The sequence below is a fragment of the Lepus europaeus genome, chromosome 22 (assembly GCF_033115175.1).
Source record: "Lepus europaeus isolate LE1 chromosome 22, mLepTim1.pri, whole genome shotgun sequence".
Classification (NCBI taxonomy): domain Eukaryota; kingdom Metazoa; phylum Chordata; class Mammalia; order Lagomorpha; family Leporidae; genus Lepus; species Lepus europaeus.
Genome location: NC_084848.1, coordinates 37,973,294 through 38,538,288, shown reverse-complemented (window position 1 = coordinate 38,538,288; position 564,995 = coordinate 37,973,294). Strand labels below are relative to the sequence as shown.

General features: G+C 47.5%; 3 protein-coding genes, 1 long non-coding RNA gene and 1 pseudogene across 5 annotated transcripts; 2 read left to right on the top strand and 3 right to left on the bottom strand.

Moving 5' to 3' along the window:
• Window positions 1-7,443: 7,443 nt before the first annotated feature.
• On the top strand, window positions 7,444-7,830 carry LOC133751452 (histone H2B type 1-L-like; annotated as a pseudogene).
• Window positions 7,831-46,286: 38,456 nt separating this feature from the next.
• HIF1A (hypoxia inducible factor 1 subunit alpha) lies at window positions 46,287-90,329 on the bottom strand. Of its 2 annotated transcripts, none has more exons than XM_062181564.1 (15): window positions 89,999-90,329; window positions 70,328-70,521; window positions 69,009-69,154; window positions 68,842-68,926; window positions 64,065-64,177; window positions 63,686-63,888; window positions 59,456-59,562; window positions 57,829-57,976; window positions 55,615-55,835; window positions 54,703-54,989; window positions 52,577-52,699; window positions 52,041-52,459; window positions 49,293-49,401; window positions 48,318-48,444; window positions 46,287-47,866 (listed from the first exon to the last, which is right to left on the bottom strand). In XM_062181564.1, the coding sequence occupies exons 1-15, from the start codon at window positions 90,031-90,033 to the stop codon at window positions 47,715-47,717; spliced, it is 2,469 nt and encodes an 822-aa protein (XP_062037548.1). In that variant the 5' UTR covers window positions 90,034-90,329; the 3' UTR covers window positions 46,287-47,714. The 2 variants fall into 2 exon arrangements, with proteins under 2 accessions (XP_062037548.1, XP_062037549.1); XM_062181565.1 differs by having other exon boundaries at window positions 70,328-70,518.
• A 617-nt stretch (window positions 90,330-90,946) lies between these two features.
• LOC133751284 (uncharacterized) lies at window positions 90,947-159,381 on the top strand. The gene is made up of 4 exons (XR_009864799.1): window positions 90,947-91,648; window positions 109,109-109,383; window positions 151,300-151,443; window positions 159,134-159,381. It is a non-coding gene; the product is annotated as an uncharacterized LOC133751284 (long non-coding RNA).
• Window positions 159,382-173,203: 13,822 nt separating this feature from the next.
• On the bottom strand, window positions 173,204-186,318 carry LOC133751451 (small ribosomal subunit protein eS27-like). Its single transcript, XM_062181493.1, has 2 exons — window positions 186,178-186,318; window positions 173,204-173,452 (listed from the first exon to the last, which is right to left on the bottom strand). Exons 1-2 carry the CDS (start codon window positions 186,316-186,318, stop codon window positions 173,204-173,206), a joined length of 390 nt encoding a protein of 129 aa, XP_062037477.1.
• An 86,729-nt stretch (window positions 186,319-273,047) lies between these two features.
• On the bottom strand, window positions 273,048-547,215 carry PRKCH (protein kinase C eta). The gene is made up of 14 exons (XM_062181544.1): window positions 546,517-547,215; window positions 462,534-462,597; window positions 397,173-397,323; window positions 393,883-393,917; window positions 387,649-387,737; window positions 386,421-386,550; window positions 384,347-384,474; window positions 379,431-379,574; window positions 379,164-379,337; window positions 345,292-345,446; window positions 299,102-299,240; window positions 297,651-297,839; window positions 276,014-276,157; window positions 273,048-274,232 (listed from the first exon to the last, which is right to left on the bottom strand). The coding sequence occupies exons 1-14, from the start codon at window positions 546,877-546,879 to the stop codon at window positions 274,086-274,088; spliced, it is 2,052 nt and encodes a 683-aa protein (XP_062037528.1). The 5' UTR covers window positions 546,880-547,215; the 3' UTR covers window positions 273,048-274,085.
• Between the last annotated feature and the right edge of the window lie 17,780 nt (window positions 547,216-564,995).

Below are 564,995 nucleotides of genomic sequence, written 5' to 3'. Positions count from 1 at the left end.
TCCCATAGGGGCACCGGTTCTAGTCCCAAGCTGCTCCTCTTCCCATCCACCTCTGCTATGGTCTGGAAAGCAGTAGAAGATGGCCAAGTCCTTGGGCCCCTGCACCCACGTGGGAGACCCGGAGGAAGCTCCTGGCTCCTGGCTTCAGATCGTTGGGGCCATCTGGGGAGTGAACCAGCAGATGGAAGACCTCTCTCTGTAACTCTGTCTTTCAAATAAAATAAATCTTAAACAAAATTGTATAATGCAAAGATCTGAACATTAAACTTAAAAGTAATTACAGCTGGGATGTGTAAGCTTTGAAAAAGACCATGCGTGCCAGCATGCCATGGAAACCAAAGTGATTATTGTTACTTAATGGGGGACTTGGGAATTGATTTTCCTAAGTCACAGTAGTTGAAAGCTTATGAGTTTACACAGGTCCTGAGATTGATTTGAGATCAGGCTGTCATGGCTCAGCTGACAAAAAGATTCACACAGGAAATTGAAAAACCGTAAATTGAGGTATCTTTTGAAATGAACCATGGAAAGATATTTTGCTTTGACGTAAAGAGCCTGGGGAAATCTGCATAGCTACTGATGCCTTCCAAGATCACCCCTGATTCTGGAATTAAATTGTGGTTTGAATAATGCTTACTCTTTAAATGGCATTGAGAGAGCCTGTGGGTGCTTAGCTGTTCAGTTTTCCACTTACCTTTTTTTTTTTTTAATTTTTTGACAGGCAGAGTGGACAGAGAGAGACAGAGAGAAAGGTCTTCCTTTGCCGTTGGTTCACCCCGCAATGGCCGCTGCGGCCGGCACATCGCACTGATCCGAAGCCAGGAGCCAGGTGCTTCTCCTGGTCTCCCATGCGGGTGCGGGGCCCAAGGACTTGGGCCATCCTCCACTGCCTTCCCAGGCCACAGCAGAGAGCTGGCCTGGAAGAGGGGCAACCGGGACAGAATCCAGCGCCCCGACTGGGACTAGAACCCAGTGCCGGCGCCGCAAGGTGGAGGATTAGCCTATTGAGCCACGGTGCTGGCCTTCCACTTACCTTTTCAACAACTATGTAGTGACTTGCACATTTTTATTTCCTGGTATTAAAATAAATTGAATTACTTGTTTTAATATGCAGCAGGTTGCAGACCTGAGTTTTTTTTAAAAAAGATTTATTTATTTGAAAGAGTTACAGAGAGAGAGAAGGAGAGGTCTCCCATCCACTGGTTCACTCCCCAAATAGCCACAATAGCCAGAGCTGGGCCACCCGAAGCCAGGAACCAGGAGTGTCTTCCTGGTCTCTCAAGCAGGTTCAGGGGCCCAAGGGCTTAGGCCATCTTCCACTGCTTTCCCAGGCCATAGCAGAGAGCTGGATCGGAAGAGGAGCAGCCGGGACTCAAACCGGCACCCATATGGGATGCTGGTATTGCTGGCAGTGGCTTTACCCGCTATGCCATAGCGCCGGCCCCCTGGATTTTTTTTTTTTTTTTTTTTTTTTTGAAGATACCTTTGGACAGGTGCCCTTGGGTTGGAAGGAACAAAGTCATACCCCATAATCGTAAACGCTGGGGGCTGAGTGTAAGGAATCAGAGTCAAGGCCGGAGCTTCCTCCTGGGCACAGCTGCCTGGAGAGCTGCACGGATGACTGTGTTAGGTGGTGCAGACCTGCAGCTCAGAAGCTGGGTTGTGTCCTCACTGTCAGAGTGAGCGTCCATTGCTGGGCAGTGGCTGTGTATGGTCATCTTCATGTGCCCTCCCGCTTATCCCTGCCCATTCCTCCCTCGGCCACTTCTGCTGTCCCTGAAACAGGGTCTCATTGGTTCTGGTAGTCTGATCCAAAAGCAGCCCGTGATCGGGCAGAGTATTCAAGTAGGCCATTCTGGCTGCTGGTCTCCCTTGTGTCCAGCCCAAAGCACAGCTGCCCCTAACTAGGGCTTAAATCCCCGGTGCAGTCAACTGTGGCCAGTGTCACAGGGTCATCACATGTCACAGAGCACAGCAAAGGTCTTTGCAAGGACCCATCTCAGCCAAAAGGCTGTGAGCAGAGCTGGGCTTTGCAATCTCATGGGATCTCCATTCAGTCATGGATTCAATTGATGTGATGATGATCTCCTACATTATTGTCAGACGCAATTTCCTGACGTAACTACGAGCAACAAGCTTCACTTGGCAGCAGCACTGTGCAGTGATTAAGATCATCAGCTCTGGGGCCAGATGGCCTGTGTCTGCTCTGGCTTTAGAATGTGCACTTTTTTTTTTTTTTTTTTTTTTGACAGAGTTATAGACAGAGAGAGACAGAGAGAAAGGTCTTCCTTCTGTTGGTTCACTCCCCTAATGGCCACTAGGGCCAGTGCCACGCTGATCCAAAGCCAGGAGCCAGGTGCTTCCTCCTGGTCTCCCATGCGGTTGCAGGGCCCAAGCACTTGGGCCATCCTCCACTGCCTTCCCGGGCCATAGCAGAGAGCTGGCCTGGAAGAGGGGCAACCGGGACAGAGTCCGGCGCCCATATGGGATGCCAGTGCCGAAGGCGGAGGATTAACCAAGAGAGCCAGGGCGCCGGTTAGAATGTGCATCTTCAGGGGTGGTGCTGTGACACACTGGGTTAAAGCCCTAGCCTGCAGCACTGACACCCCATATGGATGCTATATTGAGTCCTGGCAGCTCCACTTCAGATCCAGCTCCCTGCTAATGTGCCTGGGAAAGCAGTAGAGGATGGCCCAAGTGCAGGAGCCTCTGCACCCACATGGGAGACCTGGAAGAAGCTCCTGGGCCTTAGCTTCAGATTGGATCGGCTCTGGCCATTGGGGAATGAACCAGCGGATAGGAGACCTCTCTCAGCCAGCTCTGTGGCGTAGCAGATCTCTCTGTGTGTCTCTCCCTCTCTCTGTCTGTAACACTGCCTCTCAAATCAATAATCTTAAAAAAAGTAATGTGCACATGTGAAGTTGACATTTTGCTATTTGATTATTGTTTATTTTCCTTGTGTACACTCTTGAGGAACTGTGATTTTTCTAGCAGGTAAAGCCACTACCTGCAGTGCCAGCAATAAGTTAAGAGATGCAGATCCTTAACTCACTGTAATTCTGTTTACACGATGTCCAATCCTTTGTGGTACAGTCATATATGTTACTTCAATGTTATAAGCTTTATCATGCATTTTTATTCTTGGTTTAAACAAACAAACAAAAAACAGTCTTCCATCTACCCCATGTGAGCTTTATCCGCTGCTCTTCATGTAAATCTGTGCTCTCATCTGGAATAGTTTTCCCTCAGCCTGAAGAAGTTCTCTGAATATTAATTTTGAAGCCCAGTTCTGGTGGGGGCCACCTCTACTAGATTTTGTTAATTTGCAAATGTCTTTATTTCACTGTCGTCTTTTAATACTGCGCTTGCTGGAGTTAGCATTCAGGCTGGTTTGTTTTCCATGCAGCATTTCTAAGATTGTCCCGCTGTCTTTCAGCCTTCGTATCTGACAAAAGGTGAATTTCATTCTTGTGCTTTCCTTTTGTATTATAAGGTGTTCCTTTTCACTGTGTTTAAGTGGTTTCTTTTTTGTTGTTGTTGTTGTTTTATTTTTTTGACAGGCAGAGTGGATAGTGAGAGAGAGACAGAGAGAAAGGTCTTCCTTTTTGCCGTTGGTTCACCATCCAATGGCCGCTGCGGCCGGCACATATCGCTGATCTGAAGCCAGGAGCCAGGTGCTTCTCCTGGTCTCCCATGCGGGTGCAGGGCCCAAGCACTTGGGCCATCCTCCACTGCCTTCCCGGGCCACAGCAGAGAGCTGGCCTGGAAGAGGGGCAACCGGAATAGAATCCAGTGCCCCAACCGGGACTAGAACCCGGTGTGCAGGCGCCGCAAGGCGGAGGATTAGCCTGTTAAGCCACGGCGCCGGCCAGTGGTTTCTTGACTTTGGCTTCTAGGAGTGTACTACACAGTGGTTGATTTTCCCAGTGCATCCCGGGAGCTTTTCTGCTGTGTTTGTAGGACTCCGGTCACACATCTGTTATCTGCTTAGTGCTGTTCCATGACTCACTGTTGCTCCCCTCCACTACTCTCTGTGTGCTTCAGATTGGGCGAGTTTCTCACCTGCACCTCGTATTCCACCTGCTGTTAATCCTAGGTAATAGCTTTGATTTTAATGTGGCACTTTTTTTTTTTTTTTTTGACAGGCAGAGTGGACAGTGAGAGAGAGAGACATGGAGAAAGGTCTTCCTTTTCCGTTGGTTCACCCCTCAATGGCTGCTGCGGCCGGTGCGCTGCGCTGATCAACCAGGAGCCAGGTGCTCCCCCTGGTCTCCCATGCGGGTGCAGGGCCCAAGGACTTGGGCCATCCTCCACTGCCTTCCCAGGCCACAGCAGAGAGCTGGACAGGAAGAGGGGCAACCAGGACAGAATCCAGTGCCCCGACCGGGACCAGAACCCGGTGTGCCAGAGCCGCAGGCGGAGATTAGCCTATTGAGCTGCGGCGCCAGCCATTGTGGCACTTTTTTAAAGATTTTATTTATTTGAAAGGCTGGTTCACTCCCCAAATGGCTGCAATGACCAGGGCTGGGCCAGGCTGAAGCCAGGAGCCAGGAGTTTCATCCAGGTCTTCCACATAGGTGCAAGGACTTGGACCATCTTCCACTGCTTTCCTAGGCACATTATAAGGAGCAGGATTGGAAGTGGAGCAGCCGGGCCTCAAACCGGTGCCCATATGGGATGCTGGCGACACAGGCAGTGGCTTAACCCACTACACCACAACACCAGCCCTGATCTATCACTTTATAGATCTGAGATCCATTGGTTCTTTTTCATATTTCCACTGAAATGCTCCTTTCCTGCACCTACTATAGCCGCTTTCTCTACAGCTTCTACAGATTTCTACTCAACTATTTTATGCATACTATAGATTTGGACTACAGATTTAACAGATTTGTCAAGCCACCTCGAAGTCTGTTAGTTCCGTTTCTGTTGATTGATTTATTTTATTGTTGACTGGATTACATATTCTTGGTTCTTTCCCAGTCTAGCAGTTTTTGATTGTACGAATATACGCTATAAACTTCTGACTCCATTACCTGCACTGAGCGGACAGCTGCTGAACTACCTGCTCAGGCCTTTCCGACCTTTAGCTGTTCTTTTGCCCTAGGATCGCTGGGGTGCTTGTCCTGCTGGAAGCCCAAGACCCAAGGGGGCTTAACGTCTAGATTTTGGGACTTCCACCTCTGCGATCACTCCCGTCTGAGATTTCCCATCTTCCATCCTCTGTCTCCTCCTGTAAGGGAGACTACAGTGTTCTTCCTGCGTCCTGCCTGCCCAGAGTGGTCACGGTGCTTTACATACTCAGCAATTACGGACCTTCACCTGACGCGTGCACTGAGTGTGCCCTAGGTTATCAAGATCCCACTTACTATTTGAGTGTGTTAACTCATTTAGGTCGCCCATGGGCTGTTTTATATATACATATATATATACACACACAAATATAAATATGTACACAAGTGTGTATATGTTATTTATTTATTTGAAAGGCAAAGAGAGAGGAAGAGACAGAGTGAGAGCTTCCAGCTGCTGATTTACCCCGCAAATAGCCACAAGAGCTGGGGCTCGGACAAGCCAAAGCCAGGAGTCAGAAATTCCATCTGGAGCTCCCATACGGGTGCAGCAGCCCACCAAACATTTGAGCCATCATCCACTGCCTTGCAGGCACATTAGCAGGGAACTGGAGCCGAAGCAGAGCAGCCAGGACTCACACTGACACTCTGGTATCAAATGCAAGCTTAACCCGCTGTGCCATGATACTGGCCCCTTGATCATACTTCAGTGTCATGTTAATCTAATGTTTGAAAGGAGTTGGTGCATTTCTTTAACCATGTAAAAAAAAAAAATCCCTGATTTTTCAGGGATCTAATTCTTCCCAGATGCTAAACACTGCAGAATCAAATTATGTCATTAATGAGCTTTTGATTGCAAGCTACAAAGCATTGCAGAATATCCTATGAGGGAAACAATTTTATATGCAGTTTTATTTCAAGAACTTCAACGTGCGATATTTGAAAGTCTTATTTAAGTTATGTAACTAAGAAAATTTTCATCTAATTACATTATCTACAACAGGTTGATTTAAATAAAGTTGCTTATCACCATAGGACTTAAGTAGACAATGTTAGGTACAGTTGACTGTTTTAGGAGAAAGCTAGGTCCATAGGGTTTGTTGAACCCGAACTTCTTTTTTTATTTTTATTTTTATTTTTTATTTTTGACAGGCAGAGTGGATAGTGAGAGAGAAAGACAGAGATAAAGGTCTTCCTTTTGCCATTGGTTCACCCTCCAATGGCCGTCGTGGCCGGCACACTGTGCTGATCCGAAGGCAGGAGCCAGGTGCTTCTCCTGGTCTCCCATGGGGTGCAGGGCCCAAGCACTTGGGCCGTCCTCCACTGTACTCCCGGGCCATAGCAGAGAGCTGGCCTGGAAGAGGGGCAACCGGGACAGGATCGGTGCCCCGACCGGGACTAGAACCCGGTGTGCCGGCGCCGCAAGGCGGAGGATTAGCCTAGTGAGCCACGGCGCTGGCAACCTGAACTTTTTAAGGTGTATATGATTACATATGAAATGGGGGTGGATATAGTGGCACAGTAGATTAGTCTTCCAGTTGGGATGCCCGCATCCCATATCAGAGTGCCTGGTTCAAGCCCAGGCTAGTCTGTTTCCAGTACACTCCCTGCTGATGCACTTGTAGTGGGCAGCAGGTGATGGCTCAGGTGGTTGAGTCCCTGCCAGCCATGTAAATAATCCTGATGGAGTTCTGGGCTCCTGGCCTCAGTCTGCTCAGCCTTGGCTATTGCAAGCATTTGAGGAGTGAACCAATGGATGGCAGCTCTCTCTGTCTCTGCCTCTCAATTTTTTTTAAGTCCTAGCTTTTCTCTTTTAGTTATTACAGACACTTAAAATATTGAGTTCCCAACAAAATTACTCCTACGTATGTTGTGCCAATAAGTAACTATTATCCTTCTTTTTAGAAAAATCTCATATTGATAAATATAATCCATTCATAAACTCCAACCTACAGACTAGAACTAAGTCTCTTTATAACTTTTCTGGATCTCTACCACTGTAACTTAATTACTTCAGAGGAGAAAATGAAAACTGTGAAATGACTCTCTGGAGCTATAAAATCTGAATTCCTGAGCTCTTCAGTGTTCTGATATGGACTTTTAATTAAATAGGGAGAGTATCTCTGGCACTTGAACAGTCTTGGTGACTACTGGGAATAGAACAAGGCACACACGGCTTCCAGGAATGCCTCTTTGGGCCTTGAACATGTGGTACAAAGAAGGGCTAGGTCCAAGCTGGGCCATAACTCCATCCATTTAATTTTTAATTTCTACTTTTTTTTCATTTCTGAGAATTTTATTTAGAAGCACACTTCAAAAAAGTTCATGAATATTTTTAATTAAAAGATAAATTTAGGATGTCTTTGGCTAGATGTCTACACCATGCCTGAGCTGCCACACCAGCCCAGCTCCTAAAAAGCACTCTATGAAGGCTGTCACTAAGGCATCAAAGAAGGACAGTAAAAAATGCAAGTGCAGCCCAAGAAAGCTACTTGGTCTTCGTGTACAAGGTGTTCAAGCAAGTGCACCCAGACACCAGCATTTCCTCCGTGACCAGGGGCATCATGAATTTGTCATCAATGACATCTTTGAACACATGGCCAGGGAAGCATCTTGCCTAGCTCACGACAAGTGCTCCGCCATCATCATGTCTAAGAAGATCCAGACAGCTGTGCTCCTGCTGCTGCCCAGGGAACTGGCCAAGGACACCATGACCTAGGGCACCAAGACAATCAACAAATACACCAACACCGGGTGAAATTGCCAAGAAAGTTTTGGTGCTTGTGCTGATAAAGGAAGACAATAAAGGCACGTCTGGTTTGGGGACTTCTTGGAGAATCCAGGGACGCACTACTGTGACGTCTTTGCTGGAAGGTAAGGAATGACAGTATGAGATAAAAGAAAGCATCATGAACTTGTCATCAATGACATCTTTGAACACATGGCCAGTGTCATACAATGACAGTATGAGATAAAAGAAAGCACAAGAATACTTGATAAAGATTCTGAGATGTCCTGAATTCAGTTACATGGCAGAGGATGCAAGGAAGAGATAAGAGGAGCTTACATCATTACTCATAGCTAAACCAAAAGAGAAAAAACCAGAGTGTTCCTTGTGGCTCCCTGTATGTTGACGATAAACCACCCAGGCAACTCTGCATTCAGCTTACAAAACCAGCCAACCAGGGAGCAGCAAGCACTTCTCTGTTGTTGATCCTCCCATCCCAGTGATGTGATGTACGTATAGTTTAGGTGAGCTGGAATTCTTGTACCCCTCCAATGTAACCCCATCTCTTTAACTGTCGATTTGACACAGCCACTTCCCAGGATGCACCTGTCACATCCAGGATCAGGGTGCACCTAAGACCCCACCCAGTTTGCATATTGGATCTGGGTGCCACTCCTTTCCTGATCAAAAGAGGTGGAAGGTGGGAGAGAGCTCTCTTTCCACCAAGCAGACATGGACGTACTCTCTCACTCTTCACTCGGGCAGACCTTCCCAATTACAGGTAGCATTTTCCGTTTTTTCTCTTTCCTTTATGGGTAACCCTTTGGCCCACTCACACGTGATATTGGTGTGGGGCATCCCACACCGGTGCATGAATGTGTGTTTAGTCCCTCACTGCTAAATAAACTCCGTTCCTATTTGCCTGTGATACCAGTGTCCACTTAGTGTCTCTCTCTGCAGGAGAAAAGACCTTAGATTTAAAAAATTAATATACTCATTGCCCATCTCCCTAGGACTCTGTGTTATGCCATCACTTGTCTCCAGCCCACAATGGCTCATACTAAGTGATTCATATTTTCTTCTCCTCGTATTTATTGTAAAATATTCTGACTTTTTGAGAACCAGTGAACATTTTTCCAAATGTCATCTGCCATGCTTAGGGGATTTGTCTCAGGACTGGTCCTGATTTGGCTAGCATTTGTAACAGCTCAATAAAACCTTTTCATTAAAAAAAAAAGAGCAATGATTTTAGTGAGAAAAAAATGAAATAGTTTTTTCATAATGGGTATTTTCCATTAACTATTTAAAGATTCGCTCATACACGTGGATTTCAAAATTGCATTGTACCCAAAATAAACTTACCTTTTGATTCCATTTTCCACAGAACTTTTGAAGTTCTAGAGTTTTTTGCCTAGATTCTTTTTAATATTCTCATGTTCTCTGATCAGCTTTTCAATTCATCTTTTTTCATTAACTATTTCAAGCATAATTATTCTACCTTCTGTATCTGATGATGCCAATATCTGAACAAGCTAAGTTGCACTCATGGTGGTTTGTATCCTTGTTGTGTTTGAAGATTTTTTATTTGGAGCTCAGTTTTTGGGGTTTTTTTGTTTTAACTAAATCCTGTGGGCCTCGCTTGGAATGCTTTCCTTTAGAGAAATTTGCTCGCTCTCGCTGCGGGCCGGGAATACTGTGGCTCTGGCAGCTTTAGTGTCTTTCGAGTCCTTGGAGTCTCAGACTAAGCTCCAGGTTCGGTCCTTGGTTTGCAAGAGTGGAGAGGTCAACTCTGCTTTGATCCTGTTTGCTTACAATCACTGCCTCTTGCCTTGATGTCAGCTCATTGTTTTCCAATTCCCATTGGAGATTCTCCTGCTTTCTAGTGAGCATCCACTGGTTCACTCCCCAGATGGTAGCAAAGGCCAGAGCTGCGCAGATTCGAAGCCAGGAGCCAGGAGCTTCTTCCGGGTCTCCCACACAGGTGCAGGGGCCCAAGGACTTGGGCCATCTTCTACTGCTTTCCCAGGCCACAGCAGAGAGCTGGATTGGAAGTGGAGCAGCCAGGATTCGAACTAGCACCCATATGGGATGCAGGCACTGCAGGCAGCAGCTTTACTTGCTATGCCACAGCACCGGCCTCTACATGGCATTTTGTAAAAGATATTTTTGTACTAATTAATTAAGGAGCAGTGAGAAAGTGTTTCGATGCACCTGATGTGTCATACTGCTGGCAGTGGTAGTCCTGGTAGGTACAATTGATCAGAATAGGAAGAAAGGCACAGAGACGATACATCGCACGCCCAGGGGCACAGAGCTGATGAGTGGTGAGGCCATTATTGGAACCCATATGCTCTGGCCCCAGAGCCTACACTTTGCACTGCACACAGAAGTCTTAATCTCCAGTATTTCTCTTTTTTTTTTAAAGATTTTATTTATTTATTTGAAAGTCAGAGTTACACAGAGAGAAGAAAGGCAGAGAGAGAGAGAGAGAGAGAAAGAGAGAGAGCGCGAGCTCTTCCTTCCGTTGGTTCACTCCCCAAATGGCCACAACGGCCGGAGCTGCGCCGATCCGAAGCCAGGAGCCAGGAGTCTCTTCCTGGTCTCCCATGCGGGTGTAGGGGCCCAAGCACTTGGGCCATCCTCCACTGCCTTCCTGGGCCAGAGCAGAAAGCTGGACTGGAAGAGGAGCAATCGGGACTAGAACCCCGTGCCCATATGGGCTGCTGGTGCCGCAGGTGGAAGATTAACTGAGCCACGGTGCCCCCATATCTCCAGTATTTCAAAGAGTGGGTTGCGGCCAGGAGGTGCGATAGGATTACTGGGAGTGTGAAGGATGTGGAGCAATGTACTGAGGGTGGAGCCCCACATATAAGTGAGCTCTGGAGGAGGAGGAGGAGCCCTGGACCAGAACTGCAGATAGGCACCTGAAGTGCAGCGGGGAGGTTAGGAAAACGAGGTCCACAGAGCCACGGGAGTGAGTGGAATCTCAAAGAAGGAGCGATGGGTAGTGCAGCAGTGTGACCTGATAAAGATCATTCAAGTTCAGCATCAGATCACTGCCTTGATGGAGGGCAAATGTGAGCCATGGGCTGAGGATGCGAGTGGAAGCCGTGCACCACGGATGGGAAGTGGGATTCATTCTTTTCCATCGGACCAGAGTGGAGAGAAACGGAAGGCTTTGGTGCAAGGTGGGGCCTGAGACCAGGAGGTCAGGGTGTTACAAACACTAAGCAGGATGACAGAAGAAATGAACTGCTAAAGCCACAAATTTTATTTTAGCTTAGAAATATATTAATGTCAGGGCCGGCGCTGTGGCGCAGCGGGTTAAAGCCCTGGCCTACAATGCCAGCATCCCATGTGGGCGCTGGTTCTAGTCCCAGCTGCTCCACTTTCGATCCAGCTCTCTGCTATGGCCTGGGAAAGCAGAAAATGGCCCAAGTCCTTGGGCCCCTGCACCTGTGTGGGAGACCTGGAAGAAGCTCCTGGCTCCTGGCTTCCAATAGGCCCAGCTCCAGCCATTGCGGACAACTGGGGAGTGAACTGTGGTGGAATGAGGTGAAAAGGTCATATCAAGATGGCCACTGAGGTGAAAAGGTCATGCCAAGATGGCCGCTGACAACAGAAACTGCCTGGCAACAGGCCGTGATTGGATGGCTTCGGAAACCACATGACAACAGAGCCTGACTGACAGCAGGCTGTGATTGGATGGCTTTGGAAACTGCCTGGCAACAGGCTGTGATTGGTTGGGGCATAGACCGCCCCTTGACCAGATTGGCTGGTCTTGGCTATATAAGCTGTTGTACTAACTGTAATAAACGAGTCTGTGGGCTGCTCACCTCAAGCCTGCTTTTGCCCGACTCCCCGGGTCTGTGTGGTGACTCCCCGCCTCTTGTCCCCACCACGCTCCTCCTCTCAGAAAGGAACCCACTGCAACATTGTTGAGAAATCAACGGCAACATCTGGCCCCCCAGCGGTGATTGATAAAGAGACAGCGTGTCGGACTCGACGAGGTCCCCCCTGGATTTCGGCAAGTAGGCCCCTCGGTGTTTGGTGTGCTGTTCGGTTCTGTGAGGGTGAGCACAGAACCCCCTCCTACGCCCCTTTCCTTGTCCTTGTCCTCGGTCTAAGTGACCCCAGGTTAGCACACACCGCCCTGAAGCGTACGTCGCTTCTCGGCTCCTCCTTTTACTTTCGGTTCGCCCGGCGAATTCACATAAGGGACTGATCATCCCAGAATTCGGAACCAAGTCATCTTCCCTCACTGAGAGAGGTGACACTCCAGACACCGTGTGGGCATACGGCCTTGACCTAACAAATCAAGGAAGTCCCCCACTAAGCACAGGACATACTTACAATCTGATACTCCACTGTTTGTCTAACGTAGGGAAACCTCCTGCAAAATGCCATCCACAGCTGAGGTGCTAGGAATTTGCTTTGTTACGGCAGCAGTGCTGTGCGTGTCTTTCCTCTGGCTAGAGTTGGCGTGCTGTGCCGCTCTTAAGCGCTCAGATATGGGAAAGATACCCCCCTCTCAGAATCCTGTGCAGATTATCAAAGATCGTGAATCTGTGAGTGATAGGAGCCTGACACTCCAGGTCCCTGTCTCACAGACAATGGTTGACGACTTAGGGGGAGAGAGCTCCTACAGTGAAAATGACAATGTAGCATACAAGGTAGCAAATAATGTAGCAGACAAGGTAGCAAACAAGGTAGCAATGCCTAGTCAGCCACCCCCCACATGCCCGTGGGATGAACTTAGAGGACCTCTAGACAATAACTCATGCGAGGTCATCCCATCCGCACCCAGTGAGGATCCCCACATTTGTGGCAGTACTCGGACACCCCAAGCTCTTAGGGCAGCCGCTAGACCCCATACCACCTGCACATTTGCTGTTAATGTAGGAGCGGACACAGAATTCAGGCCCTGGATTCCAACGCCCATAAATGAACTTACTATGCTAAAAAAGGTTTCTCAAGAGTCAGGTCCTGACTCTCCCTACTTTGAACAAGTGCTTAAACAATGGGCAGCAAACCTTCAAACTCATTTTGACTGGGTTGCACTGCTCCAAGCATGTTTGTTGAGACCACAGTTTTTACAGTGGAAAGCCTCCTATCAGGAAGAGGCTAAAACTGTGGCGAGGACTAATGCTGCCTATGGGACAGCAGTAACCTTTGATATGCTTACAAGCCATGGCACCTACATATATCCTCAAGAACAGGCCCACATTGGAGTAGTTGCCTATTTTGATCAGGTCAGAGATTTGGCAACTAAAGCCTTAAAAAATATAAATCCTCCTGATTATAGTCAGCTCTTTAGAAATCTAGTTCAAGGCCCAGGCGAATGGTTCCCCGATTTCCTTGCCAGAGTCTTGGAGGCCTAGAGAAAAGATTACTGCCTGGCCCTGATCAAGACAATTTGGTCAAACAATTAGCTTGGGAAGGTGCTACCAAAGAGGCAAAAGCAGCAATCGTCCCAGTCCGTAATGAAGACATTATGACATAGCGATTGTCATAAAATAGTAGACAAAGTAAATGCCATCCTTATATGATGGGACTTAAATTAAGATATTATACCAATAAGATATTTAACACAGAGCCAGACATAGTGGTCCTACCACTATCACAATTAGAACTGTCAACATTGATGCAGAACAGCATGCTCTTTCAAACTTTAATGATAAATTTTCCAGGACAGATTGACAATCACCTGCCAGCAGACAGGCTACTCCAGACACTAAAAACCTTAGAGATAGACTATCCAAAACATGCTTTCCCTGCTAATCAACCTATACCCATGGCACCATGTGTGTTTACGGATGCCAACAAGTCACTCTTTGGAATAGTGATCAAATCTTTAACAGAAAAAGATAAGATCCATGTAGAACCCCATGGGGGATCAGTACAGTTGGGAGAAATAAGAGCAATAGTCAAGGTTCTACTCCTTAGCCAAGATGGACCGATAAATATATTTTCGGACAGCAAATACTCAGTACAGGTAGCAAAGACAATCCCTTTTGCAGTCTTTAACCTGACCAATAAGCCAATTAATCAGATGTTCACAAAACTTAAAGAGCTGAGAACAGAAAATACCCATGGTATATTTCACATGTAAGATCACATACTGAGTTACCTGGCTTTATTTTCCAAGGCAACAGAAAGGTTGATCGTCTTATCTCCTGCAACACGGCTTCCATTGGACACTTAGAACAAGCCTGTATTCTACACCAAAAATTTCATATGTCACCAAGCAACATAAAATTGCTTTTCCCAGAGCTAACAATGAGCCAATGCAAACATCTAGTGCACTCTTGCAAGAATTGTGCACCCCTCGCCCCGTTAGGACCACTGCAACAAGCAGGAGTGAACCCGCGAGACCTTGCTCCTAAGCTATGGCAAGTGGACATCACCCACATTAATTCCTTTGGTAAGCTGAGGTTTGTCCATGTGATGGTAGATACGTATTCAAAGGCTGTATTGGCAACAGCCCAATCCAGAGAAAAGGCTAGAAATGTGATAAAGGCAGTTAAATCAGCCATGCTGGTCCTTGGTGTCCCCTGGACCATAAAGACTGATAACGGGCCAGCGTCTGCATCACAGGAATTTAATTCCTTCCTGAAATCTTGAAACATACAGTCTGCCACAGGTATCCCACACAACCCACAGGGACAGGCAATCATTGAAAGAACTCATAGGACGATTAAAGATCTCTTACAAAGACAGAAAAACAATCATATGCCCTCAGACCCACAGCTTGCTTTCACTGAGGTCCTTTTCACTATCAATTTTCTTACTTTTGATTCCCAAGGGATAAGCCCAGCTTATAAACACTGGGGATCCTTTCCATCCCAGACCTCAGCCCCTGTGGTTAGGTGGAAAGACCCCCTGACAGGAGAATGGAAAGGACCACACCCTCTGCTAACCAAGGGTCGAGGATATGCTTGTGTCTTTCCAGAGAATGCAGAACAGCCCGTTTGGGTACCAGCCAGAAACATCAAGCCTGCAACTGACAGCCAACCAGAACCAGCTGAATAAGACTGAGAATCCACCTTGTTAGTAGACGCACCAGCCCTATCATCCTACCCTGAGGAACTGCCCATAGCCACATCCGTTACTGTTTTGTACCCCACTAGCTTGGGTCAGCCACTCAAATGGCCCACAGCCTGTGTGCAGTCATGCCATTCCTGATAACCATTATTCCTTATTCCTACCCCTATCTGAGCAAGCAATCCTGTGGTCTCTCGATTTGAGCACTGGTTAGTCAATGACAGGTAAGATCTCCTGGGGGACAACCTAAGACAGGCACAGCTGTGTATAGAGAACACATGGAAACGGGGTCAACAATGGTATGGCCAAGAATCATGCCTCCCGTTGCTCAAAAATAAATGAAAAGGGGGAAATGTGGTGGAATGAGGTGAAAAGGTCATGCCAAGATGGCCACTGATAACAGAAACTGCCTGGCAACAGACCATGATTGGATGGCTTTGGAAACCACATGACAGCAGAGCCTGACTGACAGCAGGCTGTGATTGGATGGTTTCAGAAACTGCCTGGTGACAAGAGCCTACCTGGCAACAGGCTGTGATTTGGTTGGGGCATAGACCGCCCCTTGACCGAATTAGCTGGTGTTGGCTATATAAGCTGTTGTACTAACTCAAATAAACAAGTCTGTGGGCTGCTCGCCTCAGGCCTGCTTTCATCCGACTTCCGGGGTCTTTGTGGTGACTCCGCACCTCTTGCCCCCACCAGGCTCCTCCTCTCAGAAATGAATCCACTGCAACATTGTTGAGAAATCAACGGCAACAGTGAACCAGTAGGTGGAAGACCTCTCTCTCTGTCTCGACCTCTCTCTGTAACTCTGTCTTTCAAATAAATAAAATAAATCTTTAGAAAAGAAATATATCAATGTAGTAAATCTGTGTTTTAAAACTCACATTTCCTCTCACAGTTGCTCAGCACTGTTGTCTATGTCAATGGGGGGAATGAATGTTTAATTTCCTGACAGTCTTCGAGTCCCCTTTGTCTAAGAGTTAAGCTTGAGAGAAAAGAGGAATCTGGAAAATGATATCTCATTGTTCTAGCTAAAACACACAAGCATTTTTTTAAAGATTTTATTTATTTATTTATTTATTTTAAAGGCTTCTGAAATTCTACCTAAAATGGCTCTTCTCAAAATCTACCAATAAACGAAATCTCTTTAAGAAAAAAAAAAAAAAAAACCAGATTTTAATCTAAATGAATGCATTTAATTACATATTAGTAAGTCATTCATTGAAAAACGATTGTTAACACTGAATTTGTTTCTAGGGCCTGAATTCTCAGCATTTTGCACCTCCCCCCTGTAGACAGAGAGGAGTGAAACAGACAGGGTCTGGTCTGAAGTTCTGGGACTCCAGAACGTTCTGTTACTGTGTAGCTCTTGCCTGGGTCAGAGGCTCTGTAATGTTCTGAGGGACTAGGATCCAACTTTGAAGCTCTTCAACTTCAGGGTGTAGCGTATATGAGGATGTGTGCCTTGAGCTCCCCAAGTTGGAGAAATGAGAGGCCCATTGGCAGCTTCCAATCCCGTAAGTGTTGGTTGGGGTCTAAGAATCTGCATTTTTAACAGGAGAATGACGATAGTACACATGTCTTCGCTGTCTGAAGCAACTTAATTCTTAGAAATAAAATGGTGGGTTTATGGCTACCTGTATTTTAGAGCAGTTGAATGCATATTACCAAAAACTCGCCAGAAACACGCCGTCACTTTCACAGTCATGCAAGACGGTATCACTCCTTCCACATTCACTTGAAAAATAATGGTTCAATTTGATACACATTTGTTCCATTTACATTTCTTGTATTAATAGTAGAATTAGTCATATTTGTATGCATTACCTTAAGAATATATTCTTTCCTTTTACCACTTTTCTATTTCTTTTTTTTTTATTTATTTATTTGAAAGTCAGAGTTACACAGAGAGAGAAGGAGAGGCAGAGAGAGAAAGAGAGAGGTCTATCATCCGCTGGTTCACTCCCCAGATGGCTGCAATAGCTGGAGTTGTGCCAATCCAAAGCCAGGAGCCAGGAGCTTCTTCAGGGTCTCCCACGCAGGTGTAGGGGCCCAAGGATCTGAGCCATCTTCTACTGCTTTCCCAGGCCACAGCAGAGTGCTGGATTGGAAGTGGAGCAGCTGGACTCAAACCAGCGCCCATATAGGATGCCCACACTGCAAGCAGTGGCTTTACCCGTTATGCCACAGCTCCAGCCCCCCACTCTTCTATTTCTTTACAGGCTTTTTAATATTTTTAAATGTTTTACATGTGGATAGAAGGGAATATTTAGTTGACAAGTATTCTAATATTTCTACCAACCTGTTGCTTGTTCCAATTTTTTTTGGTCTGATCTTCAGACAGTAAAGAATATGAGCTTTCAGGTAGAATAAAACCGAGTCATCGGTGGCATTTTTTCTGCCTCTTTCGCTGTGCACACCCAACCTACGATTCATAAAAGGACAAAATTGTAGGTCTCATTTTTCTTTAAAAATTAGTCTCGGGGGCCGGCGCCGTGGCTCACTTGGTTAATCCTCCTCCTGCGGCGCCGGCATCCCATAAGGCCGCTGAGTTCTAGTCCCGGCTGCTTCTCTTCCAGTCCAGCTCTCTGCTGTGGCCCGGGAAGGCAGTGGAGGATGGCCCAAGTGCTTGGGCCCTGCACCCCATGGGAGACCAGGAGAAGCTCCTGGCTCCTGGCATTGGATCGGCGCAGAGCCAACCATAGCAGCCATTTGGTGAGTGAACCAATGGAAGGAAGACTTTTCTCTCTGTCTCTCTCTGTCTCTCTCTCTCTCTCACTGTCTATAACTCTACCTGCCAAATTAAAAAAAAAAAAAAAAAGAAAAGAAATTAGAGTCTCTGAAATTTACTTTTCAACAAATAGGTGTAGATAAACTCATTTCTGTATTCCACAGTGCTTTGTGTCCCATATTAATTGAAGAATTCATTGTTTATTCACTGAAGCATGAAATACTTATAGATCCATGCAGGTCAATTCTCTGTCTTCTATTCTGTCCTATTGATGTTTCCATATCTTCCAGTGCCACACAGTTTTAAAATTATAGTTAATTGGTGATTGCAACGGTTGTTTCTGAAAAGCCACATTCTCCCTTTCTTCTCTTTGAATTGTTTTACTTAATGTCAAAAATAAAAAAAATAAAAAAATAAAAAAAATTAAAAAAAAAAATTTCCTAAGCTTTTCAAGTTCCCAAGATAACCTCTAAAATAATTTTCCATTATTATTTTTAAAGATTTATTTTATTTATTTGAAAGACAGAATTACAGAGAGAGGTAGAGAGAGAGAGAGAGAGGTCTTCCTTCCGATGGTTCACTCCCCTGGTGGCCGCAACGGCACTAGCTGCACCAATTCAAAGCCAGGAGCCAGGAGCCAGGAGCTTCTTCCAGGTCTTCCATGTGGGTGCAGGGACCCAAGGATGTAGGCCATCTTCTACTGCTTTCCCAGGCCATAGCACAGAGCTGGATTGGAAGTAGAGCAGCCAGGACTAGAACCGGCACCCAAATGGGATGCTGACTCTTCTGGTCAGGGTTTTAACCCGCTGTGGTACAGCACCAGCCCCCTTTATTATTTTTAAAACTCTCCTTGAAACTTCTAATTTGAGGTGGGTTAACTTTTTTTTTTTTTTTTTGACAGGCAGAGTGGACAGTGAGAGAGAGACAGAGAGAAAGGTCTTCCTTTTGCCGTTGGTTCACCCTCCAATGGCCGCCGCGGTAGGCGCGCTGCGGTAGGCGCGCTGCGGCCGGCGCACCGCGCTGATCCGATGGCAGGAGCCAGGTGCTTCTCCTGGTCTCCCATGGGGTGCAGGGCCCAAGCACTTGGGCCATCCTCCACTGCACTCCCTGGCCACAGCAGAGAGCTGGACTGGAAGAGGGGCAACCGGGACAGGATCGGTGCCCCGACCGGGACTAGAACCCGGTGTGCCGGCGCCACAAGGTGGAGGATTAGCCTAGTGAGCCGCGGCGCTGGCATTGAGGTGGGTTAATTTTGACAGCACTTTTTTGAGAATATTAACATCTATGCAGTGTTTTAAATTCTGTATAGTTTTATACTTTTGTGAAAGAAATCAGTAATTTTTCCTTAACACTTCGCTTAACATATATATATATCACTCATAATTTTTTGTTATTAAATTTGTATTGAAAAGCAACTCAAATTGCATATTATTTATATATTCACTGCTTTGGCTCCTTATTAGTGATACTTTCTCTTGGGTTTCCCATTTGAAAATCTCATTCTTTTCAAAATGTGGTGCCAGCCTCTTCCATTCCCTTTTACTACTTTTTGTTAATTATCATCACTTAGGAATTCCAGAAAGATGCAAAATAATTCTGGTGCTAACAAAAATCATTTTCTTGGCCTGGATTGTATTGGAAATGCTCCCAACACAGAGGGTTTTTAATCATCTTCCTCTCAAGGCTCCCAGGACACCCAGTTGCAATACCAGAATGGTTGCTAGTATTTACAGCATTGGATCTGCAGGGGGAGATGGGGGTGCACCTTCCTCTGCAGAGCGGCCCCTGGGCAGGGGTGGTCTCCTCTGCCTGCCCCTCACCCCTCCGTGGTTACCATGTAGTATCTGCTTTAAGCACATTCAAGCTTCTTACTTGGAAGTTTGTTTTATTTTTTCAATTTTATAGTTGATTGACAAATAATAACTGGGTGTGTTTTCAGGATGCACTGTGATGTTTCCAACCATGTTGACATTTTGGAATGTTTGAATCAAGCTAATTACCATATTCATACCCCCTCACACCTCTCCCCACAGATGAATCTGGATGGGACATTTGTTCGAGTCATTAAAAAAAGAACGTTGTGTAACATCTTCATCCTGTGCCAGTCCAGTACATGGAATCATAAACAGAAGTTGAATCTAAACAAATGTTTGAGACTCTTCAATGAACATGTTTTCTCCTTGCAGAAATGTGGACAACATTAAGTGTGAGGATATTAAAGGACTGTCTACTTATCTATTAAAATGTTAAAAATTATTTCCATTTAGTTGATAGGCAGAGACAGAAACAGACAATGCAGAGAGACCTTCCATGTGCTGGTTCACTCCCCTAACGCCTACAACAGTTGAGGTTAAAGTAAGGCTGAAGCCAGAGGCTGGGAACTAGGAACTCAGTCCTGGACGCCCACCTGGAAGGCAGGGAAGCCAGCACTTGAGCCATCCACTGCTGCCTCTGGGCATGTGCCTTGGCAGGAAGCTGGAATCAGAAGCAGAGGCGGGACTTGAACCCAGGCACGGTTCAAGTGGGAGGCAGGTGTCCTAAGAGTCCTCTTAAACATGGCGCCAAATGCCTGCCTCTAATTATCAATTTAGGGTGATTTTTTTTTTTGCTCAAATTCTTTTATTTTTATTTATTTATTTATTTATTTGGTTTTGGGAGTAAGCTCATGTTAACTTCATACATGGCAGATAGGTGTCTTCTTTTTCCATGTTCTGTCTTATTTATTTAATCGTTCCCCAGTACAGTGAATGCCTGTAATTAAGTTTTAGAAACAACTTGTGTCAGTCTATTTAAGGACAGGGCATATTTTATTTTCCTTCTTTAAACCTTTGTTGGAACCCTATGGCAATATTTAAACATTTTTTTCTCTTTGTGTTTGAATGAGCTTCAGTAACTCTGTTTTCACTTGAAAAAAAAACAGCCTTTCGGCTCCGGCGTTGTGGTGGTGTGGCAGAGTGAGTGAGAGCCCACAGCAGCAGCAGCCTATGTAGGCGGTGGTTTGAGTCCTGGCTGCTCCACTTCTGATGCAGCTCCCTGCTAATGCACCTGGGGAAGCAGCGGAAGATGGCCCTAGCGCTTGGGCCCCTGCATCCGAGTGGGAGACCTGGAGGAAGCTCCTGGCTCCTGGCTTTAGCCTGGCCCAACACCAGCCTTTGCAGCCATTTGTAGAGTGAACCAGCAGGTGGAGGATCTCTCTCTTTCTGTCTCCCTGTCTCTTCCTCTCTCTCTGTAACTCTTTCAAACAAAAATAAATCTTTTTTTTTTAAAAAAAGACTTTCATTGAAATAGTTACCAAAATTGCCTCTTTGTTCACAGATTCTTTCACCAAATTTTTTTTAAACTATTCATTCTTTATTACATGAAATAAGCTGTTTTTATTTTAATTTGACAGGTAGAGTTATAGACAGAGAGAGACAGAGAGAAAGGTCTTCCTTCCATTGGTTCACTCACCAAATGGCTGCTACAGCCGGTGCTGTGCCGATCCAATGCCAGGAGCCAGGTCCTTCTTCCTGGTCTTCCATGCGGGTCAGGGGCCCAAGCACTTGGGCCATCCTCCACTGCCTTCCCGGGCCACAGCAGAGAGTTGGACTGGAAGAGGAGCAACCGGGACTAGAACCCGGCACCCATATGGGATGCCAGCGCTGCAGGTGGAGGATTACCCAAGTGAGCATGGCACCAGCCCCTCACCAAATGTTAATGTGTGTTCTCCCTAATTATTTTATCAGACTAGCCTGGGTGATACCTATTTTTTTTTTTTTTTGTCTTTCCAAAGACCCACATCTGCTGATAATTTTTTTTTCTTTTAGAATTATTTGACCTCTATTTTGCATTCTTACTCTGTTTTAATCTCCAGTTATCCTAAATTATTTTAGATATACTTTCTTTCTCTTCTTGCTTCGAGTTTTTGATTTTGCTTTTTATCTGCTACTTGAGAGGTTCAATGGTCAGATATTTCCTCTCAGAACAAGCGTATCACTTCTTCCTCCGTTCCTTCCCCCTCAGTCTCCTGGGTTCCGTGCTACCCCTCTGTAATCATTGCAATGATGTCCTCTGATCTACAAGTTATTCTTCAGACTTCTGATTGGTTTATACCTGGTCTGAATTACTCACTACATTCTGGTATTCAGCAAGGATTGCTGTGTGTGTATGACTTAAGCAATTTCAAATGAGCCTGTTCATCTGATGAACTGAATTAGAATTCCTGTTTGTTCCAAACAGCTCCCTCTTCTGGTAGACAAGGATAAGTTTCAATTTATAACAATAGTTTTCTCTGTTTAATGTGAGAAGTTTGGTATTTACAAGTAGACATTCTTGTGTGTGTGTGAGCCATAGATATATAATTAAGTCAAGATTTAAGATATACATAAGTTCTTGTATTGACTGGTTTGTTTTGTTTTGCTTTGTTTCTTATTTGACAGGTAGAGTTATAGACAGAGAGAGAGACAGGGAGAGAGAAAGGTCTTCCTTCCATTGGTTCACTCCCAATTGGCCACCACGGCCAGCACTGCACCTATCTGAAGCCAGGAGCCAGGTGCTTCTTCCTGGTCTCCCATGCGGGTGCAGGGACTCAAACACTTGGGCCATCCTCCACTGCCCTCCTGGGCCACAGCAAAGAGCTGGGCTGGAAGAGGAACAACTGGGACTAGAACCCGGTGCCCATATGGGATGTTGGTGCTGCAGGCGGAGGATTAACCAAGTGAGCCATGGCGCCGGCCCTGTATTGACTGTTTTTGGTCAAAGCCTGGGAGAGGTGATGTTGATTGCACCTGCTATGGTTGTGAATAAGTCTGTTTCGTTTCAGATTTCCAAAATCTTGGTTTTATATGTGATACTTTGTCATTTACATGTGTTTCTTAAACTTTCATCATCTTTGCCTTTCTTACTACTTTTTGCAGTGAGATGTGTGTGTGTGTGTGTGAGGGGTCTTTGAAAATTCAGGGACAATGCAGGTCACTCACTAAAAACTATGAGTGTCTTTCAAAATATTCCTGGAACCAACATGAACTTACCCTTTTAATTCTGCTTTCCATGAATTTTTTGAAATGTCTCTATATACACGCATACTACTCTAATGTTAATTGTAACTTTGTGTGTAAATGCTTCTGCTATCATTGCTACTTCACTTTCTTTTGGTATTTAAGCTCAATGTCAATTTCCTGCATCCTCTGTGAGTGACATGGATGAATGTTTGATATGGAGAAGTCATTTCAGCCACGGGGGTGCCCACCAAACATTCCGCTACTCTACTCACTGGGGACCTGCCCCCTAATCAGCCCACTGACTGCACGGCCTCCTGCAGCCTGGGCTGGTGTGGATTGCAGCCTTGGCTGATGTGGCCAAACCGCATGGAGATGACTCTGCAGGGCCACCAGGAAGCAAGCTCATGCCTCCTCCCCAGTTGACCTCTGAAGACAAAGCTGCAGGTCTTTACCGTAAAACTGAGGAGATGGCCGGTCTGCCGGAGTGCAGACCTCAACACCAGGCAGCAGCAAACGTGAAAAAGCAGGGAACACACCACCACTAGACGAACACAGTGATTCTCCAGTCAGCGGCTGCAAAGAGGTAGCAATTTATGAATGGACTCGGAAGGAACTCAGAGCAGTGGTCTTCAGGGAACTCAGTAAGACACAAGTAGAAGAGCAACGTGGTGAAGTCAGCAAGGCCATCTGTGATCTGAGGCTGCAGTTCAACAAACGTCATAACATGAACCAAACAGGGGCCGGCGCTGTGGCGCAGCGGGTTAAAGCCTAGGCCTGAGCGCCAGCATCCCATATGGGCACCGGTTCTAGACCCGGATGCTCCTCTTCTGATCCAGCTCTCTGCTATGGCCTGGGAAAGCAGTAGAAGATGACCCAAGTCCTTGGGCCCTTGCACCCATGTGGGAGACCCAGAAGAAGCTCCTGGCTCCTGGCTTCAGATTGGCGCAGCTCCAGCCATTGTGGCATCTGGGGAGTGAACCAGCAGTTTGAAGACCTCTCTGTCTCTACCTATCTCTGTAATTCTGTCTTTCAAATAAATCTTAAAAAAAAAAAAAAAAAAAAAAAAGAAAGAAAGAACCAAACAGAAATCCTGGAACTAAGCTCAATGAAGGAAATAAAAATTACAATGGAGAGCATCAATGGTAGCTCAGACTAAACAGAAGAAAGAACTTCTGAACCCGAAAATGGGTCTTTTGAAATAACCAATCGGATCAAACATATCAAATAAGGAAGGAAGCACATAGGAATTATGCACCACCTTTAAACAGACAAATGTTCACATGATGGGCATTTTGGAAGAAGGAGTAAAGAGAAAGCCACACAGCTAATTTAATAAAAATAATAAATTAATGCTTCTCAAATCATGGGAGAGAGATGGACATTCAGAGCCATTAAATTCAATGGACACCATATATATTCAACTCCAAGGCACATTATAATTAGACTATTGAAAGCAAAACACAAAGGGAATTATTTAAAGATTTATTTATTTATTTATGCAAAAACTGGAGTGACAGAGGAGGAAGGAAGAGTCAAAGAGAGAGATCTTAATCTGCGGTTTCATTTCCCAAATGTTCACAACAACCAGGGCTGAGCCAGGCCAAAGCCAGGAGCCAGGAACTTTATTCAGGCTCCCCACATGGGTGGCAGGCGCCAAGCTCTTGGATCACCATGCAGGTGCCTAAGCAGGAAGCTGGATTGGAAGCAGAGCAGCAGGGACTGAAACAGGCACTCCAGTATCAGATGTGGGTATCCCAAGTGGTGGCTTAACCTGCTGCGCCACAATGCCTATCCCTAAAGAGAATTCCGATAGCAGTGAAGGAAAAGAAGGAAATATCCAGTAAAGGGATTCCAACACAACTGCGGAAGCAAACATCCCAGCAGGAAAAACCGTGCAATCCAGGAGAAAGTGGGTGGTACTTTCAGTGTGTAGAAAGAAACAACTTCGACAGCCAAGAATACTACGCCCTGTGAGCAGAATACTATGCCCTTCAGAAACGAAAGAGAAATTATCTCACCTGATAAGAAGCTGAGGGAACTCATCACAAGACCGACCTTGAAGAGATGCTAAAGCCAGTGTTTTCCCTAGAAGTAACAAGAGAATAATTACTAACATGAAAACAGATGAAAGTATAAACCTCGCTGGCAGAGATAAATTCATAATCAAATTCAGAATACTATGTAACAATAATATATAATCTTTCAAATCTCTAGCATGGATGTTAAAGGTAAAATTTGTGAATAATTATCTACAGTAAATTTTTGAAACACAACTCAAAAAGATCTAAATTAAGACACCAAATTATAAATTCGGAGGGGAGTTGTTTCATATTTTTATATGACCAAAATTAAGTTGTTTTTCAGTTTCAAAGATTCTAACTGTAATATTTTTAAATGGGCGCTGGTTCAAGACATGGCTGCTCCATTCTGGTCCAGCTCTCTGCTGTGGCCTGGGAAAGCAGTAGAAGATGGCCCAAGTCCTTGGGCCCCTGGCACCCACGTGGGAGACCCAGAGGAAGCTCCTGGCTCCTGGCTTCGGATCAACGCAGCTCCAGCCGTTGTGGCCAATTGGGGAGTGAACCAGTGGATGGATGACCTCTCTCTCTCTCTCTCTCTCTCTCTCTGCCTCTTCTTTGTGTAACTCTGACTTTCAAGTAAATAAATAAATCTTTTAAAAAATATATTTTTGGCCGGCGCCGTGGCTGAACAGGCAAATCCTCCACCTTGCGGCGCCGGCACACCGGGTTCTAGTCCCGGTTGGGGCACTGGATTCTATCCCGGTTGCCCCTCTTCCAGGCCAGCTCTCTGCTATGGCCCGGGAAGGCAGCGGAGGTTGGCCCAAGTCCTTGGGCCCTGCACCCGCATGGGAGACCAGGAGAAGCACCTGGCTCCTGGCTTCCGATCAGCGTGATGCGCTGGCCACAGCGGCCATTGGAGGGTGAACCAACGGCAAAAAGGAAGACCTTTCTCTCTCTCTCTCTCTCTCACTATCCACTCTGCCTGTAAAAAAAAAAAAAAAAAAAAAAAAAAAAAAAGAAGAAGAAGAATGGGCTTGACCATGTTCAAATAAACCTGTATTTATAAAAAAAAAAATAAAAATAAAAAATATATTTTAAGTTAATTTTCAGAGTAACCAAATCGAAACAAATTACAGCTGGATACACTAGTGAAAACAGAAAGAAAGGAAAGCTTTTCACTACAGCAAACCAGAAAGCACAGAGGGAAACAATAGGACAGGAAGAAACAGTTAGAAAACAAATGCCAAAAGGGGAGGAATGAGTCCTTACTTGTCAACAATAATATTAAACATAAATGGATTAAAGTCTACAACTAAAGATTGAATGAGTGAATGGATAAATAGCAAGACCCAATTATAGCTGCCTTCACTTCACCTGCAAAGTCATACACAGATGGAAAATGAGATTGGAAAACTGGTGGAGCAAGGACACAAGCCCTTAGACCCAGGCTGGCTCTCACCTACACAACAAGCAGGTGCACATTGCTCTGCCAACACAGCCCCACCCTGCTCCAGCAGCCCTGCCCTGCCTGCACTGCTGGACACACCACTGGCTGAGGAGTCCAGCCACCAGCCTGAGCTCCCCCCTCCCCCAAGCTTTCTCTCCCCCAGCTCAGCCCCAGAGCCCAGCCTCAGCCTCAGCCCAGACCCCTCCCAGCTCACGCTGTGACCAAGGAGCCCCTTAGAAGGAGCCCAAGCTCTCCCTCTGTCTCACAGCCCAGCTTTAGCTCAGACCTCCAAGCCCCCTCCCACCGCCTTGTCCCCTACAAACCACTCCTCTGCAAGGGAGGGGGCTCTCTCTCTCTCTGCTGTGTGTCCACCTGGGAGTGAGCCCCTCCCAGGCTTCATTCCTCTGAACAAAGCTGGTCTGGCTGTGCCTTGTGCTCTGTCTCTGCTCTCCCATCCAAAGAAAACCATATTCCACGCAACTGGAAATGAAAAGCCAATATCAGTAGCTATACTTAGATATGACGAGCCATAAAAAGATCTCATTATATAGTGGTGCAGGGGACAAGTAAACAAGATGATATAACAGTTCTCACTATATAATCACCTGAAACCAGAATACCAAATGTATGAGTTAATTATTATTAGAGTGAAAAGGACAAAATAGATTGCAATACAGTAAGAGTCGGGGACTTCAGCATGTTACTGTAAACAATGCTTCTAATCTTCTCTTCACATTTTAACTAACGAAAACTCGTTCCTAACCTGTGATTTCCCTGTGAGTAGCCGTATTTGCTCCCAGTCTTGTGAATCATAATGCTTGGATTAGAATTTTGGGAGCCAAGTGAAAGAACCAGAATGGCAGCCGTTATATCCCACGTCAGGAAGAAATTTGCAATCGGCCAACTTCACACAGCTAAGCTCCACCTGCTGAGAAGTCTGCCTAACAACCAGTTGACTAGTTTCCACTGTTTTCTTCTAAACCTTCCCCTGCAGCTGATAATCCTTACCTTTAAAAAAAATCCTCCCGCTGACCTGTTGGGCAGAACACATTTCAGCTCTAGACATCCACTGTTTCCACAAAGCTGCTGGCTACTTGAAACAACCCTTTTCCTCTTATCAGCTCTTGTCTCCGGTGAATTGGCTGTCCAGCCGCGAGCAGGTAGGGCCTGATTTTGTCTGGTAACAAACACACCTTTCTCAGAAGTGAAAAAGTCATGCAGATAGAAAATCCACAAAGAAGCGTTTGATTCAAACCACTCTCGACCAAATGTGCCTCCCAGTCATTTGCAGACCATTCTGCTCAACAGCTTCGGAATGTACATTCATCTTCGCTGCACACGGAACATTCTCCAGGTGAGTTCATACTTTAGGTCACAAAGTAACTCACGAATTTAAGAACATTGAAGTCATTTCAAGTATCTATTTTTTACCATAACATTAAAAAACTAGAAAGCAAGAACAGGAGGAAATCTGAAAGTTTTACAAACACATGGCAATTAAACTAAATGCTTCTGAACAACCGATGGGGTCAATAACAAAAACAAAAATGGAAATTTAAAAATTTTGTGCTACAAATGGAAGTGGAAACAATGTTTCAAAACCTATGAAATATAGCAAAAGCAGTATCTAGAGAGAAATTTATTGCAATATATGCTTACATTGAAAAAAAGATAGCAACTTAACGATACACTTCCAGAATAAAAAAAAAAATCCAAAAATTAATAGAAAGGAAGAAATAACAAGTATCAAAGCAGAACAAATATAATAAAAAATGCAAAATATTGGTGAAATGAATAGTTCATTTTTCATTAAAATACATGAAATAGATAAGACATCAGCTAGATGGACTTTAAAAAGTGAAAAGACTCAAAGATGACAAGAAAGACATTATATCTGAAAGTACAGAAATAGAAAGGACCATAGAGGCTGTTATAGGGGCTGGCACTGTGGCATAGTGGGTAAAGCTGCCACCCGCAGTGCCGGCATCCCGTATGGACACCAGTTCGAGACCTGGCTGCTCCATTTCCAATCCAGCTCTCTGCTATGGCCTGGGAAAGCAGTAGAAGATGGCCCAAGTCCTTGGGCCCCTGCACCTGCATGGAGGACCAGGAAGAAGCTCCAGGCTCCTGGCTTTGGATTGGTGCAGCTCCGGCCATTGAGGTCATTTGGGGAGTGAACAGATGAAAGACTTTTATCTATTTCTCTGCCTCTGCCTCTCTGTAACTCTGCCTCTCTCTCTCTCTCTTTCTTCTTTTTAAAGATTTGTTTATTTATTTGAAAGAGTTACACAGAGAGAGAAGGAGAGGCAGAGGCAGAGGTGGGAGAGAGCGAAATGTGGTTAACATCCAGGTAAGGTTTTCAAATATAAGGAATTCAAAACATTACAATTCACAAAATAAAAGTCACATTTAAAGTGGACAAAAGATCTGAATGGACATTTTTCCTTTTTTTTAAAGATTTATTTATTTATTTATTTGAAAGTCAGAGTTACACAGAGAGAGAAGGAGAGGCAGACACAGAGAGAGAGAGATCTTCCATCCTCTGGTTCACTCCCCATTTGGCCGCTGTACCCATCCAAAGCCAGGAGCCAGGATCTTCTTCCAGGTCTCCCACATAGGTGGCATGGGCCCAAGGACTTGGCCATCTTCTGCTGGTTTCCCAGGCCATAGCAGAGAGCCAGATCGGAAGTAAAGCAGCCAGGTCTCGAACTGGCACCCTCTGGGATGCCGGCACTGTAGGCAGTGGCTTTAACCCGCTACACCACAGTGCTGGCCCCCTGAATGGACATTTTTCTTTTTTTAATTTTAATTTTTATTTATTTGACAGATCGAGTTAGAGAGAGACAGAGACAGAGACAGAGAGAGACAGAGAGAAAGGTATTCCTTCCGTTGCTTCACTCCCCAAATGGCTGCTACGGCCAGCACTGTGCTGATCTGAAGCCAGGAGCCAGGTGCTTCCTCCTGGTCTCCCATGCGGGTGCAGGGCCCAAGCACTTGGGCCATCCTCCACTGCCCTCCCAGGCCACAGCAGAGAGCTGGACTGGAAGAGGAGCAACCGGGACTAGAACCTGGTGCCCATATGGGATGCTGGCGCCGCAGGCGGAGGATTAGCCAAACGAGCCATGGCGTCGGCCCCCTGAATGGATATTTTTCAAAGGAAGACACATAAATAAATGCTCCAAGGGACTTGAAGAAAAAAACAATACTCAACTAACAATTAGGAAAAAGCAAAACAAACAAACAACAAAACAACTCACAACAGATTGTCACCTCATTTCTTTTAGGATAGCTATCATCAAAAAGTCAAAAAACACAAGAAATGCTGGTTAGGATGTAGATAAAGAATTCCTTGCACTGCTGATGAGAATACAAAATCATGTAGCTGTCCTGGGAAGCTATATGGAGGTTTCTCAAAAAAAATCAAAAGGTTGTAGAATATATAGTCCAGAAGATGTGTACTTACTCCTGCGTGTCAAAAAAAAAAAAAAAAAAAAAAGACATCAGTTGTTGAAGAGCCACATGAGAGCACTCTTGTGTCTATTACAGCACAAGTAAAAAGAGTCCTCCAGCAGATGAACAAAGAGAGTGTGATATATAAGCATACACCGGAGAATAGCATTTGTCCATCACAAAGATGAATACGAATGAACCCAGCAGACATTAGGTGAGTGCCATCGATGCAGAACAGAAGCATGGATGCTATATAAACCCACTCCACATGGAGTCTAAATGCCTTGTTCTCAAAGAAGAACAGAAGAGCACAGTAACCAGAGTCTCGGGCAGGTAAGAAGGCTGGAGTGGAGGCAAAGCCATAACCAAACACAGGGTTATAATCAGATGGCAAGGATGGGTTCTGGAGGTCCCTGCCACCCTATAGCGACTGTAGGGAGCGATCATGCAAACAGGCCTTTGGCACAGCAGTTAAATCTCAGGTTGAGCTGCCTGCTTTACCCACGGAGTGCCTGCTCTCAACTCCTCGCTCTGCTCCAAGTCCTGGCTTCCTGTCAATGTGATTCATTCACAATGGAATAAAGTTTCACCCCCTCACAAAGAAACGGTCATTTTGATCTTACAAGTGACATCATTTCAGATCATATAGCTTCAAGGTGGGGGGGGGTGGGGAGTGGGAGAAGAGGAGAGAAGGAGGAGGGGAAGAGAGAGAGGTCAAACGCAAATAGAAATCAAACACTGTAATGATGCATTTCACCTTCCTTGCACGCACACACACAAACACACCTAGTAATAGAATCTCTGAAAACCAGATGAGGGGCCGGCACTGTGGCGTAGCAGGTAAAGCTGGCGCCTGCAGTGCCGGCACCCCATATGGGCGCTGGTTTGAATCCTGGCTGCTCCACTTCTGATCCAGCTCTCTGCTATGGCCTGGGAAAGCAGTAGAAGATGACTCAAGTCCTTGGGTCCCGTGCACCTGCGTGGGAGACCCAGAAGAAGCTCCTGGCTCTTGGCTTCAGATCGGTGATGTTCCAGCTGTTGCAGCCATCTGGGGAGTGAACCAGTGGGTGGAAGAGCTCTCTCTCGTGCTTTCTCTCTGCCTCTGCCTCTTTGTAATTCTGCCTTTCAAGCAAATAAATAAATCTGTAAAAAAAAAAAAAAAAAAAAAACAGATTAATGTTTGACTCGTTGGACCCATGTAGAAACCTGGGTTCAGCAAATGGAAAGTATCGTATTTTCAAGCACGCATCAGACTTCAAGAAATAGGAGGCTGAAAATAAATACAAGGGACTCCTTTGTTTCAGTGCAGAATTTCAGATCAGGGGACTTTCTTGGACCTGGAGGCGATGCGTGTGAGTTTGCAGGGGAGATGAAGTTTGCAGGGCTATTAAAGTGCTGCTACATGGGCTGGAGCTGTGGCGTAGTGGGTAAAGCTGCTGCCTGCAGTGCCAGCATCCCATATGGCAGCCGGTTCGAGTCCCGGCTACTCCACTTCTGATCCATTTCTCTGCTATGCCCTGGGAAAGCAGTAGAAGATGGCACAAGTCCTTGGGCCCCTGCACCTGTGTGAGAGACCTGGAAAAAGCTTCTGGCTTTTGATTGGCGCAGCTCTGGACATTTTGGGCAACTGGGGAGTGAACCAGAGGATGCAAGACTTCCCTCTCTCTCTCTTTTTCTCTCTCTCTGCCTCTGCTTCTCTGTAACTCTGCCTTTCAAACAAATAAATAAATTTAAAAAAAAATAAAGTGCTGCTAGTGATGTGAATTATTCACGTTGACAGTATCTCTTTTCAAATAAGAAATGGATGATAATCTTTTCAGCTTTACAATGCTGTGTCTCTCAGACCCCTAAGTGTTTCCAGTCCTTCATGCCTTTTTTTTTTTTTTTTAAGATTTATTCATTTATTTGAAAGTCAGAGTTCCTCGGAGAGAGGAGAGGCAGAGAGAGGAAGGGAGGGAGGGAGGGAGAGAGAGAGAGAGAGCGGTCTTCCATCCGCTGGTTCACTCGCCAGATGACTGCAACGGCCGGAGCTGCACCAATCCAAAGTCAAGAGCCAGGTGCTTCTTCCGGGTCTCCCATGTGGGTGCAGGGGCCCAAGGGCCTGGGCCATCTTCTACTGCTTTCCCAGCCCACAGCAGAGAGCTGGATCAGAAGTGGAGCAGCCAGGACTTGAACCAGCGCCCACATGGGATGCCGGCACTGCAGGTGGTGGTCCTACCCGCTGCGCCACAGCGCCGGCCCCTCCAGTCCTTCATGAGTCTACTGCTGCCCTTGCCTTCCCGTGATTCCATCCCCCTCACCAGGGCTGTAAAGTTCACTTTGCTTTCCTGGGTTTTGATGGCGGCAGAGAAATAAATGGGTTGGAGCAGAGGCCTGGATGATTTCACCGCCAGCTTGCTGCTGCCCCATTCTCCCCACTCCCCCCCGCCCCAGGGAAGCCCCGCCTCTCTGCTTGTCCTGGCCTTAGCTGGAACTATTCTCCCTCCCCTTGAGTACCCGTAACTTCATGTTAACATCACCGCTGTTTTATGAGGCGTGTGGCGATGTGATGATGCGAGCAGACATTTGATTTCTGAGACAAAGAATCCTGCAAATCCCACACGAATGCTTTCCCATTCATTCCACATTCCTTCGTGATGGTAATCCTTTCTCCCTTGTGTGTGGAGTCTTGCAAAGGCCTGGCGTAGGCTCAGTCATGTGGTTTACCGGAGCTCTACATCCTCAGGAGCTGGAAAGGTCACCTCTTACACAGCCAGACAGGACTGCCCGTGCGTCAGCCTTAGCTCAGGTCAGCCTGCTGTGTGACAGCCTACTGAGTCGCTTATACCACGAGACCATTACTAGTCCCAGCTGTGCAGGGTGGGAAGTCCCAGACCAAAGCAGCCGTAGCTTTGGTGTCTGGTGAGGGCCTGCTTCCTGGCTTCCGGCTGTGTCCTCGCGTGGCTGAGATGTGAAACAAGCTGCCCTGGAACTTTTGTAGGGATGCTAATGTCTTTCATGGGAGGTGCACCTTTATGATCTCACCTAATTGTTAACCACCTCCCAAAGTCCTCATCTTCTAATGCAATTGCGCCAAGAAATACGTTCCAACATTCGGATTCGAGGGGGAATCTCGAACATTCAGTCCCTAATAGTCATTGCTTAGATTTGGAAATAATTGTGGTTGCAGTCTCTCCCCAAAGAATCCCTATGTCTTCTTTGCAGTTTTCATTCCAAGAAGTATCAGTGTGTTCTGCCTTGGTTTTTGCCATTGAGGGGATGATCGGGAACCCACACATTGCACCCAATAAGTCTCTCAGGTATGAGCTCTAAATGTCCATCATATGATCAGAGAATGTTGGAGACTTCTCTTTTTGCTCCCAGGGCTGTAGGAGAAAGACCAAGGACTGAAGTGGGCAATTTCAGCCCAGACTGGGACACTGTGGAAAATCTACGAGGTTCCACAGAGGAGGATGGGTGGTACAGAGACACCAAACGCCTGCAATGCCTGGGGCGTCTCAGGTCACAGCCAGGAGCACGGTACTCAATCCAGTCCCTCCACTTGGATGGCAGGAACTCAAGTACCTGGGCCATTGTCCGTGCCTCTCAGGGTACACCTTTGCAGGAAGCTGGAGTCAGGATCAGAGCCAGGGTGGGAACCCATGCGCTCTGATAGAGGATACAGGCACCCTAACCACCTGCTGAATGCCTGCCCCTGTTGCTTTGACTACAACTCCTGCCCTACAATCAGTGCAGTCAATTCATACCTTGTAGTGAAGTCCCCCACCTATCAGATAAGCAAAAGGTATCATACATTCTTCCTGGAATTGTTAGAAATGGTAAGAAATACAACAAATTAACATTTCATGCGCTATCCAGAGAATATTACTTAGAGCCCAAAGTGGCTGAAAGAGAATTTGGGCATAGAGTTTGTGGCACGATTCAGGAAGGAACAAAAAGCCAATATTTAAGTTTCCTTATGCCATAATTAACATCATGGAATTACTCAGATTTGTGATAATTAATGGAGAAATGTTAACATCACTTCTATATCAGGAATTCTCTAATTTTCTTCTTAATTTCATAACATATTTAATATAATTGCATATCCATTCTTGGTTTGAAACGTGTTGAGACTGACAACATAGTTCTGCAGTGAGACCTGGTGGGCAAATGTTCCATGCACACCCTGGGTATGTGGTCAGTTCATGGATGTGATCCGTGTGCACACACAGAGGACGCCACATCCATGAAACCTCAATTCCTTATGCTTGCAGCTCAACAATGAACTTCCAAACAACCTACTAGTAGAAACTATATTAGCGTGGCTGGTGCTGTGGTGCAGCAGGTTAATGCCCTGACCTGAAGCTATGGCATCCCATATGGGCACTGGTTCGAGTCCCAGCTGCTCCTCTTCCGATCCAGCTCTGTGCTATGGCCTGGGATAGCAGTAGAAGATGGCCCAAGTCCTTGGGCCCCTGCACTCATGTGGGAGACCTGTAGGAAGCTCCTGGCTCCTGGCTTTGGATAGGCACAGCTCCAGCCATTGTGGCCATCTGGGGAGTGAACTAGCGGATGGAAGACCTCTCGCTCTGTCTCTACCTCTCTCTGTAACTCTTTCTTTCAAATAAATAAAATAAATCTTTAAAAAAAACTATACTAGAAAGCATATGGAATTCCAAATTTAGCATTCTACTTATCCAATCTGACAGGATGGATTGCAAACTATCCTTAGAAAGAAAAGTATACTACTAGATTTACATATAATTACATATTAGTTATTATGTGTTTTTAAATGAAGGAAATTTGGAATTCAGAATACTCATTATAACTTAGAAAATAAATAGCAAATTAAAAACCAAGCAAGATATGGGAGGAAGTCTTAAGAAAATAAAAGGCAAATATGGAAGATAAACAAAGCCTCAGTTAATTCCAATGAAAACAAAATTCATAAATCTCTAATATCATTAGCCAAGAAAAAAGATAAAAAGTCACAAAATACCACAGTAGTGAAAAGGAGGTCTTTTATAGAATTATATGTACAATTTTTAAAATGATGAAAAAAATAATAACTAACTTCACATTACTACAGGTGAAGATTTAGATGAAGTTCACAAATTATCAGGAAAATCCATTGACAAAACTATCCAAACAATGAATGAAAAAAATCTCCCGAGTCCCATATCAATTAAATAAATGAAATTCAAAATTGAAAACTCGCTTACAAGTTTTTGCTGTGACCAACAAATTCACCAGCCAATTCTGCCAACAATTCAAGAGCATAACAATGCCCATTTACCAAGTTCCTCCAGCGAATAGGAGAGGTGGAGGGAAACTCTTTTTATGAGAATGGCTAAAAACATTGGCATCTGTGTATAAAAATGGTACAACAAAAACAGAAATTTATACGGCAGTTACCTTTTTGAACTAAGTTAATAGATCCTATTTCAAATCCAGCAATATTTTAAAAATAATCTATCATGACCAAATCTGATGTACCAAATGAAATTTGATATAAGATTTTCTGAAATAAAGAGAAATGATACTCAATTACTGAGGACAAATAAGATAAGCACTTATACATGATTTATAAAGAACACATAGACAGTTCTTACCATGTTAGGAATGTCCTGATACCTAGAAGAATATTTACAGAATCCTAAAGCAACCATTGCCATTGGTGATACAATGATGAAATCAACAATGGACAGAAATGTCCAGTATTCCCACTTCTCCCAGCTATTACACCGGAAGCCCTGCTCAGTGCAATATTGTCAGGCAAAGAAACAAAAAGAATAGTTCATTTAAAAAAGCAAGAAATAAAATGTGTACGATTTTCATCTAATGCAATTGTGTCAATATAAAATCCAGAAAAACTAAAGAATTGATCACTGAGTTTAGTGGTGGCTGAATACAAGATTCATATACATAAAAGTTCAAATTTCTACATCACAATCTTACACCCATGAAAACTGAAATGATAAAAGTTTGAACTAACAGGAAATAAATCTAATGAAAGGAAAATGATAGCAGAAGTGTCGTAGATAAGTAAGAAGAATATGCATTCAGCCCTGAAGAAGATGGAGATTGTTAACTGGGCATCATTTCCTACCCAGCAATATTTCTTTTGATGTCTAGAGCAACAAATCGGGCGAATGGCTCAAGCTGACCAGTGTATTCTTCTGGTCTCCTGTCGCTAGGAGGACGAACGGCAGTTTGTTTGTGTCCCCAGATGTGGGTCGATGTGTGCGGTGTCCAGATGGTCAGTGGCCAATGTGGAGCAAAGCCTCTGTGACATTTCTGGATTTTGCAGATTCCTTGGTGACGGTCCTGGTCTGTGCATCTCTGTGCTGCCCCGTCTGACAGCTGTGGCTCCTGGGGTCTCCCGACGTCAAGGCCAGCTCCTGGGCTCTCAGCAACCTTCTGCTCATCTCCCACACCTGCTTTTTCTGGCCCTTACTCTCTGCTGGATATCTAGACATAGCCCCTTCATCTTCTGAAAGACTGTATTTGGAGTTGTTTGCACTGTGGCTTTTTTTTTTTTTTTTTAAGTTGTTTTAGCCAACATGATCTCTGTAGCCCTGGCCCTCAAGGTCACAGCCCCAGGGTGAAAGATGAGGTGTGTACTGGTATTCTGATATACCTGACTCGGTCGTTCCTGGACTCTGGATGGGAACTTCTTCTTTTCCAGACATAGACGCACAGGCTTATCATAGCCATATCATCGATAGGTGCAATAAGGGCGAAGCCACCACCTTCCACCGTATCTTGGGATATCTGGGCCTTTTGTCCTCGGGGTCCTCACTGCGGCTTTCCTGGGCTGGAACCTGCCTGACACATTCAGTGAAGCTTAGTCCCTGACATTCAGCGTGGTGGAGTTCTATCACACCTGGCTCACCTGCCTGTGTGCCACAGCACCCAGGGGCAGGCCACAGTGGCCATCGAGATGTTTCTCATCTGGCCCAGTGCAGGGCTACCAGCTGCATATTTTCCCCCAAGTGCTGCATTATTTTGTTAAGCCCAGATAGGAACCCTGTGCCCGGGGTAAGGGACAAAGCACCTTCTGGAAGGAATCCTTACACCTTCTTCACTATGAATTCACCTGCTTCCTGAAGTAAGTAGCTGTGCTGAAGACAGAGTTACGCCGCTCTTGCAGTAACACAGAGAATATGATATGCACGAGTGACATATTTCCCCAATAGGCTACGGGCACTACAACCATCAGCTACTCAACTTTTCATTTTCTTTTAGATATTTTTAAAAATATTTATTTATTTGAAAGTCAGAGTTACATAGAGAGAAAAGGAGAGGCAGAGAGAGAGAGAGAGAGAGAGAGACAGAGAGAGGTCCACTGGTTCACTCCCCAAATGGCCAAAATGGCCAGATCTGGACCGATCCGAAGCCAGGAGCCTGTGATTTAGTGTGTGTGTGTGTGATTTAGTGTGTGTGTGTGATTTAGTGTGTGTGTGATTTAGTGTGTGTGTGTGATTTATTGTGTGTGTGATTTTGTGTGTGATTTATTGTGTGTGTGTGATTTAGTGTGTGTGTGATTTATTGTGTGTGTGATTTATTGTGTGTGTGATTTAGTGTGTGTATGTGATTTAGTGTGTGTGTGATTTAGTGTGTGTATGTGATTTAGTGTGTGTGTGATTTAGTGTGTGTGTAATTTATTGTGTGTGTGTGATTTAGTGTGTAATTTATTGTGTGTGTGTGATTTAGTGTGTGTGTAATTTATTGTGTGTGTGTGATTTAGTGTGTGTGTAATTTATTGTGTGTGTGTGATTTAGTGTGTGTGTAATTTATTGTGTGTGTGTGATTTAGTGTGTGTATGTGATTTAGTGTGTGTGTGATTTATTGTGTGTGTGTGATTTAGTGTGTGTGTGTGATTTAGTGTGTGTGTGATTTAGTGTGTGTATGTGTGTGTGCACTGTAGATCTCAGACTACTCACAGTTTTGGCCTTTACACCAAATAAGCGTCTGAACTCTCCTCTGAAAGACGGTCAATAGCTACTACATTTTAAAAGTTCTTTTTTCCAGTTAAGAAAAGTACCCATACTCCCTATAAAATCTTAGAGAGATAAGGGAATAAATTCTACAGGAGGGAACACTGATGGAACAGGACAAAAGAAACCCTCAGGCCCAGGCTGGCTCTCACCTACACAACAAGCAGGTGCACATTGCTCTGCTCTGCCAACACAGCCCCACCCTGCTCCAGCAGCCCTGCCCTGCCTGCACTGCTGGACACACCACTGGCTGAGAAGTCCAGCCACCAGCCTGAGCTCTCCTCCTCCCCACAAGCTTTCTCTCCCCCAGCTCAGCAGCTCAGCCCCAGAGTCCAGCCTCAGCCTCAGCCCAGACCCCTCCCAGCTCACGCTGTGACCAAGGAGCCCCTTAGAAGGAGCCCAAGCTCTCCCTCTGTCTCACAGCCCAGCTTTAGCTCAGACCTCCAAGCCCCCTCCCCTCCCCCTCCAAGCCTTGTCCCCTACAAACCACTCCTCTGCAAGGGAGGGGGCTCTCTCTCTCTCTGCTGTGTGTCCACCTGGGAGTGAGCCCCTCCCAGGCTTCATTCCTCTGAACAAACCTGGTCTTGCTGTGGCCTCGTGCTCCCTCTCCACCACAGGGACAATCCGGTTTTACATGTTTTATCTGTTCCTACTGAGGGGATTTTAAGCCTAGGAGTAACATCATCATAGTTTTAGAAATATTAATTTGGTGACGGCACAGTGTGGCCCCGATGGGGCAGATAAATGATGAGGTGACAAAACGCAGGCAGGGCTGGCGCAGTGGCTTAACAGGCTAATCCTCCGCCTTGCGGCACCGGCACACCGGGCTCTAGTCCCAGTTGGGGTGCCGGATTCTATCCCGGTTGCCCCTCTTCCAGGCCAGCTCTCTGCTATGGCCCAGGAAGGCAGTGGAGGATGGCCCAAGTGCTTGGGCCCTGCACCCCATGGGAGACCAGGAGAAGCGCCTGGCTCCTGGCTTTGGATCAACGAGATGCGCCGGCCGCAGCGGCCATTGGAGGGTGAACCAACGGCAAAAAGGAAGACCTTTCTCTCTGTCTCTCTCTCTCTCTCTCTCACTATCCACTCTGCCTGTAAAAAAAAAAAAAAAAAAAAAAAAAAACACACAAAAAAAAACAAAAAACCGCAGGCAGAATTAGAGGCCTGCAGAGAAGAGTAGATTAGAGACTATCCAGCCAGTGTAGTGGCCCAGCGGGTTAAGCCGCCATCTGTGACGCCAGCATCCAATACAAGTACCAGTTTGAGTCTGCACTGCTCCACTTCCAATCCAGCTCCCTGCTAATGCTCCTGGGAAAGCAGTGGAGGGTGGGCCCAGTGCTGGAGCCCCTGCCATCCACGTGGGAGACCTGATGGAGTTCAGCTCCTGGCTTCAGCCTGGTCCAGTCCCAGATGTTGTGAGTATTTGGGAAGTAAATCAGCAAATGAAAGACACCTCTGTTATTCTTTCTCTCTCTCTCTCTCTTTCCCCTCCCCATTTCTGCTTTTCAAATGAATATTTTTTTTAAAAAAAAAAATGGAAAAAAGAATATCCAGAAACCAAAAGCACAAAGACCATGTCACTGGAAATTTGATGATATTAATAAAATTATTATTAAGATTGGAGTCAGCAAACTCAAAAGGCTTCCATAGCCTTGGCAACTCATGACAAGAGCCTAGGGTGATTACTGATGCGATAAACAAGAGTGTCAATTTATTAATCCAACAACAGGAGTCACTGTGCACTTATTCCTCATGTAGGATTGAAGGACCCTTATGGGGGAGAGGGACAAGAAACTAGGCCTGGGCAGATATCAGGGGCTTCTTAAGAGGTTAGATGTTCCCCAGGGTCCAGCGGGCACGTTCTCTGGGAAGGAAAAGTCTATCCCCTTTAGAGAACCTCTAGGCATGCCCAGAGCAGAGCTGCCACTCCCCCTTCGGAGAGTCTCAGTACTCTCCTCAGCATTCTCCTCAGCTGGTTCCCTCAGCACTCTCCTCAGCATTCTCTTCAGCTGGTTCCCTCAGCACTCTCCTCAGCATTCTCCTCAGCTGGTTCCCTCAGCACTCTCCTCAGCATTCTCCGGTATGCTAATTGTCCCTCCGAACCGGCCAATCCCATATGCTAATTTGTTGACTATATAACCTGTGTGAAACTGCCGCTCAGGGCTCCTCACCGCCTTAGGTGGGGGCCCGTTTGCGCAAACGTACAATAAATACCTCATGCTTTTTGCATCAACTGGTCTGGAGTCTGGATTTTTGGGCGTCCTCTCGAGCAAGTGGGCATCTCTACAACTGAGAGGTCCAACAGGATCTCTGTCCTTAATGTGTTGTACAATGTGAATTAATGCTATAACTAGTACTCAAACAGTACTTTACACTTTGTGTTTCGGTGTGGGTGCAAACTGTTGAAATCTTTACTTAATATATACTAAATTGATCTTCTGTATATAAAGAGAATTGAAAATGAATCTTGATGCGAATGGAATGGGAGAGGGAGTGGGAGATGGGAGGGTTGTGGGTGGGAGGGAAATTATAGGGGGGAAAAGCCATTGTAATCCATAAACTGTACTTTGGAAATTTATATTTATTAAGTAAAAGTTAAAAAAAAGGAAATTTTCAGTATGCTAATAAAAAGCTTTAAAAAATCTAAAAATAAAATAAAATTGATTGAAACTGGCACTGTGGTGCAGTGGGTTAAGGCCCTGACCTACAGTGTCGGCATCCCATATGGGTACTGGTTCGAGTCCCAGCTGCTCCTCTTCCGATCCAGCTCTCTGCTATGGCCTGGGAAAGCAGTGGAAGATGGCCCAAGTCCTTGGGCCCCTGAACCCACCTGGGAGACCCTGAAGAAGCTCCTGGCTCCTGGCTTTGGATCAACTCTGCTCCGGCCATTGTGGCCATTTGGGGAGTAAACAAGCAGATGGAAGATCTCTCTCTCTCTCTTTCTACCTCTCTCTGTAACTCTGTCTCTTTTTTTCTTTTTTTTTTTTTTTTTGTCTAACTCTTTCAAATAAATAAAATATACTTAAAAAAGAAATTATTAATTTCTTAGGTGTGATGACAGGTTGTATAAAGGCATCTTTTTCAGATACATAGTGAGTTATTTAACAAAGATATTATGTGATTTATTGGACTTGCTTCCAAATAACAGGGAGGAGATGTAGCGGTAAGGAGGAAAACAGGCCATCCCCGAGTCAAGGACCATGGAGGGGAGGTACGGCGTGTCCTGTGACCACACTCCCAGATTCTCAGGAGCGACAGCCCATCCCAGCTTCCAGGAGGGTGGGGAGGACGGTGCTGGCTGTTGGTCCTCTTTGGGGACTGTCTCAGTGCAACAAAGATCCTGTCTTCCTCTGGGGCAGCCCACACAGTACCAGGACTAATCAGGGTCAGGGTGTTTGGGGGGAAAACCTGGCGGTAGAAAATCAGCCACCAAAGGCCGAAAGTGTGCAAGACCCAAGAGAGAGGTGGACAAATCCAAGACCACACAGAGTCGCTCGCGGGGCGGGGGCGGGGGTGGGGGTGGGGACAGAAGCATGGGCTGGGTGGCCATAGGCAGGAGGGGAGAAAAGTATTTCATTGGCCAAGGCAGCTCCTGGCAGATCCGAATGCCCCTGAACTTTCCTATTCATCAGAGAGATGAGGCATCAGATAAGAGACATTCCAGGTATCAAGACCATCAAATAAGAGGCAGGTCGAAATAATAATAATAATAATAATAATAATAAAAGCACAGAAGATTAGGTTATTTTAACGATTTTGTTTACCCCACAGGGCTCAGGATGAGCTCCAGGGTTCTGGAGAGGAAGCTGGTGGTTACAGTCCAAGTTGTGACAAGTTGTGACAAGCTGGCTCCCAGCAAGGAGCGTGCAGGCTGCGGCCCCCTCCTCTCTTCCTCGTGACTTGGGACAACACCCGAGGGCCACCGCAGCTCCGGAGCTCCCTGGGTGGCCGCTGTGGGCCACTGCTGAGGACACAGCTCAGCTCTGGGTCTCCGAAGTGCTGCCCACTTGTGCTTCTACTTTCCACACGTATTCAGTCTCAACTCACTCCCTCTAAACCACCGTGATCTCACGCTGAGTCTACTTCCCTGGAATCCCAGCTGCAAAGATGCTGTGGCATCTCCAGACTCTTTTTTTTTTAAAAAAAAAAAAAGACTGATTTATTTACTTGAAAGGCAGAGTTACTTGGAGAGAGAGAGGCAGAGTTACAAAGAAAAGAAAGAGGGAGGGGCAGTCCCGGCTACTCCACTTCCGAGCCAGCTCTCTGCTATGGCCTGGGATAGCAGTGGAAGACAGCTCAAGTTCTTGGGCCCCTGCACCCGCGTGGGAGACCCGGAAGAGGCTTCTGGCTCCTGGCTTCAGATCGGCTCAGCTCCAGCCGTTGCGGCCAGTTGGGGAGTGAACCATCGAATGGAAGATCTCTCTCTCTCTCTCTGCCTCTCCTCTCTCTGTGTAACTCTGACACTCAAAAGAGGGAGAAAGAGGTGGAGAGGGAGAGAATAGAGATCTTCCATCTGCTGGTTCATCACCCATTAGCAGGGAGCTGGATCAGAAGTGGAGCAGCTGGAACACCAACTGGAGCCCATATGGGATGCTGGTGTCACAGGTAGCAGCTTAACCCGCTACACCACAGTGCTAGCCCCTTACTTTCCAACCTGTTCAAGTTTCCATATGAACATTTAAGGACAAAAAGCACCATGTCCCACTAGATGTAGTGGGTCAACAGGTAGTAACAAGCAGCCTCTTGGGTCCCTGTCTCAGAGGTGAGTGGGGCCATCTATCAAGCTGGGGAGGCAGCAGGAAGAGCCTTGTGGAGGACTTAAGAAGGGTTACTTTTTTTCCCCCAATTTTTAATTTTTATTTGAAAGGCAGAGAGACACACAGAGAAGAAACAGAAAGACAGATCTTGCATTTGCTGGTTCACTCCCCTAAATGCCTACAAAAGCCTGGGCTGGGACAGATTGACACCAAGAGCCCAGAACTCCATCCAGGACTCCCAGGGGGGTGGCAGGGAGCCAGGCACTTGAGCCATCATCTGTTGCCTCCAGGGTGCACAAGAGCAGAAGTTGGAATCGGGAGCTGAGCCAGGACTCAACGAAGCACTCCAATAGTGGATGCAGATGTCCCAATATTGTAGCAGGGAACTGGATCAGAAGAGGAGCAGCCGGGACCCGAACCGGCACCCATATGGGATGGCGGTGCTGCGGGGCAGAGGCTCAGCCCTCCATGCCACAGCGCTGGCCCCCACAGTGGTGTCGTAACCACTACTCTACACGCTTGCCTGGAGGAGTTAGTTTTAGAGACAAACTGGAGATGCCTGCAGACACAGCTCACTCACCTGGAGACATGGCAGGTAAGGCAAGGGTAATGATGGCTTAGAACATCTTACAGGGCCAATAAAAAGTCTATTTAGCCTTTCCCTAGGCTTGCACAACTACAACTGAATGTATGAGTGCCTCACAGGACCGAAGCGAACCACAGCCTTACTGAAGTGACCCTGTTCTAGAATATTCACATCACCCAGAAGTCTGAGAACCGTAGCTTGCACTCCCTCATCCCTAATTATTCACGGGAGGAGATTCCCTACAGGAGCTAGACAATGGGCCTGTCTCCCCCGCTGCGTTTCTCTGGCCCTAATTCTTCTCTGATCCCTGCTCCACACACGGAATCCTCTAGCACCTCAGTCAAACCTGAGCTGTCCCTGCGCAGGCAGAGTGGAAGACTTTTGGAACAACCAAAGATGAGTCCGATGGGCCCCTGGGCTTTGGAGAAGCTAAGAGTGTCGGAGGGGAGGGTGAAATATGCATGCGTTATCATAGGAGGTGAAAATAAGAGCGGGGTGAGGTTGAAGTGATCAGAGTTCACGGGAGCACCAGCATCCGCGGCTGGGACGCCCGCACCTGCCCAGGACCCTGCTGGCTCCTCTCCGCTCCCTGTGTCCGGAGCTCACCCTGGTCGGGTTTTTATTTTAAACACACGACCGGCAGCCTAGGAGTCTGGACACAGTTTAGGCCAAGTCTCCCCACACAGCCTGTGAAAGATTTCGCCATAGCAGTCGCGTGTGAAACAATTTGCGGCTTTGCACTTTTCCAGTAAACCATGCAATCTTACACTAATGCCAGGCTTTAAACTCACCTCCTTTCCACCCAGCGAGATTATCTTCTCCCAAAGGAACCTCAATAGGTGGCACACAACACATTCAAAGACACAAGCAAAGAAGAAAAAGAAACGAAATGAAACGCCCCGCGGGGGCGGCTGGAGATCCGATATACCTGCTTAGGCACCCCCAACGTGCATTACTTAAAACCAAGCAAGTTTTGAATGCCTTGCGGGGAATACACGAGTAATCCTCTGGCTGTCTGTATTCGTAGAGCAGGTCTGCTTTTTAAAGCCAGCTACAGGTAGTACGGTGTCGTTAAGCGAGGTCGGGTTGCTAAGGCCACGGCGCGTCCCCCAGTGCACCTGCTAGGCACCTGGGCGCAGAGCCTCACCCCCACCCCATCGCGTCCACGCGACCCAGCAGAGGCAAGCGCTCTCCTCGGACTCCGACTGACCCGGGCACTCCAGACAAAGGCCACCCCCGCCCCCCGCGCCGGGAGCGGGAAACCTCCCGCATGCGCTCCCACACGTACGCGCCGGGCGCCCCGGCGAGCGCACGCGGCAGCCTCGCGCCGCCCGGCCCGGGGGCCCCGGCTGCGGTGCTGCGCCCGAGCACGTACCGGGGCGGGGCCCGCGGCGCGGCGGGCGGGGCCGGCGAGCTTCCCCGGGCAGCTCGGGTTGCGTGCGCCTCCTTGTCCGGCCGCCGCGGTGCCGGGAGCCAGGAGGGGTGCCAGCTGCCTTCCGCATTCCTGGGGTGTCCGCGCTGAGGGTCCGACCGCCGCCGCTCGCAGGCACCTGTCTCTCCTCTCCGTTCCGGAGCCAAGACAAGGGGATAAAGGGAACTCAGTGGTACGCGGAGATCGGGTGTCTGGGCAGCGTCGGGATAACCACCAGCACCGCAGGTAGGAGTACAAATTACGCCCAACCCCTGGGAGGTGTTCCTAGGACGCTGGGGTGAAGTGTCGCTTTCATCGCACGGCGAGGCAGCTTCCCATCAGATCCTAGACTGCACTGAATCTCTGTTCAACAATAGGACAACAGGTTCAGCCCGGAGACTTTTTTCTTTCCATTACTGTTGGTTCCAGCCAGCAACCTGTTTGCAGATTCTGTACTCATCGCAGCCTGTTTTTGACACTGCTGCGTTGCAATCAGACTTCTAGTAAGTTTGTGCAAAGCTGACGGTAACTCTGAACTCATCTTTAGGGGTTGGTAACTGTGGGGTTATAGAAACTGAAAATGAGCATGTCTCTTAGGTCATTAGCCAAGCAGGCGCTGTTCCTGCAGCCTTTCCCTGCGTGCTCCCATCCCTACCTCCTCTATCAGCGACTCAGTCTCCGGGCCGGGACATCTGAATCTCTGATTCAGACACAAACCCTCTAACCGGCACGTCCAGCCCTTCTATTCCTTGTTCACGCCCTGCCGCCCTTAGGAAAGGTGTCCTGTGTGACCCCGGCCCCTTCCCCTTCTCATCGCTTTCTCTGCTGTCTGAAGTTAACAGTGGGGGAAAGGGTCCCCTGGCACCCTGGGCTCAGCCTTTCCTACAGACGGTGAGTGCCTAGGTGTTTTGTTTTCTGAATCCTGAGGACACACACACTGGCAGTACACGCCTCATGGGTGAGCCTCGGAGCTGGCCGGTGGAGGTGCTCTGGGTAACCACGTCTCTCGCTCCAAGCTTAACGGTGATGCTCACAGCAGTTGAGCTAAACATGGTTAACTGCTTGGCCAGAGCTTCTTCAGGGCGGAAACACGACTGTGCATTTAGTCACAGCAGCACCAAAGGGGAAGTCTAGACTGAGAACAGCTCCCACCGCTGTCCTGCTGTCCCAGCCCCGGGGCCACTCGGATCTGCGGAGTGCCTGAGGCAGGGCGTGGCTTGTGTTGAGGGACAGCAGTGGGCACCTGTTTCCTTCCAGCTCCGCGCTCTCTCAAGGTTTTCTCTTCCAAGTCCTTGCTCTCATCCACCATCTTCCCAGACCCTCAGCCATTCTAGGATCTACTCATTGACTAATATTTGAAAACTATGCATAAACTTTGAGTTTTCAACTGAAGCGAATTTTTTTTGAACAAGCAATTTTTGATTCTGTGACCCGAGGACATAAGACGTCACCTCTCGCACTACAGTAGCTACATGCAGAAGCATGTTGGGGACTCAGTGTCGGGGTGAAGTGCACCTGTGCCACAGGAAGCCTGGACTGAATGTCACGTCGTGACCTCTTCTTCCAGGTTTCTGTGTCCCTGCGATCACCGGGCATCTGAGAGGCTCTAGTTCATGGTCTAGTTCAGGACACACGTGCGTGCACACACACAAACACGTGTGCGCGTCAGGCCACAGGGCCCGCGGGCTCCGGTTCTGCTCTCATCTGTCCATGAGCATTTTCTGTTACTTCTAGGTGCAGCGATTCACAGTGCTTTTATAGATTTTCTGTAGTTTTTTTTAAAATTACAATTATAACCATTAAAAAATGCAGCTACATTTTTAAAAGAAAAACAAAGGGTAAATATTTTTGAGAAATACAAAAATCCAAGTTTGTTCTAACGCTGACATCAGAGCCGTAGGCTGGAAGCCGGGTACCACTTTCCCAGCTTGGGCAGGCACATCCTGTATCACTGGAGGCCACGTTTGTTCATCTGGTAATGGCAACAGATTAGGACTCTTCAGGGCACCGCGGGCCCTTACCACATTACATGACCATGACGTTCAGGATTTGCTTCATTCCACTGATACTAAAAATATTGATTTTGTGTCTTATACTTTAATAGGCTCATAAATTTATAAATGACAAGTTTTCTAAAAACATACTCTTTACAACGCAAGATAATTATTGTTATTATTGAACATGACACTTAGGGACACAGCACATGTCGAGGTGACAGCAATAAGATAAATGTAGAAATGTACAATATAATTTTCGTAAAGTACTCAAACTGTTGGTAACAATTTTATGAGCTGGAGGTGCTGAAGCAAACAGCATTAAACATAAAGGCTGATCAAAGGGGCCTGGTCCACAGAAGATGTTTATTTGATGTAACAAAACAATACAGTTAGTGTTAGACCCAACCACAAAGAGCAAAAGGAATGAAAAATTTGTACAATGTACATAGAAAAACAAGATGTTTACTGTGACAACTATATATCCCTAAAATAATGCTTCTAAAATTACTCAATTATTGAAATCTATATGAAAAAAGAAGAATGTTAATAGCGACAAAGTGCATAAAACCAAACATCATATTTTGAGCAATTTAACATACTAGGCAATTTTGCTAACAATGCATGATTTTTTTTTGTTTACAGACTGCTCAAAATATCTTTATACCAACAGGGTGGGCGGAACATTGAGGTTTAATATCAATTACACAATATTAGCATAAACTTCCACAACTACATAAGGGTATTGGTTTTCTTTTGAGCTGGCAAAGTAACTACAGAAACATCAGATGATTTCTCTGAATTGAGAATTCTATCCAAATAAATGCCACATACCTTCCAGATATATGCATATCATTCTATATCATGTAAATGGCTTTACCCATTTAAATAATAAACCATACAGCACTTAAGAATCATTATTACATGATTAACAATGTTATGTTCCAGGTTTAACAATTTCATAGGCCAAAAAAAATTTCTTCTTAAAAACTAGTTTTATAAATGCAGAATATATTGCATGAGTAACTGCTGGTATTTTTTAAGAAAATATATTGTGCAATTGTGGCTACCATGTACTGCTGGCAAAGCATCATTGTTTATGTAAAACATGATGTGAAAAAAAACTGAGTAAAAATTTTTCACCAAACACCTGTGATCATGATGAAAGGTTACTGCCGTCTTTAAAAAATTATATTGGTATCTTATTAAAAACAATTCGAAAAGGGACAAACTCCCTAGCCAAAAATAAATAAATAAAAAGGTGCATTTTTAAATGACGCTACTGCAATGCAATGGTTTAAATACCAAAGAACTATGAAAATGTGCTGTGATCTGGCGATAAAGAACATACTAAAAGCATTAATGTTAAAATTAAGTAGAAAGGGGATCAAAATTGAACTGAGTTTGTGCAGTATTGTAGCCAGGCTTCTAAAATTAGATATAGAAAATATAAATAGACCGCTTTAGGTAATGAGCCACCAGTGTCCAAAAAAAGGAATGAGATTATGAAAAAGCTCAGTTAACTTGATCCAAAGCTCTGAGTAACTCTTCGCCCTGCAGCAGGATTCTGCTTCCTTGTATAGGTGCATTAACTTCACAATCGTAACTGGTCAGCTGTGGTAGTCCACTCTCATCCATCGATTGCCCCAGCAGTCTACATGCTAAATCTGGAAGACAAAGAAACACCTAAGTGTTCATTAAGTTCACTTCACACCCACTTCTGCATGCCAGCTATTGGCAGAAATAAAGCAAAGAACTTCTGGAAGGGTTTTCAGTCTCCTTGGCAAAACCAGAGCTGTGTAAACAAACAAGTACTATCAGGTGTTACTGGTGCTGGTCAGATATGTTTACAGGATGCAAGGAAGACATAAAGGAGTGACAAATTTAATTTAGAAAAAAGCATAATGTTTCTGCTTCGATTGATATTGACTGCAGACAGATACAGATATATCAAATCCCCAAAATGAGAAGTTCCATCTAAAAGTGTCTGTCCCGCATTACAGCTATTAGATGGAATGCTAAACAACCAGAATCACTCTCACTTGGAATAAAGCTCCTAGATAATAAAGTTTTATATATTTTAATTGTGATGTTCAAGGACAGAAAGAGTAAACTGACCAGAGGGTATTAAAATAATTGTCTTTTGCTCCATTCCATTCTGTTCACTAGATTTGCATCCTTTTACGCGTTTCCAGGAAAGTGATGAAGTAGTTGTACGATCATCTGGCTGCTGTAATAATGTCCCCTAAAAACAGTAAAGTTATTTCAATTTTAGTATGTTGAAGTTCCTTTGTTACAATCAAAAACTTTGAAATCAATATAAGTTTAATACTACCATATAGAAAGGCTCCTTAAATACTGCCCTGTTTTTAATTCTTTCTTAATAATTACTTAGATTACACCATCACTCATGTCTAATCTGTCTATAAATACTTTCCAGTTATTTTGGTCTGAAAATATCGGTAGAGATTACACCTGCAATGGCTTCCCTAAAACACAGTAGTTCAGTTAATAAGGGAAAGGGCCTTAAAGGGAAGAGAATGAGATTGGTTAATGATACCAAGGGTAGAATGAGGGGGAAAAAGATTTTTTTTTTGGACAGGTGAGTTATAGATAGTGAGAGAGAGACAGAGAGAAAGGTCTTCCTTCCGTTGGTTTACTCCCCAAATGGCCACTACAGTCGGCGCTGCGCTGATCCGAAGCCAGGAGCCAGGTGCTTCTTCCTGGTCTCCCATGCGGGTGCAGGGCCCAAGGACTTGGGCCATCCTCCACTGCCCTCCCAGGCCACAGCAGAGAGCTGGACTGGAAGAGGAGCAACTGGGACTAGAACCCGGAGCCCATATGGGATGCCGGTGCCATAGCGCCGGCCCCAAGGGGAAAATTCTTATTCAACATTCATCTGTATTGCTTGGAATTTTTACGCCAAGAATGTATTCATTAAACATTTATATTTTTAAAAACATGTACAATGTAAAACTTCCCACTGGATAACTTTCGAAAATACAATGTATTTAGAAGAAATGAGGAATCACCCCTATCTAACTCAGCACATTTGGGTTGCAGAGAAAAGCACTCTATTACTCTCACACTTACAATTCCTACTGCTTGAAAAAGCGAACCATCGCTTTCCATTTTCCGCTTTCTCTGGGCATTCTGCAAAGCTAGTATCTTTGGATTTAGTTCTTCCTCAGAAGCAGTAGTTCTAGAAAAGAAATAAACACTCTCAGCAAAGATACAGTTGTTTCATCAGTTTTAAAAATACCCAGTGAGCTCTTTAAGACACAATACATAATGCCCTAGTTTTCCAACATTAAGAAATGTCATGTTACACAAAAAATAACTTTCCTGATCACTAAGCTTATCAATTTGAAAATAAAAGCTCAATTTTAAAACAGTATTTTCTAAAAGCTATCCCTATTATAAAACAGAACCTAACAGATCTAAATCAACGTTACTATACACTGAACAGTTACGTATCAGCCTTTCATTCCAACCAGCACTGATACTGTGAAGACTGAAATAAAGATTTCACATTTGTGCAGTGTTTTCAGTTATTAAAACATATCACGTTCATTAGTTCATTTTGACTTCATTCCAGTTTCCAAGATAGGTAAGACAGGTGTATCATAACCATTTTTTAAAAGAGAAACCTTTTAGGACTTGCTTGAAGTCCCACTGCTAATCAGCGGCAGACATGGAAGTTTGTGCTGTCTCCATATACGCTGTTCTCTTCCCAGTGACCTTGTCATCATGCTGCTTTTGCCCTCAGTATTGACTGGGTTATCAACTCTGAACTCCCTGTATCTAAATTACCATTCAATAGTGAGGAACTGTTACAAGGAGTCAGGTGTATCAATTTTGTTTAGTTTGGCCTTTCCTGAACACCCTCCCCTTCCCCAGCAAACAATCACAATTGCTTGCTCTGTTCTGGATAGCTGAGAATGCAATATGGGTATGGGCTGTATTACCCGACTCCTCTCCCATGTGCAGTTTGTTTTGTGCTTTTAAAAAAATTTATAAAATCTTATATATAAATATATTATCTTTATGAAATGTAACTCAGTCCATCATGTAAGTATCATCTTAGTAGTATTTTTAATGATAAATGTTTATAATCTTTGCTCTAAAGCTGTAAGTCATCTGGTTTGTACAATACTTTGATTTTGCAAATAATTACCTAGAGAGGTAGGGAAAAAAGCCTCCACATATTTTTCAAAGTCAATCTCTTTAAAGTGTTTAGTGCATGATATACTGGAACTAAAAAAGATGTTGTTTTGAAAGTTGCAAAAGTGACTTGATATAGGACTTTGGTTTTGACAAGTAAAAAGTACAAGGGAACAGCTATTTGGAAAACTGAATATCCATCCTCTGCAGCTAGTAATCTAAGTTACAGGTCACTGTCATTTATATGACTGTATTCACTGACCTAGCACTCCAACAGTCATTCATTGAGCAAATACTACGTGTTAGGCACGGAGCTAAGTTAGTATCCCTAAGATGCCCAAGACAATGTGGACTCCAGAAAAGTCGGTGATACAGTAATATATTAAGTATTTATGCATTCATTTAAAGACCCAAGATCTTTTCCTAGCTTGCGAAAAAAGGCCTCTTCCACCACTAGGTTTAGGTGGTGATACAAGTTGGGCAAAAAAGCCACATTCCTGAGTCATGGCAGTGTTTCCTGCTTGCTGCTAATGACGGCTCACCCCATTGAGGTGCATCAGGGAGAGAATCCTGTTTCTTCCACACACCTACACTAGCTAAAACTCCTTTCCTCTGGCTACAGTCACAAAATTTAAAGGGTGTCAAACCCATTACAAATTACATACAGAAATTTTAACTTAAAAATCAGGTCATATCCAGCTACTTAACACATTGCTTCATTCCACAGAAGCAATGTAATAAATTATGCTTAGCTTTCTAGTATAGCTCTCAAAAACTTATTTAATCTATAATAATCTATAATACAGCTAATGTTCTATAATACATAAATGAAAAATAAAAGTAATCTTAAGACAAATAACTGGGGCCGGCACCGTGGCTCACTTGGTTAATCCTCCGCCTGCGGCACCAGCATCCCATGTGGGTGCCAGGTTCCAGTCCCAGTTGCTCCTCTTCCAGTCCAGCTCTCTGCTCTGGCCCGAGAGGGCAGTGGAGGATGGCCCAAGTGCTTGGGCCCCTGCACCTGCATGGGAGACCAGGAGGAAGCACCTGGCTCCTGGCTTCGGATCAGTGCAGCGCTGGCCGTAGCGGCCATTTGTGGGGATGAACCAATGGAAGGAAGACCTTTCTCTCTCTCTCACTGTCTAACTCTATCTGTCAAAAAAAAAAAAAAAAAAAAAAAAAAAAAGACAAATAACTATACACAACAGAATTTAAAAGGTGGCTTGTAAATATTTATATGCAACACTGAGGATTAAAGTCCGTGTCTCACTCAACTTGGGATGGGCTAGAAGAGTTTTTCTTCAAGTAAAAGGCACTCCAAGAGATGGAAGCATCCGGGTAGTGAGGACAAATCAGCTGTCCTGATTTAAACAACTACAGGAAGCACGGGCTGTTTCTTACACATTTATACAACTTACTGGCTGGGCTTTTTTTTAAAAGTTATTAGAAGACCCCCCACAACCACCTTCTCCATTTAGTCAGGTGACATGTTTGTTTTTGAGACAACAAATATACAGGGAAATCTGGAAATAGTTTTGAGTGCTGGTTTTAAGAATAGAATTTGGAAGTTAAAAGCATACAGATCAGAAAGTTTGCAGTGTGTTTAGAAATCATTTAGTATCACACACATTTTCTCTAAAATAAAATAACTGTACTTTTAGTGTTACATATAAATACCTTTGACTCAAAGTGACAGCTAACACGTTAGGGCTTCTTGGATGAGATTTTTCTGTCTGTTCTATGACTCCTTTTCCTGCTGTGTTTGGTGAGGCTGTCCGACTCGGGGTATCCCTATATGGTGGTGATGTTGTGGCACTAGCAGTTTCTTTAGGTATGTGGGTAGGAGACGGAGATGCAATCAACACTTTCATGTCTTCCACACTGTCTTTTGTCACTGTTTTTAATTCGTCAGTGGTGGCAGAGGCAGTAGCGGTGGCGGTGTTGGCGGCAGGTTCTTGCACCTGAGTCTGCGGGAACACTGTCACCGTGCTTGCAGAACTGCTTTCTAAAGGCGATAGCTGGTCGAAGGACCGCAACTGGAAGTCATCATCCATTGGGATGTAGGGAGCTAACATCTCCAGGTCTAAATCAGTGTCCTTTAAAACAACAGATACGCGAGTTTTTACAGAGGCTATACTTTGTAAAAGAAAAACAAGTTAAACCCAAAGTCATTTCAAACTAAAACCTAATATAAAATCAGGAAGTTCACGTACCTGAGTAGAAAATGGGTTTTTTGCTTCTGTGTCCTCAGCAAAAAGTTTCTCTACCAATTCCAACTTGAATACATTGACCATGTCACTGTCCACATCAAAACAATATTCACTTGGACTGGTAGGCTGTAAGAAGAATTAAAAGTGTTGACTTCTCCCTGAGAAAACCTTCCATATGTTTTGATAGCTGTTGGATTTGTCAAACTTTCTCAGAAAACGCAAAGTCCATCTCATTTATCAGATTTTCACCCAATCAGTAAGAAGTTACATTTGAGATAATTGTTGGAACTAACTCTGTCAGTATACTATTTCTTAGTGTATGAAAAATAACATCATTTATAAACTTAACCTTAAAAAGATGTACTTGCTTGCTTATTCTAAAGAATAAAACTTATCTAATAATTCAAGTCCCACAAGGGAGAATTAGCTCGATGACATAGCCCCTGGAACCCCTTTAAGCTGAGAAGGCACACTACTGGGGTGACTGCCACAAACCTTCACAGCCGCTCCCTGAGGGTGGGGCAGAGACAGCTGTCCTTCACCTGCATACACCTCAGGAGGCACACTGTTATGTCAGCACTTTGGGGCAAGAATTCTAACCATAAAATTTTGCTTCCCTCATTCTAAGATTTTTGTTAGATTAAAACCAAAATGAATCAGTTTTGTGCTGGACAAACTAATCAATTTGAGCACAGAATATGGTCTCCAGGTTATAGACACTGAATCGCCTACTCCCAAACTGCCAGTTTTGACCAATGTAATAAGAATCATCTACTGCTTATTAAGGCTTATTTGTGACTCATTTTCAGATCTAAGCTGTCCTGTTCCCAAGTATATTTTTAGACACAAGAAGTTCTCTGAGATTGAGTCATTCCAGACTTAAAAATACTAAGACCTACATAATCTATCTGGGTATTGGCTCCACATAGCTTTTTTCTTTTTCTTTTTTTTTTTTTTTGACAGGCAGAGTGGACAGTGAGAGAGACAGAGAGAAAGGTCTTCCTTTTTCCGTTGGTTCACCCTCCAACGGCCGCCGCGGCTGGCGCGCTGCGGCTGGTGCACCGCGCTGATCCGATGACAGGAGCCAGGTGCTTCTCCTGGTCTCCCATGCGGGTGCAGGGCCCAAGGACTTGGGCCATCCTCTACTGCACTCCCTGGCCACAGCAGAGAGCTGGCCTGGAAGAGGGGCAGCCGGGACAGAATCCTGCTCCCCGACCGGGACTAGAACCTGGTGTGCCGGCGCCGCAAGGCGGAGGATTAGCCTATTGAGCCGCGGCGCCGGCCTTCCACATAGCTTTTAAAAAGACAATTTTTGGCCGGCACCACGGCTCACTGGGCTAATCCTCCACCTGCGGCACCGGCATCCCATCCTCCTCTTCCAGTCCAGCTCTCTGCTGTGGCCTGGGAAGGCAGTGGAGGATGGCCCAAGTGCTTGGGCCCTGCACCCGAATGGAAGACCAGGAGGAAGCACCTGGCTCCTGGCTTCGGATTGGTGCAGAGTGCCAGCTGCAAAGCGCTGGCTGTAGTGGCCACTTGGGGGTCAACCAACGGAAAAAGGAAGACCTTTCTGTCTCTCTCTCACTCTCTAACTCTGCCTGTCAAAAAAAAAGACAAGACAATTTTTATTGTGCTTGTAGGACTGTTAATATCAACACAGAGCTACAATAAAAAACACCAATTATTAAGTTCTGTGTAAGACTTTGTATTTTCATGTAACACTTATTCAGTTTTTTGAAACAGGGCTATGTTGGGAAGAGAGTTAGAAGGTCTTTTTCCATTTAAACCTTGAAAATAAGTTTTTTGCCTTTAGGTATATGCTGGTATTATCTTGAGCACATGGATAAATTGTTTCTATGGTTATATCTATAAGACAAAAAAGTCTCAAATTTAGAATCCAGAGAGAATAAACCTAAGTTTTACCTTCTGAGTAATATTAAACCAACTCCTTCCCATGTTCCTATCTTTGTGGTGAAAACACATGTGATGGTGTGTGTGTGTGTGTCTCTCTCTCTCCAGCACACACACACACAGTGACATGTGGTCCAAATTAACATCTGAACCAGATTTACAAATACATACCTGAATGCTACAACCTGAAAGTTGTCCTGCTGTTATATTACGATACCTACCTCAGGTGAACTCTGTCTGGTGCTTCCATCAGAAGGACTTGCTGGCTGATCTTGAATCTGGGGCATGGTAAAAGAAAGTTCCAGTGATTCTGGATTTGGTTCCAATTTTAATGCAACTTCTTGATTGAGTGCAGGGTCAGCACTACTTCGAAGTGGCTTTGGAGATTCAGAGGCAGGTAATGGAGACATGGCCAAATTTATATCCTGCAATTTTTCATTGGATGAAGGGAACATGACATCATTATATAATGGAACTTCCTCAAGTTGTTGGTCATCAGTTTCTGAGTCTGTGGGGAAAAGAATTAGTCAATCTAAAGCATTAAGAATTTTAACATACATAGCAATGTACTCCTTTTTACAAAAGGTTTATCTAATCCACTCAAATTGTCCTTAATCAAGAAGTTTACAGATGCTATATTATAAATCTTGAGATATTTTTACAGTCCACTATTACAACTCATTTTAATCTACATGGCAATAAAAGACTTGTAATTCCAACCTTTATATACACTAAAATTTAACCTAGCTTGAAATTGTAGTATATTATAAAATATATAAAATATAGTAAAATTATGGTATAACTATTTGTTCATCCTTTAATGCAGCTACACCTATTGTGGAGACAATCTGAAAACAGGATACAGAAATAGCAGAGTAGCTGGGGAAAAAACTGAAGTGGGATGAAGGCATTCTGAAGCACAAAACTCAACAATCCCTAAGAAAATGCAAGAATGCTAAAAAAATTATAAGGACAAAATTATTTAAATAAATACTTTCAAAATGACTATGAAAAACAAGATTTATAATCATGTCCAAATGATTACCAAGAGAAAGCATCAGAGCCAAGTTCACTTGAAATGGGCCTTGCAGCAACATATATACTTCAGGAGATCAACTAACTAAAATACCCACCATTGCTGCCAAAATCTAAAGATATGATTGTGTCTCCAGCAGCTGGGGCCAGCAGAGTTAAAGCATCAGGCTCCTTTTTCAGTTTGTCAAAGAGACTACTCGTATCTGCTGATTCCACTTTGGTGAACAGCTGAGTCATTTTCATATCTGAAGATTCAACTGGTTTGAGGACACATTCTGTTTGTTGAAGGGAGAAAATCAAGTCGTGCTGAATAATACCACTGTTAAGAGAGAGAGATTAGTAATTCTTAAATGAGTACTTGACACAACGAGGGGAGAGGGACTGTGAAATGATGTTGTCCTTTTAAGATTCCCTGACCCCTCATGCATCTGGAATTTTAAAATTCAACTATGTGATTAAATTCAGCCAAAAAAACTCTGGCTGTCCTTTGAGAAGAGCGCTGGTGACAGGGAAACTGGCAGTTTAGCACAAGACAGACACAAAGAGATCAAGATCAGAATTTCTCTGCCGATCCACATGATGAAATTGGCACAAAAGAACTCTTTGTCACTAATAGGAGGCATGAGCTAAGGATGGTCCCAGAATATCCAGAAATGATGAAGATCTTTCTAAGTTGTGTGCTGTATTTTCTTTAGTGGAAGGAAAATGATAACAGTGACATACAGGACAGGGTTTAAGAAGGATGGTAAGCAACAGCTCCATCTTTGTGTTTAACGTAATTAACACAGAAAATGTTCACTATGTGAAATGAAAGGAGAATTAAAATACCCAAGTTAAATACCTAAACCTTGCCCTCAAGAAGTTGATAACCCATTGTGAAAGTAGATAAGCAAATAATAAAAAGACACTGTGTTCACTGGTCAAATGGAGAAGGCTTGTCCAGAAAAGCTAACAAGGAGAAACCTGAGCTCAAGCAGCCATTGTTAGGCATGCCAAGATCGGAGGAGGAGAAAGCTGTTCCAAGTGGGCGATTCTTAATAATGCACTGTCACACTCTTTGGCACTCATATTAAAATACTGAAGGATGGTCTCCAAAGTAGCAAAAATAATGACTAAAATCTTAGTAACAGAGGTGACCACAAATTTTAGTGGGAGGGGTAAATCTAGGAAAGTATGATAATAACAAATGATGTAGGCAAGGATTTAATGTTGAGGATAATAAAGAGACTTAAAATGTTGTAAAGAAAACGAGCAACTGAAGGGGCTGGCACTGTGGGGTAGTAGGCTAAACCTGTCTGCAGAGCTGGAATCCCTTATGGGTGTTGGTTTGAGTCCTGGCTCCTACACTTCTGATCTAACTCCCTGCTAATGTGCCTGGGAGGGCAGTGGAAGACCGCCCAAGTACCTAGGCTCCTACACCTATGTGGGAGACCTATACGAGGCTCCTGGCTTCATATCGGCCCAGCTCTGGCCATTGTGGCCATTTGGGGAGTGAACCAGCGGATGGAGGACCTCTCTCTCTCTGCTCTCCCTCTCTCTCTCTCTCTCTCTCTCTGCTTCTCCTTTGTGTAACTCTGACTTGCAAATAAATAAATATTTAAAAAACAGCAGAATGGCTATATTACTCTATAATTTTACTCTATAATCTGCCTCTCAAATAAATAAACCTTTAAAAAAATAAACATTAAAAAAATTACACTAGGAAGCTTAGCCTGGTAGCAATATGGAAGGTGGACTAGAATGTGGTAGTAATGGAGAAGACAGACAGTACAGGAGCCTACTGAAATAGATAAGTGAAAGATTAATTTAAGATGTCCATTATATTCACAAACCAATGAGCTAAGAGTTCATGAAGAAACAAAAGCCATGTGTTATATCATATAACCTTTAGTAATTTCACACAGAATTTCATTTAGGATTCTTTTGAGGAAAGTTTTACCATCTCATGTACAAATATGAAATTCAGAGAAACAAAGACAGCAGGGCTATTCCAAGGCCAGTATTCTTACTACAAAAATAATACAACTGCTTGTAAGGAGAGTTGTCTGGTCAGAGCAAACTAATCCAAAAATCTGTTTCTGTTTTTAAATAGGAGTGAAACAATGTTGCTAGTTAACCAGTGTTTAGTGGAATCGTAACAAAATATCTGGCCTGAAAACCTAGGCCAGAGTACTAAATTTCATACACCCATAGAAATGTGGAGGTAAAATAAAACTCAGTTAATGTTTAGCCTTTTCTCTGCCTATAAAGGAACAGATCATCCAGAAAGAGTCACCATGTGCTCTCCCAAAATGTTTACTTCCCAAGCTTACCTCACAACATAATTTACACACACAATGCACTGCGGTTGAGAGTTCTTGGTATTATATATGACTGTTGCTTGAGTTTCAACCCAGACATATCCACCTCTTTTGGCAAGCATCCTATACTGTCCTGTGGTGACTTGTCCTTTAGTAAACACTAGGAGTGAAAAGGAAAAAGGATTATACAGAGAAAATAACTTTGAATATTTGATCAAATGAATAGATGCTAAGTGCTGACCATTGTTTTAGAAAAGGAGAAATGTTTATTTTAATGGAATCTGTTGTGACCATTTACACTGATAGAAAAAAAAAGCCCCATCACAGCTGGAAAAAGCTGAAAATTTACCTATTTCCTTCTTCTGATCCTCTAAATAAAACTCTTTTCCTGTCAATATTCACTTTAAATAAAATGAAAGCTAGAAATAAGGGATAGCAGTTTCTCAAATTCTTATAACAACTTATGTTCAAAGTGTCAGACTACAGGATGGCCAATGCTCCATTCCACATTCAACGATGTGGTAATGTCATTTCTCTGACTTCCTGCTCTAGTTTCTAGATATACAAAGATGCTTCAAAATACTGTGCTTAGCATATCTGAATTTAAATTGATACCATAGTCTCTTGGTAATTCAGACAGTCTAATAATCATTAACTTGAGAGAAGGTACTGAATAAACCAAAATGGTACCATGAGTGGTAGGGCTTGTTAACTTGGGCCCACTCTACAGTTCAAGGCTAGTCACACTAATTCAGTGACTTTCAGGCATCTCTAATCACACTGGGAAGCTATGTTTATGTACAGATTAAATAGGTAAGTAAGAAATTCCCAAGTTTAAAACTTACCTAGGATTTTTAATAATATTTGAATAAAATTCAGAATCAAATCAAATGTTAAGAGTACTGGTTAGCACACGTGCATGGTTTTGATCACCTCTGCATTCACTGATTCATTGAACACATTTTCTGAGTGCCTTGTATGTACCAACCATTTTCTGAGTATTTTGGTAGAGATGCTGAAAACAGTGCTATTAAATATTCTAGAATACTTGGTTTTTGGAAAGACTTTGTGTTTAAAGTGGTAGGGAAGTCTGATGTATTTTTAAAGGAGGTCCCTTTTTAAAGCTAATTTATTTATGTTCACTTTCTATTTGAAAGGCAGAGGCAGAGCTCTCATTTGCTAGTTCACTCTCCCAAATGCCGGCAACAGCCAGGGCTGGGCTAGGCGAAAGCCAGAATTCTGGAACTCGATCCGGGTCTCCCACATGGGTGGCAAGGCCCCAATTACTTGAGGCGTTATCTGCTTCCTCCCTGGGTATGTTAGCAGAAAGCTGGATCAGAAGCAAGGACTGAACCAGGCACTCTGACACAGGATGCAGGCATCCCAAGCAGCATATTAACCACCACACCAAACACCTAACCCTGAAGTTTTATATGTGGCTAAATGATTGTATTCTTACTTAAACTTGTTGTAACAAATACAAAACAGATGGCGTGGGCAAGATTCCTTAGAAGAGGCCTGTTAACATAGTTGGTCTAGGAAGACAGGTTTATTTTAACCAGACAGGCAGACATATAGCCAAGCAAGGGACTGCAAGTTAAAAGACTGAAATATCTGTGACTTCTCCCATTGTACTTACTATCATGATGAGTTTTGGTCAGATGATCAGAGTCCAAAGCATGGTAATATTCATAAATTGAACGGCCCAAAAGTTCTTCTGGCTCATATCCCATCAATTCAGTAATTCTGTTATTAAAAATGTAAGTTTATTAAATTACAAAAATATTTTTGCTCCTCCAGAGTAAATGATATACATTAAAATATCAATTAAATCCATAACATTTTTTTCCATAAAACAAAATTCTTTATTTAACAATTTTAAACCCATTGGTAAGGCCTCACTTTTGGAGAGCAATCTCCACCACAGAATTCTAGTATTATCAATCACACAGTGCTCACACAAAACACTAACTAAAAGAATGATTATTGTGATGGTTTTAAAAGCTGCTCTCATATTTAGCTCAGAGAATTAATTACATGAAATTATGGGAGTTGATTCAGATGAAACCATGATATCACAGTGGAAAATAATCCAGTTTCCACATCTGGTTTCCTGGCAGCTCCTTTAGAGCTGAAATGAGATCTTACTTTCTGTGACCTTAGTCTGAAATGCAACCACTTCCTGACAAAGAGAAAGCTGTCTTCTTGGCACTGTGCTAAACAAATGTCTCTTACAGTAAAACATGAGTTAATAACCTTTTACATTACAAAAGGTTTTCTTACTGAGATGCTGGCAAAAGTTACATATTGTACTACATGTGGAAAGAAAAATTGCCATAGTTTATTCCTAAATAAGTTTTAGAAAGCTGATCAAACCAAAGCCCTCAATTCTTTACAAATAGGTATTACTAAACATATCAACACTAGGTGGCAGCATTACAAAGGAAAATATTTGAAATCAGTCTTCCTGATTAGGTTATAACTAATTCAAAACAGCTACATGAAAGGATTTGAATGCTGTCAACACAAAGAAATGATAAATATTTGAGGTGATGGATATGCTAATTGTCCTGACTTGCTTTTTATACATTATATACATGTACTGAAATATCACAGTGTTTCCAATATTTATGTCAGTTAAAATAAAAAAATTCAAGAAAATTTAATTGGTCTCATATTCTGATAAATTTAAATAAAGTTCATGGAATTAAAGCCCTCCTCATTTCCATAGGACTATGTGTCTAACACTGTTCTAGACATGAAAATGCAAAGACAATACTGAACATAAGGCTCACATGCTACACTTAACATACTACTTAGAAAATAACATGGTAATTGAGTGATGAGAATTTATCCATGAGAAAGAAGGAAGAGTAGTTGAGAAAGAGCTTCTTGTAGGAGACTTATAAGTCACACATGGAAGAAATTCAAATAGAAGGCAATACCATTTCAGGAAGAAGGCAGGGCACAAAGAGAAAATGCTTAACTTGGTACGTGTAGGGACTGATGTGGTTCACAGGAACAGTGGACAGAGATGATGCAATATTGTCTTTAGGAAATACTCATTTAATCAGATCATTGTCAGTCTGAGGTGTGTCTATTAGTAAGGGAGGCCAACAAGAAGTCAAAATACAAATTAATAATATTTGTTTTCCTGGAACGTCAATTTTATATATATTTGAAGAAGAAAGGTAAAGTTAAAGCAGCATGCAGTATACCATTGGTTTGTTACAAGCATCTTCATGGCAGGAAGCGTTATTCTTCATTTCTAGTTTACTGCCATGAACATGGTAGATGCTCAATGAAGTATGTAGAAAATACTTAGTACAATACTTAGTACAATGACATTGTTTGTGGAATACTTTGTTTTGTTTTCTAAATTTTATTTATCTGAAAGACAGAGGGACAAAGGAGAGACTGATCTTCTACCTGCTGTTCACTTCCCAAATGTCTACAACAGCCAGGGCTGACCCAGGCCAAAGCTAGGAGCTGGCAACATTTGGGTCTCCTACAAGAGTGGCAGAGACGCAACTACTTGAGTTATCACCTGCTGCCTCCCGGGGCGCACATTAGCAGGAAGCTGGAATTGCAGGTGGAGCTGGGACTTGGTAAGTGATGCAGGTGTCTCAGGCAGTATCCCAAGTGCTGTGCCAGAAGCCTGCCCGTTTGTGAGACAATGTGGATGTTTAGAAGCTTGGTATGCTAAATTGTCTTAAAATTGGGCAAAAGCTTTTCCATGTCTTGGTTCTCAGGTGTTATAGATGTGAGAAATTCCTGGAATGAACTCCAATCAAAAAGTAGCAGCCTATTGCTCTAAACCCTTTCTTAGTTGATCTTCAAGCTGCTTTGTCTTTACTGCTGATTTCTCTGTCATGATCTCAATTGCTAATTTCCTGGTAGATCCAGAAAGAAACGGCTCTTTTTTTTCTCATATTTGCTCCATTACTTTCCTTTCTCCCTGGCTACCTCTGTATTTTTTTACTTCAAATTTTTAAAAAATGAAAAATAATTCCTCAAAATAGGATGATCTCTCTTCCATCATACACACGATACTGGCAATAATATCGTCAGATGGTTCTTAGCTTTTCTGTATTTTCTTTAAGTTGACACTAGTAACAAATCATTCACCACATTTAGCAGGGATTCAACAAGCTCCTTTTACTCGCATGACATTTTGAGGCAGGATCCTTATTTTACAAAGAATGTGAACTCAACAAAAATTAAGTGCCAAGGCCACACCATATTGTACAAGAGCTACAAGCCAGGAATGAATCCAAGAGTGTGTGATTCCAAAGTCAGCACTCTGAGATACTTCCCTGTCCAGTGGGTGGGGGATACACGTCTACTTTATGGTTCAGTGCTGAAAATTGGTTTTCTCTCATGATCATCAAGTTAACTCTAAAAAGCAGATGTTATTAAAGATGAAGAAACTGATGCATATAGAAGAAATAATGTGTCCAAGACCACTGCAGAATCAGGATTTAGTACTCTGGCTATGAAATCTGTACCTTTAACCACTGCATTATACAGCCTTATAAGGTTAAAAACAAGAAAAGGAACAAGCAATGCAATGGTAGAATAAATGCAATGACAGAGCTATGTACAAGGAACAAGGAAAGCTCCACAATGGAGTAGAAAGTCTGTTAGGAAGTGAAAAAAAAAATTTCACTGTAGAATAGAAAAGCATGTATGAAGACACCAACACATTTAAACAGCAGGTGGATCTCTGGCTATATGTGGGGGCACATCAGGGCGGGTGGTCCCCCCTCCACTTGATTCATTTGAAGAAAATGATAGGGCCAGATTGTTAACATCTTTGTCATGCTAAGAACTGAGATTTTATTGTGTAGGTCTATTTTTCTTTCAGTCTTTTAAAATGTGTATCTTTATTTGATAAATAAAAATCTCCTTCCCTTCTCTAATATTTTTATAAATACACAAAATTTTCTTGTGTTTGGAGGTAAAAGGGAGCAAATGAGCCATTCTCAACAGGACAATGGCAGTGCTGATGTTTACAGTAAGGAGCCCACTTTCTGGCAACTTGGATGAAATATTTAAGGGGCATAAAATCAGTTGGCAGAAAGCAGCTCACGACAGAATGACAACAGTTCAAGCAAAGGTAACAGATAAAGAATTCAGTGGCAGCTGTGGGAGGGTGAAAAGGAGGGACTGAATTAAGCGGTGTTACCTAAATCTATGGAATTCGGAGATCAACTGAGTGTAGACAGTGAAGGCAAAAGAAATGATACGAATCACTTTCCAAGTTTTGCCAGTCATGGGATGACAGTGGTGTTTTAACCACCACAGAATTACAGGAGGACAAGCAGCTTATTAGGATGCTATTTTGGAGGCACCAGTGGTGTAGTTCAGTTACTTAATTTGTGATACAGAAGGGTATCAGATATACCATGTTGGCAATGAAGTAAAAGTAGCTACAAAAGTAAATTTGAGAGATAGTGATGGAAACCATGGGCAGGACTGAAGTTGCTCAGGGAAAATATGTAGCATTAGGAGGTGACTAAAGACTGCTTACTAGCTTGTAACCAAAAATAATCTTTCTTCAAAACATGCATTGTTTATCTTTGAGATGTATTTATTTTCTCTACTTGAATAAACACAGTCCCTAAAAGAAAAAGACTTCATCTTAATTTCTGTACAGTACCTGGTAGAGCAAGTGTTCATAGTATATAGTAAGTATTTCATACATGTGGCTGAGTTAATTTACAAAGTTAATCTAATACTTCTGGGTTCCAGGATATATTATTGTATTGAGCTTAGTGAAAGCACACAATCTACTAGTCAGTCTTTACTACAGTGAATATTAGTGAAGACTGCTTAAAGTTTTCAAATCCATTTTATATCTAATTACCTTTCATCACAATAAGAAAATTTCATATCCAGGCTGTGTCGACTGAGAAACGTCTTGCTGTCTAAAGGAATTTCAATATTTGATGGATGAGGAATGGGTTCACAAATCAGCACCAAGCATGTCATGGGAGGTTTCTTATATCCGCACTGGGACTGGTTACTGTTGGTATCATAAACATGAATATGGCCTGTACAGTGAAGTACCTATGTATGAAGAAGAAAACAAGGCATTCATTTCCATTTGCAGTGGTGGAAAAAACCAACAAGTTAAATCTGCAAACATCAAGGAACAATGGTAAATTTGCCTCACAACTGTAAAGTGATCTAAACATGTGTCTGTAGATCAGGTGCATCATCACTCACACATCCTTTCTTCTTACCTTCCAGGTGGCAGACTTTATGTTCATGGTTCTCCCCCGGCTAGTCAGAGTACACTTCATTCTGAGAAAGAAGCTTCGCTGTGTGTTTTGTTCTTTTCCTTTTTTTACAGGACCTAATGAAAACATGAAATAATAGTTTCAAAATGTAACTGAATGTGCAATTTGTTACCGAGATGCTATTCTGCTCAAAGTCAGCATGAACACAGTGACTCACACCCTGTAACCCACTCTCCCACATCCACAAGGTCAGACAGCCCACTCATTTATGAGGCTGCAGTGATTCCGAGTCGGCAGGAGGAGAGGATGTACCTGGATAGCACTTAGCCGTTCAAGCCAGTAAAGCCAGTCAAACCAGGAGGAAAGACACAAATGTTTCCCTATAGTAGTACTGCCAGTGCACAAGTATGTCCCAAAAAGGAACTTCAGCAAGCTCTTCTATCTATTACTAAATGTGTTGGCTCAATTACTAATAAGCACTCCAGGTATTTATAGAACTTTAAAATAGCAACCTTCTTTTTAATGGCAAATAACATTTCTACAGTTTATTTTTCTGAAATCATCCTATGAAGCAGGCAAGAAATTATTTTTACTTTGTTATAATGAAAAAAAAAAAAAAAAAAGCTCAGAAAAAGACATCACACATACAAACCAGACTGAATGACTTTGTCAAAAGCTACAGAAATAAAACAAAAGCAGAAGTAAATAAATTCAAATCACTCTAATTCCCATTCTAAACCTCATACAACTAAAATGAAATTATACTCAAGTGAGTAAGCAGAGAAGCACCTTGATTTCTTATCTTCATTGGTTCAAAAATATACAGAAATATATTCATTAATCAAGACCATGTACTGCAGGTGATACAGAGATGAAGACACGTTGCTTTTCATGAAGAAGTTAAATCAACAAGAACAAAACAGTGCAAAGTACATACTCAAGACACAGAGGCAAAAAAAAAAAAATAGCAAGTGTTTAGGGGAACAGTATTGTTTGTCTGCAGTATAAACTACATGTAAAAGAATAAGATAAAAAGAGAGGGGAAAGTTTGGGCTATAAATATCCAAATGAGCTCAATCTAAACATAAAACATGGCCATTTAAAAAAACTCTGAGTTGGGAAGCAGAGTCAGGGACTTAGGGACAATTAACTTAGCAGCAGTAGAATGTGTTAGAACGTGGCAATGAGGGGCTGATCCAGCACCAGTGGTAGGCATGGAAAGAAGGGTGTCAACAGACAAATGAAGAGGCACTATCTATACAAACTTGAAAACTAATGGAAAGAAGGGAGGAGATATTCAAGAGATCTGGAGATTTTAAGGTAGCACACTGAAAGAACACTGCCAAGTAGGAAAAAAACCAAGAAATTAATTGGTTTAGGCATGATTAGATAGAAATACTGGGCTCTTGAGGAGGAGGAGTTTGAGTTCCTACTCTCATTTAATGGAATTAAAAGTCAGGGCAGTCCTGGTGCTGATGCAAATTACTTGGGTTTATTTAAATGAGGACTAGATTTGCCCATCCTAAAAAAACCATACTGGTTTAAGTGAAGATGTAGGTGTGGTTAGGGGGACTGGTGGTGACAGATGAAGTGGTGGTAGCAGAGATCCACATGCAGATTCTATGGGGGTTATTTTCAGCCCTTTATAACCTAAGCTTGAATAAAAAAGAGACATTTCAAAACACAAGACCATTGAATGGGAGTGGTCAGATGAATTTCAAGACCAAGGTAACTGAACAGTGCTATCATTTTCCTAATGGAAAAAATTATTTTATGAAAACCAAATTTTCAACTCTCTAAAAATAAGTCATACTTTATAATTTATTAATCCTAAAGCACACTTTCAAAATCTAAGTGCAAGAAACATAGTACCATTTCTATAAACACAACACTGGTTCTCAACATATCAAACTGTAATGCTTCATGGGGTTGGCACTGTGGCACAGTGGATAAAGCTGTCACCTGCAGTGATAGCATCCCATATGGGCGCCAGTTCAAGTCCTGGCTGCTCCACTTCTGATCCCGCTCTCTGCTATGGCCTGGGAGGTCATCGGAGCATGGCCCAAGTGCTTGGGCCCCTGCAACAGTGTGGGAGACCTGGAAGAAGCTCCTGGCTTCAGATCAGTGCAGCTCCAGCCATTGCAGCCATCTGGGGAGTGAACCAGACCTCTCTCTCTCTCTGCCTTTCAAATAAATAAATATTTTCTAAAAAACTTTATTTATTTATTTAGAGGTAGAGTTACAGACTTAAAGAGAGGCAGAGACAGAGAGGTCGGTCTTCCATCCACTGGTTCACTTCCCAAATGGCAGCAATGGCTGGAGCTGAGCTGATCCAATCTGAAGCCAGGAGCCATGGTCCTCCTCTGGGTCTCCCACGTGGGTGCAGGGGCCCAAGCACTTGGGCCATCCTCTACTGCTTTCCCAAGCCACAACAGAGAGCTAGATTGAAAGAGGAGCAGCTGGGACCAGAACTGGCACCCATATGGGATGCCAGCACCATAGGCTTAACCTAATGTGCCACAGAACTACCCCCTAAATAATCTTAAAAAAAAAAAAAGTAATGCTTTGCAACAGTGCTTCATTTCTAAAAGTTAAAGTCTCCATTTTTAGTTTCCCAACAAAACGTCAAAAAAATCATTATCTACATTAGCTATGATTTGAAAAACAGTGTGCTTTAAAAAGGACATTTGGTTTAAAATATACATTTCAACTGTATTAAGTAGATATATATATCTGATTTAGAATAATGCATTAACATCATTGCCAAATCAAAAGAAGACTCCCTGATATCTATCCATTAGTCTAGTCCCAGGGAAGCACTGAGCAGTCAATACAAACCTCAAGTGTAAACACTAGAGCTCATGCATTATACTGACAGACCGCCCACCTAGTCCTTGCCCACAGTGTACTCTTTGTTTGCACAGAACTCTAAAAAGGATGCATTTTTTTTCCAATTCATAGTAAAAATACACTACGAAATTGAAGACCTTGAGACGGCTCCTACAGACACAGTGGGAAGTAATGAGAGTTCAAAAATATGAAAAGAAGGGCTGGCACTGTGGTGCAGCAGGTTAAACTGCTGCCTGAGATCCTAGCATTCCATATGACCCACCCAGTTCAAATCCTGGCTGCTGTGCTTCCTGTCCAGCTCTCTGCTATGGCCTGAAAAGGCAACACCAGACGGCCCAAGTGCTTGGGTCTCTGCCAACCATGTGGGAGAACCAGATGAGACTCCCAGCTCCTGGTTCCAGTAGGCCCAGCCTTGGCTGTTGTGATCATTTGGGGAGTTAATTAGCATATACAAGACCTCTCTTTCTCTGTCTCTCCCTCTCTATCTATGACTATGCCTCCCCAACAAATAAAATCTTTAAAAATAGGGGCCAGCACTGTGGTATAGTGGGTAAAGCCAGTGCCCGTGGTGTCGACATCCCATATGGGTGCCAGTTTGAGCCCCGGCTGCTCCACTTCATATCCAGCTCTCTGCTGTGGCCTGGGAAAGCAGTGGAAGATGGCCCAAGTGGAAGATGGCATGGGAGACCCAAAAGAAGCTCCTGGCTCTGGATTAGCTCAGCTCGGGCAGTTGCGGCCATTGGGAGAGTGAACCAGAGGATGGAAGACATCTGTCTCTCTCCACCTTTGCTTCTCTGTAACTCTGCCTTTCCAATAAATAAATAAATCTTAAAAAAATAAATAAATAAATAAACGTGAAGAGCAGCTACTATACTAGCAAGTGTCAACTATGGAGCCAGTCTACCCAAGTTCAATCAAGCTCTGCCATTTACTAAAACCAAATAATGGTGAGGAAGTTAGTAACTCTGTGCCTCAGGTTCCTCAGCAAACAGAATGAGAGCAGTAACTTCACAGGACTGCAGAGGGGAATAAAGGCCTTAGTGCATGTGAAAATGCAGAGAACCAGGTCCCGCACAGAATATCCTCTCTGCCAAGATTTGCTGCTACTGAAATGAAAAACACTTTAAACGTTATTCAAAAAGTACTATCAACTAAGGCTTTTCTAAGAGAAGAAAACAAACTTAGCACTTCAATTGGAGAGCAGCAAAGAACTCCCACAGAGTACAAAAACAATTTTTCATTATGGCAACTTTCAGTCAGGAAACAAAAATTCAATTACAGCAGTACACTCTTCAGAAGGCACAAGTCTGGGAAAACTTTAATTGTTAAGTTTTGGTAATTCAAGAGGTACTTTCCAAATATCTTCTAACATTTGGTTATTGTTAACAAGTCATTCCTATGAATTAAAAACCTTACTTCTTTTTGTGTTAATGTGTGGGCATCCATAATATAATACTTTGTAATCTAACTGTACAGTATCAAATCCTTGGGAGCAACCTGAGAAGTCAACTAAGCAGTTATGCTATTAAAATTCTAGTGGACTTCCTTTTCTGCTTGGACCCAAACTGGCACCTCAACTTTAAAAAGCCTAAAATCCTATTATCTGCCATTTGTATTATGACTTCTCCTTGTCTTAAAGTTGTACTTTAACTTTTAAATCACTAGTCAGATCTGTATTTTATTTTTCGATTTCATCTATGTGTGTGTGTGTAATTATTTATGGAATTAGCTTGGCCTTATTTTCATGAAATGTCTTAAAAAAAAAGAATAACCATTGTAACAAAGAATCATTAACATTTTATTAAACTTGAACATGAAAGTACATTTTGCCCTAGGTTAGTATACTATCAAAATTTAAAAATTAGTAACAGTATCTGAATGAGTAAAACCATCTATCACAGTAAGTCAAACAACAGACTTTTCTTCTCACCATTTCTGTGTGTAAGCATTTCTCTCATTTCCTCATGGTCACACGGATGGGTGAAATCAAAAACACTGTGTCCAGTCAGTTCAAACTGTAAACACATTTTGAAAAATTAGATATATATAGTAAAATCAAAAACATATAGAAGGGCTCTTAATGTGTGGGTATTCTACCTGAGTTAATCCCATGTATTTGTTCACATTATCAGAAATGTAAATCATGTCACCATCATCTGTGAGAACCATAACAAAACCATCCAGGGCTTTCAAATAAAAACAGTTCATCTGGGCCTTCATTTCATCTTCAATATCCAAATCACCTAAACAGGGTGTAAGAAAAGGAAAACAGTTAAAAAGTTATACTACAGTAAACACAGCATCAATTTTTTCTGTATTTTTAATTTTTCCCCATCACTCTCATTTTATCAAAAAACAATCAGGACCAGAGAATAGGAAGACTATAATTAGACCTGCCAGCTGCTTTTCATGATAATTTAGAATAATGCAGTAAGGCAACCACTGAAGAACAAATAAGGGTTGTGTTTTAAAAGGAAGATAAATAGAAAGGAAACCAAGGCAATGATAGGAAAAATGCTTTAAAAAAAAAAAAGAAGCAGAGGCAGAGAGAAACAGAAGCCTTCCATTCACTGGTTCACTCCCCCAATGGCCCAACAGCCAGGGCTGGACCAGGCCAAAGTCAGGAACCAAGAGTTTCATCTGGGTCTCCCACATCAGTGCAGGGACCCAAAGACATGGGCCATTTGCTGCTTTCCCAGGTGCATTAGCAGGGAGCTGGATCCAAAGTGGAGATGCCAAGAATTGAACAGGTACCCATATAGGACACTGGTGCTACAGGTGGTGGCTTCACCTGCTATACCAGTGCCGGCCCCCCAAAATCTTAAAACTTCCTAAATGAACTTTTAAAAGCAGGTAACAAAATGGATGTCATACTAAGGAAGAATTGAGAATGTTTTAAGAGGATAAACAAGATAAAGAGGAGGATTATTTTAAACAGAATAAAATGGGGGTGGGCTTTTGGCACACTGATTAAGACACCACTTAGGGCATATGCATTCCATATCTCGGTGCCTTGGTTCAAGTCCCAGCTCCACCTCCAATCCAGTTTCCTGCTAATGTGCAACCTGGGAGGCAGCAGGTTATGGCCGAAATACATGGATCCCTCCTACTCATGTGGGAGGCTGAGTTCCAGTTCCTGGCTTCTGTCTGGTCCATCCCTGGCTGTTGCAGGATTTCTGGAGTCAACCAAGTGGATGGAGGATCTCTGACTTTCTGCCCTTCAAATAAAATGGGGGGAGAGAAAAAAAAAGCTGGTAAAATAGTAAGAATTACTGAAAATTTTAAGCAGTGTGCATATCACAACATGATAAGGTTTAAAAAGCAAAAATTTTGTGACCACTTTCTAAAAGCAATTCTAAAAATAATTTATTACTTCTAATGACTTCTAATTTTCAGACCCTTGTAAAACAACTCACCAGCATCCAGAAGTTTCCTCACACGCAGATAACTGATGGTAAGCCTCATAACAGAAGCCTTATCAAGATGCGAACTCACATTATGGGGGAGTGGCAATTGATGAGCAAGCTCATAAAAAACTTCAGACTCTTTGCTCCGCCGAGATCTGGCTGCATCTCTAGACTTTTCTTTTCGACGTTCAGAACTTATCCTACTTAACAACAACAACAACAAAAAAAAAAAAAAAAAGGGGGGGGGTGTATATAAATTAGATTGCCTTAGCTAGAATAAAACTTATTTCACATTTTTCTGCTTATCATAGAAGAATTAGAAGGTACCATGCAATTAAACCATGGGAAATTTACCTAGTAGATAAACTTTTTTTTAAAGACAGCTATACTACAAACATAAGGAACTCTCTCAAGAAGTCCATGATCATGCTTTAAACCTGTCCAAAGCAGGAGTTTCCTGTCGGACATGTCAAATTGGAGAGGATATTTTTATAATTAGCTAAAAACTTAAAGCAGTCTGTATATCTAAGGCTGTATGTCATAGCCATTCAAAAGCAGTCTCAATATAGAGAAACATGATTAAGTCTAGATAAACTACCTGAAGTTGTACATAACTTGAAAACAGTCATGAAACAAACAGAACAACAATTACCACAAACTGATTTTTCACTCCTTTCTTGTGAAACCAGTACTTTCCCATCCTCTACACCCAACCTCATGAGCCATACTGACTAAAAGCTATGGAAATTTATAACAGCGGCTATGATAAACTACCATTCCTGGTTCACTAGTTCAATCCTCATATGGCTCCAACAACCAGGGATGGGCCAGGCTGGAGCCAGGAGCCAAGAGCTTCTTCTGGGTCTTCCACAGGGTGCAGGGACAAGCACTTGGGCCATCCACTGCCTCTTTCCCAGGCCACTAGCAGGGAGATGGATCAGAAGTGCAACATGCCCCAAGATACTTCTTTAATGGCTGTTGTTTATCAAACAATGCCAAACACTACCTTGTACTAGGCACCTAGATGTCAATTAAGAGCTTATAAATAGGCTAAAGAGTATCTCAATTTTATAAATGAGGAAACGGAAATCGCTTAGCTTAAAAGTAGCCACTTGGGTCCAGCGCTGTGGCCGCAGTGGGTTAAATCCTCCACCTGCAGTGCCAGCATCCCACATGGGCGCCAGTTCTAGTCCCGGCTGCTCCTCTTTAATCCAGCTCTCTGCTGTGGCCTGGGAAAGCAGGATAAGATAGTCCCTGCACCCCCATGAGAGACTGGGAAGAGGCACTTGGCACCCAGCTTTGGATCGGCGCTGCTCTGGCTGATGCAGTCATTTGGGGGCTGAACAACAGAAGGAAAACCTTTCTCTCTGTCTCTACCTCTCACTGTCTGTAACTACCTCTCTCTCACAAAAAAAAAAAAAAAAAAAAAAAAAAGTAGTCACTTTGTAGCAAACAGAATTTGAACCCAAATGTTTTCTTACTCCAAAGTTTGCTCTTCCACAGTGCTGTTTCTACCTCAAATATTCAGCTGATTTTCTATGCCCCTCAACTCAATCCTGTTAAATGTTGAAAACTGCCATTGTGATTTATTGAGCATTCATCATTGTGCTTAGACCATTACTAGCATTATTTCACTTAATTCTCTTTACATCCCATGGATAAAGTACATAACTGCCTTCACCTCAAATCTCTCCTCCCTCCAAATGATCTGCAGAGCCAAAAGGTACATAGAAGCAATGTTCTCAAGTAACAGGAAGGGTTCTCAGCACATGTTTTTGGAATATGGTATAGAAACAAGAGAATACCTTAACAGTTTTATTATAACAGCAATACTGTAGTTTTTGCATTTAATCAAGTTTGTGTGGTTATATGACTTTTATTTTTTAATATAGAATATAAACATGTTATACTAAATGAAGTCTGATACAAAAATTTCAATTTAAGCATGCAGAGCAATTTTACTTGAGTACACTGAGATTTAAGGCCAGCTATTAAAAACTTGTAACTATGAGAATCAGGATTTTCTCAATACTGTAAACAGAAAAACCAAATAAATCAGAAGCTGAGGCTACATGAAAATGCAATAATGTCAACAGTCTACAATTTTATATTTAGTTGCATTAGAACTGTCTCATCACTTTGATTGTAAATGTTTAAAACTTTAATTTAAAATGAATATCAAAGTTGTATTTATTTATTTAAGATTCACTTATTTATTTGAGAGGCAGAGTCACAGACACAGGAAGGGACAGAGAGCAAGGTCTTCCATCTGGCCACAATGGCCAGAGCTGTGCTGATCCAAAGCCAGGAGCTTCTTCTAGGTCTCCCACACAGGTGTGGACGTCCAAGTACTTGAGCCATCTTTCACTGCTTTCCCAGGCCATTGGCAAGGAGCGGAATGGGAATTGGAGCAGCTGGGACACGAACCAGTGCCCACATGGGATGCCGGCACTGCAGGCGGAGGCTTAACCTTACTACACCACAGTGCTGGCCCCTATTATCAAAGTTTTAAAAATCTGTTTTACATATATATCTATTGGAGTTCCATGCAACATTTCCTATTGGCCCTAACAGATACTGTTTGCCTTGTTTTTCCCACCTCTTCAGGTGGTGTGTGAAAGGCAGTGATGGCTGTGGAAACAGAAATGAATCCGGTTTAAGAAATACCGAAAAAAGATAAATCAATGGCCTTATGCCACAATTAGTCCTGGTGTACCAATTTTTATAAGCGATTTATCAGACTTACTGTCCTTTTTTTCCCCCTAAATTAATCAAAGCCACCAACAAGTGACTATCCAAATAAAAATTTGGATAACAGGAACACTTATAACACCTACTATGTGTTTATAAACAGTATCTGATCAAGCTTACCATAATAGAATGTTTCCATACCACTTGAAATAGTTACACTGTCCAGAAACTTGAGGATAGTAATGACTGTCTAAGGTGTGGCGGTAAGTTTCTAAGACAAATTCATTATAGATGTGAGGTGGGATAAAACATTTTAAAGACAGTACTGCATATTTAAGCTGGTAGTGCAGAATGTAAAAAATAATTTGAGTGGAAAAATGCTTCAGGAAATGAGTAATAGGCTGACAAAACTTAGATGAAGAAGGTGATTAAAAGAATTATGTCCTTTATTACATCATCAATCTAGACAAAGCAATCAGTGACTTTATAACAAAGGTTTAAAAAAATAAATTTGTATGAAAGTCTCCACATGAGACTGTGAGAGTTCTTAAAACAACTCCGGGGGCTGGTGCTATGGCGCAGTAGGTTAAAATTCCGGCCTGCAGTGCTGGCATCCAGTATGGGCACCGGTTCAAGTCCTGGCTGTTCCACTTCTGATCCAGCTCCCTGCTAATGCACCTGGGAAAACAGCAGACAATGGCCCAAGTTCCTGGGCCCCTGCATCCATGTGGGAGATTCAGAAGATGTTCCTGTCTCCTGGCTTTTGATTGGCTCAGCTCCGGCCATTGCAGCCATTTGGGGAGTGAACCATCAGATGGAAGACCTCTCTTTCTCCCTCTGTCTCTACCTCTCTCTGTAACTCTTTCAAATAAAAACAAAAACAAAAAAATAAATAAATAAAACAGGGCTAGAGAACCTTTAAAAAAGAATCCCAAGCTTAAAGCTAAAGCTCCCAGAGTTCTTAGTTTCAGATCTGAGGTGCCTACATTCTTGTTTACTCACAGGAAGCCTCTTTATCAGTCACACATCACAGAATTACAGTATTGACCAGAATCACTGCTGCTGGGCCATGGGGACTAGGTCTCAGAGATGAATCCTAGACGATTTATACTACGCAATGGAAGATGTGTTAACCAGAAGAAAGTAAGCAGATGTTCAGTATACAAATAAGGAAACTGAATTTCTCCAAATTATCAAATGTTGTTAAGTATAGATCAAGTGAAATTCTGTCCCTAACACACCTGTAAATGGTGTTATTTCACTTGAATAGTCAATATGTTTTGAATAGCTTGCTTATAATTTTAGAACTAATTTGTGAGCACACTAGCAAAATATCTCCATCTTTCTAGTATTGTAGTTTCTGCATGCCTATTTTTTTTAATGTGCATCACTGGACCAAACAATTATATCTTGAAATCATTCTGCAAAGGAAATATATTTACAAAAATAATTCTGAGTCACTGTCTTATTAAGCTTCTTGAGTACAACATTCATGAAATAAGCAACAGAAATTTCACAGACAATGCCCATTACTCTTTAGATTATGAACACAAAATAACTGTAGACATTTTAAGTCATCTATTTTGCTCTCTCCTAACTATACAAACACATCTGTTAACATTCCTTTGACTTTAATAAATTAAATTAAATCATAACTATCCAAAATGTTAGCATATGACCAGATTTATTAATTAATGTATAAATTCTTTAAAATTCCTCAACCCTATTATTTGGTGAGAACTCTTTTTGGCCTTTTTAAGCACAGGTTCTTTGTGTTTGGTTGGTTTTGTCTTTTTGTCAGTATTCTTACAGGACACACGTTCTAAGGAAATTTAATGATATACTCAAGAAGATACGCTATTAAATACATAATAGCCTTTGTAGCCAGTTTGACTCTGCCATTCCAACAATTTATATATCCATTTCCCTATTCACTCTGTGACATATCAGGAACTTTATTAATTTTTGTCAAACGGTGAGAACTGAATTTGTTTTAACTGCCTTGTACTTCTTAAAGTCTCAGGCCCTAGGAAAATGCAAAGAAATGTTCACGTTCACTCTTTAGCTGGTGATTTCTTCTGCACCTTTAAATCCAAACAACTTTGCATGATATTTAGAATGTATACAGAAGTGGTCTAAATTCTTCTTCTTTAACTTGCTTTTATCACTACCATGTTAAAGATAAGGACCCTGATTGAAGAGTTCACCCAAAGTTACACAGCTAACACATGGCAGAACCTGCATTCCAACTCAAGCAGACTGGCTCTTGCATCCATGTTATTAACTCACAAACTATGGCTGCCTCTCAGAAACCCATCTCCATTGCTAAGACAAATATTCATAGTGCATGCTATTATTACAAAGTTGAAAACTTGTTAACTTTACAAATCCAAAGACATGAAACAGAAATTATGGAGGCTGGGTTTGGACTTCAGGACTTGCCCCTAAGCTATTCAGAGGGACTGATGGCCAGGTTCTTTCTTGGAGTCTGGCAGTAAATCCCAAATCCTAACTGAAAGGTACCTACAGTAGTGACCAACACTCTTTAACTCGCTGTTCACCAGCTCTTCAAAGCAAGGCAGACTTGAAAAGGATAATGCCAGCATTATGGTAAAAGAATCATAGGATGGTAATTCAAGTTTACTCCATATTCTCCCACTAGACTTTATACACAGCAGCTATTTGAACATGCACTTTTTTGGTATTTTATTTGCTCAACATCTGGGCAATCACAAAACTTGTGTTTTGTTTGCATTCATTTTCAGTCATTCTAACTTACAGTAGGCCAAATTAAGGAATGAAGGCTGAATTTTAAAAAATTAAAAGCAGGGGCCAGTACTGTGACACAGCAAGTTAAAGCCCAAACCTGCAGCACTGGCATCCTAGGTGGATGCCGATTTAAGTCCTGGCTGTTCCACTTCTGATCTAGCTCCCTGCTAATGTGCTTGGGAAAGCAATAGAAGATGGCCCAAGTCCTTGGGCCCCTGCACTCACGTGGGAGAACCAGAGGAAGCTCCTGGCTTTGAATCAGTACAGTTCCAGCCATACATGGGGAGTGGCCTCCTTGAATCCCAAAACAGTATGAATGGCTCTTTCACTCAAGTTATATTTGTTGAACATTTATCAGGTACCAGGCACTGTGCTAGGTACTAGAAACAGAGCAGTGAGCAGAACAGCTTCCTGAGGACTTCAGATGGCCTCTCTTCAGTCTACTAAAATAGCTTCCTAATACTACATCCTCAAATGTTGGTCTAGCTACATTTTAATTATTTGGGAGACATTCAACATTTCAAATTCCTGGTTCCTGGGTTCCACCTTTGTAAATTCTGAGTAGCTCTAGGTCAGGGCCTTCAATTTTGAGCTTTTAAAAACTCCCAAGGTACACGTGAGACAAACCGAGGTTTGGGAACCGCTGGCTGACTGATTAATCACTGTTACTTTGTTTTAATTTCTCAAATTACCATCATACAGATCCTTCCAAAACCCAAAAATTCTGGTACTGTGTCCTTCTTGAAAATCCCATCAGGGCTGGCATTGTGGTGTAGCGGGTAAAGCCGTTGCCTGCAGTGCCGGCATCCCATATGGGCACCAGTTCGAGTCCTGGCCGCTCCACTTCTGATCCAGCTCTCTGCTGTGGTCTGGGAAAGCAGTAGAAGATGGCCCAAGTCCTTGGACCCCCTGCACCCGCGTGGGAGACCTAGAAGAAGCTCCTGGCTCCTGCCTTCGGATCGGCACAGCTCCGGCCGTTGCAGCCAATTGGGGAGTGAATCAGTGAATGGAGGACCTCTGTCTCTATCTCTCTCTGTAACTCTTTCAGATAAATAAAATCTTAAAAAATTCCCAAATATAGGACAAAAGCTAATCACTTTAAGAGCGAACACCCACTTTCCTTGTTAACTGCCCATCTCTTTATCCTCAGCCACACTGCAGTTACTCAAAAGCACAATAATGTATGGCTTGGTTAAATTATGTGAAAAACTTCAAGCATCATTTTGTTTCTGCTTTTTTCTGCCTCCCCAAATGGCTCCTCTCCTGTGGAACTGACCAGTCTTTAAAAGCCAATGTCAGCTGGCGCTGTGGCTCAACAGGCTAATCCTCCACCTAGCGGCGCCAGCACACCAGGTTCTAGTCCCGGTCGGGGCACTGGATTCTGTCCCAGTTGCCCCTCTTCCAGGCCAGCTCTCTGCTATGGCCCGGGAGTGCAGTGGAGGATGGCCCAAGGGTTTGGGCCCTGCACCCCATGGGAGACCAGGAGAAGCACTTGGCTCCTGCCTTCAGATTGGCACGGTGCGCCCGCCGCAGCGGCCATTGGAGGGTGAACCAACAGCAAAAAGAAGACCTTTCTCTCTGTCTCTCTCACTGTCCACTCTGCCTGTCAAAAAAAAAAAAAAAAAAAAAAAAAGCCAGTGTCTACTTACCACAGGGCCTCCATGATCTGGATCCATTCCCTTCTGATCCATTTACTCCCATGCTCCCTTCTTCGCTCACTCTGCTCTAACCACAGCATGTCCTTCCTGTTTTTCAGACACCAGCCAGACTCTGGGCCTTCATCCTAAAGGGCTCCCCAGACACCTCTTGCTCTTCAACCTCTTTCAGGTCTCTGTCCCAGCCTCACCCTCTCATAGAGACTGAGATTCTCTGATCACCGTCTCCAGCCTGGTCCATCTGCTCTGAACTATTTTTCCCGAAAATCCTTTTCTTTCTGTTTCCATTATCTGCTCTCAAACAGTAACAGACCGATACTAGAAGTTAAGACAGTCAATGATTAAATTTTCTGTGTGTGTATTGGAAGAATCTGTCTTTCCAACAACTATCTGCTTAAATATAATGAAAGATATTTTATACCTTTATAATGGGAAAAAAAAAATCACACGTATGACAACGAAGATATACACAGAGAAATCATACTCTAAAGACTTTTTTCTTCTATTTAGTTCTAAACCCTGACCATAATGATTCTGGAAATGATGACCAGGAAAGGCTATCCTCCACCTAACACAACCCATCCTATTTCATGTTACCATGAAGAGTTATTAAGTGGGAATTACAACATGGTAGAGCTTTGTTGACTAAAGGAGTCCTGAAGATACACTCTATGAGAACTTTAAAATTATGTTTTCATTTTCATGGCAACATAAAAAATAGAAATGAGTGTACTCCTTATCATCTAAACCATCTCTACACACTTCTATATTCTGTGACAAGTCTTCAGTATTTGAGATGGCATTTATGATTAAACTGGTACTAAATGATCACTAAAAGGAAAAGAGTTGCATTTTCTAAAAAAAAACTTTTTTCAATTACTTATTTGAGTAGTATAGAAAGAAGGAACTCCCATCTGCTGATTCACTTTCCAAACTCAGTCCAGGTCTCCCACATGGATGGCAGGAACCTAATTACTTGAGTCATCATAGCTACCTCCCAAGGTTGCATTAATAGGAAGCTGCAGTCAAGAGCAGGAGCCATGTATTGAACCCATGAACTCCAGTGTAGGATGTGGGTGAATATTCAACTGTGGACTGACCAACAGTAATTCAGTGCGGAGGTCAATATATAAGATACAAATTCCTGTTAAATAAATAAATGTACAATAATCTGTCATAAGCCACAGTCCTTAAATGCTAAAGTCATGGTCAAAAGTTAGAGAAATTTTTTGAAAGAATCAACTCACTCACAGGATTTTCAAAAACATCCCTTTCTCTATTCATCATGAAGGCCCTGGCTACTGGTTTGTTATTATAACCTATTTACATATTTTAACTGCTACCTACAAAAGCAATTTTCAACTTTCCTCTGCTAATAAGTTAGAAGACATTTAATGAGATTCTTCATACCAAAATAGCACAGATATTAATTTCACATCTTCTACAAGATGAAAATACCTTGAGAATATGTTTTCTTCCTTTACTGTTATCACTATGCAAAATAATTTCTTCAAATAAAACATCTATATGAAAAATCCTATCTTCATTTAATTTGCAAACGCCAGATATTTATGGCCAAAATCAAAGTAAAGGTAAAGCAACACCTACTGTTTTACTACTGTCTTAGGCTCACTAGAGGCTCAGCCTAACGGATATCAGACTTTGTCAGATTGTCCTAAAGAAGGCTTCAGTGATTCTAAACAATATCATGTGTCTTCAAGGGAGTGAAACTCTTTTGAAAACTTAATAAATATAATACAAATATAAGGATAACATACATTTAATTAAGCCCTTTCTACTAAGAACTGTTCTGAGTGTTTCTCATGGGTTATATCTCAGTCTATCCTATAAGACAATTACTCTTATCGCAATGCATAGATGAGGAAATAAGCAACTTCTTTACGACCACATAGCTAATACAGCCTACCTTCTTAGCCATTACTATCTATTTTTTAAAGAGGTGAAAGAAAAACCCTAATCTTTAGTAGAAGAGACTTTAAGCTTCTCAAAAGTCATGGCAAGAACAGTTGCAGAAACCATGCTTGGTAGAAAACTCTGTAGACTATGAATCCAGGTCACTTGTGACCAAAGCCCACACCCCATTTATTATATATAATGTCATCACTAATCTACAGTCCTGTACATGAGATATGACAATTAATAATCTATAAGACAAGCAGATAATCTACAATAAAACATTTGATTCATGTAATCACGGGACTCCATTCACATGGTTACTAATAGTCCAAACAGTGCAAGCTGGGGTTTTCCCAAGAAACTGATATATGGCCACTCAAAGAGAAGGAGTATCTTTTCATATTTTTTTTTTTAACAGAAACTGTATCAATGCAGATATGGGGATGCCACTTCCACCTTCCATACCCTATAGTCTGTCAGCCCGTCAGTGGGAGAATAAAGTCATATGCAGGGGCTGGTGCTGTGGCACAGAGGGTTAACGCCATGGCCTGAAGTGCTGGCATCCCATATGGGCACTGGTTCGAGACCTGGCTGCTCCACTTCCAATCTGGCTCTCTGCTATGCCCTGGGAAAGCAGTAGAAGATGGCTCAAGTCCTTGGGCCCCTACACCCACAGGGGAGACCCAGAAGAAGCTCCTGGCTCCTGGCTTCAGATCTCCGCAGCTCTGGCCATTGCGGCCAATTTGGGAGTGAACCATCGGATGGAAGACCTCTCTCTCTCTCTGCCTCTCCTCTGTGTAACTCTTTCAAATAAATAAATCAATCGTTAAAAAAAATTAGTCATATGCAAAAAGGGCAGAGTACCTGAGCCAAGTAATATTCAAGAGAAAGTTCAGAATTACAGTCCTCAGTTGAGATTCTACATTAAATCAAAGCTAGACTGTATAACCCAGTAACTGTGTCTTCCCCTTTTAACCTGGCTTGCATCATTATTGTCTCCTGCAATAAAAAGAATCCTAATACACATATCAAAATGCCATCATAACAAGTTAAAAACAAACTTTAACGATGATAAAAGTTTAAAAAAAGACACTCTCAAATACTGCTAACAAGTATAAACTAGTTCAAACTGTCTAGAAGATCAAGACAAGAGTATTGAACACTCATTTTATATATGTTTTCACCAATTAATTCTACTTAGAATTTACTAAAGAACCATGAATAAAGGCTATTAATCACAACACTATTTGTAATAGGGAATCATCAGATTCAATCCAAATGTCCCAAATAGAGGAATCATGAGACATTTATAATGCAATATAATTTAGCTTTTAAAATTATGTAATAATATTTAATGGCAATTTAATAATACTTACATGTTCACTAAATACAATGTATACATGTTTAGTTAACCCTTTACAACAACTTTGTGTTAACAGTTTCCTTAATCATATTATTTCCTCAATAAATTTGTAAAAATGTCTGAGAAAAAAATACTAAAAGTTTTAGAAAACATCCTTTCTGATAGATACATTCATCATATCCCTTGCGGGTCGAGGAAACAGGTTTTGATGTAAAATAATGGTCAAATTGACCATATCTAGTATCTAGGAGGCTATTAAGAGCCACAGACTATGCTAAACACTCAACACTAGGAGCAGATTTAATACTCATCACTGCCACACAAAATCCTAACAACCCTCCTTTATGCTTAGATGGAAAAAATAAAGATAGCTGTAAATCTTTTAAAAGTGAGTACTTTCACCCTAATCTCACATTTATTAACATACACATATGTATACCAGAAACAAGACAAAAGCAGTCACACAAAATGCAGACAGTGGTTTGTAGGCAGTGAAAAAGTAAATCATTATAGTTCTTTATGCATTTGTGTAGATTCTCAAACTTTTTTCCACCAGTATCTTTAAAAATTTCATTAGACATTTAAAAAAAGTTTTGCTGAGTCAAATGATTTAGAATGTATTTAGGAAACTTCTATTTAAATACCCTTAAAAAACAATGTGTTCTCTTAAAACAGAATACACTGTATCTGATGTCAGAAGTTTTCATCATAAATTATTAGGCAGATTTCATCTTTAACCAATTCCACGACTGGATTACTGAACAAAATCATGAACTCAACCACAGTATCAGTGGGAAAGAAATTCTAAGCTCTGCAATGAGTATGGGAGGAGATAGCAGTAGCAGGCTTGCTCATGTTTTCACCTTATTAAGGCTTAAGTAAATTTTGTAAAAAAAAAAAACAAAACAAAACAAAAAAAAAACAAGGTAACAAAATTTAAATATCTGTATCAAGAAAAGCCAAAGGAGATGTCATAACCTTCTTACCAATGAATAAATCTCAGAAAGAGAAAGGAAAAAAAGGCAACAAAATTATTAGAAAATATAGGTCAGAAGAAATAAAAAAAAAAAGTGAAACAAGAAAAGGTTCAGACATAGAAGTGAGATGATTCAAACAGGCAGATCAGCCTTGGCAAGATGACACAGGTTATGAGAAACACAGAGCTAGTCTGATAGAAATGTCCAGTCATACGCTCCAAAACCAAGAGGATCAGGGCCAGCACTGTGGCATAGAGGGTAAAGCTGCCAACTGCAGTCCTGGCATCCCATATGGGGGCCGGTTTGAGTCCTGGCTGCTCCACTTCTGATCTAGCTCTCTGCTGTGGCCTGGGAAAGCAGTGGAAGATGGCCCAAATGCTTGGGCCCTTGCACCCGCGTGAGAGACCCAAAAGATGCTCCTGATTGGCGCAGCTCCGACCATTGTGGCCATCTGGGGAGTGAACCAGCGGATGGAAGACAGACCTCTCTCCCTCTCTCCTTGCCTCTGCCTTTCAAACAAATGAAATCTTTAAAAAACAAACAAACAAACAAAAACCAGAAAGAAAGAAAGGAAAATGTTGGCAATGTCCATCAATTGAAAATGATTAAATCACAGTGCACCCATGCTAAGTGATATCGGAGAGTAGTTAAAAGAGATGAAGTAGCTCTCATACTAATAGTGAAAGATAACCAAGATACAAAGTTGAAGGAAAAAGGACTAAATAAGATAATGTATTTAAAATACTCAGCATCAGGCTAAACAAATATATTCATAAATTATGTAAAGGAAGATAAAAGGGTTTCTGAAAGACACACTGAACTATTATATTAAGAACGATTTAAAAAAAAAAAAAAAAGAATGATTAACGGCAGGGCCAGCACTGTGGCGTAGCAGGTATAGCCACTGCCTGCAGTGCCGGCATCCCATATGGATGCAGGTTCAAGTCCCGGCTGGCTCCACTTCCAGTTCAGCTCTCTGCTATGGCCTGGGAAAGCAGTAGAAGATGGCCCAAGTGCTTGGGCCCCTGCACCCACATGAGAGACCTGGAAGAAGTTCCAGGCTTCTGGCTTTGGATTGACCCAGCTCTGGCCATTGTGGACATTTGGGGAGTGAACCAGTGGATGGAAGACTCTCTGTCTCTCTCACCTCCCACTTCTACCTCTGTAACTCCACCTTTGAAATAAATAAATGTTAAAAGAATAAAAGAATGATTAATGGAGCAAGCTGATGGTAGTGACTGTGGTGGTAGAAATGAGGGGGAACCCTGAGTTTTTACACTTACCTACATTTTACCAACTTTACAATAAGAATAGATACATGTATTTCATTTACATATTTTTTAAAAAACTGTATCTATTAGTAAGACAATATTTAATCTAGTTTTATGGACATAAAAAACATGGGTTTATGATTATATGATTTCAAATTTTTTCCTAGCTTTTCATTCCATTTCCTAGGAACGTTCTGTCGTCTTGTACGTAGTCACTCACGTAAATGACACTGTCTGAGAATGGCTGGAGGCAGTCAGTCCTTAAGAAACCTGAAGGCCAGATCGGAAGTGTACTAAATTCTCTGGGATTCTGGAATACTTTAAATTTACTACAATAGATTTAAAGCACTAGATACCTTCTTTAAGTCTGTAAACACGCCACACAAAAGTAAAGCCTGTAACACTAAGGTTGTGTTTAAACCATTATCTGTGCCATGGCTGACTCTTATCTAGATTATGAATTTTTTGAAGGCTGTTTCTATCTTAATCACTGTTATATCACCAGGATCAAGTAGCTGCACAGTAACAGTTACCATTTATATTGTATTTATCATGTGTCACATACTATCAAAGGGACACATACATACATTCAGTCCTTACATTAACGGAATCTGAGGCACAGAGAAATTAATTATTTGATCACTGGTGTTTTATGGAATCACTGGCAGCCAGGCTCGTAACTACCATGAGACATATTCAATCAATGTTCGTGAAAGATGAAACAAGGGGAGAGACACCTTCACACATTTACCTAGCTGATTTTCCAGACAAACCCAGATAGATGCTTCTTTTAGTAAGCTTTTTTTTTTTAGGTGTTACACTAACTTTTACATCCCTTAAAGTAAGTTCTGAGTTATTTTCAATGCTGAATACATTACAAAGCTGTATTTATTAACAAAAAATGCTTTCTCGCCTTGTTCTAACAGACACTACAAACATAAAAAAGGTGACAAAGAACTAAAATTCAAAATTCAAGAAAGTTCTAAAGCAGCACAAAAGATTCCCAAGAGTAAGAAAAATTCTAAAGAAAAGTAGGACACAGGAGAAGAGGGAACAACTGTCTTCCAAAAAAACTCTTTAAAAAATTTTCTCTGCATTCTGGGTCCATCCAATTATTCATTTATTATTTAAAATACTGAAGAGCTCAACGTGTGCCAAACACAAATTTCAAATTCAGTGTATTTGGGGTCCCCCCACCACTGAAACATGTATTCAACTTTATAATGGAAAGGAGGAAGAGGAATCACCTTAAAATTTTTTGCTTAGCATCTACATTTACCTCCCAAAAAACAACAAAAAGATTCAGAAGAACAAAAATACATCCCAGTCCTTAAAGATTTCAGCTTTCTGCCTTTAATCCTTATGTTTATTTTTACCATGGTACTTTTCATTTGGAAAACAAATCTTCACATAATATTTAGTACAAAGGATCTGTCACAGAATAAAAATTGTAATATTAACAAAACAGGCACCTTTAATTTAATTCAATGTATTGCTACTTTGAAAATAACTATGTGAAGAACTACAGTAAGTAAAGTTCCATTACTGGATTTTCCCATTTACAAGAAAATAAGCATTCAAAATCACACCTTGAAATAATCTTTTTTTAAAAAAAGATTTATTTATTTATTTATTTGAAAGGCAGAGTTACAGAGAGAGAGAGGTCTTTCATCCACTGGTTCACTTCCCCAGGTGGCTGCAACAACCACAGCTGCGCCCATCCAAAGCCAGAAGCCAGGAGCTAGGCGCTTCTTCTGGGTCTCCTATGCAGGTGCAGGGATAGTATTGTGGACAGTTTTTTATAAAAATATATCATTTAATTATTGTTTTAGATTCTTGAAGAACAAGTTACAAATTAAATGGAGCTTTACCAATAACAGAACAGGTACACACTATTTTATACAATAAATATTTTTCTGAAAAAGTTCTGGCAAGCTTTTTCAGTTACTTGAAAACTTTTAACTCTCATTTTAGGGGTGCTTAACCTGATGTTGAAGTTTCCACTCGCTTCAACATATCCACTAAGATAGCTATCAAAAAACAACAAAAAATAACAAGTGTTGGGGAGGATATGGATAAACAAGAAGACTCGTACACTGCTGGTTGGAATGTTAAATGGTACAAATGCTATGGAAAACAGTATGGCAGTGCCTCAAAAAATTAAACAGAGAAGGGGCTAGTGCCTCGGTACCATGAGGGTTAGGCCATCACTTTGGACATCTGCATTCCGTATCTAACTGCCAGCTCTTGTCCCAGCTACTCCGCTTCTGATCCAGCTCCCTGATAATGCTCCTGGGAAGCTCAGGTACTTGAGTTCTACCATCCACATGGGACACAGAGATGGAATTCCTAGCTCCTGGCTTGTGTGGCCCAGCTCCAGCTACCATGGGCATTTGGTAAGGGAACCAGCAGATGGGAGATTCTCTTTCTCTTCCAAATAAATAAATAAAACTTTTAAAAAAAGAGAGTTATCTATGTTCCAGCAATTCCACTTCTATGTATATATCCAAAAAAACTGAATGCAGGATCTCAAAGGGATGTTTACACATCCTGTTCATAGCAACACAGCAGCCAAGAGGTGGAAACAATCCAAATGATCACTGATGGGTGAACAAAATGTGGTATACACATAAAATGAAGTATTACTCAGTCTTTAAAAGGAAGAAATTCTGACATATGAAACAACATGGATGAACTGTGAGGATACTATGCTAAGTGAAACAAGCCAGTTACAAAAAAACAAGAACCAAATCATTTTATTTATATGATTCTGGCATAGTCAAATTCTGATAACTGGAAAGTAACATGATTTTGCCAAGGGCTGAGCAGAGAGGAAATTGGGAGCTATTTCATGGGTATATTTCAGTTTTGCAAGATGAAAAAGTTCTGGAGTTTGTTCAATAATATGAGTATGTTTAACACCCTAGTAAACTGTACACTCAGAAATGGTTAAGATGGGAATTTTACATTAATGTGTTTACCATAATTTTAAAAAACACAATCAGTTCAAAAGCTATGGGGGGAAAAGTCATGAGGAAATATTTCCATTTTTGTTTTTTAAAAATTCATATATATCAGATTTTCTAAAGGAACTATATGAAGCAGATGATGTAGGTTTATTAATTTATATTGCAAAAAACATAAAACATAATATAAAACTCAGTACACATACAAGACAGTTAATTCTTGATGTACCAAGAGACAGGGGGATGTAATTATTTTTTAAACTCCAAAATCTATCACTTAAACATTTTCAGTACGTCTTTACCAAAAATACTGGGCAACAAGATTAGCTTGCCTTAGTTTCAAATTCTCTTTCCAACCCTGCAGAGTTAAGCAGAAAGAACACAACCCATAGACCATGGCATACACAGAGCAGAAGGTTGAGTAAAATCCTCCAACTGCCTAAGTAGTCCCAAAGTTCAAAAGCACAGAGAACCTCCTCCTTGTGAATTCAAATCATCATCTTCACAGGACCTAATCCAACAACATATTCAAAATTAGATTATACTCTCCTGGTTGAGAAACAGAATTATGTTAACAATCTTAGATAAGAAAGGGATACATTATTTTCAAGTATCCAAAATTGTTAAAATATGAACTTTCACAGTAATCTAATTGAAACCTTTAACATCAGTATATGGTAACTTTAGATTAATTCCCTTCAGCCTTTTACAAAGCATCTTGATATACAACAATAGAATGTTAACCACAAAATCTAAACCCTAAGCCCAGACACCATTAGAGCCACAGAGACAATAGAGGCTAGCAGGTAGGAAGATTGGACTTTCTCCAAACTGCATAAGGTACTTTTCAGTGGACTGTAGGAGTGAACTGCAACACTTTTATCAGTCTAAAACATGTTTGATAAAACACATACATGTGGAAGTGTACATTAATATACACTTCCAAAAATCACAAAAATCAGATCAAAAGTACTGCCCTTAAGCCTTGCCTTGAAATGGAAGCCAATAGCCTTAACTCTAGAGAAATTCATAAGAAAAGGAGTTTTCTTTATGGGTACTTTACTGAGAGTATTTTTATCAACTCACCATCTTTAACAAGGATTAATATTTATAAAACCATATACTCTAAATTTTGGCATCAAGACAAAAAACATTGCTGCCAGTGCTAAAACTGCAGTGCCCTACTGGAATGAAAAGTATGATCTGTATATGTGTTAGGACTGCAGGGTCCAGGTTCAAAATGGCGCATTTGGGGAGAAAACACAGGGTGAGAAGCTGTAGAGTGTAGGGGAGATGTTCAAGAAAAGCAACTGATGCTAGATGCCAACGTAGCCCTGGAGGTGCTGTTTTAACAGGAAAGAACTCTTTTTTTCAAGATCCAAACTGAATGTTAGTTTTTTCATTTTTTGGAGATACAGAAAAGACGCATTAAGACAGAAGAGAAACTTAAAAAAATATTTGGAAGGACTTATAAAAAAGCATTTTAAGCGTGGTGGAAGTTCAAACTAGAGCTTAAACAAGTAACATTTACTAGGAAGTACATAAACTGTTACCAAGACTCCCCCATTCCAGACCCTGGGCTAAGTGTTCTACATGCATGATCTCATTTACCATACACATTAACTGTTAAGATGGTTGCTATTCTTATCATCAAAAGGAAAAGTAAGGCATGGAAGCATTCAGAACTTGCCCAAGTTCACAAGTGGAAAGGCTGGCACTCTAACTCAGAGATTCAGGCCTACAGCTTCCACACTCTTAATCTCTAGACTGCTGCTGTTATAAACAAGTCAAACTGTAACAACAAAAGTTTACTAATAAATGAGACAGCTTCCTGACTCTTAGTGGCCAAAGTTAAAAAAGAAAATTTAGAAATGTTTATTCTCAGAGATTTCACTACAATGCTCCAGTAATTATTTGTTTTGGAAAACTCTGAAGGAACCTGACTGAAGCCTAAAACAGAACCTCCTGCCATTCCTTTTGATTCTAAAAACCCCTACTATCCGTGTGCTCTCAGTAAGTCCAGCCCCTACTACTAAGGAATCAACATGAAACTCCCTGTTAAATCTATTATAACCACACCACTTTGCTCTGATTTCTTTCAATTCTGATTTTGAGCTTCCTTGTCCTGCTCTAAAACTGGAAAAATTCCAAGAAGAAAATCTCCACCTCAACCTGTTACCTTTCAAAAACTTGAAGAAATATTAGTCAGGAAAGGGCATTTTTAATTAACATCACCCAAAAGTTGCTGAGTAATCACTATTTACTGTTTAACTTAAAATTTCACTTATATTAAGAATCTCCATATTAAGTGTTACGACTACATTTGATCCCAGGTGGTTAAGTTTTCAAATGAGAAAATTTTGAAAATAACAATGGGAATGGGGAAATCCAAAGAATTCATTTAGCGCTGGGGCTGGTGCACAGTAGCTGCTAATTCATTCACTCATTTATTTTACAGTGGCTTCTGGTATTAACTGAAAAATAGCAAAGAAGAAATCTGTACAGTATTACATATAAAAAGGAAGTGACTGGTACATAACTTAATGCATTGTGGTAACTATGATTCAGTATATAATAAGGGCAGAAAATTGGCACTACACGGAGGTAATCTGCCTTTGGTTTACAATATAGCAGCCTCTTCATTTCATCAAAAGCACTGTAATCACTTCTGCAAAATTAATTGCAATTAATTCCTGGTTAACTCTTGAAATTAAATCTAGACTTGTGTGCTCCTGTTTTAAATTGTGTAAGTGCTCTCTCCCCGGTGTATATAAACTGAGAATTTTACGTTCTACTGAATAGGGACCAAGATAAAGAATCTATAAAACAGCAAGGATATAAACAAGTTTATCTTCCGCTCATACTGATTAGAGAAGTTAATCTCTCCCATAAGAGTGGAAGGACTTAACAGTTAAAGCCAGCCTACTAACCACTACTCTTACTATATAAATCCTCAATTCCTTAAAATCATTTCCTCAACGGTGAAAATACTGAAGTGGAGAAAATGGGGAGGGGGGTACTGTAAATACCACGGGTTCCACCATTCTTAATCTTTCTATAATATACCCCTCTTACACTTCACGCTGTTCAATAAACTTGCTTTAAGTCCCAACACAATCTGGATATATGCTGATGGTTTCCTTCAAATATATTAAAATGTCAGGAAAACGAGACAGTTCTGAAAAAAAAAAAAAAAAAACAAAAAAAAAAACAACAACTGCAACACTTTAGTGTTGCATTTCGTTTGCTCCGGTCATCTACTTCGCTTTTCAATCTCACTGACACTGTTTGCTAAATCGAAGCCGCCCGTTACATTTTCACCAAGATATTTTCGGGAATGAATGAGGCACGAATTCCTGCTCATCGTCTGGGCTCCCTGGACCCCAAGTCTCCACTTCCTAAGTTCCCGCTACAGCTTGGCGATGTGCCCCCCAATTCCCGTTACTCCGACTCCCAAGTCTGGACAAGTTTTTCCAGGCGATTAAAACAACAAAACGAAAAACAAAACCTGCACGTGCAAACTAAAAAGTTAGCATCCGAAGGCCGCCGCGGCCAATCCCCCACCACGGCACAAAGGCAGCGACACCCGCCGCGGCGGGACCCCCGCAAGGGCCAGCCCAGCCCCGGCCCCCGCGGCCCCGCACCCGCCGGGGAGCCGCGGCCAGCGTGCGGGGCCGCCCGGCCCGCGCCTTCCCCGCCACCGGGAGGGAGCGGAAGCTCCGGGTGCGAGCGGCGGCGCCGAGCTGCGGGCTCGGCTTCCAGGCTGGGGCCAAGTCCCCTCCGGACGGGGCTCCGCGGCGGGCGCGGGGGGCGGCGCGGGGACCCCCGCAGCCCGGGCTGGGGGTCGGGCTGGGGGCGGCGGGATGCAGACCCCCGGCCCCCTGAAGGCACTTTCCAGGCGTCTCCCACCCCCCACGACAAGATGGCGACGTGGACAGCGGGGGAGCCCGGCCGGCGAGGTTGGGGGAAAGAGAGGGGAGGGGAGAGGAGGCAGAAACAAAAAAAGGCCGGGCGACCCCCACCCACCGCAGGAGCGCCGCGGCCCGGCGGGCGGCCGGGGAAGGGGCTTACTTTTTCTTGTCGCTCGCGCCGCCGGCGCCCTCCATGGCGACTCGGTCCCCGCGACGCCTTCCCGGCCGGCGGCCCCCAGGCTCGCTCCGGCCTAAGCGCTGGCTCCCTCCACACGCGGAGAGAGGAGAGCAGGTCCGGGGTGGGGGCGGCGGCGAGGGCTGCGAGGCGGGAAGCTCCTCGGAGAGCGGCGCGGGGCGGCGAGCGCTGAGGTGCGGCGCTCGCCCCTCCGCAGGCTGCTTGTCACGGCCCGGCGCGCTGGGCCCACTCGGCAGCGAGGACGGTCCTCGCGTCCCCTCAGACGAGGCGGCTCTGTGCTCGGAGGAGCTGAGGCAGCGGGCAGGGGGCGGGCAAGGGCGGAGGCGCGCCCGGCCGCGCGGGGAGGGGAGGGGAGGGGCGGGGAGGGGCGGGAGCGCGCGCCCCCGCCCGCCTGCCCGCCGAGCCCAGCGCGCGCGCGCGCGCCCCCGCAGGCCCGCCTCACCTGAGGGGGAGGCGGGCTGCGCGGGAGCCAATGGCGAGCGACGCAGGCGGCCAGTCCCCACCCCAGCCCACGTCGCTCTCAGCCAATCGGGAGGCGCTCAGCTGAGGCACAGCTGGGACGCGCCGCGGCGCTCACGTGCCCGTCTGTGTGCTGCCGGGGCGGAGAGAAAGGGGTTGGGGGGTGCGTCTGCGCCGGGACTGGGGGGGACCCAGCGCCTGCTGCTGGGGACGGCGGCGGCTGGCTTGGGGGAGGCGCTGCTGAGGAGAGTTGGCGGCTGCCAGGGCCCGAGGTTGCATCACGTCTTCCTGCTCCCGCTCTCCCCTGAGGCGGCGCGGCGCAGGGCGGCCGCCCCGCTCTGCTGAGTCCCCTGTTGGAAAGCGCAGCCCTGGCGGCGGGGCCGCGAGCCCCCCGGCCTCCCCGCTCGGACGCGCTGCGGCGCGGGCCTTCCTGTCAGGCCGCCGGCGCCCTGCCGCACGGCACGGGGGACCCCGCGTGGCCCCTGAGGCGTTCTGTCGCGAGCTTGTTTAAGCGACTGCCAGGGAACACCTCACAACCCCGTGGTTGCACGCCTCTCTCGGAGGAAGGAAGGTGTGAAGTTACTGTAGAAGCGGCTTTCAGAATGGGGAATATATAAACCTGAATTTCAGGGAGGATCGGAAAAATGGCTTTAGGCACACTTCTGTTTGTGCTTTCTTAGCGCTTTTGCAAGACGATCTTGGGTGGATTCAGAAGAGTCTCCCTGAGTTGCGTTCGCGGTGTAGACCGAGTCCGGAAGCCAGGCTGCCTCCGGGGCATGGGCCAGAGCCCGCCGGGTTGGAATGAACCGGGCACGGTGCTGGCTAGCACTGCCTGTTTGCTGACAGGACCGCGAGTTACGGAACAAAACTTAAGCACTTTTTTGTCTTTAGAACCATACATTTCAAGCCTCTCAAGTCTTTTAAAAGAAAAAAAAAAAAAAGCATATTTTGAGCTCCACAAAGAGCCACTGCGTATCCCTCCCCGGTGGACATCAGGGTGTTTTACTGCACCTTTGCCTGGGTCCGTTGTCACAGTCTAACTCTGCACTGGTTGTTGCGTGATGTGGATATCTGCCTGTGGAGGATTTCAAGTGTGTGAATCACCAGCCCAGCTAACACAGCGTCTGACCCTGCTAGGAGAAGCCACTTGAACTGGTCAGTAGACCCATAAGGATTGATGCTAATGCTATTTTTGTTTTTCAGGTTGACAGCACTAAATGCTATGTATTATCCAGAACAACCATGGGGCATGCCTGGAAAAAAATCATAGTTACTTATGATTTCTTTTTTTAAGTATGGAAAGAATAACTTAAATTACAAATGTTTTAACATTCTGAAAATATGGTGTTGAGAATGCTGGCCTCAGAATCTAGAGTGAGTTTGAATACAGACTGACATGGCCTAGCAAATCAGCTAACCTCTGTACCTCAGTTTGCTCATTGTAAGATGGGGATTATAATAGCATATATGCCACAGAACTCCGGACTATTGGCACAACATGTGAACAGTAGCTGGTACATAGTGATTGATGATTAGCTTTTAGTATCAGCAATAATCTTGTTGCCATTATTCTTATCATTACCCCCGAAATTTGTGCCTCCCATAGTAGTCATAACCAGGACTTCTTCTGTAGTTTAGCCGGTTTTTGCTATACAAGAAAGCCAATTATGTTCATGTAAATCCAATATATTATCTGTTTTCCATGATTTTCCCACTCTCCATACATGGGTGTAGTTGCAGAGATTTTTAATCATTTCCCTTCTCACTATACTTGTAAGCAATTCTCTCTGGCCAGTGATGATAGCTACAGTGTATGATGTTTGTGGCCTCAAAATACGAGCATTTTGTAATAACAGATACATCGTTTAAAAACATTTTGATCACTTCAAAAGTTTTAAGCAGAATAATTCTTTCAACAAAACATTTTGAGTGTTCACTGAATTTTCCCCAAAGTTCAAATTCTCTTTCTGAAAGTTTGTGAAATACAACATGTTATGTGTCTGTGTATACCTGTGTATATATGAGTACAGATATGAGGATGGAAAGCAGTGATAATCCAACCAACTGGATCACAGAATTATATATGAACCAAATAGTGTCCCCTAATTCAAGTGGTCCTGTTAAATAACAAAGTTCTTAAAAAAGCAAAATCTCTTATGGGAAAATTTAAAATCTGGAATCACCTTCTTTATAACCACCTATTAACAAATGCATGTACCGAGTAAGTACATCTTCACCAAGTCTTATTTTTATCACTTTCTAATCTAAGTGTCCAAGGTTCATTCTAACTCACTTTGCAGTGCTTTCTAAATGGACAGCATACATACAAAGATTATTGGCAAGTGAAGCCATTGACCTTTAACCTGTATGTAGTGGAAAATTGAGCATTCAAGAGGAAGCAAAGTAAGCTTGAAATTTGGATTACTACTTCATGATACAGAGCACTGAGCCTTTTAAATGCGAAATGCATCATATGCACGCCATTTAAATGGTTTTATACTCTACAAGAAGATTTAATGTTCATTAGTAATTCTTATCCTATTCTCTTTATTTGTAACAGCGATTTAAAAAAGTGTGCTATTTGAAAGGAAAGTGCTTAGAAAGGCCCTGAAAAAATTTTTCTTTCAAGAATCAAAACAAAGTAAAGTTTGAGTTTATGGAGATTGTGAATAGACTGAAGATTTGACACTAGCAATTCTCACTTTTAACATGAATTTACAAAGGAATGCTGAGGGATTTGCAGTTTCTTGTCCAAGATATAAAGCACTTGGAAGCTGTCACTCTCATGCTTACAAAAAGAAAAAAAAAAAAAAGCTGTACAAATGGGAAACCTACAAGTCCTCTTAGATGCATCAGAACATTGAGGTGGCAGTGGAAACTGTTGCCCCAAAACAGGAGAGACACAAACAGATGTAGAGAATCACAGCTTACCTGAGGATCACTGTTATCAACAGTAGGAACCCAGACACAGGAGCCAGCCGCTGAAGCTAGTATCACAGCTGGAGCCTAACTCAGGAAGACCATTGTAAACTCTAATTGAGGAATGGCTGGAGGCTGAGTGCAGACTAGATTGGTAGTTAAAAATTCCAAGGGGGCTCAGCTTGACAGCACCCCCAGTGGCTTTCCTGAGTTTACCTCTAGCAGCCTTATCAGATCCTCACTGTGAAGATCTGAGGGAAAATCTCATTGTTTTTGGCAGGGGGGAGGGAAAAGTAACCATTCCGGAATACTCCTGGAGTTGTGTTCTTCTTAACAAGATCTGCCCTCAAGGGAGACCATCAGATCCTAGGCCACTGGGGCCCACCAGAACCTGTGGATCTACACAAAAGGAAATAAATACCCAACTCCAGCCAGCTCCAGCCTTCCACATGGGAGGGGGAAATGCTCAAGTCAGTCTCACTGAAATAAATGAGACCAGAACGTAGGGCTGGGGAACACTTCCCTGCTCCGCTTACCTCACCACCACATCAGAAGGACTCCTGTAGGATAACAGAGCATTACAGCTAAAAGAATCCCAACCTCAGACCTATTTTAAGAGTCTCTAAGGGCATACAGAGACAACATGGGTAACAAAAACAAGGACACTAGAGGAAATTTTAGCCTTTGCCACCACAGCTACTGCAAACAGTAACACAGCTTAACTCCTAGCCTGATAAACCTGAAACCTCACACTTAAGTTCTAGCTACCTAAATTCCTCTTATCTGATATAGCATGTCTGGCTTTCATTAAAAAAATATTTACAAGATGTGCTTAATACACCGTCAGAAAAGGCAAACCAAACACCAGGACCCAGGCTCAGGTATGCCAAAGTTGGAAATTATCAGATTAGGAATGAAGTAACTGGTTCACATACTAAGCACTCAAGAGGGAAAAGTGGACAATATGCAAGAACAGATGGGTAATGTAAGAATAGACATGGAAATGCTAAGAAAGAATAAAAAGAAAATGCTAGAAACAAGAAACGATGTAAAAGAAAGAATGCCTTTAATGGCCTCAACAGTAGACTTGACATAGCCCAGGAAAGAATGCGTGAGCTTGAAGATATGTTACTATAAACTTCTAAAACTGAAATACAAAGGAAAAAAATAATGAAAAAGGTGGAACAGGATCCTCAGAAACTGTGGTTGTGGGACAGTTACAAAAGGTGTACCTAATTCTAATGGAAAACCAGAGAGGAAGAAGAAGAATTTCATGGAGAAACAATGGATATGAATTTTTCAAAATTAATGACAAATCCTGAATCTCAGACACAGGATCTCAGAGTACATGAACCAAGATAGCAGATCCAAACTGCAGAAAATCAGCTCAAGAGAAAATCTTGAGAGAATGGGCTGTGACCAAGTAGTACAGGGACAGGGAGGAAACACTTTATTTACAGAGAAGAAAGGATAAGAATTGCATCGGCTGGCGCCGCAGCTCACTAGGCTAATCCTGCGGTGCCAGCACCCCAGGTTCTAGTCTCGGTTGGGGCGCCGGATTCTCTCCCGGTTGCTCCTCTTCCAGTCCAGCTCTCTGCTGTGGCCCGGGAAGGCAGTGGAGGATGGCCCAAGTGCTTGGGCACCTGCACCTGCATGGGAGACCAAGAGGAAGCACCTGACTCCTGGCTTCGGATTAGTGCAGCTCCAGCCATAGTGGCCATTTGGGTGGTGAACCAAAGGAAGGAAGACCTTTCTGTCTTTCTCTCTTACTGTCTATAACTCTCTCACTGTCTAACTCAGAAAAAAAAAAGTCATGAGTAAAAGCAAAAGTAAAGGAATAATACTTTCCTTTCTTTAAATTAAAATCTGAAAGATTCTCAAATAAAATTGAGGAAATTTGTTGTGCATACACTTGCCAGGAAGACATCTGATTAATGATCTTCAGGGGCTGGTGTTGTAGTGTTGTAGCTTAAGCTGCCATTTGTGATAGCACTGGCCAAGTTCTGGCTGCTTCACTTCCAATCCAGCTCCCTGCTAATGTGCCTGGGAAAGCATTGGAAGATGGCCCAAGTATTTGGTCCTCCGCCACCCACCTGGGAGATTTGGATGAATTTCCTGGCTCTTGGCTTTGAACTGGCGCAGCCCCACCACTGTGGCCTTTTGGGGAATGAACCAGGAAGATTTCTCTCTTGCACGCTCGCTTGCTCGATCTCTCTCTTTTCTTACTCTCCCTGTTACTCTGCCTTTCAAATAAATAAAAATAAAATCTTTTAAAAAAAGTCTTCAGAGAGAAAGAAAATCATATGGATTAGAAACAGGCCGGCGCCGTGGCTTAACAGGCTAATCCTCTGCCTTGCGGCGCCGGCACACCGGGTTCTAGTCCCGGTTGGGGCGCTGGATTCTATCCCGGTTGCCCCTCTTCCAGGCCAGCTCTCTGCTATGGCCCGGAAAGGCAGTGGAGGATGGCCCAGGTCCTTGGGCCCTGCACCCGCATGGGAGACCAGGAGAAGCGCCTGGCTTCTGGCTTTGGATCAGCACGATGCGCCGGCCGCAGTGGCCATTGGAGGGTGAACCAATGGCAAAAAGGAAGACCTTTCTCTCTGTCTCTCTCTCACTGTCCACTCTGCCTGTCAAAAAAAAAATATAATATATATATATACATATATACATATATATATATATATATGAAGGAAGGAAGGAAAAACACTAGAAGGAATAGATGAAGGGATAATAAAACATTTTTCTTTTTTCTTTTCTTTTTTTATTTATTTGAAACACAGAGTTATAGAGAGAGGTAAAGATAGAAAGAAAGGTCTTCCATCTGCTGGTTCACTCCCCAGATGGCTACAATGGCAGGAGCTACGCCGATCCCGAAGTCAGGAGCCAGGAGCTTCTTCCAGGTCTCCCAGGCGGGCACAAGGGCCCAAGCACTTGGGCCATCCTCTACTGCTTTCCCAGGCCACAGCAGAGAGCTGGATCAGAAGAGGAGCAGTCAGGACTAGAACCAGCACCCATATGGGATGCTGGCGCTTCAGGCCAGGGCTTTAACCCACTGCACCACAGCGCCAGCGCAAACATTTTTCTTATTCTTAATTGATCTAATACGTAAGATTTTGCTCATAAGAATACAAATAAACCTCTATTCTGGATTATAGTTTATCGAAAATACAATGGGTGGCAGCAATGTTAAAAGCGATGAGTGGCAGGAATTGAGAATACCTTTATGGGATACTTGCATTATAAGTGGAGCAGGATAAATTTATTTGAAAGTTGACTTGGATGAGCTGTAAATGTGTCTTCCAAACTCTAGGACAACAGCCAAAATTTTTTTAAGTATAATTGTTATGCTAAGAGAGGAATGAAAATGGAATCGTGTAGAATGTTCAAATAAAACCAAGAAACTGGAAAAAGACAGGAAGCAAAAAAAGAAAGGACAGAGACAGCCAAAAAAAAAAGTGCCAAAGACTTGACATACCCCCCCAAATCCAAAACAGAAAGAATCTGAAACAAGCCATATGGCAAGGTTGCAGGATATAAGGTTAATATATAAATGTCAATTTTTTTTCTATATACAGCAAAGAACAATTGGAATTTGAGTAAACACAAAACCAATTACATTAGCACCCCAAAAACGAAATATATAGATTAATCTAACAAAATACATTATAAGGCCTATATGAGAAAAACTGCAAGACTTGGATGAAAGAAATTAAAGAAAACCCAAATGAGTGGATGGTCCACATTCATAGATAGGAAAATTCACTATTATTAAGATGTTGTTTCTTCCTCTAATTGATCTACGGATTCAGTGCAATTCAAATCAAAATTCTAGCGATTCACTCTGTAGAGATCAACAGACTGATTCTAAAGATTACAAGGTAAAACAAAGACAAGATTAGTTAATACAGGGCTGAGAACAGAGGACTCACACAACCTAATTTTTTTTTTTTTTTTAAAGCTGTAGAAATCAAGACCGCATGGGACTGGCAAGACAGGGTGGATTGGCAAAAGAATAGAGGTCAGTGAAACAGAACAAGGAGCTCAACAATAGACCTGCACAAAAATAGCCACATATCTTTGATAGAGGAGCAAAGGCAACCAAAGAAAGAATGAATACACGTCAACAAATGATGCTGGGACAACTGGAAAGCTACCTGTAATGTATATGCGAGAGAGAAAGAGACAGACTCTGACCTTATTATACATTTCCAAAAAGTAATTAACTCAAATGGGTCCTATACCTAAATATGTAATGGAAAACTATAAAATTACTGGGTTTTTCTCTGGAAAAGACACTGCCAAGAGGATGAAAATACAAGCCTATGTACGAGGAGAAAATATTTGCAAAACACATATTTGGTACAGTACCAGTATCTGAAATATACAAAGAACTCTTAAAACTCAACAATAAAAAATAACCCAGTTAAAAAGTGACATAGAGCTGAACAAACTTCATTAAAGAAGATGTGCAGGTGGCAACCAAGCATGTGAAAGATGCCCAGCACCATGTGTCATCAGGGAACTGAAATTTTGAACAACAGTGAACATTATACTCTTAAAATGGCTAAAATCGGAAACATTTTTTTTTATTTGACAGAGTTATGGAGAGTGAGAGAGAGAGACAGAGAGAAAGGTCTTCCTTCCGTTGGTTCACTCCCCCAATGGCCACTATGGATGGAGCTGTGCCGATCCAAAGCCAGGAGCCAGGTGCTTCCTCCTGGTTTCCCATGTGGGTGCAGGGGCCCAAGCACTTGGGCCATACTCCCCTGCCTTCCTGGGCCACAGCAGAGAGCTGGACTGGAAGAGGAGCAAGCGGGACTAGAACCTGGTGCCCATATGGGATGCCGGCGCAGCAGGCGGAGGATTAACCAAGTGAGCCACGGTGCCAGCCCCCCAATCTGAAACATTTTTAAGAGCATCTGCTGGTGAGATGTGGAGCAACAAGGAACTCTCTCATTCATTGCTAACAGGAATGCAAAACGGTACAGCTACTATGGAAGATAGTGTCCTAATTTATTACAAAGCTAAGCATAGTCTTACCATAGTGGTCTTCCTGGGTATTTACTTGCAAACCTTGTCCACACAAAACCTGCACAGAAATGTTTGTAGCAACTTTATTCACAATTGCCAAAACTGGAAGCAACCAAAATTCACCCAAAGCTGAATGAATAAACAAACTGTGGTACATTCATACAATGAATATTATGCAGCAATAAAAAGAAAGCAACCCACCAGCCACCAGAAGACTTTTGTTAAGGGAAAGACACCAATCTGGAAAGTCTACATATTGTATGGTTCCAATTGTAGAATATTCTGGAATAAGCAAAGCTGTTCAGATAGTAAAAAGATCAGTGGTTTTCAGGGATTGGGGAGAATGAGGAATTATGTGTAGGTGGAGCACAGAGGGTCTTTAGGGCAGCGGAACTATGTTGTATAAAACTGTAATGTTGGACACATGACTTCATGCATTGCATAAAACCCACAGAAATGTACAACACAAAGAACCAAGACTATAAACTTTGGACTTCAGTTAATAACGTATCAGTATTGTTAATTAGTTGTAACAAATGTGCCAAACCAATGCAAGATGTCAATAATAAGGGAAGCTGTTGAGTCTTGGGAACAGATAGGAGAGGGAGCATACTTTGGAATTCTGCACTTTTCTTTAAAGATTGATTATTTGAAAAGCAGGGTGACAGAGGGAGAGGGACACACACATGCACAGATTTTCCTTCTATCTGCTGATTAACTCCCATATGATAGCCAAGGCTGAATCAGGCCAAAACTAGGAGCCAACAACTCCATCTAGGTCTCCCACATGAGGGCAGGGGCCAAAGCACTTGGACCGTCTTCCTCTCCTTTCCCAGGTGCATTAGCAGGGAGCTGGATTGGAAGCAGAGCATCTGGGCTCCAGTATGGAATGTTGGTGTAGCAAGTAGCAGCTTAACCCACTGCACCACAGTGCCAGCCCTGGAAATTTGTACTTTCAATTCAATTTTTCCATAAATCTAAAACTGGCTTAAGAAATTAAGTGGGGTAATGAAGTGAAAAAAGGAATATCCTGCCAACATCAAGTTTAAAAAAAAAAATACAGCAGAAGGCTTAAATTTCTGTAGGCATGAAACTTAATGAAATAATGTCTTGGGCTATACTTTGACTAGAAGAAAAAGTGACATTTGGATATTTTTCCAACATCAGAATCAGCTGGAAGATTCTCAAAAGCCACAGCTCCATACGATTTTCCATTTCCAGAAAGGAAAAAGACAAAACAGAATTTCATCTTTGAAAATTCATGGTTAATATTCCCCTGTAATCCAGATGCTTACTGGATTTCAACATCTTTCTTCACCTACAAGATCAATTTTAAGTTGTTAAAGTTACCAATTTCGACATCTAAAAAGAAAGTAATCTATCTTTAAGTTGGTATATCAACAGAGAAAGATGTTTAAGAATCTGCCTTGCCCACTTCCTATGCCCTTCTCAGACCACACTGATGTGTTAGCTTACTTAGAATATGTCAGTGTATCAATCATGAGTTCAATATATATATTAAGTGTCAATTCTCTTGTTGAGTGGTGATGAGGGTGATTTCCATTCTTGTCTCAAATTGAAGAATTTCTGCTTGAGCAAAGTGAGATTTATTGAAAGTGAGAAACCTCTTGCCGCAGCAGCCAGGAGGGGGAATCCAAGGAAGGACATACCAGAAAAGCTTGCAAGTGCTGGCTCTTTCATACACAAAGTGGCTCTTTGATTCTGATTGACCCCTTTCTGAAATGTGAGTACAGATTTGACCATTCGGGGCAGTAGCAGAATAACGGCCAATCAGAAGGCAAGGATAACAACCAACCAGGGACCTGAAAGTGTATGCTAATGAGGCATGCTACTCAAATCAATCAGGGAACTGATATTGGAGTAGCCTGTTTTGCATAGAAGTGTGCAGAGTGCTCAATCCGAAGGTGAGCAGACTCAACAACGTCTTAAGATGACATTGTCAGGGCCAGCACTGTGGCACAGTGGGTTAAAGCCCTAGCCTGAAGCACCAGCATCCCATATGGCCGCTGGTTCTAGTCCCAGCTGCTCCTCTTCTGATCCAGCTCTCTGCTATGGCCTGGGATAGCAGTAGAAGATGGCCCAAGTCCTTGGGTCCCTGCACCCACATGGGAGACCCAAAAGAAGCTCCTGGCTCCTGGCTTTGGATCAGTGCAGCTCCAGCCGTTGCAGCCATTTGGGGAGTTTACCAGTGGATGGAAGACCTTTCTCTCTGTCTACCTCAACTGTAACTCTTTCAAATAAATAAAATAATTTTTTTTTTTAAAAGATGACATTGTCTGTGTTTCTCCAGTCTCCTGTCTCCCCCTCCCTCAGGGATTCTGGAGAGTCACATCATGTGTCTTTCCTATATTTGTCTTTCCTTTCCAGGGGCCCCTGAAATACCTATCAGTATTATGGATCAGATATATAACTTTTGCTTCATTAGTAGGTTTGTGTGTCATTGTAGAGTGTGACCTCATTATGAGGAGGAATACTTCTCTCTTGGCAACCCTATAATCTATGATTGGTGTCCAGGATGCAAGAACAATAATTTGTTGTGCACCTGCTATATTCTAAGCATTGTGCTAACCATTTAAGATATGCTGTTTCATTTAAGTACTGTGACAAGGCTATGAGGTAGGAATTGTAGTGATCATATTATCCATTACTAAGTTAATGGTCAAAGAGGTATACAGATAGAAAGCTAGGAAGTGGTGAAAATAGGATTAGAGGCCGGCGCCATGGCTTAACAGGCTAATCCTCCGCCTTGCGGCGCCAGCACACCGGGTTCTAGTCCCGGTTGGGGCGCCGGATTCTATCCTGGTTGCCCCTCTTCCAGGCCAGCTCTCTGCTATGGCCCGGGAAGGCAGTGGAGGACGGCCCAGGTCCTTGGGCCCTGCACCCGCATGGGAGACCAGGAGAAGCACCTGGTTCCTGGCTTCGGATCAGCGAGATGCGCCGGCCGCAGCGGCCATTGGAGGGTGAACCAACGGCAAAAAGGAAGACCTTTCTCTCTCTCTCTCTCTTTTTCTCACTATCCACTCTGCCTGTCAAAAAAAAAAAAAAAAAAAAAAAAGGATTAGAGACCACATCACTCCTTTGTGCAGCCCAAACTGTGATGACTGTGTGCGTATATGCTCACAGCTGTGGGATTTGGGAACAGGGATGAAGAAAAAAAATAGTTCATCTTCCTGTGATGCCAATTTCTGAACAAGATCAAGTTAAGTGGTATCTGCATATTTGTGGGTATATTATGCATTTATATGAAAACATTCCAGAGTGCCAGCATTGTGGCAGGTAAAGCCACTGCCTGTGACACTGGCATCCAATATGGGCACCAATACGTGTCCCAGTTGCTCCACTTCCAATCCAGCTCCCTGGTAATGGCCTAGAAAAAGCAACAGAAGATGGCCCAAGAACTTGAGACTTTGTTACCTACGTAGGAGGCCTGGAAGAAACCCAAGTCTCCTGACCTTGGCAGGCCCAGTGCTGGCCATTATGGCCATCTGGGTAGTAAACCAGTGGATGGAGGATCTCTCTCTCTCTCTCTCTTTCTTTCTCTCCCCTCCCCATGTAACTCTTTCAAATAAATAAATCCTTTTTAAAAATTTTCAAATATAGGAAGTGATCAAATGCAAAATAGTTCTCCTGCCCTCCCTTCTCTCTTCCCTCTATCTCAGGGTACCTGCTTACCTATTACCATTGACTCTTTTTTTTTTAATTTTTTTTTTAAATTTTTGACAGGCAGAGTGGACAGTGAGAGAGAGAGAGAGAGACAGAGAGAAAGGTCTTCCTTTGCCATTGGTTCATCCTCCAATGGCCGCCATGGCCGGCGTACCATGCTGATCCGAAGGCAGGAGCCAGGTTCTTATCCTGGTCTCCCATGGGGTGCAGGTGCCCAAGCACTTGGGCCATCCTCCACTGCACTCCCAGGCCACAGCAGAGAGCTGGCCCGGAAGAGGGGCAACCGGGACAGAATCTGGTGCCTCAACCGGGACTAGAACCTGGTGTGCCGGTGCTGCAAGGTGGAGGATTAGCCTGTTGAGCCACGGCGCCGGCACCATTGACTAAGCAAAGTTTAGAGGCACGAACCTTGCATAACTAAAATCTGAGTATAACTTTGAACTTGCCAAAAACATAACCGTGTACAGCATACTATTGGGCAGATGCTTTAGTAATAACATAAACATTGAGTCAACACATACTGTGTGTATCAGGTGTGTTATATTCAGTGAAAATATGCAGGAGTCATGATCCGTCAATTTTTACTGTACACACAATTTACTGGAGACAGGCACTGCTTATGGGAGATGGTCAGAGACACAGGTGTTATGTTGTCACCATAATAGCAACAAGAGGTGGCTACAGAATTATTACAGTGGAACAGTATATACTACAGTAAATGTTATGCAGTTACAATTTAATATGGCATCTTTGCAAATAGTGCCATGTACAATTTTTAGTTTTGTTCATAGACATATATATTTTTGGTAGTAAATTATAAAATAGACTGTTGCCAATTTATTTTTTCATAATTCATGACATACTTTTTCTTAATTTTTAAAATGTTTCTAGGCTATATAATTCATCTACAAATTTTTGCAAATTGACACAGTCTCCCAAAAAAGTCATATATAAGTGGATCTGCACATTTCTTTCTTATAAATAATTTTTATTATTTATTTATTTTTAAAGATTTTATTTATTCACTTGAGAGTCAGAGTTATAGGCAGAGAGAGACACAGAGAGAGAGGTCTGCTGGTTCACTCCCCAAATGGCCCCAACGGCTGGAGCTGAGCCGATCCAAAGCCAGGAGCCAGGAGCTTCTTCCAGGTCTCCCACATGGGTGCAGGGGCCCAAGCATTGAGCCATTTTCTACTGCTTTCCCAGGCCATAAGCAGGGAGCTGGATCGGAAGAGGAGCAGCTGGGACATGAACCAGTGCCCATATGGGATGCCTGTGCCACAGGCAGAGGCTTAGCCCACTACACCACAGAGCCAACCAGGATTTACACATTTCTGACCCATGTTGTTCAAGGGCAAACTGCAGATCATTCTAGAGATATTCATTACTGTAACCAAAGATCTATATATTTCATGTCTTTTTCTTTATGTACATGTGATAAGAATAGGATATACTTTGTTACCTCCTGAATTTACTTCATGTAACAATATTGTTGTAGATTATCTAAATTTAAATACTCATACAAATAATATTTTAAGTGATTTATGATACACAGATTATGATGACATATAATGCAAAATCATATCCACTTTTAAATTAATGTAACATTGATATTTATAAAGGTCTTCTGAATTCAATTGCAAATAAAATTATTAAATAAGAGACATTTAGCAACTAGAAAGACAAACATTTTTCAGAAAGAGAAATTTTGATATTATAATTTGCTTTGGGCAAACAATACCATATCAATTTCCTTATCCATTTGTGACAGCTATCAATCTCAAATGAATTACAAATAGAGAAAATTGATTTCTACCTATATTCAGTATTATAGCCAGTTGAAAAGCTTTTTCACCTTCATCCCCATCTTTGCCATCTATAAAGTGACTAATTTTTCCTATGATGCATCATTTTTCAGTTGCAACAACACAAAATTTCTTCATTGTAAACGACAAACAGTCTCAAAATCCAGTTCAAACCAGTTTTGGTTTTTCTGATTTCTGTGAAAGTGAAGGGTCAAAGAAAAATACACGATTCATGTAAGAATTCTACACTGCTGTCGGAGTTTTAAATTTGCCTGCCAGATTGTGAGCAAGTTATGGTTGTGATACAATTTAATATCATGTAATTATTCTTTTTTTGGGCCAAAGTTCAAATTTGTTCATGTCTCTAGATAAGAAACATTTTCAGGTTCTGTATAGAGTCAGCTGAATTCCTGCTAAACACTGCTAAATAATAAGCTTTTGCTCAATGGTAATTTTTCTAGCATTTCTGTGAATCTCCATGCAATTCTGTTTTAGTGCTACAAAGAAAACCTTTATTTTTCATGTAGTAATATGGGCAGCCAAGTTGAAGCAGGGTAGGTGAGAGAATTTCAGAGTACATCTTGGGACAGTAGAGCTCACCTTTTCTGGCTATCTGAGTGATGTGGTCATCTCTTCCAAAACAAATGTGGTTTTCCTCAGAATGAAGTACTACCAAAACATTTAAAAGGCTATAAACAGGCTGGTGCCACGGCTCACTAGGCTAATCCTCTGCCTGCAGCGCCGGCACCCTGGGTTCTAGTCCCGGTTGGGGCGCCGGATTCTGTCCTGGTTGCTCCTCTTCCAGGCCAGCTCTCTGCTGTGGCCCGCGAAGGCAGTGGAGGATGGCCCAAGTGCTCGGGCCCTGCACCTGCATGGGAGACCAGGAGGAAGCATCTGGCTCCTGGCTTTGGTTCAGTGCAGCGCGCCGGCCACAGCAGCCATTGGGGGGTGAACCAATGGAAAAAAGGAAGACCTTTCTCTCTGTCTCTCTCTCTCACTGTCCACTCTGTCTGTAAAAAAAAAGTCTATAAACACAGCATTCACAAGATATTTTTCGTCTAGATGTTAATTTCCACTACAAGTTGCATATCTTTTTTTTTAAACAGGGATTTTTTAAGACAACCATCTTAAAATGAAAAACTGTAACAGAAGCAGACCATACAGTGCTCAGTATTTATCCTTGCCTGGTTTTCTTTCCGTGTGCCTTAAGCTTCTGGCAAGTCATACTTTCCAAATTTGTCCAAATTGGGTGGATAATGTTTTCCCTTTGATTTTTTTGTGGGTCATGCAGAAACATTAGCTGTTTGGCTCTTCTATTGGAAAATGTATAAAGTTTCTTTGGTGTACATGTGTCAGAACTTGCCGATGAAGAACCAGAGGCAGTCTCAATAAGTTGATTAATTTTATAACCTGGACTTGCAAAAACAGGTTAGCTACCCTCCTGTGTAAGTGGAAATTATATGGCAGCACCAAGTAAGCCAAAGCTTCCCAAGAGCATCTTATTATCAGGGATCACAAAGCTAAACAGTTACTGTGCCTGAAGGTTTGGGGTGGCTCTTGGGAATTATGCACACATTCTTTGTTACCTCAGTGAACACTTTCTCATTCTGATACCTCCAACCCTCACTTTCAGTCCATTCTTCTAGAATCATAAAGGATGAAAGGAAGATCTTCCAGTGAGCTGTTTTTGTAGGGGGCAGATAAATGTCAGGATCCTTGAGCTGATGGTTCCCCCACCCCTCTGTGTGTTCAGGCCACAGGCATCTCTGACTATTGCTGGTGGGCATTCTTCAAACTCCATGCCCAAGACTCTTCATAAGACTGGGGACAACTAGGTTCAGGGACAAGAGTTTGCCTCAAGGTCTTTTTGATACCAGCACCTCACAGATTCTTTTCTGTAGGAGCAAAGACAAATCTCAGAGCTTGCCATCCTAGGACCTATAGGAAAAAATAGCTGAGAAGAGAAGTCAGTGGAAAAACAGGCTTCCGTCCTAAAATACTATCACATTGCTGTTGTGTGGATATCCAAGTTATGCGTATCTCAAAAGACATCAAAATCACATATTGCTGTTGTGGTGGATACATAAGTTAAGCATATCTCAAAAGACATCAAAATCACATAAAATGGCTAATGTATGTAAATTCCAAGGACACTATGATGCAGAGGCTCTCCACGTGTTACTGTACCACCCCTCTGATTCCTTCTCTCTTTCTTGGTGTGAGCCCCTCCAGTCTATATCTCAGTGGTCCATTGGTTGATGATGCAGATTTTGCCTACGTCCTAACCTTTAGTTGTCCATCTTGGTTTCATCCATGGCCCTTTGGCTCCTGGATCTCAGTTCCATGTATCAGTGTTTCACCTGTTCCCACCCTTCCAAGAATACACATATATCTCGTAGCTAACTGTCAGTAGGCCTGGGAAGGATTCAGGAGGATTGAGCAGCTGAATGAATTTTCTCTGCTACAAAATGTAGGGCAGAGAGTGGGCATTGAGAGGTGGGAAAAGCTTGCTCTGCACTCTTCCTTCCCAGTGAAGGGCGGATCCTGGTTAAGAGAAGGAATGCAAAATACATGTGTCACTGAGTGTGAAACACATGTGTGGGGTCTTCAAATTACTCCTGGTGAATTCACATGATTTTTTAATTCCATTCTTCTAAGAATATTTTGAAATACCCTTGTACCTGAGACATACAGGTGGTTCTCATAGCATATTTGGGCCGAGATAGATATATTTTTTCTTTAATGTCAAACAATTATTTATTTTTTAAGAAATAGAGGGCAAGAGACAGAGAGAGTGACTGTTCTTATTTACTCTCCGAGATGCTCACAACATCCAGGGCTGGGCCAGAGAACTCAGTACAGGTCTCCTCAATGGTATCAGGAACCCAACGGCTTGAGCCACGTCTTGTTATATGCCATATATTTTTCTGTCTTGTTATATGCCATATATTTGTCTGTCTTGTTGTATGCCATATCTTCAGTACCTTGAATAGTGCCAGCATTGAAAAGGAACTCAACAAATAGTATTATTGTTGCTGTCCTAGAAATTATACTTCATTAATACTGGTGCATGGAAATTCTGAAAATAAGGCCGGCGCCGCGGCTCACTAGGCTAATCCTCTGCCTTGCGGCGCCGGCACACCGGGTTCTAGTCCCGGTCGGGGCACCGATCCTGTCCCGGTTGCCCCTCTTCCAGGCCAGCTCTCTGCTGTGGCCAGGGAGTGCAGTGGAGGATGGCCCAAGTCCTTGGGCTCTGCACCCCATGGGAGACCAGGAGAAGCACCTGGCTCCTGCCATCGGATCAGCGCGGTGCGCCTGCCGCAGCGCGCCTACCGCGGCGGCCATTGGAGGGTGAACCAACGGCAAAGGAAGCCTTTCTCTCTGTCTCTCTCTCTCACTGTCCACTCTGCCTGTCAAAAAAAAAAAAAACAAAACCAAAAACAAACAAACAAACAAACAAAAACAAAAGAAATTCTGAAAATAAGGACTGGTGTGAACAAATGTCACATGGTTTGGACACCCAGCGAAAAAGTGTGCTGGATGACTGTGTTTGTGAAATAATCCCTGCAAAGAGAGAAGTCATATCCATGTGGACTCCTTTCTGTGATGAGGGGAAATGAGCCCTAGGTATGGATGGACCCTGGGTTCCTGACCCATTCCACCCTCCACCATCTAGATAATTCTTTCCTCTTGGGGCCTCTCTTTCTTCACCTGAAAAACAATTTGGGACTAGAGCTATATAATCTCCAAGTCCATTCTAATTTTAAGGCTCCTCTAAAGTAATTTATCTTGCATACCCCTTAGAGGACTAAGACTGTGAAAGACAGAGTGAATGTCATAAATGGGTAGAATGTTTAAATCACAGAAATAAAAATATTTCACATCTGATCTAGCACCCTATTTGATTTTCAAAGCCACCTTGCAAATTAATACAATATGCTAAGAAATAGATTTATGGCAAGAGGTCACATGGAAAATTAGCAACAGAGACAAGACGAGAGTCCAGATCTCAAGAATCCTGGTTCTTTTGGGGGTCCCCTAAGAAAAATATAGAATTTTTTTTTAATTTTTAAGAATTTATTTATTTGAGAGGCAGACAGAGCTCCTATCTGCCAGTTGGTAAACCTACAACAACCAGGACCGGAACAGGCTAAAGCTAGGACCTGGGAACGGAATTCGCGTCTCCTGCATGGGTGTCAGGAACCCAATCACCTGAGCCATACTGCTCCTCCCAGGACCCACAATAGTCAGAAGCTGGAATCAGAAGCCGAGGCTGGGCATTGAACCTAGATACTCCCTAAATAGGACACAAGCATCTCAACCACTAGGTTAAATGCTTGCCAGAGAAACAAGTACTTTTTAGGTTGCATGGTACACATCTTTTATATTTACCTTGTAACTGCAATCCTCACTTGGTCAAAACGCACATTTGAATACAGTCCTGTACAGAAATGCTAAAGTTCCTTCCCACCTCCAACTACTTGCAAGTAGTACTACTCTTGATTTGATTTAAACAGATGCTGATAAACCTTCTGGGAAACAAGTGGAAGAGTCAATTCTTGGATCTCTGGACAATATTGGCAGCTACTGGGAACAAATTACAATAAAGGACAGTTAAATCTCAAAGGCAATTTTTTTTCAAATATTTATTTATTTATTTAAAAGGCAGTGCTACAGAGAAAGAGAGAGAGGCAAAGACAGAAATAAAACTTCCATCTGCTAGTTCACTCCCCAAATGGCCACAATGGCCAGAGCTGGACCAGTCTAAAGCCAGGTCCGTTCTTCTAGGTCTCCCACATGGGTGCAGGGGACCAAGCACTTGGACCGTCTTCCACTACTTTCCCAGGCGCATTAGCAGGGAGCGGGATTGGAAGTGGAGCAGTTGGGACTTGAACCGGTGCCCACATGGGATGCTCCTGTTGCATGTAGCGGCGTAACCCACTAAGCCACAGAGCCAGCCCCTCAAATGCAATTTATCCTGTTGCAAATAAGCCCAGTGTGAACTGGATTTAGCAATAAAAGATATAGGAACTGAAAAAAGCACTTCTGTTTCTTTGTTTAGGGCGTATTTTTTTTTAATCTTTAAGACACATTCAGCTTTAACAAAAATTACTACAGGACCCTCTAACACAGTATAATATGGATGGAAGAAAGCTGTTTCATTCTCACTTTGCAGGTCATTGCTGAGCTGTGACAGTCGTTCCAGAACTTAAAGGATGGGAAGCTGGAGCGCCTGGCAAGGATCTGTACCTGGTGGAGAACGTGAACGTGGCAGTGGCAGGCAGCAACACTTAAGCAGTTCTCCTGCTGGTGTTTAACTGCCACAGAGCCCCAGCGCTGCAGAGGCCAGCCATACTTAGGAAAGTGTATGGCCTGCACTGATTAATTAATGCTTGTGAGACAACCCTCTGGGATTCTCAGAAATACTTTGAGGAATTCGTGAATAAACAGGTAGGTACTTCCATTATTGGAATGTCACGCTGAATTACAAGAAAGTACTCTGCTCTGAATTTTGGATTTTTGTAAACCATACCACTCCAGCTTGATTCCTGGTTAGAAGTTTCATTTCCTAAACTATTTTAATAATTCTTAAGCTCGTTCTCACCCAGTGAGTTAATACATTGATTTGTTAACTCCTGCATGCCATGAAATCATTTGCTCATTAAGTTTCTCATTAAGTTGAAAAAAAAAAATCCCATTTTTCCAGTCAAGGCTTTTGAGATGCACTCTTTAAAAAAACCTGATTTTGCTGGAAGTTGAAATAATACTTCATTAAGTTTCTGAAAAATGCAGACCATAAATATAAGCTGCATTTTGCTTGCTAATCTCCTCTGCTAAATCTGTGTCTCCTTTTACTTTCTAAAAAAAAAAAAAGTAAGTATTTGAAAAAGGTTTGCAAACCTTGTTGACAAAAAGTCATAAGACAGGCTAGGCAGTGATATGAACACGGTGAAGATGTACCTGAAACAACAAGGAAACCTGCAGCTGGAGCTGCCCATCATGAGCTATAGTCTTTCAGATTCACCCAGGGGCCCACTTTACAGCACAAGGCACACGGCACATGGCCACGGGGTCCACCGGTTCTCAAATGCTATGAAAAGTTGCATATTATGAAAAACTATGCTTAGATTTCAAACATTTTTGGAACCAAAGTAAGCTCATTATTTAAATTCTATTTTTGTTTGAATTTTTGAAGTTTCCTCATAGGTCCTCCAAAAGTCACCAGTCTGATAGGGTGGCAGAATAAACTCTTTTTTTAAAAAAATTTTTTCAAGATTTATTTATTTATTTGAAAGGCAAAGTTACAGAGAGGGAGACACAGAGAGAGAGGTCTTGCATCCGCTGGTTCACTCCCCAGATGGCTGTATCGGCCGGAGCTGTGCTGATCCAAAGCCGGGAGCCAGGAGCCTCTTCCGGGTCTCCCATGGTGGGTGCAGGGGCCCAAGGACTTGGGCCATGTTCCACTGCTTTCCCAGGCCACAGCAGAGAGCTGGATCATAAGTGGAGCAGCTGGGACTTTACCCGTTATGCCACAGTGCTGGCTCCAAGAACAAACTCTTAAAGGTGCATCTGGGACTCCATCTTGGAGATGAAATCCTGTGAGTTTGGTACCATCTCTCAAAATGGGCGATAACAACCACTGTCTGGTATCTAATAGATAGAATACAAGGGTACAGGAGCCAAGGAGCAGAATGGAAATCTATTTATATCATCATTCCCAGTGACTTATTTGAGACATCTGAACTTTTCACCCCTGCTTTGTATGTAGTGGGTCCTGAGGCCCTATTACCCAAGGGCATAATTAAGTGTTTCATTGCATTTTTAAAAATCTTGGGGTGGCTGTTTGGCCTAACAGTGAGAAGCTGGTGGAGACACTTATATTCCACATTGGAGTGCCTGGGCCCAAGTTCCAGCTCCGCTCCAGATTCTAGTTTCCTGCTAATGCACCCGTGGGAGGCAGTAGTGTTAGGTTAGGTGCTCAGTTCCCTGCCACCTATGTGGGAGTCCTGGATTGAATTCTTGGCTGCTGTCTTTGGCCTGGGCCAGCCCCAACTATGGCAGGAAGAGAATCAGCACATGAGAGACCTCTGTCTTTGGCTCTTTTCTTGCCTTCTAAATAAAATAAGTTAATTTTAAAAATTTAAAGATTTATTTATTTATTTATTTATTTGAAAGGCAGAGTTATAGACAGAGCCACAAGAGAGAGACAGAGAGACAGATTTTCCATCCTCCAGTTCACTCCCCAAATAACTGCAATGGCCAGAGTTGGCCCGGTCTGAAGCCAGGAGCCAGAAGCTTCCTCCCACCCTCCCAAGTGAGTGCAGGGGCCCAAGCACTTGGTCCATCCTCTGCTGCTTTCCCAGGCTCATTAGCAGGGAGCAAGATCGAAAGTGGAGCAGCCGGGACCTGAATTGGCGCCCATATGGGATGCTGGCATTACAGGCTGCAGCTTTACCTGCTGCACTACAGCCTGGCCACAGTTAAAATTGTTAAACATCTCTATGTATTTATTTGAGAGAAGGAGTGTGAGCCCATCTTCTGGTCCCCTCTGCAAGTGCCTTCAGTCCAGGTCTCCCATGTGGATCGCAGGAATCCAACTACTTGTGCTATCAGCTCTGTCTCCCAGGGACCACATGAGCAGGAAGCTGAGATCAGGAGCAGGAGCTAGATGTTGAACCTAGCTGATCTGGGACTCGGTTGTCATAACTAGTGTCTTTATCATAGGTCAAATGCCTACCTAGGGCCGACGCTGGGATGCAGCGGGTGAGGCCACTGCCTGCGGTGCTGGCTCCCATGTGGGCACTCGTTCGAGTCCCAGCTGCTCCACTTCCAATCCAGCTCTCTGCTATGGCCAGGGAAAGCAGTGGAAGATGGTTCAAGACCTTGGGCCCCTGCACCTGCATGGGAGACCTGGAAAAGTCTCCTGGCTCCTGGCTTTGGATGGGCGCAGCTCCGGCCATTACAGCTGTCTGGGGAATGGACCAGCAGAGGGAAGACCTACCTCTTTCTCTCTCTCTCTCTCTCTCTCTCTCTCTCTCTCTCTCCCTCGCTGCCTCTGCTTCTGCCTCTCTGTAGCTCTGCCTTTCAAATAAATAAAGAAATCTTTAAAAAAAAAAATGCCTACTTCACCCCCTACCCCCTTTACATTTTAAGCTTAAGCTGCCATCCAGTCACTTGGGACTCCATTTGTCAAGACACTAGCAAGCAAGAAAATGAATCATATCCTGGCAAGAGGAATTGCCCCAGTCATGAGGAGGCAGTAGGGGCACTTCTGCACAGTGGGTGTGGGGAGGAATATGTCTGGCTCTCAGGAGATCTGTTGGAGCCCGTTTTGGCTTCCCCATGCCTTCTTGTCACAAGTAAATGGACACCATCATCAGCGCCCAAGGAGGGCAATTGTGAGTAGAGGCTCAGTTTCTCGGAGTGGAAGTGAAGATCTGGGTTACCCTCCCAGGTGATCTGCCTAGAGGTTCTAGATGAGGGTGAAGAGTGGAGGAAGATGATGGGTATCAGGCATAGCCCTGAGCTCGATTGCAAATGCTATGTTGTTTAGAAAGCATGGCTTTTCCCAACCAAACTCCTAGAGAAGCTACTCCTCGGTGGACCACATTGTTAAGACAAGTGGATCTGGGAAGTGCAGGAGTGTACGCCATGTTGCTCCACCCAGCCCTGTTCAGGCTTGCATATCGAGCCCCAGCTGCTGAGAATGTCAGCTGACAGCTTGCAGCTGTGTTTCTCTGTGCGCTGCTGTCCTATGGGGCAGCCCGCAACCAATGCTTAACTGGTGCATAGGTGCAAAGCCATGGCACAGTCCAGTTGCATTTGAGACAAGTCAGAAGGACCATCCAGCTCCTATTTAGATTAGCTGAAATTTCAGTTGCAAATTCATCATGCACTGGCTACTTCCTTTGACCAAGTCTGCTTTCCTCTGTTCTTTCCAAGAGAAGCTCTTTAGAGATGTCCTGTAATGAATCTTGTGCATGCAACTTTTGGCTTCAGAATGTGTTTCCAGGCAGGTCAATCTCAGACAGGATCCTAGAACGTAACCCAAAGTTTCCCGGCAAATCAAAATCAACTCTCGCAATGTGGCTTCCATCAGTGGCAAACAGGTAGTTAAAATTGCAAACTTGGCTTATGTCATAATTGTTGCTTATTTCAGGTTAAACAAATGTTTATTAATTCACTCATGCTTTAAAAAAATCTCTGAGGTTTTTTTTTTTAATGTGGTTTACCTAAATAAGCACAATAAATATTTATAGAACAGTAGCAGAGCTCTACAAAAAGTACAAGTGCTTATCATTAAGTAGGAGGTTGGAAAATTTTGAGGGGGAAATCAGGTGGGGAGGTAGAAGTGGGAGGGTAAAAAAGATCTATTCTCCTTTTGGCCTATTTATTTCATGTAGCTTTGTTTTTAAATAAAGATTTTGGTTACTTGTGGTTGAAAGAAGTGTTACTTGTTTAAGCTTAAAAAATGATGAGATTCTCCTAAGTTTGACTTATTGTGGTCTTTTTATAAAATGTATTTTGGTATTTATTTTTTTATTGTTAAGATTTATTTATTTATTTGAAAGGCAGAGTTACAGAGAGGCAGAGGCAGAGAGAGAGAGAGAGAGAGAGAGAGAGAGAGTCTTCCACACGATGTTCACTCCCCAAATGGCAGCAATGGACAGAGCTGTGCCAATCCAAAGCCAGGAGCCAGGAGCTTCTTCCAGGTCTCCCACGCAAGTGCAGGGGCTCAAGGACTTGGGCCATCTTCTGTTGCTTTCTCAGGCCATAACAGAGAGCCAAATCAGAAGTGGAGCATCTGGGCCTCGAACCAGCACCCATATGGGATGCTGGCGCTGCAGGCAGCTGCTACTCCACAGCTCCAGCCCACGGTTTTAAGAGTATGTAATCAATAAACACTTTTGTTAAGTTTTAAGTGTAAGGCTTGTAGGTTTATTATTCCTTCTTACATAATGAGTTTTTCAATTTTCAACTCACAATTTTCTATAGTACAGAAGTTAATCCATAGAAGGGAGTCATCTACACTCAATCTGACTTGAATGTTACACTGTGTTCTTTAGGAGGGAGATTGCTCACATGCACTGCAATGGATCCTTTGCCCAGGGAGATTTTATGGCATACTAAGTGGAAGCTGGAGTAATTTAAGAAATTCTTTGAATAATTTAAGAAAACATCTTCAAAAACACTATGGGCTTAATTTAGGATTTTCTGGATAGTGCAAAAGCAAGTCCCATTCAGGAGACATTATTCTTTGAGTTGTGAATTTTGATCTTTCCCAAGGCTGGCAGTTGTAGTCCAATTCTCTCTTGTGATGCTGGGCAGTGGCAGATAGGGCTGCTGGTGGTCACCCCTGAGGTCAGGCTGGGGAGGAACCAGTGCTGTACAGTGTGGTGCTTGGCTGAACTAGGATGCTAGGTACCTCCGGTAGACTAAATGTATTTTCAACCGATAGTATTTTCCACTCACAGTGAGTTTGTCAGGATGTGGCCCCATTGTAAGCTGAGAACCTGTACTCCTCAAGCAGCAAAAATGTTAAAAAAGAAAAAAAAAAATTAAATGCATTGTATGCAAGGACCTGAAAAAGTTTGCAGAAAATAGCATTGAAAGATAAGCTTATTTTGGTGAAAATTTTGAAATCCACACAGTCTTTTCATAATGTGCAGTTTCCATGAACTTTTTGAAGACCTCTTATATGCCATTTGGTGTTAATTGTGTTTTACCCTACAGTTCTCTGATTCCAGAAAAATTGATAAACATGTACAGTATATAAATTCTATTTAAGGCCGGCGCCGTGGCTTAACAGGCTAATCCTCCACCTTGCGGCGCCGGCACACCAGGTTCTAGTCCTGGTTGGGGCGCTGGATTCTATCCCGGTTGCCCCTCTTCCGGGTCAGCTCTCTGCTATGGCCCGGAAAGGCAGTGGAGGATGGCCCAAGTCCTTGGGCCCTGCACCCGCATGGGAGACCAGGAGAAGCACCTGGCTCCTGGCTTTGGATCAGCACGATGCGCCGGCCGCAGCGGCCATTGGAGGGTGAACCAACAGCAAAAAGGAAGACCTTTCTCTCTGTCTCTCTCTCACTATCCACTCTGCCTGTCAAAAAAAAAAAAAAAAATTCTATTTAAGCCAGATGGCTCCATCCTCTCACTTTGCCATTTGGGGTGTCCCTTCCCCACTCTCCCAGAAACTATCCTTGTGAACATGTCTCAGAGAGAATAGAGGCAGATGGACAAGACTCACGTGGCTTTTTGTAGCTCCCATCCCTCCCCCCACAACACACACAAATGTACCTGAGTCTGCTCTCTTCCTTATCTCTTCCTGTCATTGTAAAGACAGCTCTTTCGTCTCTGAGCCTGTGTTTGGATTTCATCCCCTCCACTTTCTTCAGGGATCTGAAATGATCCTCTATCTCCTTTCTCACCTCTATCATCAGCCTCTACCCTGATTCTTTCTCTTTAGAGAACAAAGATCACGTTCCTGCTGTCCTAAAAAGAGACTTTTATGAAAAAAAATTTAAAATTGTGGGTTAACATGTACTGTGAAGGCACTTTAAAAAGTTGATGTAAAATGGAATTAAATGATGTTTATTTTCATGCAAAAAAATTGAAATAATGTATGCCAGGAGCCTTCAAAAACTATGTAAAAGTATGTTATGAAAAACTATTTTGCATCAAAATAAACTTTTTTTTTTTTGACAGGCAGAGTGGACAGTGAGAGAGAGAGACAGAGAGAAAGGTCTTCCTTTTTGCCGTTGGTTCACCCTCCAATGGCCGCTGCAGCCGGCGCATCTCGCTGATCCGAAGCCAAGAGCCAGGTGCTTCTCCTGGTCTCCCATGCAGTTGCAGGGCCCAAGGACTTGGGCCATCCTCCACTGCCTTCCTGGGCCATAGCAGAGAGCTGGCCTGGAAGAGGGGCAACCGGGATAGAATCTGGTGCCCCAACCGAGACTAGAACCCATGTGCCGGCACCGCAAGGCGGAAGATTAGCCTGTTAAGCCACGGCGCCAGCCTCAAAATAAACTTTAATAAACAAAATAAACTCTTTTTTTTTTTTTTTTTTTTTTTGACATTCAGAGTGGATAGTGAGAGAGAGAGACAGAGAGAAAGGTCTTCCTTCACCCTCCAATGGCTGCTGTGGCCGGTGCGCTGTGGCCGGTGCACCACACTGATCCGAAGCCAGGAGCCAGGTGATTATCCTGGTCTCTCATGCGGGTGCAGGACCCAAGCACTTGGGCCATCCTCCACTGCACTCCCTGGCCATAGCAGAGAGCTGGCCTGGAAGAGGGGCAACCGGGATAGAATCCGGTGCCTCGACCAGGACTAGAACCTGGTGTGCTGGCGCCGCAAGGCGGAGGATTAGCCTGTTGAGCCACAGCGCCGGCCACAAAATAAACTCTTAATTCCATTTTTCTACACACTCTTTGAAGTACCTGCACACTTAGATGTTTTCACGGGGTAGAATGGAATATCTCAACAAATATATACAGGGTATAATGATCACATCAGATAATTAGCATTTTCTTTTTCTTTCTTTCTTTTTTTTTTTTTTGACAGTCAGAGTGGATAGTGAGAGAGAGAGAGACAGAGAGAAAGGTCTTCCTTTTACCGTTGGTTCACCCTCCAATGGCCACCACGGCCGGCGCACTGCGCTGATCCAAAGGCAGGAGCCAGGTGCTTATCCTGGTCTCCCATGCAGGTGCAGTGCCCAAGCACTTGGGCCATCCTCCACTGTACTCCCAGGCCATAGCAGAGAGCTGGCCTAGAAGAGGGGCAACCAGGACAGAATCCGGCGCTCTGAGCAGGACTAGAACCCAGTGTGTTGGCGCCACAGGTGGAGAATTAGCCTATTGAGCCAAGGCCAATTAGCATTTTCTTATCATTCTGAATGTTTAGAGCCTCAGGGCCCTCTCTTTTAGTTATTCACAAAACATGAATATAAAATATGTCACAAGGAATTAGTACTCCACTGGAACTTATTCCTGTATCAAAGTGTACCCATTATCAACCTCCCCCTCTTTCCCTTCCGTCTACCTTTCTCAGCTGCTAGTAATCACTCTTCTAGGGTCACACTAACTTTTTTTAAGTTTCCGTATGTGAGAGAGAACATGTGGCATTTTTATTTCTGTGTCTCTCATAATGTCCTGGAGCTCTATCTATTTTCCTGCAAATGTCAGGGCTTCATTCGTTTTATAGCTGAATAATATTCCACTCTATGTCTGTTCCACATCTTCTTTGTATAGTCCCCCGCAGCTGTCACTTAACATTGCTTTCCATTCACAGCCAAATTATTGTAAAAGAGTGGTCTACACTCACAATCTCCACTTTATGACATCCTGGTCATTACTTATGCCACTGCCTTCTATTTGTGTCACTCCAAGAAACTGCCTTACTGAGGTCTTACTGACTGATTTCTTTCTGTATCTTATTTTTTAAATTAAAACTTAACAGATATAAAGCTGTCCATACTTATTAACATGATGTTTTGATAGATGTTTGCATTGCATAATTTTCAATCAGTGTAACTTTATCATTTCTTTGTGGTGAAAATGTCCAAAATCTTATCTTCTAGTTTTATTTAATAGAGAAATGTATAGTATATTAACATAATCTATAGATACTCTACTGGGCACAATAGAAACCCAAAACTTCTTACTTCATTGTAACTGTAATTTAGTACCACTAATCAACTTTTCCCCTTCTTACTCCTCAGCCTCTAGTAACCACCATTATACTTTTAATTTCTATGAAATCATCTTTTTTTGGACTCCACATACGAGTGAATGTGATTCTTTCTGTGCTTAACCACTTTCATTAGGGTTTTTTTTTTGTTTGTTTGTTTGTTTGTTTGTTTGTTTTTGACAGGCAGAGTGGACAGTGAGAGAGAGACAGAGAGAAAGGTCTTCCTTTTGCCGTTGGTTCACCCTCCAATGGCCGCCGCGGTAGGCGCGCTGTGGCTGATGCACCGCGCTGATCTGATGGCAGGAGCCAGGTGCTTCTCCTGGTCTCCCATGGGGTGCAGGGCCCAAGCACTTGGGCCATCCTCCACTGCACTCCCTGGCCACAGCAGAGAGCTGGCCTGGAAGAGGGGCAACCGGGACAGGATCGGTGCCCCAACCGGGACTAGAACCCGGTGTGCCGGCGCCACAAAGCGGAGGATTAGCCTAGTGAGCCGCGGCGCCGGCCACCTTCATTAGGTTTTAAAATGCTTAATTAAATAGATGCTTTAGAGTTCTTATCTACTTAACCAATATGTAGATTTTGACATTGTTATTTTCTTCATCCTTTTGAATAATTTTTTTTTTTTTTTTTTTTTTTTTTTTTTTTTGGACAGGCAGAGTGGTCAGTGAGAGAGAGAGACAGAGAGAAAGGTCTTCCTTTGCCGTTGGTTCACCCTCCAATGGCCACCACGGCCGGCGCACTGCGCTGATCCAAAGGCAGGAAGCCAGGTGCTTATCCTGGTCTCCCATACGGTGCAGGTCCCAAGTATTTGGGCCATCCTCCGCTGCACTCCCAGGCCACAGCAGAGAGCTGGCCTGGAAGACCTTTTGAATAATTTATTGGAAATGTAGAGAAACTGACAAAGAAAGATCTCCCATCTGCTGATTCTCTCCCCAAATGCCTACAACAGCCAAATGCCTACAATAAGCCAATCCAGATCTCCCACATGAGTAACAGGGACCCAACTACCTGAACCATCACTGCTGCTTCCCAGGTCTGCATTAGAATCAGGAGTGAAGGGGCCGGCGCTGTGGCATAGTGGGTAAAGCTGCCGCCTGCAGTTCCGGCATCCTATGTGAGCTCTGGTTCAAGTCACGGCTTCTCCATTCCGATCCAACTCTCTGCTATGGTAGAAGTCCTTGAGCTCCTGCACCCGTGTGGGAGACCTGGAAGAAGCTCTTGGCTTCAGATCGGCTCAGCTCCAGTCATTCAGTCATTGCATTCTCTTGTCTCTCTCTCTCTCCCCACCCCACCCCCCCTTTTCTCTCTGTGTAACTTGGACTTTCAAATAAACAAAGAATCAGGAGTGAAGTCAGAACTCAAATCCAGGCACTCCAATATAGGATGTGGGTGACTCAAGCGATGCCCTTACCTCTGTACTGAACTCCTGCCCTCTTCCTCCTTCTCAAAGCACTTCCCTTGATTTGCTGGGTTTCCACCTGCCTCTTGAGTTGCTTCTTTATTTTCTTCAAGGTTTGGTGACTTTAGTATTTTATCTTCAGACTATTCTCATCTTTTACCCTCAAAAGTTTATTGGGAAAAATTATGCATGGAATGTGTCTATATTCATCCCTTTCCCACTTTGCCTACCACACTCATAGCCTCTGCTATCCCATACATCTGGTTTAGAACATTTCTGAGTTCAGACTTGTCTAGACCAAATGAGTACTTCTACTTGGAAGGCCCGGGGGAATCACACAGCATACACGGTGTAACTGAAGTCGTCATTCTAGATTCATCCTTGATTTTTCCCTTCACCTTATCACAACGACATGTCAGTTCTGTTTCTCCCTGATGGTTTCCTGTTTCAGCTGCCCTTCCTGCAGTCAGACTTGCTTCTCTCAACTTCACTACCTCGCAGCCTCCCTAGTGTCAATGCAAATACAGGTGTGGTCCTTGCAATTCCTTGCTTAACGTCTTGAGGAAACTGCTAACTCTAGCATGGCCCTTCACGTTCCCTGGTTAGTCTCACCTTTCAACATGTGTCCTCTCCAACTTTAGGAACCAGATTTTATAAAGCTACAAACATTTCAGAAAATGCCTCTATATTCGGACTATGCTAACTCTTCTCATTGTCCTGCTTTCTCTTACTTCTCTGCCTGACTCTTTGTTCTCCCATCTTCTAATCACTTTTCCAAGTTGTCTTTCAAAATATACTTGAGATACTCCCTCCTCTGGAACCACTTATGAGATCTTCCATTCCTGCCATTCTATCACCCCCATGTCTGGGTGGCAGATCCCCCATGTGGCTCCTCCTCAGAGCCCCTCAATAGCATCTTATGCTCATTAGTAAAACCATTGATTGATTTAATGAATGTGTGAAGGCCTACGGTCTGCCCAGAACTGTACTGGGCAAGGGGAACACAACAATGAATAAAATAGAACTCCCCCAGTCCAGAAACTTCTACGCCATTTGGGTTGTTAGATCAGTAAGAGCAACAGTTGCAATACAAGTAAAATGTGATCAGTTCATGAATGACTTGTGTACACAGACTCTGGGGATACTTACAAAGCACAGTCCAGATTATAAGAGAGTGCAGGATGGATGCTTGGAGGAAGATACATCCGAGATACGGATGAAGAACAGGACCAAGCTGGGGAAAGGAACAGGTGAGGGAGGAAACAGCTGAGGAAGAGAAAGGAGGGAGGGAATGTGGTTCAGGTTGCGGCTTAGTGAGACCCAGCCAATCAGGGTAGGGAGTGTCCCTAATGCTTGCCCCGTGCCTGACACAGAGTAGGCATTCAACCAACACTTCCTGAGTGCAAGAATGAATGAGCAAGCAAGCGAGAACGAAGAAGAAGGGATCCGATTAGGAGAGCCTCATATAAAAGGAATTTGCATTTTATTCTGAAGATACTCCTCTGGCACTTCGTGAAAGGAAATCTTCAGGCAAGAAACTGACATGATCACAAGTTACTTTATAAAGATGACTCTGGGTAAAATACATTGGAAAGGAAGCCTGACAGCAGGAGTTTGGTTGGATGGCTGGTGTGGTTGTTGACCTGAGAGCTGGTGATCTGAAGAAAGGGTGTGTGGTTGGAATGGCAAACAGTGAATCAAAGGCCTTGGTGAGTGATTGTCAGAAAGAAGCTGAGAGAAGATTCACGGATGGTATCTATAGTCCGTTTTTTGTTATATCAGAATACCCGAGTGTGGCTGCTTTATAAAGAGAAGAACTTTGTTTAGCCCACATTTCTGGAAGTTCAGGGCATAGTTCCAGCATTGGTTCAACTCTGGTGAAGAGCTCATAGCAAATGCTATTGTAGAGGGAGTGCATGTGAGAGGGAGAGATAACTTTGCAAGACAGGAAGCCAGAGCACTGGGTGGAACCAGGCTTGTTCTTTTTATAACAACCCTTTTATGAGAACTATGTTCTTTTTTTTTTTTTTTTAAAGAATGCAATGGTCAGGACTGAGCCAGGCTGAAGCAGGGAGCCTGGAACTCCATCCAAGTTCCACATGGGTAGCAGGGGCCCCAGCACTTGGGCCATCTTCCTCTTATTTTCCAGGGGGTGCATTAGCAGAGAGCTGGATCAAAAGCAGAGCTGCCAGGACTCAAACTAGGGCTTGTGTGGGATGCTGGCGTTGCAGGCGGTGACTTAACCTGCTGCACCACAAGCCTAGCACCTGGGCTCTGTCAACCTCTTCCAAGGGCAGCACCTACAATGATCTTTGCACCTCTCACTTGAACCCACCTCTTGAAGGTTCCACCACTTCTGTATCACTGCTCTGTGGACCAAAGTTGCAACACATGAACCATTGGCAGACAAACTACACCCAAATCTCCAAATCTCTGACTTGGGTAATTGTTTGCAACAACCCTTGGAGTAAGAAGCAGAGGTGGAAGAAGAGGTGTCAGGGATAAGAGTCAGCTCTGAGGGAGAGGAAAAGTTCAGATTTGAACGTTTTGAATGACTTTGATGCCTGCCTTGGTCCTGGGCATGTTTGCCCACAGACCCATTTTCCTGCTTAGTTATGGGTCACTCAGTGCCAATTTGCTGGCTACAAGTGGCAGGCTCCAAGGGCTACTAGCTTCTGGGCCTGGTTTGGACAATGGGAGACACTGGCTGGGATTAGAGGAAAAGAGGAGAGAAAAAGTCAGGTATTACTTCTCTTCCCTTGTGCTGTGGCCTGGATGTTAGTTTGGGCGTCTTCCATGGCCCATGTGTTAAAGGCTTGGTCCCCAAAGTCTGATGTTGATGGTTAATGAACTGACAGTGGCAGCTTAACCCTGTTATGGTGCCTGAAGGTGGGGGCCTTTGAGAAGTGAGTGGATTGGATTCGGTTTGTAGGGTGGGGCCCCATGATCAAATCATGGTGGCTTTGCAAGGAGAGACCTCAGTGGCATAGAGCTCCCTGTCTCTCTGCTTCCTGGTTCTCTGTGTGATCTTTCCTCAATACTTACTCTGCCATAGCCATTCTTACCAGATGGCCAAACCAACAGGGCTTACCTGATCTTGCCTGTCAACCTCCAAAAGCATGAGCCTTGATCAAAGTCCTTCCTTCATACACAGCTTGTCCTCTGTGTTTAGAAAAACTGAGACACCTTGCTACCTCAGGCAGCATTTAAAGCAGCGTCTTCCCCATCACCCCCATGCACTCCTAGAGGTTGGCCCCCAGACTCCTCCAGGAACTCCAGGCCTTATGCTCTAGGGACACATCCTTGTCCCTCCATCCTAGGGTGATAGTGGCTTCCTGCTGTTAGATTCTGGGTTCCCTCCCAGTCTTCTGTATGAACTCTCAATGCTTCTCTTTCCTGTGCAGCATTAAGTTCTTTCTGTTTTAAATTATTTGTTATTATTTTATTTATTTGAAAGGCAAGGGCATAGAGACAGACAGAAATCTTTTATCTGCTAATTCACTCCCCAAATGCCTGCAAACAGCCAGGGCTGGGCCAGGCCAAAGCCAGAAGCCTGGACCTCAATGCATGTCTCCTCCATGGGTGGCAGGGACCCACGTAATTCGGCCACCACCAGCTGCTTCTCAAGGGCACATTAGCAGGAAGCTAGGGTGAGCAACACAGTCAGAACTCAAACCCAAGAACTCCTTCATGGGATGCAGGTGTCCCAGGCAGTGTTTTAACTACTGCACCAAACACCCACCTTTCTTTCTGTTTTAAAAATGGTGTCTTCTGGGGCCAGTGCTATGGTGCAGTGGGTTAAAGCCCTGACCTGCAGTTCAGGCATCCCATCTGGGCGCCGGTTCAAGTCCCAGCTGCTTCACTTCCGATCCAGCTCCCTGCTAATGTGCCTGGGAAAGCAACAGAAGATGGTCCAAGTCCTTAGGTCCCTGCACCCATCGGGGAGACCCAGAAGAAGCTCCAGGCTCCTAGCTTCGGATCAGCTCAGCTCTGGCCATTGTGGCCATTTGGGGAGTGAACCAGTGGATGGAAGACCTCTCTATCTCTGTTTTTACCTCTCTCTAACTCTTTCAAATAAATAAAATAAATCTTTTTTAAAAAAGATGTCTTTTTTTTGAGGAGTATGTAAGTGGGGATATCCAAAAAGCGGGTGAATATGTGGAAGAAAGTTGTGGGATGAGAGTGTTCAACACACAAGAGAAAGGATCTCAAAATGTTCATGGAAAGTGGAATTAAAAGATAAGTTTATTTTGGTGCAAAAATAATTTGATAGCTAGAATTTCTATCATGGTCCTTACTTGCCTAGCAGGCAGTTATCACCTGCCTACATCCTGCACCAGCCCGAGAGATCCTTAAAATGTAAAACCTCTGTTCATTTTCCCAGGGCCCACTCAGTACCTGGCATAGAGTAGGGGCTGCATACTGTCTGTTTATTTAATGCGTAAGTACTAAGCATTATTTTCAGATGATATTAATTGGTGGATCCATCTTTACCATAAAACTGAACTCAGTCAATCTGGGTAGTACCCGATCTGAATTACTAGATTTTCATTAATCAACACAGTTTTATTACCTTCATGCTAGTCATAATACAAATGAGCAGCAATAAGTTGCTCTAGTTGTTAAGCCATTTACTGAGTAGATAAGAATAATTAGAAATCATTACAGTTGTATATACAAAGACATTGCCAAATGAACTGAAGATAGCAAGTTTGTTTAAATGGGTTATACATTCCCCTGACTCCCTGAATCATGGCTGCACAGTGAATTTCACTGGAAGTTCTCTGCAGAGTTAGCCTCAGCCAGGGGTCTTTATTACCGACTCTGAGCCAAGGCTGAAAATATTGGAAATCACACACAGGGCACTGCGCAGTGTAGAGCCAGGTCTGAGAGTTAGGGATCTTGTGCCTTGCTTCTGTCAGCAGGGTGGGGGCCATGTTTGGTTCCGGGGCCTATGCTAGTATATATGTGGGATGCTGCCGAATCTGTGGTTGGAGGGGAAGAAATGTAGCCAGTGACAGCTTCAATTTGTCCTCTGTCTTCTGGTGGTTGAGAACTTATCAAAAACATTTCCTTCTGCTTCTTTAGCCTAGTGTTGACTCTGGTTAAAATGCGTGTGGCCCATATCAAGCACCTGTCTTCAATTTCCACCTCTGGCTTCTGTGTCCAGCTACCTCCTCATGCAGACCCTGGGAGGCAGCAGTGATGGCTCAAGTGATTGAGTTCCTGCCACCACATGGAAGAACTGAACTGAGTTATTGACTCCTAACTTCTGTCTGGCTCAGCAGGAACATTTTGGGGAATGAACCAATGATTGGAAATTCTGTCTGTCTGCCTTTTTCTCTCTCAAATAAATAAATATATAAATAATTCTAATATTTAAAGAGAAATGGAAGTGGTAGTGAGGATGTGGGTGGTGAGTCCTTGTTATCTTACAAAACTTAAATTTTAGAAAAAACTTAATTTTACACACACACAGAATTCAAACATATATATATATTTCACATATGTATTTCAAAAAGTTAAAGGAAAATGTGTATTATAAAAAAACTGTGCATAGATTTTGAAACTTTTTTGGGTCAAAATAAATTTATCTTTTAACTTATTTTCACAACATTTTGAAGTACCTTCTGTGTATGTATATGTATAAGTATATATATATATATTCATTTCTCTAAACACACATACACAGAATTGTCACAAACCACATAATGCAGATCAGAAGAAAAACAATGAAATTAAATCATTGCTAATTCCACTATATAGAGGCAACCGCCTCTGACAATTTGAAATATGTATGCTTAAACAGACTGCTCTGTTTTTTCCATGCAAAAATGTGTCATGAACAATCCTCCATGTCAGCGGGAGTTGTACTTTTGGTAGTTGTAGGAAATTCTTTTTCACGAAATCATCATAATTTTTTTTTAAACAAATCTCCTGCTGAGTGACATTTATATCACCATTGCATTCATATGATGAACAAACAGCAACTGATTATTTTTTTTTTTAAGATTTATTTATTTGAAAGGCAGAGTTACAGAGAGGCAGAGGCAGAGAGAGAGAGAGGTCCTGTATCTGCTGGTTCACTCCCCAGTTAGCTGCAACAGCCCAAGCTGCGCCGATCTGAAGCCAGAAGCCAGGAGCCTCCTCCAGGTCTCCCACACCAGTGCAAGGGTCCAAGAACTTGGGCCATCTTTTACTGTTTTCCCAGGCCATAGCAGAGAGCTGAATCAAAAGTGGAGCTCGAACCGGCGCCCTTATGGGATGCCTGCACTGCAGGCAGCAGCTTTACCCACTATGCCACAGCACTAGCCTCACAACTGATTTTCAAAAGTGTCTCTTCAAGGGCTTGTAACAAGACATTTGGGGACAGGCTGTAGGAAGGGTGGGACAGGAATCTGAAGGAGACCAAGAAAGAGATATCCTTTCTGAACTGGTATTGTTCTTGCAAGGTGAGGGAGGGCTAGTGTTCAGTGGGAGATAGAGAGGATGAAATGACAGGCTTCAGGCTTAGAGAGAGACGATGGGCTAAAGAGAGAAAGTCTGACAACAGCTCAGGATACCGGCAAAGGGAAAAAGCATGTGACCCAAATAAACAGAAAATCAAATGACCACGCTGGTTACTTTAAATGACAGTAGCATGTCTACCATCAAAAGTGATAGCTCACAGAATGAATGGACAGGGCAGTTTCTCTATGAGACAAGCTGCCCAAAACCCAAGGAGGGATTTGTGGATAAGGAGTAACTTCTAAAAACTCTTACACAATGGAAAAAGTAAAGAAACCTTGTCTCACCTCACTTAGCACATACAATGATGTTCCTATGTTGAGCACTATCTTTAAGAATCTATAGAAAGGGACCAATGCTGTGGGGTAGTGGATAAAACTGCTGCGTGTGTCGCCAGCATCCAATTTAGGCTCCGGTTCTGAGACCCGGCTGCTCCACTTCCGATCCAGCTCCCTGCTGATGTACCTGTGCAAGTAGCAGAAGATGGCCCAAGTGCTGAAGCCCCTGCACCCACGTGGGAGATCTGGAAGAAACTCCTGCCTCCTGGCTTCCATCTGGGTATGGATGGAAGATCACTCTCTCTCTCTCTTTCTCCCTCTCTCTGTAACTCTGCCTTCAGATAAAAAATAAACGCATCTTTTTTAAAGAGAAGAAAATAATAATTTTTTTTAAAAGTACATAGAAAGTTTTCTTTAACCCTGGTCTCTGATACTTTGAATTCTATGTTCTCTTCAAGGTGATTGAGGTGCAAAAGTTTTACCCCCATGCTTCGCATCACAGCCCCAGAGAAAATGAAAGGGGAAGGAATTAGCTTCCCCTTTCCCCTGCTGCTCAGTCTGCTTCCTGTTTTAGAAACATTAAAATAAGGTATGAGCCACCACTTTCTCTAGAACATCATTCTATCTTCCGGTAGGAGAGGGTGTGTGGGTAGATGACCTCTGTTAGAAAGTTTCCTATGTAGATTTCCTATAAACAGTGGGGAAAGATGAAAATTACTTGTATGATAAAATCACTTATACACATATTACAGTGCATTCATATTTTAAAAGAAATCACATCTAAGGCCGGCGCCGTGGCTTAACAGGCTAATCCTCTGCCTTGCGGCGCCGGCACACCGGGTTCTAGTCCTGGTTGGGGCGCCGGATTCTATCCCAGTTGCCCCTCTTCCAGGTGAGCTCTCTGCTATGGCCTGGGAAGGCAGTGGAGGATGGCCCAAGTGATTGGGCCCTGCACCCGCATGGGAGACCAGGGGAAGCACCTGGCTTCTGGCTTCGGATCAGTGTGTTGCACCGGCCTTAGTGGCCATTGGAGGGTGAACCAACGGCAAAAAGGAAGCCCTTTCTCTCTGTCTCTCTCTCTCTCACTATCCACTCTGCCTGTAAAAAAAAAAAAAAAAAAAGAAAGAAAAGAAAAGAAAAGAAATCACATCTAAAGAGAAAAAAAAATCCTGACTCATTTCAACAAGAAACTGTTGAAGCACAAATGAAATTACCAGTGTAAAAGTGGGCAACTCGAAAAATCTGCACAAGTTCAAGGTCTTTTTTTAAACCATGGATTTCTTCTTTTTATAGATGGACTGAGTTTTATTTTTAGCTGACATATAAAAGTTGTGCATATTTTTGGCATGCATGTACCTGTACACCATAAGTGGTAGACAATCAAGGTAAACATTTATCTCTTCCAACATTTAATGTTTCTTTATGGTGAAATATTCAACATCCTTTCTTCTACTTTAGTTTTGTTTTTTAGAGAAATATATATTATGTGGCCATTATCTATAGTGCCCCTACTAGGTTTGTATAGTTGCTAGGACTTTCTTTTTTTTTTTTTTTTTTTTTTTTTTTTTTATTTTTTTTATTTTTGACAGGCAGAGTGGACAGTGAGAGAGAGACAGAGAGAAAGGTCTTCCTTTTTGCTGTTGGTTCACCCTCCAATGGCCGCCGCGGTAGCGCGCTGCGGCGGGCGCACCGCGCTGTTCCGATGGCAGGAGCCAGGTGCTTATCCTGGTCTCCCATGGGGTGCAGAGCCCAAACACTTGGGCCATCCTCCACTGCACTCCCTGGCCACAGCAGAGAGCTGGCCTGGAAGAGGGGCAACCGGGACAGGATCGGTGCCCCGACCGGGACTAGAACCCGGTGTGCCGGCGCCGCAAGGCGGAGGATTAGCCTGTTGAGCCACGGCGCCGGCTTTGCTAGGACTTTCTTGTACTCTGACTTTCGTAGAACTTGTTCAAAGACAGACACTGCTCCTTTCCTACACCTGGCGGTAATGCGGGCGACATGTTCACAAACAGCCTTGGCCTTTGTTCTCCCCCATTCCTTGCTCTTGCACAGAATGAAAAATTAGGAAAATGCCTTTCCCTCTGGAAATCGACAAGAAGTGATTGGGTTCCCCTTCTCTTAATTGAAAACAAACTACAATTTTAAAAATATAAACAAAAACCTAGTCAAGGCTGGCTCGTATTCATAACATCCTGTGTGGAACCCTGTCCTATGTCACTGACACTTAACACACAGAGCAAAGAAGGGAGAGGGTGGGTCACTGCTGTGAAATCCTCCTAAGGGCACTTTAATTAAAGCACTGATGCTACATGCCCAGCAAGCTTAGCCTGACTCAGCAAGGTGACTCACTTAACTCTCTCCAGCCCAGGAGTGGGTGAGCATGTCCCAACCACACAACCACACGACCTAGAACAGGGAACAGCAAACCAGCCTCATTTACCTGAGCCATGCTCTCAGGTCAGTCCCGTTACTGAACAGTCAGAGAAGCTCACAACCAGGGCAGAATGGATCACTGTTCATGACTTTGCACCGTGGTGTTACCTTCTGTCTAACTGAGTGTGTGCCAACCACCTCTAAAAGTGTGCCCAGTTAAATCTCCCCAGACAGACTCTGATCTGTATCTTCTGTGTGCATAGGTTTCTCTTTGTTGCATTAGGGATGGATGGACTCATTTCACACGCAAAGGAGTCCAAAGTATCGTGTTATATTATTTATTTGAGGGGCAGAGAAACAAAGAGAAAGACATCCTGTAAGAGGGAGAGGGAGAGAGAGAGCACGAGGAAGCCAGCTGGTTTACTATCTAAATGCCTGAAGCAGCTGGGGCAGGGCCAGGACCAAAGCTAGGAGCCAGGACCTCAATCCAGGTCTCCCCCTAAGGGTGGCAAGAACCCACATACTTGAGCTGTCACCACTGTCTCCCAGGGTACACATTAGCAGGACGCTGGAGTCAAGAGTTGGGACTGGCGTTCAAACCCAGGTACTGTGTGATGGGGGCATCTTAACAGGCATTTTAACAGCCAGACTAAATGCCTGATCCTATTTTGTTGTTGTTTTTTATCCACCAAAACATTTCAGGTATTTATTGCTGAGCCAACCTACTAGTGCAAAACCTAGAAACAAAGAGAAAGAAAATCATATCTCCAGTAAGACTTGATCAAGTGTCCAGAGAGGGTGAACTTTTCAGGTTGATACAGTGAGATGATGGTAACCTCAATACAGCCCCTGTGCACTTCCTTAGAGGCCTGGCTTGTTCCTTCTCCAACATCTCCTCTTCAACCTGATCATGATTGTCGGTTTTCATCCAAACCCATTGGGAAATGGGGGACTGTTGCTTTTATTCTCTGGCCAGTAATCTTGAGATTCTGAAAGTCTCATGAGAAGACATGGTGAGGAAAGAAATCAGGCCCACTCATACAATGGGGAGAACAGGAGAGCCCCAAAGTCTATTTTTTTGTTGTTGTTTTAAAGCTTTTATTTATTTATTTGAGAGGCAGATTTACAGAAAGAGAGAGGGAGAGACAGAGAGAAAGGAGAGCAAGATCTTCACTGGTTCACTCCCCAGATGGCTGCAATGGCCAGAGCTGGGCCAATCCAAAGCCAGGAGCCAGGAGCTTCCTCCAGGTCCCCAACACAGGTGCAGGGGCCCAAGGACTTGGTCCATCTTCCAGTTCTTTCCCAGGCCATCATCAGGGAGCTGGATCGGAAGTGGAGCAGCCGGGACTAGAACTGGCACCCATATGGGATACCGGTGCCACAGGCAGAGGCTTAGCCTACTGCACCACAGTGCGGGGTGGGGGGCCTCCTCCTCCAAATTATTTTACATGCAAAAAAGATCCAAGCTTCACCATCACCAGCTACACCTTCCCTTATCTTTTTTTGTTGTTGTTGTTCTAATATCTGCATGTACTTTAGGACCTTCTGAGCATTCTTTTCTGAAAGTGCACATGCTCTACGTGTAATTTGCTTACTTTGTCATTCTGAAATCATTCATGCGTATGGTTCAGACATCCTGTCTGTTCAATATGAACAATGCCAATTTATTTACTGTTATAAATGCACTTCTTTATTCTTCTGGGGGAAAAGAAACATTAAATACAAAAAAAAAACCTTCATATTTGAGCTGTTCCAACATCTAATAGGATGCCACTGAAATACTCCAACAATGTTAGGGGATTCCAGAGTCTTCTTTGCTTTCCAGCTTTATTTTTATATGCACATATATATGTTGCTACAGTCCAAAGGAGAAGAACATGTTTTAGTGTCTGACAGCTACACAGTCTCTTCCTGGGAAGATTTTGTTTATTATTTTAAACACTTATTTGAAAGGCAGAGTTACAGAGAGGCATAGAGTGAGAGGTCTTCCATCTCCTGGTTTACTCCCCAGATGGCCACAACAGCTGGAGCTGAGCTGATCCGAAGTCAGGAGCCAGGAGCTTCCTCCGGGTCTCCCAAGCAGGTGCAAGGGCCCAAGGACTTGGACCATCTTCTACTGCTTTCTCAGGCCATAACAGAGAACTGGATCAAAAGCAGAGCAGCCAGGACTCGAACTCGTGCCCATATGGGTTGCCGGCACTGCATGTGGCTGCTTTACCTGCTACGCCACAGCGTTGGCCCTCCTTGGGAAGTTTCAACATTGCCCAGGGACTGGTGTTTGGTGCAGCAGTTAGGATGCAACTAGGCAAGCTCCCATCCCATTTCAGAGTGCCTAGGTTTGAATCCCAGCTTCACTCTCAATTCAGCTTCTTGCTAATGTGCCCTCTGGAAGGCACTTGGTGACAGTTCCTTCCACGCACACGAGAGAACTGGATTAAGTCCCTGATTCCCGCTTCAGCTTGACCTAGCTCAGGCCTTTGAGGGCATTTGGGGAGTGAACCAGTGGATGGGCATGTGCTCTCTCACTCTCTCTTTCCCTCTCCTCACACCCCTCTACCATCTCAAATAAATAAATACTTGTTAAAATAGATTAACTGGCCTATTCTGACAGTGAGAGGCTTTAAAAGGATCCATGTGTCAAGTGCGGTTCTGTGACTCAGCTTTGTGTTTCCGTGATGTTACAGCATCAGATTTTTTAAAATAATATCTGCAACTGCTCCAGCAATTCTGGCATATAAAATTCGTATTCCATAACTTGCATGTTACTCATGTTTATGTGTGGGTTCAGCTTTGGACGTGGAAAGGATGCCAGTTGACATAAATATTCTTTCATTTGCTTCCAGAGTTTTTGTATTCATCTCAAAAATCACTCATGTCTGTTGCTTTGGGCTGTAAGTCTCCCTTAGGCTCTCCTTTTGTATTTCTACCTGTTTTTCAGTAAACTTCTTGGATGTTTTTGAATGTCCTGGGTACAAATTCATTCTCCTATGTAGCAGAGAGATCTTGCCTCTTCCCACCCCCTTCCAAAGAGCTTAACAGTTTTGACTGTGACACAGCAAGATGTGTCTAGATGTGCTAGACAGCATTTGCAGTATCATTTATAGCTTGATTTCTGACTCTTTAGAAAATGTTGTTGGGGCCAGCACTGTGACTCAGCGGATTAAAGCCCCAGCCTGCAGCACCAGCATCCCATATGGGCCCCAGTTCGAATCCCGGCTGCTCCACTTTCAATCCAGCTCCCTGCTAGTGCGCCTGGGAAAGCAGTGGAAGATGGCCCAAGTACTTAGGTTTCTGCTATCCATATGGGAGACTTGGAGGAAGCTCCTGGCTCCTGGCTTCAGCCTGGCCCAACCCCGGCCATTGCAACCATTTGGGGAGTGAACCAGCAGATGGAAGACCTCTCTTTCTCTGCCTCTCTGTAACTCTGCCTTTCAAATAAATAAAATAAATCTTTAAAAAAGAGAGAAAATATTGTCCTGGAGTAGCCCACACAAGCTTTCAAATGCAAGCTGGTTTCACATTTACCATAGTTTCCTTTGAAGTTGTTATTAGGAAATCATTTGGAGAACTAGTCCAGTCATCACTATATCCCGATACCCCCCTAGGATGATAAATTACTTCCTGTAAATTTCGACACTTCTCCTCCACCCACAGCAGTTTGTTACATTACCCAGTTGTCTTCTAAGTAAATGACTTCTGTGAAGGTAGCTCAAAGGAATCCAATTTGAAATGTATTCACAAGTGTTTGCCAAAGTACAAAGACATACACTATTTACAAATAAATTAGCAAACAACCCTTTCTCCCTTTCGGTGTCAATTATAAAGATTTCCATAGCATCTGGACGTCGAAAAAGCCCCAGAAATCCACCTAATTCATTCCCAGACATCTGGACAGGTTAGCTGGCACCATGCTGGTCCTCCACAAAGGTAGCCAAGGCTTCTTGTTATAGTTTTACTTTATTTGCTTTTATTTGTTTGTTTGTTTTTCTCTCTTTCGGTTGAATGTACTTCAGTTTGAATACATCCAATTCCAAGTATTGGGTCAGTGAAAAATCCCACAGGCAGAATAGAAAAGAGCAAGTTTTTCCAGGATAGATTTACTGGAGTAATCACTGTATTTTAATTTAGAAATTCTTCATGCAAATTATGAAATAACAGTCACCCTATACACTCATTCTAATGGTTCCATCTCCTGATCCTTGTTCTTTCTCTGTTTTTCCAGAACAATAGCTAAGAAATGCAGCTCTCACAACCTTCTTCTCACAACCTTGCCTTGATCTCAGTTAAAAAATAACCCATCACTATGTATGTCACAATGACCCAAGGAGAGTGCTGGTTTTAGGAGTGGGAAAGGCAAGTCTTTTAAAATAGAGCAGTGTTTTTTTAACCCTTCTCTGGGTCAGCAAGTTGGGCATGCTTATGGCTGCACCAGACCTATATGTTCTTATCACATATAATTTCTTGTTGTCTGCTTGAGTCCCTTCGTAGATTTCCAACGTCCACATGTAAGTGAGCACTTCCCTACACTTGGGCTTTTAGGAAAAGCTTGTCTTTTGTGCTTGTGCTTTTCTGAAATCTCGTCACTTGGTCATTAGAAAATCTTTTACACGTTTCATCCAGAAATCCTATTTATTTAGTACCCATTTCTTTGCTTTGGTAATATTTATTGTTGACACTGTTTTTGTTGTAAAAAGCAGTGTGTTTTTATCCTAAAAGGAATCAATTTAACCTATTCTTCTCTTTTGAAAAGACTTGTTTATTTGAAAAAGAGAGAGAGGGAGAGAGAGAGAGAGAGCTCTTCCATCTACTGGCTCACTCCGCAAATGATTGTAAATGACTTTTTACTGTTGATGTTCTCTGGAAGAAGAAAGTTGTAACTGAGCACAGCTATTCCAAGTGCAGACCCAGACTCATGGCTGCCAAGTTTAACGGTCCAACGTGACCCGCTCAAATTTAAATATTTTGCTGCTTCTTTTTTGGTGGTTCTTAGAAGAGTGAGTCTGGAAAGGCTGCCCCTACTTTTCAAACAGGAGAAAATCCTACTTGTACTAGATTTCAACTCTTTCACAAAATGTTGATATAAGCTTAGTAATCAGAGGAGGAGTCCAGTACTCATTTAAATTACTGGCTTGCTGTTTGAAAGCCCTGTGACCATACCAGGGTATTTCAAAAAGTTTGTGGAAAAGTAGAACTAAAAAAATGAGTTTAGGGATGGGTGTTTAGCCTAGCAGGTAAGCTGATGGTTAGAATGTCTTCATCCCACATCAGAGTACCTGGGTTCAAGTCCTGGCTCCGGCTCCTTGGCTCCAGGATCCTGCTAATGCAGACCCTGGGAGGCAGTGGTGATGGCTCAAGCATTTGGGCTCTTACCACCCACATGGGAAACCTGGATTGGGTTCCCAGCTCCCAGCTTCAACCTTGGTTCAGTCCTAGTTGTGGGGTTTTGAGGAGTGAACTAATGGATGGGACCACTATTTCACGCTCCCTCTCTGCCTCTCAAATAAATAAATACATTTTAAAACAAAGATATTTATTTTGGCACAAAGTATTTTGAACCCATACATACAATAAATTGTCAAAAAAAATTTGCGAAGATAGGTATTAAGAAAAAAACTGTGCATGGGTTTCAAAAGTTTTTTACACCAAAATAAACTTATATATGAATTTCATTTTTCCAACAACTCTTTGAGGTTCCCACATACATGTAAGGTGAAAGAAAAAAATCATGAACTAGAAATCAGAAGGACTCAGGCTCCAGTCTTAACCCTCAACCACCCCAGTCCCTGTTAGCCTTAAGGACTTTATTCTATTTCTCTGGGCTCAGTTTTTTCAACCTCAAAATGAGAGGAAGGGACCAGCATTGTGGCACATCGCAGTAAGCTGCCACCTGCGACACTGTCATCTCATAACAGAGCCCTGGCTCAAGTCCTGGCTGCTGTGTTTCCAATCAAGCTCCTTGCTAATGTGCCTGGGAAAGCAGCAAAAGATGGCCCAAGTCCTTGCATTCCTGCAAGGAACCAGGACAGAGTTTCTGGCTCCCGGCTTTGGCCTGGTCCAGACCTGGCTGTTGTGGTCATGTGAAAAGTGAAATAGTAGATGGAAGATCTCTCTGTCTATCTCTCCCTCTTCCCTCTGTCACTCTGCCTTACAAATAAATACATATTTTGAGAAAGAGAGAGAGATATTGAGAATATTTCAAATTCAAGTAGACCAAACTACTGTTTGAACTGCATCTGCAGGGTGGGTAGAATCCGTCCTTCCATAAACAAGGTGGCAAGTAAATGAAGACCTAGGGGAACAATCAATGAAATGGATGATGTAAGCGGAAATCTCTGCTGGAATCTATGCATTTTCATCTCCTTATCATTTCCTAATGTCTGGAGCCCTTAGGACCTTCTCTTCTAGTTCTTTGTAATTCTGTATTATGGGTTATTGTGAACTACAGTCACCTTACTCTGCAAAGAGCACTGGAAGACATTTCTTCTGCCTGATCTCTGTCCTACCTCCTCTCTGCCCCCCCACTCCACCCCTTCCCAACCTCTAGTAACTACTACAGGGTCTACTTAGTGAACCTGCAGGAGGGCACTTTCTGACCGACCCTTGCACTCACCATGACGCGTGGTACTTCTTCCAAAGAAAATCTGCATGATAGCATGAAACATCCATTGCCCTTGGGTGTGGGAGTAGCACTGATTAGTGCATCTGGGTGTATTTGTACCTAGATAAATGAGGTAGACACCGTCTCAGAAAGCAGAGACAGGACTCTGATGGGTTTGGACCTATCTTGAGGGAGTTCAAGTGCAGAGGGGGTGGGCTAGAACCAAGTTTCTGGATCTCAGCCATCTGTCAATCACCTTGAGATTTTTGCCATTCCTGATTATACAGCATGTATTCATTATGTTATATTTTTCTTCAAGTTGGTTTGATTTTTTAAAAAATATTTATTTATTTATTTATTTGAAAATCAGAGTTAGGGAGAGAGAGAGATCTTCCATTCACTGATTCACTCCCCAGATGGCCAGGGCTGAGCCAGGCTGAAGCCAGGAGCCAGGAGTTTCCTCCAAGTCTCCCACACAGGTAGTAGGGGCCCAAACTCTTGGGCCATCTTCTGCTGCTTTTTCTCAGGCCATTAACAAGGATCCATTAACAAGGATCGGAAACAGAGCAGCTGCGACACAAACTGGCACTCATATGGGATGCTGGTGTTGCAGGTGGTGGTTTTACCTGTTGCATCACAGTGCCAGCCCCTGACTTGATTTTATTTAATTTAAAACTTAAATATTGGAACCGGTGGTGTGGCACAGCATGTTAAAACCCTGGCCTGAAGCACCAGCATCCCATATGGGTGCCAGTTCTAGTCCCAGCTGCTCCTCTTCCGATCCAGCTCCCTGCTTATGGCCTGGGAAAGCAGTAGAAAATGGCTCAATGCTTGGGCCCCTGCACCCATGTGGGAGACCTGGAAGAAGCTCCTGGCTCCTGGCTTTGGATCGGCTCAGCTCCAGCCGTTGGGGCCATTTGGGGAGTGAACCAGCGAATGGATCTCTCTCTCTCTCTCTCTCTCTCTCTCTCTCTCCACTCTCTCTGTGTAACTCTGTCTTTCAAATAAAAATAAATCTTAAAAAAACACTTAAATATGACTATTTGCAAAGAAATCTTTATCACTTCTAGAAATGGGAAGCCAGCATCATTTGCCATAGGTATTGTGAAAATAAAGAAAATATAAACCAAAGAATGCTATTGTATTTTAGTTAAACAGCAGCACTTCAGAACTCCGTGATTCCTGGATTTAATCTTTTTGCTGAAACGTTGAGCAGCAAAGAGCAGTGTCATCTGTGTGCTAACATCCAACAGAGACCTTTTGCTGGAGACAATGGGCAGGATGGAAAAACACAGTGGCAAAGTGAGAACTTGCCTTTTCAGTGGCCCCCACCCCTCTGCCTGTACTACTCCAGGCTAGCTCCTGCTCTCCCTGTACTACTCCAGGCTAGCTCCTGCCTCCCTGTACTACTCCAGGCTAGCTCCGGCCCTCCCCACACCTTGTTGTGCTAGCTCCTGCCCTCCCCACACCATGCTGGGCTAGCTCCTGCCCTCCCCACACCATGCTGGGCTAGCTCCTACCCTCCCCACACCATGCTGGGCTAGCTCCTGCCTCTCTGCACCATGCTGGGCTAGCTCCTGCCTCCCTGCACTAGTCCAGGCTAGCTCTTGCCTCCCTGTACTACTCCAGGCTAGCTCTTACCCTCCCCATACCATGCTGGGCTAGCTCCTGCCTCCCTGCACTACTCCAGGCTAGCTCCAGCCCTCCCCACACCGTGCTGGGCTAGCTCCTGCCTCCCTATACTACTCCAGGCTAGCTCCTGCCCTCCCCACACCATGCTGGGCTAGCTCCTGCCCTCCCCGCACCATGCTGGGCTAGCTCCAGGCCTGCAGGCTCTTTTACCTTTGAGCTCCCTCCTATGCTGTATTCTTTGCACTTACTCTGCCTTCCACTGGGGAGGATTTCCCCCAGATCTTTACAGCGCTCCATCTCTCACTGCCCTCTGAGCAAACACTGGCTTTTCAGGAAGTCTTCCCTGACTGACCAACCAGCAAAGCAGCCCCTCACCCATTCTTTGTGAGTTAACTTCTGTCGCAATCTAGCCAGCTAGCTTCCTACCATATCTGACCTTGTTCCTGTCCAAATGATTGGGGTCTCTTTCTTTCTTTTTTTTTTATAAATCTTATTTTATTTAAAAATTTCTATTTTAGTTGTACATATTTATGGTGCACAGTGTGATGATTTAACACGTGAGTTTGCTGATGATCAAAGTACATTAGCTAGCATCTCCACCTCCTTAAATGTCAATTTTCTGTTTGGTAATTTTATTGTTTATGAGGTACCATGTGGTGTTTCAACAGATGTATGCAGGTCTCCTGATCAAATTAGAGTCCTTAACTTCCCTTTCTCTCCGAACTCCTCTCTTCTATTTGCTCATCAAATGGGCTACTGTGAGCAGCAGTCCCTTCATAGTGCTGTTGAAGGCTAGAACTTACTCCTTTTAATTAACCTTGTTTGGATAAGCTGGTTCTCTCTGTTAAGCAAATAACCAAAAAGCAGGATTTATTCTCCTACTGTTGGTTAAATAATATGGTTCACATATAAACAATACATGTATATTTGCCAAGTATACAGAAGAATAAACAAAGTATATTAACTACTTAATCTCTAGGTGGTGCGAGTTGTGATTTTTATTTTGTTTTATTTTATTTATGCTTTTCTGTGTTCGCTGATTACATTTCCAGTAAAAAGTTAAAATTTTTATTAACTATTAAAAATTATCATTTATCTATTTACTATTAAAAAACTTCTTATAATCAGTGAAAGTAATCATGCTGATTCCATGTGGAAAAGTTAGTATTGTTTAAAATAAATCCTCAACACTTTATAACAGGGAACCTCTAAGAAGAAAGCATTGCTTAGGTGAGTAAATTTGGTGAGAGAAAATATAGTTCACAAATTTACAATTTAAATCCTTAACTTCAGCGATGGGATGCCTGGGTTTGAGTCCCACCTCCACTTCCAATCCAGCTTCCTATTTGATGTGCACTGTGCACCCTGGGAGACAACAGGTGATGGCCCAAGTACTTGCACCTACTTGGGAGACCCAGATGGAGTTGCTGGCTCCAGGCTTCTGCCTGTTGTGGGCATTTGGAAAGTGATGTAGTGATGGAAGATATCTGTTTCTCTCTCTCTCTCTCTCTCTCTCTCTCTCTCTCTCTCTCTGCTATCATGTTAGAGAAATAAATCAGGGCTTCTGTCTAACTGGTGGTGGGTCAGATGTCCCTCACCATTGCCCCCTGCCATGCCCCACCCAGGAGACAAGACCATTTTACTTGCTGACAAGCTTGTCACATCAGCAGCGGTGAGTCCTTCCCCACTGCTTGTCTCACTCCCCACCAGTTCTGCTTGAAGTATGACACTGCAGACTAATGCTCCCAGCAATATCAGGATCTTTTAAACTAACAATTCCATTTTCCCAATTAAGAACTTATTTTGCTATATAGCCCCGTGCATATTTTTAATACAGGAAATATTAGTGAAGCAAATTTGTCACCTTCATTTATGTATTTTAGACAAAGAACTGTTTATACTCCCTAAATGATAGCTTTTCTGGTCATTTTTCCTTTTCCCAGCAAAGAAAGCTTAATCTCCTTTCTGAAAATGATTCTATTTGGGCAGCAAATCCTACGCTAAAAATTGTTCCAGATCTCAAATTATGTAACAGCACAGATGGCGTTCGCCTGGCTTTGACATGTCGGACGGCAGTCGTAGGACATGCTGAGGAACAAGCTCAATAGCCTGCAGGTGGACGAGCGAGCAGACAGATCCCGTGAGTGGGCAGCGCTGGTGGCTGTGGGATCTGGGGCAGGGCTGCCCTCTGACTCAGCAGCTCATGGTCATGACTGGGAGCAAATGCCTCGGGGTCTTGAAAGAGGTACAAATAGTCCTTGAGAAACTAGTGGCAAATATCATTGAATTATAAAACAAACACACTTCTGTGGGAGCAAACAGAGTCTCTCTGGTGTGTTCTATGAGAAGAGTTACTTAGTTTATGGTCATAGTTGGAAGGTGGCAGGGAGGGGAGATGGACATTGAAATGTTCTAATTGCACTTTGTGCTTAGAACACAAAGGAGCAGAAATGAAAAAAAAAACTCCTGTCTTCTCAGAGCTTCTGATTTAGTGGTGTGAAAATTTATTTTATTTTTTTAAGATTTACTTATTTATTTGACAGGCAGGGTTACAGAGGGAGAGAGGGAAAGAAAGAGAAATCTTCCATCCCCTAGTTCACTCCCCAGATGGCCATAAGCGCTGAGGATGGGCTAGGCTGAAGCCAGGAGCCCAGAACACCATTCAGGTCTCCAATGCATGACAGGAGCCAAGCACTCGGGTCATCTTCTGCTTTCCCAGGTGCACTAGCAGGGAGCTGGATCAGAAGAGGAGCAGCTGGGACTTGAACCGGCACTCATACGAGGATGTTGGTGTTTCTGGTGGCGGTCTAACCCACTGCACCACAAACCTGCCCCAGTGGGATGAAAGTTTAGATAGAATTCTACTCTCCTGCTTTTTATAAAATATTTATTTATTTAAGGGCAGAGTAACAGAGAGAGAGGAAAACAGACAAAGCAGTCTTCCGTTGCTGGTTCACTCCCCAAATGGCTGCAATGGCTGGAGCTAGGCCAGCCCAAAGGCAGGAGCCAAGAGCTTCATCTGGGTCTCCTACAAGGGTGCAGGAACCCAAGCACTTGGGCCATCTTCTGCTGCTTTCCCAGGTGCATTATCATGGAGCTGTATCGGAAGTGGAGCAGCTGGGATTTGAACAGGTGACCATATGGGATGCCGGCAGTTCAGGCAATGTCTTCACCCATTACGCCACAGTGCTAGCCCCTCTAGAAGTCTTCTCTTTAAAAGAAACAGCATATGCATGAAGACATGGAGAAAATGAGAGAGCAAATTGTGTACATATCAGAGAAAGAGCCTTCTGGAGAGAAGACACCCCAAGTGCTAATGCCCTGAGTCAGGGGAAACACCTGCTGAGTCCAAGGAACCACAGAAAGCCCAGACAGAGCACACCAGGGGAGGGTCGGACAGGATGAGAGCACATTGGGACAGCAGGTCGGCTTTGAAGTTCCTGGTTTGGAATTTGCCTGTGTTTCTGGGTGAGATGGAAACTATCAGGAGGGTTTTGCATGAGTGACACTATCTGAAATACTGCTTACTAGGATTTCTGTTTGTGGGAAATAGGCTGTGGGGTAACAAGGGCAGAGACAGGGGACAGGGCAGTGAGGCGCAGGTAGCAAGCCCTTTGGAGGCTATTGAAATAACCCAGGTGAGAGAGAATGGGGGTTTGAACCAGGATGACAGCAGTACAGGTGGTCAGAAGTAGGTAAATTCTGCATGTATTTTGAAGCTAGAATCAAACTATTATGCTCAGTGAGTTAGGTATAGTGGGAGAAAAAAAGATGATTTGGGGCTATACAACTGGAAAGATGGAGTAGAGCTAGGAGCTTAATGAGAGGGAGAACATGTGGGGAGAGGGCTTGGGAGCGAGCAGGGGGTGGGGGTGGGCTGTATTACATTGTCGAGGTTTATTTGATATGCAGATGGAGATGTTGAGTGGGCAATCGAATATACAAGTCTCGCATGCCAAGAAGAGATCTGGGCTAAAGATATGAATTTGGGAGTTAGCAGCATGTACCTGGTATTTAAAGCCGTGAGGTCTTGTGAGCTCATAGAGAGAGAGAGAGAGAGAGAGAGAGAGAGGGAGAGAGAGAGAGGGAGAGAGAGTAGGAGTGGGGTGAGTGTGGAGGCAGTGATACACCGTGGGGAACACTGCTGATAAGCAGAGTGATGCAAGCCAGCCGTTGGACATAACCATGGACAGGTCATCATTGGTCTTCCTCAGAGCTGCTGTGTATGCTGGTTCAAGTCCCGGCTGCTCCTCTTCTGATCCCGCTCTCTAGCTGTTTGCTATGGCCTGGGAAAGCAATGGAAGATGGCCCCAGCCTTTGGGCCCCTGCACCCATGTGGGAGACCTGGAAGAGGCCTCAGGCTCCTGGCTTGGGATCGGCCCAGCTCTGGCTGTGTTTTGTGGCCACTTGGGGAGTGAACTAGAGGATGGAAGACCTCTCTGCCTCTGCCCCTGCCTCTGTAACTCTGCCTTTCAAATAAAAAACAAACAAACAAAAAACCTGCCATGCAGAATCTGGGGCAAAAGCCTTGCTGGATTTGGGTCACAAGAGAGTACAGATATTGGACACAGTGAGCAAGGACAATTCTTCCAAAGACATTTGCTTTAATGGAAGGACAGGAACAGGCTGCTAGCTGGTCAGGGAGATGGGATCAAGAGGATTTTTTTAAAAAATATTTATTTATTTATTTGAAAGGCAGATTTACAGAGACAGAGGCAGAAGGAAAGAGAGAAGTCTTTCATCCACTGGTTCACTCCCCAAATGGCTGCAACAGCCAGCGCTGGGCTGATCAGAAGCCAGGAGCCAGGAGCTCCCTCCAGGTCTCCCACGCGGGTGCAGGGGCCTTTTTCAACTGCTTGGGCCATCTTCTACTGCTTTCCCAGGCCATAGTAGAGAGCTGGTTGGGGAGTGGAGCAGCCACGACCTGAACCAGTGCCCATATGGGATGCCGGCACTGCAGGCAGCGGCTGTACCTCCTAAGCCACAGTACTGGCCCCTCAAGAGGATTTTTTTTTTTTGACAGGCAGGGTGGACAGTGTGAGAGAAAGAAAGACAGAGAGAAAGGTCTTCCTACCCAACAACTATTCTGAGCTGACTTCTAAAATCATGAACTCACTTAGCTTGCTTTTATGTTCTTTGTCAATGGAATCATTCATTTTGAGTGATTTTTTTTTTTTTTAAATCTGGCTTCTTTGGCTCTAGATTTTGTTTGCAAAAACATTCTTCTGTATTGTTGCCTGTAGTTATGGCTTGACCATTTCTACTATGGAATAAAAATCCACTGTGTAAGTATACTGAGATTATTTATCCATTCTGTTGTTGCTGGCCAGTGAATACTTTCCAATTAAGGCTGCTGTGAACATTCTAGTATGTGTCTTTTGGTGAGCATTTGTATACCTTTTGGGGGACACATTTCCATGAATGGAATTTCTGGGGAATAGAGTATATATATATATGCTCAGTTTAGTTTACCAAAATAATTATAAGACCCTTGGTAATACTATGGAAATTTGAATAAAATATGGACTTGAGTTAAATATGCCATTCTAATATAAAATATTCACATAGAAGAAACTAGGTATAGAGTATGATCATCATAATTTTTATGGAAATCTAAAACTGCTCGTGCATTTTTAAAATACTTATTTATTATTTGAAAGGCGGAGACCGAGAGAGAAAGAGAGAGGGAAAGAGAAAAAGAGATAACTTCCACCTGCTGGTTCATTCCCCAAATGGCTGCAACGGCTGGGGCTGGGGCTGGGGCTGGGTCAGGCTGAAGCCAGGAGCCAGGAGCTTCTTCTGGGTCTCTCACATGGGTGCAGGGGCCTAAGCGCTTGGACCATCCTCTGCTGCTTTCCCAGCCACATTAGTAGGGAGCTGGATCAGAAATGAAGCAGCCGGGACTTGAACCAGTGCCCATATGGGATGTTGGCACTGCAGATGGAGGCTTTACCCACTACGCCACAACACCATTTCTCATAATACAAATTTCTCATGATCTTTGTGAATATCTCTCCTATGTACACATTTCAAAGCTTTTTGCACTAAGATAGACATATTTTTAAATTGTATTTCCATGAATTTTTAAATTTTTAAGATTTTAATAGAAAAGAGGAAGAGAGATAGAGGAGAGAGAAAGAGAGAGAGAGAAAGAGACAGAGAGAGAGACCTCTCATACTCTTCACGCCTCAAATACCCACAATGGCTGGGACTGGGTCAGGCTGAAGCTGGTAGCCAGGAATTCAATCCAAATCTTCCACATAGGAGACAGGGACCCGACTGCTTGAGCCATCACTTTCTGCCTCTGAGGGTGTACATTAGCTGAAGGTTGGAATTGGAGGTAGAGCTGAGAGTCAAACCCAGGCATTGCGATATGGGGTATTGGCGTCCCCTGTGGCATCTTAACCACTAAGCCAAATGCCTGCCCTCCACGGATTTTTGAAAGACCTTCCCTTGTTAACTGTTGCTCTCGTTTTGTAGTCACCCTCTAAGACCTGCCTGCAGGCAGAGATGGAAGTAGAGCAGTGATAACTGTGCCCTCTCCTCCAACTCACACCCATCAATCTTGCTGCATAGGAACAGAGAGAGTGTGACAATTCAGGATGCTGTACTGCCATCTTACAGTGTCAAGAAGCTCACATAACCTTCTCCATAACTTCCCTGCTTTCTTCTGTTAGACCAAGTATTTCATGAGGTCTCTGAAGGGAGGGACAGCAATCTCCTTGCTGTGTTAGATTTCATTGTGAATCATCTGAAAGCCATCTGTAGGAATAGGATACTCTAACCTTGCATTGAACTTCTAATTGCTGTCATCCTGAGAGCTAGTTTAGTTATATAGCTGGATGTAGCTCCTTTCCTTGGCAACTATCTGGGGATGTTTATTGTTTATTTAGCCAATAAATTAAATATTAAAGTACTTCATAAAGTTCATAGAAAAGTGGAATTATAAGTGTAAGAATATTTTGGTACAAAAAATTTTCAAGTTGATTCATACAAGGGGTCTTCGAAGAGTTCGTGAAAGTGTACATTACGTAAAAGTACATTAATTTCAAAATAATTTGTAGCAAAATGAACAGCTTTCATTTCCATTTTTCTATGAACTTTGAAAAGTACCTCTGCATATATCTGTAAATTTAAAAATCTCTTTCCTAATATCTATATTCATTTAAAAGAATTATATGTGACTACAATCATCATTACATCTAAGGAAATATATTGGTCTTTACCAGAATGCGTTTCCTTACATGATTTATCTGCATATTGAAACATAATTTAAGAGCTTGTGAGATGCTCAGAAATGTTATCTTTTAGGTGAAACCAAAATCTTCTATTTTTTATAGTAACATTTTTAGAGCAGTAATTTTTAGAGTCATATTAGATGTACATAAAATTTTAAAAGATTATGCAGATAATTCCCATATAATCTACCCAGTTCCTACTATGTTAATATATTATATTAGTATGATACATTTCTTTTCACTAATATTGATAACATTATTGTTAACTTAAGCCCATACTTTATTCATGTTTCCTTAGTATTCACATAATGTCTATTTCTACCCCAGCATTCATCCAGGTTACATTACATCTACAAGTTATGTCTCCTCAGTCTTCTCTTGTCTGTGTCAATTCCTCTGACTTACCCTGTTTTTGAGGAAGAGTGATCAAATTTTTAAAATTTTTATTTATTTATTTGAGCGAGAAAAGAAGGGAGAGAGAGTGCACACTCACTCCCATGCATTTGTTCACTCCCCAAATGTCCACAATGGCCAGGGCTGAGCCTGGACTGAAGCCAAGAGCTAGGAACACAATCCAAGATTCTCTTACGTGGATGCCAGGAATCTAGTTACGTGAGCCATCACCACTGCGCCCTGTTTTTTCTGCATTAGCAGGAAGCTGGAGTCAGGAGTAGGAGCCAGACATTGAACCCAGGCATTTCAACATGGGTCATGTGCATCCCAACTGGCATCTTGACCTCCAGACCGAACACCCGCCCCATCAAGTATTCTGTAGAATGCTTCTTAATTGGGATTCAGGATTTGGGAGGAAGATTACCAAGATAAAGAACCATTTTCATCACTTCATATCAAAGGTGTATTCTATCAACATGACTTATTACTATTGATGTTGACCTTGGTCACCTAGCAGAGGTAATTTGTCTTGTTTCTCTACCATAAAGTTAAATCATTTTCATACAGTACTCTGTGCCTCCATTGATTTTTCAATCATTTATTTATATTAGTATGAATTCATAGGTGTTTATCTTATAATTTGGACTATAGTCTAACACTACATTATCCTGTTATTCAACTTGTTCCAGATTTGGACATCAGGAGCTTTTCCTGTTGGGTGTAGTCCTTTGTCATGTCCCTGTCATTATGTGTGTGTGTGTATGTGTGAGTTAATGTGTGTGTATTTGTAAACAATTCCTTACTTTTTGACATTATGCAATGCTCCAGAATCATCTTCTGTGCAGAGATACACTAAAAACTTCATGGAAAGTGGAATTAAAAGCTAAGTTTGTTTTGTTGCAAAAATTTTGAAATCCAGCATAAAAGGGACTTCAAAAGTTTAACAGAAAATACATATTATGATAAAACTATGTATGCATTTCAAAACATATTATAATAAAACTATGTATGCATTTCAAAATTTTTGCACCAAAATAAACTTTTCTTTTAATTCCATTTTTTCCCCCACAAACTTTTTGTACTCCTGTGTGCTAACCCAGGCCTAGAATCAGTGATTTCCCCAAGGAATCTGGTTCCTTTTACTGGAGAATGTTATCAGAACCAACAGGCAGGCCTACTGGGTTCTCCTGGCTGGTGAGATATCTTTGTTTTCTAGACTCTCAGCTGACACAACAAGGAAATATACATGTATATATATTTTTAGAAGTAAATGTACATTTATTTTCCTCTATTCCCAATACTTTTTTAAAAATATATTTATTTATTTGAGAGAGAGAGAGAGATCTTAAATCTTTTGGTTCTCTCCCAAGATGGTCACAACAGCTGAGGCTGAACCAGGCTGAAACCGGGGGTTGAACTTTATTATGTGCATGAAAGCAAGTCATCATCCACTGCTTCCCAGGTGCATTAACAGTGAGCTGGATCAGAAGCAGAATAGCTTGGATTTGAATCTGATATGGGACATGGGCTCTCGAATGATTGCTTAACCTACTGTGACACAATACTCACTCCTACATGTGTATATTAACCTCTGTATATACACATACCATAAATATTTCTGTATATAACTACATATATATGTGTATGTTAAGTTAAATGTGATTCATACTGGCAGCTCCAAATCTAATTCATTACCACATAAACCCATCTAGCCAATTCCCATTGCTTATCCATGAGCTCCACTCCACCACCATTTACTTAATCATTCAACTCCAATGTGCCTGTATGGCAGTACTGAACCTGTTAATGTAAAATCCCATGGGAAACAATTCTGTCAACTAGAGTACAATTTACACACATTTTCGTTTGCCTTTTGCCTTACAAACTATTCATTTCCCAAATTACTTAGGTCAACACCTTGTCCTCCTACCTCCTTCATTGAAGTTGTTTTATACATTTTTAATATAGTGAGATGGCTTTGTCACTTCTTATATTCCATCCTAGGATCCCTTGACCTTCTAAATGACTTTTTAAATTTGTCTACAATTTGAAGTTCACTCTTTGAGCTGTAACATCCTAGGGGTTTTGACGCATGCACAGTGTCATGTATCCACCAATTATGGTTTTGTGCAAAATAGTTTCACCACTCTAAGAAATTCCTCATGCTTAATCTATTTAGAGTTTCCTCTCCTCTCTCTGAGCCCCAGGAAATCACTGATATTCCAGAATGTCATATAATTGGAACCATACAATATGAAGTCTTTCAGACTGGCTTCGTTCACTTAGAACTATGCACATTTATGCCTTGATAGCTCATTTGCTTTAATTGTTGAATACTATACCATCACCTGTATGTGCCAGTGTGTTATCCACTTACTACTGAAGAACATGTTGGTTGCTTCCGGTTTTGGGCAATTATAAATACTGCTGCAGTAATTATTCATCTGTGGGCTTTTGCATGGAGATAAATTCTCAAATCAGTTGGGTAAATACGTAGGAGTTCAATTGCTACATCATTTGATGAGACTGTGGCTAACTCACCTGGCCTATTTTTTTAAAGAGTAAATGATTTATTGATAAACCAGAATGACATTGAGAGAGAGAGAGAGAGAGGCCCTCCATCTGTTGGTTCACTCCCCAACTAGACACAATGGCCAGGGATGCAGTCAGGCTGAAGATAGGAGCCTGAAACTCCATCTGTATCTCTCACAGAGGCGATTGGGGCCCAAGAACCCAGGTATCATCATTTGCTGTTTTCTTAGGTGCATTAGCAGGGAGCTGGATTGGAATCAGGGCAGCGAGGACTTGAGTGAGCACTTCTATGCAGGATTCTGGCCCCTCCATGCCCTATTAACCAGCATGTACTTCCCAGAATCAGGTGCCGACAGCCCCTACAATCATTGACAGCCACCACCATCAGTTATTTCACCATTTCTTCTATCCTTATTCCAATTTTAAGCACATATTTGTATCTACTGGGTGTTTTCTTACATAGCAATATTTTTCAAAATTCTTTCCCATGCATTAAAGTCACTCTAAAATAGCAGTGGACGAGCCAACCTGTACAAAGGACAACCCTGGCTCTGGTCCTAACCTATAGTCTGAACCTGGGGAAGTATTTAAATCCTTCACTGGTAGAAGGGGCCCTACCAGCCCCTGTTTCAGCTTTACCTCCAGGTGTTGTAAGGATCAAATGTGCACTTCAAGGGTGTCCTTGACCAAGCCACACTGCTATTTGAAGCCTCAGCCAAGATTACAATGTGAATCTTTTGATTCCTAATCCACCCACTAGAGATGAGATTATACCCTGACCTCATTTCCCTGCTGCCTAAGCCAATATGTGGGCCTCATTGACATAGAACCAATTGATCTAACCAGTCAATTTAGGAAAGGCTCTGGTAATTTTTGTGCATATGCACGGCTGGGTACAGATCTGTTTTTAGTCAAATAGGATGATCCGATCCGCAGAAACAGTCTTTTCTCATCTTTAACCAGAATAAAAAGAAGAACAGATTTGATTTTAACAGTAGGCTCTTGGATCAATGAAGGAGCCAACCACCGAAATAGTTTAATGACCCATGAACTGAACTGCACGAACATGAACTAGTGCATTAAAACTCTATGGGCATAAAATGGATCTGCTCAAAAACAAGTTTGGGCAGTTCACATCTGGTACACAGTGTTTTCAGAGTAAGGTTTAATTATTTTAGGAGGTTTTAGAACTCTGTATTCCAGCCAGAGAATGCTTATCTGCTTTATGCTAGTTTTTACCTGCAGAGTTTTGGTCTCTGTGACATCATGTATTTGCTGCTGTATTTTTAAATGCATTGCACAATGGTGGGAACTGGTCTAAGAAGGTTAATCATACGCTGGCAATCTCTGAGCATACTGACAGTTACCAAGAAAATTTCAATGAGGATGCTGTTTCAGGATACACTAGGACTGCTCCTATATGCTCAGGTTGACTTCCAATGGCCATTCAGTTGCTTACCTCAAATAGTGAAAATGCAAAACTCCAAGAACACTGACAGGCAAAATTAATATTGTGTTAGACAAATAAGTAAATGTTTAAAAATCTACATTGCTTTCACACACACACACGCGCGCGCGCGCGCACGTGCGTAGATACACAAGCATACAAAACACTTTTGCTGCACCCTGTCTAGCTGTGTGTGTGCGACGTGACTGGGACTATCAGTGAGGATCATCAGCCTCTCAAATGACTTGCAGTGGTGGATATCAGCCACCAAATTGCTGAATTAGTCCATGCATCAAGGGCACAGTCTAGTTTAGAAACCACTTATAAATAAAATTGCATTCTAGACACAACAAAGAAGCTTAAGGACAAAGTATCTTCATAAAGATATAAACATTTCAACTAAATCCTAATTATGACTAAGCTGTTAGAGGGAGGAAAAATGATCAAGTTTATCCACTGTTCTACTTGCAAATTATAATGTGAAGGGTGACTCTCAGTGGGTGGGTCAAATGTTTGTGCCGTGAATACAGCTGTCAGAACTTAGAAGCATTTACTGATTTTTGTACTCCTATTGGGAGAAACAGGAGGTGTATTGTTTACTTGTTCATTCATTAACTTAGCTCATTTTTTACAAATATTCAACATTTAGTGTTTAATTGGCTTTGGATTTGGCACTGGAAAACAGACAACCCAATGGAATTTAGAGAACTGAAACAATTATCAAGCAAGTACTCTGGTTGATTTCATGTTTTTATTTAAAGTTGCAGACTCCAGAAAATTAAAACAACCAAATAATTTTGATCAGTTTTACCTGTGCACATCACTATATTCCACGCTCACTTTCCACTAAACATATTTGGCATCCTTGCCAGTGCATGTTGGCTATGAGGATACATCGAAAGATTTACAGGAGACTGGAATTAAAAGAAGTTTATTATGGTGCAAAAAATTTTGAAATCCATGTGTATTTTTCTTATAATACTCATTCTCATGAACTTTTTGAAGGCTGTTCATGTACATAGGTTTCATCATTTTTTGGCACCAAAATAAATTCATGTTTTAATTCTGTTCTCCATGAACTTTTTGAAATACTTTCTTGTATAACTCCAACAAATATATTAGCTATAACTGACCAATTTAATAATATATAAAGGGAAACAATCTTAAACCGTTCACTTCAACTACAGTTTAAGTGCAATGTGAGCCAAAAAAAATGCATGATTGTTTAAAAAGATTTATTTTATTTATTTAGAAGGCAGAATTACAGAGATAGTTGTGGACAGAGAGAGAGAGAGAGAGAGATCTCTCATCTGCTAATTCACTCCCTAAATGGGTATAAGGACCTGGGCTGGGACAGGCAGAAGCCAGGAGCCAGGAGCTTCATCCAGGTCTCCCACATGGGTGCAGGGGCCCTAGCAGTTGGGCCATCTTCTCCTGCTTTCCTGTGGGCATTAACAGGGAGCTGGATAGAAAGAAGAGCAGCCTGGACACAAACTGCTGCCCATATGGAATGCTGGCGTTTCAGGCAGGGACTTGATTTTAGCTATGCCACAATGCCAGCCCCTAAATGTGTGATTTTAAAGTGAAGTATGAGGTTTAAAATTTTTATTGAAAAACATGAGGCCAGTGTTGTGGCACAGTGGATTAAGTCACCACCTACAATACTGGCATCCCATTTGGACAACGGTTGGAGTCCCAGCTGCTCCACTTCTGATCTAGTTCCCTGCTAATGCTCCTGGCAAAGCAGTGGACCTGGATGAAGTTCCCAGCTCCTACCTTTGGCCTGGCCCAGGCCTGGTCATTATGACCATCTGTGGAGTGAACCAGTGGATGGAAGATCTCTCTCTCTCTCTCTGTAACTCTGCCTTTCATAATAAATAAAATAAATCTTTTTTAAAAGAAAACAAACATCAAAACTGAACTCAGAAATTATGACAACAGAGATAAAAAGACATTCCTTAGAATCTCTTTTTACTACTTCCTGGTACTACTTTCCTATAGCTTATTTCTTCATTCCTTAAACTATAGATGACAATTTAGTATGTTTAATTCCTGTGCAATTAAGTGGAGGATGGCCCAAGTGCTTGGGCCCTGCACCCCATGGGAGACCAGGAGAAGCACCTGGCTCCTGCCATCGGATCAGCGCAGTGCGCCGGCCGCAGCGCACCTACCGCGGCGGCCATTGGAGGGTGAACCAACGGCAAAAAGGAAGACCTTTCTCTCTGTATCTCTCTACTGTCCACTCTGCCTGTCAAAAATAAAAAAAATAAAAAAAAAATTCCTGTGCAATTAGATTTGCAGAACATATTATTTCATTTTAATGAAAAGGTTTTCGAATCACATTCAAAATGCTGTGGGACACACAGATTTTGTTTTCTTTTTTTTTTTTTGACAGGCAGAGTGGACAGTGAGAGAGAGACAGAGAGAAAGGTCTTCCTTTTGCCGTTGGTTCACCCTCCAATGGCCGCCGCGGTAGCGCGCTGCGGCCGGCGCACCGCGCTGATCCGATGGCAGGAGCCAGGTGCTTCTCCTGGTCTCCCATGGGGTGCAGGGCCCAAGTACTTGGGCCATCCTCCACTGCACTCCCAGGCCACAGCAGAGAGCTGGCCTGGAAGAGGGGCAACCGGGACAGGATCGGTGCCCCGACCGGGACTAGAACCCGGTGTGCCGGCGCCGCAAGGTGGAGGATTAGCCTAGTGAGCCGCGGCACCAGCTAGATTTTGTTTTCTTACAATTTCATTAGTAAAAAAATGAGGATACCAATATTGAAATGTCACAAATATGGAATTTTAAGTCAAACATCTGTGTTCCCTTATAGGACAATATCCTTTCTGAAGCTTGAGAGAGTCCATTAGTGAACAATTTAGGAAGAAATTACATTCATCTTGAAAGAAAATTCTCATTAGATTAGTTAAATGTAGCTTTTTGCTTAATCGTGGATTTAATGTATTATTTAGGAAAAAAATGCATAGCATTATAGATAAAAAGAAAAACATCATTTCTGGCTCCACCATGCAAATTATGCTGTGTTTTATGCTTCACTGAACACATAATGGACCCGAGCACCCAAGAAGATGGTTCTTTTCCCCGGCTTGACGGAGCATCTGTTTCTCACAGATGCCACAAAAGATACCGAGGGCCTTCGGGTTGCTGGGGCTCATTTCTAGCCATTGCGCTGCTGTCAGCACAGAGTCAATCATGTATTCTCTTAGTAAGGGATTGGAGGCTATCAGTGGTTGTGTTGAGACTACATTGACTTCTGTGAACACTCTTCTATCAAAAAGGAAAATGCATGGCCCAGAGTTGCACAAACAACAAGGAACACCATGGCTAATACTGCAAAACAGCAAATGGGAGGGGTACCTGTTCATTTCATTCCTGGGAATCACTATGTGGAACAACTTTCCGAGACTCTGATAAGCTGGAAGGTGAGTGCACGTCTGTTTTTGTTTGTTTTCCCACTACTGAGTCCATGGCCCTGGATGGAGCACTCCTGGACACTCACAAACATGTGTCGAATCAATGAAAAGAGGATAACTAGAAGAGCAGTGGAATTCTGAAATAGGACCAAACAGACCCTGGGGTTAAAGGGAATGAAGACAGCCAGGGAGGAGGAGATCCAAGGGGTACAATGGACCTCTTCAAAGTGTCTGAAGTAGGCTTTGGTGCAGAGGAAGACTCAGATCCAATCCAGTGACTCTAGGGAACAAAATAAGTGATTATATAAAGAGGAACTTACAATTAGAGCTGCCCCAAATGGAAGAGTAACCATTGTAACAACTGTTGTTAAGTTTCCACCATTGTCATTCCTAACTAATTCCCTACATCTTTCTGTTACTGAAATCGCTCAGTCATGTATCCATTCATTCAAAACCACACATTTACAAGAAAGCACATGATCCCTAAAAACATCTTGAACATGTACAGCTTTCTGTGTGCCAATCATACCTTAATAAAGTAGATTAAAAACCAGTGATGTGGGATGTCCGACACTGACATCCAGTATCAGAGTGCCAATTCAGGTCCTAGCTGCTCCACTTCTGATCAAGTGCTCTGCTGATGAGCATGGGAAATCAGCAAAGGTTAACCCAAGTACTTGGGCCTCTGCCTCACACAAGGAGATCTGGGATCCTGGCTTCAGCTTAGCCTAACCTTAGCCATTGCAGTCATCTGGGAAGTGAACCAATGGAAGGAAGATATCTCTCTCTCTCTCTCTCATTCTCTCTCTCTCTCTCTCTAACTGCCTTTCAAGTGAATAAACAAGTAAATCTTCAGAAAAAACAAGAACAGTCAAAAACCTACACATACACATAAGTACTGAGCATCTTCAACATACAAGGCATTCTATGTGGTTCTGGGAATTAAAATGAACCCAGCAGCAACCTTCTTCTCTCATTTCATTATTGCAAAGGAAACAGATAGCATGGGCACTTTTAGAATGTGGCAGAAAGAGAGATCCTGAATCCCGTGTAAGAGCTGAACAGAACAACTTCCCTAGACCTTCCATCTGATTCCTGAGATACTACACTTCCTCGCAGATTTCCATCACAGTCAGTGACCCCATGATGCTAACTGGGAACCGTATGCTCATCTTCACCCTCCTCTACTGTCAGTGAGTCTTGACCATGCTCATTCTAGTCCCAACAACCCCATCATAAGGTCATCCTCATGGTAGCTGATACCTCCTAACCAGGTCTACAAGTCTAGTCCAGTAGATGATAGTGCGCAGCAGCTCGTGAGACCCTAATGCAGCTGGTATCCTGCTCATGGGTTGAGAAAAAAGATTCTCCTGTTTCTTCTGTGCAGTGGGTGGGGTGGTGGCCCCCCAAAAGCTACGCCTATGTCCAAACCCTTGAAACCTGTGAACACTACCTTGTTTGGAAGAAGAGTCCGTGTGATGTAATCAAGGCTCTTGAGATGAGATCACCCCAGATTCCTTGGGTGGGTCCTAAATGCAATTCAAAGCATCCTTAAAGGACCTAGAAGAGCAGACAGACAAGAGAAGGCGTTAGGAAGATGGAGGCAGAGATTGGAGTGATGTGGCCATAAGCCAAGGAAGCCAGGAGTAGCCAACATCCCTCAGAGCTGGAAGGGGCAAGCAAGGCATCTCCCTGGGGCCTCGGTGGTTGCGCAGCCCTGCTGACACTTGCATTTCAGACTGTCAGCTCCCATAAGTGTGAGAGAATAAACTTCTGTTGTTTCCAGCCACTGAGTTTGTGGTAATTTCTGTCAGCAGCCGTAGGAAATGAATACATCATCATGCCTCCCACTATTTAACATGAACAAATCTTCATCACACCATCTGGGAGACCTTGCTGAATGCAAACCTGGCCATCTCCCAGCCTGCTTTAAACTCTTTGTGGTCTCTCTGTAGCTGTTAGAAGCACCTATTCTGCTGGCTTTGTCACCACAAAACCCTGTTCACTTGAGGGACTCTCCCCCAGGGAGCACCCGACGATGCCCTACTCACAATATGATGGATAATGCCGCTGTCCCTCCAATGCAAGCACTTGTATCAGAATGGAACTGAGATGAAGCTCTATAGAGACAGACGTTCTAATTTAATTAGTCAATAAATCACAAGCAGAAAAGAAACCACTTTATTTATTTGAAAGGTGAAGAGACAGAGAAAGACAGAGACAGACCAAGAAAGAGTTCTCATGTATGGGTTCATTCCCCAAATGCCTACAACAGCCAGGGCTGTGCCAGAAGCCAGGAGCCTATAACTCAATTCAGTTTTCTCACAAAGGTGGCAGGTACCCAACTGTTTGAGCCATCACCTCTTGCTTCCCAGGGTGGTCATGAAGAGGGAGCTGGAATCAAAGGCTGAGACATGTATTTTGGGTGTGTTACCAAATGCTAACCCCAAGGAAACAGTTCTGAGCATGTTGCATGCTGTTAGATGACTGGGGTTGTTCCCCTGCTGGTCTTCCCTTGCTGACCGCCCGGCATCACCTGCTGCTCCAGCTCCTCCCTGAGAGTGCTATGCTTCAGCAGCACTGACTCACCTGTAGTTCCCGAGACACGGCTTGCTGCTTTGGGCTGCTTTGGGCTGTTTTGCCTTCATTTTTTTGTATCCTGTTCCCATGGCTTCGAGTGCTTCTCCCGCACTTTGTCCCATCGTAACCTCCTCTTCATCTTGTAAAGCCGAGTTCATGTTCCTTTTACTACAGGAAGCTGTTTTCCCCACTTAAGTTTTGGGTTATTTAAATTTTTATTTATTTATTTTCATTTTATTTGAAAGGGAGAGGGTGGGAAAGAGGAGGAGGAGGAGAGAGAGAGACAGACAGACATTGTCCATTGCTGGTTTATTCCCCGAATGCTTACAACAGCCAGGTCTGGTTCAAGCTGGAAACTCAATCCAGAGCTCCCACATAGGTGTCAGAGACCCAGGTACTTGAGCCAACACCTGCTGCCTCCTTGGGTGCACATTGGCAAGAAGCTGGAATTGAAAGCAGAGCCAAGACTTGAACCCAGACACTCTGAAATGGGATGTGGTTATCCCAAATGACCTCTCAACTGCTACATCAAATGCCCACTTCCTCCATTCCCTTTCTTTCTTTTTTTTTTTCTGTGAATGACACTGTGAAGAAAATAAAAAGAGACTTTTTTTTCTTATTATTTCATAAATGTGAATTTACAAAGTGCAACTTTTATATTGTTGTGGCTTCCCCCCCAACCTCCCTCCCTCCTGTGGCCCTCCCCTCTCCCTCTCCCATCCCACCCTTTATCGAGTTTGATTTTCAATTACCTTCATATACTAAAGATCAACTTAGTATATACTAAGCAAGGATTTCAACAGGCTGCACTCACACAACTGCACAAGGTATAGGGTATTGTTCCACTAGTAGTGTTTTTACGTTTCATAGTAAAACACATTAAGGACAGAGATCCTGCGTGGGGAGCATGTACCCAGTGACTCCCGTTGTTGATTTAACAACTGGCACTCTTATTTATGACGTCAGCAATCACCCGAGACTCTTGCTATGAGCTGTCTAGGCTATGGAAATCCCTTGAGTTCACCGACTCTGAACTTGTTTAGTCAAGGCTGTATCACAGTGGAGTTTCCTTCCTCCCTTCAGAGAAAGGCACCTCTCTCCTTGATGGCCTGTTCCTTCTGCTGGGTCCATTCCCTTTCTTATATAATGACCTAACCATTTATAATACAATGACCTAACCATTTATAATATGAGGGTATTTCAAAAAGTTCATAGAAAATGGAATTAAGAGTTTATTTTGGCGCACTGAAGTTTGAGCGTAGGAGGAGTGTTATTTTTCTTCTTGCACCATGTTTCTTATTACACTGTGTTTACGTCTTCCTATCTTGAAAGGTAGGCATTTCAAATTCCTCTTAGAATTCTGAGCACCTCATACACAGGAGAAACTCTGTGCCACTCTGTTGACTTCTATCAACTCCAAACTTGGGCTCTAGAATTGGTGATCCTTTCTGAGGGTTGTGATACTTCTGTTGCAATGAAAATAGCAGAACAGCAGTCCTTAATGGAATTTTTTCGTGGTTTCAAGAGCGAGGTGGTGAGATGTTGATAGAGAGAGTGAAGAAAATGCATTTATTCCTTTGGGAACTCAAATGTAGGCAACCACATTGGATTTCACAGACTCAATTTGAAAGCTGAGAACATGACAATCTACTTTCCTCAGGCCTAGAGATAAAATCGAAAGGGGATATTTGTATTCTCCGCATGGAGAAAGAAAATTCGTTGGGAGAATCGGGCAGCTCTCTCCCTTGTGTCTGCCATGCAGGTTTCTTTCAGATCCTGGTCCCTCTAAGTTGTCACCTGCCTGTGCCCTTCAACGAGCTTTCTCAGCCCTGCCAGAAAAGCCCCGTCTTCCCCAGTGACAAAGAAGGGCACTGTGGCTCAGGGTTCCTTTGGGACTGGATGTTTGGAAAAAAAATAATAATAACACACCAGTACCACTTCCACAAGTCCTCCAAATGGCTGCGAAGGAGGGGCCTTGGTGAAGACAGCATCTCCGTCTCTGTGCTGCAGCCAGGAGCTGCCTGTGCTATTTTCAGCCTGGTTTCCAGTTGTTGCTGGCCAGTGGCGGGATTTCACACTCGCTGCCACTTCTCATCACTGCCCACTGCGGCCTTTTCCAGGATAGGCGCTTCCTCCCAGGCTGACACGCAGAGGCAGGCAGAGGAAGCAGCCTCTGCCCAGCTCTGGCTGGGAGGATGCTGCGGGCAGTCTGGCGTGCTGGTGTTTGGCTAGGCAGGGCCTACGCCTCACCTTCTAGAAAGACAGCCACTTCTGCCCCAAGGCCACGAGCACAAGAGAGCTAACCATCTTCTGAGGAAGTTGCAGTGAGAAATAGAGCCCAGTGGATACCAACATAGCTGATCTGTCCACCTCACTCTGCCCTGTGAAACTGGGGACTTCAAAAAGTCTGTGGAATATGGAATTAAAAGAGAAACTTATCCTAGTGTGAAATCCATGCAGTTTCCTGATAACGCATATTCTCCATGAACATTTTGAATAGGATCCCTTCTATGCATGGATTTAAACATTTTTTTTTGCATCAAAATAAGCTTGTCTTTTAATTTCATTTTTCTATGAACTTTTTAAAAAGATTTACTTATTTATTTGAAAAGCAGAGCTGCAGAGAGAGAGAAAGGGAGAAACAGACAATGAAATCTTCCATCTGCTGCTTCACTCCCCAGATGGCTGCAATGACCAGGGCCAAGCCAGAGCCAGGAGCATCCTTGGGTCTCCCACATGGGTAGCAGGGGCCCAGACACTTGGACCATTCTCTGTTGCTTTCCCCAAGTGCATTAGCTGGGTGCTGGTGGAAGTGGAACAGGCAGAACATGAACCGGCACCCACATGGGACGCCACTGCTGCAGGTGGTGGCTTAACCCTCTATGCCACAGTGCTGACCCCTCTGTGAAACTTTTGAAGTTTCTGTGTATGGATACATCAGTCGTCTTCCTTGAACTCTGTGGCTTCTAAGGGCCTCAGCCAATGAGGAGCCCTAGGAGGACTCTGGAGGGAGGAGATTGTGGTCAGGATGGATTTCCCCTGACTCTTCCCAGTGAGGTTGCCTTAGGCTGACTGTGTTCCCTGAACTAAGTCATTGCCCCTACTCTAAGCATTTCTCTGCGTGAGATGCTTCCTTGCCTATACATCCTTCAGGCCCAGGTGTGGTAAACCAGTTAATTCTCCTGGGTTACTGTACTACCCCTTGCAGCACCACTCTATCTCACTCACATTTCTGCAAACAATGTTACTGTAAATCTTCAAGTTGTCGAAGTTGAGTTTGCATCTACATATTTGCTGTAGGGGCCCTTACTGATACAGTCACCTGGACTGGAGTTGCACTATGAGTTTTTTTAATATTTATTTATTTATTTGTTTGGGAGTCAGAGTTACAGACAAAGAGAAGGAGAGACAGAGAGAGTCTTCCATCCGCTGGTTCACTCCCCAGATGGCTGCAATGGCTGGAGCTGAGCCGATCTGAAACCAGGAGTCAGGAGCTTCCTCAGGGTCTCCCACATGGGTGCAGGGGCCCAAGCACTTGGGCCATCTTCCACTGCTTTCCCAGGCCATCTCAGGGAGCTAGATTGGAAGTGAAGCAGCTGGGACTCGAACTGGTGCCCATATGGGATGCCAACCCCTCAGGCAGAGGCTTAACCTACAATGCCACAGGGCCAGTCCCTGCCCTGCACTACAAGATTAAATAACTGGCATCTATAGATTTTGGTGAATTATGGCGTGTCAAGGAACAGAGACCCACTCAGAATTTTAATGAGAAGAGAAAGGATACAAGGGAATGAAAACACAAATGAAGGCCAATGAGGGCAAGCCATTCCCCCTGAGAACTGGAAAGTCTATGGCTCGTGGACTCAGACCTTGCAGTTTCTAGCCTCCGCCATCCGTTCTGTTGTCTTTACAGAGCAGGTTCCTCTGTTTTCTCTTGATTGCTCCTTCACGCCTCCATCTCCGAGTCTCAGCTTGGGCATGATTCTGGCTCGCAAGATACTGACATCATTCTTCACCTCTGATCTGGCAGTTGTTCCTAGTAATTAAGTAGAAATTATTGGGGCATGAGGCAAATTAATAAGCAAACTGACAAGATTGTAGTTATCAATGAAGAGATGAAAGTGAATTGAAATGCTTTTTTTGGAAAAGACAGAACACAAATGATGTAAGGTTGTAAAGTTATAAGTGATGGAAGGTTGAGTTGGTTAAGATAGGCACCTACTTGTTTCTAAGGAATTATAAGTGGTCACATACGTCTCTTTATGTACTTGTATTTCTCAGAAGTGAGAGTCAAGTCTTACGGGCAGTTGAGAACAATGCTGTTCTCAGATGTGATGCTTGGGGAAAACCTGAAATGAGAAGCCTGAGTTGTTTTGGGATTTTTAAAAATTTATCTCAGAGACAGAGAAACAGATGCTGGTTTCTGGTTCACTCCCCAAATGCCAGTAATGACTGGAGCCAAGCCAACCTGAAGTTGGGAGCCAAAAACTCAGCCCAGGTCTCCCTTGTGGGTGGCAAGAACTGAATAACTTGAGCCATTGCCATTGCCTCCCGGGATTCACATCAGCAGGAAGCTGGAGTCAGGAGCTGGCATTGGGACATGAACCCAGGCACAGCAATGGGGGATGTGGGCCTCTTAACTACCTGGCCCAACACCCACCACAAGGCCTGAGGTTTTGATACATAGCAGTGAGTGGCTCTGCCTCCCTCAAGTGGTTTGCAGGTCTCAGAGAGCTCAGGATGTGCTTGTTTGAAACATAAAATGGTGGTAAAGAATCCACAGTAGCTTCATAATGGTTAATTTGACTACAAAAGATGCCTTGAGTAGACTCAATTTCACCTCTGCAGGTCTTCCTTCTACAGTGCCCAGTCCTCAGAATGAACATACTGACCAGACTTCATTTGCTCAGAGAAGTCTGGCCCATAGGGGTGAATTAGAGAAAAATACAGAGATCTAAAACTGGTTTCATTTCAACCAACATAACATTTATAATTAAAAAGATCTGTTACTTTAATGCCCCCTGTGTTACTCAGGAAACTGAGGCATGGGAAATTTAAGTGACCCACTCCTAGTCACACAGACAGCTGATGAATAACTATCTCAACTGCTCTTCTTTAGGATTACCTGCATATAAAAAATGTTTTCAGTTCTGAGATGATGAGGATAGAAGTAGGTTTTGGTGTCCATGAAAGCCCTTGGAAGAGCAACTTCCATAGAAGTCATGAGAAATGAAGGTAATGTGTATGAAGGTAATGTATGCTGTTGTTCAATGGGGACCATTGTGAGAGTGAAAATGGGTGATGTTGGTAACTGAGCCAGAACCTCAGGTATAATTTAGGGGTGTCTCCCTAAATAAGAGACTGTTGCAGAGAAGCTGTGAAGAGGAACCTCTGTAGTAGCTCAGGAACCCAGGGAGGCTGGAGAACAGGTGTCTGTGTGCCCAGGTCCTCGTCAATGATGTTTGCTGAGGTCCTGAGTCTCTGCCTACTGAAATACATAGAAAATAGACTCATCTGAACCACAGAGCCTCAGGCTGAGGTTCTTTATATAATTGGGGGTTTACAGTTCCCTTTGATGGGAAACGGGAAACATTTATCTCTCAAATTATAGACCACTGGACTTTTGGACAGCTCTCAGAAACACACATGCCTTCCCAAATTATGGGGTCAAGTTTTTCAGTCAAGTACTTCTATGGGGAACAAAGAAGTTATGGTTTCAATCTTGACTTTTCTTTATTCTTTTTATTTCATAAAAAAAAATTAGGTAAAAATGAAGAAAGTCCTTTTACAATACAGGTCAACTCCATTACCCACCTCAGTCCGTAAACACGGGACCAAATTATGGAATCTGGTTCCAGGTCAGTGGTCATGAATAATGCTTCTGCTGCTGTGTCATGGCACCACTGCCAATGTCTTGTGTTAATTGAAGCTCCAACCTTTTTCAGGAAAAACTGGGGTGTGAGAACTGACCACAAAGATGGAAGGTGCTGAGAGATCAAGGAAAGAGGTAGACAAATCTAAAATTACACTGAGTGAAATTTATCAGGGATTGACAGACAGACACACATTCTTGGGGAGCAGCAAGACTAGAGGATGCTTTGCAACCAAAGGCAGCAGCAGAAGGGTTTACATGCTAAACTCCACGGAGGTGGCCCATGGCCAACTGGATATAGCTGACTTTCTCATGAAATATCAACATTTCAAATCCAGATAAGAGACATGCCAGGAAAAGTTCAGCAGATAATCTTAATGACTTTGTTTATCCCATACACTTTGGGATGACTTCTAGGGTCACCTAGAGGGCAAGATGGCAGGTGCAACCAAGATGACTACGGCCACGTCCGCTCAATTTCCACACAGCCTTAAATTGTAGACAATATGGTTGTGTTTCAGTCTCTGTCTCTTCTTCCCAATATAGATTTAAATAATCTGTTCCCATTATGCAAAAGAATAAAATCCATGCCTCCCTACCTGAGCAAAAGGAAGACAAGTTTTTTTTTTTTTTCTGAAATCTTGGTTTTATTTTTCAAAATTGAAGCAAATGCATTTACTAATAATTTCCAGAAAAAGTATTATAGCTGAAGAATAATAAGACTAAAACTTTTCCATTGAGAGACACTCTTCCCAAATTAAGTGAAACATGAGGAACTGGCGCTGCGGCATAGTGGGTAAAGCCGTCACCTGCAGTGCTGGCATCCCATATGGGAGCCAGTTCGAGTCCTAGCTACTCCACTTCTGATCCAGCTCTCTGCTATGACCTGGGAAAGCAATGGAAGATGGCCCAAGTCCTGAGGCCCCTGGACCCACATGGGAGACCTGGATGAAGCTCCAGGCTCTTGGCTTTGGAAATGTAGCTCCAGCTGTTGTGGCCATCTGGGGAGTGAACCAGTGGATGGAAGACCTCTCTCTCTCTCTCTCTCTCTGTGCCTGTCTGTAACTCTGCCTTTCAATTAAATAATAATAAATAAATCTTTAAAACATAAGTGAAACATGAAACAACTTTACCAAGCAAATATTTACTCATTTACATGTTCTATCTTAAGTTCCTTTGGTATGGCCCTGAGGTTGAAACCAGGCATTAGGTTAATTTATCATGTCAACTTTGGGTACACTTTCCTTTTAATCCACCCTCTCTAATCTATCAAGGAATAATGTATGGAAAACTAAATATTTTTCAGTTTTAATTAAGCATTTTCATGATCCAGGCAGTCAATTTTGTTGTGGGTTTTTGTTTTGTTTTGTTTTGCTTTTAGATTCATTTATTTATTTGAAAGGCAGAGTTACAGAGAGGGATGGAGAGACACAAAGAGAGGTATCTTTCATCCACTCTCTGAAACGGCCACAACGGCCAGGGCTGGGCCAGGCTGAAGTCAGGAGCCTGGGACTCCATCTGGGTCTCCCATGTCAGAGGCAAGGGCTCAAATACTCAGGCCATCTTCTGCTGCTTTCCCAGGTGGCTTAGCAGGGAGCTGGATTGAAAATGGAGCAGCTGGGATGCCTGCACCAAAGCCAGTTTAACACTTGCTGCACCACAGTGCCAGCCACAGGAAGCTAGTTGTTAACATCTGTCTTTAGTATTTTTTTCATGTACAAATCATATTTTCCACGTTGACACAGAAGTCTGCACTGTCAACCAAGTCCTGGTCTCCATGCACAGGTAGATGAAAAGTTTCTCTTTCGAAAGGCAACCAAGCATTTTTATCGCATAGGCCAACGTTGGAGAGAAATATCTTTCTCTTTGGCCAACTCTCAGTGATACTTCTACTTCTCTTACTTGTCCTTTTCCAAGTGACTGGCTAGATCTCCCTTGAGTGAAAATTGGTGCCTCCATACTTTTCTGTGTCAGAAAATGTCCTTTGATATTTTCCAAGGCTTCCCTGAGATGCTGATGTCCAGAGGATAGCCTCTGGTTATTCTAGGTCCTGCGTATTCCCCTCTCTGTGTTGAGCCAAAGCAGCTTCTCAACCACAGTGTCAACACACACCTATGAGCCCTTTGGGAACCGCTCAGAATTATGTAAGCTAGAAAGATTCTATTTTCAATGACCTTATTTAATGATCTATGCTGTACCTATACAGAAAGAATTGAATATTCACCTACAAAATTATATTGATGTACTATTTTGTATCTTCTATGTGATAAAAGGAGTCATTTGCTTTTCTACTTAAGAAAAGCACTTTATCTCCCAGGTCTACGAAAGGTCAGGTACTTTTATATTGCACACCATTGAGAAAATATCAGAAAGGAGGAACTCTTAGGGAAGTCGTGGATTTAGGATTTTTTTGTTTGAATACTATGGGGGTAAACTGAAATATTTCTGAGTCATTCTTCCCACTCCTTCTGGGTATGAGGAAACGGAGGCTATTGTTGGATCAGTCTTTATGCCTTAACCTATGCAAGATCCCAATAAGAGATTCTACGAAACCATCATATGCTATTAACTCTACTGCAAATAGAGGAACAGGTAAAGTGTAAGATAAGAATAGAATCAAGATAGAAAGTCTCTTGGAAGTAATATTTTTCTACTTCATTTTATGAAAGAAGGTAAGTTTGTACTAATGAATTAAATTGCTAATATTTTTGAACCTCATTTATATGTAATACAACATTCTGTTTAGTATATATTTATCACTTAAAAATAAAACACAGGGGAGCAGGTACCTGACCTTGAGGTTGAGATGCCTCTTGTGACACCCACATCCCATATCAGAGTTCCTGGGTTTGTATGCTGGCTCCACTCCTGATTCCAGCTCCTTGCCAATCTGCACCTTGGAGGTAGAAGGTTATGCCTCAAAGTAATTTGGTCACTGACACCCACATGAAAGACCTAGGTTGAGTTCCCAGCTGCTTTGACCTGGCCTCACCCTGGCTGTCTCTCTGATTCTCAAATGAATTGCTTAAATATAAATTTTTAAAATTAAACATAGAGTCTTTAAGTAATTCAGTATTTAAGTTGAGCCGGATCATGGAAAAGGAAGACAGGAGAAGGACCATTTTGGAAAAGAGCTCATGTTGCACATAATTTGGCATTAATACAAATTAGACAGTGGAACTTGGTCAAATTTACTTTCTTTTCTTAATTAAAGCAGATTATGCCCATAGTAATATTCCTTTAATTTGCATTCAGATGTACTTTTTTTGAATGGAGAGAAAGAGGAGAAAGGAGATGTGGAAGGAATTAATTACCCATAACTGTGGAAGTTTCATTGCCTTTGTTACACTTGTGAGCATATTTGAACACAAGTACATCTGCTTTAGCAGAACCACAGAATTAGATGATCAAGTAACAAATTTCTTACATAATCTCATGTAGTCTTTCCAACACAATGCCTTTACTGAATTACAATTTAATTTTATGTCTTCGGGCTTTCTGTAGGGTCATTACAGGAAAAGTTCTCTAGAACACTTTCATCATGTTATCAAATTATAATAGGAACCATTGTTTTCTGTTTTCTAAAGGCAATGTAGCAATTATCCCTAAATTCAAGTTAAACCTTTTTTATTTTAGAAAAATTTTGTTTGCTTCCTTTTATCAGACAAGTACAATATAGCTTTACATATAGCCCAATATAATTTTGTCAAAGCTACAAAAAAACTACAAATTATGTTCATTGCCTGGCTGTAGCAATTCATTTCGTTCAAGTACCTAACAATTTTTATTTAACTTCTTTCAAAAACTGAGCATTTATTTTTTAAAGTGGTAACTTATATTGATCATATTGAAATAAAAGAGGTATAAATATGAAATACATGAAGGTAGACATATATGTACATAAGTTCTATTTGGTTTCGTTTTTTAAAAAAATCCTGATTATCCAAGAATTATTTGTTTTGTTTTGTTTTTGACAACATGCATATTACTTTTAAGACTGAAATACAACTTCAGTGATGTGTAAGTGGAAGTGATTATAAACGGCAAAGTTGTAAGAAAGATATACATTTTTTCTCATAACAGTTACTGCAGGTAATCATAAAAGTAATTCATATTTATTTATCAAACTGGCTGACAGTGAATAAATATTTCCTGCTTTGTTCATATGTTTATTTTCAGGTCTTTACTAATATAATCTGCATGGCCATTGTTCTCAGAAATAACTATGGTTATACAAGGGTGCTCAAAAAGTTCATGGAACCATAGAATAAAAAGATAATTTCTGGTGCGAAATTTTTAAAATCCATGCATAGCTTTTCGTTTTCTCTGAACTTTTTAAAGATCCCTTATAGATTCTGTTCAACACTTTCAGAGTTCACCTTGGTAAATGGATATATTCTTTTTTTTAACCATGTCTTGATGGAAAAAGGAATATATTTACATGAAGTAAATAGCATATTGCCTGAGGAGAGATGAGCTTTGGCTGAAAATTTGAAATTAAATTTATGTGACAGCAGCTGTTCTGCAATATGTGTAGCAATATCAACCAATTTTGATCCTTGGATAAGTACATCCCTATTTCCTCCTGACTTCCAACCGAAGTTATACTTAGGTAGAGAGGAAAGTTCGTTAGGATACTCACTTCATCAATTTAGATATAATAATTGCAACTAATATATATGCAAAAATACATGATAGTAATATACACAAATGGATAAGTAAATAAACAAAAATGTTGCCAAATTCTGCATCACTTAGGATTAAATTTGGCTACCTAGACAAGAATAATAAAAAAAAAAACACACACAGAAACATACAAATATAAAAATAACATAAGCTGAAACAAGTGGAAGGGTAGTTCTCTCTTAGCCTAAGATCTGAGATAGGTGTGTATGTGTTCATGTAATGGCTCTCCTGTTGCTGTATCATCCTTACTGAGTCACTTTGTGGTCCACAATAGCTACCTGCACTCACAGCCTTCATGTCTGCATTCCAATCAGACAAAGGGGGTCCTACCTCCCTCAAGACTCTCAGCAGCTCTACTACTGAGCAGTTCCATTCATATGTATTAGTCAGGACTCAGTCACATGCTCACATCCAACTGTAGGGAAATACTGGGAACAGTATCATTTAGCTGAGCACATAGCTACCCCCAAAAATGCAGGTTCTGTTGGTAAGGAGGAGGGAAGAATGGGTATTGTGCCAGGCATTGTGTGGCCCACGGATCTTGTAACAGTTAAAGCCAAAGCAGTTGCTCAGTTAACACCCTGCATTCCATCTGAACAAAAAAGTATTTTCTAACTAAAGCTACTGCATGCAGAAGTAAGAACCATTACAGCAGATGTGAGGGTGTCAATGTAGGAATACGGGAAATGTAACAATCAAGGAAGCATGACACCTTCAAAAGAATACTTCAGAAATAGGTCCTGATTTGAAGGAAATCTATGCAATACCTGCAAAAGAATTCAAAATAATGACTGTAAGGAAACTCAGTGAGAAGCAATAGAATACAGATAGACAATTGAAAGAAATGAGAGAAACAATGCATGGTATGAATGAGAAATTCAACAGAGAAATAAAAAGAATCAATCAGATACTTTGGAGCAGAATATTTCAATCAATGAAATAAAAAATACAAATGAGCATCTCAACAGCATAGACCAAAAAGAAGAAAGAATTTCCAGTGTTGAGGATAAGACTTTTGAAATGAAAAAATAAAATAAAATAAAATAAAAGATGTAAAAAGAATTAAGAAAGCTTGGAGATCTCTGCGACTTACTTAAGCAAATATTTGCATCATATGGATACTTGAAGAAGAAGAGAAGAAACAAGGCATTGGGAACCTATTTAATAAAATAACAGTTGAAACTTCCTAGGTCTTGAAAGAGTATGGACGTCCAGATACAGGAACCTGAGATGACCTCAATCAGACTCAACTCAAAAAGACTTTCTTCAAAGCATATTAAAGTCAAATTGTCCAAAAGTTAAGGACAGAGAGAGATGCCTGAAGACAGTGAGAGAAAGCTTCAAGTTACATATAAAGGAAAAACCTTTCTTCTCAGCAGAAATCCTACAGGTCAGAAGAGACTGGGATGATTATTCAAGGTCTTGAAAGAAAAAGAAGAAGGAAAAAAAAAAAAAGTCCAACAGAGAATACTATTTCCAATGAAGCTATCCTTTAGAAATGAAGGAGAAATAAAGAATTTCCCAAACAGAAACTGAGAGAATTCATCACCAACAGATTAGCTCTATAAGAAATCCTAAATAGAGTCGTACATTAGAAGTTAAAGGATGATAACAACGATCATGAAAATACGTGACAGGAAAAAAAATTCACTAACAGACAAGACACACACACGAAAAAAGAATTCAAACTTATCATGACAGATAGCTACCAAAACACAAAGATAAATAATAAGAGAGGCAGAAAGAAAGAATATATAAAGCAATCAGTAAGCAATCAATGAAAAGATGGGAGTTAGTTCTTATCTGTAAAATATTAACCTTAAATGTAAATGGATTAAATACCCCAGTCAGAAGATAGAGGTTAGTCAAATGGATTAAAAAAAAAAAAAAAAAAAAAAAACCAAAGAAAGAAAAGACATGGGACCAGTGCTGTGGCACAGAGGGTTAAGCCACTGCCTGCAGTGCTGGCCTCCCTTATGGGCACAGGTTCGAGTTCCTGGGTTCTCAACCCTGTTAGAATAGCTACTATTATAAAGACAGAAAACAGTAAATGCTAGCGAGGTTGAAGAGAAAGGAGAACTCTTATATACTGCTGGGAATGTAAACTGGTACAGCTACTGTGGAAAACAGTATGGAGATTTCTTTGAAAGCTAGAAACAGAACGGCTATATGATCCAGCAATCCCACTGCTGGGTTTATACCCCAAAGATATGAACTCATTGTGTCAAAGAGACACTTGCTCTACCATGTTTATTGTAGCTTTGTTCACGATTATCGAGATATGGAATCAACCAAGGTGTCCATCATCAGATGAATGGATAAAGAAAATGTGGTCAATATACATAATGAAATACTATTCAGTCACAAAAAGGATGAAATCCTGTGATTTTTCAGCACAGTGGATAGAACTGGAGGACATCATGTTAAGTGAAATAACTTAGACACGGAAATAAAAATACCACGTGGTCTCCCTCATATGTGGAAGCTAAAAAGAGCTCAGTCTGAACCCAGTGATTAGTAGAAGCGGGAGGGGTGGGAGGACAGGGGGAGTCAGGATAATGGGGACCAAATCAGAGTCAGGGTGAAGGTGTAAATTCCTAGTGCTACACAGCATGGTGTGCAAACTATAGTTCACCATAAGCTTATATATATTGTTGAGCAAACGGAAGAGAAGCTCCAAGCCTCCAGTGATAAAACAAAATGCTAACTAATTACCTCGTTTTAAGAAGCACACATTGTATATATGCATTGAAATGTTACGGCGAAGTCCATAAGTACATAAAATTAAGCTTAATAATTTTTTAAAAAATATAAATCACTTAATATAGTGTCCAACACATAGAAATGATCAGTGATGGCTATGCATGTGCTTTCTATGCCTATTGTCTCATTGAATCTTCACAACAATTCTGTATCCTTCTTTTCAGATGAAGTTCCTGAAAGGAATAGAAATGAAGTATTTTCTCTCTCAGCATTTAACCAGCAAACGGCAAAGACTAGAACAGAGCCCACGTCCTTTGACTAGGCTGTTTCATTTCTAGGTGTCTGTTGTAGGATAACTTAGTCATGGTTTTCCAGATAGCAAATCCCAAGGTGAAATCTGTCATCGCTTGATTTTAAATGTAACTGTTTCCTTAACCCTCAAGACTGCCTTATGCAAAATTCAATGACAGGGACCAGCATTATGGTGTAATGGGTAAAGCCACTGCCTGCAGTGCCAGCATCCCATATGGGCACCGGTTCGCGTCCCGACTGCTCCACTTCTGATCCAGCTCCCTGCTAATGCACCTGGGAAAGCAGTGGAGAATGGCCCAAGTCCTTGGGCCCCTGCCACCCACACAGGAGACCTGGAAGAAGCTCCTGGCTCCTGGCTTCAGCCTGGCCCAGCCCTGGCTGTTGCAGGCATTTGGGGGAGTGAACAGCAGGTGGAAAGAGTCTCTTTCTCTGTTTCTCTCCGTCTCTGTCTCTCTCTCTCTCTCTCTCTCTCTCTCTCTCTCTCTCTGTAACTCTTTCAAAGACATAAAATAAATCTTAAAATAAATCCAATGACACACTGCATCTCAGTACAGCCTGCACTGGGGGAGGAAGAGAAAAATCTGTACCCAACAGCTTCTGTCTTCCTTTGAGGAAAATTATGTCCCATGTATGGGCAGCAAGTGGGTCTCACAGTATCATGTTCCAGCCCCATAAGAAAGCTCAGGGTGGAAGATGAGATGTGTGTATATGAGTCCAAACCATGGCTTTCTCAGGTTGTTCCTGAGCAAAACTGATTGGAACCCATACAGAGCTGGTGCTAGAGAAACCTCAGAAGTAGAAACAGTGTCCACGGGCCCCAGGGAGAGGTGAGGCCACGAGGATATGGGGAGTGCATCAGAAATGTTCGACACATATGGCAACTGATACTCCCTGAATAAATCTTTTATAGCTCTTAGCTTGCAGCTAGGTCAAGCAGCATATTGCCTAGAGTGATTGTCTAGTTTATGCTTGCCCTTTCAGGTTAAAAGCAACTGATGACTAAGGCACCATGTAGCTGGGGTTGCCAGCCAAGAGAGAGGATGCCCAGTTCAACTTGAAGTTCAGGAAAATGATGTATAAATAGTGTCTGAAATATTTCATAGGCGTCATGTTAAACTTGAATTTCAGGTAAACAATGAATAATTCTGTTAGTATAAATATGTTCCGAATTCTGCATGGGACTCATTTATATTTATAAGGTTGTTCATTGGTTATCCAAAATTCAAATTGAAGGGCTGACACTGTGACGTAGTGGGTAAAGCTGCCACCTGCAGTGCCGGCATCCCATAGGGGTGCTGGTTCAAGATCTGGCTGCTCCACTGCTGATCCAGCTCTCTGCTATGGGCTGGGAAAGCAGTAGAAGATGCCCAAGTCCTTGGGCCCCTGCACCCTCGTGGGAAGACCTGGAAGAAGCTCCTGGCTCCTGGCTTCGGATTGGTGTGGCACCGGCCATTGCAGCCAATTGGGAAGTGAACCAGTGGATGGAAGACCTCTCTCTCTCTCTCTCTCTCTCTCTCTGCCTCTCCTTCTCTCTCTGTGTAACTATTATTTTCAAATAAATAGTAAATCTTTAAAAAAAATTCAAATTGAACTGAGTGTCCTTTGCTTTTTCGCCTCAATCTGGCAACTGTAATGTTGAAATTTAAATCCTAGCTAGGAACTCAGGACTGAGTCCACACCACACAAAAGGAAGCAAACATATCATCAATGTGCCTGAAGGTGGTAATAAACATTTTCAACTTAAAAATCTTCCCCATGAATCTGCATATAAGTGCTGACATTTCTACCATTGGAATAATTTATTTGCATTATGACGTTTTGTCTACAGAGGTTTTCATTGAAATGCAAATAAAGCGACTAGGAAGGGTTCTTCTGATCTCCTATTGAGTCAGAATGGCTTAGTTACTATCCTCCAGCTGTCCTCCCTGGCACACGTGGGCTTTTTGGGTGCCAGTAGAGGATGAGGCACTGGGGAGCTGTGTGCTAGGCCTGTACCACTCCACATTTCATCGGCTAGAACAAGTTAGGTGGCCTCACCCAGGAAGGCTAAACATTGCACTCTTCCTGCATATTTTTGATCAGGGAGAATACTAGTAACAATACTAACAAGGTTTTACATCCTACAGCTCCCTAATTTGTAATATCTCATTTGAGCATTGTAAAGTCCTAGTCCCATTTTACAGGTTGGAAGTCTGAAACTGGAAGAACAGGTGATTTGCCCAAGGTCACAAAGCTGGAGAGGAACATGATAGAGGCTGAATATATACTTTGTGTAGGTTCTAACCCTTTATATATTGGTGAAGCTCCAATGTATTCCAGTGTCAGAGCCTCTAAGTGTTAGGGGGTACCTTGTGGAACATCTGCTTAATTCATAAGACTACATTGTACGTATATAATATAGAAACTAGCACATTGTGACAAAAGCTGTCTGCTAAAATAAAAACAGGCCTGCGCTGCGGCTCAATAGGCTAATCCTCCACCTTGTGGTGCCAGCACACTGGGTTCTAGTCCCGGTTGGGGCACCGGATTCTGTCCCGGTTGCCCCTCTTCCAGGCCAGCTCTCTGCTATGGCCCGGGAGTGCAGTGGAGGATGGCCCAAGTCTTTGGGCCCTGCACCCGCAAGGGAGACCAGGAGAAGCACCTGGCTCCTGGCTTCGGATCAGCGCAGTGCGTCGACTGCAGCACTCTGGCCACGGCGGCCATTGGAGGGTGAACCAACGGCAAAAGGAAGACCTTTCTCTCTGTCTCTCTCTCTCTCTCTCACTGTCCACTCTACCTGTCAAAAAATAAAAATAAAAAATAAAATAAAAACAATGCATGTGTAGGTTTTCCCATCAAAATCCATATAGTAACTAATAAGAAATTTAGGAGCCAGTGCTGTGGTGTAGAGGGGTGAATCTGCCATCTGCAGTGTCAGCATCCCATATGGGTGCCAGTTCGAGTCTCAGCTGCTCCACTTCCTACCCAGCTTTCTGCTATGGCCTGGGAAAGCAGTGGAAGACAGCAAAGTCCTTGGACCCTGCTCCTGTGTCAGAGACCTGGAAGAAGCTCCTGGCTTCAGATTGGCACAGCTCCAGCCATTGTGGCCAACTGGGGAGTGAACCAGCGGATGGAAGACCTCTCTCTCTCTCTCTCTCTCTCTGCCTCTGGCTCTCTGTAATTTTGCCTTTCAAATAAATGAATAAATCTTAAAAAGAAAAAAAATTATTACAATCTAAAAAACAGGTCTTCATTTAACCCTCATTTTATAGACAGTGAAAGGGAATAGAGAAGTTAAGTAGCTGGTCCAGTGTCAGATGGCAAGTGGGGACGTGAGGCTCCACTCCAGGCCCTCTGACTGCACAGTCATATTCTTTAAGCATTCTGCCATCATTTTGTCGCCAACAAGGAAGAACAAAAGTGTAAGAGAAATTCAGGAAGGAAACAGAAGAATTAGGAAATCAGGAAGAATGCGATAGGTTGATACGGCTCAGTTGTCATGGGAAAACCTCCATCGCCTAGCACAGTGTTCATTGTCCAGAAGGTGCCTGCCTTGAGCATTTCTGCATTAGAGATTCACAGAGAAAGACATCTGATGGAGTCTGGCTACAGAGAGAAACAGGAGTGTGCTGGCACCTGTGGCAACAGGGTCCCATCGTCAAATGGACTCCACCACCAGTGTGGCCTAAGCCTGTTCCCCAGCTCCGAGAAGGAAGCAAACTCTACAGACCTGATTCAGGATGTAAGTATCAAAAGGCCAGAGGCCAAGTGACAGTACCATTTTGTTTAGCAAATGATGGATGGACTTTCATGGGTTAGCCAAAGTCACCTGCCTCCAACTTGCATCCCCCATCTTTTTATTTTATTGAGCACTGGCTATGTTGGAAGCCTATGCCCAGACGATCTCTGCACACTGGAAGGCTGATGGGAACTGAATTGGAGTTTGGTTGCAAGAAAGATCAAGTGGCTTCCTACAGGTAATCAGCCTTACGTTAAGAGAATCAAGATGCTTGATCCATGGGCCGGCGCCCTGGCATAGCAGGTAAAGCTGCTGCCTGCAGTGCTAGCATCCCATATGGGTGCCGGTTCAAGTCCTGACTGCTCCATTTCCAATCCAGCTCCCTGCTATGGCCTGGGAAAGCAGTAGAGGATGGCCCAAGTCTTTGGGCTCCTGCATTCACATGGGAGACCTGGAAGAAGCTCCTGGCTCCTGGCTTTGGACCAGCACAGCTCCAGCTGTTGCAGCCAACTGGGGAGTGAACCAGCAGATGGAAGATCTCTCTTTCTCTCTCTCTAATTCTGCCCCTGCCTCTCTGTAACTCTGCCTTTCAAATAAATAAATAAATTTTTTAAAAAAGAAAAGAGATGCTTGTTCCAAGGACAATGTGTCATGGCCAAAGGACAGTGAGTTGTGATCCAAGGACAAGATGTCAACGTGATGAAATCTCTTGGTGCTTGGTTGAATCCTAGGGAGAGAATGTGGTAATAAACTTTCAGGTTAAGAATAACACAAAGATGTTGAGTTATATCACAAGAACCTTTTAAGAAAAACCAGGAGTCCAAGGCAGCCTGTTTTGTGAACCCGTTATCACAAGTAGGGTTAAGAGGGCATCTTCCCCAACTTCACATGGTGCATTTAGAAGTAGAGACCAAGACATCCTGGCCAAGAGAAGACATCACACCGACATACCAGGGTCAGGGAGCTCAAGTGAATGCTGTGAATGCTGGAGGGAGGAAGAAGTTTCCTACCATTCAGCTGTCACTATCAGGATGGGCGGGCGCCTACGTGGGAACCACAAACAGGTTGATAACTTGGTGGCTCTTCAGATTGCTATCGCATGGGTAGCAGTTCCAGAGGAGGGAAAGTCGAGTGGTATGGGGAAAGGCCTTCACAAGTGAGTCCGCAGGGAAATTACAGACTTTCTACTTTTCCCTTCGAAGAAAAACCAAACTGCAGCTCTAACTTGGCAAAACACATTCAGCCAAGCTGTTCACCCTACTCACTGCCCCAGAAGCTGGTGTGCTGACCATATTGTTATCATGCATGGCTCTTGAAGAAGAAGGGACTCTCTCTCTCTCTCTTACCCACCTTCCATCCCACATCAAATAACACACAGTGGGGCCAGCGCTGTGGTGCAGAAAGTTAAACCCTGGTCTGAAGCGCCGACATCCCATAAGGGCGCCAGTTCTAGTCCCGGCTGCTCCTCTTCCAATCCAGTTCTCTGCTATGGCCTGGGAAAGCAGTAGAAGATGGCCCAAGTCCTTGGGCCCTGCACCCGCATGGGAGACCCGGAAAAAGCTCCTGGCTCCTGGCTTTGGATCGGCGCAGCTCTGGCAGTTGCGGCCCTCTGGGGAGTGAACCAGCGGATGGAAGACCTCTCTCTCTGTCTCTACCTCTCTCTGTAACTCTGTCTTGCAAATAAAATAAAAATAAATAAATAAATTTTAAAAATTAAAATGAAAAACACACAGCAATATTTCTGCCAAGCGCCTGGCGTTCCCCGTGATGATTTCTCGGTCACGTTGCTTTCCCTGTCTTGCTGCATTTTCTGCCATGTGTTATTAGCTTGGTGAGTTTTAAAAATCCAAAATATGTGTATGGAGATGGCTTCCCCCTCATGTTGATTCGGGGAGCTTTTAGTGCTGCTTCCTCCTGAAGGAAGATCTTTCTAGAAGCCTTTCTTTTCCTCCCGTAGGCTGGCCCAGGACAGTGGAGCAACCAACACACAGAACTACTGTTTGTGGCTGGCTAAAGACCATGGTGATCGTATAGCCTCCTGGGAATTTCACATCCATGAAGCAGGGACTGGGGCTCTGCACAGGTGCTTCTCCATCTCTTTCCTCTTCTGGAGATGGGGAGAGGGAATCCTTTGCCAGGGGATTGTTCTCCCCGGGAAGTCGTCACAGCCAGAAAGCCTCTAGTGGTGGTTTGATACGCCTTAGGGAACGGCAGCTTTAACCAGGGAGGTCTCAGTTCCTCCTGAATGATTGAGAACATATTTTGGAATGAGATAGGGAGATAAGGTGGAGGAGAGGGGAGAGAGAGAGAGAGAGCAGACTTCTCTCTGCCGATGAGCACTCCAAAATACTTTCCTGTCACTGTAATTGAGACCTTTTGATTCCTGCAAGTGGGATGAAAAGCGAGAGTTGTGGGTGATGGTATAAATAGATTAATGCTTTTTTTAAATTTTTTTATTTTTATTTTTTTATTTTTGACAGGCAGAGTGGACAGTGAGAGAGAGAGAGACAGAGAGAAAGGTCTTCCTTTTGCCGTTGGTTCACCCTCCAATGGCCGCCGCGCTGCGGCCGGCGCACCGCGCTGATCCGAAGCCAGGAGCCAGGCGCTTCTCCTGGTCTCCCATGGGGTGCAGAGCCCAAGTACTTGGGCTATCCTCCACTGCACTCCCTGGCCACAGCAGAGAGCTGGCCTGGAAGAGGGGCAACCGGGACAGAATCCAGTGCCCCGACAGGGACTAGAACCTGGTGTGCCGGCGCCACTAGGCGGAGGATTAGCCTATTGAGCCGCGGCGCTGGCCTTAGATTAATGCTTTTTGCCATCTCTCTAAACAGTCCAAGCAGATGTATTTGCTAGGGTCCCCGCAGGAAACAGTGGCACTCAAATTGGATGATTGGGAGAGTTTAGTCAAGGGAATACATACATACAGGGCGGAGGGTAAGGTTGAAGGAAGCTAAGAGGGGATCATGAAACCCCCATATGCCAGCAACAACAGTGAGTGTAGCACACCCACCGTAACCTCTAGGCTTAAGAGGCAAGAGGAGGGAGAGATTATAGGAACTTGGAAAAAATTCGCTGGACAGGAATTGTGGCATTTGGTTGAGGAAGGCAGACACTGTCAAACCACAGCCTGGCAGGGAGAAGCCACCTCTATACCTTCCCTCCCGACCTTCTTGCTGGTGACATGCACAAACCCAACCAGAAACCCAAAAGTCAGTCGATGTGCCCCCTGAGGTCAGTCTCTGGGGACACAGAGCAAAGTCCTGGAGAGTAGAGAATAGGTATGATTCGCACAAATGAAGACGCCCCAGCATGGCACGGGCTGCCACCACTGATTACCACGTTCCAGAAATGGCTGACTCTGCTCTCATTAGGTTAAACACGGTGTGTACGCTGAGCTTAGCAATTACAGCTGGATCTGAGGTGGATGACATGATCAAAGTCATCCTCTTGTCCATACACATGGCAGACACATTCTATAAAATTTATGAATTCATCTTTTCAGAAGAACTATACTTTGTTCACAAATTCCTGAGAGGAATAATTGCCACATGAAAATACTACAGTTTACCAAAGGCTATCATTAATTTGGGGCAATTTATAGACTTTGAAAGGCCTTGTTGAAAGGCCAAAGTTTCTGCCATTTTCTTGACGGAAATTTGCCAAAGAGGCAAGAAGGGAATGGTGTTGTGGATTAATAGTTGTCCACACAGCATGACTCAGCAACTTCTGGGAAGTGCCTGCCCACTGGAGTCCGAGATGGTACAACAGATAATTAGAAAGTCCCTTCTGTGGCTTAATGGGTTTGTTTTATTTGGCTAAAATGCAAATACTCTAAGAATTAGAACATCATTCATTCAATTCTTCTTCCACCAACATTGCTGTTACTATTAGGAGTTTATTGGAGTGAAACATGAAGAAGTCAGTCCTTGTCCCCGCAGTGCTCACAGTCTGATGGAGATCAGGCAAACCCATCAAGGGCTCCAGAGCTGGTTGGCATATGCAATGGTAGGGTATGTTCAAGATACTGTGCAGTATATCTAATATTTTCTTAGAGGATAGGGGAATGGGAGGAAGAAGGTGACAATAAATAAAGAATATTTGTGAAGTGGGCATTTTGCATGGTGATTAACTCCTTGATTAAAGTGCCAGTGCCCAACTGGAATCCCTGCCCCTGGCTCCTGACTTGAACCTCCTGCTAATGAGACCATAGGAAGCAGCAGCAATTGTTCAAGGAGTTGGATTCCTGCCACCCATGTGGGAGCCCAGGATTGGGCTCCTGGCTCCTGGCTTTGGCCTGGTTCAGCCCCAGCCATTGCAGGCATTTGAAGAGTGAAGTAGCAGATGGACACTCTCTGTCTCCCTCCCTCCCTCTTTCTCTCTCAAAATAAATAAATAAATAAAATTTAAAAACACAAAGGCTATTCACAGCTGAAATAATATCTGAATTTAAGATAATTGCAGTGCACTAGGTGAATAAAATAGAGCAAGTATAGAAATTACACTTGGCAGGAAAATTGGGCTCTTCATCATCTGACCCAAGACAATTGGAAGCTAGACGAGTATTCTGAAGTCAAATGACAAAGAGGCTTGAATGTGAAAGTGAATCAATTGCAAAGCCATGTTCAGCAACCTCTGAAATATTTTTCAGAATGCCTCCATCCTGTCTCCTCTCACTGCCACTTCATCAGCTCACACCTTCTCGTCTTTTGCTAAAACCATTGCAGATTCCTCCTAACTGGTTTATTTTCTAGTCTTGCTTCCTTTTTCCAGTCCTGTGCATTACTTGAAAGACGGTTTTCCTAATTCTTCTGTAAGTCAAATCTTGTGGAACCTTTCCTCATTTAAGCCTTCATGGACCCCTTTTGCTGCAAAATTTCGAAATCCATGCAAAATTATTCCACAATATGCATTTTCCATGAATTTTTTGAAGACCCCTCATAAGCATTGAATTTAAAATTATTTTGCACCAAAATAATCTTATCATTTTATTCCATTTCCCACAAACTTTTTTTTTAAAATTTTTTAAAAATTTTTTGACAGGCAGAGTGGACAGTGAGAGAGAGAGAGACAGAGAGAAAGGTCTTCCTTTTTTTGCTGTTGGTTCACCCTCCAATGGCCACCGCGGTAGGCGCGCTGCGGCCGGCGTACTGCGCTGATCCGATGGCGGGAGCCAGGTGCTTCTCCTGGTCTCCCGTGGGGTGCAGGGCCCAAGCACTTGAGCCATCCTCCACTGCACTCCCTGGCCACAGCAGAGAGCTGGCCTGGAAGAGGGGCAACAGGGACAGGATCGGTGCCCCGACCGGGACTAGAACCTGGTGTGCCGGCGCCGCAAGGCGGAGGATTAGCCTAGTGAGCCGCGGCGCCGGCTCCCACAAACTTTTAATTTATTTGAAAGACAAAGCAAATGAGAGAGAGAAAGAGGGAGGAAGAAGAAAGAGAGAGAGAGAGAGAGAGAGAGAGAGAGATTGATTTTTCTGTCTACTGGTTCAATCCCCAAATGACCATAACATCCAGGGCTAGGCCAGGCTGAAGCCAGCAGCCAGGAAGTCCATTTGGGTCTCCCATGTGACTGTCCAGGGATCAAGTATTAAACCCTCACCTGCTGAGTCCCAGAGTGTTCATTAGTGGGAAGCTGGAGCCCAGTCAACTAGACCTGATGCCAAGAACTCCGATGTGGGATGCAGCAGCTCAGCAGTGGCTTAATCTGCTGTGTCAAGATCCCACCCATGTTTTCTGCAGACTTTCTGAGTACCACCTTTTGGGCACAAGCAAAGAAGAGATTTGTTGTTGGCTAATCCTTCGGAAAGTACCTACATTTGAGAGCCCTTATCAAAGTCTGTTTTCTGAAAAAGATTGAAGTGTAGTTTATAGCCTTGTTCTCTGTACTCCTCAGCCCATTGCAATCAGTGCTACTCTGTAACTCAGAGTTCATAGATGGGAGCTAGAAATTTAAGGAAACAGTGGTCTGCAATTTTAAAACACTGCAGAGAAAGGTGGTGTTGATTGGGGGTACAGTTGGCTGCGAGTAGCAGAATAAAAGTCTTAGGCATTATAAATGAGTTAATAAGAAGTCTGAGGTAAGTGGTCTCTTGGTGAGTTCCATGACCCAGAAATGTCTGGATGGCTTTCCATCCCTGGGCTCTGCCGCCTTCAACGTGTCAAAAATTCCTCCTTCAGGTCACAGACTGGACACTGCAGGCAAAGGGTTTGCATCTGAGAGCACTCCATGCAGAAACCCAGGGGACTTGAAACAAAATGCCGTGCTCCTTGTGCACTTCACTCTTTCTCAAGGAGACAGACCTTGCCCAGGGCCCTCCTTCAGACTCCCCCTTCCTTATGTGGTCTTGACCACTTCTAGATCCATGGCTGGAGATGAAAGTGGTGGCTAAGACTGGCTTAGATCAAGCCTGAGTCATCCCCAAGAGCTGGCCAAACCAAATGGGCATCCAGTTAGCAAGAACATGACAACAGCCATCTTCTGGGTCTCTCTCCTGGAGGAGTCTGGGAAGTGCAGGACAGAGGCACGTCCATTTGATTTGGCCATTGGGGGTGTATTGGTGGCCTCCAGCAGAGAGCTTTTTCTCAGTAGGGGCTGAGGTCTGAAGTGGCCCTGAAACCAACGTCAATGGCTTCATGGAAGCAGGGGGTAGCTGCCTCTTCGGCTGAACGTGAACGTGTTTCTCAATGCTTCTCCGAAAGCAGACTTTGCTGAGTGGAGAGATGGCACCGAAAATCTCAGGGCTCAAGGAGAGAGAAATCAAGCAAGAAGTCAAGACAAGGAAGACAACTGCCCAATCCATCAGCTGAAAGACACTCTCTCATTGCAAGGATGACTGCCTCGACATTCCTCTACATTTGAATTTCTCCTCCTTGCTAGGCTTAGCCACAGGCTGCAATTTTTAGAAATCTGAGTCAGCAACAAGAAGCAGAGGTTGCTTTAGACTCCAAACAGAGCCTTACTATTCCTCCTTGTGTACAATCGGGCAGGGGATGGGTTGGAAAGATGTCTACAAAGCATTTACGTGAAATTAGCTCAGGAGAGATTCAATTCTGAACTCTTTCCAGTGTGCCAGAGAGATTGTATATTTCGTTTAAAAAAATAAGGATAAGGCAGAAGGTGTGTGATACACATCACTGAGTAAGAGCATGGACTTTTCTATCAAAGCCATGCTCTGCAGCTTCGCCTCTGGTGCTTCCGTGTGGGCCTCTGTCAGCCTCAGAGTGCACCGTGCCCCTGCCGGTGGGCGCCGAGTTGAATGGAGACAGTGGCCTTTCCACATCAGTGTGCTCCCGATGGACATAATCAGCTAATCACTGGCCACGATGAGTTGTCTCCCAGGTAGCTCTGGTCAGCAGAAACTTAGCTTTTGAACTTAAGAAAATACAAAGTGGTAGGAGAAAGGTTGTGGCTCATACATAAGTTTAATGAGCAGCATAAACAGAAAACAATGGATGGCTTCTTTTCCTGGTTGCACTTGTACCGTCTCCAAGAATGCATTTTAGGGAGAGTCGTGACCCAGAGAAGTTAAATACAGGGTGATTCAGTCTGACTCTATCTGGCTGGCGCCTATTTTTTGAGCTGCTTTTACCCAATTTGGAACAGACTTTGCTTTGGGCTTTTCCAATTTAGAAGCATAGGGAATCAGAGATGAAGGACTTAAGCAATGCTTTGATTAAGATGGGAAAGTAAAGATCTAGTAATCACTGTTGTATTCAGAATCAGATCAGAAGCTGCAGCCTTTGCTCCACTAGACCTGGGGGTCTCACTCTCACCATCTCATTATATTAAGTGAAAACTTGAGACAATCTTAGAATTTAGATTGATCTCATGCTCCTTTTCATTTTCAGGCACTTAAAATAGCTTAAAGCCCATATGTTAACCCTGCAGCTCTCATTTGAGGCTGTGACAAGCAGCCAGCCCAGAAATGCTTTAGAGCAATGGACTTCAAAAAGTTCATGGACAATAGACTTAAAAGGTAAACTTATTTTTGGTGAAAAAAACACCTTTCATACATAGGAGGAGTCATTAAAAAGTTTGTGAACGGGAGCAGGCACTTAGCCTAGCAATGGATACCTGGGTTCAATTCCTGGCTCCTGCTCCTGACTCCAGTTTCCTGCTAATGCAGACCTGGGAGACAGTGATGGTGGCTCTGATGATAAGGTGCCTGCCACCCACATGGGAGACCTGGATTGAGTTCCCGGCTCCTGGCTTTGGCCCTGCCTTGTCTTGGCCATTGCAGGTACTTGGGGAGTGAACCAGCAAATAGGAGCTCCCTATTTATCTCTTTCTGTATCTCGGTGCCTCTCAAATAAGTAAAAATTAATTAAACATTTTTTTAAGCTCATGAAAATGCCTATTATGAAAAAATTGTGCACAAGTTTCATTTTTCACACCAAAATAAGCATCTTTTTAAAAAATGGCAATTTATTATTTATTTTCATTTCATTTGAAAGGCAGAGACAGAGACAGAGATCTTCCATCTACTGTTCACTCCCAAATGCCTACAATAGCTGGAGCTATGCCAGGCCAAAGCCAGAACCCCCAGAACCCAATTTGGATCCCCATGTGGGTGGTAGGACCCAACTAGTTGAGCCATCATACTGCCTCCCAGGGCAAGCACGATCAGGAAGCTGGAATTGGAAGTGGTACCGAGACTCTAACACAGGCAAGCACTATGACATGGAGTGAGAACGTCCCAAGGAGCACCTCAGCTGCTGTGCCGAGCACTTGCCTCCAGATAAACTTGTCTTTTAATTCCGTCTTGTCGAAAACTTTTGGAAATGCCCTCATTTGAGTGGAACTGCTGAAGGAAGGTTCAACTGTGATTTGCTTTATTTATCCAGCCCCTTGGATTTCTTGTTTTGTAGGATTTTATGTATTTGTTTATTTGGAAGGCAGAGTGACAGAGAGAGAGAGAGAGAGAGAGAGAGAGGTCTTCCATCTGCTGGGTCTCCCACTTGGGTGGCAGGGGCCAAAGGAACTGGGCCATTTTCTGTTGCCTTCCCGGGTGCGTTAACAGGAAGCTGGATCAGAACAGCTGAGACTTGTACCAGCGCTCTTATATGGGACTCCCACATCACAAGCAGCAGCTTAACCAGCTGCGCCACAACACTGGCTCCTGAATTTTTCTTTTCATTGGAGTTACAGAATATTTTGTCTAGTTCTCAGACTATTTTGCAATAACAGGCCAAACTCTAGACATTGTACCAGTCAGGGTTTCTGGCCGCAAGGAACAGATATGAAATTGGCTAATTTAAGAAGAATACGGGATGTAATATAAGACTATGGGATAGTTCGTTCCTACACTCCCAGGAAGGGGTAGAAATCAGGTTGAGATCCACAGTGAAATAGTGGGACTACGAGCCCACACTGTTGCTGCTGGATGATAGACATTGCAGACAGCATTCCCAGCACTGCTGCTATTGGATGTGGGCGTCGCTGCTCTCTCTGCTGATACTGGAAATTGACTGTAGCTGCCATTCCCGCCCCAATCCACTGCTAGAAAGGATTCAGTTCAGTCCCCTCTTTGAGTATCTAGTTTCCATTCTGAAGTCCGGAGCAAGGGCATCCATTTGGCAGGATCTTGGTCACGGGCCAATGTTACAGCAGCAAAGGAGGCAGGAAAAGCAAGTTTGTCAGCTTCTACAGTGCAAGGCTGAATTCCCCCTCACAAGATGACAGTTTCAGATGCTGAGCAGTGAAAAAGGAGGACACTGCTCACTATGGACAACTGTCTTTCACAGAGATTTCATTCCATTATTGTTTTGCTATTATTCGTTGTTTTAAGTAGGTGAGATACAGAAGTCAAAAGGGAAAAAAAAGATCTACAGTAAGAAATTAATCTTCCTCTCTCCTGGCTCCCACCCACCCACTAACCTCCCTTGAGTGATAGATTGTTTGCTGTCACCAATATTCCCTCTCCCCCCCACCCTGCTTTGTAGTCAGGTTGGGCCATGGGGTGGGTGTTGGTCAATGAAATGTAAGACTGAGCAGCCATGGAGTTGTGACATAGCTGCCAGCATCCTGTGTGGGCACTGGTTTGAGTCTCGGCTGCTCCACTTCCAATCCAGTTCCCTGCAAATGGCCTGGGAAAACAGAAGATGGCCCAAGTTCCTGGACCCCTGCACTCACGTGGGAGACCTGGAAGAAGCTCCTGGTTCCTGGCTTCCACCTGACCCAGCCCGGGCCATTGAAGCCATTTGGGGGTGAACCAGAGGAAGAAAGATCTCTCACTGTCCCTCCATCTCTCTCTCTGTAACTCTGACTTTCAAATAAATAGATAAATCTTATAAAGAAAGAAAGAAAGACTGAGTGGCCGCATTATTTCTGGGCAGATTTGAAAGTCAGTTTGTGTTTTACCGCATTTTCTTTCCTTCTACCACGTTGAGTGGCAATGTTTTAAATAGTGCTACCCTGGGTTCCAGCGTATTCTAGACATTCTATATTTGTCCCTTCAGAGTCCACCCTTTTCACAGTGCCTTGTGCCCTGGGAAGCTGTGTTTTATGGACTACACAAGGGTATGTCAGAAAGTTTATAGACAATGGAATTAAAAGATATAGATACAGGAGCCAGTGCTATGGCGTAGTGGGCTAAGCTTTGGCTTGCAATGCCGGCATCACATATGGGCACCAGTTTGAGTCCCGGCTGCTCCACTTCTGATCCAGCTCTCTGTCATTGCCTGGGAAAGTTGTAGAAGATGGCCTGAGTGCTTGGGCCCCCTCTACCAGCATGGGAGACCTGGGAAAAGCTCCAGGCTCCTGACTTCGGATTGGCTCAGCTTTGGCCATTGCGGCCATTGGGGGAATGAACCAGTGGATGTAAGACCTCTTTCTCTGTCCCTCCCTCTTTCTGTCTGTAACTCCATCTCTCGAGTAAATAAATACAATCTTTTTTTAAAAAAAATATATAGGTATAGATATATTCACCCGGGGTACTGTGCCATCTTTGTTGAGTTCTCACATACCCACCATTGCCTTTGCAGATAGTCCCTTTATTAAGCTCTCCTTAACGCCTTATTTGTGCATGTCATGTTTCATACCAAGACTCTAATACACAGAGCCAAGGACAATCAATGATCACGTACCAAAGACCCTTCCTCCAACCAGCACCAGTGGCAGAGCGTGGACACTGAGATTTCCAAGCCGTTTGTTTGCTGGCACAGTACAACTTTGACCATTCTAATGTGCAATATTTCCAGTTTCTTATAATGCAGTTATCTTTTAACCAGGAATTGATGTCTCCATCAGAATGGGGCTTAATAAAAATACCCAAGCTCAGTATTTACTCCTGGAGAATCTAATGTAGCAAGTCTCGGGTGGAGACCAGGCTTTGGATTTTCACACAGCTCCAAATCATTGCTTCTGAGGATGCTCGGGATTAAGGGTGTTTCTCATGTCGGTTGTGTGTTTGCAGATGTTCCATGACTTGTAGAATTTGGGGGTGAGTCAGGGTTGTCCCAAGAAACAGAAGGAACAGGATGCATATTCAGATCCTTCTCCATTTACAGTAGACTTACGTCCTATGTACCCTTAGTAAGTTGCAAATATCCTAAGCTGAAATTTTTTTTAAAGATTTATTTTATTTATTTGAAAGAGTTACACAGAGAGAAGGAGAGGCAGAGAGGCAGAGACAGGTCTTCCATCTGCTGGTTCCCTCCCTATTTGGCCACAATGGCAGGAGCTGGTCCAATCTGAAGCCAGGAGCCAGGAGCTTCTTCTAGGTCTCCCACGTGGGTGCAGGGGCCCAAGGACTTGGACCATCTTCCACTGCTTTCCCAGGCCATAGCAGAGAGCTGGATCGGAAGTAGAGCAGCTGGGACTCAGACCGGCGCCCATATAGAATGCCAGCACTGCAGATGGCAACTTTACCCACTACGCCACAGCGCCAATCCCTGAAAATTTCTTTAACGTACCTACCTACCAAGCATCGTAGCTTAGCCACACAGCACACTGTAGAGGGTTGGTTATTGTGGGAGTGACTGGAAGCTGCGCTCATTACCATGGCCCAGCACCACTTTTTGAGGATCACTAGCTCAGGGAAAGATCACAATTCAAAATTCAATGTCTATGTTAGACTGAATATATATCACTTTCATACCATTGCAAAGTCCAAAAACCATAAGCTGAATCATTGTAAATTGGGGGCTATCTATCTATCTATCTATCGAGAAAAGATGGCAGTGCAGCTCACCTCTGATACGTGTGCACCAGGAGAGGGTTCTGGAAGTCAGGTGGGGTCAGATCCACAAGTCTTAAGCCTGGAAACAGTCTCAGATTCAGCATAGCTGCAGGAATGTGTTGGCAAGGAACCCATCTCTCCTTCAACAAAGTGCAAGTGACTCATCCCTAATTAGCAAACAAGACTCATCCTTAAAGACCTTAACAAGAAAATGAGAAGGAAGTGTGTTGGCAGGTAAAGTCTACACATACTGTCTCACCTTTCAGCAATCAAAACTGTGGTGTGTTATGTATATCTCATTTCCTGCTTGTTTGCAAACTGGAGAAAATGGATGTTTAAACTTGGGCTTAACACAAAAAAGGGGCAGGGAGATGAATCGTGCAGCTTCTTTTTTAAAAGATTTATTTATTTGAAAGGCAAAGTGACGGGGGGGGGGGGGGCGGGAGGAGGAGGAAGACAGAAAGAGAGAGAGGGAAAGAGAAAAAAATCTTCCATCTGCTGGTTCACTCTCTAAATCACCATGATGGCTGGGGCTGGGCCAGTCCAAAACCAGGAGCCTGGAACTCCATCCCGGTCTCCCCATGGGTGCAGGGGGCCCAAGCAGTTGAGCCATCTTCTGCTGTCTTTCCAGGAACATTAGCAGGGAGCAGCTGGATTAGGAGAGCAGTCGAGACCGGAACTGGTGCTCATGTGCTGGGTCAGCATTGCAGGTGGCAGGCAGCTTAACCTCCTGTGCCACAATGCTGGCACTCAATCTTGTAGGATTTTTGGACAGAGGTTACCAGAGCTAACCTTGTGCTCGCCTGGATCATGTTCTTGACCTCTGCCTCATATAGTTTAGTTATTTGCAACATTCATTTCGTAGTGGAAGTTTCACATATTGAGAACATTACTCTAGGGTAGTCTTTTTTTTTAAATGGATTTAATCCCAAAATAGCAGTTTTGAAAATAGCAGTTTTGAAATTTTTGGGGTCAAATGCCATAGCTTCCTACAGTGCTCTGTGAGTGTTTCCTCTTTTGCTAATTAATGCTCTTAACTCTTTCTTTACTTACTGCAGTGTGTTTTGTTGTGTTGATTACCTAGTTCCAAGGATGTCAACAGCAAAAGCTTCTAGTGAGAGTGACCCTGGAAGTTTTTCTTTGTAAATCTTTTTAAAGATTTATTTATTTGAAAAAATTGCACACAGAAAGAAGGAGAGACAGAGAGAGAGAGAGAGAGAGAGAGAGAGAGAGAGAGAGAGAGAGAGAATCTTCCATCTGCTGTTTCCCCAATTGGCTGCAATGGCTGCAGCTGTGCCCATCCAAAGCCAGGAACCAGGAGCTTCTTCTGGGTCTCCCACACAGGTGCAGGGGACCAAAGACCTGGCCCATATTCCACTGCTTTCCTAGGCAATGGCAGAGAGCTGGATCAGAACAGGAGCAGCCAGGACCCGAAGTGATACCCATATGGCCCTGCAGGAGGCGGCTTTACCCGCTACGCCACAGCACCAGCCCTCTGTAATTTTTATCTATGAATTTGAGATGGCAGTTTGGAATAGGATGTTTATAGAGAGAATATTCTCATCTCCTGGCTCAGTCCCAAGCGTTCAAAACAGCCAGGTGTAGAACCAGGGCCAAAGCTAAGAGCTGGGAACTCAGCCCAAGTCTCCAACATGGATGGCAAGAACCCAATTACTTGAGCCTTCACTGCTGCTTCCCAGGGTCTGCACTGGCTGGAAGCTGCAATCAGGAGCCAGATTTGGGAATCAAACCCAACTGCTCTGATGTGGGACACAGACATCTTAAACCCTACGCTAAACGCCCACTCCTGTGCCTTGAATCTTCTCAGTGTCTCAAATTTTCTAAATGCACATACAAAAACTGAGAAGGTTTTTCATAATCACTCCCATTTTATACCCTCAAAAGTAAAAACACAAAACGATGATCACAATAATTTAGTGCAAGAGAATATCAGCTGGGTGGAAATATTCCACAGTTATCCAATATTCTATCATGCTTTCAGAAGGTAATTGATTATAGCTTTGAGGGAAACTTCTAGAAGCATCAACACTCCAAGTTTGCTCTTAACATTCCCAAGGGTCTTTCTTCTGATGCTCTTTCCTTTCCTCAGTACCCATTCCTTCAGCAAAGATGAAGTGGCCTAGGAGAGGAAAGGCTGGTGGGAAAGTCAGGAAGACAGAGAGAGCGGTGGGAGCCAGATCGCATCAGTCTTGAGGCCTAGCACCTGGACTCTCTCTGGTGCACTCTGTGAGACACAGTAGCGTAGGACTGGATCACCCTGAAGTCTGGCCAGCCCTGGGTCTATGCACTCCTCGATGCATACACGCCGGGCTGTTATCCTCTTCAAATGAGGACCCGCCAGGGTTCCATGAGGTGCCACTGCTTCCAGGGTTTAGTCTCCCCTCAGTGGGACATTTGTCCCTGTTTTGAAGAACTGAGTGCTTACTGGTATTTTATTTTATTTTTCTCTCTGTAACTCTGTCTTTCAAATAAATAAATCTTCCAATAAAATGAAAATAAATAAAGTTTTAAAACTGAATATAAAATAATCTTTAAAGCAATTGGTATACCACTGGTTAATATGTTACACGGTTATTTTTTCTTTGTACCTGATTGCAGTAAAAAGCATATAATGCAAAATTTATCATCTCAATCATTTTAAGTGTGCAGTTCAGATGTGTACATTCACTTGCCTGTGAAACAAATCTCCAGAGAGTGTTCATCCTACCAAACGGAAACCCCGTCACCATTAAACGAAACTTCTTTTCCTTCTCTGAGATCCTGCACAACCACCGTTCAGCTTGGTTTCTATTCATGCGACTGCGTTTTGGCATTTTCCAGTATTTAGCCCTTCTGTGGCTGGCTTATTTCCTGCAACATAACTTCTCCAAGGTTCATCCGTGCCGTAGCATGTGTCAGGGTTCCTTCTTTTTGAAGGCTGAATAGTATTCCATTGTTGAGATACACTACATTGTTTATCCATTCATCCACTATGGAAATTTGGGGTACTTCCACCTCTTGACTATTGTGATGTCCCTGTTGTGTTAAACTATTGAAATGTAATTTAGCTGTTATCTTCCGCTCCTCTCTGCTGAGTTTGATGAGCACACTGTCATCCATAAGGCCCCTATTACAGCAGAAGAGAGTTTGCAACGTAAGATGAGTGTAGGAGGCAGAGCCCTGGGGGACCCAGCCCTCCAAGATGCCAGTAGATGAAGAAGAAGGAACAGAGACGGAAGGTTCAGTAGGAAAGATGCAGTCCACAGGATGAGGGTGTTTCCTGTAGACGGACACCCAAGACGATGGGGAGGCCAACAGAGCGTTAGTGAAAACCAGGCTGCCCATTTTGTGTGTGATTTCAGAAGAGGCGAGGAGTTTATTAAAGCGGCTGGAGGAGCTGAGGGAGGTCAAAGTGTGGGAATGGGTTGACGACCCCTCAGGCAGCATCGCTGTGAATGAGTGGCAGCCAGAGGAGCACCTCGCGTTGTTGTCACTGCTGCTTCTCAAGCTGAGACACTAGAGAATGCTTAAATGTTTGTCTCGGTTTAACAATGGTTACATCAAAGACTGAAAGGCTTATAAATGTTCTTTTCGTCCTGTGGTTTTGTGGGTCACGAGTTCCAGAAGGGACGCATGAGGCAGTTTTGTTTGATCCATGGGGTGCCAGTGGCAGAGGTGGGGACTGGAGGGTCTGCTTCCCAGGTGGTGGTCTCTCCTGTGCACCTGCCCTCCAGGGCCTCTCACTGGTGGGCAGTCTGGTGACAGTCACACTCATTGCATGGCAAGCTGCTTCCAACCCACATGGGAGCAGCAAGCTTTCTCTAGACTTAGATTTGAAAGTCAGAGAACGTCACCTGAGCGGGTTTCTCTAAGTCACACACATCCTCAGGCCGGCTCAGATCCCAGAGCAGGGAAGTACAGTGGCTTCCTTTTGCCGTTGGGAGGGAAGAAGTGAGGGCATCCTCCTGGAGACAAGTGGTGAGAGAGAGAAGGGGATTGAGTTACACAGGGACCGGAGGCGGCAGAGGAGAATTTTGAGATGTAAAATCACAGGTGGGGGACCAGCATTGTGGTGTAACGGGTGAAGCTGCTGCCAGAGGCGCCTGCAGCCATGTGGGCACCACTTCGTGTCCCAGCCGCTCTGCTGTCAATCTAGCTCCCTTCTAATGGCCTGGAAAAAGCAGGGGAGGATGGCCGGAGTACTTGAGACCCTGCCGCCCACCTGGTAGACCTGGAAGAAGCTCCTGGCTCCTGGCTTTGGTCTGGCCTAGCCTTGGCCATTGCAACTATCTGGGGAAGGAACTAGTGGATGGAATATCTCTCTTCTCTCTCTCTCTCTCTCTCTCTCTCTCTGTGTGTGTGTGTGTGTGTGTGTGTCCCTTTCTCTCTGTAACTCTGACTTTCAAGTAAATAAATACATTTCTAAAAACAAAAACCAGGAGCCAGTGCTGTATTGTAGCGGGTAAAGCCGCCACTTGCAATGCTGGCATCTTATATGGGTGCCAGTTCGTGTCCCAGCTGCTCCTCTTTTGAGCCAGCTCTCTGCTTATGGCCTGGAAAAGCAATAGAAAATGGCCCAAGTGCTTGGGCCTCTGCACTCATGTGGGAGACCCAGAAGAAGCTCCTGGCTCCTGGCTTCGGATTGGCCCAGATGAGGCCATTGCAGCCATTTGGGAAGTGAATCAGGGCATGAAAGATCTCTCTCTCTCTCTCTGCCTCTCTGAAACTCTTTCAAATAAAATAACTAAATTTTTTTAAAAGATTTATTTATTTATTTGAAAGTTACACAGAGAGGAGAGGCAGAGAGAGAGAGAGAGAGAGAGAGGTCTTCTATCAAATGATTCACTCCCCAATTGGCCACAACGGCTGGAACTGCCGAAACTGTGCCTGTGCTGATCTGAAGCCACGAGCCAGGAGCTTCTTCCAGGTCTCCCATGTGGGTGCAGGGGCCCAAGGACTTGAGCCATCTTCTACTGCTTTCCCAGGCCATAGCAGAAAGCTGGATTGGAAGTGGAGCAGCCAGGTCTTGAACCGGCGCCCATATGGGATGCCAGCAATTCAGGCCAAGGCGTTAACCCACTGTGGCACAGCGCTGGCCCCATAATAACTAAATCTTAGAGAGAGAGAGAGAGAGAGAGAGAGAGAGAGAGAGAGAGAAGGGCCAGAAATTTTGAGATCCATGTACACACAGGGCCTTCAAAAAAGTTTGTGGAAAATGGGTATCATGACAAAAACTATGCATGGATTTCAAAATGTTTTGCACAAAAATAAACACCAAAGATGATTTCCTTTCCTTTTTTAATGTTGAGAAGTTGTTAAACTTTCAGTGGAGAGGCAGAAAGTCATGCAGAAACAGACAGAGTGAGCTCCCATCTGCTGGTTCACTCCCCAAATGCCCACAACATCCTCTTACCCCCAGCATGGACCCAAAATAGAAACTGGAATTGGAAACTGAACCCAGGCACTCTGCCGATGATGTGAGACACAGGCGTCTTAATGGCTAAGGCAAACACCCACCCCTAAACTTACATTTGAATTCCATTGACCATGAACTTTTTGACGTGCCCATAGGCCCTTGGAGTTAAGCTAACTACCCCCAAACCACTCCCTCTACCAGCTATGTGACCTTAGGGCAAATTATTTGAACTAAGCATCGGTTTTCTCATCTATAAAAATGGGCACCAGTAACCTCAAAGAGTTGTAGTGAGAACAAAATAATTCATGTAATGTGGCAATTAGTAAGCCCTCAATAACAGGTAGGTATTTTGTGATAAAACTATCTGCACATGAGCGCCTCAGTTTTGTCTCTGAGTGGGAAGCACAAGTTTAGACCATCACCATCCAAAGGCATTTGCCAGCCAAGCTGGAAACCGTCGTGACTCACTCCCCACAAGTGCTGCACTTAGCACAGGAGTGGAATTTTACCTCGTGTGCCACAAAAGCTTTACAAGCTTCTCCAAGGGTTGGTTTACAAGGAGAAAGTATCTTGGGCACTTATATAATAAAGCTCACTGAATCAGAAGGAGAAGAAAGAGGACTTTCAGCATCCATCCAGTGTGCTACGGCCATCCACACCTGGGAGGACCTGCCATCGTGCAAACAGCCCGTGGGTCTTCACCAAGTCCTGCTCCAGCCCCCTCCTCTCCCAGCCTGCCCTGCCCTCCCTGGACCCAGCAAGCTCCCAGAGCCCAGCCTGGCCTGGGTTAGAGCCCGGGGGCCTCCTTCTTGCCTGGGAGCAAAGTTGGAACAATGGCTTTTATCAATTCTTTGCCTTATTTGAAAATGCGAGATGACAAGGAGCACTTTGATTAGTATTTTGATAAATACCATAAAAGAGAGGCTTCCTTGGGCCAGTGTCAAGAATTTGGGGCATTGTGCTGCTGAGCAATGATGCAGAACTGACTTGATCTCTTTGTTTTGGCTGCCAAATACCCATGGTTGGTTATAGCCATCTTCTGGGTCCTCAGCACACCCCTCCCCCTCCACCATGCTCAGCCTCTTGCAGGGAGGGTCATTTTTGCACAGGACTCTCTGAGCATGCCCATAACCAGTCACTGCCCTCTGGAATCCAGACTAAATATAGCCTGTCCTCAGAGCTTCACCCATCGCCTGCTCTCGTCTCGTGCCCTTGGCTGTGAGAGGGCAGGGACGTGGGTGTTGCCTGGCCATCTCGCCTGCAGCTTGTGCACGACAAAGGCCTCCTCCTCCTTCCCTTGTTTGGAAGCCTTCCCTGACCAGATCCTCATTCTCAGCGCTTCCCAGAGCACCTGTCTCTTTCCACTGAACTCACACTCATCACAACTGTGTCTCTGTGCACCCTGAGTGGGTTTTAAAGACTGAGCTTCTCTGTGCAAGGGCACTGCAAAAAGTGTATGGAAAAATGGCATTAAAAGATCAGTTTATTTTGGTGCCGAAAAGTTGTTTTCAAATCCATGCATAAAGTGGGGTCTTCAAAAGATTCATGGAAAATGCATATTATAAAAAAAAAAAAAGACTATGCATGGATTTCAAAAAATGTTGGCACCAAAATAAACTTATCTTTTAATGCCATTTTTTGACAAACTTTTTGAAAAGGAGTAGTTTTTTTGCCCCCATCCGCAGGCCTGATGTAACTGATTTTCACTCCTTGGGGGGGCTTCACCCTTCCTGCTGAGAGTGTTCCTCCCAGAATCAAACCAAGACAAGGCAGGCAGTGCAAGTGATGAAGAAAAATCTGGCAGGGAAACACAAAAGGAGACAGGGAAGGGAAGGAATCCAGGCAGGGTAACTTAGAGCAGGTAGAGTTCAGTCGAGCTCCGGTGCGCTGGGAGCAGGTGGATCACCCACCTCCAGGACCCCTCACCTGAGGGTATGCACCCAGCCACTCTCATCAGTCATCAGTTAAGGGTGGCTCCCGGAGGATGTTCCTTCTCCAGTCATTTTATTTTTGTTCTTGCTTGGGCAGAACTGGCTCTGGAGGACAGAGAAAGCCCTTGGGCAGTCCTGGTGCTGGCAGCAGTCTTAGGTGCTAGTTCAGAGATACAAAATGATAAGTGCTGGGGGCACTGACATTTCCAACATTATTTGTTATTTTTCCTTCTATTGCATGTTCCCAGGACATGCTATTTTTACATCTTTGTAACCACAGTGGAGGTATTTTGAACCCTCCTTGGAAGTGCATTTTCAGGTTGATACAGTTACAATGACAACTTCTAAAGGATGCATAATTTTGCCTCATATGCACTTACCATGCTTCTCAAACTATAGCCCTGTTGCTAAACACTTGGTTTATTCCCATTTTTTGCCATTCTAAATAAATAAACGGCTAGAAAACAAACCTGTAAGGCATGAATTCAAATACAGCTAACAACAGTCATCTCTAAGTTTTATTGTGAAATTGGCTAGGTTCAGTAGTACCCAGATGTTCCTCAGATGCTAATCTAGGTATTGCTGTGGAGGTGTTTTGAAGATAGGATTCAGTCAACTTTAAGTATTGGAGATAATCTCTCTCACCTTCATTGACCTTGCCCACTCAACAGAGCTGAAGTTTACATGGAGAGGAGGAATTTTGTCTTGGACTGAAGCCTCAGAGCTGCCTGGGTTCCAGCCTGCCCTTCCTGGTGGCCTGCCCTGGACTTTGGATTTGACCAGTCAGCTCCCACAACTGCAGAAGCCAATTTCTTGCAACAACTCTGTAAGTGAGAGTGCTTCAAGGCATAGTGGGTAAAGCTGCCGCCTGCAGTGCTGGCATCCCATATGGGTGCCGGTTTGAGTCCTGGCTGCTCCACTCCTGATCTAGCTCCCTGTTGTGGTCTGGGAAAGCAGTAGAAGATGGCCCAAGTCCTGGGGCCCCTGCACCCCCATGGGAGACCTGGAGGAAGCTCCTGGCTCCTGGCTTCAGATGAACTCAGCTCTGGCCGTTGTGGCCACTTCGGGAGTGAACCAGTGGATGGAAGACCTCTCTGTCTCTCTCTCTCTGCCTCTGACTCTCTGTAACTGTGCCTTTCAAATAAATAAATAAATAAATAAATCTTCAAGAAAATTTATCAAAATAGAATTAAACAAGTTTATTTTGATGCAAATACAAAACTGAAATACTAAATGCAAGTATATATTCTCTAGAGGAAACTTAATGACCCAGCAACTTTCCCCTGCCAAAAGACACTGTAAAAAACATTTTAAGGCATGGAGATTTTTTTCTTATTTCATACTTATCTCCTTTCCAAGATTGAGATTCCTGGATGTGGCACACATATATTTAACTCACATGTACACTCTTTATTATGAACCCCAAGAAAGTGGTCTAGGGAATCCAGAGGGTAAGCGAGAGGGTCTCCAATCTAAGGTGGGCCTTGAAACACCTCTGAAAATACAAGACAATGGAGAAAATTGTCGTCACCAGGAAGAGTACTGCATGTGATTAGAAGGGGTAATTTGGTACATGGCTTGGGCAGGAGCAAGACTTGCAGAGCCAGTGCTTGAAGGACAGCTGACAGTGCCTACACTGGTATTAAAACAAAATTATTTATTTGAAAGGCAGAGCTGTAGAGAGGCAGTAGCAGAGAGAGAGAGAGAGGTCTTCCATCCGCTGGATCACTCCCAGATGGTTGCAACAGCTGGAGCTGGGCTCATCTGAAGCCAGGAGCCAGGAGCTTCTTCCGGGTCTTCTACAAGGATGCAGGAACCCAAGCACTTGGACCATCTTCTACTGCTTTCCCATGCCACAGCAGGGAGCTGGATCAGAAGTGCAGCAGCCAGGACTCAAAGCCCATAAGGGATGCCGGCACTGCAGGTGGCAGCTTTACCCACTATGCCACAGCACCGGCCCCTATGCTGTTCTTTAAAAGCAAATCTAAATCTAAAGAAAATCTAAACAAATGTCTGTTGAATAGAGCTTTCAAATATTAATCTGTGAGGGTTGCTCACTTATCTAGGCCTACCCTTCTGGACCTCAAGTTGACAACTGAATTAAGTTTATTAACCACACGCCGTGTACCTGGACCACCTCTGAACAGTACGGGATCTCACCACCTCTTTGGGGGTTGGAGTAGAGATAGGTTGCACAGTGGTAGGGATATGAGCAGCCTGGATCCCAAAAGGCTCCCTAAAAGATGTTACCCCAGCAACATATTTGAGGTAGCAGGCACTACACTCAGGGCCACGGGCACAGAAGTGGGAGAGGCAGCATGGACTCTCCCCCTGGTGGAGTCTGAGGGAAAACAGAATGAAATGGTATAGCGACCACAAGACCCAGTAGTAAGGACGAGAAAGGAAACACACCTGCTGTCACGAGGGCACATGCTGGCAGCGGCAGCTTTGCAGAAGCAAAAGGCACTTTGGAGGAAGTGATGGTAAAGTTGCTTCTTGCAGCTGTACCTGACTCCCAGAATTAGAGTTGAGTGTGTGTGTTTGTGGTGGGAGGGAGAACAGATAAGAGACTGGTTGAGGAAGTTGCTACTTCTGGCTTTTCATCTTATCTCCGTTTAGCAAAGCAGCAGAAGGAATAAACAACAAATACTATATATATATATATATATATATATATATATATATGTGTGTGTGTGTGTGTGTGTGTGTGTGTGTGTATATATATATATATATGAGTAGGTTTGTCACACCTCAAATAATCCTTGGTCCTCAGCAGGTGCTTAGCAGGTGCTAAAGACTAAGTGAGGGGAAAATCTCCCTGATGCTGTATCAGGTGCCAGGCACGGGATGAGGGGCTATCAAAAAGTTCATGATGAATGGAAGTAAAAGAAGCTTCTTTTGGAGAAAAAAAAAAAGTTTGAGACCCTTGCATATGAGTCTTCAAAATTTCATGGAAAATGTGCATTATGAAAAAACTGTATGGGTTATGCTTTTTCTAAACTTTTTTTTTTAACATTTTCTTCCCTTGATGATGCCACCATCCCTATAGAAGCATGAGGAGATCTCAGCCTAGGGGTGTTGAAGAACTCACTCCAGGTCATAGAACCTTGTGTGGCTGTAGCCACGATGGAGATAAGAATGGGACCAGAGAGGATCATTCTGGGAGTGAGTAAGGTTAGATTTGAACTCTCACACTGAATGCTCCTTATTCCTCTGGTCTGTGCTGAATTACTGTGTATCTGCAGCTTCTTGGTAATCTTATTTCCCAAGAGAGTTTGGAGTAAGGAATTAGCAAAAATTAATGGTTGCAGGGGACATTTTTAACTTGGCTTCCAGGCCTTTAATGACAAGTTACCTTCTGTTTCATTATTCTAATTTTTTTTCATGAACCACAATTCTTATTAGGGGCTTTTTTAAACTGCTAATCTATTTTACATGGAACAAACTCTATGAAAAGCTTTCTCATCAAGCAGATCCTCTGGTTTCCTTCTCCCTGGATCTATTACTATCTGGCCAGGGTGCTCAGGGATCGGCTAGTGTAGGAGATAAGCTTGGACATTTCCGGTGAGCGCTACATTTTAGGGATCCTGTTTATCTGTGGTACACAATTATCATGGGCTACTACATTCATCCTCAAAGTATTCCTCTGAATTAGGAATACTAGGGCGCATTCCTGGATGCAAACGACAGACACTGACTCTGCTTAACTCCACTGGAAAAGTATCTGGGAGCTCACCCTGAGATTGGACTTCAAGAACAGAAACCAAGGGCATGGACTGACAGCCAGAATCACAGGATGGGGAGGGTCTGGCCAAACACCAGATACCTCGCCCACACCAGCACTGCTCCCACAGAGTGGATTGCCAGACGGCCCTGCATCTTTGAGTCGCTTGTTACAGACTCAAAATTCCAGATGGAGTGGGCATGGTGGTAAGGGGTTACACTGCCACCTGCAAGGTCCACATCCCGTATTAGAGTGCCGGTTCAAGTCCCAGCTACTCCGTTTCCCATCCAGCTCCAGCTCCTTGCTAATGCACCTAGGAAAGCAGCAGCAGATGATGGCTCAAGTCCTCCAGTCCCTGGCACCCGTGTGGGAGACTGGATGGAGTTTCTGGCTCCTGGCTTCAGCATGCCTCAGCCCCGGCTACTGCAGGCACTTGGGGAATGAACCAGCAGATTGAGCGCGCGCGCACTCTCTCTCTCTCTTCCCTCTCTCTCTTTCTAAAATAAATGAATATGTCTTTAAAGAAAACAACACAAAATTCCAGGTGGAATTCCGCTTCCTCGGGGAGGGCACAGCACTAGCAGTTATGGCTCAGACAGAGTACACCTACAGCACACTTCAAACATTTCATGGGTCCATCTGGAACTCAAAGGCACATTTATTTTGTTGCAACATTTTTCTTGAAATCCATGAATTCTTTTTCCACACTATGCATTTTTCTACGACTATTCTGAAGGTCTATGTAGGCATAGATTTCACAATATCTTCTTGCAGCAAAAGTAAACGTACCTTTTAATTCTGCTTTTCATGAAGTTTTTGAGGCACTGACAAATCACCTATCCAAAAGATGGATCAAGATAAAATGAGATGGCTTTTTTAGGGGTGTCTTAGTCCAGGATCTTTCTTATGCTGAAGCCCAGGGCTGTGAGCCCGGTTCATTGTCCTCCCTCGGCACTGGCTGTCTGCCTCAGAAACGAGTGCCCCTGGCCATCCGGCAGCAGGGGCAGGAGAAGCATCAGGACAGTTCACGTTCATGGCCACCGTGAGGAAGACCAGAGAAAACACAGTCTGCCTCTGATGTGTCCTCATCTCCGAAAGATGGGACACTGCTGATTAAAATCCGATTCCCATCCAACAAGCACATCTTCCGCTAATTAGGCACATTAGCTTTGTGCAAGGTCGGGTGTAAAACAACTTTCACTTCACTCATTCCAAAAGACAGGGCTCACGAGGGCAAGAGGATGTGCCTCACATAACGAGAGCTATTGTTTGGTTCTCCATGGGGGCGTTCCATGTGCAAGGTGGTGAGATTTTTGCAGGTGCAGTCATCCCCCCAAAGACAACTGGCTAAGCAGCGTTTCTGTGTTTTGCCTTTTCAGCCTCTTTGGGAGCCACTAGATTTCCCTAACTCTAACCCCCAGATTACTAGACATAACGAATTCCCAGACACATAGACTTGGCAGTGACTGCTTCACCCCTGAAAGGTTGCTTTGCACTAAGTGCTTCTGACACTAATGTTCATGCTTAAGCAAACACATTACAGAGAAAGAAGAATGGCTCTCTCAGCCTGCCTGGGCTGCTGGGCACTGTGGGAGCTGCAGCTGCCCAGGGTCTCATTAAAGCAGGAGTAGGGAGACCCAGTCCTGCAGTCCCACACAGGCACCATCATCCACACACAATCCCATCACACACAATCACCATCAGAGAGCTGACTTCAAGACGCGCCTGCGGACAGAAAGAGGATCACACTGGGTATCCACACGCTGGAAACACTGGCATCGCTGCCTTCTCTGCCACTCTGCTCCGCCTCCTTCCTCTCTATACATGAAAACATCCACACTTGCCCCCAAAGGCCAGCTGGAGAACTAGACGATTTCTAGAGACGCCTGTATTTGGGGCCATTTCTTAATTTTTTCCACTGGAGCTGGTACCTTGGAGTGTCTTTGTTCATAGTAGCGCCTCTGTCTGGGGCTATGAATTACGTTGTCGAAAGGAGTTTCAAACAAGGTTTGTTACCTGGATACCCACAAATATGCTTGGTCTGTTTGTATAAATCTGAAAACCCTGTCTTGTCCTTAGGAAACCAGGTCATTCTGCATATTAGGAAAGGGACAGTGAGTGCAGGTTCCCATTGGTGCTCTGGGCTTCAGGGGCACAGTGCCTGGATAAATAGGCAGGAGGAAGCCGCTCTTCACCGGGGAGGCTTTATTCCATTCACAAGGAGGTAGACATCTCTGTCGCTGGATGCACAGGGAAGAGTGTGCCATCCGATGTCCCAAAGGCAAGCCTGAGTCCTGGTCCCATCTGCCTGCAGTCACTATTAAAAATCTCCTCCACATGGTGCACAATATGGCACAAACAGCCCAGCTGTTGATGCACAGGCTAGAAGGAGGGACGACAGGAGACAAGGGCAAAGCAGACGCTGGAGGAATGACAGAATCCTCTGGCTCGAATCTGGGACAGCCCACACGCTGCATGCAGGAGCCCACCGCCACCGCTGGGAGAGAGTTCAGCCACTCTCTCATCAGGGCAGCCTGCAGCATTTGCATCTGACAATGTCCCACATGTGTCACTCTCACTCTCTTCACAGCCCTCATCCCCCACCCTCAGACCAACCTGAGAATAATGATTGCGGGTCAGGAGGATGACGTCAAGCTCAGGACCCCTGGGGGCGCCACACTCAGTAGCATCTTTGTGGAGAAGGTGCCACTGGGGAGGCAGGGGGGCTTCCTGTCCACTGATGCACTTCCCAGATGGTGGCTGTCAATTCCATCACCAGAATCCTTTTGGGTTCGCCAAAAGGGAGAGGAAGACAGGCAGCCAATGCTGACGGGGCAGCTCCTTAATTGTCACTCTTTTGCTGCTGGTCCTGGGCAGATGTTCAACTGCCTTCACGTTTTGCATTTCCTACAGCTCCCTTGCTAGCTTGGTTTCACCCACTTCATGGTGCCTCAAGTGTAGCCAAAGGGCCACTGAAAAGAAAAGCATCCATGGTGCATATTTGGAATGTAGGTTCACTGAGGCTGGCATTGTGGTGTAGTGGGTAAAGCTGCTGCCTTCGACACCAGCATCCCATATGGGTGCCAGTTTGAGTCCCGGCTGCTTCATTTCCGATCCAGCTCTCTGCTATGGCCTGGGAAAGCAGTAGAAGTTGGCCCAAGTCCTTCCGCCTCTGTACCTGTGTGGTAGACCTGGAAGAAGCTCCTGGCTCCTTGTTTTGGATCAGCCCAGCTCCAGCCATTGCAGCCGTTTGGGAAGTGAACCAGCAGATGGAAGACCTCTCTCTCTCTCTCTCCCTGCCTCTGCCTCTCTGGAACTCTGCTTTTCAAATAAATAAAATATTTAAAAAAAAATCTTGCGGAAATGTGTATTAACAAAAAACTGTGTGAATTTCAAAACTATTTTGCAGCAAAATAGACATTTTAGTACTAGTTTCCCACAAACTTTTTGAAGTTCCCTTGGATTAATTTCTCCACCAAGAGATAAACTTGGGTACTTTAAAATTTTAGAGTATTTGAAGAGACTACAACTCACAAACTGAACAACTCCAGATCATTCTGGGGGATTTGGGACTCCCCAAACGCGGGGAAATTAGGCACACGAAGCAATTCAAAGATGGCACCCAAAGGAAGTAAGGTGGGAGGAACACAAAGTTGTTTACCACCAAAGCTAATTGGCCATACAACATCAGGGGAAGTGATGACAACTGATAACGAATGTATAGACATATGGCTAGTCCTATAAAAATCGCCCCATAAAATGATCTTTTAAATGATTGGTTGGTCCTTATGCCCAGCCCCAATGACTCTGCAGTTTTGTGCTTTAAAAGGCTTTGTTATATGTGCAATAAATGAGTTCTTGCTTGACTTGGCTCCCCGCTGCGTCTGATTGTCTCCGGGATTGTGAGGCTGGGAAACAGACAGACGAGCAGTGCACTAACCTTTCCTTGGGCCCAGTCCATCTTTGTTTGGGTGGACTAAGACCCTGCACCCAAAAAGGGACTGAGGGGAAGACTTTCTCAAAAGGTGAATGTGGAAAGCAAAGGGAGGTAGCTGATGGGTTAAAACAGAGCAATAACCTCATCAGACCATCCCAATGAAGCGTCCCAATTAGAGGCGAGTTGGTAGTTTCCGATTGGTCAAGCTCAAGTGCCATCGTACTGTTTGCATGAGCTGACTTTGATTTGCTTGCACAGGAACCCAGGGCCCTGGAGCTGGCTCTGACTAACTGGCTACCAGTTAATTATTTTAACAACACCATTTTATAGACAAGGAAATTTGAGGCTCATATAAGAATAGTACTTCATCCAAGGTCACAAAGTTACTAAGTGGCTGACCTTGAATTTGAAACCAGTGTGATTTTAGAGCCTGCATGCTTTAACCAGGACAGAGGTGAGCAAAATGCACAGATAACCTTACAGGGCTTCCTGGAGGAGGAAAATATTTCTAGAAAGAAAAGACCATGTAACACCTCCTGGGAAAGGTAACAGTGAATTTCATCTGTTCATCTTTTCCTTTTTATATATGAGAGTACTTCAGAAAGTTAATGGAAAATGGATTTTAAAAGTTCATTAAAAAGAAAAAAAAAAAGCCATGCCCAGATAACCCAGCAATCCCACTAGAGGTGTACACCCCAAAGACATAAACACATTGTTTCAAGGAGATACCTGCACTAAAAATGTTTTGGAGTTCATACTTTTTAAATTTTTTCCAACTTAATACCTTGACTATTATTTTTGAGATAACTTTCTTAAAGATTTATTTATTTGACAAGCCAAGCAGAGTTCTAGAGAGAAACGGAGATTCAGAGAAAGAAAGAGAGAAAGATATATATATATATATATATATATATATATACACACACACACATATATATATATATATATATACACACACACACACACACACTCCATCTGCTGGCTAATTCCCCAAATGGCCATAATGATGAGGGCTGGGCCAGACCAAAGCCAAGAGCCAGGAACTCCATCCAGGTCTCTCATGTGGGTGGCATGGTCCAGGTACTTTGACCATCCTCCACTGCTTTCCCAGGTGCATTAGCAGGGAACTGGATCAGAAGTATAGCAGCCAGGACTTCAACTGGCACTCATAGGGGATTCCAGCATCATGGGCAGTGGCCCAACGCTCTGTGCCACAATGCCAGGTCTGAGATAACATATTTTTAATTTATATTATAGTGAAAGTTTAATGCTCCAGGTGAGAGCTTTTAGTAACAATCAAATGCAAAGATGTTCAACTTCACTCATATACAGTAAAGTTTAAAGTAGCCACAGTATGTGATAGTATATGGTAGTATATAATTCTTAACAATTTAATTGACAAAGATTTAAAACAAAGTTTGACAAAAAAAAAACCAACTATTTGCAGCAAAACTGATCTACACAAGCATTTCTCTCTTTTTTGTTCTTTTTTTTTTTAATTTTAGCACCCACATATAAAAGAGAACATATAGTATTTGTCTTTCTGTGTCTGACTTACTTCAAACTCAACGTGATGTCCTCTAGTTCCAACTATTTTACTGCAAGTGCTAGAATTTCATTATTTTATATAGCTGAATAACATTTCACGGTATATATAAATACCACATTATCCATTCATCTGATGATGGACACCTTGGTTGATTCCGTATTTGGGTTGTTGTGAATAGTGCTGCTAGGAACACGGTGCAGGTATCTCCTTGATACAATGTGTTTATGTCTTTGGGGTGTACACCACTAGTGGGATTGCTGGGTTATCTGGGCATGGCTTTTTTTTTCTTTTTAGATACTTATTTATTTATTTGAAAGGCAGAGCCAAAGTGAGGAGAGACAGAGACAGTGAGGTCTTCCATCTGCTGGTTCACTCCCCAAATAGCTGCAATAACCAGGACAGGGCCATGCTGAAGCCAGGAGCTTCTTCTGGGTCTCCCACATGGGTGCAGGGGCCCAAAGATTTGGGACATCCTAAACTGCTTTCCCAGGCACATTAGCAGGGAGTTGGATGAGAAGTGGAACAGCTGAGACTTGAACCGGTGTCCATATGGGATGACAGCGCTGCAGGCTGTGTCTAAACCCACTGTGCCACAGCGCCGGCCCCTAAAGCAGCTTTTTAAAAAGGTTTATTTATTTTATTTGAAAGGCAGAATTACGGGGTGGGGGGGAGAGGGAGAGGGAGAGGGAGAGGGAGTGAGGGGGAGAGAGAGAGAGAGAGAGAGAGAGAGAGAGAGAGAGAAACCTTCCATCTGCTAGTCACTCCCCAAATGCTTGCAATGGCTGGGGCTATGCCAAATTGAAGCCAGGAGCCAGGAGTTTCTTCTGGACGTCTCATGTGGGTGCAGGGGCCCAAGCACTTGGGTCATCTGCTGCTGCTTTTCCAGGTACAATAGCAGGGAGCTGGATCAGAAGTGGAGCAACCAGAATTCCAACTGGTGCCCACAGGGGATGCTGGCACTGCAGGCAGTGGCTTAACCCGGTACACCACAGGGGGCCTCACCACCTACTTTTTAAAAGCCCTCCTCTGAAGAGCCCCAGTATGTGGCAAAAGTCTTTAGGTGGAAAGAGGCTGCTCCCTGGCCTTCCAGAAGCTTCTACCCAGTCTTGCTTTTTCTGGCTCCTCAGAAGTGTCCACCAGACCCCACACTGCAAGCTTGTGCTGGGGTGCAAAGCCTCCTGCACCCGTGCTGAGGACAACAGTGACTGCAGAAGCCCGCTCTTCTTGGTCTCTTCCCTCACCAGTGCCTGAAGCCCTTCCAGCTCTCCCTTCCCTAGCTCTCAGCTTCCCTCAGACAGACAATGCAGGTATGTTCCTGGGCATTTCTAATTATTCTAGGTATAAGTGCTGGCAGCACTCCCAGCCACCTGGAAGAGGAAGCGTTGAGATGGGAAGCGTGGGCAGACTGGAATGCAGCAGGTGCGATGCTCAACAGCGTGCCTGTGCTCTCACTGTCACCACATGCGTTGTTTTTCCCCCTTACCTTCAACCTTGCTGATCTCCCTGTATCGCTGACTTCTCCTCTGGGACACTCCATTCCTCATCTTTTCTCTTGCTAGTACTTCTCCTGGATCTCTCTCCTAGCTCCTCCTTCCCACTTTTCCCTATTGGTGAAATATGACGATACTGCAAAAAGGTCAGAGAAAGGGGTGGGCATTTAGTGTAGCAGTTAGGACACTCACCAGGGTAACTGGGCCTGATTCCTGGCTCCAGCCCGGGACTCCAGCTTCCTGCTAATGCAGACTCCAGGAGGCAACAAATGAGGTCCCAAGTAATTGAGATCCTGCCACCCATGTGAGAGGCCTGGACTGGGTTCCCATCTCCTGACTTGGCCTAACCCAGCCCCACCTCACAGGCATTCAGGGATTGAGTCAGCAGATGGAAGCAGGCATGGGCTCTCTATCACTTGGTTGCGCTCTCTCTCTCTCTCTCTCTCACACTCACACACACACACACACATACACACAAGTTTGTGGAAACTGGAATTAAAACTTTTTTGGTACCAAAATATATTTTTTCACAATACATTGGAAATGCATGTTATGAAAAAACTATGCATGGATTTCAAATTATTTTTGCAGGGTGGGTATTGTGGTGCAGTAGGTTATGCCACTGCTTGGGACTCCCACATCCCTATCAGAGTGCCACCTCCACTTCCAATCTAGCTTCCTGCCAATGCACCTGGGAGTCAACAGGTGCTGGCCCAAGTACTTGGGTTCCTGCCACACACATGTGATACCGGATGGAGTTCCTTGCTCCTGGCTTTGGCCTGGCCCAGCCCCCAGCTCCTGTGGGCATTTGGGGAAGTGAATTAGCAGACTGGGAGAATTCTATCTCTTCCTCTGACTTTCCCTCACCCTCGCTTTCAAATAATACATAAATAAAGCTTAAAAAAAATTTGGCACCAAAACTCCAATCTCGCACTGATAGCTGCCAAGGGGTACTAGCCAGGCTGGGAGGAACTTGCCATCTCTTCTCAAGAGACAGACCAGCTACAATCATCTTTACAAGCAGGAGGAATACCTTTCCAGAAAAGCAGAAATGCTGATGCTGGGAATGTGAGCGATCTATCTAGGGGCAAACTGACCTACAGAGACCAACATTTTAAAAGCCGAGAGAGAAATGAAGGGAAGAAAATCATGAAAATGTGATTTCACAATGATGATAAGAGACTTAAAAATCATTTTAAGATGATGAAGATTTTGAGGGCAGTTGTTGGGAGTGGAAAAGTTTTGTTGTAAATTATATGAACACCTTGAAATATGTATATTCTAGAGACAGTATTTCAAATGAGTAGGGAACGAAAGATTACTTAGTAAATGGCTCTGGAGATAACTGGTTGGCTATCTGCAGAAAAATGAATATTACAGCCAGACCTAAGGCTTTAAACTAGGGTAAATTTCAGATGGAGCAGATTTAAAGGTAAACAATAAACCACAAATGTGTGAAAGGAAGCCATATATATATATATATTATAATTTTAGACTGGCAAAGTCTTGACTGAAAACCTAGAAGCTGCAAAATAAAAGGATTTCTAAACCACCAGTGGCAAAATGAAAGGCCAAGCAACAAACTGGGGGAAATATGTGCAACTAAAGTCACAGATTAATCCTTAATACCCCTACTGCAGAAAAAGCTCCTACAAATCCATAATTAAAAAAAGACCAGTATCACACTAAACAGACCATTGGATCATTGGACAGGCAACTGCCCCTAAACACAGGAAGAGATCCTCACTCTCACTCATGGTACCGGCAACACACATTGAAACCACACTGAAAGGCCATCATCACAACAACAAAGATTTGTAAAAAGGTTGGTAACACTTTATTAGCAAAGCTGTGAGGAAATGGTCACTCTGTGCTGAGAGTGCTTTCAATTGGTAGACTCTCTAAGAGGGGAAACCTACCAATTTCTGTCCAAATTATGGGTATGCGTGGGATTTGAAAGTTATTTGCAGCAAAATAAATTTATCTTTTAATTGCATTTTCTGTGGACCTGTTGAAGTATCCTTGTACAAATGCTGACATCCTTATATTGAGTAGTTCCCATTTTAGAACTCATTAAAGGGTTAAGAACATCTTTTATTTATTTCAAAGGGAGACACACACACACACACACAGAGAGAAAGAGAGAGAGAGAGAGAGGTCTTCCATCCAATGATTCACTTCCCAAATGGCCACAACAGTCAGCCCCAGGCCAAAGCCAGGAGCTGGGAACTCCCTCTATCCAGGTGGTACCTGGTCACCACTGCTGCCTCCTGGGGCGTGCTTGGCAGGAAGCTAGAATCAGAAGACTTGAACCCAAGTCCTCCAGTACGGGATGTGGGCATCCCAAGCAGCATTTTTTTTTTTTTTTTAAGATTTATTTTCATTTATTTGAAAGACAGAGTTACAGAGAGAGGTAGAGCCAGAGAGAGAGAAAGGTCTTCCATCCGTTGGTTCACTACCCCAAGTGACCACAACAGCCAGAGCTGAGCCAATCCGAAGCCAGGAGCCAGGGGCTGCTTCTGGGTTTCCCACGTGAGTGCAGGGGCCCAAGCACTTGGGCCATATTCCACTGCTTTCCCAGGCCATAGCAGAGAATTGGATCAGAAGTACAGCAGCTGGGACTCGAACCGTCACCCATATGAGGCACCGGCACTGCAGCCCGGGGCTTTAACCCACCGCACCACAGCACCCACCCCATCCAAGCAGCATCTTAACCACTGCAAGGAACACCTGCCCTGGGCTTTGTTCTTGCTCTAAGTTTGCTGATATGCAAAATAACACATTGTAACATTGTTGTAATGACAAAAACTGGAAAAACATAAATGTCCATCTGTAGAGGAACTGGTAAATAAGGCATGCTATGCTCAAATAGTCAAGTATAATGCATTTAACAAATAGTAAGGTAGTTCTTTATGCATACAGGATGGCCTCAAGATATAGTTTTATTTTTATTTATTTGAGAGAGAGCGCGTGCGAGAAAGAGAAGAGAGAGAGAGAGAGAAAGAGAGGAGAGAGAGCGCCATCCCATCTGCTAGTTCACTCCCCAGATTCCCACAAGCAGCGGAGGCTGGGCCATGGTCAGAGCCGGGAGGCATGAATGCATTCCAGGTCTCTCCCACGCTGCCTCCCAGGGCAAGCATTAGCAGGAAGACCAGTCAGGACACAGAGGCGGGACTCGAACCCAGGTCCTCTGGTGTGCGGCACGAGCATCTTAACGGCCAGGCTTAATGCCCACTCCGAGCTGTACAAGTAAAAACACCAGGACGCGACACGGCGCATGCAGTATGGTACCCTCTGCGTAAACGCGTTCACAAAAGAACATCCACGTGGAAGGAGGGGCTGCAGGGTGGAAGACAACTCTGCGCAAGCACACGGAAAACTGGAGCCCGATTTCCCTGCGACAGGGAGCCCGGCTCCTGAGGGCAACAGGTGGGAGGGGGCTTGCTCACCATACATCCTGTGTACATCTGAGATTTTAAACGACATGACGGGATTTCATACTATATATATATATAGGTATATATATATATAGGCTAGAGTATTTTTAGGAAACGAAGCCTTGGTGTGCCCAGATGTCAGGTCGCTGGTACAGACCGATCTCCCAAGATAAGGCAGGCCCCAGGAGGCTCTCAGAGGCAGGGCGAGCGTGTTCCCAACAGAGCGAGCAGACAGACGGCCACGCGGGCAGGTCTCCCCGGGGTTATCAGTGTTTCCTCCCAGGCCCGGCTATAAAAAGCTTCCCCCTCTGCCACCACCGTCTCGGCCTCAGCTCTGTGTGCACGGTGACGTCTCTCACCTCTGACGTCGGTGACCTCCCCAGAGCCAGCTGGACCGACGGCCCTGGGGAGACACACCGGAAACTCGGAGATGCGCGTGCGCACTGGGCGTCCTTCCCTTCCCAGAGCCAGTTGGGGCCAGGGGCCAGGGCCCAGGGGAGACACACCGGAAACTCGGATATACGCATGCGCACTGGGCGATCTTCCCTTCCCGGAGCAGCCGGGGCCAGGGGCCAGGGCTCAGGGGAGACACATACCAGAAACTCGGAGATGCGCGTGCGCACTGGGCGACCTTCCCTTCCCAGAGCCAGTTGGGGCCAGGGGCCAGGGCCCAGGGGAGACACACCGGAAACTCTGACATACGCATGCGCACTCGGTGTGGTGAAGGCCCGCCATTGCTCCTCCTCAGCTCCCCGAAGACTGTTTCGGGTCAAGGGCTCCTCTGCATTTAACTTCCCACTCAAATTGCTGCTCCTGAAACTTCTCATTTCCCCAAAAGCTTGTAGGTATGTATTTAGTTGGTTAGTTTTGTGGTATGACTTTTAAATATGGACGATTTTACTCATCCGGATTTATGGGGTACTGCGTGATGAGTTGATGCATATATTCAATGTGTGATTCTCTGGAAGTTTTTAGATTCTGGGGAGCTAGCACGGAGGGTCGTCCTTTGATTAATGCTGCTTTCGCTGCCCTTGATGAACTCTCGCTTTACCCATCTTCAGACAGCAGGGTTTTAGTAGAATATACTTTGGTTCTGATCTTCTTTGCAAACCAGCTTTGGGTCCGGTCTTGGTTCTGGCTTCAGCTCTGCTTGGCTAGTTAGTTAACCATGAACACGAATCAACTGATTTAAAAATTTAAAAAGGTTTCTTTATTGGGCAGGTGTTGTTTTGCAGTGTGTTAAGCTGACTCTGGGGATGCCCACAAGCCACATCCGAGTCCCTAGTTCAAGTCCCGGGTACTCCGCCTGGAGTCAGGTTTTCTGCTAACGCACCTGGGAGGAAGCAGATGATAGCCCAAGTGCTTGAGTCCCTGCCACACACCTGGGAGCCCCAGATGGAGTTCCTGGCTCCTGGCTCTGGACTGGCCCAGCTTTGGATGTTGCCAGTGTTTGAGGAGTGAACCAGCAGATGGAAGATAGAGCTCTCCCTTCCTACCATGCCATCTTTCAAATAAATAAATAAATCTTTTAAAAAAAACTTATTTATTTGAGAAGAAGAAGAGAGAAAGAGAGAGAGAGAGAGAAAAAAAAACAGGAACAGGGCTTCATTCCCAAATGCTCACAACCGCTGGGGGAACCAACACTGGGAGGTGGGTGTTCAATCCAGGTTTTCCACTTGAGTTGCAGGAACACAATTACTTGAGCCATCACTGAAGCAGAAGTCAAGAGCCCAAACCAGGTGTGAGGCATTTTGAGGGGACTGTGGGCATCATAAACAAAGCCTCAACCACCAGGCTAAACACCCACTCCTCAGTATTTCTCACAGTCACCTGTAAAACTAGAGGATTGGAAGATGAGTCTTTGGGTCTTTCCCCTTATGAAACTGTATGACTCCGGGGAAAAATTTCTTCTACCACACCTCCAAAGGAAATAAATTGTTTGTGTTACAAGTGGCAGCTGTTATTCTAAAATCTTGAGCTGTCTATTGAATAGGAACTTTTAATGTGGGTGGTTTAAATAATGGATAATTCTTTTTTAAAAAAATATTTATTTACTTGAGAGGCAGAGTTACAGAGAGAGGGAGAGACAGAGAGGTCTTCCATCGTTGGTTCTTTCCCCAAATGGCCACAATGGCTAGAGCTGAGCTGATTCGGGGCCAGGAGCTTATTCCGGGACCAGTTCTAGTCCCGCCTGCTACATTTCGACCATTCCCTGCTCATGCACAAGGGAAAGCAGTGGAAGATGGCCCAAGACCCTGGGCCCATACCAACCATGAGGGAGACTGGAAAGAAGCTCCTGGCTTCAGCCTGACTCAACCCCAGTCGTTGAGGCCATCTGGGGAGTGAACTAGTGGATGGAAGAGCTCTCTCTGTCTCTCTTTCTCTTTGTGGCTTTGCCTTTCAAATAAAATAAATAAATCTTTAAAAAAAAAATTAGGGGAAGGCCGGCGCCGCGGCTCACTAGGCTAATCCTCCGCCTTGCGGCGCCAGCACACCGGGATCTAGTCCCGGTCGGGGCACCGGATTCTGTCCCGGTTGCCCCTCTTCCAGGCCAGCTCTCTGCTGTGGCCAGGGAGTGCAGTGGAGGATGGCCCAAGTGCTTGGGCTCTGCACCCCATGGGAGACCAGGAGAAGCACTTGGCTCCTGGCTTTGGATCTGTGCAGCTCTGGCCGTTGCAGCCATCTGGGGAGTGAACCAGCGGATGGAAGACCTCTCTCTTTGTCTCTACCTCTCTCTATAACTGTCTTTCAAATAAATAAAATAAATATTTAATAAAACACATTATAGAAAAAACAGGTAAGATTATATAATTTTGGAATGAGGAATACCTTTCTAAGCATGATTTCAGTAGTTAAGAAACACTAAGGTAACAATATGTTGATCTCTTGAAGCTTCTATTATATCTAAACCACATACTACTTGTAGTTATGAAAATCTGAAAAAGCAATTTGTAGCATGAATTAACAAAGGATTAATCATTTTTAGTTATGAAGAACTCTCAGAAATCAAAGAAAAGTTCAAATAGATTTGAAACACAGTCAGCCAAATTACACACAAAAAAAGAAGTGCAAATGTCCAATAAACATGAAAGATATTTTACCTGTGTAGTCATAAATGAAATGCCAGTTAAAGTAAAAGATGACAATACCTTTAACCTATAACACTGGAAATGCTTAAAAAGTATTATAATAACTAGTGTTGATGCGGGTGTGAGGTAAAAGGCACTTTGACACACTTTAAAGGGAATGTCAGTTGATGCCCACATTCTGGAGAGAAATTGGGCATATTGATACAGAATTTTTAAATGTACATACTCACATTTCAAGGTTCCCATCTAAGAATTTATCCTAAGGATATCACAAAAATCACAAAATACCTGTACCAGCATGTTCTTTGGTGTGTCATTTATCATAAGAACACACTGGTAAAGCTAAATATTTGTCAAAGGGGAATGGAGAGCTATGCAATAATTTAAAAGATGGACAAAGATGTTCTCCACATGTTAATTGAAATAAAAAATTAAGCAATGGAACACCAGTTTCATTATATATTTTTTCTGTGTGCTTGTATAAGAATCTGAACATCAAATATGACTGTTATCTCTGGATGTTTTGTATAGTAGGCAATCTTGACTTTCTTATTTATGTTCATTTGTATCTTATTAAAAATGATAAGCATATATAATTTTTACTATTATAAGAAATAATAAAATCGTAGCCAGCCATCCTTCCAAAACTCATAAAAATGATCTCTAGAGATGAAAAGAAAACAACTGTAGATGAGTAATGCAAATAGTTCCATGACAGTGTTTGTTGCCATGGCAAAGAGAACCCAGGAGTTATGTCCAAGACCGAGCTACGATGCCTGTCAAATGTCCCAGCCAGATTTGCTTCCTCTCTTACAGATGGAAAGCTGAATTTTCCATTGAACTTCCCACAAGTTGCCACTTCACCAGGGGGTTCCAGCAACAATATTTAGAACAAGATCTGTCATGGAAATAGTCTTTGATTTCCATTTTCCACAGAGAAATGATGTCCAAGGCAGAAGTAGACATGCCTCAGAAATAATGCAGATTTGGTTCCAGATCATTGGAAATGAAGCAGATACCTCAGTCAAGCAAGTCACATGGAGTTTTTGGTTTCCCAGTGCCTATAAAAGTAATGTTTACGTGATACCATAGTCCATTTAGTTCGCAATAGTATTATGTCTAAAAAGCAGTGTACATACCTTAGCTGAAAAATATTTCACAGCTAAAATGTGCCAGTGACCATCTGAGCCTACAGTGAGTTGTAATCTTTTTGCTGGTCAGGGTCTCACTTCGATATTGATGGCTGCTGACTGACCAGGGTGGTGGTTGCTGAAGTCTGAGGAAGCTGTGACAATTTCTTTTTTTTAAAGATTTATTTATTTGAGAGGCAGAGTTACAGACAGTGAGAGGAGAGACAGAGAGAAAGGTCTTCCATCCGCTGGTTCACTCTCCAAATGGCTGCAATGGCTAAAGCTGGGCCAATCTGAAGTTAGGAGCCAGGAGCCTCTTCCGAGTCTCCCACATGAGTGCAGGGGCCCAAGGACTTGGGCCGTCTTCTACTGCTTTCCCAGGCCATAGCAGAGAGTTGGATTAGAAATGGAGCAGCCAGGACTAGAACCAGCACCCAAATGGGATGCCAGTGCCGCTGGCAGAGGGTTAACCTGTACCACAGTGCCGGCCGACAATTTCTTAAAATAAGACAAGGGGAGCCAGCATTGTGGCATAGTAGGTAAAGCCACTCCCTGAGGCACTGGCATTCCATATAGGCACCAGTTCAAGACCCAGCTGCTCCACCTCCAATCCAGCTCCCTATTAGTGCACCTAGGAGAGCAGTGGAGGATGGCCAAGTCATTGGGCTCCTGTATCCACTCCGGAGATCGGGAAGAAGCTCCTGTCTCCTGACTTTGGACCAGCACAGCTCTGGCTGTTGCAGGCATATGGGAAGTGAATCAGTGAATAGAAGATTCTCATTCTCTCTCCCTCTCCCTCTCTCTCTCTCTCTGTCTGTAAATTGTCTTTAAAATAAATGAGAGATTCCTCTGTAGCAATGATGCTGTCTCCTAGCATTTTACCTACAGTGTGACTACTTTGCAAATTGGAGTTAAATCTTTCAAATCCTGCCACTGCTTTATTAACCAAGTGTATATAACAGTCTCAATCCTTTGTTTACTTTCCCAGTAATGTTGACAGCTTCTCCACCAGGAGTAGGTTCCGTCTCCAGACCTCTTTGCTCATCCATGAGAAGTATCTCCTCATCTGTTAAAGATGAGACAGCAGTAATTCATTCCCATCTTCAGGCTCCACCCCACATTCTAGCTCTTTTGCTGTTTCCACCACATCTGCGATTACTTCCTCCACTTCTGGCCTTGAACTCTCCAAGTCAGCCATGAGGGTTGGAATTGACTCCTTCTAAACAGTTAGTGTTGCTAATTTGACCTGTGTCTGCGATTCATGCACGTTCTTACTGGCACCTAGAATGGTGAATTCTTTCCAGAAGGTTTTCAAGGTTTGCCCAGATCCACCAGAGGATCTATGGCAGCAGCAGTCTTACAAAATGTATTTCTTAAGTGATTAAGACTTGCAGGTCTAAACTACTCCATGATTTATGGGCTGCAAAATGAGCATTGTACTGTCAAAATTAATCTCATTGTACATCTTCATCAGAGTTCTCAGGTTACCAGGTGCATTGTTAATGAACAGTGATGTTTGGAAAAGATTTTTTTTTCTTCCTGAGCAGTAGTCTCAACAGTGGGCTTAAAATAGTCACTAAACCGTGTTGTAAATAGCTGTCACCCAGCCTTTGTTGTTCCATTTATAGAGGCAGGTCAAGTAGGTTTAATCTAATTCTTAAGGGCCCTCGGATTTTCTGAATGGCAAATGAGCATTAGGCTCAACTTGAAGGCACCAGCTGCATTAGCCACTAGCAAGAGAGCCAGCCTGTCCTTTGGCACTCTGAAGTCTGCATTTGACTTCTCTCTGGTTAGGAAAATTCTGCATGGTGTCTCCTTCCTGTAGAAGCCTGTTTCGTCTGTACTGAAAATCTGCTGGGTATGGAAGCCATGTTTGTCCGTGATCTTAGCCAGAGCTTTTAGGTAACTTGCTGCAGCCCCTACATCAGTACTTGCTGTTGCACCTTGCATTTTCGGGTTTGGGAAACTGCTTCTTCCCTTAAACCTATGAGTTAGCCTCCACCAGGTTTTCTTCTGTAGCTTCTTCACTTCTCTCAGTCTTCCTAGAATTAAACAGAACGAGAACCTTGCTCTGGGGTAGGTTTTGGCTTAAGGGAATGTTGTAGATGGTTTGTTCTTCTACCCAGATCACTAAAATTTTCTCCATATCAGTAATAAGGCCGTTTCACTTTCTTATTATTTGTGTGTTCCCTCGTGTAGCACTTTTCGTTTCTCTCAAGAATTTTTACTTTGCATTCACACCGTGGCTAACTGGCACAAGATAGCTAACTTTCAACCTCTCTCCACTATTTGGCATGCCTTCCTCGCTAAGCTTAATCATGTCTAGCTTTTGAGTTGAAATGAGAGACGTGAGACTCTTACTTTCACTTGAACACTTATGGGACACAGTAGGGTTATTAATTGGCCTAATTTCAATATTGTTGTGTTGCAGGGAGTGGGAAAGCCTGAGATGGAGAGGGATAGGAAGTGGCCAGTGAATGGAGCAGTCAAAACACACACATTCATAGATTAAGGTAACCGTTTTTGTTTTTTAAGATTTATTTATTTATTTAAGAGGCAGAGTTACAGAGAGGGAAAGACAGAGGCAGAAAGGAAGAAGTCTTCCATCCTCTAGTTCACTCCCCAAGTGGTCACAATGACCAGAGCTGGGCTGATCTGAAGCCAAGAGCCAGGAGCTTCATCTGGGTCTTCATGTGGGTTCAGAGGTCCAAGCCTTTGGGCCCTCCTCCACTGTTAACCTAGGCACATTAGCAGGAAACTAGATCAGAAGTGGAGCAGCCGAGACTTGAACCCGCATCCATGTGGGATGCCAGCGCTGTAGGCGGAAGTTTAACCTGCTGCGCCACAGTGCTGGTCTCAAGTTCACCATCTTACATGGATGTGGTTTGTGATGCTCCAAAACAGTTACAGTAGTAACATCAAGGTTACCTGATCATAGATCACCATAGCAGATATCACAATAAGGAAAATCTGGGAAATACTATAACAGTTACCAGTGTGACCCAAAGACATGAAGCAAGCCCATGCTACTGGAAAAATGGCGTGCATGGGCTCACTCAGCACAGGGTTGCCACAACCCTTCAATTTGAGGGAAAAATTAAAAAGCAGTATCTGAGCGGCAGGCATTGTGGCTTAGCAGGCTAAGCTGCTGCTTGGGGTGCACATACCCTAGATTAGAGCTATGGTTGAGTCCTGGCTCCTGCACTTCTGATCCAGCTCCCACAAGCAGTGGATGATGGTTCAAGCACTTCAGTTCCTGCCACCCATGTGGAAGACCTGAATGGAGTTCCCAGCTCCTGGCATTGGCCTAACTCAGCCCTGGCTGTTATGGTTATTTGGGAAGTGAACCAGCACATGGAAGATCTCTCTCTCTCTCTTGATCTCTCTCAATCTCTCTCTAACTCTCCTTCCCTCCCTCCTTGCCTTTAGAATAAATAAATATTTTTTAAAATGCAATATCTAAGAAGTACAATAAAGCAAAAGTGCAGTTAAACAAGGTATGATTGAGGGCTGGTGGTGTGGCTCCCTTGGTTAATCCTCTGCCTGCGGCGCCAGCATCGCATATGGGCACCGGGTTCTAGTCCTGGTTGCTCCTCTTCCAGGCCAGCTCTCTGCTGTGGCCCGGGAGGGCAGTGGAGGATGGCCCAAGTGCTTGGGCCCCTGCACCCGCATGGGAGACCAGGAGGAAGCACCTGGCTCCTGGCTTCGGATCAGTACAGTGCCGGCTGTAGTGGCCATTTAGGGGGTGAACCAGTGGAAGGAAGACCTTTCTCTCTGTCTCTCTCTCTCTCTCTCTCTCTGTCTAACTCTATCTGTCAAATAAAATAAATAAATAAATAAAAATAAGTTATGATTGTATGAGGGTATTTCAAAAAGCCTATGGAGAATGGAATTAAAATGTGTTTATTTTCAGCTAAAAAAATGTATAAATTGATGCATATGAGATATCTTCAAAATGTTCATGGGAAGTGACTAGTATGAAAAAAATTATGCATGGATTCTAATTTTTTCACACCACAATAAAATGATCTTTCAATTCCATTTCTCCAGGAATGCCTTGTCTATCTCATTCTATCCACTCCACCACCAGGCTTCTCTCCCCCCTTGCATCCTCTGCCTTCCTCCTCTCTCTCCTTTTTCTCTTTTTCTTCTCCCTTCCTCTTGCCTCCTCACTCTCTTGACACTTCCTGAAAGCTGATGAGAGGCCAAGCTCTGTTCAAGGCCCTGAAGACAGCTTCAGAATCACCGCGGAGCACAGGAGTGAGTGTCTCCTCTGGCTCCCTGCAGGTGATGGTGACTCCACGGCCAGATGGCAACTCCAGGGTTCTGACGTTTACCTACTAACTAGCATAGCACTGGAATTGACAATGTTATGATGATTTTAAATATTTAGTATTCAAAACATTTAAAGCATCATGAGGTAACACGTGCACTTCTTTTCAAAAGCAAACATTCATAGCACACAATACAAACCTGTTTCAAAACATGAAGCCAATGTGTATATTTATAAAGATATAAATATTAACTATACGATATACAACTAGGTGTTAGCAGGCAATATTGCATAAAAAATAAGCTCTCATAAAATGAGTTTGATTAAATTTAAATAAACTATCATTAAAATATCATGGTAATATTATTTTACTTATTAAAATGTTTTTGAGAGACAGTGAAAGAGAAAGAGAGAAAATAGCCATGCTATTTTCCTGCACCAGCCAGGGCTGGGCTGAGACGAAGCCAGGGCCCAGGAACTCAATCCGGGTCTCCCATGTGGGTGGCAAGGACCCAGTCATTTGAGCCATCACCACTACCTCCCAGAGTTCGCATTGGCAGGAAGCTGGAGTCAGCAGCTGGAAGCAGAGTCAGGTCCAGGCACTCCAAAGTGGAGGTGGACACTTTAACTGCTGAGCTAAATGCCTGCTCCTAGTATTATGTGATTTTTTTTAATAGAGTATAATTTTTAAAAAAACAAAGTGCTTTAGGATAACTTTTGACCTAGTGGTTAAGATACTTTTTAAGATGCCGGAATCCCATATCAGTGTCTGGGTTCAATTTCTAGTTTAGGCTCCTGACGCTGTGGACCCTGGCAAATAACTGTGATAGCTCAAGTGCTTGAGTTCCTGTCACCCAAGTGAGAGGCCTGGAATGAATTCCTGGCTCCCAGTTTCAGTTCCTCAGAACGCTGTGGGCATTTGGGGAGCAAACCAGTGAATGGAACTCTCTGCGTCTCTCAGATAAGTAAATAAAACTTTAAAAGTAAAGTATTTCAACACTGCTGTTGTTGAATTACTGGCACACTTTCATGCACGTTTTCCAAACTCTTGAAAAGTACTCTCTGGAACTCTGGCCTAGTAGGAGTGAGGAGACACCATAGATGAAATTATTTCTCTCTGATTCATTCACCTCCAGATTGTATTTTTGTTTTATAACCGCCAAGTTCTGAGACTTGCAGGAGTTGAGTGTGTGTGTGTGTGTGTACACATGTGCATGTTGTATGGTATGCAGAGTATGTAGTATGAATACATGGTGTATATTAGAGGGATTAAAAACACAGATTTTTTTTCCACATATTGTAAAAAAAACTGCAAGAACTTGAAATTTTTTTTGCATCAAAATCAAGTTTTTTAAACTCCATTTTTAAGCTCCATTTCCCATGATCTTTTTGTATTTATTTATTTATTTATTTGAGAGGCAGAGTTACAGAGAGAGAGAGGCAGAGACAGAGACAGGTCTTCCATCTGCTGGTTCACTTCCCAAATGGCTGCAAGGGCTGGAACTGGGCCAATCCAAAGCCAAGGCCCAGGAGCTTCAGGAGAAGGGTCTCCCACACGGATGCAGGGGCCCAAGCACGTGGGCCATCTTCTGCTGCTTTCCCAGGCCATAGCAGAGAGCTGGATCAGAAGAGAAGCAGCTGGGACATGAACTGGCACCCATATGGGATGCCAGCGCCACAGGCAGAGGCTTAACCTATGCCATCTTCCATGAACTTTTTAGGTCCCCTCATTGTGTGTGTAAAGCAGGTGTGAGGTCTGTGTGCCTGGATCTGCATGTGGTGTGGGTATGGAACATGTGTGACCTGCGTGCATGTGTGGTATATGCTGAGGATCTGTGTATGTAGCATGTGTGGTGAGTGTGGGTGGATAATCACATGTGGCTAGGTACATGGGTGAGGTGTGTGGTACATATGTACGTGGTATGTGTGATGTGTGGGGGTCCTGGGGGTAGCTGGCAGAGACTGGCCAGGTTCTCTAACCTGCATATTGACTGTGGATATGGATTTTTGTCTCTTAGCCTCAAGCTGACTGCCATCAGGAGGTGTGTTTAATGCTTTGTTGACACCAACACATGCAGGGAGAAATGGCCGTGTGACTGATAAGAGCATGGGAGGCCCCAGGATTAATAATGTCAGCCTCCTTGTCTTGCCTGCACCTGCCATGCAAGGGGAGGCCTGGACATTTGTGTTCCTAAGAAGCCCCAAGGGACTGCCAGTGCCAGAGACCCAGGGCTGGAAGGTCTCAGAGAGTGCCCAGCTGGTGCTGGTCAACCTGAGGACTTCAGATTTTAGTGGGGGGTCAGATACATTTTTGAGTTACAAAGAGCTTTTTGGATGTATAGAATAGAAAATGGCATTCATTCCAAGAGAAGCCTTAGTATAGACTGTTGGAACTTTTATTTCAATTCTTTGTGCACCTGTGTGTGTGTGTGTGCGCGCGCATGTGCGTGTTGCTATGAGGTAGGATGAACTTGTCAGCATTAGTTGTAGTCCTTTACGTTTTTATTTTGCAGCTAGAAAACAGAGGGTACCTAAGGTAAAATGGTCTGCCTTCCAAGGTCACAGCAAATTAGTGACGGGACAGCATCTTTCCGTTACAGCACTGGTGCTAACAGCCAAGGGTGAGTCACAAGGAGCGGCCACACTAATGGCTTCTCTCTTCCCTCAGTGGAAAATCACACTTTCAGTCTTTTTTGGAAATATTCTGCTTCTCAAAATATTCAAATGCCCTGCAGTTGCCAGCGGATAGAGCTGAGCAAGTTGACAGAAGTTAAAGTGCCCCCTTCAACTTTGAGGATGCTAGGGTTCTGTGATTTGTTTAAGGGGACCAGAGACAGTGAGAAAGGTGACTGAGAGAACCATTTTTATCTGGAACCAAGGATCCCCTCTGTCACCATGGCCCTGGGGCAAGTCACCATTTCCCCACTGTCTCAAGGCTCTCCCTATTCCACAGCTACTCTCTGGGAATCCAGTGTGACCCTGGGTGTGAGGTGCCTGGGGAAAGCAGCAGAGAGAGGTGTAATACGCTGCTGTTGGTGACCTCCCATCGTACCAATCTGGTCTTTGTGTCCCCTCTGGGAGCATCTTTACAGGGCCAGGTATGGAGGCCCAGGACCAACCTGAGCATGTTAAATGTACCTCCACAAGGTGACTTAATGTGCTTTTTACCCTGTGGGAAGCATGTTGATCAATTACTATATACTGAAAGGACTTTCAGGTTATAAAAATGCAATGATAGGGTTCTCTAAGGAACCTTAAAATTGTAACGGGAACCTTGAACTGGGGGAAGCATCATGCCCTGACCTGGTTAGTCCCGTGCCTGGCCACACTGTGACCTGTGTAGTCAGAATTGCCTGCCCGCCTCTCCAGTATCCCAGCCACTGTCCACCCCTTCCAGAGCCCAGACTCACTGGCCGCCTCTTTGAATGTTCCATGCTTCGTCTTCGCCTTTGCACGTGCTGTTCTCATGGCCTGGAAGGCTGTTCCCTTAAATACATCTGCTCAGCTTTCAGAGCTCAGCTCAGCCGTTTCTTTTCAGCGGCCAAGTTCAGGCTCCATGGCAAGCTCCCATAGCACCACAAACCTTGACTTGAGGCGCTTCAGCTATAATTTTAGATTCATGTATGGGTTGTTGGGATTGTTTGATTTATGTTCACCTTCTCAACTGGACAATAAGCTTCTCGAGGACAGGGAAGTCTGCCTTCCGCTGTGTCTGTCCCCAGCACCAAGGACGGCATCTAGCACATAATTGGAAGCCATATGCTGAGAAATGAATGAATAAGATCTGTGGCTCTGCAGATATTTCCTGCCCATTTCTTCCAACTGCTATGCACATGACTACATAGTAGAGTCTGAAAAAATCAACAGGGTCGTTCGTGATATTATTTGACAGGTAGAGTTATAGACATTGAGAGAGAGAGACAGAGAAAGAAAGGTCTTCCTTCCGTTGGTTCACTCCCCAAATGGCCGCTATGGCCGGCGCTATGTCGATCCGAAGCCAGGAGCCAGGTGCTTCCTCCTGGTCTCCCATGCGGGTGCAGGCACCCAAGCACTTGGGCCATCCTCCACTGCCCTCCTGGGCCACAGCAGAGAGCTGGACTGTAAGAGGCAACCAGGATTAGAATCCAGCGCCCATTTGAGATGCTGGCACCGCAGGCGGAGGATTAGCCAAGTGAGCCATGGCGCTGGTCCCTTTAATGTCTTACATGACCAGAGATGATGCTACAAAACAAAGTCAGCCTCTACCTAAACCTCTCCACTGCAGGAAGATACTCTACTCTCAACAGATCTAGTTTTCATTTTTCATTGTAAAATTTGGCTATGTATGGGGCTGGTGCTGTGGCATAGTGGGCTAAGCCTCTGCCTGCGGTGCCGGCATCTCCTATGGGTGCCAGTTCGAGTCCTGGCTGCTCCTCTTCCAATCCAGCTCTCTGCCAATGGCCTCAGAATGCAGTAGAAGATGGCCCAAGTGCTTGGGCCCCTGTACCTGCATGGAAGACCTAGTAGAAGCTCCTGGCTCCTGGGTTTGGATCAGTCCAGCTCCAGCCATTATGGCCATTTAGGGAGTGAACCAGTGGATGAAAGACATTTCTCTTTGTCTCTCCGCCTCTCTGTGACTCTACCTCTTAAATAAATAATGTATTTTTAGAAATTTAGCTATGTATTTCTTTAATTTATTTGAAAAGCAGAAAGAGAGGGAGAGAATGTCACATCTCCTAGTTCACGCCTCAGATGCTTCCAACACCCAGGGCCATGGACAGCCAGCAACAGTCTTTCATTTTTCTGAATAACCATGTTAGATGCTATGAGTCCTTCTTGCTGCCCTTTGCCCCTCAGTAGCTAAGGAGGGAACAAATGGGAGAGGCCCCTTGTTTACCACCTCCTGTGTGTGTGTGTGTTCCACTTACTGCAAACACCGGAGATTCAAAGCCTGTTGGCCGAGGTCTGATAGGCATCCCCTGTGGCTTGGAGAGGTTGCGCATCTATGCAGTAAGGAGAACTTAGACACCCGCCTATGGAATGCTTCACAAGAACATCTGGGTACCATTTCACAAATTATCCCTGCTTATGTTACCTATTTTAACCCCCTGACACTTTGGTGAGAAAGTTAACATCTTCGGAATTTTATACACAGTGAAGCACCAAGACTTGAAGCTACTTGTCCAAGGTCACACTGCAGATGTTTCAGAGAGCAGGACTCCAGCTTGGCTGTTTCAGCTTCACTGTTCTATGTTAGTAGATAACAGCCCTGTGGGGGCTCCTGTCTCACCGGCTTCATAAGCATCATTATTATGCCCCCAAGTTTTATGACACTTATTTTTCCAACTTATGGATAAAATTACTTCTGAGGTAGGTGAAGCAAGTATTCATGACACTTTCACAGGTAAGACTCCCTGTGGTTAAACAACGCTTCTAGGGGCTGGCACTGTGGCTCAGGGAGTTAAAGCCCAGGCCTGCAGTGCCAGCATCACATACGGGTGCCGGTTCCAGTCCCGGCTGCTCCACTTTCCCAGCTAATGCACCTGGGAAAGCAGTAGAAGATGCCCCAACTCCTTGGGCCCCTACACCAATGTGGGAGACTCAAAAGAAGCTCCTGGTTCTTGGCTTCAACCTGGGCCAGCCCTGGTCATTGGGGCCATTTGGAGAGTGAACCAGCAGTTGGAAGACCTCTCTCTCTGTCTCTACTTTTCTCTTTAGCTCTGCCTTTCACAATAAGTAAAATAAATATTTTTAAGAACCCAAAAAATTAAAAAAAAAACCACACATCTAATTAGTACAATGGCTTGGAACACATTTGAGTTCTCACTCTCCATGTGACCCCCCACCACCACCATGGTAGAACGGCTCCTGGCCAGTACCCAAGTCTCAATCCCCCAAACCCATGACTGTGTGGCCTTATATCCATGAAAAGGGTCTTTACAGCTACAATTAATTTATAAACCCTGAGATAGGGAGATTATCCTGAATTACTTGTGCGGATCCAAAGTGATTGCAAGGCTCAGAGTTAGAGAATGGGGTAAGATGATGGAAGCACAGGTCAGAGACAGCCTGATGGATTGACTTGGAGATGGCTGGCTGGCAGCTTTTTTGTTTTGTTTTTCTTAAGATTTTATTTATTTATTTGACAGTTACAGACAGTGAGAGGGAGAGACAGAGAGAGAGGTCTTCCATCTGCTAGCTCACTCCTCAAAGGCCACAACAGCTGGAGCTGAGCTGATCCAAAGCCAGGAGCCAGAAGCTTCTTCCTGGTCTCCCACGCAGGTGCAGGGGTTCAAGCATTTGGGCCATCTTCCACTGCTTTTCCAGGCCATGGCAGAGAGCTGGTTCAGAAGTAGAGCAGCTGGGACTCGAACTGGCGCTCATATGGGATGCCGGTGTCACAAGAGGGGTATTAACCCACTGCGCCACAGTATTGGCCCCAGGCTGACAACTTTGAGGATAGAGAAGGTCCCAGGAGCCTAGGTGGCCTCTGGAGGCAGGGACAGGTGAAGAAGCAGACTTCCCTATGGCCCCTAGGGTGTGCAGCCCTCCAGCACCTTGATGTCAGGGTTTCTGACCTACAGCGCCGCCAGGGAACAGATTTGTGCTGGCTTAAGCTCTCTCCTGTGTCAATGACTTCTGTTTTCTCTGGAATACCTGGAGCTTTCTGAGACCACCTTCTGTGGTGTGCACTCATATTTTCTGCATCCCTCCCTAAAATGCACCCTCCACTGACACGGGCGTGGGTGTGTTCATTGCACTCCAGGCTCCTGACTGGGCAGCCGTGGTCCGTGGGGGTGGGGTGGCAGGGTGAGGGGGTGGGAGGAAGGAAGAGAGAGTTTCTCCCAATGTTGGCCTCTTTTATGAGGTGCAGGTGGTGCTAGCGTCCAAAAATTCCCACCTTTAGATTCTGGATGAAGCAGATGCATCCCAGAAAGGGGCCATTTTGATCGACAGGTAGAAGGATGGCATTACATTGTGGGTTTGCAGGGCCTTCCAGCTCACACAGACCTAAACCAGCGGCCGAGTTACAGCACATCACTACGAGGATTGTCTAGCTCACGGCTCCCCAGGGCCTGGGCATGTCAGTCAGTCATTTAAGAAGCACTGGCTGAATGCAAGCACAGACTGGAGGCGGCCTCAGAACAGACACTCCTGGCCTTGTTTAGCCCTCCAGGCCTCCCACAGTACGACCTTCAGGGTCTTTTCTCTGCAGGATTCCTGGCTGCCTTTAGTTTGTTATCCAGAAAGAGCGAAGCTGCCCTGAGGGCCAGCCTCTAGGCTGGCACTCACATCCAGGCCCTGGCATGTTCCCCTGGTACAGAAGTATGTCCCTAGAACAGCAGCATCAGACAAGGCCGCCACGCCGGGACCGAGATGCAGCCAAATGAAAGATTACACCAGAGCCGTGTCTGGAGCCAGACAAAAATAAGAACGCCGTCCAAACCACAGAAACATCCAAAGAGGTCCCTTCCCCGGCTCTTCTGAGAGACTTCTGTTTCTTTATTAATTATGGCTTTGGTCTCATTTTATTCCTCCTGCCTTCTAAGTGAGAATCATTAGGATGTCCAGTTTTGTGAGGGGCTGTAAAAAAAAAAAATATTTGAGAGGGAAACAGAGAGAGAGAGATAGAACTTGCATCTGTTGATCTACTCCCAAAATGACCACAACAGGCAGTGTGGGACCAGGCTGAAGCCAGGAGCTCGGAACACAAGGCAGATCTCCTGTGTAAGTGGCAGGGGTCTAAGTAGTTGAGCCATCATCTGCTGCCCCTGAAGGTATGCATTAGCAGGAAGCTGGAAATCGGTGCTGAACCAGGGTTCAAACCAGGCACTCCGATAGGGAATGCAGGCATCCCGGGTGGCATCTTAACCCCTGCAGCAAATGCCTACCTCCGTGAGCTTCTTGGAGAATTATACCCATGCATTATTACTCCTGTTTCCTGATAATGGCCAACCCAGTGCAACATCTCACTCCCTAGTGTCACCCAAGCACAGATCCCACAGTCACTTCTTGACCATATCCTGCTGCTGCTGAGAGCCCTAAGCTCTCCATGGGCCTGCACACTCCTTCGCTTCCCAACACTGTCGACCCCGGTGATCCTCCTGTCTCTGGCTCAGGGGCACTAACACGTGGCCCGGAAGCCAGGCCCAGCTTTTTAATGCCATCTTGGCGGGAGGCATTCTAGTTGAGCCAACTAGACGGCTAGAAAATCCTGAACCACTTTGCCAGTGAAACTATACTGGCTGCATGTTATCTGTTTCAGACAGGGGCTGGGGAGTTCCTTGGGGGAGTTGCAGGGGCCCAGCAGGTGCAGCTACCGACTGCCTGGCTTGCCCCCAGGGGTGCCTCTGCCCCAAAGCACTGGCTGCTCCCCCCTGCTAATCTATCCAAGCCAATCTCCTCTTCCATCATTTCCCACGCTTCTTGCATTCCACCCGGAACTCTGCTTCCGACCTGAATTAATCCCCTTGCTGATTTCTTCCACCCACACAACCTGCACCTCTGCCTCAGGTCTGTACCCCTGGGGCCAGTTGCACTCTGGCCTCTGGGCCTCCTTCCTTCTTTTAAAGCCCTGCCTGATGATTGACTCACATCCTCCCCAGAGTCTTCCTGGTGGAGCTGGTCGGCTGCCCATACTGATAGCAGCTGCTGGTTATAGCAGCTGCCTGGTTGTTGATGGGGTTGGGGAGCATGTTTGATTGTGGTGAGATTGAGGCTTCTATCATTTATCTCCCCATCTAACATCTACCCCTCCTGGGGCAGAGGCCACACCTGTGGGTTGTTTTTTTTTTTTTTTTTGACCACTTCCTCTCCAGTACCTGGAACCTGAGAACAGAACAGTGAGTGCTTCCAATGGCCAACCAAAAACCTGCTTTTCTGTGGGATTGTGGAGCAATCCCCGTTTCTCAGGAGACCTCCCCACCCCTCCCCCAAGGGCAGCAACAGTACCTGTGCAGGAGTCATCTTCAGAGGTCCTACTCTGAGCTTCCTGGAGCGGCAACACTGATCCCAGAATATTTTTCTTTCTAGAACTGGACCCCTGTCAGTACTGCAGGGCGAGGATCACCCCGGTTAATCTCTGCTGTCCTCATCAACCACCACAGGCGAACACCTGAGGGCTCCTTACTAAGCAAAGGTCAAGGTTACATCTGGCACTGGAGAAAGGGGGTGGGGGAGGGGCACAAGGCTGGTCTGCCCCCTTACATAGAAACAAGTAAATATGTAAATGCACAAATGCAGGGAACTGTCCAAGATAGGATGTTAAGTGAAAAAAAAGGTGGCAAAATAGTATATACAAGCTTGCTTCAAAAAGTTTGTGAGATAATGGGATTAAAAGATGTTTATTTTGATGCAAAACATTTTTGAAATATATGCATATTAAGGAGCCTTCAAAAAGTTCATGGAAAATGTGTATGACACAAAAGCTGCATGGATTTCAGTTTTTTTGCACTAAAAGAAGCTTGTTTTTTTTTTTTTTAAGATTTTATTTATTTGATAGACAGTTACAGAGAGAGGTAGACAGAGAGAGAGAGAGAGAGAGAGAGGTCTTTCATCTACTGATTCACTCCCCAAGAGCCACAGCAGCCGGAGTTGAACTGATCTGAAGCCAGGAGCCAGGAGCTTCTTCTGGGTCTCCCATGTGGGTGCAGGGCCCCAAAGACTTGGGCCATCTTCTACTGCTTTCCCAGGTGCGTTAGCTGGGAGCTGGATCAGAAGTGGAGCAGCTGGGACTCAAACCAGCACCCATATGGGATGCCGGTGCTGTATGTAGGCAGGGGCTTTAACCTGCTACACCACAGTGCTGGCCCCCAAGCTTGTCTTTTAATGCTATTTTTCTACGGAATTTCTGAGGTAGCCTGGTACCTCATGAACTCATTGTGATGATCCTATATATTAATGTGGTTTCTATGGGTATAAAGTGTTAAAAAAATATTTACCAAGCTATAGTGGGTGTTATGAGAGGACCTGGGCCACTCAACCTTTCTGAATGGGCTCAATTATTTACAGAGTTACATTGGTTATTTTTCTAACCAGTAAAACTCCTACTTAATTAAATGAGGCTCTAGGTCCAGTTCTTTACATTTTTAATCTGTCGTTTCCAAAGTGTTCTTTTCTTTCTCTTGGTGTTTCAAAACCCTTCAGGTTCTCACAGGGCTCATCTTGAGGCTGGCCTGGAGAAATCTGAGAGGGAGGGACCGTCTGAAGCCGGCAGGCACACAGTTCCCTGGGGAAATGAATGAGCGTGCCATTACTCAGGGGCAGGAGTGCACCATCGCTGAGCGCCACTGAGTACAGGGCTGTGTGCTGGATCCTGGGGCCAAAGAGTTGCCGGGAAGGGGATTAGAATTTCAAGTTATTCGGCTGTCGTGGAACCACAGGCTTGCCCCAACACTGTAAGGTTGTGGGTGCAAATGTGAGTTAGGGAGTTAGCTCCCAGCACCATGTCCTGACAGCCTCAGGCCCTTATGGCAACAGTGAGATGCAAAAAACAATAGCCAGAAGTTAACACAGGCTCAAGGAAGAGGAGTTGCTTTCCTTTCATTCAACCAAACAAGACTGGAGACAGGCGGTCCAGGGCTGGTACTGCAGGCCGGGGCCATCATGGACCCACTCTGCCCTTCTGCTGCCATCTGTACCTCCTGGCTTCCTGTCTCAAGGTCACGGGCGTGTGCTGGAGCCTTAGCCACCTGTCTTTGCTCCAGACAAGGAGCAAGAAGCAGGAAGGAGGGGAAACAGCAAGAAAAACCCCATGGGAGCAGCCTCTACCCTTTTAAAGCAGCCTCTGGGGAGGTTTAACCCAACAACTTCTGCTTCCACTCATGGGCCAAAGCTGCCTACTACGGAGAACAGAATACAGACTTGGAGCTGGCCCCGGGGCCCCACCAGAGAAAGTCAATAAGTAAGAAGACAACCGTTCCGTATGGTGGGCGCCCGGCGGCCCCTGCCTCACTGGGGTGACACTGCCCACCTCACCAAGAGCTAGGATATCGTGAGCCCCCAGATCTTCCTGGGCGAAGTGAATCCTGGTTTGCTGAGGGCTCTGAGACACATTTCATACGTAAATCCTAACACCTGATGGGGGTTTATTGTCATTGTTTCTGTTTACTGCACCCCCCTCCTCCACCAGCCTTGGTCTCCTTTGCGTCCAGAGTATCAACACGCAGTAGACTCCCTAACCAATCGCTGTCAAATAAATGAGTTTCCTGCTCTTCCTGTCTTTAAATCACATCCTGAACCAACTTCACTTCCAAATCCAAATACCCTCCAAGTGGAATTAATCCAAACACACTGACTGACCTGTGACAAGTCTCCTTCCGGCTTTAGTTTGCTCAGGCTCGGGACACAGCAGGACAGAGCAGACAGGACGAACTTCAGATGTCTGCTTTGTCCCTTATCTGTTGTGTGACAGCAGGAAAATTGCTTAACCTCTCTGAGTTCTTGTTCCCTTCCCTGGGAAGTGGGAATAAGGTTAGAGACCATCAGCTCTCGGTGGAGGTTACCACTCTGGGTCTTCCCTGCTTGTGCTAGCCTAACAGAGCTAGCCCAGGCCAGTTAACAACAACTAACAGTGCACAGGTGTGTGCTGCAGGGGTATCGATGCCTTGGGACATCCAATACCAGAGTGCCTGGGTTCGAGTCCCAGCTCCACATCTGATTCCAGCTCCCTGCCCAAGTGCACCCTAAGAAGGAACAGTAAGGGCTCACATCTCTCCCATGTGCTAGATGCGGGTTGAGCTCCTGGCTCCTGGCGTCAGCCTGGCCCTGCCCCAGCAATTGTGGGCAATAGGGAGTGAACCAGCAGATGGAAGATCTTGTCTGTCTCTGTCTCTTTGCCTTTCAAATAACTTGTAAAATGATTTTTTAAAGATGGCTAATGCTTTTCCAGTAATTATTATGTGCCCGTTGCTCATCCTCACTTAGCCCTCACAATAACCCTAAGGTTGGTGCTATTGTCATCACCCCATTCTACAGATGAGGATACTGAGGCTTAAGGAATCACCCAGCAGAGCCACAGAGCACATGCTTCTAACCACCACACCACCATACCGGCCACGCTGCCCTCTGCACTCTCTCCCGCTGTCCACACATGGACAGTGTCTCTGGGTGCCTCTGTAGGGGTGGGCTGGGAGGAGCCAGGGTAGGGACACCCAAGGGGATGCTTTTCGGGGTTGAAAATCCCCACGGCACTAGGCAGCTATTCACAGGCCTCGGAAAACATCACGCACAGTCCGGTTTGGGAGCGTGAGGACAGCTGTGGTCGTTAGGAGAGGCAGCAGCCCGTGACAACCTCTGCCTTAGAGGAAAGAGCAGCGTTGGCATGGGAGAGGCTGCTGTGCACTGCCCCGAGATAATCCCCGCACCAATCGACTCACCCCAGGCCGCCTGTATTTGGCAGTCTTGTGCACTTACAGTGACTTCACTTTTTAAAAATCCCATTTATATGAAACTAGATAGGGACTGTGCAGCCGAGTGAGAGACACCCAGCAACCCCGCGATCCTCTTACTGGGAACTTGCTACACACGCGGCCTCAATAGACCCTTCCCGTGGACTTTTCTCTTCCACATCTTCCTTTTGGTAAGACAAACCTCTCTGTACAGTTCTCATAACAGAAGTCGATTCCAGCTGCGCGAGGCGCTCCCACCAACCCTGCCATGCTTTTCCCAGCGCTGGAAAAGTACAGAGTTTCTCTCCCGAGCGTTTTAATACACGCAGCGATCTGGGACGCAGCCAGGCGCAGAATGCTAATGACATCACGGAGCTCCGAGGCCAGGGAAGGAAGCCACGGCCGGGCTCTTGGAGTTGCCTCCCAGGGCTGGCCTTGGCCGCGCCCGGGCAAGCTGTCCCAAGGGACAGGAATTAATGATGTGCCTGTCTGACCAGGCTGCCAGCGAGGGGATGGAAAACATGGACAAGAAAGGGCAGAAATCAGAGAGAAGGGGGAGGAGGAGCGAGGGTGAGAACCCACAAACGAGGGAAACTTAACACTCTCCTTGCAGTTGGCTGAAATGTAAACCCATGCATGAGTGGGAAACAGAACCTATAGGAGGCCAGGGATTAGGAGCTACTCAAACGTCACCAGCCTCGCTGAGAAAACTGGTTCCCAAGCCTTTCTGAATGTTTACGAGAGGCCGTCTACAGGAAACCGGAGCCTGCTGCGAGTTTACATTTCAGCAAAACCTGGCCTGGTAAAGCCTGTCCTGACTCACGCTTATGGGCCGGAGTTCATGTTCACTGCTGGGACAAGTTGACATTTCCTTCTAAAGGAAAAATACGGCAGGGACCCAAGGCTGCTCAGGAGTCCCCTGCAAGCTCTCCTTCACAGCCTGAACCAACCTGGGTCTTCTTTGTTCTTTCTTTCCTTTTTTTTTTTGTTAGATTTATTAGAGAGGCAGAGATCTATCTGCCCAGAGCTGGGCTGATCCGTAGCCAGGAGCCAGGAGCTTCCTCTGGGTCTCCCACACAGGTGCAGGGACCCAAACACTTGGACCATCTGCTCTGTTTTCTCAGGCCATTAGCAGGAAGCTGGATTGAAAGTGGAGCAGCTGGGATTCCAGCTGGCACCCAAATGGGATTGGGATGCTGGCACCGCAGGAGGAGGCTTAACCCACTACACCATGGCGCTAGCCACCAACCTGGGTCTTCTAACAGAGCCGAATAGGTGAAGCCAGGCAGGTACACAGATTTAAAGAGGCGCTCCCTCTTAGGGCCGTGCAAGTGCAGAGTTGACTTCTGAGAGTGAGTGCCTTCTTAAATCTTGTGCCCTTGACACCTGCTCCACCCTTTGGGCCCTTGTCTTTCCGTTCTGAAAATCCCCTCAATTCTAAATTTCTTGGTTGGGGAAGAGGTATAGGCAATTTTCAAAGCTCCTCAGATGATTCTAATGTGTAGCTTGACAGAGAAACACTGCTTTAAATGAATACGGGTTGGTGGCAAATTGAAGGGATGAATCCAACTGAATGCCAGTACTCAATATTAATTTTCTCTTTTCTTGTCTCCACTAATAACAGGGGAAAATTACAATCTAATTCATTTTGGTTCAGTCTGTTCACTATATTAGAATACTTCAAACAATTCATGGAAAATAGAATTAAAACTAAATTTATTTGGGGGGCTGGCATTGTAGCCTAGTGGGTTAAGCCACCTCTGGTGAAGTCAGCATCCCACATTGCAGTGCCGGTTGGAGTCCCAGTTCCTCGGCTTCCGATCCAGGTCCCTGTTAATGCCCCTGGGAAAGCAGCAGAAGACGGCCCAAGTACCTGGCACTTTCCACCCATGTGAGAAGCCCAGATGCAGTTCCAGGCTCCTAATTTCAGCCTGACCCAGCCCCAGCCTTTTTGGCCATTTAGGGAGTGAGGCAGCAGATGGGAGATCTCAGTGAGGCAGCAGATGGGAGACCTCTTTATCTCTTTCTGCCTCTCTCTGTGTGTCACTCAGCCCTTCAAATAAATAAAATAAACCTTTTTATTTCCCTTTTAAACAAAAATCAAGGGGCCAATGCCGTGTAGAGGGCTAAGCCTCTGCCTCTGCCTACGGCACCAGCATCCCATATGGGCACCAGTTCGAGTCCCAGCTGCTCCTCTTCCAATCCAGCTCTCTGCTAATGGCCTGGGAGAGCAGTGGAAGATGGCCCAAGTAATTGGGCCCCTGCACCCGTGTGGAAGACCTGGAGGAAGCTCCTGGCTCCTGGCTTCAGATCAGCCCAGCGCTGGCCGTTGTAGCCATCTGAGGAGTGAGCCAGAGGATGGAAGACCTTTCTCTCTGTCTCTCCCTCTCTCTGTAACTCTGCCTCTCAAATAAATACATAAAGCAAGTTTATTTTAGTGCAAAAACATGCAATCCATGGATAGTTTTTTTTTAAATAATACACACTTTCCATGAACCTTTTGAAGATTCCTTATAATTCACAAAAGATTCACTAGAGGGTTGCCAGATAAAATACAGGATGCCTCGTTGAACTTGGATTCCAGATACACAACAAATAACTTTTTAAAGTCCTCTGAAGTTCAAATGAAACTGGGCATCCTGTATTTTTGCTCACTGACTCTGGTGACCCCCGTTCCACTCGACATGTCCAAGCCTGTGGCATGATCGTGTGTATTACAGAACATAGTCGCAGTGGATGCAATATGTGTTGTGTTAGGGGGAAATTGTGCCGGCCATTTAACCAGGGTTTTTGACTACAAAACTTCTTGGAGCCTTTGATATGCAAATGTGAGTGAGTCCTCCAACTTACATAACCCATAACCGGGTGGCAGCTTACAGAGCCAATGTTCTGGGAGACTCACTGTGGAAAGCACTCCGGCAGGGGCAAGGCACTAGGAAGAGCTGTAAAGAGGCAGGTGACAAGGTCAGACCTGCAACTGAGACAGACGATCCTGCTCTAAAGAAAACTTCCAATTTCTTTCCTCTCTCTCTCTCTGTCTTTTTTTAAAGACTTATTTGAAAGGCAGAGATACAGAGAGAGAATGAGAGAGAGAGAGAGAGAGAATCTTCCATCCACTGGTTCACCCTCCAGATGGCTGCGATGTCTGGGGCTGGGCCAGCCTGAAGCCAGGAGCCAGGAGTTTCTTCCAAATCTCCCATATGGATAGCAGGGGCCTAAGCACTTGGGCCATCTTTCGCTGCTTTCCCAGGTTATAAGCAAGGAGCTGGATTGGAAGTGGAGCAGCTGAGACTCAAACCAGCGCCCGTATGGGATGCCGGTGCTGCAGGTGGAAGCTTAACCTGCTCTCTTCTTCAAAAGAGAGTGTTACTGAATATAATTCACATACATACAAATTACTGATTTAAAGTGTACAATTAAACAGGTTTGGATATTACATTATTTTTTAATAGTGGTAAATGTATGTAACAGTTTGCCATTTTAAAATATTTATTTATTTATTTTTGATAGGCAGAGTGGACAGAGAGAGAGACAGAGAGAAAGGTCTTCCTTTGCCGTTGGTTCACCCTCCAATGGCCGCCGCGGCCGGTGCGCTGTGGCCGGTGCACCGCACTGATCCAAAGGCAGGAGCGAGGTGCTTATCCTGGTCTCCCATGGGGTGCAGGTCCCAAGCACCTGGCCATCCTCCACTGCACTCCCTGGCCACAGCAGAGAGCTGGCCCGGAAGAGGGGCAACCGGGACAGAATCCGGCGCCCCAACCAGGACTAGAACCCTGTGTGCCAGCGCTGCAAGGCAGAGGATTAGCCTGCTGAGCCACAGCGTCGGCCTATTTATTTATTTTAAAAGGTAGAGAGACATACCGACATCGAGAGACAACAGAGAGATCGTCCATCCAGTGGTTCACTCCCCGAATGCCTGCACTAGCCAGGTTGGAGCCAGGCTCAAACCAGGGGCCAGGAACTTCATCTGGGTCTGCCCCATGGGTGGCAGGGACCCAAGTACTTGAACTGTGACCTGCTGCCTCCCAGGGTGCACCTCAGCAAGAAACTGGAGTCAAGAATGGAGCCGAACGCCAGCCCAGGGTCTCTGATAGAAAATGTGGGCACCCCAAGTGGCATTGTGACCACGAGGCTAAACGCCTGCTCCCAAGTTTATTTTAAAATTTTTTTAAAATTTTGATGGACATGTAATAGTCACACATTTTTGCAGCATACAGTGCCATGTCTCAAAACACATACACAGTATAAACCAATCAAACCAGGAAACTCGCATTTCTGCTCTTTTATCTTTTGTGTTTGGAGCCTCTCAGTTCCTGTCTTCCACTTTTAAAAAAGTATTTATTTATTTATTTGAAATGCAGTAAAGGGGAGAGAGAGAGAGAGATAATCTATCTGTCTGTCTGTCTGTCTGTCTATCTGCTGGTTCACTCCCCAAATGGCTGCAACATCCAGAGCTGGGCCAATCTGAAGCCAGGAGCCAGGAGCTTCTTCTGGGTCTCCCACGTGGGTGCAAGGACCCAAGGACTTGAGCCATTTTCCATTGCCCTCCCAGACATATTAGCAGAGAGCTAGATCAGAAGTGGACCAGCTGGGTCTCGAACTGGTGTCCAGACGGGATGCTGGCACTGCAGGCGGCAGCTTTACCTGCTACCCCACAGTGCCAGCCCCATCTTCCACTTCCTTATACAGTATGTAATGCAGTTCTGTGAACTACAGTCACCCCTGAGCTGTGGGACACTAGAACTTAGTACTTTTATCTGTGTTTTGGCACCCATTATCCAACCTCCCTCTATCTTCCCCTCTCCTCACCCTTCCATAAAGAACCCAGCTATCCCACTTCCAGGTGTATATCCAAAGGAAATGAAATCAGCATATCAAAGAGAAACGTGCGGTCCCGTGTTCATCGTAGTCACAGTCGTCAAGATATGGAATCAACCCAGGTGTCCATGAATGGATGAGAGGATAAAAAACATGGTATACATACACAATGGAATATTAGCCCTAGAAAAGGATGGCACTTGCAGCAAAATGGATGAAACTGGAGGCCATTATGATAAATGGAAAAAAAACAGACACAGAAAGACAAATATCATGTGTTCTCTCACAATTATTCTTAGGTGTTTAAATTTTAACTGAAAAGTGATCCCTGTTAAATTTAAGAGTGGAAAAAGAGAGGGAGGAGATGTACAATTTGGGACATGCACAATCAGACTTGCCCCAAATGATGGAGTTAGAAATGTACCAGGGGATTCCAATACAATCCCATCAAGGTGGCATGTACCAATGCCATCTCACTAGTCCAAGTGATCAATTTCAGTTCACAACCGATGGCTCTGATAGGTCTAAGAATCAAAGGGATCACATAAGCAAGACAAGTGTCTGCTAATACTAACTGATAGAATCAAAAAGGGGGAGAAAGATCCAACATGGGAAGTGGGACACACAGCAGACTCATAGAATGGCAGACGTCCTAAACAACACTCTGGCCTCAGAATCAGCCCTTAAGGCATTCGGATCTGGCTGAAGAGCCCATGAGAGTATTGTAGGCATGGAAAGCCAAGATACCATGGAAAAGAAAAAAAAAAAAAAAAGAAGACCTAAATGAAAGATCTCTGTGAGTGAGATCCCAGTGGAAAGAACGGGGCCATCAAAGAAGGAGGTACCTTTCTCTGAAGGGAGGAGAGAACTTCCACTTTGACTATGACCCTATCGGAATAAGATCAAAGTCAGCGAACTCTAAAGGCTTCCATAGCCCTGGCAACTCATGACTAGAGCCTAGGGAGATTACTGACGCCATGAACAGGAGTGTCAAATTGTTAAGTCAGCAACAGGAGTCACTGTGTACTTACACCCCATGTGGGATCTGTCCTTAATGTGTTGTCTAATGTGCAGTGATGCTATAACTAGTACTGAAACAGTATTTTTACACTTTGTGTTTCTGCGTGGGTACAAACTGATGTGATCTTTACTAATTATATACTGAATCGATCTTCTGTATATAAAGATAATTGGAAATGAAAAAAAAAAAACCTGGTGTTAAATTGGAAATGGCATAGAAAATTAATTAATTTTTTAAAAAAAATATTATGTAGGATCTCTGTCTTTAATGTGCTGTACACTCTTATTTAATGCTATAACCAGTACTCCAACAGTATTTTTTTTTTCACTTTGTGTTGCTATATGGGGGCAAACTGTTGAAATCGTTACTTAATATATACTAAACTGATCTTCTGTATATAAAGAGAATTAAAAATGAATCATGATGTGATTGGAAGGGGAGAGGGAGCGGGAAAGGGGAGGGTTGCGGGTGGGAGGGAAGTTTTGGGAGGGGGAAGCCATTGTAACCCATAAGCTCTACTTTGGAAATTTATATTCATTAAATAAAAGTTTAATTTAAAAAAAATATATCATGTGTTCTCTCTCCTATGTGGAAGTTAGAAGCTCCAGTTTGATAGGGATGAGACTGGAAGCCCAGAGCTGAGATAGGAGGTTGCACTTCAGAAAGTTCATGGAAATAGGGATTTAAAAGATAAGTTGACTGTACTGTGAACAATATTGAAGTTCGTGCATAAGAGGGGTCTTTGGGGCCAGCATGGTGGTGTAGCAGATTAAACCCTGCCCACAGAGCTGGCATCCCATATGGGCACTGGTTCAAGTCCCAGCTGCTCCACTTCCAATCCAGCTGCATGCTAATGGCCTTGGGAAAGCAGTGGAAGATGATCCAAATGCTTGGGCTCCTACAACCACGTGGGAGACCTAGATGAAGCTCCTGGCTCCTGACTTCAGTTTGGCCCAGCCCTGGCTGTTGAGGCCATTTGGGGAGTGAGCCAGAAGATGGAAGACCCCCCCACCCACCCTCTCTCTCTTTCTGTAACTCTTTCAAATAAATAAATAAATCCCTTTTATAAAAAAAGAAGGGTTTTCAAAAAGTTATGGAAATACATACTGTGAAAAAAAATGATGCATGAATTTCAAATTTCGTCACACCCAAACATCTTTTAATTTCATTTTCCCATAAACTTTTTGAAGCACCTGCATATTATTTTGCTCGGGTTGCCATAACAAAGTACCACAGAGTGGGCCGCTTATACAGCAGAAATCAATTTTCCCACCATTCTGGAGGCCGGAAATCCAAGATCCAGGTGCCAGAAGGGCTGGCTTCGTTCTGGAGCCTCTCTCTTAGGTTTCTACATAGCTGCCTTCCTCCTGGGCACACTTGCATTCTAATCCCCTCTTCCTACGGGACACCAGTCACGCCAGATCGGTGCCCTCCGGTGTGAGCTCACTGTACCGTAATTACCTCTTGGAAGACTCTGTCTCCAGAAACAGCCACATCCTGAGTTAGGAGGGGTTAGGAACCCAGCATAGCGATGTTGGGGGAACACAATTCAGCCTGTAACAGGGGCTGCCACAGTCATCCTCCTGAAAGATAATGAGGTTGAGAGTGAACGTGTGGCCATGGGAGTGGGGACAAGAGACTGGCTCCTAGGAACAGTAAGCTGTCGGATCGAGGGGCAAAGGAAGTGACTCGACGTGGCGATTGAGCCAAAGCAAAGCAGATAGCCCCCTTACGTCTCTATCCTGCCTCCTGAGATACAATAAACTCTTTCAGGTCACACACACGAATCTTCATGATGCTGGACTGAATTCATCTCAGGGCCAGTGCACGAACCACACTGTTACTAAATATCTCCTGTATTTCCACAGATATCCACGAGTTCTAGTGTTTGTCATGGGGTTGATTGACTCATTTCTGTATCACGTCTCTGGACTCTGGGAGACAGATAATGAGCACTATGGGAACACTTGCCTTACCTGTGCCACCCTTGTTCTGCTCCAGTGGGTTGAGTTCTGGTCGTTTCCAAGGAGAATAAAGGCTGGGTGAGGAGCCTCTAACTCAGAAGCAATGGTTTGGACTGACCTGGCTCCCTCGGGGGCTGTGGTCCTCAGGCCCTTTAAAAAGCCACATGGAAGGGGCCGGTGCTGTGGCATAGCGGGTAAAGCCACTGCCTGCAGTGCCGCCATCCCATATGAGCGCTGGTTTGAGACCTGGTTGCTACACTTCCGATCCAGCTCTCTGCTATGGCCTGGGAAAGCAGTAGAAGATGGCCCAAGTCCTTGGGCCCCTGCACCCACGTGGGAGACCCGGAAGAAGCTCCTGGCTCCTGGCTTCAGATCGGCGCAGCTCCGGCCGTTGCAGCCATCTGGGGAGTGAACCAGCGGATGGAAGACTTTTCTCTCTCTCTCAATCTCAATCTCTCTCTCTCTCTCTCTCTGCCTCTCTCTGTATAACTCTGACTTTCAAATAAAAAATACATCTTAAAAAAAAAATGAGTGATTTAGACATAAGAAAAAGTGGCCAAAGGATTTTTTTAAACAAAACTGGTTTTTTCATGTTTGTTTATTTATTTGAGAGACAGAGATCTCCATCGGCTAGTTCACTCCCCAGGTGCCTGCAACAGTTGGAACAGGGAGTGGGAGGCTGGAACTCAGTCAAGATCTCCCACATGGACATCAGGAACCTAACCACTTGAGCTTCACCACTGCCTGCCAGAGTCTACATTAGCAGGAAGCTGGAGACAGGAGCCAGGCTCTCCCATGCAGACACGGGCATCTTACTGACCAGGCGAAACCTCAGCCCTCACAAGATGTTTTGAGCAGTGGCCTTTGGTCCTGCAGAATCTTTAAAACAAGCTATCTCCATGCACACAAAAACCTTTTGGGAATGGTGGACCTGGGACAAAAGACTCACAGTTGGACACACCTTCCAGGCGCCACCCTCCAAGTTCTCCTTCAGGCCTCACTTGGCCTGGGTTTTGAGACGTCGACAGCTGGACAGCCATGGAGTGAAGAGTGTGCTGCTCACACCCTGAAAATCTGCCAAGACTACCACAAGCTAGCACCTATCTTTGCTGAAGTGTGCAGAATTCTTGTTGATGCAAGTGTTCTTCCCTTTAAAAGCAACAAATTCCTTCTGGTTTAACTAAAAAAAAAAAATTCAGTTGGGAGAATATGGTTCCTTTTTCCTTTTGTCTCCCGAGGATTGATGCATTTCTCAGCCTTTTGGCCTCTTTCCTAATTAAATAAGGATTCTGGCCGAAGTGTAACCACTGCCTGTAATCCCTGTCTCTTCTGGGTTTTTAAGCTTGTGTGGCTGCTTGTCTTAGCCTATGCTTGAAATCTACCTCTTTCTGAAGATTTTCCCTTGACCAATCATCACGTAGGACCGCGTCCGTCTACACCTTGTAGCAGAGCTGGTGGCCGGCCCTGAACTCCTCATGCAGGTGGTAGCTCCCTGGGAGGCAGGAAGGGCCTCCATCACTCTCCCAGAGCTCCCAGCACAAGCTTGGACTATGGAGGAGAGAACTGAACGGTCTCCAGTCCGAAGCAGAGTTTCTGCTCCAGCTGCGCCCGGTCTTATCATTTTTGTAAGATTTATTTATCTATTTATTTGAAAGGCAGAGTTACACACACACACACACACAGAGAGAGAGAGAGAGAGAGAGAGAGAGAGAGAGAGAGGTCTTCCATCCAATTGGCCACAATGGCCAGAGATGGGCCGATCTGAAGCCCGGAACCAGGAGCTTCTTCCAGGTCTCCCACGTGGGTGCAGGGGCCCAAGAACTTGGCCATCTTCTACTACTTTCCCAGGTGCATTAGCAGGGAACTGGATCAGAAGGGGAGCAGCCAGGAGTCGAACCTGTACCCATATGGGATGCTGGTACTGTAGGCCAGGCCTTATTTAACCTGTTGTACATAGTACTGGCCCCAACCTGGTCTTAAAAATTTCCTCCTGTCTATGGAGCACTTCACATTTTTGAATGTGCTTTAAAAATGACATATTTTCTTTGTATGTACAATTTAAATGCATCCTAGTCCATTTCATACTCCTCTTACATTTCATACTTCATCCCCAAATCATCCCCTTCCTTGTATTCAAGCCTCTTTGCAATGTTGGTTTTCTAGCAACTCCCATCAAAAGATAAATCTATTTCCCCATCTCTTGAATGTCAGTTGACCATATTACCTTTATTTATTTTTTATCTATCTATCTATTTATTTCAGAGGTAGAATTACAGACAGAGAGAGGGAGAGACAGAGAGAGAGAGGTCTTCCATCCGCTGGTTCACTCCCCAGATGGCTGCAACAGCTGGAGCTGCGCCAATCCGAAGCCAGGAGCTTCTTCCGGGTCTCCCACGTGGGTGCAGGGGCCCAAGGACTTGGGCCATCTTCCACTGCTTCCCCAGGCCACAGCAGAGAGCTGGATCAGAATAGGAGCAGCTGGGACTAGAACCGGCTCCCATATGGGATGCCAGTGCAGCAGGTGGGCGGCTTTACCTGCTATGCCACAGTGCTGGCCCATATTACCCGTTTTGATCAGTAAGTAGTAGAGGTGAGATTATATCATTTCCAAGCCTAAGTTTTAAAAGATCTTGAGAGTTTGCATTCTCCCTCTTAGAACTCTGCCCAACTGTGAGAACAAGCTTGAGCGATCTGCTAGGACCACATGACCAAGTCAATCCTATCACCTGTTACCTTAGTTACAGCAGCAGATAGCACCTGTCACTAACCTCGGATGCACAAACCAATCCAGAAGACCAGAAGAACGCCCAGCTGACCTGCCCTAAATTGCAGGTTTGTAGAATCATGAGTTAAATAAATACATGGCTGCTGTTTCCAGCCCATGAGTTTGGGGGTTGTTTGTTCCATAGATAGACTTAATTAACACAACATCCAAAATGCCCGGTGTTTGAAAAATGTAAGGAGCTTCCTCCTTCAGTTCATGCTGTGAAATACTTTTGGTGCCCTAAATTCATGGTGACAAAAAGAAAACAAAAACGGCATAGTTGGCTCATGGCTATCCAGCTCTACAAACCAGAACTGTGCTCCAGGACCGAGAGCAGGGAGGGGCCGGGGGAGTTTGGTCTCCGCAAAGCCAAGGGAATGAGAGGATTCCACCTGAGACAGATCCTGAGACGATCCCAGCAGAGGTGCCAGGGCTGGCCGCCTCCCCCAGGAAGAACAAAAACACAGGTGGAGAGCTGCATTTTGAACGAAGTGACCTGGGGAGAGCAAGGAGGAGATGGGAACCTGGTAAAACTCCAATACCTGGGGCTTACATAGAGAGAGGCGGGAAGCCAATCAGCAGCTGGCCTGGCTCGCTGGCCGGGAGGACTCCTCACTGCAGAGGACAGGGGAATGGGGCAGTCCTAGCAGAGTCCATCCCTGCAGACACGGGCAGCCCTGGCTGGGGGAGACTTCTGGTGCCATCACACACTCGGTCCCAGTTGCACATGCACGCAGCCTTGTTTCAGAGAAGGAACTCACACTGCCCGATCCCTAAATCTCAGAGCCCCGGCTACTGCCACCTGGCACCCTCGTAGGGTACGGGGCCACTGCTGGAATTCCTACGGCTCCAGGGGAAGCTTGTGCTTCTCCCCATTCCTGGGCACCTGCAAACATCCCAGCACACTAGCACAGAGAGCTGTGGCTTTACACCCTCCACCAGACCCAGCAGTCCAACTGTGCCCCCAGCACCCAAGCCTGTGCACTGCTCTGTGCAGGAAGATACAATGATTGTAAACGTAAGCACACCTAATGCTGGAGCACTCAGTGTTGTAAAACGAACATTTGATCTAAAGGGAGAGACACATTTCTGTGCAATAGTAGTGGAGAGCTTCAACATCCCACTCATCAACAGACAGATCATCCAGACCCTCCCCAAATAATCAACAAAGAAACATCAGAGTTGGGGCTGGCGCTGTGGCGTAGTGGGTAAACCTGCCGCCCGCAGTGCCAGCATTCCATATGGGCACCGGTTTGAGTCCCATCTGCTCCTCTTCCAATCCAGCTCTCTGCTATGGCATGGGAAAGCACCCATGTGGGAGACACGGAAGAAGCTCCTGGCTCCTGGCTTCAGATAGGTGCAACTCCAGCCATTACAGCCAATTGGGGAGTGAACCAGAGGATGGAAGACCTCTTACTCCTTCTCTGCCTCTCCTTCTCTCCCTGTGTAACTCTAACTTTCAAATAAATAAATATACCTTAAAAAAAATAAGAAACATCAGAGTTATACTATACTATACACCAAAGGAACCCAATAGATATTTACAGAAAATTTTACCCAACAGCTGCAGAATATACATCTTTCTTATCTCATGGAACATACAAACATATATATAGACATACTAGGCCACAAAACAAGTTTCAATGCATTTTTAAAAAGTAAAAATCGTAACATGCATCTTTTCTGATCATATGGAATAAGACTAGAAATCAACAAAAGAACTTTAGAAAAGTTAAAAGGAAAATTTAAAATTTTCTCAAAATAAACAAAAGTGGATACACAACACCACATCAAAACTCGAGGGATCAACAAAAGCAACACTGAGGGAAGTTTACAGCAATAAGCACTGACATCCAGAGAAGAGGAGAAGGAGAAAGATTTCAAAGAAGAAAACCTAACAATGCATCTTTCTAAAAAAAAAATATTTATTTATTTATTTGAACGAGTTACAGAGAAAGAGAGAGAGAAAAAGAGACCTTCCATCCACTATTTCACTCCCAAGATGGCTGCAGTAGTTAGGGCTGGGCCAGGCTGAAGCCAGGAGCCAGGAGCTTCTTCCGGGTCTCCCACGTGGGAGGCAGGAGCCCAAGCACTCGGGCCGTCTGCTGCTGCTTTCCCAGGCCATGACTAGAGAGCTGGGTGGGAAGTGGAGCAGCCGGGATGCAAACCGGCACCCAAGTGGGGTGCCAGCGCGTCTCAGGCGTCGGCTGTACCCTGTACGCCACAACTCTGGCCCCTAACAATGCATCTTAAGGAACTAGAAAAGCAAGGGGAAAAAATGTGTAGGAGGAAAAAAAATAACAAAGAGCAGAGCATAAATAAGCAAATAGGTTCTAAAACTAAGATAAATGAAATAAAGACCTGACTTTTTGAAAAGAGGAATAAAATCAACAAGCCTTTCGTTGGACTAAGGGAAAAAAAAGACACAAATAAATAAAATCAGAGATGAAAATAGAGACATTACCATTCATACCAAAGGAATACAAGGGATTATTAGGGACTATTAGGAACATGAATATGCCAATTAAATGGAAAGCCTTGAAGAAGTGGATCGAACCATAAAGACAGAGAAAATCAGAACAGGCCAGTAATGAGTAATGAGATGGAATCTACTGAAATCTCCCAGAAAAGAAAAGCCAGTGGCTTCACTGTGGAATTCTACCAAACCTTAAAGGAAGAATGAACATCAGTTCTTCCCAAACTGTTCCAAAAAATTGAAAGGGGAGGAATTCTTCCAATTTCATTCCACAAGGCTAGCAATTTCCTGATATCAAAACCAGATAATGATGCAACAAAAGAAAAAGAAAACTAGCTCAATAACCATGATGAATATAAATGCAAAACTTCTTAATAAAATACTAGCAAACCAAACCCAACAGCATATCTAAAAAATCATTCTCCATTGCTCAAGCGGGACTTATACCCAGGGGACACAAGGATAATTCAATACACACTAGTTAATAAATGCAATACCTAACATCAACAGAATGAAGTACAAAAACTGTATGATTATCTCAACAGATGCAGAACAAGCATTCAGTAAAATTCATCATAACTTCATGATAAAAAAAAAAAAGCAAAAACAAAAAACTCTAGCCAACATCATACTGAAAGCTCAAAGCATTTCCTCCAAGATCAGGAGCCAGACAGGATGTCCACTCTTACCACTTTCATTCAATATGGTGCTGGACCATTTGGGGAGTGAACCAACGGAAGGAAGACCTTTCTCTCTGTCTCTCTCTCTCTCACTGTCTATAACTCTACCTGTCAAAAAAAAAAAAAGAAAGAAAACTAAAGACTCTACCTAAACACTATCAGAACTGATAAGTAAGCTCAATCAATCAAGGACAGAAACCAGTAGGGCTTTAATAGATCAATAACAAACTCTCTGAGAAAGAAATCATGAAAATAATCTCATTTACCACAGCTTCCCAAAATATTACCTGGGAATAAATGTAACCAAGGAAGTAAAAGACCTTTACAATGAAAATTACAAAACACACAAATTGAAAGACATTCCAGATTCATGGATTGGAAGAATTAATATTGTGAAAATGTGCATCCTGTTCAAAGGGATTTACAAATTCAATGCAATATCTGTCAAAATACCAAAAACATTCTTTAAGAACTAGAAAAAAATTTAAAAATTCATATGGAGTATATTCCCCAGGGAAGCACAAGTCATAATCAAAAGGAGCTATTATCTCACTTCAGTTAGGATGGCTATAGTCAAAAGAACAAAATAGATAAATAAATACGAGCAAGGATGAGGAGAAAAGGAACTCTTATACATTGTTGGTGGGAATGTATAGCCATTATGGAAGACAAAATGGAGATTACTCAAAAAAACAAAAACTGGTCTACCATACGATCTCGCTATCCCAATTCTGGATATATGTCCAAAATAATTTAGCTCAGTATATGAAAGAAATACCTGCATTCCCATGTTTATTGCAATGTTATTCACAATAGCCAAAATGTGGTATCAATCCAGGTATCCTAGGTGGAAGAATCTATCAGGAAAATGTGATCCATATAAACAGAATATTCTTCAACCATAAAAATATTGAAATATTTTATTTTATTTTTTGAAGATTTATTTATTTATTTGACAGAGTTACACAGAGAAGGAGAGGCAGAGAGGGGAGAGAGAGAGGTCTTCCACCCGCTGGTTCACTCCCCAGTTGGCTGCAATGGCCGGAGCTGTGCTGATCTGAAGCCAGGGGCCAGGAGCTTTTTCTGGGTCTCCCATACGGGTGCAGGAGCCTAAGGATTTGGGCCATTTTCCACTGCTTTTCCAGGCCATAGCAGAGAGCCGGATCAGAAGTGGAGAGCCTGCACCCATATGGGATGCGGCACTGTAGGCAGCGGCTTTACCCCCTGTGCCACAGCATCGGCCCCCCAAAAATACTGAAATATTGTCATTTGCAGCAAAATGGATAGCAGTGGAGAACATTATGTTAAAATAAATACGCCAGACACAGAAATAGAAATACCTTATAGTCTCTCTTTTATGTGGAATCTAAAAACAAAAAACAAAAAAACAACGTTGATCTGAACTTAAAATAGTGATTGCAAGAGGTTGAAAGAGTTTGTGTGTGGGAGGGGGTGTAGAGGGTAGCTGGGTAACAGCTACCAAAACACGGGTATATAGAAGAAATGAGCCCTAGAAATAAGTCCACCACACAAGAGGATGACCACAGTTAATAGTAATCCATTATATACTTTACGAAGAACTAGAAGATGAGAGTTGAAAGGCTCCAATAATAAAGAAATGGTAAGGATGGATGGGTGCTATGGTGCTGTGGGTCAAGCTGCATAGCATCACATATTGGCGCACTGGTTTGAGTCCCACCTGCTCCACTTCTGATCCAGCTCCCTACTAATGCGCCTGGAAAGTGGAAGACAATGGCTCAAGTCCTTGAGTTCCTGCTACCCATGTGGGAGATCCAGATGGAGCTCTTGGCGCCTGGCCCAGCCTCAGCTGTTGCAGTCATTTGCAGTGTGAACTAGCAGATGGAAGATTCTCTCTCTCCCTCTGCCTTTCTATGAAGAAAAGTGAGCCTAAAGCATGAAATATTTTTTAAATGAGGACTACAGAAATTGATAACATTTAGCAGTAAATTTAATTAATTTTGACCATAAGGACATACCTATTTTCTTTCTATTGAATAACTTCATATATATATATATATATATATATATATATATTAAGAAGGATAAAATTACATTTCTACACACCAAAAAGATTGAGGGAAAGAAGTGCTATGTTGTTTTTTTTTTTTTTAAAGATTATTTATTTGAAAGGCAGAGTTACACAGAGAGAGAAGGAGAAGCAGAGAGAGAGAGGTGGGGGGGGGTCTTCTATCTGCTGGTTCACTCCCCAATTGGTTGCAACGGCTGGAGCTGTGCTGATCCGAAGCCAGGAGCCAGGAGCTTCTTCCAGGTCTCCCATGCGAGTGCAGGGGCCCAAGGACTTGGGCCATCTTCCATTGCTTTCCCAGGCCATGGCAGAGAGCTGGATCGGAAGAGGAGCAGCCGGGACTAGAACCAGCACCCATATGGGATACCAGTGCCGCAGGCAGAGGATTAACCTACTGTGACACTGTGCTGGCCCCAAGAAGTGCTATGTTGAATTTCTATTAGGGATGTGCAACAAAAAATTTTTTGAAAGAGAAGGATAGAAATTTTAAATAAATTTAGACAAGTTTATAACTAACGATATGTGTTTAAAAATTAAGGGAAATTACAGAAATAAAAAATAAATTCATGCAGTGGAAAGCAGAAAAGGAGAAATTTACAATGTCATAAAAATTATAGGAAGGAGAAAATTTAAAATAAGAAGGCAGAAGGTCAAATATATTATATAAGGGGATTACATTTCTCTACTGAGAAATGGTTATCAGAGTGGATTTTGGGAGGCATCCATCTACACACCTCTTATAGAAACACAATTAAAACAAGACTGAAGAGGAATCTTGACCTGACCATAAAGGAATAAAAAGAGGTGCTGGGGTCGGTGCTTTGGTGTAGCAGGTAAAGCCACTGCCTACAGTGCCAGCATCCCATATGGATGCCGGTTCGAGTCCCAGCTGCCCCACTTCTGATCCAGCTCTCTGCTATGGCCTGGGACAGCAGTCGAAGATGGCCCAAGTGCTTGGGCCCCTGCACCCACGTGGGAGACTCAGAAGAAGCTCCTGGCTCCTGGCTTCAGATCAGTGCAGCTCCGGCTGTTGCAGCCATCTGGGAATTGAACCAGTGGATAGAAGACCTCTTTCTTTCTCTCTCTCTCTCTCTCTCTCTCTCTCTCTCTCTCTGCCTCTGCCTTTAAATAAATAAATAAATCTCTAAAAAAATAAAAAGAGATACCTTGTAAATAGTAATAATAAAAAGAAACCTCATATTGCAATATTTATGTCAGGCTAAACAGTATTTAATGTAAAAAGCACTATATCATAGTAGAAGGAACAATCCAAATGTAAAAATGTAGCAGTCATAAACTTGTATTTACTAACAACATAACTGTGAAAACTATAAGGCCATGGGGCCAGTGCCGTGGCTCACTAGGTTAATCCTCCGCCTGTAGTGCGGGCATCCCATATGGGCGCCGGGTTCTAGTCCCGGTTGCTCCTCTTCCAGTCCAGCTCTCTGCTGTGGCCCGGGAAGGCAGTGGAGGATGGCCCAAGTGCTTGGGCCCTGCACCCGCATGGGAGACCAGGAAGAAGCACCTGGCTTCTGGCTTCGGATTGGCACAGCGCCAGCTGTAGCGGCCATGTGGGGGGTGAACCAACGGAAGGAAGCCCTTTCTCTCTGTCTCTCTCTCACTGTCTATAACTCTACCTTAAAAAAAAAAAAAAAAAAAAAAAAAAAAAACTATAAGGCCAAAGCTGAGAGATTCATAAGGTGATGTTAACAAATTATAGTGCAGACAACCAAGATAGAGTAAAATGACACTTTAGCAAAAAGTGAGAGGTTTGAACAACAAGTCTACGGCTTACATAGAAAAAGACGTCCTTACACCCAGCAGTAGACTCACACACTTATTTACATAGTCTTACCTCCCACTTAAATCACAGAGGAAGTCTTGTAAGTGTGCAGGATGTCATAAAAACCATATTAATTAAATGTAACTAATTTACATATAATTAAATTTTAATCAACCATGAAAAGGACTTAAAAACAATAATAATTACAACGTTTTTGGTATAAAACAACTTTCTAAATAACTCATGAGCTAGAGGAACTCTCAATGGAGATGATGAAATATTTTGAAGTAAATGACAAGGAAAGTGCCTCATATCACAACGTGTGGGGGTTTTGCCCAGAAAAAAAAAAAAAAAGTGTTGGTAAGGACATTTCACTGAGTGAAATGTGGGCCAAAAACTGCCTGTTCTGCACATCACAGAGCTGACCATGATACCTGTAGTGCAGCTATGAGCTGGTGTCTCATGGTTGCCAGCACCGTTTGGTAGGCATTGCCTTGGGGATAAACACAGCCCAGTGACTAAACAATGATGTCACGCCATTGTTTTTAATAAAGGAAGCAAAAAGGCAGCTTGTGCCACATTCCAACTAGGTCATAAAACCATATTTCAGGAGCTTTGGTCCTGGGATTTCTCTAAGCCCTTTATAATGCTTTGTTTGAGCGTCTCTCTCCATGTGCCGTAATTCAAAACAGAGAAACTTAATCTCCTCGTAAGCGTTTCCTGAGAAATCTGCCTCTTGACTTCAGAAGAGTGCTTCGGTGTCCACACATTACTGCCAGAGTGCTGTCAGACGGCCCGGCATCACGCAGGAAGGGAGTGGGAACGCAGAGAGGGACAGTGGGATGGCCGAGGAGCGAGAGGGAGGATGGGGGAAGGAGCGGAGAGACGAGAAGAGACATGATCGGCAGCTGGTTTCGAGAAGAGTTTTACGGCTAGGTTCTGAGACGTCTACCAGCCCCTACATGTTTACCACGTCTCTCCATCATCAGCTAACCCGTTTTGGTGACTAAAGAGGCAGGCTTGGGCTGGGGGCAGCCTTGGGAGGTTGCTGAGTACCTGTTGGAGACAGAAGAGAACACGGGCTCTAGGAGTGTGGGGCTCCTACTTTTTCATGCCTCCATAGGCTGCAGGGTGCAGTGCAGGATGGGGTAAGTCAGGTGCACTGTTGGGAGACCTTTCCTACCCTGCAGCAAGCTCGTTCAGGGGGCTCCCTCTGGGACATGATCTCCCCCCAGCCTCAGTCTCAGGCTTGCATCACCTGGCAAAGTAGCAGCAACCTTTGGGTCCGTGGCACTCACACCCATGCTGATTGCCGGGAGACAAGCAAATGATGCCACTTCCGGAAGACAGCACCATTTAAGGTTTTGATGAGTCCCCATTGCTTCCATTTATGTCGAAGTCTATCTATTTTAATTAAAGCTACAGTAGTCCTTTCTTAACTGCAGGACAAATGTCCCAAGATTCCCAGGGAACGCCTGAAACCATGGATAGTAACATCCTATATATACGACATGCTTTCTTATACAAACCAACCTATGAAAAAGCCTTACTTACAAACTAAGCACGGTAAGAGATTAATAATGATCAGTAATATAACAAATAGAGCACTTCAGAAAGTCCAGGAAGGCGCAGGCACTTGGCCTGGGGGTCAACGTGCTGGTTGAGAGGCCCACATCCCATATTGGAGTGCTTGGGTTCCAATCCTGGTTCTGTTCCCAATCCCAGTCCCCTGCTGACAAAGAACCTTGAAGGTAGCAGTGATAGCTCAAGTATTTGGGTTGCTGCCTCCACGTGGGAGGCCTGCACTGGCCCAGTCCCACCCATTGATTTCATCTGGGGAGTGAACCAGTGAATGGAAGCTCTGTCTGTCTGTCTCTCTCCAAAAAAAAAAATATATTTTTATCTTTATGAAAAAATAAAACTAAAAACTTATTTGGGTGCAAAAATGTTTGAAACTCATGGGTTTTTTTTAAGGTTTATTTATTTGAAAGAGTTAGAGAGGCAGAGGCAGAGAGAAAGAGAGAGAGAGAGAGAGAGAGAGACAGTCTTCCATCCGCTGGTTCACTCCCCAAATGGCCACAACAGCCGGAGCTGGGTTGATCCAAAGCCAAGAGCCAGGGGCTCCATCCAGGTCTCCCACATGGTTGCAGGGGCCCAAGGACCTGGGCCATCTTCCACTGCTTTCCCAGGCCACAGCAGAGAGCTGGATTAGAAGTGGAACAGCCGGGGACGGCGCCATGGCTTAACAGGCTAATCCTCTGCCTTGCGGCACCGGCACACCGGGTTCTAGTCCCGGTTGGGGCACCGATCCTGTCCCGGTTGCCCCCTTCCAGGCCAGCTCTCTGCTATGGCCCGGGAAGGCAGTGGAGGAAGGCCCAAGTCCTTGGGCCCTGCACCCGCATGGGAGACCAGGAGAAGCACCTGGCTCCTGGGTTCGGATCAGCGAGATGCGCCGTCCGCAGCGGCCATTGGAGGGTGAACCAACGGCAAAAAGGAAGCCCTTTCTCTCTGTCTCTCTCTCTCTCTCACTATCCACTCTGCCTGTCAAAAAATAAAAATAAAAAAATAAAATAAAAAAAAAAGTGGAACAGCCGGGACTCGAACCAACGCCCATAAGGGATGCCGGCACTGCAGATGGCAGCTTTACCAACTGTGCTGTAGCATTGGCCACATGTGTAGTTTTTTTAATCACACACATTTTCCGTGAACTTTTTGAAGACCCTGTATACGCATACCATAATAAAATTGTGTGAATGTGGTCTCTGTGTCAAAATATCCTACTGTACTGTACTTGTCCTTCTGGTGATAATGTGAGCCGATATGGTGCCTGCACCAGTGGGTGAGGGGAGGTGAGTGACGTAGGCAGTGTCAATAGTGACCTCCTGATGGTAGGGCAGGACGAGGCTTACTGAGCCCCACTGGCGCCTGCCGACCATGGGAACCAAAGCTGTGGCCAGCAAAACCTCAGATAAGGGGGAGTTGCTGTTCTGAGAAAAATGGGACATAGGACCAGTCCGGAAGCATGCATTTCATCATGGGCAGGTACAGAAGCTCAGGAGCCACCTGCAAATTCTTTTTTTAGATTTATTTTATTTATTTGAAAGGCAGAGAGAGAGAGAGAGAGAGAGAGAGAGATCGATCTTCCATCCTCTGGTTCACTCCCCAAATGGCCGTAATGGCCAGGGCTGGGCCAATCCAAAGCCATGAGCCAGGAGCTTCTTCCAGACCTCCCACATGGGTTCAGGGGCCCAAGGACTTGGGCTGTCTTCCACTGCTTTCCCAGGTGCATTAGCTGGGACTTGAACTGGCACTCATATGGTGCCAGAGAGCCACAACACTGGCTCACCACCTGCAAATTTCTGAACCCTGCCTGTGATGGCTTGGGAGCTGACCATTCTGGGAAGGCCTGCCATGGTGCCCCTCTCACCTGACCAAACCCCTCTCATTGTAGCTTCCTCCAGAAAACCTTTCCTGACTAGAAGGGCCAAGGTGAGCCTTCTTGATCTACCAGACACCCGTGTGATCACTTCTTTCTAACCACAGTTCTCCCACAATCATTAGCTTTGTGGGGAAAAAGAAGAAAAGTCTGGCCCGGGTGAGTATCAGTATCTCACAGGAGCAATCAGAGAGGCCTCGATGAAATTTTCAAGCAATAGAAGATGGCGGCATCCAACCTTTTCTATTACCTTGAACTTGATCAATATGCCCAAATGCTAAATAATAAGAGCCAAGCCCAGCTCTGCTCCTCCCCTCACCAAAGGCTTCCCCTGAACACTGAAAACCTCCAACTTGGGGAAATGAGGCCTGGAGAAATTGAGAAGCACCTCCTAAGCCATGCCAGCTTGCTGATGCCAGCCCTGGGACACAGTCCTTCCGCCCACGCAAGAACTAACTCATTGCCGGCAAGTCACTGCATCATGAACAAGGACTGGCAGGGCCTGGTCGCCGCCCCCAGGAATTTTTCAGTGTAAATGAGGTGCGGTCGGAGTCAGAGCACCCACAAAAACATACTCTCAAGCCCTCTGAAAATGGGCAACCGGGCTAAAACTCTTTATGTTAAAATGCATGACACTCCGCCTCCTGGGATGGGTGCGCCACTCCGCCAGCCTCAGCGCCAAGGGCAGGCGCTGGAGCCGGTTTGAGGGAGCAGCCACAGGCAGAGGTGCAGCAGGTGTGTGTTCTTGGGAACCCAAGGATGGGCTCGGCCACAGCGCCAGCCTCCTCCATGCCAGCTGAGACTGAAATTAGGCCTGCTTGGTTTGGTATGAACTGCAGTTTGTATTTGTTTTTCCAGGGAGAATTAGAGCGAATGGGCAGGAAAACACCATTTCGCCTAATTATATGGTTGTATTTTTATACGACTTCAGAACTGCACACAGTTCACCCACACACAGCATTCTAAATACGTGTCACAATGACTGTGAGAGCATAGGAGTTGATTTATTCTTGGTCTACAAAGGAGAGCGAAGACAGACAGGTCCGGTGGATCATCCAAGGCTGCCGACGGAGTGGTCCGTGACTAGATGATGTTCCAGATTCTAGATGATGTTCAAGGTTGGCCTTGCAGGGACCACGCCCGCAGATCCAAACAGAGGGACTGTTGTACTTTGAGGAACAGAGCAGAGAGTCCATCGTGTGTGGGTCACAAAGAAAACTGCATAGCAAGGAGACTGTAATAGTAATGGACTGTATATTTCAAAACTGCTGAAAGAAATCATCTTTAAGAAACTACAAATTGGGGCTGGCGCTGTGGCATAGTGGCCTAAGCTTCCACCTGTGGTGCTGGCATCCCATATGGGCACCGGTTCAAGTCCTGGCTGCTCTTCATCTGATCCAGCTTCCTACTGTGGCCTGGGAAGTCAGTGGAAAATGGCCCAAGTGCTTGGACCCCTGTACCCACGTGGGAGACCTGGAGGAAGCTCCTGGCTCCTGGCTTTGGATCAGCACAGCTCCTGCCATTGCAGCCATCTGTGGCGTGAACCAGTGGATAGAAGACCTTTCTCTCTGTCTCTCTCTTTGTCTGTAACTTTACTTCTCAAATAAATAAAAATAAATTAATTTTAAAAAAGAAACTACAGATTACCAATATGTGACCTAATGGCTATGCTAATTAGCCTCCTACCATCCCACAGTATATACATGGATGGCAAACTATCCCATTGTACTGTATAAATATACACAATTACTATTCGTTAATTTAAAGCAACATTGTGCTTATAGAAGACTACGTAGGGGCCGGTGCTATGGCACAGTGGGTTAAATCCCTGGTCTGAAGTGCCGGCATCCCATATGGGCACCAATTCTAGTCCTGGCTGCTCCACTTCCGATCCAGCTCTCTGCTATGGCCTGGAAAAGCAGTAGAAGATGGCCCAAGTCCTTGGGCCCCTGCACCCATGTGGTAGACCCGGAACAAGCTCCTGGCTCCTGGCTTTGGTTCGGCACAACTCTGGCTGTTGCAGCCATCTGGGGAGTGAACCAGCAGATGGAAGACCTCTCTCTGTCTCTCTGTCTCTATCTCTCTCTTTAACTCTGTCTTTCAAATAAATAAGATAAATCTTAAAAAAAAAAAAAAAGACTACAGAAGGATGCTGAGAGAGACAGCAGGCTGGCGTCTAACGTGTGTTCTACAGAATTGCTAAAGGTTGCTTATGGCCAGATACAGATTTGCATTTGTTGGTTTCTATCTTCATTGCTGGTTGAAACTGTTTTTCCCCCGGAAGCATTTAAAGGCGTTTTCTTTCACCCCTCAAGTAAGACTGAACAGTGAAAGGAAAGATTCGTGGGAGTGCCAGAGCAGCCCCCGGAACAGGAGGACGATGGGGCAGCTGTCAGACCAGATCAGGGCACGGGCTGACAAGCGGGTTGAAGGGAGGGAGTGCTGTTGCCAGGACAAAGCCAGGCGTGGGGGATCCAATCTTTTCAAGCTGCTCAGCTCCCAGGGAGCCACTGAACCTCGCAGGTGCGGTCCCCTGGTCCGGAGGAAGTAGACGCTGCTGTTGGCACCAGAGCCAGCTCGAAGTTCAGCTGCAGAACCGCCCAGGCGCAGACGTCCTCAGCTAACTCAGCAGCTAGTCCGAGTGCTCCTGGAGCAGGCGCCTGAGTAGCCCTGGCTCTGGACAGGCCCAGGGAGCCTCTGCCCCGTCTGCCCGCAGTGCCAAACGTGTAAATCAACTCAAACGCATAAGCCATTTCCTTTGGGAACAAAGCCTGTCGAGGATTAAGCTGTCTTTCTGGCAACCCGGCCGGTGTGCCTCTGCCTGTTTCAGGTGTACCCGGAGCTTCGGGGAAACAGCCAGGCGGGACAGCCCGCACATCCACAAAGGATGCTTCCTGGCTCAGAAGAACCAAACTTGGTTAAACATGTTTTCTGCATAAGGCATAGCGCGAAGAGAGGTTCTGACCACCTCCCCGCCCCCATCCAGAAGGTGCTCACCAAAGAACAAGTTCAAGTATTTGGGGACCATGAACCTCTTTCTTCCTTTCTTTTATTAAGCGCCCCATCTTAGAAGCCCCTCACAACAACCTCCAGGAGCTCATCCGGCTGGCGTGCAGGGGCTACACGGCCGTCCAGTGTGTAGCTACCGACCTTGGGCTAATCATTTAATTTGGGATGATCAGCAATTCACAGGCAAAGCTATGATTGGGATCGGGCAGCAGGGAGCCTGCCTGGGCACGGGCACTCGCAGGTTATAATTTTAAGGATTGCTTCCCTGGGAGCGGGGGCAAAGTGCTGATGGAATGAAGCAGCTCCATTTTCCAATGCCTGAGCAATGAGCGGTCCCCCCCCACCCCACCTTTCAACAGGCCTCACCTGCTTTGGCTCAGAGGCGCAGTAGCAAGAGCTGCTGGGTGGTTAATTAGACTACACCAGGAGAGAGTCTGAACGTGCCCCTATTGTCTCAGCAGAGGCAGCTTCTGGAAGCAGATTTAATGTCCTCACCCCCCTGCTCACAATGGTTTCCCATTGTTCTAAAAGAAAAGCCAAAGTCCTCAACCTTGCTCCCCCAGGGACTCAGGCCCCGCCCACTCCCAGGTCCTAGTTTGCATCCAGGACCTGATCTCAGCCCCTCCAATGACCAGGCTTATCAGGTTGATAGTCCTATACTTACTTATTGGATCAATTCCAGTTTCCCCCACTTAGCACTTGCCATTGTGTCTAAGGCCTACCACAGTGCATGGTGCACAACAGGCACAAATTACCATGGGTGAATGAATGAATGAATGATCTCAGCTGTCTCACGTGGATGATGATGTGATGGGGAAGACAGCAGCTTTCCTCCATAGACCCGGGATGCGGCTCTCATTCATACCTGCAGGCCTTACTGCTGAGTGGCCACCAGCTTGCCAGGTAGCGAGTTACAGAGAAGGAGGGCAGAGCCAGCGGCAGAGGGAAATCTTCCATTTGCTGATTCACTCCCCAGATGGCCCCAAATGGGCCAGGCTGACGCCAGGAGCCAGGAGCTTCTTCCGGGTTTCTTACATGGGTGCAGAGGCCCAAGGATTTGGGCCATCTTTGCCTGCTTTTCCCAGGGAGCTGGATCAGAACTGGAGCAGCTGGAACTTGAATCAGCGCTCCCACGGGATGCCAACCCACTACGTCACAGTGCTGGCCCCAGTAAATAAATATTTAAAAAAAAAAAAAAAAAAAGACCATGGCTGAACACAGTCTACCACCTGTTGCATCTCTAGGAATTGCACCAGGAAAAGTAGGGGAGACTGTGTGTGAGGATGCTGGCTTAATAGTGGGATCCAATACAAGCAGATGCTTAAGAAATATGCCGACAGTGGAGTTTTGTGTCCTCAATGCACTGGAGACAAAAATCCCCTGCTTTTAAAAACAAAGCATTCAGACGGAGCCAGGAATGCCCCAATGAATAGTCCCAACATTTTCGCAGGCTGCATAAGAGATCTTGTGTCTCAGATGCATGAGCCTACCTGACACTTGGAGACTCCTGCCTAGGTCTACCACACTGGCCTTGGTCAAGCATCTCCTGTATGTGCCGAACAAGTTGGCTAATGGTCCACCTGCATAGGTCAACAAGAATAAAGCAGTTAGAGGCGAACCCCAGGATTACTTTGGAAGTAATGTGTGATAACATGTTAGACCATTGCTAAGTAGTGAGTCTACTCTGTATGAAGAATGGGATCCCTTTGAGCTGGGATCATCCAGAAAGGCTTCCTGGATTAGACCGAGTTTACAGGGAAAAAAAAAAAAAATAGAAGAATTTGAATCAGCCAAGAGATCTGAGTTGGGAGTAGCTGGGCACGTGATAAGCATTTGGAGCTGAGGGTTGTATCTGAGAAGTTGAGATCTGAAATGCCTGTAATTCATCATTTTGGTGAAAAGAAATCCCTTTGTAGCATCAATAATAAGCTACCCAAGAGTCAGGAGCTGAGGGTACGAGGTGCGGATTCAGTGCCCCTCTGATTTCCTCAGGATTCCAGGGGATCATTACTTTGCTCCAAGTCTTACACCTGTACGTGCAATTTTGCTTACGCAAGTCTTCCCGGTTGTCTGAATCAGTCTCCATGGAAACCGAAGCCTACTGAATTGTCACCAGTTGTGTCCACTTAGCCGCAGCTTATCTAGGTAAAGATGCAAGAATGAAAAGGCACAGGGCATATGGGTGTATTTCCAAAATGTCATGGAAAATGGAATTCAAAGATAAGTCTATTTTGGTGCAAAAATTTTTTGAGATCCATGTATAAGAGGGATCTTCAAAAGACTCATGGAAAATGCATATTATGGAAACATATGCATAGATTTTAATTTTCTTAGCATCAAAATAAACTTGTCTTTTTATTGTATTTTTTTCCATGAACTATTGGAAGTGGTCTCATACATGCCAGAGCAGCAATTCCCTCCCAAGGCATCAGAGATTGGAAGTGAAGCTAAAACATCCACACCTATAATAGCGTGTCTTTCAAGGCAAGCCATTTCCCCCAGGGAGAGTTTGCAGCACTGAGCAAAGGCAGGATGTAAAAGATCAAGGATGTCTCTCTCAGGCTGCACACAGAGCGGCTCACACCTTGAGACTGGTCTGCTTCTGACCCCTTGAAAAGCCAGGACAGCAACAAGGTGCCCACAATTATGTTCCCTATAAACTGGCCAAGCGTCTCTTCCCTTGAACCACAAAGCCCCCAGGACGTGTAGCAAACCGGTAGGGAGGGCTGTCCTGCCTCAGCAGGAGTTGCTCCTGCTTGTCTTCCCCTGGGGAGTTTTCTGCACCCTTCCTCCACCTTTCTGTCTGTCCCCCTCTGGAAGCCACTCGCCTGCACTCTCCTCACTCCTGTGGCTTCTGCACCCTCATTTCCAAAGGTAAGTGAAACTAGCGTCAGGCTGTGCCCACGGGCAGCTCGGGGGAGGTCCCCTCCTCCTCTGTCCCCTAAGCCTGGAACTGGTTCCAGCCTGCACGTTGGTCAGAGATGTTGCTGAAACTCAAACCAAAACGCATTCTGTTCAGAACAGCGTCCCTGGAAGAGCTCTGTCTTCCCAGTAACCCAAGGTGGGTGACTCGGCAAACAGCTGGTGAGGTCTCCAGTAGCTGAGTGCTGGGGTGTCTGGGGGTAGGAGAGCCCCTTGGTGAGCATGGCCACAGTCTCCTGGGAGCAGAGCTTGGAAGAATTTGATCCACCTCTAGTGAGTTTCGGGGAGTGGGAGGAGGGGCCAGTACCATGGCTATTATTAGCAGGCTGGGCCTTAGTCTAGCAGACTCTCTCCCAGTGGTGTGAAAACACAGATCTTTTGTGATAGGCCTGCATTGCTCTCAGGCTCCCGCTGAGGTTCCTGCCTTTGGTCCCAGGCACAGGTGGAGGAGCAAGGGGTTAGGTTTCTATTTCCTGCCTTCCTATTCCCAGCTGGGTTCTGTCATTTTATCAAAACAATGTGGTAGGAGCCAGGGCCAATTACGGCCTCTTCAATCAGCCTTTGTCAGCAGTTGTTTCTCACAGGTACACTGAAAAAGCCCTTCTCCAGAGTTCCCCGTTGTGCAAGAAGACACCGCGGGCAAGCAAAGCCACTCTTGCCCCTGGCCAGGTGGCTGTGGCTTCTGTGATGGTGATCACCCTGCTGAGTGTGCAGTGAGTGCGGAGAGCTCGCCTGAAACTGCCGCAGACATGCCAAGGAGCGGGGAGGGGACAGGTGAAACCCACGGTGCGTGGGGACCGGGAGGTGGGGCACACGCCCCAGAAGGCTTGCAGAGCAGGACCGGAGGGCAGATGTTAAACTGGAGGCCTGTGGCTTCCTCTCCTTGCAGCTGTGAGCGATGTTTGGCCAAGGTGCTAACTTTCCTAGGGTCCGTCCTGTGCCAAAGGTGAGTCGGCACCATTTGCAAGCGGGATCATCTCCAAGGCCCAAGCGGATATGCGTTATGCGGGGCTTCGTGATGCAGTAGGCATCAAACGCAGGCGACGGCATTAGCACGGACAGGGCAGCCACTTAGAATCATTTTCCACCAAAAGCTTAAAGAGCTCAGCCATCAACAACCCCCATTCTACAAGAGGGGAAGCCGCGCTGGAGCCGACCCCGGTGACTTCCGGCTCCAGCCCTCCAAACCACGGAGGTTAGAGGTAACCCAGGCCTCCGGCACCACAGAGGGCAGGTCTGCACAGGAGGCATTGCCCCTTTGGTCTGGCAGTTGTCTGCAAAGGGCAAGACATTTGCAGCCCCAGAGCTAGGAGCCCCGCTGATTATTTCTAGCTTGCTGAATGTCAAAACTCCGGGCTGGCTTCTCACAGCAGCCTCCGCTTGTCAGATCCAATTAAGGCATCAGCGCATCAAGCAGGAGAATCAGCTGCCCCCAGCACCGGCCTCGAGGATCCAGCGCAGTGCACCTGACCTGGCCCCCCTTCCCCAGGGGCACTTGACCAGGTGCGCCTGCGCAGCCGGCCTGCGAGCTCCGCCCACGCACCCTGGGAGCAGCGACACAGGCAGCTCCAGCGTCCCTCCCAAGGGCAGTCAGGGGCATGGGTTCACCTGCGCGCCTGCTCCTGGGCCTTCCCCATGCAGGAGTCGGCTTGGCAGCGTGCCTTGACCCAGCCTGACCACTGGGGCTGGTCTCCCACTTGGCGCTCAGCCTTCCTTTGGGCTCTCTTGAGATCTTCCAGTTTTACTTGCCTTTTTCCTTCGGAGACTCCCAGGGAGCCTCAGCCCTAATTCCTCTCTAGATCCAATGCAATGGGTTTATTATGTTCCCTACGGAATCAATAGGGCCCTATAGGAACCAGAAAAATTCCAGTCCCCAGTGGCTTGGTGTTGGTTTTCTGTCCCATCTTCCCTTCATTTAACAAATATTGGAACACCTACCGGCTTAGAGTTTGGGTACAACAGACCTTGACCTTCAGGGATCTGAGTGTCCCCAGGGGAAGAGAAGATGAAGTTTGAGGAGGGCTTTCTGGCTAGGGGGGGTTAAGTCCCAGCTGCTCTACTTCTGATCCAGCTCCCTGCTAATGCCCCTGAAGATGGCCCAAGTACTTGGGTTCCTGCCTCATGGGAAGACCAGGTTGGCATTCCTGGCTCCTGGCTTTAGCCTAGCCCAGCCCTGGCCATTGTGGCCATTTGAGGAGTGAACCAGTAGATGGAAGAACCATCTCTCCCCATTCTCTCTCTCTCTCTGTGTGTGTGTGTGTGTGTGTATGTGTTTTCCTCTGTCACTGCCTTTCAAATAAAACAAATTTTAAAAAATAAGGCTGTTGTTTCGAAGCTGTGATTTGATGGCTGCACGGGAGAAACCAGGGGCCAGGTGCAAGGGGGGAGGACGCAAGGCGAGGAGGGGGTGAGCGTTACAAGCAGGGGACATGGCACCTGGGCAGACCTGGGAGAAGGCAGAGTGGCCAGTGCTGGTAAAGAGCCGGGGACAGGGAGCAGCCGATGAGCTGGGGAGAAAGCGGACGGGAACTTGTGAGTCAGAGAAAGAAGTGCACACTGGATCCTGAGGGCAGTGCAGGGCCTTGGAGGGGCTAAAGAGGGAAGTGCCCGATCATATTTGCTTCTGCAGATGGCACTGGAGAAGGAAGTCCGGGAAGTCCCAGCGAGGAGCAATGACGTCATGAAGGGAGCAGCTTGTTCAAGGGCAAGAGCCGTGTTCTCCCAGGTGCGGCTGCAGTCAGCCCGCGTCCAGGTCACTGCACCACTGCCGCTCTGGGATTGCCTTGACCTTCTGCATCCCACTGGCCCTGGCCTTTAGGTAAGAGGCTGGGTGGACCGTACTTCTACTCCACTACCCTGTTTTCAATCACTCATGTGCTCACTGACTCAATGTAGTAAGCAATTATGTTTACTGGAAAAGAGGGGAGATTATATGCAAGAGTTCATGGAAAGGAGAATTAAAAGATAATTCATTTAGGGGCTGAGCCAGGCTGAAACACAAGAGCCAAAAATGACTGTGGTCCAAGTTTCCCACATGGATGGCAGGGACCTAACTGCCAGATCCACCTCCCAGGAGAGCTAGAATCCAGAGCAGAGCCGGAGCATGAACCCAGGCACTCCAATATGGAACGCAAGTGTCGCAGGCAGAGTCTTGCCTGCTGTGCCAAATGCCTGCCTAACATAAGTTTTAATTCTATTTTCCCATGAGTTTTTCAAGGTACCCCAGTATGTTCCGAAATCTCAAAGACCTGAGTGTTTGTCGGGGGTTCCCAAACTTCCCCATGCGTCAGAATCATCTGTAAAGTCTTTTAAAAACACAGCCAATTGCACTTCACCCCAGACCGAATCTGAATGTTTGCAAGAAGTTCCAGGAAGCTGCATTATTAAAACTCCTCCAGGTGATTTTGCTGAGCAGTCAGAACCACTGATCCTTAGAGGAACTTGGCTGGACTGGAATTTCTCTGGTGGCTTTTCCTCTGCATAGCTAATGAGGAGAACAAATTCAGAGGCTGGCTCCTGGCCAAAAGACAGAGATCATGGAGAGGAGCCCGGGGACAAGCCCTGGTCCTGCTGAGCTGGGAACCTGGGACCGGCTCACTTGCCTTCTAAGAAGCGGGAGGGGCAGCTGGGCCAGGGAGAGTAGGACATACTGGGATGGTGGACCGAGTTGTAGCTGCCTGGGGCGGAAGGTGCCTCTTTCCCTATGTCCCTTTTATAAATGACCCGGTTACTCACTTGGCTAATCCTCCGCCTGCGGCGCCGGCACCCTGGGTTCTAGTCCCATTTGGGGCGCTGGATTCTGTCCCGGTTGCCCCTCTTCCAGTCCAGCTCTCTGCTGTGGCCCAGGAGGGCAGTGGAGGATGGCCCAAGTGCTTGGGCCCTGCACCCGCATGGGAGACCAGGAGAAGCACCTGGCTCCTGGCTTCAGATCGGCCATTTGGGGGGTAAACCAACAGAAAAGGAAGACCTTTCTCTTTGTCTCTCTATAAAAAAGAAAAAAATAATAACAAATGACCCAGTTAGAAACAAGGAGACCAACTCTTTGTTGAGTCCAACACTCTGTTCTCAGCACCACCTTGATTACCATGGTCAAGCCGTGGCCAGTTTCACATGATGAGTAATTAAAAAACAATCACTAATCACAAACCCATACATTTTTGCCAGGTAAGTCTGAGTACTGGGGCAAACCAAAGCAAAGGGGGTGTCTGGAAGCTCCCTGGATTCAAACATGCCCTATGTGCCCACGGCCACCCTTTGAGGGATCCAGGATGTGGTATTCCTGCTGGGCCATGCATGGAACAGCACACCCTACAGGGCAGGTCTTCATGAGAAAGTAAACCGAGACAGTTCACTTTCTATCTCTTGGTGAGGTATGTTCCCAGAAATCTAATTAAGTGTATAGTTGAGAGCTAACAATGGGCCAAGTATGTGACGCCATGAATACAAGGGGACTTCAAAATGTTCATGGAAAATGTGTGTCTATCTCCCTCTCTCCCTCCCTCACCTCTTTTTCAATGTGAGAATCAGAGAGATGAAGAGAACAAGATATCTCCCAGCAGCTGTTCCACTCCCCAAATGCCCCTCATGGGCGTTGTCAGGAATTCAATCCAGATCTCCCACAGGGGTGGCAGGGACCAAACCTTCTGCCTGCCAGGCTCTGCATAAGTAGGAATCTGGAACCAGGAGCAGAGCTGGGATTCGAACCCTGGCACCCTGATATAGGATATGGATGTCCCAAGAGATGGTTTAGCTGCTAGGAGAGGACCAGCCCATACATTGTCTTTTAATTTCTCCAGGGCCATTCTAAAGTACCTTTGTATAGTAACAGTCTATCTCAGAAGATAGGACACAATTATGTGTAAAAGTAAATACACACAAGGCTTAACTATCCCGTACCACATCAGGAGAGATGATTTTATAGCCGTCCAAGGTCTGTCTTCTGAACGCTTATCTGAATAGGGTGAGCTACTTGAGAGCAAAGCACTCTGGGTGATGGACAGATATGCAAGGCAGAGCCCTTGTCCTTAAGGAGGAAGACTAAGACCTAGAAGTGTGAAATTCAACACAGAATTAGCATAGGCTGGGAGGAGTGATCAATTCAGTTGTTGCGTAAGCCTAATGGGATTTACACTAAAATGTTTGCACACAGATCTGGACAGCTTTTAGGAAGACAGCTCTGATCTATAGCAATTGATCCATGCTCACCTTCAGGGAAAGGGGTAAGGAGAGAGCCTCTTGGTTTTGTGGTTGAATCCTCTAAATGCCCACAGATGCACCCTCCAGTCCTCAATAATTTCCCAAGGAGATCCATGGCCTACACTGGCAGGACCCAAGGGCTTAGAGCCAAGGCATTTGGGTGACGATTGCTTTCTACCTGGGAAAGACCCTGTGTCTCTGTGCAGAGGCAGGTGCCCGCTCCCCTCCCCAAAGCCAGAGGAGGAGGCTCAGAAGAGGTGAGGGGGAGGTGGCGTTTCAAACCCAGGTGTGATGTTTCAGGCTGATCAAGGGCTCCAAAGTCCAGCCTGGCAGGCAGCAGGCACAGGGAAGCCATGCGGCCCCCAGCACACCCGGGCATGGCCAGCGCACAGCGCCTCTGGGGAAAGCCTGGTCAAGGTCCCAGGCCCCACGCACTCTTCATATGCACACTCCCAGTCTGTTAGCAGGAGGCCGCCTCAGAGTTTCTGCCAGGTGCTCCTGCCAAGGCCTGTTGCGGGGAGGAGGAGGAGACCTGGAAGGCACTCCCCTCCCCAGTACCTCTCCTCTCTGAGCCCTCTCCGAGCCCCCCCCCCCCTCCACTCCAGGGTGCAGATAACAGCGTTTTGTTTGGTGCTCCCTCAACAGGAGGACTCCCCAACCCGACCCTGAACGCTGTGCTGTGTGTGGAACAGGGAGAGTTTCGGCTTTCTCTGGTTTTAGACTCTTGCTCATCCCACAACAATAAGTGGTGAAAAGGCTTAAGTCTTTCATTTTAAGCTTGCAGCTTTAATTGGCTACTCTGCAACCTCGTAGTTTAGTTTCTCCCCCCACTTCTCTCTCTCTCTCTCCCTCCCCACCCCTCTCTTCCCCAGTTCAGCCAAGCTGCACACAAGAACTGTGCCTTCAATCTGCAAACATTCAGAGGATGGCCCTGCTTCTGGGAGATGAGGGCTCCTCCTATATCTGTTTCTATTTCATTTCTGGATTCCAGTCTCTCTCTCTGTCACACACACATAACCAGTAGCTGAGTGAGGAGCTGGAGAAGCCCAGGGCTTCCTGTCTGGCTGGACAGAGCCAGCCAGAAGGAGGGGGAATGAAACCGATCAGACCTCAGAGGATGATCTAAACCTCAAAGACCCCACGCGCAGGAGGAAAGTGACTTGGCTGGGAGCACCCAGCTGGACCTGGGTTTAAGCCCCTGGGCCAGAGATAGGGTCGTTACCAGGTGCCTCTTTAAATTTCTGCTCTACTTGCCTGGTACAGTTGCTGCAAAGAGCTGTCTCCCACCCCCACCCTGGTGTCCTCATTGAGCCTGCAGCCCAACTGGGAAGAGAGATGGAGCCGGGTTCTCAAAGTTGGCTTTGCATTGGAATCCCCTGGAGGGCTAGAAGGGTTAGCGTGCATCACGGATTGGCTGTCCTGGTGTAGGGCCTGGGAGCCTGGATTTCTGACCGGTCTCCCAGTGTGCCTGTTGAGAACTGCTGGACTGGACTGGACCGGACCGGAAAGCACCTGGGAAAGATTGGGAGCTGAGCAAGGGCGGCCAGCCAGCCAGGGTCGGGTCCGGGGTGATGTTGCTCTTTAGGGCTGGAAATGAACTGCAAGGAAACTCCTCTCCCTGCTACCCACATTTCATAGCAGCGTGGAAATTCCCTTTCTGCCAGGGGGGCTCTGAGCCACAGGTGAGGCCACACCCACCACCTGTAGGGGGTCTTAGAGCCCACAGTGCTCCCTCTCCCCATGCTTATTGTCGCTGCCACCCTGTTCAGATCCTAGCAGGCTGCAGGGCTGTCTCCCACGGGGCTTAACAGCCTCGGAGGTGTAGGGTCTTGGAGAGTGGCCGTGTGGATTTCACCTGCTTCTCTCTGGCGCTTCCTCTGTGCACTCCCGCAGGCCAGGACACTTCAGACCCTGACACCCAGGGCAAGGTGAGGGAGTGTGCCCATGACAATGGCGTGGGGGAGGAAGGATCACAAACCACAGAGCGGACGCATTGACTCAGCTCATCTTTCAAGACTGTAGTTCTGAATCATCGGTGAGATGAACTTGCTTTCACCATCATCAGAGCTGCATGTGGGTCACTGAGGTAACAGCATGAAAATGAGCCAGAGAGAGAGAGAGAGAGAGAGAGAGAAATTCAGTGCTCTCTCTCCCTCTCTCCCATCTAGCACCCAATCTGAAATGATCCACTTCTCCAAATGTGTTCACAGTCCAACGCCATTTTGCTGTGGGGACATCAAGGCACACATGCTAATGTCCAGTGCTCCGAAGCTCCCCTGGGGGCAGTGACAAGTTCAGGGGGTTGGCCAGAGATTGGCCTGGGGAAGGCAAAAGCAGGAACTTGAACTCTATTCCTAGGCTTGGGGCCCGGAGGGCCCAGAGGGCAGCCTAAGCTACGGCCTTACTGCTTTTCCCCAAGACTCTTCCAGCTGCTAAGTGACCCACTGAGGCAGTACCTTGACCTTAAGTGCCCGTGACCCTGACCACAGCCTTCTGTGGGCTTCTCTGCCCCAGTGGGCTCTGCAGGTAAAATACTGACATCCCATTGTGGATCATGGCATCCAGCATGGAGAACTCTCTGCCTAGTTTTCCTGCCGCGAACTCCAGACTTTTGTGTGCCTGATGTTCTGTATCAAAAGCCTGAAACTATGGGGCTGGCATGAAAATATTGTGGTGTGGAGGGTTAAGCCCCCACCCTGTGATGCCAGCATCCCCTGTAGGCGCTAGTTACAGTCCTGGCCTGGCTGCTCTACTTCCCATCCAGCTCCTTGTTAATGTGCCTGGGAAAGCCTCCCTGTTAATGTGCCTGGGAAAGCAGTAGAAGATGGTCCAAGGGCTTGAGCCCCTGCCACTCACATGGGAAACCCAGATGGTGTCCCAGACTCCTGGTTTCAGCTGGGGAGGTTTTGGACGTTTGGGGAGTAAACCAGTGGAGGGAAGATCTCTCTCTCTGTCTCTTCCTCTCCTTCTCTCTGTAGTTGAACCTTTTAAATAAATAAATGCTTTTTTTTTTTTTAAGCCTGAAAATATTTCCAAGAGACCTGGGGGGAGTCCTCTTGTCTCCTCCCCTTTTCTGTACCCCTGCTTGGGATGGAGAATCCACTATGGGGTCCCTCCTACTCCCCAAGTCCCTTCCAGAAGAATCTGCGAGTGGCTGATGGGTGTTTCTCTCCTTGGAGAGGAGGTGGGAGAGGCGCTGGACGAGCTTCCCAAAGCCACAAGGCCAGAGGAGGCAGCTGACTCACCCCCAGCTGCTTCCTGGAACTGCCGGGCCGGGCTGGCGGGTGAGCCGTACTTTTCCAAGGTGATCCAGGGCTATTACCACATTCCTGCTCCCCCCCCCCCCCCCACCAGACCTTCCTGTAAGTGCAACCAGAAAGTTACCCAAACCACGCATTCCTGGGCAGTCAGGCGCACGGCTCCAGACGCAGGGTTTCCAGCAGGCCTTGAGAGCCCCCGGGGACCCGGCGTACAGTCACCCCAGAGCCTCTGCACTTCCTCAGCCGGGCCACGCGCTTCCCTGGCTGGCTGTGGAGTCATGTGGAAGCCGGCGTGGGACTCCACGTCAGCCAGGAAGCACCAGCCTGGCTGGATTCCCCTTTGGGGACAGTCAGCTGAGAGCGGTGTCCCAACATCCTGCAATTCACAAAGACACTTTTTCTGGTCTGGCCCTGTGCAGCCCGGGATGAGCATGCCTCATGCTGAATCAGTCTTAGATTTGTTTTTGGTTTTTTATTTCTGAAACAGGGCTCTGGATTGGAAGTGCCCCTGCTGGACCACAGCGTCTGCTTCTCTCTCTCTGCCGCTTTGCAGAATGGAAACCCGCGTGGGGTAGCAGGGACTGTGCAGAGAGGGGCGAGGGGAGACGGTGATCACTCATCCTCTGCCTCTCAGACAGGGTACGGTGGGAAACATGCATGACATAGACCCCTGTTCCATTCTCCTCCTTCCTTCCTGGCAAACGGAGCACTAAGGAGGGTGGGGAGTTGGGAATAAAACAGGAGGCGTAACTGGAGCCCATCCTCTTCTAGAGTGAGCCGGAAAATGAGACTTTGCCCTCCCTTCTGGCTTGACTGATATAGGCTATGGGGTCAATCCCAGCTATGTGGTCCCTATTTTTAAACTAAGTCCTGGGGCCAGCGCTGTGGTGTAGCAGGTAAAGCCACCACCTGCAGTGCCAGCATCCCCTTTAGTCGCTGGTTCAAGTCCCGGCTGCTCCACTTCTGTTCCAGCTCTCTGCTGTGGCCTGGGAAAGCAGTAGAAGATGGCCCAAGTCCTTGGGCCCCTACACCTGTGTGTGGGAGACCTGGAAGAGGCTCCTGGATCCTGGCTTCAGATCAGCTCAGCTCTGGCAGTTGGGGCCAACTGGGGAGTGAACCAGCGGATGGAAGACCTCTCTCTCTGTGTTTCTCTGCCTCTGCCTCTCTGTAGCTCTGCCTTTCAGATAAATAAGTAAAATCGTCTTCAGGTTAAATAAGACTGTCATTTGCATTGAGAGTTGGGAATGCACAAGGTACCTATTTTTATTCTTGCCACAGTCTTAGGAGATGGGCATTATTATTATCATTTTTAAAAAATCCGGGATTCAGGAGTGTTCTGTTTCCCTGCCTCTGGAGCGAGTTGTCTGCACCTGCCCCGAGGGAAGGAGCTTCATTTAGGATTGCATCCCGTCCTCACGCCACCCTCTGCGCAGCTGGCATTTCTGTTATTAACCCCTAAGGCTCACAGACGTTTCAAATCCTCCCACCCCCCTCCAATGACGATAGCTTGTTCAGCAGAGCCCGAGGGGACTCCACTCCTGGCTGGTGCCAAACACCATGATTTTCTCACTATTTTGCTAATTCCAGGGGTGTTCTGGTAGCCTGTCTGCCCTCCTCCCCCTCCTCCACGTGCCCATCAGCAGCCCTGACTTCTAGCACTTGCCGAGTCCCATAGTGTAAATATTCCCGTCAGAAGCAGTTCTACACTTCTACAGTGAGCTCACTGAATACTAACGCGGGAAGAGACGTGCACAATCTCTTGTGAGCTAGTGGGAGGCAGCTCGGGCGAACCACTGGAGACTGGAACAGGTGCTCATGTACAGGGAGTGTCCCCCCAACCCCAATCCAGCGCGTGGTCCTAACACGCGTCTTCCCAGACCAGACCTCATCCTAGAGCTCTGTACTGGCAGGAAGGAGGCGCCGCTGTGGTTCCTAGAACACAGAATAACCATGCAGCAGGAGCCACCGATGACGGGGCTGAACTTCCTGGGTTTCCTTATGCCTCTAGGGCGCTGCCGATGCCAAAGGCAGTCCCACAGGACAATTCGTCATTCTGCAAGGTGATAGTTCCATGACATCATTCTGCATGGCCAAGAGAGAGAGCCTTTACCATTTGTCCACTCTTGGCCATCGGAGCTGCTGTGCAATTGTGCTCGCTTGCTGAGCCCTTTGGCAAGGCTGAGCACAGATTCCCGACTGCGTGGTGCAGCAAAGGCAGCAGGGGTCTGGGCACGAGGCCAGCAGAAACACCCTGGGAGCTAACGCTGGCCTGCCCCGGTGGGCGACGGGGAGCAGCACTGTTGTCCTATGCGCTTGCTAAGCCCCTTGCAGACTGTGGCACTCTGGCCTCTCAGGGCTGTAAGAGGCCACCTGCTCACTGTCTCCACCAAGCGTTGTAGACCTCTTGAACAAGGCCAATGATGGTGAACTTCCGGCTGAAGGAAGCCCACTACACATTTGGGTATCATGTGAAAAGTTGATTAAAAAATAAAAAGATTCCTTTATTTATTTTGAAAGAGTTATACAGAGAGAGGCACAGAGCTGGGTGTATTTGGAGAGCCTTCACCATAGCCTTTCACATATGGACCCACTCCCAGCTTCCTTTAGAGCTTTCTACTTTGCAGCCATAGGGAAGGGAACCCCATTCGTTGGAAGATATTCCTGGGATTCTGACTTTGCGTCTTGCTCCGCGCTACGAGTGTGCGGTACCGCCAGCAGCTCCCTATCAGCCCCACAGTCACCTGCTCTACTCGGTACTGTGTGGCCAAGCCATAGGTTAGGTGCAGAAAATGCATTTTTTTAAAAGATTTATTTATTTGAAGATCAGAGTCACACAGAGAGAGAAGAAGAGGCAGAGAGAGAGAGAGAGAGAGAGAGGAGAGAGAGAGAGAGAGAGAGAGAGAGAGAGATATCTTCCATCCGCTGGTCCATGCCCCAATTGGTCACAATGGCTAGAGCTGCACCGATCCGAAGCCAAGAGCATCTTCAGGGTCTCCCACTCAAGGGCAGGGGCCCAAGGACTTGGGCCATCCTCCATTGCTTTCCCAGGCCATAGCAGAGAGTTGGCTGGGAAGTGGAGCAGCTGGGACTCAAACCGGCAGCCATATGGGATACCGGCACTACAGGTGGCAGCTTTACCAGCTACATCACAGTGCCGGCTCCAAAAATGCATTTTCAACGTAGAGTACATTTGTATGGGATAGACCCCATCATAAGTCGAGGAGCACTTCAATTGAAAGTGGTTTTGATGTCATGCTGCTGGTCTTCTGAGGCTAGCCCCCAGGGACCTCCTCACTGCGTTTATGGTGTTAATGCCTTCTGCTCCCTTCCCCAACTAGTTTGCTCTCCCGTGAACCTGACCAAACCGTGTACCTCTCCAGGGCACTGTGTAGAGCGCATGCAGTTTTCCAGGCTCAGCCCCACCGGGCCAGCGTTCCATGGGGCTCACTGCTCCCCTTGCCTGGGACACTGCGCCTGTAGGTCTGGAGCCCACGATGGCATCTGTGTGGGTGTTGGCAGCCATGGCGCCCCACTGCTGTCTATTCAGAAGCCTCTCAGCTCCGAGATGGTGGGAACCGTCACTGGCCGACTCTTGTTGTGTCCCAGTCACTTGGAGAAAGCTTGATAAATCCCAATAAATGTTTGATGGATCCATAACTATGAGGAGGGGTGCTGCAAAAATTCACCGAAAAGTAGAATTAAAAGATGAGTTGATTTTGGTGCAAAAAAATTTTGAAATCCATGAATAGTTTTTTTCAAAATAATTATTTCCTGTTTATTATGATAAAAAAGTTTCTGCACCAAAATAAACTCATACTTTTAATTCCATTTTTCCATGAAATTTTGGAAGTCCCCATATATTGAATTTATTCTCTTTGCCTCTGCCTAGTTTTTCCCTCTGGTTATCCAGTGCCTGTGCCTTCATCTTGTCATGATATAATTAGCTCTCTCCGACCCAAGCTTGTTACATTTGTTCCAGTGTAGAACTGTCGAAGTATACTATCATCTTTTGTATTTGACACTCAGTTCTGATTGTATTCTTCAACACATGTTGCTTAAGTACCTATGACACTACTAGGTACTATGGGGTTTTAAAAATATTCACTTATTTATTTTTCATCCATAGGAAAGGCAGAGTGACCCACAGAGAGAGTAAGAGATCTTTCATCTGCTGTTTCACTCCCCTAAATGCTTGAAACAGCCAGAGCTATGGAAGGCAGTAACCAGGAGCCCGGCACTCCGGCCAGGGATTCAAGCACTCGAGCCATCTTCTCCTGCCTCCCAGGACGCCTCAGCAGGAAGCTGGATCAGAAGCGAGTGGATGGGACTTGAACGGGCACTCCAACATAAGGTGCAGAGTCTCAAGTGGTAGCTTGACTTGCTGCTGTAGGCACAAGTGCCTACACAACACCCACCCACATACACACAGCTTTGACGAAGACGGATCACCAGGCTGCCTTGGTTTTCAAGTTCTCTCGGGTAAACCTAACAAACATCTCTGGATTTGGATCTAAGTTTCAAGAATGCAGGGGCTGTTGGGTGCTTTCTTATCAGTCTAGTTTTCCAAGCAACCGACCAAAACATGACTGGAATATAGTGTGTGCTCTAAAAATATTAGTTTCATGAGTGAGTGACTATCTACGTTTATTTTTTCTTTTTCATGCCCCAAGAGGGCATGTGTAATTTGAAAACAAAACAACATTTATTCCCACTGCCTGATTTTTTTGTGTTTAGTCATGACGTTGATGGTTTCAAATCTCAAGTATGATTAAAGGAGGCCTTGAAAGTTTGTCCGTTAATCCAAGGAGACCGGGGGTTACCCAAGGTTGCAGAACCATGGGTCCAGGTTGATGCAATCTATGAATCACTATACTTTAGGTACCATTGTTTCTTGAACCCACACTGGCCACAGGAGACAAGGTAAGAGTCATAGATGTCGCAGCAGCTTGGCTATGCGAAACCTCTTACCCAACCTTGATCAGCATCAGTAGTAACCACCTTGCAGATTAACTTCCAGGCCCAGTCCTTCCCAAGCCCTGCACAGTCTAATGCTCATCGCCACTTCCAGTGCTCTTAAGTCAGTGCCTCAATAATTCTGCCCGGCAATTTGCCTGTATTCACCTGAGTGCTTTTTCTCATCTCTTCATCTAGCTTGGGCTACCATTCAGGTTATCAGTGAGCATTGTCTCCTTTTCATCTTGAGATTCATTCTGTTTGAGAAAGCAAAGAGCAGAGGTGAGAAATCCTGCTCTCTCTTTCATCCCCAAGTGCTCTATTACAGCCGTAGAAACTTCTCGAGCTGATGTTAACTTTAGAGAGCTGGGAACAAACGTGAGAAGTAGGAAAGGCAGCCCAATGGGAGAGATTCTGAGTGTGATGTTAGGGTCAAGTGATTTGTGTGAGTGCAGTGTGCCAGTGGGTGCAGCGGCACAGATGGACAGCGAGGAAATTCGTGGAGATTTGGTGTCTGACATTAGTAAGCTGGGGTTGGTGTCCAGGGGTGGAGGCCAATGGACCATAAGCCCCTGCTCCTTTTGAGTCATTAGAACACAAGGCCGGAAGAACTTGAGAGGTCATCCGGGTTATTTCTGGCACTGTCAGGTTAAACGACTCCTGGGCTGTGCCTGGTTTCTAATTTGAAATGTCTCCAAAGAAGATTCCTCTCTCACCCTCTGCAACCCACTTGAATGTTTGGCCACACTCAATGCCTACACAATCTTCCCTTTGTCTGGCCTAAATTCTCCCAGCTGTGGTCCAAGCCCTTAGAAGAATGAGGCCTGTGTGGGATGCGAACTGCCTTGGTGGCATAGACAGGCGGCCTTGGGTGATCCGACAGGGCTGTTGCAAGGGGCCGGGGCGGGGACGTGGTTTAGTCTCCGGTAGGAACACACAGGAATATGGGGATTCTTGTTTTACTAGAAACCTTCACAGATGGATTCTTTATTTCAGAGACAGAGAGGGAGAGAGAAACAGACAGAGAGCTCCTATCTATCACCACCACCCCGGGTGCCCTCAATGGCTGGGGTTGGGCCAAGCTGAAGCCGAGAGGCGGGAGCTCAACCCACGTCTCCCACATGACACGCATGGCAGGGACCCGGCTGCTTGCACCTTCACCACTGCCGCCCGGGGTTTGAATGTCATTGGCTTCCAACTCTTAGGCAGGCCAGGACTGCCTGAGCTTCCTGCACACCTGTCTTTTGTCCTTCTCCAAAACTCATCTCCAGCAGGCTGAGTGTCTAGGGGGTGCTCAGAGGGCTCCAAAGCTGGGGTGCAGCCCCTGTGCTGTGTGGTCAGAAGTGAATTAAATGTACGAAGGGACTTGAAAATGTTTGTGAAAAAAAATGAATTAAAAAATGAGTTTAGGGGCTAGCGCTGTGGTGCAGTGGGTTAATGCCCTGGCCTGAAGCGCCAGCATCCCATATGGGCGCTGGTTCGAGACCTGGCTGTTCCTCTTCCATTCCAGCTCTCTGCTATGGCCTGGGATAGAAGTGGAAGATGGCCCAAGTGCTTGGGCCCCTGTACCCACATGGGAAACCTGGAAGAAGCTCCTGGCTCCTGGCTTTGCATTGGCTCAGCTTCGGCCACTGCGGTCAGTTGGGGAGTGAACCAGCGGATGGAAGACCTCTCTCTCTCTCTCTCTCTCTCTGCCTCTCCTCTCTCTGTGTAACTCTGACTTTCAAATAAATAAATAAATCTTAAAAAAATGTTTACTTTGGAGTGACAGATTTTGAAAAAGCCATTTCTGAAAACCATGGAGTTCTCGGCCTCTCCTTGTTCAGGGCTAGAGCGGGTGTTTCGAACTTAGACTGAACCTGAATGCCAACCAGGGCAGGGTGGACTCAAGTCACTGTAGGAGACGTCTTGAGAAGCTCTCTTGGGGAAGTTCTGTGGCTAACTAGTTAGAAAGGCTAACTCCCTTCCACTCGGAGCTGGCCCAGCCGCCCCACCGGAGGACATATGGGTAGCAGCAGGCATGGATGTCCACTCCGTCCATTTGCTGGTGGACACCACAAGCAATGTTCCCACGGTCTCTGTGGGATAGCTGACAATCACAGTAGCCCGTAAGGATTGAGGATTTTCCCGTGTCCCAGCCCTGTGGAAAAGACTTGGCACACATTATCATAGTTAACACGGCAGGGGTCCCACAAGGCAGCCAGGTGCTGTTTTTTTGTTTTGTTTTGTTTTGTTTTTGTTTTTTTAAGATTTATTTATTTATTTGAAAGTTAGAGTTGCAGAGGGAGAAAGGGAGGGAGGGGGAGAGAGAGAGGTTCACACCCTAGATGGCCACAACAGCCAGAGCTGTGTCAATCTGAAGCCAGGAGCCAGGAGCTTCCTCTGGGTCTTCCACGTGGGTACAGGGGCCCAAGGACTTGGGTCATCTTCTGCTGCTTTCCCAGGCCATAGCAGAGAGCTGGATCGGAAGAGGAGTAGCCGGGACTAGAACCAGCATCCATATGGGATGCCGGCACTGTAGGCGGCGACTTCACCCACTACGCCACAGTGCCGGTGCTGTTCTCACTCTCCTCTCTCAACAAGAACCTTGAGATTGGGGAAGTGACTGCCTGTCCTGGAGAACACGCCATTAAGTGTGGATTCAGCACGCAGAGCTGCACTTGCCTCAAGCCTGCGCCCTTCGCCGAGTGCTGTTTTGCCTTCTAGAACCATGGCATCTGGGTGTGCAGTCGTTACCCTGGGCAGCCTACACGATGGAAAGAGCAGACCCAGAACAAAGCCCACAGCTCAGAAACCCATGGGAGATTGGTACAGCCATCATGGAGAACAGCATCCTACAGGAGACAGAAAACGAGACAGGGTAGACACTGTGGCGCAGTCGGTAACCTGCCGGCATCCGGTGTTGGAGTGCCAGTCGAGTCCTGGCTGTGCCGATTTGGATCCAGCTCCCTGCTAACTTAGAATAGTGATCATTAGAGGCTGGAAAGGGTGGGGGTGGGGGCACACAGGGAGGTTGGATAACAGGCACCAAATGATTTAGAAATTTTGCACCAGGGGCCTGCACTGTGGTGTAGTATGTAAAGCCGCCACCTCGGTGCCTGCATCCCATTTGGGCATTGGTTGGAGTCCCAGCTGCTCCACGTCCAATCCAGCTCCCTGCTTATGGCCTGAGAAAGCAGTAGAAGATGGCCCAAGTCCTTGGGCCCCTGTGCCCATGTGGGAAACCTGGAGGAAGCTCCTGGCTTTGGCCTGGCCCAGCCCCAGCCACTGCAGCCACTTGGGGAGTAAACCAGTGGATGGAAGACCTCTTTCTGTCTCTCCCTCAAATAAATAAATAAAACCTTAAAAAAAATACATGGGGAAGGTGATTGCCATTTCTGGGTCCTAACAGAGCCTACTCATGTAAAATCATTAAGCAAATCATGACTTCTTGCTGTCTTAGACACTGGTTCTGAAAATCAAGGGATGGAGGGAGAGGGAACGGAGCCCACTCACTACACTGGGGAGTAGAGTGAGGAAGCGGGCAGTGACAAGGTGGGGAAGCCGAGGGGCACCTGGGCTTTGCTTCTGGTTCAACGAAGGAAGGAAGGGAGACTCAGCGCTCTGTTTACGGCTGTGCACCTGCTGGCTCGCTGGGTCTGGCCTGCGACTGGGTTCAGAGGACCAAGGTCCCCAGGGCTCACTTCCATTGGGATTCAAACGATGGGAATTGAGAGGGACCCAGTGTGCTTTGAGTCAGGGCCACTGCACGGGCTGTCTGGTCCTTTTAAGTCAGCGCTGCCACACAGGGCGAGCAGGATGGCCCAGCCTGGGAACACGGAAGAACACCCTATGGGTTTGGCCCGTGTTGTGGCCAAAGCCAGATCTGTGGCTGAAACGTGGTAACAGGCACCTCGTGAAGATCGGTACTTAGCAAACGGGGCTGTTTTCACGTTTGCTCCATTATTTTTTTTTCCATCAAATTAACATCAGCTGCACATCTGTAAAGCTGCCAAGGTAGGGGCTGTGTCCACCTGAGGAGGGGGTGGGGCAGAGAAGACTGGAAACTCCGCTGAGGCTCAGAGGTTAACCCCAGGGGTTCAGATGGGGTTCACAGGACCCAGCGTGATCCAGACGACTTCCTCTTCCTCAGAGGTTGAAGTCCCAATTGCATCACCTGGGCCTGCCTAGTTCCTTGAAGCAGGGGTAAGAGCTCCGGGCCCTTGATCTGCAGATCACACCATGTCACCGTCACTGCTGATAAAGTCCGGCAGAGGAGATGACTCACTCTCCTGCCCCGCTTATCTCATGCTCCCTGCTAACCCTGGTGCACACTCTTGTGATTGCTCTCAAAAATCCGCCAAGATGGAAAAAAGCAGAGTTGACTTTCACAGAACCCAACTAAACTGGGCTACAAGTAGAGACTCAGGAGTGCAAGCGCCGGCTGCTTTGTGTGTGCGTGTGTGTGACTTTGGAGGAGTGACTGCATCGCCCCGTGCCTCAGTTTCCCTATCTGTACAACGGAGGTGACGGCACTCACCCCACGTGGTGCTGAAAAGTCCGTCTGTTGGAAGAATCTGGAATAGGATCGTGCACTGAATACATGACTGCCATTATTGTTAAGGAAAAAGATCTTTTGTGGTCCAGGGCTGATGCACGTGTCAAAGCGGAGTCTTGGAAGCCGAGCCCCCTTTCAGATATTGACGGCTCCGTGTGATGAAGGCAGTTAGTGTGGAATGGGGTGGAGAGTAGGAACAAGTGAGAACAGGAAGGCTGAGGAGGCCCAAGGAGGGAGGTCTCAAGACTCTTTATCTCAGACACAAGGCGGCTCAGAGGGAGCGAAGGGTCACAGTGTGACCCCGTCCTGACCTAGGCCCTGCCCCAGAGCTCAGGGTCCAGCAGCCCAGCAGACTCAGCAACTGCTGACCGAATGGCCCGCGGCCAGCTGGCCCCGCGCCTGTGCCAGGAAGTGCGGGGGACAGCCTTGTGATCCTCAGAAATGCATGCAGTGCCAGCCTTGGGAGGAATGAAGAAAGAGGCGAGACGCGTGGAGCTCCACATAAGTGCCCTGCACGTCCTCTCTCTCCTCACACATACAAGGGGGCTGAGGACGAAGGACCAGAAACCTCGTCCTAGCAAAATCCTTGGCTGGCGGATGGTCGGGCTCACAGGTCTGGAAGGATCATAAAAGCCTGGGCTTCACCCAAACCTGGGGACCCGGGTAGCAGGGTGGGAACAGCCTGGGAAGACGGAAGTCGCAGTTGATTACACAGTCTCACTATGAACCGGAGCCCCAAACAGTGCCTTGGGTGCACCTGCTCATGCCCATCGGGCCTGGGTCTTCCACACCACTTCGCTCAGCTTCACTCAGTGAACTGAGGGAGGGGTACCGTCAGGACAAACTAGACTCATCACCAGACTCTCCAAGTCATTCGCTTCTCCCACAGATAACAACTTGATGGCCAGTGTTGCCTTGAGGGGTTTCGCTTGGGGGAATTCCAGGTCCAGGGCAGAAGCTAGCCACCATCTGCTTGTAACCCCCAGGCTGCCTGGGGCCCAGAAGGCTCCCCTAGCAATTCCCTGAACTGTTCAGCATTCCAGACCAACCAGGAACCTGGATCAGAGCTGAATGTGTAACCACACCAGATAACCACTGGGACTCTAACCAGCCCCTTATCTGTGGGCTGGAGGCCAACACACAGCTGCCCTACTCTCTGTTCCCCTTATTTCTGAGCCCCAAATCTCCAGAGCGCCCTCATTCCGCTGGGTGGAATTCTTGAGACTCGAGGTCTGCTACTTCCCCATCTGTCGATAGATTAAACTTTCCCGCTCCCTTACCCTCCAACCCTGTCCTTTGTTATCCTGATACGGCACCTGGAAGGGAGACTGAGTTTTTGGGAACAACCACAGAGAAGGTTTGGGGTCCTCGGCAGGGCTGTGATGATGAAATTTTTGTAACAAAAACAGGAAGTTGTTTTTATTTTTCGTGTTTCTCTACCGGAGCGGAGTGAATCACAAGAAGAAGTAAATCAATCCCACACAGCCGGGGAAGACAGGAGCTGCCAAGCGGCTGTAAAAATCCCAAAGTCAGAAGGCTCCCTCCTTTCCCAGAAACCAGTTGGATCAGAACTTCAAAGATTTAGACCCGAGGTCTGGATACACGCCTTGTCAGGACTGCACCCTGCGGGGAGCCAACCAACTCAACTTCTCCAAGCCTCCTACGTATAAAATGTACTGCTGTGTTCACACTGCCCTTAGTGGGAACCGTGGGAGAAGGACCTGCCAGTCTCACACGGCCATCATGAAGATCCCGTGAAATCGCGTTGGCAGGAACGCCTATGAACTGCCAACTGCCAAGTCAATTTCAAGGGCGGCTCCTGGCTGCTCCACTCATTCAAGCAGGAAAGCACCCAGGACCGGGGCTTCAGTTTCCTCGTCCACCCTGTATGGGGCCACCGGGAAGCCACACGCTGTCAAGGCAAGGGTGGGAAGCGGGGACACAGGTCCCTGTTAGGAAAGGACGTGACGCAGCGAGCACCTCCTCTCTCTCCTCCCTGCCTCTGACCACTTTGCCGGCTACAATTTCCAGATGGCACAGTTATAAATGAGGCGGGCCATTGCACTTACGCTCCGTGGGAAGGAGAAATAAACACGCTGTCTCGCCAGGACATGTGGAGGGTGTGGTCTGCAGCAACCAGTGCTCAGATTCAGAACAGAAACACTGGGCAGCGAGAGACCGCCACGTCCAGTCCAAGGAGACATGGAAGGAGGCTTCTGTTGCTTTCAGCCAAGGGTTCCATCCGCTGTGCACGAAGGTTTTTCTGTTGATGAGGAATCTATTGTCCTGGCTGGGTGGGGGGATGGGTGGTGGTGTCACAAAACACAGGACAGATCCTTTTAGACAATTCCTTTTGTTACAAAATGTATTTATTTTCAGCCAGATCAAACTCTCCAACTGCACATGTGGTTACATATTATAAGGCCTGCCTCTGATGCAGGTCCTGTTTACAAGCCCTGTTTCTAATTATTAAAGTGTGTATCAAACAAACTTCTCTGTCTCTTACAACATAACTTAAATAAACGGCTAACGTGTACGTTGTCAGTCTTGGTCACGGACAGGAGGGGCGTGCAATTCTTCAGAGTCCCGGAGCGCCGTGAACGTGAACCTGATGGGACACCCCAGGGGAACAGGTGGCACAGACCCGCAGCTCGCCTGCGGGTGGCGCAGCTGCGGCAGCGACCCTTCTGTGAAAAACGCGTTCCGTGTGGACAGAGAAGACAGCCGCCCTGTGTGGGGGCGTTTCACAGAAGGCAAACACCACTCAAGTAAATCCACAGACCCCAGAAAGCGAGCAAGCTTCAGGAAGGCAAATCTATGGTGTGCACTACCGGGGCCTGTGGCACCTGTTCCCTGGACGCTCAATAAATATCGATTCACTGAAAGCCAGAATATGAGAGTCACGTCAGGGCAGGTGCCTTGGAGCCCAAGGTCGGGCTGTATGTAAGTTGTGACGCTTCAGAGAAAACCATTCCATCTGGAAAGCCATGCACGGCCTTAGAGAGGCCTTGGGTTCTTCACCAGCGGTTCGAGGCTTCTTGCAGACGGCAGGCAGTAGGGGGTCTCGGCTTGAGGAAGAGCACAGAGTGGTCCACAGGAGTATTGATTTGTCTCTTGAAGTTAAAAGCCCGCTTGGCTCAGAATTCCTGGGCTCTAGGGATCTCTGTCCTTTCGCCTCCTGTTAACATCCCAAAGCCCGAGAAAGCCACGGAAGCTCCTAGGCTGAGCAGCATCCGACGACGGCTGTCGCCTAGGGCGTGGCAGCACCATGGCTCCGCCTGGCCTTGAACCGGTTGCTCTCCTGAAGCCCCGCCCTTCAGAGTTCTCCGAGTGCCCCTGGGCAGTGAGGTTGCTGGTTCGGGGGCTGAGGCTGTGGGGTCTCCCTCCACACCTACGGCTGCAGTTCTGGAGACACGTAGGAGAAGTTTCTGAACTCATCCTGGTTAATCATCGGGAGATGCCCCTCATCGATTGGCGTTAACACCGGCTCCTCCTTTATGAAGTCAGGGTCAAAATTACTGACATCTTCTCGGCATTTCTGCGAGAAAAGGGAACAAGGGTCAGGCTGGGTTCCCTGCAGGCTGGCCCGTGCTGCACGGAACACGGGCCCCTTCCGGCGAGCTGCCAGCCGGCTCTGCAGCTGTCCGGCAGCATTATTTACAGCTTCGATCACTGGGAGTCAACAGTGCTTTGCAGCAATCCCACTGTGCTCAGTATTATTACGGCAACCACAGTTCACTAAGCCCATGGAAATCTTGCTGAGCAGGCCGGCCTTACGACACTGCAAGCCTAAGGAATTAATCTGGCCACGCAAACCAGCCCGCGCACTCAACGCTTTCTCGTCTCCCTCCAGCAGGCCTCACTGAGCGGCACACGAGCTCATGTTTCTCAACACAGGCGGAGAAGGCTCATGTGGTCCCCCTCGTTCATGCCCAGTTCCACGCAAGCAAAGAGATGCTCTCAGAAGGCTGCTTGGGACGCCGAGCTTAGGGGACAACTGCCTGTCATCTTAACTCAGCACGCAGAGGTGCTGAGCCCTGCTGGGCCCCTGCTGGACCAGCCGTGCAGTCACGACTGTAAAATCCACCCTCTGAACACAAGGGTTCCCTGCTCACCAATCCCAGAGGGGCTGGCACGGGTACCCAATGAAGGAAATGGCTTTTAAAAAAAATTAATTAATTAGAGAGTAGAGAGAGAGCATCAGAGAGGTAGAAAGAGCTCCCATCCTCTGGTTCACTCCCCAAATGTCTGTAGCAGCTGGGCGGGGCCAAGGTCAAAACCTGAGGACAGGAACTCAAGGCAGGTGTGCCGTGTGGGTGGCAGGGCTCCAGCTGCTGGGGCTGTTACTGCTGCCTCCCTGGGTCTACATCAGCAGGAAGCTGGACTTGGGAGTGGAGCCAGGGACTGAACCCACTCTGATACGGGATATGAGCATTTTAAGAGCTACGCCAAATACCCACTGGTGTTTAAGGCCTAGGGGGCTGTTACAAATTAAGCCCACTCTTTTTAAAAGCTGTGTGTTTTGGGGCTGGCGCTGTGGTGTAGCGGGTCAAAGCCCCGGCTTGCAGCAGCACTGGCATTCCATATGGGCGCTGGTTTGAGTCCTGGCTGCTCCACTTCCGATGCAGCTCTCTGCTATGGCCTGGGAAAGCAGTGGAGGATGGCCCAAGTCCTTGGGCCCCTGCACCCGCATGAGAGACCCGGAGGAAGCTTCTGGCTCCTGGCTTTGGACCAACTCAGCTCTGGCCAGTGTGGTCATTTGGGGAGTAAACCATCGGATGGAAGATCTCTCTCTCTCTCTAGCTCTACCTCTCTCTGTAACTGTCTTTCAAATAAATAAAATAAATCTTTAAAAAAAATGTCCCTGTCACTCCCAGGGGCCTGGCCTCCTCCAGCTTGCGTTTTGAGCTGCAGTGGCCGTGGCAGACGCCAGCTCTCCAAGCCAAGGAGCCGGGCTCAGAGAAGTGAGTGAGCTCTCACGCTCTCTCTATTTCCTTGGGAGCTGAGAGAGGCACAGGGCACACAGAGCGAAGAATGCCTTCTGAATTGGATAGAAGCTTCTAGGGAGATCTGGAAGGTTTCCATCCTCTTAGATCCTAGGAGATCTTAATTCCATTAAGGGAGGGAGGAGCCAGGGCAGTGGGGAGGTGAAAACCTTGTGAGACTTGACCCGGGCACACAGAGATGGTGCCTGGGGGGCGAGGACCAGCCCTACCCCCACCCCCACCTCCAGGTGAGGCTCCCCTGCGTCAGCCTGAACTTCTGGTCCGCCCGACGGCTTGGAGTGGAGCTCTGGACGTCAGGGCCTGGTGCACTTACAATTCTGGGTCTGAAGGGGGGCTCGAGCTGGCGGTGGTTCAGCTGGGCCCAGTCGATTTCCTTAAAGAAAGGGTGTCTCAGGATGGCACGCTCACCTCCCTGCGGCGGGCTGCCCAAGCGCAAGGTGGGGTTCTTGGTCATGAACTGAGGGAGAGAGAGGGGGAGAGGGTCGGTCACTCATTCATCCATCACGGGGCTGTCCCGAGACGGCAGGCAGGCAGCGGCCCTGGCACCCGGGCTTGTGGGGAGCTCGCTGGCTCCGGCTCCGCGAGCTGGATTTTCCGTCGCGGGCAGCCCAGCCGGCGTGAATCACACCTCACAGGCAGCTGCTGACGTGGCGTCCCCGCCTTGCCCACGTCCACGGCAGGCACGGCCACGGCCCCAAGGCTGAAGGGGCCACTCTTCTCCTCTGTAAACACCGCGTGTTTTTCTTTCCTGTTTCGGGAAAAGCAGCCCTCTATGACAGAGTGCACCTTTCTCCTCCACTGCGGCGGCGGACAGCAGGCATCTTGTGAACGGGCTACGCTGGGGAACAGCTGTGCCATTTTTCAAAGAGACCTGACCAGCTGGCCCGGGTTCCCGCTTCTCTGTCGAGACCAGACTCTGTCTACTTTTTTTTTTTTTTCTGGTCTCGTCAGAGAGCGGGAAAAGAGAGTCATTATTTCTTTAGACCTGTGTGAAGCAGCAGCAGCAAGGGTCAAGACTTCGGGGTTCTGTGCCCTGGCACTTTTCCTTCTGCACAAGTGTTCATTCTACAGGCAAAGGTCGATCTCAAGATGCCCTCTTCCTCACTCAAAAATCATTCATTCATTCATTCATTCATTTGAGAGGCGGAGAGAGACAGAAAGCAAGACACACAGAACTCTCTCTTCTATGGGTTTGCTTCCTAAATACGCACCATGGCTGGGACTGGGCCAGGCTGAAGCTGGGAGCCAGGAACTCAATCCTGGTCTCCCATGTGGGTGGCAGAGACCTGGTCACTTGAGCCATCCCCTACTGCCTACCAGGGTGCCCATTATCAGGAAGCTGGAATTGGGAGTGGATCTGGGACTCTAACCCAGGGATTCCGATATGGGATGTGGCATTTAACTGCTGGCCCAAATACTCACCCCGCCCTGTCTCCCCTCCCTTTGTTTCTGCTTCATTTTTTGTTGTTTAAAGATTTATTTGAGGGGCCAGCACTGTGGCGTAGCAGGTAAAGCCGCTGCCTGCAGTGCCGGCATCCCATATGGACACCAGTCCGAGTCCCGGATGCTCCACTTCCAATCCCGTTCTCTGCTATGGCCTTGGAAAGCAGTGGAAGATGGCCTAAGTCCCTGGGCCCCTGCACCCACATGGGAGACCGAGAAGAAGCTCCTGGCTCCTGGCTTTGGATCAGCACAGCTCCAGTTGTTGCAGCCAATCGGGGAGTGAACCAGCGGATGCAAGACTTCTCTCTCTCTCTCTCTCTCTCTCTCTCTCTCTGCCTTCACTTCTCTCTCTATGTAACTCTTTCAAATAAATAAACCTTTAAAACAAAACAAACAAAAAAGATTTATTTGAAAGGCAGACTTATGGGGTGGGCAGAAAGGAGGGAGAGGGAGTGGAAGGAGGAGGGGAAGAGGAAGAGGAAGAAGGAGGTGGGGGGGGAGGGAGAGAAGGAAAAATGGAGAGAGAGAGAGAATCTTCCTTCTGCCAGTTCTTTTACTCCCCCAATGGCAGCAACAGCTGGGGCTGGGGCTGGGGCTGGGCTGATCTGAAACCAGGAGCCAGGAGTGTGTTCCGGGTCTCTCAAGTGGGCAGGGGCCCAAGGACTTGGCCATCCTCTGCTGCTTTCCCAGGCGCTTCAGCAGGGAGCTGGATGGGAAGCAGAGCAGCCAGGACCCACATGGGATGCGGGTGTGGCAGGTGGTGGCTTAACCAGCTGTGCCAAAACGTGGGCCCTCCCCCCATTTTGAAATAGGTTCAGTGACTAAGAATTTGTTTCTGCATAGACCGAAAAGTACAAGAAGCATTGCCACACACTTGAGCAATGTGTGAATATAAACCTCTGTATTTATATCGATTGGGAAACTTCCTCGGTGCTGAGCTCCTAATGAGATGTTTTGGGCTAAATCTGCTTTCACAAAATGCCCACGTGTTTTGAGCACATCCTGACCAAAGACAAGGATGCGACATCACTTCTCATGGTCAGAATGTGGTTCTCTCGGTCAAAAACACACAGGAGAGTTGCATGCCCATCTCAACAGAAAAACGTCAGGATAAAAAGCTTTATTTCTGGAGCTGGCGCTGTGGTGTAGCGCGTAAAGCCTACATGGGATATGGGATGCCGGTTCGAGTCCCAGCTTCTCCACTTCCAGTCCAGCTCTCTCCTATGGCCTGGAAAAGCAGTAGAAGATGGTCCAAGTACTTGGACCCCTGCACCCACATGGGAGAGTGGGATGAAGCTCCTGGCTCCTGGCTTCAGATCGGCACAGCTCCAGCTGTTGCGGCCAATTGGGGAGTGAACCAGAGGATGGGAGACCTCTCTCTCTCTCTCTCTCTCTCTCTCTGTAACTCTTTCAGATAAATAATAAATACATCCTTAAAAAAAGCTTCATTTCTGTTTTCATTGAAATAAGTTATCTTCAAGCAGACGTAGGAGAACTTATGATGGCCCCCACGCATGTCTCTCCAGGTCTGATTTATGAATGACACAAAAGCAATCCAGTGTTTACAGAAGCGGCTTCGAAGCACAATTTCCGGAGTTGATAAAAAGCAAACCTTGTGGATGGCGCAGCCAAGCAAAGGTTGAGGTGGAGGTGGCCACCCCCACCGTGCCAGGTGGCCCAAGCTAAAGCCTCCGCCTGTTGATCGCAAGAAGAAGGACAATGGGGAGGGAGGGGCTGCCGAGATTTCTCAGCGATCTGACAGGATCTGCCTTGCACAATGCTCCCAACTTCAAAGAGCAGCTAATAAAAAACAAGGAGACTGACAGCTTGGGCTTAACGGCTTCTCCTCTCTCCCAGTGCGAGGACATTAATGGCCACAAGTGTGCATCATGCCTTGCGGTGAAGACACTGGTTGGGACAGCCAGAGCCCACGTCATAGTACCTAGCTCCTAACTCCAGCTTCTGGCTATCGCACACTCTGGGAGGCAGCAATGCTAGTGCAAATAACTGGGTTCCTGCCACCTGAAAGGGAGATCTGGATGGAGTGCCTGGCTCCCAGAGCTTCAGCCCCACCCATGGACCCTCATAGACATTTGGGATGAGAGTTCTCTGCTTCTTTGTCTCTCTAAAGACATACCTTTAAACACACGTTTGTGGGGGCAGGTGGTTAAGCCACTGCCTGCAACACCAGCATCCCATCTGGCTGCTAGTTCGAGTCCTGGCTGCACCACTTCCAATGCTGCTCCCTGCTAATGCACCTGGGAAGGCATCAGAGGCTGGCCTAAGCTTGGGTCTCTCCCACCCATGTAGGAGATCCAAAGAGAGGCCCCGGCTCTTGGCTTCAGCTTGGCTCAGCCTTGACCATTGCTGCCATTTGCAGAGTGAATCAGCGGATGGAAGACCTCTTTCTTTGTGTCACTCTGCCCTTCAGTGACATTTTTCTATCTGTCACTACACACACACACACACACATACATATAACATAATATGTTTGTGGAAAACTGGAATTACAAGACTCTTATTTTGGTGCAAAATATTTTGAAATTTATGCAGTTTTTCCATAAAATGCATTTTCCATGAACTTTATGAAGACCCCGTTATCATCCTAATAACTCAGCTCTGTAAGAACCAGGAGTTCCTACGGCTTGGGCTCTCTCCCTGGCTAAACCTGTGCGACTTAGGAAGAAACAGGGAGACGGCCCTGTGAGAAAGAAGTGAGTAGATTCTCTCCTTAGGAAAGGCAGTGGCAACAGCGCTGAAGGCAGAGCAGGTGCTGCCCTAAGAGCTAATCAACAGCAACAACCACAATGTTGCAAAAACCTCCAGAGACAAGGGTGGCAGAGCAGACCCAGAGGGCTTGTGGGAAATCTCCAGGCCGGCCATTGATGAGCGAAGAGGATGCTTGTGGATGTGTGGGCACCACCTGTTCTCCTGGGCAGGAGGAACAGCGCAGGACTCTGTCCGAGACACCTGTCCATTCTGCCCTGGCCCTGGCATGGCACCCAAGCTCCCATGGAGCGCCGTGGAGAAGGCACTGCTTGAGGATGGCCAGACCAAACCCTAGCCATTGCTCCTCTAAAAACCACATCCCTGGCATGGAGCACAGGCAATCCTGCCCTTGCACTAGTTTGATATCTCCTCGTGGGGCTCTGACAAGGCCTTGGGGATAGATAACCAAGCAGTTTCCTTTCGAGTCTGACTTGAGCCCTCTAGCTGCAGCCATTCTCCACTTACAAATATCTTCAGGGGCAGGTGTTTGGCCTTATGGCTAAGGTGCTAGTTGGGACATCTGTAGCCCATATTGCATTCTGCAGCCTGTATTCATGTTCCAGTTTCACTCCCAGTTCCTGATTTCTGCTAACGCACACCCTGGGAGGCAGCAGGTGATGCTCAAGTCCTTGGGTCCCTGCCACCCACACAGGAAACCTGGATTGACTTCTGTCTGGGCATTTAGCCCTAACTTGGCTCAGTTTTGGCTGTAGTGGACATGTGGGGAATGAAGCAACACATGAGAGCTCTTTGCTGGTCTCTCTCTGCTTCTAAATAACAAATATGTAAATTTCCTAAAAAAAATTCTGGGGCTGGTGCTGTGGTGCTGTGGGTTAAAACTCCAGCCTGTAGTGTTGGGTCCCACATGGGCACCAGTTTAAGTCCTGGCTGCTCCACTTCCAATCCAGCTCCCTGCTAATGCACTTGGGAAAGCAGCAGAGGATGGCCCAAGTGCTTGGGCCCCTGTGCCCATGTGAGAGACTTGGAAGAAGCTCCTGGCTTCAGTCTGGCCCAGCTCTGACCATTGCAGCCATTAGGGGAGTGAACCAGGGGATGGAAGACCTCTCTCTCTCCATCCCTCCCTATCTGTAACTCCATCTCTCAAATAAATAAATAAATCTTTAAAAAAGCAAAAAAAAAAAATTTATTTGGGTGCAAAGACAAGTTTGCATGTACGTGAGAGATCTTTACAAAGTTCACGGATTTCAAATTTGTTTTCCCCAAAGTAAACTTATCTTTTAATTCAATTTCTTACAATTAAAAAGACATTAGTTATTTGCTTGTTTGAGGGGCAGAAAGACAGAGATCTCTTCTGCCATTTCATTCCCCTAATGGCCAGGGCTGGGCCCATGTCAGGAGTCAGGAATTCAACCCAAGTCTCCCACATACGCTGCAGGAACCCAACCATTTGAGCCATCACCACTGCCTCCCCTGTGTTTTCAGTAGCAGGGAGCTGGAGTCAGGAGCTGGGGTGAGAAGTTGAACCTGGGTGCTTTGATGGGAGGGCGTGGTTATCTCAACTGCTAGGCCAAATGCCTGCTCCCCCACAGATGCTTTAAAGTGCCCCTGGGGGCCAGTGCTGTGGCGTACAGGGTAAAGCTGCCGCCTCCAGTGCCGGCATCCCATATGGGCACCGGCTCAAGACCCAGCAGCTCCACTTCCGATCCAGCTCTCTGCTGTGGCCTGAGAAAGCAGTGGAGGATGGCCCAAGTCCTTGGCCCCTGCACCCATGTGGGAGACCCAGAAGAAGCTCCTGGCTCCTGGCTTCAGATAGGCACAGCTCCGGCCGTTGTGGCCATCTAGGGAATGAAGCATCGGATGGAAGATTTTCTCTCTCTGCCTCTCCTTTCCTCTCTGTGTAACTCTTTCAAATAAACAAATAAATCTTTAAAAAAATAATAAAGTGCCCCTGTGAGCCCACTAATGAGAACCACCTGCCAGCACCACAACCTTGCGCAAGAAGTACTTCTGCAGGCTCGTCTGCCCGACAGCCGCCTGCCCAAGCTGAGGCTGGCGTCACCGTTGCTACCATGCCCTGTAGCTGAGCACTGGCTCCTCTTTCTGCCTTTAAAAACATCCTTTTGCCTCAACCTCCGTGAATACGCACACCACTTACTCCAGCATGCCGATTCTACTGCAACGCCCATTCCCCAGTAGACCTGCCAACTCTTGGAGAATCTCTCTCTGCTATTTGGGTAGACAAGGCCTTACAATGTCCAATCTGGGAGGCTGGGAGCCTGGTTCTGCAGGCATCACTCTGGGGTACAGGCCAGCGTGAGAGACCTAACTCTCAGAAACATCGACATTGGGGGGGGGGGGCAGCATGACAGCAGGTGCTTGGAGGGCAGGCAAGGCTGTTGGGAGAGAGAGTACAGAGCCGAGGTCAGCCCAAGCCTCAGATACGTTTTATTTGGTCCTAAAATGTGTTTTGGAAATAATTCTAGTCCCTTCTGGAGCATTTCAATCCTAGGAAATGTCACAACACACAACAGTCAGGTTTCCCAGCTTCTCTTGGAAATTGGAACATTCTGGAATGCTGGGCCTGCACTCCTTCAAGGCAATGGCCGGTAGCCGGGCAGTGGCTGCCTCGTCAGAGAGGTGCAGGATGCCCACTGGGCCCTGTCCTCCCACGCGCACGGCCTCAGCTGGCTGCCCTCACCCAAGCCTCTCCCAGCTCCTTCTACCCCTGGTACTGAGAGCCGGGAGCCAGGCTGCATGCAGGAACCAGGGAGGCTGAACACAGTGACACGGACATCAGGACAGGATCAAGTCCCAGGAAGAGGAGGGGCGATGAGGGTGCTCACGGCGTGGAAGGTCTGGGGGGCTTGCCGCCCCTCTGTGAGCACCCCTCTCCAAGTCTGCAGTGACTTGGCTCCAGGTCTGAAGTCTGCCATGCTCCACTCTGGAGCAGGCAGGTGCAATGCTGGAGACACGGGACCCCCCCGAGTGTCCTGTTCCTGCTGTTGGGACCGATGCTGGCCTAACCCTTCGCAGGAAAAATGTCCTCTCTCTGCTGATGTCCCTAAGGGAACCTAAAAGCCAGAGCAGTTCTCAAACGCTGTCGAGAGCGCGATCCCTCTGGTGTAGGCCTGAGGCTCTACTTCAGACTTAGCTCACCTCAGCTGACCCTCTCCCAGCCCAAGGGCCACGCGGCAAAGCCAGCCAGAAAGGAAAACAGCGTGAGTGCAGGGAAGACTCTGGGCACATTTGCCACAGGAAGCAGGAGGTTTTCCAGGGCCAATAAAAGCACCTTACAAGCTGCGGAGAGTAAGTGAGGGCCCAGGGTGGAAAATCTGATTCCACCTGGAATGTATGTGTCACGCTGGAGAGCAGGCCAAGGCCAAGGCGGGGTGGGGGTGGGGGTGGGGTGGGGGTGGGGTCCCGGCGGCCCCTGCCCTCTGGGGTCCTCATCAGAGTGGCCTGCGCTTGGAGGCTACTCGGGGAGTCAGAGGACACCTGGCCCTGTGCTCGGGCGACTGAACAGCTCTGTGCAGCCCACAGAGGTGTGCCCACCGCCCTGCCCCCTTCCGAGGCGCCGCATGGGAAATGCATGGGGCGAGGCCAGGTTTCTCCAAGAGGTTCCTGGCAGGCTGCCTGCAAACCAGGCGAGGGTCTTCAGGGAGGTGGTGGGGGGGCAGGGCTTCAAACCCTTTGTTGATGGCAAAATGGGATGAAGAGGCAAGTTTGTTGCAGCGCAAAACAACTCGGAAATCCATGCCAAGTTTTCTCACACTGCTCATCTTCTGTCAACGTTCTGAAGACTGCTCCTGTGCATGGATTTCAAAAACTTGTGCCCCACAATAAACTTATCATTTAATTCCATTTTCCGTGAACTTTTTGAAGCCCCCTCGCATACAGGGTCTAAGAGCGCCTCTGTTATCAAGGGCCCGGAGTTTAACAGATGAGAGTGCTACAGTTCTGCTACCCGTGTTTGCTTACCAATTCCAGCGTAGAGGAGCTGTGTGACCTTGGACAACTGTACTAACTTCTCTGGGCCTCAGATTCCTCAGTTATAATATGGAGATTTTCCTCTTCTTGACAGAGTTAGGATGAATAATTGCCATCAACACAGCAAAGTGCTTGGAAAAAGGAAGCCCTCCAGGAACAGCAATATTCCTGAGTGCCTTGTCAAACCACCTGGAGGTCCACCCTGCTCTACCTAAAGGCAGAGGCATGGGTTGGAGGCCTCTGAGAGGCTAAACTCTGAGGTCAGCCCTGACCCCGAGGCCCAACTGGTCTCCCAGTCATTCCTCTGTGCAGCCAGGAAAGGCAGAATAAGGTTGGTCTCTGTGTTCACAGTCCCAGGTTCCAATGGTGACATGGCAGCAAGGGTCTTTGGAAAACCGCAAATCTTCTCTAAGGGTCTTAAGACAGTAGCACAAACAATACTGAGGTTTTCACGTGCAGTTGTATCTGTGTGAAAACACAAGGGGGATACTGTGTGCAGAAAGGGGGGTGCGATCCAGCGACTTGCAGTTGTCATGGGTTCCGGTGACAGACTTTAAGTCGATCCTATGTAAGTCTTGAGACAACAGGACTTTGAAACTCATCAAAATGTAAGTGATGGCTGACATATCTTTTCCTTTCCCAAAATCTGATTTCGTAGAAAGAGAACTATCTGTATAGACAGAGCAATGAGACATTTAATAAGATTTTCTTCCGGGAGCCAGAGAACAGTGCATTTCCTTCCTAATAGCCGGCTTTCGCTGTTGGGCAAAGAAAATGACCTTGCCCTTTCATTCAATTCAGACATTAAACAAAGGCAGAGCTGGCACTGGCGAGCCAGGAGGGGAGGAAACCAGGCCACGGGACATTCCCGATTCCATCAATATTCCAGGGAGAGCTGCGGAATGGCAAGGAGGCATTTATGGCTCTCAGCAGAGCCCTGGGGAAGGCAGAGTAGAGAAAGGGCACAGGGCACAGGACAGAGTGTGGCTCACGGCCGGGATAGCCAACCCCACCACCAGAGCACAGCCTGGCCGCCCTTGGGGGCTGACCAAGGCCTGCCCGGGAGCGAGCTGCAGGCACATGTGTCTTTTGCTCCTGGTGTAGGGAGAGTCTGACCTGGTTAGGAAGCCCATCGCCGGCCCCTCTTGTCTTACACCCCTTCGGGCTGGCTGCAGGACAGGGCTGGGCATGTGAGTGAGGCATGGGGCAGCCTGGGTCGGGGAGAGTCAGCAGGGCTCTGAGCTGGCATTGCTGATCACTTTTCCAAAGGAAAAGCCAGAGCCACACAGCCTCGCTTCAGCTGCGGCCGAAGACAATCTGCTGGGGGTTGGGGAGTGTGGAAGGGGCTTGGCAGGGCGGAAAGGGGGCAGCTCGGCGGAGATGAGCTGAATCTTCCCACGCACAGCTCCGAGACAGAGCGAGGCTGCTCTGCAACACGGGAAGCGCCAAAGAAGGGGAGTTGCTCTAACCTGCTCAGATTGAACCGGGATGGAATTTGCCAGGCTGGGCAGGACTGGGGAATCCGCATACTCTCCACAAAGAGACCACCCTGCCGGATGTCACTCAGCACCGGATTGGAAAAGGCAGCTGCAGGGGAGCGGTGAGGATGGAGGAAACAATGAAACCATTTTTGCTGAAGTTACAGCTTAGTAAGCCCCGGCCATTAGTGCACTTGGAGGGTACCTCAGAAAGTGCGCGCAAACGGACTGAAAAGGTTTATCTTGGTGCAAACCCGTGCGAAGGAAACAAGTGTCCAGCTAGGATGCCTGCATCCCATTTCGAAGCTCCTATTCCTGACCCCTCACTCCAGACTCCAGTCTCCCGCCAGTGCAGACTGGGAGGTAGCAGTGATGGCTCAAGTGACTGTGTGTGTCCCTGCCACCCACACGGGAGACGTGGACTGAACTCAAGGCTCCTAGCTTGGGCCCTGGCCCAGCCAGATCTGTTGTGGGCATTTAGGGGGTGAATCTGTGGATGCAACATTGTCTGTCTCTGTCTTGCAAACAAATAAATAAACATTGTAAAGAACACAATTCAATGCCTTTAAACAATGGGAGGCATACACCAGTTTCCCTGGAAATGTCCCCAGCAGAACCGGATGGGCTTGTCTGAAACGGTGGGAGGAGAGAGCAGTGCCCACGGTCTGTGTCAATATCAGGAGTCTATAATTGATGCTTTCTTCTCTTTTTTGATTTATCATCAATACTCTGGGAGAATAAAGCGGACATCCTGAAGATGACCATACCTCCCTCCATCATAGATGCCACAAACTCCTTGGGTCCAAAGCGAACCCGTCTTTATAAAAAGAATGAAAGGAAATAAAGCCTGCTCGGGTGCTCTCCCTGAGCTGGTTACTGGCGTGGGCATCTGAGGATGCGGGTGTATGTGTGAGAACCCCAGCGGCTCTGCGCCTTCCCTGGCAGGCTTCAGAGACCTCCATCTGTGAGACCTCAGAGACACTCTGTACTGCATTTCTTCCTAACGAAATCCCGCACAAAAAACGCCCTGTAGCGCTCCTCGGCCTGCAGTGGGGCAGGAGCCACACAGAAACCAGCAGTGGGATTATTGGCTGTGTTTTCCAAGCTGTCTGTGATTGGAACTAGCAGCTGGGGCCAGCACTGTGGTGTGGCGGGTAAAGCTGCCGCCTGCAGTGCCAGCATCCCATATGGGTGCCGGTTTGAGTCCTGGCTGCTCCACTTCCGATCCAGCTCTCTGCTGTGGCCTGGAAGAGCAGTAGAAGATGGCCCAGGTCCTTGGACCCCTGCACCCGCGTGGGAGACCTGGAAGAAGCTCCTGGCTCCTGGCTTTGGATGGGTGCAGCTCCGGCCATTGCGGCCATTTGGGGAGTGAACCAATGGATGATAGACCTCTCTCTCTGCCTCTCCTCCTCTTTCTGTGTAACTCTTTCAAATAAATAAATCTTTAAAAAAAAAAAGAATCTAGCAATTTCTTCATGGACTACTCAATTCCTTTTCAATGCTCCCCACACTCGACTTTTCCTTCATGAAAATGACTGTGTCCCAGGAATCCCAAGTCATCTCAGGAGTTCCTTCAGCTCACGCAATGATGTTGGTTAAAGACAGATAAAGGTCAGAGGCAAGTTCCAGAGATGGAAGGCTGAGGTCACACATGTGCCAATGCCAACGCTGTTAGCCAATTTGGTTCTTTCCCCGGCAAACCAGGCTGCAGTCGCTCTGACGCAGGTCTGAGTTTCGTGGCTTCCCAGTGGTAAAGGAAGAGGAAGCTCTATACCCCCAGCGGCACAAACTGGGAGAGGACTGCAGGAAATTCCTGAAAAATGGATCAAAGTATACGTTTTTGAAATCATTGCATATTTTTTAAAGATTTTATTTATTTATTTGAGAGGTAGAGTTACAGGCAGTGAGAGGGAGAGACAGAGAAAAAGGTCTTCCATCCATTGGTTCACTCCCCTGACGGCCACAATGGCTGGAACTGCGCCGATCTGAAGCTAGGAGCCAGGTGCCTCTTCCTGGGGTCCAAGCACTTGGGCCATCCTCCACTGCCTTCCTAGGCCACAGCAGAGAGCTGCACTGGAAGAAGGGGAGCCAGGACTCGAACCGGCGCCCATATGGGATGCCAGCGCCACAGGCGGAGGATCAAGCTACTGTGCCAGAGCGCCGGCCCCTGCATACTTTTTTTTTTTTAAGAGGATGCATTTTCCCATGAACTTTTTTTTTTTCTTTTTTGACAGGCAGAGTGGACAGTGAGAGAGAGAAAGGTCTTCCTTTGCTGTTGGTTCACCCTCCAATGGCCGCCGCGGCCGGCACGCTGAGGCCGGCGCACTGCACCGATCCAAAGCCAAGAGCCAGGTGCTTCTCCTGGTCTCCCATGGGGTGCAGGACCCAAGGACTTGGGCCATCCTCCACTGCCTTCCCGGGCCATAGCAGAGAGCTGGCCTGGAAGAGGGGCAACCGGGACAGAATCCGGCGCCCTGACTGGGACTAGAACCCGGGGTGCCGGCGCTGCAAGGCGGAGGATTAGCCTAGTGAGCCACGGCACCGGCCGCCATGAACTTTTTGAGGACCCCTCACTTTGAGCTGATTTTGAATATTCTTGCACCAAAATCAACATCTTCTATTTCTATTTCTCCACGAACTTTGGAAGTCACTTCATATTTCTTCCCAGGTGCTGGCTCCCACATTTAGCTGCTGAGTAGAACTGAGTGCTAAGGAGGATTCTCCAGAGACACACTACAGGATGATGGCTCTTTCCAGGCCTGAATAATGCCTTCTTTATCCTGGATACACACTATCTTTGCATTAAGTGCCCGGCGGCTGTTTAGCGGTTAACATGCCCGCACACTGCATCAGAGCGCCTGGGGATGACTCCGATCTGGTTCCTGTCTCCAGCTTCCTGCCAATGCACTGGGAAGCAGTGGTGATGGCTCAAGGGGTTGGGTTTCTGCCACCCTTGCGAGAGGCCTGGACTGGGTTCAGCTCAGCTCCGCATTGGCCATCGTGGGCATTTGTGGAGTGAACCAGCAGGTGGGCATCCTTTCTGTCCACCTTTCAAATAAATCAATTTTAAAGTTAAAAAATATATAATCCACATATTTAATACATAATCAATCGTTAAAAAGGATTAGTCTTTGGTAGTTGACAAAGATAAATGAAATGCCACTTTTCATAAAAATTCTTCCAACTTAAAAACAAAAAGCTCTTGTGACACAGACATAGGTCAGCAAATCGCCACATAGAGAAAGTCCCCACGCTCATTAGACAAAACTGGAACTTCTTTATGCTTCTGGCACAGATGGAGATGAAAGAGATGTGTGCCACAAATACTGCATTGAAAACAGAAAAAGCAGGGCCGGCACTGTGGCGTAGCAGGTAAAGCTGCCTCCTGCAACGCTTGTATCCCACTTGGGTGCAGGTTCAAGTCTTGGCTGCTCCACTTCTGATCCCGCTCCCTGCTAATGGCCTGGGAAAGCAGCGGAAGACGGCCCAAGTGTTTGGGCCCCGCCACCCATGTGGGAGACTTCCTGGATTTGGCCTGGCTCAGCCCCAGCTGTTGCGGCCATTTGTGAAGTGAACCAGCAGATGGAAGACCTCTCTGTCCCTCTCTTTCTGTAACTCTGCCTTTCAAATAAATAATTAAATCTTCAGGCCGGTGCCGTGGCTTAACAGGCTAATCCTCCGCCTTGCGGCGCTGGCACACCGGGTTCTAGTCCTGGTCGGGGCACTGGATTCTGTCCCGGTTGCCCCTCTTCCAGGCTAGCTCTCTGCTATGGCCCGGGAAGGCAGTGGAGGATGGCCCAAGTGCTTGGGCCCTGCACCCGCATGGGAGACCAGGAGAAGCACCTGGCTCCTGGCTTCGGATCAGCACGATGTGCCGGCCACAGCGGCCATTGGAGGGTGAACCAACGGCAAAAAGGAAGACCTTTCTCTCTGTCTCTCTCTCTCACTATCCACTCTGCCTGTCAAAAAAAAAAAAAAAAAATTAAATCTTCAAAAACAGAAAAACCCATCACACTGCTACCTACACATAAAATATCACAACCTCCGGTCTGAGGAAACTTACAATCTGATGAGGGGAGAGGACATTGAAAGGTGTCACTTTAATAAAATTGCATGATGCAAGAAGCACCAAATACACAGTCCATGGTTTTCTGTTGTCTGCCAACACACGCCATGGTCTGTGAGTAAACGTTCATTTCTGGAAGGCGTTCACGCCACTACGAAGTCCCGGTAGGAGCCTGGGGTCAGCTCCATGCCTTCTGGGAGCCCCAGTCCTGGTACAGGGCTGCCTGATGGCCCCTCAACCCTTTCACTAAGGGATCTTTCGGGACCTTTGTTTCGGACTCCCTGTAACCGTATTAGAAAAGCCAGGCTCTAGGTTCTGGAGTGGGCCCTCCGCATTGCTCCAGCCCCATGCTTGCCTCCTCTTCCTCACTCCCTTGTGGCTCCCTCTGGCTCGTTCTCTTGAGAAACCATCCTCCACCAGGGTGGGAGGAGAGAGGGTAACAGCAAAGCCCCTTGACCTGGCTGCCCGGTGATAGACGTAGGGCACACCCGTGGCTAAGAGTGTGGTTCTCCTGCTGTGTGTGTGCAGGCAAGCGGGAGTCCCGCCCACAAAGCCCGGATGGTGGAACCTGCCGGGTCTGATGACAGCTGAACCCACAGGTTGTGCACACACTTTAATTTCTGTAAAGCTTGGGAACAAAAGCACGTTGTGCTCAGCTTCTGCGGGCAGGTTTACGAGGCCTCCAGAAGTGACAAAGGTCTCCACAGGGTGCACTCAGGTAACCTGGCCGCCTGTGTGAGCGGAGACAGGCCGCTGACTTCGCCTGAGTCAGTGCTGAGCCACGCGACTTCTCACAGAGGCCTGACCTCTGACCCCGGCATCAGTGGCGCAGTCCGTGCCGCTCGCCAAGGCCCTTCCCTTTGCCTTTCTGGTACTGGACAAGGGTAAAGCCCGGCCAAACCTCAGAAGCGCTAAGGAAACACATACTTTCTTTGCAGACACAATTATCAACATTTGGGGATCACTCAACGTGCTAGCCCAGGATACTTGGTAACATACTAACAACAGAAAACATGTAGTGTTTGTTCCAAGACCATTAAAAAAATCTTCAAGGTCAGCAAGCTGGAATGCTTGTATTTATTCTTTACCCAAGAGTGTATCTTTGTATATACTTTGTTAAAATCTGAGGATACTGCCGATTAATAATCTATTCTCTGAGAGTAGACCGTGGGCCCGTTTTTCATTTGAAGCCTGCATTCAAAGCTTACTTCGAAAAGTTCATGAAACATGGAATTAAAAGGGGCTGTGGTATAGCAGATAAAACTGCCACCTGTGGTGCCGGCATCCCATATGGGCGCTGGTTTGAGACCTGGCTGCTCCCCTTTCAATCCAGCTCTCTGCTATGGCCTGGGAAAGCAGTAGAAGATGGCCCAAGTCCTTGGGCCCCTGCACCCACGTGGGAGAACCAGACGGAGTCCCAGGTTCCTGGCTTCGGTCCTGCCCAACCTCAGCTGCTGCAGGCATTTGGGGAGTGAACTGGAGGAGAGGAGCTCTTGCTCTCTGTCACTCTGCCTTTCAGGTGAGACTGGGGAGGTGGCAGGGATGGAGCGGGGAGTGGCAAAGGGGATGCTGGCAAGGACCAGCGCAGGAAAGTAACGTTGCCTAGTGAGCCGCGGCACCAGCCGATTGTATGAGATTAACAACAAAAGCCAATAATATAGTAGAACAATTATAACAATATACTGTCCATCTAAAACTTAGGAATTATTTCTAGAATCTTCCATTTCATATTTCTGGACCACGATCGACTGTATGTAAATGCAACCTTAGAAAGCAGAACCACAGATGAGAGGACTAGTGTACCAGTGGCTGGGTGTCTTCCCAACCCGTCAGTGTTCACACGTTTTAAACCTGTCTTCACCGCACCCAACACTCCAACGGTACAGAACTCGAGACCGCAGTCCTTGGAACATACGTGGTTAACAACTGTGTCTGATACTGCAGCGTTACTCAAAGGCACCATCTGTAGACACCCCTGTAAGTGACCGGCCTCAGAAACGCCGGTTCTACTTTATGGCTGTGAACTTGGGGAGAGCAGATGCCTGGGGGGTGAGAGCACACGGCACCCTTGCAGCTTCCTCCTGCGGCTAACGTTCCTGGTACAACAGGAAAGCGTCCCATCGGGGAGTGGGCTGCGTGCTAGAAACGTGAGGCTCTAAGAGGGAAAATCGCTTCCCAACAGGAAGCAGGAGAAAAGCGGGGCGTGGCCGGACCAGGGCAGGCCAGGAGTCAGGCACGCCTGGGTTCCCGTGCCGTGTTCCTGTCCCTCCCCCGTCCTCCGGGACGGTGTCCTGTGTTTTCAGCGCAGTTCGGTGGCAGTAAGTCCACTCACACCGCTGTACCACCAGCACCCTTTCCGTTTCTGGAACTTTCTCTGCTTCCCAAACTGAAACCCCATGCCCCTTAAACACAAACAGCACCTCCCCATCTTCCTGCAGCTCCTCGAACCAGTCTGCTCTCTGTCTCTGACTGTGAGTGCCCCACTTACACAGAATCACATTTATCCTTTGTGTGTGGCTTCTTTCCTGAGCATAGAGAACTTCACGGTTCCTCCATGTTATGGCGTGTGTCAAAATTTCCTTCCAGGGCCAGTGCTGTGGCGTAGTGGGTAAAGTCACCACCTGCAGTGCCAGCATTCCATATGGGTGCCAGTTCGAGTCCTGGCTGCTCCACTTCCAATCCAGCTCTCTGCTACGGCCTGGGAAAGCAGTAGAAGATGGCCCAAGTCCCTGGGTCCCTGCACCCGCATAGGAGACCTGGAGGAAGCTCCTGGCTCCTGGCTTCAGATTGGCACAGCTCCGGCTGTTGGGGCCATCTGGGGAATGAACTGGCAGATGGAAGACCTCTCTCTCTCTCTCTCTGCCTTTCAAATAAATAAATCAATCTTAAAAATGTCCTTCCTTTTTATGGCTGAATCATATCCAATTGTCCAGAAATATCACATTCTGTTTCTCCACTCATCCATCAGTGATCACTATTTTTTTTTTTTCATGTCACAGCTGCAAACATGGATGCACAAATATCAGTGTGAGTCCCTGCTCTTCAGTTTTTCTGGGCACATACCCAGGCACAGAGCTGATGGATCACACACCACTCCCACACTGGCAGCCCTATTGGACATCCTCCTCGGCCACGCACAAGGATTCCCCCAACCCTTTTTTTTTTTTTTTTTTTGCTTCAGTTAGGTACTGAATAGCCTTGGGTGCATCACGACTTCTAATGCCTGAGTTTTCGCATCTATAAAACGAGGGGGTGGAGTGGACGCTCTCCACGGTTCCTTCTAGCAGGGAAAGAGCTACATTGTCCTAACGAAGCCCAGTTGCCCTGAGAGCCACTTGAGGGGCTTGTACAGCGTGAGATGGAACATTGAACCCTCCTCCACAGGGCCAGGGCAGCTTGGCCCGCAGCTCTCCGCGGTGACACACCACTCTGTTCCATCCCTGCTCCCAGCGTCCCACACACACGGTCTTGGGGCATGCATGCAGGAGCCTGCAGGGCTGGACACCCCAACCGCACAGATGACGGAAATGATGCATGGCCACATTACTCCACATGCCCAAGGTTGCACAGCCACGAGCCAAAGAGCTAAGGTCTGCCCGTGGCCAGCTCTGCACTTGAGCCAGGGTCTTGAACACCCCAATTCTGACAATTTCCCCTGCCCAGGGTTTCTCCCAAGTCTTCTTCCCTGCTCATGTTTCCTTTTCAATGTCTCAGCCCTCGGCAATGAGCAGCAGCGTGCCCTCATCTGCAGCACTCACACATCTGAGATACACCCGGAGGATGAACCGTACAAAACGATCGAGAAGCCCTCCCGGTGGACGCCGTTTTTCAGTGGTTTTCTCTGACAGCTTCCAAGTGTTTCCAGAAAATGACTTGGAAGACACATTTCCTTTCAGGAGGAAGAAACCGAAGAGGTTTGCATCCATCATGGTTTGTGTCACAGCCGAGCTGTCCCCCAGAGGCCCACAAATGCGGCTTGGTCCCTGGTCTTATGCTAACGTTGAATGGATTCACATTAGTGGGGCCTTTGGGAAGCGCCTGGACTGGGTTAGGTTGCCTGGGTGGAGGCTCCAACATAAGATCACCATGGCTTTATAAGGAGAAATCACACAGACACGGAGCCGAGCAGTTCCCTGTCTCTGCTTCCTGGCTCACCGTGTGGTTCTCCTCACACACCCATTCTACCATGCTGCCCTTACCAGCTGCCAGGGCAACAGGGAGGCCCGATTCTAGAAATTAAGTTGAGAAGAAGACAGACAACAGATCGACCCACTGTCACTCCCCAAATGCCTGCGATGGCCTGGGTTGTTCTGGGGCAGGAGCTGGGAGCTGGGATCTCCATCCCAATTTTTGAGCCACCACTGCGGCCTGCCAGGGTCTACATGAGCGGGATGCTGGAGTCAGGCACTGGAGCTGGAATCAAACCCAGGCACTATGATGTGGGATGTGGGTGTTTTCACCACTAGGCCGCCGATCATGGACTGTGCCCTGCAAAACTGGGCTGAACCAAATATTCTCCCAAGTTAGCTTCTCTCAGGGATGTTAGCTAACACAACATCTATTGCTTCATTTAATCTTTTTTTTTTAAAAAAAGATTATTTATTTATTGATTTGAGAGGTAGAGGTACAAACAGTGAGAGGGAGAGACAGAGAGAAAGGTCTTCCGTCCGCTGGTTCACTCCCCAAATGGCTGCAACGGCCAGAGCTGCACCGATCTGAAGCCAGGAGCCAGGAGCTTCTTCTGGGTCTCCCACATGGGTACAGAGGCCCAAGCACTTGGGCCATCTTCCACTGCTTTCCCAGGCCAAAGCAGAGAGCTGGATCGGAAGTGGAGCAGCCAGGACTGGACCCGGCGGCCATGTGGGATGCCAGCGCCACAGGTGGAGGATTAACCTACCACACCACGGTGCCGGCCCCTCATTTAATCTTGACAACAATCCATGACATGGATTTTATTATTCTATTTCAGCAGCAAAGACGCCAAGATTCAGAGAGGCAAAGCAACTCACCAGGGTCAGTTGGAGTGAGAGCCTGGAGCCCCTGCTCCTTGCTATGAGAAAGACCCCCTCCCCCTGCAATTCTGCCCTCTGGCCCCTGCCCGGCCCTAGCCAGAACACAGAGTACCCTTCAGGAAAATCAGCACCAGGTAAATGCCGTGGAGCAGTCTCAGGTGCAGGCGCGAGAGCACTGAGCAGCTGCAGAAGAAGGAAGTGGACATGAGAGCAAGTGAGGCGATCTGTGGCTTCCCGGCAGCGAAGCTGCAAAGGGAAGGCCTCTGGGTCCTCGTGGGGATGAGACTGTCCTGAGGCCCCAGAGGCTGCTTCCTCTTGGAACAAAGACCAAGCAGGACAAAATTGGATGACATGTGTGCAGGTTGCTAAAAATAATTACCCTAACATTTATTTGGAGGTGGAGAATGTCCAGTTGGAGGGTAGTATTAGGCCCACAAAATCATGTGGTGTGGCCCTACCTAGGCCAGCTGCGCAGGTGCGACTCAAACTCAGTGATTTGGGGCCGGCACTGTGGCGCAGCGGGTAAAGCCGCCGCCTGCAGTGCCAGCATCCCATATGGGCACCGGTTCTAGTCCCGGCTGCTGCACTTCTGATCCAGCTCTCTGCTGTGGCCTGGGAAAGCAGTGGAAGATGGCCCAAGGACTGTACCTATGTGGGAAGACCTGGAGGAAGCTCCTGGCTCCTGGCTTCGGATCGGCATAGCTCCAGCCGTTGTGGTCAATTGAGGAGTGAACCAGCAGATGGAAGACCTCTCTCTCTCTCTGCCTCTCCTTTTCTCTCTGTGTAACTCTGACTTTCCAATAAATAAATAAATCTTTAAAAAAAAAATCCAATGAATCTGCAGCTGACTAATTTTTAAGTTGTTAATTGTGTACCGTTCACAGAAGATGTTATTAACTATCCAGAGGGCCCTTGGCAAAAAAACCCCAAAAACCAGTTTCCCCACCCCTGATTTATATAAAAGAAACAGCTAAAGTGATCAAGTTTATCTGGTGCAGGAGAAACAGTGTTAAAAATTCCAAGTAAGTGTCCACCTGCCTTGGCTGTCTGTCCAAGGGGTGAGTCTCCGTTTAGGGGGGACAAGGTCTCTCTGGAGGCCTCAGTGTCACTGCTGTGGGATTGAGGACTTACATCAAAAATACGTAGAGAAAATTCTAGGGAAGCTGACGGGAGGGGACAGCCCCATCCTGCGGGTGACAGGAGCTCTGAAGACTGCTACTACACCCGCGGCTCACAAGGGATGAGGAATTCATCAGAGGAATGTCAGGCAAGGCCGCTAAGCCCTGACAGAGGCCAGTACGGTTTCTCAAACCTCCACTGGCTTTATTTCCTACCCTTTTTGGTACCAAGATCAGGCATTTTTACACACCAAGGCTAACAAGGGAGACCTCCCCATGGCTAGAGATAGTGTTCTCACGTGAATGAGAAACTCCGGGGTCCTTGTCTCCCACATGAAAAATGCTAACAATGCACCTGCCCCATATAAACCCGTTACTACCGCCCAGTAACTGCTGCCGCACAGCTCCAGAATCACAGAGAGCCAGATTCGGGGTCACAGAACTGGGGAGAGGCGGCCCGAGTGCAGCGCGTTGGGACTGTGCCATGGGAGGGTACGTTATCAAGGTTAGTGGAGGAGACGTCTTCCAGGAAGCTAAGAAACTTCACGCACAAATCCACAGAGGGAAGTTCTACTCCATTTTCCTCTCATGAAAATTATCCCAGCCTCACGCTTGGTTCCCTCCATCTAAGATTTCTACTGAATTTTACCAGCATGAAAGAGTTTCAGAACCAGTTGGGGGAACCGGGGTTAAAAGATGAATTTTTTTGGCACAAAAGCTTTTAAGATCCAGGCTCAGTTTTCCCATGATACATAGTTTCCATGCACTTTTTGAAGACTTCTTGTAAAGTGTTCTTATAAAAAACACCCTGGACAGGAGACAATTGGTTGTATTCCAAAGTATCTTTTTTTTCTCTCTGTGTGAGGGTAATGCTTTCTGGACTTCAGGAAAGTTCCAGTTCCCGAGCCGAGACCAAGTTATGAATTATGATTCACTCTGGCAATATTTGCCCGAGAACAATTTCTGTGATTATTTCTCTTTTAGGCACACAGAGAATTCTCAGGACAATAATGCCTTCAGTCCCGGGATACAGTGACCCGCATACAAACGCTCGCCAGATGGCACTGAGTATAAGACCGGAGGTTTTTAAGGAGAGGCGAGTCTTTCAACAAGACAGCTAATATTCCTCTGGAAAGGAGAGAACTTACTCCCACAGATACTACTCAACAGAGAACGCACTGTTCCGGGGTTTCCTACTTGAAGAATGCACCTGCTATTCGTCTTTATACCCTCACTGCAGAGAGCAGGTGAAAAACACGCGCGTGCTGAAGTCTGCTGACGTGGTTACAGAATTGACCCAAATTACAGGTGCTTTTGTGTTTTCACCACAAAGACCTCAAATCTGTTTCTTTCTCCCTTCAAAGTAAGGTGTTTGGCATAACGCCTTGAGTACACCCCGAGAGGACGCTGTATTACAACACTGCACCTGAGCAGCAGGCGTGGCATCTGGCTTGCGTAAGGCTAGCACGGAGGCCAAAGAGATCTGCAGAGGTTTGGAACAACCTCCTCCAGCCCTCAGGGAAAGGCCCCTCCATCCTCTTCCTCGGATGTTGCTGACGGAGGCACACTGGCATCAGGACAAACTGGGAATGGCGTTCAGTCGCCCCAACACCCTGGTGCCCCCTGACTACAGGAAGAGGGAGCATCGATCCACCTCAAGTCACAAGTGCTAGAAACACTCAACAGGTGGGCACCTCAGGAAGTTCGTGGAAAATGGAATAAAAAGTTTATTCCGGTGCAAACAAACCCTTGAGGCCCATGCAGAATTTGTTCACAGTACGCAGTTTTCAAAAGCTTTCTGAAGACCCCCTTATATATGGGATTTCAACATTGTTTTTCACACCCAAATAAATTTATATTTTAATCCTATTTTCCATGAATTTTTGTTAATACCCCTGTCCTGGGCAATCAACTGCTACTGTGGCTGGCCCAGAAATCTCACTTGCATACGAGAGGAAGAAAGCCGGTCAGAGGCTGGTTGTTTGACTCTTATTTTTAGATAACGCAAACTTTTGTTAGTGCTGGTGGCTAACTGGCGGGGGTGGGAGGGTTTCTAAACAAGACAGAGGAAGCGCAAGCTGGTTAGCAGCAGGGTGGGGGTGGGAGCCAGACTCACAGATCTGAGGATCCCCGTGGCGTCCTCGTGCAGCCAGGTCGGGTAGACGACTTCATCGTTCAAGATGGCCTCAAAGAGGTCGTCCTCGTTCTCGGCCTCGAAGGGGGCGTGGCCGCACAGCATCTCGTAGAGCAGCACGCCCATGGCCCACCAGTCCACCGCAGGCCCATACAGCATCTCCTGGAGGATCTGTGTGGGGTGGGATGGGGGAAGGGGGAGAGGGGCCTCCTGTGTCTGAGCAACGGACACCGATGCCCGACGGGAACAGACACACTCAGGTATGAGGAGGAAGCCTCCTGCTGTGGCGGCCCCCTTCTCTCACCCCATCCCTACAGGGGGTCTGCTCTCCCTGTGGACATGCAGGTCCAGATTAGAGAGTTCTGGACATACGAGGGGACTTCAGAGACTTGTGGAAAATGGACTTAAAAGACAAATTTCAGGGCAGGAGTGTGGTCTAATGGTTAACATGCCTGCATCCCGTATCAGGGTGCCTGGGTTTGGGCCCGGCTCTGGTTCCTGACTCCAGCTTCCTGCCTGTGTAGACTCTGAGAGGCACTGGTGATGGCCTACACAGCTGGGTCCTTGCTAGCATGTGGGAGACTGGGTGGAGTTCCTGGCTCCTGGTTTTGGCGTGGCCCACCCCTGGCCATTGTCAGCACTGGGGGGTGAACCAGCAGATGGGAGCTGGTTCTCTCTCTCTGTGTGTGTGTGTGTGTGCGTGTGAGCTAGTTCTCTCTCTCTCTCTCTCTCCTTACCAAACTGGGAATGACATTCAGTCACCCCAAAAGCCTGGTGAACCCTGACTACAGGAAAAGGGAGAGTCCTCACTCTCTCTCCTTGCCAAATTAAAAAAATAATAATAAAAGACTAGCTTGTTTTGGTACAAAAATATTTTGAAATCCATGCATACAAGGGATCCATCAACAGTTCTTGAAAAATGAATATTACAAAAAGACGGTGCATGGATTTCAACATTTCTCGGCACCAAAAACGCTTATCTTTAAACTTTGTGCTCCCACAGACTTTTTGAAACGCCCTTGTATGGCAACATAGAAGGAGGAGGAGTCCGGGCTCACGCCCGCATGGGAAAGGATTCGGGAGCTTTTCTTTAGCTCTGCTCAAGGAGACCGGAATTAAATTTCCAAGGAGAGACAAAGAAGAAAAAAAACCAGTGAAACCCTACGAGCCCAGCACACTGTCCTCACTGAAAGGCCGAGACCTACGCAGCCACGAAGTTTCCATAAGGCTCTGTGTGTGTGTGTGTGTGTGTACTAAGGCTCTTGTTTTGGGGAGCCCGGGAAATGTCCAGCTGCTCTTCACCCAGTGAGCCCTAGGCGAGTCTGGAGGCGGCAGCTTTCAGCGCCGCCCCCGGGGCTCAGGCACACAAAAGCGGCAGGTGGCATTTCTGGTCGGGGTGATGGCAGAGCCCAGGTTCCAAAAGCCGCACTCACCTCGGGGGCGATGTAGTCGGGCGTGCCACAGAACGTGGCCGTGGTGACCCCGTCACAGACCCCCTCCTTGCACATCCCGAAGTCGGCCAGCTTACAGTGACCCTCGTGGTCCAGGAGCACATTGTCCAGCTTCAGATCCCTGAAAGAAAACAGCAGCAGCGTGTGACAGTGCAGCCAGGCTGGGGACCAAACCACCCCTGCAGGACGGGCTCACGGCACAGGCGACCGGACCATGGTGTGGTCACACACGGCCGCGTGAGCCTTCTGCACGCACTTCAACAGGAACGCGCCTCTCTGGGCTACCTGGGTGAAAACTTGTTAAGCCTCAGCTCCTGCCTCGTGGTCCCTGGAGGATGGATCTCAACAATGGTTTAACCGCCCATAAAACCGAGGGCAGAATGCTGCTTTTCACCCATGAGAAATCCTCCCAGGCCACGCCCCATCCTCCACTCTAGCACCTGCGTCTGCCGCCAGAGTTCACCAGTGAGAGGCCCATGTGCCACAGACTGCAAGTGCAGGTGATCTTTGTCCGCAAGGTACTCACAGCTACAACAAGGAGACACGAGTGAGGGCACTTTAAAAAGTCCATGGAAAATGAGATTAAAAGGTAAGTCTATTTTAGTGCAAAAATTCTGAAATCTATGCATAGGAGGGAGTCTACAAAGAGTGCACAGAAAATGCATAAGAAACTATATGGGAGTAGGTAGTTGGGTTAGGACGGCTATGTTACACATCAGAGCACCCCGGTTCAATTCCTGGCTTCAGCTCCTGTCTCCAGCTTCCTGCTATTGCACAACCCAGGAGGCACAGGTGATGGCTCAAGTAACTAGTTCCTTCCAGCCATGTGGGAGATCTGGGGTAGGTACCTGGCGCCCAGCTTTGCCCTTGGCCTTGGCCTGGCCCTGGTCATTGTGGGCATTTGAGAACTGAACTAGTAAATTAGAGCTTGTCCTCTCTCCCTCACTCTCTCTTTCTCTCCCTCTGACATAAATTATTTTTTTAAAAAAAACTATGCATGGACTTAAACATTTTTTGTACCTAAATAAACGGATCTTTTAACACCACTTTCCATAAAGTTTTCAAAGTCCCCTTGTGTTTGCTAGACTGTAAGCTCCACGAAGGTAGGGAACAGGTTGATGCGGTTTCAACATGAAGTCTGACACACAGCTATGGGTTCCACAACCACGGATCAAAAATATTGAGGGGAAAAAACTGCACGTGTACTGAGCATGGACACGGGTCTCTCTGTGTCATTATTCTGTAAACAGCACAGCATGACAGCTATCTGCATAGCAGTTAGTTGCACTGGGGATTATAAGTAGGAGGCCTGCAGGATCATATGCAAATATTGCAGTGCTATATACAAGGGACTTGGGTATCCCACGATTTTGGCATCCACGGGTTCCTGGAAGCAATCAGACACCAAGAGATGACGGTGGTACCTGTTTTATAGAGAGACGGAGGTGAGGAAGAGGGCGGGGCTTGTACCAACTGCTGCATGATACAAATGGCACCGTGCAAACCACCTGCTATGAGGACAAACGTAAGAGGGATCAGTCATCCCTCCTGGTGGCAGCCGAGGGCAGCAGCCTTGGCAGAAGCAGAACCGAGCCAGGCACCAGGCAGAGTACCAGGCAGAGTCTCCTGTGCACAGAAGGGGTCTAAGGAGGCGGCTGTGGGGAGGTGCCCGGGGTGGGCTCGGGGAACCCTATATGGAGTGAGGTTGGAGAGGGGCCTGGCACAAGAGTATGGGGTCCTGAAAAAAAACCTCAGGTTCTTACTACAGAGGGAGGCAAGGTCCCTAGAACTGTGTGATGAGCCCTGACTGCCGTGCTAGGGAATTTTGATGTTTAAATATCAGACAAAGGGGCCCCAGCAAAGCCCTCTACCAAAGGGAGTAAGGGGTTCCCGGCTGAAGAGGCACACAGCAGCCAGGGTGGGTGAGGTGGCCCGGGGCAGACCGGACAAGGCCTGAGCTAGGCGGTGAGGAGGGGACAAAACGCGGGGCTCGGAGGGGAACCCCCGAATGCAGAACCAGGCCTGAGAGGTGGCAGCCACACAGAGGGGAGCAGGGGGAGCCTGGAGGTTGGCTTCCTGCCTCAGGTGTGGTGGGTTGGTGGGGCTTGTTCACAACTAGGAGAGGGAACATGGTGGGGGACACAGGGCTTGTGTGGGCATGCCCCAGGTCCCCCGGAGGCCCAGACACAGGCAGCCCAGGACAAAGGCATGCCCCACCCATCTCCCAGCCCTGAAGGAGACACCCCATGTGAACTGTCAGCGGTGGACTGCAGTGGAAAGCCCTCACTGTAGGGGTGGGCTCTCAGCTGCCGAAAGTGTACACGAGAAACAGCGCGCTGGTCGCATACGGCCTCCCAGCACCGGGTTCTCCCATGACCCTCAGCGCTGTAACAGAGGGTGGCTGGTGGCCAGGGCAGGCTGGGCTGGAGTCCTGCAAACCCACATGGCTGCAGGCCTCCACGGCACAGCTTGAGGGGACGAGAGGAGCAGCCTGGAGATGCACGGCCGCTTGGCTTCATCAAGGAACAGTGTGCTGCGAGGCAAGCCACGTGGGCTTCTTGGTGAGGAGGATGGACGCCAGGTGACCGTGGGGTCTCCCTGAGCTGCAGCCCTGCAGCCAGTGCCCGTGCTGTGGCCACATAGCCAGCAGCCACGGCAACCCCCGTGTGCTGTGACACCTGTACAGTGGTTCATGTGGTGCACTCACAGTTCCACTTCCCTGCCTAGGTCTGCTGAGCTGCCTGGCCCCCGGGGAAAGGCTGGTCTCCGTGCAGCCCCCCACCCTCCAGCGGGCCTGAGAGGTGGGTGATGACAGGATGTGTGTCACCGGTTCCCACACTGAGCCCTGAGAGGTGACTCAGAGGCAGTGGTATGACCCTGCAGGCCCTGCAAGCAGGGGGTCCCTGGAAAACACCAAGCGACGCACAGCAAGTCCAGTTCTCTGGGAGGCCATGACAGGTGCAGGGGAAGGCAGAAGAGCTTTCCCGGCACAGGGAAACACACTGAAACACAATGGGGTCCTTCTGCCAGCTCTGCTGTGCTGCGGTGGCCCCAGGGCCTCGGGGGAATAAGGCACAGGTGCGCCGACTACCTGTGTGACCACTTGGGCAAAGCAACCCTTCTCCAACCTGAAACCAAACCACCTGGCCCCCAGCTCAGCCTCTGCCCGTTCGCCATGCAGAATACCCCTCCCTCACGGTGACCTTAGCAAGGGGGCTGGGATTTGTGGACGCCACACACATGCACGCTCACACACTCATTCATATACACACATACACACTCACACGTGAGCACACGTGTGAGCACACACACACATGTGAGCAGCATTTATTTAACCCACAGGAAGTGGCCTTGCAGGTGCACAGGTCAGGGTGGGGGTGGGGCTGAGGGCGGTGGCAGCTGTGTCAGGTGAGGGAGCCACTTCGGGCTGCGCAGGTGCTGTCGCCTGCTCTTCCTCCTTGACGTGGTTTCTGACTCAGGAGGCCCAATTAGCCCTGATCACTTGGATCCCCTGGTGGCAAACATCAGGGAGGTGGCAGGCTGCAGCGAGACCCAACAGTGTGTGGCCCCAGGAGCCAGCAAAGCAGTAGGGAGCTGAGCCTGCGAGGCCGAGGCCCGGCGCTCCCGGCCTGTGTGGGCCTGAGCCCAGAGCACTCTCACCCACATTCCCAAGCAAGGTGACTGAGGTCCTAGCTGCTCCTGAGGCTGCTGGGCCTGCTGAGGTCTCGGAAATGTCTTCTTGGGCAAGAGAGACAAGCGCAGACAGAGACCCGCACCGGACTCGGGGCTGCCGGCGATTGCACAAGAAAGCCCGTGACTAAGAGCCCAGGTAGGAGCCGGCTGGCCTGCCCTGGGCCGCGGCAACAGCTTGGCATGAGAAAAGTGCTGTGCCATCTCTTCTGTCAGTCACCGTCACACCCCCTCGGCAAGGGGACTTCCTGGGGGCACAGACGCACCTGGGCGGCCCGGGGAGGGGTGGTGATGGAGGTGTGACTCATCCCGGTCACAGCACGCCAGGGCCACCAAGGCAGGTTAGACACCCTAAACCTGACTGCTCAGTCTAACTTTAGACATGCTCAGAGCCAGAGGGGCTTCACACCCAAGCTACCCAGCAGGACAAAACTCACAAACTGGGAGCCCCAGAGTGGAATCTAATCCCAGGCTCCCAGGTCTGTGCGCAGCCCCAGTTTCCACACTTCCCCTGGGAAGCCTGCCCTGATGTCCCCACACAAGACCCGTGGAGCCCATCCTGACGTGGGTACAGGCTGAGCCTTACTCCTCCCCAGCTCCAGCTCAGTCCTGCTGCCCCCAGAGAAGCGGAAGCAGCAGAGCTGTCCTGGCCAACCCAGAGCTTGCCTGATTTCTAGGAGGAGGAAGGAAGTTCCCCAAACCCTTTGGGACCCTTGTTCCAGAGCCGGGAAACCTACAGAAACCACATGCGGTCCCCCTTCAAGGATTCCAGAGGAAAAAGGAGGGATCTGAGACACGAGTTCAAATTCTCCACTGGGGAAGCAAGAACAGGAAACTGAGGCAGGAAGAGCAGAGACAGGCAAGCAGCGCCCGCTCCCTGTGCTGGCTGCATCCGAACGCACGAGCCAAACGTGGACAAGGTTAGTGGGACACAGACACGGTCAACTTCCACCCTGAGGGTCCATTATACCGCCACTCTTCAAACAACAACAACAACAAAAAAGCAAAAGCAGAAAAAAAAAAATCCACAAAAAAGTCACCGTCCAGCTCCTGACTTCGATTTGCAATGTGCACAGGTCAGTTTTTGGCCTCGGATGCCAACGTGTAACTCAGCAGCTAACCTTAACAAGGCCACACAATGAAGACTGCACGTTCAGACAGCGCAGAGGCTCAGCGCCTGAAACACCAAGCACACAATTACAGGCTCAGCACTCATGAGCTCACTGGGCAGCGGTATTTAATAGCTGCGGCTTTTGTCCTGCACGCACGGGAGGGGTGGACACGTTACTTTATCCTCGCCACCCGCCTGAAAGGTATATTGTTCTTGCCAGGTAATCGGGGTTACTTAAAATGCCCACAGTAGTTTCAGAGAGAATTCCCAAGTGGTTGTAGACAAAGAAGATACAGAAATGGGGTTTATTTTGTTTCCACCCCGAGCTTTCCTGAGAGTAATGAGACAGAGCGGCCCGAGTCTCTGTGCTTAGATCACTGGGCTCAGCTACTCCTCCAAGAGAAACACAGGAAAGCGAGCTAAGAGCCGGGCCCTGGAGCCAGAATGAGCCGGAATGAGCCAGAATGAGCCGGAATGAGGCAAGAAGGCTGGTCACTCTCTGCAGCTATTTTTAACCGATTTCCCAACTTTTTATCATGGAACGCTGCAGACACAGATGGAAGTGCAGAGAAGAGCACGCTTCCTGGGATGAGTGTGCAGCTTCTGCAGCTATTAATTCTTGCTTCAGGTGTACAGCAGCCTTCAAAAAGTTCATGGAAAATCCGTATTATCTTTCAATCCCATTTTTTCTTTTCTTTTTTAACCCCCAAGATTTATTTATTATTATTTAATTGAAAGGCAAAGTTACAGAGAGGGGGAGAGACACAGAGAAAGGGAGGGGGAGAGACACAGGGAGAGGGAGAGGGAAAGGGAGAGGGAAAGCGTGAGGGAGAGGGAAAAGCACAGAGAGAGGGAGAGACACAGGGAGGAGAGGGGGAGGGGGCAATGGGAGGGAGAGGGGGAGGGGGAGATCTTCTGGTTCACTCTCCCAATGGCCGCAACTGCCGGCACTGAGCTGATCCAAAGCCAGGAGCCAGGTGCTTCCTCCTGGTCTCCTATGCGGGTGTAGGGGCCCAAGCACTTGGGCCATCCTCCACTGCCCTCCTGGGCCACAGCAGAGAGCTGGACTGGAAGAGGAGCAACCAGGACTAGAACCCAGCACCCATATGGGATGCCAGCGCCGCAGGCGGAGGATTAACCAAGTGAGCCACAGCACCAGCCCCAAATAACCATCTTTTAACTCCATTTTCCTATGAACACTTTGAAATATCTTCACATTATCTTATTTTGTGCTCCAAACAGCCCAGAGACTCTACCCCGAGATACCATGGCTGTGGAGGCGCAAGGTCAACATCTGATCCTAGGTCTGCCTCCCACGTGGCGCTGCCCCTGGCCAGTCCCTGTCGTGGCCTGTTCCCCGAGGGGAGAGGACTTTCCATCTGAGAGGAACGGTGACTATTCCATGATAGCACGACGACAAAGGGACATTTACGTTCATCACTGTGAAATCCAAAACCAAACCCTGCAAGAAACACTTGGTTCTTCCCTCTACTCTGGTTCTTGGCTTGTGCGTGGGAAGTAACAATGAATCCTACAAAGTCCTGCGTGAGAACACAGCACAACTCCTTAGGGGTCAAACATACAGAGGATAACTTGCTGCCCTCGTCTAAGGAGCAGAGGCCGGCACGTGGTCAGGACTGGAAGGTGGGATTACCAAGACAGTGAATTTGGGTTACAACCCGAGTCTCAATACCAAATCATTTAGGGTTGGCTCGTGCAGGTTTCTACTTGAAAGTTCTTGAAAGGGAAGGCTGACACTGTCACATTGTTAAAAGAATTCTGGGAAAATCAATGAAATAGTGAAAAGTCCAACATTTGTTCCCCCCCCCCCCCAGGGGTGCCATTCATGTAGCACATAACAAGATATTCAAAACGAAGTCTGCAGCTATGACTTGTGACGTTGTGACGTGTGCAATGTATAGAAAATGCGGCAGTATGCGATGGGACAGCCTGAGCCGGCACTGGGGGAAGACTCCCCAAGAAAGCGACATTCCAGCTGAGCTGGGACGATGACGGGGGAAGCGAAGGTGAGCAGAACTCAGGCAGAGAGAACAGAGCTGGGGGGCGGGGCAGGGGAGCACAGCACAGTCAAGCTACAAAGCCCAATGTGGTCAGAGTCCCGGGGAGGGGGTGTGGGTGGTGCGAGGGGCAGGGAGTGGACAGCAGGAGCCACATGAGGCCAGGGTTCAGTGGGGACTTTGGTCTTCTGTCCCAGAGGAAAGTGAAGCCATTGCCAAGTCTTACCCGGGGCGAGGGTGGCGTTAGATTTGTGACTTCGCGAGACTCCAGCCCCAGCACGGACAAGGGGCTGGACAGACAGAGCGAACACAATGAGACGGGTTGGGGAGCTTTTTGGAGAGTCCAGGAAGTAAGCAGCGGTGGCTGGATGAAGGTGGGAGCGGTGAGGTGAAAAGAAATGGATGGATGCAGAACCGGGGAGGAAGGGTAGCGGAATTTAGTCATGGAAAGACAGAGAGTCAGCGGGAAGGCGGGGTCAGCAGGCTCCTGGCATTTATTCTGGACGCACTGAGCTATTTTTCAGACATCCAAGTGGAGAGGTTTAATATACACACAGCTGGAAGTCAGAGGAAAGACTGGGCCAGAGATAGCAATCTGAGAGTCCTTCCCTGGGTGTGGACCGGTTCTCTTGGGGAGGAGGAGTGGAGAGGGCCCGGGGCTGTGCCTTGGGATGGGCGGCTCCTGAGGATATGATACCAGTGTTCTCACTCTGAGGCTACACACACCAGTGATCAGCTGAGTGGGAAACAGAGCTGAGGGCCAGGGCGGTGGACCCGACTCCCCTGCCATCTAAGGTCTTGATAAGGCTTAAAGGGGTTAGAAACCAGAAAACATCAAACTCATACAAGGACACTTCAAAAAGCACATGGAGAATGTGTATTATGAAAAAACTACATGGATTTCCGACTTTTTTTTTGCACCCAAATAAACAATAAAACCTCCCCCTTTCCTCTCTGTCTCAACTACTGGTTCACTCTGTTTTTAAAAAATATATTTGCTTATTTAGTTTGAAAGAGTTGCAGGGACAGAGAGACAGAGAGAGACTCTCCATCAGTTGGTTCATAGTTCACCCCCCAGATGGCCGCAATGGCCAGCGCTGGGACAGGCTGAGCCAGGAGCCAAGAGTTTCATCTGTCCAGTGGCAGGGTCCCAATCCCTGGGCCATCTTCCGCTGCTTTTCCCCAGGCCATCAGGAGGGAGCCGGATTGAAGTGGAGTAGCCAGGACACAAACTCACGCCCATACACAATGCCAGCATTGCAGGCAGTGGCTTTACCCGCTACGCCACAACACCGGCCCCCTGTTCGTGCTCTAAATGCCCACAAATAGCCAGGGCTGGGTCAAGGCAAAGCCAAGAGCCAGGAACTCAATCCAGGTCTTTCATGTGGGGGCAGGGACCCAACTACTTGAGCCATCAGTTGGATGGCTCATCACAGGGTGAGCATTAGCACCAAGATAGAAGTGGGAGCTGGGGTTGGAAACGGAACTGGACCCCGGTTCTGCTGATACGAGAAGCAGGCATTCTATCAGCTAAATGCTTGCCCCAACTTACGTTTAAGGACATTTTCCATGCAGTTTTTCCAGTACTCCTATACATCCACAGTCCCTTAAAGGATTCTCTCTACGTTAAACTCTCAAACTCTGCTAAACGATGCGACAGATGCGCTCCAGAGTGTAAACCTAAGTATTTTATTCTACAAAGATGTTTGTTGCTGCTTCATCCTTAAAAACTAAGAGTAGAATGGCGACATAAACTGTGGGACATCTATGCCAATTTTGTAAAAGACAAAAAAAGTAGGAAAATGTTTATATTAAAATTTTTATGCCACTGGAAATTATTTGCTAATTACTAGAGGGGTATTTTCATCATAAAATTCAATTGTTCCTGAAGAAATTATGGGGAGAAAGATGATGGGTTCATGTTCTTCCAATCTTCCCCTTTCCATGCCACACTTACGTGGTATTTTTAAGTAACATTTTTTTTTCCATTTAGCTAATATTTTGGGTGTAGTTATACACTCCACAAATTTGCCTTGCTTTCTGTACTGAGAGAGGTCTTCCATTCTCTGGTTCACTCACCAGATGGCCACAATGGTTGGAGCTGTGCTGATCTGAAGCCAGGAGCCAGGAGCCTCTTCCAGGTCTCCCATGTGGGTGTAGGGGCCCAAGGACTTGGGTCATCTTCTGCTGCTTTCCCAGGCCATAGCATAGAGCTCGACTGGAAATGGAGCAGCCGGGCCTCGAACCGGCACCCATATGGGATGCCAGCACTGCAAGCGGCGGCTTTACCTGCTACGCCACAGCACCAGCTCCCAAACAATAAATCTTATGGAAGGACCTGTGCTGTGGCTTAGCAGGTAAAGCTGCCATCTGCAGTGCCGGTATCCCATGTGGACGCTGGTTCTGGTCCCAGCTGCTCCACTTCCAATCCGCTCTCTGCTGTGGCCTGGGAAAGCAGTAGAAGATGGCCCAAGTCCTTGGGCCCTTGCACCCGTGTGGAGACCCGTAAGAAGCTCCTGGCTCCTGGCTTCTGATCAGTTCAGCTTCAGCCATTGCAGCCATCTGGGGGGTGAACCAGCGGATGGAAGACCTCTCTCTCTCTGTGTCTCCCTCTCTCTGTCTGTAATTCTCCCTCTGAAATAAATAAAATCTTTAAAAAAGTCTTATGGAGGTGCCAATGCTTTGCCAAAGTATAAACAGACATGGAGAAAGCGCTCTCTACAAAGGTTTTACCAATCTGTAATCCCAGCAACAGTGAATGGCACTGTCACCTGGTCTTTGCTGCTTTTCAGCCTCCATGTACTCAACCCTTGCCCTTAGTGAAGATGAGCTTGCTGTTCTGACTTCACGTCTTGATTATTAGCGATATGAAGCTTTAAGGAAAGTACATGTTTCGTGGTCATTCCTGTTTTTCTTGCCTATTTCTATGTTTAAGTCATTTAAAAACTTGTCTATCTTCTTTATCCAGTTAAGCAGCTCACTGCATAGGATACAGAGAAATCATTTGTTCTATTACTGGTAAATATTATTGCCTTTTTTTTGCATGCTGTTTGTGGTTATATTTTATATTTCTATGCAGTCCAACCTATCCGTGTTTTTTTTTTTTTTGACAGGCAGAGTGGACAGTGAGAGAGAGAGAGACAGAGAGAAAGGTCTTCCTTTGCCGTTGGTTCACCCTCCAATGGCCGCCGCGGTAGCGCGCTGCGGCCGGCGCACCGCGCTGTTCCAATGGCAGGAGCCAGGTGCTTATCCTGGTCTCCCATGGGGTGCAGAGCCCAAACACTTGGGCCATCCTCCACTGCACTCCCTGGCCACAGCAGAGAGCTGGCCTGGAAGAGGGGCAACCGGGACAGGATCGGTGCCCCGACCGGGACTAGAACCTGGTGTGCCGGCGCCGCAAGGCGGAGGATTAGCCTGTTGAGCCACGGCGCCGCCTATCCGTGTTTTCTTTATAGCTTCTGGGTGTCCTGACGTCTTTATTGCAGATTGATGTAAGGCTGAGTGGAAGAACAGGAGAGCGAATCACATTTGCGACATTCTCTTAATTCTAACTATTAGGGAGGGGGATAACGGAAGGGGAAGAAGAAAGGGGAAAGAGAGAGAAGGGGAAGATAAGAGAGAGAGGTTTAAAGTACAGGGCCAGCGCTGTGGCGTAGCAGGTAAGGCTGCCACCTGCAGTGCCAGTTCGAGTCTTGGCTGCTCCACTTCCGATCCAGCTCTCTGCTATGGCCTGGGAAAGCAGATGGTCCAAGTGCTTGGGCCTCTGCACACATGTGGGAGACCTGAAAGAAGCTCCTGGCTCCTGGCTTCAGATTGGCGCAGGCCCGGCCGTTGTGGCCATCTGGGGAGTGAACCAACGGATAGAAGATTCTCTCTCTCTCTCTCTCTCTGCCTCTGCCTAATCTTAAAAAAAAAAAAAAAAAAAAAAGAAAGAAAGAAAGAAAGAAAGAAAAAGGTTAAAGGTCCACCTCTGGGTGTTCTGCTTCTGTGTGGATTTTCTTTTTTTCTGGTATTTTCTCAATTTTTCACTTGACTCTTGCATTATTTTCACAACCAGAAAAAAGTTATGAAACCCATGTCTAGATATTCTGGCTGTAATCCTTTGGTCTGGTTTCTGTACCATTTAAGGCTGTAGTTCTCGAGGAAGGCATGTCGAGAGAATGATCCATCAGCCATGGAATTTCTCTCCCAACCATGGCTGGCAGTGAGAGCGTTCCTGGCTTGGGCAGTCCACATGGTGGTGGGTTTGGAATTCTGAGCCTGGTGCTGTGCGAGTTCCCTCCTCACCACGGCAGCTGCCTACAGGGAGGGCTGCATGTGGAACTCCCTGTGGATGATATTTGCATCTCCCCTTGGCATGCTGATCTTTTCTGCAGGCTGAACCAAAGAAGCAGGACACTGGGGCCCCGCTATGGGAAGCGACCTTTCTACCCGCTCTCTGTGGTCCTGCACCACTGCTCCTCAGAGTTGACGTTTGTCTGTGTGTGTGAGGCTGAGCTGTTGGAACTCCTGCTCACAAAGAAATCTATGGGCCACCAGTGTGTTCATGCAAAGGAACTCATTTCCAGCGACTGTAAGAAGTAAGCCCCCAGGCTAACCAACCCTCCTCCCTTCTCCTTACAGTGACCTAGGGTGGCGACCGATGGCAAGAACTTCTGCTGCGAGTCTGTTTGTTACTTCCCTGTTTGCACAGGGCCAAGGGCTCACAAAGCCATCCCCGGGGGCCCAGGACTTGGTCTGCACGCAGTCATGATGTCTGGGCCTCAGAGGCAGGCAGTATGTTCCCACTCCACCGCAGAGGAGACACCACGAGATCTCCCCTGGCCTCAGCTCATGGTAGGGAGAGACGGACAGAAAGGCGTCTCACGGATCATAGGGGGAATCACGCTTGGCTGACACGCACAGAGGACTCATGGCTCATCCCCTTTGAACCACCAAACTGACAGTTGAGCCTCAAATAGGGTATTTTGATTCCATGCCCCGCCCCCACTCGCCTCTCCCCCTAGAGGGCTGAATTGGTTGGCTAAAGCAGCACATGTTGATTTAGCGGTTCCTTTGCCAAGAAAACCTCTCTCTCCCTGACTCTCCTTGGGAAAAAAAATGCTTCCTATGTGATACCTGGCACCATTCTGCCCCCAGCTGCGCTCAGCAAAGAGGAGGAGGGAGGCAGGACAGAGCGATGCAGAAAAAGACACCAGGAGACCACAGAGCCTCGGGCCCCACTCGGACAACACAGACAGGATGCTGGGGCCAACGGCATGTTGAACCTGCTGGTCACAGGAACAAAGTGGCCAAGCAGGTGAACTCCTTAGGCTCCTCCCGTGCCAGGTGCCAAGGACAAGTGACCCATGGGAAAATGACCTGCTAGGTGGCTCTGAATCTTGGCTGCAGAAACCCAACAAGGAAATGGAGATTTTCTGACAGCCAGAGCCTCAAGGGTAAGTCCATAGAGCCATGGGCTGGGGTGGGGTGCAGTTGGTTAAGTCACAGCCTGTGACGCCCTACTGGAGTGCTGGTTCAGGTTCTGGCTGCTCTGCTTCAGATCCAGCTCCCTGGTAATGCACCTGGGAAAGCAGCAGAGCGATAGCCCAAGTGCTTGGGCCCCTGCACCACGTGGAAGACTTGGAAGAAGCTCTGGGCTCCTGGCTTTGGTCTGGCCCAGCCACGGCTGCTGCAGCCATTTGGGATGTGAATCAGTGGATGGAAGATTCTCTCTTTCTTCCTGTCTCTCTGTGTCTCTCTTCCCCTTTCTGTCACTCTGCCTTTCAAATACATAAAGTAAACCTTAAAAATAAAAAAAAAATTTAAAAAAAGAGGCAAGGGGGATGCTGTGAGCTACAGGTCAGGGACGGGAGAGGAGCGATGGGCCGCCGTAGGGGCTCGGTGCTACTGGGCACGGGCAGGACCATGACAGAGGAACGACTTCCAGTGAGGTGGACTAGAGCTGGGTTTCCTCTTTAGCAATAAGACTTTCATCACATCCAGGAGTCGCTGTGGATGGGACATCGGGCTCCTACCAGGCTTATGCTGGACACACGGCACCAATACCAACAAACAGGTTCCTAGAGTGAAACACGATTGAACCCTGGAGCACACAGGCTCCCGGTGGATGCTGGTCATTGGCAGCTTGATAGAAATATCAGGGAGACCAAGGCTGGGGCTGTCGTCCTCAGAAAGATAAGCCAGATGCTCCAGCTGTCAACGCCAACAGAGAGAAGAAGGCTACAGGGCCTGTGTGCCAGGGCGGGTCCCCTCTCAGGGTACCACAGGGGCAGAGACCCTAGCGGCACCCAGGTCAGCTCCCTGCAGATGCTGTTTGAAAGGCAACGGTAACACCTGCTCTGCTGGGCCTAGAACTTTCCCATTGGCTTGGGACAAGCAAGCAGCAGCCTTGCAGCCCCCTGCAGTCGGCACAGGCGGTCTTCTGTGGTGGGAGGGGAAGGCCTCAGGGCAGACCAGCTTCCGCTGGGAATGTGCAGGCTGCTTGTGGCTGAACACGAGCTTTGCCAGCACTAATAAACCCTCATCAGAGGGCCCAGGACGTGGTGGTCACTGCAGCAGATCTCACTCACCTGGCCATCTGCGGCCTCAGCCGAGGCCAACCCTGAGCCATTTAAACAGGAGCGTTCAGTGTTCACACATCTCTAAAGACCCCAGAGCAGAATGTACAAAAGACAGAATTTTCTCTGGGGAAATGCCCTCTGGGAGAACACTTCCTGAACATGCACTATTTTTTTTTTCCAGCACTTGGTTTTGCAACTAAAGGGCTGAGCTTCCCCCAGTTAGCCATTTAGTTGTTCATTCTTTAAATAGTTGAGCACTTCTGCGCCGAATGAGCAATGCTTCCCATTTTGTTGTGGGGTTCTCCTTCATAAGAGGCATCTATTGTCAAGCTCCACGTGTGAGTCACTGTTAACTTCCTAAGATCCTAGGAGGACACAGCATTCACAAATGCAGGGAAAGTTCATGTTCCAGCTCATGTGTCTACCTGCCAGCCAAGGAAGCTGACGAAGAGATCTTCTGAGAGACAACCAAGGTTCCTCTTGCCTAAACGCTGGGAAAATAAACACCAGCTAATTCAGTTTCTCTGTTAGAACATCAGGGTTGCAAGGTGAGAGAACGTAGTCTGAAGAGCCATCAGCCGTGGCATTCATTCTTGAATAAGAAGGTACTTAGAAAAGTTTATGGGAAAAAAATGGACTAAAAAGATAAGTTTATTTTGGTACAAACACTTTTGAAATCCATGATATGCACTTCTCATGAACTTCTTCAAGACCCTCTGAACACATGGGTTCCAAATTCTTTTTCACCACAATCAACTTATCTTGCAGTTCCTTCTTCCACCAACTTTTGCAAGTGTGCGCATATGTCCATAGGTACGGTATAGATGGAATTAAAGACCTTCCCACAGACACGTGGCTCCTTATGGCAATAATGATGGGTCACAGTGTACATTTCCTAGGAAACCAGAGCCCATGGTGATGATCTTATCTGGTAAGAAATCCAGAGTGCCCAGTTCTGGACACAGAGCAAATCAGGTTCATGGCCAAGAATGCAGTCCTGTGCAACACAGACAGACCCAGGGCGAATTCCCAGCTACGTTCCTGAGAAGCAAAAGCTCCCGTCTGCTTCCTCCAGTCTGCGTCTTTCCCCCACTCCCAGGAGCCCCTGGGGAAGTAACTCAACCCACTTGGCTGTCTGTCTGTGTGAGGTTATGGGCACAAATTCTGGACCCAGACCGCCTGGGACTGAGTCTTGGCTCCGCTTTTTATTGGCTGCATGATCTCAGGCAACTTACGGAAACACGCTGTGTTTCTTTCCTCATTAAGGAATGTAGATAACAACCAATCTTGCTTCATAGGAATTCTGACTCATTTAAAGTGAATTGCTTAGACGAGTGCCTGGAATATGTGAAATGTTATCGATGCCTTTCAACAAAAACCCAGCTAACACCACATGACCTAGTGCTAGGACTTGTATGAAGAGTCAAAATTGATCCAGAGTACAAACAGGGTCGGTACCAACAGTGGATTCAGCCACTACCTGCAATGCCAGCCTCCCATGTGGGTGCTGGTTCAAGTCCTGGCTGCTACACTTCTGATCCAGCTTCCTGCTAATGGCCTGGGAAAAGCAGTGGAAGATGGCTCAAGTGCTTGGGACCCTGCCACCCACGTGGGAGAGCCAGGGGAAGCTCCTGGCTTTGCCTAGCCCAGCCCTGGCTGCTGCAGCCATCCAGAGAGTGAACCAGCAGATGGAAGATCTCTTTCTCTCTATCTCTGTCTCTCCCTCTCTCTGTAACTCTGAGTTTCAAATAAATAAATAAATCTTTAATTAAAAAAAATACAGACTTTGTAAATTCTAGATCACTATTGTGAGCTTTGAGTCTGGGGCAAGCAGGCCCATGACAGCATTAAGTGACACACCTGGCTTATATTCTGCACTCTGGGTAGCAGGGCCAGGAGCCTGGGACCAGCACTTTGGGCAATGAGCAAGATGTCTCCAGAATTGGTTAAACCCCAGCAGACAACACCTTTGTCTGCTTCATCCATCTTTGCTGAGGTCAAATTCTGAATAGAGAGGAATTAAGATCTCTGGTATCAATTGCCCAGATTGGTACCAGATTTAAGCTGGTTTAAGCTGCGGTCCGTCCAGTTCACCCTGAACTACCAAACGCTGGTCAGTTCACCACCCATGACCCATTCTTCCGGGAGGAATAAGTCGAAGGAGGACGCACGAAGTCCCTGACTCCTGCTGATACCCACAAGACCCCGGGGCTGGAGAACTTTATTTCCATTCTAGAGAAATGAAGTTCTCCAGAAATACAACACAACATCTCCAGCAAGTAAAAGAGCATCTGTATTTCAAAAGGCAACCAAATCAACTCAACTCTCCACGCAGCCTTTGTCCCCCCACCTGCTCCCTGTGGAATTATTTAGGACCTAAACCCAACAGTGGATGCCAGGTTCATTCACCCAGCCCAGCAAGGCCACCTTTGAGAGATGCTGGTCTCTGGTTTTCACTTTATGAATAACACCATAACAAGCGAAGGCATCTTTCTAACTTGTCCAAATCTATTAATTTTTTTAATATTTAGAAAAAGCATTGGAGAGGCACAGAGAGATGGAGAGGGAGGTGGAGAGATATGGAGAGAGGAGAGAGGGAAGGGGAGGGGGGAGAGAGAGAGAGAGGCCACACTCCTCCATCTGCTGGTTCACTCCCCAAATGCCCAGGGCAGCCAGGAATGCAATCCAACTACCTGAGGCATTATTGCTTCACTACTGCCTCCAGGGGTCTACACTGCCATGAAGCTGGAGTCAGGAGCCAGAGTTAGGTATTAAACCCAGACACTCCAATATGGTACATGGGCATCTTCCTAAGCAGCTTAACCACTAAGCCAAGCACCTGCCCCTATTAACGTCTTTATCATGTGTTTTCACAAATGAGCCACCAATGCCAGGTACCACGTCCACATTTAAGAATTCCTATCAATGCCATGGGAGGCCACTGAAGATCATGGGGGTTAAGGAGGGGACAGGTGTACAGCAGATTCTGAGACATTGTCTTGGCTGGTATTTGATCTCCATGACAGGAGGTACCTCATTTTTCCATCTCTCTTTCTTCATCCTTCAAACAGTTCATGGAAAATGAAATTCAGAGATAAGTTTGTTTTGGTGCCAAAATTTATAATATGCATTTCCCATGAACTTTGTGAAGACCCCTTGTATTCTGGGTTCCCTTTGGTGTCTAGCATAACGTTTTACACATAGGAGGGCCCCAATAAGTGGCTGAACAGCAACACCCTCTCTGACCACATGGAATTGGTTTGTTCTGAGATTCTCATGAGGCTGGACTGGGGAAGCTGTTGTGTGTGTGTGTGTGTGTGTGGGGGGGGGGGGGTGTCATTAGGATGTTGGGTGGATTCTGGTTTGTGTTGGGACCTTGGACCCATGGGAGACCTCCAGAGCCAACAAGGCTGTCATGGCATGCTGGAGTCCTCTGTCTTGGGGTTACTTATGGCCATAACAGCACCCCAGGAACCCCCATGGCTCTGAACACTATCATGTTTACTCAACAGCTGATGTCAAACCTTCAAGATGAGTGTAGAAGCAAACTCATTTCAAGAGACAGAAGACAGGAAAATCTGCCTTTCTTGGTGACCTCCTGCTTGGCTCACACGTGAGAGCAAGCTTTGCTGCTGTGAGAGAAAGGTATTAAGATTCCACTGACTGCCTACACAGGCTCTACGGGGGTCTAACTGGATACGACAGGACACAATGAACCCCTGCAGTGGTCTCTGTCACGTTAGCCAGGCTGGCGTCCCAATGTGCCCTGCATCTTCCAACAGCCACTTCCCCTTTCTGATTACTCCCCATCCTGGGAGGGTGCCCAGGTTGGGGCAGGGGTGGTCATGCTGGGATGCTGGCAGCACCTGGGGGCACTGTTCCCAGCCAGAAAGCAGAGGGTATGGCCTCTGCCCCATCACCTCTCTGGGCCGCAGCTTCCAAAGCTGTTGAATGACAGAGGGGCCACCCTCACCTGGGGAATCACTCAGAAGGGACACTTGGCCCTGTTGGTATTCACAACCAGACAGACGCCTTCTCTCCAGCACATTGCCAGGGCCTCTGTTCAAGCCCCACCATTCCCCACACTTCCCCACCTTTGTCCCTGCAGCTCTCGGTGATCCTGAGCCTGGAATGTCTGCGGCTCTGAGTGGCTCCACCTGGCCCCAGCACCCAGAGCATCCAACCCGGGGCCTCGGCTCTAGCCTTACCCACTTCCTCCCAGTGCACAGCAGCCTCGTGCCCTCACAGTGGACGGTGTGGACAGTGGACCACTGCCCCTCTGCAACCCGTGCAGTGGGAGCACTGAGAATCCAGAAACTTTCCCAACTCTGACAGTAATCTTACGTGTGTGGAGCCTAATCATGAACATCTGGGTTTCTGTTTTCTGTGACTTTTGGAGATGTCACTTTTCCTAGTAGTTTATCTCTCATTGTACGAGAGTCCATAAAACAGTTCATGGAAAATAGAAGCAAGAGATATGTTTATGCTGGCGCAAAAAAAATTTTTTTTTTAAATCCGTGCGGTTTTTTTGATAATGCACACTGCTCAGGGATTTTTCTTTGAAGATCCCTCATATTTTAGAAAAATGTTGATCCCAAGGGGATTGGGAGATTAAAAAGCCCAAGTGCACCACTGGTTACCACTACAGACAGTGGGAGGGGCTCCAGCTGCAACCTTTCTCCTGCTTCTCTCCCGGGCTGCAGTTTCTCCATCACCTCCTGCAGCTCCCCAGGGACAAGTCTGGGCCCCTCCCAGGTGCCCGGGAGTGTGTGGCACGCCCCTCTATTGACAGCAGGTTCTGTCCTTGTCTGTTTCCAGGCAGGTCTCTCCCATGCTTATTTCAGCGCTCTAACTCGAGAACAGCGTGATAGGAACCGCATTGAGTAGTCAATGAAGCACCTGCTGAATGAACTCCCCCTATGTTCCTTGCCTTAAGTGTTGGTTCCATTCTCTTTGCCCCATGGACCCCCGAGAGTAAAATACTCTGGGTGCGTGTCTCTCCCTCGAACACCTGGAAGATGCTGTTCTGTGCACAGCGGAGTGGATGCCGGGGGAATGAGGGAGAAACCAGAACTGTTTTCTGCATCTGGGAGCAGATCTCTGCTTCCCATCCAACCGCACCATCTCTCTCTAGCTCTCAATCAGATCGTACGGTTAATGTAAGAACACTGGGCTGGGAACATGCAAGGACCAGTGACTAATGTGTGTGCCTGGTGATTAACCACCCTTAAAACACCGTGGTATTAGGAACCAGACAAGACAAATCAGCCCCGCACACCTTGTGTAAAATTAAAAGGTCAGTCTGAGAAGAAAAGGAGTGATTATTCCTAAAGCCCTTCATCAAGTTGAAAAGCTCGTTTTTTAAGATGTTTCATGGAAAACTCCAGAGCCGGAAGGCATGGAATATTACACAGGAGACAATTGAAATGCTCAGAGAATCTTTCAAGCCCAAACCCAAGAACGTGGTTCTCATCCAACAAAACTAATTTCTTTTTGGAAGTTGACACATCAAACATTTTACTGGGAGTCAGTGGGTTCTTGGCATTTTCCCAAGGCTATCTGGGGACACAGTTCTAGAGGCTCGGTCTCTTAGCTGCTAACCCAGATTTTCTTTCTTGGGGCCCTGGGAAAAAGTTCTCCTCCTCCCCCACCCTTCCCTTTTTTCATTTTTTACAATTGCTATTTGAAATACAGAGAGAGAAAGACACATAGACAGCTCCTATCCATTGGTTCACTACCCAGATGCAATGGCCCATGATGGCCAGGGCCGAAGCCAGGAACTAGGGGCAAGGAACCCAATCCAAGTCCCCCATGGGGTGACAGAAGCCCAAGCACTTGAGCCATCACCACTGCCTCCCAGGGTGCACACTAGCAGAGAGCTAGAGTCAGGGGCTGCATGGAGAATGGAACCCAGCACTCTGGCATGATTCGTGGGTGTCGAACCACTGGGCTAAAGGCTTCTTCCGGAGCTGTCTCTTGCAAAGAAGCTGTGCAATCCCCTGCCCATCACAGGATGAGTATACGAAAGGGGTCCCAAGGGCTCTGACCCAAGGAGTATCGGGGTGCCTAATACTGACATCCGGTTAAGTAAGAACCAGCAGGTCCCAGAGACGGGACGAGTGGTGCTTTTCCCCATCAGAGGAGAGACTGTATTCTTCCTTCAAACGAAGAAGCGGAGGATCAAATGATGATAAAAAAAAATTCTTGGAATTTGAGATCTGAAGAGGGTGAACTGTTTCAACAGCAAAACTTTTCCACTGACTGATCCAGGAAAGGTACAAACACTCGCGTCCCACAAGCTCTGGTGAGCCCCAGTCGCACGCTGAGTTTTAAAGCCGGCGTTCCCTGGATCACACCGACACAAAAATCAAAGTGGAATTTTTGATGTGGGTGACACGACACATGCCCGGCCAGGAAGATGCTGCTGCCTGTGTTGCTGTATCTTTCCATGCACAAAAACAAGATGCAAGTGTCAGGAGGCGGCAGCGACAGGCCTGTGTGGGCAGTGACTCATGTCCAAGGCGAGGCACCCACTCTCCCTATCACCTCCACGGCACGTTGGTGGGTGGAGGGCAGTAAGCCTTGTGGTTTGTGCCGTCAAGAGCCAACACAGCCGCCATGGCCTTGTTCTGGCCTTCTCTTTCTCATGTGGTTCAGGAAGCCGGAAGCTTCCCCAGCCCTGCCAGGCCCTCCGAGGTTGGGACAAGGAGCCCCTCCGAGTTGTGCTGGGTGCGGAGTTGGCCCAGACTGCCTCCTGGCTGCAGCAAGGTGTGTGCAGCCGGAGGGGGTGCCCTTTCCTGGAGACGGGGACCACGGCTTTGCTTTCCTGGGAGCCCACAGGGCAGGCTGTGCAGAAGGCATTCTGGAACGGAAAGCCACGGGCCCTGGACTTGGCTCACCTGCCCAGGGAGCAGAGCCGTAGGTCTGGGGTTCCTTAGCCAAGCGGGGGCCGGAGACTGCTCCGTGTGCTGGCATCAGGGCAAACACAGGGGGTATGGGGCAGGAGACAACGGAGGGGTGACGCGAGCAGACGCTCTCTGCCTGACACACGAGGCCATGACAAACCGAGAGGTCGCCGTGGGGGGACTGTCTGCAGGGAGATCCAGGGCCAGGTTGACTTACGTCCCTGCCCCTCTGAGGGTCTCTTTGTAAGCTGGTCCTCCTCCTCCCTCCTTACAGGGCAGGCAGGTGCCCAAGGTTCTGTTCTGGCCCTAGCCTAGGTTTGCTTCCAGCACTCCTGCCACACCAGCTGGTGCCTCCGTGCAAAGGAGAAAAAGGCACCCCATCTCAAGACAGAGAACAGCCACCTGCCAGCAAATGTGGGCTCTTCCTGGCACCCTGCAAGGTGCCACGTGCCCAGGTGTGCAGTTGGCCTGTCTGGAGTCGAATCCTGAGAGGCCCAGAGGCTCAGGCAGTGCCCGGGGAGATGGCCCCTCCCTCGGGAGAGCCGCATCTGTGTCTCACTGCTGCTGGGGGTGTTTGAACCTCACAATCCCAGAAGGGCGAGCACTGAGCTGCAGTCTTCTCAAGGAACAGCTTTAGAGACCTCAGCTGGAAATGTCGGCGTCACCTGCAGTGCCTGCTCCATGGCATTAATGGCCATTAATGGAACCCTCTGAGGTTCCCAGGCTGGGTCCCTCCCATCCTCTTCTTCCTGTTCCTCCATTGCTGGCTTGCCTTGGGCTGTGACTATCTTGCCTGAGCCGGGATAAACCCTTCTCCCTGAACTGCTGGCTTCCAGGCTGGCTCCCATGCACCCTAACACACAGCATTCATTTTCTCTAGCATAGTGCTCTTCCCCGCCTCCACTCGAACTGTGCTGTCTACCTGGCCCGTGGGAAGGAAGGGGCTTAAGGAGACTGGTGGAAAATGGAATTAAAAGATAAGTTATGGTGATGCAAGAAACTACGCACACGACAGGTCTTCAAAGACTTTATGGGAAATGTGTATTATGAAAAAACAATGCATGCATTTTCAAATATTTTTGCACCAAAATAAACTTAGTTTGGCTCTTTTTCTGTGGTCTCTCCAAAGTACCTTCTCATGTCTGCCTATTTCACTATTAATTGAAAATGTACAAGTCCTTTGTGGTGGCTTAGTCATGATCTCTTCTCCAAGGCCTCCATCGAAGTTAACAGCTGCTCTCCCTGCACTCTGTGTACGTCTCGCTTTGAGCACCCCTGACCCACTGTCTTACATAGTCAGTTACGTGCACCTGGGTTCACCAAGAGGCCAAAACCCTGAGGCTAAGGGTACTGCTTTACTTATCTTTAGATTTTCAGAGGCAATCACGGCACAAAGCAGGTGCTCGGGACCTGCTGAACCCGGGTCCTGAATGGCCGAGAACTTCCCTCCACGGTCAACCAAAGCCCATGGGTGACTTTACCGTGGTCTGCTCTGAGCTTGCCTGTTTGCAAAGCACAAGGCACCTGCCTTTTCGGAGTGCAGGAAGCCAAGGCCACTGTCCAAAGAGTACAGGTTGAAAACACAAATGTGTATTCATGCTGTCACTCACAAATGCAAGCCCTGGCACCCTGCACAGCTGGGCTCGGGAGCTTGTCTGGAGGCCACTTCTGGCCCTGCCCCACCACCCGTGCTGCTAGCACACCACAGAACCTGAGCACTCCCAGGGAAACACCTGGGGGAAGGCAAGAGCAGGGAACCGAGTGAGGACACGTAGGATGCCTGCAAACCTGCTCAGCACACTGGAGAAGATGACGAAAAGACCTTCCCGGAGTGCAACGGTGTCCTCAAGCTTCCTACTCCCAGACACGTTTGCAGAGGCAAGAAAGCCAGGGGAGAAAGAGCCTCAGCCACAAGATAAACCCAGTGACCTCATCAGCCTTTGCATCTGCACCTTGCGTAATACTGGGCCATCCAAATCCACTCCTATCTGAAACCAGATTCCCCAGTTTCTGGGGAAAACATGACCAAGAGCACCCAGCTGCCAAGATGGAAACGGGGGAGGGCTGGGCTGACTTTGCTTTGCTGGCGGTGCAAAATGCTGGTGTCAACAAGTCCCGAAACCCTGTCTGCTTCCTCTTCCCGCAGAAGAGCGGCCAGCTCAGGGTGCACTTTGCTGACCATCTTGCTTTGGCCTCCCTTTCTCCTCTGCTGCCACCAGGATCACCTTAATACCATTGGAGGGGCCGGCGCTGTGGCACAATGGGTTAAGCCCTGGCCTGCAGTGCCGGCATCCCATATGGGCGCCGGTTCTAGACCCGGCTGCTCCACTTCCGATCCAGCTCTCTGCTATGGCCTGGGAAAGCAGTAGAAGATGGCCCAAGTCCTTGGGTCCCTGCTCCCACGTGGGAGACCTGGAGGAAGCTCCTGGCTCCTGGTTTCGGGTTGGCGCAGCCCCGGCCATTGCGGCCATCTAGGGAGTGAACGACAGGATGGAAGACCTCTCTCTCTGTCTCTCCCTCTCTCTGCAACTCTGTCTTTCACCGGCCACCCCCAGTCACTGTGCGTGGAAGGGACTATCGCTCTCTAGCCCTACCTAGGAAGGAAAAAAACCCTGACTCCTACATGAGGGGTCTCCAAAAAAACTCATGGAAAATGTCCATACGAAAAAAAGTAAACATGGATTTTTTTAAAAACATACCAAAATAAAGCTTATCTTTTAATTTTATTTTTTTATCAACTTTTTGAGTCCCTTGATTCTAAGATCCCTTTTCTTTAATGCTTATGAACCAGGGAAGTTTCTCAAAACCAGCGAGCAAAAAAAAAAAAAAAAAAAAAAAGACAGTTTCTGGAACTGCTGTTTTCATCAAATCAAGAATCATCAGCATTTTGTGATCCATGGTTTCTTAGAATCAAGAAAATACAATAACAGCTTTCGAAACAACACATCCCTTTGCCAATCGCTGTGTTAAAGGCTGAGGACTGGTGCTGCTGGGATGCCTGGATCCACCCTGGAAGACCTGGTGGGATTCCCGGCTCCGGCTCCTGATTCCAGCTGCCTGCTAATGCAGTCCCTGGGAGGCAGTGGTGATGGCTCAAGGCTGGTTTCCTGGCACCCACCTGGCAGACCTGGACTGAGTTCCCAGCTTTGGCTTGGCTCAGTCCCGGCCACTGTGGGTATCTGGGGAGTGGCCCAGTGGACAAGAGCATTCCTCTCTCTCTCCCTCTGTATGATTTAAATTAATCAAAAGGCTGGCAACCAAAGGGAAGATTTTTTCCTTTGTAATCTGCCTTATCAGGGTATGAGCGATACACACCAAGCTGTAGATATTTAATGTGTGCGACTTGATGTATTTGGAAGTATGTACCATGGAATCATGACAGTCAATGCAAAAAACTCACCCATCATCTCCAGTGATTTCTTCTTGCTCTCTTGTTTTCCTCTTATTTATTTACTTCTTTTTAAAAAAGAGTGATTGATTTGAAAGGCAAAGTGACAAAGAGGGAGAGGGAGAAAGAGAGAGCTTCCATCCAGTGGTTTACTCCCCAAATGATAACAACAGCTGGAGTGGGCCAGGCCAAAGCCAGGAACCAAAAACTCCATCCAGATCTCCTATGTGGGTAGCAGGAACTCTTGAGCCGTCACCTACGACTTCCCAGGTGCATGAGCAGGGAGCTGGATCAGAAGCAGAGTAGTGGGAACTCAAACTGGCACTCCGACATTGAAGTGGCGGCTTAACTTGCGTCGCCACAATCTCCTTTTCTCCGTTAGTGGTAAGAGCCCTTCACATAAGATCAACCCTCTGAGGACACAACACAGTATTGTTAAGTATGCCACGCTGTATTGCTAATCACGTTCTCTGTTGCACAACAGATTTCCAGACCTTTATCATATACAACTGAAACTCTGTACCCATTCATCAGCCGCCGTCCTCCCAGCCCCTGGCAATCACTGCTCTGCTCTCTGCCTCTGTGTGTTTGACCATTTCAGCTTTTCTGCGTATGGACTGCCCCGTAGTACTTGTCCTTCTGGTCTTTAGCATCATATCATCCACGTCATCTACATTCTCATGATGTAGGCAGGATATCCTTCTATTTAAAGGCAAATTTTCTTAATGCTCCTGTCAATGGACATATTGTTTCCTTTTCTTGGCTATTAGGAACCATGAAGCCATGAACATGGGCCTACGGGTGTTTCTTTAAGACCACAATGTAGGGGCCAGCGCTGTGGCCTAGTGGGTTAAGCTGCTGTCTGTGACACCAGCATCCCATATAGGCACTGCTTCGAATTCCAGCTGCTCCACTTACAATCAGGCTCCCTGATAATGTGCCTAAGAAAGAGCCGGAGATGGCCCAAGAGCTTGGCCCCTGTACCCACACGGGAGACCCAGCTAAAGCTCCTAGCTTTGGCCTGGCTCAGCCCCAGCTGTTGTAGCCATCTGGGGAGTGAGCCAGTGGACGGAAGATCTCTCTCTGTCTCTTCTTCTCTAACTCTGCCTTTCAAATAAACAAATACATTTTTTTAAAAAAGGAAGGGGAGGGGCCAGCGCTGTGGTGTAGTGGGTAAAGCCGCCACCTGCAGTGCCACATAGGTGCCAGTTTGAGTCCCGGCTGCTCCATGCTGATCCAGCTCTCTGCTATGGCCTGGGAAAGCAGTGGAAGATGGCCCAACTCCTTGGGCCCCTGCAACTGCATGTGAGACCCGGAAGAAGCTCCTGGCTCCTGGCTTTGGATAGGCTCAGCTCTGGCCATTGCGGCCAATTGGGTAGTGAAACAGCAGATGGAAGACATCTCTTTCTCTCTCTCTGCCTCTCCTTCTCTCTCTGTAACTCTTTCAAATAAATAAATAAATCTTGGGGAAAAAAAAAAAAAACAGAAGGGGAGAATGGCTTTCCAGAGAGAGCTCCCCCACGAGCCCAGGGAGCTCAAATCTGGCTCAGGTGGTCGGCACTGCCTACCAGAAAGAGCCCACATCCCTGGACTGGTGAGGCCAGTGACACTACTCTCTCTCTCCCTCTCTCTCTCCCTCTCTCTCACACACACACACACCCACCCACACACACACCCTGCTGGAGGCCTGGGCACAGCATGCTGCAGCTGCTCCTGCTGACTCACACGCAGCTTCGCGGCACTGTGTAGAAATTCCATGACAAATGACGATCCTCCCCGCATCACTGCAAGCACTCACATTTTCCAGCAGATTTCCATGAGCCCGGTCATTCAGTTCTCCACACTGCAGTGTTTCCAAAGTGGGCTGGAAAAACCCACTGTGGCTGTAAATCCCGATGCTGCCCTCGTGTCCTCTGAGGGACCCACAAGGGACCCACTGCTGTGCAAGACTGGCCCAGGCCCCGCGGGCATCGGGGGCTCAGGACCACAGCCAATGCCACCTGTGGTCACTCTCTGCTCGTCTGGCCTCAGGCTCCTTGTCTTTCTTTCCTTAACTGAACTTCAATTGCACGGACATGTGCATTCTACCTGGGTAGCACTGTGGGACTGGAGGGTCCCCCGGCTCCCCACTGGGGAGGGAGTTGAGTTTGAGACCCCAGGCTGAATGTTCACACTCCCCCGCCACGTCATGTGTGGAAGCCTAATTCTCAATCAGGTATTTGGAGGTGGGGTCGTTGGGTGATCAGATCACAAGGGTGAACCCCTCATGAGTGAGACCAAGAGTCCAGAAAATGACCTTGCATGGCCGCCGTCTGAGGTCACAGCAGGAGACGGTCTTGAACCTGGAAGCAGGTCCTCTCCAGCATAGGATTTGCTGGTGCCTTTTCATAAAAAAAAAAATGTATTTGATGGAGGGAAGCAGAGGGGAGGGTGTAAAAGGGAGGGGGAAGAAACTACTATAACTTTTTATGGGGGTTGGCACTGTGGCGTAACGGGTAAAGCCACCGCCTGCAGTGTAGGCATCCCATATGGGAGTCAGTTCGAGTCCCAGCTGCTCCACTTCTGATCCAGCTCTCTGCAATGGCCTGGGAAAGCAGTAGAGGATGGTCCAAGTCCTTGGGCCCCTGTACCTGCATGGGAGACTCGGAGGAAGCTCCTGGCTCCTGGCTTCAGATTGGCGCAGGCCCGGCCGTTGCGGCCATCTGGGGAGTGAACCAGCGGATGGAAGACACATCTCTCTCTCTCTCTCTCTCTCTCTCCCCCCCTCTCCATAACTCTGACTTTCAAATGCATAAATAAATCTTTTAAAAAAATAACTTTTTATGTTTATGCTAAGACACATGGCTTCCTGTGGACAGAGTGCTGGCCTGTTTTGGTCACTTCTACATCCCCAGGCACAAAGTCAGTCTCAATAAATACTGGTATAAATTATTGAATGGATAAAGGGATACATGAATGAATATAGTCCCATATGAAATTACGACACCTCACATAGATAGATACACAAGGGTACTTCAAGACATTTGTGGACAATGAAAAAAAAGATAAGTTGACTCTGGTACAAAAACATTTGACATCCATGTGTAGTTTGGCCATGGCACACTTTTTTTTATGAACTTTCTGCAGTCCCCTCACATGCATGGGTCTCAAAGTTGAAAGAGTTTTGTGCCAAGGTCAACTTCGACTCTGTCTTCCCTGAACTTCTGGAAGTCCCCACGGCTTAAAGGATGCTGTAAAGCTAACGTGGGACTTGGGAAAAGACAGCTCCACCGTGCTCCCCACCCCGTGGCTCTTTGAAACCAAGGTGCTGACTGATGTTGAAGAAACCCATCTAAATGGTTTAGCAACTGCATTTCCAATTCATGGCCTAGGAAAGAACCAGAAAGGAGAATGCTGGGGGAACTGTCTGCCCGCAGAGGACCCCTCTCCATTGATGGGAAAAAACCTTCTGTCTTGGAGTCTGCCACTGCAAAGGCACAAAAGCAGAAGGCAAACTCTCTGCTGGTGGCTACGCGATGTGCCGCCCCAACAGGACTCTGAGAGTGAGGGGAGCTGTCACGAAGATCAAAGGAGCAAGCGGGACTTCTCTGTGCCAGCCACGACTGGGAGTCCGACCTCCCCCCTCACCAGGAAGTTAATCTGAGCTTCCTTGCAGTGAAAGCAACCTCTGCGTTTCTCCTTCTGCTGAAAATGTTCTTTACCGAATTCTCCTCACCTTGAACCTCTGTCGAGCATTGATCCTGAAACTTGATTCGCAGGTATCTTGAGCTTCCTGGGAAGTTTTTGGTCTCCCATTAACTCTTTTTTTTTTTTTTTTAGATTAATTTATTTATTTGAAGGAGTTACACAGAGAGAGGAGAGGCAGAGAGAGAGAGAGGTCTTCCATCTGCTAGTTCACTACTCAATTGGCCACAACAACCAGAGCTGCATTGATCTGAAGCCAGGGGCCAGGAGCTTCTTCCAGGTTTCCCACACAGGTGCAGGGGCCCAAGCACTTGGGCCATCTTCTACTGCTTTCCCAGGCCATAGCAGAGAGCTGGATCGGAAGTGGAGCAGCCGGGTCTAGAACCGACGCCGATATGGGATGCCGGCACTGCAGGCGGTGGCTTTACCTGCTACACCACAGCGCCAGCCCCTCTCCCATTAAGTCTCACAGCACACTATGTAACAAAGTGACAGAAAACAGTCTTCCAGGGCAATCTCCTGAGTGAGACACTGGGGAAATACTCGACACAGTAAGCCCTCCACGCCACCTCCATCCTGGTAGGACCGTGGGATACAGAGAGGCACAAGGGCTGTAGCCAATGGAGCAGGCACCGGTGAGCCCCAGCGGTGCAGCACTTTGGGACAGATCTGCTCTCACCAGCAGTGCCACAGCACAAAGATTACACTCAGCCTCGCTGCCCACAAAAAAATCTTCAGTTTTCCCCGATCCCTGCTGCCAAAGCTTGAGATGGTGAGCAGTGCCGGGAACCTGGCCTGGGATTAACAGCGCACTTCATATTTCATGTCCTGAAGCCCCGAGGAGCGCGCCGCCGAGAAGAGACTCCTGTTTCTTCCTCGGCGCAGGCTCCACGGAGCGGCTGCATGGGCACAAAGCCCCCACACAGCTGGCCGGCCTGTGGGCACCTTCCTGGCACACCTCAGCTCACTTTTCTCACTATTTCTGCCTCGGAATTTTGTAACCTTCGGAGTGATTCAACGAGACTCTTACAGGAAAAGAAACTCGCTAGTGCACATATAAATTGTCCCAAGGAAACTCAGTGACAGCCTCTGACGGGCTTCAACCTGTCTGTCTGCAAGGAGAGAACAGAGCTCCAGTGTTCGGGGGCCAAACTGTCTCTGGCTGCTTGGCGCTGCGGGAAAGCGGGCAGAGCTTGGCATTCAGACTTCGGGCTCATTTTGGCTAAGATTTACTCATTCCCAGGGTGCTTTCCTGAATCACTCTTTTTTTATAAGATTTATTGATTATTGGAAAGTCAGTTACAGAGAGAAAGAGGGAGGGAGAGAGGGAGAGAGATAGAGAAGAGAGAGAAAGAGAGGGAGAGAGAGTCTTCCATCCACTGGTTCACTCTACAAATGGCCACAACAGCCCTGGCTAGGCCAGGCCAAGACAGGTGCCAGCAGCTTCATCCGGGTCTCCCACGTGGATGGCAGGGGTCCAAGCACTTGGGCCATCTTCCACCACTTTTCCCAGGCCATAGCAGGGATTGGATTGGAAGGGGAGCAGCCAGGACTCAAACCAGTGCCCATTTGGGATCACCGGCAGTGGCTTTTCCTGCTACCCCGCAGTGCCGGCCCCCTGTTGTTCTGAATTCTATCCACAAAGTCAGAGCTTAATAAAAAGGCCTGCCTTTATTTTCCTTCCTACCCTACATTCTTCCTCCTTTCCTTCCTCCCTCCCTCAACACAGATCCCTGCAAGACCCCGGGAAGGTTCCGCCTGCACCTGTTTCTCTAAGGGTGAATTTTCAGGATTCAGTGTCCTTTGCCTTCCTCTATCGCTCAGCTCATTTCTTTGCCAAAGAGATGTTAAAACCCTCGCCGGCTGAGTAGGGATGGCTTAGATTCCACTGAGATATCATACGCCCTCTTGCTCGACTGGCGAGACACAGAGCTGTGGCTGCTGCTCCTATTTCCAGAGGACAAGCATTCCCTTGGGATCTCTTCTCTGCTGGAGAGTATTTGTAGAGAAAGGTGTGGGGGAACCTCCCTGGACGGTCCGCTAGTGCAGGAACAAGCACTCTGCAGTCATGGTGGAGCACACGTGGCTGCTGGCTGTGGGGCCAGCACTGTGGTGTAGCGGGTAAAGCTGCCACCTGTGACCCTGGCATTCCATATGGGCACTGGTTCAAGTCCCGGCTGCTCCACTTCCGATCCAGCTCCCTGTGGATGACGTAACGAAAGCAGTGGAATATCCCCTGCCACCCACGTGGGAGGCCCAGATGAAGCTTCTGGCTCCTAGGTTCGGCCTGGCCCAGCCCTGGGTGTTGTGGCTATCTGGGGAGTGAACCATCGAATGGAAGATCTCATTCTGTCCTGTCTCTCTGTAACTCTTTCAAATAAATAAAATAAATCTTTGAAGAAAAAAAAAACTGCTTGCCATGTGCTGCTGGAAACAAATTGCTCTGTGGCTATGTAACAGCAAGGAATTAAAAACAAAAACATAAACAAGTGGTGCTGGCACTGTGGCATAGCGAGTAAAGCCGCCGCCTGCAGTGCCGGCATCCCATATGGGTGCTGGTTCAAGTCTCAACTGTTCCACTTCCAATCCAGCTCTCTGCTATGGCCTGGGAAAGCAGAGAAGATGGCCAAGTCTCTGGGCTCCTTTACCTGCGTGGGAGACCTGGAAGATGCACCTGGCTCCTGGCTTTGGATCAGCACAGCTCTAGCCGCCGCGGCAGACTGGGGAGTGAACTAGCGGATGGAAGACTGACCCCCCCACCCTCTCCCTTTCTGCCTCTCCTCTCTGTGTAATTCTGACCTTCAAATAAATGAATAAATAAATCTTTAAAAAAAAAAAAAACCAACAAGTTTATTTGAGAGAGAACAAGATTGCATCTACGGGTTTACTCCCCACCCGCCTAGAGCCAAAGCTGGGAGCCAGGAGCTCAGCCTAGGTCTCCAGTCTCGGTGGCAGGGAACCAATTTACTTGAGTTATCATTGCTGCCTCTCGGGGTGCACATTGGCAGGAGCTGGAACCGGGAATTGAACCCCGGTACTCTGATGTGGGACCCACCTGCCCCCGCAGTAAACTTTCATAAGCCTGTTGTAAGATCTGGAAACAAAACAAAAACAAAACCTTGTAGCTGCGTGTTCCACAGTCTCTCCCACAGACCCCTCTGGGAAAACAGAAGGTAACTCACCTCCTATCACCGCTGATAAGGGGCTTAGCTCTCGCTCGAGAAGAACCCTGGCTGTTCCGCTTGTATCCAGCTCCCTGCTAATGCACCTGGGAAGGCAGCGGAAGCTGGCGCCACTACACGGGGAACCCAGATGGAGCTCTGGGCTCCTGGCCTCAACCTGGCCCAGTCCCCAGCCACTGTGGCCATTTGGGGATTGGACCAGTGGATGGAAGACTTCTCTCTGTCTGTCTTTCCCTCTCTCTGTCTGTAACTCTGCTTCTCAAGTAAATAAAGAAATCTTTAAAAAAAAAAAAACAGGAATTAAAATGAGCATATACGCTACTAGTCAATGAATTTCTCTTTACTTATTTATCTACCAGGGTCGAACTACCTGAATCAATGTGTAGATTTATTCTTTGTTTTAATAAATGTATAATGTACATTTTAAGAAAAATTAGCTATATAACACTCCAAATGGGGGTGCCGTAACTTCTGCAGCCATTTCTTATTGGATCTATCTACCTTTTAACGGGATGTATTGCTCAAGTTCCTCCCCTGGGTCCCTTTTTTTCCTTAATAATTGAGAATGCATATGAAGTATTGGCTGAAGTCAGATACCAGGACACATAAGGGACTCACAACAGCCCCACCGTATAGGAAGCACTGTTATCCTGTGCTGCAGGTTAGGGAACTGGGACATAGAGGAATTGAGGAGTTCATACGACATCACAGAACTAGCACTGTGTGGAGGTAAGCTTCAAGCCCAAGTTTAATTCCAAAGCCTCATTTGGCCTCGTTTTCACATTGTCCCATATCCCAGGCGATTAACCTAAGGGCTACACTCTTCAACATCAGTCTGGCATCTCCAACTTGGAGACGGGTCACTGGACTAGGACACAACCACCTGCGCAGATCCAGGGGAGGCTTCCTTGTCCCCCACACCCCCGCACTCTGCCTTTGGCAAGCCAGCCTTGAGCGACTCACTGGTTGACCCGAGTGGAAAACGTTTGTCTTTTCAGAGTGGAACGGCCAGAGACTCTCTTTGGGATTTAGGGCCTTCTCTGTTTTCATGTGCACACAGTGGCTGAAGCTACACTCACCAATGTAGCAGGGAATGAGGTTCCTCCTAGATCTGCACACAAGGACACTGTGGTCACCCCATCCTAAGACCATCACACCGATCATGAACTCCCCTCCACACCTGCTACCCTATGTTCAGCATCAGGTCTTACCTGGACAGGTAAGTGAGCTAGGAGCCCCACCCCCACCCTGCCAATTCATATTAGTTTAGTTAACCACTTGCTACTTAAGACAGCCCTGATGTTAGAAGAGAAGAAGGTAACAAATATCGAGGATATTGACTCGATATCCATCCAGGTATGTAGGATGAATATCTTATTTTATTCAAAGGAGGCAGGAGGAAGTTCCAATTCACTGGTTCATTCCCCAAATGCCCACAGAAAGCCAGGGCTGCTCCAGGAAAAGGTTAGGAGCTAAGACCTCAACACAGGCCTCACACCTGAGTGGCAGGAGCCCAACTACCTGAACCATTACCTGCAGCTTCTGGTTGACGATTGTTCAGAAGCCAGTGATGGTGCCAAGACAGCCAGAACGAGCGGCACCAGGCTAACAGTATTCCTTCTTTGACTGGTAAACCAGATTGCTTCCAAATGCCCAAAAAGCTTCCTGGTAGAAGACGGTTTGCATTTGTTCCCCAGGCCACTCCTTACAGGTGGTCCAGGACCAGTGGGTGGAAGCTTCTGGAAGACACTGTCTGGTCAACACAAAGTGAAATCCCCCAAAGCCACGGGGGTCCGGAAGTGGAGGAAATAAGTTCCTTCTGGCTTGATGGTGTTTAAATACAGAAAAAAACGACTGCTCGGCAGGATGTCACCTATTCACGCTTTGGAAGGGGAGAGGCAGCTAACTTTGAACTCCCTCTTGCCCTTGAGATTCTAGAATTTGTGTGTGTGTGTGCAAAATGTTGAACCCTTTACTTAGTGTGGAGTTGGTCTTCTGTATATAAAGTTAATTGAGAATGGGTCTTAGCTGAGAATGGGACTGGGAGTGGGAGAGGGAGGAGAGGAGGGGGGGAGTGTGGGTGGGAGGGTGGGTATGGTGGGAAGAATCACTCTATTCCTAAAGTTGTACTTATGAAATGCATGAAGTTTGTATTCCTTAAATAAAAGGTCTCTTTGGGAAAAAAATAAATATACATTTTTTAAAAAGAGAGAGATTCTAGAGTGTTATCAGTGGGACAAAGTACATTTTGATGGAAGGCCCAAGAACGAGGTAGAACAGTGACTGCGCATGGGGAGGGAAAGGTGTGGGTGGCACCCTGGAGTCTGTGAGAGATAGAAAAAGGGGGAGGTCAAGGTGTCCCCCTCCCCCTCACGTCTGGCACCTAACCCCCCCCGCCCCCAGGACACTGTTCTCCAGGGCAGCTTGCCTGTCTGACTTCACTAACTTCTCCTTGCACCTGAACCTAGAAATTGTCAGGTCTGAGCAATTTTGCCCAGCTAGGCAGTTTGCACCAATTTATATGTGCTTCCCTTGGGAAATTTTCTGAAAAGTAAGACTTAACATTAGTGAGACAAAGGAAATATTCCACCTTCAGGCATGGGCTGCTAACTACCTAAAGGTAAACGGTAACCCACCTTCCACCCAGCCACCCAGCCGTTTCTCCTGCTGGGCTTAAGCCCTAGGATCTGAGAGAGGAATTTGGTCTTGGCCCCAAAACACCTGAAAAACATCGCTCCTAGACTAACATACCCGGCCCAGTGAGCCTAAAGGTATGAGCACACCTTGGTCTAATCCTTGTGTGTTCAACTCCACCACCTGCTATTCTGAGGGCAAAGGTAGCTTCCGTGTAGACTTTGAACAATCAAACCAATACTGGGACAGAATATTTCAAAAGTTTGTGGAAAATGGAATTAAAAGATGCATTTATTTTGGTGCAAAAAAACTTTGAAAACTTGTGGTTGTAAAGTAAATTGGAAGTATGTTATTGCAAAAATAAAAAAAAAAACAAGAAAGGAAGAAGGGGAGAGTGGCAAGCATCACTTGTTCTTTTTTATTTTTCTTTAAAGATTTATTTTATTTATTTGAAAGGCAGAGTTACAGAGGGAGATAGAGACAGAGAGAGAGAGAGAGAGACAGACAGACAGAGAGAGAGAGAGAGAGAGAGAGAGGTCTTCAACTGCTGGTTCACTCCTCAAATGGTCGTAATGGTTGGAGCTGAGCTGATCCGAAGCTATGAGCCAGGAGCTTCTTCCAGGTCTCCCACGTGGGTGCAGGGGACAAGGACTTAGGCCATCTTTTGCTGCTTTCCCAGGTCATAGCAGAGAGCTGGGTCGGAAGTGGAGCAGCCAGGACTCAAATCAGCACCCATGTGGGGTGCCGGCACTGCAGGCCAGAGCTTTAACCTACTGTGCCACAGCACCAGCCCCTCATTTGTTCTTAAAACTGTATATACATGACATCTGTTCTCTTTAGATATATAAATAAAAAAAAATGCATGCATATGAGAGGTCTTCGAAAGGTTCATGAAAAAATGCATACTCTAAAAAATTATGTATGGACTTCAAATTTTTTTTTCAGCAAAACAAACTCATCTTTTAATTATATGCCCATGAATTTGTTGATGTACCCTCGTAAGTATGAATGAGTGACTGTTATGGACTGTTTGTATCCCACCCAAATTCTTTTGTGCAAGTCCTTACTTCTAACTTGAACGTATCCGGAGGTGGCCCTTGGAAGACAATGACAATTGATGGGGTCCTGGGGGGCGGGGATCTGTGCCCCGGCAGAAGGGACACTGGCTAGCTGATTCTCTCCTGGCCACAAGGTTAGGACAAGCAGCCCGACAAGCCAGGAAGAGGGACTCTCCGCAGGAACTGACTCAGTGAGCATCTCGCACTTCTGGCTCCCCAGTTCCAAGAATTAAATTTCTGCTGTCTAAAGCACCACTCTATGGTGTTTGTTGCGGCAGCCCCAGCAGACTGAGACCATGGCTTCGGGACTCCTGTGGAACTGGAACTCACAGACAAGGCATGGCCACAGCTCGAAGGTCTCCACCTGACAGAGCTTCACCGATTGGGGCAGCTGTGTGTCACCCGTCTCTGAAGTCACCACGTGGAAAACATGTGGTCATGTATGACATTTCTGAACTAGCATTTTCAGGGATGGTACTGTGGCATGGTAGGTTAAGCAAATGCCTGTGACGCCAGCATCTCATATGGGTGCTGGTTCGAGTCCCGGCTGTTCCACTTCCAATCCAGCTCTCTGCGATGGCCTGGGAAAGCAGAAGAAGATGGCCCAAGTCCTTGGGCCCCTGCACCTGTGTAGGAGACCCAGAAGAAGCTCCTGGCTCCTGGCTTCGGATCAGCGCAGCTCTGGCTGTTGTGGCCAATTGAGTAGTGAACTAGCAGATGGAAGACCTCTCTCTCTGCCTCTCCCTCTCTCTGTCTGTAACTCTGCCTCTCAAATAAATAAATAAATCTTTAAAGTAAAATAGCATTTTCAATTATTAATAGCAATGTTCATTATTTAAAAAAAACTCTCTTCAATATAGAACAGTTGAAAAGCACTAAGAGGAGACTGCAATCCACCTCCATTCCCCAGACACCTGCTGTTGATGTGCCCGTGTGTATCCTCCTGGGACTGTCTTCCCCACAGGCAAGAAACCTGATGGCCGGGGTCCTTCTGGGGGTGACTTCAGATCTGGACCGTCCCCCGCACGCCATCAGTGTAAAGAACACCACCCTTCCATAGCTACGTGGATGCCAGTGAGAAGGTATTTTACTGTTAGGACCCAACATGGTTCCGCTGGGGTGATCTGTGCCCTATAATATCAGCCCAGAGTCACTGGCTGCCTATGAGGATGGGTGGGGATTCACTAAAAGTGTACTTTCTGGGATGCTGGAAATGTTCTGTCCAGGCACAATGTCCCTAATCTAAGGGCTCTAAAATCTGAAACTTTTTGGCCACCGTGATGCAAATCTTGAGCAGATACTCAGACATTCTGGATTTGGGGGCACTTCAGATTTGCAGTTTTTGGGTGAGGGGTGTTCAGCTGGCAAAAATCTATGCAAATATTCCAACATCCAAAAAACCCCCAAATATCACTTCTCTCCAGCATCCATTTTTCCAGGGATTTTGTGAAGTTCCTTCATACAGCTCTTTAGTAACCTGGGGATGCTTCAAGAACTCACACACATTAACTGTGGAAAAGTGAAATGCCCAAGCTTTGCACCACAGTCCTGTTTGTAACATATCCGTGGAGGTTTATGGACCCTACACAGCAATGCCGCGTTTCAAAGCCGGGCTTGAGAGGTTAACAGAAAGACATAAACGTCGAAATGATTCCTGCAGAAGTCCCCTGAATATTCCAGACAGTTTAATGCAACTTCGGGACAGGTCAGCATTGCCTCAAGCGAGAAAACTACACATCTTAAATCTGCAAATTTACGGACCTAAATAGCCAAGTGTAGAATTTGGTAGGATGCGGACACCAGCATCGTTTCTCAAGCTCGAGTAATACAGGGCTCCTTTCTGAAGAATATCTGAATTCTTTCCAGGAAATTAGAGTCCTTCAAAAAAGTGCTGTGTTACACAAAAACTAGTATATCAACTTTTTGCACTATAATAAAATTATCTTTTTAATTCCATTTTTTCATGAACTTTCTGATGTATTCCCATAGTTCTCACTTGAGAATTACAATTTCAAGAAACTTTGTCTTTATAATGGTGAACAGGTTGTTTGTATTATATCAAAATAAAATCTAGCCTCTTACATAATTATTGAAGAACGGGAACTATAATTATGAAAACACGACTATGGATGTACACTCATTCCTTTCGGTAACCAGAGAAAACTCTCAGAAGGCTTTTATACACTTGAGAAAAAACAAGCAAACCAACCCAGAAACACCACTTTGAAATCTGAGAGAAGCATGCACGTGGACCAGTACAAGCCAGTACATGGACCACATTCCCCATCTGGCACAAGCTCAGGGTGCTGCCGAGTACATGGCTTAGTACAGAGACGGGCACATGGCAGGTGCTCAGCAACAGAAAGCAGCTCAGAGTTCGACCTCCAGGTCTATTTCATGAATGCTTAAGAATCCTGGGAGCAGGGATTACACAGCCATGGTCCCTGTGCTCCCGAGCTGACCACATACTGAGGTGCACAGTGCACCAACAACCGCGAGAGACGGGTGTTACTGGACGCCGTGGAGCACAGGAGGGGTAGCTAAGAGGGTGGAAGGCGGAGGAGCCTGGGAGAGCTTCTCAAAGGCAGGACAACTAAGCAGAGCCTGCAAGGTGCTGTAGGAGTAGAGCTTGGCGGAGAGGCAAAGGTAAAAGCAGGTGCAGAGGTCCCTGGGGACTCAACAGGGCATCGCTGAGGTGGACGGCGGAGCTCTGCCATGGTCAAGGGCACCTCAAAAAGTGCGTGCAAGACGGTATTAAAAGATAACTCAGTTTTGCTGCCAAAAATTCTGAAATGCACACTATCTGAGTTGTCTTCAAGACGCCCAAGGAAATGCGCATTACGAAAAAGCTACGCATGGGTTTTGAAGGTGTTTTGCACCAAAATACACATCTTTTATTTCCATTTTTCCATGAACTTTTTGGAGTACCCCTGGACTGTGTGATCTGGAACAAAAAAAATTTATTTCCAGAGCCTCAAGTCTCCTTATCTGTAAATCTCTCCTTGCGTAGAGATCCTAAGAAATTAAAATGAAATAGATAAGAAGTCCTGCCGAAGGAGTTTATCCTCACGAGATAAATGGTTTACATGGTGCCCGGGCATCTCCCACCATGCCGCCCCAGCCCCTGCGGGTTTTGTCCTGCCTTGACCAACTGCACTGGGTACTCCACTGTACTACCCCTCCCCCGACACCCATGGGGAGCCGGCGCCTCCCACGCTGCGGCCTCTGCACAGCTGTTCCAGGTCCCTCATCAGAGAAGCCTGTCTCTATCTTCTAAGTAAAACAGTAAATCTCTTAGTGAATTTTATCTTCCCTTTGCCAAGCTGGTCCTCCACAGCACGGATCACCCAACATTCAGTAGCCTTACTTTTCTTGTTTGGGTACCTGTGCAAGAATTTAAGCTCCCTCGTGGTAGGACTTCTTGTCTGTTTTATTTTCTGTGTTTTTCCAGAGCTTACAGCACTGCCTGGCACACAGTAGGTGCTCAACAAATATTGGTGTAAGGCCTGGGCAAACATCGGAAGGTTGAGGACAAGGGTCTGTCTTTATTGCCCTTTAACCTCCAGGAGTCTGATGTGAAACCAGCATTGGGTAGGCCGTTTATAAACATTTATTCAACGGTACAGTTCAGCCACTTTTGTACAAACGGCTGTGTTCATCTAATACACAAAGCTCAACTGACTGAGTTTTTATTGCTTAGCAAATAATTCCAAGATTGCCCATAATTCCAGCGAAGCCATCGACTGCTTGGCCAATCTGGTGGGGAGAAGGGCAGAACTGGCATCCGATTTCATCCGTCAGGGAACTCCATTAGCGGTTTTCAATTAGCTCCAAATAACTGCCGCTTTCATTGATGCAAAAGGCAAACAGTGGCCGGCGCTCTCCCCCCAAACATGAGAGACAGCTGGAATTCGGACAAAATGCAAGAATAGAGCCTTCAGGATGTTCCGCATTCTCTGCACTTGCAAAGAAAATTATCTAAAGGCCTGATGACAAGTACACGCAAAGGGTATTGATTGCACATAATTTCAAAATGTTGCTGAAATACAAAAAACGATATCATTCGAAAGAACAGCATGAATAGATACTGTTGATGTAAAGAGACTGGTACCCAAAGGGTCGATTTTTCCAAGCTAAAATTCTAATTTCTGTGAGCAGCCTCTTAACACATCATTTCAGCTTAAGCCTTGCCTACAGACAAAGCCCAAATGAGCTGACAGCGTGTCCTGAAAAAAATGATCCCTTATACAGACTTGGCCTGTTTCAGATAGCCTGTGTGTATAGTCACGTCCATCCGACTTCAGCGTCACCACCACTCAGCAGGGACACCCCGCTACGGTGCCCCACTGTGCAGATGGGCACCAGCTCAGGGCCTTCAGCAGCCACCTGCCAGCATCCCCAGGACCACAGGGCTGCGTCTACCACCCCGGAATTCTTTCAGTAGAAAAATGTAATGAAATATACAGGGAGAATGTTAAGTCTGAGGGTTTGCCATGCAACCTTAACTTTAAAATAAGTGATCTTTTTCTAATTTTTGATAGCAAGATGTGTTTCAAGGAATGGCACGTTGGGAACATGGACTCTAAAAGATTGAATCTATCAGTTGTTTCTTAGCCCTGGAGCCAAATGTAGGCAAATCTCTAAAGGGCCCTGGTTCCCAGGGTTCTGTCCCCGGCCCCTTATTTATTGCATGAGATGCCTGCTCCCACATCTGAGTTTCTGGCTCTGGCTCCTGACTCCAACTCCCTGCCAGTGTAGACCTGGGAAGGCAGAGGCGATGGCTCAATTTATTGCACCCCTGCCACACAGGTGGGAGACCAGGATTCACTTCCTGCAGCCCTGGCCATGGCGGGCATTTAGGAAGTGGCCCAGCAGATGCACTGGGCTCTCTGTTTCTGTCTCTCGAACTAATTCATTAATTTTACATAGGGTACTCCCTTTAGGTGATCTCACTCAGTCTTGTGGTCTGAGCTATCAGCTTTATCCTGAAGAGTGCCAAATGTGAGTGTATTTTTAAAGGTTCATGGAAGGGGCTGGCACTGTGGTGGAGCGGGTAAAGCTGCCGCCTGCAGTGCTGGCATGCCATGTGAGTGATGGTTCATGTCCTGGTTGCTCCATGTGTGATCCAGCTCCCTAATACAGGCCTGGGAAAAGCAGAGGAAGATGGCTCAGGTACTTGGGGAATGAACCAGTGGATGGAAGCACTCGCTTGCTCTCTCTCTCCCTCCCTCCTTCTTGCTCCTTCTATAATGTTGACTTTCAAATATATAAATCAAATCTTACTTTACAAAGTTTATGGAGGGGCCAGTGCCGTGGCGTCGCCTGCAGTGCCAGCATCCCATATGGGCACCGGTTCGAGATTTGGCTGCTCCACTTCCAATCCAGCTCTCTGCAGTGGCCTGGGAAAGCAGTGGAAGATGGTCCAAGTCCTTGGGCCCCTGTACCCGTGTGGGAGACCCGGAAGAAGCTCCTGGCTCCGAATCGGCTCAGCTCTGGCCGTTGTAGTCATTTGGGGAGTGAACCAGTGGATGGAAGACCTCTCTCTCTCTCTCTCTCTCTGTAACTCTGTCTTTCAAATAAATAAAAAATAAATCTTTAAAAAAAAAAAAAGACACCGCATGGGATGCCTGGATTCAAGTCTTGGCTCTGCTCCTGATTCCAGCTTCCTGCGAATGTACATCCTGGGAGTCTGCAGTGACAGTTCAAGTATTAGAGTCCAGGCCACCCCTGTGGGAGACCTAGATTGCCTAGCTCCCAACTTTAGCCTGGCTCAGCCCCAGCCATTGCAAAATATTTGGGGGAGTGAATTGTCAGATGGGAGTTTGCTCTCTCTCACTCGCTATAACCCTTCAAATAAATAGATACATCAACAAATCAACAAATAGATGGAATAAATAGGCATAAATGCCTCAAATTGTCATTATTAGCTCTTTAGCTGAAGACTGTAAGAAAGCTTTTTTTTTTTTTTTTTTTTGACAGGCAGAGTGGACAGTGAGAGAGAGAGACAGAGAGAAAGGTCTTCTTTTGCCGTTGGTTCACCCCGCAGTGGCCGCTGAGGCTGGTGCGCTGTGGCTGGCGCACCGCGCTGATCAGAAGCCAGCAACCAGGTGCTTCTCCTGGTCTCCCATGCGGGTGCAGGACCCAAGGACTTGGGCCATCCTCCACTGCACTCCCGGGCCACAGCAGAGAGCTGGACTGGAAAAGGAGCAGCCTGGACAGAATCTGGTGCCCCAACCGGGACTAGAACCCAGGGTGCCAGCACCGCAGGCAGAGGATTAGCCTATTGAGCCGCGGCGCCGTCTAGAAAGCTTTCTAATCCCAATCTTATTTTCCTGGAGATGGAAACCAAATGGCCGATAAGTCATCCAAAGAGACACCTACTACAAGAAGTTTTACTCTTTGGATGTTCAGACCTGAATGCCCTGGTCTGCCAGAGGCACTAGGTGCGCTCTGAGGTCTCCTGGGGCTCTATTATTTTCTAATTCCATTGTGCAGCATGAAGCCATCAGCCTGGACACAAGGGGCTCACTGTGAGTGCAGCTCCTCCAGGGACTGGCAACGTGGCCACCCTGACTTTTAAATCAATTATTCACAAGGAGTGTCTCATAAAATTTGGAGGGCCCCAGATGATAACTGGAGACTCTAGGATCATGAGATGCTGAAAGTGGGGAGATACGAAGACACTTTGCACACTTCATGGAACATGGAATTTAAAAACAAGTCTCCTGAGACGCAAGCACTTTTGTTGAGATCTAGGCAGATAAGAGGTCTTTGAAAAGTTTACGGAAAATGCACGTTATGAAAAATTAGGAATGAAAATCAACTTTTTGCACCCAAATAAACTTATCTTTTCATTCCAACGTCTACACATTTTGGGAAGCACCACGGCGTTTTCAGATACATTCCACACTTTGTCAACAACAGCAAATCAGATGTGTGCTGGCTGATGTCTGGCGTTTGGGGTTGAAACGTCAGTGCCGGCTGACTTCTCTGAGGCAGTTTGTGAAACAGGACAGAAAGCAGTGTCTGCAGGGCGGCTGAACGGGATGCATGCCTCTTTGTCTCCCTAGCTTTTCTGTACAGCTTGGCTCTGCAAAAAAAGTCACTGCCAAGTGTAAATAATTCAAGAGTGCTCTCGGGGCTGCCCGTCAGCCAGCAGGCCCAGGAGGAAGCAATGAATGGCGTTTTCTTCCCTTGGCAAAGCCACCTGGTTGACTGCCTCCTTCTCAGCCCATTCTCCTTGGTTTCTGGGCCACGGCACGATCCAGACCTTCCGCTCAAAGGCAGAAGGCAGACCCTGCACTTGCAGACCCCGGGGCCCGTGTGCCTCCACCAAAACGCAAATGAACTCATCAGAGCATCAGGGGCCGAACACAAGCTGAAAAGCACGTTAAGTGTAGCTGGCCTGGCTTCTCTCTCAAAGCACAGTCGGCTACAAAGAGAAGAAATTCTCAACAGAGGGAGCCTGAGGAAGTACCTTTGAAAATCCAGTTTTTTTAAAAAAAGATTTATTTATTTATTTGAAAGTCAGTGTTATACAGAGAGAGAAGGAGAGGAAGAGAGAGAGAGAGAGGTCCTCCATCCACTGGTTCACTCCCCAGTTGGAGCCAGGAGCTTCTTCCGGGTCTCCCATGTGGGTGCAGGAGTCCAAGGACTTGGGCCATCTTCCACTGCTTTCCCAGGCCACAGCAGAGAGCTGGGTCAGAAATGGGAGCAGGTCTCGAACCAGTGCCCATATGGGATGCTGGCATTGCAGGCATCGGCTTAACCTGCTATGCCACAGCGCCAGCCCCGAAAGTCCAGTTTAACAATGACTTGCACATGGCACCATCTTTGCAACTTGTTGGAAAATTACTCTCCATCCAAAAAAAAAAGAAGAAGAAGGAGAAGGAGAAGGAGAAGGAGAAGGAGAAGGAGAAGGAGAAGGAGAAGGAGAAGGAGAAGAAGAAGGAGAAGAAGAAGAAGAAGAAGAAGAAGAAGAAGAAGAAGAAGAAGAAGAAGAAGAAGAAGAAGAAGAAGAAGAAGAAGAAGAAGAAGAAGAAGAAAAATCCCCAAATAAACAAATACCAATTCTACTTGAATAGGTGCAGCATCATTTCATACCAGCTCAGCACTGAAAGGCTAAAGGCTATCTTGGGACATGCAAGACAAACACGGCTGTTTGATGTTCCCAAGTTTCTCCTGGGCTCCTGTATCCAACCCACACCTTCCGTGACCCAGAGGCGCCTTTTACTATGTGTGAATTCCGAGGGCTTTGCCTTTCAGAGCCTCTGAATGGAATTAAATCATCCTGTGAACTAAATCCACAGGACAGAAATAGCAGGTGAATACATCCCAAGTCAATGTGCTCCCTTGAAAGTCAACTGCTATCAGTTCTACCCTGCACAGCAGATTCAAGTCCAAGAGTAAATCAAAATTAGCTCTCAAAATGGAACCCTTGGTACCAAAAATGGCAGTAACTTCTCAAGATGTATGTGGATGCTACTTCTCCCAAAACTGCACCAGGTGCAGGCTCCTTCCACCAAGTTGCAAGAGCACCAAGAGACAGGGACACCCGACCCGGGGCAGCAGGCCTGCTGTCTGGGGTCCAGTGCTGCCTGGTTCTTCAGTAAAGCCCCTGCTGTTCTCGAAAACTTGACGTTAGACTTCCTGGCTTTTCCCCATCCTGCCTTATTTTCATGGATTAACACTGTCCTGAATAAGAAGCCAGCTCTTTAGGGGCTCCCTGAACTTCCAGGTCTGTCCCCCAGGGAGACGGTGCAGTCCAGAGGCTACACATGGTCTGAACTGCAGCTTCATCACCAGTTAGTGAGCCTGGTTATGAATGAAGCCTTTCTAGTTATTCACCTATTCAGTGCCAATAATATAATGGTACTTCAAAAAATTCAAAGGAAATAGAATTAAAAGGCTGGTTTTGGTGCAAAAATTTTTGAAATCCATATATATACAAGGGGTTTGCCAAAAGTTCATAAGAAGCAGGCAGGGTCGGCACTGTGGTATAGCCAGTTAAGGCAACTGCCTATAGTGCCAGTATCCCATGTGGGTGCTGGTTCCAGTCCTGGCTGCTCCACTTCCCATCCAGCTCTCTGCTACAGCCTGGGAAAGCAGTGCAAGATAGCCCAAGTCCTTGGGCCCCTGCTCCTGCATGGGAGACCTGGAGGAAGCTCCTGACTCCTGGCTTCGGATCAGTGCAGCTCCTGCTGTTGCGACCAATATGCCTCCATCCCACATGCAGTGCTTGGGTTTGATGCCTGGCCCTGGCTCCTGCTAATACAGACTTGGCAAGCAGCAGTCAGAGCTCAAGTAATTGGGTTCCTGCTACCCACAACCCAAACTTGGATTGTGTTCCTAGCCCTTAGCTTTGGCCTGGTCTAGCCTCAGCCACTGTAGACACTGGGGATGAGAGATTCTCTCTCTATGTGTATTTCTCAAATTAAAAAAAAAAAGAAGTTCATGAAAAATGTGTATTATGAACTGTGCGTAGGCTTCCATTTTTTTTTACACCAGAATAAGTTTCATTTTCTCCATGAACTTTTTGAAGTATCCTCATTATATTGCTGTACATAATGAAGTTACAAGGATTTAAGGAGAAATACAGATAAAGTATTAGTCCTGTAGCAAGTGCTCCAATTGGCTCTTGCTATTGTTGCTAATATTATTACAACAGAAGTCCCTGCCAAGTAGGGAAGTCATCATCCTTAAACACTAAATGTGGAGGGGGGGTGGGTGGGCTGTCTTTGAAGTAAGCAGGGAGAGAACGGATGAATAAGCCAGACAGAGGGCAGCAAAGGTAGAATTTGGTGCCCAGGCTTGGACACCAACTACCACGAGATATCGCACCAGCAACCTGTGCAAATCACACACTGGGCAGAAAGTGGACACAGGAAAAACTCCACGACAGAGCCACCAGCAGCACTGCACAGCATGGCCAGGGTGGCCCAAAGTCCAGGCTACCTCAGGCCACCTGTGGCCGGCCAAGGACTCAGGAAGGAGGACCACCTGCGAGACGATGACGCCCAATGCTGCACTCCAGGCTGCGCCCCTTCACAGCGTCCTGGGTCTCTGATGTTGCTTCATCTGGTCGAGGTCTGGGGACTCTGCAGGGAACCAGTGAGCAGAAATTTCTGCACAATGCCTGTCCTAGCTCCTCTGCTTCTCCACTTCTTTCTGGCCCCATCTTTGCCAGTCTCGTCACCTACTCTCTCTTCCTGTCTTACAGGAAGACACTCAGGGTATTCAAGAATATCCACTGGGGTGGGTGTTTGGCACAGCACTAAGAATGCCACGTGAGATGCCCACATCCCATACCCGAGTGCCTGGTTTTGAGTTCTGGTTCTGGCTCTGGCTCTTGAGTCCAGATTCCTGCTGTTGCCAACCCTGGGAGGCACCAGCTGAAGACTCACGTGCTGGGTCACTGTCACCCACATGGGAGACCTGGATTGAATCCCCAGCTCGTGGCTTCAGCCTTGTCCAGTCCTAGTGGTTGCGTGCTTTTTGGGGGTGAACCAGCAGATGGGCACTCTAACCATCTGACTCCCTGTCTCTCCACTGTTCAAAATTTAAAAAGACTACTGACTGCTTTTAAAGCTCTCTGACACTTTAATAATGACATCAATACTGCCACGACCTCACAAAAGGAACAGCATTTAGCAAGGCTAACAAGAAGCAAATTTCAATCATTAATCATTCATGTTCTTCTATAAAAGAATTTTCCCCAAAGGAAAGCAACAACAGAAGAAAAAGAATACGTGTGGCACCTAAGTTATGATGTGATTTACACAATGGGAGGGAACTGACAAGAGGAAACAAAGGAAGGTGTAAGAATAGAATTGTCTGACATTCATGATTATAATATCGTGACATTCATGATATTATATTCCCAATCACCCCAACATTCTCTTTGAGTAAAGTTTCACTTGATATTGGTTGAGTTCTAACATCCACCAGATTTTGAGCCCATTCAAAGTATGCTATATGTATGCTATAAAGTATGCTATATGTATGCTATAAAGTATGCTATATGATGATCAATAGATTAAGTCTCAGGACATGGAATCAAGTAATATCGAGGGGGCCAGCATTGTGGCGTAGTGGGTAAAGCCAATGCCTATGACACAGACATTCCAGTTGAAGTCCTGGCTCCTCCACTTCCAATCCAGCTCACTGACAATGGCCTGGGAAAAGCAGTGGAAGACGGCCCAAGTGCTTGGGGCCCTGAACCCGCGTGGGAGACCCAGAAGAAGCTCCTGGCTTCTGGAGTCAACCAGAACACGGGCAATCTCTCTCTCTTTCTTCTCTATCTCCATAACTACTTCAAATAAATAAACCTTTAAAAATTCATAATAATATCTTGGCGAGGGGTACAAATGATAAGTGTCACCAAGCAGGGCCCGGTTGTCAGCAGCAGGTTCACCTCTATAGCCCTTGTGCCATCTGCGGTCCTTACAGCAAATGCAACAGATCCATGGCTAACCAACTCCCTTCAAACGTTCAAGTGAAACAAGAAAGGGAGGGAGAGAGAGAGAGAACTACGTATTCAGCACCCTGCAGGGCTTGGCCATCTCAGGCTTTGACAAACTCTGGGGACACCGATTCACGACCAGTCTCTCCCCAGCCTCTGGGCTGATTCTATGAATATCAGTTACGATGAGTTTTAGTTTGCTGGCAGAGCTCATCACCGTATCATTCATTTATTCTAACACACATAGCACTGGTGTGAATTCAATTCCAAAAAGACTTGGATTGCTCACCAGGAGAAATGGGGATGGAACCAGCCAGGAGAGGGGGCAGAGGGTGGCTTGGGGACGGGCGCCCACAAGCAGAGACCAGCCGGGAGAGGGGGCAGGGGGTGGCTTGGGGGCGGGCGCCCACAAGCAGAAACCAGCCGGGAGAGGGGGCAGGGGGTGGCTTGGGGGCGGGCGCCCACAAGCAGAGCTCACCGATAGATGATTCCTTTCTCGTGCAGGAACATGAGCGCTGAGATGATCTCCGCGGCGTAGAATCGGGCTCGGGCTTCGTCGAACCGGCGAGACTTCTGGATGTGGAACATCAAGTCGCCCCCATTCACAAACTCCATCACGAAAAACAGTCGATCCTGCACAACAGACACGGGGTGCAGCCGTTAGCCTGGGGTTCCGTGGGTGTCCTGGGCCCTCGGGTGCGACGGGGGAGAAGAGACTGCCAAGTGGAGGTGTCCAGGACACTGACGGGGTAGGCGGCAGGAACACCCAAGACTCCCTCAGCTGATTCCCACAGCCTTGGGTTTCTACAAAATAAAAAGCTGTTGCTTCTAGTTCTGGCTCTGCACCTAAAAGGCCATGTGATTAGAAGGCGGAGACATAAATCAAAAGGTGAATAAATGACTTTCACCCGGGCTAATTACAGAAAGTGCGAACAGGTGCTTGTTCGTCCTTGGGAGTGGGCAGAGAACACTCACAGATTAAGGGAAACCCTTGACACAAACCAGCCAAGCGGAAGTCTCAGGGAAGCCTCAGAGTGGCCTCCGTGGACTCCACGCTGTCCATCAAAACACGTGGAGTCAGGACAGGGAGCCTAACACAAGCAGGATGCCACCTCCACCCTTGCAGACTCTCTCACAGCAGGAGAAAGGGACTCTTCACAAAAGCCACTGGGCAGGCGTGTGGCCTAGGGGTTAAGACACTGCCGAAGACGCTCACATGCCACATCAGAGTCCTTGGGTTCGACTCCCAGCTCTGGCTCCTGATAATGCGCACCCTGGGAGACAGCACTGATGGATGAAGCAGCTGGTTCTCTGCTACTCACAGGGCATGGGTGGATAGAATTCCTGCATCCCAGCGATGGCCTAGCCCAGTCCTGGTGGTTGGGAGCATTTGGGAAGTGCACTGGCGAATGGGAGCTTTCTGCGCAGTGTCCAGAGGGTGTGAAGAAAGTGCTGTGGATGGGGCCGGCGCTGTAGCATAGTGGGCAAAACCACTGCCTGCAGTGCCAGCATCCCATATGGACGCCGGTTCGAGACCCGGCTGCTCCAGTTCTGATCCAGCTCTCTGCTATGGCCTGGGAAAGCAGTATTAGATGGCCCAAGTCCTTGGGCCCCTGCATCCACATGGGAGACCCAGAGGAAGCTCCTGTCTCCTGGCTTTGGATTGGCGCAGCTCCGACCATTACGGCCAACCGGGGAGTGAAGCAGCGGATAGAAGACTCTCTCTCTCTCTCTGCCTCTCCTCCTCTCTCTGTAATTCTTTCGAATAAATAAATAAATCTTAAAAAAAAAAAGTGCTGTGGAAATGAGGACTGCTTATTGAAAGAAACAATTAAAAAGTGCTGTCTCTAAGAGTCACAGAACTTTTTTTTCTTTTCCAAGAACCCCTAATGTGTATGAGAAGTTCCTGGCTAGCTAATTCAATGTTTAAAACCTAAGTCAATATTTAAAAAAAAAAAAAAAAATTAAGTGCTTGGGATCCAGCAGAGTATAACGAGCCATAAAGAGTCTGGTGTAGAAATATACTTTTTTATTTTTTTTTTGAAGATTTATTTATTTATTTGAAAGTCAGAGTTACACAGAGAGAGAAGGAGAGGCAGAGAGAGAGAGAGGTCTTTCATCCGCTGGTTCACTCCCCAGTTGGCCACAACGGCCGGAGCTGGGCCGATCTGAAGCCAGGAGCCAGGCTCCTTGCTTTGGCTTGGATCAGCCTCAGGTGTTGAAGGCATTGGGGGAGTGAACCAGATCTCTCTCTCTCTCTCTTTCTCTCTCTCTCTCTTTTTCTGTGTCTCTTTTCCAAATAAGTTTAAAAAGAAAAATCACATAAAGAGGCAACTCTACAAGTTCTGGCAAAGCCTGCGAAGAGAAAGTGCAGGAAGCAGTGACATCTGGTTGCCTGTCTGGGGTGCAGATGGCCCTGTGGTCTGTGAGTGACCCGTGGGCCAGCCAAGGCCGGCAGCATGAGCACCGTCCACTCTGGGCCAGGCCACCGTTTTGTGGGGTGGGAGGGCAGAAGGCCACTTTGTGGAAAAGCAGGCATTTCCCCCCAGAGGACGTGTGCACACAGAACTCAGCTGTGCCTGGGCTTCGGAGTGCCACGGATCACGCACGGCCTGTTTCCACACACAGGAGCCGGGCCAGGGCGGAGAGCCCTGCGTGCTCTGGCTCACCTCCCTCCGCAGCTCGGGGCGAGCAGGCAGATCCCTATCAGGAGGCGGCAGGGCTTAGGGCCTCCTGGTCTCTATTTTAAGGCATACCTTAATTATGGAGGAGAAAAAAGTGCCCATGTCTATCAAACACATCTCTCTTGCTGCTAACGCTTTGCAAGGATTTAACAGTGAAGAGGAAATGGCCAAAGACAACACCAGCAAGGTAGCTCTGCAGGTGGGCGTGCAGCAGCCGACTGGGAAATTATATAAACAGAGCAAGCGTCTGAGTAAGCCAGGGGCCTGCACTTGGGTGTGACTGCCAAGGGCACACGCAGACCGGGTGGGACGTGCTGTGATGAGCAATGAATGGGGAGGACCTGGACCCAGGGGAGCAAAGGGTGGGGTGCAGGAGAAGCAGGTGCCCCCCCACACCCCTCAAAGGTGCACCTGTGTAGAAGCCTCCCCCTCAGTGCTGTGTTCCTTTGGGGGGGGTGGGGGGGCACAGGAGGACCTGGCAAAGGCTGCCTAGGTCAGTTTTCTGTGCTGGTACAAGTGCCCGAGGCTGGGTAACCCTTACGGGAAAGAGGTTGCTTTAGCTCACGGTGGTGGGCATGGCACTGGTGAGGGTCTCGTGGTAGACAGCGGCATCATGGGAGAGATCACATGGCAAGATGGAAAGCCAGAGGGACAGCGAGGGGCCATTCTCACTCTTTCTAGAACCAACTGGGCTCCCTCCAATCTGCTCCAAGAGCAGTGCCCCCAATGACCTAAGGGACCTTGCTCTAGGCTCTATCACTCCAAGATGTTAACTCTCACATTGCTACACTGGGGATCGGGCCTCCCCAGACAGGAGCCCTTGGGGAGCACCCTCCAGCCACATCCAGAACAAAGGTGACCAAGGCACCCCACGCCCGCCCGCGACAACAACGAGGTCTGTCTGGTCCGTTTTTGTTGAGCAGCCTGTGCGCCTTTTTCGTGGATGTGAATTCCAGTTGCTCTAAACACCTGGTTAACGAGAACTGGGTCAGTAGGCTCACAGCCATTCCCTAGCGTGCTTGGCAAGAGGTTCAAAGGTAGAGGCATCCATCCACAAGACAAGGGCATTATAAACGAAATTCCACCCATTTCTAGCATACACACACACACACACACAGAGAGAGAGAGACACCAACAACTGCTCCCATCTAAAGTCGACAAAGCCAGACCTTGGGACAAATTCCAGATCTGGGGGTGGAACGTTAAACACTGCCCTCGGGCCTGGCTGACTCTCCTCTATCTCGGCCCTGCCCTCCGCCCTGGAGGCTGATTCTCAGATACCACTCGGAATGCTGCACGTTCTTTCCCGCTCAGCAATGGGAGAAGCAGTCACAAGCTTCAGAATTGCGAAAAAATACACGTCCCATCGCACTTGTTTCTTTTCCTTCCGTCTCCTTGCTGACCTTCTGTCTGGAACCACACGGAACAGAGCACACAGTCCGTAGCCTTTGGACCACAGCAACTCTAGAAGGGGAGATACTGGCCAAAGACACAAGGACAACTTAATAAGTAATGGTCTGTCCTCAAGTCACGTCACCAGGCGGTAAAAGCAAAACATGTTTATCAACTAGCAAAGAGCTTCTGCTGCAAGCAAGCCCTCTGTGTGCTTGCTTTGCTCTTTCCTCTGTTTTGAAATGTCTGCTGAGGACGTGGGGGAAAGACCTGGCGGCAATCTCTACTCCAAGATTACTGACTCCCGCAGTACCGGCATCCCTTATGGGCGCTGGTTCAAGTCCCGGCTGCTCCACTTCCGATTCAGCTCTCTGCTGTGGCCTGGGAAAGTAATTCAAGATGGCCCAAGTCCTTGGGCCCCTGCACCTGCATGGGAGACCTAGAAGAAGCTCCTGGCTCCTGGCTTTGGATCAGCACAGATCTGGCTGTTGCAGCCATCTGGGGAGTGAACCAGCAGATAGAAGATCTCTCTCTCTCTCTCTCTCTCTCTCTCTCTCTCTCTCTCTCTCTGCTTCTCTGTAACTCTGTCTTTCAAATAAATAAATAAGAACAGAAATAAAAATAAAAAAGGAGATAAATGCCACAAGCCTCTGGTGTTGAGTCCGCTGCTCATGAGGTGGGGACCGAGCCTTTATCACAAACAAAACCTTTGCAGCAAGGGTGCAATGAGCAGTAGCTGTTGTTGCTGCTAGAGTGGCTCTCGTGGAGACAGCAGTTAAAACCGGGTCACAAATGTGCCTGTGCCTAGGGATTTCCGTTACAAGCAAAGGGGCAGAGAGACACAGCCAAGTCTAGACTCGGGGGCAGAAGCCAGCTTCCGGCTATGCGATCTGGGAAGATGCCAATTTCTGTATACTGCCCAGGAAGCTCTCAAGGTTGCTGTGATGATCTTATAAATCAGAAGCAAACGAAAGCGCAGGTGCTTCCTCCATACTGTTGTTATTTTCATCGGAAAGATGAAAGATTTTGGGAAAGTGCAGTGCGGGGCTGGCTTGGAGCGCTGTTATTTAGGCAATGGGAGAGGTAGACACAGCACATCACCGCAGGCGGTATGAGCAGTGGAAGGTGCAGAGGGTGCCATGGGGACCACCAAGGACACTGGGGCAGCCAGGAGGCTAGGCTGGGATTTGGGGAAGAGCTTCCACGAGGAATCAGGTCCCTAGCTTTGAAGGATGACGATGCAAGTGTCAGGTCAGAGTGGGGATGAATGAACATGTTCACGTGCGTTAACCACGCTGCTTTGTCCATAGCTGAGTGTTTGCAGAGAAAGCCAAATGCTAATTGGTGGGGCTCTGTTTCACCCCACCCATAAGAGCCAACTGCGGGGGAGGAGTCGGGTAGGGTGGGAGCCCAGCTGCTATTAATAAGCAGGATCACTCACTTCCTGCTCTCTCTATTAGAATTATAAGCCCAGGGGCCGGCTCAGTGGGTTAACGCCCTGCCCTGCAGTGCCAGCATCCCATATGGGCGATGGGTTCGAGAACCCGGCTGCTCCACTTCTGATCCAGCCAGCTCTCTGCTATGGCCTGGGAAAGCAGTGGAAGATGGCCCAAGTCCTTGGTCCCCTACACCCGCACGGGAGACCCAGAGGAAGCTAGCTCCTGGCTCCTGGCTTCGGATTGGTGCAGCTCCAGCCATTGCAGCCAATGGGGGAATGAACCATTGATGGAAGACCTCTCTCTCTCTTTCTCTCTCTCTCTCTCCTCTCTCTGTATAACTCTTTCAAATAAGTAAATAAATCTTAAAAAAAAAAAAAAAAGAATTATAAGCCCAGCCCCTAGGTCAAAACAGGTGGCAACCCGAATGGAATTGGCTTGCAAGAGACCCCAGGAGAGCCTTGGTACATGCCGGCTGTAACGGAACAGCGTGAGCTACAAACACAAATTCCTCCAGCGAGACTTCACTCCCTTGGAAGGAGCTCCTTCACCCTGTGGGGATCCTTTCACCTTCAATGAACACCTGCGACTAAACAGCCCCCTGCAAGGGGGCAGAAATCCGGCTCTCGCCCACAACGGTCTTCTGTTTGTGCTGCTGCCGAACCCAGCATCAGGGATGGCCGGGCTGACACTCAATCACGCCTCACAGACTCAGCTGGGAAGCGACCGGATGAAGCATCTTTGGGGGGAATCCTGCATTTAGGGAGGTGCTGCTGATGGATTAAGGTGGCTGCGAGTCACTTTTGGGCCAGAGAGGAATTTCCAAATCCTATCCTAGGCAGAGACGGTAAAACAAACGAAAAGAACCTAAGCCTATCACTGCTTCGGGTTTTCTAAAGTCTAGTTTCCTAGAAACTGGGGCTGAACATCTGCCCGGCCTGACTTGAGGCTTTCGGTTCCTGTGTGGTAAACTCTGCCATGATGTGTGCAGCAGGAAACCCGAGGCCCAGGAAACGGGCTTGACCTCAGTTCTGAGTGGCCACACCCTGGGTAGAACCCTCTCCTCTCTTGTCCTGGATTCAACCCACCACAAATGCAAGTCATTAACATGGGTGCAGTGAACACCTGGGGGAATAAAAGTAGCTCACAGATCCCTCTGTCCCCACGCCCAGGCGCCCAGGTCACCAGGCTGGTGCCTGGTAATCATAGGATTCCTGTCGCCACCTGCCCAGGTTCCATTAACACACTGCAGCCTGGGCCAACTCTGCCCTGGCCAAAGCAGATAAAAATAGCTCCTGATGCACTCGTGGCTGTCAGCAAAAGCAGCGTGCATTCTCAAAAACCCCCACCCACAACTGTTCTTCAGGAGGTAAAACCCAAGGGCAGCTACTTGAAGAAAAGTTAGAGAGATAAAATCCCCGGCAAGGTGACTGTGCTATGCCAAGACTGTACAAGTAGCAAGATGACACTTCCTTAGGAGGGTGACTGCTCGGTGAGCAGGAACCAGGGACCAGATCCTGTAGGGTCTCTGTGTCAGCCACCTTTGGAGGTGGCTGTTCAGCTCCTGGGAAACTCTCAGAGAACTGCCCCATCCTGGTCATGTGGATATATGTTGAGCCTGCAGGGTACAGACGGACCAAGCCAGGCCTCCCTAGAGTCTCTTTCCTTGAAAATTGGAACTGAGCTAAAGAGGATTGAATTTAGTCTGGGATGTGTGTGCATGAATTAGGGAGCTGAGGCTTCCTTGTGGTGTGAACATGTGAAATGCCTTAGTAGAACAGAATGGTGAAAGCCTGGAAGAGTGGAGAGATGGACAGATGGACGGATGGATGGATGGAAGATGGATGGATGAGTGGAGAGATGGACGGATGGATGGATGGACGATGGATGGATGGAAGATGGATGGATGAGTGGAGAGATGGACAGATGGATGGATGGAAGATGGATGGATGAGTGGAGAGATGGACGGATGGACGGATGGATGGAAGATGGATGGATGAGTGGAGAGATGGACGGATGGATGGATGGATGGAAGATGGATGGATGAGTGGAGAGATGGACGGATGGATGGATGGATGGAAGATGGATGGATGAGTGGAGAGATGGACAGATGGATGGATGGATGGAAGATGGATGGATGAGTGGAGAGATGGACGGATGGATGGATGGATGGAAGATGGATGGATGAGTGGAGAGATGGACAGATGGATGGATGGAAGATGGAAGATGGATGGATGAGTGGAGAGATGGACAGATGGATGGATGGAAGATGGATGGATGAGTGGAGAGATGGACGGATGGATGGATGGATGGATGGAAGATGGATGGATGAGTGGAGAGATGGACGGATGGATGGATGGAAGATGGAAGATGGATGGATGAGTGGAGAGATGGACGGATGGATGGATGGATGGAAGATGGATGGATGAGTGGAGAGATGGACGGATGGATGGATGGAAAGACGGACAGGTGGAAGATGGACGGATTGATGGACAAATAGGTGGAGGGATGTATGAACAGAAGGAGGATGGATAGATGGACGGACAGACAGATGGAGGTATGGATGGAAGAGAGAGAACAGTGAATCAGAAACATAAAATGATGCAGAGACCCCCAATCAGAGAGGGTGAGTGGGTCCTTATGTCTTTCTGGTTTTAAGCCCTACCCCTACCAGAGTCCTGGCTAATTTCTTAATTTCTGCCCCTGAGTTCCATGAAACTTGTACTTCTGAATCTTTATTTTCAGTTTTCTTCTTCTTCTTCTTCTTCTTCTTCTTCTTCTTCTTCTTCTTCTTCTTCTTCTTCTTCTTCTTTTTTTGCATAGGTTTGGGTAAGTCTTCTGTTGCTACCCTAAGGATTTAAGTTAAAACACACGGGGCCAGCACTGTGGCATAGTGGGTTGGGCCACTGCCTTTGGTGCTGGTATCCCATTTGGGCATTGGTACAAATCCCAGCTGCTCCACTTCTGAACCAGCTCCCTGCTAATGCACCTGGGAAAGCAGTGGGAAACGGTCTAAGTGCTTGGGTTCCTCCCTGCACCCAAGTGGGAGACCCAGAAGAAGCTCTTGGCTCCTGGCTTTGGATTGGCCCAGCTCTAGCCATTGTGGCCATTTAGGGAATGAACCAGCAGATGGAAGATCTCTCTGTTTCTCTTGTCTCTCTCTCTGTCTCTCCCTCTCTCTGTAATTCTGCCTTTCAAAGAAAAGATTTTTAAAAGGTGCTGGTATTTTTTAAACACACGCACACACACACATACGTGCACACACACCAATTTTAAAGGGCAAGAAGTTTCCTTAGTTATAAATCTAGGGTTATAACACCTACAACCACAGTGGTGGTGTGAAGATTAAATCAGAAGCAAAGTGCCTCACACAGTACTAGGCTCAGAAAAGCATCTCAACACACAGAGGCTTCTGGCATTCCTACATCACACACAGAGGCTACGGTAAAAGCTAGAAGACCCTGTGCAGTGCTGATGGCCCTGACGTTACTGAGAAGCGGTCAGCACAGCCGACATCTGGGTTCAAGAGCCAGGATGCTCGTTTGCAAAAGCAGCTCCCGCTGTGCTGTATTTATGTTCTGTCTTGCCAAAGTCACTTCTGCAAAATGGATAATCCGACGACGGAACTCAAGTTTGTGAGGATTCCATGAGTTCCGCCACGAGCTCCAAATAGTGCCTGACACACGGTAACTGCTTGTATGAAGCAGCTTGTTTTTTTTTTTGTGACTACAACAAAATACCTGAGGCAACTGACTTTATAAAGAAAAAGGGGTTATTTAGCTCCGGGCTCTGGAAGTTCAAGTCCAGGGTTGGAATGAATCAGTGGAATTGTCATCACTGGAGCCTCTGCCCTGACCCTCGGTGTGGGGCAGGGATTGGCAGGGTTCTAAAGAGTTGGAAGTCGCCCTGCCCCCCTGCCCAGCCTCTGGGGCTCAGGGACATTTACTGATGCCACACAGAGATGACCCTGACTTGGTGACAGCTGTTCCTCCTGGGAAGTGCTTGCTAAGCAAGGGGTTACAAAACCAGGTTTCACAACCAAAACGCATTAAGCAAGGCTTAAATTCTGATGGGTTATCTAATTTTATAATATCAAATGATAATTCATATTCTCTATGTTGAAGACTTTATAATAACCGCCAATATCATTATTACTGCAAAGCAAACATGTACCCCTTTGGACTGCACATGGATCGTAAGGAGGACTTTTTCACAGTGGCTTTTTCCCCTGTCTACAAAGTTGGCTCATTCTTACACCCAGAGAAAGAGTCTTCTGTTTAAATCATGAATCTGCCATCCCTACGATGTGCAGGTGTAAATATCATTTGAAGATGGATCGTTCTGGAAACCACAGCCATAAGAAAAAGTCACTGTGTTCAGGATTACACTGACGATGCAGATGGCCTTTTGGAAATAATTCAAAGAATAGAAATAACACTCCAAGTGATGAATAATTTACACAATGCTCTAAGGCACGGTGAAACTGGGAGTCACAGCCATCCAAGGGCTCTTTAAAAAGTTCAAGGAAAAACAGAATTCAAAGATAAGTTTATTTTGATGCAAAAAACAGATTTTGACTTTAACTCTCTTGCCAGCTCCATGGTATAGTTTGGATGAGAAATTTTTTAAAATTCGGTTGGCATGTTTGGCTTTTTTTCTGTCATATTGCCATTTTCAAATTTGGGGGGTGGGGGAAGACACCAAAATTAACTGATTTTTTAAAATCCATTCTTCCATATCATACCTACTTGCCCAGGTTCTTAAGAGCCTGGAATATTCCTACATGAGTAACAAGGCCACCCTGTGCCAGAAGCCGCAGGTGCTACTGACAGCTGTGGGCCGGGAGAAGGCGCTCTCCAGGAATGGACAGCCCTGGGCTGAGCTTCCCCTAAGTGCCACGACTTTGTTATGATCTCTGCCCAAGTCATCTACAGGGGAATAGAGAGTGCAAATCAACAGGAAACAGTTACTGACGTCAAGGAGGTCACGACGGAAAAGCACCCCCGTGAGGAAATCGGATTGCACCACGTCTGAACTGGAAGCAGCTTCAATTTAACCACATTAAGAATGATTGCAAACGCTGCAAGGAAGAAACAATGAGAGAGAGACTCTAATGGCTTCATTTTTTTAAAACTTACTTTGCACTGCTCCTGAGATGTCAGAAGTTAATTGAATCACGCAAACCACCCCCTGCCCCCCATCCCGGCCACCAGACAAGCCCATGGGCAAAACTAGTCTGAGCACACAGACTAGTGTCTCGGCAGGTGAAATATGTTTCCAATAGAAGAAACCCTCAGGGACTTGCATTTCCAACCTGGAGGGATGCACAGTTCCGTGCTGAGCCCCAGTGTCTCCTGGTCACCTGGGCACGAGAGCCAACCAGGCTGGCCGACATATCCACTATAGCAAAGCAGCAAGGAGGGACTCCAGTCTTTAAAGTGTAAATAGGCGGTAAGACCTCGGTAGAGCAGGTTCAAGGTGTGGCCCACCTTCCCAGAAAAACAAAATTCAATGTTTATTTCAGAGCCAAAAAAACAAAAACAAAAACAAAACACCCTGAATTCCACGTAATTTTTTCATAATAAGCATTTTTCATGAATATCTGAAGACCTCTGATATTCATGGATTTCAAGATGTTTTTGCACCCAAACAAGCTTAGCTTTGAATTCCATTTCCCACCAACTCTGTGAAACACCCTCTCAGACCATTGAGCACTGGAAAGTTCCAAGGCAGAGCCTGGATGCTAAGTGATATATTTTCAAGGGCACCAAGCACAGGCGTGGCCTGCAGTGGGAGAGGGGAGTCAGAGGTGCTGGGGGGCTGACACAGCAGGAGAATTCTCTTTTTTCCTGATACAACTGAAACTAAGACTTCGGAAAAGCTAAAGCAAACTGCCGAGATGAGTTCTACTCAGCTGTTTTATCGAATGAAGTGTCGAATACTGAATCACCTTGTCCATCACTCAGACAGGGAACGGATGACAGCAAAGCCAGGTGTGCAGAAGCGACTTCATTTCCCTTTATAAAGCCGTACATTTCCTGTGTGTGAGAGCAATTGCACACCCACAGTTAAATATAAAGTAAATACAAGGAAAATTGAGGGGAGAAGTAAATAAAAATGAAAACGAAGGCACCCACAATCCTGGCAGCACAAAACAGAAGTCTACTCGTACAGAGAAAAAGATCTCCAAAAAAGCAGAGATTTTAGAGTGAAGAAGAGATGTGTATGGTAATTTTAACCAGATTCAATTCCTTTCAATCTAATTATACTTCACAGTTTACTACATGTTACAGAAAGAGAAAGGAGAAAATTTAAAACATATCCATCCCATTCGCTTATATTAGGTATCTCCTGATATAATTAACCATCTTGATACAATTGGTAACAGGTGTACCCCATTCCCAAAGCCTTTCGTGTCTCCCTACGATTAGCCGGACCTCTAATTAGGTCGTGGAAATTGGAGGGCATGGTATTACTAGCATGGTCTCTACCTCATGACACGACCATTTTTATTAGGCTGGGATGCGGGCATCTCTGAGGGAGGAGGAGGGTTCCCAGGGGGTGGGGCTTTGATCACCTGGACACCACTAACCTTTGCTGCACCCCCTAGTGGTTGAGAAGAGCATGGGAACAATGCCCCTGAACAAAAATGTCCCCCCTCAAAAAAACAAAACAAAACAAAACAAAAACCACTAAAACTCAGATCCAGAAAACAGGCTGTCTTAGATGTTCTCTAAGGTCTAGTCCCATAACAGAGGCATGCACTATATTATTCTTTTAAATTCTTATTTTACATAGCACAATCCTCTTCATAAGAATTTTGGTTTAAGTATCAAATGGGAGCAGGCCTATGGAAGATATTTATGGGCTTAGTTTGTACTGGGTTATGGAACAAGTAGTAAAAATAAAATTACATTTACTTAGATCATTTTTCATGATAGAGATGCCAAAACTTTGCAGAAAGTCACGGGGCTGGCACTGTGGTGTAGTGGGTAAAGCCACTGCTGGCAGTGCCGGCATCCCATATGGGCACAGGTTCAAGCCCTAGCTGCTCCACTTCCGATCCAGCTCTCTGCTATGGCCTGGGATAGCAGTAGAAGATGGCCCAAGTCCTTGGGCCCCTGCACCCGCGTGAAAGACCTGGATGAAGCTCCTGGCTCCTGGCTTTGGATCGAGGTAGCTTTGGCCACGGCAGCCAGTTGGGGAGTGGGCTAGCAGATGGAAGACCACTCTCTCTCTCTCTGCCTCTCCTTCTTTCTCTGTATTCAAGTAAATAAATAAATCTTTAAAAAAAGAAAGTCACGGTTTTGGTTTCATCCTCTGATCTGTGGCTGGATTAGACATTTTTGGTCTCCTGGAAGGAAACTGAAATTCCAGGTTACAGCTGTCAGATGAGACATTTTGCCCAGTTACAGAGAGGTAGAGAACATGGCCAAGAATATTTCCCATCTGCCCTGAGGTGATGTCTGGGAGCCCATGCACCCTGTCCTGCCCTGCCCTGCAGAGTGGGTGCCCCCGCTCAAGCACCACTGTGAGTTCGCTTCCTCCATGACAGCCACGGCCTGCTCCTCTCTGGCCCCCTGGCTGGGAACCACAAAGCTGTTCAAGCAAACGGCTCATCCCAACCATTTCTGCAACTGAGCTAAAGGCCCATTGTCCCTTGGCCACCGAGGGAGAAAACGCAGCCCTTAACTTAATGGAGACTGATGTGAAAGAAGCATGGCTCTAATAAGAAGAGGGGAAGTGTCACCAGGGGCCACCCAGGAGAGGGGACGTCGTGCTCGCCTTGCAGGGACACCCCAAGGAGGAGAGCAGATACGGCGACACCAACCATCTCATGCCAGCCCCAGTGGCGTCCTTCCGGGAACTGATTTAGTTCTAGCACTTGGCTTCTCCTCCAGTGAAACCATTTCCTGAATTCAGTTTCTTCTCCGGTCACCTTGTTTACCTTTACTTAGAACCCCTTCAGCTTCCTCCACTTCTCCCTCGCTGAACACCAACTGAAAGGTTTTCTATTGGTTCCCACCGTATCAAGGATACACTGACAACACGGCAATGGTCTCTCCGAGGAAGAAGCCTCTCGCCACAGGATTTCCCCACATAGACTCAGTCCTTTCCCAACAGCCTCGGACTCCCGAGCAGCCAGAGCCCTGGCCCCTCCTCCTAGAGTTCGATGGAGTCCACCCTAATGTGAGTCCACTCCCACAATGGCACCTCGGGGCAGGCAGGGCAACAGGCTACGTGTTTGCCCCTGGGTCCCAGGCCTGCCCTCTCTCACTCTGCAGGCAGCAACCAGACAGCGCCTTCTCCAGTGCAGATCCTCTGTCGCTGCTCTCTGACTTAACACCTTCGGCTGGCTCCTTTCATGGGGTCCGGGCTCCTGAGCAAGGGACGGCAGACCCATTCAGACTGCTTCTTCTTCAGTCTGCACACCGTCTCTCTTACAATCCTGCCGCACCAGTCCTTGGGGGTCCCTGGGCCTGCCATACAGTCTTAATCCTCTGTGTTTGCACTGCAGGTCCCTCTGCCTGGGGGCCATGCCCTCCTCCTGTGAGTGCAGGGTCCCTACTTATCCACCCAACAGGGCTCAGATGCTAGCCTCTCCTCTCCTGACCTCCACAAGGACCAACTCCGACTTCCTGCTCTCTCCCGCACAGCATCTACCACACCCCCTCTACCCTGACCACGAGCAGTTGAAGGGCGGGCCCACTTTCTGCCTTTTTACCTCTACAGTGTGTGCTCTGGGAGCATGTACTGAATTAAATTAAAAATGCAAGACAGCTGCAATATTTCCATTGGCTATAGAGACAGCTCGGGTCTCCAACAACCAGGGCCTACTTTGAATATTGAGAGATCACTCAGTATTGATGGCAGCATTCAAGTTTCTATTACGCTGAAATGGCATTTCCTTATACGGGAAATAAGCAAACAAAAATGAATGCAGCAGCAGGTTCATCCCCCTCACACACACACACACACACACACACTCCCGGGCTGCTTGGAAATGTCTCTGCAAGCTTTGATTATCTCTGTTTGTAAAACCCAGCCGCACGCATGCATCACACACGGGATAGGAAGCCGACTCTCCGATGGGGCCCCTGCACAATCAGGGCGGAGGGGATGGTTTACACCGAATGCCAGGGATTCGATGCCTCGTCAGTAAAGAGAAAATGTGATCACTAAATGCCAAGACAAAAGAAGCTGCATTCTTCCTCTTGCTTGCTTTAGACCGTAACTCATTTTATTGCAAGCTCAGTGAGCTCATCTTTGGCTCCCTGATGCCCTGGGCTCAGAGAAGTCTGCCTTATCGCGCAGCAGCCTCCCGGGTTGAGAAATGCCAGCAGCCTGCTAGGCCTTGCTCACTTTCAACAGACCCTGCACAGTCCCACTGTCTCCCTCCACCCCGCCCCAACACAGCTCAGGTCCACCCCACACTCCCCCACCTGCACCAGGGCCGCATGCAGCCACCAGCAGCTGTAACAAGCCCCCAGCAGGAACTCTGCCTGTCTACAAACTCGGGGGAAAATGCTAATGCTTACACCTTTGCACGGGAGATGTAACACACTTGGCTTTGGCCAAGTGAAAGGACCAGGGAAACTGCTGACTCCTGCTAGGAAGCCCAGGCAACCTGGCAGTGGTGCAAGGCAGTGGTTTCCAGCCAGAGGAGATCCTTGCTCCACCCTGGGAACATATGGCAGGGTCTGGAGCCAGTTCTGGGTGCCACACACAGGCAGGTCTGCAGGGGGGAGGCCAGGAATGACAAGGACAGTCCCCCCAGCAAAGGATTATCCACCCCAAATGTCAGCAGTGTGCAATTGACATCACTCTGTACAAATAGGGGAGCGTTTCTTACTGTAAATGCTGAAAATCCACCAGCTACTGCATTATTAAAACTATCTGACTTGGGGCTGGCATTGTGTAGCAGGTTAGCTGTCCCCTGAAATGCCAGCATCCTGTATGAGGGTCAGGTCAAGTCCTGGCTGTTACACTTCTGATCCAGCTCCCTGCTGGTGCGCCTGGGGAAGCAGTGAAGATGGCCCAAGTGCTCGTGGGAGACCTGGATGGAGCAGGCTCCTAGCTTCTGCCTGGCTGAGCCTGGGCTGTTCTAGCTATTTGGGGAGTGAACCAGCAGATGGAAGATCTTCTCCTATGTCTCTCCCTTTCTCTCTCTCTCTCTAATTCGGCCTTTCAAACAACAACAAAAAATACATCTTAAAAAAAAAAAAAAAAAGACCTGATATGTTGGGGAGAGTCAAGGTGATGAGCTCTGAGCAACATGGAAGGGAACTTTGTTACACACCTGTTCTGAAGCCCAAGTGCACACACAGTTCTACAGGCTTCCAGGAGAGACACGTCAACCGGTCTCTACGTTAACTCTGCCTTATTCGCTCCTACTTTTCTTGGTCGTGTCTAATGCATCTAAAGTCGCCTTTCAGCACCGGTATACAGATGCCAGTGTAGGAGGGGGCTTGTGGCAGGTTCGAGCTAATTCTCAGGGCAGAGTGGCTCTGCCCCCTGAGAACGGGAAGGCAGAGCCAGGAGGACAAAGAGGCAGGCCCTCCCCATGGCCCTCTGCACAGGAAGAGAAACCCACACAGAGAAGAGGCGAGAAGGCTGGCTGGAAGGGCTCTCACCGGTTTGGATTCAGAGTTATAAAGAACATCATTTTGATGTTTGCAAATATCATACCCCACTAGAATGAAATTAAGAGATTGGGGGAAGGGTTCCAAGTCCTCCTTGGGAACACCTAAGCCATAAATCATAAGGGACCAGAAGTGGATTCAAAAACAAAGCAGGTTTTTTTTTTTTTTCTTTGCTGTGCAAAAAAACTGGGCTCAGGAAGCCTCTCTCACAGAAAGGAAAGAACTCCCTGGGTGGCCTCAAAGGGAAGCCAGTGCATGCCAGAGCCCCAGGGCAGAAAGACCAGGGTGTGCTGCCGACAAGGAGCCCAGGAGCTGGCTTCTAACAGAAGGCAGAAAGGAAGCTTGGAGAGGAAGCCTTGATCATCGTGGTGACAAATGGAGAAAAACGTGAGGGTGGGAGGATGGGGTCAGAGGGTCCCCTCGGCCTGCAGCAGGTGCTGTCCTTGCAAGGAGATTTTGCAAAGAGCCAGAGAAGTAACTGCGGGGCCGGGGCAGGGGGCGGGGCAGCTCCCCTTGCCCCTGTGTCCTCTGCCTGGACATGGAACCCAACCATGCCAAGGGCTGGAGCCACCCCTCCACACCATCATCTCCACCAGGTCCCAAATTCACTACGCCTCCCGTAAAAGGGAGGGCACCTGGAACTCCATAGCAACTTCAGGACAAGTCCCCTGGACTCTCTTCTAAGCTAGGGCTGCTCTGAGCCTGTCCTGAATGGAAATCCAAAAACCAGCCCTCTCCATGGAGCCCCCATACAAACAGCTTGCTCATGAGCAGCAGGCCTTAAACTCCCCATGCAGAAGGTCAGTTTTGTGAGAACAGGAGTCCTCTCTCCTTTGCTCCTGTGGCGTCCTCAGGGTTTAAAGCCAAGTTCTGCACCTTGCGGGCTTGTCAGTGCTACACAGGGGACTTCAACAAGTTCATGGAAAATGGAATTAAAAGGTATTTATTTTAGTGCTGAAAAATTTGAAATCCACGTACAGAGAATCTTCAAAAAGTTCCTAAAAATGTGTATTATATGTAAAAAATTTTGTAGCAATATAAACATATCTTTCAATTCCATTTTTCCATAGATTTTGTTAGAAAGATTTATTTATTTATTTGAAAGGCAGAAAGAGAAAGAGAGAGAGAGAGAGAGAGAGAAAGAGGGAGAGAGGTCTTCCATCTGTTGGTTCACTCCCCAAATGGTTGCAACATTTGGAGCTGGGCTGATCCAAATCCAGGAGCCTGGAGTTATGTCCAGGTCTCCCATGCAGGTGCAGGAGCCCAAGCACTTGGGCCATCTTCTACTGCCTTCCCAGGCCATAGCAGTGAGCCTGATAGAAAGTGGAGCAGCCGGGACTAGAACCAGTGCCCACATGGGATGCCGGTGCTGCAGGTGGCAGCTTTATCCACTACGCCACAGGAGCAGCCCCCATGAATGTTTTGATTGCTGAATGAATGAACGCTTCTGATGCTACCTGGCTGGCTGGCCATTGGAAGCTCTCCGACTTAGCACTGGCAGGGCTGTTTCTACTCACAGAAGGCCTGCAAAGTTTGGGGGACCTAGAACAGACAGACATAGCTGGGTGCTTCCCAATGATGTAGTAATTACAAAACAAACAAACAAAAAAACCAAGTATTTCAAAACCAGTAGCTCCTGTCCAAAGCAGTTGTGTTTTTACGCCACAGGATTTTGCCTTCGGGATGCATGGGATGGACACACTCCAGGCACTCGCAGGTGTGGCTTCTGGGCCTGCCTGGGCATCCGAGTCTCTCGTGGCAGCCACCAGCCTAGCTTCCTGGGAAACACCTGCAGGCCACAGTGGAGGTGGCTGGGGCTGGTCCTGGAGCCCTTGGACTGTCCCTCAGTGGCACGGAGGAACGCACAAGCCCCAAAGCCCAAGGTTCACTCCCAGCTGCCTTCCCTCTGCAGCGCCAGGATGCCGCCTACCGCCTGCTCTGTGCTGCCCACTCTCAGTGTGCGGCTCTTCTCTGCGGCTGGGCTGAGGCCTAAAAACAAGTTCCTAGGCCGGCGCTGTAGCTTAACAGGCTAATCCTCCGCCTTGTGGTGCCGGCACACCGGGTTCTAGTCCCGGTTGGGGTGCCGGATTCTATCCTGGTTGCCCCTCTTCCAGGCCAGCTCTCTGCTATGGCCCGGGAATGCAGTGGAGGATGGCCCAAGTGCTTGGGCCCTGCACCTGCATGGGAGACCAGGAGAAGCACCTGGCTCCTGGCTTCGGATCAGCGAGATGCGCCAGCCACAGCGGCCATTGGAGGGTGAACCCGCGGCAAAGGAAGACCTTTCTCTCTGTCTCTCTCTCTCACTATCCACTCTGCCTGTCAAAAAATAAATAAATAAATAAATAAAAACAAGTTCCTTTTGACTCACACTCCATCATGGTGATCCTAAACTGTCTGATTTTTTTTTTTTTTTCACTGAACTATAAACTCAGAGGGAACTTCAAAAAGTTTATGAAAACATGGACTTAAAACCTAAGGTTATTTGAGTACCCTAAAATATAAAAATCCATGCATCATTTTTTTCATTATATGCATGATCATGAATTTTTGAAGATCCTTTGTATGCACAGTTTTCAAAGTTTTTGCACCAAAATAAACTTATGTTTTAATTTCGTTTTCCACAAACTTCTGGAAGGCCTCCTTGTCATCTCTGGAGCCATCCTGACACTTGGTGTTTCCACACAGGGGCCCTGTGGACACCAGAGTATCGGTAACTCGGCAAGTGCTGAGGGCTTCCTGGCACAGCCAGCGAAAAACACAACGATGCAAGCACCACCCTCAAGCTGTCAGCTACCAGGAAGCACAGGAACAAAGTCTGACCCTGGTCGGATCTGGGTTACGTCAAAGGAAATGACACAGAACGCCACCAACCATCTCTCCAAAGGGGGAAGTGGCGGGTCTGCCCAGCCTCTGGGGTACCAAGGATGATGTCGCCGGCCACAAGGCCAGTTAGAACCCAGCGACCGCAAGAGAAAACAGGCCACTGCTTCAGACCCTTTTGTGACACCCGATACCTTGGCAGTCCTACCCGGAGACACAGAGCCAAAGGAACAGCTTGGACTGCAGCTTCTCTTCTCTCCCATTCATTCTCCTGGCCTTTTTGAGCCAAAGTTGGAAAGCCTGGTGGCCCGAGAGGACAGGGGCAAGGGTCCCAAGTAACGGCCTCTTCTCCTGCAGGTGCAGAGCCTGGGACTGGTCTCAGCACGCTGCACCCTCGGGGTTGGCGGTGGACAGGAAGGGGGTCACGCTTCCTGGCCCCACAGTGTCAAACCGAGAACTGCAAAAAGGCTTACGGAGAGAGGAAATTCAAAGATATGTTTATTTTGGTGCAAAACGTTTTTGGAATGCATGCATACTTTTTTTTTTTAAATACACATTTCTGTGGACTTTTTGAAGACTGCCTCATACACTCACAATAAATGATGTGAAAACAAAGATGAATAGGATTTAATAAGCTGGGAACACGCAGAGAACAGAGAACGCGGCGCTCTGGCTTACTTTCTATTTTGATCTGAGCCCGAGGCAAACGGCAGCCAATGACCCACAAGCAGAGCAAATCCCGTCTGTGGCCGCTCAGGGAAAGGAGAAAACCTAGTTCCAGACGGATCGGAGGAAACAGCCTTCGGATTTTCATAAAAGGCCAAAGGTTCCATGTTGCGGAGAAGCGCCTTTATCCCTGGCCACTGACGCCATGCTTTCCCGGGGCACACCGCAGCGACAAGAGCTCCCTATTTGTGGCATAACGGAAATGACAGGGATATTAGCAGGCTGGGCAACCTGCTCAAAAGGCGCTCACTGACCTGGCTTTGCCGTGGGATCTGGGGCACATGGGGGAGCCTCTCTGGACCTAAGCGGCCAGAAATCGACAGTGAGGAGGGGAGCATTGACCCCCCCTCCCACCCCGCTTCCTGGCTTGCTTTGGGGATTCAATGAAGTACTTCCTGTGAGATACAAGGTGCGGTGTTAGAGGCGCTGGCAGTGAGCGTGGGCGCCGGGAACCCACGCCAGGGCCTCAGGGAGCTGCGATTCCATCCCCCACCCACCCCTGCGGCAGAGCTAGCACCGCGCAGGCTGCTGTCTGGACGCTGGCCTCGCAGCGCCCCGGTCTCTGCGGAGGGAGAGTCTCCCAGCTTTCCGGCTGCACTTCCCCCCACCTCTCCTAACCCGTAGTCATACGGTCTCTCCCCCAGGAAGTCACAGCAAACTCCGGAGCTTCGGGGAAGCAGCGCTCCGGGTGCCTCCTCCCCCTCCCCAGTCCGCCGTTGGCAGCAGCTCAGTGCACAAACCCGGCCTGGCCCCGGGCCAGACGCCCTGTGACCATGTGCGGAGTGGACAAGCAAGCTGCAGGGGGCTAGGAAGTGGTCAGGGCCCTGAGCAACGCAGGGCAGGCTGAGGCCTTCCCAGGCCAAAGAACGCTTCCATAGGGACTCCTGCCAATGGGCTGCGAGGCAAGGATAGGAAGCTTGTAACAATTTTTATTTATGTATTCTCATTTTCTTTAAGAGAGAGAGAGAGAAATCTACCCACTGGTTCACTTGCCAAATGCCCACCATAGCCAGGGCTGAGCCAGGCCAAAGCCAGGAGCATGGAACCCAATCTGGGTCTCCCATGTTGGGGGCAGGGACATAACCACTTGAGCCATCGCTGTCGCCTCCCAAGGTCTGTATTAGCAGGAAGCTGGAATGGAGAGGACAGCCAGGACTTGAACCCAGGCCCTCTGATATGGGATACAAGCATCCCAAGTGGCTTTTTTTTTTTTTAGGAAAAAAAATGCATTTATTTGAAAGGTAGAATTATAGAGACAAAGTAGGGGCTACTGAGAGATCTTCCATCTACTGGCTTATTCCCCAAATGGCTACAGAGGCCAAGACTGGGCTGGATCAAAGCCAGGAGCCAGGAACTCCACCGGGGTTTCCCACATGGGTGGCAGGGAGGCAAGCCCCTGTGATATCTTCTGCTGCTTTCTCAAGTGCTTTAGCAGGGAGCTGGATGGGAAGTGGAGCAGCCGGGACTTGAATCGGCACCCATGTGGCATGCAGGTGTCACCACGTGTCACGGCTTAAACCACTGAGCCGTAATACCTTCCCCCCCCCGCCAAATGGCATCTTAACCCCTAGACCAAGCGCCCAGCTCAGAACACAGATTTAGGTGGAGGCCCTTACCCGGAGAAAACAAAGGGCAGGTGGCCCTCAAGAAAGAACTAGAAGCCAGCTAAGAACTAGAACTCAGCACCTGAGTGCTACCAGCCTTGGGCACCTGCTTGATGAGTGTGAGATTCATTCCCGGGCCACACGATGCCACAAGGGGAGACGCCCTGTCCCCATGCTGCCAGTGACTCTCCTCCCGTCCCTGAAGTCTACTGAAATCATCCTGCAGCACCATGTGATTGCGTTCCTGGGGCTCCTGGTGCCCTAACCTTCACACACTGCATGGCCGGCAGGTGACATCTCAGGAGAGGCTTCCGGTGCAAAGCCCCGGCCCCGCCAGGATCCACCCCTGGGGGCTGATCCATGAGGATGCCAAGTCAGGAGTCGGAAGAGAGAGGGAGAGAGAACAATGAATGAGGGGGCCCCTGGGCCTCTGGCCCCGCACAGCCGGATCTGCGTGTCCTGGGCCCACTGGGACGCACCAGATGTGCACAGACAAGCCCTGTCCCAGGTAAGGAGGTGCTTGTTGCCTTGGCTCAGCTCCCTGGGCTCCCAATCCCTTGTGACACTTGCTGCTGCTTTCCCAAGGGCCTGGGGTGACAGCCAGCTCTTGGGCACCAGCCACAGAGTGTCCAGCATTTTCCAAATGGAAACCTTTGCTCCAATAAACTGGTGTTTACTGAGCCACGCCCCCTTCCCGCCACTGCCGGCTCTGGCTGTCTTTGTTCTCACCTCACCTCCTCCCTCGCCTGTCTGTCTGTCTGTCCCTCTCTGTCTACCTCCTCCCAGTGCCACTCAGCTGACGGCTCCATGAAGATCCAAGTGGGGGCTGGGAGACCCGGATTCCAGGCCACAAATGCCAGGAGGCCCAGCTGCTGACAGATGAAGTTCTGAGGAGTGTGCAGTGGAGGTGGCCTGGGAAGAGTTGGGGAGGCAGCACCCACAGGCCTGTCCCCCAGGTCCTGAGAGACCGCAGGCTCTCCCCTAGTTATCATGGCTTAGTTCTCCCATCCTCCCCTGGGTTAAAGAAATATCAGAGGCACCTGTTTGGTGAACAGAAAAGAGAAGGAAAAAACCATGCATAATTTTATGGCCCGAGGACAGTGGCTGCTGGTTCCTAGCTGCAATTTCCTGCCAGCCTTTCCACCGGGGGTGGGGGGGGTGGGGTAGGGGGGTGGAGGAGGGCCGGTTTGCCAGTTCACTGTCCTGGTGGAACCTGCTCCTCATTATAAACTCCGGATTATTTCCTGGGCTCCAGCCTCCTAGTTCCACCCTTTGCTGTGTTGGATTTTGGGCAAATGATTCAACTCTTCTGTGTTTCACTTCACCATTTGATCAAATGAAGATAATAACTGCACCTATTTTAAAGAATTGCAGGCAGTAAATAGCACATGATAGTTACAATATTTCCTAATGTACAATATTTAACTGCTTTTAATATACAATGTTCTCTCTACTGGCTGAAAATCTGCATCAAATAGTATACTATTTATATTCACCCAGGGGCCAGCGCTGTGGCATAGTGGGTAAAGCCATCGCCTGTAGTGCCGGCATCCCATATGTGCGCCAGTTTGAGTCCTGGCTGCTCCACTTCCGATCCAGCTCTCTGCTATGGCCTGGGAAAGCAGTAAAGACGGCCCAAGGACTTGGGCCTCTGCACCCGTGTGGGAGACCTGGAAGAAGCTCCTGGCTCCTGGCTTTGGATCAGCCCAGCTCCTGCCATTGCTGCCAATTGGGGAGTGAAGCAGTGGGTGGAAGATCTCTCTCTCTCTCTCTCTCTCTCTCTCTGCCTCTACCTCTCTGTAACTCCACCTTTCAAATAACTAAAATATTAATATCAAAAAACAATAATGTGCAGAAACCAAAACAACCTTGAACAAAAAGAACAAGGCTGGAGACATCACACTCTACTCGATTTCAAAATTCACTACAAAGCTGTGTATGGTACTGGCATAAAAACAGACACATGAACCAACAAAACGGAGAACCAGAAATAAACGCACATCTCTGTGACCCATTCATTTTCAGCAAAATGCCAAGAACACGTGAGGGAAGAAGGACAGCTTCTCCAACAAAGGAGGCAACTGGAAATCCACTTGCAGAGGGACAAAATCAGACCCTCACCCCAACCACCTTCAAAACTCAACACACAATGCATGAACGACTTAAACACATGACCTGGAACTGTCAACCCACTAGGGAAAAAAAAAAAAAAAAAACAAAGGAAAGTTGTCACGTGGGTGTGGGCAAGGTGTGTGCTTTGGCTATGACCCCAAAAGCACAGGACACAACAGTGAAAACAAACAGGATTACATCAAACTAATACGCTTCTGCACACACCCAAGGGGAACAGCTAACAAAGTGGAACTATTTGCAAACTACGTATTCGATAAGGTGTTACTATCCTAAATATACAAGGAACACAATGACTCCACAGTAAGAAAGGAGATGATCCAGTTTAAAAAAGATGGGCAGAGGACCTGAGCAGACTCCTCCAAAAATCTCCAGATGGGGGCCAGCGCTGTGGCTTAGCAGGTAAAGCCGCCACCATGATGCTGACATTCCATATGGGCACCAAAGTTTGAGTCCCAACTGCTCCACTTTCCTACTAATGGCCTGGGAAAAACAGCAGAAGATGGCCCAAGTCCTTGGCACCCTGCCACCCACGTGGGAGACCTGGAAGAAGCTCTTGGCTCCTGGCCCAGCCCTGGCTGTGGTGGCCAACTGGGGAGTTAACCAATGGATGGAAGATCTCTCTCTGTCTCTCCTTCTCTCTGTGTAACTTTCAAATAAACAAATCTTAAAAAAAAATCTCCAAATGGCCAATAAATGTATGAAAAAATGTTCAGCATCACCAATTACCATGGAAGTACAAATCAAAGGCACAGTGGGACGTAGGTCACACCCGTTGGAACGGCTCTTATCAAGAATACAAAGGATACATGTGTTGGTGAGGATGTGGAGAAAAGAGGTGAGAATGTAATTTGTACACTCATTATGGAAGCCAGTGTGGTCACTCCTCCAGAAATTAAAACTGGAACTAACATACGATTCGGAGTGTCCATTGCCAGGTAGATAGCCCAAAGAAATGAAATCAGAAAGTCCAAGAGACATTTGCACCCCCACGCTCACTGCAGTGTTATTCACAACAGCCAAGCAACGGAATCGATCTAAGCGTTCGACAGCGGCTGAACGGATCAAGAACGTGTGGGATCTGAGCGACAGGCAGAGTGGAAAACTACTCAGCCTTAATAAAGGAGATCCGGTCACGTGCGGCAAGCAGGATGAACCTGGAGAGCATTGTGTTAAGCGAAATTAGCCAGGTAGAAAAAACACAACCACTGCATGATCTCGCTCACGCGTGGATCTCCAATGCCAATCTCGGGAAGCAGAGCATACAGGTGGTGATCAGAGGCTGGTGGGGGCAGAGAGATGGAGGGGCTGGGGCAAGGTGTGCCAGAAACAAATACAGGAAATAAATTCCCGAATTAATAAAACATTCACATATAACATCTACTCAGGTACTGTTTTGCTAGGCTACATTATTACAAATAAAATCTACAGAACCAAGGGCATAAGCATTCCTAATGACTCCTGATACAGATGATTAAATTACAAACTACTGAGGTTTGCAACGCTATCAGAAATCCATGAGGCTGTTAATTGGGCTACATGCTTGCATGCAGCATTTAATATGAAAAAATTAGGGGGAATGATTTATGGGCTCATAAATTTGATAAAGTATCTAATATTTGAAGTTTGCTTATTGTTTTCTTTTTGCCAAGAACAAAAGAACCCCCCCACCACCAGTTCCTACTTTTTGAGAGTTTACTGTCCCCACGACGTGGGTGTTGGTGCTGGCCACTGGGATACCAAAGGACATTTTTCTTTTTTGAAATTTTTGTTTATTTGAAAAGTAGACAGAGAGAGAGAGAGAGAGAGAGAGAGAGAGAGAGAGACAAGAAGTCATCAGTCCACTGGATGACTCCCCAGATGCCTGCAACAGCCGAGGCTGCACCAGGCTGAAGCCAGGAGCTGAGGACTCAATCCAGGCAGGAAGCCAAGGACTTGAGCCATCACGTGATACCTTCCAGGATGCTGGAACCGGAGGCAGGGCCAGGACTGGAACCCAGGCTCTCCCGTATGGGATGGGGGTATCCCGAGTGCTGTCTTGGCTGCCACTCCAAAGGGCTGTCCTCCCTACAGGGAAGGATGTAGTCTCCATCATCGCCACAATGTGCTCACGTTGGGGCAGCATTACATGGGGCCCCTTCCCAGCCCTCTCTCGTTTGGCCCTCCTGCCCATCCTGCACTCATTTTAATAATGAGAACTTTAAGGCTCAATGGAATTTTAGGACAACAAAGCTAGCACAGAACTCAGGTGGTCTGTTCCCAAGGGCAGCTGGCGGTCACTTGGGCAGACAGGAAGTAGAAGCTGATCAAAGGCAGCAATAGGAACAGACAGGCCAGGATCAGCCTGACCTAAACTTGAACCCGCTCTCCACCACGTGCAGCCCAAGCGACCCTTAGCAAACCATGCCCCTCCTTGGGGCCTGGGAGACTCTTACCCCACAGGGCTGGGAATACAAGGAACTCCACTCTGCGACAGCTGGAGCACTGGCTCCCTGCTGGATTCCTCCAGGGAGGCTGGCAGAGTTTGGCACCACACCGATTGCCGTGGCCTGCAAAGCCAGGTGCCCAACAGGACTTAACAGATCCACTGGACTTTCTCCCAGCAGCGAGTGCGGACAGCCACTGAGGATTTCTGATGGGGGACATGCACAGAGAGCCAACGCCAGGAATACTGTGGAGCCTGGCATCCCGCAAACCCCAAGAAGGCACAAAACACAGCACCATGCACACTGTGCAAGCTCCCCTCAGACCCACGGGGGACCCTCCTGGTCCCCGCTTCACCTCCCAATCAGGGCACCAAGAGCTGCCCGTGAGTAAAGTGGTATTTGCACAGCACCAACCAAACCCTCCTGTCAACTTCAAATCATCTTTAGGCTGCTTAATAATACCTAATGCAACGTGAATGCTATATAAATGGGCATTGTATTGTTTAGGGGAAAAGTCACCTGATAAAAAGTCTGTACATGTTCAGTACAGACAGAAATACTTTTTTAAAAATATATTTTTATTTATTTATTTGAGAGAGAGAGAGAGATCTTCCATCTGCTGGTTCACTCCCCAGATGGCTACAACAGATGGAGCTGGGCCAGGCAGAACCCTGGAGCCAGGAGCTTCTTTCAGGCCTCCCACACGGATGCAGGGGCCCAAGGACCTGGGCCATCTTCTGCTGCTTTCCCAGGCCATAGCAGAGAGCTGGATCAGAAGTGGAGCAGCCGGGACTCGAACTGGTGCCCATATGGGATGCCGGCGCCACAGGTGGAGGCTCAGCTTACTACGCCACGGTGCTGACCCCACAGTATACTTTTAAATGACACTTTTGATCCGTAATAGACTGATCTGGAACCGGTGGATACGCAGGACTGCCAGTCTCTCCACAGGAGAACGCATTGATTCTTTTAAGTTGGTTCCTCCCCACTTGTTTATCACCCACATCTAAGGCAAGGGAAAATTCCTCTCACCATTTCCTTTGGAGACAACTACTGAAATAGACACATTTTAACCCCAGTAGCAGTTCCTGTGTTTTATTTCTCTGGAGAGAAACAAAAATCACTTTGCAGTAACGACTGCCACCTAGTGGCCAAACACAGAATTTTCACTAGAAAAAGACCTCACCATTGCTAAACAGACTTCAGTGGCTAAACACTGGGAACACCACGTGGCTGCTGAATTTTTGGTATATATTTTTGGTATATATTTCTGGAAAATCATGCATTGCATATGCTTTGTCCAATAGGCTCCCAATCTGTTCCAGGTTAATTTCTTGTTCTACCTACCATAGCATGGTCTAACTGCTGGGGAAATGTTTGCTTATATGGATTCCCAGGGATTTCCTTTTGTAGGTAAAATTCCCTCAGAGCAGGGCCTAAGACACTGCTGCGTTGACTCCATCAGCAGTAACCAGCACCCACGGCGGCTGTGGGAGCTGACTGTCCCGCACAAGGCTTATCAGCCGGTTCCGATCCTCAGTCTTTGGCTGGAGCCCTAGGAAGCACTCTGAGCAGTATCCGGGCCCTTTTGCTGGACTCCTGATGCTCCTGGTGCTGTCCTGGGGGCTGGGGACTCATGGTGTCACTCTCAGTCACCCTTCCCAGCTCTGGGCTGTAACCCTTCCCCCTCCAAGACAACAGGAGGAAAACGGGGTGAAGGGCAGGTAAGGGCAAAGCAGGGGGGTCGGGAAACATTTCAAGGAGCCTGCAGGTCAGAGGCAGGGCAGGGGGAGCCGGAGCTCCAGAGGAACCAAGGGACACAGAGAATTAGGGGCCACCGAGGACCAATGAGGAGGTGGGGGTGGGGGGATCCTCAACAAGCCCGGACCACGAGGGTTAGAAGCACAGGGGAGACCCTGAGCTGCAGGGGCCTGGACCACACCATGCATGCCCGCTAACACACGCTCCAGTCTCTCTGCCTCCCACCTTGCCTGCCCCGCCCACGCTCCAGGTCACAGCCCTCCCAGCACAGGTGTGATCACGAGTGGTCCTCAAACTCGGGAGAACCCTGGCCTCCCAGGCAGAGAAACGCCAGCCAGAACGTCACAGGTAGCATCTTTTCAAACCTCTCAGATCATCAACTTGATGGGGAGCAAGGAGAAAATACAGGCTGCTTCAAACAGCTTGTGAAAAAAAATGGACTCAGATGTACATTTATTTTGGTGCAAAAAAATTGTTGAAAGCCACACAAAGTTTTTTTTAATAATATATTTTTCATGAATTTTTTGAAGACCCCTTATGCACATAGATACAATTTTTTACACCAAAATAAACTTATCTCTCAATTCCATTGTTCTGAGAACTTCTTAAAAAATTAGTTGTTCAGAGACAGAGAGAGCTCCTCCTATCTGCTGGTTCACTCCTCCAGTGCCCCAGTGGGAGGGGCTAGGCCAGGCTGAAGGCAGGAGCTAGGAACAGGATCCAGGCCTCCAGTATGAGGGGCAGGGACCCGACGGCGTGAGCCATCACCACTGCCTCCCGGGGTTCCCATTAGCAGGAAGCAGGATTCAGAGTCTGAGCCAGGGATCAAACCAGGAACTCCAATACGGGATGCAGGTGGTCTAACCTGCGTTTTAACCACTAGACCTCACGCTCGGCGGCCCACAAACCTGCGGAAGGACCCTCCTAGGCCTTCTCACTCACGCTCCAAGGGTTGTGAATTTATGGGTGCAGCACGGGAAGTGCGTAATGGCCTGCTCACCCTCTGCCCTCAGACTGTGCAGAATTCTCTCTACCGGGCAGGGTCCAGGTGAGCCAGAAGCTCCGGTGACGACACCCATGTGAACAGCGACACCTGCACCCAGCCACCTTTATAGAAGCCCCAGAAGTTACCCAGCACCGAACTCCAACAAGCCTCAGGAGCCTCTGGGAACCACGGCCTTACCTACAGAGCAAAATGAGCTGCCAGACACCAACCATCCAGGCACTGAAATTGACAAACGCTGGGATGCAGATTTCAAAATAGCTGTTGTAGATCAACTCAAGGAAATTCAACGGAAGCATGATGCAGTATTCCAACAGAGAGCTTTGGCAGAGAGATGGAAGCTACAGTGAAATAAAACTAAGCAGAGGGCCAGCGCCGTGGCTCAACAGGCTAATCCTCCGCCTTGTGGTGCCGGCACACTGGGTTCTAGTCCTGGTTGGGGTGCCGGATTCTATCCTGGTTGTCCCTCTTCCAGACCAGCTCTCTGCTATGGCCAGGGAAGGCAGTGGAGGATGGCCCAAGTCCTTGGGCCCTGCAACCGCATGGGAGACCAGGAGAAGCACCTGGCTCCTGGCTTCGGATCAGCGCGATGCGCCGGCCGCAGCAGCCATTGGAGGGTGAACCAACGGCAAAAGGAAGACCTTTCTCTCTCTCTCTCTCTCTCTCACTATCCACTCTGCCTGTCAAAAAACAAACAAACAAAAAAACTAAGCAGAAATCCTTCAACTGAAAAATATACTAAACGAAATTTTAAAAGGCAATAAAAGGGATCAATAGCAGAACAGATCAAACAAAGAAAGAATCAGTGAGCTCAAAATATACAGTTGGAGGAGAACAAAGAACCGAGAGGATTGATCAAAGATTACAAGAAATACGAGACAGCGTGGAGAAGAGCCAATCTTCCAGTTTTTGGATTTCAAGAGGGACTTGGCAGGGCCAAAGAGGCACAAAGAATACTCAAAAGGACGACGACAGAAAAGTTCCCAAACCTAGAGAAAGAAACAACTGTCCAGGTACAGGAAGGCCAAAGGTCACCAGGCAGATCCCACTTGACCAAATCTACCCCAGGACACACCGTAATCAGGCTCTCCAAGGTTACAGGTGGAGAGAGAATTCTCAAAGAAAAGAAGCAAATAACACATACATGGGTCCTGGGTCACTGGGCTACAGACTTGAGACAGAAACCAAACAGGCCAGGCGGGAGTGGGATGAGCCTTTGACAACACTAAAGAATAAAAATCTGTCAGTCCAGACTTCGTATCTGGCAAAGCTCTTCTTTAGGTATGAGGGAGAGAGAAAGACATTCACAGACAGACAAAGGCTGCGAGAACGGAGAACATCACCACCAGACCTGTATTACAGGAAAATGCATGCAGAAGATAGAAACCTAAGTAGACCAACAAATTCAGGCTGCTCTGATACTGTAAACCTGGTGTGGAAAACATCTGGATCCTTACTGTGAAAACTAAAACAGTGTAACTACTGCACTAAAATGCGGATATGGAGAGAAGTCAAACGTAACATAAACAAGTCAAAATGTTGGGAGAGGTAGAATGCCTTATTGGGATTTCTTATCTCTTTTCCTATTTCGATAACCAATGTTGCTATCATTTCAAGATAGCTTGTTAGAGCCAAAATAAGTTCTTGGTAAGCCCCAAGGTAACCAGAAAGCAAAATCTATGGAGATTTACAAAAAATAAGGAGCAAGAAATCAAAGTACACCAGCAGGGAAAATCACTGAATCACAAGTGAAAACTGTGAGTTAGGGACAAAGGAAGAAGGGAACTACCAAAAAAAAAAAAAAAAGTATTAAATTGGCAGCAATAAGATAATTACCCTGCATATCAATTGATTAAATTCTCCAATTAAAAGACACAGAATGATCAAATGGATTAAAAAACAGGACCCAACTATACGCTGCTTATAAGAAGCTCACTTCACCTCTAGGACTCACATAGACTGAAAGTGAAAGGGTGGAACAGGGTATTTCATAGAACTAGAACCCAGAAGAAATCAAGAATGGCTTATGTATGCTGTCAGATAAAACATACTTTAAACCAGGATCATTCTATAACGATAAAGCGTTCAATCCAGCAAGAGGAAATGATATTTGTAAACATATAAGCACTCACTATTGGAGCACCCAAATACATAAAGCAAATATTAACAGACCTGAAGGGAGAGACAGACTCCAACACAACAGCAGGGGACTTTAACACCCCACTTTCAGAAAAGGACAGATTCTCTAGGCAGAAAGTCGGCACAGAAACAGCAGAGTTAAATGGCTCCTGAGATCAACCGGACCTCAGAACATGCATGAAACAAAGAGATGGGGGCGGGGCCAATTGGTGCCAATCAGGACTGCACCTGCTCTCCCATTCGGACTCCACTGCTGCTACTGAGTCTTCTTCGTTCATCAGCACCATGAGACCACAAAGACGAAAGCACCAGGGGCCTCACTCAACACTGGCTGAACTCGAAGACCAGGTACTCTCAAGACACAGCAACGAGGAGTGAGTTAAGTAATCTGTGGCCTGTTCTTTAAAATTAAATACTATGCAGCCACTTAAAGGAATGAAGTACCTGGGTTTACACAATGATGAAACAGCCAAGACACACTATTATGGTTCTGTTTACAAAGACGAAACCAAGGCACAGAATCCTGGAGGAAATATACTGTCATTTATATTTTTTAAAAAGCAAATATAGGGCCTGGTGCTGTGGCATAGCAGATAAAGCCGCTGCCTGCAGTGCCACCATTCCATATAGGTGCCGGTTCCAGTCCCAGCTGCTCCACATCCCATCCAGTCTCTGCTATGGCCTGGGAAAGCAGTAAAAGATGGCCCAAGTCCTTGGGCCCCTGCACCCGTGTAGGAGACCCGGAACAAGCTCCTGGCTCCTGGCTTTGGATTGGTGCAGCTCCAGCCATTGCAGCCATCAGGGGACTGAACCAGTGGATGGAAGACCTCTCTCTCTTTCTCTCTCTCTCTGCCTCTCCTTCTCTTTCTGTATAGCATAAATAAATAAATCTTTTTTTTAAAAAAAAGCAAATATATGTGGTGTGCATATATGGTTTTATACATAAAACATTCTGTAAAAGGCGACATATGAAATAACAATAACTGCTTTCAGAGAAAGATATCGATATTCGGAAGGTGCTTATTATTCTCTATTATTAACCGCTAAAAATGCGATCTGATCCGTCATTCCCTGCTTCATTTCCATCCACTACTGTCCATGGCTGTCAGGACAGAAATCCACGGCCTGGCCCCAGCCAACCTGCCCAACCTCACTCTGCGAGGCGCTCAGCCTTGTTCACACCTGGTTTCCACCTCCCACCAGCAGGGTGCGCACTGCTTACCCTCTGCAGCACATCCACCTTCATTCTCTAGGCCCAGCCAACTCCAACTGGCTCTGTCTTGCAGCTCAGCTGCGAGCTCCCTAGAACACGTGCAGCCCGCATCCCCGCCTGGGTGAGATGCCCCAACCTGCTCCCACGGCAGCCCCTTCTTCTCCATTGGTAGAGCAGAATTCACTCACCCAGCATGCCTCTGCAGGGCTGCCCCTCCCACTGTCTTCTCAGGAAGCATCTTCCCTCATCATGGATAACGGGAGCTCACTTCTAAACCAGCAGCAGAGGAGTGCCCCGGCTGGGGGGCGTGACTCACGGCTGCTGTCGGCCAATCACGAAAGACTCTCCTGGCTAGCCGCTGGCTCTTCCAGCCTCACCTGTTGCTAAGAGCAGCTGACCCAAGTCTAGGAAAAAGCTTTGCTCCCTGATTAAAAGAGAGTGGCCCACGTCACCCTGCAGCCTCTGCCCTGCGCTTCCAGCCTCAGATGTGGCCAAGAGAACAGATGACACCTGGGGCCGCAGCAAACGCCTTGAGATGCCAAGCGGCAGAGCTATCGCTGTGCAAAGAACCCAATCCTGGCATTGTTAATAGCGGACCTCTCACTATGGAAAGTAACAAGGACAGAGTTCGTACCGATGAACCAGAACTCCAGGCTTTCTAAATTGTTCACAGCCCCGTTAGCCAGGGGTTCCGTTAACTGCAACCAAAACCATGCCTAACCATGGACCATCCTAGGGCAGGCAGGCTAGCACCCCAACAGCAGTCCCTGGTGCCCTGAGGGCACAAGCAAGGCCCTGGGATCTCCCAGGCCAAGGTCCCCTTTCTGGATCCTCACAACTCTGGTGCTTGGTCATTGGCAGTCCAGGATCTAGGAGCAGAGTCAAGGCCAAGTTCACTAAGCGATTCCGCCCACAACACTGCCTCTGTTCTCACGTGCCCACTGCTTTCACTGTGGCAGAGAAGAATGAGGTATGAAGACCTGGCCAGTTGTAGGATGTGAGAGCCTCCAGGGGTCCCTGCCCCAGGGCAGCAGGAAGGAGCCATCAGTACTTTCATACAAGGGTGTTTCAAACAGTTTGGGGAAAACAGAATTAAAAGGGAAGTTTATTGGGGCTGGCGCTGTGGCATAGCGGGTAAAGCCGCCACCTGTAGTGTCGGCATCCCATATAGGGGATGGTTCGAGTCCTGGCTACTCCACTTCCAATCCAGCTCTCTGCTATGGCCTGGGAAAGCAGTGGAAGATGGCCCAAGTCCTTGGGCCCCTGCACCCACGTGGGAGACCTGGAAGAAGCTCCTGGCTTCCAGCTTTGGATCTGCGCAGCTCCAGCCATTGCGGCCAATTAGAGAGTAAGCCAGGGGATGGAAGACCTTTCTCTCTCTCCTCTCTCTGTGTAACTCTAACTTTCAAATAAATAAATAAATCTTTAAAAAAAGGAAAAAAAAAACCAAGCCAAAATAAGCTTATTATGTTACTAAAGAAATCTGAAATCCATGCATATTAGGGATTTTCAAAAAGTTTACAAAAAATGCATATTATGAAAAAAAATTTACATGGATTTCAAAAATTTCTTGTACTAAAGTAAACTTTTAATTCCATTTTTTCCCATGAACAATCTGAAGTCCTTTTGTATGGTTGTACTGTGGGAGCCAAGTCCCAGAAAATTTCTGATACTTAACTTTATGAATCTTGAATGTCTTTTCCAAAATGTATGTATTTGGGGCTGACATTGTGGTGCAGGTGGGTTAAGTCTCCGCAAGCGACACTGGCATCCCCTTTGGGGACTGCTTCAAGTCCTGGCTGCTCCATTTCTGATCTAGCTGCCTGCCAATGCACCTGGGAAAGCCCCGGAGGATGGCCCAAGTGCTTGGGCCCCTGTCACTCACACGAGAGACCTGGATGGAGTTCCAGGCTCTTGGCTTCAGCCTGGCCCAACCATGGCTTTTGTGGCCATGTGGGGAGTGAACCAGCAGATGTAATCTCTCTCTGTGTCTCTCTCCGGCTTCTGAATAAATAAATAAATCATTTAAAAACCGTATGTATTTGCTGGGGAGAGAGAGAGGAAGAGGGCCCACCACTGTTTTGTTCACCAGATGCCCACAGCAGCCCATCTGGGCCAAAGCCAGGAGCTGGGCATGCAATCCAGGTCTCCCTCCTGGTGGCAGGGACCCATTGTCTTGAGCCACTGTCTGCTGCTTGCTCAGCTCTGCATCAGCAGGGAGCTGGCGTCAGGTGCACAGCTGGCTCGTGACTCAGGTCCTCCAGCAGGGGACACGGGCGTCCACCGCTGGACCAACAGTGCGATCTTCAGCATCTCCCCGCCTCGGCTCTCAGAGACGAGGCCACAGGGGCGGTGGAGGGCAGGCAGACTCACCGGGGTCTGGAAGCAGCAGAATAACTGCGTGAGAAAGGGGTGATTGCGGGCCAGGGCCAGGATCCGCTTCTCGGTCATGGTGCACTCCACGTCGTCGTCCTGCAGGATCACGTCCTTTTTCAGCACCTTCACGGCGTACAGGTCCCCCGTCTCCTTTATCCTCGCCAGCATCACCTGCGGCAGAGCAGCAGCAGGGCGCGTGAGGGGGTTCCTCCTGCAGGTGCCGGGGCGTGGGCACACGAGAAACGCGAGTGTGTGCGGACTCACCTTCCCAAAGCTCCCCTTCCCCAGCACGCGGATGAACTCGAAGTTGTCGATCCCCAGCCGGTTATCGGAGTGGACCCCGACCCCGTTGCCTTCCTTGTTGCCCTCCTTTCCCTGTCGTCTTAGCGTCGACCTGGACACAAGTTTCTGCAAAGAGACAGAGTCAGATGGAGGAGGCCTCGCTGGCCGGGGAGCAGGCTCACCCTCACTCAGCAGGACACATAGGGCAAGAGCAGGCCGGGCCCTGCGGCTCCCAGCTGTATCGGCATCAGCTTCTGCTCTGTGCCCACAGCCCTGTGAGAAAAGGGGGCTGCCAAGTGCATCTAAGCATGGAGTTGCAGACTGGGCTCACACGGAGCAGCCAGATTCCAAGAGCGCCACCTAGCGTTCACTCCACTTCTTGCAAAGAGTAGCTTTTTTTTTTTTTTTTTGGACAGGCAGAGTTAGTGAGAGAGACAGAGAGAAAGGTCTTCCTTCTGTTGGTTCACTCCCCAAATGGCCGCCACAGCCGGTGCTGCGCCGATCCGAAGCCAGGAGCCAGGTGCTTCCTCCTGGTCTCCCATTCAGGTCGGGGCCCAAGGACTTGTGCCATCCTCCACTGCCTTCCCAGGCCACAGCAGAGAGCTGGACTGGAAGAGGGGCACCCAGGACTAGAACCCGGCGCCCACATGGGATGCCAACACCACAGGCGGAGGATTAACCAAGTGAGCCACAGCGCTGGCCCCAAAGAGTAGCTTTCAAACCAGCTTAGAGAACTGAGTCCCATTTAGCACCAGGCCACAAATAAATGACACGACTTTTTTTTATACAGTATTTTAAATTATATAAGAAATAAAAATTAATCGTAGGTGTTGAGGGTTTCAGCCAACAATGAAGATGCTATCTGGGACACCGTGTCCCACGCTAGAAGGCCGAGGCTTGAGTTTCTGCTGTGTTCTTGATCCCAGCTCCCTGCTAACATGCAACCTGGGAAGTGTCGTGATGGCTCGAGTATTCAGGTCCCCGCTGCCCACGTAGGAGGCTCAGACTGAGTTCCTGGCTCCTGGCTTTAGCCTGGTCCAGCCCTAGCTGCTGTGGTCATTTTGGAAGGAATCCAGCAGACACAAGATCTCTCTCTCTCTTTCTCTCTCTCTCTCTCCTTCTCTCTCTGCCTCTCCAATAATTAATTTTTAAAATGTCACTGTGGGGCCGGTGTTGCGGTCTAGCAGGTTAAGCCATAGCTTGCAATGCCAGCACACCAGATTAGTGCCAGGTCCATATCCCAGCTGCTCTGATTCCAGTCCAGCTCCCTGCTAATGTGTTTGGGAAAGCAGCAGAAAATGGCCCAAGTCCTTGGGCCCTGCCACCCACATAGGAGGCCCAGATGGAGTTCCAGGCTCCTGGCTTCAGCCGGGCTCAGCCTGGGTGTTGCAGCCATTCTGGGAATGAATCAGTAGATGGGAGATCTCTTTCTCTCTCTGTCTCTCCCCCACTCTCTGTCACTTTGCCTTTCAAATATATAAATAAAATTTTTTTTAAATGTTAAAATTAATTGTAAAAAATGGAACCAAAAATATGAAGGATAAAATTTAAAGACCTAAATTCTCATCAGGCTCCCCTCAAAACACAATGGCTATTCCAAAAACATTTGTGGAAAATGTTCTTGGGGAAAATGGGTACTGTGGCTTAGCAGGTAAAGCTGCCGCCTGCAGCCCTGGCATCCCATGTGGGCACCGGTTTGAGTCCCGGCCACTCCACTTCCGATCCAGCTCTCTGCTGTGGCCTGGGAAAGCAGTAGAAGATGGCTCAAGTCTCTGGGCCCCTGCACCTGCATGAGAGACCCAGAGGAAGCTTCTGGCTCCTGGCTTTGAATCAGCGCAGCTCCAGCCGTTGCAACCATCTGGGGAGTGAACCAGCAGATAGAAGACCTCTCTCTGTCTCTGTCTCTCTCTCTCTCCTTTTCTCTCTGTGTAACTCTTTCAAATAAATAAATACATCTTTCTATAAAAAAAAAAAAGATACGCTTCTTTTGGTGCAATAAAGTTTTAAAAATCCCTGCATTGTTTTCTCATAATATACCTTTCCATGAATTTTCTGAAGAGCTCTTGGATGTATGGATTCCAAATTTGGGGGCACCAAATAAATATCTCTTAACCACATTTTCCACAAACTGAAGTCCCTTTGCAAACCCAGGCCATACAGTCATGATCATCAGGGAAGATTTCTCAGGGTAATCTTCTGGAGATGGAATTCCTTGGGCCAAAGTGTTAACTCTGAAGACTTCTGGTAGGATGTCCCCCTGCCCCGCCAAAGGCCAACCTGCACTCCCACCAGCAGATGGAGAGTTCCGGTGTCACCACCCGAGACAGGAAGTACACGTGGCCGCCTCCGTTGGCTGGGGCGCTCACCCCTTTACGCTACAGATGTCCACGTGGGGACGCATGTATGGCAAGCTACCGCCTTGTACAGATCAAAAGTCTGACATCCTGGAGCTTTTGACCTATTTAGCTAAAAACAGCTTATCTGGGGCAACGTCTGAGTGACGTTTGCAGTAAACCAACAGTTCAACAGCCGCAAACTACAGGAGGCTACTTTCTTAACCCAGTGAAACCGCGCTACCAAGATTAATAATAGATCATCTAAAAATCCAGGGGTTGAAATAGCTTCTCCTCTAGACCTCGCATCATACATTTTTCAAAGACAGAAAAGTGGTGCCAGTTAGAATTTCACTTCCCCCCCCGACACACGTCCCCTGGCCGGGCTGGCACTGGCTACAAAAATGCAAGGCCGTCTTGCTCCATCGTCCCTTCAATCCATCCTCCTCTCTCGATAGAGCTCAGATTCCCCCTCTTAAGGTTGTGCTGTCAAACTATAGGCAATCTTGGTTTTCCCACTATGAACCATTATCACACACTTGTCACAAAGGACACGCGGCACTGCCCATTCCTACAAGTTTTGCTACACAGGTAATGGGTGCTCCGCCCCATATTTTAGAAGCCCTGGCTTGGGCTGATATCCCATGCATTTTAAATTCCCCTCATTGGGGATAGGCAGCTGGCCTAGCAGCTAAGTTGTAGGGGCTGGCGCTGTGGCACAGCAGGTAAAGCCACCGCCTGCAGTGCTGGTATCCCATATGGGTGCCGGTTCAAGTCCCGGCTGCTCCACTTCTGATCCAGCTCTCTGCTATGGCATGGAAGAGCAGTAGAAGATGGTCCAGGTCCTTGGGCCCCTGCACCCACGTGGGAGGCCCAGAGGAAGCTCTTGGCTCCTGGCTTCGGATCAGTGCGGTGCGCCGGCCACAGCGCACTGGCCACGGTGGCCATTGGAGGGTGAACCAATGGCAAAGGAAGACCTTTCTCTCTGTCTCTCTCTCTCTCTCACTGTCCACTCTGCCTGTCAAAAAAAAAAAAATTAAAAAAAAAAGAAAGAAAGAAATCCCTCTCGCCCCATCAGTATCCTGCCTGCCAATGCACAAGTCAGGCAGATTCGATGGACCTGTCCAGTGCTTTCCTGAAATCAAGAACCACACTACCGCTGTAAGTCCCCGAGGTACTAACTAGACAGGAGACTCGCAGAAAAACGGGTTTGTGCTGAGGTTTTCTGAGTTTCCAAGAACCTCACAGAACAGCACTTCCCTTCCCTAGTGCCCAGAGGTTACTGAGCAGTTAAGCTAAAACTCCCCCGGAACTGAACACCACAAGCCATGTCGCAGGTCTCGAGAATGGAGTGTCGCTATGTCTCAGCTCTCTGCAGACGCTGGCTGGCTGGCAAGGCCAGTGGCCGGCACTCCAGGCTGAGGACCAAACCCGTCCCGGGACCTGACAGCACCCAGAGGAAGGAACACAGGTCATAAATCCACAGCCCTTAAACACACACTGCAGCACCGCTGGCTTCCAGGACTGCGCAGAGCCTTGGGGGCTGCGGGTTCCAGCCTTTAGAAGAGAGGAAGCTGATGCCCACAGTGACAGTCCACTGTCCCACCTGCTCCCAGCCCGCTCTCTGGGCTCCAGGCTTTTCAGGCAAGGAACTGATTTTTTAAGCATGAAGGCGTGGTGGGGGGCGCTGTGGTGCACTAGGTTAATCCTCCACCTGTGGAGCCAGTGGTGCCAGCATCCCACATGGACTGGTTCGAGTCCCGGCTGCTCCTCTTCCAATCCCGCTCTCTGCTATGGCCTGGGAGAGCAGTAGAAGATGGCCCAGATGCTTGGGCCCCTGCACCTGCGTGGGAGGCCTGGAAGAAGCTCCTGGCTCCTGGCTTTGCATCAGCCCAACTCTGACCATTACAGCCATTTCAGGAGTGAACCAGCAGATGGAAGCTCTCTCTCTGCCTCTCACTGTCTGAAACTCTACCTCTCAAATAAAAAAATCTTTCAAAAAAGAACCAAGGGGGTAGGGATGGGTTGTGGGGGAAACCTTTGTCCTGCTTCCTGCTATCTCTGCATGCTCCTTATTTTTCTTTCTTTTTTTTAAAATTTATTATTTATTTTGAAAGTCAGAGGGAGAAAGAGTGCTTCCATTTGCTGATTCACCCCCAGATGGCCATAACAGCCAGGGCTGGGCCAGGCTGAAGCCAGGAGCTTCTCCGGGGTCTCCCACGTGGGTGGCAGGGACCCAAGGACTTGGACCATCTTCTGCTGCTTTTCCCAGGTGCATTAGCAGGGAGCTGGATCAGAAACAGAACCCCGGGGCCCCACAGGAACCCATATGGGTTGGTGGCATTGCAGGCGGCGGCTTTGCCCGCTACGACGCAGGTCCCTCTGCTCACTTCTCACCCTTTTACTGCGCGTAGAATTTTATTGATGGAACAAAATACAGTTGAAAATGCAGCAACTCGGGTGACGGCGCCGGCTGAGATCAGAGTATGCCTCGCGCTCCCACCTGGCCTCACCACACCCGAGCAAGTTCTAAATCACGACACTCGCCAAGCAGCGGCGTCTCACCGAGGTTGGCGAAATATTTCCAGGCTGGAGCCCCATGCCGGCCAGGGTCTTGGCGAGCTCCACGGCGTTGACCCCACAGTTGGGGGCCACGTTCGCTTGACACCGGATGTGCACGTTCATTTTACATACTGCAAGGAAGAGGAAACAGAACCCACGTTGAGGAAGGAACCGAATCAGCGCGGGCCCGACAGCTGATGACACGGTTCAGACAGGCTGCGTGGAACAGTCGCGGCTGACTTAACGGCATGAGCCGGTACCAAGATTAGAACGTCTGTCACAGCGACAGCGTGCAGCCAGTGAAATCACAAGGCTTGTGTCCACCGACTACTTCCTTTGCTTTCTGTCTCTCCACAGTGCGACACAAGGCGGTGGTCTCAACACGACAGATAAGCCGTAGGGGATGGGTCGGGTTTCTAGGTCCAGCTTGCTTCCTGAGCACCGCTGTGGTCAGCCAGCCCCGGCACAGGGCGGGCGTCCTGTGGGGCTGCGGGTCCCCGGGTTTGCAGCCTCTGGTTGTGACTGCTTTGGGGAGGGGCAGGGAGCAGACGACACCGTCTGACACTGTGTAAGGGTCAGGTAAATGGGGGCTGGAGCAGGTGAGCAAAGCTCCTGGTGTTCCGTAAGCTGGTTTGGATGACGAAGGATCTGAGGTTTTCCTTTTTTAAAAAATTTATTTATTTAATTTATTTGAAAGGCAGAGAGATGGAGAAAGAGATCCCCCATCTGCTGGTTCACTCTCCACGAGCCTGCAACAGCCAGAGCTGGGCCAGGCTGAAGCCTGAACTTAATCCAGGTCTCCCACGTGGGTGGCAGGGGCCCGGATACCTGAGCCGGTGGGAAGCTGACATCGGAAGTGAGGCCAAGCATGGCGATAGGGATGCAGACTTTACAAGTGGCGGTTTCGCTGCTGCACGGAACGCATGTCCCACAGCTCAGGTTTAATCAGCAGAAATAAATTCAGACGTGGCTTCTTGGGTGCACCCCGCTGAGGGCAGGTAGAACTGTCACGGCACCCGACCACTCCTATTTTCTGGACCAGTCTGTTTCTCAAAGCAGGTACAGACCCAGGTTTTGTGGGATCTGATTTTATATAATTTACGAGATCCCTTGGGAAACGCCTTTGCAAGACCCGAGCCCCCAGCATAAGCCACATCTCTCAGGAAGACTGGGACGGAGACACTGGAGCCAGCAGTGGCCCCTCCATCCTGCCACACAACAGTGAAAGCAGAGCCTCCAAAAGTTCATGGCGTATGTGTGTGTGTGGCGGGGGAGGTAGCAGCCGGTGGACATCCGGCCGAGCAGTTAAGACACCGCTCGGGATGCCTCCATCCCATGTCGGAGTATTGGGTTTGAGTTCTGACTCCAGCGCTTGGGTTCCTGCTACTCCTATGGGACACCAGACTGAGTCGCAGGCTCCCTGCTTAACCTTAGCCTAGCTCTGACCATTCCAAGCACTTGGGGGAGTGAACCAGCGGATGATTTCTGTCTGTCTGTTTCTCTCTCTCTCTCTCTGCCTTTAGAATAAATAATAAACGGTTTTTCAAAGTTCATGGAAAAATGGGATTAAAAAATGTTTATTTTGGTGCAAGGGGTTTTGAAATCCATGGCATACCTTTTTCAACATGTTTTACACCAAAGTAAACATCTTTTAATTCCATTTGCCACACACCTCTTGAAGGATCCTTGTATTTTATTAAGTATTTGAGAGAGGAAAAATGGAAGACGGTAGGAAGTGAGAGGGTCCCAGGAGAAACGGGGTTCTGAGTAGGAACAGGCAGAGAGCAGGTCTGCTGTTGTCACGGCACGAGCTGGCAGCCTTGAACCTCAGCAGTGAGACATGACAACCAGCTGCCTCACCGGATTTAACATGTGACTTAACCGTTCCATAGTTAGTATTTGGGATCAGAGGCTTGACAAGTGATTATATACAAATATATATCAATCTACTAGGATGTGAACTGACGACATATCTCAAACCACCAGTCCCAGGTCAAGTTCTGAGCCTCGGGGACCCCCAGCAGCTCGCCGCACAGTGTCCCCTAGGGAGGCGGGTACCCGGCACGCAGCGTCTCACTTTTACACTGAAGCCCTTGTCGCATTATGCCCCAGAGCAGGGAGCCGCAGTGATCGCAGAAGGTGGGCACTTTGTAGTTGTGGATGCTGAACTTGTGCGGGATGTTGATGCCAAACCTCTGCTCCGCGATCTGTGGAGAGGAAACAGGAGGGCAAGAGTTCAGCGCCCAGCGCCACGGCCTCTGTGAACGCTGGTAACGGGAGCCCAGCGCCAGCCCAGTGTTGCTGGGCACCTCTCTGTCCGGTACTCGGCCTTGAACCAGACCAAGCGCATTTTCCACTGCCCAAGACAAGATAGAAACAAAGCAAGACAGATTGTCCACTGTTTGGGAAGACCAACGGAAATGAAGACTGTTATCCCGTCTACTGTGCCCGGCACCTCTGTGCTCTGACGCTCAGGTGCACCAGCGATTCCAGCAGTAACTGCCCTGGCCACGCGCTCTGCAGCCCACGGCACACCTGTGCAGTGGCGCAGATCCACCCACCCCAGCGGGTGGGGCAGTTATCGGCCTCTTTCTCCCAAGAGCTGTGGTTCCTAGCTCTGTGCACGCTCCTTGGCAATCCTGGACGTATCCAGATCCAGCAGGTTCCGGTCAGACCTCTCTTGGCTCTGCAAACCCGCTATGCACCAACCCAGCAGCGCCTCATCTGCTTTCTCCGACCTGGATTTAAAATGTGTGAATCTGGGCACTGAATCCAAGGCAAGGGAAGAGGACGAAGCCCAGGTTCATAGGGAGAGACCCACGAGGGTACTTTCTTAAAAATTCACAAAAAGTACAAAAGCAGGATGTTTATTTTTGATGTCAAAAATAATTCAAACCTAGTTTTTTTTTCAGAATACACATTTTCAAGTTCAGGTTGTTGGGAACCAGGCAGAGGGCTCCTTTTACTCCACCCAAACTGTTGCAGAATTAGGAGAACTGAGAGCCATGGGGTTCCCACCCAGCTGGCCACTCATGGGGCCCTCACAAGGAGAAGCCGTGCCACCCAAGTACTACAAACGCTACGTAACACAACCAGAGAGAGGACGGTCAATCCCAATACCACCCTGGCTGTCAAGGACTTCGGGAAGGGAGCAGGGCAGGGCAAGAGAACAGGGAGAAGGAGAAAGGGAGAGAGGGGCAGGGAGATCACACCCCCCCACACACACACACGTACACGCACACACACACGTGCACGCACACACGCGAGTCCGTGGGTGCTCCGTCCACCAGCTGCCACCCCCGTACCTTGGAGTCCACTTTGTTCACGTTGTTTTGGCAGGTGCAGGCCGTCACGATCAGATGATGGCAGCGTTTATGGACGACGCAGGTGCACACTAGGAAAGGCAATGCCGCAATGATTGGTCAGGGCAGTACGGTCTGCAGGGCTGTGCCAAGCCCATGTCGCCTGGCCTGCATGTCCGGCCCACGAGGTGACAGCCGGCGCTCCCACCCTCCCGATCTTCTTTGCCACTGTCCCACAAAGACTTGAGCTCGTGCTCCAGTGCTCCACCACGACGGCCTGAACTTTCTTCCTCCTTCCCAACTCCACGGCATCCCGCACCTGCCGCCGGAAGACCTCTGCCCAGGACGGGAAATCTTCCACGGCGCCTCACTGCCAACCCGCTCCGACTTCCCAGCCGGACCCCGCACCCTCCCAGAGGCTACCTGTCCCCTCTCCTCTGTGATCTGATTGTTCTCAGAACTAAACCTGGAACAGTGCTCACCCTCCCCTGCACACTGTTGCCCTCTGCTGTCCCTGGGATGTCCTCTTTACCTCCTGACCAAAAAAACCTGAACTTCAGGACGCGATGCAACTACAAAAATGTCTCTTCTATGAAATTCCCCGCCCATGGGCCCTTTCTCTGGACTCAAACCATCTCTCCCTCCTGCGTTCCTCACAGCCCGCCACCGGCCTCTTTCTTCACACCTTCAGCACCCAGCCATCACCTGCTCTCAGAATTCCCAGCCTGGGGCCTGCAGCAGAGTTGGCCTTAGAGACACACATTCGCTGAGTGGCTCGATTAACTGCTCTCTTATTCAGAACTTTCTGGATAACATGATTTATCTCATCTCATCTAGAAAACTGATGGTGCAGATGGAGACAAGCTTGTCATGACAAGATGAACATAAACAATGAAGCAGTAGGAAAATACGTGGTGTTTGAAGGTCTTCGGAGACACGTGGAAGGTTTGGGATTAAGTATATAAAGTGATGGGGCCAGCGCTGTGGTGTAGCGGGTAAAGCCGCCACCTGCAGTGCCGGCATCCCATATGGGAGTCAGTTCGAGTCCCAGCTGCTCCACTTCTGATCCAGCTCTCTGGTGTGGCCTGGGGAAGCAGTAGAAGATGGTCCAAGTACTTGGGCCCCTGCTCCTGGCTACTGGCTTTGGATATGCGCAGCTCTGGCCATTGTGGCCAATTGGGGAGTGGACCAGTGGATGGAAGACCTCTCTCTCTCTCTCTCTCTCTCTCTCTCTCTCTCCGCCTCTCCTTCTCTCTCTGTGTAACTCTTTCAAATTAATAAATAAATCTTTTTAAAAAGTATATGAAGTGACACATCAGCAAACGTCACTATACCTTAAAAGAAACCCAGCTGTCACCAGGGTGCGTTCCCAGGATTACCCAATGGAAGGGCCCAGAAAACTGGCCCATTCCTCTGGGAGCACCTCACACGCATCCGGTCTCACACACAAGGACCTGAATTTTCGAGGCATTGGGTTTGGTCTGGATTAGCTGGGCTAGACTTTGTCTGTTTTATTAACCTTTGCAAATCCTCCACAGTTCCCAACTGTTCTGCACCACAGTTGATTCTTCTCCTGGTTCACTCTAGGCTCTCGTCTCTCTTCTTTCTCTAGATTTCCAACGTGGAAATTTGATTACTGATTTTCTTTTTTAATTCCTAGTGCTTATTAGGTGTTCAAAGATATTTGTTGAATTAATTCATGCTTGTTGAATAGACAGGGAAACTGAGAATTTGTGAGATTCATTGCTCACATTCACACTCCTGGTAAGAGGCAGCAGTATATTTATTGAAATCTATTCTCTTTTCTTAATGAAACAGAAAGCTAAGTACTACCAACCATCTTTACAAAGGAGGACACAGACCTGAAGAGGTCGGGTAACCTCCCTAAGATTACAAACCAGTAGGAAACTGAGTTAGAATTCTAGGCCAAAAGCTCTGTCCTGCATGGACTGGCTGTAAATTTACACAGGAAATCACAGGAAAGCAACCAGTTTCCAATGTGGCAAGGACCCAAGTACTTGAGTTCTCACCAGAGTGCACATTAGCAGGAAGCTGACATCAAAACTGGAGCCGAGGCCTGACTGAGGCACTCAGAGAAGGGCGCAGGCTCACCAGCATCTTAACTGCTGTGCTGAACATCTGTCCTAGTTCCTATTATTAAGACAAGAATACTGCAATTCCTTAAAATACTAAAAACAGAACTACCATATGACCCAGTAATCCACTCCTGGGTACTTATCCAAGGGAAATGAAATCTATCTTTCTTTTTTTTTAATTTTTTTTTTATTATTTAGTAAATATAAATTTCCAAAGTACAGCTTATGGATTACAATGGCTTTCTCCCCCCATAATTTCCCTCCCACTCGCACCCCTCCCATCTCCCGCTCCCTCTCCCATTCCATTCACATCAAGATTCATTTTCAATTATCTTTATATACAGAAGATCGATTTAGTATATATTAAGTAAAGATTTCATCAGTTTGCACCCACACATAAACACAAAGTGTAAAATACTGTTTCAGTACTAGTTATAGCATTACTTCACATTGGACAACACATTCAGGACAGATCCCACATGAGAAGTAAGTACACAGTGACTCCTCTTGTTGACTTAACAATTTGACACTCTTGTTTATGGCATCAGTAATCTCCCTAGGCTCTAGTCATGAGTTGCCAAGGCTATGGAAGCCTTCTGAGTTCACCGACTTCGATCTTATTCCGACAGGGTCATAGTCAAAGTGGAAGTTCTCTCCTCCCTTCAGAGAAAGGTACCTCCTTCTTTGATGGCCCCGTTCTTTCCACTGCGATCTCACTCGCAGAGATCTTTCATTTAGGTCTTCTTTTTTTTGTTTTTTTCCCAGAGTGTCTTGGCTTTCCATGCCTAAAATACTCTCATGGACTCTTCAGCCAGATCCGAATGCCTTAAGGGCTGATTCTGAGGCCAGAGTGTTATTTAGGACATCTGCTATTCTATGGGTCTGCTGTGTCTCCCGCTTCCCATGATGGATCATTCTCTGCCTTTTTGATTCTATCAGTTAGTATTAGCAGACATAGTCTTGTTTGTGTGATCCCTTTGACTCTTAGACCTATCAGTGTGATCAACTGTGAACTGAAATTGATCACTTGGACTAGTGATATGGCATTGGTACATGCCACCTTGATGGGATTGTATTGGAATTTAAATTTAAATTTAAACTGAAAAGTGATCCCTGTTAAATATAAGAGTGAGAATAAGAGAGGGAGGAGATGTACAATTTGGGACATGTTCAATCGGACTTGCCCCAAATGGTGGAGTTAGAAATGTGCCAGGGGATTGCTGATTTTTTTTTAAGTTTTATTTATTTGAAAGTCAGAGTTACACAGAGAGAGGAGAGGCAGAGAGAGAGAGAGAGGTCTTCCATCCCCTGGTTCACTCCCCAATTGGCCACAATGGCTGGAGCTGTGTCAATCCAAAGCCAGGGGCATCTTTCAGGTCTCCCACACCAGTGCAGGGGCCCAATGACGTGGGCCATCCTTTACTGCTTCCCCAGGCCATAGCAGAGAGCTGAATCAGAAGTGGAGCAGCTGGGACTCGAACCAGCACCCATATTGGATGCCGGCACTGCAGGCGGTGGCTTTACCCACTATGCCACAGCGCCAGCCCCTGAATTACTGATTCTAATTTTTCTTCTAATGGATGCAGTGAGTGTTATGGGTTTCCATCTGAGTACTGCTTTTTCTGCATTCTTCTTCATTTGATCAATTGTATTTTCATTTGGTTCAAAGTATTTTTTATGTTCTCTTGAGTCTTCTTCTTTGACCCATGTAACAGAGAATGTGTTGTTTATGCTTCAAATACTGGGGAGTTCCCCAGTGCTTTTTCCATGACCGATTTCTAGTTTGATTCCACTGTGCTCTGACTTCCCGTCTTTCATATTTGGGAATGTGTGTGTTACGGCCTAGAAGGGGGTCCCTGTTGGTGAATGTTCTTTGAGAGCATCAGAAGAATGTGGATTCTGTGTGGAGGGGCAGTGTGCTGTAGGCGTCAGGTTGTGGCTGTGCTATTTAGGTCAACTACACCCGGCTGGCTGCCCGCCCGCCGGGCCCATCTGTTGCAGAGTTACTGAAGTCCCCAGCTCCACCAGCTGTTGCATCTGTTTGTCCTTATAGTTTTTTTCGATTTCTGTCTGGCGTGTTTTGATGCTGGCTGTCAGGCTCTCCCGTGTCAGGGATGGTTGTGTCTCTTTGAAAAACTGATGCCAGGGCCGGCGCTGTGGCATAGTGGGTAAAGCCACCGCCTGCAGTGCCAGCATCCCACATGGGCACCGGTTCGAGTCCTGGCTGCTCCACTCTCTCTGCTCTGCTCTCTGCTGTGGCCTGGGAAAGCAGTGGAAGATGGCCCAAGTGCTTGGGCCCCTGCACCCGCGTGGGAGACCTGGAAGAAGCTCCTGGCTTCGGATCGGCACAGCTCTGGCCATTGCGGCCAACTGGGGAGTGAGCCAGGGGATGGAAGACCCCTCTCTCTCTCTCTCTGTCTCTACCTCTCTCTGTGTAACTCTTGACTTTCAAATAAATAAGTAAAAAAAAAAAAAAAAAAAAAAACCTTTGCTTCTTCCATAATGTCCCTTGGCAGACAGTGTCACTTGCTCTGAAGTCTGTTTTGTCTGAAACACCTACTCCGGGGTCGTGCGCTCCTGAACCGTGTTCGCATGAGAGACGTCTCTCCCTCAGGCGTTTTGTCTTACGTCCTCCTGACCATTGCTCTCACCTGCTCTTTAAACAGCGGGCCCCTGTTCCCCTGACCCCACTCGATGAAAATCAGGCCACCAAGTTTCCTGGCACCCAGGCCAAAGAGAAGAAATGAATTCAGATAAAGAGAGACATATCCCGGATCACGTATTTCAAACTCTACAATTCTAATCTTGTCTCTCCAGTGCTTCTCCACTTCACTGGATATGTAGAAGATGATCAGACTGGACTGTAGTGCATATCCCTGTAGCCAGAGGCCCAAGTGAAAAATCAACATTAATTCAGCTCCCGAACTATCTTCTCATTTAGGGCTGAATTAACAGCAGAAGTCTATGATTGCCATTCTATTGGGGATATATCCGTTTTTTCCCCTATCTTTAAGAACTCAGTAGAATTATTCCTAGATATTAAAGTCACAGATCCAAGAGTAGCACTGACTCAGTGGTTTTACGCTCCACCTGCTGAAGAGAAGGTGGGATTCCCTTATTCATGCGTGGGCCATCACTGGCAGAGTAAAAATCAACATAACAGGTATTTAAGTACAGGTCTTAAAGGGATCACCCGATCCAGCCGGGGTAAACCACCAGGAAGGGGTCTCATCACTCCTCCCACTTCACTGCATCCCAATGGCGCCACAAATCCAATAAATCGGTTCTGTCTTAGAATTATGAAAATTGGAGTCTAACGTGTAATAACGTAAAAGCATCATCCACAGCATCATCTTCAGCATCTCCTGCGTTTTAGTTAAATCAGCAAATTTTAAAAAAGAACAACTTGGATAATAGCTTCTGTTTCCTACTTAGGCAGATGGAAAACAGCATTGTGAGGGCAGAGATTTGGCCTAGCAGCCGGGACACCTGTGTCCCACACGGGGGTGGGGGTGGGGAGGTGGGGGTCCTGCATTTGACTCCCAGCTCTGACTTCTAACTCCAGCTTCCGGCCACGGCAGACCCTGCGAGGCGGCAGTGATGGCTCAAGTAATTCAGTTCCTGCCACTGACATGGGACAGCTGGACTGGGTTTCCAGTTCATGGCTTCAGCCCTGGCCATTGTGGGCATTTGAGCAGCTAACCAGCAGATGAGAATCCTCTCTCTCTGCTTCTCAAATAAAGTAAAAGACATTTCTGAAAACCAAAAAGGAACAGCACTGTGCTACTCCACACACCTACTGACAATGGGCACGTAAAAATAATACCAGTTTAACTCCGAGATTCAAGGGTATGGCTCATAAAATGCTATTACCTTTCGGCACATTCGTTGCTGAGACAAAACCCTCCACAATGAAGCATTAGTAGATAGCTTGGCTTCAGAAATAAAATATCCCATCTGTGCTAAGATGCAGCCAAGATCTAACCCAAACTAAAGATGTAACACGTGGGGGTCTCCTCTGACCTCCAGAGAGCTGTGCACCAATCACAACCTGAATGGGCTGTTTTTTTCTTGGTATAATCATCATTTTTTTCTTAACACAGGAGTAAGATTGTAAACAGTTTTTAAAAAGTTTTCTTACCTTGGCATTGATAACCCTGCTTTCCAAACACTCCCCTGTTCAAGACAACAGAGAAAAAAATTGCCATCAGTCAAGCTACTTCTGCAGTAACCCTCCTATAATGACAGTTGCTTAAGGAAAACAAATTTCACACTCTGATCCTTTATGAGAAAAAGCACAATTGCAGGGGAAGGCACAGATGATGTGTGCTTTGAGCCTTGTTTGTCGCCAGGAGACACAAAAGAAATGGAAGGGGCAGAATACTGCAGGGATCAGAAGTGGGTGGGCACCAAGGAAGGGCCCGGTTCACCCAGCTCCCCAGCACCTCCGACGACCCCCAGAGAAAGGACCCTCGTTGTGCGTGTTGCCTGAGCCTTAGGCTGAAGAGGGTCTCCATCACCCTCCTCTGCCTGATGCTCACAGAGATGGACACACATGGAAATACACACCTATGGACTCGCACACACATAGGAGAGTGGAGCCCATGGCAGCTGTGCGGCCCCAGCACCCTCCCAGTGGCCACAACACCCCCAAGTGCTGCCACGCTAAGACCTAAGAGAGACGCTAAGAGAGAGCTGCACTCTCTCCCTCCCCAGCACATTCTATGGGTGATGGTGATACCACTCTCATTCTCATTAGCCAGCCCACAGGACGAGCCACACGTGGCCGGGAGTCTGTCCATGCTGTCCGGTTTGATCCAGACACAAGCCACGGGAGGCAGCACTCACAGCGAGGTGGTGACGTGCGCAGAGGCCGGCCTGATGGTGCGACGTGGGGCATGCTGCCTGCTTCTCTGTGCCATACCCACCTGCTGATGAGATCCACACTGTTCAAGGGACTTCAAACCTCCATGGAAAGTGTGTATGATGAAAAGCTATCTTTTTATCCCAGTTTCCATGAAGTTTCTAAAGTACCCTTGTAGATGTCATACACACACCTAGAGTGTGTGTGTGTGTGTGTAGGTGCAAGTCAGAGTTAAAGGCCTTCTTGGGTGGGGTTAGTACTTCCTTGGTGGAAAAAAAAAATTTCAGCGCCATTATCAAAGAAGTTTCCATCACAAACGTTCTCGCTGAGGTCAAAGTCTCACCACAAACGCCCCCAGGGCCTGACGAGCTCACAGCGTGGTGGGAGCAGAATGGGGTGGGGTGACACACAGGGGTGCAGGCAGGGCCGGCGAGCCAGGTCTGCAGCTGCAGCGCGCGCACGGCCCACGGGTGCACAGCCACGGAGCGGCAGCTTCCGCCGCAGAAAACGTGGGCGGAGTTTCCCCTGCACCGACGTGTAGGCCTCCCTCCCAGCGGCCAGCGGAGGCCTCTCCAAGCTCCATTCTCGGTTGGAAAGGCCAGAAACCTTGTCTCAGCCTGGGCTCTGACGGCTCAACTTTGACGGCGCCAAAGCGGTCACTAAAAAAGTCAGTGTTCAGTTTCAGAAGGCTGCCCTGACCCAAGTGACCTTTGTTTAACAAAAGGAGGAACGGCTGCAAGAAAGCCATAAATCTCCTGTCAAGCTGCTAAGCCGTGTTTTCTCCAACTACCATGGGTGTAAGTGTGTGTGTGTGTGTACACACGTGTGTTGGGTATTGCCTCTAATCAAAGATAACTATCACTTAGCTTCATTTTACATTACAGATTTGCCATTGAGAATTAAGCATATGTTGTATGTCTAGTAAGATTATTTTTTCTTTTTTTCTTTATTTATTTGAAAGGCAGAGTTACAGAGAGAGAGAGGAGAACCAGAGAGAAAGTCCATCTGCTTCACTCCCCAAATGGCCACAATGACAGAGGTTGGGCCAGGCCAAAGCCTGGAACCAGGTGCTTCCTCTGGGTTTCCCAGGTGGGTGCAGGGGCCCAAAAATATGGGCCATCTTTGGATGCTTTCCCAGGCTCATTAGCAAGAAGCTGGATTGGAAGTGGAGCAGCCAGGACACAAACCAGCGGATCCCGGCGCTCCAGGTTGTAGTTTAACCCCCTAGGCCACAGCGCCTGCCCCTCTATAGTAAGATCTTAAATCTCTAGAATTTCTCAACTCTCAATATCACCTGGGGTTAGCCTGTGGTGTCCAGTCACTGAGGTTCAGTACTGTCAGCCACATAGTACTGTGTGTTTAGTGACCCCCATAACTCATCACGTGACTCACGCCTTCTTACAACTATTCTAGTGTTTCTTCCTCGGGGTTCACTATCCACTCTGTTGATTACTTATTTATTCACTGTTTAGCTTCTCTCTTGGATTTATGCTTTTTGCCCATTGACCAAAATGAAAAAATAATAATTAAAACTTGGATATGCACTGTATTTATTTAATTTGCAGTGGGGATTAAAACTATTGGGTCAACATTACGAGGGTATTTCAAAAAGTTCATGGAAATGGTAGGCATTTGGCACAGCAGGTAAGACATTGCTTGTGATGTCTACATCCCAAGTGCCTGGGTTCAAATCCCAGCTCTGCTTCTGACTGTAGCTTCTGGCTAATCCACACTCTGGGAGGTACCAGGTGTGGGTTCAAGTACTTGGGACCTTACCACCCACCTGGAAGACCAGGATAAAGACCCTAACTCCTGGTTTCAGAGTGACCCAGCCTAAGCCACTATAGGCATTTGGGGAAATGAACCAGTGGGCAGATCACTTTATGTCTGTCTGTGTCTCTCTCTGCCTTTGAAAAAAAATGAAAACTCATTTTTTTAAAGCTTGAGAAAAAAAAAAAAACCAGAATTAAAAGTAAGTTTATTTGAGAGGCTGGCGCTGTGGCGTAGCAGGTGAAGCCAACGCCTGCAGTGCTGGCATCCCATATGGGCACAGGTTCGAGTCCCAGCTGCTCCTCTTCCAATCCAGCTCGCTACTATAGCCTGGGAAAGCTGTAGAAGATGGCCCAGGTCCTTGGGCTCCTGCACCTGTGTGTAGACCAGGAAGAAGCTCCTGGCTCCTGGCTTCAAATCAGCACAGCTTCAGCCACTGTGGACATCTGTGGAGTGAACCAGCAGATGGAACCTCTCTCTCTCTCTCTCTCTCTCTCTCTCTCTCTCTCTCTCTCTTTCTGTCTGTCTCTCTCTGCTTCTCTGTAACTCTGTCTTTCAAACAAATAAAGAAATCTTAAAAACAAAACCACTTTGAAATCTATGCACAGTTTTTCCATAATACACAGTTTCCATGAACTTTTAGAAGGCCCTTAATATGCATGGATTTCGAATCTTTTTTGTACCAAGATAAATTTATCTTCTAATTCTACTGGCTGCAAACTTCCTCCCGAAATCACACATTAAGCAGAGCAAGCCTCCACTCCGGGGAAGCTCTGAGGAGCAGACGAGCTTCTTACCAGATGAACTCCCGGCAGTGAGAGCAGTAAGTGGGCTGTCTGAGGTACGTGGCCATGAACTTGTGTCCATTGATCTGGTGGACTCGCCTTCGCATCGCCCGCTGGCGCTTTCTCGTAAAATGTTTGAAGATTCGGTCTCTCTGGAGAGTAGCTGTAGGTTACAAGACAGACAGAAAGAAAATGTGTAAATGTATCTAGCCACACCCAAAATGTGAGAAAGTTTAATAGGTCACATACTCTGGGGCAGGTGCTTGGCCTAGCAGGCACTGTGCCAGTTATGAAGCCCGTGTTGCACATCACAGAGCCTGGGCTGGCTCCTGCCTCGAGCTTCCTATTCAGCAGACCCCAGGGGAGGCAGAAGGGATGGTTCAAGTAAGTGGATTCCTTCCACCCACCTAGGAGTTGTGGACTGAGGCCCCAGCTCCCAGTTCTGGCTGCTGCCATCGTGGGCATTTGGGGAGTGAACCAGCAGACCAAGGAGAGCTCTCTCTCTCTCTCTCTCTCTCTCTGCCTAATTATTTTTTAAAAAAATATGAGCAAGTAGCATTTAAAAAAAGAACCAAATACGCTCCACATTTGTTCTTTCTTCAAGACCTGAAACACTCTGAAAAATCCTCAACACTTCCTGATGACCTTAGGACTCTACTTGTTAAACGTTCGACCTACGTGAACTCCTGAGACGCTTAGGTTACCACGGGCTACCCTGGGTCAGTCCCCCAGCACTGTCCACAAGTCCCCCAGGGCTCCCACCCCCAGGATGTGACGCCGACATGGTCTCCTAGCCCTGGCTGGCTGGCTGGGGCCTCAGGTCCACATACGGGATGCAAACGCTGGCCGATGAGATAGGCCTTGTCATTGGTTCCCTTAAATCCTGGTGTGCCCTCATCGTGAATGAGGGAACTGCCCACAAGGAGTCACACAGGACCACTTCTGTGAACCTGGAACGCGTGGAAATGAACTTGGAAGAGCTGCAAAGGTCCTTTCCTAAATTCACCTTTTTAAGAGTGTGGCTCCCGATTGGGACACCCTGAAAACTGCACGACTTAACATAGTAAATACGTCTGCCACATGACTATATCAGAATTTTCCAACGTACTCAGAGACTTGTGGTGAATAAATAAAGCTTACTTTCCTAACAGTGCTTTTAAATTAACCACTTATGCAGAGGAAATTTAAGAAATCATGCAAAAACAACTTGCTAAAAGCCCAGAAAAAATAAAAAATTTTTCTTCTCAAACTCGCAGATAATAAATTACACATCTTCACTCAGTACAGGGTGATGTTTCGGGATTTTTTTTTAAAGATTTATTTATTTATTTCAAAGTCAGAGTTACACAGAGAAAGAGAGAAGCTTCCATCCGCTGGTTCACTCCCCAGATGGCTGCAATGGCTGGATCTGTACCGATCCGGAGCCAGGAGCCAGGAGCTTCTTCCGAGTCTCCCATGCAGGTGCAGGGGCCTGAGGACCTGTGCCATCCTCCACTGCTTTCCCAGGCCACAGCAGGGAGCTGGATTGGAAATGGAGCAGCTTGGACTCAAACTGGCACCTATATGGGATGCCAGCACTGTAGGCAGCAGCTTTACCCGCTACACCACAGCGCCGGCCCCTTGTTACTTTCATATGTTGTGTATTGATCAATGTAGCATGCCCAGGTAATCCACCGCCTCAAACACACTCATTTCTTTGTGATGAGAACATTCAATATCCTCTCCTGGAGCTATTTCGAGTTAAACAACCTGATATTGTGAATGATAATCACCATCTATATACAGGTACCAACATGTATCCCTCCATTTGGCTGTGGCTTTGTACCCCGTTTCCAAAGAATTTCAAATACATGTTAAAGAGGAAATTATAGGAACACAAGATGGGACAGAAAAATACGTGGGTCCAAATGAGATAAGGAACAGAACTCTCCAGCCATGCAGGGTTCAGACTTGTAACTTAGGAAGTTTAAGCTGCTGTTCGGCAAGAGTCAGAAAACACAAAGGGGGAGCAAAGTGGGGAAGGGATTTCTGTCACCTAACAAGGGGTTACTCCTTAGATGTGTAGAAATCAGTAAAAGGTCGACGATCTAGCAAAGATGGGCCCCCCAAACACGTGCAGAGGCCCAACTCGTTTTTCCTGATCTAAAACACGCACTCCTTTAATGCACACACAGAAAATGGGTCTTAACCAATTTGAAAGGAAAGCCGAATTCAGGTGTAGGAAGGTATTTTCCCAAATGACTCTTTTTTTCAGACTTGATCCCATTGTAGTCCCAGGTCAGTAACTCCTTCCCAGTCGAGGTGAGCAGCCCCATCAGGAGCTCAACAAATGCGGGACCACCACCGCCCCTCAGCCTGAAGAACTCTGGAAGGGGCCAGCGGGTAAAGCTGTTGTTTGCAGTGCCGGCATCCCATATGGGCACCGGTTCAAGTCTTGGCTGCTCCACTTCCAATACAGCTCTTTGCAATGGTCAGGGAAAGCAGTATAAGATGGCCCAAGTCCTTGGGCCTCTGCACCTGCAATGGGAGACCCAGAAGAAGCTCCTGGCTCCTGGCTTCGGGATTGGTGCAGCTCTGGCCATTGCAGTCATTTGGAGAGTGAACTAGCAGATGGAAGACCTCCCTCCCCCTGCCTCTCCTCTCTCTGTGTAACTCTGACTTTCAGATAAATAAACACATCTTTAAAAAAAAAAAAAACCTGGAAAGTTCCAAAATTTGGGGAATGCACACCAGGGCAGGGCTCTGAATTCCAATTTCTGAAAGCTACACTTTAAGTAAAAAATTTCTGTTCTCTAAGTTTCCACTTATCAAAAGGTATGCTACAATTTAAATCATGCTATGGTCTCAGAAGGAAAAGAAAAAAAAAATAATATTGTTTCATAGGAGTCTCCCGCCCCCCCTTTTTGGTGTCTTAAATGCCAACAGTCACAAACACTGCTTTCCTTCACTGTAGACCTACCCTGCTGGCTGTCACTGCTGTGGCTTCCCATCCCTGAGGGTGGACAAGGACAATTCTCCCCACCCAGCTAACCACTATCTGAAATTCCTTTGATGACTTTCACTTCCCGAGATACAAAGCACAGACTCAAAGGGCTGCTCACTCCAAAGCTGAAACAGAAGAGAATGCAAATCAGGTCCTAGTGTCTCCACTTCCCTTGTTGGAGGGGATCCACGGTCCCAGCTTCTGTCACATTACCAAGCGGGCCCGTTGCACACAGTCCAGAGCAACTCTGCCTTCTGCTCCTCAACTGGACTCTAACATCTTCCCCTCCCTGCTGCAAGATTCCAGACGTCCAATTCTACCCGAGATGGACGCGTGAGAACCAGAGGTCCCCCACGTTCTAACTCTTCCGCTAGCCAATACTCAAAAGGCTTGCTAATGTGCCCATTTTGACAAGGTTGGGTGCGGTGGGCTCCAGCACAGTTACAATTCTGCCTGCTTCGGTTTGGGTCTGGGGTGTGTTTAATCTTCAGCAACAGCCTACTTACTTCCATTCTCAGGTTTCCTATATTTCTCAAGAAGACAGCACAGGCGAGTGTTTCAAAAAGTTTGTGAAAGATGGAATTAAAAGACAGGTTCATTTCGTGCAAAAAAAAAAAAATGAATCCATGCATAGTTTTTTCATAATATGCATTTGCCACAAACTTTTAAAAACTTATTTCAGTTATCTGTTAATTTATGTATTTGAATATTTCTTGGTGGGCAGATGAGAACCCTATGCTGATGGTATCACCCAGTACCTAGCCTGCACTACCAGCCTGAGACCCAGCTCTGTACAACCAGAGCCAAACTGTACAGAATTACTAAACACTTCTCATACCCAGATGCAAATTAAACTCTCCCTGGGGGTCTAATTACCAAGAATTGACTTAATCCCTTAATCCTGCCAAGATTGGGCAAAAGGTCAGCTCAGTTGCATTCTTAATGTTTCATGAACTGAATCCCTTTTTTCCTCCCTCAGCAGCTATTGCCATAGCAGTGGATTGATCTACGAGCTTGGCAGCTGATCTCTCCCAGTCTCAGGGGCTTAGGAAGAAGCCACTTAGAGCTGTCCCCCACCCAATCCTATCTTGACCCCACCCAGTCCTATCTTGACGCCTTTGGCCCTTCCAGGAACATGCTTTCCTCTCTCTGCCCTGCTAGTTAACAAACACTTCTCCTATCTGCCTCCACGCCTAAGGAACACAATCGCGCCCCCTCCAGCTTCTCCAATGTCCAACACCCTGTGGCTGTGTCTCACCTCTGTCCAGGTACCTCAGCTCCCTCACCTGTGGCTGTGGACTCTAACTGAACTTGACCCTTCTCTTTCCTGGATTAGTTTGCATGCAAGTCTCCTTGTTTACAAAGCAGACACACGGTCATATGCACCTTCCATCTGCAAAACCTACGGTCACATACGAAAACAGGGACCCCTGTGGCTTCCAGTGGCCTCACTGTCACCACTCCGGATGGACGGCACCGACTTGCACTACAGACTCGGAACCCACTTCACCACTGAGAGCGGAAGGCGCTTCCTCACGTTTGCAGCAGCCGCTTGTCTCCTTAGAACTGACTCTACAGGACTAAACGGAGGATTTAATGTCAGACCGTACACCGTTCAGATCCCATTTCAATGGGAAGCATCAGGCCACCCCAACAACCTCTGCAGCCCACACTCGCTTCTGTTTGGCTCCTAAACCACGACCCATGCCCCTCAGGTCCCTGGAAGCTGGCTCTGTGCCTTAGCAGGGAAATCCTTATTCCAACCTCAGCAGGCGTTGGGGCAGTGGCCAGAAACCCTGACTTGTCTCACAGGAAAATTCTATGTCATCCCATCGTGTGCTCATTTTAAGAACTTCAGACTCGGGGCCCACGCTGTGGCACAGTGGGTAAAGCTGCCGCCTGCAGTACTGGCATCCCACATGGGTGCCAGTTCAAGTCCCAGCTGCTCCACTTCTGATCCAGCTCTCTGCTACGGCCTGGGAAAGCAGTAGAAGATGGCCCAAGCCCTTGGGCCCCTGCATCCATGTGGGAGACCCAGAAGAAGCTCCTGGCTTCGGAATGACACAGCTCTGGCTCTGACTTTCAAATAAATAAATCAATCTGGGAATCATGGGCTAACCCCCTGGGGTGGGGGTGGGGGCGTTGTTCATTTGTAAACAGCCCTGCGGCACTGAAACCTGTGAGACTGTGTGCTGGGAAACCGCTGCTGGCTTTATCTCAAAAACAGCAAAGACTTCACCCTCCTTAGCCTCTCCCTACACCTAAGGAACTGAACGCTCTCTACTCCAGCAGCAAGAACATGTACTCGAAGGTACTTCTGAAACATTCCAGTGTGGGGCAGAAGCAACTTTCAAATGACTGCAGGCAAATGAAATCAGAGAGAGAAAATCTGTGGCATGGTATTTTTAAATTCCCAGGGTTAGTGTTACAAAATGCACACAGGAAGTGAGTCTGATTCAGTGTAAAATACAATTTAACACTTTAAAAAAAGATTTATTTCTTTATTTGAAAGAGCTACAGAGAGAGGGAGGGAGACAGAGATCTTCCATCTGCTGGGTTACTTCCCAGATGTCTGCAACACCCGGAGCTGGGCCACGCTGAAGCCAGGAACCAGGGGCTTGCTCTGGCTCTCCCACATGGGTGGCAGGGGCCCAAGCACTTGGACCATCTTCTGCTGCTTTTCCCAGGCCATTAGCAGGGAACTGGATCAGAAGTGGAGCAGCCAGGACTTGAACCGGCGCCCATATGGGATGCTGGCGTTGAAGGTGGTGGCTTTACCCGCTGTAGCACGTCTCTGGCCCCGTGATTCAACCTGTAACTTGAATTTGCCTAATAGCAAAGGCACGGCGATTACTGAGCTCTGTGGCTTGTCTTCAAGGGACTGTGCTAAGGAGGCTGAGCGAGCTTCCCACACGCTGGGCAGGGGAGCGTGGTGTAGTGGGTAGAGTGTGGAGCCTGGAGTTCTGCTGCGAACCCCACGTCTCCCCTGACCTTCGGCAAGTCGTCCGACCTCCTCGGCCTCATCTGCAGAACGAGTCTGCTCCCCGAAGTTCTGCTCCGAGGACTCAGTGAGTTAGTCTGTGCAGCATAATTACCAAAGTTCCGGAAGTAGAAAAGATCTTTAGTTCAACTGTCCGATGTTCTAGAAGAAGAGAGAACACCTAGAAAGTTGATATCTAGGAGACAGTGCTATGGTGTGGCAGGTAAAGCTGCCGCCGCCTGCAGGGCTGGCATCCCATATGGATGCTGGTTCAAGTTCTGGCTGCTCCGCTTCCGATCCGGCTCTCTGCTACGGCCTGGGAAAGCAGTAGAGGATGGCCCAAGTCCTTGGGTCCCTGCACCTGTGTGGGAGACCTGGAAGAAGCTCCTGGCTCCTGGCTTCAGATGGGCACAGCTCCGGCTGTTGTGTCCATTTGGGGAGTGAACCAGTGGATGGAAGATACTTCTCTCTCTCTCTCTCTCTCTATATATATATATATTTATATATATATATCACTCTGCCTTTCAAATAAATAAATAAATCTTAAAAAAAAGAAAACTGAAATCTAGAAAAGTTAGCCAACGTGCCCAAAATTTGTCTGGCTAGCCAATAGCAGGACTGTCTCCAGAATCTTCCTCTCCTGATCATCTCCCCGGCCTTATGCCACCGGGCCCTTTACAAACACTGGGTCTCCCTGGTGTCCCTGGAAAGTGACCGATTTTCTGGAAAGAACCAGAAGCTCCCTGGAAGGTTAAGCGAGGTCAAGCAGCCAGTGACAGAGTGGGGACTCCAGAACCCACGCTCTTGTTGAGCTACTGAGGAATACTATCAAATGTTTTTTCTTCCTGAGATACTAGCTTTATCAGCCGTGCACGTGGGAAGGAGCAACTGTGAGGAAAAACAGGAAAGCCTTAGAGTCAACAGACGTTCCTAGTCAAGAAAGAACCAGGAAACGGGCCGCTGTGTACGTCTCCCAACCCCATCCCTAGAAGACCGTGAGACAACGTCGCATGAGAACTGCGCTGAACGGTGTCACACGCATTGAGTAAGCAGCCATCGGATCACAGAACCGTGTGCGTGGAGAATGATGCGTGAAAATGCAAACACAGATGGTCCCCGTCTGAGGCAGTAACGATCCAGAGAGAGATCAGGACACTAACACCCAGTCCAGCAAGGCTCTGCAGCCAGCGAGGGCCACCAGCGAGTGGCAGAGGGCACTGGGTGGGCGCTGAGTGAAGCCTGCATCCCAGGAGTCTCTCATCCAGTCCTCTGATAATGAAGATTTTATAAAGGGGCTGAGATGAACAGTGGTTTGGAAAAGAGGAAGGAGGTGAACCAACACAGGGTTAGGGTTCCTGACAACTGTGCCAGCACCGCAGATAAAGGCTGCAGCAAAAGGTTTGGTGTTCAGAAATGGAGGGGGGGCCGGCGTGGGGTGTGGCAGGTAAAGCTGTTGCCTGCAGTGCTGGCATCCCATATGGATGCTGGTTCGAGTTCTGCCTGCTCTATTTCCAATCCAGCTCTCCACTATGGCCTGAGAAAACAGTAGAAGATGGCCCAAGTCCTTGGGCCCCTGCATCCACGTGGGAGACCCGGAAGAAGCTCCTGGCTTCGGATAGGCGCAGCTCCATCCGTTGTGGATAACTGGGGAGTGAACCAGCAGATGGAAGACCTCCCCACCCCACCTCTCCTTCTCTCTCTGTGTAACTCTGACTTTCAAATAAATAAATAAATCCAAAAGAAAGAAAGAAAGAAAGAAAGAAAGGAAGGAAGGAAGGAAGGAAGGAAGGAAGGAAGGAAGGAAGGAAGGGAGGGAGGGAGGGAGGGAGGGAAAAGCCCCTAGCATGGCACCAAGGAGTACAGAAGCTTCTGTACTTGTTGAAACACAGAACTTAACGAAACGACTCACAGCACTTTGCAGATTCAGAGAGAGTGGTCAGACACAAGGGCCTGAGCGGCCGACGCTATGGGGCAGCACGGAGTTTCTCGGAGATGTGGCTTCCTCGAGGAAGCCCAGCTACACGGACGCCTCCCACCCGCAGACCGAGGGGCAGGCGTCCTGAGCCAGGTGAGCAGGGGGAACAATGTCGCCAGGGTGACTCCTGAACACCCAAGAGAGCGGAGCCCATTCACAGCCTTCACTCCGGCCAGAAAGGTGATCAGAGCAGCGCCCCTGGAGGTGATCCTGTGAACCACGTGCTCTGACCTCCCACCCCCACCCACCCCATCATCTTTTCCCCTTCTGCATCTCTGGGGTCTGGAGAAGCTCTCCCTTTCTCAGCACGAGAGGGTCCTGGCCCACCAACAGCACTGGGCTCCCCCCAGTCCCGAAGCCTGTGCCCCTGCTGAAGTTCCGGGCACACCACCCTTGGGGTCTTTCTGGTGGTTCATTCATCTCCTCCTGACTTCCAACAACAGCTTGGAGACAGAGGGATCCCAAATAAAAAACTCTACAGGGCTTCCAGCTGCTAAACTTCTTCCCTCCTTTCTTACTTTTCTTTTCTTTCTTTATAAGGTTTATTTCTTTATTTGAAAGTTAGAGTTACAGAGAGATAGGGAGACACACACACAGATCATCTATCCACTGGTTCACTTCCCAAATGGCTACAAGAGCCAGGACTGGGTCAGACCGAAGCCAGGAGCCAGGCCAGGAGCTTCTTCTGGGTCCCCCATGTGGATGCAGGGGCCCCAAGCACTTGGGCCATCCTCCGCTGCTTTCCTAGGCACATTAGCAGGGAGATGGATCGGAAGTGGGGCAGCCGGGACTCGAACCAGTGCCCATATGTGCCCTGTTACGCTACAGTGCTGGCCCCTAAACCTATTTCCAAGAAGTTTCTCAGCATCAGCCTGAGATATCCCCAGGTACCTAAACCTTGCCACTTGCCCCACTCAACCCTCTTTCACACAAGAGAGAACAGCACGAACAACTACCCCTGGGGCCACCCAGACACAAACCCAAGAGATGCCTTGAGATCCTTCGCTCACAGTTGGCTTGCTGCTGTCCATTCTGTCCACACCTGTCCTCATTTGGATTTCCTTAGGGATAGAGCCTGAGCAAGCACTTAAGTTGCAAGCAATCCCCAACAGTGGGGAAGCAGAATAGGGAAGGAAACTCACAGGAAATGCAGGACTCCAGTGGGGGGCAGGGGGTCCCATGCCCCTCACAGGCTCTCAGGAGCTGGTGGAACACCTCTAGGGGTTGGGGGCAGGCATGGGGTCTGGGGTATTTACCCTCCAGCTCTCATTTGTTTTTCATCAGCTGATGGCTGCTTCTGGGGAAAGAGGCCATGAATTCCCCGGCATTTTCCACCTTATTCTTTAGGCCAACAAAAACAGGGGTAGGGCATCCAGTGCTGCTATTTGTGTAAGATGGGGATTCAAAGAGTTGGTGGAAAACTTGAATACAAGGTACATTTATTTGTCCAGTGTCATGGAAGAGCGGGTTGAGCTGCTGCCTGAGACACCAGCATCCCATATGGGTGCTCCACTTCTGATCCAGCTCCCTGCTAATGCACCTGGGAAAGCAGCAGAGGATGGCCCAAGTGCTTGGGCCCCCATCCACATGGAAGACCCAGAAGAAGCTCCTGGCTCCTGGCTTTGGATTGGCGCAGCTCCGGCTGTTGTGGCCAACTGGGGAGTGAACCAGTGGACGGAAGATCTCTCTCTCTCTCTCTCTCTCTCTCTCCTTTTCTCTCTGTGTAACTCTGACTTTCAAATAAATAAATAAATCTTTAAAAAAAAACCCTACAGATTTAACTTTTTTATTATTGTCATTTAGGACTCAATTTTATAAACAGAAACCTTTTGAAAAGTTTTGTATCACAGGAGATTAAACAGAAATAGTCATTGCTTCATGGGCTCAAACTTGTATAAATTAAAATGAAGTAATTAAAAATCTTTTTTTTTTAATCCCAGAACTATACAGTGAAGTAAATGACAAAAGGATCCAATAAAGCAACATTTTCATTACTTTTGGATTCTTGGTTACTTTCAGGATCCAAACAAAGAATCTCAATAGTCAGACTTCTGCTGCTGTATTTTATATTTATGTATCTGCCTAGCAACATTCTGAGTCAAGCTACTTGGCCAAAAACGTCTATTTATTTCAGTATTTAGCTTCATAACAAAGGATTTTCTATCTACAGGTACTCCCTTGAAAGAACTGACGTCACAATGCTTATGCAATCCATTGCTTCCTTCTGTGCAGTAACATCCACAGGTTACCCCTAGGGTAAGTCACACAGATACCCCAGCATTGTAACAGTTACGCACACTTCACTAAAGTATAATGTTGCTTTTCTCCATCTAAAACTCAACCAATGAAATACAAATTGTCTTGCAGGGCAGCCCCAACAACAGCCTGGCCACCTGCCCCTGCTTCCCAAGGGAGTCACTTTGAGCTCAGGGGTGGTGCGAGGGCAGGGGGAGCTCCAGCCAGGAGGAAGACTCTTGGAGGGGCCACCACTCTTCCACAGTCACCTATGCCAGTCTTTTCAGGCGCTGGGTGGGGTCTGAGGATACACGGGGCACTCCCAGGCAGGGGCACTCGGGCCCTGGGAGCCCTGACCTACACAGATTGAGTTTGCCACTTCAGCCAGGACACAAGGGGAGCAGGTGCATCCTGCAGCCTTGCTCAGAGCTGCTGGAAAGAAGGGAGACCTGCTGACCATCTTGTGCACAGCACCCCTGTGTTTGTGTATGAAGCTGCCATCAAGTGGTTTTTGAAACTTCCACCTGCAGAGAGAACATGTGCCATTTGTCTTTTTGTGTCTGGCTCGTGTCACTTAATGTAATATAATGATCTCCAGTTCCATCGATGTTACTGCAAGTCAGAGTATTCGTTCTTTTTCATGGCTAGATAACATTCCACTGGGTGCCTCCACATCCACCACATTTTCTCTATCCATCCCTTCATCAATGAGCACCGAGGTGGCTTCCGTATCTCCGCTACTGCGAACAGTGCGAGTGCAGGTGTCTCCGTCCCAGGCTGATGTCACTTCCGTCAGCTCTACCTGGAAGTGGGACAGCCAGGAGGTCCGGCAGATCTATTGCTCTTTGTGTGAGGAGCCTCCATAGCGCCCTCCACAATAGCTGTGGTAAGTCCACAGGTATCTTCTATAAGCTTTCCCAAGCTCTTTGTGGAATGAGGTCTTAGGTAGAAAAATTTTACAAAAATAATCGTCAACTACCATCGTGTCACTCCTTTCTGCACATAATCAATGACAGAAAATTCCCTCCCACCTCCCGTTTTCAGTTAATTTGGCTGGGGAGATGTCCAGCCTTGGGTTCCTGTCCTGCTGGCGACCTTTGAATTGCCACGGAAGTGGACAAAGAGCCCCCACGTGGCCTCAGCTGTCGGAGCAGAGGCAGATGGGAGACTCTCTCCTCACTCTTCCGTGGCGGCCTTGTTTACAAAGATAAAATATGAGAGTACTGCAAAAAATTCTTGGAAATTGGAATGAAAAGGTAAGTTTATTTAGCTGCAAAAACATTTGAAATCCACGCACACAAAGAGTCTTCAAAAAGTCTACGGAAAGACCTACTATGGAAAACTATACAAGGGCCAGCACTGTGGCGTAGTGGGTAAAGCTGCTGCCTACAGTGCCGGCATCCCATGTGGGGGCCGGTTCGAGCCCCGGCTGTTCCACTTCCGATCCAGCTCTCTGCTATGACCTGGGAAAGCAGTAGAGGATGGCCCAAGTGCTTGGAGCCCTGTACCCACATGGGAGACCTGGAGGAAGCTCCTCGTTCCTGGTTGCTGGCTTTGAATTGGTGCAGCTCTGGCCATTGCGGCCAATTGGGGAGTGAACCAGCGTATGGAAGACCTCTCTCTCTGCCTGTCCTTCTCTTTCTGTGTAATTCTGACTTTCAAATAAAGTAAATAAATCTTTTAAAATTTTTTTCTAAGAAAAAACTATACAACAAATTCAAATTGTCCTTGCACCAAAATATATTTATCTTTTAATCTCTTTTGATCAAGAGCTTTCTGTAGCACCCTCATACATACCTATGGTAAAGGTGGATTTAGAATGTAGACCAGGTAAGTCAGGAACAATAACAATTAATAATAAAATTGACCAATTAAGGCAGCAAACTGATAAAAGTGACATGAACGTGGACCCCCTCTCTATTGACAGTCAAGACCAACATCCCTATTTTCAGACCGCAGGTTACCGAAACCACAGCAGGCAGAACCATGGACCCTGGACCACACAGATGATCACAGATCTCGGTGGCCGAGGGGAGCAGGCAGTCACCTGCCTCAGGCTCTATGGCTGCTCTGCAAACACTTTCACCAAAAACATCTCCAAGTCCCTGCTCTTCCAGCCATCGATGTTAACTTTCCCTTCCTTTAATGACTACTTTTTCTAAAAGCAAGCTAAGGGTGCCAGCAACACCCCGCTGTGAAGGCCTGGCTTCTCTGTTGTGAAATCTCTGGGTTTTTTTCCCCCAGGCACTGAAAGCTCAGGGACCCTCGCCCCACCCCCACCCCGGCCTGGTCTTCCTTCCTCACAAAAAAGATTCTTAGACAAACAACCTGTCCAACCAAAATCTTTTCCAGATAAACATGTGCTTCCTGCTGAGAACTAAAGGAACCCAGCCCTTGAGTTTGGCTTCTCCCATTTCCCTTTCAGCTTTTTGTTTTGTTTTTCTCTTTCCCACTTCTAAGGTCCCAAGTGCTGGGTTGAGGATTTTAGAAAAACGTTACAGAATGTTAGCCTTGAGAGTCTCCTCACTTCTTTCTCCAAGTGCATCTCTGGAGTGGAAGCGTGGCTGACTCCACAGGGCTTTTAAAACTGTGGTCCTGATGCTCATTATACACCGACTCATTCCGAACAAATACCTTTATCACACGACCAGATTTCTTGCAACACTAACAAGGGGGCTTCCAACCTGTTACCCCTTTTTTTGATTGCTGGGTGGAGGCAGGCACGTAGAGAGCTTGCTTTAAACAAATGTCATTTACAGAGAACTCCAAAAAATTCATGCAAAGTTGAAATTAAATGCTTTGGTGTAAACATTTTTGAAATCCATGCATGCAGGGGCTGGTGCTGTGGCACCGGTTCGAGTCCTGGCTGCTCCACTTCTGATCCAGCTCTCTGCTAAAGTGCCTGGGAGGACAGCGGAGGATGGCCCAAGTGCTTGGACCCCTGCACCCACATGGGAGACTCGAGAGAAGCTCCTGGCTCCTGGCTTCAGCCTGGTCCAGCCCCCCTCACTGCAGCCATTTGGGGATTGAACCAGAGGATGGAAGACTTCTCTCTGCCTCTGTCTTGACCTCTTTCTGTAACTCTAACTTTCAAATAAATTTTTAAAAAAATCTTAAAAAAAAAAAACAAAAAAACAAAAAATCCATGAATATGAGGGTCTTCAAAACATTGAGGAAAATGCACATTATGAAAAAACCATGCAGGGATTTCAAATTTTTTTGTGTGTCAAAATAAATTTACCTTTTAATCCCATTTTTCCATGAACTTTTTGCAATCCCCTTGTACATCCTTGTCAGAAGTTAACAACCTAGAAACATATCTATTGGTTGCTATGCTGGGGTTTTTGTTTGTTTTTTAACAATTACATTATGCATTAAATTAAATAGAAACAAAATAAAATTTAAGAGATGAAGAAATTAAACAACTCTAATTTTTTTTGGAACAATGTAAACAGAGGATTGGTTGCGACAGGAGTTGAAGCCTCTAATGAAAGTATAGATTTTTGGTTCCATAAAGAATTCCCTTCCTGGCCGGCGCCCTGGCTTAACAGGCTAATCCTCCGCCTTGCAGCGCCGGCACACCAGGTTCTAGTCCCGGTTGGGGTGCTGGATCCTATCCTGGTTGCCCCTCTTCCAGGCCAGCTCTCTGCTATGGCCTGGGAAGGCAGTGGAGAATGGCCCAAGTCCTTGGGCCCTGCACCCGCATGGGAGACCAGGATAAGCACCTGGCTCTTGGCTTCGGATCAGCACAATGCGCCAGCCGCAGCGGCCATTGGAGGGTGAATCAACGGCAAAAAGGAAGACCTTTCTCTCTGTCTCTCTCTCTCACTATCCACTCTGCCTGTCCAAAAAAAAAAAAAAAAAAAGAAAGAAAGAAAGAAAAAAAGAATTCCCGGCCGGTGCCGCAGCTCAACAGGCTAATCCTCCGCCTAGCGGCGCCGGCACACCAGGTTCTAGTCCCGGTCGGGGCACCGATCCTGTCCCGGTTGCCCCTCTTCCAGGCCAGCTCTCTGCTGTGGTTCTGGAGTGCAGTGGAGGATGGCCCAAGTCCTTGGGTCCTGCACCCCATGGGAGACCAGGAGAAGCACCTGGCTCCTGCCATCAGATCGGCGTGGTGCGCTGGCCGCAGCGCGCCTACCGCGGCGCGCCTACCGCGGCGGCCATTGGAGGGTGAACCAACGGCAAAAAGGAAGACCTTTCTCTCTCACTGTCCACTCTGCCTGTCAAAAAAAAAAAAAAAAATTAATTAAAAAAAAAATTCCCTTCCCTATGGCCCAGTGTTGTTACTCCTCTGCTCCCAGAGACTGCTCCATTAGTTTAGGATAACAATACAGATTGCAAAGTTTTGAAATCCATGCACAATTTTTTCATAATACACATTTTCCATGAACTTTCTGAAGCATTCATTCTCTCACTCTCTCTCTCTCTCTAGAGAAAGAGTTACAGATAGAAAAGAGAGGGGAAGAGAGAGAGAGAGAGAGAGAGAGTCTTCCATCCACTGGTTCACTTGCCAAGTGGCCGCAAAGGCTGGAGCTGGGCCAATCCAAAGCCAGGAGCTGGACCAAGCATTTGGGCCATCTTCCACTGCTTTCCCAGCCATAGCAGCGAGCTGGATCGGAAGTGGAGCAGCTGAGACTGGAACCGGCACCCATATGGGATGCCAGCGCCGCAGGTGGAGGCTTAGCCCAGGACACCTCAGCACCAATGCCTGTACTCTTTTCTTAAAGTCTATCCAACAGGCTCTGCCTTTATTACCATAATAACCCAGTCTTTATCTCTAGTGACAGTTAGTACTTTCCTAGGAAAACTAGAGATGTTTATATATGAATATTTCAAATAGCTGGATAAGAAGTGAGTACATTCACCTTCGGGAGTATTTGGTACCAGCTCAATGTATCAAATTAACAGAAGTCTGGTTATCTTAGTTTTAATTCAAGAGTTTATCATAATACAGTAAGCACAGTTAAAAACCTAACAGTTCAACAAGCTGCAACAGTTCCCGCTAAAATGAAGCGCCAAAGAACCTCAAGGTGTCATTCATTTCAGACATCATTTCTGGGGAAGGAGGTATTTGGTCGTCTCATCTGGGCCACTAAATGGCAGAAAAAATCTCTTTTATTGATTTATTTTCCTTGAGAGACAAAGGGACCGAGAAAGAGCTCCCACCTGCCAGTTCACCTCCCAGTGCCTGGGAGCGGGCATCCACAGCCAGGTCTCCCACATCAGTGGCACCTTCATGACTACTAGAGCCATCCCCACGCCTCCCACAGCGTATGTCAGCAGAAAATGGGAGTTGGGAGCAGAGCCAGGATTTGAACCCAGGAACTCTGACATGAGACCCAAGCATCCCAGGCAGCATCTGAACCACTGCTTCAGATGCCCGCCCTGGACAGACCATCTTTTGCTAATGACATTGGTCCTAAAACGCGCTGCCCTCTCCATCCTAAGCTAACTCAGCAGAAGCTTCTGAACATGTACATTAAGTTGTGGACACGGCCGTGGGAAACAGGGATAGAACGGTGAACAAGATACAGTAACGCCTTCAACAACTAAAGCCTAGTGTTGGAGACACACTGTGCGTGGCTAGGACCAAGCACGGTAGGCATTCACAAGGGAATGCGGAAGAGTGGGCGCCTTAACCAGACATGGGGGCATCTCAGGGCAGCTTCTCGGAAGATGGACATAAAGCCATACCCTAGTGTAGGTTTCGGAACAAGTGAAAGCGAGACGGAGCAGGAAGAACAAAGAACGGTGTTGCAAGAGAAGTAAACACAAAGAATGTAAGGATCAAGGAATCCCCGGTATTCACCTTCCGACCTTGCCACTGAACATCATCAACAAATACTTATTAGCCAATGTCTACGGCTTACTGGGGCCAACGCAGTAAGGGGAGGAGCATGCTCGGAGAAGGTAAAGCAGAATGCAGGGTGCAGGAAGAAACTACTGAACCTCTTGTTTCTTTGTTTCTCATCTTCTTGATCTCAGTTTTGCATCATTAATGTATTCAGTAGGCCAGGTGGACCAGTGTGTTGGGGAATAACTAGAAAACCGGCTTCCCTAACACAAAGTGTTCCCATAGGTCCCAGGACAGCGGTGGGGGTCCTGGGAAAAGGAGCTGCATGGAAGCAGGACGGGCATCTTCAGTACCACCCTGTGGGCAGCAGGGTGTCTGTTTCTTCCGTGCCCAGCGGCAGGCCTTCTCTGCAGATGGAAAACTGAGCTCAACAGCCAGGGAGGCTGCGCCTAACTCCGAAGAGTCCTTGTGAGCCAGGAAAGGGAAACTTCAAGAATGACGCCGAAATCAAGATACTCCAGAAAACTGAGCTTGCTCACCACCAAATGTCTTCACCGAATAAACTCAAAGGAGACACTGTAAGAAGGAAAATGCGGGGCCGGCGCTGTGGCGCAGTGGGTTAACGCCCTGGCCTGCAGTGCTGGCATCCCATATGGGCGCTGGTTCTAGTCCTGGCTGCTCCACTTCCGGTCCAGCTCTCCGCTGTGGCCTGGAAAAGCAGTGGAAGATAGCCCAAGTCCTTGGGCCTCTGCACTGGTGTGGGGGACCTGGAAGAAGCTCCTAGTTCTCGGCTTCAGATTGGCGCAGCTCCGGCCGTTGTGGCCAACTGGGGAGTGAACCAGCAGATGGAAGATCTCTCTCTGCCTGTCCTTCTCTCTCTGTATAATTCTGACTTTCAAATAAATCTTTTTTATAAAAAATTTTAAAAACTATACAAGAAATTCAAATAAATAAATAAAACTTTAAAAAAAAGGAAAATGATCCCCAGAAGATCTGAGCCATGCAAGAAATGATGAGTTTATAAATGTAAACAGACAGTGATGGAGTAAGCTAAAAATCTATGGTGGAGTTTCAAAAGAAAAAAATTTAAGAAGACAGCTAACCTTACCGAACAATTGCACATAAACCAGAAGGGAAATGATTGGAGTTTAAAGCATTTCTAAGATTGTTAACATTGCTCAACTGGACCATAAAGTAGGGGCTAACTTTAGACTTCATGACACCAGGCATGTTAAAATTCCAAGTATAACCACTAAAAAAAAAAAGGCTACAGCTTTCAAACCAGTAGAGATGGGGAAATGGGGTTGGCAGAGATGGTGATGAGGTAAAGCCCGATCTACTTTCAGAAAAGGAAACCTGGGGGTGGTCTCTTTGGCATGGCATTGCATATGCCACTTGGGACACCCTGTCCCACCTGGGAGTGCCTGGGTTCGAGTCCCAGCTCCACTCTCCTTTCCAGCTTCCTGCTAATGGGCACCCCGGGAGGCAGCAGTGACGGCTCGAGCAGTCAGGTCCCTGCCGCCCACGTGGGAGACCCGAACTGAGTTCCAGGTTCTGGGCTTCAGCCTGGCCCAGCCCCAGCCACTGCAGACGTTTGGTGAGTGAACCAGCAGTTCTCTCTCTCTGTGTCTGTCTCTCAAGTCAATAAAAGAAAAAGGAAATCTGACAAGTTATTTTTAAGACACAAACCTGAAATAGGTAGGAAAAAAAAGGAGAAAATAAAAGGATAAAAGATGTGAGGCAAATACTAACCAAACGCAGTGGAGTGCAGGCACGTGAGTGCCAGGTAAAATACACTGCGAGACAAAGAGTATCACTGGAAATGGAAAAGCAGCAAATTTACAAAGGTGAGTGGTTTGCTTTACTAGACCATAACTGTGTTATATGAGGAAACTTCAAAAAGCTCATGGAAATTGAATGCAAAATAAGCTTATTTTGGTGCAAAAAATGTTGAAATCCATGCATTGTTGTTTTCCTGTAACATACACTTTCCATGAACTCTGGAAGAACCCTCATATTTGCATATACTTAATAGCATGGCTCTAAAATGCACACACAGCAGCTACTCATCGTGGAAACAGTGTTCACTGTAGACAGAGCTACTGGCGGTACGAATGTATTCCCCTCTCTGTGCGTCCACTCTGCAGCACTCTAAGCAAAAGATTCCAAACCATCAGCTCCAAACACATCCTCTCTCCTTTGATTCCATTAGCTGTTCAAAACCGCGCCATGCTTGGCATCTGCCTTCCATTCAAGGAGCCGATGCTTTCATTCCTCTTGGGCAAATACACAGAGAAGAACTAGTGGGCCACGGTATCAATGGGTGTTCGGTCCTGTAACGAACGGCCAGATCATTTTCCAGTACGATTGAACCATTCTGCACTCTCACCAATAACGTGAGAATGTCTAACGTTCCACAGTCTAACCGACAGTTAGTCATTCTGCTGGTATCTCACTGTGGGCTTCATGTGCATTTCCCTAATGCCTGAAAGTGCTGAGCATGGTTGCTTGGGTTTATTGGCCATTCGTATTTCTTCTTTTGAGCAAATGCTCAAATCTTTTGCTTTTAAAAAAAATTGGGGGCCGGCACCGTGGCTCACTAAGCTAATCCTCTGCCTGTGGCGCCGGCACCCCAGGTTCTAGTCCCGGCTGCTCCTCTTCCAGGCCAGCTCTCTGCTGTGGCCCGGGGTGGGGGTGGGGGGCAGTGGAGGATGGCCCAAGTGCTTGGGCCCTGCACCTGCATGGGAGACCGGGAGGAAACACCTGGCTCCTGGCTTTGGATCAGTGCAGCGCCAGCCATAGCGGCCATTAGGGAGTGAACCAACGGAAGGGAGACCTTTCTCTCTGTCTCTCTCTCTCACTGTCTATAACTCTCTTTCTGTCTCTCTCTCTCTCACTGTCTAACTCTGCCTGGCCAAAAAAAAAAAAAAATTGGGTTGTCTTTCATGTGAGCCATGACTATTTTTTTTAAACAATGCTACCCTCCTCACTTCATCTTTAATCTTTATTTGAGAGGCAGAAAGAGGCGCAAACAGAGCGCCCAGCTGCTGCTGCTGGGTCATTCCCCAAGTGCTGCAACAGCTAGGGCTGCGTCGGGGCCAGGCACAGGAACTGTGCTTGCAATCCCAATGCCTCGTGCACGTAGCCATCACCCCTGCCTCCCATTATCTGCATTGGCAGGAAACTCAAGCCAGGAACTGGGCCCGGGCATTGCACCCAGGCACTCCAATACGAGACGTGGCATCATAACTACTGGAACCCGAACCATGACTTTCTTACACAGTTACTTATTTGGGGGAGAATTTAGCAACTGTTCTTCCTATTGAGAGAGGAAGCATGCGACCCTACTGTGGGTTCCATGGAACGCACCTGGGAACTCTACCCAGGACTGTGTCCAGACTGAAAGACTGGAGAGGAAGAAGGTTCCAGACAGGTCAGGGTTCATAATTGTCTTTTATACATACACGGGGTCTTCAGAAAGTTGATGGAAAATGTGTATTATGGGGGAAAAATGCAAGGGTTTCAAAATTTTTTGCACTGAAATAAACTTTAATTCCATTTTTACATAAATGTTGTACATATTGGGAGTTGGGGACACTGCGCTGTGGCATAGCAGATAAAGCTGCCACCTGCAGCCCCGGCATCCCATATCGGCGCAGGTTCGAGTCCTGGCTGCTCCACTTTCGATCCAGCTCTCTGCTAGGGCCTTGGGAAAGCAGTAGAAGATGGCCCAAGTCCTTGGGCCCCTGCACCCATGTGGGAGACCCAGAGGAAGCTCCTGGCTCCTGGCTTCAGATTGGCACAGCTCCGGCTGTTGTGGCCGTCTGGGGAGTAAACCAACGGATGGAAGACATCGCTCTGTCTCTGCCTCTTCTCTCTCTGTGCAACTCTAACTTCCAAATAAATAAATAAATCTTAAAAAAAAATCCTATGTATATATTATTCCGGCTAGTATACAGGGAAAAATCAGACTTCCACCAAGTTTTTTATACCATCTCTAGCTGAATAAAATAATTCCATGAAATTTTACTAAGATGAAAATTAATTTGACTTGCTCTCTTTCCACATGCCCTAGCATACCTGCCCGCATGCACACAGATCTTGAACTTCCCTGGCCTCTTTAGAGCCAGTCTTGTTCACTTCATCATCAAGTTCTTTATTGACGACGCAGATCTGACTTCAGCAACCGCCCCTGTAAGTAGCCAACTCCGGAGCGTGGTGGGAGGGACGCCCCTTCTAGGATCCCCTGGGGCGCTGCAGGCGGGAACACTGGGCATGACAACTGCCTCCCTGGTTTGGAAACAGCACAGTTAGCCAACGTGCAAACTCTGATTTACGGAAAAAAAATATTCCTCAAACCCATCTTTGCTCACAAAGATCAAAGACAGTGGGTGAGCTCATGCCTGCTAACTGTGAAGTATTAACGACCTTCATAGCTGCCCTCGAGACACGGGGTGGACTGGGTCCTGCGGGTTTCTGTGTGAGCTGTTGCCCAGCCTGGGTCCTCAACAGGCTCTCTCAGGCCTTTGGGTCTACTTTTTCTCAGTTTCACGTTTGCAGGAATGAAAGCGAGCAGGAGCTGGTTTCACCGGATTTGTAAGGAATGAAGCTTTTCCGGCTCCCCTCTCTTCCCTGGGTCAACTAGAAACTCACGTTAGACTGTAGAAGAGTCGTGGACACAACTGGGAGATAATTCCCTCCTGCTTTAATTTCACTTCCTTTAAGAACTTATTTTTAACCTTTGGCCTTGAACGTGGAACGCCAAATAATGGCGGGATGTGAGCCACGGCTCTCAGAACTATGCATTCAGCTCTTCTGAAACCCTGGAAGCAAACATGGAAAAAGCTACCCCAGCTGAAAGTTTGTTCCGCTGCTTCCTCCAAAGAGGACATTTTAAAGAGACACAGAGAAGCTATCTCGGAAATCTTTTAAAACATTTATGTGCAATGATTGGATCTCTGCATCGAACCAGCGGGGGATGTTTTCTGGGATTAATAGGCGCAGACATTTTTCATTTTCCCAAAAACAGGAGCTCCCAGTCAAGGGCCTAGGAGTGAAGGGCCATGTGGAAGGTCTTCCCAGACAAAGAAATAAAGTTCAACAAATAAATTATTGAGCAATGTAATTCAGCAAGGGCCTAGAGCAAACAGCTTCCAATGAGTGTGTGTGTGTGTGTGTGCGGGGTGGCTGCTCCGTGTGTCTGGCGTAGACGGGTAGTGAGGTGGCACTGAGAAAGCAAAGTGTCCCCCACATTCAGCCACAGCCATCTCCTTGCCATCAGACTGTCTAAGGCACTTGGGCAAACCACATTCCCGAAGCAGTAACTCATGAGATTAGAGTTGCATTTCTTCTGACAAAACTTTCTACTTTTTCTTGTACTTGTGTGAGAGAATTCCTCAGGGAACACAAGGCCAGGGTACTTAGCTTCCCCCTGTAATTAGAGGAGAAAGATTCTGAACAGAATCCATTTCAAAGTAAGCCACAGTCTTCCACTTAGAACTATAGGAGGGGCCAGCGCTATGGTGCAGCGGGTAAGCCTGCAGTGCCGGCATCCCATATGGGTGCTGGTTAAAGTCCCTGCTGTTCCACTTCCAATCCAGCTCTCTGCTGTGGCCTGGGAAAGCAGTGGAAGATGGCCCAAGCCCTTGGGCGTCTGCACCCACGTAAGAGACCTGGCTCCTGGTGCAGCCCCAGCTGTTGCGGCTAATTAGGGAGTGAACCAGCAGATGGAAGACCTCTCTCTCTCTCTGCATCTCCTTCTCTCTCTGTGTAACTCTTTCAAATAAATACATACATTTTTTTAAAAAAATTACTATAGGAGAACAATCAAAAAGTTCACAGAAAATGGAATTTAAAAGGATGATTTATTTGGGTGCAAAACAGTTTTGAATCCACACAGTTTTTCATAGTACATATTTTCCATGTAGTATGAAAACAATTTTTTCACATGTGAAAATTTCACACGTCAGATTCATTATTTATTTGAAAGGCAAGAGTTACAGAGACGGGAGAGATAGAAAAATTCATACTTTTAATTGCATTTTTCCATGAAGTTTTTGAAGGATCTCCATGTAAATAACACTTTCTAGCCGTGGTGACAACCTCTACCAAAAAACAGTCTCCACCTGGGACTTCCTGGGGCAAAATTGCCATCCACGACTACGGAGAAATGATCCTGGCTCAAGGAGTTATTAAGAAGTGACAGCTCTGACGAAGACATCCTCAGGCAGGCTGTTTGCCCAGACCTGTGTCTTGCTTCAGCGACAACGGCGGCAGAGAGAACTGAGCCTTTACTCAAGATTGGGTGTCTGGTGCCCTGGGCACTGTGTTTTGGATTCATAACTAAGGAAATCGTGGTTCTGCCTTTTCTGCTGTCATTGAAGACACTGGCAAACGCACTGCACAACAGGGAGGTGACAGTTTCACAGCGTGCGCAGCCCACAGGCATCACGGAACAGGCAGGGGCAGGTCAACACTCCTCTGTATGCAAAAGCCGAATGAAACTGTCCCGGGTGGCAGCTTGGGTTGCCTTCCACTGGGCTGGCAGTCAAGCGTGGCTGGGACTCTCCAGAGAGAGAAGCACTTGGTTACGATCTTGGATTAAAAATGCATGACCTTGTTAAGAACATGATTGGATCTGGGGTCAGGGACAACAGACTTTTAAATTGCTAACTGCACCACGTGCCTCCAACCGTATCACACTCCAGTCTTTCATTTAAGGCCCATCCAAACCATCGCCTCCTGGATAACAACCATCACCCCCTACGCTAACTATGTTCTGGTCAAATGGATGTCCTTGTCACTCACTCACAGTCCTACCTCCTGCCAGGTCTCTGTGCATGTTACTCCCTCACCTGGAATGGCTTCTCTCCTTCCCAAAGTCAAACTCAGGCAAAGGTGTTCCCAGCCAAAGGCATCTCCAGACCACACCAACAAACAAAGCTCTCTTCCTTCTCCCTCACTCTCTGCATGCCCGAATGCTCTCCCATGCACAGTGTTTCATGGATCCATCGCCGTCTTGCACACTCATTCAATTCCCTGCATGGTTTTGCTTTTTTTTTTTTTTTTTTAGCCTTGAAGTAGACCGAAGATTTCGTGGAGTCAGAGGTTTTTACAGTTTTGGATTCCCCCTCGATTTGTCACAATGAACGTCTAACACGCATTAGTGTCGCCCTTACTGATGTGCCAGATAAAGTTCTGGTCCCCAGATAAAGATCTCTGGTCCCCAGGATGGACCACCTGGTTTCCAAATCCAGTTCAACATGGCAACTCTGGTGCTGCTGCTGCACAAAGGCCTGGCCTTGGCATCACCTGTGAGCTTGAATTTAGGTTCCCACAGAGCTTCACAGAAAAACATAAGCAAATTCGAAGTACCTGGGTTCAATACCCAGCTCTGACTCCCGACTCCAGCATCCGGCTAAGGAAGACCCTGGCATGCAGAAGTGATGGCTCCAGTGATCAGGTTCCTGACACCCACGTAGGAGACCTGGATTGAGTTCCTGGCTCCTGGCTTTGGCTCAGGCTCATCCCAGGCTGTTGCAGGCATTTAGGGAGTGAACTACTACTGGATGGGGAATGCTTATTCTCCCTCCCTGTCTCTCACTCAGAGTGTGTGTGTGTGTGTGGGGGGGGGGCACACACACACACAAAGAGCTTCTCAAATAAGTAAATGCTTTTTTTTTTTTTTTTTTTTTTGGGACAGGCAGAGTGGATAGTGAGTGAGAGAGAGAGAGAGAGAGAAAGGTCTTCCTTTTTGCCGTTGGTTCACCCTTCAATGGCCACTGCAGCCAGCGCACCGCACTGATCCGAAGCCAGGAGCCAGGTGCTTCTCCTGGTCTCCCATGCGGGTACAGAGCCCAAGGACTTGGGCCATCCTCCACTGCACTCCCTGGCCACAGCAGAGAGCTGGCCTGGAAGAGGGGCAACCGGGATAGAATCCGGCGCCCCAACCGGGACTAGAACCCGGTGTGCTGGCGCCGCAAGGTGGAGGATTAGCCTGTTGAGCCACGGCGCCGGCCAAGTAAATGCTTTTTAAAAATGGGGCATTATTCATTCATTCAATAGGATATATATAGCATGTCAGATTTGTACTAGGTACTTTGTTGAAAAATAAATTTTTGGTGCAAAAGAATTATAAGTCAAGATTTATAAAGACTATAGTATGCATTTTTCATGAACTTTTTGAAGACCCCTCTCCCATATGCTTGGATTTCAAAATTTTTTAAACCAAATTAAACTTTGAATTCCATTTTCCAGGACGTTTGCATAAAACTGAGGCTTTCAACAAGCTCACACACAGCCTACTGCAATGTTCACGTTTGTTAAGTGTGGACTCCCAGACTAGATCTCAAACTGAGTTAGACTATCTGGAGCAGAGCGGGGAACCAAGAACCTGCATTTCAAACCCTGAGCCAGCGGTCCAGGAGAAAGGACCCACAAGGAAAGGAACATTTAAAACACAAACCGCAATGGCTGCCTTTTCTCCAGTGTGTGCATCCAGGAAGCCTTGGGGACAGTGGGGCCTCCATGGCCTCCAGGCAGAAGCCACGACTCCTGAGCTGAATGAAAGTCAGTGCAGCACTGAGTATCAGGGGAATCAGAGAAATTGGATATTCCCCAGGAAAGTCTTCTCCGGTACTCTGCACCCAACCGTCTTCCTACTCAAGATCTGTTGAATGGCAAAGTCCTTACAACCGCGCAGTTGCTGCTGGCCCTGCCCAGCACCGAAACCGCATCACTCACCCATCCTGCCCAGCCTGGAGCCCACACCTGCCCCAGTCTCCACCTTCCTCTCCTCCTCTGTCTCTCCCTCTCTACCGCCCACTAAAATGCTCTACTTTCAGGGCCGACACCGTGGTGTAACGGATAAATGCTGCCTGCAGTGCCAGCATCCCATATGGGCTGTTCCACTTCCGATCCAGCTCCCTGGTAATGCGCCTGGGAAGGCAGCACAGGATGGCCCCTGCACCCACATGGGAGATCTGGAAGAAGCTCCTGGCTTCTGGCTTGGTATTGGCCCAGCTCAGGCCATTGCAGCCAATGAACCAGTGGATGGAAAGTCTCTCTGTCTCTCCATCCCCCTCTCTGTAACTCTGCCTTTCAAATAAAATAAATCATGAAAAAATTTTAAAAAGTTCTACCTTGGGCCGGCGCCGCGGCTCACTAGGCTAATCCTCCGCCTTGCGGCGCCCACACACCGGGTTCTAGTCCCGGTCGGGGCACCGATCCTGTCCCGGTTGCCCCTCTTCCAGGCCAGCTCTCTGCTGTGGCCAGGGAGTGCAGTGGAGGATGGCCCAAGTGCTTGGGCCCTGCACCCCATGGGAGACCAGGAGAAGCACCTGGCTCCTGACATCGGATCAGCGCGGTGCGCTGGCCGCAGCGCGCTACCGCGGCGGCCATTGGAGGGTGAACCAACAGCAAAAAGGAAGACCTTTCTCTCTGTCTCTCTCTCACTGTCCACTCTGCCTGTCAAAAAAAAAAAAAAAAAAAAAAAAAAAAGTTCTACCTTGGAATTATCTTACTGGAGAAGCCTCCCCAATCCCTCAGGCCAGAGTTTGCTTCTCCTCGGTGAACTGCATGGCATCGCCTCTACCTTATTAAGACTCACAACTGGTGGGTGAAAGATGGATGCCCAGTGCCTGGCAGGCAAGCAGCCATGAATGAACGAATGGATGAATTTACGCTTGCATTATAAAACAGCTCGCCACATTCCAGCACCTGTAAGCAGCTCACAACCACTGGAGCTACAGTGAGTGCAGAGGACTAATGGGAGATGAGATTTATTTAAAAAAAAAAAAAGATTTATTTATTTATTTGAAAGGCAGAGTTACACAGAGAGAGGAGAGGCAGAGAGAGAGAGAGGTCTTCCATCCGATGGTTCACTCCCCAATTGGCTGCAACAGCTGGAGCTGTGCCAATCTGAAACCAGGAGCCAGGAGCTTCTTCTGGGTCTCCCACATGGGTGCAGGGGCCCAAGGAGACGTGGGCCATCTTCTACGGCTTTCCCAGGCCACAGCAGAGAGCTGGATCAGAAGTGGAGCAGCCGGGTCTTGAACCGGCGCCCGTATGGGATGCCAGCACTTCAGGCCAGGTGTTAACCTGCTGCGCCACAGCGCCGGCCCCTAGAGGAGATTTATGAAAAAGACCACAAGCAGCCCATGCTGGGAGAGAGCATGGGCCTCGCAGGAGGCAGGAGGCACTGACAGCTGTGCCACGGGGCTGCAGGGTTAGCACAGCCCCTGAGTGCCCTCCAGATCAGGCCCAGCGACAGCCCCATCACAAGATGATTTGGAGGATTAAGCGAGAGAAGGAACGTAAGAAAAATTTGTGTTATAAAGTTACGTCCAAATAAGTGTAGGACTATTTCCTGCAACTCGCAGTTATTAAACTCCTCAATCTTACAGGGGTTAGCTTTCATAGTCCTACCAGGATTCCCTAAGAGGAGCAGTATTAAAATGATGAAAAGAGGGGCCGGCGCCGTGGCCCAGTAGGTTACTCCTCCGCCTGTGGTGCAGGCATCCCATGTGGGCGCCAGTTTGAGTACTGGCTGCCTCTCTTCTGATCCTGCTATGGCCTGGAAAAGCAGTAGAAGATGGCCCAAGTCCTTGGGCCCCTGCACCCACATGGAAGACCCAGAAAAAGCGCCTGGCTCCCAGCTTCGGATTGGCGCAGCTCCAGCCATTGCAGCCATTTGGGGAGCGAACCAATGGAAGGAAGACCTCTCTCTCTCACTGTCTGTAACTCTACCTCTCAAATAAAATAAATTAAATCTTAAAAAAGAAATGATGAAAAGAGACAAAAGCACAGAGTTTAGGAAACACAATCACAAATCGGGGAACCACTGGGGAGAGAAGCAACCTGGGAACTTCACTCTTCTTTCAAAACAAACTAAACTCTGGGAGTGAGCATTGGTCCTGGTTGTTAGGATCCCCCGTCTCCTGCCTTGGAGCTCTGGTGTTCCATTCCCAGGCCACTCCTGGTCCCAGCCTCCTTCCGGTACACACCCTGGGAGGAGGCAGAGGGAGGCCCAAGCTGTCGTGTCACCCGCATGAGAGACTAGATTGATGTCCTTGTCTCCTGGTGCTGACCCAGGCCCAGCCCTAGCCACTGTGGGCATTCAGGTAGTGAACCAGGGAGTAGGGGAGTGTGCTGCTCCCTCCATCCTTATCAAAGAAATAAAAAAAAAAAAAAAAAAAAACCAACTCGGGGGGTGGTGTGTGGCATAACGGCCACACTGGCATCCCATATAGGCACTGGTTCACATCCCAGCTGTTCCACTTCTTTTTTTTTTTTTTTTTTACAGACAGAGTGGACAGTGAGAGAGAGACAGACAGAAAGGTCTTCCTTTTGCCGTTGGTTCACCCTCCAATGGCCGCTGCGGTAGGAGGCGCGCTGCGGCCGGCGCACCGCGCTGATCTGATGGCAGGAGCCAGGTGTTTCTCTCGGTCTCCCATGGGGTGCAGGGCCCAAGGACTTGGGCCATCCTCCACTGCACTCCCTGGCCACAGCAGAAAGCTGGCCTGGAAGAGGGGCAACCGGGACAGGATCGGTGCCCCGACTGGGACTAGAACCCAGTGTGCCGGCGCCGCAAGGCGGAGGATTAGCCTAGTGAGCCGCGGCGCCGGCCCCAGCTGTTCCACTTCTGATCCAGCTCCCTGCTAATGGCCTGGAAGAAGCAGCAGAAGGTGGCTTACATGCTTGGGCCCCTGCTACCTCTGTGGAAGTCCCAGAATGGAGCTCCTGGCTCCTGGCTTCAGCCAGGCTCAGCCTTGGCCAGGGCAGCCGCTTGGGGAGTGAATCAGCAGATGGAAGATCTCCCTCTCTCTGTAACTCTGCCTTTAAAATAAATAAATCTAAAAAAAAAAACTATTATATAACAGCACCCACTAAATAATGTGACTGTAAACTAACATCACCAGGGGCATCCTTGGTGGACCTGCTGTTTCAGTACAACGATTTGTGCACTTATCTAACAGTCACAGTCCAGAGACCTAAGAGAATCAAACTGATGCCAAATCATACATAAGGTTCTGTTTTATTCTTTATTTTTTTAAAAGATTTACTTATTTATTTGAAAGACAGAGTTACAGAGAGAGGAAAAGATACACAGAGAGAGGGGGTGGGGGAGAGATCTTCCATCTGTTGGTTCACTTCCTAAATAGCCGCAATAGCCACGGCTGGGCCAAGTCAAAGCCAGGAGCCAGGAGCTTCTTCTGGGTCTCCCACATGGGTGAGGGGTCCAAGGACTTGGGCCATCCTCTGCTGCTTTCCCAGGCCATAGCAGAGAGCTGGATAGGAAGTGGAGCAGGGGCCGGCGCTGTCACATAGCAAGTGAAGCCGTCACCTGCGGTGCCGGCATCCCATATGGGCACTGGTTCGAGTCCCAGCTGCTCCACTTCCAACCTAGCTCTCTGCCAATGGTCTGGGAAAGCAGTGGAAGATGGCCCAAGTCCTTGGCCTCTACGGCCACATGGGAGACCTGGGAGAAGCTCTTGGCTCCTGGCTCCTGGCTTCGGATCGGCGCAGTTCCGGCCGTTGCAGCCATCTGGGGAGTGAACCAGTGGATGGAAGACCTCTCTCTCTCTTTCTCTGCCCCTCCTTCTCTCTGTGTAACTCCAACTTTCAAATAAATAAATAAATATTAAAAAAAAAAAAAGGGAGTGGAACAGCCAGAACTCAAACTGGCGCCCATATGGGATGCTGGTGTCGCAGGCAGTGGCCTTACCTGCTACGCCACAGTAACAGCCCTGATTTCTTCTTCTTCTTCTTCTTTTTTTAACCAGAGCTTATCTTTTCATTCCATTTTCCATGACCTTTTTGAAGTACGGAGGCACATCCCTGGGACCTTCCCCAGCATCCGAGCACATGGTTAGGCAGAGAGGAGTCCCCAGGCCAGGCTTGGGCTGCCCACTATACAACACTGCACCTCAGCTGGGTTGAGGATGAGTTTGTCGGGGAAATAGACTGAAGGTGAGACTGTACGTACCCAATTCCCTTTCTCAGCCTGTGCGCCTCGCTACAGGTCAGAGTGGCTCCCTCAGTGCCATGAGAGTTAGGCATTGCCCGGCCACCTCCCTCTCCTGCACACCCAACCATACACACAAGGTACTTCAAAGAGTTTGTGGCGGGGCCAGTGTGGAGGGTGAAGCCACCACCTGTGACACCAGCATCCCATATGGGCGCCGGTTCCTGTCCTGGCTGCTCCACTTCCGATCCAGCTCTCTGCTATGGCCTGGGAAAGCAGTGGAGGATGGCCCCTGTAACCCAATTGAGAGATCCGGAAGAAGCTCCTGGCTCCTGACTTTAGCCTGGCCCAGTCCCAGCTGTTGTGGCCATTTGGAGAGTGAACCAGTGGTGGAAGACCTCTCTCTGTGTATATCTTTCCCCCTCTCTCTGTAACTCTGCCTTTCAAATAAATAAAGTTTTAAAAAGTTTGTGGCAAATAGAATGAAAAGACGCTTAATTTGCTGCTAAAGACTTTGGAAATCCTCTAGTTTTTCATAACATGCACTTTCCACGAACTTTTTGAAAGACTCCTTGTATGTATGGATCTTGAACTTTTTTGCTTTCAAACTTTTTATTCCAATTTCCAGGAGCTTTTTGAAGAACCCCGGTACAGACACATACAATGTTTAATGTGTACATACGTGAGTTCAAAAATACCAACACATCTAATTTTAGCTTTCCTGGTCAGTTTATAAGAAACTCTCTGCATCTCAGGTTTTAAAAGTTGCAGCTCAGCCCTCTGGGATGGTGACCTGCGCAGAATACAGCTCCATGCATACAGCTCCATGCTGGTCCCCCAGCACCCTCAGTGTTTACAGACTGGATCGCATTGGTTCATAGGCTGGATCACACTGCTTTGCAACTGATGGGGAGGAGGGGGCGTTGTCACCCCCAGGGGCCACTTGGCAACATCTGGAGACATCTTTGGTTGTCACAGCTGGAAGAGGGGGTGCTACTGTGACAGCCACAGGGCAGAGGCCAGGGCTGCGGCCAAGCATCCCTCCAGGGCAGCCCACGGCTCTGCCGTCTCTGCCTCCAATACCAAGCATGAGACTGAGAAGTCACACAGTATTGGGACAATATATTGTTGTTTCCAAATAAGCGGAGACCTCTGTTCTAGGACACACCTCCCCCAAGCCCGAACTATTCAACAAAGCCATGCTCTTTTGTGTTGCACTTCAAGGTCCGAAAATGGCACCGATTTCGCCCTCAGACATTTGCTCGTACACTCCCATGATAGGTCTACAGCAGAACCACTACGCAGAGCTAACACTTTGTCCTTGCCTTCCTCTTCCGTGGGGGGCGGGAACCAAGGGTCCTGCAGCCACCTCGTAGGACAAAACGGCAGACCTCCTACTGCGATGCAGAATCCAAGTAACCTCCCCGGGGTGGTGTGTGTGTGTGTGTGTGTGATCGCACAGGGGGCAGAGTGTTTGTCTTCATGGGAAGCCACGGGTGCTGGCCGGGTGTTGGCCTCGTAGAGATCAGCTCTCCATCCGTCAGGCAGGGAGCCAGGCGGTAAACGTATTACTTCTGCGGGGAAGGAAGGTGAACAATGGCCTCTTCATTTGAAATCACAATGGGACTCTAGGAAGGGGCAGAGCGTAATCCCGGGATGGAAAATGGTCCAGGCTTCAGGGTTAATATCCTGGCTCTCATGGGACAGACTCCAAGAGATTTTCCAATCGGTGCCGGAGAACTCTCTAATCAGGAATTGCAGTGGAAAACCCAGGGACTAACTGGCACCTTCTGATGCCAGGCAAAGGAAGAATTCTTTTCTGGGGCCAAGGCTATCACAAAGGCTTTGGCTACTCTGAGGTTCTCTGAGACATCTCTCAGCAAAAGAAATCAACACGTACCCCGGACTTGCGCTAACCCTTGCAGAGGTAAAGACAGGTCTCCACCACCCATCACGCCAAGCCCTGCTTCTGTTCCATCCCAGTCCTCCTTCTTCCAGGAGGCCCTCCCCCACATGGCCCTCCCCCATGGACCACCGCGCGTCATGCAGAACTGTCTTTCGACAGCTCTTTCCGCTCCAGACTGCGAACTTTCAGGAAAATAAGAATCCAAAAGCTACTTCAAAAACTTTGTGAAAATGAGATAGAAAGATAAGTTGATTACTGCAGTGCAAAAAGTGTTGAATCCATGCATACCAGAAATTGTCAAAAAAGTTTGTAGAAAAAAACCCATGTATGAATTTCAAAATAATTTTTTTGGGCCAAAACAAATATATTTTAATTCCATCTTTCCACAAATGTTTTGGAGTCACATTTACCTTTTTATCACCAGGACACAGGCTACTGCCTGGTCCACGAGAAACTTAATATTGAAGGAATGAGCTTGGCCTGTCAAACGCAACAACAAGCTTCAACGTAGGATCCACCGCAACTCTACACTGGGGACCAAACCCTCACCAAGCTGTACGTGCGTCTGCAGCGTTGGACGCAAACACAAAACCCACTCCAGTAAACGCAGTCCGAGAGCAGGCTAGAGCTGCGCACGTGTTAGATCTTTCTCCAGGAACCATTGCATATGGGAAACAATTGCAGGGTGGAGAAATTCAATAAACAGCTGCCCTTTGAGGTGGCAAGAGACACATTCTCCGTTTCCAAGTTCAATCAGTGGGTCAGATGACCTTGCTTCTACCCTTTCAGGAGAAAAGCCGCCTTGGAGTGGCTTCCTCATCAGTCCCTAAAAGCATCCACAGGGGGCCAGCGCTGTGGTGCACCTGCAGTGCTGGCATCCCATATGGACGCTGGTTCGAGTCCCAGTTGCTCCACTTCCTATGCAGTGCTCTGCTATGGCCTGGAAAAGCAGTAGATGATGGCCCACATCTCCTTGGGCTCCTGCCACCTGCATGGGAGACCCAGAAGAAGCTCCTGACTCCTGGCTTTGGATCAGCACAGCTCCAGCCATTGCAGCCAATTGGAAAGTGAACCAGTGGATGGAAGATCTCTCTCTCTCTCTCTCTCTCTCTCTGCCTCTCCTTCTCTCTCTGTGTAACTCTGAATTTCAAATAAATAAATAAATAAATCTTTAAAAAAAAATAAAAGCATCCACAAAGGTGGTCACTAAGCATAGCAGTGAAGGTAAGTTAAGACGCCATGGAGGGGCTGGCGCCGTGGCGCAGTGGGTTAATCCTCCGCCTGCGGTGCCGGCATCCCATATGGGCATTGGTTGGAGTCCCGGCTGCTCCTCTTCCAATCCAGCTCTCTGCTATGGCTTGGGAAAGCAGTGAAAGATGGCTCAAGTCCTCGGGCCCCTCAGGAAAAAGCACCTGGCTCCCGGCTTCGGATCGGCTAAGCTCCAGCCATCGCGGCCATTGGAGAGTGAACAACGGACAGAGGACATTTCTCTGTCTCTCCCTCTCACTGTAACTCTACCTCTCAAATAAATAAATAAATAAATAAATCTTTAAAAAAATACGCCATGGTAGCACCTTGGTTTGATTCCCAGCTCCAGCTTCTTGCTAATACAGATCCTGGGAGGCCCAGGGGAGACCGCACATAGCGGAGACTTGGACTGAGTTCCTGGATCCCAGCTTCAGCCCCCTGGCAGTTGCGACAACTTGGGGTGTGAACCGATAGATGAAAGCTCTCTCACTGTGTGTGTGTGTGTGTGTCAAATAGAAACAATAGGCACTCACAAAAACCTTGATACATAAACAAACTGCAAAAGCAAACACACTTTCAACCTAGAAGCTTTCACTCGGACTCCTAAGTTTTATAAACTAACAATCCAATCACTCTACAGGTTGTTTTCTTCTCCCTTCCCTTCTTTTTAAGAAAACAGCCTCATGGGATCAAGTTTTGGGTCCAGAATTCCTGGGCCAGGGGGAGGATTCCTTATAAGTGACCATGAACCCACAATGCCCAAGCACTGTCTCAGATGGAAAAATAAGCCCCATGTATGAGCAACTAGTATTTAGACACTTTTGTAAATTAAAAAAGAATCCAATTAAACGCTTTACTGAATTCTGTCATTAAGTGTATGAAAGTACTTCAAAAATTTCGAGAAAAATGGAATTAAAAGATAAGTTTATTTGGAGACAAAAATGTCATGAAACATTCACAGTTTTTTTATAGCGCACATTTTCTATGAAGTTTTGGAAGATCTTGCGTATTATTAGTCAAGAGCTACAAAGTACAACACTTAGGTGAGGCTCAACCACAAAGCCCATTTAAAGTTTTCTTTGCGAGGAGGCTGGCATTGTGGCACAGCAGGTAAAGCTGTTGCCGGAGATGCCGGCATCCCATTTGGGCACTGATTTAGTCCCAGCTGCTCCACTTCCAATCCAGCCCCCTGCTAATGACCTGGGAAAAGCAGGGGAAGATGGCCCAAGTGCTTGGGCCCTGCACCCACGTGATAGATGGGAGATGAAGACCCTGGCTTTGGTCTGGCCCAGCCTGGGCTGTTGTATGCATCTGGGGAGTGAACCCCTGCACAGAAGATCTCTCTCTCTCTCTCTAACTCTGACTTTCAAATAAATAAAATCTTTAAAAAATAAAGCCTCTGCTGGGTTGTAGCAACAGCCTTAGAAATAAGGCACTTTCAGTTAAATTGAATGCTGTGGTTTGAGTGTGTTCCCCCACAGTCCTTGGGTTGGAAACTTAACTCTCAGTGCAATAGGGTTGAGAGTGGGGCTGTTTAGAGATATTAGGTCCCGAGGGCCTGCCCTCTGGAACAGATTAAGGCCACTCTGGGGCCGTGGGTGAGTTAGCAGGGGCCTGAGTTCCTGGTAGAAGGAAGAGCTCTGTGCTTTCTCTGTCTCTGATGCTCTCCTGCCCTTGCTGGGCAGCAAGAAGGCCTTCAGCAGGTGCAGCTGCTGGATCTTGGCCTTCCCCGGCTCCAGATAAATTCATGAGCCCAATGAACTCCTGTTGTTTATGACTGACCCAGTCGGAGGTATTCTGGTACAGCAACACAAAATCAGGAAAGACTGCCAAAAAGGGAGACTGTCCTTAGGGTCCTATTTAATAACATCTGGGGTGCAGACAACCAGAAGGAGCCCTCTCAAAGATGTCTACCCGTAGGCAGCAATCTTGCCTCTGGAGACAATGAAGTCACATGCGGTGGTTAACGCAGGGACCTTAAACCCCCACTCCCACTGGACTCCGACCCCTGCTCCTTCCAGTGTGATCCAGTATGGAGGATGCTGAAGGAGAAAGATGAGGTGAAGACAGAAGTTCAAGGCCCCTCCGTGCACACAGAACTGGGTTCCCTTGGATTTGTGAGCAGACCCGGACGTTGGGTGGTAATTTTCCTGTTGTCTCAGAATTTCAGCTGAGCACAAAAGGCACTCAGTCCCCCACAAGCTCAGCGCTGGGAGCCCCGCCCGCGGTGGCTTCCTGGAACTCTGCATCAGTTCCTGGAAGTCAGGAAGCAGCTGAGGAAGGAAGCCGCTGTCAGCCGTCAGGCGGGTGCGGTGTTTCAGAAGAAAGCTTACTCCCTCTGCAAGCTGAAGCTAAGCAGAGCGGGGTGGGGGGCTCCAGGGAAAGGAGAGGAGAGGGAAGACACGAAGAAGACCAGAGGAGAGGCCTTGCCCTTCCTCCATCCCAACCCTCCACCATCTCTCTTATCCCCCAGTCCCAGCACCTGGGCCACAACGGGGGAAGGAGAGACACCAAGGTCTCAATTGAGTAAGAGAACGAAGTTTCCAAAAGGAACAGGATTCTGGGATGGGCGTTTGGTGCAGTGGTCATACCTGGTGCAATTTTCTAGATCAATGGAAAACAAAACCACCTGCTTGGAATGAAGGCACAGGATACATGAGGGTCTTGAAAACAAGGATGAAGTGTGGGCCATCACTGAAGGCTATGGGTACAGCTAGGGGCACTGAGGACCCCCCCTTCTGAATAAAGCCTGCAGGACAGTAAACAGAACTGAATGTGTAGCAGCTACCACATGGTGTGAGATCACTCAGAAGGTGTCTGGGCTTGAGAGAAGCAGAGGCTAAGAAGGATGTGGGTGGTGGGAGCATATAGTTGGCCACAAAAAGGGGGGAAGGACATAGGACAGCAGCTGAGGATGCCAGAACCCAGTGAAGAGTTCTCTTCCACCTCCACCACTGAAGCAAAGGCAACCAAAGGAGAGTGAGACAGTGAGTAACTGTGGTCAGAGCAGATACAATGAACAACAAGAATGTGTCCAGAGGCGGGGAGGATGCTGTGCCGGGGAGAAGGCACTGCATCAGTGAGAAAAGAGGCTTCCGTGGGAACAGCAGGGAGGAAGAGACGGCCATATGGAGAGACAGTGGGTGCGTGAGCACAGAAATCATTGCAAGACGTTCTCGGGAGAGTAAAAGCACCAGAATTTGAGGGAAAACAAAAGAGAAAGGTGCAGGGTGCAAATGTTTTGGAATGGCTGAGAAAGCAACAGAAGGATGAGTGCATTTCTGCTGGGTGCCTGGTTAAACTCTGAGAATTCATACACCGATGAGCCAGCAGAACTCAGAAACAGCGCTGGAGGGTGACTGCTCAGAGCAGGCAGGAATGGAGGTTAAAAGGTGAAGTGAGCCCTGGGAATCGCTGGGTTAACACTATAGTGGTGACCCCACAGTCTAGGCTACAGAGAGCACTGAATGGACCACAAGAGGTTTGGGAATCAGATAAATTAGTGGAAGCCAGGGTTGGATGATATGGGTTTGGTAGAAGTAACATAAAAACTCAACCACAGAAAGGCATCTCATGTTTGGGATCCAGTTTGTGCCGTTAAAATTTTTTTTCCATGTTTACACTTAACTACTGGAACATATGGAATGCAGTTATCCTAACTGTTTTTGTTAATGTTGTTGTCTAATAATTCTAATCCCTGTGCTAGTTCTGGTGAGCTTCCCGTGATGGATTTACTCCGTGTCTGGTAATTTTTGAGTGGATGTGAGACATTGTGAACTCTGCCTACTGAGTGCCAGATGGTTTTGGATTCCTGTAAACGGTCCTCAGCTCTGCTCTGGGACACAGTTATCTGGAAATCGCTTGGTCCTGTCGGACTCAATCTGGCCTGGTCATTTCCCAGTGGGGAGGCAACACCTTTCCGCGTACTCTCTTCTGCTTGGTATGCTGTGATTTCCGAGGCTTTCCAGTGGTAGAAAGCATTATTCCTGGCCCCGCAGAGCCCCTGAGTGCTCTGATGCTCTGAGGTTGTCCCTTCACACGGTCACACTCACAGAGTTCTCCCTGCATGCATCTCTCTCCTCCTTTTCCCTGCGATTGCCAGTGGCCTCCGTCTCCCTGGACTCTCTGATTCATCTCCTCAACTCAGGAAGTCTTCTGGGGCCCTGCCTGGTTCCCTCCCTGTCCTGTGGCCTAGAAACTCTCCCAAGGCAGCTTCAGAGACTCAGGTCTGACTCCCTTGTTTGCCGTCTCCTGGGTATCACTGGCCTTCGCTGCCTGATGACAAGCATCTTACACGCTGTCACTTTATAGATTTTTATCTGTATTGTGTTTCCTGTTTTTCAGGATAAATCCAATTCTTGCTTTGGCATCTTGGCCTAAAGGGAAGTCACCCTACAGACGTTAAACTGAAAAACCCAAGAACGATCTCACCAGCTTAAAGGCCTGATGAATATATATGCGGCTGAGTGGAACTATTACCTGTGCTGTGTCCACTATTTCTTTTAAGGCAAGTGACTCAGATAGGTTTTGTTCGTCTGTCTATGTTAATGCAAAGTCACTCCAGCTCATGCCACAAACATCCATCAACACCACTGCTCCCTTGGCCACTGAAGACAACACAGGACTGGGACATGAGCTGAAGAGGCTTGTGCGAAGCCTGGGCATGAAGGTGGCGGTCTCTGAGGTGGCTCCAAGCTCTGCACAGTGCAGGCACCCCTCCACCTCTTGGAGGCTGCTGAAGCTTATCCTCGCTGATTTCTAGGGCACTTTCTCCACAACACTTGGGAGTCCTGACATCTAAATGACTGGAGAGAAAGGGAAGGCGGCAGCCACGACATCTCATTCCCTCTCAATCACACTTCGTTTTCAAAATTCATCTGGGCATAGCCCTTCCCAGCAGGCTTCGGTTTCCTTCCTGGCAGGTATCATATAATGGTCTGGAATGAGCCAGGCTCCCCGGTCAGTGTCACATGTACAAGGTGATGACAGCAGTAAGCAGTATGATGGGCAGAGGGAGCTGGCCCTGCCAGCTGGGCTTATCTGCACTATAGTGGCAGGAAGACTGGTGCACTGACCACAGGTGACTCTCTTCTTAAAAGCACTCAAGGGAAGCTCTGAGGGAGGGAAAGGGAGAGCAACCAAGAACACACTGGGGCGTAACGCAGAGGCGTAACTCGGCCTCAACAGCTTCCTCCGTCACACACCGCAGGCCAGAAACAGTGTCGAAGACAGCAGCCAGAGCTGCACTCTGTTGATCCTCACATGCAACAGCTCTCCCACACACCCTGGATGAAAGTAGCCTTACACACACACACACACACACACAATAGCCTTACACACACCCCAAGCGCTCACACCATCAGATTTACAAGGGTCTTGGAAAGTGCATATTATGAAAAATACATGCATGGCTTTCAAATTTTTTGCGTCAAAACAACTTAGATTTTTGCACAAACCTTTTGAAATGGCCTCATATTATCACCCCCACAAGCAGGCAACACGGAGCTGAGTGAAAAGATTACTGCAAATCCACTTAAAAGTTAGCCAAACGTCAGCTCATGTTTCCCCTTCACACTCAATGAAATTATAATTCTGCCTCCAAAACGCACAAGAGATGTTTTAATCAATAACCAACTTGTGGTTTCAAAATTGGATTTTCACTTTAACCTAGCACCACCACCTTTAATTTAAGAAGGAACTGGGTGGTGGTTAAGCCCTAAACAAAACAAGCCAGCAAGCAAACTCGGGCAAGAGATGCTAGCTGGTGACTCAAAGACAACCAAGTCTGTAAAGTGAGAACCAAAAAAGTCAACACACACTTTAACTCACAAACAAGAGACCAATTTAATAAACCAAGGCAAATACTGGAGGAGAGGCCAAAGGCTATTAAAAATACCCACATGGGGTGAACCAACTTCTTATTTGTGAATAAACAAAGCAGGAGTGAGTGTTTAGTGGTCAAGGTGGCTATGTCACATGTGAACGTACTTGGGTTCAATTCCCGGCTCTGGCTCCTGACTCCAGCTTCCCGCCAATGCAGACTCTGGGCGGCAGTGCTGATGGATCAGGCAGCTGGGTTCCTGCCACCCCCACGGGAGACCTGGACTAAGTTTCTGGCTCTGACCTAAGCCTGGTCTGCCCATTGCGGGTATCTGGGGAGTGAAGAAGCAGATGAGCGTTCTGTCTGTTTCCCTCCCTCTCAAATAAATAAATAAAATTTAAATAAAGCAGACGCCCACAGCCACTCCAGGTTGATGGACCGCACTTGCTCAGGTCATCAGGCTGGTGACCCAACCTAACAAGACCCTGGTGCAGGAAGAAAGGCTAGAGAGAGCACAGGGACCAATGCTGCCTGCCAACGTACAGTGCAGGCCCTGGCACTCCACATTCCATCCTCTAGAGACAAAAAAACTAGGACCATGGAGCCGGTGCTATGGCGCAGTGGGTTAAAGCCCCAGCCTGCAACTCCAGCATCCCCTATGGGCACCGGTTCGAGTCCCAGCTGCTCCTTTTCTGATCCAGCTCTTTGCTATGGCCTGGGAAAGCAGTGGAAGATGGCCCAAGTCCTTGGACCCCTGTACCCATGTAGGAGACCTGGAAGAAGCTCCTGGCTCCTGGCTTTGAATCAGCTCAGCTCTGGCCATTGTGGTCATTTGGGGAGTGAACCAGTGGAATGGAAGACTTCTCTCTCTCTCTCTCTCTCTCTCTCTCTCTCTCAACTCTGTCTTTCAAATAAATAAAAAATAACTCTTTAAAAAAAAAAAAAGAAACCTAGGAGCAAGAAGTGCACCTTCTTTCTCAGACCTCAAAGTCATGCAAACATGAACTCATTTGTCTTAGCAGAACCGCAAGGACAAAATTATCCACCGTGTCCCTGTATCTGTGCAAAGAGGACCAGCCATCATGAGGGCTGATTTCCAAAACACCAACTCCCTGGGCCCATGGCTCTCTCTGGGCTATGCTAACCAGAGGAGCAGGGCCCCCAGCTCCTGTTCCACCTCCCAGCACTGCTGTAGAGCGCTCACGAAGGCCCAGGAGCGGGGCTGGTTGCACACACCTGGGCCGAGGTCAGTCCTCACTTGGGAAAGGCAGTTCTGGCAGCATCATTCTCTGGAGCCTCACGCCAGGACCAGGAAAAGGTGCGGCAATGGTGGCCGGCGCCGGTGGGTAGATACAGAAACAGGGGTAGCCTGTGGCCCAGGAAGACAGAGCCAGGCAAGACACAGAGCTCTTCTCACAGGGAGTGAATCTTCCCCACCCATATCCAGCTTCACCGACAGCAGCTCCCACCACGGGCCACCATGCATGACACGCCCTCTAGGTTCTGACACCTGTGCTGTGGCACTCAATTGCTCTCTGCACTTCAAACAATGGCTGAGACAGGCAGCTTGGCTCATGGCATTTTTTCCCCAGTGCCTGTTAAATGATTCACCACCAAGCACACAGAAGTAAATAGGACACAAATTTCCTTCCACAGTGGGTGGGTACCTGATGGGCATTGGCCCTGTTACAACACCTTGTGGGTGTGTGCTTGTGTGTGCGATCTCACATTACCTTCACGGCAATCCTGGGGGTGACAGCATCACCCACACATTCTATGCACAAGGCAACCGATGCCCACAGTCACTCAGCCATTAAGGACGGAGGGGTGGGGAGAACCGGGTCCAGCTGATGACCCTGAACTCTTAGTGCTGCCCTGTGCCACCACACTTTCCATTTGACTCCAGCAAAGCCGCGACCCTTCTCACTAAAATCTCCTTAAAGCGCCCCCATGGCCAAGGCACACTGCTCAGGAACACACACCACAAATACTCAGAGTTACGAGGACACGCCGAGGCCAGGCCCACAGGCACAGAGATCACGGGGAATTCGGACCACAAAGGGGACTCTAGGGACACGGGACATGGGAGAACCCGACTGCGTCTGCAGGGTTCACACTGGAAACTTAGCAAAACCAGCCGGCCAGCCGACGGCCGCATTGGCAGTCCGTGGTGTGACAGAGGCACGGGGCCAGACAGACGTGGCCAACAGCAGACAGTATTCTACGTACGAATCGGAAGTCACCACAAAGGCAGTACTGAGAGTGACGTTCGCATGCTCACGGAGGCAGAGACCAAGAATGTGGGGATTAGGTAGGACAGGTAACACCTGAGGGAGAGGTGCCGAGAAAGTGTAAAAGTTCACACACTTGAGCAGGACCTAGAGGGTGGCTGAGTGTTCCCACCAGGAGGGTCTGGAAGGAGACAGTAGAGTCCTGTTGAGTTACCACTTGCTAATATGTTTAAGAAAATCCACAGGGCTCCTCCCTGAGCTAAGCTTTGTTCAGGAACCCTTCCCAAGACCCAAGTTAGACAGCAGTCGGCCAGGCAGTGTCCTGGTCTCCTTGGTGTGGGTGGGGCCTAGGTAACCCTGAGATAAGGTTGGGGCACCTGCTATGCAGTCAGTGTCTCCCAGAGAATGGCATTTACATGCTACTGACTCACAAGGGAAGTTCGTGGAAATGGACTTAAAACATAGGCTTGTGCTGTGGTGCAGTGGGTGAACGCCCTGGCCTCAAGTGCCAGCATCCCATATGGGCGCCAGTTTGAGACCCAGCTGCTCCACTTCCGATCCAGCTCTCTGCAGCGGCCTGGGAAAGCAGTAGAAGATGGCCCACGTCCTTGGGCCCCTGCACCCACGTGGGAGACTCAGAAGAAGCTCCTGGCTCCTGGCTTCGGATCGGTGCAGTTTCGGCTGTTGCAGCTAACTGCGGAGTAAACCAGTGGATGGAAGACCTCTCTCTCTCTCCCTCTCTCTCTCTCTCTGCCTCTCCTTCTCTCTCTGTGTAACTCTGACTTTCAAATAAATAAATAAATCTTTAAAAAACACACACACACAGGCTTATTCTGGTGCCCAAAAAAGCCACTTTGAATTCCATGCAGGTTTGCCATGAAATTGGTGAAGACTCCTGGTACATAAATTAATGCACCTTTCCTAAGACATAAGTTGCGAGATTTAGATAAGCAAACTAGATGGTCAGAACATGAAAACAGTCACCGATGGACAGGCTGTCGCTCTCGTGGCCCCCTCCTCCCCGTGGAAACTGCCCACATAAATGAGGTGCTTCTCCCTGAAGAGCAGACACATCCCACAGTTCATCCACGCAAGAAAAATCAGCTCCAGATCGAAACGTAAGGTCTTGTAGTCCATGCAGGAGGCCATGAGATTGACTGACAAGCCGCCCCAATCACAGCAAAGCCCTAACAAAGTCCACCCGGGGCCTCAGGGCCATCACCAACACAGAAGACAGATTCAACATGGCTGGAGCCACCTGGCTATTGGAAAAACTGATGATGTCTTTAAAAAGTTTTACAAAAACAGCCCGTTCTGGGACAGTGCTGAGAACGCCAGCATGAAGCGGGAGATATTATCAGGCAGTCACAGATGTGCACACTGAGTTATTTGATCCATTCTTGATTCTATCAATTAGCACACAAGGCGCTACTGGAACCTGGGCACTAATAAACAGAAGATGAAAATTTCATGTTCACAATTCTTGTCATCAGGACCTGCCAAATCGTTTTTAAAAATATGATAATATTTTAAAAAAAAAAGAATAAACATGTGGCTCCCATTTTAAGTGGAATCATTTTAACTTGCCTTGTCGTGGTCCCAGGCCCCACGGGAAAGGGAAATGCCCGCAATCTGTCTGCAGCCTAACAGCTGAGAGCAGCAAAGCCGACATGCCCACCCTGACCTCATCCCTGCCAGGCCGGGCTGAGTCTCCCACCAGCAGCGTCAGCACTGAGTGTTGGCAGACGTGAACAAGGCCCTTCTCCTCCTGATAACGTCAAAACTGCGACTCAAACTATGTCACAGCCCTTTTCCAGGAATGCATTTCAGGTTTTCTCACCTCTTAAAAGCCTATATCAGGGGCCAGCGCTGTGGCACAGCAGGCTAAACCACGGCCTGCTGAGCCAGCATCCCATATGGGTGTCAGTTCGAGTCCTGGCTGCTCCACTTCTGATCCAACTCTCTGCTGTGGCCTGAGAAAGCAGTAGAAGATGGCCCAAGTCCTTGGGTCCCTGTATCCATGTGGGAGACCTGGAAGAAGCTCCTGGCTCCTGGGTTCTGCCTGGCCCAGTCCCAGCTGTTGTGGCCATTTAGGGAGTGAATCAGTGGATGGAAGATCTCTCTCTCTCTCTCTTCCTCTCTCTCTATAACTCTGCCTCTCACATAAATAAATAAATCTTAATTTTTTAAAAAAGATTTTATCTATTTATTTGAGAGGTAGAGTTACAGACAGTGAGAGGGAGAGACAGAAATGTCTTCCATCCATTAGTTCACTCCCCAAATGGCTGCAATGGCCGGAGCTGTGCCAATCCGTAGCCAGGAGCCAGGTGCTTCCTCCTGGTCTCCTATGCAGGTGCAGGGGCCCAAGCACTTGGGCTATCTTCTACTGCTTTCCCAGGCCACAGCAGAGAGCTGGATTGGAAGAGGGGCAGCTGGGACTAGAACCGGCACCCATATGGCATGCCGTCACCGCAGGCGGAATATTAACCCACTGTGCCATGGTGCCAGCCCCAATAAATAAATCTTTAAAAAAAAAATGTACACCAAAGTATAGTACTCCCCTATACTTTTTTGCTCTGTTTTTTTTTTTTAATTATTTATTTTATTTGAAAGTCAGAGTGACACAGAGAGGAAAGGAGAGGCAGAGAGAGAGAGAGAGAGAGAGAGGTCTTCCATGCTCTGGTTCATTCCCCAAATGGCTGCAATGGCCGGAGCTGTGCCAATCTGAAGCCAGGAGCCAGGAGCTTCCTCCGGGTCTTCCATGTGGGTGAGGGGCCCAAGAACTTGGGCTTTCTTCCACTGCTTTCCCAGGCCATAGCAGGGAGCTGGATCAGACATGGAGCAGCTGGGAATCGAACTGACACCCTTATGGGATGCCAGCACTGCAGGCGGCGGCTTTACCTGCTATGCCACAGCACCAGCCTCGCTCTGTTTCTTAAAATAGCAAACCTCCCAGTCATTAAAACTTTCCATTAATCCAATTAGATATGATTTAGAATACAACAAAAGTATCCAAACGTGGCCAAGCATTAGGATCAGCCAAAATGCTTATTAAGAATCTGTTTCTGTAGCTGGCATTGTGGTACAGCAGGTTAAGCCGCCACCCGCGACACCAGCATCCCGTATCAGAGTGCTGGTTTTATTCCCAGCTGCTGTACTTCCCACCCAGCTTCCTGCCAATGTGCCTGGAAAGCAGCAGAAGATGGACGGAGTGCTTGAGACCCTGCCACCCACGTAGGCCGCGTGGATGCAGTTCTGGGCTCCTGGTTTCAACCTGCCCCAGTCTCAGCTGTTGCAGGCATTTGAGGAGTGAACCAGTGGATGGAAAAGATCTCTTTCTCTCTCTGTGTCTTTCCCTCTTTCTATGTCACTCTGCCTTTAGAATAAGAGAATAAGTAAGTAACTAAATAAGTAAATAAATCTTAAAAAAAATCTGTTTCCAGGGTCTCCTCCCCCAGAGACGCTGAGTCAGGCTGGGACCTGAGAATCTGCATTCTTCCAAGTTCTCGAGCGACTTCACTGCTCTAACGTAGACCTTGTCTTGCCACCTCATGTTCTGAAGCCCCTGTTCTCAGCACATGGTAAATCCCAAATCTAATGATGCAAATCAGTGCCGTTAAAATTCAGTAAGAATTAGCCTTCAGAGAGGTGTATGTGGGTACTTTAAAAAGTTCATGAAAAAATGGAGCTAAAAGATAAGTTTATTTTGGTATGAACAATTTTTAAATCCATGCACATAAGGGTTCTTTCAAAGGATTATGAGAAATGTGTGTTATGAAAGAAAGATTTAAAAAAAAAAAACTTTTGCACCAAAATAAACTTAATTCTATGTTCCATGAAACTTTTTGAAACTTCCTCATATTTACCTCTCCAGGGTTCAGTGTCACTGACATTTATCAAAACTGCACAGCAAATGACTCACACCAAGCTCACACCAAGGTTAAGGACAGAAAAATGCAGCAGGGCCTAAAGCTGCTCACTGTATTTGAGATGGGAGAGGTGCACAAACAGGAGTCATTGCTTAATAGCCCACAACCAGCTAATTATATTTAGCAGTGGTGCACAAACTTGTTCTCCAACTCCAGACGGTCAGCTGGAACTCCTGAAGTGTATTAAGCTGTGTAATGGCCCCTAATTTATGTTAGAGCAAGAAGCAACCACGCTGGGACTCACAGAACTTGAGAAAGTCTTCAGAACTCACTTAGAACAGTTGCATTCGCAATGTCCATTAAGTCGTTATACATGGGTGTGATGTTGTGCTCTTGGGCCCCTAGCCAAAGGGGAGACGATGTGTTCAATCAGCCAGGTGGTAAGGCAACACTACATGCGGGTGGGCTTCACTTCACTTGACAAGGCATGTTCCTGAAACAGGAAGTGACGTCAACGGCATGCTGACCCTATGCCAACAACCATGCATGTCGGGCACCTCCCTGGACCTCCCAACTCAGCCATGCTCGCCCTTAAGGTCTTTGGACTTCCTGTTCCCCTTCTCCAGACCACGGCTTAAGGTCCACTCCCTCCCTTCCCTCAGAGCCCGGCTCACCGGGGCCTTCCCTAGTCACTGAAGTTGCATGAACAGCACTGAAAACACAAGCCCCAGCTCTGTACCTTATTTCCCCCATAGCACTTTCCTCCGGCAGTTTAATTCATCTAGCTGTGTCTCCAGCCACACACAATGCTGAGTTCTGGGAGAATAAACAGATCTTCCCATCTTCTGCCTGCTCTGTGACAAGGGCTTTTTTTTTTTTTAAGATTTATTTATTTATTTGAAAGTCAGAGTTACACAGAGAGAGAGGGAGAGGGAGAGGGAGAGGGAGAGGGAGAGGGAGAGGGAGAGGGAGAGGGAGAGGGAGAGGGAGAGGGAGAGGGATCTTCCATCCGCTGGTTCACTCCCCAATTGGCTACAACAGCCAGAGCTGCGCCGATCCAAAGCCAGGAGCTTCTTCCAGGTCTCCCATGCAGGTGCAGGGGCCCAAGCACGTGGGCCATCTTCTACTGCTTTCCCAGGCCATAGTAGAGAGCTGGATCAGAAGAGGAGCAGCCGGCACTGGAACCAACGCCCATATGGGATGCTGGCACTGCAGATGGTGGCTTTACCCGCTATGCCGTCACGCTGGCCCCGACGTGGGCTTTTATGGATACACACATGCGCGAATACATATGTTCATGACGTAATCTCTCTCTCTCTCTCTTTTTTTTTTTTTTTTGACAGGCAGAGTGGACAGTGAGAGAGAGAGACAGAGAGAAAGGTCTTCCTTTTCCATTGGTTCACCCCCCAGTGGCTGCTGCGGCCGGCGTACCGCGCTGATCTGAAGCCAGGAGCCAGGTGCCTCTCCTGGTCTCCCATGCGGGTGCAGGGCCCAAGGACTTGGGCCATCCTCCACTGCCTTCCCGGGCCACAGCAGAGAGCTGGCCTGGAAGAGGGGCAACCGGGATAGAATCTGGCACCCCAACCGGGACTAGAACCCGGTGTGCCGGCACCGCAGGCCACGGCACCGGCATGACGTAATTTCATACGTAGCTATGGGTAGAGGGATGGCTAAAGATAGACAGAAATTTCAAAAAGTTCATAGAAAAAAGAATTAAAAGATAAATTTACTTGGCTGCAAAAACTGGAATTTATAAAGTTGTTTCATAACATAGATTTTCCATGAACTTTCTGAGGATCATTCATAAGCATGGATTTCAAAAGCTTTTACACCAAAAAAAAAAAACCAAACAACAACAACAAAAAAAAACCACTTGTTGTTCAATCCTATTTTTCATGAACTTTTGGAAGTATCCAATAGATCAACCAATCAGAGAGAGAGACAGACATAAGTAGATGGAAAGAAAAAGCAATCTCTTAATCTGTTGGACCAAAGTGGCAATGATTTAGAAATATCATTTAAGCCAGCTATTAAATTCCCAGTGGCAGCAACTGATTATCTCCAGAATAATGCGAGAACTCAGCTGTGACTTACAATACTTAAGGCTACTTCTGACATACACACAAAGAATGCCCGTGCCACTACCGCCCCCCACCCCACCCCGGCTGCATACAGGGGGCCACCTGCACTAGCTTGGGCTCCTGAACAGAAATCCCAGACTCCAGGAGGATCCGATACTGCTGAAGTCAAGGTTTCAAAACGGGTCTTCCCACTCCCACCTGCCCTCTGCCACAGCACTTCACTGCAGAAAATGTTGGGAAAGGGCTGTCCATCTAACTAGCCTAGGAACCTGAAACTCTTTTTCATGTGTAACAAAAAAAAAAAAAAAAAGAGAGAGAGAGAGAGAGAGATAAGGGGTTCCTGGAAATAATATTGAAGTCTCAGGAACAATTAATTTTCCTATTAAAAAATTAAATCATTTCTGTTTTGCAGAGAAAATATCACATCAATGTCATTTTAATGAAAAAAAGAATAGAGTCTGAACAAAATTAAGAAACTTAGGTTTGACTGTGTTTTGCAAGAACCACGATTTCAAGGGAGCACGGTCCTTCCTACATGGGGGCCGAAGGAAGCGAGTGTCCCTGGTGTCTCTGTGCACAGGTCACTGAGGTGTGTCTGAGGTCTGGCTTGGGCACTTACAGCTCTGAGCACTCGCTCTGAAATCTTGGGGCTGCCTTGTTCTGCCTGATGCGAGCAAAGGCAAGAGCTGCCCACCTGGAACAGGTGTCTCTAAAGTTAGAAACCAGCCCAGGCGTCTGGCTTGAGCTGAGTGTCACTCCCAGGCCTTATCTTTAGGAGAACAGGCTTAGACCAGAAACAGCCTCCAAACAACACTGCACAGTAAAAATAATTAGAAAAACAAATTTCATTGTAATAAATGGCCACTAGGTCTGTCACCTGTATCACTTATCACTAATACCAGCTCCCAATCTGACACACACAATTATCTGTTCCTTCTCCAACAGTCACTGACATGTGAGAGAGAGAGAGAGGTCTTCTATTCACTGGTTCACTCCCCAATTGGCCGCAATGGCTGGAGCTGCGCTGATCTGAAGTCAAGAGCCAGGAGTTTTTCCTCCAAGTCTCCCATGTGGGTGCAGGGGCCCAAGAACTTGGAACATCTTCTACTGTTTTCCCAGGCCACAGCAGAGAGCTGGATTGGAAGTGGAGCAACCAGAACTTGAACCAGCACCCATATGAGATGCCAGCACTGCAGGTGGCGGCTTTACCCACTACACCACAACCCCAGCCCCTCTAAAATGTTTTAGACCTTTCGGACATTTGAAAATATTTATGCATTTATTTAAAACAACAACAGGTGTGGCTACTGGGCCTACCCATTTAGATGGCATTTAAGATGCTCACTGTCCATATCAGCGCACCAGCACTCAACACTCAACTCCAGCTCTGACCGCAGCTTCCTGCTAATGCAGACCGTGGGAGGCAGCAGCGACGGCTCCCAGCCACAGCCTTGACCTGCACTGACTTCCCGGCTCGTGACTTCAGCTCCATTTGGGGACGCTGCAGGCATTTCAGAGATGAACCAGCAGATGGGAATTCTCTCTCTCTCTCTGTCCCTTTGCCTCTCAAATATACACACAGAAATTTTTTTTTTTTTAATTTGGGATATCTGGTTAAATCGCCTATAGGAGAACAACTAAAAAAAAAAATAAGTCACTTGTATATTAACATAAATAACATTTAAAGAATATATATTTTTTCAGAAAAGAATGAAAAGAATGGCATTGTTTTACACTTTACAAATCTCTAATTTCTGACTTAGAAGAAGCCGGCAGGAGTCTCACAGCTGCTTCTGTATTCAATCCATTGCAACGTGGTTCTGGTTGGAGTATGATGCAATCCAGTCTCACACAGAGAACAGTTTAAAAGGGGGCATTTTAACAGCTTTTTCAAATAATTGCGCACAGTTTTCTTTATCAAAACTCAACAAGCAATGATATATTCATTGCCAGGCAGAATATGAAACCAAGTCTATGAATTACTTTTACATTAAAACCCACTAGTCTAGTACATTTGCAGTGCATACTTGACCCACACATGGCTTGGATCCTCACGTGTGGGTCATTTTCAACATACATGTTTACTGAGCCGTACAGATCTTCAAAAAGCTGACATGCTTCATTACACGATTTTTAAAAATTGCAATTAATATCAACAAGAAACTTTGGAGAAAAGACTTTGGGTTTGTTATTGGCATCAAATACTTGTGTCTGTTCTTGAAGAAACCTGCATACTTTGTTTATTTATTTTTATAAGATTTCTTTATTCTATTTGACAGGCAGAGTTAGAGAGGGGAGAGGTCTTCCATCCATTGGTTCACTCCCCAAATGGCCACAACAGCCAGACTTGGGCTACTTCGAAGCCAGAAGCCATAGGTACAGAGGCCCAAGGACGTGGACCATCTTCCAGTGCTTCCCCGGACACATTAGCCGGATAGGAAAAATGGAGCAGCCAGACACGAACCGGTGCCCATATGGAATGCCAGTGCTGCAGGCAGAGGCTTTACCAGCTACACTACAGTGCCAGCCCCCACTTAGTTCATTTTTAAGAAAATATCTGAAAAATTCCCAAGTGCCAAAACTAGAATCTGGCTGTCATTCCTTCAAAGCCAAACACCGGCTTGGGTGCACAAAGTGGCTACCTGCGTTAACACCTGAATCACACAACTGCTTTGGTTTGCAATACAACAGTATTTCAATTTGTAGCAGAAATGTTTCTGCATATTTCCTGTTACGTTACACTGAATAAGACAAAGATATATATAGTCAAGGGTTGAGCTTTGGGGAGAGTGAACCAGCAGATGGAATATCTCTCTCCCTCTCTCTGCCTTTCAAACTAACCAATGAATTAATTAAAATAATATGAATAATGCTTACTGCTTCATCGTCTAGCTTTTTCTCCCCAGTAGTCGTGTGCCAATGAAGGACCGCTGAGGGCCCCAACCTGTGCTCACAGGCCAGCCGTTTTACGCTCTGTAAGTGCCAACGCATTAAGTCAACAGCATCTAAGTGCTACAAGGAAGACACCCAGAAGTCTGCAGTGTCACGCTTTGAGAACCAACTTAAAAGTTCTCCTCAAAACCACCACTTGGGTTTCATCTTTCATCACTGAAAGTGAGACAAGCAGAGAGGTGAGGCCATCTTAGACTCCATCTGCCCAGAGCTCCTGTCCCGTGCCCGATGTCTGCGAAGGCTGCACCATTCCCAGGGGAACGTCCGTCTTCAGGTTTAGGAAGACGGAACCGAAGAGAAGCCTTGTAAAGAGACACCACCCCAAAAGAAGACAAGCTCCTGGGGAGGTGGCAATATACCACGCTGGGGACAGCTTCCACCTGCAGACTCCACACTATCTCCCCACGCAGCTGCACACTCTGCAAAGACTCCAGGTCTGAGGGCTGCAAGGCCAGCTGGAACCCATGCCCGGCGCCCCGCGTCCGGGACACCGTGCAAAGCAGTGTCTCTGAGCCTGGTTCGCTATCTGCCTGCCCACTGGGGAATCACACCAGCCTCAGGTGTTCGTTGTGGGGAGCAAATGAAGTCCTGAATGGGATGGCAGGAGCACAGAGAGAGAGCCAACTATCCGACCAAGAGGCCCTTCTGCTACCAGAAAGAAAATAAGACGAGCACTGCTGGTGCTACCCGCTGCAGCACAGGTGTAACGCAGGGTCTGGTCATCAGCTGCAGGCCACGACGAGAAGCCACGAGCCCGGGTCCTTTACAAGAGAGTGCCTTGCGCTTTCCCCATTCCCTCAGTGCCCCCGCGGCGGTCATTTCCACCAGCAGCCAAAGAGCTGCTTAGACCAGCAAGTGGTTGCTCCCTTCTCAGGCCAAGATGCACAAGGGATGATGTTTTTGTACAGCTAATATTTGGAAAAGCAGATGAACAAGTTGGCACTTGAAATATGAGAAAGCAATGCCATCAATCAACTGCCAGTAGAGGTAACGATTTTACCTTTTAAAATGATGTCTGAGGGAATGCTAAAAAGGCATGGGAAAATGGAATTGAAAGATAAGCCGAGGGGACAGCACTGTGGCGCAGCAGGTTAAAGCCCTGGCCTGCTGCACTGGCATCCCATATGGGCGCCGGTTCAAGTCCCCACGGCTCTACTTCCAATGCAGCTCTCTGCTACGGCCTGGGAAGGCAGTAGAAGATGGCCCAAGTCCTTTAATCCTAGGAGGCAACAGATGATGGCTCAAGTACTTGGGTCCCTGTCACTCATGTGAGTGGACCAAACCAAATGGAGTTCCTGGCTACTGACTTCAGTGTGGTCCAGACCTGGCCGCTGTGAGGTTTGGGGCAGTGAACCAGCAGATGGAAGATCTCTCTCCCTCTGTCTCTTTCACTCTGCCTTTCAAGCAAATTAAAATTAAACTTTTTTATAAAGTATATTTTGGTACAAAATGGTTTGCAATCTATGCACAGTTATTTTTTATAATATGCATTTCCCAAGGACTGTCTGAAGACTTTTCACATGCATGAATTTCAAAAATTTGGGGGGTGGCGTGTGGCCCAGTGAGTTAAACTGCCAGTTGAGACACTGGCATCCCAGACTGTGGCGCCGGGTCAAGTCCCGGCTGCTCTGCTTCTGATCCAGCTCCCTGATAATGCAGCTGGGAAGGCACCAGATGATGATCCGAGTGCCTGGGCCCTGCCACCCATGTGGGAGACCTGGATGGAGTGCCAGGCTCCTGCCTTCGGCCTGGTCCAGCCCCAGCCATTGTGGCCCTCTGGGGAGTGAACCAGCAAATGCAAGAATTCTTCCTCTATCTCTTTCTCTGTGTGTGTCACTCTTTCAAATAAATAAATCTAAGAGAAAAATGGGGTGTGTATGCTGTCGTATCAGATACGGTGAGACTGCAGCTTCAGGGCAGGAACACCCGGTGCACCTGCCTTGTTGATCCATTTCCCCACAGTGATGTGGCAGAGGACATAATTAGCTATTTGTAAACCAGTGGCCTGACACAGGAAATCTGAGCCAAAAGCTGAGGCAATGGTACAAAAAGAAAACAGCAAGAATCTCACCCAGTGCTGCCTGATGGAATAAGCAGGTCCCCAAATCCAAGTGCCTTTCCCACCCTCCCTGGGGAACATCAATCATTTCCAAGTGACATAATCAGAGTCTGAGAAAATGGAGTCAAAAGCAAAAGATCTTTTGTTCTATACAAGTTTAAAAATCCACAAATGACAAAATGCTTTGTCAGAGTTGCTTTTTTTCCTAAATTTGAGAGGGGTGGGAGTGGGGAGCTCCCATCTGCTGGTTCACTCCCCAAATGGCAGGCTCATGCCAGGAAGTCAATCCAGGAACCCAATCATTGGAGCCATCACCACTGACTCCAGGGCCTGCACTAACAGGAAGCTGGAATCGGGAGTTGGAGCCAGGTATCAAACCCAGGCGTCCCAACCAGCATCTCAACACTAGGTCAAACGCCCAGCCTGTGTGTTCGCCTTTTTTAAAAAATATTTTAATTATTTATTTGAGAGGTAGAGTTATAGACAGTGAGAGGGAGAGACAGAGAGAAAGGTCTTCTTTCCGTTGGTTCACTCCCCAAATAGCCACAAAGGGCTGGAGCTGTGCCGATCCGAAGCCAGGAGTCAGGAGCTTCCTCTGGGTCTCCCACATGGGTGCAAGGGCTCAAGGACTTGGGCCATCTTCTACTGCTTTCCCAGGCCATAGCAGAGAGCTGGATCAGAAGAGGAGCAGCCGGGACTAGCACCGGCACCCATATGGGATGCCAGCGCCACAGGCGGAGAATTAACCTACTGCGCCATGGCGCCAGCCCCTGTGTTTGCTTTTTAAGAGCTAGCTTTTCCCCCAGAATCGGCACAGAACAGAACCCCTTCATGCCACTTTGGTGATACCGGGAGGAAGTAAGTGCACTCACAGAACCTTTGTTCTCACCGTCTTTATAAAGATTCTCCTGCCATGAACTCTTGCTTTTTCTTTACACTTTTAGGAAACTCTTTAAATTAAACTTCGCAGCTGTGAGCTGTTATGCAATTGTTAGTAGGAGACGACCTGCCTGTCATTCCTCATGAGAACTTAGTGATGGAACAAAGGGAATTATGTTACCTCTTCCTACTTCAGTTCCTGACTCACGGCTGCGTATCTATTTAGCACCACTTACATTTTTCTGGAGTATTCTTGTCCTTGGAAATTAACATACCTTCTCATAATATATGAAAACTGAGGATTGCAGGTAAAATGCGTGCATGCAAAAAAAAAAAAAAAAAAGCTTTCCTTTATTTATACAAGGAGATATACTCCTGTTAAAACGTCGTTTTGATGTTGCAAGGGCAACCTGGGTTCTGGTTTTTGATATTCCTATAATGTGTCATTTCGCCTTCTACATTTGTGGGTAATGAAAGTTTTGAACAGTGCCATAAACACACATGCAATATGACCATCACCCAGCTTCCGCAGCCTACCGGCAGTCAACCTAGCCTCCTTTAAATCCCCCTGCTCACCTCTGCTCTATTCTGAAATAAAGCCCAGTGGCTGCATCGTTTCATCGGTAAATATTTCAAAGCCTATTTCTGGTAGATTTTTTTTTTTAAACAACCACAAGACCGCAATCGCACCTAAATAACTTCAACAACCCCTCAAAGTCATCACGTCTCCAGTTATATTCCCACTCTTTCCCTGTCTCCGGGGAGCTACTGTTTCTTCTACAGTTTGGGAGAAACCATGGACCACACACTGCAACTGACTGAGAGGTCTCTCTTTGGCTCTTTTGCTTCTTCCTCGTCCTCTTTTCTTTTTTCTTCCCATGTGGGGGTCAAAGAAACCACATCTCTCCTTGTGGGAAAATTTCCCAGAGTCTGGCTTTTGCTGGTCACATCCCACGGTGTCATTTAAAACACTGCTCTGTCCCCTGGATGTTCTCTAAGCTGATGGTTAGGGTGGAAGCTATGGCAGATGTGAGCTTGGTTTTGGAGTTTTGGGTTTTACCTTGCAGGCAATGTTTCCTGCTTCTGTTGGAAGGCACATCACATCTGGTTTTCACGCTGTGGGCCACCATACTTGAGTATGAGGTACCCTGAGTCTGAGAAAACTTCACTTATGCAAACCACATTCTCTGCAAATCCTAAGCTTTTACCCTGTTTTCTTAACAGCTTATCAACACAGCAGTATCTCTGTGATCTGTACCCAGATGAGGGGAAATCGCACTTCAGCTTAATTATAGCAGATATGAATTTAGTTTGACACATTTGCATAGGTTTCTTTTATTCCAACATTTTCCTTTTCTTTGCCACTCTGCTCTTCCAGGTAAAAACTCGTCTAACCTGGTGACAGTTACAGACATGGCCACAATGACAGCATCTAAAGGCAGCGTTAAAAACCCGGCCTGTTTCATCATGGTGATAAATTTCAGTTTGATTAGATGACAGAGCCAGCTGAAGGCTTAGTCAGAATGAAATCAAGATTGACATTAGACAGCTTTTTCAAAATAAATCACTCCAACGGTGTCTACTGCTCCAGTGTTGGGGGAGTTCTGTCTGCTATGGGAGCTGACAACACCTTTTTGCAGGGTGAACCATGGGAGGGGTTTCTGGCCCCTTGTGTGTGATGACAGTAGGAGCTTTTCTGGATCCTAGGCCAATGGAGAGCCTTCACTGTGGGTTTTTGAGCAGGTTCATCTGTTTATCTACCCCAGCATTAAACACAAATCTGCACAGAGCACGCGGCCTCACTGAACTCTGATGACCCGGTGCTAACTGCCCCAAGCCTTCTATGTTCTGATCTTTCCTCATTGTCCAGCAGGTTGATGCCAATTTGGAAGAGGCTGAACCATCTGATGAAATGTCTCTGGCATCCAGGAAGCACTCAAGTATTATTGCATGAGTAATGAAAATATCGGCAGAATGAGTGTTCGCTAAGTAAGCCAACACAATTTGGGTTGATTTGACAAGTTGTCAGCTATGAGCTGAAATCCTTAAATGCTGGTGGACCATGGAGCTATAACACCCATCAGCCCTGATCTCTAAGTCTTCTCACACATTTGTCTTCCACCTGCCACCTACAGCCACAGGAGGATACTTCAAGAAAGTTCACAGAAAAATGAAACTAAAATATAAATTTGGGTGCAAAGAATTTGAAATCTATGCATAGTTCTTTTCATAATACGCATTTTTCAGGAGCAGATGACTCTTTAATGCATGGGTTTCAAACAATTTCTGAAACAAAGTGAATTTAGCTTTTAATTGCCATTGCCACAAACTTTTCAGAAGTATCCTTGTATCTCAGACCCAGCATCTTGCCAAACTCCTGACTTGATTCCAGTTCTCCCGAGACATCTCTGTTTGGATGTCCCACAAGCACCCCAAACTCCACTTGTCCAACACCGAATTCATCATCTCCCACCTCCATGTCGTCCCCGGTGAATGACTAGATGACACCACCTAAACACCATCTGAGGCTCCCCCTTCTTCACCCCCATCATCCTAAGGATGCCACTTCCTGTCGATTTTACTGCCTACACCCCTCTCAAAGCTGTCCCCTCCTCTCTGTCCCTACTTACTCCAACTCGGCTTGGACCCTAAAATATTCTCTCCCTTGCGCAACCTGCATAGTCTCTCAATGACTCCCTCCTCACCGGTCTTGTCTCATGACCTAACACCCTTCCCTGCCCTTGAACCTCCTGTGAGCAGATCCTCTTCCTCTTTGTGTGAGACCCTTCACCAAGGCTATTGGGTACAGGGGTGCAGTTGGACAGGAGGATCTTCCACATAGCATGATAACTATGGTTGACAGCCACTAACTTAGTATTTCAAAATAGCACGAAGAGGGCCGGAGCTGTGGTGCAGTGGGTGTAAGCCCCAGCCTGCAGCGCCAGCATCCTATATGGGTGCTGGTTCATGTCCCAGCTGCTCCACTTCTGATCCAGCTCCCTGATAACGCACCTGGGAAAGCAGCAGAGGATGGTCCAAGACTTTGGGCCCCTGCACTCATATGGGAGACCAGTAGAAGCTCCTGGCTCCTGGTTTTGGATTGGCTGTTGCGGCCATTTGGGGAGTGAACCAGCAGATGCAAGATCTCTCTCTCTCTCTCTCTCTGTCTCTACCTCTCTCTCTCTCTCTCTACCTCTCTCTGTAACTCTTTCAAATAAAAAAAATCTTAAAAATAAATATAATGAAGAGACATCGCTGAATGTTCCCCACACAAAGAAATGGTGTATGTTTGAGGTGAAAGATATGCCAGTTACCCTGATCTGATCCTTACACATTGCATACATGTATTAAAATCTCATACTGTATCCCATAAATATGTATAACTGTTATATGTCAATTTTAAAGTATGTATCTTTAAAAATAAAAAAATTTAAAGACACATATATAAAAAAACACCCCTTCACCAGTACCCCAAATCTTCTCCTAGCTTAGATGTAGAGTGCATGCAATTTAAGGTGTGAACCTGCCACCGTTCTGGGAGTGACAGGTGGCCCTGCTAATGGTTACAGCAGCACAGCCATCAAACCCCAACACCAGGCTCCTGTTTGCGCTCCGGCTTCTGCTCTCTCACACCCCCCTGCTACCTTCAGCACCTGCACACTACTCATTTCCGGCACCTGTCAAAGTTCTCTCACCTCCACGCCCTGCACAAGCCGTCTGCCCCTCCTGGCACATCCTTCATTGTCATTCAATGTGCTTCAAACCTCACCTCCCCTGCAAAGAGTTCTCCAAGACCTGCCGGCTGACTTGATTCCCAACCCCCCCATGCCCACTCGGGGCCTTGGGCTCATTCCTTCCCCTGGGCCCTGGCCCCCAGCAGTGCACCCAGGATACCTCTGCAGAGTGCCTTCAGGACAGCGTCTCTGACTCCTACAAGTTTATCTCCCCAGAATCTACGGTGAGATCACAGGTATGCACCTAACAGGCATTTCTCATGTTATTTCTCATTTGTATCTTCCATTTAATAGTTTTTTTTTTTCCTGCTAATTCAGCATCATTGATGGAAAAGAAGAACATGAGATGGGATGAGCATCAGTAACCCCTAGCTCCAGTCCTGCCCGTCACAGGTGTCATCCTCACCTGTGACACTCTTTTCAAAGGCCAGCTTTCTGACGACAGCATCTGAGCTACCTGGCAGAACTCGTATGGGAGGCCACGAAAGGAAAACAGGCACAGACAGAGCCAGCTCGGAGCTGCGAAATGTCTGTCTGATTCTAGAGGCTTCCAGCATAAAATAAAGGGAGCGATGAGAAAACAAACCTGCTGAGCGCAGAAGCCCTGAGGCAGGGGTGGGGGTGGGGGCTGCCGGGAGCTGGCTGCTATGACGCCAGGAGCCAGGATCGCCGCGGGGATGAGACTCCTGCTAGCATCCTTCAAACACGCCCCGGAGTTTGCAAAGCATACCCCACACGTCACAGGACCCTCGGGACAAGTGGCATCTGAGACGCAGCCAACATTCTGAGCGTTGGCGATTTCTGGAGCCCGCCAGGCCCATGCCCGTCTTTGTGTCCCAGCCACCCCCAGGCGGCCCTGACCTTCTGCAGCTTGTCTGTGGGAAGCCTTCAGCAAGCATCCTAAAAGCTGCTGCACGAGCCAACTTGTCACTTTACAACCGGGGATGATTTAGGGCGGCTGCCCGGGATGCGGCCGAGCCGGGGGGCAGGCTCTAAGTGCCAGGCCCAGGCTGCCGCCACAGCAGCTGGGCAGCTCCCTCTCCTATGAAACACAGAGGCAGCCCTCCCGGCCTCCGCACTCAACAGAGCACCTGCACTTCGCAACCTCAAGCTGAGCCCCCAGTCAAGGAGCCAAGCAGAAGGGACAATGCACCCACAAGGCCAGCGAGAGAAGAGACGCTGTAACTGCTGAATCTGCAACATTACGAGTCAGTTTCTTGTGGATAAAGTAGCTCTCCCGGCATCTTGTAAATAGCCAAACCCCGTAAAGAGGGGTAGAGTATTAAAACCCCAAGCTGGGGTGTGGCGTCGTGGGTAAAGCAGCTGCCTGCAGTGCCGGCATCCCATACGGGCGCTAGTTCGAGTCCCGGCTGCTCCATTTCCGATCCAGATCTCTGCTGTGGCCTGGGGAAGCAGTGGAAGATGGCCCTAGGCCTTGGGCCCCTGCACCCGTGTGGGAGACCTGGAAGAAGCTCCTGGCTCCTGGCTTCGGATCGGCGCAGCTTCGGCTGTTGTGACCACTTGGAGAGTGAACCAGTAAATGGAAGACCTCTCTCTCTCTCTGCCTCTCCTTCTCTCTGTGTAAATAAGCCTTTCAAATAAATAAATAAACCTTTAAAAAAGCATCCCAAGTGCTGTCACTTTAGTGGGAATCTTCGCATGAATTCCCTGTTTTCCTCATCTGTAAACATTCCAGGGCTCCAGAGATCTCTGGGCGTCTTGCTGGAGTGAAAGAGAAAGGAGGCCGGCGCCTTGGCTCAACAGGCTAATCCTCCGCCTTGCGGCGCCGGCACACCGGGTTCTAGTCCCGGTTGGGGCGCCGGATTCTATCCCGGTTGCCCCTCTTCCAGGCCAGCTCTCTGCTGTGGCCTGGGAAGGCAGTGGAGGATGGCCCAAGTCCTTGGGCCCTGCACCTGCATGAGAGACCAGGAGAAGCACCTGGCTCCTGGCTTCGGATCAGCACAATGCGCCGGCTGCAGTGGCCATTGGAGGGTGAACCAACGGCAAAAAGGAAGACCTGTCTCTCTCTCTCTCTCTCTCTATCCACTCTGCCTGTCAAAAAAAAAAAAAAGAGAGAAAGGAGTAGCTAAGACCTCTCTCTCTCTGTCTCTCCCTCTCTCTGACCATAACTCTACCTCTCAAATAAATAAATAATCTTTATTAAGAATCAAGAAAAAAAAGAGGAGGTGGAATTACCCAAGAGAAGCTCATACTGTTGTGCAATTTCACTCAGGGTCAGCTCTGAAAGGAATACAATCACAATGACCTCGTAAGAACTCACTCCAGAAATGCGTTCCCGGTTCCCGTTTTGTCCTTCTTATCACTGAAACTAAGAAACAAACACAGCGAGAACGCCCAGGTGTGTCCCAGGGTCAGCGTTCTGATGTTCCAAACAACCGAGGAAGATACAACTTCAGTAGAGTTTCCTCCTAGAGAGTCGGCACAGCGCTACAGATCAAAGTCACGTGACGGCTCTACAGATCGAAGTCAAGTGACGGCTCTACAGACCGAAGTCACGTGACAACTCTGCAGACCGAAGTCACGTGTCAGCTCTACAGATCGAAGTCACGTGACGGCTCTACAGATGGAAGTCACGTGACGGACAGCAGCACCATCCGACCTGGTCTAACACCCCACGGCCTCATTTCACGCTCCTGGTAACTGCAGGCACAGAAAGGACTGGCGTGCTGGGAATCTCACGCACTCCTCATTCTGGCCTCTTTGCTCTTTGCTCTTCTTCCTACCTCAGCTGACTGTGTTTCCTTGTGCATTGTGAGACTCGGGTCAATGACGACCCTAATGCTACTGTACTAGGAGCAAACCCATTTGCTCTCTTGTATATCCCAGAAACCAAGTGAAATAAAAAGACATGAGAACAGGCAGCCAGCCCCCCACGTTGCAACCTGGACAATTTTTTTTTGCTGTTAAAGTATGCCAGGTTTCTAGCAGTTTCAACACTGCCCGAGAAGGCAAGAATTAACAACGGAGACTTCACCCCACAGGAAGGGGAATGGTTGGCTGACAGGAGCAGAGAAAATTGTTTCTCAAAGAAAGTGTAGCAACTTGCAAAATGTCACCATGAAAACATGCAAACCATTAAGGTACATGCTTAAAAATCGTCACGGGGGAGGGGGCATTTAGCCTAGTGCTCAAGACAACCTGCTCAGTCGCAGGTTGGTCTTCTGTGCATAAAGTGAATTGAAAACGGATCTTGGTGGAGAATGAGATGCAGTGGGAGAGGTGGAAGGAGGGGGGAGGGGAGTGTGGGTGGGAGGGCGGGGATGCTGGGAAGAATCACTTTATTCCTGAAGCTGTACTGATCAAATGCATGAAGTTTGTGTTCCTTAAACAAAAGGTGTTCTTGGCGGGGCAGGGGGAGAGGCACCCTGCTCCCACATCAGTGCCTGGGTGAGAGTCCCAGGTCTGGCTCCTGACTTCGATTTCCACCAGGCACACACTGGGAGGCAGCACTGCCAGCTCAAGTGCTTGGGTCAGCACTGTCACTCGTGGGGACCTGGATTGCGTTCCTAGCTCCTGGCTCTGGGCCCAGTCCTGCCATAGATACTGTGGGCATCTGGGGAGTGAACCAGCAGATGAGAGCTCTCTGTCACTCTTTCTCTCTGCCTTTCAAATATATAAAAACAAAAAAGTTAAAATACTCATGAGATTCATTAATGGAGGGATAGCTTATAATGGACTAATTCTCCTGCCAGACACTTAAAATATCTGAAAAACATTTTTTTTAAATTTTATTTGTTTATTTGAGAGGTAGAGTTACAGAGAGAGAGAAAGACAGAGAGAAAGGTCTTGCATATGCTGGTTCACTCCCCAAATGGCCATAGCAGCCAGGACTGGGCTGATCTGAAGCCAGAAGCCAGGAAATTCCTTGGGATCTTCCACATGGGTGCAGGGGCTCAAGGACTTGGGCCATCTTCTACTGCTTTCCCAGGCCACAGCAGAGAGCTGGATTGGATGTGGAGCAGCCGGGACTCGAACCGGCACCCATAGGAGATGCCGGAGTTGCAGGCAGTGGTTTTACCCGCTATGCCAGAGCACTGGCCCCTGGAAAACACACTTTAAAACAACTGGTTGGAGACACTGGAGAGCAACAAAAAACAGACACAGGCTAGAGGGAGCTGGACTTTTGAAAGAGAGGAACTGCCCGGGGTAAGAGCTGACTTGCAGGGCTTCCCCCAGGGTAATTCCCGGGCCGCGCAGGGTTGGGGGACAGGACTCCAGTAGGAAGTCACCGTCTGCTTGGCTTGAGCACTGAAATAGCAAGCTTCAGGACCACCGAGTGACTGCTCACTACGGAAAGAAATCCTGGAAGGGATGAGGCCGCAGGGGAAAAAGCCTCCGAGCGCAAGGGCTCTTCAAAACATGCGTGGAAATGGAACAAGAAAGGGTAAGCTTTTTTTTTCCCCCACAATATGTATTTTCATGGACTTTTGGGAGACTCCTTGTATACATGAATTTTGGATTTTTTGCACCAAAATAAACGCATTTTTTTATTTAAGTGACAGAAATAGAGAGAGAGAGAGAGAGAGCTGCCATCCCCTCGCCTACATCCTAAATGCCCCCCATAGCTGGGGCTGGGCCTGGCCAATGCAGTCAAGGTCTCCCACATGGGTGTCAGGGTACCTGAGCCATTGCCTGCTATATCCCAGGGCAGCAGCCCAGATCAGGAGCTAGAGCCGGGACTCAAACCCACGTACTCCAATATGGGACACAGGCACCCAACTAGCACCCTAACCACCGGGCTAAATGCCCATCCTCCTGTTCACCTCTTAATTCCACGTCTCCATAAGCTTTGTGAAGTAGCCTCGGACGGCAGTCCTCAAATCCTCGCTTCCAGCTAAACTGTATGAGCAAGGGGGAGTCCCAGAGGCCCAGGAAAAAGCAAAAGCTAGAACTGCTGGAAAACAGGAATTGAGATTTCAGCTGTTTCCCCACCGTGGAGGGGGAAGGGGGCAGATTTGAAGGTTGAGTCTCACAAAATTCAAAAGAGCTTAAGACACCCTGGGGTTTCCACTGGAGTTCCAGGTTAGCTACACCTCCTATCTCAGGACTACAGAATCTACCCCAGCACTAAAGAAAACAGTGAAATAGCCCCACCCTTTGAGCCTCCACAAACTCAAAGTGATCCCCAATAATTTAACTATTGGAAAACAAAAGAAAGGAACCATCTGATCATCTCAGGAAACCACAGGGGGCGGCGCTGTGATGCAGCAGTGCCGGCATCCCATATGGGCACCGGTTCTAGACCCGGCTGCTCCACTTCTGATCCAGCTCTCTGCTGTGGCCTGGGAAAGCAGTAGAAGATGGCCCAAGTCCTTGGGCCCCTGCACTCACGCGGGAGACCTGGAGGAAGCTCTTAGCCCCTGGCTTCAGACTGGCCCAGCTCCAGCCGTCATGACCATCTGGGGAGTGAACCAGCAGATGAAAGATCACTCGCTCTCTCTCTCTCTCTGCCTCTGCCTTTCCCTCTCTGTAACTCTGCCTTTTATATAAATAAATAAATCTTAAAAAAAAAAGAACAAAAAAGGCTTTTGTCAAAATGCAACAGTCACTCAATTAAAAAAAATACCAAAAAACTAGAGTACCTCAATTGCAATAACGCAAATACATCTATACAATGCAGACAGCTCACATCAGCCCTCTTGAGACTGAGTATCAGACAAGGGACTCCGCGTGTATTAAGTCATGAAAAAGCAAAAGAAAAAAACATAAACATTAGAAAATATAAACTGTCTTTATTCAGACTTCAAAGACAACATGATTGTATCTTAAGACAGCTACAAAAAAGTCTACTAGAGGGGCCGGCACTGGGGCGTAGTGGGTAAAGCTGCTGCCTGCAGTGCTAGCATCCCATATGGGCACAGATTCAAGGCCCGGCTGCTCCACTTCCCATCCAGCTCTCTGCTATGGCCTGGGAAAACAGTGGAGGATGGCCCAAGTGCTTGGGCCCCTGCATCTGCATCGGAGACCTTGAAGAAGCTCCTGCCTCCTGGCTTCAGATCATCCCAACTCTGGCTGTTGCAGCCATTTGGGGATGGAATCACCAGGTAAAACCCCTTTCTCTGTGTCTCTTCCACTCTCTATCTGTAGCTCTACCTCTCAAATAAATAATTTTTTTAAATTTTAATGTTTATGATTTTTATTCATTTGAGAGGCAAAGAGACAGAGACAAAGAAAGAGTGACAGAGATAGCTCCCAGCTGCTGGGTTACTCCCCCCAAATATCTGCCATATCTGGGGTTGGGCCAGGACAAAGCTGGGAATTCAGTCCAAGTAGGAAGCTGGGACCCAACTACTTGAGCTGCACCTGCTGTCTCCCAGGGTCTGCATTAGCAGGAATTGAGAGCAGAATTGTGACTTGGACCTAGGCACTCCAAGTGGAATCTGTCTTAACTGGCATCTTAACGGCTATGTCAAAAGGCCACCCCTACTAAGTGAATTTGTAAGAGCACAGGATGTAATGGCAATACACAAAATCAATTTTATTTCTACATGCCAACAACAAGCAGTTTCAAAATGAAGTTTCAACACCATTTATAACAGCATCAAAAAAGACTCAAAATACTTAGGATGTACAAGATGTGCAAGATGCTTGCATTGAAAATTACAAAATATTGGTAAGTGTTAACATTGATGAGCATTACTAAAGATCATTAATAATTGGAGAGATACACCACGTCATGGATTTTTAAGATGCTCATAACCGCTAGGATGCCAATTCTCCAAAAATTGATATACAGACCCAACACATTTTCTTTTTTTTTGACAGGCAGAGTGGACAGTGAGAGAGAGAGACAGAGAGAAAGGTCTTCCTTTTGCTGTTGGTTCACCCTCCAATGGCCGCGGTAGGCGCGCTGCGGCTGGCGCACCGCGCTGATCCTATGGCAGAAGCCAGGTGCTTCTCCTGGTATCCCACGGGGTGCAGGGCCCAAGAACTTGGGCCATCCTCCACTGTACTCCCTGGCCACAGCAAAGAGCTGGCCTGGAAGAGGGGCAACCGGGACAGAATCCGGCTCCCCGACCGGGACTAGAACCCGATGTGCCAGCACCGCAAGGTGGAGGATTAGCCTATTGAGCCACGGTGCCGGCCAGACCCAACACATTTTCAATTCAGAATCTAGCTGGCTTTTGTGTAGAAATAGGTAAGCTGACTCTAAAACTGATGTTAAGGTCAGTGGGTTAAGCCACCAACTGCAGCACTGGCATCTCATGGGAGTATCAGTTCAAGTACTAGAAACTCCACTTCTGATCCAGCTCCCTGCTAATGAGCCTGGAAGACCATGAAAGATGGCCCAAGTACTTGGATCTCTGCCACCCACATGGGAGACCTGGATGGAGTTCCTGGCTCCTGGACAAGTGCTGACCACTGCAGCCAACTTGGGAGTGAACCAGCAGATGGAAGACTGATCTCTCTCTCTCTCTCTCTCTCTCTCTCTCTCTCTCTCTCACTTTGCCTTTCAAACAAATATTTATAAATACATAATATAATTGTGTTAAAACTCTAAATCCTAGGAATAGCTAACCTTAGAGAAACAAAAAACATTTGGAGAACTGAAATTACTGAACCTTAAGAGTCACTATAAAGAAGCATTAATGAAGACACTGTGGTATTGACCTCAGGATGGACAAAGAGATCAACAGAACAGACGAGATAGTCCACAGGCTCATATACATAGCAAGATGCTTTTCAGCAAAGGCTCCAAGGTGATTAAACAGCGAGGGGAAAAAAGTCTTTCAACAAATAGTTCCAGAGTACAGAAAAATGTCAGTTCCTGCATCACATCACACACAAACATTAATTTAAAAGAGAACATAGACCTAAACATAAAAATTATAACTATGGGCTTCTAAAAGAAAACAGGAGATGATCTCTATGACTCTCTAGTAGACAAATTTTGTAGACAGGACACAAAGTGTACAAACTGTGAAAGAAGAGGTTGATGATGGGACTTCATAGAAACGTCTTCTCAAAGATTCTATCCAGAAAAATGAAAAGTGAAGCTACAGAATGGGAGGATGTCAGACATGACAAATATGTGTCCAGAAAATATATACACACACACATATAGATATACATACATATATATGTATATATATATGTATATATATATATTATATTAATTTAAAAGCCCCAATTTTAGATAACAGGCAAAATACTTGCACTGACCTTAGTCAAACAAAAAATCAGAAATACCAATAAGGAGCATGAGAAAGTGCTCAACGTCAGTGAGATGCAATATAAATCCACAGGCTACAGCTGGAACGTCTGAATTAAAAAGAATGACCACATCAAGTGTTGGTGAGCATGTGGAGCATTGGAAGCTCTCATACACTGCTGGTGGGACTATAAACAATACAGCCACCTTAGAAAGCCATTTTGGAGATTTTTTTTTTAATCAAGTTAAATATACCCACTCTGTTACCTAGCAATTCCACTCCTATGTACTTACCCAAGAGAAATGAAAGTGTATGTCCACAAAAATGTATGCACACAGAATATTCATAGAAGCATCACTGTTAATAGATAACAAACAAGAAGAACCCCAAAAGCCCACCCAAAGGAGAATGGGTAAATAAGCAGCGCTCCATTTATACAATGGGATACTATTCAGAAATAAAAAGAATAACATACTGACATACACAGTGATACGAATGACTGTTTCAAGAAATGTCGAGTGAAAGAAACTAGGCACAAGAGAGAACATCCTGCATGATTCCACTTATACAAACTTCTAGAATACGCAGAAATTATGTGGGCAAAGGCAGTGAGAGCAGGGACCCTGCAGCAGGACTGGCTGCGACCGGGTGCAGGGGGCTGTCGGAGGAATGAGAAGGTCTGGATCTTGGACGGGGGTGCTGGCTATGCGCAGTAGGCATTCGACCAAATCCAAACTGTGCACTTCTGAGCTTCCATTTGACCACGTATGGACTTTACCTTCATTTTAAACAATCACTGAGGCAGGGAAGTGTGGCAGCAGCAACTCACAGGGTGGGAAGGAGACCGAGATGATAGAGAAGAGAACACGCTCGCTGATGTTCTTTCGTAGACATTCAGAGGCAAAGGAAAGGATTGGCACAAAACTCAACATCTGAAGCACCGTTGAATAGACATGAACCCAAGAACAAAACCCCATTCAGCTGCGAGGGTGACAAACACTTAGTGAGATCTTCAACAGACAATGCATTTGGCAAATTTTTACCTGGCAATGGAAATAAGTCACTACTAGGCAACAAAACAGCAGCCAGCCCAACTGAAGACTGGTTCTCTCTCTCTCTCTCTCTCACACACACACACACACACACACACATACATCTTCCACCTGCTGATTCACTCCCCAAATGCCCACAACAGCCAGAGCTGGGCCAAGCCAAAGCCAGGAGCCAGGAGCTCCATCTAGGTCTGTCACATAGGCGGCAGGGCCCCAGGTACTTTGGCCGTCACCTCCCAGCATGCATTCACGGAAGCTGGACAGGAAAGAGACCAGCCAGGACTCAGACTGGTGATCTGGTAAAAGACGCGGGCACCGCAAGCGGCAGCTTAATTCATGCCACAATGCCCACTCCCAAAATGCTTTCTTAACATTTCTACAATAGAAATTCCTATTATCTGACATATATCAGAAACCACCCAAAACTTATTCTTACCTTCAGTGAAACTTCCCGTTAGGGTTATCACCACAAATACTTTCCCCTCAGGTTCCAGATCCACCTACAAAGAAGAAAAAAAAAAAAAGTGTGTTTTAATATGAAAGCATTTTATGTGGGCCTTAATTTATTCCTTCAATAGAAGCCTAGATGTGTAAATTATAGTCATAAAGCAACTCTATGCCTCCCATTAAACAGCAGACAGGCAAGGAAATAACTGAAAACTCAAGAAAGTGTAAAGATTGAAAAGCAAATCTAAAAGAAACCACATTTTTTTCAGAGCTTCAAAATTTTATTCTCTTCCATTTTTGGCTCTTGATGATAACAGAGAAGCACTCATATATTTGGGCAACTGCTTTTGAAGCACCCATAGTTAATGTACACCACTTAGAAGAGCAGCATTTTAACAGATCACATGGCAAGAAAATGAAATAGAGAAATCAGGGCAACACGCCAGGCCATGAGCAAATGTGGTGTAGTCAACTGCCAATCTTTACTCTGATGGAATAAAACGTAGCATCTTTTCCTATGCATTTTCACCAAAGCTGTCAACCTTAAGGCACCACCAGGGAAGGAACCTTAGGAGCCTGCATCCCCTACTCTTGACTCCTAGTGAGCGTCTCAACATCTTCTGAGATACCATGCCATTCACTCTGCAAAAGAGGCAACCTCAAGTCCTTACACACACCCCTTCCCCCCAAGCCCTCAACGCAGCCTGGCGCCCAGGAAGGCACAGCCCCCTGCTGATCCCACCAGCCAGGCGGGCACCTTCTGCTTAAAACTTGACTGCTTAAAAACTTGACTATCCACGAGTACCGCAAAGCCTTGCCACGAGTTCTGTGGACTCAAATACATGAATTTACAACTACCCTGAAAGCAATCAGCCAGCTGCGCCCATGGCTTCATGGGTCCAAAGAGGAGGGTCAAAGCTGAGTCTAGACCAGGATGGTCATTTTGCACAGCCTGGTCAGTGTAAATAAGAAAGCTCTTGCACCAGGCCAGTCTGACTCTGCACTCAGCTGGGACCTGGACAAGGTCCTTTCCACCCCACCCCACCAACGGTCTCATCTGCAAGTGTGTGGTGTCATGACTCAGCATTTCTGACGCGGCTTCCATCATGTGATCTTCACGACCCTGAGCAGTACTATTTGCTGTTTTAATTGCACCCATAGGTGAGCAAAGCTTCCCCCCGCCCCCAACCAAATGCCTTGGCCTTATCCTGGGTCAACACCCTTGACTTTTTATTTTATCATCCCTTGATTGTATACTTTTTCGGCTCAAGGATACCTGTTTTGTAGACTTTGAAAGCTCTCTGTGCAGACAGCCTCTCTCTGCATATACCCCATTTCCTGTGTGCTGCCCTAATGTAAGACACCTCTGTGTTCAAAGCAGCTGCCTGCACCCCCACTTTGCTAACTTACTATGTCCCCTCCACTGCCTGAACATCACTCGGGAACCTTGCTGGAACCCATCTCCACACAGAACTCTCAGGCGAGATGACTAAACAGGATCTCGGTCTCTAATTGTCTCCATTCTGCCTGGACTTGCTTCAAGTCCCAAATACGTTATTTTTAAAAGCCACTCCCTCACCTTCGATATAAAGGCCTGGCAGAGAACACACACAGACACACACATTCGACCTCACAACACCAACCGCTGCTGGCACAGGAGCAACCGCAGGGAGCCTGCGGGCAGACAGACTGAGGGTGGCGGGGGCCGCCTCCGCCATCCTGCAGCCCAACTCCAGCATAATCTCCCTCCAGCACCGCCCCACAGCCTGCAGGGATAATCCCGGACCCGGAGGGTCAACACCGCCCCACGGCCTGCAGGAATAGCCCTTGGACCCCGAGGGTCAGCAGCTGCCTGGACTGACGTCAGGAGACTGCATCACGTGGCATCCACATTTGTCAGAGGTACAAGAGGCCACTCTCACTTCCCACCCATGCCACCAGGGTGCTGGGGAAGTGAGATTCAAATGCCAGCTTCAAGCCCTGTCCTTCCAGGGAAGGGAGCATGCGCTAAAACATGGAACCTGCACACAGGATCTTCCAAACGTCAGCTGGAGACTCATTAGAGGGAAACAATTTGGTGGGTTGCACAAAACAGATTTTTTTTTTTTTTAAGAAAAAGGCAACAGAAAATATGACACACCAAGGTGAGACGCAAAAGCACTATTTCATGAAACTTCTGTTTGTGGTTTTATATGCATGTATAAGGGTTTTATTTAGTTTTTTTTTTTTTCCCAGAGAGAGACAGATATCTTCCATCTACTGGCTCAGTCCCCAAATGACTGCAACAGCCAGGACTAGGCTTGGCCAAAGTCAGGAGCTGGGAACTCAACCCAGGTCCCAAAAGTAATTGGGACCCAATTACTTGAGCCACCATTGCTGCTTCCCAGGGTGTACATTAGCAGGAAGCTGGAGCTGGGTGCTAGAACCAAGACTCAAACTCAAGTACCCCAATGTGGGACCCTGGACAACCTAACCAGAGGCTTAGCCACCAGCCCAACCCCCTGCCCGTGGATCAGGTTTTAATGTAAAAGCATATTCCTTACTGTATCACAGAGAAACAGCTCAGAAAAAAATGTGTTAGACGTTACCTATTCTATCTACAAAATGTCGGTGGGTTGTTGTCATGTATCCACAGTAGGTTCTTGGATACCCTCAATGACAGCCAACTCACTCGCTCAACAGCCAGCCTATTCCATTCCTGTCCTCCAAGAAAGATCTTCATGAGCAGAAATGCAACAAGATCAATAGTTTCCACTCCTTGACCCTAGTTCCGTCCTCCAGCACTCTGGTGGACACTGTGTCTCTAGCCAGGACACCCACTGCAGTTTCTGGAACAGCACATGAGCTTCATGTAGAACCAGCTCTCCCTCTTGGGCAGCCACATGGCCCCGCTGGGACTCTGCTCCTGGCTGCACAGTGTGCAGGTTACCCAGGCCTAGCCACTCAGAGCCGTGAACTCCCCCCGGCTGGATGTCTCGACTGGAGCTGGCACATTCCCCGTATCTGGCTCTCAGAGTCGTTCCAATTCCCCACCCTCAGTTCATTCAGGTTTGGGCACAGAATCCAAGGAGATCCAATGGGCAATGCTGGATCTAAAAGGGAGCGATGAGACCTCACTTGGGCTAAACTTCAATTCGGAAGGCCATAAAGGTGGAAGTGGTATCAGCACACTGGCCTAGAGTCACGCCAATGAAGAGCTGGGGACTCATTCAGGCCTCCCACGTTGAGGGGCGGGGACCTGAGTACTGGAGCCATCATCGTCTGCCACATCCTAGGCTGTGCAAGGTGGAGCTGAACTTGGACTCCAGGCGCTACTTCACGGGGTTCAGGAATCCCAAGCTGTGGCCTAACTGCTCCACCCCACTCCGGACCCTCCATGAGCTCTTCGGCAGGCCCCTCGTGTGTAGGTTTGGGAGATAAGGGTCTGTGCTCAAGACCTACGAGAGCGGAGAGACAGAGACCAGGTCTTGCTGATGTTTCAATGGAGCGCTCGGAGTCTCCCTAGATTCGGCTGCACTTTGCACATCCAGCTTGAGCAGGGTTTTCTATCACGTGCGCCCCAAGTGTCAGCTGAAGTGAGGGACTCATGACTGCATCCCCCCAGCCATGCTCCCCACCCCACCCCCCACGATCCCACTCTCTGCTTCCCTCCAGCGCCGAGACAACCACTGTCGCTCTCCCATCTCCTCCTACCGTCAACTCCAAGCACCTGCCTGTGTCCGTCTCAGCTGAGTTCTGCAGCGCGTGACCTGCTTAGCAGCGCCTTCTGCCTGAACCTCTCCCCCCCTTGCCTCCGGGACACCCCTCTTGTGGCCCTCCTCCCTCCTCCCTTCTCTCCCTCTCGGCCTCCCTCCTTCCCATTCCCTGACAGCCTTGCACCTTGCTGCCCCCAGTCCTCTTTGACTTCTGCTGGAAGATCCAGACTTGTGATTTCAAACTTAGTCTGAGCTCTTTCAACTCTGGCATAGGACTGGGAGGAAGGAATATCATGGGATCTTCAACAAGAGGGGGGTGGTCTCTAGACAGGGGTGGAGTCAGACTCATTTCCTGTCTGGAACACAGACCTCCCGATCCCATGCAAGAAAGCATTGCAAAATACTCATGGAGGGTCGGGCGGCTGGCACAGCAGTTAAGCCACTGCTTGGGATGCCTGCACCCATGGAGGAGTGCCTGGGGTCAGGCTCCAGCTCTGCTCTCCATTCCAGGTTCCTGCTAATGTACATTAGCAGGTAACAGCTCCAGTACTTGGGTCCCTGCCACCCACCTGGGAGACCCAGGCCTGAATTGTCTTCCTGGGTCCTGGCTTTGGTCTGGCCCAATCTTGGTTGTTGGCACATCTGGGGATTCTGTCTGTCTCTCTCTCTGCCTTTCAAATAAGCAGAATGAATAAATTCTTCAAAATTTTTAGTTTATGAGCAATAGAATTAAAACATATTTTGGTACAAAAAAAATTGGAAGCCACACACATGAGTGGTCTACATGAAGCTCATGAAAATGTGTATTATGCAAATCTAGACACAGATCAGAAAACTTTTGTGCCAGAATACAATTATCTGGGGCCGGTGCTGTGGCACAGTGGGTTAAACACCCTGGCCTGAAGCACAGGCATCCCATGTGGGCATGGGTTCGAGACCCGGCTGTTCCACTTCCAGTCCAGCTCTCTGCTGTGGCCTGGGAAAGCAGTGGAGGATGGCCCAAGTCCTTGGGCCCCTGCACCCACATGGGAGACCTGGAGGAAGCTCTTGGCTCCTGGCTTCAGATCGGCGCAGCTCTGGCCATTGCGGTTAATTGGGGAGTGAACCATCAGATGGAGGACCTCTCTCTCTCTCTCTCTCTCTCTCTCTCTCTCCCTCTCCTTTCTCTGTGTAACTCTGACTTTTGAATAAATAAATCTTTTAAAAAAATACAATTATCTTTCATTCCATTTTCCAGGACCTTTGGAAAGCACCCTGGTGAGGCCAACACTGTGGCGTAGTGGGCTAAGCCTCTACCTGCAGCAGTGGCTTCCCCTATGGGTGTCAGTTGGTATCCCGGCTGCTCCTTTTCTAATCCAGCTCCCTGCTGATGGCCTAAGAAGGTAGTGGAGGATGGCCCAAGTGCTTGGCCCCTGCACCCGGGTGGGAGACCTGGAAGAAGCTCCTGGCTTCAGATCAGCTCAGCTCCAGCCACTGCGGCCATTTGGGGAGTGAACCAGCAGATGGAATGCTGGCCTCTCTGTCTCTTCCTCTCTCTGTCTGTAACTCTACCACTCAAATAAATAAAATCTTTTAAGAAATAAAAATTTTAAAAGCACCTTGGCATGTACCTTCTCTGAAAATATCCATCCCACACTACTAGGCCCCACCTGTCTACACCCCTGCCCCGGCGGTCCACACCAGGAGCCGGGGCTCCCTGCATGTACCACAACTGTACCCTCCAGTCCACTTCCCAAGTCTCTGCACCCCTACTGCCGTGTGTCACCTGGCCTCTGGCAACGGCCTTCCATCTGGTTGCTCTATCCCTAGTTCTATTTCTGTCCTCTGCTGCCAATGACAGTTTTCAAATATTAAAATCCGGCCACCTGTCCTCCCAATAGCGTCTCCTTCAACCCGTCCTCTCCCTTCTACAAGGCCCACATTCCTTCGCCCTGGACACAATGGCCCTTCCTGTCTTTCTGATTTCCCCTCCACTGCAAAAACAAACAACCTGCATTGCAGCCTCCGCGAATCCTTGTCCGTTCTCCACGAAGGCATGGCATTTCATTTATTCTGACAGAGTGACAAGATGTGTTACGGGTCAGGTAGCATACCGGGAAATGTCGTCCAAAGGATGGGAGTCACACATCACCTGTCTGAAGCTCTCTGCTTGCTGCTCTGGGCAGGCCGTCTTTCTGGCTGGAGGATCCTTTCCCTTTTTGACTGTCTGGACTCGCACCTGTCCATCAGGACGCAACTCAAGCCTCAGCTTTCCAGGGAGACCTCACAGACCTCTTGCTCGCACTTATGGAGACCAGACTGGAACCACACCAGCCCCTGTCACTGAGAACCGGGCTGCACACACAAGAGGCCTGAAAATGGTTTGTGGAGCAAATCGATAAAGTCACAACTACAGATACCCCAGCTTCCTTCCGTAGCTTCATATAGAACATGGTTTCCTCCTGACACGCCCTGGTATCTTCACATCCCTACCGAAAAGATAAATGTAGGGTGCAGGGGTTTAGACACTGCTTAGGATGCTGGGTTTGAATTCCAGCTCTGTGTTTCCAATTCCAGTATGTTTTCAGAAAAGTCATTAGTTAATTGTTATTTCTCTGAAAGGCATAGAGACAGACAGAAAGAGATCTTCCATCCATTGGTTCACTCCTCAAATGCCCACGACAGCCAGGACAAAGACAGGAGTCTGGAACTCCATCCTGTTCTCCCCATGGGTGACAGAGGCTGAAGTATTTGAACCATGATCTGCTGCCTCTGCAGGTGCTCGTTAGCAGAAAGCTAGAATCAGAAGTGGAACGAGGACTCGAGTCTAGGCACTCTGATAAGGGATGCAGGAATCCCTTCTAACGCATACTTTGGGAAGCAGCACGTAGTTGGGTCCCTGTCACCCATGTGAAAGACCTAGAATTGAGTTCTTTTTTTTTTTTTTTTTTTTTGACAGGCAGAGTGGACAGTGAGAGAGAGAGACAGAGAGAAAGGTCTTCCTTTGCCGTTGGTTCACCCTCCAATGGCCGCCGCGGTAGCGCGTTGCGGCCGGCGCACCGCGCTGTTCCGACGGCAGGAGCCAGGTGCTTATCCTGGTCTCCCATGGGGTGCAGAGCCCAAACACTTGGGCCATCCTCCACTGCACTCCCTGGCCACAGCAGAGAGCTGGCCTGGAAGAGGGGCAACCGGGACAGGATCGGTGCCCCGACCGGGACTAGAACCCGGTGTGCCGGCGCCGCAAGGCGGAGGATTAGCCTGTTGAGCCAGGGCGCCGGCCAGAATTGAGTTCTTGACTTCAGCCTGGCCCAGCCCTGTCAGTGGCAGGCATATGGGGAGTAAACCAATGGACAGTAGGTCTCTGTCTGTCTCTCTCTCTCTACCTTCCCCCAGCCTTTCAAATTCAATAAATAAATAAGTTTTAAAATACTGACTATCAGCCTGTGGGTGTGACCTGACCCTCACAGGGGAGAGCAAGATAATCCCCAGCCTTTAGGGCTGCAGCTGGACACGAGGGGCACACAGAGAAGCCCGGTGCCCCAGACTGAGTGTGCCACCAGCTGAAGCTTTTACACCTTCACCACGTACTCTGGGCCTTGCTTCCCACGTCCTGTGCGACACAGTGCAGAGGCCCAAACCCCTTCATAAAACCTAAACCACTTCCTCTCTTCTCTCTGTACGGTTTTGTTTTTCCATACCTCTGTTTTTCATTGTATTTGGAATACAAAGAGAGAGAAAGAGACAAATGGACAGAGATGTCCTCCCATTGGCTGGTTCGCTCCCCTGATATCCACAGTAGCAGGGGTTGGGCCAAGCCGAAGCTGGAAGCCAGGACTCGACCCTGGTCTCCCACATGAGTGGCAGGCTCCTAGTTCTTGAACCATGATCTGCTGCCTCTCGGGGTCCTCATTCACAGGAACCTACTAGGAAGTGGAGCCAGGAATGCAGACCCAGGTGCTCTACACGGTGTCTCAAGCACTGTGCCAAATTCTCGCCCCTCTGTAGAATTTTAGATTTTCTTCCAGGCCCCAAGGTTTGCTGGTTCTCAAATCCAGTGAGTTCACTCACTCTCCTTCTGAGCGTCAGGATTTCCCAACTCAGCGCCTCAGGTGAGCTACGCCATCATCGAAGGCACAGCCAGGAAGTCGAACAGACCCGAGGGAAGCCAGAACCTAGCATGCCCGCACAGCCATGCAGAGAGCAACAAATACACCAGCCCCTCTCAGCTACAGCCCACTCCTGTCGGTCAGAAAGGCAACTCCGGGCCCTTGCAGAAACACAGAAACCCGTGGCTTTTTTAAAAAAAAGCAGCATTCTTACAAACAAACAGATCAACAAACAGAAGGAGAGAATGCAGAGCAAGAACATGGTGCCCAAACAACTAGAAATCTGTATGCAAAATAATAACCTCCAACCTCTGTGCTGTAACTTACACATAAATTACCTCACGCTGATGCACAGACATAAACTAAAACCTAAAAGCTTCTAAAAAATATACATAAGAGAACATCTTTGGGACCTTGAGGTAGGCAAATATTTCGTAGTTACAACGCCAAAAAACACTATCCATAACACAGCAAATTGGGCTTCATGGAAATCGAAAGTTCTGCTTTGATTTTCTGATTGGCAGAAAATATTTCTGATTGGCAGTAAATCATACACCTGTATGCTGTAGCACCTGTGTCCGGGATATGTAAAGAACTCACAGCACTCAATAATAAGAAAACAACCTCATGTTTTAAAATGGATTTCATGACGCAGGCAATCAGCCCGGCGATGAAGACGCCAGTTAAGGTGCCCATGGCCCATTTCGAAGTACCTGGGTTCCATAGCAAACTCCAGATTCCCACCAGTGTAGACCCTGGGAGGAAGTGATGATGGCTCAAGTGACTGGGCTCCTACCACCCTCACAGGAGACCTGGATTGACTTCCTGGCTCCTGTCCTTGGCCTTGGCTCTGGCCCCGCCCCAGTTGTTGCAGGCATTTGGGGAGTGAACCAGCAGATGAGAGCTCTCTGTGTCTCTCACTCCCTACTTCTCCATCTCTTTGTACCTTGAAAATAATTTTTTAAAGACTTACTTTATTTACCTGAAAGGCAGAATTATAGAAAGAGAGAGGGAGAGACAGAAAAGAGAGCAATCTTCCATCTGCTAGTTCACCCCCCAAATGGCCACAAGGGCCAGGGCTGGGCCAGGCTGAAGCCAGCAACCAGGAGCTTCACCTGGGTCTCCCACATGGCAGCAGGGACCCAAGCACTTGGGCCATCTTCCGCTGCTGTCTCAGGTGGATTAGCAGGGAGCTGGATCAGAAGAGGTTCCCGGCTCCTGGCTTCGGATCGACCCAGCTCCAGCCGTTGAGGCCATTTGGGGAGTGAAGCAACAGATGGAAGACTACTCTCTCTGTCTCTCCCTCTCTCTGCAACTCCATCTCTCAAATAAACAAATCTTTTTTAAAATGGTTTTAATAAATGATCATGGAAACTTTACTAATAATAGCTAAAAAGTAGAAGTAAAATGTCCATCAGCTAATTAATATGTCTTACAAAATGTTACATCTCCTATAATAGAACAGTACTCAACAATGAAGAGAAGTGAACTATTGATGCATACAACAACATGGGAGAATCTCAAAATACTAAATGAGAAAAGCCAGACAAGAAGAGTATTTTCTATAGGATTCTATTTCTATAAACTCTAGAAAAAGCAATCTAAACCAAAGCGAGTGACAGAGAACACACCGGTGGTTGCCTGGAGACAGTGGTTAGAGTAGCAACAGGAGTGGCAGGGAGGGGATGAGACGGGCACTAGAGACCAAGAGGATCAAAACGGAAAGGAAACCTTCTTAACAAACGGTACCAGGACAACAGGTGAACATCCTTGCACAAAAGGATGGAGTTGGACCCATACCTCCTAACATCTGGAAGCATAACTTTGTCAAAACGGCTCACAGCCCTAAATGTTAGAACTCATAAACTCTCAGAAGAAAACACAGGAATAAATTCTCCTGACTTTGGACTAGGCAATGAAAGGGTCAATTACCAAAAGCATAAGTAACCCCCTCCCTATGGAGGTCAAAAAATACCAGACAAACCCACAGAATTGGAGGGAACATTTAAAAATCGTGTCTGTTGAAAGGCTTATATCCAGAATAGGAAGGTACATTTATTTTGGTGCCAGAATGTTTTTGACATATAAGCATAGTTTTTGTATAATACACATTTCCATGAACTTTTTGAAGACACCCACAGCATGGATTTCACATTTTTTTTTAAGATTTATTTATTTCCATGAAAGGCAGAGTTACAGAGAGGCAGAGGTGAAAAAAGAGAGAGAGAGAGTCTTCCATCTGCTAGTTCACTCCCCAAATGGCTGCAATGGCCAGAACTGTGCCAATCCGAAACCAGGAGCCAGGAGCTTTTTCCAGGTCTCCCATGAGGGTGCAGGGGCTCAAAGACTTGGGCCATCTTCTGCTTTCCCAGGCCATAGCAGAGAGCTGGATGGGAAGTGGAGCAGCCAAGACTTGAACCGGTGCCCATATGGGATGCTGGCAGTGCAGGTGGCGGCTTTACCCACTACGCCACAGCACCGGCCCCAGATTTCACATTCTTTGCACCAGAAGAAACATACCTTTTAATTCCATTTTCCATACACTTTTTGAAGTACCCTCATATACTTAAAAAAAAAAGCTCAACAATTCAACAATAAACCCAGAACCCAATTTTTAAAATAAGCAAAGATTTTGAATTGACACTTGTACAAAGAAGATAGACAAGTAATAAGTATGTGAAAATACGCTCGTTATCATTAGCCGCAAGGGAAATGCAAATCAAAACCACAAGGAGGTAGCTCTTCTCACCGACAAAGTGGCTGTAATGAAAAAGTAGACAGGGGTGAGTGTTAAAAAAGCCCTTGGAAGCTTGCACACTGTGGAGGCGTTAAGGTCAGCCCTGTAGACAAAAATCTGGTAGCCTCTCAAGAGCTTACGAGCAAAGTTAGCACACAACCCAGCGAGCCCATGCTAGGCTGGCTCAGCAGAACCAGAAAGACCCTCACACAGAAACTTCTACCCAAACGTTCACACCAGCACTGCTCACACTGGCCAAGAACAGCCAAGAGCCTAAACATGAACGCATGGGCTACAGGGCACACGGCGATGTGTCCACACAGTGAGACAGTTCTTGGCAATCGCCGAGGACAATACAGGACGGGTCCCGAGAAACCACAGACGTGAAGGAAGCCAATCAGGAGCGGCCACGCACGGCACAACTGCGCAAGCCTGAAACGTCCAGTCGGGCGAATCCGCAGATGGAGAGAGATCAGTGGCTGCTTAGGGGTGGAGGAGTAAAAGGAGAGTGCGGGTTAGCTGTCAGGGCCCTCCTTCAGAGGGGAAAAAGTGTTCAAAATTTTCTTTTTTAATGTTCATATATTTTCATCTACTTGAAAGGCACAGCGAGAGAGAGAGAGAGAGAGAGAAATCTATTCACTGGTTCACTCCCCAAATGACCACACCAACCAGGGCTGGGCCAGGCCAAGGCCAGGACCCCCTAAATTTCCATTTTTGAAATGTGTCATTTAATGTGCATCCATAATACCTCCACAGGAGCCGGTGTTGGGGCACAGCCGCTGTTTGGAAGACCAGCATCCCAAGTAGGAGGGCTGGTTGGAGTCCCAGCTGCTTTGCTTCCAATCCAGCTCCTTGTTAACACGCTTGGGAACGCAGTGGAAAATGGCCCAAGTCCTTGGGCCCCAGCCACCCACGTGGCTTCAGTCTGCTTGACCTGGGTCCTTGTGACCATTTGGGGAGTGAACCAACAGATTGAAGATTCTGTGTGTGTGTGTGTGTGTGCATGTTGCCCTGCCTCTCAAATAAACAAATAAATCCATAACAATAAATAAATAATAAGTGATCCCTCCATTTAAAAAAAAAAAAGAAAAGAAAAAAGCTCTCTGAACTTCCACTTTGACTGTGACCCTATCGGAATAAGATCAAAGTCAGCGAACCCCAAAGGCTTCCATAGCCCTGGCAACTCATGACTAGAGCCTAGGGAGATTACTGACGCCATGAACAGGAGTGTCAAATTGTTAAGTCAGCAACAGGAGTCACTGTGTACTTACATCCCATGTGGGATCTGTCCTTAATGTGTTGTCTAATGTGCAGTGATGCTATAACTAGTACTGAAACAGTATTTTACACTTTGTGTTTCTGCATGGGTACAAACTGATGTGATCTTTACTAATTATATACTGAATCGATCTTCTGTATATAAAGATAATTGGAAATGAAAAAAAAAAAACCTGGTGTTAAATTGGAAATGGCATAGAAAATTAATTAATTTTTTAAAAAATATTATGTAGGATCTCTGCCTTTAATGTGCTGTACACTCTTATTTAATGCTATAACTAGTACTCCAACAGTATTTTTTTTTTCACTTTGTGTTGCTATATGGGGGCAAATTGTTGAAATCGTTACCTAATTTATACTAAACTGATCTTTTGTATATAAAGAGAATTGAAAATGAATCATGATGTGATTGGAAGGGGAGAGGGAGCGGGAAAGGGGAGGGTTGTGGGTGGGAGGGAAGTTTTGGGAGGGGGAAGCCATTGTAACCCATAAGCTGTACTTTGGAAATTTATATTCATTAAATAAAAGTTTAATAAAAAAAAAAAAAGAAAAGAAAAAAGCTCTCTGTAATCTGCCTGATGGAGGTAACCCATCTCAGTCTTTCCCTAACTAAAGCAATCCACTCCAGAGTGGCCTGGGACTCCCCTTTCTTTGGCATCCTCCCCCAGAACCACTGTCCATTTGGATGGCTTCAGCCCCCAGGGTTCTTTAGACTCCCTTTCTACTCTGCTGCACCCTGAGGCCCTGAAGATCTACAGATCTACCAGTGCCTGGTTTGCAGAAGACCCTGGGGAAAGCAGGCCTGGACTGCACGGCTCCCTACGTGTGCCTGCTGGGTAATCTCGCCTCTGAGTCTGGTCCCAGAAGTCAGTGTTGTACCCATGCAAATTAAATGCTGCATCCCCCATCTGAACTTGTCCTGTGTGTGTGGCCAGTCAGCAGCAACGCCGGAGAAGACCCAGGTTCTTCTGCTAACTGTCCCATCTAGCCTGCGACCCTGGGCAAGCCATTCAAGTGCTGTGTGCCATTTGATTTCAAATACGGGGAGGATGGGGCCAGCGCTGTGGCGCAGTGGGTTAACGCCCCAGCCTGAAACACTGGCATCCCACATGGGTGCCGGTTCTAGTCCCGGCTGCTCCTCTTCCGATCCAGTTCTCTGCTATGGCCTGGGAAAGCAGTAGAAGATGGCCCAAGTCTTTGGACCTCTGCACATGTGTGGGAGACCCAGAAGAGGCTCCTGGCTTCGGATCAGCACAGCTCTGGCTGTTGCAGCCATCTGGGAAGTGAACCATCAGATGGAAGACACACCCCCCCCCCTTCTCTCTCTCTTTCTCTCTGCCTCTCCTCTCTCTGTGTAACTCTGACTTTCAAATAAAAATAAATAAATCTTTAAAAAAAATATGGGGAGGAAAGGGAAGACCTAGGCCCAGGCATTTGCTGTCCATAAAAGGTCCCTGCAGGGTCAGCGCTGTGGCGCAGTGGGTAAAGCTGCCGCCTGCAGTGCCGGCATCCCATATGGCAGCTGGCTCAAGTCCAGGCTGCTCCACTTCCGATCCAGCTCTCTGCTATGGCCTCAGAAAGCAGTAGAAGATGGCCCAAGTCCTTGGGCCCCTGCACCTGCGTGGGAGACCCGGGAGAAGCTCCTGGCTCCTGGCTTTGGATCGGCACAGCTCCGCCATTGCGGCCAATTGGGGAGTGAACCAGCAAATGAAAACCGTCTCTTTCTCTCTGCCTCTCCATCTCTCTATGTGTAATGCTGACTTTCAAACAAATAAATCTTTAAAAAAAAAAGAAGAAGAAGAAGTCCCTGCAGGATTCTGCACATCCAGGCCCTGGACTTCTCTGGGAACCCTAAATTACATGCTCTCTGAATAGCTGATTCCAGCCAAAATGTCTCTGATTCCACGTTTTCCTCCCAAAGTATCCGGGGATCACTGACACCAGCATTCCCTAGGTCCCAGGGTCAACGCTGGGATGCTCCAGCTCAGCGCACGCTGCCAGAGGCTGTCTTTCCTCCCCTTCGCCTCCTTCCCTCCCCTGCTCATCCTCTCTCTGCAGTCATGCGTCAGCCAGGTCTATAGTGTCTACACCTGCCGGCACCTTCTCAGGTGTCACTGCCCCCAACTTCCCCAGCAGTGCCTTCGGAATGAAGCGCGCCCGCTTCCACCCGGCTCTGAGGGCCACCTGGCCTCGCTGTGAAACCGGTCCAAACTGCCTTTTCCAAATTCCAACCCGTGAACCTGCTCTGTGGGTCAGGCCCTGTCTCCTCCCTCTGTCACAAGGCTCTCGGCTTGGACAGCCTTCCTCAACTCACTTAAGCTACCTCCTGCATTCGTTCCAACTTTCACTGAACGACTCCCAGGGTCGGGACCATCGCCAGGCGTTCGGGACTTCCCAGAGCAGCTCCCTAGGCCTGCTGTGCAGGTGCTGGGGTAGCAAGGAGACTGTACACCTGGAGACAATGATGCAGCTTCAGGAGCAGATGGAAGGGAACCATGGTCGGAAAAATTTCTTTTCTTTTGAAAGGCAGAGTTACAGAGCAAGAGGGAGAGACAGAAAGAGAGAGAGAGAGAGAGAGAGAGAGAGAGAGAGAGAGAGAGGTCTTCTATCCACTGGTTCATTCCCTAAATGGCCACAAAGGCCAGGGCTGGGCCAGGAGCCTGGAGCTTCATTCAAGTCTCCCCTGTAGGTGGCAAGGGCACAAGCTCTTTGGCATCTTCTGCTGCTTTCCCAGGCCACAAAGGGAGCTGGATGGGAAGTGGAGCAGCCGGGACTCAAACGGCGCTCACACGCCGAGCCGGCGTCGCAGGCGGCCTCAGCTTAACCTGCTGACCACAGTGCTGGCCCCCGCCAGAACGATGATGACATTGACACTGATCTCTGTAGTCTCACAAACCCAATCTCAACTTTTATCTAAACACCTACCCACACCCTCAAATAACCAGTTATGTTTTCATTTACAAGGAGACTCCAAGACATTTGCAGAAAGTAGAATTAAAAAAATGCTTATTGTGGTGCCAAAAACCCTGAAATCGACACACACAAGGAGTCTTAAACAAAAAAAGAACACACAAAAAACACGTTTTTTAAAAAAAAAAAAAACACGTATTTTGAGACAACTATGCATGGATTTCAAAACTCCGCACTACGATAAACTGACCTTTCCGTTCCATTTAACTTTTTCAATTACCACTCACACTACTGAGAGTACTGCGTATGAAACAAATAACAAAGGCACTCCAGGTGGCTCCTGGGAATCCCAGGGCCCACTGCTTAGCAGCTAGCCTGGTTAGATCCCTGCACCCACCATCGGCAGCGCTGCCACGCCGCATCGTTGGCCAGCGAGCACGTAGCCTTGGAAGCGTTCGCAGAAGCTGGGCTCGTCCTGCCTGTCCACGAAACAAGCGCATTTTCTGAAAACCTTTCTGGTTTTCCTGTTCCCTGATTCTAAACAGGCTTGGATAAAAGCCTGCACACACGACTCCAGGGAAACACTCATTTAATTAACTGGTAATAATTTACAACCATTTCCCTTCTCAAAAGGCATTAGAATTGATCACGGACAGGAAACTTCTGGCTACTCAATATTCATCTCAGCCTGGAATCAGCAGAGGGACCTAGTGTATTAGAGACAAAAACAACAGCTCCTATGTGAGTGAAAGGAGAGGGCCCACCTAGCTTGATCTCTGTGATGCAGAAGTGGACCAAACTGAAATTTGGTTTTGCTTGGCTCCGTGGTGACTCCTAAGTCTTATTCCAGGGATAAATAACACAAGAATCTATAAACGCGACCAAGCACTTCAGGATTCTTTTCCAGCTGAAATTGTCAGGCATCAAAATGAGAACTCAAATTCCTACAGGAAAGAAAAAAAACTTACAGCATTCTAGCAATAACCTAGAAGAACATGTGCCATCATGTTCTGTCATAATAAAAATAACTTCTTAGGCTCCCGTGTGCCGGGGCTTTGCTGGGTGCTTGTCCTATGTTATCTCTCACTGTCGCCACCTGAAAGGTGCCATCATGACACAGATGGGCAAAGTGGGAGCTTGGTGAGATTACATAATCAGTCAAGGTCACACACACACAGGCGTGCGCACATACAGTGGAGGCCCAGCTGACATTCAGATGCTGAAAAGATCCTACGCTGGGGAGGCCCCAGCTTCCCCCCAAGCAGCTGTAGCAGCAGCTGCTGCAGGTCTGTTTGGCTGCCTTTTGTTCAGCCCGGAGCCAGGTGGCCCTGGGTTCTGGCACATGAGGTCATCCCACCATCCATCACCCTGGGAGCCTGAGCTTGACAGCCACCGCCAGCCCCTGAGGGTCCCCCCACCAACTACCTGCCTACAGTGTGCCAGCCTCTCCTCCCCACTGCCAAGGCCAGTGGGAGTGGCACAAGCCCGACATACTGCTCAGGTAGGAGGTGGGAAACGCTCACCCGGGCCGAGCCTTGGACTGGGGCTGGCAAGATGTGGCAGGCAGTTCACGGGCCAGGAGTCAGAGCCCAGAGAGCTCCCCCAGCAGTTTCCTGTGGGCAGGCTCACAACGCCCCCGCTGGCGGCAAGAGTTTTAAAGAGAAAAGGGGCTGAACGGCAAATCCTGCGCCCCTGCTGGTTATGGAAAAATTTTGCATGCATTTTGTTTTTTCCTGCACCAAAATAAACTTACCTTTAAAAAAAATTTTATTTATTTATTTAAAAGGCAGAGTTACAGGGAGACAGACAGACACACACACACACACAGAGAGAGAGAGAGAGAGAGAGAGAGAGAGAGAGAGGTCCTCCATCCACTGGTTCACTCCCCAGATGGCTGCAATGGCTGGAGCTACACCAGTCCAAAGCCAGGAGCCAGGAGCTTCCTCCAGGTTTCCCATGTGGGTGCAGGGGCCCAAGGACCTGGGCCATCTTCTACTGCTTTCCCAGGCCATAGCAGAGAGCTGAATCAGAACTGGAACAGCCAGGACTTGAACCAGCACCCATATGGGATGCTGGCACTAAGGCGGCATCTTTACCCCCTATGCCACAGTGCCAGCCCCTAAACTTATCCTTTAATTCCATTTTTCTTTTTCTTTTCTTTTTTTTTTTTTTTTTTTTTTTTTTTTGAAAGGCAGAGTGGATAGTGAGAGAGAAAGGTCTTCCTTTTTGCCGTTGGTTCACCCTCCAATGGCCGCTGGGGCCGGCGCATCTCTCTGATCCGAAGGCAGGAGCCAGGTGCTTCTCCTGGTCTCCCATATGGGTGCAGGGCCCAAGCACTTGGGCCATCCTCCACTGCCTTCCCGGGCCATAGCAGAGAGCTGGCCTGGAAGAGGGGCAACCGGGATAGAATCCGGCGCCCCAACCAGGACTAGAACCCGGTGTGCCGGCGCCGCAAGGCGGAGGATTAGCCTGTTAAGCCGTGGCGCCGGCCTTTAATTCCATTTTTCCATGAAACTTTGTGAAGTACCCTCATTTCACAGATTAAAAACTACCAAGAAGCGAGGTTCATAAAATGTGACTGGTTAAGGTGAAGGGAAATACTATCATGATGTCAGCAATTCAACTGTGGTCCACCCTGTGTCCTGCTAACTGTGGACCAGAGAGCAGGCTGCAGTCACAGCCCTGGCGCCGCCACCTGCCATGAGAACTGCCCATCCGGCCTCCACACCTCGAGAATGTGCGGAGAACAGAGCCTCTAATTCCTTTCCAAATCTAACATCCTACGACCGACTGCAAGTCAGAAGCAGCTTCTGGACCCACAGAGCACGTGAAGAGGCTGAGAGACTCCCGAGGAGTCTGTACAATGCATCTCACAGTACCTCTTTCCCACTCCCAGCTCAGCACACCCACGACAGCACCATCAAGTCAAATTTAGAATTATTTCAACTCAGAACCCGCACCCATGTTCTAGCATGAAAAGTACATCTTCTGATAACAGTACAAGTCTTTTCCATCAAAACTGTTCTTTCAACTGCCCATGATGAAAAATCAGTAATAAAAAAAAATAGATTGGATACCTTTGGCAACAAAAATACCTTTTGTTTGCCAAGGCACTCTGGTTTGGATGTGGTTTGTTCCCCTAGGGTTCGTGTTGGCAGCCGAACCTCGGCAGGGCAATGCCAGGTGGCGGCGGAGCCTTTAAGGGGAGGGGGCTGGGTAATGTGTGGAGGTGGTTACGCCCCTGCCCAGGATGTCTGCACCCCATATGGGGGTGCCTAGGGTGGAGTCTCACCCCCACTTCCGGTCCAGCTTGTGTGTTTTGTGCACCCTGAAAGCAGCAGGTGATGGCTCAAGTACCTGGGTGCTTGCTACGCACGTGGGAGACCCAAATGGGGTTCCTGGCTCCCAGCTTCAGCCTGCCCCAGCCCTGGCTATTGCAGGCATTTGGAAAGTAAACCAGCAGAAAGAAGATTCATTTTCATTCTCATTCTCCTCCCTCCCCTGCCCCTGTCCCCGTTTCCCTCCCCCATCCAACCTTTCAAATAAAACTTAAAAAGCTGTAGGAGGGGCGGGCACTATGGCATAATGGGTTAAAGCCCTGGTCTGCAGTGCCGGCATCCCATATAGGTGCCGGTTTGAGTCCTGGCTGCTCCACTTCCGATCCAGCTCTCTGCTATGGCCTGGGAAAGCAGTGGAGGACGGCCCAAGTGCTTGGGTCCCTGCACCCGCATGGGAGACTCGGAAGAAGCTCCTGGCTCCTGGCTTCAGATCAGCATAGCTCTAGCCAGTGCAGCCACCTGGGGAGTGAACCAGCAGATGGAAGACCCCTCTCTCTCTCTCTCTCTTTTTCTCCCTCTCTCTCTGCCTTTCCTTCTCTCTGTGTGTAATTCTGTCAAATAAATAAATCTTAAAAAAAGTTTTGGATACCACAAGAAAGAGGTGGGGATCATAGCAAGGTCAGTAGGTCACTGGGGACTGCGCTTGGTAATTCTTGCAAGACCCAGATAGGTCCCACAAGACAGGGTGGCTGTAAGACTGGCCCCTCCCCCACTCTGGCATCCTGTCTCTCCTTCTCAAATATGCTCGAAGCCACAGTGCACCTGCCATGATGTGATCAGCCAGGGGGCCCTCACCAGGGCTGGCATCATGATTGGGTGTTTAGTTTCCAAAATCGTGAGCAAAGCAAACCTGGTTTCTTCACCAAGTGCCCAGTCTCAGGTACTCCGCTACAGCCACGGAAATGGACTGACACATAAGGAGAGGGCCGAGGGTAGAAATGTCTACTGCAGGCTATGGTGCTGTGTGTGTGTGTGTGTCTCGGCCTCTGATTCTAATATCTGAGGAACTGAAACTATAAACTATAAATTCAATGCAGGATGCATTAGGCTTTTCAATCTGCTCCACTAAAATGATGGTCCCTTCACCCTCCAAGATGACCTCTGCATAGGAAGGCTTGCTAACACCTCTCTGTGCTTCTGCTGCTCCTGACAGGCGAAAAAGGGTGGGCCAAGTTCTGAAGAAGTCAAATGCTCACCCTCAAAACCCACTGAGGAGCTGGAGTAGCACTGAGCTACTAGGCAAGGTTCTGTACCCCCAAACCAAGGAGCCAATTTCCTTCTCCTTCAGTAAGGCACCTTGAAGAACCTCAAAGCAGCAGAAGATGGCCCAAGTGTGTGGACTCCTGCCACCCACATGGGAGACCTGGATGAAGCTCATGACTCCTAGCTTTGGCCTGGCCCCAGCCCTGGCCATTGTGGCCACCAGGGGAGTGAACCAGCGAGTGGAAGATCTCTCTATGTAAATTCTTTGCCTTATCAAATAAATAAATCTTAAAAAAAAAAACACCAGATGGAGAGGGAGGAGCTCCTCAAGACACAAATTACAACCCAATGTTGTCTCATCTAAAGCACCATTCAGTTAGGGTGTGCAGTGGTTAAGACGGCTACATCCCATATCAGAATGTGTCGGTTCCATTCCCAACTCCCTGCTCCAGCTTCCTGCCGACACAGACCCTAAGACACAGCAGGTGATGGAGCCAATAACTGGGCTCGTGCCACCCACGTGGAAGACCTGGATTGCTCCCAGCTCTTGCCAGCATTCGAAAAAGGAGCCAGCCTCTCTCCCTCTGACTCTCTGTCTCTTACATAAAAAGAAAAAAAAAAAAAAAAAAAGCACTGTTCTGATCAGACAAGGAGCAATCTGGGCCCAGGCAAAGCTTTCCCTGGGAAAGGCAGAGCCTGAGTTGGAAACCAAAGGGAAGTTTCAGAAAGGCGAGAGTATTGTGAGTCGGGAGCGCCTGGTGGGAAGACAGGGCCACTGTGGGAACACCTGCAGCAGGGTTGGGGGAGGAGTGAGCACTCCGAGGCCAAACTGCAGATAATGATGCCAGCCCAGCGCAGTCACCAGGGTGCTGTGGCTCTGCAAAGTGACAGCGAGCACCACACAAAAGCAAGCATTTTGTCGGAACCGGGAGACAGGTGTGGTTGGAAAGATGAAATGCTCCCCAAAGCTGAAGTCAGTGGAAATTCAAAAGCAGACGGAAAGAGCAAACCATGGGGTTCAGAAAAGCCAGAGAGGCACAGAGTTTGGGGCCTGGTGACCTGGAAGGGCGGTCAGCAAAGGGTGACCCCAGAGGCCGGTGTCAGCTAACTGCTTCTGTAAGCCAGGTTTGATCGCAACACAGTCGTTTGCACCTACACATTCTCTCTGGTCGCTCCTGTCCCACAGAGGCCAAGATGGGGAACTCGGATAGAGACCTTACGGCCCACAGGCCAAAAATACTTATTCTCCGGCCGTTCACAGCAAAGAGATCAGCCAACCCCTCTTACCAGTAATCAGCCAGAGAAATCTGGCGGAGGGGAGAAGGCGCTTTAGGAGGAAGGAAGTGAGTTTAAATTTGGACACAAAGGTACCCAAATAGAAACATGTGTTTGGCAACAAGTGGGGAATAAAGGTTGTGGAGCCTGAGCCGGGATGATGGCTGGCTGGGACTCTTTCTCCAAACATGGTCAGTACCAGCTGTGAAACTTTTTAAGAAAAGCAAAGGAAAAGGAGAAAAGGAAAATCCATTTGGGACAACAGAAGAACCCGGGAGGAGGCAAGTGTCGGGGACGTGGAGATGGGGCAGAGGGGAGCGGCTTCCTCAAAGTGCAGAAACCAAATCCTGAAAGGGCGGAGGAAGATGAGGACTATAAGGGGCTCCTAGGCCTGGGAACTGGGAGGTGACAGGTGGGCTTCCTCTTCCAAATCTAGCACCTGCCCACGTCCCTGTAACCACCACTCACAAGGTCAAGGCCACCTCTCAGACGGATCCTGGCAAGACGGGGAAAGGGGAGATTGAGAGCAGGGCACAGGGGCAGCATGGAGTTGAATTAAACGACACTCACACACAGTCTGGTTGAATCCAAAGGTGAAACCAGAAACGCAAAGCTGGGCACAACGCTCTGGGGGCCAACTGAAGAAGTGAAGCTTAGTTTCAAAAAGATTAGACCAGTGACAGTCCTCAAACAGCAGGCTGGGAGGTGAGCCGGCGTATGGGCTGGGCTGGGGGCTTGTGGGAGCGATGAGAGGCCACTTGGATGGGACAGGTACACGAACCAGGAATCTCAGCAGGACCCCAGTGAAAAGCCCAACAGAGATCCCAGGAGCCGGATGGAAGACGTCCTGGGAATCCAGAGGGTCAGCAGGTCTGGGATGACTCTGGTTTTTAAAAATATTGATTTGGGGTGCCAGCGGTGTGGCAGTGAAGATTAGTGCCCCGGCCTGCAGCGCCGGCATCCCAGTTCAAGTCTCAGCTGCTCTACTTCCAACCCAGCTCCCTGCTAATGCTCCTGGGAAAGCAGTAGAAGATGGCCCAAGTGCTTGGGCCCCTGCACCCATGAGGGAGACTCGGAAGAAGCTCCCTCCTGGCTTTGGATCAGCCCAGCTCCAGCTGTTGCGGCCATTTGGGGGGTGAACCAGTGGATGGAAGACCTCTCTCTTTCTCTCTCTCTCTCTGCCTCTGCCTTTCTAATAAATAAATAAATCTTTTTTAAAAACATTGATTTTGGGCCGGCGCCACGGCTCAACAGGCTAATCCTCCACCTTGTGGCGCTAGCACACCGGGTTCTAGTCCCGGATGGGGTGCCGGATTCTGTCCCGGTTGCCCCTCTTCCAGGCCAGCTCTCTGCTGTGGCCAGGGAGTGCAGTGGAGGATGGCCCAAGTGCTTGGGCCCTGCACTCGCATGGGAGACCAGGAGAAGCACCTGGCTCCTGCCTTCAGATCAGTGCAGTGCACTGGCCGCAGCGGCCATTGGAGGGTGAACCAACGGCAAAAAAGAAGACCTTTCTCTCTGTCTCTCTCTCACTGTCCAAAAAAAAAAACACATTGATTTTGGAAAGAGATGTTGATTTGACATAGGCAGATGGAGCCTGACAAATGGGTGGGCTGGAGGCACAGGTACAGCAGTCATACACCTAATACCTGAACCACACAGGTGACCCCCAAAGAGAGAATGTCCCATTCAAAGAACAAGGAGTTAGGACCAAGGAGAGCCATGCTAAAAGAATGGGAGAAAGCAGAACGAGCAAAAGTCAATGAATATCTGGAAAGGCATTATACAAGGGAATTTCATGGAAAATGCTTATTATTAAAAAAAAAAAACTATGTATAGATTCTAAAATAATTTTGCACCAAAATACACTTATCTTTCAACTCTATTTCCCATGAAGTTTTTGAAGTACTCTCCTTTCCACCATGGGTACCCTAAGCAGCTTCACACATTTTTTTCTCATTTGTCTCCACACCCACTGTCCCTCATTGTATCATACAGTCCTCTGGAAGTAAGTGGGTTAATAAGTTGGTCAAAGGTTGCACTGGGTTTGGATTCTAGGGCCTTGAGTACCATTCCCATCGCCCTGGAATAGTCTCTGAATGCATTTCTGGTTGTTGAGTAAACTTGAGTAATTAACACTTGCCACACAAGAAGGTTTCATCAAGTTCACCTGTCTCCTTCCCGCACTTATTACTAAATGAGCACTTGTCTCTTCTTGGAAACTGGTTTCACCAGCTCAGCTGCAACCCGGCCAGTGCCACAGCCAGGGCACAGCCTGACAGCAGACCAGCCTGAAATTCAAACGAGAGCTGGTCTTGGATGCAGATGGCCGGCAGGACCTTTGAAGCGCCAAGTCGGGGAGTGGAGTTCATTCCACCAGGGCAAGGAAACTCTTCTGTATGGTACCGTGAGGACAGGAATGGAAAACGAGCATTCGTTAAAACCCACAAGACTTTACAGCACAGTGAACCTGAATGGTGCGCAAGTGAAACAAAGCACAGGCCATCATAGGATGCTGAGATGCAACGCGGATGCAGGCGGGGGGGTGCTGGGCCCAGTGGTTGAGATGCCCTTGGTCCATTTCAGAGTGCATGGCTCCAGCTCTCACCCCGACAGTGCAGACCCTGGGAGGCAGCAGTGGTGGACCAAGTGATGGGGTTCCTGGTGCCCATCTGAGAGACCTGGACTGTGTTCCTAGTCTCAGCTTCAGTCTGGCCCAGGCCTAGGCAGTGCAGGCACTTGGACAATGAACCAGAAGATGGGAGTTCTCTCCTCTTTCTTTCTCTCTCTCTCTCTCTCTCCCTGTTCCCTTTCCTTCCTCTCTCACTCAAATAATAAAATAAAATGTTTGAAAGAACTTCACTTTCACTGAAGGGAGAGAACAGGTTCTGGAAATGAGTGGAAACTCTAAGGCAAAAGGAACTTCCCATAAGCACTGAACTCCAGATGACAAAGTTCTGTACAAGGGGGTTCCAGGGAACACCTCTGAAACCACGTATGCGCAAGAACAGACAGGGGGTGCTCTTCACTGTCAGAGCGAAAGTTTGCAAACACACAAGGGGCCAGGGGTGAAGGCGAGGACGATCCAGGTTAGCAACATCACTGTGAAAGGAACTCAAGATGGATACATATAGAGACATGTGTGTGGACACTCATAGGGACAAGGGGTAGTATACACATACACTTCTACCTCCTGGCTGAATGGGATAACAGGCCCTAACAGCAGTGACACACAGTAGCCACAAGGACACTCAGTGCTCAGAACTTGGTTTCTAACACCATTCTTCAATAAAAAGAACCAGAACTCCTTAGACAAGTGGCTGGGGTTCTGGGGATGGACGAAAGAAAATATAGAGTGAGCCTGGAGCCTGGAGTCCAGAAAGAATAAGAAAGTGCTCGCAAAACAAAACAAACAAAGAAACACAGCAGCCGCAACAGTAACAGCCCGCAGGAGGATGGGTATCAGAGGGACCCAGGAGGCAAAGGAAGAGCTCCCAGAGCCCCATGCCATGAGAGTCTGAGTGACGGGGCTAATGTGGTGGTGCAGCGGGTAAAGCCGCCACCTGGAATGCCAGCATCCCATATGGGAGCCGGTTCCTGTCCCGGCTACTTCACTTCTGATCCAGCTCCCTGCTAATGTGCCTGGGAAAGCAGCGGAAGATGGCCCAAGTGCTTGGGACCCTGAACCCTGGTTCCTGGCTTCAGGCTGGCCCAGCCCTGGCCGTTGTGGTCATTTGGAGAATGAACCAGCAAATGGAAGATCTCTATTTCTCTGTCACTTGTTCTCTCTCTCTCTGAAACTCTGCCTTTCAAATAAAATAAATAAAACTTAAGAAAAAAAAAGTTTGAGTGACAACATAATATGGATTTGGAATACAACCTGCAGCATAAAATACAAGGATGCTTCAAGATGTTTGTGAGAAAAACGGAGTTAAATGACAGGTTTATTTTAGTGCATAAAGTTTTGAACCATGCACTTTCCATGAAATTTCTGAAGACCCCACTCTTAAGTACCCACGAGACCTATATCAATATAAAAGACTGGAAACATAAGCAAAGGAGAGAGGACTTTCAAGTGATTCATATACATGGTCCTCTGGCCCTACCCCGCAGGAAGTGAACCCCAGCTGCACAGCTGCAGTGTGGCAGGTGCACGGGGGTTTTCTCCCCCAGTGCAGCATGGGAGGAGAAGGGTGACCGGATTTCTGAGAGAAGCTGGCCACAGGATCTGAGCCATGTGACCGAGGCTCACATGCACTGGGACACAGACGGTTGCTGGAATGTGGGGGATGGGAGGGCTGGTGACGTAAGAGTGTGGCACTTGACCTCCCTCCTCAAGACCAGAGGCAAGTCCAAATTGAAGGGCATTGTATACAGAAGACCCACCTAGCCCTCCTCAGAGGGCTGGGCAGGAAACTATCACAGACCAGGCATAACCCAGATGCCAACACATCGTGGTGTCCTGGACAGAGCCCGACACAGAGAGGGGACAGCAGGCAAAAAGTGGAGGAACCTGGAACCTATGAGGGCTATTTGGTACGATGCGCCATTATCGGCTCATTAGCTGGAACAAATGCACCATCCCCACATAAGATATTAATAACACGGGGCCGGCGCTGTGGCAAAGTGGGTAAAGCCTCTGCCTGCAGTGCCGGCATCCCATGTGGGCACTGGTTCAGGTCCCAGCTGCTCCACTTCCGATCCAGCTCTCTGCTATGGCCTGGAAAAGCAGTGGAAGATGGCCCAAGTGCTTGGGCCTCTGCACCTGCTTGGGAGACCGGAGCATGGGGTGCTGGGGAGGGGGGAGTGCTCCTGGCTCCTGGCTTTGGATCAGCACAACTCTGGCCATTGCAGCCAGTTGGAGAGTGAACAAGCAGATAGAAGCCCTCTCTCTCTGCCTCTCCTTCTCTCTGTGTGTAACTCTTTCAAGTAAATGAATAAATCTTTTTAAAAAAAAGATATTAATAGCAGGATACTGGGTGTGGGTATATGGGAACTCTCTCTACTGCCTTCACAATTTTTCTGTGATTCTAAAACTCTCCTAAAGTAAAACGTTTAATTAAGAAGAGTGGCTTTTAAGTGGAAACGGCCTCCGCGGAGGCCTAAATCCGGGTAACTTTCGGAGAAATTAAAGCTGAATTAGTCAGTGATTACCGCAGGTGATAAATCTGATTCTTTGACTACATGGATGAAGAGAGAGCCGGAGGCAGCAAGTGGCGACGTAAATGGACACCTGACCTTTCTAGTCTGTGTAAGTGGCACCCCCCTGCTAATGCCAAGGCGGCCCCCGGCCCAGGCCAAGCCAAGCCTCACGCCACAGCGGTCAGAGCTGCTGCACACTTCTGCACGAGGCCCGCAGTGAGAGCCACGGGACCTTCTGTTTTTAAGTATTCGGTTCTCTAAACTGTTTTCAGGCTAGGTGTTGGTGAAGCATCTTCCCTTAAGCTAAAAGTGGGAGTAAAGATAAAGAGAGAGGTGTCTAGAGAGAGGGGAAAGAGAAAAATGTGTGTGTGTGTGAGAGAAAGAGAGAGAGAGAGAGAGAGGTCTTCCATTGGCTGGTTCACTGCCCAAATGGCTGCAATGGCCGGGGCTGGGCAGATCCAAAGCTGGAGTCAGGAGCTTCTTCTGAGTATCCATGTGGGTGCAGGGTCCCAAGGACTTGGGCCATCTTCCACTGCTTTCCCAGGCCATAGCAGAGAGCTGGATCAGAAAAGGAGCAGCCAGGACTAGAACCATCGCCCACATGGGAAGCTGGTGCCACTTAGCCTGCTATGCCACAGCGCCAGCCCCCACTTTTCACACAACGCAAAGGGGGAAGTGCCTCTGCCAGGACCCTTCCCAGCTCCACGGGCCCAGAATCTCCTGCTACACCGATGGCGAAGGCAGGCCCCACCCCAGGCCCAGCAAGCCAGCACCCACCCAACAAACTCCTCCAGGGCCTTGCATGCCCATGAAGTCTGGCAGCCCATGTAGCTAGAGTCTTCCTTCACTGTTCCCACCACCAATCCATTCCTGCTTTTTCTCCAACGACCAAAGAAGTGTCTAGTTTGCCTTTATATATATTAGAGTTCTCGGCTGGCGCCGTGGCTCACTAGGCTAATCCTCCGCCTGCGGTGCCGGCACCCCAGGTTCTAGTCCTGGTTAGGGCGCCAGATTCTGTCCCGGTTGCCCCTCTTCCAGTCCAGCTCTCTGCTGTGGCCCGGGAGTGCAGTGGAGGATGGCCCAAGTCATTGGGCTCTGCACCCCATGGGAGACCAGGAGAAGCACCTGGCTCCTGCCTTCAGATCGGGGCAGCGCGCCAGCCGTAGTGGCCATTTGGGGGGTGAACCAACAGAAGGAAGACCTTTCTCTCTGTCTCGTTCTCTCTCACTGTCTAACTCTGCGTGTCAATAAAAAAATAAATAGAAAAGAGTTCTCAGCTTTAAAAACTGCACACCCCAGGGCTGGCGCTGTGACACAGCAGGCTAAGCCTCCACCTGTGGCGCCAGCATCCCACATGGGCGCCGGCATCCACATGTCCCAGCTGCTCCCCTTCCCATCCAGCTCTCTGCTTATGGCCTGAGAAAGCAGTGAAAGATAGCCCAAGTGCTTGGGTCCCTGCACCCATGTGGGAGACCCGGAAAGGACTCCTGGTTCTTGGCTTTGGATCAGCGGAGCTCCGGCCATTGCAGCCATTTGGGGAATGAACCTTCGGATGGAAGACCTTTCTCTCTGTCTCTCTCTGTCCGTAATTATACCTATCAAAAAAGAAATAAATAAAAATATTTTTAAAAGAAAAAAAGAAGAAATAAAGCACATACCAAGTCCAAATGGTCTGGACTTCAGATTTTTTCACATTTTGGACTACGTGCATAGACGTAATGAGCTATCTTGGGGATGGGACTCAAGTCTCAACATGAAAGTCACTGATGTTACACAGACACCGTACACAAAGAGCAGAAGGCAATCTACATATTTTTGGTGTCCTCGTGTTTTGACTGTGGCCCATCACATGAGGTTAGGCATGGAATTTTCCACCTGAGGCATCATGTTTGTTTTTAAAAACTTTGGGATTTGGGAACATTTCAGATTTTTCAGACAAAGGACACTCGATCTGCAAATATGCACACGTACACACTTACAAACACTGCTGCTTGTAGGCCTGCTTCTCTGTGTGCTAGTTGTTTTTTTTTTTTTTTTCCAAAAAGAGCATTTTTGTCTCTCATCTTTCCAACTTTTTATATTCAATCCTTTGTGTAGTTGCTATTAATAATCAAAGGTTCTGGGGCCCGTGTTGTGGCGCAGCTGGTGAAGCCACAGTTTATGACATAGGCAACTCATGTCAAAGTGCCAGTTTGAGTCCTGTCTGCCCTGCTTCTGATCCAGCTCCCCACTAATACAGCTGGAAAGGAAGTGGACAATGGCCCAAGTGCTTGGGCTCCGGCCACTCACGTGGCAGGTCCTGGCTCCCGGCTTCAGCCTGGCCCAGCACCAGCTGTTGAGGCCATTTGGAGAGCGAACCAGTGGATGGAAAATCTCTCCCTCAATCTCTCTCTCTCTCTCTGCCTTACAAATAAATACATACATATATCTTTAAAACATAATCCAAGGTTGTGGGAAAATACTCCCATTGTTAAGACGTTAAATAATTCAAAACATACGCCAGTTGAGAGCTGATCTGGAAGCCAAGTGCCCAAGACCACTGACTGCAATCATATTTATCAACATATACCATATTACTCAAAATGCAGTCCATTTGTAGAAATTTATATAATAAAACTGAAACAGACAAACACATGGAAGGAAAAGGATATCAAGTCAGGGACAAAGTCGAAATAGAACCTGTTTAAGTTGTATGACAGCAGAGCTACAAACTGGAACCTCCGAAACAAAGCAAGCCGGGAGCTAGACTCTCCTTGGCTCTCGTCACCTGGAATGAAACCACACCGTGCGGATTTCTCAGAACAGGGCTAAAGCAGGGGGGTGGGGAAGCTTTTTTTTTTTTCCACCCAGGGCCATTTGGATATTTGTAATATCATTTGCAGGACATACAAAATTATATCTGCTATAGGTTTATTGAGTTTCCAGTCCTGCCTGCGGTTGCCTTGGCAGGGCCAGAGTGAATGAGTTCACAGGCCTTATACAGCCCACGGGCCAGACATGTCTCCAAGGCAGTGGCTCTTGGCAGCACCAGCAGCACCTGGGAACTCAGAACCACAGTGAGGCACTGCCCTAACAGGTGCATCAGAAACCCAGGTGCAGGGCCCCACAGCCGAGTCTGATGCAGGCTACGCCCCCTCCCAGGACCAGCCCTCTGGAGTGGGTCTGCACAGCACATGCCAAAAGTGGTTTCCAAACCTGCTCCAAAAGATCCCGCCCATGTGTTTTTGGAAGCAAATTCTAGCAGCTTTCTTCAGAGGAAAGTGGGCAAAGCAACCCGATGAGGAAGCCAGTCAGCGCTCCCCAGTGCCTGGCACATACCAGGGGCCTTCAAAGCGTTTGTGTCTGGGGCCGGTGCTGTGGCACAGCAGGTAAAGCCGCCATCTGCGGTGCCGGCATCCCATATGGGCCCTGGTTCAGGTCCCAGCTGCTCCACTTCCGATCCAGCTCTCTGCTATGGCCTGGGAAAGCAGTGGAGGATGGCCCAAGTACTTGGGCCCCTGCACCTGCATGGGAGACCTGGAAGAAGCTCCTGGCTCCTGGCTTCAGATGGGTGCAGCTCCGGCCGTTGCGGCCAATTGGAGAGTGAACCAGCGGATGGAAGACTCTCTCTCTCTCTCTCTCTCTCTCTCTCTCTCTGCCTCTCCTCTCTCTGTGTAACTCTTTCAAAATAAATAACTAAATCTTTTAAAAAAATCATTCATGGAAAGTGCAGATTATGAAAGAAACTATGCATGGATTCCAACTTTTTTGTACTAAAATAAATCTGCCTTTTAATTCCATGTTTTTCATGAATGTCGAAGTACCTGCATATCAGACAGATTTCTGCACGCTATTTTAATAAATGAAGAATGAATATATGTGTGCATGAATGATCATCCGCCCAGCCGCTCCCCATGAACACCAATTATGGCTAACGGGGCTTGGGGTGCCTGTAAAGTGACATTCAGAGGCTGCTGCCAACAGTTTGGATGCATTCAGCTGAGGAGGGAATCACCATGTGAGATCAAACATCTTTCCGTCTTAAATTCAAAAAAGAAAATGAGCACAGACATTCGAACTTCTACAGCACGCTCCTGTGCCTGCCCATCTGGCACCACAGTCTGGAAAGACGGCAGACACTCAGCCGAGGTGTCCCCACGGGCGAGTCCCAGGGGTTGCCAAAAGGCACACTGGGCCTCTGACCCCTGACCTACTTGCTCCTCCTCTGACATTTCGTAAATATCAGTGCCTGATGAGCAATGGCTTAGAGTCCGTTCTTCCTCTAAAGAGTTCGCTGAAAGCTCAGGCTGGGGGACCAGCGAGAGGACCCAGCTCGAAGCAGCCGGCAAGCAGGAGACAGCATTGCCTTCTCCCCATCAGGGAACAAACAAGTTCAAGGGCAGGACTGTCCTGGAGGCGCGTTTCCCTTCTGTTCAGAACTAGGGGTGATTCAGGGAGGTGCTGGCAATGACTGGGGGCAAGGCTGGGGGTGACCGTGACCGTCAGGAGTCTACAGCAGATGTGGGAATTCGGTCCGCGGGCATCGCAGGAGCACGGACGGGGACAAAGCAGTGCTTCTCAGCCACACCAGGCCACTGGCGCCTCTCTCTCTCCCTGGAAGCTTTGCAGCCGTTTCATGGACACCTGGAAGCTTCTCAGGACCCCAGGTTAACAGCCCATTACTACCCAGGTAGCACTTTTTTTTTTTTTTTTTTTTTTTTTTTTTGACAGGCAGAGTGGACAGTGAGAGAGAGAGACAGAGAGAAAGGTCTTCCTTTTGCCGTTGGTTCACCCTCCAATGGCCGCCGTGGCTGGCGTGCTGCAGCCGGCGCACCGCGCTGATCCGATGGCAGGAGCCAGGTGCTTCTCCTGGTCTCCCATGGGGTGCAGGGCCCAAGAACTTGGGCCATCCTCCACTGCACTCCCTGGCCACAGCAGAGAGCTGGCCTGGAAGAGGGGCAACCGGGACAGGATCGGTGCCCCGACCGGGACTAGAACCCGGTGTGCCGGCGCCGCAAGGCGGAGGATTAGCCTAGTGAGCCGCGGCGCCGGCTTTTTTTTTTTTTTTTTGACAGGCAGAGCGGACAGTGAGAGAGAGAGAGAGAGAGAAAGGCCTTCCTTTTTCCGTTGGTTCACCCCCCAATGGCCGCTGTGGCCGGCGCACCACGCTAATCCAAAGCCAGGAGCCAGGTGCTTCTCCTAGTCTCCCATGGGGGTGCAGGGCCCAAGCACTTGGGCCATCCTCCACTGCACTCCCAGGCCACAGCAGAGAGCTGGCCTGGAAGAGGAGCGACCGGGACAGAATCTGGCGCCCCGACCGGAACTAGAACCTGGGGTGCCGGCGCCGCAGGTGGAGGATTAGCCTAGTGAGCCGCGGCGCCAGCCCCCCAGGTAGCGCATTATTTGTAGTTGCTACAAGAAAGTCACCAGCAGGACAAATGTGCTCTGGGCGGTCTCACTCCTTATAGAATGATCCCGGGTCGTGAAGCCACAGCAGGGGCCAGAGTCAGGGAGTTGGCCCCAGCACTCAGCAATCATTCAGTTATTCACTCGACAAACGTGTATCGAGCACCTGCTGCGTGCCAGGCACCACACCAGGGAAGGCACAGGGGCAGAGCAGCACCCAGGGGGCAGATGGGACATGCCCTCTGCTCCGTGACCTCACCAGGCTGACCTCACTCCCAGTGACTTCGGGGGCAGTGACATCAGGGCCGACCTCTGTCTCACACACACACACAAGCCCGAGTGCTGGCCACACCCGAGTAGCATCATCCCTCAGTTTGCAGGCTGTGTCCTCTGAGGACACTGAGTCAGATGTTCAGATCGGGCGAGGGGTGGGCATGGTTCCCCTGGAACACCACTGGCCTCCTCTGCAGCTAAAATCCACCCTTTCTTCTCCTGCCTGTCTCTCTCCTCCTTTCTTACTGCTCCCTGTCCTACCTTCTGCCTCCGCTTTGATCTGAGTTCCCCATCTGCCAGCAGAGGGACAAACCCTGCTACGACCCTGGGTCACCACTTCTAGAAGCAACAGAATATGCAGGAAAGTGCATGCATTTAGGAAAATAGATTTTCTTATTCCAAATATTTGTTTCATGTGTAGTGCATCTCTTTCATTAATATTATTTGAAAGGGAGAGAGATCTTTCATTTGCTGGTTCACTCCCCCAAATGCCTACAATAGCTGGTGCTGGCCCAGGTCAAAGGCAGGAGCCCAGATCTCCATCTGGGTCTCCAGTGTTGGTGGCAGGGACCCAAGTACTTGAGCCATCACCTTCTGCCTCCAGGATACATCAGCAGGAAGCTGGATCCCAAGCGGAGCCAAGACTCACACCCAGGCAGTCTCTTAACCACTAAGCCAATGTCCACCACGATTTATTAGTGCATCCTGACGCTACCTTAGAGAATGGTGGAAGCCATAGAAAGAACTACCTGCCCAGGATATAAAATCAACACAGAAAAATCAATAGCCTTTGTATACACAGACAATGTCACGGCTAAGAAAGAACTTTTAAGATCAGTCCCATTCACAATAGCTCCAAAAATAATCAAATATCTTGGAATAAATTTAACCAAGATGTCAAAGATCTCTATGATGAAAATTATAAAACATTAAAGAAATAGAAGACATTAAAAATGGAAAACTCTTCCATGTTCATGAGTTGGAAGAATCAACATCATCAAAATGACCATATTACCAAAAGCAATTTATAGATTCAACGCGATCCCAATCAAAATACCAATGATCTAGAGAAAACTATGCTGAAATTCATATGGAAACATAAGAGACCCTGAATAGCTAAAGCAATCTTATACAACAAAAACAAAGCAGGAGGCATCACAGTACCAGATTTCAAAACATACTACAGGGCAGTTGTAATCAAAACAGCCTGGTACTGGCACAAAAACAGACTTGTAGACCAATGGAACAGAATAGAAACTCCAGAAATCAATCCACGCATCTACAGCCAACTTATCTTTGATAAAGGAGCTAAAATCAATCCATAGAGCAAGGACAGTCTCTTCAACAAATGGTGCTGGGGAAATTGGATTTCCATGTGCAAAGCATGAAACTAGACCCCTACGCTATACCTTACACAAAAAGCCACTCAAAATGGATCAAAGCCCTAACTCTACAGTCTGATACCATCCAATCATTAGAGAACATTGGAGAAACTCTGCAAGACATTGGCATAGGCAATGGGCTGCTCACTGGATTTGAGGCTGGGAACCTTGAAGTTCTTAGGTCTGATTTTTGTCACCATTACAGATAGAGCCCCAGGAACCCTACATACCTCAAAGTCATTGGCAAGGGAGCCAAGTATAAATCTACACACAAACATGGACTATGAGGAGGCTTCAAATAGTTATGGAAGAGTGAAAGTAAAAGACAAGTGCAGGGGCCGGCACTGTGGCGCAGCAGGTTAAGCCACAGTCTGCAGTACTGGCATCCCATACAGGTACCGGTTTAAGTCCTGGCTGCTCCACTTCTGAACCAGCTCCCTGCTAATGCACCTGGGAAAGCAGCAGAGAATGGCCCATGTGATTGGGCCCCTGCACCCATGTGGGAGACCCAGAAGAATCACCAGCCATTGTGGGCATCTGGGGAGTGAATCAGCAGATGGAAGATCTCTGTGTGTGTGTCTCTCCTCTCTCTCTGTAACTCTGACTTTCAAATAAACAAACAAATCTTTAAAAGAAAAAAAAAAAGACAAGTGTATTTGGGTACAAAAATTGTTGACATCCATGCAGTTTTACAACATACACATTTTCCATGAACTTTCTGAAGACCCCTTGTATGGAGATAGTGAAGAACCCACAGGGTTCTTAGCCTGCTCACCTAATGAATAGCAGTCATATTCCCAAAGCAATTAACAGGAGGGTTGAAATGCCCGACACCCGCTTCCTTGTACCTAGGAAACCCACAAACTCTGAGGCCAAAATACCAGGTGCCCAGCTGGGCCCCCCGGAGTGGCCCTGGCAACCTGTCATGTCCACTGGCCCCCTGCAGGAGGCGGGTTTACAGGTGAACCTCCTAAGTTTGGACCTGTCTCCCCTCATCTTCTGCTTCCTTGTTAATCACTATCTTTTCTCAAGGAAATAAAGAGACACGCGGCACGCAACAACTTCCTTGGCATTTCCTGTCTCTCTCCTGGGCTGAGTGGTCTCGGTGGCCGAGGCAGGGCGGGTGGCAGAGCCAGACCGGCTGCCATGTGCTACATTGCTTCCTCGTGCTTGGTAAATCTAGACCATGACGGTGACACCGAGTCACCCTGGACCGCACATACCTTGCAAAGGTGTGCAGTGTTCCCCTCCTACGCGCCGTGGTGGAAGGACCAGCCTTATTGGTGACGCGCTCTACAGTCACCACCTCCTCATCGCTGCCTCGTTGGGAAATGGAGACAAAAGGTAAGGCAGGAGCTGGTGAACGAGGCTTCCGTAATCCCCGGGTCTCAGTCCCTCTCTGTGAGCCTCCCCTTCTGTTTAAGTCACTGCACCCTGCCTATCCCCGCCAGCCTAGAACGGCCTCCTCCTTCCGACCTTCTGCATCTGGCCATGGCTCCCGTCTTGTCCCGCCGTTTAAATCCTGCCTAGTGATCTCGCTTGTCCTGTGTTTATGTCCTGTTGGTTGGGCTGACCTGGGAGCTCTCTGAGCACCGGATTCAAGCCTCATGCATCCTTGGGGTCTCTCACCCGCTGGCACATAGCAGGAGCCATGAGAATGCACAGTAACGTGATTTGGTTTGATTTTGTCTTCTTCTAGGAGACACAGATGCCAGCAGTTAAAAAATATATCAAATACCAAATTACATAAAGTTGGAAGGGAGATCTTAGGTGGGAACACATAAAAGTGTGCATGATTGAGCATCAATATATTGCTTCCATCAGCACTAGGAAATGCTTAAATTGCTTCAGTTTTTTTGGTTCTTTTTATTAATAATCCATTCTCTTACCCAGTGAAATGTGGAATGCATATTTTCTCTTAACTCTTTCTACAGACACTAAAACTTGACTTTAAATAGCTACCCAGAGCCACCAAAGGTAAACTGAAAAGCAAACCACAATCAGCGACTTTGAAAAGCTAAGGATATGTGTATAACGCATGCACTGTCCACACTTGCCCTATGTTCCTGTTTGTTTTTTTTTTTAAAGATTTATTTTATTTATTTGAAGGAGATACAGAAAGAGATAGAGACAGAATGACGGAAAGATAGAGAGATTTCTCCATCCTCTGGTTCACTCCCTAAATGACCACAACAGCAGGAACTGAGCCAATCCGAAGCCAGGAGCCAGGAGCTTTCTCTGGGTCTCCTACGTGGGTGCTGGGGCCCAAGGACTTGGACCATCCTCTGCTGCTTTCCCAGGCGCATTACCAGGGAGCTAGATCAGAAGTGGAGCAGTAGAACTTGAACTGGTGCCCATATGGGATGCTGACGCTGCAGGCGGGGCTTTAACCCGCTGTGCCACAGAGCTGGCCCTTCCTTACGTTCCTTTTTAAAGAGACAGAAACTCAGACTTTCCCCCACACCTTAAATAACTGACAATAGAATCACAAAGAGTCTCTGTCAACACTGTCCTATGCCTGTCCAAAACATGTGGCACACATGCCTACCTACTGTGTACTTAAACACCCAAATAGAGCTGGGCTTTTAAAACATTATTATTATTATTATTATTTTGACAGGCTGAGTGGATAGTGAGAGAGAGAGACAGAGAGAACGGTCTTCCTTTTTGCCCTTGGTTCACCCTCCAATGGCCGCTGCGGCCAGCGTATCTCGCTGATCCGAAGCCAGGAGCCAGGTGCTTCTCCTGGTCTCCCATGCGGGTGCAGGGCCCAAGCACTTGGGCCATCCTCCACTGCCTTCCCCGGCCATAGCAGAGAGCTGGCCTGGAAGAGGGGCAACCGGGACAGAATCCGGCGCCCCAACTGGGACTAGAACCCGGTGTGCCGGCGCCTCAAGGCGGAGGATTAGCCTGTTAAGCCATGGCGCCGGCCTTAAAACGTTATTTATTGTATTTATTTCAAAGACAGAGAGAAACAGACAGACAGACATAGACAGGGATCTCTCATTCTCTTGTTCACTCTGTAAATACCCACAACAGCCAGGGGGTGGACCAGGAGCCAGGAACTCCATCCGGGTCTCCCACATGGGTTGCAAAGACCCAACTACTTGAGCCGTCACCTGCTGCCTCTCAGTGTGCACATCAGGAAGAACCTGGAATCAGGAGCAAAGCTGGGACTCGAACCCCGAGGCACTGCAATACGGAACGCCGGCATCCTAAGTGGGAAATTACCCACTGAGCCAAGGGCCACCACCCCCTACACATCCAGTCTCGAAATTCAACGTGAGCTCAAAGAGGAATAAAAGTCCGATTTGTAACCGACTTTGCCCATAAGCTGCCCTCCACTCCAGCCACCAACGCTCACGGCCCTGGGACTGCTCTGTCCTGAACTCTGTACCCACGGCTTCCCGCCCTTCTCCTATGACACCCGCTTTGGACCACACGGACACCCCCAGGCCCATGAGCTGTCTCCTTGCCCCCCTAGGGCCCCTCCCAGCCACATTTCCTTCCCTGCTCTCCCAGCACCCCCACACACCCGCGAACCCTGCTCCTCTGTCACCTCTGACAGACGACACCCACACAGGCAGACGTCATTGCTTCCACACAGAGGCTCTAGGCTCACGATCTTACTCTCCTCCGCCACCTCCTCTCCTTCTCTTCAGCTTCTAGAACACTCCAAATGGTCTCCACTCTCTTCACACACCCACCCCGGCCCCCGCCTTCCCCGCTACTCCACTGAACACAAGAGGGAGCTGGGGTCAGCTATCACAAATACGATCCTCATCAGGCTCCCCTCCCAGCTGCTGGCCATCTCCTGGATCTTTCTAGAAACATCTTCTCCCGCCCATCCCTCCATTTCTGCCTGAGAACACCATCCTCTGTCCAGTCCTCTCTGTTCCCAGCGCCCCTGGGGCATCCAACTGCCTACATGGTTCTAACCCCCAAGGTGACTCTCACACGCTTATCTCCAGCATCCACCCTCCCAGGGTGTCAGACTCGCACTTCAACATCAGTACACCCCCGTGGTCCTCATACCCTTCTTCCCCCTGCATTCCCTACATCCACAATGAAGCAGAACTTCCATTCTTGTCTCCTCACCCTCTTCCCTTCCTCATGGCCAACCGACCAGAGCCTTCTCTACTCACATCCTGGGCACTTCTCAAAGCCAGCTTCCCTGCAGGGCTGACTCTCCCCGCTTTGGGGCACGTGTGCGTTCCCTCCCATCCGACTCATCACAGAGCTTCCAACAGACCAGCCTCAAATCCGTGACCCACTGAGCCGCTACAGAAACACATCCAAAAGGCAAATCTGACCATTCACCCCCCGGAGAAAAGGCCCCGATGTCTCCCCATCGGCTGCTGCATCGGCGTGTCCTCTAGACCCTTCCGGAACGCACCTGGCTCTTGGTGAGCTGGCCTCCAGCCGCACCACTCCCCTTCACAGTCCATCGCTGCTCCCCTCAAGCTCTGCACTCCTCTATTAACACTGAAAGACGCACTCGCAAGCACACACAGGCAGCTGAATGCATTCATGCTCATGCAGCTCTTGTCTACAAAGCCCTTCTCCTTCTCCCTCACCCCTCCTTGTGTAAGTCCCATGCATGATTCAAGGCTCAGCCTGGTCTAGCACTCAAGGCACCTGCATCCCATATCAGAGTGCCCGGGTTCAATACCTGGCTCCAGCTGCCAATGCCAGCTTCCTGCTAACACAGACCACGGGAAGCAGTAGGTGGGGGCTCAAGTAGTTGAGTGTCTCTGCCACCCATGTGGGAGATCTGGATTGAGCTCTCAGCTCCCAGCTTCTGCCTAGACTAGCCTTGGTCATTGCAGGCATTTGGGGAGTCTCTCTCTCTCTCTCTCTGGCTCTCTCCCTGCGTGTCAAATTTAAAAAGATACAGTCCAGGAGACTCCTCCAGGAAGCCTTGTCCTGACCTCCCTTCTGACATGGGGCAAGAGGCTACATTCTGCGACCCCCAGCTCCCTTTTCATGGCACTGATATCACCTGTGCTGATGTCCACATCCTCTCCTGGGGGATCTGTATCCAAGGCGAGACCAGCCCTTGCTCATCCCTGTCCCCTAGGCCTTATCCCTGTAATGGCATCGAATGCATGCGAAGAGGGCTGTCAGCACATCGTGTGGCTGCAGCAGAACATGCGTCCCCGGGGGAGGCCGGCCCAACCGACACGCGCACTGAGAAAAAGGGAACTTCCTTTGCTTTTGCAACAATCGCTGCACCGCGTTCAGACCAGGAACATTTGACTATCCCAGTTGTGTCAGAGTCACATGAAACCTGATTCTTACAAGACTGTCACGACGCTTGTGAACAACCAACACCGAGCAGCCTCTCCCCTGAAACTCTCGGAGAGATGGATTTTGTTATTTCTCTTGGGCTGGGCTGAAATTAGTAAATGACAGTACTGTAAATAGCAAAGAGTGGCTGGCGCCCCAGCTCACTAGGCTAATCCTCCACCTGCGGCGCCAGCACCCTGGGTTCTAGTCCCAGTTGGGGCGCCGGATTCTGTCCCTGTTGCTCCTCTTCCAGTCCAGCTCTCTGCTATGGCCCGGGAAGGAAGTGGAGCATGGCCCAAGTGCTTGGGCCCTGCACCCGCATGGGAGACCAGGAGGAAGCACCTGGCTCCTGACTTTGGATTGGTGCAGCGCGCCGGCTGTGGTGGCTATTTGGGGGGTGAACCAACAGAAGGAAGACCTTTCTCTCTGTCTCTCTCTCACTAACTCTGCATGTCAAAAAAAAAAAAAAAAATAGCAAAGCGTACAAATAACCAAGGGCTTTGTTGTTTGTTAGCGTCCCAGCTCCTTCACCTCCCGTGACTCTCATTTTCTTGTAGGTGATAGAGCAGTGTGTCTTCTAAAGGGTTTTGCTATTGAAACACACCCTTCGGGTCACATTCCGTTTTGTTTTCTGATTAATTCCCTAAAAGCACAGACTCTGAGGTTGTTTCACTGACTTTCCCAGAGTCCTTCCTCCTTAGAGTCGTTTTCCGCTCTGCAAATATGCACAGTACAGCTTAAATACGAGGGTGCTTCAAAAAGTTCATGGAAAAGTGGAATGGAATGAAAAGATCAGCTTATACTGGTGAAAAAAAATTGAAAGCCACACATAAAGGGAACTTCAAACAGCTCATGTGGAAATACATATAATAGGGGCCAGCGCTGTGGCACAGTGGGTATAAAGCCACTGCCTGCAGTGCTGGCATCCCATACAGGCGCCAGTTTGAGAACTGGCTGCCCCACTTCCGATCCAGTTCTCTGTTATGGCCTGGGAAAGCAGTAGAAGATGGACAAAGTGCTTGGTGCCCTGTACCCGCGGTGGGTACCCGGAGGAAGCTCCTAGCTCCTGGCTTCAGATGGGCACAGCTCCGGCCGTTGCAGCCAATTGGGGAGTGAACCATCGGATGGAAGACCTCCCTCTCTCTTACTCTCCTTCTCTCTCTGTGTAACTCTTTCAAATAAATAAAAATCTTTAAAAAATTATAGAAGAACCACATATAGATTTCAAAATAAATCCTGCACCAAAATAAACATCTGTTCTTTCCATTTTCCATGAACTTTCTGCAGTACCCTCATCGATAACCAAGTGTCACATAAAAATGAGAAAGAAAATGGCTTCTGAATTTGTAAACATCTTTCTGAAAATTAGCCAGCCTGCCTTGATTTTTCTATTCCACCCATGGCAACTGTGCCTCTCTTGCCTGTGAGGTAAGCGTTACCATTCCCATTTTACAAGCTGTAAAGTACAGGGCCACCGCTGTGGTGTCGCAGGTAAAGCCCCTGCCTCCAGTGCCGACATCCTGTATGGGCACCAGTTGGGAGTCCCAGCTGCTCCACTTCCGGTCCCGCTCCCTGCTAATGGCCTGAGAAAAGCAGAGGCAGATGGCCCGAGTGCTTGGGCCCCTGCCATGCATGGGGGAGACCTGGATGAAGCTCCTGGCTCCTGGCTTCTGCCTGGCTCTGCTTTGTCCATTGCAGGCATCTGGGAAATGAACCAGTAGATGGAAGATATCTCTCTCTCTCTCTCTCCATCTCTCTATAACTCTGACTTTCAAAATAAATAAATAAATCTTTTTTTAAAAAATAAAGTTCAGAAATGTAAACAACTTATTCAAGTAGGGAGCATGAGTTTTGATCCCTGGTCTCTCTGCTTCAAAGCCCAAGTTCAAGTCCCAGCTGCTCCACTTCCCATCCAGCTCCTGCTAATGCACCTGAGAAAGCAGCCGAGATGGCCCCAGTGCTTGGGCTCCTCCCACATGGAAAACCAGATGGAGTTCCTGGCTCCTGGCTTTGGCCTGGCCCAGCTCCAGCTGTTACAGTCATTTGGAGAATGAAACAGTGGATGGAAGATTATTCTCTCTCTCCCCTACTCTCTATGTTACTCTGCCTTTCAAATAAATAAATATTTTTAAAAGCAGTTCCATAGCACTAAATGATAGAACTTTCTAGCATAGTTCCAGCTGAACTAACCCTAGGCTTACGTCAATCCCTCAGGTCACCAGAAGCCAGGTGGAAAAGCCAAAGGGGAAGAAAAGAAAGGAAACTAGACCTTGCCTTCTTCTAATTTTAATTTCTACTGTGTTTTATTATCTAATAATACACATCATTTCTTTTTGCAGTTAAAGAAAACACGGACGACTTTCTTGAAGAAATGTGATTATTTAGTTCCATGAGCCATTACAGCCTCTGAGTTTCTATGATAATAGGAAGCAGAGAAAAACAATTCCATGTCTTTCTCTTCTCCCATCCTCGCCTCCTCCATTGAGTCGTACAATAAAGCATTTCCATAGACAACAGAAGATGATTTGGGGTCTGAAAAATGCTGTTGTCCCTGAAGGTACAAATATGCTCAGATTAGGTGATATACTGCTACATAAGATGACACAGTACTTCCAGTAGGAATGCTTACATCACAAAGCCCCACCAGAGGTTAAGTGGCTTGGGTATCACCCTCAAGACTCCCACTGTCCAACAGCCCTGTGCGGCAGCACACTGCAACACAGGGAATGCTCTGTTCCCGACACGTCCAGTGGGGCGGCCGCCAGCACAAGTGGCCATTGAGGACTTGGCATGTGGCTAATGAAACTTAAGGGACACAGTTGTTCACCTCATGTCATTCCAATTCAGACTGAAGTAGTAGCCACGTGTGGCCGGTGGCCACTGCTTTGGACAACAAAGTTCTAAAAGAACCCAAACTTTTTCACGTTCAGTCGAAAGCTTTTTTAGGGTAGAAAATTCGGATTCGGGCAGCCTCTCAGGAGGTCAGATTGCTCTGCACCTCCAGGAAGACCTGCTCCAGAGAATACACATTCCCAGGCCTCCGTGGCTGCGTGTTCCGCACCTGTGGATCGACCAAACACAGACTGAAAATATTTGGGGGGAAAAATCGCATCTGAACTGAACACGGACAGACCTTGTTAATGATACTATTCCCTAGAGAATAACAGTTATTTTTATAGAATGTATGTTTTAATAGGTATGATAAGTCATTGAGAGAGAATGTAAATCATGCAGGACAGGGGCGTGCTGTGGCGCAGTGGGTTAACATCCTGGCCTAAAGTGCTGGCATTTCATATGGGCGCCGGTTCGAGACCTGGCTGCTCCACTTCTGATCCAGCTCTCTGCTATGGCCTCGGAAAGCAGTAGAAGATGGCCCAAGTGCTTGGGCCCCTGTACCCAGGTGGGAGACCCGGAAGAAGCTCCTGGCTCCTGGCTTCAGATCGGCGCAGCTCCGACCATTGTGGCCAACTGGGGAGTGAACCAGTGGATGGAAGACTCTCTTTCTTCTCTCTGCCTCTCCTCTCTCTGTGTAACTCTTTCAAATAAATAAACAAATCTTTAAAATAAAAATCATGCAGGAGGAAGGGACTTGAGCATGCTCAGGTTTGGGTGTCAAGGACATCTGGAACCAAAGCCGTGGTTCCTAAAGGACAACGTTGGTCCCACCATGGTGTCACACCCTCAGAAAAATGTACAGCTGCAGAATCTCCTGTCAGGGAACTTCTTATGCAACCAAAGTGTCAGCGTGACCAAGGGTGGTAAAACATGATCATGGCAAAATAAGAATGAAGCCTGCAGCGTGAAATACTTTATTTTATTCCTGGCAGGAATCATCGCAGGCTCACGCGGATAGCCCAGGCGGATGGTCTCACTCCGGGAGCTAGGACTGGAGATCCGATGGGAGGGATTCAGGATTTCCACCTCAGCTGTAGCCGCCCCAGCCCAGGCTTGAACTGCTCGCTCCCAGCCCAGACCCAGATCACGTAGTCCGTAGCAGCAGGCCAAGGTCGACCTCAGATCTTGAACTCAGGCATTCACTCGACAAACATTCCATGAACACCGACTCTCTGTTGTGCATCAGGCTAGGCACAAAAATGTGAGGCTGAAGGACAGTTTCTGCCCTTGGGACTTCGGCTACAAGGAAAGAGATAATGATCCAACGTGGTACGTGCGTGATGAGCCTATGAAGGTGACCTGGCCTGTCCGGGGAGGGTCAGGGAAGACATCCTGGGGGAGGGGACACTGGGACTGGATCTCCAGAATGAGGAACTGGTAAGGCCAAGTCAGGAAGCGAGTATTCCAAGTGATGTGGCCTCAAGAACACGGCATGATGGGGCTGGCGCTGTGGCACAGCCGGTTAACGCCCTGGCCTGAGATGCTGGCATCCCATATGGGTGCCAGTTCAAGTCCCGGCTGCTCTACTTCCAATCCAGCTCTCTGCTATGGCCTGGGAAAGCAGTAGAAGGTGGCCCAAGTCCTTGGGCCCCTGCACCTGTGTGGGAGACCCAGAAGAAGCTCCTGGCTCCTGGTTCCTGATCGGCACAGCTCCGGCCATTGTGGCCAACTGGGGAGTGAACCAGCGGATGGAAGACCTCTCTTTCTGTCTCTACCTCTCTCTGTGTAACTCTGTCTTTCAAATAAATAAATAAATCTAAAAAAAAAAAAAAAAAGACATGCACAGAGAACCAGCATAAAGATGGACGCAGAGAGTGGTGAGAAAAGAAGCTACAACGGCTCTATGAGGCAGCGGCAGAGCCAGGCCCCCCGTGTGAAAAAGCTGGGTCTTCCTTTGCACTTGACCGGCTGTCACCAGAGAGCAGAGACTCGTCAGACAGAGAGAGGCTGCCTGGTGGAGGGTGCATCTGCGGGAGCACAAAGCAGGCAGCAGGCTGTGGTTGGTCTTGGAGAGCAACAGCAAGGCCTGCACACAGGCAGTGGAAATGGAAATCAAGAGGAGCCAGAACTCAGAAGTTCCCGGACAAGGGAATAAACAGTAATTAGAAATCTGCCGCACTGGGTGATGGGCCGGATATGGGAGCTGCGGAAAGCAGGCACCAAAGGTGACTCCCAGGCTTCTGGCTTGGATGACTCAGGGAACGAGGGGAGCTGGCAGCTGATCTTCACTCCACTCTTCTGAGCCGGCACTGGTGGAACATTAGGGCTCATCTCCCAAGAACCTTCTGGGACACGTACTACTTGTATCTCTCGTTTTAAAACGAAAGACAGTCAGACTTGGGAACTAAATGGCTTGTTCAAGAACAAAACCTCAGGGAAGTGTGTCAGAACTACAGTTCGAATCCAGTTCCATCTGATTCCAAAGCCCAAATGTTAACCACTGTGCAGCATGGTCTCCAAGCACAGGGTATTGAATAGGGAGGCCTAGGAGGAAGGCGGGACGTTCAGTCCCTGGAGAGGAAGGTGCTCTGTAGACGCACCCGTGATAACCAGCAGATGGCTGCACGGCCAGGCAGACACGGAGACCATCGGCACACGGGTGGTGATGAAAGCCCAAGACACAGCTTACGAGAACAGCAACAGTCCCAGAAATAAGCTCCAACAGTAACTGGAGAGCAAAGGAGGAGAAGCCAACCAAGGAAGCACAGGACAGATGAGCAGCAAGAAAACAGCAGCACGGGCCTCTGTCTTAGCCAGACACTACAAGAGAAGACAACAGGGGGGAAGCCACTGTAACCCATAAGCTGTACTTTGGAAATTTATATTCATTAAATAAAAGTTTAAAAAAAAAAAAAAAAGACAACAGAGCAACTGCATGGAACGTGACAAGGAGCTCCAGAAGGACAAGGTCTGCAGCACATCCACTGGCGTCTTCCACAAGTCCATAGAGAGGCAGGCATTTGGCACAGCGGTGAAGCCATCACTCAGGACACCCACAGCTCCCACTAAAGGACCTGGGTTCAAGTCCTAGCTGTGCTTTCAAGTCTAGCTTCCTGCTAATGTATATTCAGGGAGGCCGCAGGTTACAGCTCAAATAGTTGGGTCCTTGGGGCCGGCGTTGTGGTGTAGTGGATAAAGCCACCACCTGTAGTTGCCGGCATCCCATATGGGCACTGGTTCAAGACCTGGCTGCTCCACTTCCTATCCAGCTCTCTGCTATGGCCTGGGAAAGCAGTGGGCCCCTGAACCCTCATGGAAGACCCAGAAGAGACTGCTGTCTCCTGGCTTCAGATCAGTAGAGCTCTGGCCATTGTGGCCAGCTGGGGGGTGAACCAGTGGATGGAAGACCTCTTTCTCTCTCTCTGCTTCCTCTCTCTGTGTAACTCTGACTTGCAAGTAAATAAATACACTTAAAAAAAAAAATAGTTGGGTCCTTGCCACCCATGTGAAAGACTGGATTGAGTTCCTGGCTCCTTGGCATTTGGGGAGTGAACCAGCAGATGAAAACGCTCTCGCTCACTCTCTCTCTCTTTCTTTGCCTCTCAAATAAAATACATATTTTAAAAAAAATTCATGGAAACAATGGAATTAAAAGCTAAGTTTACTTTAGTGCAAAAAATTCTGAAATTCATGCATTCGAGGAATCTTCAATGAGTTCATGGAAATGCATGTTTTTATAGGAAAACTATGCATACATTTCAGAATTTCTTTGCACCAAAATAAACAAATCTTTTAAACTCATGATCTCTCCATGAGTTTTTCTGGAGTACCCTCCAAGGTAGGTTATCCGTACGCATGGCAAACACAAAAATAGGAGACACTGAGCACATCTCAGTTCCAAAGGGAAAGAGACAGTAGAGAGACAAACGCTGCACCCCAGAGAGAAGAAGGGGCAGAGACTAACAGAACAAGACTTAGAAGAAAACAGGAGGGGCCAGTGCGGGTAAACGCCCTGGTCTGCAGCACCAGCACCCGCATCCCATATGGGCGCCGATTCTAGTCCCGGCTGCTCTTCTTCCTATCCAGCTCTCTGCTATGGCCTGGGAAAGCAGTGGAAGATGGCCCAAGTCCTTGGGCCCTTGCACCCGCATGGGAAGACCTGGAAGAAACTCCTGGATCCTGGCTTCGGATCGGCGCAGCTCTGGCCATTACGGCCATCCGTTGAGTGAACCAGTGGATGGAAGACCTCTCTCTCTGTCTCTACCTCTCTCTGTAACTGTCTTTCAAATAAATAAAATAAATTTTTAAAAAAAGAAGAATAAAAGAGGAGCAGACAGGATACACCTGGAGAAAGCCCGCTGAAGGTAACCGTGACTCCATATGAGTTTGCAGGTCTCAGGACAGGACATGGGTGGAGATCATTCTAGAACATCTCAAGCTCCCTAAGGAAGTGGGAAAGTTATGTGTGAAGAGTGGGGAAGGCAGAGAGGCCTCAGGAGACCACAACCACGTGGGAGACAAATGGGCGGCATCACCTTGTCAGGCACAGCTCGGGAGCTCGGGCACAGGTAGGGACAAGGTGGGCGCACATGTGGAGCGCTGCTGGCCAAGGATGGCAGACATTCGCATCTGCCACAGGGCTGGAGGTTCTGACCGGAGTCTGGGTGACCCAGCGCTCTAGGAAGCCTACCTGCCACTCATCAAAGCCAAGAGAACTCTCCTTCCCCAAAGGTCTCCCAGGACGACTCGTAACAAATTATCAGAGCAGCGCACTGCTGCTGTCCAATCCTGGGCTCCTACAACAGACAGAAGTCACTGAACACCCAAACCTTGCCAGCGGCCAAGCCAGAAACAGCCTGTAAAAACCTCCATCCGGTCCGCTGGCTTTCGGATGCCACCGAAATTTGGCCTAGGAGAATCCCAGCTCTTAGAATGAAATAGTCAGGAGAGCCCAGGGAGAAGTGGGAAGGAGGCACTAGGACCGCAAAGAGTCTGGATCATGAAGCAGTGCGAGGACAATACAGCTCCAAGTTCTCTCGCTTCCCAAAGCAGCACAGGACATCCACTTTGGATGGCAACAATAGGCGTGCATGGTCCCAGTTCCTCCCCAGTCCCCACCCCAGACAACTGCACAAGACCAGGCAGCCCACAAAACAAGGGAAACTTAAGGTCACCCTCCTGCTCCATGCAACTGCCCCCACCCCCCCAACTTCCTCTTTCACCCTGGATGAGTTGTTGTCTTTCCGTGAAAGAATGCCAAGTGTTCCGTCAGTCTGACTGGCAGTTCCTGCTCATCAGGTTCTCTGGATGCTTCAAAAGGGTGGCTATGCGGGACCGGAAAGACTGCCCTCCTCGGCTGGCTGCTGTCCAGGTTTCCGCCCCTGGTGAGTCACTGGCCAGTTTCTATCATGTGTAAGGAGATCTGTGATTAAAGGAGACTTCATCGAGTGGCTCCCTGCAAGGGACACTTCTGAGTTCAGCCAGGACTATCTATGTGCTTTGGTGGATTTCTTCCAGATTCTGGCTAGGCTAGGCTGTGCAGGCGGCACAGAACAAAACCATGATGTAGCAGTACTGACAAGCATGGCCCTGAGCGAGTAACGTTCCAAGAAATGAGTTCTGAAGGCAGCTAGGAAGCAAGTTGAGGCACTCGTAGGCAGGGGATCTCAAACTTGACCAAGAGACTATAATACCTTCCCTTAAAATTATTTAGCAGGGGCCAGCGCTGTGGCACAGCAGGTAAAGCTACCACCTGCTAGTGTCAGCATCCCATATGGGTGCCAGTTTGAGTCTCAGCTGCTCCACTTCCGATCCAGCTCTCTGTTATGGCCTGAGAAAGCAGAAGAAGACAACCCAAGTGATTGAGGCCCTGCACCCATGTGGGAGACCCAGAAGAAGCTCCTGGCTCCTAGCTTCGGATCAGTGCAGCTCCAGCCATTGGGGCCATCTAGGGAGTGAACCAACGGATGGAAGATGCACCCCCCCCCCGCCTCTGCCTCTCTGTAACTCTGCCTTTCAAATAAATAAATAAATATTTTAAAAAATAATTTAGTAGATTTTTAGTAATAATATAAAAAGATAAATTTTGGTGAAATTACTTAAATGTTTATTTGATGGCCATTCTTTTTAAAAACCAGAAAAAGAATCCCCCACTTGATGCATGATAAATTATACACAAGAAAATGCATGTTCTAAAGTCTCCTACATGAGCTTCATTACCCACTCTCCACTGCAGCTTATGGGACAATGGCAATGTAAGGTCACCTTCCACAATCAACTACTGACCACTCCGCTTGTTCCCCACGCACAAAAACCAAAGCTCCTTCTGGGGTTTTTTTGTTTGTTTGTTTGTTTTTGTCTTTTTTTTTTTTTTTTAACAGGCAGAGTGGATAGTGAGAGAGAGAGAGACAGAGAGAAAGGTCTTCCTTTGCCGTTGGTTCACCCTCCAATGGCCGCTGCGGCCAGCACATCGTGCTGATCCGAAGCCAGGAGCCAGGTGCTTTTCCTAGTCTCCCATGCGGGTGCAGGGCCCAAGCACTTGGGCCATCCTCCACTGCCTTCCCGGGCCATAGCAGAGAGCTGGCCTGGAAGAGGGGCAACCGGGATAGAATCCGGCGCCCCGACCAGGACTAGAACCTGGTGTGCCGGCGCCACAAGGCAGAGGATTAGCCTGTTAAGCTACGGCGCCGGCCAGCTCCTTCTGTTTTTAAGGAAATCATTCCTGCCAACTTTCAGAAAAGTTCAGAACAACTCCACTCCTTCCATGCCCCTTAAAATCACATTACTTCAGTGTCACCCTATACTGGCGGTGTGCCCTTGCATTTTCACGAAGTGCTCTCTAGACATGATATTTTGGCTTTCATCACTTGCTTCTTCCACATGACTCTCAATATTTAATAGGTCAGTATAATGTGCTGTATAAAACATCAAGCAAGACGCACATCCGGGCTTTCCACATGCTTTTCTAAAGGACTTAAATCTCTCCGTGAGGTTTTTAATTACTGCCACATATTCAGAAACACAGGCACATAAAAAAGTCCGGATAAGTGAGGCTGGCATTGTGGCATAGCAGGGTAAGCCACCACCTGTGATGCCAGAATCCCATACGGGCAATGGTTCGAGTCTGGGTTGCTCCACTTCCAATCCAGTTCCCTGCTAATGGCCTGAGAAAAACAGCAGAAGATGGTCCAAGTGTTGGGGCTCCTGACTCCCACGTGGGAGACCTGGATGAAGTTCGTATAGCTCCTGGCTTTGGCCTGGCTCAGCCCTGGCTGTTGTGGCCATCTGGGAAATAAACCAGTGGATGGAAGATCAGTCTCCCTCTTGCTCTCTATAACTCTTTCAAATAAATAAAATAAATCTTTTCTTTTAAAGATTTATTTTATTTATTTGAAAGACAGTTACAGAGAGAGGTAGAGACACAGAGATGTTTTCCATCCGCTGGTTCACTCCCCAGATGGCCGCAACAGCTAGAGCTGCGCCAATCCGAAGCCAGGATCCAGGAGCTTCTTCCAGGTTTCCCACACGGGTGCAGGGGTCCAAAGACTTGGGCCATCTTCCACTGATGTCCCAGGCCACAGCAGAGAGCTGGATCGGAAGAGGAGCAGCCAGGACTAGAACCGGAACCCATATGGGATGCTGGTGCTGCAGGCCAGGGCGTTTACCTGCTGCGCCACAGCACCGGCCTCAATAAAAAAAAAAAAAGAAAGAAAAGAAAAAAGTCTGGCTAATTCAGAAAAAATAGCTTCAATGTCCTAACATAAACACTGCTAGAGATTTGCTAAGTGTATTTTCAGCTAGTTTATATGCAAATATTAAATCTTTTTCCCTGATTATAAAATTATACATTGGGAAAAAATAATTTAGAAAAGGAAACCTCCAACAATCTCAGTCTACCTCTCCACCCAAGAAAGCTACGCCTAAGGGTTTGAAGCATACTTTTCCAGATTTTCCCCCTTTGGCTATAAGCATACAATCTCTTATTCAAAAGCCCAAACAAATGTCTAAAGCACTTGTCAAACTCTGACCTACGGTGACATAGTGTGCAAGCTTCATTTTCACCACTGGGTGTGAATATTCATGCTTCACTGCAGAAATGTTGGGTCACGTATTTATTTGAGCAGCAGAGAAACAGACAGCACCCATTTTCTGTTTTGTTTTTAAAGACCTATTTGTTTGCCTGAAAGGCAAGAGTTACAGAGAGATAGGGAGAGACAGAGAGAGATCTTCCATCTGCTGATTCGCTCCCCAAAGGTCACAATGGCACACGCTATGCCACAACACCACCCCTTCCCCCTTTTGAAATTTTCTGTATTTCTTGTTTGAAAGGGAGAGTGAGAGAGAGACAGAAACCCATCTTCCATCCACTGGTTCACTCCCCAAATGGCCACAACGGTGAGGCTGGGTCAGGCTGAAGCCAGGAGCCAGGAGCTCTATCCTCATCTCTCTCGCTCGCTCTCTCTCTCTCTCTCTTTAAGATTTATTTATTTATTTGAAAGACACAGCTTACAGAGAGAGAGGGAGAGACAGAGAGAGATCTTCCATCCACTGGCTTGCTCCTCCAACGGCCTCAGGTGCAGGGGCTGGCCCGGTCCAAAGCCAGGAGCCAGGAGCTCTTCTGGGTCTCCCACGTGGGTGGCAGGGGCTCAAGGACGTGGGCCCTAGCAGAGAGCGGCAGAGGAGGCACCAGGACACACGCCACACTCTGATACGGGATGCCAGGAGGCAGGCACACATGGGTCCCACATCCCAGCCGACTCACACATCCACGAGCCACCATTCAGGCCACACAAGCCCTGAGAGAAGGGCAGCCGAAGTCAGCCTGCGGTCCCCCGGCCGGAAAAGCCAGCTGGGAGAAAGACGACTTCTCCACTCGTCCACCCAGCACGCTGTGTCCCTCACCCACGCCGGAGACGGGGGAATAAACCAGGACCCTGCAGCTCTCTCTGCGCGTGCGTGGCACAACCGCCCCCTCAGCGACCTGGGAGATGAGCAGCTAGCCCAAAGCTTTATAACAGAGTGTGGTTCGCGGGTCTCTGCGATCCCCAGGGAGCCCTGCTTGTGCTGGGTGAGCTGACGGAGAGAGGGAAACCCAGGCACCTGTGCGCCCTGGAATCCTAAGTGCCCCGCAGGGTGGTGCTTGTCAAAGGGCTGGGGCAAAGAGGAAGCAGCCGACTTGTTCCCTTGGCTGAGGCCATGTGAGGCAGACTGGCTCTCCCAGGAAAGGTGGAAAAATAACCTCAAATCCTCCAACAGAAATGCCTGGGCGGGCCCCCCCCCCCCCCCCCCGGGCACCGGAAGACAGAAGTCAAGGCAGATTTGTTGGCCACCTGGGTGCAAAGACGCTCCAAGGAGAGAGAAGGCCTTTCGTGGGCTTGGCAGTCAGCTTCCATGGCCCCATCAGTGCCAATGGTCGGCAAGAATCTGAGAAAATGCATGTTGTGAAACAAAGGCAATGCATGGGTCTTGAAAAATTTTGTGCCAAAATCAAGTTTTCCTTTAATTCGATTTCGTTGTGAGCCATTAGAAGAGCCCTCGTACACCCTATTCTCTGAAGCTGTTCAGTCCAGGGTTGCAAAACACCCTGGGCTCCCCGGTACGGATGGACCTGAGGACCCCCGTGGCATGGGGAGACCTGTTTCTGATCCATGACCAGCCTGGGACACTGACAGGGGTGGGGGACACACACTGGCTCTGCTGCTGTTTCTAATCTAGGTTTCTGATATGATTCTGAGGTTATCAGAGACTCGTTTGCACATCAGCAAACAGTAAGCACACAGGGCATGAGCACAGCCCTTATGTGAGAAAAGCAATCTTTATTTTCTGTGGACGCCCACAGATCCCAACACCAACACCAGTCAGCTTATATATATATATATATATATATATATATATATATATATATATATAAATGTACTATATATGCCATACACACACATATTTTTGCACCGTTTATGTACCCAGAAACAAGCTGGGCACCTGCATTGGGGGTGATCTTCCGGGCCCAGCAGCCACAGGGGACCTGTGGACAGGACACTGTCCCAACCTCAGTCCTGAGAGGCGACGGGGCAAGGGAGACAGCACAGACAGGAGTGAATGCCAGAACAAGAGGCCACATACAGGGGTGCTTCAAAGAGTTCATGGAAAATGGAATTTGAAGAAAAACTTATTTTAGTGCAAAAAAATGAAATGCATTCATATAGGGAGTCTTCAAAAAGTTCATGAAAAATGTGTATTATGAAAAAAACAGCATGAAGTCAAAATTTTTTCACACCAAAATAAATCTATCTTTCAATTTCATTTTCCACAAACTTCTTGAAGTCCTGTCACACAAAGCACTATAGAAATGTTGGGGATAGGGGCAGTGTTGTGGCACAGCAGGGAGCCGCTGCCAGGGTTGATCAGCATCCCAGATGGGCAAGGGGTTTGTGTCCTGGCTGCTCCACCTCTGATCCAAATGTTTGGGCCCCTGCTCACATGGGAGACCCAGAAGAAGCTCCTGGCTCCTGGCTTCAGCCTGGCCATTGCGGCCATCTCTCTCTCTCTCTCTCTCTCTCTCATTGTGTAACTCTTTCAAAATAAACTTAAAAACCTAAAATAAAAAAAAAAAAAGAAAGAAATGTTGGTTATTTTCTCAGCTCTTTATCCCTGCAGCACCTCACCTGAACCTTTTCTGGGGCATTTAAAACAAGGCATTTTGGGGCTGGCACTGTGGTGTAGCGGATAAAGCCACTGCCTCCAGTGCGGCATCCCATATGGGTGCTAGTTCTAGTCCCAGCTGCTCCACTTCCAATCCAGCTCCCTGCTAATGCACCTGGGAAAGCAGTAGAAGATGGCCCAAGTCCTTGGGCCCCTGCACTCACATGGGAGACCTGGAGGAAGCTCCTGGCTCCTGGCTTCAGATCGGCACAGCTCTGGCCATTGCAGCCAATTGGGGAGTGAACCAGCAGGTGGAAGACCTCTCTTTCTCTGCCTCTCCTTCTCTCTTTGTGTAACTCTGACTTTCAAATAAATAAATAAATCTTTTAAAAAATTAATTAATTAAAAAATAAAACAAGGCATTTTGTTGCGGGTCTCTGTTACCTTATTCACCTTTGTATCCCAAGAAGTCCTGGTTTGCTAACAACAGCACTCATCAAACAACCACGAACATAAGAATGGACATACACTTAGACATCAGCCAGCATTTCAGGCAACAAGGGCTCAGGTGCACCTGCTGCAAGCAAGAGTGGTGCTCTGAGCTGTGGAGAACTGGGTTTGAATCCAGACTCATTCTTTCCCCCTTATGTGTATACCTCAGTCATCTGTTTCCTCATCTGTAAAATGGGGAGAATAATGTCAACCTAGGCAAGACTGGTGCGAGACATAGTAGGATAACAAATGTCAAGGCCTGATGCAGACCAGGTGCTCAGCCAAGGTGGGGAGGGCAGCATGGCGACAGGAGGAGCACTCAATCTGAAATCCGAAGATCCGCCACCAAGTCCCAGCTGTGCCTGTTCAATTCCTGCCTCTGCAACTTCTTTATTTTTTTAAAGATTTATTTATTTATTTATCTGAGAGATGGGGTTACAGACAGAGAGAGGGAGAGACAGAGAGAGAGAGGTCTTCCATCTGCAATGGCTGGAGCTGTGCCAATCCAAAGCCAGGAGCCAGGAGCTTCTTCCCGATCTCCCACACAGGCACAGGGGCCCAAGCACTTGGGCCATCTTCTACTGCTTTCCCAGGCCATAGAAGAGAGCTGGATAGGAAGTGGAGCAGCCGGGACTCGAACCAGCGCCTATATGGGATGCCAGTGCAGCGGGCAGCAGTTTTACCCACTATACCACAGCACCGGCCCCTGTGGCCTTTGCCGTTAAGAAACACTAAGTCTGGGGGTAGTGAACAATGCATTATTAATACAAGGAGACTTGGTGCAAAAAAAAAAATTGGCAATCTCTGCACAGTTTCTTCATAACACACACTCCCATGAACTCTTGGAAGACCCTTTTAATTACAAGCAAGTGCTGCAGGGCAGAGGTGCCGGCTGCTTGGAAAGAATACTTTAGAGGGTATAAGACAGACAGGTGACCTTATCAGAGCCTGGAGGACTCGCTAGACAGGTGACATTAGGAGGGCTGTGAGAGTGGCCTTTGTAGACTGTGACAGGAGAGAAAGAAGACAAAAGATCAGTGCACAAGTCGCATGCCACAACTGGCGCACAGCCCAGCTCTGCATGGCTAGGGAACAGAGTAGGAGGGAGCCGACATTTGGTCTGACAGCTACCGTACCTGTTACATCCCCTACACCCCACCTCACAGTACCTGAGCTGCATAACCCAGTAGGGATCCCAACTGCGGCTTCTTACTAACGCAGACCCTGGGAGACAGCAGTAATGGTTCAAGTAGGTGAGCTCCTGGCCTTCACAGGGGGAAGATTCGCACTGAGTTCCCGGCTCCCAGCTTCAGCTCCACCCAGTCCTGACTGCAGTGGGCACTGCAGGGAGTAAAGCAGCAGATGGGCGCTCTCTTCAACTCTGTGCATCTGTGTGTGTGTGTGTGTCTGCCTAAAAAGGAAACAGGGAGGGAGAAAAGACAGGCCACAGTAAGAAAGGCTGGCCCTTTTGTGGGACCCAATAAGAGAAGCTTCCTTCAGTGTTAACACAGGCTCTGTAGACAAGGGCCCTCGTTCACCTCCAGCTCAGCATCAGAAGCAGAGGCAAAGCTTGGGTTGCCCCCAGGAGCCGGGCAGACCCACCCCCAGGAGCCGGGCAGGCCCTCATCCTGTCCAGACCCCGCTCCGGGTTCCAGTGGCATGCATCCACCCAGTGCTTTCTCTCTATTCGCCCAGGCCCCACCTCACGGCCGCCTACCCCCAGGAGTGTGTGAAAACGGTGAGAGCCATGGACATGGCTCCCTCTGGAACACACAGGCCACCTGGCCTCCAAGGCACCTGCTGTGGCCGTGACAAACCCCGGAGAGATCACCCTCCCCAGCAAACACCAGCTGCCCTTTCAGCCACTGAGGCTGTGAGGACCCACGCTGACGAGACGAAGGAGCTGTCACATGTGCTGCTTGGAGGCCCTATCACAGGGCCTAGGGATGGGGCCCGGGCATTCCCCTGCGGGCCTCTTCCAGCCCTCTGGTACCCGCTGAATCAGCTTTGAGAAACCAGAGACTCCTCACTCCAGGCCTACTAACTTCCCTCCTCACCCCACAGCCTCAGCCACGCTCGTTAAACTGCTATTCAGTCCCGTTCCTTAAAGCCTCTGGGCCCCTCTCTTCCTCCCTATTTAGGCAAAGGTTCCTTGCATCCTCCCTTGCTGACGGAGGGGAAGTTACCACTCAGAGCATAAAACAGCTGGCGCATCTCCCACCTCAGATCTGCAATGTAAAATGCTAATGAGGCTCATTACTGGGTTACTAGGCTTCTGCTCTGTAACACAGAGAGAGGTGTTGTGAGTCAAATCGCGATGAAAAGGGCCCAGAAACCTCCTGCCCAAGGTCCCGCCTGGCCCCTGGCTCCAGTTGACATTGGCTGCTACTCAGGAGGAACTGATCTAAGCTGGGACACAAACCTCCACGCAACTGGGATTTGGGGAACAACTAGGAGGGCACTGCACAAAGTTGGTGGGAAATGCAATTTGGAGGTAAGTTTGTTTTAGTGCAAAACATGTCTTGAAATGCATGCAGTTTGCACAGTAGGCATTTCCATGAACCACACTCATCTAAGCAGAGGCTTCCAAAGTGTTGGCACCAGAATATTCTTTTTTTTACCTCTGCTTTCCACGAGCTTTCTGAAGGAACCCTCGTACGGATGTTCCAACTTCACCAGGCCCAGAAACGCTGCCATTTAGCCCAGCAAGGTGAGAGTTACTCCAACCGACAACCAGGGGGGTTTGGGCACCCAGGCCTGGGAGAAAGCAGAGGAGGCACTTAGAGGATGAGCAGAGACATGAATGGACCTGCACTGAGCTCTGGAGATGATCAGGAAAACAATTACCAGCTCCATGAAATTGCTGGAAACCACAACACCTCCCCGCCCCCCCACAACTGCTAGGAAAACAATTAAGTTAAAAGTAATTGCGTTTTTAAAAAAAGTAATTCCATCAGCGATCCCTCCGTCCACTCAGCACAAAACAAACCGGAGAACAGCAGTGATGTGGCAGTGCGTCCTGAACCTCCACCAAAGTTCCTTCATCGTTTGAGGGGTACCCATCTTTGGGCTCTCTCTCCGCCAGCACCCAGCCCCACCACCCAACTTCAAAGGGACTGTGAGAAACAACAGAATGCAGAGTGAAGAGACAGCCAAAGTAAATAGTCACATTCCCCAGCCACTCCTAAACAATGCCTTCAGATGACTCGTGAGAATGTCAACATCATTAGCTAATGATGGAATGCAAAGATGAATGAGGAAAACCAGCATGCTTAGGGAAAATAACTCCTTTAATGTTCATTCCCGTAATGGCTGTCTGGTTGAGGTCCAGGACCGTGGACAGCCTTAAATCAAGCCCGCCCGAACGGAACGGAACGGCCTCACGGAAGGCAGGCATTTGTCTGCGCTTGCTTCGGGCAAGAGAGCATGCGTCCTTCCCGGACAGAACTCTGCCTTTGGGGTCTATCAGGCATGGCAACCGACTTCTCTGTGCCATCCAAGTGTTCACGTATCTGCTGCCCTGAAACAATCTCTATAGCACAGCCCCAGAGGCACCATAACATTCCAATAAAGGATTGAACCTATTAGGCAAAGAAACAGCTCATTTTAAAACATCTCAAAAGTGGGGACTGGGGGGACAGGCCATGGATGTGGGCTACGGTCATAAACTCTAGGAAATTTCACACCCCACCAAGGTGCCACGTGTAGATGTCCCTAACCCTCTATCAGCTGCCTGTGGTCACAAACTCAATTGTGACTTTCCCTAGCATCTCGCTATTGGATTAGAGTACGAGATGGAAGGCAGACAGGCGCAGTGTAGCCAGCACAGTGTTTCAGGGAGGTAAATCCCAGGCCAGCTGAATTTGGGTTATGTGGTCATCTGACACTTCACTCATCGCACTGCAAAGAGAAAGCAGGTGCACCTGCCAAGCCTTTCTTGAACGGCACACGCATATCCATCCGGGGACCTGGCACTCGCTACAGGTTCAAGTTCAGTACACAAGGAATTCCCCTACAGGCCTCTTAAATCTTTACTGACTTCTAGCACTTACCAGAATAAAGAGGCAGATGCCCTCACACGGCAGAAAAGACCCAGGAGTTCACCCCAAAGGTTTTCATTGTGCTTCCTATTAACCCCCAAGGGAGGCCCAAGGCAGCCTTGCAGCTCCACACTGATGCTCAACCTCTAGCCCCACTGCTCACATGGAAAAGTGCGGACTGCGAAACAGGCTTTGCATCAAAATCCTTTATGTTTCTAAATTTTACTTGTTTGAAAGACAGAGGACCAGAGACAGAAAGAGCTCTTCCATCGGCTGGTTCACTCACCAAATGCCCAAAACAGCCAGAGCTGTGCCAGGCACGAGTCTGGAGCCCGGAACCCCGTCTGGGTCTCCCACGTGGGTGGCAGGGACGCAAGTACTTCATTTGCTCCCTCCCAGGATACACAATAGCAGGGAGAGGATCGGAAGCAGAGTAGTTAGGACTCAGACCAGGCACTCTGATGTAGAATGTGGCTGTCCCGGGAGGCAGCTGAACACGCCACACCACAACACGTGCCCCCAAAATATTTATATTTAATTCCGTTTTCCATGAGCACCCTGAAGTATCTGCGTATGCTTATGAAAGTGGACATGCTTATGAAAGATTTGAAAACGTCTTGCTCCTTCTAGCCTCAAAGGGATCCCAGTGACAGAAAACATGACAAGAGAATGTATTCCAAAACGTGTTGACTGTAAGATAAAGGGGTTTGAGAAGTGAGGTCATCTAAATGCAAATAGCTTAGGATGTGCTACCCCTAAAAATAGTGAAAATCCTTTGTTAGGAAATAGACCGAAAAAGGGAACTCAGGGCAAAGCAGCCTTCAGCCCAGTGTTGAGCAGAAACCAGAAAAAGCCCTCGTAGCCAGACTCAGGGTAAGATCACTCTCCTAAAGAGGAAACCGGAAAACCAGCATGGGAAGCAGGGACGCCATGGTCTAGCCTTGCTCACGCCAGTGGGAGCTCAGGGTGGTGACTCGGGTAAAAGGAAATTCTTTTGTCTTAGATGAACGCTTTGGTTCCTTCAGCCTTAAAGGGCCAGCAATGTGGATCTGGTGCAAACAGGTCACGGGTGGGCTTCAGCCTAGCACTCAGGACTCCGGTTCAGACACCCGTGCCCGGGGTTGGATTCCTGGCCCTGCTCCCAATCCAGCTTCCTGCTAGAAATCGTCCCTGCTACTCATGTAGGAGACCCAGATGGAGCTGCTGTCCCTCCAGAGCTAACTTTTGTGGGAACACCTGACACGTAAGGGGCCCCGCAGCCTGCGGCCACTCACATCACAAGACCCTTCCGGGCTGGTGTGGTTGTGGGACACCAGGCGCCTACCAACTCTGTCCCCAGCCCTGCTGCCCACGGGCTCAGTGCCACCAGGACTCTCCCATTTATGTCTCTTCACCCTCACGTGCCCAGGGTCACGCAGCAGTAAACTGGCAGTGGCAACGGGGGACATCAGACTCAGAACAAAAGGAGCCCAGAGATCACTCTGTTGGCCGCCGGCCTGAAACCAAGCGACACCTCTGCTTCTGACGCACATCAGCAGGCTGCGTGGGTCCCAGGGGCAAACGTGGCGCTGTTCTGTTGGTACCCCGACATGGGTGCAGGATGAGGAGGGGAATGGCGGCCACCGAGGAGGTCACCAGCACAAAACAGGGGTTCAGGGCGGCACAAACCTGATGAGATTACGGGGCAAGGGGACCAATGCTTAACTGTCCGTTAACGCATAGAATAAGGAAAATGGGGTGTATATACACCATGGAGTGCAAGTCAGCCATCAGAGAATGAAATCCTGACCTTTGCAGCAAGACAGAAGGGAGGGGAGGTCATTCTGTGATGTGCAATAAGCCAGACACAGAAAGGTGAACTTGGCAAGTTCGCTCTCCTAAGTGGAAGGCTTAGAGATACAAGATCTGAACTTTGAATAGCAACTACCAGACGCTGGACAGCAGAGGGGAGACACAGGACGGATGGAGCAGGGGCACCAAGACACGGTGAGGAGTAGGCTCCAAGTGCCGCAGAGCCCAGTGCGGTGGCTGTAGCTCACAGCGACGGAATACATTCTGCCTACAGAACTGGAAGAAGAGCTGGGAGGCCCCAGACCCAAAGAAAAGATAAGGAAATGGAGGGGCCGGCGCTGTGGTGCAGCAGGTTAATGCCCTGGCCTGAAGTGCCGGCATCTCATATGGACGCCGGTTCGAGACCCGGCTGCTCTGCTTCCAATCCAGCTCTCTGCTATGGCCTGGGAAAGCAGTGGAAGATGGCCCAAGTCCTTGGGCCCCTGCACCCGTGTGGGAGACCCGGAAGAAACTCCTGGCTCCTGGCTTCGGATTGACACAGCTCAAGCTGTTGCAGCCATCTGGGGAGTGAACCAGCGGATGGAAGGCCTCTCTCTCTCTCAGCCATCTGGGGAGTGAACCAGCGGATGGAAGGCCTCTCTCTCTCCTCTCTCTCTCTCTCTCTCTCTGCTCTCTCTGTAACTCTGACTTTCAAATAAATAAATATTTTTTTAAAAAAAGATAAGGAAATGGAAAAGGATGTAGGGTGTGATTGGTTTACTCTCTATGTGTTGAGATACTATACTATAACCTATAATCATGTACAAGCAAGGGACAAAAATTTCAATAATTTATTTTTAAAAAGAACTGTTAAGGCCTTGAGATGGGGGGAAAAATAAAACCAAAGGGTCAAGTTGTACTTCTACAAAGAAGATGTGAATTTGGAAAACGCCTCTGTTATAAATAATTCAGCTCAGATTCCTGGTGATTCCACTCATCTCAGCCTAACAAAGCTACCGACACAACCCTTTAGAAATAGCATACAAATGTATATGCAGGTATTTTCAATCAATTTTCACTTTCACAGAATGTCCCAGGCAGTTATGGGATGAACAGTACTCAAAATACTGCTGGATTACAAAAAGGCCGTGTTTCACCTTTGTGCATCAGACGGACGTTTCGGGTTTACGACAAAAGTAGAAAGACAGCTGTCAGTCTGCCCTGCAGTCTGTAGCCCTTGTCCTGTCATCGCTTCCAGAACCCACGAGAATCTCACCGTCAAAGTCAAGTCCCCTTTCCCTGACTGCGTCTAGCCTCTGTCTGTAAGAGGAATCAACAGGTCACGCAAATAACTCTTCTCTCTCCAGCTTAGGGTCTTGTTTCTCGGTGAGCCGACTGTGACCCGGGGACTTCAGAAAGTTCACAGAAAATAGAATTAAAATAAAGGTGAGTTTTGTTTTGATGCCAAATGTTTGAAAGCCATGCCTAAGCAGGGTCTTCAACATCCACAGAAAAAAATGTTTCTTATGAAAAAGCTGTTCATAAACTTCAAAACCTTTTGCACTAGAAAATAAACTTTGTCTTTTTACTTCCATTTCTCGACACTTTCTGAGGTCCTCATGTGCCAGTCACCCAACCGGGTGCTCCGACACCACTGGAAAACCAGCAGAGGTGGAAACATCTGCTGCCTTTTCTCCGAGGGCTCCGCACACCTCCGCCCTGTGGGTTCAGCTGCACGGCCACAACAGTGACAGCGGCGAGGGCAGAGTTCCTGTGGAAACACTTAGCGTGCGACTCCCCTGGTGGAAACCGGCTCTCTGAAAAAAAGCAAAGCTTCACGCCCCAGCTCAGAGGAACCAAGCCCAGGGGAATGGCGGCCTGGGGCACACGACTCTGAGTCCAAAGCCAGCCCACCATGAACTTCACATACGAGGGCACTGCAAAAACTTCCTGGAAAATGGCCTTAAGAAAGAAGTTCGTGTTGGTGCGAATTTAGAAACCCAGGCATATGTGGGGTCTGCAAAGAGTACATGAGAATGTGCATTAAGAAAACACCATGCACGGATTTTAAAAAAAATTTTTGCACCAAAATAAATCAATCTTTCAAGTCACTGACATATCCCCGTCCAAGGAGATAAAAATCTGTGATTAATTAAAGGATAAAGCCTACAGAAATGACACGTTCTTGTATTTTCAGACCCTCAAGCAGCTGCTTGGTGACTAACTCCTAATTCAAGGCAGCTGGTGCAGGGCAGCTCTCGGGGGCTTCCCCGCAGCTCGGAAAACGAACAGCACCGACCCTCGGTATCTGGCTGAGCAAGGTCGACCGTGACGTGGGACACTAATAAGCAAGTCCACATCACCTACACCGCCCTGTGGCTTGAGTGGAAAGATTAAGCTTCAAAAGGTCACTCCCTTCATCTGCAAATGGGCGTGGCACTGCTGTCCAGGGCACATCTAGGCCAGGGTCACCTGCCGTAGGACCCCACGGGGCCAACCCCACCTGAGTCCCTTTCCCACCACGGGGGAAAGAGAACTGGTTCTCACACCTCACCTCAAGGCAGCCAACTCAGCCAACATTTATTCAGCACCCACTAAAGGGCCCTGTACCACCTTCATCAAACAAGCCCCTTCGGGGCCGGTTAAAGCCCTGGCCTGAAACGCCGGCATCCCATATGGGCGCCGGTTCTAGTCCCGGCTGATCCACTTCTGATCAGCTCTCTGATGCAGTCTGGAAAAGAAGATGGCCCAAGTCGTTGGGCCCCTGCACCCACATGGGAGACCTAGAAGAAGCTCCTGGCTCCTGGCTTCGGATCAGCTCAGCTCCAGCCGTTGTGGCCATTTGGGGAGTGAACCAGCGGATGGAAGACCTCTCCCTCTGTCTCTACCTCTCTCTGTAACTCTGCCTTTCAAATAAACAAATAAATCTTTTCAAAAATAAAGGAACCTAGAACAAGAACTAGGAAAGCAGCAGGTGGGAGGGGCAGGGGTATGGGGGTTGGGGAGGAGAGACAAGGCCAGGCTTCTAGAATCTTCCCAGGGGGCCTGACCTTTACAGGGAAAGGGAAGCTTTCATGGATTTCTAGCAGGACAGAGGTTAGGGTTGGGTCTCAGACAGCTCATCTGGGCAACTCCCTGGAGGGTGGATTCATGGAGGCCAGTTCTAAGACGACTGCAATGATCCACCTCCATGGAGGTGCCAAACCAATGTGGTGCAGGTAAAAAAAAAAAAAACTAAGGAAGGAAGGAATTGGCTCAAGAAAGCACTCAAGTATGAGTACTTCAAAAATCTGCAGAAAATGGAACTGAAATATAAGTTTATTTGGGGACCAAAAAAAATTGAAATCCATACACAGAGAGGGCTTTTCAAAAAAGTTAACAAAAATAAATGACAAAGCATTTTGATTTTTTTCTATGAAAATAAACTTATCTTTTAAGCCCAGATTTCCATGAACTTTTTGAAGTCCCCTCACATGGAGCGGGATTTGGTGATGAACTGGACCAGGGAAAGAAGCGAGGGAGAAAGAAAGGGAGAGAGGGGGTGGCTGAGCGATGGCGAGGCAGGTGCTGACTGGGAGAACCAGAGGGGGGAGGGTTGCGGGGAAGATGGGATATGTAACTATGGACAGGCTGACTTGGAGATGCCCAACGCCCGTCCACGCAGGTCTGGGCAGCCAGCGTTATCGGTCACAGGACCCTGCTGTTGGGCCTGCCTGACACAGCTTCCCAGGGTCTCTAGTAAAGATTCAAGGAGACAGAGGACAAAGCCCTTTGCTCTGAGCCTGGAAGCAGGAGTCAAATTCAGGGGTAAGAAGGGAATTAGAGGAAAGAGTTGGAGGTGGGCATTTGGATTAGCCGCTAATCCCCGCATCTCACCCTGGGGGAGGGCCTGGCTGCCATTCCCAGCTCTGACTCCCAACCCCAACTTCCTGCTAATGCAGACACCCGCCGGGAGGCAGCCAGGGATGGCTCCAGTCGCTGTGTTCCTGCCAACACCAGGGAGACCTGAGTTGAGTTCTTCAGCTCCTAGCTCCAGCGCCTGACAAATCCTGACCATTGCAAGCATTTGGGGAGTGAACCAACAAATGGAATAATCTCTCTGTGTGAGAGTGTATGTGTGTGTGTGTGTGTGTATAAGTGTGTATGTGTCTGTCTCCCAAATAAGTGAAGGAGAAGGAATACAGAGTCTTGCAGGTCCTCGGCAGGTGGACAATACAGATAAAGCCACAGAGACAGGTGAGACCATCTGCAGTAAGAAAGACAACAAAGGACAAAACCCCAAGGAACACGACCACTTAAAGAAACTGAAGGATAATGAAAGAGTTGTAAAAACACAGTGAGAACAAAGAACCAATAAAGATCTCAGAAGGGAAAGAGAACTGAGGGTGGGGGAGGGGGCCGCATCTGAAGAAAGCTGCAGCCAACAAGGCACATAAGCAGCGCCGCTGGTGCGGCCGCTCCAGAACTTTGCCGGAGCAGTGACCTCCGAGTGGCACTGGGAAGGTGGAATGGGGCAGGAAGGGCAAGGGCAGACGGCTCTTGAAGCAGCGGAAGGGGGAAGGGGTGCCGCTGCGCCTCCCCTCTAAGGGGAAGCAAGCCAGGCCAAGGCTGAAGTGTGTCTGCCCTGCGGGGACTGGGGAGGCCCAGGGCTTCCATGTGGGCGTGTCTCTAAGAGGAAGGGGTCTGTGGGACAGGACAGGAGAAGGCACACAAGGGGAGAGGCGGGCTCCGGGAGCTCACAGAGGGGAGCCACACGCAGCAGGTGCAAGGTTGGGCCTGTGCAGGAAGCTGGCTCGCCGAGATGGTCCTCCAGGTAAAAGCAGCACTGTGGAAGGTGTTATGATGCCGGGGGAGGGGGGAGGGGAGGTGGGGGTGCGGGCAGGAACCGGGGTAAGTTCACACCTGTGGGCTTCCGCCTTCTTGCAACACTTGTGTATAGGCTAAGCAGCCCTATCTAAAAATCTAAAATGTGCCAAGGCTTGAAACATTTTGATTGCCCACATGATGCCACAAGTGGGAAATTCCACAGTGCCAAACTCTGTTCCATGGACAAAGTATTAGAAAAATATTGTGGGGCCAGCGCTATGGCATAGCAGGTAAAGCTGCCGCCTGAAGTGCCGGCATCCCATATGGATGCCGTTTCGGATGCCGGCTGCTCCACTTCCGATCCAGCTCTTTGTTATGGCCTGGGAAAGCAGTAGAAGATGGCCCAAGTGCTTGGTGCCCTGCACCCAAGGTGGGGACCCAGAGGAAGCTCCTGATCAGCCCAGCTCTGGCCATATGGGGAGTGAACCAGCGGATGGAAGACCTCTCTCTCTCTCCCCCTCAGTCTCTACCTCTCTGTAACTCTGTCTTTCAAATAAATAAATAAATCTAAAAAAAAAAAAATCATAACCTGAATGTATATGAAATGAGGGAAGCAAAGAAATTTTAAAAAAAGAAAATATTGGCCGGCGCCGCGGCTCACTAGGCTAATCCTCCGCCTTGCGGCGCCGGCACACCAGGTTCTAGTCCCGGTCGGGGCACCGATCCTGTCCCAGTTGCCCCTCTTCCAGGCCAGCTCTCTGCTGTGGCCAGGGAGTGCAGTGGAGGATGGCCCAAGTGCTTGGGCCCTGCACCCCATGGGAGACCAGGATAAGCACCTGGCTCCTGCCATCGGATCAGCGCAGTGCGCCGGCTGCAGCGCGCCAACCACGGCGGCCATTGGAGGGTGAACCAACCGCAAAGGAAGACCTTTCTCTCTGTCTCTCTCTCTCTCTCTCACTGTCCACTCTGCCTGTCAAAAATAAAAAAATAAAAATAAAAAAATTTTAAAAAAAGAAAATATTGTATAAAAGTATTTTCAGGCTGTGAGCATAACATATATATGAAAGTTAAATGAATTGTGTTTATAGACATGGGTCCCATTGCCAGGACATCACATTATATAGCTACAAATATTCCATAATCTCCAAACATCCAAAATCTGGAACACTTCTGGTCCCTAGCATTCCAGTAAGGGATACTCAGCCTGTACCTGCCTTCAGAAAGTAGTCTGGATGCTAGGAAAGAAACCACCTCTTCCTGTTGCTAACTCTGACTCTAGCCTGAGACGTCCAAAACAACGGCCCAAGCAGAAGTCAGCAACGCGGAGTTTTACTTTGGACAAAAGGTTGGTGCCTGGGAGAGCCTGGAGACCTCGTTACCGTCTCTTCCCATCACTGTCTGTAATGTAATTTAACTTCGAAATAACAAAGGAAATAATATCGATGGAAAGGCTCAGAAAAATTATTTTTTCTATCTTAAAACCAAATTCCACATATACAAGTCCCCTAGGACCATCAGAAATTGAGTTCAAAGAGAAAAAAACAGTCCTTTATCTTGCCAGAGTAAGATAGTTTATGAAAAACGAGTTTCTCTGGCAGCTGTCACTCCAGGATCATCACTACACATGAGCTGCTGAGTGCCCCTCGCTGGTGTCCTGTTCTTACCAAGGGCAGAGCGTGATTAACATACACCCGTCATATGGCACAGTTGAAATCGGCAGCGTTCCGATTTTGAAATCTACCCGTCATCACCCAAATACGTGTTGTTAATGGGGTGGGCGCTGGGTACAGCAGTTAAGGTGCCAGTTGGGATGCCCACATCTCAGATTAGAATGTCTGGGTTCGAGTCCCAGCAGTTCCACTTCCAACTCCAGCTTGCAGCAAATGCACACCATAGGAGGTAGCCGGTGATGGCCTGAGCTCCCAGCTAGGCTCCTGGCTTTGGCCTGGCCTAGCCTGTCATTGTAGGCATCTGGGGAGTGTATGTGTGAGTGTGTGCGTGTGTGTGTGTGCAGATACCTCTCAAAGTTAAATTTATTTTTTCTTTTATCCAAGGAACCTGGGACTCAACTGGTCCTTTCATGCATGATTTGCATTTATTTAAGGAAATAAAAACCATCCTGACATATCCATTCTCTCTAAACTGCTTCTGAGGCTGATCTTGAACTCATATATATTGAAAAAAAAAATTCACATCTATATCTGAAATCTTTAAGCAAAAATAGTACATATAACTGCTTGAGTCCTTCCTTCCTTCCTTCCTTCCTTCCTTCCTTCCTTCCTTTCTTCCTTCCTTCCTCCCTTCCTTCTTTCCTTCCTTCCTTTCTTTGAAAGGCACATTTATGGAGACAGAGAGAGAGAGAGAAATTTTCCGTCCACTGGTTCACTACATAAGTGGCCACAACATCCAGGACTGGGCTAGACCAAAGCCAGGAGCCAGGAGCTTCATCTGGGTCCCCCACAGGGGTGGCAGGGGCCCAGGTACTTAGGTTATCTGCTGCTGCTTTCCCAGGCGCATCAGCAGGGAGCTGGATCAGAAGTGGAGCAGCCAGGGCTTGAACCAGCACCCATATGGGATGCCAACATTGCAGGTGGTGGCTTTACCCGCTGTGCCACAACACCGGCCCCAGCTGCTTGAGTCTTGGTTCTGACTCCAGACATGAGAACAACGAGGAATCTCTTCGCTCCGCACATGCTTCCTGCATCCCAGTCACGGGCAGGTGCTAGAGGAGGCTGATGGTGCCATGTTTACGCAGGGAGCAGCACTCGGTGGCTGAAAGGGGCAGCCCGCAGCCAGAGCGAAGCAGACGCCCACAAACACATTCTCATTCACCCCGGACTGCAACAGCAGTTCCCCCGGCCAATCGATACAACCACAGCCCAGGTTCAGGATGTGCGTGGCGAGAAGGTGAGGGGGCCCAGCAGGGAGAGCCAACCACACTCCCGAAGCCCAAACCAAGGCTGTGCTGAGAATCAAGTGCAAATCTGCCCTCCCTTACTACAGATCACATGGAACTTTTGTTCTGAAAAATCACACATGCGCGGATCAGCAGTCTCACCCTTACCATCCACTGGCACAGAGCAAGGGCCCAGAACAAGCGTCTAGTCAAGAGACAAGGGTAGAAAAAGGCACCATCAAAGTGAGTCCTAGTGCTTAGCACTTCACATTCCTGCAAACCAAATCAAAATATTTGGTGCCCTCGATTTCACCCATAAATCCACCCTCCGTGATGCCCTTCTAAAATTGGCATTTTCCTCCCAGAGAGCAGGATGAACTCTTCATGTCAACAACAGTATTATATATTCAAACTTCACCCAAGAGAAACACCTTTAAATGCCAAGGCTGTTTACCATCATTTCCTTTAATTGCAGCAATAAAAAGGCTCACTCCACCTTCCCTTAAAGGGCCCCTTCAGTCCTCTGGAACTAAACATTGCAGCTGAAGTCTTTCTAGCTTGCTGGGTCACACTGACTCGAAACTCTCCATCTGCAGATGCAGCGTTAGTAATCCCAAAGTCATTTTCCCATTTTCTGTGCAAGATCTCTCAGAGTGACGCTGTGTGCAGAATTCACCCCATATCCCTAGGATTCCAAATAAAGAAGCCATCTTCTCTCCCACCAATAACTAGCAACAGTGGAGAGGCTGGACTCAAAAAATTCCTCCTGGAGCCGGCGCTGTGGCACAGCAGGCTAAGCCTCCGCCTGCGACGCCAGCATCCAGTACAACCACCAGATCTGAGTCTCAGCTGCTCTGCTTCCGATACAGCTCCCTGCTAAGGCACCTGGGAAAGAGACTGAAGATGGTCCGAGCAGGCGACAGGGATGGAGTTCCTGGCTCCTGGTTTCAGACTGGTCCAGCCCTGGCCATTGCTGTCATATGGAGAGTGAACCACCAGATGGAAGATCTGTCTCCCTCTCTATCTGTCACTCCTTCCAATAATAAATAAATAAACCTTTTAAAAAAATCCCTCCTAACTTTCAATTTCTATGTAAAGAAACTCAAAGTGCATTTTGACAAAGGGCTGAGCCCATGATTTCATACTTAAGTGCTAAGGGTAGTGGGGTGGTGGTGGTGACGACGACATTGGTAATAAAGGATTTCTCAAGGGTGGTGTGTGTCCTGTGCTATACTATATGACAACCCTAAGTCCTCACTGATTCTCACAAAGCCCCGAGAAGTGGGTACTGTGTCAGGAATGAGAAAACGGAAGCTTGCAGGGATCAAATGCTCCCTGCTAGTAAGAGGCAGAACAGATAGTTAAAGCCCAATCTGGTTGACATCCGACCATCACACTATGATGCACTGGTAATTACGGTTGCTGTCCAATAAATATTCCTCAAAGCCTGTATTTGTGTATTATTAGCCCCTAATTGGAGACTACCCACCCTCATTTATGTGACTTGGGCAATTACTAATACGTCTTTTTACATTAAACACACATCACATGGATGTTGAAGGAAAGGTCAGAAAGATTCGGGGACGCCAAGGTGGGCATTATCCCGAGTTAGGAGGCAATTTCAAAAAGCTGCTAGAGAAGCAGGTGCTGTAGCACAGTAGGTGAAGCCGCCTCTTGGGACACCCACGTCCCCCATATGGGAGTGTCCACTCAAGTCCTGGGTTTTCGGATTCCAACCCAGCTCTCGGCTAAGGCACCGGGGAAGCAGCAGGCAATGGCTGCTTTGAGTTCCTGCCACTCACGTCGGAGAACCAGATGGAGTTCCTGTCTCCTGGCTTTGGCCTGACCCTGCTCCAACTGTTGCAGTCATTTGGGGAGTGAATCAACAGATGGAAGATACCTCTCCTCCCCCATTATTGCTCGCTCTCTTCTTGTCACTCTGCCTTTCAAATAAACACCTCTTTTTTTAAAGTTTGTGAAAACAAAGTTAAAAGATAAGCTTAGCGGTAGACGTTCGGCATAGCGGTTAAGATACTTGCATCCCATAAGACTCCTTGGTTTGAATTCCAGTTCTGCTCCCAATTCCAGCTTCCTGCTAGTGCACACTGGGAGACAGCAGGTGATGGCTCAGGTACTTGGCTCCCTTCAATCACACTGGAGACTTGGATTGAGTTCTAGGCTCCTAGCTTCAGCTTCCCTGGTCCTGGTTGTTGCAGACATTTGGGGAGTGAACCAGCAGATGGGAGATATCTCCTCTCTCTCTCTATCTCTATCTCTCTGACTTTCAAATTAAAAATTTTATTTATTTATTTGAAAGCCAGAGTTACACAGAAAGAGAAGGAGAGACAGAGAGACAGACAGAGAGAGAGAGAGAGAGAAAGAAAGGGAGAGAGAGAGAAAGAGAGGTCTTCCATCTACTGGTTCACTCCCCAATTAGCTGCCATGGCCAGATCTGCACCAATCCGAAGCCAGGAGCCAGGAGCTTCCTCTGGGTCTCCCACTCAGGTGCAGGGGCCCAAGGACTTGGGCCATCTTTTACTGCTTTTCCACAGCAAAGAGCTGGATCGGAGTGGAGCAGCCGGGACTCGAACCAGCACCCATATGGCATGGAGGCTTTACCTGCTATGCCACAGCGCCAGCCCCTAAAATTTTAAGGTAAGTATATTTTGGTGTACAAAGGTTCAAAATTCATGTACAGTTTATTCACAACATGCATTTTTGTGAACGTTTTAAAGTAAGCAAGATTCAGCTGTACCTAGTCATCCATACTGAGGTTTAAATTCCTTTTATGACAATTGGAGCTGTGTTTATTAATTCTCAACCATAACGTTAAAGGTTTGTAAAAAACTAAAAACACTTCAGAGTCCCATCAGTTATAACACTGCAATGCGATCATCTTAGCTCTCTAATTGAAATCTTCCAGAAACACCTATGAGCCTGAAGAAAACAAATATATCCTTGAGAAATTCAAAAATTTAGAAAAAAATTCTAAGTCTCTGTTCCTCGCCCCTTTCTCTCCTTACAGAACATGGTGCTGGCAGGGAAGGGACAAGCAGGTGCTTCTCTGATGTGGTCCCAGGGGCACCAACAAAACTAGGCCCTCTTCCTCCCTAGGAAATGTTCGCATTGCCACCGAAAAAATGACCATGTCTACAAGGCAACCCTCTGCTGGTCTTTCCTCGGCCAGTATGGATCTCTTCAGAGAACCCTTGCCCACATACTCATTTCCTCGGGAGATTAAAAATACCGAAGTTGCCATTTCTGCAGGGCCTGCATCGTGCTGGGCGTGCACAATGCACTGGAGGGAATCTCTACGCTGAGCTAACATGAGCACCATTTCCAGGGGAGAGAACCCAGGGTCAGAGCTAAGGGGACTTGCTCATTGTTCACAACCCCCTGAAGCAGCAGAGATGGGACAACACACCAAGCTTGCTGACCGCACACCACCGTCTCCCCCACCAGCTCTGTGTCCCTCCACACGCCCATCCCGTGCCCACGTAGGAGCCAGTGCCTGAGCTGTTGCCTCTTCCAGCCCTTTCTCGCCTCTGCATGTGGCTGTCTTGGCAGAAAAGTCACCTGCTCTGTGCATTCTTCCTGACCACTCCAGGCAAAGCGGCCACCTTGTCATACGCGGTCACGCCACCCTGTTGTGATGCTCCACTCAGCACCTGCCCTCCACCTGTTGCTTTCTCCCTCACTCGTTGGCTCGCTTATTATCTACTTCTCCACATGAGGGCGGCTCTGCAGGGGACAGTGTTCTGGGTCGGGGTTCTCTGCCCTGTCCGTGGCACCTGGAAGAGTGCTGGGTGCACAGTGGTGCTCTGTGAACACCTAAGAATGACTGGGGGTTCAGAGGCGCAGGGCCTGTGGTCCAGGGAGCTGGATTCTAGCTTTACTTCTAACTAGCAAGGTGGGCGGAATTTCTGCATGTTCTCCACTCAACAGATCAGGGTGTGGGCAGAAGCCAGGGAAGTGAGTGGAGGTCCAGAAAAGTCCATAGAGCTCGCTGGGTCATCAGACACCAAGGCTCCAGAGTAAGAAGAGCAAACACACCTGACCAATTTCTTATCGTTTTGTCTTGGACCAACGTAACACTGTACCAGAATGCTCACTGCGGCTCAAAAACGAGAGCAAGGACCAGAGCTGTGACAAAGCAGTTAAAGCCACCACCTGCAGTGCTGGCGTCTCATATGAGCCCTGGATCGAGTCCTGGCTGCTCCACTTCTGATCCTCTCTGCTATGGCCTGGGAAAGCAGTAGAAGATGGCCCAAGCGCTTGGGACCCTGCACCCGAGTGGGAGACCCAGAAGAAGCTCCTGGCTCCTGGCTTCAGATCGGCCCTGCTCCAGCTATTGCAGTCATTTGGGGAGTGAATCAGCAGATGGAAGACCTGTGTCTCTCTCTCTCTCTCTCTCTCTCTCTCTCTCTCTCTCTCTTTCTTTCTCTCTCTCTGCTTTTACCTCTCTATAACGCTGCCTTTAAATAAATAAATAAATCTTTAAAAAAAAAGGGGGGGGGGGAAATGTTATAAAAAAAAAGTTTACAAAATAAATTATCTTCTTTAATAAGTATTTTGTGAAAGGCAGAGACACAGAGAGAGACAGAGATATTCTTATCCAGTGGTTCACTCCCCAAATGCCCATAACAGCCAAGAGCGGGCCAGGCTAAAACAGGGAGCCAGGAACTCAATCTGGGTCTCCCACATGGGTGGCAGGGACCCAGGTCCTTGAGCCATCACAGCGACACGCTGTGCATTAGCAGGAAGCGGGAATGCTAAGTGGAGCCAGGATTCTAACCCAGGCACTCCAATATGGAATGCAGAAGACCAAGCAGTCTTAACCACTAGTCTAAATGCCCACCTTGCTATCATTTTTTATAGGGAAAAGTTACAAAAGACACCAAGCCGAGGCCATTCAAACTGCCCTAGTTTTGCTTTTTTTTTTTTTAATTTTTCATCTGCTGTAGACCTCAAAGACACCCCTTCAAAAATAGAGGCTTTGAAAATACCTCTGTAAGCACAGCCATGTAGGTCCAAAAGTGGGTTACCACCCAGAACACGTTACCAGCAGCCAGAAATGAGAATTTCGCTTTTTTCAAGCTCCTCTTTTCCTCAAAATGCACAGTTCCTCTTTTTGACTAGTCAACTGTCTTCCACGAATGAGTGAAGTAAACACATCCCCAAGTCCAGGGGAAATATCAGAACCATGCCATGCTGTGCTGTAGCGGGTAAAGCCGCCGCCTGCAGTGCCGGCATCCCATATGGGCACAGGTTCAAGTCCCGGCTGCTCCACTTCTGATCCAGCTCTCTGCTATGGCCTGGGAAAGCAGTAGAAGATGGCTCGAGTCCTTGGGTCCCTGCACCCATGTGGGAGTCCGGGAGGAAGCTCCTGGCTCCTGGCTCTTGGCTCCTGGCTCCTGGCTTCAGATCGGTGCAGCTCAGGCTGTTGCGTCCATCTGGGGAGTGAACCAGCAGATGGAAAACCTCTCTCTGTGCCTCTGCCTCTCTGTAACTGCCTTTCAAATAAAATGTTTGTAAATAATAAATAAGCCTCTAAAAAAAAAGTGAAATTAACTTCAAGATGCAATAACTTTGAACAGCCCTTGTCTTGAATGTTGAAGAACAGTTTTTGTGTGTGTGTGCAAATTGTTGAACTCTTTACTTAATACAGAGTTAGTCTTTTGTGTATAAAGTTAATCAAAAATGGATCTCAGTGGAGAAAGGGACTGGGAATGGGAGAGGGAGGAGGAGGAGAAGGGGTGGGAGTGTGGGTAGGAGGGTGGGTATGGTGGGAAGAATCACTATATTCCTGAAGTTGTACTTATGAAATGCATGAAGTTTGTACTCCTTAAATAAAAGATTTCTTTGGGAAAAAAAGAAGAAGAAGAAGAAGAACCACGCCGCTGGAGCTAGGAGCCGACAGAAGCCTAACTTGCGGCACGTGCTAACTGGAATTTCTTTCTGTGAGGCCCTGTACCACCGCCAGCTTCAAGGGACCACTAATCAGATGACACTGTGCCCAGAGCATCCTCCAGATGCCCATACAAGCCATCTTCCAGCCTTCCGTGGGAAGTGGCACAAAAAAAAAAAACAAAACCATGCATAGATTTCCAACATTTTTCACCAAAATCCAACATCATGTGATTGCGTTTCTTCCGTGAACATTCGGAGCTCCCCAGCTTCCATCATCCTGAACGAGGTCCAGGGCGCAGGAGCCTCGCCTTCCTGGGGCTCCGCTCTCAACTCCTGCACACCATAATGGAACAACAGTGCTGTGAGCCTACATCAGAGCATCCAAGAGGCCCACGGCCGGCGAGTAGATCAATGCTGGCTGCTCAGTCATACCATGGGTATGACTGTGGGAGCTCATTTCAGAGCCCAGAACAGTGGCAAGGAAACACTTCTCCATGGAAGAGAATTCCCTTCGTACGGGGGAGCCCCCAGGAGAACCGCCACCCACCGATGCTGGAGAGGACCGCGGCGCCCAGCCCTCTCACACAACAGCCGAGCAAACCAAGCCCCGTGAGAGCAGCGAGGCCGCCACATCACGGCCCCGCGTGGCGAGGGGCGCAGAGATGGCACCGAGAGGTGGGACCCCGCGACTGACCAGCGAGGCAGCTCTGCGGGTTTGGTTTAAGTGCCTGGAGAACGGGGGTGGGGCCAGGTCTGAAACTGGGTACACAGGGCTGAGCACCGAGCACACCCACGCTGGCCCTAAATGACATTTTTGATTCACACCATTACGAGGGGCTCACGTCGACTACGGTTCTATTCTCCGACAAACTTCTCGATTTTTTTTTTTTTTTTTTTTACCACAAGCACAAACTAAACATCATCAGGTAACCTTTCAAAAAGGTTTTCTTTCCCCGCGAGGTCAAAGGTGTGCAAGGGTAAAACTTAAAAAAAAAAAAAAAAAAAAAAAGAAAACGGAGGAACTTTCTAGAAGGCAGCACATAATAAAAGCACTGCTGGTGACTCCCCCACTAAGTGGTCTTCTACAACAAAAGTGCTGTGTGCTTTGACAACCCCTGCTCTGACTGACTGGGGTGACAGAAACACTCAAACGCCACCCCATCTCGATAAAGCTCTCTGAGCCAACCAAGATTCTCAACAGAAATTTCCTGTCTCATAAAAGGCTTCAGCACAGCACTTAGACATGACCGTAGCCAATACCCCTGGGCCTGATCCTCCATCTAATTAAAACGTCTGTCCTGCCAGTGATGGACGGCGTGTGTCATCACCAAGGGTGGGTGTGCAGAGTGGGGACAACAGACAGCTGACTACACAGCTTTAATCACCACGCTGGTGAGGACGGCTTCTAGCAAACCCGGAAACGCTGGGATGCTCATCCTCTCTCTGACCTGAAGTACCAGGGGTGTACTTACAGCCACCCCTCAGACAAGGGTCCCCAAGTGTAAACGAAGAAATACAACCGCATAACCAGAGAGCACCGCCAGCCCACTGCATCTCCTTAGACCGACACTAAGCCAGGCACTGTCAACGCTGGACAAGTCACCCAGGCCTGAGCTGTCCTCAATAGGCCTCAGCAATTGAGATTTTAGACCGACTCAATTCTTAGGAGCTACTAACTCAACCAACTACAACTAACTACTAACTAACCAACTAACTGCTAACACAACTCATATGGCTGCTTAGAACCAAACCAGTTACTCCAAAGGGAAGAAATGGTGTCACTGCCTAACCGTGGAGGCAGAGGCTGAGCCACGTTCCAGTGTAAGTCCCTCACGATATAAAACCAGGGCACAGGGAGCCCCAGATGAGCCGAGACGTTGTCACTGTGACAGGTGACAAAGCTACACCATGAACCTCACGCTTCGGACTTCTACACAGCCCAGTACTGACATGTACACTGAAATACAAAGACAGTTTTTTTTGTTTTGTTTTGTTTTTGTTTTTTTGTTTTTTTTACAGGCAGAGTTAGACACAGAGAGAGAGACAGAGAGAAAGGTCTTCCTTTTCTGTTGGTTCATTCCACAAATGGCCGCCAAGGCCGGCGCGCTGCGCTGATCCAAAGCCAGGAGCCAGGTGCTTCTCCTGGTCTCCCATGGAGTGCAGGGCCCAAGAACTTGGGCCATCCTCCACTGCACTCCCGGGCCACAGCAGAGAGCTGGCCTGGAAGAGGGGCAGCCAGGACAGAATACGGCGCCCCGACCAGGACTAGAACCCGGGGTGCCGGTGCCGCAGGCGGAGGATTAGCCAAGTGAGCCGTGGTGCCAGCCAAGACAGTTCTTTCAATGGGATTGTCCATATAATACGATTTTCAGTAAAATTAACTCCCCATCAATTTACTAGTAAGACTGTTTTCTTTGAAATGCTAGGACACAAATATATATGTAAACACATATCTAAATAAAAAAAATGAATGTGTTCACAAAATGCATAGCTTAAATAAGCCTAAGGAAGTGTACCCAGATTTTCTGCCGACATGAAATGTGTGTGTGCGTGTGCATGTGTGTGTGTGTGTCACACTTCCTCTGAGGTTGGACAACAGGAACACTTGAGCTGGAGCTTTGATTCTCGCATTCTGAAAACAAAGACTTGCATCACTGTGGCGTCACCAACTCAAAACCACCTCGGGACTAATCAGGCAGTGAGTCAAAAGGATTGGTCCCTTTATGGGGAGTGCTGGGATCTGCTGCAAACTGGACTGTCAGCACTCAAGGCCTCTAATTTCCATGTTCAAAAACACTGGTGCCAAATGGGTGCAGCTGGACACTGTCCAGGGCCCATCAGGCTCTGAACAAGACCATCCTCCGGCCTCCACATCCATGGTAATCTTATAATCCATACAAAATGTAAGATATTCCATGGTTCAAATCTGGTATTACTGCTTTCCCCCTTGGGGAGCCAAAGGAGCTTGAAACTTAGTTCCCTCCCAACCTTTCCAAAGATGGAACTGTGTCTGTGAGTCGGAAACATCTACCCTGCAAAGAGGCAGCTGAGAAATCTCTGGGCAAACATCTCCAGGTCGCAGGCCACTTTCCTTCCTTTGCGGAGAGTTTTCCTGGCCATGGAACCAGCACAGGCTGAGGCCACCTACACTGGGGCCTGCAAAACGCGCTCTCTGTCTTCCCTCCAGGTCCCAGTCTGCCCGCACCAGGTGCTTAGCAACATCTGAGTCCTCCCCGGGGTTCTGTGATTTCCCAGTCGTCTGTCTGTTGTTCCATCCTCAACCTCTCTGCCCTTCAGAAGTAAAGGATCTAAGAAGGAAGGGACCGTGTGTGTGAGGTCCATGCCTGGCCCCTCAACAGGGACCAATGTTACACGCTTCCACGTGTGCCCACTCCTTCAGAACAGAGGGCCAGGGCCCTGGGGACTCGGGGCCACATCCAGACAGGGCATGGCAGGGAGAGTGACCCAAGCAGGAGTCTCAAACACAGGTAGGATCCAGCAATGTGACTTTGGAATGGAAGGAAGCGCGCTGGAAGCCAAGCACACAGTGTGGATGGGGAGAGGTGGGAGAGAAGGCTCCGGAGGAAACCTGGGCCAGAGCATGGAGAGCATTCTAGAACATTCCAAGACTATGGGTTGTATTAAGAGCAACAGATCCCACAGAGAAGGTTTTAAGTAAAGGAACGGCCACCAGTTTGGCAAAATTAGGAAAAGACGATTTGGGATACAGTAACGACAAGCGTGGAAAACAGTCAAGGACCGAGTTTCCACGCAATATTCGTTTTCATCAGATTCTAATAAAACAGAGCCACGCAGTCCATACTAAAGGGGGACGTGATTCAGTCAACTGCTTTACAAAAGAGAAAAAACATCTTAGAAAATTGAAGGCACCTTGTTAAAATGCACTGCACTTTTACCATCATCACTAATTGCCGCTCCAAACACTCGCTGGACACAAAACTGCACCAAGAGTTGCGTAAGACAATGATTCATGCCCCAGCCACCGACCGAGCGCAACAGCTCTCCAAGGCTGAGGATGTGATCCTTAAATGTGCATTTCATGCTTCCGGCCTGGAGTGAACACGTGGGACCAAGAACTATGAGTGTAAGAAATTACCCTACATCACAGGTTTCAAGACCATAGACTTCTGGGGCTGGTGCCATGGCACAGCAGGTAAAGTGGCCACCTGCAGTGCCAGCATCCCCTGTGGGCACCAGTTCAAGTCCCGGCTGCTCCACTTCCAATCCAGTTCTCTGCTAATGTGTCTGGGAAAGCAACAGAAGATGGCCCAGGTATGTGGGCCCTTGCACCCACGTGGGAGATTTGGACAAAGCTCCTGGCTTTGGCCTGGCCTAGCCCTGGCCGCTGTGGCCATTTGGGAAATGAACCAAGCAGATGGAAGAGCTCCCTCTCTCTCTCTCTCTCTCTCTCTCTTTCTCTGCCTCTCTGTAACTCTGCCTTCCAAATGCATAAAAAATAAATCTTTTAAAAAAATCATAGACTTAAAATGAGGCAAAAATCAAGGAATTTTCCCATACACAGGGAATTTTCAATCCATTGTCATATTCAAAGGGCATAAAAACCTGGCCCTTGAAGCACACCCCAGTATCTCACTGATTAATTTCAAAAAGCGATGTTGTATTCATGGTCACTTCCCAAATTATTTCCTTTAGAAAGATGAATAAAATATGTAAAGAAAGGTGTTCCCAAAGCACTTACACCTTACTTGCCCCCAAATCACAAAAATTTTCTTTTTTCAGCAAATATTTAGTGCCTACTGTGTATCTGTGTATCAGGATGTTGGTACAGAACAGAGAATCACAGAGGTGGGTCGGAGCTGTCGAATCACTCACATTCTATGGAGGAGGAAGGCATAGCAAGCAAATCAATTAACAAAGTAATGTCAGAAAGATGACAAGAGAACACCACCGACCAGGAAAATGCTCTCCTGAGTGAGCCAAACTCTGGTGCAGGGTGAGAGGCAGCCAGCCCCCACCACAGCAAAATTCTCACAATAAAACCGAAGGTGCGACAGAGCCAACGAGATCCCCAAATGTGTGTTCCCCCCAAAACACCGTGGGCTTATCAATAGTGTTAGACAAGCCTTATCATTGGCTCGGGGGGTTAAAAATCCACACTGAGGCCGGCACCGTGGCTCACTTGGCTAATCCTCCGCCTGCGGCACCGGCACCCCGGGTTCTAGTCCCGGTCGGGGCACCGGATTCTGTCCCGGTTGCCCCTCTTCCAGTCCAGCTCTCTGCTGTGGCCCGGGAAGGCAGTGGAGGATGGCCCAAGTGCTTGGGTCCTGCACCCGCATGGGAGACCGGGAGGAAGCTCCTGGCTTCGGATCGGCGCAGCGCCGGCCGTAGCGGCCACTTGGGGGGTGAACCAATGGAAGGAAGACCTTTCTCTCTGTCTCTCTCTCACTGTCTATAACTCTCTTTGTCTCTCTCTCACTGTCTAACTCTGTCTGGTAAAAAAAAAAAAAAAAAATCCATGGTGAGACTAACCGCACTACAAAGTAGGAAGAGAATGAGACACTAGAGCTCAGGACTCTGGAAGGATTTCGGTGCTGCACATCCATGCACCTGCCTCCAGGAACCAAGAGAAAAGGCATTCAGCAAATGCCCGGTGGGCGGGTCCCAGGTGGTCTCACCTGAGAGGACCAGGAAGCAGGTGCCTCTCGGAGGCTGCAGGGAGAGCAGCCCCCGGGCTGCAGGGAACAGGACGTCTCTGGGAGGCTCCAGGAAAACGGGCTGGGATCCGGCCAAGCCGGGCCTTCCTTCCTGAGGGGGGTGCCAAGGTCTTTCCATGACGCAGCCTCCAGCTCCGGCGGCCTCCCCCGGGTCCCCAAAGCTCCACATCAAGTCCAAGAGCCCAGCTTTCCCTGGCTGGGAAAGCCAGCAAATCAATGGCAAGTCCATGGGAGAAGGCAAGAGGTTTGAGCTTAGGCAAACCTTCGGTGTTCACAAGTCCAGGCAATGATGCAAACTCAAGTTTTAGAAGAAGCAGAAAAAAAAAAAAATAACATTCACGGTGGTAATTTCGAAAATGAGACTGTGTCCAAAAATCAGAAACTAATTTCATAAATGCGTTTCTTGGTGATTTGTTTTTCACACTCCTACTCTGATACACAGCCTCTGCACCACAGAGGGAATGTGATTTTCCAGAGTCAGAATGGGCTCCAATTTAATTCTCCCATGTACCGGCATCCATCTTTACATCTTCAGTAAAACAGCCCCACTGTTTTTTCTAGAGCTTTAATCAGGTACAACTGCCACACACATACCTACAGTGCATGTGGAAAGCTTGGGCATATTTGCATAACTGTGAAACAATCATCAGGACGATCGAAATAATAAGTACCTTCACCTCTCCCTTGTGTCACCCACCCACCCCTCATTCCTTTGCAATCCGTCACTTCCCATTCCCAGGCAACCACTGAGCTGTTCTCTAAGTTCTCATTTTCTGTAATTGTGCACAGGACATCCCTCCACGTGGCTGCCTGTGTCATTCACTCATCCCCTTGCATTGAGTACTAACCCACTGTATGGATATACCACAACTTGTTTTAGCGTTCATCTGTTGATTGACACTTGAGTGTCAATTTCCAGTCTGGGGCTATTACAAAGGAAGCTGCTGGGAACTCTCATGGACAAGCTTTGAAGCGGATGGTTCCATCCCTCCTGGCAAATAGTTAAGTGCAGATAGGTCATATGGCAGGTGCATGTTCATTTGAAGAAACCACCACCGTCTTTTCCAACGTGATTATACCATTCTACGTTCCTAACAGTACTGAATGACAGTTCCAGGGGCTCCACTTCATCACCAACACTTAGGGCACTGAGTCTGACCAACCACAGCCTTACTAGTAAAAGCACACCAATGTCTCATTATGGTTTGAGTTTGCGTTATAACTTAACAACTAGTGATCCTGAGTGTCTTTTAATGTGCCATGTGCAAGATGCCTATTCAAATATCTGTTCCATGTTTAAATCGGGTCTTTTCATTGTTGAGTTGTGACGACTCTTTTATATACTCATGTCACAAATCTTTTGTCTGATTTATAGGTTGTGAGTATTTTATGGCAGTCTGTGACCTGTGTTTTCATTTTCTTAGACATCCTTTGGGAAGCAGTAGTTTTTAATTTTAATGAAGTCTAATTTATCTATTTTTTTAAAAATACTTAAGGCTTTTTGGGTTCTAGCTAAAATATATTATGCCAAGCCCATGGCCACTAAGATTTTCTTCCATGTTTTCCTACAGAAGTTCTACAGTTAAACTTTTACATTTAAGTCTAGAATCCATCTGAAATTCATTTTGATACTTGTTGGGAGGTAAGGGTCAGGCTCTGACTGCTGCAGATGACGATCCAGTTGTTCAAGTCCTGCTTGTTGAAAAGATCGACATTTCCCCTATTGAACTGCCTTCTTGGCATCTTTATCCAAAACCAATTGATCCTATGCATGCGGATCTACTTCCAGACTCTCTTCATTCCAGTACCACATTATCTTGATTATGGTAGTCCTACAGTGAACTTCGAACTTAGATAATGTAAGTTCCCTTAGCCTTTTTTCAAAATTATCCTTGGACCAATCTAAGTGGTTCACATTTCCATATGAATTTTAGAATCAGTCTGCCAATTTCTATAACAATGCTTGATATTCTTATTGGGATTGCATTAAATCTACTGAGTACTTTGAGAAGAACGGAGGTCTTAACAATACTGAACCTTCCCATCCATGAACACAGTGTATCTCTCCATTTTTCTAGATCTTTAATACTTCTGCAATGCTTTACCACTTCCACTGAAAAACTTTTGCACAATCGTTATCAAATTTATCCAATTCCATACTTTTGATGTTCTTATAAATAGTAATTTTTTATTTTAGTTTTCAATCCACCCAGACCTTCAATTGTGGTAGTATATGGACATACAATTGATTTTGGATGCTGCAGACTAGCTAAACTCAATTGCTGGTTCTGGAAGCCCTATTAGACATGCCAAGAAGCCTTAGAATTTTCTACAATCACTTGTCTACAAGTAAGATAATTTTACTTCTTTCTTTGTAATCTGTATTTTATTTTTTGAAATTATTTTTTCACAATAATCAAAACCTCCAGCACAATGCTGAATAAAAATGGGAAGCACAGTCTTGCCTTATTCCTGACAATGGGGGGAATGAAGTCATCCTTTCACTGCTAACACAATACCTGTAATTTTTCATAGAAGTCCTTTATCAGGTTGATGAAGTTAACTTTTTTTTTTATTAATATTTATTATTTGAAAGGCAGAGTTAGAGAGAGAGAGAGAGAGAGAGAGAGAGAGAGAGGTCTTCCATCCACCGGTTCACTCCATAAGTGGCCGCCAACAGCCAGGACTGGGCCAAGCCAAAGCCAGAAGCCAGGAGCTTCTTCCAGCTCTGCAGAGCTGGACCAATCTGAAGCCAGGAGCCAGGAGCTTCTTCCTGGTCTCCCATGCGGGTGCAGGGGCCCAAACACTTGGGCCATCTTCTACTGCTTTCCCAGGCCATTAGCAGGGAGCTGGATGTTAAGTGATGCGGTTGGGACTCCAACCAGCGCCCATTTGGGATGTCGGCGCTGCAAGCAGAGGTTTAACCTGCTGAGCCACAGTGCCAGCCCCCACAATCTACTTTTCGTACTCCTTCAGTGTCCATAGGATCTGCAGTGGTATCACCTCCCTTGAAAATTTGTGCCTTCTGTCTCCCTCTCCCTCTCTCTATCGTTCTGGCTTGAGACTTTCCATTTTACTGGTTTGTTGGTTTGTTTGTTTTTAAAGCCATCTTTTTGTTTCACTGATTCTTCTATTTTCTACATTCACTGACTTCTACAAGCTTTATAATTCCCTTCATTCTACTTCCTTTTAGCTCAATTTGCTCTTATCTAGTTAAAAGGAAACCTTAGGTCTTTGTCTTTTTTTTTTTTTTTTAAGATTTATTTATTTTATTTGAAAGTCAGAGGGGGGCCTTCCATCCGCTGCTTCACTCCCCAGTTTGGCCACAATGGCTGGAGCTACACCGAGTCAAAGCCAGGAGCCAGGAGCTTCTTCCAGGTCTCCCACAGGGTACAGAGGCCCAAGGACTTGGGCCATCTTCTACTGCTATCCCAGGCCATAGCAGAGAGCTGGATCAGAAGTGGAACAGCTGGATCGAACTGGCGCCCATATGGGATGCCGACAACTACAGGCAGTGGCTTTACCCACTGCGCTACAGCACCGGCCCCAGGTCTTTGTCTTGAGTTTTTCTTTTCCAACTTGGGGGTTTAAGGCAATGAATTTCCGTTTAAGAACTACTTTAGCCACAGCCCTTCACCTCCTTAAATTGAATGTAGATTGAATAAAACAATACATATATGGTCAGTAAATAGATATTTGTCCATGGTTTGTCAGGCACTGGGCTTGGTGCTAAGAATATATTGCCTAAAGTAGAGCTAAGCCCTTCTTCCATCAAACTCATCAAACAAAATTTATACAAAAGTCAAAGCTAATGACTTTTGTATCTTCTTGATACTGAGAAAATACAATAAACCAAAGTATACAGGTGTCTTTGAAAAGTTATTGGGAATATGTTTTATGAAAAAAATGCATAGATTTCAAATAATTTTGCACCAAAATAATCTTTTCATTCAATTTCCCATGTGCCTTTTTTTTTTTTTCTGTATTCTAATAAAGAAGCATCTTCTGTTTTAAGGTTAATCTACACTAGATCCTCTTCTGGTTTGGCAAAAAATGAAGTCATCAGGTTTTCTAAAGCCAGCAATCTGTAGCTCTACTTGCAACACACATAAATCTAAAGTGAAGAAATTCAATTACTTTACTTGGAACTGTCACAATAAACCAAACATTTCAACTTAATACACCAAAAGATAAAACAGCATTTTTAGAGTCTGAACTTCAAAAGCACCTTCAGATCTAACTGTAAAGGATAATTTTAAAAATAAGCATTCCATCTATTTCCAAGTATTTTCTTAGGATCCTTAATGAAAAGAAAGAAACAGCACTCTGCCCATTCTGAATGCCCCACCTTCTTAGTTTTAAAACATCCAGGGCCTTAAAAAAATAAAAAATAAAAAACCTGCATTCTCATGGACTACAAATGTATGAAAAATTATTGGTATCGAGATCACCGACATGCTGACCCAAGGTGCAGGCGTTTGGCCCAGCAGTTGGGACATTTGCATCTCACATCAAAGTGTCTGGGTTCAAGTCCCAGTTCCTCTACTGATTCCAGCTTCCTGTTAATGTGCACGCTGAGAGGCAGCAGGGGATGGCTCAGGTAGTTGGGTCCCTGCCACCAGGATTGAGCCCCCAGTTCCTGGCTTTGGCCTGGCCATCCTCAGCTGTTGTATGCATTTGTGGGAGTGAACCAGCAAATGAGAGCTCGCTTTCTCGCTCTCTGCCTCTCAAATAAATAAAAAGTGTTTTTTTAAATGCTGAGCCTATTTTTACCAGTCATGTTTTCCACAACACCACCCGTGGGTTACAGTAAACATCTAAGAACAATTATTTTGGACAACTGTAACTATCGGAATTTAATTTGCATGTAAGTCTCTGTCCATCCCCTGGAGAAGGAGTCCCGGACACTCCAACTGGTCAGGCGGCTCTTCCTCCATTCTTGCTGCTTCAGGTCTTCATCTCCTGGTTTTCAAGTGGCCACAGGTCTTCAGCCTGCACTGTGCCCTGCCTGGAATCACCCATGGAGCCTAAAGTCACTGGTGTTGGGACCCCACAACCATAGCTTCCAGTCTAGAGTCTGCAAAAATGGGGATTGTACAGAGATTCAAACACAGAATAGGGGCGAAATAGCTCCTTCCAAAAGCCAGGCTCCTCAGGGCTGTTGGCCAATCTGTACACCAAGCTCCAGAACTGGAATCTTCTAGACCTTTGTGCAACCAAACTCTTAATTAGACATTATTTCTATGGTCCCATTGAGACTTGGAGGAGAAAATGGATATCCCTCACTGTGTCCTGGCCATGCCACTGTAGTCCACTTTTGCATTCCTCAAAGTGTTAGGCTACAGTGTAATTAATGTGATGACTGAAGTCACAGTCGTGATGCTGTTTTACTCCTATTTAAATGAAAAAGGGGCCAGCGCTGTGGCTAGCAAGTAAAGCTGCCGCTTGCAACGCCGGCATCCCATACGGGCACCAGTACAAGACCCGGCTGCTCCACTTCCAATCCAGCTCTCTGCTGTGGCCCGGGAAAGCAGTAGAAGATGGCCCAAGTCCTTGGGCCCCTGCACCTGTGTGGGAGAGCTGGAAGAAGCTCCTGGCTCCAGATTAGCCCAGCTCCAGCCAGGTGGCCATCTGGGGAGTGAACCAGCAGATGGAAACCTTTCTCTCTCTCTCTCTCTCTCTCTCTCTCTCTCTCTCTCTGCCTCTCTGTAACTCTTTCAAATAAATAAATAAATCTAAAAAAAAAAAAGAAAGAAATGAAAGAAAAACTCCACAAGCGATCTGTAACTTTAGAGAACATGTGGTGAAATCACATCTAAAAAGTTCAACATCAACGCTGAAATCGATCTGCATCAACCAGCCCTGAGAGTCCACGCTTCTTAACCTCAGACTTCCAGTCCTGACTCCCACTCTGGGTTCAGAACTGACCCCCCTCCAGATCTGAAACCCTGAAAGTCCTCACTGTCCAAACCGCATACTCCCATCTTGCCAATCCCGACCACTCCAAGCGCCGTGGTTACCACCCGCACCCCAGCGCAAGGTGAAACCACGTGCAGTCAGAAGCACTTTGGCACTGCGTGGAGTGCTCTGGAGACGTGAATGTGTTTGCATCAGTAAATTCGCCTCCTGGGAAGTGTGTGAAGCGAAGGGGCACGCGGCGGGAAGTTGATGGAGCAGCGCGGGAACACCCGCAGGCGACTGGGCAAGTGAGCGTGGTTAACAACCCCCCGGGGGTCGCCTCCGCCAAGACCACCTGCTGTAGAGGGCACCCGAAGGGCAGGCACACACATGAGTCTCATTTCCTGCACACACACACACACTCCGAAGGGCAGGCACACACACGAGTCTCATCTCCTGCACACACACACACACCTCCGCGCCCTGCAGCGCTGGCGGGTGATGGACGTGCAAGCCGAAACACGTGCACACGTCTGCGCCGCCGAACCCACACACGTCCATAAACACGATGAATAATACTCGCGAGAATGCAGGGCTTTCTCCCAAGGAGCGCTCGAAGCACTTTACTCCAAGCGGGTCACTTTCACATCACCTCCCCCCCCATGCCTGCCCTTCCTGCCGGGAGCTAGGGGCGCCCACCCACACCCAAGTCAGGGCGGAGAGGCGGACCCGCGCTGCCCCCACCCCCAGTCCCCAGGCCCGGCTTCCCCACGGAGGACCCAGCCCAGGCAGGCTTCCTGGAGACACACCTGCGCCCGCGTCACCAGGGCCGTGGCCACCTGGGCGAGGACCGCCGTCCGCAGGGAATTCCCTCGGCCCGGAGCGCCAAGGAATACCCCGGAGCCGGGCGAGGTGTTTTGGGGTTTTTTTTTTTTTTTTTTTTTTTTGGAAAACCGGGCGACCGGGGCGGGCATCGAAGGGCAGGGGTCGTCGCTCACTCACCCAGCCCTCGAAGGTGTCCGAGGCGCTGGCCGTGTGCAGCAGCTCCTGGAACTGCAGCGTGCAGTTGGCCACGAAGTGGTCGTAGCCCAGGGGCGTCTCGTGGAAGACGGCCAGCTCCAGGTGGCCGCCGTCGGTGACGTTGGCGCAGAACTCCTCGTTGTACGTGGGTTTGTTGGTCTTCTGCTTGGTGCTGGTCTGGCCCACGCGCACCTGGTCCACGCTCACCGTCAGGTAGGGGTCCAGCAGCTGGTAGCCCTTTTTGAAGAGCGAGTGGCGCAGGGACCAGCGGGTGGGCTGCAGCCCCACCGCCTCGCCGATGCGGACCCTCAGATAGCCATTGAACTTCATGGTGCCGGACGACATCGCGGGCGCCGCCGCCCGGGCCCCCGGGGGCACCGCGCTGGCTCGCACGGGAGAGCGGGGAGCCCCGGCTCAGACCAGCCCGCGCGGCGACCTCGGGCGTGGAGGCAGCTGCGGGGGGAGGCAGCGCCCAAGCCCCCCGCGCCCGGCCATTCTGTCGCCTCCCCGGGACCCTCCCCTCCCCTCCTTCCCTGCCTCCCTGGCTGTCGAGGTGGAAAGGAGGGGAGCCCTCAGCGGGCCGGGGGAGCCCGAGCGTCCCCCTCTGGGCGCCGGCGCGGGGCTCGCCCCTTCTCCAGGGCTGAGAGGCTGCTCTCGGCGGAGAGCCGGAGCGACCCGTCCGGTGAGCTCCAACCCGCGAGCGTCTCCTCCCCGCCTCCTCCCGCTTCGGCTCCTGCCCCCGCCTCCGCCGGCTCACGCTCTCCCCCACTCGGCGAGCTTCAAACCAGGAAGAAGCAGCCGCCGCCGCCGCATCCCCGGCGGGAACCTCGCGCCACCAGCCTCAAGTTCACAGCGCCCCGGACCCCGGGGGCGTGGCGCGCGCGGCCCGCCTCGCACCGCCCTGCGCGCGCCCCCGGCTGCGCGCGTCTGGCCGGGCGCTGCGGGCTGGGGGACCGCTCCAGGAGCCGGCTTTGTGCAGCAAACACCTGAGGCTTGGAGCACAGGCCTGGGCAGGGCTGCACGGCTGGGAGGATTCGGAGGAGGAGCTGCGGAGGACCCCTCCCTCCCACCCTAGGCGGTGCGCGGGTGATCCTGTCTGGCCACCCCGAGAGGCCCTGGCCGGAGGCGGCCTGGCGGGCCTGGAGGTTCTTTTTCCTGATCTTTTACAGGGGTAGCTCATCCCGGGGTCAGCTCGGGCCCATCCTGTTTGTGCGCCTTTCCTGCAGAGGGTAATTACACAGTTGTTGTATTTTTTTTTTTTTATGGGGCAGTAGTAACGATGGAAATCTGCCCTCCGCCTTCCTCCGAGAGGTGTGTCTTGTTGCACAAAGAGCAGGAAAGGTTGGTTCTTCTGGGTCCACTCAACCCTGGGTGGCTAGGGCAGAAAATGGTCACATATGACACTGGTGTACCCAGGAATCCCACCCCAAGGCCCCCAGGGAGCGCCTCTGCCCTACAGCAAAACCTGCGGGCTGGGCTCCCACAGCACCAGGGCCACTCCCATTCCCATTGTCTTTCTAGCCCCCTCCTCCTAGGCCCCATTCAGGATTCTCTGGGTAGGGTGGGTGGGTTCTCAGCAGTGAGTGGAGGCCTCACCGGTTATCACTGCACGGGATAAAACAAAACAAATGAGAACAATGGGTAGGGTGGAGGAGGGCCTGGCTCAAAACCTCCAAAGCTTCCTTAGCAGGCAGGCCAGGGGCGGAGGGCAGGGCCTCAGACCGACCGTTTGGCTGCAGGCAGAGCTTGTACCCCATGCTTCCCACGTGCAAGGGCTCCTGTCTGTCCCAGGGCCTGGTGGGGGGAGGGGGGTAAAGGTCAAGTGGACCCTTTGGAGCAACTCTATCACCCTCTCCTGCAAAGAGCTGGCTCCAGCTCTAAGCCCCACAGACGGATTTGCTGCTGCTGAGTTTGGCATCAAAAGAAGACACGCCCCCAAGTGGCAGGCAGGTGTGCAGCTGCCCCAGGTTTGGGATGGGAGAGGCACAGGACACTCCACCGTCCCCCATCAAGCACTCTGGTGGGCAGAGGCCTCAGAGCCTCGGGCAGGACACCCAGACAGACTGCCTGGGGTTGAAGAACCCACGGGGAGGAGGAACAACAACAAACAGAAGAATGGACGGTGTAGTGAAGGAAAAACCTAGGGTGCTGGGGGACGAGGCAGCACGGCTGGGAGGCAGGGAAGAGCCCCCCTGAGGAAGTGAACAGCACAGGGATCTGCCCCTCCGGAGTTCCCCAGAAAAGTGATGGTTTGTCCTGCCTGGGAACAGAGAGGCTCCTGGTGGCCAGAGCTGAGAAAGGCAAGGGGAGGGGCCAGCAACGCCTGCATCCCCTGTGGGTGCAGGTTCACAACCCGGCTGCTCCTCTTCTGATCCGGCTCCCTGCCAATGGCCTGGGAAAGCAGCAGAGGACAGCCTGGCCCAGCCCTGGCCGATGCAGGTATTTGGGGAGTGAACAAGCAGACGGGAGCTCTGTCTCTTTCAGTCTGTCTTCTGCCTGTCCAATGAGTAACTGACTTTAAAATAAGAAAAGAAATAAAATCTCTCTGGAACTGTGCAGGTAATGGCCTGGAAGACAGAAGCGTGGTGTGGGAGACTAGCTAAGAAGCTGCTGCCAACCAGGAGAAGCACCTGGCTCCTGGCTTCGGATCAGCGAGATATGCCGACCGCAGCAGTCATTGGAGGGTGAACCAACGGCAAAAAGGAAGACCTTTCTCTCTGTCTCTCTCTCTCACTATCCACTCTGCCTGTCAAAAAATTTAAAAAAAAAAAAAAAAAAAAAGCTGCTGCCAAAGTCCAGCGCGCAGAAGACGGTGGCTGGGCCTTAGGTGCTAGCGATGGAGATGATAACTCGATTAATTTGAGAAGTGCTCCGGTCTTGGTGATGGGCCGAATGGTGGAAAAGGGAAAGAGAACAGCAAGGATGACTTGCAGAATGTGGCTTGAGCAACTGTGTGGGTTGGGGAATCATTAGGGAGTTAAGGAACACTGCAGGAGGAAGAGACTTGTGGGAGGAGATGAAGAGTTCAATTTGAAACGCATCGAGTTTGGTGTGCGTTTGATATATATAAGTAGAACTCTGAAGTGTGCAATTGGCTCTATGCTTGTGACACTCCGTGGAGCCATCGGCGTTGACGACATCAATTTAGGAGCCATCAGGATATAGTAGGAATGGAAGCTAGAACAGCGGATGAGACACTGCTATGGGAAAAGGCAGGAAGCGAGACTAGCAAAGGGAGAGGGGCTAGGACGCAGCCCTCCGGAAACTCCATCATTGACAGGTGGAGGAGGAGCAGCCAAGGAGGAGCAGAAACTCCAGGAAGACGTGGGCTCCACGGCACTGGAGACTGAAACAGGGAGGGAGGATGCTCATGTTTCCAGCTAGGTCAGACGATGCCAAGAGATTAAGTAAGCCAGGACTGAAGAATGCCATGTGCACTTGGCATTGGGCAGCCCTTAGTAATCTCTGAGTAGTTTCAGTAGAGGGATGGGAGTGGAAATAGAGAGCAAGTTACTCATCCTTTCGATGAGGTTTGGCTGTAATGGGAAGGATGGAATTGCGAGCAGGAGGGCTCTCTCACTTTTTAAAAAAAAATTCTATTTATTTATAAGAGTTACAGAGAGAGAGGGAGAGATATTCCACCTGCTGGTTCACTCCCCAAGCACTTGGGCCATCTTCCACTGATTTCCCATGCACATTAGCAGGGAGTTTGGATTGGAACAACACCAGCCAGGACTTGAACCGGTCCCCATATGGGATGCCAGCATGGCAGGCAGCAGCTTAACCCACTATGTCGCCAGGCCAGGCCTGGAGGGGGAGCTCTGTTAGGATGGACAAGCAATGCTAAGGATGAAAGCAGTCATGTGCCTCTGAGAACATGGGAGGTAACATCACCGAAAGCACAGGTAAAGGAACGGGCCTCAGCTGAAAAAGAAACACCTAGGTGTATGACTCTCAGCCTGCTGTCCAAGTTTGCCAGATTGAAGGTCACACATTTGGGGGCAGGTGTTTGGTACAGAGGTTAACACACAGTTGGTGCCTGGATCCCACATCAGAGTGCCTGGGTTCGAGTACCAGATCTGCTTTTGATTCCAGCTTCCTGCTACTGTGCACCCTGGTGGCTCAGGTACCTGAGTCATTGCCACCAACTTGGAGACCTGGATTGAGTTCTTAGCTCTTGGCTTCAACCTGGCTCTGTTGCAGGCATTTGGGCAGTGAACCAGCAGATAGAAGATCTCTCCCTCTCTCCCTTTCAAATAACTAAACAATTTTTAAAAAGAAATCACCGGCACACGCTCACTCAAACTTACCCCTAATGGTAGAGCTAGAAACATGGGACTCCAAATCCCATTAAGTTGGCAGGGACCAATGCCATCTTACTAGTTGAAGTGATCAGTTTAAGTTCATAATTGATCATGAAGATTGGACTGAGTGTCAAAGGAATCACATAAATAAGACCAGTGTCCGCTAATAATAATTGATAGAATTAAAAAGGAAAGAATGACCCAACATGGGAAGCAGGACACACAGCAGATTCATAGAATGGCAAATGCCCTAAACAGCACTCTGGCCTCAGAATCAGCCCTTAAGGCATTCAGATCTGGCTAAAAAGCCCATGAGAGTTTCTCAGGCATGGAAAGCCAAGACACTGTTTAAAAAAAAAAAAATTGACCTACATGAAAGATCTTTGTGAGTGAGATCCCAGTGGAAAGAACGGGCCATCAAACAAGGAGGTACCTTTCTCTGAAGGGAGGAGAGAACTTCCACTTTGATTATGGCCTTGTCTAAATAAGGTCGAGTTTGTGAACTCAAGAGGCTTCCATAGCCTTAGCAGCTCATGACAAGAGCCTCGGGTGATTACTGACGTCATAAATAAGAGTGTCAGTTGTTAAATCAACACTAGCATCCCATATGAGCTGGTTCAAATCCCCAGCTGCTTCACTTCTAATCCAACTCCCTGCTAATGCACCTGGGAGGCAGCAGAAGATGGCCCGTGTACCCGGGCCCCTGCCACCCACAAAGGAGACCTGGATGAAGTTCTAGGCTCCTGGCATTGACCTGGCCCAGCCCCAGGAGCTGAACCACAATACAGAAGACCTCTATCTCTTTCTTTGTAACTCTGCCTTTCAAATAAATATTTTAAAAAAGAAAAACTGAATGAAAAGATAAGTTTATTTCAGGTTAAAAAAAAACTTGATATCTATGCAGTTTTTCATGATATGCATTTGCCATGGACTTTTTGAAGACCCCTCATATGTACGCATGATTTCAAAATGTTTTGCACCCAAGAAAGCTCATCTTTTTTTTTTTTCAAAGATTTATTTATTTGAAAGGCAGAATCACAAAGAGGCAGAGGCAGAAAGAGACAGAGAGAAGTCTTCCATCCACTGGTTCACTCCCCAGATGGCCGCTATGGCTAAACCTGGGCCAATCCGAAGCCAGGAGCCAGGAACTTTTTCTGGTTCTCCCATGTGGGTGCAGGGGCCCAAGGACTTGGGCCATCTTCTACTGCTTTCCCAGGCCACAGCAGAGAGCCGGATTGGAAGTGGAGCATCGGGGACTCAAACCGGAGTCCATATGAGATGCTGGCACTGCAAGCAGCGGTTTCACACACTATGCCACAGCACCAGCCCCAAATAAACTCACCTTTTAATTAGTTTCCACAAGCTTCATCTTAGGCAGTATGGATTTTTTAAAAAGAGATCCAGATCTAGGTGCATCAACCCTCTGAACTTCACAATAGATACAGATCTTACAGGATGTAGACAGGACCAGAGGCAAAGTGGGGAGAGTGGGAAGAGGACAGAATAGTGAGGACTCTGGGAAGCAAGGGGTCTGCCGCCCCTGTCCTTCATGGGGGCAGTTGTTGGGTGGCTCATGATGAGAGAGAATGCAGGAAAGGAAGTCTCCAGGGGAGACCACAGCGGGCAGGTGCACCCACGACCCAGGCACAGCTTCTCACAGGCCTCGGGCATCCTCGAGGGAAGGGCCTTCAATCACTATTTGATTCAAAAACAGCGGAAGTGAGACGGATTCCAAGGACTGAGAGCGGAGCAGAGGAGCCGGCGTGAAAGTAATGCCCCCATAAAACACAGCCAAGGAAGTGACACCGTGTACTCACAATGGCCTAGACACAGCCTGCTGATCAAGGGTGACAGCTCCATAAACCATCCCTACCTCTGCTTTCTAACAGGAAAATCAAGTGAGGTTAAATATTTCATGTGGCTAAAGAACACACACACACACACATCTCTCCATGCCCAGTTTATTTTCTGACATAACTCACCTCGTTGAAGCTACTCCTATTGGAAGGCTGCCATCTGAAATCTGGGACCTCCCCTAAACGTCTTTGCAATTGGTTCCTGGCAAACCTCGTACCCTTCTGTGAAGAATCAGATTGCTTAAAGCCTTAGAGTTTTGTGGGTTAATAAGAAACATACTTCAGGGGCTGGCACTGTGGCGCAGCAGGTGAGGCTGCCGCCTGCAGTGCCGGCATCCCACGTGGGTGCCGGTTTGAGTCCCGGCTGCTCCAGTTTTCTGCCATGGCCTGGGAAAGCAGTAGAAGATGGCCCAAGTGCTTAGGCCCCTTCACCCCCATGGGAGACCCGGAAGAAGCTCCTGACTCCTGGTTTCCGATCAGCACAGCTCTGGCCATTGTGGCCATCTGAGGAATGAACCAGCGGATGGAAGACTCTCTCTCTGTCTCTCTCTACCTCTCCTTCTCTCTCTGTGTAACCCTGACTTTCAAATAAATAAATAAATCTTTTTTAAAAAAAAAAAAGAAACATACTTCATACAGAAAGAAGGAATAAATAGTTTAGAGGAGCAACACTGACCACAGTGTGTCACCTCAAACGTTGCATCTACTCCTGGGATACCAATGTAGGTAGCATGTCACCGAATGAGGCAGAAATACAAGATGGGAGGCCAGCGTCATGGAACAGTGGGCTAAGCCACCTCCTGCAACACCAGCATCCTATGGGAGTGCCAGCTCAAGTCTGGGCTGGGAGTCCTGGGTGGAGTTCCTGGCTCCTAGCTTCCGCCTGGACCAGCCCTGCGGGGTGTGTGTGTGCATGTGTATGTGTCTCCATCCCCATGACTCTGCCTTTCAAATACATAAATAAATCTATAAAAAAAAATAATACGGGGGGTGGGGGTGGTGTCACTGTTCTGGCATAATGGGTAAAGGCACCTCCAGAGACACTGGCATCCCACATGGACTCCCATTCAAGTCCCAGCTGCTCCACTTCCAATCCAGCTCCCTGCTAATTGCCTGGGAAAGCAGCAGAAGATGGCCCAGGTGCTTGGGCCCCAGCCACCCACGTAGGAGACCCAGATGAAGCTCCTGGCTCCTGGTTTTGGCCTGGCCATTGCAGCCATCTGGGAAGTGAACCAGCAAATGAAAGATCTCTCCCTCTCTCTGTAACTCTGACTTTCAAATAAACAAATAAATCTTTATTTATATTATGAAAAACTAGGAATGACTTTTTAAAAATTGTTTTAAGGTTATATTTATTCACTTGAATAGCAGAGAAACAGAAAGACAGAAAAAACTATGCGTGGATTTTAAAAAAACTTTTTAGACTTATTTATTTATTTGAAAGGTAGAGTTACACACAGAGAGAGAGAGAGGGAGAGACAGAGAGAGAGAGATCTTCCACCACTGGTTCACTCCCTAAATGGCTGCAACGGCTGGGAATGGCATAGGTCAAAGTCAGGAGCCCCGATGTGGGAGAGGCAGAGGCCCAAGCACCTGAGCCATCTTCTGCTGCTTTCCCAGGTGCATTAGCTGGGAGTTGGACAGGAAATGGAGTGACCAGCACTTGAACTGATATTTATGTGGGCTGCCAGAGTCATAGGTGGTGGTCTAACTCTCTGTGCTACAATGCCAGACACTCAAACATTTTTTGCACCAGAATAAACTTATCTTTTCATTCCATTTTTCCACATACATTGTAAAATACCCTCGTCACTTTTCAAACCAAAATCATTTAAAATTCTTTAACTCTGAATGCAGAACTTAAGAAACTCCTCATTTTTAATGTTTCTCCAGGGCATTTTATAAAAGTGTGAGTGACAGCAGCAGTGAATGGGGTTTAAAACAGTAATCAGATGGTCAGGTTGTTCCATTAACTTTTCTTATCTGGTTCTGGTCCATTAAAGAGCCTAGTGGTTTTTAACTACAAGCAGCAGCCAAGGTATTAGACTGTAAGCGTAGAGTGAGAAACTTGCGAAAGGAAAATGACTGATTTGTTCTAACGGCGGCTTCTTCACCCTTTACTGGGTTTTCTGTGCATCCTGTTCATGGCAGTCTCCCAACCACCTGGAGGCCATCTGATCAGTACGTCCATTCTGGCCATTGGCACCGTACTTGGACTTTTCAAAGTCCTTGGAATCCCCTCCAGGCATTTATAGTAACCCCTACCTACTCTTCCTGCCTTTGAATTGAATTATTTTATACGATAAAATTTAACACAAAAAACAGCTTTCATCAATTTGAATGATCTCAGGGCCGACGCGGTGGCATAGCTGGTAAAGCTGCCGCCTGCAGTGCTGGCATCCCATATGGGTGCCAGTTCAAGTCCCAGCTGCTCCACTTCCGATCCAGCTCTCTGCTCTCAGCTCTCTGCTATGGCCTGGGAAAGCAGTGGAGGATGGCCAGCTTGAGGTCAGCATAGCTCTGGCCACAGCACAGCTCCAGCCGTTGCGGCCAGCTGGGGAGTGAACCAGCAGACAGAAGACCTCTCTCTCTCTCTCTGCCTCTGCTTCTCTCTCTGTGTAACTCTAACTTTCAAGTAAATAAATAAATCTTAAAAAAATTTTTTTTGAATGATGTCAGTACTAAGATCACTCAGACACTCTTGGCTTGTTTTTTTCATGGCTTTGGGGAGTGGGAAATCTCCACTTTACATGGAATGTTCTACTACCATGTAGCTATGACTATTGACCATCATAGCTCTTATAGATTTTCGCGATATATTGTCAGTGAAAAAATACAGGCATCCAACTGTAATTCAGGAGGCTCCTACTCGATATGAACTGTGCTTGTGTGGGGTGGTGCTTGTTTGGGATGCCCTCATCTCCATCTGCGCGATGGTTCAAGTTCCAGCTTCTCTGCTTCCAAACCAGCTCCCTGCTGATGAACCTGGGAAGGCAGCAGAGGATGGCTCAAGTCTTTGGGTTCCTGCTACCCACTCAGTAGCTCCTGGCTTCAGCCTGACCCAGCCCTGGTTCTCATGGGCATTTAGAGGGTGAACCAGCAGATAGGAGACATCCTCTCTCTCTCTCTCTCTCTCTCTCTCACTCTGCCTTTCAAATAAAAAAATAAATTTTTAAAAATGTGCGTGTGTGTAAGTATGGAAGGATTTACCCAACAGTGGTTCTCACAGGCCCTCAAGTCCACCTGGTGTTGGAAACAGAGACCCTGGATGGAGCCAGGCTGTCTCGGCCCAAATCCTGTCTTTGTCCCTTATGCACCTGGGCTCCCCTGGCCTTTCCCGTGCCTCAGTTTTCTCATCTGTAAAGTAGGCTGCTGTGAGTTTTGTGGACGTTACTCTATGTCAAGCACTTGGCCCAGTGCCTCGTACACAGTAGGCGACAGTGGCCTTTTCTTCTTTGTGTAGGTCTGTATTTTGGTTTCCTTTAGGGTAAGTTTAGCAATATAAAGGTTTTTTCTTCCAGCTGATATTAACAATTTTTAAACAGCACACCATATCACAGGTAAAGTTGACCTCAGCCCTTTCCAATCTCAATCATTTCCTGTCACCCTTCTGGTGAAACGTGAACGTTTGCTGGTTCCTGACAATGAAGACGTTGTCTGGCCCCTATTCCCGTGAGCTTACAGTTCCTAACAGGAAAACCTAACACGTGACTTCCGTCCTTGAATCCTGGCGAAGTGGAAAATTTTCACATAAACCCCAATCTTCTTTTTCATGCAAAGAACCAACTTTCTCCAAAACTGGTCCCAAACTATTCCTCCACTAAAACTCTTTACACTTCCCGGCCCTCCCCTCCTCTCAGAACACTTAAAATTCAGACTGGAACGCAGAAAGTTAGAAAATGGGAGAGCGAAATAGATTAATTTAGTATGCTTACCTTCAATATTAACTCAATGCAATCCCACTATGCAGTCAATATCGTTTTAGCCCTGGAAGCCAGCAAGTGATTGCAAGGCCATTCAGACCTCCCAACCAAGACCTCTGGGGTGACACAGAGTGTTAGATAGCCTAGGAATTGGCATTTTAAAAAAACGTTTTATTTATTTGAGAGGTAGAGTTAGACACAGAGAGAAAGGTCTTCCATCCCCTGGTTCACTCCCCAAATGGCTACAATGGCTGGAGCTGTGCCAATCCAAACCCAGGAACCAGGAGCTTCTTCTGGGTCTCCCACTTGGGTTGCAGGGACCCCAGGACTTGAGCCATCTTCTACTGCTTTCCCAGGCCATAGCAGAGAGCTGGATTGGAAGTGGAGCTCCTGGGACTCGAACCGGCAGGCGGAGGCTTAGCCCACTATGCCACAGTGCTGGCCCTTGAATTGGCATTTTTGATGTTGTTTAATCAGTTCAGGTGATTCTTCTGCACTCAAGTTTAAGAACCCCAGGCACAGAAGACAACAGCAGCTACAGACTAAGAGTTTGCATCCTCCAAACCTGTTGGTGACCTTGGGTAAGTCGTACAATTGCACTGAATAAAATATGAAACTGAATTTAGGGCACATTTCAAAGTCCTACAGCACTCTATGAAGGAAAGACTGATTTAAAAGATAAGTTTTTAATGTGACCAGACAACGAAAAGGCATATAAGGTAGATGGTTGCTGCTCTTTTTAGTCTTAGGAAATGAACCTCTACCTGTATTGGCAACTAATTGTTAGAAGAAAGTCATGCCCTTTCAAAAAGGAACTACAAAAGTTGCCTTGGCTTTTTTCCCTTTTTTTATTTATGTCCTACTAGAATATTGTAGGCAAGCTAATTTATTTTCTAACCAGGAAAAATTCTAAAGTCTTTAAGAAGCAATTACTTCTTATAACATCAGATTGAATAACTCACCTTGCTGTGCAGCCCACATTCTACTGGAGATAAAAAGGTAAGACCTGTTTTCTGACTCCTAATCGTCCAGAATCTGAATTTGATTTTAAAAATTAATATTTTTAAAGATATTATTTGGAATATTGAATAGTTTCTCCTCACTAAAAATGCTTTTATTCCCCAAAGTTTTATACTTTTTTTTCAATTTAGTATATATTAAGTAAAGAGTTCATCAGTTTGCACCCACACAGAACATAAAGTGTAAAATACTGTTTGAGTATTAGTTATAGCATTAATTCACAAAAATTTTATACTTTTAATACATTTTGAGTGCCCATATAGCCACCCATCCATAGTGTCTGGACTTAATGTGATTGATTCTAGAATTTGAATTTTTAAATCATTTTTGTCTTTGAAACATGTTTTTGTCTTTAGGGCTGGTGTTTATTTTCGGTTTTGTGGTCAAGATGAATTTCTTATGTGTGTCTTTTAGCTTCCTTTGTATATGAAATTACAAATGAAATAACTTGTATGTATGTGTTTGCCATATATAGTATTAAAACAAGAAAAACTATTAGAGTGAAAAAAAAAAAAGATAAGTTTACTGAGGCCGGCACTGTGGCACAGTGGGTTAAAGCCCTGGCCTGCAGTGCTGGCATCCCATATGGGCCCCAGTTCTAGTTCCGGCTGCTCCACTTCCCATCCAGCTCTCTGCTATGGCCTGGGAAAGCAGTGGAAGATGGCCCAAGTCCTTGAGTCCCTGCACCGCATGGGAGACCAGGAAGAAGCTCTTGGCTCCTGGCTTTGGATTGGCCCAGCTCTAGCTCTAGCTCTAGCTCTAGCGAGTGAGAGAGAGAGAGAGAGAGAGAGAGCTTCTATCCACTGGGTCACTCCTAAATGGTCCCAATGGTCAAGGCTGGGCCAGGTTGAAGCCAGGAGCCAGGAGCCTCATCCAGGTGGCTGCAGGTGCTCAAGCAGTTTCCTAGGTATTGCTTTCCCCAGGCGCATTAGCAGGGAGCTGGATTGGAACGGAGCAGCTGGAACTTGAAACGATGGCCATATGGGGTGCTAGCATTGCAGGTGGCAGCTTAACCAGCCATGCCACATTACCAGCCCCTTGCACAAACTGTCTGAAGTCCCTTTGTATAAAATGTTAGTTCTGCCTCACCCTGCTCCTCACCTTCCCTTCCAGTCACCCCACCCTTGCTGCCCCACATTCAATGCCACGTGTCCATCTGGGGTAAGGCTGATCCAGCCCAGGCATAGACTCACACCCAAGCCAGGGGCTCCAGCCTGCCCCTGGCAGAGACCCTTCAAATCAGGGCCAGAATTTCTAACCCCTTCTAGCAGTCCAAACATGATCACTTCCACTGAGGTTCTAAACATGGAGGGCACTGGAAAAAAAAAAACCATGGGAGTGACAAGAAAGACAAAAAAGGGCTCTGGCCGGCGCCGTGGCTCAATAGGCTAATCCTCCGTCTTGCGGCGCCAGCACACCAGGTTCTAGTCCCAGTCGGGGCACCGGATTCTGTCCCAGTTGCCCCTCTTCCAGGCCAGCTCTCTGCTATGGCCCGGGAAGGCAGTGGAGGATGGCCCAAGTCCTTGGGCCCTGCACCCCATGGGAGACCAGGAGAAGCACCTGGCTCCTGGCTTCGGATCAGCACGGTGCACCGGCCACAGCGTGCTGGCTGCGGCAGCCATTGGCAAAAGGAAGACCTTTCTCTCTCTCTCTCTCTCTCTCTCACTGTCCACTCTGCCTGTCAAAAAAAAAAAAAAAAAAAAAGGGCTCTGGCGAGTACAACAAAGAGAAAGGGAGAGGACAAGCTCTTGGGTGAAATGGGTGTGGAAGCAGAAAGCACACTGAGTACAAAGAAGAAACTTGAGCTGGATAGGAGAAAGGAAGCCGACAAAGGAATTTTACACATTTCCCCAAGTTACTCATTTTTTTTTTTTCCAAGAGTCGGAACAACTGAAATCAGGAAACACCTGTGCTTGTTAGCGTTAGTTAGGAAATGATTTTAAAAACTTGGACTGCATTTGAGATAACTGGTGGCAGGCAGTGATATCATTCCAGCATCTATATTTCCATGTGATGCACAAGCCGTTTCTTTTTGTTTGGGTCCGTTTTTGGAACAGCCATCCGAGGCCCACTGCAGTATATTTATGGAGTGATTGTTGCATTTTCTAAGTTTTAAGGTTACCTGGCATCTAGCCGCATGCTTGTTATTTGTTCCCGTTTATAATTATTTGAGGATTGTTATAATCACCCGTAAATACGGCCATCATCATTTTGAAATGAAAATAGATCTGTGGAGTCACTATTTTAAGACAGTAGACAAAAATACAGGATTGGAATAAGATGGGCCAGGAGCAAAAAAAAAAAAAAAAAGGGAACGGAAAGGACAGGTCCGTTTGAAGATATGCTAGAGATGTCTAGACCAAGTCTTTATTAGGAGTGGAATCAGAACTTAGGGGCCAGGCCGTTGGTGCAGCAGTTAAACCACATCGCGGGGCCTGGGTTCGAGTTCCAGCTCTGCTCCCAATTCCAGCTCCCTCCTCGTGGGAGGTGGCAAATGATGGCTCAGGAACGTGGGTCCCTGCCATCCACATGGGAGACCTGGATCGAGTTCTGGACTCCTGGGCATTTAGGGAATGAACTAGCAGATAGGAGCTCTGTCTCTCAAATAAAATAAATAATTTTTTAAAAACATTAGCAGTTGTTGACTACTTTCAAGAAAACCGCTGACTCAGCAGGACTTATCGATGATCAATTCACATAAACAGCATTATCATTTATAGTACTCTGATATTCTTTGTTCAATGATAAAGCAAAACACACACATTTATTTATAGCAGTTTCCTTAGGAATACAATATGGGACAAGTCTGTTTCTGGCATTTTCTTTCTGATGTGCCAGTGAAATTATAATCATTGGAAAAAGGTGCTTTTATTGTCTTTAAGAAAATTACAAGTTAAATTTTGTACCAGTGAACAAAGTTTGTAGAGATTATTTTATTGTCTTATAATCTTATCATATCACACTCTTCAAAATAGAGCCATATTAAGAATCTACTTAAATTATTGAAATACATCTTTGACCATTTTGAAATCCATGCGTAGTTTTCTCATAATACACATTTTCCATGATCTTTTTGAAGACTCCCTGAATGCATTCCGCCAAAATAAACTTCTCTTTTAATTCCATTTTCCATTAAACAGCGACTTTAGGGTGAGCATTTAGTGCTGCAGCTAAGCTGCATGGGGGAAGCCTGCAGCCCGTATCAGCGCACCTGCTGCTAGTTCCACTACTGCGTTCCCCATCCAGTTCCCTGCGAATGTGTGCCCTCGGAGGTAGCACGATCATTCAAGTACTTGAGTCCCCGCCAGCCACTAGGGAGACCTGAGTTCAGTTCCAGGCTCCTGGCTTTGACCTGGCCCAGTCAGCTGTTGTAGGCTTTTGGGGAGCAAATCAGCAGATGGAAGAGCCCTTTCTGTGTCTATCTATCTGTCCGTGTGTGTGTGTCTCTCTCTCCCTTTCAAATAAAATGCTAGTAAATTTTCAAAAATTTGAAAAGAACAGTGGACTGATGTAGAAATAAAAGATTTCTAAAATGTGATTTTGTATTTTAGTAGTTTATTTAGCTGTACGTCCTACCCTGACATGGACGGGAGAGGATGTGTGCACTTCTGGCCACCCAGAGTGGCTGGTGCCAGACGCGCCAGCTCCCCCTGCAAACAACCAGAAATACATGAGGTAATGGATTCCAGGCATTCAGCACAAAACACTGCAGGACCTTGGTCCTTGCGAGCAAGGGAGCACAAAGTGATCTGCACATCCTGTCAACTTTCTGCCTGGGGACATGGACTGCACTAAAAGGAAGTGGAATCCAAGAACCCAGAAACGGGGGGAACCTTGCTCAGCCGAAGATGGGCAGGCTGAGAGCGGCGGCGGTCATCCTTGGAATGTGTGCGGCGAGGAAGAAGCTGGGTGCAAGAGGACAAGGAGACCTCACCAGGGTTCCCCTGGCAAGAACGGCTGTTGTGAGGAAGGCTGCGCCGAGTCTCCCGGGGGTTTTCAGTTCTGGGAGAGGAGCCAGGCCAGGCGTCGCAGGCCCTGCAGTGCCCCCGACTCCAGTCGGACAGGAGAGACCTCGTGAGCACCTCACACACACAGCTGGACTCCAAGGAGGCCACACCTTAGCAGAAGGCACTGAGGACTAAGCAACAAACTGAAAGAACTAAATAATAGGAGTCCACAGCCCCAGAAATGGCTCATAGACCCGTGAATAGCAAGGGCTATCTTTTTAAACTTTCTTCTCATAACTGTTAAAAAAAAGACAATAGATTGCTTGAAGCCAATCATATTGCAGGGCTTTGAACTCATATAGAACTGAACTATATGACAACGATCAGAAAAGGCACACAGAATTAATAAAATCATACTGCGATAAGGCTCTTCTAACTTACATGTAGTCATGCAATATTAACTCTGGACAGACTGATAAGATTGTGCTGTTAAGTATGGTACTAAGCCAGAAGTGACTAAATTCCAACTCAATTAAAAATAAATCAGATTGGGGGCTGGCGCTGTGGCCCAGTGGGTTAAGCCGCTTCCTGCGGTGCCGGCCTCCCATAATGGGCGCCAGTTCAAGTCCTGGCTGCTCTACTTCCGATCCAGCTTCCTGCTGGTGCTTCTGGGAAAGTAGCCAAAGATGGCTCAAGTCCTTGGGCCCCCACACCCACATGGGAGACCCGGAGGAAGCTGCTGGTTCCTGGCTCCTGGCTTTGGCCTGGCCCAGCCCCAGCCATTGCAGCCATTTGGGGAGTGAACCAGTGTATGAAAGATCTTGATCTCTCTCTGTAACTCTGCCTTTCAGATAAATAAGTGAATCTTTAAGTAAATAAATAAATCAGATTTAAACATCATTTCATCAGTTGTACCAGCCATATTTTTAAAATATATTTATTTCTTTGAAAAGCAGAGAGAAAGAGAGAGACAAACAGGGATCTTCTAACAACTGGTTCACTCCCTGAATGGCTGCAACAACCAGGGCGGGGCCAGGCCAAAGCCAGGAGGAGCCAGAAACCCAATCCAGGTGTCTCATGTGGGTGGCAGGGACCCAAATACTTGAGCCATCACCTGTGATCTCCCAAGGTGTGCATTAGGAGAGCACTGGATGTGGGACTCAAATCCAGGTGACCTGATGAAAGATACAGGATTCCCAAGTGGTGTCTAATTCGCTATGCCAACCCCTGCCCCTCGGCCACATTCCAAGTGGCTTCCCTAGTGGAAAACACACAGAACATTTCCATCGCTAAGGAAAGTTTAGTTGGAGAATACTGCCCTAGAGTGACCAGTGAAAGATAACAGACACAGACGTATAACTGAAAACTATTGGGGGAATTAAAATAGAATATGCAATGGGGTTATGGCCGTAGAAACCGATCTCATAGTGAGGATATTCTGAGCCACAAATACCTTCAGTGCACTGAGCTTACCGGCCGTCCTAGGTTGGCCACAGAGCGTACTGTAGAGCAGTGGTTGTGACCACAGGGCTGACCGGGGGCTGCACTCGCTTGCCACTGCCCAGCATCTTGACAGAGGCCTGAACCACACATTGCTAGCCTGGGAAAACGTCAAGTTCAAAGTCCATTTCTACTGCCTGTGCATCACTGTCCATACCATCAAAAAGTCAAACCATTGTTAGTCAGGGACAGGCTGTCCTAAAAATATTCTGTTCACCCAAAGAAAGACAAGAGGAAATGAGAAACAAAGAACACAATCGAAGAAAACCAGGCGGAACCAGCAGAAGACAAATTAACAAGCTGATAGGTTTAAATCCATAATTGGGTAATTGATATTGATAATTACAATATAAATGAACCAAGTAATCCAGAGAAAAGGAAAAGATTGCAAGAATGAATAAAAGGCAATATTTAACATACTGCTTCTGGGGCAGGCTTTGGGCCTAGCAGTTAAGACACCCACATCCCACGGTAGAGTGCCTGGGTTCGAGTTCAAGGTTCACTCCCAATTTCAGCTTCCAGCTAATGTGCGACCTGGAAGGCAATTGTGACAGCTGAAGAACTTGGTCCCTGCCACCACCATAGGAGACCTGGGTTGAGTTCTGGGCCTCTGGTACAGCCCTGGCTGTTGTGGGCATTTGGAGAGTAAACTACGGATGGGAGTGCTCTCTCTCTCTCTGCCTTTCAAATCAATAAGAAAGTAAAAAAAAAAAAAATTGAATACTTCTGCACAAGATCAATTTTAACAACACAGATAGATTAAAAGTAAAAGGAGGGGTGTGCGCGCTGTGGCGTAGCAGGTAAAGCTGCCACCTGCAGTGCCGGCATCCCATATAGGCACTGGCTCCAGTCCTGGCTGCTCCACTTCCCATCCAGCTCTCTGCTATGGCCTGGGAAAGCAGTAGAGGATGACCCAAGTCCTTGAGCCTCAAAACCCGCATGACAGACCTGGAAGAAACTCCTAGTTCCTAGCTTTGGATCGGTGCAGCTTCAGCCATTGCAGCCATCTGGGGAGTGAACTAGAGGATAAAAGACATTTCTCTCTCTGCCTCTCTGCCTTTCAAATAAATAAATAAATATTAAAAAATAAAATAAAAGGAGGGGAATAGATAGACCAAGCAAATCTCAGGAAGCTGGCTTTGATATAATCACACAAGAGAAATTTCAATTCAGGGAGAATTATCAGAGTTCAATTGTCATTTAAAATCTTTATTTAATTGTTTTGAAAGGCAGAGAGACAGAGACAGGGACAGTGAGGGAGCTCCTATCCACAGGTTCATTCCCAAAATGCACTCACAACAGTTGTGGCTGGGCCAGGCTGATGCCAGGAGCCAGGAGCTCAACCCAGGTCTTCCATATGGAGTCAGGAACCCAAGCACTAGAGCCATCACCACTGCCACCCAGGGCTGCAGGAAGTTGGAAACAGAAGCAGAACTGGACTTGAACCTGAGCACTCCAGTATGGGATCTGAGAGTCTTAAGCAGTATTTTATTTTATTTTATCTTTTAAAGATTTATGTTTTATTTGAGAGGCAGAATTAAAGAGGGAGGAAGAGAGGGGTCTTCCCTCTGCTTGTCCACTCTCCAAATGGCCACAACAGTCAGAGCTGGGCTGATTTGAAGCCAGGAGCCAAGAGCTTCTTCCAGGTCTCCCATCTGGGTGCAGGAGCCCAAGCACTTGAGCCATCCTCTGCTGCTTTCCCCAGGCCATTAGCAGGGAGCTGAATCAGAAGTGGAGCAGCCGGGACTCAAACAAGTGTCCATATGGGATAATGGCGCCGCAGGTAGAGACTTAATCTACTATTCCACAGCGCTGGCCCTCTAAGCAGCATTTTCTCCTCTGTGCCAAATACCTACTCCTAAATGGTCATGTTATCATGAAGACACAACAATCATAAATATCTATATGACT

What these genes read in the sequence shown, in the direction of transcription:
- HIF1A (XM_062181564.1), bottom strand. Translation starts at nt 90,033, where the DNA reads ATGGAGGGCGCCGGCGGCGCGAGCGACAAGAAAAA. An exon ending in GGCGCGAGCGACAAGAAAAA is followed by an intron (nt 70,522 to 89,998) that starts GTAAGCCCCTTC and finishes GTTGTTGTTAAG; the next exon opens with TAGGATAAGTTCTGAACGTC. An exon ending in TAAAGTCTGCCACCTGGAAG is followed by an intron (nt 63,889 to 64,064) that starts GTAAGAAGAAAG and finishes CTTCATACATAG; the next exon opens with GTACTTCACTGTACAGGCCA.
- LOC133751451 (XM_062181493.1), bottom strand. Translation starts at nt 186,318, where the DNA reads ATGCCAAAACGCAGTCGCATGAATAGAAACCAAGCTGAACGGTGGTTG. An exon ending in TCTGGAGATTTGTTTCACAG is followed by an intron (nt 173,453 to 186,177) that starts GCAAGTGAATGT and finishes CTTCCCGGGGAG; the next exon opens with AACAATCCCCTGGCAAAGGA.
- PRKCH (XM_062181544.1), bottom strand. Translation starts at nt 546,879, where the DNA reads ATGTCGTCCGGCACCATGAAGTTCAATGGCTATCTGAGGGTCCGCATC. An exon ending in ACAAGGGCTTCAGTGTAAAA is followed by an intron (nt 384,475 to 386,420) that starts GTGAGACGCTGC and finishes TCTTCCTTGCAG; the next exon opens with TATGTAAAATGAACGTGCAC. An exon ending in GAAATATTTCGCCAACCTCG is followed by an intron (nt 379,575 to 384,346) that starts GTGAGACGCCGC and finishes GTCTCTTTGCAG; the next exon opens with AAACTTGTGTCCAGGTCGAC.